The following is a 576,716-nucleotide window of genomic DNA, read 5'->3' on the forward strand; positions in this document are numbered from 1 at the left end:
TCATTACAAGCAAAAAAATCTTGTTCCACTGGCAGATTTTTCTACTTATTTTAAGTTAAAATCTACTTGAAACAGGTGAAAACTGTTGTTTTTTCCAGTGATGAGTCTTGTTTTAAGTGTAATGAGATCTTTTTGACTAAAAATGAGACATTTTAACTAGAAATAAGACAAATATTCTTGTTAAGATTTTGAGTTTTTGCAGTGCACTGGCCCCTTCCTCCTCTATGGGGTGCAGGGCTTTCAGCCGCTCTGGCCCATGACGCTGGAACGCTCTTTCTCAAGACCTCCGTAACCACTGACTCTCTCCACATCTTCAAATCTCATGTTCAAACTATTTTTAACTGTCATGTCGCATGAAAAAAACAAAAAATCCCCAAAATGCATTTGTTGTTTAGGCCTGTTATTTTGTTGGGATTTTAATCTATTGCTCTTCTGTTGTTATTTTTTATCATTGATTTTTTATTTCTGTCCTTGAATGCTCTGAAAGGCACCTTTAAATAAAATGCATTGTTATCATCAAGTTGTCCTCCACTTTTTTATATAGAAATAAACCCATGGAAAACCCAACCCACGAGGAGCCATGCAGCAAAGAAGCAAAAATTGAAATATGGTTTGTTGAATGAAAAGTGAAAAGTATATGACAATGATGAATCCTGTTTCTATATTAAACAATCCTCTTCATTTTGGCATGCTGCCAGTGTGCCTATGAATAAAAAAAATACAAACAGTTCGATTGTTGGATTAAAAAAAAACATCTCAAATTATAAGCAATTAAAGACCATGAGTCATTCAAATGCCATATAAAGGTATGGCCCTGGGTACCCTGGGTACAGTCCCTGAGAATTGCAACCATGAAGGCAGATATGACTCTGAAAACAGTAAGATGGAGAAGATGGCCATTCCTCTTCCTGTAATATAATTCTGAAAGAAGAATGTGCAGGAAAATGCAGGAGAATCCTCAAATCTGATTCTGAGAAAGGGAAACTGCCATTAGAGATGGGGGGGAGGGTGTTCGGCTGTGCTCTTGTTTACATTATCGTAAATATACATCAGTTTACAGTGTGTGTGCTATGCATAAAAGAGGAGGTTAAGAATTTAAATGTTTACCTTTATGTACGCATATGTTAATATCTTTATATTGTATTCATTAAATTAAAATGTCTTATTTGGCAAAATAAAATTGTGCTTGAATATTAAAGCATTCATTACAGGATTTTTCACATGTAATTACATGATACAAGTAAAAGTGGAAAAAAAAAGCTTAGTGGCTTGTACATATCAAAAATGTACCTGACACTAACTCAGGTGGACAAAAAAGTGAATCTCCAATCCTGTCATACACACTAGATATCATGTGCATTTGGAGGATTAAAATATTCTGTTGAAACTGTGTTTATGTCTGCAGTCCCCTAATATTTAGAATCAGTTAAGATCTGGAAATGGTGTAGTGTTGTTAGCCTAAACTCTGAGGAGTTATTGCTTCTCTTTGTAATATCCTGAAACACTGAATGTCTATGTGGGCTTTAAAATAGCAAAAGAAGAGAAAGGAGCATTGCCTTGCATTGCTATGCAACTACAAAACCACACGTTTGCTTCTATTCCTGCTCTGTACTTTACATCTGGAGCCTTCATCTATCATATATACTGTATTTATTTACAAAAGACAATACTTCTGTTTTATATGTGAAGAAGTATGTAGCAAGAATCCATAGGAAACTGCAGCCAAACCAGGAAACTATACTGTGGTGAAAGTGTTGTTAAAGGCTTTTAAATCACGCATTATTTACAATAATTGATCATTACAGTCACAGCCACGGTGTCAAATAGTTGAAATCGTCACAAGAAGCAGTTCCTCATTGAGATGAGCGAATGGTTTCCACAGTTCTGTCAAGATCTCTCCTGTCCTTTAATGTGGATCACTTTGCTGTGGCATAGCTGGCAGAAAGAAAAACAAACAGGAACTCGGAGATACTGTATCAGTGTTTCACTTCCGTGATCAGATAGACAAGAAGACAGGTCTTCCTTGTACGTGCTTGCAGTACACTCTGCTTGATGGATTTCTACGAGGCCCATGCAATTGCTGCTGGCATCAATATCTCTAAAAAACTGGCGATGAAGCAGTCAATGGAGACAACCGATGTTGAGCCAGTGTTTCCGAATAAACTTTGTGAAGTTGTAGTAAAGTGAACAGAGATAAGGGCACTTGAAAACGGGCTTGAAACAAAACACTGGGGCAATCCAATGGGGTTTTAAGTGACATGTTATAGATTTTATAACAATGACCATGACATAACACATGCAGTTGATGATTTAGTCTTCTTTTTCTATTATGCAATGCTTGTTGTGTGGCTTTGGTCATCCGTCAGTGCACAACTTTGTTCCTCAACAAAACAACTGTTGTTGACCTATAGCAATTTTTACAAAGTGGTCGCTCACGCACGCGCGCACGCACACACACACACACACACACACAAAACGAATGAAACAACTTAAAAAAACAACATCATCATTAATCTTCTGCTGTTCCCCTTAGCTATAATTATTACAGCGCAAACAGAGACAGCTTAGCAACGTATTGTTGCGGGCCTGCAACAGCATGTCGGCATCATGGAATTAACTGAAACCCTTTTTCATACAGTGGCCACCACACATCAGCATAAATAAAGACGTCCTAATTAAGCTGGTGCCTTCCTTGATGGTAATGTACATTGACCAAACATGGACGACTTAGTTGGTAAGAACAGTGTCCCAACAGTGCACCATCTCCAATTTAACACATATACGCTAATGCAGCTCTGTGGCTACACATGTTGCTAGTTCAGAGGCACTCCGTGTGTCAGCTTTGACCCTCATTTAGTCCTCTGCACTAAGAAACAGATTTCAGTGTGAAACAAAAATGCATTCGTCTTAGTCCAACCTTAAGAGAGCAGTGTGACAAGAGCTTGTGCAAGAACAGCATTGCTGGTAACAGCAGTGTGAAAGGCTGCGCCACATCCCATCTACAATATTCATGCTTATTTGGCTCTAAGACAACCTACATGACTGGTCAAGGCTATTTGAGGCAATATTTGCCCAACCCTCCCAAAATTCCACTTTTGTACTTACAAACACATCACCATTGTCCTACAGAGTCCTACTCTAAAAGGACACTGTGAAAAGGGCATGATTATACTAACGCTGCTAATTCCCTGGCTTCCCCTCGAGTATTGTTCGCCAGCCCAGATCATGACAGAATTCAGCACACATCTTAACTTGATGTGGTCCCCAGACTCAAGTAAACTGGGACTCCAACTGCTTAAACTTACAGAACAGAATAATTAACAATGAAATTATGTAAACCATCTTTAAAGGAGGGGGATGGAAACAGGCACCCTCTGAGACACGTTTATTCACTTTGACTGCTCCAACAAATGGGAAATAAAAGTGCACACCCACCAGCTCTTCTTCATTGCCTGTTATAACACGTGTAATGTTGATGTGTATATATATATATATATATATATATATATATATATATATATATATATATATATATATATGTATATATATATATATATATATATATGTGTATATATACACACACACACACACACACACACACCCCGGACACCAGTCCATTGCAGGGTCACATAACACAGTGGGATATCATATGTATACACATAAACAGTATATACTATAGTATATACAGTATATACTTATGCATATATATATACACAATATACATATACAGTGGGTACAGAAAGTATTCAGACCCCTTTAAATGTTTCCCTCTTTGTTTCATTGCAGTCATTTGCTAAAATCAAAAAAGTTAATTGTATTTCTCGATTAATGTAACTCAGCACCCCATCTTGACAGAAAAGAAAACAGAAATGTAAAATTTTTGGCAAATTTATTAAAAAAGAAAAAACTGAAATATCACATGGTCCTAGGTATTCGACCCTTTGCTGTGACACTCATATTTAACTCACATGCTGTCCATTTCTTCTGATCCTCCTTGTGATTGTTCTGCTCCTTCATTGGAGTCCAGATGTGTTTAATTAAACTGATTGGACTTGAACAGGAAAGGCACACACCTGTCTATATAAGACCTTACAGCTCACAGTGCATGTCAGAGCAAATGAGAATCATGAGGTCGAAGATACTACCCAAGGAGCTCAGAGACAGAATTGTGGCAAGGCCCAGATCTGGCCACGGTTAAAAAAGAATTTCTGCAGCACTCAAGGTTCCTAAGAGCACAGTGGCCTCCATAACCCTTAAATTGAAGAAGTTTGGGACGGCCAGAACTCTTCCTAGCCCTGGCCGTCCAGACAAACTGAGCAATCGTGGGAGGAGAGCCTAGAGAGGTAAAGAAGAACCCAAAGATCACTGTGGCTGAGCTCCAGAGATGCAGTAGGGAGATGGGAGAAGGCTCCACAGAGTCAACTATCAATGCAGCTTCCACCAGTCGGGGCTTCATGGCAGAGTGGCCTGACGGAAGCCTTTCCTCAGTGCAAGACATATGAAAGCCTGCATAGAGTTTAGCCAAAAAACACATGAATGTTTCCCAGACTATGAGAAATAAGATTTTGTGGTCTGATGAACATGATTAAACTTTTTGGCATTAATTCTAAGCATCCTAAGGAACATGGTGGTGGCAGCATGATGCTATGGGGGTGTTTTTCAGCTGCAGGGACAGGACGACTGGTTGCAATTAAAGGAACGAAGAGATTTGAAAATGACTGTCCACCAACAATCACCATCCAACCTGACACAACTGGAGAGGATCTGTAAGGAAGAATGGTAGAGGATTCCCAAATCCAGGTGTGAAAAACCTGTTCCATCATTCCCAAGAAGGCTCATGGCTGTACTCGCTCAAAAGGGTGATTCTACTCAATACTGAATACTTATGACCATGTGATATTTCTGTTATTTTTTTTAAATACATTTACATTTCTACATTTCTGTTTGTTTTTGTCAAGATGGGGTGCTGACTGTACATTAATGAGAAATAAAATGAACTCTTTTGATTTAAGCAAATATTGGTGTTATGTTCTCAGTGCAAAACTGTGAGTCTGCTATATGTACAATTAGATGTGACTATTCATGATACTCATTATTTGCACTCATTTTCCCAGTAAAAGCAAATCTGTCCACTGTACAAAAACCATTACACCATAATAGTTTCGTGACAGCAGTTTCATGAGATTACATTTTTTTAGTTTTTACAAAACTGTTTAACTGCAACCACTTGAGGTTCAGTTTGAAGAAATTAAGTATTCTTTTAACAGAGAATGTTATTTTCAATATAAACAAGTTATCTAGAAGAGTTTAAATGGAACATATGACAGAAATACTAGCATACATGCCTACCAAATCCAAAACTCCAACTTAACACAACTTTTGCCACCTCAGTCTAAAAATATGTCATTTCGAGAGCTGTCCAGGTTTGCAAGGCACTGTGACATCACGGAGTCAGCTCTGAGGAAAACATACAGCTGCCCCCGCTTTATTCCTGCCCATCTTCAGATACTGCCAGCATTTGCTGCACCTCTGAAGTGAAGCGGAGAGGGGTGGTTGATGCTACACCCTAAAACTAGCAACTATGATCAAACATTTAACGACATTTTTGAAAAGGATGCTTTTTTCCTGTATCCATGTGGCATTTCAACCAAATAACAAAAATGTCATTAATATCTCAGAAACCTGTGTCATCTTTTGAAAATGAGCATTATACGTATTCTGTATGTCTTCCTTTATGCAAGCTTCACATAACATTTAACCTTTTATCACATTTGCTATTATTTGAGTTATTTTTGAGTATATAAATAATAATTGTGTTTCTGTGGAACTTTTAGTTCGGAGGATCCCCCAAAGCCACGGGGGTTAAGTCCCTTTTATGACAGTGTCTGACATTTACTCTTGTTTGGACTTTGAGTGTTTTTTTGCCAAAAGAAAGGATGGGAGAGAATGAAAGCTATGATGCTTCCTAAAGATAACAAAAAAATGCTTTTATTGAAATTGTAACTGATATTTTATCATCTTGTTGGTGTTGCTTTAACTAAACTACTTGAATTGAGTGTTTATGTTCTTAGTTCAAGGCTTGAGGTACGATAATGCTTGTCAATAGTGTAACATACAGTATCTTCTCAAGTATATTCATTCTCTGCACTAGGAGCAAAATGTACTTGCTGTAAACATATGGAATGTTTATATGGAACATTTGGCTTAAAGCGTAGCTTTTCAGAGCTTGTGCCTGAAGCCATTTGGTGATGGAGGGCTTTTCAGCAATGTTTGATGGATGCATTTACCTGTCTGGCCCTCAATCGTTGCTGGCTCGACAAGCTGGCAGTCAGTCATTCACATTTTGTGAAGTCCTGCTTGAAATGCTCAAGATAGATATAAGACATTTAAAAAAACAGAGAAAACAGGGAAGACCATAAAGTTGAAAAAAGCTGCTGGGTATATACTGTATGTGGATTCTAAAGACGGAGAGCCCTTGGACACCCGGGTTGACGCAACCACCAAACAACTATGTGCAATTAAAAATCAACAGACAAACAATATTCTTTTTCTCTGTGTGATAAATTGAGTTAGTTAAACTACCATACAGTGTAATTGTGATCCTTATTCATATTGACCATGACTCAAAAACTATTTGGTTTTGGCCTAAGAGGTCCTATATTTCTATTTTTGTTCCAGTGAGCCTTCTGTTTGGCCTCCACCGTGCTCCCTGCTCACGCTGCTGTTATGGGTTCATTTTCTAAACCAATGATACACACTTCTGCCATTCATGTGCCACTGCGGCAGAGACAATTAGACGATGCTTCTTCTGAGCTTAATTGTTTCTAAGGGGGACAGGGCTGACCCCACATAGAAACAGATGCATGGGGTGGGTTGATCTACTCTTGGAGTTTAGAGGGCCAATTTGCATCTGTAATGAATGCTTGCGTAAGGAGGAAGTCTTCCTTTATTTTATAATCTCCAGAAGCTCTTGGTGTGACTGCTCTTTCAAAACTTCTATTAATTACTTAATAAGTCACGCACTCCTTACATATTACAGCTAGAAGGCCTGAAAATGTTGTATATTAAAGTTTAAAATGATTTTAAACCTTTGAAAGATGGTAAAATGTTTACTTCAAGATGCAATTGTTTTTCTTTTTTTTTTTTTTCCAAAATTGTCCCTTTTCCAGCCAGCTTCAGTTTTCTTTGAGAGCTCCAAAGACAGAAAGTAATCAATATTTGATATATTTATCAATCAATATTTTGCCTGGTACTGAAAAATCAGAGTTAACCATGGGATTTAAACAGCTACAGGGAAGGAATAGGATATTCAGTTTATATTGCGATCAGAATGGATGCAGATATATTTTATGTGTTTTATGCCTTCATCTATAAGAATAGACAATGCTTATAAGGAAATGCATGTTAGAGAAACCCTTGTGAATGCAGACTGGCAGAAGATCAAGACTAATGTCTGATTAAAAAAAGCTCAGCTTATGAGTTAGTTTAAGCAAACGTAAGAGGAAAACTATTAGTCAACAGTTTTGTTCACAGTTTGCTGATGTTGGTGTTCGTACACTGTGCATTGTAAAAGAAGAACAAAATGTAATCTTCAATTAGTGTGGAGAAGAAACTCATTAGGAAACGATTACAATCTCACATTCCTGGGGATCCCTACAGAGCAGTCTCACTGGTGTCCCAGGTTGCGCGTTGCAAACCTGGAAAGGAAGAAAGTGAAATGCGTCACTCTGCACCTGTGTTTTCGTCTTCACCAGCTGCAGTCTCTTAGAAGTAAAGGTTAAATGCAACTATCCCTTATGGATAGATGTACTTTTTAGCGTGTTGCCACCTGCAGCTGAATGTGAGTCAGAAATAAACATGAATGAATGGAGGGAGTTGGGGGGGCGGTGGTGAAAAGATTGACGGTATATTCAGTGCTCTCTTCATGAAACACAGCTACAAATGGAGCCAAGACGGAACATGTTCTCTGTATTACGTTTTTACCACACGTTGCAGTTGTAATAATGTACAGTCCACAAAAGAGGTCAAGTACAAGCTATAATCTCAAGGACCCCAGACTAGCGTTAAAATATAATGCATGAAACTGCATAATTCCAAAGTTGCTGACAAAAATAGCTATTCTGGGTGCAGAAAAGTTCACTTGGTGAAGTGCGTGACCCATGTAAGGGAGCTCTTCAAGGGTGGGGAAAATCTTGGCCTTTGGCCATTTGCTGTGTGACTCCCCCTTTCCTCTCTGCCCCTTCTCTTTCCTGTCTCACCACTGTCAATAAAAACCACTAAGGCCACAACATCTTTATAAGTGTGCAGTACATACTGTCCATGTTTTTGACATCAGTTATTTTTTCTTGTAGCTAACTACTATTTACAGCAGCATGAGATCACAGAGATTGGAAACATTCCCATTTTACAAACATCCCTCAGGGCAAATAACCATATAGATAGAAAAAAAACATGTGATGAGGTATGAACTAGTTTTTACATACCCTTGAACTTGTCAGTCCTGTGGAGCTGTTTGCTGTAGCCACCATCCAAACAAGATTGTGAAATAACACCTCACAAGAAGAGCAACAGCAGTACTTTCTCAGCTGAATATTTCATTTTAGAATGACGATCATAAGGGAGGCTGACACTATTTATTCTCCTTCCCTCTATTCTCGTAGTACCTCACTTGCATCACTGGTTAGTTGAATTTACTGGTTTGTGTGAGACACAAAGAAAATAACAGTTTTATCTAATTTGGGCCCGAATTCTCCATGAAAGTTATTTCAAACATATTTTGTCAAGCGTTGTCATGTTTTTAAGTAATGCAAATGAAATTTAAAGAGATTAAAAAAACTGACATAGGTGTACATGTTAGACACAAGAACTGGTTTATCAGGTCTTTTTAGAAAATTCTAAATACCCCGTGGTAATTACCCTCTGAAGAACATTTACATGCTAGAAGCTGGTTAATAACGTCTCCATCACACAAATACAGTATCATAATCAGGGGGAAAAAATTTGGGTCAATGTTAATGAGCCATATTCGCTGATAAACTTTGTTTAAAATTTGTTCCTTCTCTAGATTTCTGCTCGTGTTTTTCAATGTCAGAGTTTGGGGGGAAATTATCCCAATGATGCCAGCTTACTCTGAGGTGATGAGTAACTGTTGGCTGTGGCCCACTTATCAAACTATGAACATTTGAAATATCTAACATCTACATTAATTGTAACCATAAAAATTGCATTTTTAAGTCCCAACCTGAGCCATTACTGAGTGAGAGTGAAGTAGGTGCACGAGAGCACTAGGTTGGCTGAGTTTCATTCCTGCGGTCGCTGGTATTGAAGTTACCACGGTGATGCAGTCCCTCACCACTCCTCTCCCCCCTCAGAATTATCACATTTGATTAAACATACACATCAAGTATGTAATGATGACACAGTTACATAACAACACATGTTCTGCAGCTCTGCATTTACAGAGTGAAATGAATTAGGAAAATGCAGTTATTGTTCTATTTTTTACTCTTTATTATGCATCTAAAACATTTGCTCTTTGGAGCAGCGCCAGACAGATTGGATCCGGATGTTTCTTAACGGCAACAAGTGTCCACATGTCCACTGTGATGTTACTATTTCTGGAGCCACTGGTCTGAGCTATTTTTCTAACAGTGGTGTCATTGGCAACAACTTTCTACTAGTTACACATATCTGATAAACCAAGACAGAATGTTACAACACACTACAACTTTGTTACAAGGTCTTAACATTTTGAAAGGGGGGGGGCATTTGCAAGTATTTTTTTTAGGTCTTAAGGAAAGGTGAGTGATATGCTTTGCTCAAAATATAACAGCGATACAGTATAAAAGCTCAGTTTTTATTCCTTACAACCATTTCTGTTGATAGGAGCTGTTATAGTGGGTGCAGGTGGAGTCAATTCCATCCCCACCGTCTGCATGGTTTCACTCTTTTGAAGTCTATGTTTCAGCTTTGAGCAACCCACTTTCAAAGTACAGGAAATGCAGAATAATGTTAAGCTGTGTAAAAAGTATATATATATATATATATATATATATATATATATATATATATATATATATATATATATATATATATATATATATATATATACACAAAGGGAGGGTTGATACTCTGATTGGGGTCTGTTACTTCATCATAACCTGCAAATCTGAAACGCTCAGCGAATGAGACATTTTCAAACCATGTAACAGGATTATGTTATATCAAAGTTTTTAGTTGGTGCAATTGACTTTAAATGTCTAAATAAATGTACTCAATGACTCAAGGACATTGTCACATTTAACATAAAGATTACATCAGATGTTATTCATCTCAGAAACGAGATGAATGATGTCTGGGGTAATTTGACAATTTTCTAATACTAATTGATATTAAAATATTCATTTATAATTTCATTAATGTTTCAAATTTCTTACCTGGAAATATTGATTTCTGCATTGTTCATTACACATACGACATACTACAGCTATAAAAGAATACTTCACATTGGCAGATAATAGTATAAAGTCAGAGGAAAACATGCCTCAGAGGAAAGAAAAGCTGTTTGACTTCCTAATTTTTAAATACTCAAACCTTTGTGTTAATGGGATGAATTCAAACACTGTTGTGTGAATGACTGAGCGTGATGATCGTACGTTTCTGGAACAGCAGGATGAATAGCAGAGCTAACTGGAACTGAGACACTTTTTTTTTCTTTGTCTTTAAAGACTCCATAAAATAACATGATAACTCTGCACATGACTAATTAGCTATGTCTTCAAAGTTAATGTGAAGCTGCATGGCTAATGCATGACAAAAAACTGCCATGTGCAAGTCTGACCTTTAAAATGACACATTAGAGCCTCAATAGATATGTCGGCTTTTTTCTTGCCGTCTCCTCTCTTTTTCACAAGCTGTCTCCACTGCCGTGCTCATAGTTAGGCTACAAGTAGAAATACATTAGTTCAATGTATATTACTTTGAGCTTGATTCTGACGGGGTTTGTTTTTTTTCAAGCAGTGACTCGAAGATTGCAGCTGTACATCCAGCACTCTGTGGAATTGTTACATGCAGTATCTCACACGTGGCTGCGGCTAGTTTTTGAAATTTCTCTGCGTGATATTTGAAGCATGATAACGAACCTCTGAGGCATTGTAGAGGGCTTTTAAAAATAGTTACTGGAGGGGTGTTGCGCTTATACACAGTATGCTATCCAGAAACTCAAAACATACAAAAGAAAGAAAAAAAAACGCAGTACTGTAAATCAGAAGTGCATGAACGTGCAGGATATTTTAAAGCCAAATCTTTCAGGTCCAGGAACAAGCTCTCCCTGTCCAAATATAAAACTCAGTTTGACGTGATCTGAATTTGTACTGGTGTTGGAGCGCATGTCAAGTATCTTATAACTTCGGAGTGCTTCAGTCATCCTGCACAAGGTCAAATATACTTGTGCATGCACTAAGCAGAGAAGGAGGCTTCTCAACTTTCTTTTATTACTTCACCGCATCTTTGACCAAGATCCATTTCATCCTATACAGTTAGGCTTCTGGCTTTCATGTCAGTAAGAAAAAGCAGGGGATGCCTGACCTTTTTCAGAGCAAAGTCTGCAAAGCGATCTGCGATTCAAATGTGTCAGGGAGAAGAAAAAAAATAATAATATGGAGAAGCCACAAGTGAAGGGAGAGAACAAATTACAACCTGAGGTTGACTATAAAGAGGGGAGACGACTCCTGTTTGGATATATTACATTTTCAACTCCTTCAAACGCTAATCAACCAAATATATCTCTTTGGATCATAGAATGTGTCAATCAATGCCTGAGTGATTAATATGAATGGCATTTTATGTTTCAAATGCCAAGAGTGAAGGGGTAAAGGGTTTGCCAGCTGCATGTAAAATGTTTTCAAAATGTTTTTGCAATTAAGAGAGCGCTCAGCAGCAACTGAGGGATGTACCTGGGGTTGCCATATGGCGAATCAAAAAATTACCTTGAACAAGCATTTACATTTTGACTCATAAGGTAGCAGCTGTAAAGTTCAAGCTCTGTACATATCAAAGTACCTTGTTACAGCCTTGTTAAGTGATATAAAACAATTTCCTTGAGGGGATTCCATTGAAATGGCTTTCAAAGAAAATGATAAGCCATTTCCTGTCCAAATCTTTTCTTGCAAATTTCTCAACTTTTAGGTCGGAGTTGGCTGATTGGAAGATCTGATTTGTATTCAGAGTCCACAGCATGTGTCATGCCAATTATCCTGTGGGTCATTAGCGCTCTTGAGAGAAGCTGCACTTAAAGGGTTGCAGAAAGAAGTTGCCGAAGGTTTTAAGTGAAAAAGCCTACATTTTCACTGCAATTGCAGTGGCTCTTTATATCGACGGGGAAGAAATGAAACCAGTGTCCTTGGTGGAATCCAGTGAATCAGAAAACAAAGGGAAAAAAGACAGTAAGCTCAGCTATAGCATTAGAGAAGGTTTACTTTCTACTCATACCCTGCCAAAAAACAAAACAGGCGGAGATAGAAGAATGTGCCTTTGCTGCAACTATGGAGATGTAACTCAAAATAAAATTAATTTGGCAACAATTTTTCCACCCTATTAAAATAGCTCAAATAATACAACAGTTGCAAAATCCAAGGTTTCCATGCTCATTTGTTTATCTGGCAAATGAAACAGTATGAAGTAACAGGATTCAGCTAAGGTGATAATTGCCCAATTGATGTTTTTTCCCAGAGTCAGCTGATTACAGGAACCGAGGTGGGAAGATAAAGGTAAAAATCAGTATTCATTACAGTTATCATTTCATTTACACTTTGTTGCTCAGTCACTTTAGTCATTGCAAGGGATATGCATAATTACACTTCAGTCTAAATTATTTTTCATCTTTTTGACCAAATGTGTGCTGTGAAAAAAAAGGAAGCACTGACTGTTATAAAGCTCACACTCTAAAAGGCTCCTCTAATTATTTTTCTAGCTCAGCAGTGAACTGAATTTCTGCACGTCTCTATTCTGCTGACCAAAAGGAAACATTCTGTGTGACTATCGTCAAAGGCTGAAACAGTTTTCTCATTGAGAATGCTGATATTGAGTGTTAACTTAATTTCTTTACATTAATATAAGAACTTAATTAGAAAGACTCTCGCCTTTAGCCATACTAACTCTTCCCTTTTCTATCAACACAGAAGTTGTGACTGTTTATATTTTCTGGCTGCAACTCGGTAGACCTTGTTTAAGTTAGAACATTCATATATTATCTGTTTGACCTTGTACCTTAATGGACATGGAAGATAAACATATTTGTTCCTTGTGTTATTCATGAGCTCTGTTCAACAGCTTGGACAAGTCAATAAGTCAGTGTGGGAATCAAACCAAGGTCAATAGGGTGATTGACTGCAACTGGTTAAAGGGGCATCATGAGACCTTAGGTGTAGCTGCTTCCTTTAGGCTCTCTCTTCGATAGGAGATTGCGGGTGGTTCACCACAAGACTTAACGCATATATTAGCACACTGCATTATTCATCTCTCCTCAATAACTTGACTGGCAGAAACATTAGCTGCAGCCAGTGGAAACAGAAAATAAAAAAGATAATAAAGCTGAGAAACTGGGTCAGTTTAGAATGGTGGCTTGTGCTTTTGCAGATTTTCGACCCTTCTGATGTGAAACACAATGTCCATGTGATACTCAACTTATTCTTAACGAGAAAATAAATATGATTTCCTAACCCGTGACACAGAGACTTCACTTTGCTTGTTACGAGTGATCGATATCAGGGTGTTAAGCATTCCTTTTGAAGATTGTGAAGTTTTAAAAGTTCACTTTTTGTTCTCTATGCATTTATCCCTCTGAAAATACACACGTATAGATACACACACCTTAGACCTGGCTAAGCTTAAACATTTCTGGTGAGTTGAAGCATATTATGCAGAACAAAAAGCCCAAGACACATGTAGTCACTCTCCCAGAGAGCAAGTAAAAGCAGGTGATGAGTTACTAATGACTCCAGCTGGCCGCCAGAACGGGAAGGTGTTTCACCACCGTCGACAGCTATGCTGTCACTTTTCCCGCTACATCAGGGTGTCAGACTTTAAAGCAAACTGACAGATCATTCCTTTAGCTGTTCTCTCGCTTGCCGAGGACGCTGATGGCTGGATCCAAGACGGAAAAGGTCAGGCCACTAGTTGGGTTTTGTTAATGGAACTGCTGACCGGGCAATAAACCAACCACCCCAGGAGAAATGTTCAGCCAGTTCTCACATCGCCAGTGTGACTTCCATGTGTTCCATCACTCCCATGACTGTTTACCAACACAGAGACTTATTCTCACATTTCTTTTCTAGTTATTTACCCATCGCTTCTTGTTCAGTTACTCTATTATGCGGCCCTTTGAAAGGAAAATCTTGATCAGAAATGGAGAGACCTCAGTGGCGTCAATTCAGTGGAAGCTAAGGTATGGCAAGGTTACGAGTCACAGAACTTAACTAGAGTATCAATCAACACGTCCAGCAAATACTCATCACAGAAGTCTGCTATGGAGCTGATCTGTGTGGTCAAGAAAATTGGAACTTTTTCAAATGCAGTCTCGCTCACTGCAAAAACTCAAAATCTTACCAGGAATATTTGTCTTATTTCTAGTTAAAATGTCTCATTTTTAGTCTCATTACACTTAAAACAAGAGTCATCGCCAGAAAAATAACTTATTTGACCATTTTCACCTGTTTCAAGTAAATTTTCAATTGAAATAAGTAGAAAAATCTGCCAGTGGGACAAGATTTATCTTCTCATTACAAGCAGAAAAAATGTTCTACTTATTTTAAGTGAAAATCTACTTGAAACAGGTGAAAATTGTTGTTTTTTGAGTTTTTGAGTCTTGTCTTAAATGTAATGAGATTTTTTTTTACTAAAAATTAGACATTTTACTAGAAATAAGACAAATATTCTTGTTAAGATGTTGAGGTTTTGCAGTGTATAATAACTAGTGAAATCGATCATGTTGTTCTGATTTGCATTTGTAATTATTTTATATGTATTAAATAATAGAATAATCAATACAAATAGACAGAGTAATTCCATAAATGTATTTAAAAAAACAAACATTTACATTTTCCCCTGAAGCCAAGGTGTGGCGGCTGCCGTACCTTGCCATACCCAACTGACGCCCCTGAGAGACCTGCAGCTCACACAGAATGGTCCAGGCATGTGTGAAGGTCAACCTGTAGATGGCAGTGTTTACCATGACAGGATATACACGGTGAGCGAGTTCAACAGCTTGCTTTCCTCGGCAGCAGCAGATTTGAACTGAGAGTTATCTACGCAAAACTGAAACTAAGTAATGACAGAAACTCGGACGCTCTGAAATTATTAAAAGGTCATGTATAGCTGGAATTCCATTTCCTATTCAATCCACCATCTTCAACTTACCTTGTTCCTCTTATTATGCGGTGGATCGGCACCATTCAGCCTCAAGCACGCTGCTTTGAAATGTGTCTCTTAAGATCCATTTAATGACATTGTCAAAGCATCATCATTATAATTCAGGCATAACTGTCAAGGTTATTTGTTACGGGATAAATGCTGACGACTGGCTGCGGGGAGCAAAGTGTGCTGGACAGAGCTGCATATGCACCTCGTGAAAAGATGCTCAGACAACGGATTCTCTGTGCAGAAGAGTGCACTTATAAGTGACTCTCGCACAAGGATCGTATTGTAGCCCGTGTTTAATGTTAGTAGCCACGGAACATTTTTCAATAGAGCTTTTAGTGTCACTGTCATAGTTTTATTTATTTGTTCAATGTCCATCACAATTATTGCAGCCTATACCTGACGACAGGCAAACAGGTTGGTTTGGGATTTTGATGCGTCCCTTTAGAACCAATCACTGTTACCTGCTTTTTTTTACACAGTCACACACAGTAGTAAACGAGAGAGGACGTCCACCTTTTTTCCTTTCTTCTTTCCTTTTCTTTTCTTTTTTTGTCTCTAAATGATCATAAACAGCTATTCGCGCTTCATCATAATCATCAAACCATCATCATCCTTCCCTCCAGCCTCCGGTGTTTTCGGTTAAGCGTCTGCAGCCCGCAGCATCCTCGCTGAGCATCATCTCGGGGCGGGCGGCCCACAGTGAACGGCGTTGAGTGACGGGTCCGCGAGCCAATCACGTTGCCTCTCGGTGTGACGTAGAGCCGCCGTAGAGCGGTGGCGTCCAATGGCGAGGCTCGGCGGGTGGGAGGTGGGCGGGGCCTCGGAGGGGTATACTTCACCTCCCCTCCTATGGGTTTACAAAGAGTTAGTGCACGATATTGTGCTCTGGGAGTGAGAGTGCGGGGATAAACGGCACATGCACTCTGCGCATCGGTGTAACACTCAACAGCCTTTTTCATGTAGGTTGGCATCTTCAGGTGGGATTGACTCTGAGATCGCTTTTTTTTGCAATAAATACCTTCATAATTTTTTTTTTTTTTAAACCTTGTGTCTACGTTTGGTGATTATTGATGGAGCCCCGTGAACTTGAAACATGACGGGACGCGAGTGTTTTTTCTTGCGCACCGCTCGTCTGTTCCCTCACCTTCACAGGTAGATTTGGAGAAGGAAAATTATAGACAGATAAATCGATTTCTTTCGCCTTTTTGCTGCCTCTTTCATCGGGATCTGTATACTGGAGATGATAAGCAGTGATTTTGGGACTGGCTCTAACGGGAGAAACCACGAGGCTGACCGCAGTCACCGCAGGTGACTCCAGTCCCCGTCCATCCTCAACTTAAACGGGGGGAAGGAACTGCGACACAGGCAATGCAGCTTCTAATTCATCCCAATTTGTGTCATCAGAAGCCTCAGTCCCAAACCTTTTTTCCTCTTTGATTATTATTCCCACGGGCCAATTATTATATATTTATTTTTTCCTCTTTCCTGGACCCAGACGCAGATCTGACAGAGAAGGACCTTTTTTCTGTCTTTTTTTTTTTTACCAGAATAAAGTCGCATATGTGCCACACTGGGTGAAGAAGACTATGAGATGACACCTTCCAGTTTTCCCCCCTTCGCTGCAACGGATTTGGGTATGTAGGATATAAGAATAGGTCTCAGTTTGCCCACTGAATTCAACATCTGACTGAGCTTACTTTGTAGGCTTCATTCATGTGCATGCATTCATTTAGGAGCCCACACACACAGCTTAAGCTCTTTAATTCTGACAATTTAAATGTGAAATTAATAAGAATGCGTAATGTCTTGGGAAGTTTTGTGACCTCAAGAGTTGAACATTGTTAGATTTATTGATGGAAAAACTGCTGCAATTTACTGTAAATCTTTTTTTTTAATCTTTTCAGATATTTGTAGGTAGATTAATTATGACATTCTCTAAAATGATCAAAGTGGATATAAGTGGTTATAACTGTTGCCTGCCAGAAAGGGCTTGATTGTTCATTATGTGTAATTACTCTGGATGCTCAAGTTACTTTACTGAAGAAAAACTCTGTCATGTATTCATAGGTGTGTTCATGGAAGATTCCTGCCATCACATACAAGGAGTCACTGCTTTTTACAACGTTGCATAGAAAGAAACCATTGAATTGTGAAGGCTGGAAACGCTGTCATGGATCTAAAAGACTATTACCTGTTGGGCACCATACTCACTTGTATATGGTTAGATCCCTCCATAGCACAAGAACTAATCTACCCTATCAGGGAGGAGTTGCAAGAAAATGTTCTCATTGGGAATATACCAAAGGACCTAAACATTTCCCATACAAATGCTGCCACTGGAGCAAGTGCTAATCTTGTCTACCGGCTCGTCTCTAAAGCAGGAGATAACCCACTGGTCCGTGTTCTGAGCAGCACTGGAGAGATATTCACAACATCAAATCGCATAGACAGAGAGAAGTTGTGCCCCGGACCCTCATTTGATGACAGCGAGTGCTCCTTTGAAATTGAAGTGGTCATCCTGCCTAATGATTATTTCAGGCTAATTAAGATCAAGATAATTGTCAAAGACACAAATGATAATGCCCCCATGTTCCCATCCCCCGTGATCAACATCTCCATCCCAGAGAACACCCTCATTAACAGCCGCTTCGCTATTCCTTCTGCTACTGACCCAGACACTGGCCCCAACAGTGTGCACAAATATGAGCTGATCAACGGGCAAAGTGCATTCGGCTTAGACATAGTAGAAACGCCTGAAGGGGAGAAGTGGCCCCAGCTCATTGTGCAGCAAAATCTGGACAGAGAGCAGAAGGATACATATGTGATGAAGATTAAAGTAGAGGATGGTGGGAGCCCACAGAAATCCAGCACTGCCATTCTTCAGGTTACTGTGACAGATGTCAATGATAATAAGCCTGTGTTTAAAGAGAGCCAGATTGAGGTGCACATACCAGAGAACTCCCCTATTGGCACTTCTGTAGTGCAGCTCCAGGCCACTGATGCAGACATAGGAGCAAATGCAGAGATACATTATGTATTTGGGACACAGGTCTCTCCTGCTACAAAAAGACTATTTGCATTAAATACAACATCTGGGCTTATTACAGTGCAGAGACCTCTGGACAGGGAAGAAACTGCTATTCATAAGCTCTCTGTATTAGCCAGTGATGGGAGCTCAAGTCCAGCCAGAGCTACTGTAACCATAAATGTAACAGATGTAAATGACAATCCACCGAATATAGACCTGAGATACATAATCAGTCCCATTAATGGCACTGTTTTCCTCTCAGAAAAGGACCCCATCAATACCAAGATAGCCCTCATCACAGTATCAGACAAAGACACTGACATCAACGGCAAGGTCATTTGTTTCATAGAGAAGGATGTGCCCTTCCATCTCAAAGCTGTCTATGACAACCAGTATCTGTTAGAGACATCTGCACTGCTTGACTATGAAGGGACGAAGGAATACAACTTTAAAATTGTGGCTTCGGACTCTGGAAAGCCAAGCTTGAATCAGACTGCCTTGGTACGAGTTAGACTGGAGGATGAGAACGACAACCCGCCTATTTTTACTCAGCCAGTCATTGAGCTGGCCGTCATGGAAAACAACAAACGCGACCTTTTCCTCACCACTCTCAGCGCCACTGATGAGGACAGCGGGAAGAACGCAGAGATTGTGTATCAGCTGGGGCCGAATGCATCATTTTTTGATCTCGACCGTAAAACAGGGGTCCTGACTGCTTCAAGGGTTTTCGATAGGGAGGATCAGGATAGGTTCCTCTTCACTGTAACAGCAAGAGATAACGGGACACCCCCTTTGCAAACACAGGCAGCTGTTATTGTAACTGTGCTGGATGAAAATGATAACAATCCTAAGTTCACACACAACCACTTTCAGTTCTTTGTGTCTGAAAATCTTCCTAAATACAGCACTGTTGGGGTAATAACTGTGACAGATTCTGATGCTGGAGAAAATGCTGCTGTGTCTCTCTCTATACTGAATGACAATGAGAACTTTATATTGGATCCGTACTCTGGGGTGATAAAATCTAATGTGTCATTTGACAGGGAGCAACAGAGCTCCTACACTTTTGATGTTAGGGCTGTGGACAGCGGCAGACCTCCTTGCTCTTCAGCCGCCAAGGTGACCATTAACGTCATCGATGTGAACGACAACACCCCTATCGTCATTTATCCCCCCTCCAACACATCTTTCAAGCTTGTCCCTCTCTCATCTATCCCGGGATCTGTGGTAGCGGAGGTTTTTGCTGTTGATGGGGATACAGGGATGAATGCAGAACTGAAGTACACTATCGTGAGCGGGAACAACAAGGGTCTGTTCAGAATTGACCCAGTCACAGGAAATATTACACTGGAGGAAAAACCTGCAGTAACTGACATAGGCTTACACAGATTAGTGGTCAATATCAGTGACCTGGGATACCCCAAATCCCTCCATACCCTGGTGCTAGTGTTTCTGTATGTCAATGACACTGTGGGCAACTCAACACTCATTTATGATCTCATCCGACGCACCATGGAGACTCCAATCGACCGAAACATTGGGGAAAGCAGTGAAACTTATCAGAGTGGTGACTATTTAACTATCATGATAGCCTTTGTTACTGGGGCCTTAGTGGTGATCATCGTCATCTTTGTGACTGTGCTGCTGCGCTGTCGCCACGCTTCCAGGTTTAAAGCTGCACAGAGAAAAAAACAGGGGGCTGAGTGGATGTCACCAAACACGGAAAGCAAGCAGAACAAGAAGAAAAAACGTAAGAAAAGGAAGTCCCCCAAAAGCTCTTTGCTCAATTTTGTGACCATAGAGGGGAACAAACCCGACGATCCCGCTCACGAGCCAATCAACGGAACCATCAGCCTCCCTACAGAGCTGGAGGAGCAAGGGATTGGACGCTTTGATTGGAATGCCACACCGACCACGACCTTCAAACCTAGTAGCCCAGATCTGGCTCGGCACTACAAGTCCGCTTCGCCACAATCGGCTTTCCACCTCAAGGCCGACACGCCGGTGTCAGTGAAGAAGCATCATGTGATTCAGGAACTCCCCTTGGATAACACATTTGTTGGGGGCTGTGACACCCTTTCCAAGAGATCCTCCACAAGCTCCGACCACTTCAGTGCCTCAGAGTGCAGTTCCCAAGGAGGGTTCAAGACGAAGGGGCCCATGCACACCAGACAGCAGGTAAAGGAGCACTTTTACTGGTCTATAAGTACTGCCTATAACTGCCCTGTTCCACAGTGCTAAAGTGCCACTCTAGATTAGGCGCTCACTATAAGGTACTCTGAAGCAACAGAAAAAAAGTACTGGAGACAAACTGCTTCGGCAAGTTCCACTGTTTCTCAACTTAATCACAAAAGAAAGAGAGAGAAAGTAACTCGAACATTAATGGAGTTGATGACGGACTCAACAATCACAAGCTTAAATTTGGGGGTAATAATCACAAACAATTTTTCTGTCATTAATATATATTTAAGTCATATTTAACAAAATGCAAATGAGTGAGTGCTTGCCTTGCCTTATTTTTTCTCTTCAGCACCCAGGTTAGATCACTGGTAAAATGTACCTACGTAACATTAAATGTGACTCAGTGTTCTCTGTGAAAGAAACATTTTTTTCTTGCCTATCTACTCAGATTACTCTCCTTATCACAGCAAAATGTGACATACACTTTACAAAAAAGAAAAAAAAAACAATCAGACTCTTCACTTCTCTTCTCATAAAAATCTAATTGTGTTTATGTTTTCTTTTTTGTTGTTGTTGTTTTTTTTATTTCTTTTGATGTGTATTGTAATATCACTGAACATCATCACCTGCTGCAATAACAATGGTCAATAATTAGTCTGCGCCAGTGGTACTGTCAATGTCACTGTGGGCTTAGCCTCATCATCTAAGCTTGAATTAAATACCTCCTCTCAAATCACACCAGTGAACTGAGTGAAGCTCGTCTGGAACTTGATACACATCCAATTCTAAAAGGATTAGCCAATAATGAGCCTCAAATTTCAACGTAATCCATGCTGCTTTTTATCAAAGCCTTATTAATTTTTCTGCTAATAAAGCACAGCTACACAACACACAGTTCTAATCTAATGGAACACACGTGGACAAATAGAGGGAGCAGCAGATTCAGAGAGCGTGGGGGGGCGAGGAAGGCAGCTCAGGAGGCCATTATCTGCGGGTCAGGCTCGACGGGTGGTGGTACTGAACCTTTAGGTGGCAGTGTTGGGCTGCATGGCACAGCCTGGCACTTTGCCAATCTGCAGTGGAATGCAAGGGAGGAGAAGAAAGGAGTGAAACTATGTTAGTGTTCTTAGTGAAATACTCTAGCCTAATGATGCAGAGGCTGCATCAGGAAGATTGATAATGGCAGTTGGAGATCTGAGCGATAAGATCTATCCGGAGGAGAGAGTGGAATTACAGGGGTGACACTCTGCAACTCCTGTCGATGCATACCTCCGGGTCACAGCATCTGGGGTTGCATTTAATGTGTTTCTGTGTGAGAAGCAGCAGTCAAAAGAGGCATTCAGTGTGGCACCATCCGCCAAACGCTGTTAGCGCGAGTGTGTGGCTGGTGATGTGAGAGAGAGACGAGGACAGGCGATGAAATGGGTGATGGTGCCTCTGACGGGTTGAGGTGGTCGCGTGGCAGGGAGGGAGGGAGGCCAGTGCTGTTCCAGCCCTTGAGGGGGACACATGAGATATGACACTATACTGTAAGCACAACTTCATTGATTTGCTCAGTCATCCCACAATTCCACACCAGATTTATTGGAATCAATAATTCTGACAAACGATTCAAAGAAGCACACAAACAGAGTCAATGTGTTCGCTATAGTTCTCTTTAGTGCCAATTGACAATATACATTTATGCTTGTGCAGCTATGTGTAGTTTGATTCATATATTTCAAGATGCTTGTGTGAAGCATAAAAGCGATCCCGACTGAAGGTGTGAGTTGAAACTTATCCCTCACTGTGCCTCAGCATACTGTAACTCAAATGCAGCTGGTTGCCACTTTATTCATCATCTTTACACAATTACACTATGTTTTACTGCTTGATCTTGAATCTCATCCTATATGCATTTTAATCCTGTAATTATGTAAAAAAAATCTAAACCAAAATATTTCTTAATTTCTTAATGATGCAATACCCTTAGCTCAAGATGAAACCAACAACAATACGAAATGCAAATACTTAGATGTCTTCTCGTAAGCGTATACTCAAATATATGTCTAGCAATATAGTTTTACTGTGTCCACAGTGATACATTATCTAAGTCCATGTCTTTATTATTGGATTAAAAGATCATTTTGCTTTACCTTTCCATTATCAGCCAGTGTCTGTCTTTGGAGATGAATGATGAAGACTGAAGGCATTCAGTATCTGATTGGTTTTCAGTCATAATTACTTCAAAAGCATCTTACAGATAAAAGTACCAGCCCAGATTCGATGTCAAGTGGTCATTGATCATTGTAAAATGATAAGCTAGAACCAACTGCAACGACATGACAAGCAGGGTATGTTGTCAATGTCATTGTTCCATCCATATTTTGATTGTTTCACACAAAGCCAACCATTTGTATTGACAAGTGCATGTCATTTACATTTCATGAGCATTGATAAGTAGATGCCCGTCCTCTAAGGTGCATTCACTTTTGGATTTTTTTCTTTAGAGTGAATACAAAATAAGGAGGGGATTAACATGGTTCTTTTTTATTTCTTAAAAAATGCAAATGCAAAAAGAAAGAAAGAAAGAAAGAAAGAAAGAAAAACAATTACTTTTGAGATAAATTTTATGCAGACAGTTTATCCAGGAGGTAATATCATCGAATTACCATATAATATTCCCTGAAAAGTGGAAAAAAGATAAGAACTGCATTATTAAACAATTTCAGAGATAATACATATATATATATGATTTCAATTTAGTACTAGTTATTTTAAGTTGTAAAATGTGTGTCTGTGATATAGTGAAATAAAAACTAATAGGGTGCTGATTTACTGTATTTCTCTATATAAACCACTGCAAAAGGTGGGTGATAGGATGACGAACCTAGGCATGCACTTTTCAGCCTCATGTGTGGAAGACCAAATCATGCATTTTCCCCCGGAAGTTAAAATGAAATAAGCAATTAAGTGAAATGGGTTGTTCAAGAGTAAGAGATGTGAAGTTGGAGGAAATAGCTTTCAAAATTGACCTTTTCTCTAAGAATTGAAAAGCTATTTTCTTCCAGTTTTCAGGAGTCACTTCTATATGCAACATCAGCACCAATCAATAACAACGGAAACTGATTGATTGAAAAGAAAGAAAGAAAGAAAGCACAGAGGAAGACTTTGAGAGCAACAGCAAAGCATGACCTTCAGTTGTGTCTTTTCAGGGGTTTAGGACATGTATGGAATAGTAATAGCAGAGAGCTACACCGGTGCCAACCCAGACAAAAGCCTTGTGGTATCAGCTCTATACGGACCCCTGATAGCAATAGAAGCCCCCCCCCCCAACCCCCCATTCCCCCTCACACACACTGTTTTCCTCCTCACTTAATATTTACCCTCTAGGGACTCACATTATTGTAGACAACAATGAAGGAAAAAAACCCAACCTGAAACGCTGTCCTAGTTTCACAAGGCAACACAAACATCGAAGAAACCAAGTGTAATCATCAGCATCAGTCTTACTTTCTCCCTGTCAGTAGGCTTAGACATAGATGTGGTTCGCTGTCATCACATTAGCCCAGTGGCGATGCGTTAACTATGTGCTGCACATCAGATCCCAGGGCCCGTGTTATCGTTGTGTTAACATGGAACTTAGGGGTGCAGGGTTTAGAAGTAATCACAGTTAAAATGTATGAAACATTGTGGATAATCCATGTTTCTCACTTTTCACCATAAATTGTAAATTAATGTCATGGTGAAATTGTAAAAAATGGCCTTTGATAGATCTGTGCACAGGAACCATCCTCTTTTTTTTTTTTTGTTTACATGTTTAGTCAGATAAACATTAGGCCTGAACACCTCATGTGTAAAAAGTCTTAATGCACAGAGGGATAATGGATATCTTTTTTTTCAATTCTCTCTCGCTCTCTTTTTTTTTTGTCTTTGGCATTGGAGCAAATCTGCAGAGAGTGTTTACCTACGGTTAAGTTGATTGAAGCTGCTCTTATGTGCTCTTCTACACCACATATCATGCCTTAGCTCTGGGGACAGACAGTATAGTGTGTCCCTTTGTACAGTTAAGTATAGTATTACGCACTCCTAATTATAGAGTTTATGTCATCTAATATTTTCCATTTCTTTCTTTCTTTCTTTCTTTCTGGATGCTATTCATGTGTCATAGTCATTCTTGTTGTGACCACTCCAGTAAAAACAGACTTTTGTTACAGTATCAGTGAAAAACACCGAGCAGCCTATGAAATAATCAGCTAGATGGAGTGTTTAGTTTTAGTGTGAGGTGTGATAAAGACCTGTGAGGAAAAAAATTAATAAATAAAGTGGATGTATACCCTTGTCTTGTCAATACATTTAATGAATGGACATTCTGTGCAAACAAGAGTTTATACAGACCATTGTAATTATGAGGCCTTGGGGGAGTCGTCCTTCTTGTGCAGGTTCATTTGCCACATTAATAAGGGGATTAGTAGTACGTACGGGGGCTGATGGCAGCAGAAGTTTGAGAAGATTAATGAACTATGACAATGTTGCACCTGAGGGGTAAAGTCGGTTGCAATATCTTCTGGGTTGTGCTGACACAGAGTTTGGCGGCATGAGAGGGGATGATGGAGAGAGGCCAGTGATTGTTGCCGACCGTGATCATACATCGCTCTCCACAGCTCCTGTCATTTAATCAGGATGCTGTTTCTGATCCCTTATAATGTACTGCAGCCTCCTTAGTACTTTTGACTTGTGATATCCTTGTGAATATACGTTTGTCTTGAACATAACAAGGCCCACTTGTCACATTTCTTGGTGTGAATATGAAAGAATTACTACCTTGGTCAAATACATATAAAACTATTTATCTTACAAATCTGTAATCTGTATTTGCTCTGTTGCCAACAGCAGATCGGCACCTGAGAAAACTACAGGTGGATGCAAGAAGAATAAGAGGACTGTTGCATCCTCTTCTTGAGTAATACATGTCACACTCTTAAAACAAATGTATCTATCCATAGATACTGTAGTAAGCCAATAAGTCTGTGAGTGAAGTTTCTATCAAAGCTTTGAATTATCAGTGGGGGATTTACAAGGATCTTTACCACAGAGAACACTATAGTCCTTAAAAGAAATGTACTCTATATTTAGGTGGGCAAAAGAAATGAAATGGATGGCGGGCAAAACTGAGGTAGTGGATGTTGGTAGTTCTATCAGAGTAGACTATTGCCCCAAGGGAGATCCTGTTTTGGCCTGCAAAAAACAACAAAATAAATCAAAGCTCCCTGCTGGTACGCTGGCTGAACAGAGCAGTTCATTTATATGTTTTGTTTTCTCTCTTGAGAAAAATGAAGTGATTCTGATCATATTTTAAATTTATTTATTAATTTACTTATTTGTAATACTTTTGCTTCTTCTTCTTCTTTTTGTTTTTCTTTTATTGAAATTGCTTAGGGCATAATAGCTGAGCACCCAAAGCACAGATAATGGCAAATTACCAGGAACTGCATTTTATTTTTGTATTAACATTTTTGATTTTTATTTCTGTTTTTTGAACTTTTTCATAATACATCTCAACAAATATTCTACATTTCATTGTTCTGAGAAAAATCACAGTTTTCATGATAATGAATATTGTCTCATGTCAACGTCTTAAGTGTGTATGCGCATATTTGATCTATTTTTTTCTTCTCTATTTATTTATTTTTGTTTATCCATCAATTTTGGCTGGCAACCCATTTATCCAAAATTTATCATCCATTTTTTTGCAAAATCTTAAAGCAAATTGATTAATGATCCGTCTTCAGGGGGTTTGCTTTGTGCCATTAATGCACAAAAGTCACTGCGGCTTTTGTGGGACTGTCATTACTTAATTCATCCCCATGCTTTCACTAATCCACAAAACACATTTCCCATTTTTCTAAGGCAATCAATCAAGCTGACATACTAGCTTAATATTTTTTCTAACACTGCATGATGAGAAAAATAAAAGCTGCTGCTAAAAACACTTGTATTGTAATATCTCAACGTCTTTTGAGTTCTCTCAAAATATCCCTAAAAATAAGAGTAGAGGGTGGAAGAAAATGTTTCTTGTTGTCTTTCTTGTCTAAAAAAAAAGTTCTATATAAAAAAGATGAAGTTATGATGCTACTTCATTGTTTGAATGCCCCCACCCCCACCCCCACCCCAACAACCCATTTCTCCTTCACACTCCTCACTTGGCCCGTGCAGCCACTCCCCCATCCTAACCTTTCACCCACGTGTTATCGGGGTCAATGCCGTTACATGCAACGTTACACCACGGAGGTTGCTTTTACCTCTCTGTTGTGATCATTAGTGACAGATGACGGTGTTTTTTCTTCGGCACGCAGCCCCAACTTCCCTCCTGTTTTCGTCGTCTCTCTGTTTGTCATTAGAGGGAAAAGGGTGCAGAGTAAAGATCGGCAAAGCAGGGCTGTATGTTCTGACATGACAATCCCAGAGGGAGACCTTGTCATTGGGTTGTTGTGTCAAGCAACACATAGTCCGCAGCTCTGTCACTAACGTGTGCCTGTGTCTAGACTAATAGTTGCGATAATGGCATTGCCAGCCAAACCCCCCCCTCGAAGCAAAAAGCCACACTTGACTTGAAATGTGACTGCCATTGACTGCTTTGCCACTGGGCCCCGTAGCTCACACAGACTCTGTAACCCTCATCAATGTAAATCTTTCTTGTATATATGAGATGCTTCATGTAAATTGAACTCCTGGTAATCTTGCCTAATGTGGTGTGTTAAAGACTAATGGACTTGTTTTATTTTTCTTTTGTATTATTTATTTGCGCTGCTTTCTCCTTTTCCTTTTTTTCCCTCCTCATTGCTGGGTATACATAAATTACATCTGAAATAAACTCTTGCAGCTCTTCAGTTCACTGCAACCCCCATTCTGTTTATAAAAGCTTTATCTGAACAGTGCTATCCTACCTTTATAATTTCATAATAAATGTTTCAAAGCGATCATTTCTTTCTTGTTTTGAATTCGTCCGTTTGTTCTTTGCTCTCTTTGGTGATAAGAACTTCACTTATATAAAGTGGGATATGTTCCACCCAGGCTACCATGTGTGCACCGGTCCTAATCAGCATTTGCCCACAAACAAGCTTCAGCTGATTATATTGCTCACTTGTACATTTTGAGAGGCAAACAGATGTCGTAGTTTGACTGATCTTTCATTTTAAAAGCAGGATAAGACAGAGATACACCAGCAACATAATCATTTACTCACAATTAAACTTTCAGTCGAATATAATTCGAACAGCTCATTTTGTTTGCATACATTGTCTGAATGCTCTGCAAGCCCTTAATGGATCACTTGAATGTTGAGCGTAACTGACCTAAATTCATGAACGTCAATGGAATCAAGTTGGCAGCTTCCTGCAGTGTGTAATGCTGAGGGTGTGTTCATTTTTCCTGCTTGCTTAGCAATAATAGACTGGTTTAGATGTCCACACATGATGTTTTCTCCTGCCAATAATAGTGATTGGTAGATCATTTTACAGCATTACTATGAAATATGATGAAAAAACGTATTAAAAGTAAAAAAGTTTAAGCAAAACCCTAAATCCTATTAAAATGTTAGTCATCCTGGTCAGACATATTTATGATTCTTCTCTGAGGTTACAGTTTTTTAAAGAGCCTATATTATGTATTTTTCTCCCTTCTTTGCTTAAACATGTTTTATAACTAATCTTTTCATGTAAAATGTTTGAGTGCCAAAAAGGAGTAACTCCCCCCCAATCCAAATGCTGCTCCTTTTTTGTGTTTGTTGTCCAAGCAGTTATTTTTTCACTCTATGACATCACTGTGAAACACTTTAACGTAATATCTGCTTAGTGCATAGTTTGGCACGCTTAAAACAAAGAATGAGCAGATGTCTTGCACCCCATCAAACATCCTCTATACTAACAAGATGACACATTGGAAGCTGTGCTAATGGTACACAAATGCTATAGACTTCCGCCTTCAAGTGGGCACAGGTGTTGCAAACACTGTGCCAATGAATAAAAGTAAATATGATGAGTCATAGATGATTTTATCGGTAGAGGTAAGTGGAGGGTAATGAATGAAAATGGAAATGCGCATGTATTTAGGTTATATGTGGTTCAAATTAGTTATTGTGTTTTTAAGAGGTACAGTATTTGCGTTGCCAGAATTTGTGAGAATGTTCTGTACAGCCTCAAATGAAATGATTATTTTCTAATTTGTTGTTCTGCTAATGACCAGAGGTCCAAATGATTGGAAGATGCTGTATGTGGCTGCTGAAGAATTCCCTCAGTATTTTTCTCAGACACACTGAGGCAAAAGAATCAATCAGAACCAGTGTTCAAATTTACTTCTCTCATGGGATTAAATGGGCTCAAGACCCAGACACCGGAAATCATGTGACACAGATCCGGTTTCTGAGCAGCCTCTGACTCCACTATTTGTGACCAGTCAGAGCAGACTGGCCTCTCGGAAGGGGGTCTTAAAGAGAGAGGAACCAGCACTGAGCGTTTCAGACAAGAAGTGAGTCGCCAGCGTACAGTATGAAAAAATACACTACATTTTATCATCTGAGTTTGTAAACTGTTAACTGTTGATACAAACAAAAACAAAAAAGAAAAAACAATTTTAAAAATGGCTAGAAAAAAGGGCTTTTTAATTGGGAAACTTCTCCCTGTCCTCCATCCTTTACATTCGAGTAGTGCCAAGTGGGTTTACAACCAGGAGTGACCAGAAGAATCGTTGCACAGTTGTTTAAATTACTTACAAAGTATTTCCACAACATGAGTTAAACTGTTTTTGAAATACGGTATGATATCCAGTACTGGAGTTGAGGGGGGATGAGGGGGGATGGCATCCCCCCTGAAATAAAAACAGTCAAAATCATCCCCCCCTGTAAAACCGCCATCCCCCCTTTCCATCCCTTATGTCATTTCATCAATGAATGTGGTTTTACTGCTATTTCAACATTTAGAGTCATCACCAGAAAAATATCACAAGAAAAATAACTTATTTGACAATGTTCACCTGTTTCAAGTAAATTTTCACATGAAATAAGTAGGAAAATCTGCCAGTGGGACAAGATTTATCTTCTTATTACAAGCAAAAAAATCTTGTTCCACTGGCAGATTTTTCTACTTATTTTAAGTGAAAATCTACTTGAAACAGGTGAAAATTGTTGTTTTTTCCAGTGATGAGTCTTGTTTTAAGTGTAATGAGATTTTTTTACTAAAATGAGACATTTTAACTAGAAAAAAGACAAATATTCTTGTTAAGATTTTGCGTTTTTGCAGTGATCCATTTTACTAATCCTGTGAAGGACAGAGTCGTATTGATAAGTTCAGAAAACTGTTTTTTATTGTTGTGTTTTGATGTATTTGATGTAAGCCCAGTGGATATTTAAAGCTTACAGAAGGCTGCATTTAACTGCTGCTATGTCATTCCTGCAGTATTTCTGCAGGTGTTTTGGTCACTGCTATTATTTGTAATATATTATATTATTTGTAATCAGCAATAAATTATATGTCCCCATATGATAAAATCCACCATCCCCCCTGATTGTTTTTTACAACTCGAGTACTGATGATATCTATATGTACGTATGCTCATCCAACATGCCTATCAGCTAGTGCCATTAAGTGTTTCATGAGCTTGTCTGAGTAATAAGCACAGTAGCTACATTGAATTAATATTACATTCTGAAGAAAATATAAACATTCGTAATAATATTTGAATGAATTCCATCTGGAACTGAACTGTGAATTAAACAAGCTGTGAACAGCGGGACTTCCCATATCCTCGTCATCTTCATTTTCATCATCTTCATCATCAACACCTACACCATTACGGCAAGAAGAAATACGCACAAAATGTATACTGTGGATATCTGAAACACCCAAAGACAGCTTGTGCTGGACTTTCTGTACTGACAGTTTCACTCGGTAATCTCCTGCTACCTTTCAGTTTAAACCGTATAAATATGTCACCTTTTAACTGGTTTTTGTAGGAGGAGGTGGTTTCAAAATGCCACACCAACACATTCTTGTTAAAGAGGCCTAACTCAGCTTAATCTGTCCACTCTGTTTGAAAGCCAGAAGCGAAGCTTAGTCTGCATTTGAGAGAGGGGGAAACGAGGGGGAGAGAGGGAAAGAAAAGGATAGATAAATAAATATATACAGGCTTTAAAGTTTGACCTCATCTTTCAAAAATCTGCATGCACATTCTGCCTTCAATTTGAGACCTGACCTGTGAGCTGAAGTATAATTATAGTGCTGGTCCTGTCTTATAAGAAAAGAGAATAAAATCACATCATGTGCTTTTACTGCTTCTCTTAACATTTTTCTGAAAGACGTGTCCCCTTTTCTCTCAGTCTTTACATATATTTAGCACAATGTACAGATCTTTGTTAACACTGTTCCATCACTGGATTAGGTGGGCCAGGTTGTAATTCTTTTTTTAAAATTTTTTTTATATTTTCATCCCTGGTCTTCCAATGAGTATATTTGCATGCTGACTGTTCCCAGTTATGACCTCTATACTCATAATATGGAAACACTGTGAAAAGAAAGTCTTCTTCTTCCTTTTCTCTATATCATTTCTTCAATTAATTTGCCAGAGGCACAAAGTCACATGGACGTTTTACCAACAAAAAAAAGCAATCAACAGACCGCACATAAAACAAAAGTCTTGTTTCACTCAAGGACTGAAACCAAAGGCAATAAATCTAAACAAAGCCTCAACATTCACTAAAATAACCACCTTTTTTTTTGTAGCAGATTTACAGTCCCTCGTGCTCACATTGCTGTGTTATACAAGTTTGGCATTATAAAACTGAGTGCACATGACAGAGCATACATCCACTTAAACAATTATCCCCACACGGATGATGTCACATGCCTTTTTAACCTTGTTTGGGTGGAAATCAGACTAATTCTTTTCCTGGTCCTGCACCAGCATTGTCCTCAAAGCAGCATTGTTTCATTATCTGTGGCTACTTTGCATTACTACATATGTACACAAATAAAGGTGGATGTTAAATGAGCTGTAGATTCTCCAAAATATTTTGGGACTTAATTACAGTGGTTGAAATAATATTCAGATTATTCTGAAAAAGTAGCAATAAAGCAACGTAAAAATACTCCATTTCACGTAGTACTCTTGAAAATGTTCCCAATCATTAAAAAAACAAACAAAAAAACCCACCACTGTCCATATAGTAGTACAGTTTTTATAAATAAAGCATGCATTGTAATCTGGATGAATCCAGGTTTGTAGCAAATTTAAAAAACAAACAAAAAAAAACATAATTTTCAGGTTATGTTATCAAAATCTCAATACCATTGCATTATGCTGAAAATAATATTTCCTATCTGAATGAGGCAAACACCATAGAGGTAGAAGCATAAAAAAAACAACTTATTTTCAGAGGCAAACACTTTGGAGCAAATAGAAAATGCATGATAGAGCAGATGGTTTTAAAACCATGTGAGATGTACATAGCAATGTACAGAAAATGCCAGAATAACTAGCTGGAGACAAGGAGACTCTCACAGTGCGCTAAATAGGATCTTCACTAAATTAGTCATCTGCCTGATGTCATTGCAACAAATTAAGTTCAAGATTAGTCATGCCCTTGTAAAGTAAGGGGTTTTGGTCCTTATTTCTTGGATTAACACACTCTGTCATGTTTTCCTTATGGATAATTCCACTAACATTTTCCCCTAATGTATAATGTTTAATTTACTGGTCACGCTACACATGTTTTACCTTTTGAGCGCAAATGAGAAAAGGTGAGTGTATTTCTCTGTGTTTTTATGTCTTTTTTCCCCTCTCACTCATTTTTGCCCTTAACAATCCACGAGGGTAGCAGTAAATTATACATAAATGTTGCTCTGTAATGCATAGGTCTTTACTGACAAACAGTGCAGCGGTCATGCCCCTGGTAGCCAGGGCAATTGCTTTCCTATTTCCCCTTATTTTCCAAAAACAGACTTACATATGCATCTGCATGCACAATACAGAATGAGCTAAAGATTAAAGAAATTAGCTTTTGACCGGATGGCTCTTCGGACAGTTCTTGGTCAGGCAGGATAGATTAGACCAGGGAAGAGAAACCAGCGCTGATGTGTCCTTAAGCAAGACTGTTGTTAGACTGTTACATTAATTCAAAGTTGTTTGAACGAGGAGCAAGTTTTTCTTAGAAAATACTTTGCACTTTGTGGATGTACCCTGGATATAAAAGATGGAGATTCTAAGTTCACACTGGGTGCAAGAGACACAATATCATATCTAGCTGGCACAGTAAAAGAGGCTAAATTAAAATAGTCAGAGGTGGACAGAGTACTCGACCCCAGTACTTGAGTAAGAGTACAAAATTTACTCTGTTACAAGTAAAAGTAGCTCAGTCAAAATATTACTCAAGTAAGAGTAGAAAAGTACTTGCTTTTAAAGGTACTTAAGTATCCAAAAGTAAATGCTTTTAAATTTACTTTAAGTAAAAGTAAGAGTAAGAGTAATAGTACATTTCTTATTTTCCACATCAGTAAATTACAATATTTTTTCTTAAATCTTGTTTCTGAGAATTAACTCTTTGAAACCAGCTGCACTGATGTGCTGCTTTTAGAACCACAATGTTATATAAAACCTGCAGAAGAAAAAAGAGCAGACCTGAAAGTAACGAGTACTTTTCAGCCTTCCTAGAAATTTACTCGAGTAAAAGTAAAAATATTTTTCTTGGAAATGTATTCAAGTAAGAGTAATAAGTACCAAAGAAATCTAATACTCAAGTAAAGTACAAATCCTCTGGATATGTACTTAAGTACAGTACTCAAGTAAATTTACTCCGTTACTGTCCACCACTGAAAATAGTTTACCAATACTGATAGTAACTGATGTTCTGAACAGTGATGATATAACTAAGAGGATGGCAGAGAGAAATGAGAGGCCATTCAATCTACATAAGTGGTAACTTGTATCGTAACCTACAAGCGACCAGACCAGCTGCTGGTTTGGCTGCTCATTAGCATGCCAGGGCTAGTAACTACCACACTGTGGCAAACAAGTCCCTAGATGCCACTGAGGTCATGTCGGTAGCCTTTCACATCAACTGCTGTTGCTCAATACGGAGAGTGCATGTGTTCTCACCTTTACTCTAAGGGCTTAAAGTAAGCTGGCATGCAGGGTTAACAAGTTTTCCCTGCTTTTTTAGAGACAAATTTGATGTTACCTGTAAAATGATTTAATGAAGACTAATTAGCCAGACTTTATTCATTTTTTTATTCAGTTTGCATACATAGCAGAGTGTATATACAGTATGTATGGATTCAAGTAAGCAAATGGGCGGAGCCTCACCCTGGAAAAGTACTGCAGTGCTTTATCTGTTTCAGCTGGAAAGAAGTTATTTATTCCTAACTGATGCACTGATTAGCTTCTCAGTCCTTAATCAGCAGGGTCAGAAGAGACATGTGGTTGTCAGATGCTGCTTCAGAAGAGTCAGATAACTGGTCTGTATTCAACATTCGGATTACTGAGACTGTTAAAATTGGGCTAAAAAAACTGTTCAACGTTATTAAAACCTGGAATGATAGTGGTAAACTATTATCATAAAAAAGTGTAAAATTATCATAATCCAAGATGACTTCATTTTATGAGAACTGTTTTTTACTGTATAAGAATATTTTTGAACAGGGATAATGTAAAGGGAACTGGTATGAGGACTTAACAGCAAGAGAGAAAAAAAAAATGCTAAGGAAGATTAGAATTGGATTTTGTAAAATTGGAAAAAAAAGTCACATGGCCATGTTGAGATTTACCTCGTCCCAGAGTGATGGGCACATGAGGGTGAGAAAAGTGACAGATGAAGTGATGCACCTTTCATGCCTGGTGACTACCGTGCAAGCCTGGGGGAGTAGCGTCATTATCTGGAGCTACCTCAGCTGCTCAGGTCTGGCTGCAGCAACACAATATGTACCTCAAAAACTGAGGTTGCCTGTCTACCTGGATGATAAGGAATGAACAGGTTTTCCATCTAAATGTGTTTATTTCTTCCTTGATTGTGCAAGCATGTTCCAGGTTGACTTAAGCAGGACTCACTTAGAACGAGCACTTCCTAAAAATACTCATTGGCTAAGGCTCCTATAATCAGTACAAGATACTGACGAAAAATTCAAGCAACACGTGGCACACATCATTGTTGTGACATTGCAGAAACTTGTCAAAAATGTGTCACAGTGTGTCATTATTAGATGATATCCAGAGAAATTATTCAATATATCCTTTATGTTACTACTCTAAAATGAAAGGACAATTATTTGACTAGGGGTTCCTGGTTTGACCGTGCAGATGTGAATGGCAGTGAACCTGACCTCATTCCTGTCAAACAGGACACGACCCACACGATGCTGATGAGCAGGCAAGTCAGTGGCTGATACAGTTAGTCGAGAGGTTCCACATTTGATTTGCCAACTGAGTCATATAAATAGTTGCCATCTCATTTCCCAAAGCTGACCTCTGTCTCAGTTTATCATTAGCCAAGTTTTGTCCTGTTTACTCCTCCATGTGTTTATGCTTCTGTTCTTTATGATCTTTGGATTTTCTGTTAATTAGATACACTCCTCTTGGGACTTTGTAATTAATTATCCATAGATTCTTACAGGAAGCACATTAGATGAAGTGTAAATGTGTGAATACGATTTTATGGGGATTTTGGAATATGTCCATTGGTGTACATACTGTATTAATGAACATCATGGAGACATCATGAGACATTACTGCATAAAACATTTGTGTAATATTTATGAACAGACACAGTTTCCTGCCTGGAAATGCACTCATAGGTTGGGAACAAAAAGTCTGCAATCCTATGGCACTTTTCAAATTTGTCCTTGTTCAAGATCAAAATCAGTAGACATCCACCACTCACCTAAACAATCAGTCAATGGCAGAGTGCATATGTATTTATTTATATTGTTCTGGCACACAATGGATAATTTGATTTATTGCCCTGTTTCTCAAAGATCTCAAAGCTTTTCTAATCAGCAGGTGGGCACCACCGAATGTTTGAAGCCTGGAGAAATGAACCATTGTTCATCACAATTTACTGGAGTTTCAAAGAGCTTCATCTGGCCATGACTGGCTTAAGCTGCCTTCATCACCCTGGCAGAGGTTTGATTTAGTGATTGATTGGTGAGAAGATTATTGAACCACTTCTATTCCTATACAAGCCATGTATTCATTTGTATCTTTGTTGTTATTTTAGTACATTTCTGTCATGACAACAGCAAAGAGTTGCAACATTTAGCTTGGACAGTATTTATTTCTTCTAGCAGATCGTATAATGGGTGACTTAGAGTATATAAAACACTCTTCAGGGAGCTAATTACAGTGGATGAGAAGTTGTGATGTATGGCAGCTGGAAGGATGTGTGTCAACCCACTCCTCTTCAATGTATAGACTGGAGATTTGTATTGATTGTGTGCTTTGTCTTGCGCCCCAGGCATCAGCGGTCTACAGTGGAAGCCGCGCGCTTTGCCTTTGTCTGTTGAGTTGAACAGATGAGACTTGTGATAAATCTGCCTGAGAATAAGCTGTCATGGAGGGACCACACATGGGAATATTTAAGACAAACATAAAATATGGCTTGTCTGTTGTTTTATTGTCAAGGGCATAAGACATGGCAGGGTTTTAAAGCACTCTCACTGTCTTATTTTTGTGCATTTCCATCTTTTTAGCCCCGGCATGCAGCAATGCTTACAATCTTGCTTAGCTTTGTTTGGGCCACGGAGTGCACGAAAAAAAGGGGCAAGAAGAGATGATTTGCACAGAACAGTGAACCAGTACCTTATCAACACTCAGTAATATGCAGAGGTGTAAAACATTTGGCTAGCTTATTTAGATGAAATGATTTAGCTCTGGTTGTGCAGCGTTAGCGAGGGCCGAATCAAGTAGTGTGCCGGGGATGCGCAGGGAGGAGGTGAAAATTGGTTTCCCCTATCTTGCGGCACACATAGAGACCCATCCTAGTTTCCTCTCTCTCCACAGACTCCCCTCTGACGATAATGTGCCCTGATAATGGATATATGCACCCAGATTTATTTTCTATTTCCTGCCACAACTGCTTTTCCAAGAAACTTTCTTTTTAATGTAAGAGCTTTATGGCTTCCTTTCAGCTGTGACATTCACAAGGTGCCAGAGTTCCAGTAACAAAAAAAATGTCTGGAAACATTTGCCAGGGATAAAAGAAGAAAAAAAGAAGGAAGGATGCCTTTATTGAAAGTTGGAATTTTTACTCGAACAGTAGACATAGTACACATGTGAAATAAACTTTATCCTTTCTGTTGACTTCTGTGTTGCGGTTGTCAGCCAACATAACTGTGTCCTACTGATCGTTGCTGCAGGAAGCTAATATGCAGCTCAGAATAATATGATATCATCGCTACGCCATTTCCTCTGTGGACCTACCCATTTATACATTAAACCTTAACAATAAATTTGAGAAAGTACAGTGAATTCCTCTGACTAATAGATGTGTCACAGCTGCATGTTTGCCTCTGCAGCTGGCTGTTTCCGCCCTAATGTCTGTGGCTTCGTCCGCCATGTGACATGTGACCCCGCTACATGCTTGCTCGGGCTTTTCAGTGTCCCAGAAACCAGCCCACCCTCTGTCAGGGGAACAATCAGGCTCCTTCATCACCACAGACTCTGGATTGTGGTTGCCCTAGGCTCTACATCACATGGAATCGCCAATGAATGGTGCACAAGTGTCTGATGGTGTGTGTTTTGCTGTGATGATGATAGGACTTTGTTCTCCCAACACTGTTAAAACCATGCTCTTTGCAGTCCACCCAAAGAGATCACTGGCTGCCCTGTTCTGGTCCATATCTTCACAGTGGGAGGTGTGTATTTTCTTATGAATAGCCCAGCCTCTGGGGGAGATTCATAACCAGTACAGGGCAGAGGGGATTTAATGCAACATGCTCAACAAGATTGGACTGATTAATGTCTTAAGATTATGAGCCTGGACCTGGTGTTTATCCAGCAGTGGACGAAGAATCATTGATATCATCTTGGACAACACTCTTGTATATTAATCAAGTAGTCTTAGTATTACATAACACTAAAGTGCCAAGTCACTTGTCGATGGTTGAACTTCTTTTTTTCTCTCTCATAAATCACCTTTATTTTTGAAGTGTGAAAATTCCCTTTGAGGACTGGAGTCACCCTCCTCAGTTAGTCAGGGTAGAGATATACAGATGTATAATTGGATGAAAAGACCCTTTATCTTTTATCTGTTTGTTTTTAATGTAAGACCCTTTAGCCGTACATGTAGAGTGTTGTTGGCTCAGTGTGAGACAAAACGAGTTGGCAGGTGCACCCAGGGGTCAGTTTGTCACTTGATATTTTTTTTGCATGAGTTCCCACACTCACATACAGCTGGACACACTCGCAAAGACCCACAGATATTGTATTATTAATGTATTATAGAATTGTATCTCGGCCACTTTCTATATTAAATACACATCTTGAAGGATGCACATGGACATTTCATGAGCAGAAAGCTGCTTCTTATACATCAAATGTGAATCTATAATAGTGAATATTACAGTCCCCGAAGGCTGTTAAATGTAAGCACATTATGGCAATGTTAGTCTGGCTGCTAGCTCGGTCCACAATGTTAAGATAAGTTTCAATGAAATACCTATACCATACACTCAGTTAAGCTCTTTAGAGAATGAATCATCCTGATGTTTATCTCTGGATTTATCCAGTTGTACCAGTGTTATGACATTTTTGGTTTTCAGGTCTTGTTCGGTTGGTTACTCTTATATCTGGTATTTAAACAGTGTTGCATGGAGCCCTGTGATTTTCTTTGTTTTCACAGAGGAAAGTTTATGAGTTGAAATCTGCTACTTGGCAGGAGTGAGGAGTTTGCAAGTTTGCCTGGTGACTGTCTGGATCATCTCTGATGCTTCCTCCCACAGGCCAAAGTGTTTGCAAGCATTTTAAAAATGCAATTTCAGTAGGAATAATACAATAGTTTTTGTTTTTTTTAAACATCATATAAACGCACAATTTTCACGCACAGTTTTGGTTTCTTTCTGTTGTGGTTCTCAGATGGCACTAACAAAACCAGGTTGTGTAGATTGGCAGATTGATCTAACTGAATCGCCTGGTAAAGGATTCTAAACTAAAACCATTTTGAACTTAAGAAAGTATTAGAGTCTTGCCTAAGATACGGTACATAGGTTCAAAAAAATGCGGCCCTCAAAACACCTCTTTTGGTTAAGAACATTTCAGATTTGTGTTTTGTTTCTCTGTCGACTAGTGTAGCTTTAGCACAGATTTCCATGATTCCCAGGTGATACAACCCATCTTTGATAAATATCTTGCATTTTTGGCAGTGCCACTGAAAAGCTTCAAACCACACAAAATGCTTTGAACGTAGATATCTGGGATCATTTTTCAAGAAAATTTAGTGCAGACGTTCATTCTCCCATAAGATAAATTACATTGAACATTATGATACGATGTGTCATTGAGACATTTTCTTAAAATTCTCAGTTGTGCAATTTATCATTATATTTGTAAAAGAAGAACAGCTTTAAACATTTCAACATTCAGCTGTTTATAATCCAATTTCATGTCAAATTAGCCAGTTTGCTCATCGCAAAGGATTTCCTCAATTCACTTCTGTGGAGTGTATTTTAATAAAGTATTAAGTAAACAAAATCATTACAACACAATATATTCATCATTAATACCCTCTTTATACTGAAGCCTTTTGTTCACACTTTTGAACGGGGAAAAGTACTGTATAATGCATGACTTGATGGCAGCGCTTTCATTTGTGCACCTGGGTGTCTTCATCAGTGCTGCACAAGAAGGAATCCTTTCTGCTGCTTGTGTGTGCATGTTGGGGTGTGTGTGTGTGTGTGTGTGTGTGTGTGTGTGTGTGTGTGTGTGTGTGTGGGTGTGTGTGTGTGTGTGTGTGTGTGTGTGTGTGGAGGGGGTGTGCAGAGGTCAGTGCCTTAATTGAATAATTGACTGGGAAAGCTCCAACCTGCCAAAACACATAGTGACATTAAAATAAGTAAATAAATAAATAAAATAAAAAATGAAAAGCCACTGACTTGGAAAATCATTCCAATTGTTGGTGAACTCTCAGTCTAAAAAGAAATGGGAACAATAATTTGCTAATTAGACAATGGCTCTTTCATTTCTCTTTATGGGACTGATAACAGTGCAGGTTTTGTATTTAGTTTTTCTATTCTTCGGGCTTTGGGCTTTTCCAAATGCCATCTCTAATTTTCGACGTGGATCTGGCCTTGAAGCCCCTGGTGACATCAAGTACAAACAATCAATCACGACCAATCTCTTGAGGCCCTAATGGACTTGGGAGGAATATTAAGAGGTTTTGTCTGCAGAAAAGCTTTCTGCCACAGCAGTTGTCCCTCAGCTAATTTGTGTTTGTGAGCCAAGAGAGGCCACACAGTGGGACTGCTGTAACCGACTCAGTCCTACTTTCTGAGGAGCCGATGCCAGGCTGACGAGCACATGCACACGTGCAAATATGTGCTCCCATCTAGATGCAACAGGGCGCAACATAGAACATATCCTTGATTAAAATCAATCCAATTGAAGTCTGTAAAGGTTATTTTTAACTACTGACTTTAAAAAAAAAAAATTTGATGGAGAAAATCAAAACAGCCCGTAATGATTGTGATTGTGGCTTCATGTGTTTGCATTAAAAAAGAGTCTGGCTTTTTGGTCTGCCAGCCTGAACGTGGAGTAACCACAACATTGTGGGACCAAATCCTAATCCTTTTGTGGCAGCCCAGATGTAAATCTGTCTTGTTGTTGCCACACATTGAGGCTAATGAAAGTCAACACCACCCCAGAGGTGTCGCGTTTCTTAGTCTTACCTGACTGTTTAGCATATGAAAAATCAGCATTGAGAAATCTAATTAGGAAAGATAGGAGGTCCTATTGTGAACCCCCTGATTCAGTTTCTGGAAAGCGCCTGTTGGCGAAGAGTGTGATGAGAGGGATGGCTTATGATTCTGACTTTATACTAGGCTGACATTTGTTTTTGTTTTTTTCCCCATGCTTTCTTTCCCTGTGCTTCTCTTTGTCATTATTAATTTTCTGCCTCTGCATGAGTGTGGGGATGAAACAACAGACCACCTTCAGAGACAAGCTTTTCTTTGCATATATGTATCTCTGTTTGCCCTTAAAGGATAAGCTGTTTACTATTATTTTGCTTCAGATTTGGTTTTACCCTATTTTCTCTCCCTCTCCTTATGGCTCTAGTTTTTGATTTCTAATTTTCATCCCCCGATTTTCCTCTCCATTTCTTCCCCCGCTGCACCACTCAGTCCGTTTTCCATCTGTGTTCCTCAATCTTCTGTGTTTTATGCCTGCATTTCATTTCTACCTATGCATTTCTCATTTTGTTCTCTAATTTATTTCCCAGTTTTCATCATTCAGTACCAGCCTGTCAATTTCCTTTCACTCCACCCTCCTTCACTATTGCTGTTTTTGTATGGCAACATTTCAGCAGTCCAATTTAGCAGATTTCCACACTTTCTTCTATTGTGTTCAACACACCCTTACCTAAAGTGTATAACTCAGCTCTGACTATAACTATTTGATTTTACCCACCTGATTTTTCTTGCTTAAATGGCTGAGTAGCTCTCTGCCAATTTGGAGTTTAACCTCAGGAGGGGAAGGCTATTGCCAAAGAGGCAGATGGTCAGAGGTAGAGGCAAAAGATGCTGGGGAAATTCATCCCTTAACCTCCAATGCTCCCTCCATCATTATTCATTCATCCCTTATTTTTTATATCTATAGTTTTACAACCGAATGGCACAAAAAGGCGGTTGCAAACAGAGCATGGAGAATATGTGGGTGTGCTTCGTGAGTGGAAGCAAATGCAGCAGAACCTTCTCCATAACCTACCTGCATATTTTAAAGCCCTCATGCAATATTGCTTCTCAGTCTTCTGCTGATGTCTGTTGCCACTCTCACCAATTTTCTGCCTCATTGTCATTCATGTGCTGTCTGTTTGTTTGGCTAACCTCCTCATATTCAGGCCATTTCAGCTGAGCTACTTCATGTCCGTGTGTCACTGAGTGTATTTCGTGGTATCTTTTGTGTTGTTTGCATCACCTTGGTGATTCATGCTTTCATCAGAAATGCTGCAGGACTTCATTACAAGCTCAAGGCTTTCACGGCTTCTTCGGGTATCAGAGTAGGCAAACGATCAAGCCTGGAACAATAAAACCTTCCAAGCTGTTTCACAATTGCTTTCTTTGCTTTACCTCGGCAGCAGTGTGCTTTTCTAATATTTTTGCTCTGATAACCTGTGCTCGTGCTTCAAGAGAATATTTAGTGAAGTGACCCTCGTACCTTTGCATTAATTAAATAAATGACTTATACCTTCCTTTTATATGGTGTGTAATTCAGCAGGACACCTCTTAACTGTGCACCAAGTACATGTAACCATAATCTGTAATCTTGTCCTTCTTATTAACATTACACTGACTCATTAGCGCTGCAGTGCCTTTACTGACTTTCAACAAGCATATTCCAACGGTTTCATGCTCTAACATGTTAAGATGTGTAGATATATCATATTTGAACCTTTGAATATTAGAATGACCTCGAACGTGTATTAAGTTAATGAGCTGTGTATCAAAAAGAAGATATTTTTCTAACATCTTTAATGTATCTTTATGCAAGACACACTCAAAACTCCTTGTTTGGAAAACATACTACGTAGCATTACGCTTTATCAACCAAGAAAACATTTGCTCATTTAAACTTTGTGCAAGATGACTAATTTGTGCATGTTATTTAGCTTTTTCATAAAAGCAGAGAGTACACAAAGAGCCTGGAGACATTTGTCATACTGAAGAAGACGACACAACGTTACATTTCTGGTGAGCAATTATTGTACCTTAGAGTTATAGATGTATATTTACTCTGCCTTTTTCATAAATTCAGAGGTTGTTCGGCTGTGCTTTACTCCTCGTGTCAGAGCCAGTATGGTTTTTAACGGTAACCAGGCAGGATAAGAGGTTGACAGGCTCATTATAAACCCACTGAGTGAAAATTAGCCCCTCTCTCTCAATGGTGCACTCGCCTCTTCAGTGGTACATTTCTGTTTTCTTCATAACAGACCTATTCTGTGTGAATGAGGAGGCTGTTTTCTGCTCCATGGGTCATTTTCAGATCTCAGGCTGTGAATGTTCAGTGCTTGAGAGGGATTGTGTTCTCTGTACGTGTATTCATGTATCCATGCACATCAGAACAATAGACTTACGTGTAATCTAAATTAACCTAATTACAGTGACCAATTATTATGTCAGCAATAATAATTTTCAGTCAAAAACTCCCACCTAAAAGTAGGGAAGTTCAGGATTTGATTATTTCCGACATTAGTCACAATCCTGTAAAATAATGCAATGCAAATACAGCAAAATATGCCAAAATATATTATGAAAAGTAATGATCTGTTTTGAGAATATAAATGATAGACACATTGCAAAAGAATTAGGCCAGGCCATAACTGAGAATTATTCATTGGTGGAAAGCAAGAAATAGTTTACTTACAGACTGACTGGAGGCAAGAAGTGTTCCTTAATAAGAAGGGGTTATAAAAGTCCTGTAAAGGTCTGGGCACTTATGCTATGCCTCGGCAAGAGCAAATATTGTCTGGTAAAAAAAAAGCCCTTTGAGCCATAAAATACACTTATATACACTACTATAGTGAAATTCTGCTCTGCAACCTAACTTTTTAAGCCTTCATTTACTGTCTTATCCACAAATATTATGTGCCATGTGAATTGTTCATTCTACTGTCAGAAATATTTTTTCTTAAGATGATCATTTGGTATACTGTATATATATATCTTGAATATATATATATATATATATATATATATATATATATATATATATATATATATATATAATTATAATTCAATGCAACTGAGTCCAAAATTCATGCCAATTCAAAAAAACAAGGACAAGGCAACAGTGGAAAGGAAACAAACTGGTTAAAAGGGCTAACAATCCTCCAGCAGAACCGGATTCATGGAAGTTAGCCATCTGCCTCAACTGGTTGGGGGTCTCACATGACAGGATGCTGTATATATTTTTTTTGTTTTGTTTGTTTTGTCTTGCTTTGTTTTTCTAGGAGTTGATTAGAAACGACTGATCCAGGAGTAATTTATGTGTCATTATTATCTGGAAGAGGGCCAAATGTTCCAAAATAGAACATTTAAAATCCAAACAAACAAAACAACAAAAAATCCCATATCAGCAGGCTGTGAATAAAAAATGTCCAGGATTCATCGATCATTTTAACATGTGTGAAAACATTTGTAGCAAGTACTACAGACTATATAATCGTTATTATTATTATTATTGTTGCATGGAAATCTGGCAAAAATCTTTCAAAATATAAAACCAATAAAATAATGCCGTACTTCAACTTTGAAAGAAAATAATATTCGACAAAAAAATTATTACTAAAAGTTACAGATAAGCTCACAGTTACTTTAGCCACTTTTTTTAAACACAAAAATATTAGTGCTGTTAGGTTCTAGTTGTACTCCACAGTTTATATATATATATATATATATATATATATATATATATATATATATATATATATATATATATATATATATATATATATATATATATATATATATATATATATATATATATATATATATGAGCATGTTTCGTCTTATTGGGTTTGTGCGTGTTCACAGATGGAGGTCTCTATTTCAATATAGTTTGAAAGTCCAGTTTGTGCATGGTTGGTGAGGGAGACACATTTACTAGGCTGGGTGTGACATGGGGGACAGGTAAGGGTAATACAGGACCTTGCTTTTTGGTAGCCACTTTTCATCCAAATAGACCATAATTAGTATGCATTTTCAGGTCAGGGACACAGCAGTACTTCATGACCAACTTAACTCAACTTTACTTTAGATTAACTTTGTTGGCTTTTACTTTTTGTGTTGGTATTTTTCACATTTCTACATAACATTTCTGTAAAAAGTGTGTTCATCTTCACAGTAGCTTCTATTTCAATGTAATTAATTTTATTGCAAGCACATTCTCATGCCATAATCTGCCTATTAGACAGTTGGTGACATATAGTTGCAATTACTTTCCCTATTTTTCTGTTTCACAAATTCTTGGAAGCTTCATTAATTTGCTCAAGACAACAGCTGAGACGGACAAAATTAAGCAAAGTCTATACTTTGTAAATGAGGTTAATCATTTCTGTCCACTTGTTTGCTGCTCTACAGAGTCGGGAATAATCTACTTTTAAATTGGCAAGGAGACTGCACAAAATTTTGATTTTATTTGCCATTGTTACTGTATGAAACAGAAAATCGGATAATCAGACATGAAATGAAAATAATAATAACCTTTATTTGCCAGTATATATGTCACAAAACACACCAAAATGAGTCCTCTGTCTTTAACCCATCACTAGCTAGCCTGGACTGCTTTTTTCCAGCATCCAGGGAGCAGTTTGGGAAATGAAGTGCCTTGCTCTGGGGTCCACAGCGGCTCACTTCTGTTACTAACCCTGGGACTTGAACCTGGGTCCTCCAGGCCCACCTCTGTAACCACTAGGCTGTAACCGCACTCCACCAAAATCAGTGATCAAGTGTTTAATTCTGCATTCTTAAGAAGCAAAATATTATTTCTCTTAAACACTATCATGCTGTCTAAATCATAGTAATTCACTAAAGGCTTTGAGCTGTGGACTTTTCCTTGAACAATGTTCACCTGCTGTTTATTGACCAGCTGTGACAGAAACACGGCTTTATCTTTGCTCGTCTTCTAAGCCCCTTAAAATGTATGACTTGTTTGCAAGGAATATATTCATATTACTGTTGGTCCAAATGAATTGACTTCAGAGAATCCCACCGCAATTACACTTAATTCATAATTAATGCACAGCAGACTGGGGACCTAATTTACACTTGCACATTGTCAGTTTCCTTGCATGTGCTTGTCATTCTGTACAAGAGTAAACAAGGCTTGCTTTGGAAAAGGGGCAGAATTTCCCTACCATTACCTAAGCTCTGGGGAACTGTGCACTGCGGTACACAATAGTGCCATTAGATGATAAAAATAAAGGAAATGATCTGACTACCCAGTTGCTGCAAACAAGAGCAGGTGTTTACAGCCTCTGTAATAATAAAGTGTGTCATAGGCACTATTGTTTGTTATTAAATATATTCAGAAATGTGTCCCACACTTTGACTCTGAGTTGATGGAAAAAAACAGATTTTGTTCATCTGAAAGTTAGATTCTTAGAGGTTGTGATTATAACAAGACCTGAAAACATGCATACTTGTGTGTGTACGAGCAGGCGGTTATGCGTGCACTCCCACCACCCCCATGTGCATGCGTGTTTGTGTGCGTGAGGGAGAATGGAAGTTTCAGCAGTCTTTAGGAGTGTCACTTGGAGATAGTGTGGTTCTTGATCTTTGTTGTTTGTGCTGTTATTGTGCTGAGCTGTGCTACACTGTATGTGGAGTGATTTTTGTGATAGGGTTTGACGTGTTGCAGCCGATGTGCACAGACAGAAGCTGCTTTGGTGAACCGCAGAGTATTAGTCCAATCACAGCAGCAGACAGTCAAGCTGACATCCTGAATTTGTTATTCTCCTTTATTCAAGCTCAAACATTCACTCATACCTTGTCCTTGTCCACGATCCAAGTCTGTTGAATCAGATTGATCCACAGGAAACAGTTTAGTATATCTAAAGTACGCTTTTCCTGGAAGTCAGCTGTTAATAGAGAATGATTGGGGATAAAAAGCCCATTTCCATTTTTTTTTGCTCAAAATTATTGATTTATTGAGTAAAATCTGTTTTCCAATTTACATACCTGAGTATGCATGTAGGTACATGTGCATATGATTTACTGTATTGTAACTTGCAGTCAGAAATGTGGCTGAGCTTCCAAAAAACATAAGCTGTTTTCACACTTTAGACGCAGACTTGAAATCTACTAGACATTACCCTGAGGAGCAGTATGTGGGGAACACAAATGCGCCAATCAGTTGGTCCAGATGTTGAGCAAACTTTCCCTGCCAGCTCCGTAGAGAACAAAGAGCAGTTAATATCTGTATAAGCTCAAGTGTGAAAGGAGCAGGTATTTGTTCAAAGAAATCCCAGCTAGCGAGTGCTGTGCTGATAAGCTTTGCTTCTTTGTGCTCTTTACCTTCTCGCCAGTGTATTATACCAGTGTATTACTTTCCTCTCTTTATTGATAATGCAGTGACATCCATAGGCCAGTGGTATTGACATGAAAACCATCATCATTGTGGTTGAATGAGCTTTCTTTGCTATTCACAGTGTGCTGCAAATAAAACATAGATCAGTGTTTGCAACATGTCCTGCCTCCAGTGCCACTACAGAGCATTTCCAGGTGCTAGGCCCACCTGGAAATGTTCTTGTGAATATTACTGTCAAAGCTGGCAAAAAAGGGAACAAGAATTATCTCACGTTAGCATTTAGAAATGCATTTAAAGCTGAAAACAAAACATTATAAGCACTTGAGACTTGCATGATGCACAGTCCTTTTGCATTGTGTGAGTCTTCACTACTGTTTTGTTGTTCCCGTTTCCTCCCTTTTCACCTCTCTGATGTGTCTTTTATCTGCCCATACAACCTGTGCAGCCCCACTGCACATGTTGTATGGGCATGACTTTGAAGCCAGAACTAAGGCCATTTGGTTAGGGTTATGAAAAAAAATCACACAGAGTGGCTTCAGAATTACACGGGGAACAGACCAGGCTTCCTTGCATACGAGTGAAAACTGAAATGCAGCCCAGTGGCCAGTGGGAAAAAATGGAAATGGGCTTTTCATCCCCATTCATTCTCTGTTAACAGCTGACTTCCAGGAAAAGCGTACTTCAGATCCAGGTTTCTTTTTATTTCATTAATTTAACTCTGTAAAAGACACATACAAGTAGACACATTGAAACTTACACAAAATGGCGGATAAAATGGTCTCTCAGATAAGTTTTAAACTGCCATTTGTAACAGTCTGTTTGGATTTAACAAGAAAGTAGAGGAAGAAGCCTTTTTAATTCCATTACTACTCCGATTCTTATTTTTAGCTCAGAGTGCCTGTGATCCTTCTGGTGAAAGAGTTTGACAAGTCTTATTATTCACACAGCCGCTCATCCTCCCAGCCTGTACTTTTCAAAGCAACCTTTACTGCAACTCATCACACACAATTTCTTACCAGTATATTAAGGTAGTTATTGGTAGTGATTTTACAAGCAAGTTGTCTGCTAAGTTTATGGAAGACGGTTTCAGAAGTTCCATTTTTGTTCAGGGCCATTGTGGAACTTGTGAAAATATTCATCCCTACTGCTAAATTGCACATTTCCCCACACAAAACTAGACATTCTAGATATATGAAAGCTTTAATTTGCAAACTTCGTTGCTATTGTTGACTACTAATATTGTTATTGACTACTTTAATCTTTTATTTTTCAAACTATTCAACCATTTTTACCTTGGAAAGCCTCTGTTGTGACAGATACCCAATGCGACCTTCAGAAGTAGTCTGAGGAGAACATTAGTCAAAGTCAAAAAGGAGTATAAACAAGAAAAGCAGATATGAGAAAAATACAAAATAGCATCGCAGTCATTTGCACACTTTGACGGACCACACGTACTGTAGTTCCATGTGGGGACTGTCCAACCACCAGGCCGAGGTGCCTACATGATTTGTAGGAAATAAAACAAGCCATTTAAAAAAAAAATCAGACACTACACTTTTGGCAACTACTGATTTTGCAAAAATGTAACATCCAGTATGCAGTTTGCAAGCTGATTGCACACAAATACCTGGATGTTTTGCTTCGTCTGAAAAAAAAAAAATCCAGTATGCAACTTACCAGTCCACCCAATATTCAATGGGACACTACAGTGATATCCAGTCACCACAATCCTGTCGTCAGTTTTCAGTAACGCTGTTAAATAATCGCCTTTACAGTGCCATACCACCTACTAATGATTGATGACTGTCATACCATTATACATCATACACTGTTTACTCTGTTGTATACATCGTTTAGAATATGAATAAAAATGGGAAATCATTAACAGAGCAAGAAAAATATTACCAGGACATATCTGCAGCACAACCCGTCTAAATCCATGAATCATAACGCCTTCCTATCATCAAGCAATGACAGCAGAATCATATATGGACACACTGACAGATCAGTCTATCTCTAATCTGTGCACCATGTCAGATAACAGCCTGAAACGAAAACAACTTCAAAAAGTGAGTCACATTTTCTCAATTCTCTCCAGATAGGGCCTTTATTACATGATGATTATGAGACAAGTATTGCCTTACCTTTTTTAAAAGAAAATTTTAAATAGAAAATGGCCAAAAAGCAATTGTCAGAAACTGTGTTAGACTTCAAACTTCTTCTTCTTTTTTTTTTTAATCACAGGTGCAAACAAGAAATCAGCCACACACCCTATAGCATCAATGAATAAAAAGATCATGTCACTTTCATCTTAAAGTTGAATTTTCACAGCTTAAGCCATAATTACAAAGTTGTAAAGAGTCTGTGTGATGTTTAAAATAGTAACTTCAAGTTAAAGCTTACAGACTTGACACCACTGTAGGTCACACAGCTGATTTGCTAATGTGAATACAAGTAAGTGTTACTGTATTTAAAAGCTGTTAATTATGCAATCCTCACTGACCATGTTAGATCAGTTACATGAAGAGTTCCTCTTAAGAGCCAACTATTTAACACACAACAGAGAAATGTTTCTGCTTGTTAGTTTTTTGTTTTGTTTTCTGATTGCTGCCCTCTTTATCACTTGGTTTATCTCCGTCCTGCTCCCACTTCAGCTGTCAACACAAAGCAAATGAAACAAACAAAAGCAGAATTTGTCATCTTAAAAAAAGATATGAAAATATGCAAATCTAGTTTTACTATTATTGTAAATGAACACTGTGTTGACTCTTGCAATTGGTTAATGTTATTTCCTCTGACACTGTTTACATCACAAGATTATCATCCGGCACATCTCAGAGTGTTACTGAAGCTTACGTTCTCTGTCAAAACTTCTGCTATTTTATTTGGTGATGCCTCTGCTTACTTTTGTGCTAATTTGTGCCAAAAAACATAAAGTCACATTATCTGGATGTTTTTTCTCTACATTTCTGCAGCACTGTGGTTGGTTATTCAGAGTTGTTATCAGTATTTCCTAACGCTGTGAAACCCTTTCCAAAGCATACCTGTAAAAACAAGAAAGAGCTACTCATAAAATACCACCCCAGGTTAACAGGAAAACCCCGAAGGCTTTAAAATTGATTTGCATTTCCAAGGAAACATATAATTGGTTTCCTTTGGTATGATTTTTTTGGGTGCGTGTTTGTGTATGTGACTTCATCTTTTCACTTTTGTTTATTCGATTTGTCTCACAGCCAAGTCCAGACATGAGACAGTCATGAGTTAAAACCCTCATACAAAGGGAACACAGGTTATAAGGAGAGATCCACCGGAGGGAGTGGGGGTTGACCAGGGTGTCATCGATTGCTGCAGGGACGGGGAGATGTGTCCCTCGCTCAGAGGGGAGTTAAAATGAGGCAAAGCTTTGTGCTGCAGGCCATTTTTTGTGCCTGATGACTCGCAGCTGATGTCTTATCTGGGCCAGCTGAAATGGAGAATTGAGTGTGCTCACAAGAATTTAGAAAAGACAGCGAGGATATGATGATACATGTACACACAAAAAAAGTATAAATCATCAATGTGGCTTGTGATATCAACAAATGCAAAAGGAACTTTAAGATTTGGCTTTGGTAAATTTAAGTACACAATGAAGCAGAAAATGAGGGATAAAACTAGTATTTGGATCAAATAGGAGAATCTAACATATGCTCCCCACGCATGACTGTCTATCATGTACTTTTCTCTCAGCTTAATTTGTTGTTTTCCACAAATAGATTTATTTTTCTACTTGACAAATTATTTTTCTGGTACTTTAGAATCTTCTTCGAAAAAGCATTTATAGATTAGAGCTTTATTTTTCCTTTGTGATTTAAAAAAAAACATGGTTGCATAAAGACTAAATCAGACTGACTTGATTGAGGTAAAAGGCCTGGATAACTCAGAATCTCAACACAATTTTTAATCATGATTTTTGTGTCTTGATTATACACTTTTATATATCATTATTCCCGAATGGTGCCACTTAAGTGGCTGCGTGTTGCAACTCAACTGGCTAATTGTGACTTTAATAGAGTTTTTTACTTTGTTTTGTTGTACTTTGCTATCTTCTAGTTAAACTATGATATTTTAAACATATTTTTCCGTGCAGGTTTGGATGTTGCTCTGCCTGGAGAACTTCTACTTTTTTTTTTTTTTTTTTTTTTTTTTTTACAGTTTTTAGGATTATCATCCTTGAGATCAGAAAGTTGTAGGAGGAAATTTTCTTTCCAAATACCAGCTAATGATCATGATAAATATCCCAAAGTCAGTTCACTGTGAGAATACAATGTTCCACAAACGTGCCTTTAATATCAACCAAAAACTGAGCAACAGTATTGGTAATGAATTAAGTGGACTTCTGGTAGACTCCCATATGAAAGCACAGGTATTTGGAAAAAAAAGGTGAGAGGGTTGGTGAGTGTTACAGATTTTGTTTTAGGCATCAACACAATCCTTTCAAAAAAAAAAAAGGTGGATCTCATTAATTTAGCAGTAAGGTGTTCTGCATGCAGAGCACTGAGCGTGTCCTGACATCATAGTCTGATACCATTATTAAGAAATAAAAGTTGTTTTACAACATGCCATACAGAAAAGAAATCACCACAGTTCACTACAGTACTCATTCAGGAATGTGACAGGAAACTGGAATAACGACAAAATTAAAGAAGTGCTAACTGTTCGTGCTCAGGAAGAAATGTCTCCGTAGATTAGTGACGCTGATGCAGTCATCTACTTAAAAAAGCAAACAAATGGTTGTAATGCTCTGCAGATGTGACTTTATTCTCGCAACATTATGACTTTATTCTTACAATTTTACGACTTTATTCTCATAAATTTACGACTTTATTCTCATAATATTATGACTTAATTTCCATTTTTTTTGTCTTAGTTTGGCCCTAATACTCCGTCGTACTTTCGTAATACCATTTGAATAATTTCTTATGTTCTACTTTTCCCCCCCAAAATAAATAATATATATAAATAATAAATAAATATTTAGAGCAATTGTTTACGTGTTGCGTGCTTTGGATAATTCCCATAATTCCCGGTAAGTAACCTGCCACTTGCCTAAACACTCCCGTTATCAGTTTAGATTAAGATTCAAGTTTGAAAGTAATGTATGCTCATTTTGCAACTGTGAAATTGAAACCACGGAACATATTTTCTCCTCTTGTAGCCACTCCAAAAGACAAAAGAATGTATCTGTTGAACTCAAATCACATGTAGATAACGTGTATGGAGTAGTGATGGAAAAGAGACAAGATAATTTGCCGACTAACACAATCCTCATAATGGCCAAATTCTACATTCACAAATCGAAATTCATGAAAACCCCACCTATCTTTAATGCCTTTTATAACGAATTTAAGTTGTACTGTAAATCCCTCAAGTATATGAACTTCAAATCTGCGAACAAACTGCTGAATTACATTCAGTCTTATAAATTAATAGATTCTGATTGAAATGTTGTATAACCCTACCAGAAGGAAATTATAACTGCATAATTATTTATTATTTTATTTATTATTTGTCATTATTTTATGATGTTTAGAAAATGTATTTAATTTTTAATTTAATTTAAGTTTTCTTTTGTTCCTTATTTTCTATTTTCTATTTCATTAATTTGTCCACTCAGTACAGGTCTTTTATAATGTGCTTGCTCCATGGCAGCTTCGATGTGCCTTGTTTGTCTGTAAATTCAAGAATGTTCAATAAAAAAAAAAAGAAAGAAAAAAGTAACCTGCCACCTGCCTAAACACTCCCGGTAGCAAGTGGCATCGGCGCATGCGCATGCGTGTTTAGGCTGGATTCAGACCACGTGGCTGGAGCCGAGCCAAGTGATGGAAAACATGCCTTCAACAGCCAAAAGTAAGTTGTTTTTTCCCCGGTGTCTGTTGCGAGTAGTTTTACTTGTTAGTGCATTCTTTTACCGTACCATTACCGTGCTGTGTTGATTCACGGAGGTAATGTCCTTCACATACACATTTCTGAGTTAGTGTTGGCTTGTTGTGACGTTTTTCACGTAAACTTGATTGAAGTAGCTGCCAATCTTTCAATTTGAAGTTAAATCAATGTCAGTTCACGATAGCCTACTTATATAAAGAAAAATGCTAATAACTTTAAAAGGAGTATAGAGGATAATTAAGCACGACATTAGACAGTTTTATCACTGGGAATGGTCACTTCTATCCAAATGATTCCGATAGATCTATCTATCTATCTATCTTTCTTGGGTGCACTTGCATGCATTCTTAATTTAGTTTTTCTTATAGACAACTATTAACCATTAACATAACTAAAACTGGATAGGCTATATACATGCACTATTCTGAAGAGTTTAGTTTTATATTATATTTTATGGAAGAGCTTTGATTGGTTTTACCTTGTTAAGTAAATTTAGTATTTAAATGTTAAAGTCGGTGCTATGTTCAAGCACTTTGTCACTATATTACAGAAACAGAAAAATGTTTAAATAAAGAATCACAAATTATTTTAAATATATTGGTTATTGCTTCTATTATTATAAATTAAATTAAATTAACTTTGGCAATGATGTTCCCTCTGTTTCCGCTCCCGTGCATTTGCCAGGAGAGTTTGAGTTCCTAATTCATGGTAATTGAGTTTGTAACAGGTGCTTCAACAATTGTAGTTTTCATTTTTGTAATTATACACCATATTTATACATAAATATAATGACAGTCGTGAAGTATTCTAAAAGTATTTAGAATACAATACTCTGATTAGACATTGACTACGTTTACATGCAGTCAAAATTCGGGTTAAGGTGGATATCCCGGTTACTGAAACATTCGGAATAATCTGTTTACTCTGTTTAATCTGTTTAATATGTGTGAGCAAACAGGGTTATCGGTTACCTGTATACATGGTAATTGTAATCATTTGGGATATCTTGATCAAACCAGCGACGCACGGAGAACATCATGATGCAATTCCCGTAATTTCCGCTTCTTCTTCCTGTATCCAAATCCAAAACAACAACAATAACAGCAGCACGTTGGATAATGAAGAGCCCAGTAGAAGTCTCCTTCTTTTGCGCTTTGGTGCTGGTACTGACCCACCGCCAGGACTTAACACTATTCCTCGTCGCCTTCTTCATTAATGGAAGGCGAGAACGTGAAAGAATGGTGAATGGAGCCGGAGCTGTGCCATCCATATCCACGCTACCTGTTTCCACCAGAGCACCCCGGACACTTTGAATGAAGGTGTGCAGTCAGGACTGGTGGGAACGGGTAGAAATGATGGCGTCTTCCTGGACTCAAAAGATTCCTTGCGTTAAAGAACATGCGCAGAAAACAAATTCATGTTCCTTTTGATGGGGATATCCCGTTAGGCTATACATGACCAAATATTCGGGTTAGAAAAGAAGTAACCCAGGGGTCATATTCAGGTTTTTAAAAACCGGAATATGAGCAAATTCCGGTTATTCAAAGGGGTTATTGGTGTTTACATGGCCGTGCGCAACCAGGTTATTGCTAATATTCCGGTTAGAAAAGGGTTATTGACTGCATGTAAACGTAGTCATTGTAACAGAATAAGTTACAAAATACATTTTAGGGCATGTATTCAGTATTCATTAACTAAATACAATTTCAAAGTATTCTACCCAACATTGTCCATGGCAGGTGGGTGGATTAGCTGCCAGCGCTGATAGGGGTGTCAAGTTGTTGAAATGTGGCCATAGGAGCATTCATTTCAATTAATTTCAGTACCTACTGTAACATGTGCTATTAAAACAACTTTGTTTTTATTTTATTTTTCTTGACAGTATGATCGAGAGGATACAGGACTAGACAAGTTTTTATTTTTATTTTAACATAATGGAAAAATAGGCTTCTACACCTCTGGTCCTAGCTATTACATTAACATAAACTGTAAGGAATTCTGGGGGAAGAAATAAAAATACACATGGACCCCGCTTTGCTTGACTCTCAACTCTATTTTACAATAATCTACACATATGTTGTCACACTTCTCCAGTCTCATTCCCAACTTATCCTATAAAAATGTTTTCTCAGGGCCCTAAGTAATACTCTGCATGGATGCACTCTGAATGGCCTTCGGCATAATCCTTTTTTTTTTTTTTCCCCAACTTTCCAGTTTAAAAATGTATTTCAAGATACACCCAGTTCCTCTTAGAACTTCCAAAAAAGTACTTTTGTTGCCTCAAATTAATTAAACAGAGAGGGAGAGTTAAACTGTAAAAACAAAGGTCTCAGCCAGGACTTTATCCCGTTTCCTTGAGGAGAAAGTCCTGTAATATATTTGCTTGCTACCTTTGCTCTTTCATCCTTATTGACTTAATTGTTTCTTCATAAAGAAAAAATACCAGCACAGAACCTTTGCTACTGATGGTGCTTATGTTGTATCTCAGAGATACAGCGACCTTATCCTATACTGTCAGTGTGAAGTGAGAACAGTAAGAATGGGATGTTAAACATCAAATTTGTCCTTAGCTGGAAGATGAATAGATTCAATATTAGTGTTGGAAAAAAGTCTGATATTTCTATCATTTTATAAATGGTGTTTATTCATTAAAATGTATTTGCATGATATTATAACTGTATATCAGCTTTCATTTATTATTTATATTGATATACAGAGTTTAGTGTGTTTACTCCAAAAAATAAATCCAACATGCTTTAAATATAGACACATGGCTAATTATAAGTACACAAAACACTACAAACATAGGTAATTCATTAAGTGCAGTGATGGTAAGCAGATTTTGCTTCACCATGTTTTAAAAGCAGTTGAGAGCAGTTTACTCCCACACCAGTTAAAAGTAACAGAAACTGGCAGTAACTGGCTTGATGATCATTACTAAGTGACAGTAAAAAGTTGCCTCAGGAGCTCCACAATTGGCGAACAGTCATTTCCATTATGACCTTTTCCAGCTAAACTGTCATCGTGGTTATTTTCCTGCACACTGTCAGAGTAACGTGGCATTATCTTTAATGTCATTGGTTTTAATGTCAAACCTTCGTCCTGATAGAGCACTGTAGATTATGCCACAGATATTATTTATACTGATCACATCTTTGGAATAAGTTTATAACTACCGGAAACATGAACCACAACGAATGCCCTTTTATCAACAAATTGCTGAAGATATATCTCTTAGTTAATATCAATTATTGATCAGCATTTAAGTGTACAGTAATCCCTTGTTTTTTGCAGGGGTTACGTTCCAAAAAGAACGCGTGATAGGTGAAATCTGCGAAGCAGCAGCCTTTTTTTTTTACAATTATTATACAAGGAGATCAGCACCACCCCACCGCGACCCGAGTAATTGGATTTGAACGGGAGAAAATGAAAAATGATTATAAAAAAATACAATAAATACAGTAGGACAAATTATGACTTGCGCATATTTCACTGCTTTTCTGAGCCGCTGCATCCTGACTCCACTCTGTAGTATCTTTTTCTTCTAAAGCCCGCGGTGCAGGTGCGTTTTTTCGAGAGAAGAACATAGTTATGGGCAGTTGTTGTCATTCTTTTTGTCTCCTGGGCAAAAAGATTCTTATAAACCGACATGCCACCATCGATTATATTTGTGAACTGTAATGAACGATTCATCAAAGGGTCCCGTTCTTGAGCTGCTCGCTGAAGCTCATTGGCCATTCTCAGCACTGTTGCTAAGCAACCAACGTTATTGACACAGGAAGTGAAGAAGCGGGGAGACTATTTAGCCAATCAGAATGCAGAAGACGATGCACAATGCAAATCTGTGAAGCAGCGAGACCATGAAAAGTGAACCGCATTATAGTGAGGGATTACTGTATTATTCTAAGGTACGTTCTGGTGATCAATGTTCGCTCATAGAGAAATCCTGAGAGGTATATACAGTAAAGTGTACTGGGTAAGAAGTGTATTGTGACAGAGAATGATGAAAGAAAATAAAAAATAAAAATCTGAACAGCTTTGAGGATGATGGATGATGACTGACTGACCTTAACTACAGAGGTGGTCATAGCACTTAAACAGTGATGGTTTTATATTTAAGTTTTGTTGTGCCAATTACTCCTTTGCCCAAAGGCATTTTGTGGTCAGCCTGAACTCGAAACTTTGAAGGAGCGTCATTACGTGTGACACTAACGTTTTCTTAGACACACGTATGAACTTTCTTGACCTTGGTGATCGAAGGTCAAGATCAGAAAACATGTTTCTCTCCATAACTAAAGAATTCACAATTGAACAATTGAACAATTGAACCACATTCACAGACATATTTAAGCCAATAGAACGATGAAGTCATCACATAATGTATCTGGAAGCTCAAAAGTCAGTTCACTGTGAGAACACAATGTTCCACAAACGTGCCTTTAATATCAACCAAAAACTGAGCAACAGTATTGATAATGGATTAATCAAGTGGACTTCTGGTTGACTCCCATATAAAACCACAGTTATTTGGAAAAAAGGCTAGAGAATTGGTGAGTGTTACAAATTTTGTTTTAGGCATCAATATAATCCTTTCAAAAAAAAAAGAGGTGGATCTCATTAATTTAGCAGTAAGGTGTCCTGACATCATAGTCTTGATACCATTATTAACAAATAAGTCATTTTGCAACATGTCATACAGAAAAAAAAATCACTACAGTACTCATTCAGGAATGTGACAAATTTGGAAAAAGATGACAGGAAACTGGAATAACGACAAAAAAGTGCTAACTGTTCATGCCCAGGAAGAAATGTCTCCGTAGATTAGTGACGCTGATGCAGTCATCTACTTAAAAAAGAAAACAGGGTTGAAATGCTCTGCAGATGTGTTTTCAGAAGCAAATTACGTATGATTAATATATTGAAATTGGTTTAAAAAATTGGTGAAAAAAATACAGTCATTGTCATAATTGCTTAACAAGCAGTGGGTAAGAGAGTTTTTTAAGGACAATGGCAAATGGGATGTTCAGCTGTGGGTAGAATTGCGGATACAGCCGTATGGAACATGCACCGCTCCTTCAGAGCCCATCTCATACAGGCAGCTCTGCTGGTTATCATCAGAGGAAATTTCTTCAGCCTTTATAGACTCAGGGGGGCAATAGCAGTGGGCGAGAGAGCTGGGCACATCTTAATATGTGCAGTTACATATCAGTCACGACTTCCCAACCAGCCCCATATCCAAACTCCACATGGCCCTGCAGATCTGTGAGCAGCTTGGATCTGGATTGAGGAATAAAGACTCGTCCGACAGGGGAAGCCAGTCGGCTTCAGAATGATGCGGAGGTTAGGTGTTCTTAAATACTCTGTTTGGCACAAATGAGTCTGGATGATGGCCAGTGTTAATTCACCGGTATGTAAAGGCTTGTCTGAATGGGCACATTTTCTCCTTGCTGCTTTTGTTGCTGATGTGTAAATGCAACAAATGATTTCCAGTCAAGTTCACACAATGGAGCATTTTTGGAAATAAATCATAGTAATACTAAAAAAAAGAGGTCATATATTTCTTTTTCTTATTACTGTCCCCTTTTTTAATGAAGAATATACAGAAAAATATACATATACTGGTTTTCTAACATCAGTGAACAGAATACAATTATGAACTAAATATTATGGTAATTTAATGAACATAGGCTACTAAATAAATAAGAACAACTAAATGGGACCATTATTGTAGGTTTTTAATACACATTTTTCAAACAGAAAGAAAATAAAAAATCTCATTTTGTAGAAAATAATCTAGCAGTTTATATTAAAAGCATATTTAAAGCGGCACTATGTAACTTTTCCACCTTAATATCATATTTCCAGAGTCATTGTGATGGTGCATCAACTTCCAACAGGTTTAATGACACCTCTGTCATGGTCTGGGGGGTCTGTATCACCTTCACTGGCACTATGTAACTTTGAGGAGCATGGTAGGAACCCTGCCACACTAAAATACTACACATTTTTACGGCTTTGACTGCTTTACGGCATACGTCACTTCCCCCTCCTTCCCGATTCATAGTCGAGACGAAAATGGGCGGGGCTTGGATGCGCAGCTCCGCAGAAGCTGGTAACCCGTTGCTGCGTTGTGGCTGCAGCAGCTCCACACACAACAGACATGGGGAAAAGATCGCTAATGGTTTAACTTTTCACCGCTTTCCTGCTCGGAGGCAGAACCACGGAAGCCGGCCAATTATCTGAGATAACAAATTAAAAGAGTAAAAGAGTCGTCAGTCGTCAGTCGGTTGGATCGCGGCTGTAACGAGTCCGACCAAACATAACGTTCCTCAGTAAACAAACAAACACGCACACAGACGGGCGTCGGATCAAAACACGGGTTTATTAAACCACAAACAAACACTCACAGACCGGGGTCGGATCATTCATACGGGTTTTATTCCCCACTTCTCCAGCTAAACGCAGTTGTTGGCCAGCTCTCTGCGGTGCGATTAATTTTGTTGAGGAAAAAATATTAACTATTTGATTTGTAGCTGCAGAGGAAAAAAATAATCTCACAAGGAAAAAAAAATATTGCTCACGCCTCGGAGCCTCTTCAAAGCAGTCGAAAAAAAGAAAAGAAAAGTAAGAGTAATACAAAACATGTACTGTATGTTGTACTATTATATAGGGCTGAACGATATGGACAAAATTTCATATCTCGATATTCATGCCAGATATCTCGATATCGATACGATACGATATGACTTCGGTTCGGTGAAAACCAAGCATTTTTCAGAAAAATATAAACATCAGAAATCAAAAGAGTGCAGTTTTATTGATTAGAACTCACTGCCAGTCATCAACATTAACATAAAGTCACTCAATAATAAATAATAATCAAAATATTTTACTGTAGCTCCGCTTTAACGATAAATAACCAATGCAGTTAGAGTTAGAGTTCAGTACATGTTATTGATTATTGATTGGACGCTGCAGCTGAACGGACTGTCACAACATCACTGCAGTTTCATGACGGAGTGAAGACAGATTACAGATTAAACTCATGTTTCACTCCCAGGTTTCATATTTGATTTATTTTCTGTTTCAACAATTAAATATCTAAAAATGTTAACTTTCAATCTGATCAACAAAAGAACCAGAAACAACTTTCTTCATTTATTACTGCGCATGTGCAATCCCCCCATTTGTCCAATCCTTGTTTTTCAGTATCCTCCAACGAATAGGAAATAGAGAAAAGAGTTTTCCACTCGCTGTTTTAATTCCCAATTTCGATTTTCAAACACATCAATTAATTTTTTATTATCAAAACAAAAGATGGGGAACAGATTATTTTGGTTTATTTCTCGTTTTTATAAACGGATGGACACGTCGCAATTTTCACCAAGCACGACTTGCACAACACCTCGCTCTGGTCGTCGACATCATCCTTTCTAAATCCAAAATACCTCCAAATAATGGAGGATGATTTATGTTTTGGCACAAAATTAGATTCTGCACTGCCACCGGCCGCATTATCCTCCGCACTCGTCTCTTTTCTTCCATTTCGATTTCTCCGCTCTTCTCCGCTCCGTGTGTGTGTGGCTGTGTGCGTCTCAGTCGTCTCCCTCCCTCCCACCCTCCTATGTTTGTCATTGGTTGGCTTCAGCTGTCGATCAACAGCAAGCATGAAGTAAGCTTTGTGGTTGGCTGGCCGTAGTGGTGCGTTCAAGGGCAATCTTAAAAGTAATGTTTATGGAGACTGCTCGAGCTGTACAAGCAGAGCGAGCGGAAATATATCGTTCATATCGTTGCTTTTCCGTTATTAATGTCTTGAATGTTCATATCTCGATATAGATACGATAACGGTATATCGTTCAGCCCTACTATTATACTAATTTATTGAAACACATGGCGAGTCAAACATTTACCAAAGCAGCTGCCAAACACTCCTAAACAAGGTAGCCGGAGACGTGGGTTGTGCAGAACTGCGGCAGTAAATCCTTCGAAAGAGTGGCGCTCCGACGAGGAGCTCCATTCTTTAGTAGGGATTTCATATGGATCCAGACCGTTAATAATCATTATTTTCTCCATATACCGCTCCCTGGCTTCTTTTTTTTGCGTTCTGTCTGTTCACTTGGTGAAACAGAAAAGCGTCCTGTCTTCTCTCAAAACAAATGCACGCGACGGGACAGGAGTTTTCTACATGGGAAACGTAGTGTTCTTTCTGGTAAAGCACTACCGCTTTTGTCCAAAAGATGCCGCCAAACTCAGAAAAGCTGAAAGTTACGTTGTGCTGCTTTAACACATATATTTGCTTCCAGTCAGTGGGAAATTGATAAAAGTGAATTAAAAAATACAGCTGTATTTTAAGCATGGTCCTTTAGCTTTCACTCAACAAAGTACATCAATTTAGACATATGTGGATGAAAACAACACAATGGCCACAATTCAAGTTTAAGCAAAAGCGAGCAGGATATCATAAATCATTCATGATACAGTATAAGACCTTGAATTTGATGCAGACATCAGGTTCTGCGTTAAATGCAACATTGTTATCAGTTTCTTCTTTGGCCATATGGCAATACCAAGTGTACATTACAATAACCACTAGGGCTGGGTATCGATTCACAAGACACATATTGCCATGAAGCACCAGGCATTTTTCAGGTATGTCTTGACAAACTGTTTCCGATAACAGAAGAAACCAAACAAGCTATAGTAAATATAGATAATGAACTAATATAACATTTAGAAATTTAAGCTGAAATATCCAAAGCACTGAACACTGGTTGTGCAAGGTTGGGCGTGTATATGAGTGTGTCCGTGTCCCTGTGTTACGTGGCTGGCGATTCAATGATCTGCAAGTTTTGCCAGCACACGGTTGACTGGACCTGGAAGGATAAGTGCGAGGAACACTTACAGAGTGAAAAGCATAAACGTTACTGTCAAGGAAGTTATAACACAAAGAGGCTGATGATCATGTATTTTAACAGCGACATCTGTAATAGGTGGAATCGTAATTTTGTATTACAGTACAACGCACTCTCCTTGCGTGATGCGCAAGCGAGGTCCGTTTCTTAACGCAGCTGGTTGTCTGCGCGAACGGACATTAACGCAGGCTCAAAACAGCAAGTCCTGGGGAAGCTGCTCTGCCCCGTATCTGGGAGTAAACTGGTGGTTCTCAGGCGGCTGCTTCGACATGTTTGTTTTATTCATAAGGGCAGCGGGGGCAAGAGGGGGCAGAGAAGTGCCCAGTGTTTGATAGTTCCACACCACGCGCGCGTTAATTAAATAACGTGACTACTGGGATTAGAGTTCACAGGGCGAAAATGTAATGATGAAAAAAATTGATCTTTAGTCATAAGAATCGATTTTTAGGAATTAATGTGAGAATCGATTTAGAATCGGAAAATCGATTTTTTTTCAACACAGGCCTAGTAACCACACACATTATATTTAAAGGTATATAAACCAATATCAATGAATGGGTATATTTTCATACATAAGGTGCAACCTGTTACATGGTGCTTGATAAAACATATATAAAGCGAAACAAAACAGTCTGGTAAGTCGAACTTTATTCAACTCATTCACAATAACTCAAAATATCGTTCAGTTGTAACAAATACAGAAAAATACAATCACGTTTTAAATAATTAGTATTCCACAAATCCACAAATAAAAAGTGGAGGAGGTAAGCGTTGCAATACGTCCTGTTCCCTGATTGGTTTATCTTTGTTAGCGATAGCGGACACCTGAAGTTAGTATCAGGTTGGAACAACATTGTATTCCAACATTGGATTATAATTGGATTATGATGTAGATTTAAAAATTGGGTATACGCTACACACCTAACGTTTACGTCTAATTATAGTGAGGTAACATTGACTAGATGTTGGATAATGGTTGCTTGCCAGCACTATATGATTAGTTATCTAACGTTGTCTGATGTTGCAACCATATCCAACTAAGGACCGACTTTAATACAACGTCCCAGTGTCAGCTGGGAAGGGTCCAACAATCAATCAAGTGGTGCGGCTTTGTCGCTTACCAAAGTCGAACTAAAACATTTTGACAGAGTTTTGAGTGTACCACATAAAATTGGTTCGAGGTCAGTAAGAACAACAAAATTTATACATAAGACTCCCCAGATTATAAGGTGCACTGATGATTTTTTTTAGAAAATGTAAGGATTTTAAGTGCGCCTTATAGTGTGGAAAATACAGATATATGTTTCGGTAGTCTGGTCTGGAGAGTTCAGGTGGATGACAAGAATGCCAAGACGGAAGGACATCAGCAATGAGCCTGGACACGCAACTGTTTCAGCCCATACATCTGGGAAGGGTTGTAAGACCATTTCCACACGATTTCCAATCATTCTGCAATGAGAGAGAATATTTACATGTGGAATATATGCAGACAGATGCCAATCTGGCACAGAACTGACATCCCAGCATATTCACATCGAAGTTAAATCTTCCATTGCCTAGTACAAGAAACCCCCCAAAAAACAGGAGCTATATTTTAGACTCTGCAGGGCTCAGTTAGTTTATGTTCAAACTTGTGACAGTACAATTTGAAAGAGACTGCAGAAGTAACTTGTTTCCAAGGGGTTTTCAGGACAAAGCCTTTTGTGTAAAATATCATGACAGTATGTTTACGGTTTGAAAAATTGGATTTGAAAATACTTCAAGAGTTTGGAATAATGTGCTTTAAGCAGTTGAGATCAAAGTGGAGATGTTTGGCCATAATCCAGGGTTCTACATCTGGTGAAAACAAAACACTGGATATATCCCATACCAACTGTCAAACAGCGAGCACAGTGGTGGTGGTGGAGGCGCCATGATTTGGGTTTGTTTCACAGCCACGGCACCTGAGCACTCATTTGATCCACTATCACATCTTCTGTATACCAGAGTATTCTTCAGTCAGATCTGAGGTTATCTGTGTAGCAGCTAAATCTTGAGTTAGGAGCACGACAAAGCCCCCAAGTGCACCAGTAGAAAGAAAAGTTGAAAAAAAGGAAAGGAAATTAGATCTCAAACTTAATGAGTCCTGGGAGCTTGAGGGTTATACACAGTATCCTTCCTTGCCTCTGACTGCAATCTTTTGGACAGAGATCTCAAATGTTGTTCTTCAAATCTGTTGGAGTCACTCACCAAGTTCAGGGGAAATAGCCCTATGATTACTAATTGCAGAGCATCACAATATGATAAAACGGAAGAAAAAGAAGAAGGAAGAAAGAGCTTCATCCGTTGAAATTAAAATGATCTTCAACAGACTTATCATTCACATCCAAGACATTCTGATCTGTTCTATTTTACTACCAAGAGGATAAATTGATTTTTATTTATTTATTTTTAATCTATTTAAGGGAGATCATTTTTGAAGAATAGACTAGATTAATCCGAGTCCATTTCCCATTTTTAATGTTTCATCTGCATGGTTCCAAATAACTTCTGGATGAGAAGAATGCAAAGCAATGAGTGGACCAAGGTAATGAGTTTACAAACCAGAAAATGACACATTTGTAAGTAGTAAAGTGTGGAACAAATTGTTTTTCAACCTCCACTTGTGGCATATTTGTCTTCTGCTTAACTAATTATTTAAAGACCATAACACAGCGGGTTTATAATTGTGTCTGGTGGAGAAAACATTTGAGAGTAAGTTTGCAGAACAATGACGTGCATGACTGACTGCATAAGACAGCAGAATTTTCACGCACTGCAGTAAATGTGACATCCTGTAACTTAGGTTTATCAACCATTTTAATGCTTGCTAATATTTGTTCTGTGTGCTTACGAGTAAATTTGACATAAAAAAGAGTAAGAGACTGCATTAAAGCACATCTGTGCACAATGTCTTGGTAACTGGGGCAAAGAGAAACTTTTCGAACGAGTATCATTCCGAAATGTTATTTTTCAGGTGACAATAATCATATATATTCATACATACATACATACATACATACATACATACATACATACATACATACATACATACATACATACATACATACATACATACATACATACATAAGTATACATACATATACATACATACATGCATATACATACATACATGCATATAGTACATATAGTACATAGTGTGTGTGTGTGGCCCTTTGGCAGCACCACCAGTCTAAAAGCTCTGGCTTGCATATAGTAGTATCTATATTTGATTGACAGTTGTGTTATAGCCAGAGACGCACTGGGAAGATCCCCAAATGCCATTGCATTTCCTGTCAATGTAGTTGGTTTGAGGCTGTCTACATGGATTGTCTGGCCAACATGGAGAACATGGTGAATTAGAGAAGTAGACATGGTAAATCAGTGCAGTTGGCTCTGCATTGCACTTCTATGAGCCATGCTTTTTGTCACTGCATAGACTCGGCTTCAGGCAATGTACTGCCTATCAACCAGCACATGTCATTGAAAGCATTTTGACTGTTTGTGTGCATAGTTGTATTTTAAGTATCCCACTTATTTCCTATTAAGTGTTCATAAAAATAAAAAGGAAGAATAGGGAAAACGATTATGAATAAACAGACTAAACAAATGATGAACGTTGTGGAATTTCTGAGAATGTTTGCTAATAATGCAAATAAATGAAAAGGGCTGATTACATACCTCCTGCTGATATGTAAATACAGCTTTGTTAATCTGTTTCAAAATAGAAATATTTATGTCTTTCACAGAGAAAATTATATCATGACATACCTCCAAATATAAGCAATGCTGATGAAGAATAATTCAAATGTTTTTACTGGAACTTTAACTGTTTTACTACTTACTGAAATATGAGGCCTGGGTAAAATTATTTCCAAAGCCAAAATGCAGTGGTAATCGCACAAAATATTTATTGCATTTTTGTCAATGTTATGCGAAATTTGAATTCAAACTGTTATTGGATTATTATGAGACAGCACCTCAGTGGAAGCAGCAATTATTCAAGAGTGCATCACATTTTATCAATTTTCCTAAATGTGAACTTTCAGTGAATGCACTGAGTCAAAAAGCACAACCATAAGATTCCTGGGAGCGGTCATACAGTCCATTATTAAAATAATTACAAAAATAGCCATGCAGTTTTATATTAAACTGTAGAATTTGAAAATTAGCTTTAAAAGGGAATGTTTTCCTCCCTGCTGTGCTACACTAAGGTTGGATCCACTGCTTAGCATTTCCACATTCCTCATACAAGTGTCTCTCGTGAAGTGTCAGAGGTGGCTGGCATCCAGTGAGTAGCTACAATCCAAAGGTCAACTGAAAACAAAAGACGTCTCAGACCTCTTTTCATTCTTACATCTCAAACAAAACACGACTCATCATATTAAACTGACTGCATTTTGTGAGCTCAATTACCTCGCTGCTGATACAGAGCAGCCTTGTCTCCTAAAGCATGCATGACTGCTTCTCAAGCTGTCTGGTCTCCCACCAATACCAGAGATAGTGGATATATTGAGGGTTTTTGAGATTAGAAAGTAAAAATTCTGCTTCAGGTCAACTGCAGTACCGTTGATCTGATTTCATGAGGGTTGAATAAGGACCACATCGTGTCATGGATATTATCAAAAGAGCCCCCTCTGGACACATTTTGGTGCCTTGCTTACCATGTGTATTACCTGCATAATGGAAAGGAGGAATCATAAATTCACAGCATTTGGAGAAAAAAAAGAGACACAGAGTCCATGAAAGAGAGAAAGTTAAGACAGATTCTGATGCATGTTCTTCGAAAGCCATAAGTGAAAGCTGAGAAAGATTTATCAAGGAGAAAGAAAACGGCAGCATTTTGATTAAGCTTGTCACACTGAGCTCAGACCACATGGACTACAGATATCCATGACTACAGATATCCATGCTTGGCTGTCTGTCAGCAGTCAGAGTTGTTCACTCCTTCACTGACCTCCCCATAGCCAGGAGCTCTAATCACTGTAAAACTGATTCATTAAAATCTGCTGTTAGTGAGAGGACACACATGCGGGTGAGCAAATGGACCACAGCCAATTATGTGATTCCCTGCCAGTTAGAAAGAGGCATTAAGTATCTCTTAGGAGGGAGACGGTGATCACTACAGCAGTTCTACAATTATTATAGGGTTTGGAAGTGTGAGAGTGTACAAAATATGCTGCTGGTTGACACTCTCTGGGTTTAAAATACCCAGGCACTCTGTAATGCTCATTAAAGTAGAAAGATTAATTGAACATTAAGTTTTCAAACAGAAAACAAAAATGTGAGAGCAAAATTCACTGAAATGAGAGCAAGAAAGCTGAGAAAAACTGGACAAATAGTACTATTAACATACTGAAACTAGCTTTACTAAATGTCAGGTCTTTGGCAGGGAGAACTTTTGTAATTAATGATTTTTATCTCAAAACATAATCTAGATTTGATGTCTTTAACAGAAACATGGTTCAATCAAGATAATCATGCAACAGTTTTTGTAGAAACACCCACTCCCAACTACAGCTTCATGAGTAAACCAAGACAGGAGGAGGAGGAGCTGCTCTATTTATTGATTCCCTTCAATGTAAGCAAGTGTCTTTTGACAACTATGGTTCATTTGAATATGTGGCTCTTCAGTGGAAATCTTTGGCCTGTGGGTTGTTTCTCAATGTCTGCAGACTTCCTACCTTTCAACCTTCTTGGATGATTTTACTGGACTGCTGTCTGTCATCTGTGTTGATTTTGATTGTGTAATTGTATTGGGGGATTTTAACATCCATGTTGACAACCCTCAGGACATATAGGCAAAGGAATTGCGTTGTGTTCTTGATAGCTTCGGACTGACCAGGGTTTTTCCTGGCTCTAATTGAGGCAGAGGTGGCACCATCCTGGTCATGTGCACATGTGCGGGTATACTGTGCCTTCAACTGGCTCCAGCAAACACAAGATATTTTGTATTTTGGGAGTTATAATATGATTAAAAATGTATTTATTTATCTATTCTTTATTTCATTAATTGATAAAATAAAACAAACAATTTAATATAAACACAAACCTTCCTAAATTATGAATGAAAGGGAGCAGAAAGAAGAAGAATCTTATTTAATCTGCCCCTTTTTCCCAAGAAATCAATTTACAAAAAATGTAAATTAAATGAAAATGATATGTAAAAAATATGACAATTATCATGTTATAGCATTATTTTATTAACATAAAAATATAAATACAAATATAAGAACTCAATCTTACCAAAAATAAAAAGTAAAAAAAAACAAACAGCAAATGGAACAAGAGAAAAATTTCACTGAAATGAGTTTGAGTTTATTTCGATCAGCAATCATTGAAAAATGTCCATCCAACAAAACAAGAAAGGGTACATAAGTCTGACAGGGTTAGGGCTGAAGCTAACGAGCTTATAGATGCCCTAACCTTTATACCATCAAGACTGAAATGAGTGAAAATGGTTTTCTAGAAAGAGTTACTTTTTAGGTGACTGTCTTATTTTAAATGTAAGGATTTTTTTTGGACTAGAAATAAAACATTTTGACTGGATATAAGACAAGTAGTCTTGGTAAGATTTTGAGTTTTTGTAGGGTTTCAGACATTTACTGACAAATCTCGTAACCAGACAGAACATTTCAGCCTCCTATCTTTCCATCTGTAGAACCTCCTCATGTTCCTTGTAGTCCAAGGCCTCACTGGTCTGGTCCATGGATGGTCCTGGTCTGGTCCATGGATGGTCCTGGTCTGGTCTGGTCTGGTCTGGTCTGGTCCTGGTCCTGGTCTGATCCATCGATGGCCACCTTACAACAGACATCCCAGTGTCTCTCCTTGAGTCTGCTGTGCAGAGGTGTCTTCACCTTAAACAAAACAATTCATGCATTAAGTATTTTTGTATTTATTTTGATAGACATAAATAGTGATAGTGCCTGCTGCATGGGGGCACAGTGCTATTGGCATAAATAACAGACCAAACCTTCCTCAATTTGCCTGAGCCAGGTAAATTGGTTCAGCCACCGTTTGTCAAACCCACTGGCTCTGTGTTTTTGAGAAGATCTGTAAAGATGAATAAAAAGTCATGTTTAAATCACGTACACGTTGGCTTCGCGTTGAGATGCTCCTAATGACTTGGAAACTGACTAAAGCCTGATTTATGGTTCCGCATTACACCAACGCAGAGCCTACGGCGTACTGTGCGCGTCGCCGCGTACCCTACGCCGTAGGCTCTGCGTCGATTTAACGCAGAACCATAAATCAGCCTTAACGTTACCCTCGCCTCGCCCTCTTCTGCACTCTGACCCTCGCTATCACCTTTCATGCATATTTGTGCACTACTTTCAGCCCTGACAAAATTGCCGCAACTCGTTGGTAACATGATTTATTACTTTACTGATTTATAACTGCCTGTAACGTTAATTGTCTGCACCGTTTCACCTGCACTCTTACTTCTCCTGTTCGCTTTTTAAAGTACCGAATCGGCCCGAATACAAGACAAATAAACAAGACATGCTAGGATGCAAAATAAACAATATTTACCTGTTTGAACAGCCAGGGAAAACCAGGACGCCGATTTTTAATACAACAAATAGCGGAAAACCGCGGAAAATAATTCTCGAGATTTTCATGTTTCATTCACAATTTATGAACATTTGTATTTGTATTGAATTGTTTGTTTTATTTTTTGAATGAAATAAAAAATAAAATGAAAAAAATGAAAATACAGCGCCTCCACAGCGGCGCAATGCTGTAACTGCAGTCAAAATAACATCCATCCAGTCCAACTGCCAGAAAATAACAATTTTCATGACGTCTGAGTTTTGAGAGCTGGGGGCGGCACAGAATTAGGCGGAGGCGGCCGCCTCCTAATTTTGTACGCAGGAAAAACCCTTCTGACTCAACATGTGTTGAAAAATATGCACAACAAAGAACATTGTCTCGACTTAATAATGTCCAGAAGTCCAAACATCTCTAAGGTTACGGTGACAGGTGTTTCCCTGTCTGCCACTCTTCTGTTTTCTTTGTTCTATTAATATTAGCAGGAACTTCTAGGCAGAGATCATCAAGAAACGCTACATATAAGATATGTGTGAAATGTTTATTCAGATCTACTTTTCCTCACCCCTCCTCCACTGACCTTCAGTTAATATGCTTGTGGATAAATTCAATGGTAACATTCATCAAAAAGTATTATTGATACTATTACTTCCATGAAGGTGAAGGTGATCACTGCTAAAAAGAAACCTCCATGGAGAAATTTTGAAAAGCTGAACGCAGGTGGTGGAAACCCAAAGTACAGGTTCATTATGTCATTTATAAAGAGAGACTGAACATATATAATACAAAGCTGAGGAATGCAAGGCAATTATATTTTTCTGATATTATTGCCAAAAACAACAATAATGCACACACTTTGTTCACTGCTGTTGACAGGCTAACACATCCCCCTGAGTCAGTGGAGCCTAAACTTCTATCCAACTGTGCCTGCGATGAGTTTACTTATTTCTTTACTATCAAAAATCAGAAAATCAGACTGTCAGTTCTCCTATGCTTGGCGCAAAATATGTGCCACCTCTGTGTCCACTGAGAGTAGCCATGACACAATTTTGTCCAGTCACTCATAAGAACCTGGATAATGTCATACATCACCTGAATTCCACCACTTGCTGCCAACAGGTTTTTTTTTTTGTGTGGCACATTGTATGGCCTCAGATCTCCTAGACCTGTGTTTCCCAATCTTGGTTCTCGGGCCTCCTGTCCTGCATTTAGATGTTTCCTGGCTTCAACACATCTGATTCTAATTAACGGTGCTCATTAGCTTGTCATCAAGGTCTGGACAACTCTGTTGATGACACAGCTACTTGTATCACGGTGTGCTGAAGACCAGGAATGGGATACACTTTTCTAGACATTGTAAATACGTCACTGCTTTCAGGTATCTTTCTTCAGTAAATAAAAACAGACATCATTAAGCCACTTTTAAAAAAGAATAGACTAGACAGGTCACTCATGAACAGCTATTGGACAATATCAAACCACACCTTTCTTAGTAAAATCATAGGAAAAGCTGTTTTTCAACAGCTTTACAACCTCCTGACACTAAATTACTTTTTTTGATATCTTGTAGTCAGGTTTAGGGCCACACCACAGAACTAAGACAGCTCAAGTAAAGGTTCTTAAGGACATCTGTTCTTATACTGATAGTGGCAACAGGGGGACTGCAGGTCATGATGTCAGCAAGCATATAGCAGACAAGTGGAAGCAAGCAGTGGGATGATCGGAGGGTGAGACTGCTGGTCAGCATGCAGCTCCTGAAGCTCTAGCCTGCACAAAAGAGAAAAAGAGGGGACAGACCACAACAAACTACAAGAACGATGGACAGCAATGATGTCTATGAGATATTTATAATTAATAAATGAAAATGGAAGAGAAGAAGAGAAGAGAAAGGAGGGGTGATGGGCTCAGTGGATCATGTTGGTGCCCCTCTGCAGCGTAGGCTTATAGCAGCATATCTACAACGAAGCTATATAGCTGCAGCCATGACTACTGGCCCTAATACACTAGAGTTTACACTAACTAGAGGTTTACTAAACACTAACTAATGGTTTACTAAACACTAACTATAGGCTTTACTAAACAGACACGTTTTAAGCTTGGTTTTAAAGGTGGAGGTGGTGTCAGCCTCCTTTTTTTTTTTTACCTTGTCTGCACACATATTAATGGTTGATACCATGCCGGTAAAAACCTAAGGCATATATATGTGCATTATTACTATATTTAATATATATACATATTCGGGGTGTAACGGTACACAAAAATCTCGGTTCGGTACGTACCTCGGTTTGGAGGTCACGGTTCGGTTCATTTTCGGTACAGTAAGAAAACAAAATGCAAAATATAAACGTGCTAGTTGTTTATTACACACACACAAAATAACATTGGCTCAGATTTAAAAAAAAAAAAAATCTCCCTGATGTGCAAAATTGAACAGTTGCAACACTGAACAGTTTAAAGTTGTTGCTCAGATTAAATAACATTTATAAGGCTCAGACTTATAAACAACAAAATCTTAAATCTTAAAAACAAATCTTTTCTACATCAAATGTGCAAAAATGAACAAATGCAACACTGAACAGTTTAAAGTTGTTGCTCAGATTAAATAACATTTATAAGGCTCAGACTATACAACAAAATCATATGTTTGAAGCCAGAGTTCTCTACTACTGAATAGGGTGTTAGGTCTGAAGCTATAAAAACACCAACAGCATTTGTGATTGCTTTTGCCCGATCTGATTCACCAGGGAGAGGCTGTTAAATGCAGTGGGGAGCTGGGTTTGTACTACGGTCGTCTTTCTCTTCGCTGTAGTGATGTTCACACTGGGGTGGTGCCGTTTCAAATGACTTAACATGTTTGACGTGTTGCCAGAAACATACCCGACCACGGTTGAACAATGTTGGCAAACCACTTTGGTTTTATCAACATTTCTTTGTCCCTGTTTATATGTCACCGGGAAGCCGAAATGTTCCCAGACGGGAGACCTTAAAGTTGCGGGAGGGTCCTCGAGTTCTGGCTTATTGCCAATACTAGCTGCATTAGCCATGACGTCGGCTACAACTGTTGCTTGTTGTTTCTCGGTGTGAGCGCAACTGCCTATGTGCAGCTGCAGCAGCGCTCTGCTCCACAACGTGCGGTCCTCTACTTAATATGTCCGTGTGGAAACTCGTTCGGTACGCCTCCGTTCTGAACCGAACACGCTATACCGAACGGTTCAATACAAATACATGTACCGTTACACCCCTAATACATATTGCAGCACGGCGAGTGCTACGGGGGCCGACCGACAGGACAGAGGACACAGGTTTCAGTGCAGGTACTCCTTTTATTTCACCCAACACACGCGTGCTCCAACACCTTCACCGCAGCAGCAGCCTCTCTCCGGAGTGCAGCTGCTGCTTATCAAGGGAGGCAGGGTGGAGAGGTTGATTGGATACACCTGTACCCAATCTCCTGATGGCTGCACCTCCACCCTGCCACACACCACCATCACCAACCTCAGGCCGGGGTCCATCCGGCCGAGCCTACCCCCCCCCCCCCCCGCCCGGAGCGGGAGAGGAAGCCCGGAACCGCAGTCTGCGCCTCCGGGCCTTCCCGGTTCGGCCAGCTGCCGAGACCGGTCGGGAGGTCGTCCTCGGCGACGGGCCGCCCGCCGAGAGCGGCTGTCTCGGCCGGGCTGCGTCCAGGACCACCCCCTCCCCGACGCAGCACTGCTCCGGTCGTTGGTCCGTCCCCGTCTCTGCGGGTCCCGCCGTCGCTGGCGCCTCCGGAGCCGCCTCCACCTCCAGGATCGGCGCCTCCTGGACCGGCGCCTCCTGGACCGGCTCCTCCTGGACCGGCTCCTCCTTGACCGGCTCCTCCTGGACCGGCTCCTCCTGGACCGGCTCCTCCTTGACCGGCTCCTCCTGGACCGGCTCCTCCAGGACCGGCTCCTCCTGGACCGCCTCCTCCAGGACCGGCTCCTCCTGGACCGGCTCCTCCAGGACCGCCTCCTGGACTGGTTCCTCCAGGACCGCCGAGGGCCTCCCCAGACGGTCCCGCGCCGCTCGCCTCACGTATGGGCACGTGAAGGAGAAGGGGTCGTCTTCCGAGGACCGCCCTGGACAGTCCAGTCCTCGCCGCACGTCCGGGTAGCTGAAGGTGAAGGGGCGGTCCTCTGCGAGCAGAGTAGGCGGGCGACCTCACCCTGCTGCGCTGCCAGCGTCTCCAGGGCTGCAGTCTGCCGCTCTGCCTGGCTCCGGTTCGTGGCCACCAGGTCTGCCAGCTCCTGTGCCAGTGCCTCCATCCTGTCGGGCCCCACGTTGGGCGCCAGCGCAGCACGGCGAGTGCTACGGGGGCCGACCGACAGGACAGAGGACACAGGTTTCAGTGCAGGAACTCCTTTTATTTCACCCAACACACGCGTGCTCCAACACCTTCACCGCAGCAGCACCTTCTCCCAGCAGCAGCCTCTCTCCGGAGTGCAGCTGCTGCTTGTCAAGGGAGGCAGCCAGGCAGGGTGGAGAGGTTGATTGGATACACCTGTACCCAATCTCCTGATGGCTGCACCTCCACCCTGCCACACACACTATATATATATATATATATATATATATATATATATATATATATATATATATATATATTTATACGCATACATTCGCATACACATACAAACCCAGTGAGTTGTTTTTTTTTTTTGGGGGGGGTGACATCCACTGCTAACCCAAGAAGCAAGAGCACACGGAGGCACACGTCGAGCACTGGAAATCTGCAACAAAAACCACAAACGAAACACAAAACCGACACAGAGCAGACCAAAACACGAGCAGCAATCGACCAAAATCTCGAGATCTGATGTCAGCCTCCTTAACCCAGATTGGAAGTTTGTTCCATAGTAATGGTGCCTGATAGCAGAACGCCCGCCGTCCAAATCTACATTTGGACACTCCGAACTACGAGTAAACCTGCACTCTGAGAACGGAGAGCTCTGTTAGGAACATATACGGTCATCAGGTCTATCAGGTCTTGCAAATATTGCGGAGCTAAGCCGCTTTGGGCTTTATACGCAAGTAATAAAATTTTGAATTGGATTCTGAATTTTGCGGGTAGCCAATGGATCGACGCTAACACTGGAGAGACGTTTTCTCTCCTGCTGATTCCCGTCGGCGCTCGCGCTGTGCATTTTGGATCAGCTGGAGCCTATTCAGCAAATTATTTGGACATCCGGCTACATTACAGTAATCTAATCTAGAAGATACAAACGCACAAATTAGTTTTTCCGCATCACTCTGCAAGAGGATTTTCCTAATCTTTGCAATATTACCGAGATGGAAAAATGCTATTTTACAAACCTGATTTAATATACAGTTTAAACGACAAATCCTGTTCGAAAACAACACCAAGGCTTCCCACAGTTGCACTGGAAGCCATCGCAACACAATATAATCCCTTCCTAAAATGCTTTGCACCAAAAATAATAACCTCTGTTTTATTTGAATTTTAAATTTATTTTGAATGTTTAGAAACAAAAAAAATCCGGACATCCAGCCCTTGATGTCCCTAAGAACCCAGATATACTTGCAGTTCAGAACGCGTACGTGTACGCATCATGGCCGCCACACGTATCCTGCATTCATTTGACACGTCGACGTGCACGTTCTCAAAAAGACACTGAACCCGTACGCGACCTGCAGTCGATTACCGCCGGTACAACGCGCTCTCCTCGTGTACTACGCAAGCGACGTTGCAGTTGGTGGTACACGCGAACGGACGCGAACGCAAGCTCAAACTGCAAGTATATCTGGGCTCTTAGACATGCCTGAACTTTACAGTAGCTAACGGTTCTGTTTCATCTGGCTTCATAGACAAATAGAGCTGCGTATCATCAGCATAGCAATGAAAGTGTATGCCGTTCTGGATTATACTTCCCAATGGATGCATGTTTAATGGATTCATGCTTTTGCCTTACCAAACAATTACCCAAATGGCTCCTGCATACCTTCACTCCTTGATTCAGAGCTGCACCCCCTCTCGACAGCTCCGCTCAGACGGTGAAAGACGCCTAGTGCTTCCACCACAACGTGGCGTGAAATCAGTAGCTTTTCTCCTCCATTGTTCCCTGATGGTGTAACGACCTACCAAACTCTGTGATCCGCAGGGTCTGTACCTACTTTTAAGAGCAAGCTAAAGACTCTTTAAGGAAAATTTCTTAACTTTAGTTAACTTCTCTGCTCATCAGAATGAGTTGGAAAATGTGTCCAGCTCTCTGCATGACTCAGCACTGAGAAAGCTGCATGCACTTATGAAAAGATGATCATATGATGGTGTCTTTTAAGATGTAGTTTTCTTGTATAAAGGGACTGAGTGTTGGGTGGGAAGGAAACACAAAAAACTTCCCTAGCACTAACATGGCAGCACCTGTGTCCAACTGGACTCTCAGCAGTCTGACCAGCACTTAATAATGCTGTACCCTCCTATTTGATTTCTTGCTTGTGTTGTTCTCTCAAATGTAAGTCGCTTTTGATTAAAGCGTAGTAGTAGCCTATTATTCATCTAAATAATATATCAAGGATTAAAGGACTGATGTCTAAGCAGGACTAAGAAAAACTTGTCCATGCTTTTATCTTCAGTAGATGGTAGGGGTGTGCAAACAAGGGTACCTCACGATTCGATTCGATTTCGATTATTGGAGCTTCGATTCTTCGATTATAACGATTTTCGATTCGATTATTGGTACCACGATTCTTCGATTATTGTGATTTTTAATGCTTTTTTCCATACAAGATTGATTTTGTCTTCATCTGTGGCTACATTTGTAAATAAATAGCCAATCAATTAACTCAGTTCCTCTAACAACACTCATTAAGTAAATAACAAGGTTTTTTGAACATTTGACATGTATTTTTCAAAGACACAAAATAATTTATTTTATGACTATGTAAACATTTGCTCTTTGACTTACTTAACTTTGACCAGGGAAAGCTGCACTTGCATGAGAGTGCCCTCTATTGGCGGAAAACACTGAAAACGGTCAAGCCCTGGATTTAATGAGTTCATTAATTCAAGTAAACCAGATATGAACTTAGTGTAAACATATCTGCCATATTTCAAGTGAACAATAAGAAATGTGCATTCTTGAAAATGAAATGATTCAGCAGCTTATTCAGTCTGGAATCTGGATAGGATAACTTAAAAAAAAATTTTTTTTTTTTTTTTTTTTTTTTTAATAATCGATTCTTAATCGTCACGTGACGCATCGCGATGCATCGACACATCGATGAATTGCACCCACCTCTAGTAGATGGACTACTGTAATGCTGTTCTAATGGGTCTCCCTAAAAATCCACAGCTGCACTTAGTGAGAACTTCTGAACTAAGACCAATAAAGTGGACCAGTTCTTAGATCTTTACACTGCCTTCTTGTCTGTCGCAGAATAGATTCTAAAATCCTGCTGGTTTATAAAACTTTAAATGGTCTAGGAATGAAATACATCTCTGATCTTCTGTCCTGTATGAACCAACCAGAACCACAATAAGGTGTCAGGGTCACACTTATTGTGGGTATCTAGAGTGAGAACCAAAAACGGTGAGCCAACCTTCTTTTATGTTCCTCCCCTTTGAAAAAACTTCCAGGATGCATCAGGGCTGCTAAAACTCTCAATTGACCCTTTGTCAAGCTCGCCCCTGTTGCTAGATCGGACAAAACTCATCTCTCCCATCCACTTCCATTGTAAAAAATGGGGTTTTACATCTCTTTATTTCTAATTATTGTTCCAAAGAATATCAACAGCAACTACATATAAATAAAAAGGAACATATAAAAAGGTACTGTGCTTTTAAATTCTTCTAAAAAACGTTTTAATGCATATAAAAAAAGTTTTTATGTAAAGCACTTTGAATTGTCTTGTACATGAAATGTGCTACACAAATAAACTCGCCTTGCATTGCCTTGAAAGCTATCACATAAGCAAATAGATTTCTATCTGGACTCTTAGTCTGAAGGATAGAGTTGTGATTCAATTAATCACACTAAAAAAGTTAAAGATTTTAAAAATAGTCTGAGGCTGCAAGTGGTCTCTACTTGTATTGCTGTAAGTAATATCCCCACAGAAAACCCCTTTTCGATTTGCACTCGTGCTGATTTTTCAGCGCGATAAGACAATCAGAGAACTAAATCGGGCGGCTGTGGGCAGATTCAACCACCTGAGAAAGTAAGGAGGCAGTGCTGTTAAAATCTTGATTTCCTGGTGAGGTCACCATAAAATTTTTATAGTTTTAATGTTTTAAAAAGAACACAAAAATCTAATAAACATGAAACACATGAAGTTTTCACCATTTGTGGTTGGTGCCACGTTGATATTATCAAGGCAAGTGCAGAAAGCTTTTGTTACCAGCTTAGGATTTGGAGTTTAGAAATGTGCATCAAGCAGGGAAGGTCTGCTGAAAAACACCATCCATTTTCATCCTTACATACACAACTTTCTGGAAACCTAGTTGGACTCAACGTTGTGTGCGTGTAACGTGACGTAAAGTGTTGCATTCATAGTACTTTTTTTTTAATAATCATAGCGGAGAAGATGATGCAATCAGCTTTCTATGTATTATTGTGTGTTATGTGCTTTAAACAGACTAAACTATGTGTGTGTAAGCATGCATGTGTATGAGAGGCGCATGGACGAGATTAATGATGTTTGTGCGCAGCATGCTGTTGTGTGGAGAACTTGACCAGGAAGGTTCGAACACTAACTAGACAGATTCAGCTGCATGTACAGCATCAGTGCATACAAAACCGGTCTCTCCTTTTCTTTTTTCCTACCCTGGGGGGTGGAAAAAAGAGGTGATTGAATTTTATGCCTTTCCAGAATGTGGCTCCTACATACAAACACAGAGACCAGGAAACGGGATAAAGGTTCCTCAATGAAAAGCTAGTATGTAAAGGCCTTTTGATTTCTGAAGTCGACTGTTAACTTCTTTTCAGCCCTGGTGAATTTCACCTCTGGGTCTTATAGCATTTTTCCATCTCTGTAATTCAGTGCCATGTTCACTAACATAGCACCACAAGAAACAAACTTCTTTAGAGAACCCTGTAATGGATATTTTAAATGCAGACTGCCGATTTATTTTTAATCAGACATTCTCATAACTGGTTCACAGCCAGGATAAGTCAGCAGATACAAGTGCTCTATGCAGAATTAATGCAAATGAAAGACATCACTTTTGCTAACAGTAAGCCTAAACATTTCCCTTAATGCCTTTTTTAATGATCAGGTATAGCTCAATTTTCATTTTTCTGTTGGTGCAGTTATTTAGAAAAAAACACCTTTTTTCTATGCCCCTAAATTGTATTGATTATTTTGCATTGCACTTTTATGTAAAATAATCACATCTATCTATTTAAGGGGCTACATGTATGTTAGTGGCATAAAAAAATATACAATACTTACAATACAATACATTTTGAAGACTAGCAGCCTTTATATCTTTCATATTTGTTCACATATACTGTTAAACCATTATTGCATTTTAGACCTCTAACAACTTATAAAAAAAGGTTCTGACAAGTTCTTCAACTTGTTTCGGGTGTGAACTGACTTGGGAAGTCTTCACACATTCTCTATTCTCTACAGGTCGGGACTGTAGACACTACAGTAGGTTACATGTTCACTCTTTTTCTGCAGCCATGCGGCAATGTGTGCAGAATGTGGCTTTGTACTGTACGTCTCAGAACCCAAATATCTTTCTCTAAAGAACATTGTTTTTCAACAAGAGTATATTTCTTGCACGAGTCAGCCTCTGCCCATCTTTGCTCTTTGGAAACTCTTTGATCTGCAAAAACTGATTTCTAAGAATTGATTAGATTTATTAATATAAAGCTTATTTATAGAGGAGCAGCTTTTGTAGTGTAGTGGATGGTGCTTTGGACAAAACAAATATCTGTCAAGTTTCGATTTGAAAATAAGAGACATTTTCCAGAGCCCATGGCCATCCCACCACCCCAACCAAACTCCACTATCCCTTAGATTTTAAGACATTGCACAATAAGCCTAAAATACCGACTTATCAACCACTTACTAACTACAATTATGTGATCAGAATCTGATAGGCCTACCTTCGTTGACACTGAAATGCTGTGAACGGGAGATTTACGGAAACATACTAATACAAGATGACAGCGACAAAGAGCGGTAAAATATAGTAGTTTCCCCGCCAAAACTTGACAGCCATGGGACAAAATTATTATTATTATTATTGCTGATATTGATAGATTATCCTTAAAGGATTAATAAAGAATTGTTGAATTGAATATGTATGTATATATATATATATATATATATATATATATATATAGCAAGAAAGTGTACACTCACTGGCCACTTTATTGGAGCCTGTATAATTTACTATAATAGCAGATGGTGGAATGAGCAAAAGGGTGATGGCAAAATCAAATTCAATATCCCATCTAAGGCCGTAAAGTTCAACTCAACTTAATCTTTTCCCAGAGGCCTGAAAACCTTGGATCTGTTTGTTCTTTCACTTTTATTTTCTCTTGTTATCTTGAGAGCATCAAAATCAGTCTGTATTTTGAAGCAGAATCAATACTGCAATATCAAGTTGTATCTGTTAAACATCTTTGTATTTTTGTTGATGAGCTATATATACCGGGCATTCAGTGTACGGAAGTGAAGAAAGAGCAGGATTTTGAAACAAGGTTGAGACACTATTTAAATATATTGTTGTAGTACAAATAGAGAGCCATTACACATTAGGTTCCCCAAAGCAGTGGTTTTACTTCGCAATGGGAGTAAAACCACAATCCCTGCACATGTTATACTATCAGTGACCTTTCTCAACACAATCTACACCGCTGGTGACCCATTAAAGCCCTTTCAGTTCTCCCTGCAAAGCCTTAGATCCTCCAAACCAGTTGGTGTTCTCCACCTGGGTCCAAGGTGACATTGACAAAAACCAGTGAGGTACCTGACTTGAGCTTTTCTTGTTGCTACATCAGCATGGGGATAATCTAAACCATTAGTGTTGTAGACTTACGTGACCTTCTGTACTTCTCTTCAATTAGGGAGTCGCCAAAGCAGATAACATTTGATTTCTTTATGTGATCTTTGTTGGATTGCCATATTTGGGTTTTTTGTTGAAACAGTTATCACAATGTGATATAATTTCTCATCATTTTCTTAGTTAGCATTTGACCTGTAGATATATTTTTTTCAGGTTCACAGGCAATTTACAGATTAATGAGGAGAAAGATCACTCTTCATGCAATTAAGTTAATAGGTGCTGCTTTGAAACAAGAACATGTTTTAATCTGGTTTAATTAAGGTAAAATGGGTTCTTCTGACATTTAAACCTTTCAGGATAGGTGATGGTTAACTCTCACCATTTTATCAATATGGTTTCAGAGATTCAACTGGATTTTTGTTCTTTTAGTCTTCACTGGGGAGGATTTCAAAACATGGTTTTGGGGTTCATGTACACTGTACCTGTTTTAATCTTAGAATACTTTCACACTACCTGGTTGAAGGGGTCTTTTTTTCATATATGTGAGTCTTTATCTGGGTTTAAGGTTGTGTAGATTCAAAAATCTGTCAGTTCCACTCAAGCGAAACATTTTCAGAAGAATATCACTTCAGCATGTGCTTCTATATTACCGTAGATAAATATATCCAATATCTGGCCATAAGACAAGAGTGAGAATTCATGTGGCGTTTTTGCCGTATGTGATGCCGTATGCATTTCTCAGCAGGCATGCAGATCTCAGCATAGCACCAACAGCACAACAGAAATCAATCAACAACAATGGAGGAAAATGACAGTGTTCAGTGGCAAGATATCACTAGCTATCTCCAGCTTGAATATGGTCTCAAGTTTCCACAGGTGTTGATACAAAATACTTACACAGAATCTGGCAGTTGGTGAAAAAACATGCCTTCACCAAAGATGTCCCATTAGCGTGTCTAATCAAATCTTTACTATATCAGACTTGTATCAGAAGTGGACACTGGACAACCTTGCTGGTAAGTGACTTTCACAAAGTTAAGTGGTGGATTTTTAGAGATCTTTTCACAGCTTCCAGCTGAGGTGTTTTCTGGTGTGACAGGTCCTGGCCTCTGTTGCTCTTGTGTTCAGACCCTATTTTTGTGCTGCTATGATCATCGTCTCAGTGCTGTCTTACAAACCAGTTTTGTTTTTGTTTTTTTTCTAGCTACCAACAAGTCATTTGGAAGAAGTGGTAGGAAATTGTGATATATTTTAAATAAATCTACAACAATGATGTATTTTAAATATGCATCCAAAAAAAATCTTTAAAAAAAAAATATTTGTGGTAGCTGATGCTATGAAATATTTACATGTCCACTTATTTAATAAATTCACTGAATAATCAAAGTGATATTTAGTGCATAATATGTACTTAATATACTGTAGGTAAAGAACACTAGCAATGGATGGTTTTCTTGTTTAACAAAAATAAAAAAAATCATGTTGAATAAAACTTGTATACTGACTTATAAGGGAAATTAAGCCGAGTGTCTCACTTGAAATACAAGAGGCAACATTAAAATTTTTGTTGGAAAAAAAGTAGAGATGCACCGATCATGATTTTGAGAGCCGATCACCAAAAGCAGTATCTGCCGATCCCGATATTGCCGATCACAGTATGAAATCCATAAATTCTTCAATATTGTTGTCTCATGTACACAACACTGACATTGTATTATTAGGTATAAAAATGAGCAGATGAAGTATAATAAATTGACCACTGTTTTATTGCAGGCTGAGGCAATGTGCAATATTTCACAATCTAGAGACTCTTAGAGACGAGGATCACACATAAGTGGATGGTGTTTCAGGTGTCACTTCGCCATTTGTTTTTTCTGACCTAAAAGTATTTAATTATTATTATTATAATTATTATTATTATTATAGGTTTGTAAAGACAATTTCAGCTACTATAGCAAAAATCTAACTTTTCTCATACCCAACCTTTAACTTATAGGAATGCTCTTCTTTCTTTCCAAATCATTGTCTGTCACTTTCCATGGTGAACAAAATGGCAATGACACCCATTCACACCCACGTACAAAGTGCACACACAAAAGGTGAAAACAATAGGCTTGTAAATATTGACTTGGTGCTTTGTTTGGAGAGTGTGAAATGGAACAGATCCACTCTGCCTCCCATCAGAGCAGCTCCGACTCATGTGACACCTTTTGAAAGGAGACAAATGCATATCAGAGGACCCCTCGTCAATGAGGGGTCCTCTGATATGCTCATCCCACTAGAGAAATATCAAGATTGCCATATTTGAGTCAGCAAATGACTTTGTACGTGAACATCTTCACCAACTACTTCCATTATAGCTGCATGAATAAATAAATGAAAGTGTACGTTCTAGCCTAACATGCAGTCCAAGTCTCACAAATGGTAAAAAATAGTGCTGACAAACATCACCACAGTCTCAAACTGTCAGCTGTAATACTTTCTCACATAAACATAAGCATTCTCAAAGCATTCAGCTTGCTGACAGACACAAATGCATAACTCTCTCAACCAACTGATGAAATTTTAATTGACTATCAGTGTCTGATGGTTAGGCTTTTGTCGGAGCCATGTGGGTAAACGCCTCTCATTTGGCACCCAGCTGTGACTACTAGTGCCTGATAAGAGAGACCACACAATAAGCTGTAAAACCTACTTTTTATAGAATATTTCACAGCAATGTTGTTATATATGTATGTCATGAGAAGATAACATTCTACAGGCTCTAGCTCGCTCAAGATGCTACTTTGTTCACTATTGATGTGTTTTTTTAGATATAAATGCATTTTTGACACTTCATCCCATGACAAACAGACAAAAAAACAGCAACATGTCATTATTTCGTTCAGAGGCTCATACAAACAATCTGACCTCTTAAGTAAATACTTCAGAACTCAGTCCAAACCAAGAAGAAAACAAACCTTGGAATTATTTTTTGACTCTGGAATTTATCACAAGGCTTGTGTATGGGGTGTGATGAAAGCAGCTTTTTTATCATTTGAAAAGTATTTCTTAAGAAGGATGTTTCACTGTGTGAGCAATCATGATATCACCACAGAGCTTATAATAGACCTTCTGCTCCACAAGAAAAATATGCTAGTGTCAGGCTTTTGTATCCCTTTGGAGTGAAAAAAAGAGAGGGTCTTTGGGTTAAAAGAGAGTATTTTAGAGGCCACTTATGGAATCTTAAAATGATCATTTGGTTAAAACAGTCAGACAGTATTATCTTTGTTAAGGTTGGGCACTAGTGTTTGATTTTCAGACCAAGGAGATGATGCTGAGAAATTGACATTTGCCACTTTCAGGCAGAGATTGCAGCATAAAGACACACCGGAGACCTCTTCATTCCACTTCCACTCTCCAGCTCTGCTTCAGAACTGTCCCACAAAGCTGAATTATTTCCTCACCAGCGTGTGTTTATTATGATGTTCCAGAATCTGAAGATGGTGCCTTTATTAAGAATAATAATAATACATTCTATTTATAGGCGCCTTTCTGACACTCAAGGTCACCGTACAGATAAAATCTTTTCCTGGTCAGAGGGCACATTTAGATTAGACCCCACCTATATTTCTTGACAAAAAATTGCAAGAAGTGTTATTGCCTTTGTGGAAGCCGAGTTGGGGGAAGGGAGGAATTATCAGGAGGAATTAACGAGTGGTACTACCAAACATGACCGTGGCGCTGTTAGTTTGGTTGGCCTCTCTGGCTTCACCAATGACCTCAGTTCTGTTTCTTGCAAAACCAGGGTCTGTCATTTTCTCGGCCAGTTGCATATCATTGTTCGGTAATATACCGATTTATGGCATCCTCGCCTCTGAGGATGAGGAGCTCATAGACCGCCTCGTCTTATCAGTAAATCACATCCAGGTCTGTATTGTGTTTGCACCAGACCTGACCAGCAATTAAGTTTACCCTCAGAAGCGAAATATTGTTGGGTCCAGCTCGACACCTGACCTGTTAATGTAAATAGGACAGGTGACACACTAAATTTGGCAAATAAACACAAGGAATCTGGCATGTAAAAGGAGTCCAAGTTTGCAGCCATCCTAAAACTCCTGTTACACTTTTCTGGATTGCCATATGACACAGCACTCATTTTGTCACTATTGCACCTTTGTTATGGCCTCTGAAGGTGGAACAAAGTGTAACAATGAATACAAAGTTACACCATCCCACCTCCATGCCTTTCACACATTACAGCAAGGTGGAATAAAGTTTCTATAAAGGTAGATTGAATTACCTTTCTGTTGCATATCAGGGGCCGAATTGCTCAGTTATTAATCATAATATATACTATCGCTAATTCCAGATATTAGAACTAGCAGCGTTAACTAATGTTTTCTGTTCCATTAGGAAATACAATAGATGTCAGTTAATCCAGAATATACTGCAGGGATGCTTGTGAAGACAAGCAGTAACATTAACAAACTTTTTTTTACTGGGGTTTGTGTAAGCTTTAAAATCAATATCAAATTTCTTTTAGTATTTCACAAGATACTATTTTCCCATGTTTTGCACAAGACGATCATGGCAAATGTTTTTAATTTGTGAATCATGAAAGCCCCACTGATCATTTGTGTCAGGGAGGTTTTGGTGAGGACCCAGATGCGGGAGAGGAGGATGCAGGAGGCTGGAGTTTGCAAAAATCAAGGGTTTATTCCAAAAGAAGCAAGAGGCAAAAAACCAAAATCAAAGCGCTGCTTGGCAGGAAAAAACTAACAGGAACAGGGATCAAAAAACCAGAATACATGGAGCACATGGAGGGAAGCACAATACGGACCTACCGGGAACAAAGGAACGACAAGACCAGATATACACAGGGGATAACGAGACATGACGAGACACAGGTGCAGACAATCAGGGCAGATGGGACACAGGCGGGGCAAAACAGAAACTGAAAAGCTGGGGGGAATGTCAAACCCTGACAATTTGGTTCTTTTTTTTTTATTTATTTAGCTCCTCTAAAAAGTGCAGTGGACACTTACATTGAAACTGCTTTCAGCCACAAACCTCAAAGTCCCTGAAGCAGCAACAGGGAGGGTTTGAAAAAGGCTGAAAACAACACTTTAAAAAAAGACTAACATCTGTCTGCATTAAGTGTAGTGTAGCTTTATTATTCCCAGGCTTTTTTTTTTTTTTTTTTAGCATTATTGTCCCTTATGCTCATACTACTTGATTCATACTTCTGTTGAATTTTATTAGTTTTTTTGTATTGTTGCAATAGCTAATTAATTCCTATTAGTACATATTGCTAGTTTTCTTTCTTCTCTATAAACTGTGATTGCCTCTTATGTCTTTATTCATTTCATTTCCAGTTAAGAATGGTCCTTGATTTATTTGTTATTGAATCATTGTCAGCATTGTTCTGACAAAGCTCCATGGCAACCTGATCTTGTGCCAACACTGTGTAATGGGTATGTTGGTTTACAACATCAAAGTTGCAATTTCACTAAAAAAATTAAACTCATATGGCTCAAAAAGGTCTTAGCAATTACATAGATGCCACACATTTCCTAACTGCTTTTTCTTACATCTTCCTAATGACGCAACAGTTTGACGTCTCGTTTACATCGCTCATGATGTCCGTGTTTAGCATGCAGAGTGTTGATGCATGACAGTTGTTTGACATTGTTTATATGGCCACAAACACTGAGAAAGAAGTACTGCAGGATGAGCTGGACAGGGAAATTAGTCTGCTCTCTCTCAGGAAAGTAACCTGAATTCAAGACTCATTTCATGCAACATATCCCACAGTCCTTAACGTTTTCTACTTGGCTATCAAACTCATGGATGGTTAAAGTTAGTTGTTTGGCATGCATATATGATTTGCAGCTGCCATTCTGTTACAATAACATTTTCCTACAGTCGATAACATAGTTGTGATATGCTGAGATCTTATGATTTCCAACCATGGACAGTATGAATTATACTTGCACTATGAATTATGTTCATATTCCTAGTAGAGTGGTAGTCTGTGTACTTAATGTGTGAAGTATGTTGTTTATACCTGCTAGGTACCTATAAAGGTAGTGCTGTTCCTTACTTTCACTGCAAACGCCACCCATGCAGCCTTGCCTTGCTGGTGTTACTAAAAATGTTCAAGAGTTGGCAAAGAAAAATAAGTTGCCATTCACACTTTGTCCTACCTGAAGGCTGTACAGGATTCAATCTTGTGAGTCTGTATTATCCAAGATCATAAAAATCTCCATCAGGAAGGAAGCAATGTAATGCCCTCTGAGCTTGGCGGTTCGAGAGTAAAGTCTGTCATTCTGCAGTATATACCTCATTCTGTACAGCAGGCAGTAGCCTGTTACATTACATTTTCTCACAGTAGACAGTGGATGCAGCAGATCTTGGCAACTTAAAGTTCTTACAGCTACTCTGCCCTTCCCTTGGTTGACTAAATTTCATTAGGTAGTGCAGAGAAGGGTGGTGGGTAGAAATTAGGGCTGCAACTAACGATTATTTTTGTTGTCGACTAATCTATCGATTATTTTTTCGATTAATCACGATTATCTTCTTTATTTATAAACACCTATTTTAGACTTCTGTTTAACATAACTTACTTAAAATCCTGTTGTACTCCGATAGCATGCTTTTTAACAAATATATAAATAATAATGACATAAAACATTTACCTGCAATATAGTTTATTTATTTTTCAATGTAAAATACCACACAACAAAAATAATTAAATTGTACAAACTTAAAGTTCTACAATTTACAAACTTAAAGTGCAAGGTAGTAAACAAAAACTCTTTATCAAGAAGTATCAAAAAAAAGGTGCAGGTAGCCTGCCTTGCAGGTTGAGGAGGTAATTGGTTTTAAATCAACCAAGGAATTGCTTTTACTTAAAGCAAATAAGCCCATAAAAGTAAAATATATTTTTCAATTTAAAATACCACTTTGACCACAACAAAAATAATTAATGTACAAACTTAAAGTGCAAGGTAGTAAACAAAAACTCTTTACAAGAAGTATCAAAAAAAAGGTGCAGGTAGCCTGCCTTGCAGGTTGAGGAGGTAATTGGTTTTAAATCAACCAATCAGTTTGGTAAAATGAGTTCTGGATGGCAAGGTGTAGCCTGGATGAAAGGTCTGGATCATCTGCTTGAAGCCATCATCTTCAACCATGGCTATTGGTCTCATGTCGGTCACAATCATGTTAAGGATGCTCTGTGTCAGGACTGTAGCCATTTGGGGGGTGCATGAACCTCTTCTCATGACAAACTCATCCACACGCCTCTGCTTAAAACTACTAAAACAAAGAGAATAAAACGAGTCATATTACTTCACAATTCAAATTATAATTTTTCAAAATTAAATACCTGAAACAAATCACAGATTTCTTAGTTGTGAAATATCTTAAATATTAAACTAATATGCTCCAAATCACAGTTGATAAGCGCACGAGGTTTACAATTCAGTATAAAAGGCTGATTTATGGTTCCGCCTTACACCAACGGAGAGGCTACGGCGTAGGGTACGCGGCGACGCGCACCGTACGTTGTGCGTCGCCGCGTACCCTACGCCGTAGCTCTGCGTCGATTTAACGCAGAACCATAAGTCAGGCTTAACGCCTGTAATTCATTGATTACTGCCATAAAATATGCATTAACGTAAGTAAATAGCGCTCTGGTAACGGCTGGTGATTAATTAACAAACAAGCATTCGTCGTTTTAAAATATCTCCGAAATATCAAAGTTATTTGTGAACTCACCTTTCTGCGGCACGTGTAGGTGTTACGGCTCCGGGGTGTCGGCGTTTCAGATGCTCATGCATCGCCGTCGTGCTTCCATGGTATGAAAGCTGGGCGTCACATAGCTTGCACTTAACTTGCTTTGTTGGCTTGTTTTCGTTAAAATGTTCCCAAACTGTGGACGTTTTGGGACGAAGTTTTTGGGCGTCATCTTCAGTTCTTCCTGCCATGCTGGGTGCATTCTTCTTCTGTGGTTTCGTCATAGGTTTGCTTGCGGGATATAAACCGCGAGCGCTACTGCCCCCTGCACATCCTGGAGTGCAGTGCAGTTACAGATGAGCATGAGTCGCCGGCATGTGAATTTCAAAAACAATAACACGACGCGTCGACGCTTGTGTTTCCGTGACGACGAATTTTTGTTGTCGACGTCATCGATTACGTCGACTAATCGTTGCAGCCCTAGTAGAAATATTACTTAGTCTCAACAGTTGACTTACTGCAACAGCTTTTAAAATCACAGATCAGCAGTTCCGTATACAACAAATTTTTGAATAGATGGAGAAACAATGACAAGCATAAGATTTAGAAACAAAAGGAACTGAACAGAAGGTTCAGTTCCTTTTATTCTGTCGGGGCGTTTCAATGAGATTTGTATATTATGAAATCTTCAGTCATCTCTAAATGCCTTTTTTTTTGAAGAATTGAATCTTACTTTGTTTTAAAATAATATGTGATCCACTAAAGCAAAGGAAAAATGTTGTTAACAGGCTAATCAACACTTGTCTGAATGTTCTGCCCAATATTCTGAACAATACTGAACCGTGAACATGAATGAATAGATAGGAGGATGCAAGAGCCAGGTATGTATTATTATTATTATTATTATTATTATTATTAATTATTATTATCTAAATATAGAATGCCAGCTAGTTGAATGTAATATAAATGTTTTCTGTGAGCATTATAAGTCAAGTTACCGTATTTTCACGACCATTCGGCGTACCGTGTGAAAAGGCGCACCCTCATTTTTGTGTGTAATTTTTGGATTTAAAACACACATACGGCGCACCGACCCAAAAGGCGCAGTCTACAGACTACAGACAGACTGCTGCACACACGTGCGCCGCAAAACACACACACCCGCTGCAGAACACACACACAAGCACACAAGTGTGCTTATTTAAAAATAGAGCGGGAGCAAAACTTAGTTTGATTGTATTTTATTTCAGTTTTTACATTAATCAAACCCTTCAAAGTCCTCATTGTCTGTTTCTGCATTAAAGAGCTCCGCTAATTCAGCTGTGCCAGTCCGAATTTCCTTGCTGTCAGAGTCACTTTCTGTGCCGTGCGGCGCCTCGAAAATGCCGGCTTTTGCAAAAGCCCGAAAAACAGTCCCAGCAGACACGTTAGCCCACGCGGGATGTGTGAAAAAACCACCAGGTCGCCGCACATAGACCTGCCTCAGCCACTCGATCATCATCCCTTCATCCATCCAGCCCTTTTCATTTACCTTTATAATGACTCCGGCTGGAAACGTCTTTAGGCAAAGTTTTTCTTTTAAAAATCACCATAGGCGGCAGTTTCTCCACCGCGCGGGTCCCGTCTATCCACCGCGCGGGTCCCGTCTATCCACCGCGCGGGTCCCGTCTATCCACCGCGCGGGTCCCGTCTATCCACCGCGCGGGTCCCGTCTATCCACCGCGCGGGTCCCGTCTATCCACCGCGCGGGTCCCGTCTATCCACCGCGCGGGTCCCGTCTATCCACCGCGCGGGTCCCGTCTCTCCCCGGCGCGGGTGCCGTCTATCCACCGCGCGGGCCCCCGTTAACTCCACCGTGTGATTCACCGGCATGTGGAACGTGAGCGGCACCTCGTCCATGTTGGTGATGTGTCTGGGCTGGATGTGTTTGTCGGTGATGTGTCGGCTGCAGAATGAGCAGAAGCTCTCCATCTTTTCCATATAATCCGCCAGGCGCTGCTGCTGCGCTGGCACCGTTTCATGAAGCGAAAGCACCAAGACGGACCTCCATGAAAATGTTCAATTTACATTTTCTTCTGCCAGCGCTACTGCTTTCAGTCGAATGAAACGCTGAAACGCTCCTTCCACCCGCACTGTGCTTAACCCCCCCCCCCTCCCCCTTTAACTTCTGTGGATGGTCTCTATCACGTCCGCGACTCACGGGTGCTTCACACGCCCCCTTCTCCCTTTACCGTTCTCATGGTGGCTCCGCCTTACTTTACAGTAATACAGGTAATAGAAACGGCGCACCGTTTCATTGGGCGCGCAGCACATTTTTAAAAAGAAAAAATAATTTTATGTGCGCCTTATGGTCGCGAAAATACGGTATTAGGGAATCCAGGAAAGACTTGATGGACTTGTGTATAAACAAATGTTAGAAAACTGACGTGAAGAAAAAGGAGTAAAAAGGGGATTATTAAACCACATCTGTAGCTTTAGAGTAGTTTAAACTAAGATCTATTTTTCTCTCTGGAGGAGTGAAAAAAAACCTTAAAAAAAGGTCAGAGAAGAAGACAGCACAGCGGCAACAAGAAACAGATCTGATCTCCGAGCTGCTTTCCAACAACTTTGCTTTCCTTTTGTACATGGCTCCTCTGGGAGCACTTCCTGCTCTGAGGCCAGAACCAGAGACATTGTTGAAGTCCTACACTTGAGAGATAAAAGGTACACTTTCAGAATAGATATGAGACCAAGGAGAAAACAAAGAAAATCAAAGATTGAAAATAAATAAACAAAAGAAAACTTTTTTTCTTACTGACACAGCTTCTCTAACTCAGATACAGTAGTTAGCTAAAGCAGCTCTTCAGAGGGTTGAGATGTTCGTTCGGCCAGGTTACAGTCGTTACTATTGCAGCTTGTTTCATCAGAAATGCTGACCTCCCTAGCACCTCGCTCTCCATTCAGCATTGCAAAACAGAGGTAATTCCAAGTAATGAGAGCGAATTGTTTTGTTAATGCTTTTACTGTGTTCTCTGGATGACCCCCAGCATTCTGCCTTCTCATCCCCGCATTGCAAATTCATCCAATCTGCTTATTAAAATTCTGCCACAAGTCCGGCTGAATTCCTTAACGCCATTAGCGGCTGTTGAAAATGGTTTGGGCTGGCCTCAGCATTGACAAGGACAGGGTGTCAGGGAGAATCAATGCTTCTCTGTGGCTCACGAATTAAACTGTAACAGCAAGACTGCTACCATTGAGCGCCAGACTGTCGTCTTTTTCAACCACTTAATTGATCAAGGTTTTATTTGTCTTGTCACAAGACTTTAACCCAATTTGTTTTCCGTTCGCTCACAAAGCACGTTCATTGAATAGCCATGTTAACAATCTGGAGTATTACATGTATTTGTTTTTTTCACCCCTTTGTAGACACTTCAAATGTTGTCTGTCTCTTCAGTTAAAACATGTGTAATGAATTATGGAATCAAACTATATTTTTACGTTAATTTTTCTTTTCTTTCACACACAAAGTTTGTGGAATTTTGTTAAGGACATTTTTTGGAGGGATTTTTCTTCTTTTTTGAACACAACAGACAGAGTGTGATGGCAGAGGACTGAGATAACCTCCTCTCTCTTTGTGCTTCAAAAAGGAAGGATGGTGGATGTTTGGGGGGGAGGGGGGCATCATGTTAATGGCCTTTACTCTCCAACTTTGTGAAGATGTCTTTGTAATTGGGTGATATTTTTTACTGCAATATTCGCAGTGTGCATTTCCATTACATTTCTGCAATAAAATACCCCCCTCATTGTCGTCAACTTAAATGGAATGTCGATACTTAGCGTGTGGAAAGGGGAGCGTGGAAATGGGCTTAATATTGGGACCCATAAACATAAAGTTTAATGCCTCCACCAAAGGAAGGTCCAACCACAGTAAAGCTTTGCAAATCAAAGAATAATAATCACAGATTTTCTCCTCTAGCCATCTCAGTAGCTTAATATAAATAACTCAGTTGCACCCCACTGTCGCTTTCATTTTGTAATCAACACTTTCCTTCAGCATTCCATTTTCTTCTGCACGGCACACTTTGCCCCCACAATCCTATTTGCGTTACATTCTTTATTTCTCTTTTCTTTTTATTGTTTAGTGATGAAATACAATTAGAAGAAGACCAAAATGTGAACACAAATCAATGAAAAACCCTGTTATCTAATTGTTTTGTACGATAAAGTAGCGTGGATTGTGGTGTAAGAGACAAAACTGCTCAGCTGATCTCAGTCTGATGTCCAGAGGGAAATTCCCCACACAGGACCACTTTATGGGCTCATTTGCATTTCCCCAGCTCTGACTGTAAGTCATCAGGCTGCTAAGAAGAAGAAAGCCACGCCAGCTCTGGGTGATTATGGCTGTAATATATTAACCGATGGTGAGCAATTTCCAGAGACAAGTCGGATGATCCAGTGATTGATTTTGCGATGTTGTAAGTCTTCATAGCACTACTCTGAGTGGAGTGTGCTGCTCATCTTTGTATATTATCTATTCAGACCAATCTAGTTTTTGCTCTTCTGCTGCCAGTTTTGTAATTGTCTTCCAATCCATCTTAAGCAACATGTTTTTTTCTCTTTTAATTTTATATAAAACCTCCCTATTCATCTATGTAACAGTGTTGATATATTGATGTCATTAGCTGAATAAACAAGTAAGTTATGATTGACGAACTGGTTTAATAACACATCCACATACCCTCATATGAAAAGTATTCCTCCTCATGAGTCCTGCTCCCGGTCACAAGATAAACATCATGTTCTTCCCATAGCAGTATACACATGCACACAAGACTTTTAAAAAATTAATGTTGTCTTGTGATGTCAGGGAAGAGTGCATGCAGTTGTATCTCTGAGGTAATTAAACAGAATTAGAGGTCTGCTGTGACTGGGAAACCTTGGCAGGGATGGACTAATAGTAAGGCTAATTAAAGTGTGTTTTATCCCCCAAATGAAAACTCATCTTCTCTGCCCACAGTATCAAGATGAGTTCAACAAAGTAGCTTCACAGGTCCAGGAAGGCTTTCAGCCACATATTGTTATTCTTACCTTGACATGTCATTAAAGTTCATTTTCTTCAGGTTCTCCAATTAAGCACTTTTTTGGTTAATTTATGAACAATGCAGAATCTCTGATTCTCTTTTGGTTGCTCCAAAAAGTACTTTTTTATTAAGTACTAAGTTTTTAACTGAACAGCTGCCACTAAACTTTAATTTCATACTTTCAGTTAGTAGGTACTTTAGTCGAGAGTAACAATTGAATATATTAGGGGTGTCAAATTAACGTGTTAATCGGGATTAATTAATTACAGGCATATTTAGCGTGTTATTTTTGTAATCGTTTAATCTATTTTTTAATCTCTAACTTTACTCTTTCTGTTTGCGAGATGCCTTTATTTTGAAATCCGTGTTTGTGCTTGAGTTGGGGGTGGAAAACAATGGTCAGTCCCACCTTGAAGTGGACACTGATTGGCTGTCCCTGCGTTTGGGCTTGTTTAGCAGACACTGGTAGGCTCGCATTGTAGCTGGACAGGCATGGGGGGGAACGGTGAGTAGTGGAGAAAAGAGGTAAAAATGGAGAAGCATGTGAAAGTTGTCAGTCTTGTGAATGTAAAATTCACATTTTTAAAAACGCCTCGACGGCACCTTTTGATAAAGGTATGTTGATATGCGTTCTTTAAGGACTTTGATTTCCACCGAAGCAATAATGTAATGGATTCAAAGGAAAACACCTCAAATTGAGGGCTTTTCTCAGCAATTTTTAGGTGCGATTTAAAAAAGCGATTAATTAGATTAATTCATTACAGATCTTAATTAATTAATCTCTCAATTTTTTTTATCGCTTGACAGCATTACAATATATACTTTAAACTCCCTTTAAAAAAACATACATCAAAGTAAATTATTGAATTTAAATGAGCATTTCTACTGGGTTAGGGTTCTACTGGACTGGACTACCTGTGATGACGAATCATTGCAGGTAGGAACCAGTTGTTGGGCACAAATGTCATTGTGATTTCTTCTCTCTACAGTTCTTACATTTCTATACTGTCGTTCATCGAGTTTACGGGATTATGACTCGGTGGTCTCTTTAACCAAATTGTCATGAGCTTCACTTGGAGGTCAGGTAATCGGTCTATGAGGACGCATCATATTTACACTCAAAACTGCATTTTGTGGCTTGATTGATTGTTACGCAGCAAAGATTTTGCACTTCAATATATAAGCACTCATTGAACTTGAAGACAATGGCTTTTTAATGCCCCCTCCAGTGTCTACCATGGATCAAGCGTGCCTTTATTTTAATTCGAATCTCTGATTTAAATAATTGAATTAAACAATATTTCCTACATAACTTCATAAAGACAGTAAGAAAATGGGTTAGAAATGTACCAAAATATCAACCCCCACATGCTGTTGCAATCATTTTATGATGCTTTGCAGAATTAATTTCTTCCTTTACCTTTTTCTCAAAAGCCTTTCAATTTTTGGAGTACTTTCAGTTTTGTACTTTAAGTCATGCTATCACAACTCCATCTCCACAGCTTCACTACCGTCAGCAAATTGGAGCCCAAATCAATTCCACCCCCAAATGATTATCATCATTACTAATGAACTAGACTCCATGTTTCTTTGCACTCCCTCGACTCTAATGATCTGTTTATCTTTTTCCTTTCTTTTTTTGCAATATATGAAAGATATTTTACTCCCATTTCAGGTAATGGAAAGTATACTAAAAACTCACGCCTCTGCCAGCATTCAATCAATTTCAATAACCTGTGTTATTCATGGGCCTTATTTTTGTTGTCATCACTGACAGTATAACGTGCTATACTGTCAACTCCAACCAGGGATTTCATTACAATCACTCTGACAATGTGAAGTGAAAAATGATCAATTATAATAATACCAAGTCTGACTTTCTTTCCTTCTGTCACTTATCGCACTAGTGATAAATGGCTGGGTACTAATAAATAATCTCACATTCTGGGCGGTTTATAAAACAGCACTGTCATTAATTAGAGTGACAGACAAGCAGAGCAGTATATTAAGTTGATGCATAATGAGATAGAGGTTCTGTGTATTACTCTGACGGTTGTCTCCCATTTCCCTTGTATTGCTCAAATAATTGGATGAATTTGTGAGCAAAACTGGTGTGAGAAAAGTTATCTTGTTAAAATTGTGTGAGCACCTTTTAACGATGGTATATGGATTTTGACCCAGCAACTAAGGTAACATTAACATAAACTCGCACAATTTTAGCTCCTGTGTCCACTGCAAAACACATAAAGTTGGTAATCTATCTGGATATGGTATTGCTGTCTGTTTGAATTTTTGGAAATATATATTAAAAACATGGAACTGGGATAGGCTCCAGCAGACCCCAGTGACCATGTACAAAAAAATAATAATAATAATAAAAAAATGGATGGATGGACTGATGTTCAAAAATGTCTTCACATTATCTTTGATTGCCTGTCTTTAATGGTTTGAATAATGCTTTACCTGTTCTACAATATGAGACCATAGACTGTTTATAGAGACGGGCAGTTGAAAGGCTCTCAAAGAAAGCCCAAAGCATACTTAAAATATACATTTTAAGATAAGACAATTTGGATAATATCCTCCAGCCCAAATTTCTTATTTTTTTTTCTCCAAATAAGGACTTGAATCGGTTATTTGATGTTATATAAAGAAGTGAGGGTGATGACAGGGTTGACATTTTGTATTGGAAACAAGCCTCAGTGACGTAACATAGCGGCTCTAGCTTCTGCAAGGTAGCAATCGAATGTTGAGCAGTGATGAGACTTGAGCTCAAACGCTCCATGACTGTGTTTGTTTGAAAATGACAGAAATCTGTTGTTCTGCAGTACCTGAGGGGATGCAGAGCTGTCTCTTATGTGTTGTAAATTTAAATGGATGTTTTGTAAGCTACTGTACTCATTCAATTGATGCTATAAGGTAGCTAGGAAAGATACAAAGATACGCCTTTATCTAAATTAATTTATGTAGAATATATCTAGATAAATGTCTAAGATAATATTTTTATAAAATAGCATTTATTCTGTGTTTGAGCTGCTCAGATGGTCCAAGGCAGAAGGATTTAAAGTTGTGCAACATTTATGTGAGAATCTGAAGCTGTTTTGATGACAAATGTCAAACAAAATATCATCTTTCCTGCAAAGTTCACAGTCTCATTACTTGTCATTGTAACATACTGTAAGGTCTTTTACTTTTTAACACTGAAATTTAAATCCGAATCCTTAACAGGACTCACTGACTTAAAACAATCTGACCAACTTTCTTCAGGAGCTGTTATTTAGGATGACTGTGCTACACTACAAGACAATAATACTACCATTTTTTCTAACTGTATTAGTCTGCGGATGACTAAGAGACTACGAAGAGACTCAAGAAATAAATGATGGAAGAGAAATAAAAAGTTACTTAAACAAGAGTGTAAACGAGAGTACATTTGTGACAGCATGTCCTTTATCTATAGGGAGATCCGTTGAGTTCCTTTGCCCTGCTTTAATTTTGACGTGTATGTAATGAAGCACATGTTCATATACATGTGACAAAGTAACTTTTTTCTTTTTTTTAGCAAAAGAAAATTGTTTCTCTTTGACACTTTATACCTTTGATGCACCTATTTTTGTGATAAATTACACCAATCTGCAGGGCCCTAAAAATGATTCATCACGCTTGCAATTTAATATAATGTCAAGTCTCTTCTGATGTAATGGTTTGAGGGGAACAGAAACGGTTTAAACAAAAACCTGCAGTGGAATATGATGCTTCTTAAAGATGCATTTCATCCCTGGTGCTGAGGATGAAATATGTTTTTCTGTTTTTGTTTTGTTTTGTTTTGCTTATTTTATTTATTAAGATTTTTTTTCTGTTCACAGTGGATATGTGTGTTTTATGGCAAGGACAGCAGACACTAACAGACTGACTGACATGTTGCCGTTCGACAAAGCTTAGTCTGACAGTGTCCACCTCTACTGCTTTGTTAAATAACGCTGTTTGTAGTAAATACACTGGGCCCAAGCTATATATATATATATATATATATATATATATATATATATATATATATATATATATATGTATACACACACATAAAAAGAAAAATGCAAGTGAGTAGATTATTTTTAGAGAAAGTATGTTAAAAAAAAGTTTGACTGCCAATGTGCTGTTTGCTGATAAGAGGCACAAGTTTGTACTACTGCCTCCCAGATAACCCATTTCCTCCTTTCTTTCTGCTTCTGCTCTGTGTCGTTATTGGTCATCTGGAAGTCAGTTAAAGACAGTGATTTATGCCTGGAGCCTCATGCCGCATAGCCTCATTACACACAGCCATTTTGAGAATCGGCAGATAATTACAGTATACATCATCGACCTCATGGGGCCGAGCAGATTCAGTCCATTCTACTGGCCTGTCATTGAGGGCAGAGGACCTCAAGAACAGAAAACAACATTCGAACCTCACCTGTTATGAACCTAAGAGAAATTCCTGCTGAAACATTTTGATAAGAATGTTGAATTGGCATTTTACTGGTTTAGTAAAAAATATGAGCATCTGATACATGTTATGCCATTGTTATTGTGGACTGTTGAGTCTTCTTTCATAATTCATTGTATAAATGAAAACCAGACTAAAGTTAAATAGGAAATTCTAACAGACCTTTTTTTTTTTTTTTTCCAATTTTCCATGAAGGGAACATTAACTCGTGCCCGAACCGAACTGAACCCTGAATATCTGGACCTTCGTCCGCGAGCAGAGCTGAATCCCGAATATTGGACCCCTTGCACCCCTTTAGTGAGTACTGATGGTCCCATTTCTGAATTAATTATCACTCCAATTTCACCAATATACAGATCGTTTCATTTCACAAGTTCAAATTATTTTGAACACCATCACACATGTAGAAGCCAAACATGGTTCGTTAGACATGGTATCATTTCCTCATTCATGCCTCCACCCTTGCTTCGGAACGCTTCAGAGCGAGACACAATAAATAGTGTGCTTTCTTCTTGTTTTCCCCCCTATTCTCCTCATAATATTTAAATATGTTTTGCCTCAGAGTAACAGTGACATATTGTACTTAGAACATCATTAAATTCAGGGCCTAATGTGATGCTAATATTGATGCCATTTTTTAACTTGAGAAATAAGTATTTGTCTCATTACCTCCTCGCTTGGAAAACACAGTGCTTGATAGTCATCTGGGGGTTAGAGGAGGGTTGTCTCTGTTGCTTTGCTTGCACATCGGTGAATCTTAATGATGTTAGTTTTTCTTACTCTCTGTTATCAGCTACAATATATCAACATGGTAAAGGGGAAGCTTGGACTCTCAGTATTATCTAGCTGTATTGCATACTGCAGTGCAAAGTTTATTTTTTGCTTTTTCATGATGCAGGGATAATTTGCTGTCTGTCAATGCAGTACTTACCATTCTGTATTATACGCAGTGGCATTTCCTACAGTTGTAGCAAATGCTTACTCTATTGTATTTTTTCCCCGTCCATAGCTATACATATATGGATTGCTGCAAATTATTTTACTATAAAATACTGATAAACTACTTTCAACATTATGCAGAACATATTATATTTTTTAACAATATAGTACATTGCAAAAGTCTTGTGTTCACACTGCTGGCTGAAACCATATTTTAGCATACCCGATCAGAATCTGATCTTTCTGACTGACCATTATACATTACAATTTGCAAGTTGCTGATGTTATAATCCACGTGGCTCCTGTGGTAGCCTAAATGCATATAACAGATGTTAAGAAACTGAAATGGAGGGTGGCGAACTGTCCTTTTTCACTGGTTAATTGGAGTCATGGGGCGAGTTTTCAAAATAAGTTATGGGAGAGCAACAGTGAAAGATCACACTTCTGTGACCTGCTTTATTTCGGCAGCTGTCACCGTCAGCATGTCAGTACAGTTGCCTGCATGGTCCAGGTAGACGAGCTGCTGGCTAACACACAGCTAACGGAGGAATCCCCATCACTCGGTAAATGTACTCTGTGTTGTGTCTCATTGTAATTGACACAGGAGATAATTCAAACTCCTATTTGTTCAATTAGACCATTTAAATAGAGATGCATACACTGTAGGCTATGTGCAAATTTGATCCAAAGCGCATTTGAAATCACATCCAACTGAGGTTTGAATGCGATTTGGAAAATTTACATTTCACAAGGTTTTGGCTGTTCAGACTATCAAAAAAAAAACTGTCTCAATACAAATTGGATCTAGACTTGCAGTCTGACCATTACCTTCAGCATCCCTAGTCTTGTTGTTTCAGGTGCAGGGATAAGTAACGCAGCAACGTCACGTTAACACTCAATAGACGTCTGACGTGCCTGTCATACCATAAACAACCAAACTGCTTTGTTTTTGCTACACAAAATAGCTGCATACTTTAAAACTGTCCCGTGCCCATCTGCTATTTCATTGCCTGGCATGAGCTGCAGTTTGATTGATTGAGGCCTGAGTCAAAGCATCAAAATTTAAAAACTCCCCAACTTTTGATGCAAGCAACGGTTCCTCCACGATGCATGACACCCAAAATCTGTGAACAGACGATAATCCTCAGGACGCTTTTGTTGTTGCAAGATTGTCGCACAGTACTGTATGTGAGAATGAGAGAACTGGGCTGTAGGTTTTCTACAATTACACAGTATACCAGAATGTTGTAGGCAGTATATAGTAATAGAATGCTGATACTCCGATTTAATTTACAGAAACAACACTAAGAATATTCGGGTATATCAGTAAAAATAAATAAATAAAAATCACCACTGCAGCACCACTTTTCCAACAGGCAATCCAACTAATGTTGTTTTAACATCACTACAAAACAATAAACTTAGTCGTTGCAAAGCCTTCTGGATCTTCCTGGACACACCCACAAATAAGCTGCGCACTGCAAAACCAGCCCCTCTACAAATAAGCCTAATATTCCTAAATCTAGTCAAAATGTTTAGTTTTAAACAAAGATATCTCAGTGGGGTGAGAAAACATTCAAGACAACAATTTTAAATACTAAACAAGGCCTTTTTTATTTTTGTAGAAATACTTTTTTGCAGTTCAGTCAAAGAAGCATCAGCTGGTTTTCCCAACACTTGGAGTTGAGAATGTGTTTTTTTTTTTGCAGGCGCTACTTATGAGTGAGTAAGTATTTAAAACACCAGCTCGCTTGCTTGTGACTTTAAAAACTGCTAAATACAGTTCGGTACGCAAATGTCATAAAATAATGATTTGGATTTTCTTTTTTCAAATATAGTAGTTAAAATGATAAAACCTCCCAAAAATAATGATTTGGATTTTCTTTTTTCAAATATAGTAGTTAAAATGATAAAACCTCCCAAAAATCCAATAAATAAATACATAAAAAACATATTTATTTTTTATCATGTGATTTAGAAAAGAAGTTGTATCCTTAGTTGTCTCTGCATTAAATATTTATAGCTTGTTGAGCTCCCACGAGTCCAGCATCAGCTAATGGGAAGAGCTTTGAGGCTTATGTGTAAACACAATGCAGTCCCTCTTACCCAAACTCCCTTGGTGTCCTCGGGCATATTACCATGTTTTTCACAGACTTTCCTGTTGTATCTGGGGGACAACACTAGCAACAGGTTGCATATACTGATATACCACTTGAATCATTTCTTCATCGTAAAAGAAAATGTATGTACAGTGAAAGTAAAATGAAATGTGCTTAGAATATGGGAGCGGAAAGCTGTCACACAGGTTTACTTATAAATAGTAAACTTGATAGTGAGTGTTTTTTTCTTTTCTTCTCATTGATCATAGAAAATACCCATGACAATGAATGCACTGGGCCACACAAAACTCCTCCGTTTTTAAATCAAAACCTGCACTACACGGAATCTGATCAAAGCAAATACAATGAATAGCTGTACTGTAATGTTTTACTACTAGTTTAATCTATAGTGCAACCGTGGAAGTCCTTTATAATATATGGCAATAGTTATTAAATGAATAGAAATATGCAGTAGGTGTAAACATGTAAATATCTGAATTTCCGTGATGATTTCCTTTAACATCCATAAAATGACTTGCGAATGATGTTCTTGAATTTGCATGATGTAATTAAATGGAAACTTCATTGGCAATTTGAACAAACAAAAGGAGAATATTTTGTACATAGAGTTTGTTGAATGGTTTTTCAAAGGATCAGACTATTGGTAATAAAGCACCTTGCCAGTTGCACAAATGATAATTGCATCTTCTCTTTTTTGAGCAGATTCTCTGTTGAGTTACATTTACAAGTGTCTTGTCTCTGATAAGAGACAGTTTTATTTTTTATTAACCTGAGACATATTTCCTAAACATATAAATAGTTGTTGGACCTTCTCTATGATAAATGGGAAAATGTGTGTTTTGTGTCTCCCTAAAGCTCACAAAGTCAATATCTGGACCTTATCCTGATTTAATGAACAGAATTTCTCCCAACCTATATTTAGGGGAATATCTCTGTGGCTTTGCTAAAGCACTGTGGTGTTTGCTTATTGGGCCTCACCGGACTAAAGAAGCTCAAAAACGAACATACACATGCGTCGGTCGACAAATACATGTTGACTTACAAAGGCCCCTTTCTTCCAGCCCAAGAGGGAATGATGACTCTCATTATCGCCTCAAAGCACGACGGCCACGGTGCACCTAGTCAGCAGACCTATTAAGTTACCAGACAGCTTTTTATTGGTGTTCAATAATATCCTTCTCTCCGTCATTCGGAGTGCATCAGGGACGTGTTGCGTGGTGAGGGAGGGGTTGGGAGAGGGCGAGAGCTAACCTGAAAAGGCACAGCTGGTGGAAATGGTTCCCCCTGAAGCCGGTGGTCCTTTGGCTGATTGTTGACAAGTCCTTGGCCACACAGAATCCTTTCTTCATTTACAGCTTGATGGCATTCAGAATTGCTGGTTTAATAATAAGGGCCTACAATTATTATGTAAACTAGTCACAACACACAACACACAGAGAAGATAAATACATTAACAAACAGGGAGAGTCCTGTTATGGATATTGATTTATTGCAATTCTTCTCTCTGTGGTTCCTGGGCTGTTGGAGATCAATTTATATGCCCACATGTAGGCAAAAACCTAGTGTCTGGAAAGATGGATTTTTAGTTTATTAAAGTATTATTGTGAAGACGCACGAAACAATAGACATACAGAACATACCCACAAGGATGAAATGAACTGTGATGTATAATATGTATTATTGCGTACCATAAAGTAACATATCATTACAACAAAACTATTATTTTGAATACAGAAAGAATACAGGGAGTAGCAAGTGCTCAACGTTGATGGCATCTTATAAAGTTGCTGTTCACTTAATCAATTTACAATTGGTTTACACAAATTTTACAATTCACAAAGAGAAGGTGTCAATAAAAAGCTTAGAATCGTTTTAATCTGTAAATCCTACACAGGCAAATGACTTTAGTGACCATAATTAAGAGTTTGGAAACTCAGGACCGCAAGATAAGTTTATGAGCTTAAATAAACATTTTAAAGAAACAAAGCTTATAAAAATAATCCAGAGTGCCAGGAACACTGTCTGAGCCAACTCTAAAGACAGCTGCAGTTGCCCAAAACAATCGCTATGGGTGTCACCGTGGAGACTGAAAATGAACCAGCGTCAAGCACAGTCACAAGGCTTATACATACGCTAAATATATTAGATTTAAATGTACTTATTGACCAGAGTGGAAAATTACATTAGCAAAACTCTATTGATGCTATTGATGGTGACATTTCTTTTCTTTTTTCATTTTGAAATAGACCCAAGTGTTAAATCCTGTTTGGATATGAACCAATATTAAAAAGGAGACTTGGGAGAGTTTGTAAAATTGATAGCCAATAATATTACTTGAGTAATACAGATTTGTAAGACTTAATTTATAAAGAAGACATGAGTGAACGAGCCCTCCTTGAGATATCTAGACACAGGCACTAGACACAGGTATTTCATGGTCCGTCCTTTTTCTATCAATCGTACATTTGCAAGATGGGCATCTGTAAATATGTAGCCCAAGGACGAATTGTAACTAAAATGTTTGACCTTCGACAACTGTACAATGGTGTCAGACGTTAGGAAACATTTTCATAGTGTTTAGAATAATTAGAGGCCAAATTGTCAAACGTTAAAAAGTCTGACCTGCTAATTCACTCACTTATTTTTGATTGACAGATAATATACAATGAATCTACTGACTGTTTAACTTCTCAGGTTTTGTCTAGATTTTCCATTCCAGGGTTTTGGGTAAGAGGCTATTCCTTCTACATCAGTTGGACATGAACTCCTTCTGCTCAGGGACGCTGCCTATTAAGAAGTAATATCTTACAGCTTTCACAGCAACTGATTAGAAAATGAATGAAGAAATGAGAACATACCAATCAGCCACAAGATTATAACCACTGACGGGTGTAGTGAATAATATTATTTTCTTATAATGCACTTGTGTCATGGGAAACTTTGTATCTTGGTATTCTTGTCCATGCTTTAACAGTACTGCCAACTTAAACATTGCTTTAATTGAACCCACCATGGCAACAGCACCCGGCAACAGTCTCCTTTTAGAAAGGCAAGAACCGAACTACACCCCCTAAACTGCCATAACATACTATAGAGACTGAGATGTTGTTGATTGAAAAGAACTCTCCAGAACCCAATAACAGATTTAAGAAAAATGTACATTTGTATACATGCTATTTCTAGAACATTTATAGGAACAATTATGCCTGTCATTTCTTTTATTTCCAAAAACCCTCTCTGATCTCTATTTCTGAATCCTGCTTTGCAGCTCTCTGCGCAACAGGCCTCTGTTAACATCATGAATAGTTTTCTGTGCAACACATAAAAGAAAATGTATGCCATTTGAATTGAAATGCTACGTATTTTTCACACCAAACCTTTTCTTTAATCAGATTTGGAAGCTGCTGTGCATTGTGCAGGCTCTGATGACAGGGAAACTTTAAGGTGAGATGAAACAGCGATCTTAAGAGAAGGGGCACTTGTCACTGTGAGCTTTTGCCTCAGACTATGTCTCAATCGGGTACAACAGGGAAGTGCACTGCAGGCTGCAGAGTGGAAAGATGTGATTAAAAAAAAAAAGAGAAGAGGAAAGGCCCCGGGCCTTTTCACTGTATAAGAAACCTGTTCTGCTCTATTCTACCATTTAAATTCATTCTGATTCTGTACTGTACATTATCATCCTTTCTCCATCCTGTCTACTACCTGACACCCCACTCATGATGACAAACACTTTGTCTCTTCACGGTACGGCTTTTGTTTGTGTCTTATCTCTCACACACCAAAACCACATACAATTTCCTGTTCTTTGTTTGAACCTCACTCATCTTATCCTGCTTGAAACCAGTTTTTCACACACGTACTGAGCAATCAGTGAAGTTTTAACTGCTTGCCTAAAATCATAGTGACGTCAACCATAATGGAAACAGCCTTGATTAAACTGCGGTGGCTCTGTGTGACACACTACTTCCTCTTCTCACCGTTTGACTTTCCATGAAGGTCAGTGTGGCCATTAGCTCGATCAGCCTAACACTGCCTGCCCCACCTCTCCACTTCAATTCTTCTCATCTCCCCTCTCCTCACTTCTCCACCCCCCTCACGGTCTGAAGAGAGAGATGTGAGGGGGCTAAATTTATCTTCACAGAAACCAAAGCTAACATGTTAAAAGAAAACTCCTGCAAGCTTCGCAACTGGCTGCTGATCATGATCAACTATGCCTTAGCGAGGCGTCTGTCAGAATAACATGCACCCGTTTCTTCTTTACCCTTCTGTCCATGCTTTTTGCTTCTTATCCTTTTTCTCAATGTGATCCCCCCATCCCTTGTTTTATTAACAACAGAGCTGGTGGCCTGTGATAACTGGTCACTCCTCTAGGCGTTGAAGGGCAAGGACGCTATTATCCTAGCTGGATGGACGGATTGAAATATTGCCTGCAAGTGGTTGAGCCTGCCAAATCTGCCAGTCTTAAAGCCCCTTTGTCTCTTCCAAGCAGGAACATTAGTGAGGGGGCCAGGTTCCTGGATATAAATTCCCTTCTCAGAATGGAAATGGAAGAGAGCAAGACTGAAACAGAAGTGCATATTTGTGGAAAGCTAAAGAATTGCGTGATTTGTTTGTCTTCAGTAAAAAAACAAAAAACAAAACATGGATAACATCCATTTCTGTCAAGAGTAGCTAAATGTTTGAATCCTGCCTGAAATGATCTTTACTTCAACCATGTATATGACAAAGAAAAGACATGAAAATATGATATACTGTATAAAGTAAAATTACTGAAATGATCAAATTTCAACATCATAAATTATCTTTCAGCCAAATAGCAGGATTACTTATCAAGAACCATTCTCAGAACCATTACTGGAATATTTCATTAGCTAACACAGTTTCCTGAGGTTCTAATAAAACTACCACCAGGACGCAATACAACAGCCCCCTTCTCCAGCATGCCTTTACAGCTTTATTCGTATCGGGGGGTTTAAAAGAGCAATTGCACAACAATACAAACATATCATTTTGGCACCAATTACAGTTTACATCTTAGTATATCTTCTGAGAGAAAATGCAATACCTAGCTGAGAACTGACAGCTGCTCACACTGCAAGTCCCACTTTAAACATGAAACTTGACTGGCTGGCAACTTTATTCTGAAACGTGTATACTTCTCTAATCTGCAGTTTAGCCACAGACCATTTATACTAATCCATCTTTTAGAGACAACTTTGAAGCCAACCATATGTCAAACAACCCAGCTATATTTTAATAAGTAATATAATAGCCTGCAGGTCATGGATGAGTCATAATCCCAAATTGAGCATCGGTTATAAGGGCTGTGTACTAATAGTGCATTCATAAATAGGAAATCAACTTAAGGTTGGAACAAAAAGAAAGAACGGAAGTCATCAAAATGTGAATGTCGTAGTCAGGATATAAGATATTAGAAACGGAACTGGTAAAATCTGATTAGCTGATTTATTTTGTTAGGCGAACAATATAACTGCTGATGAGAATTTGCTGTAAAAGTCAAAGCAAAAAAGAATTAAAAAAATGACACTGAGTGTTTTGAATTCCCATTTCTGAGGTAACAGTGGATGCAGGATGATTTGAAGTACTGGGTGTAGATAAAGATGGGTAGGCTGGATAATTCATTTTCTGAGCTGGTACTGTCAAGTGTCAGAATTTAACAAATTAGAATTTGTATCCAAAACACAGTGAAACAGACTTCCAGCCATGATATGCCCCAAACAAATTGACAGGCTTTAGACTTTTGAATTGGAATTGCATCTGACAAAAAAAAACAACCCAAAAAGCAATATACAGAACACAAAGATGTCACTTCAGACATCAAAAACTATGACCCCAAGCAGAGAATAAAGATTTATTTTGTAACGTGTCAGAGATCTTTTGCAAATCGTGTCAGAAGTACATTAATTAAATTAATATTTAATAATTAATATACATAACCCTTAATCCCTCCCTTTTCTTTAGTTTGTTGCATTTAGTTCAACAAGAAAACCAAAAAATTGTGTTCAACCATTTAACAAGAGTAGACTCAAAGACGGGAAAAGAAAATACATGTTTACTTTACTGTAACATGACCTTGTGCCGCTTAAGTACCTCAAATATATCCTCTTGTCATATACATATTCTTGCAAATTCTGATTTCTTCAAAAGCCACAGTGTCTCTTCAGACTCAGTGGACACAAAATAGATGGAGAAACCATTAACTTATCCTTGTCAACCTCAGTCCATATATTTTACATGGTTGTAAATGTCAAATGCACTACATTTATATGCTCATCTAGCCATCTTGACCACTCAAAGCACTTTACACTACAAGCCACATTCATCCATGTGAGTTTCAGTGTCTTGCCATTATACACTTTGATGTGCCGGCACAGGAAGCTGGGGTTCAGTCTCCAACTTTCTGGTTGACAGAGCCTCTTTCTGTCTACTCGGCCACAACAACATACTGTACTTGCTATTTGCTCTGTTGTATGCTCTTAACAGCAGACATAAGCTGTAGAATGGATTCTGTTCATTAGACAACATACTTATAGAAAGGCAAATTAGATGCGAAGTTGGGGGTCAGTTTCCCCATCTCTGAGTTTTTTTGTCCATTGTCTGGCACCAATTTGTAATTGTATAATTGTATTTTTGTTATACTGTATTATTCCAGTTTAATTAGTTTTTAAAGTAGGACAGCTAATACCTACGGTTGTTAAAAAAAAAAAAAATGTGTCAGCACCATCTCCATACATGCACACCATGATTATTATGATGCCACTAAATGAAGATGTATGCCCTCTTTCTCTCCTCTTATGGATAGAAATGTCAGTCAATTCAAGAACGAGGTAACTTGAATTCACAATTTCGATTTCCGACAATACTTTTGAGAACAATTACCAATGTTGTGCTGTATTTCTCTGTCTACAGCTGATAGAAATGAGATTGAAAATGTGCCCTTGAAAGCCATGACTCAAAAATATAATAACATTTGTGAATCAGTCTCATGTAGAAATGTGTTCACAGTAAAGGTGGTGCAGAACAGGCCTTCAGTTTTACCGTTATGGCCTTTGGAGAAATTGGTATTCAATTGTACCAGGGAGGGAATAGATCTAGCTGCTAAAGTCTCATAGACACATATTTTTCAAGGCATTTTACACACGAAGTGTGCACACAAGTCCATGAAAGGAAGAAAATCAAAGACACTAAAATAAGACCTTTCTTTCTTAGTGCAAGATTCACGTAAAACATCCATCTACCATCTCTTAGAGAATCACAAAGCTCTGAAGTTTATCACTGCCTCAAGGACTTCTTTTTACACTGCATGCTCATTGTCCATGCTATTTAATTGGATTAAGGAGCCCTAGTGTGGTCTCTCTCTGTTACTGTTGTCTTGTAGGTGTATAAGGTTATTAAAGAGGTAAGCATGTTAAGTCATTTGTTATTCCTGGCATACTAATAAACATGTTAGCTTTGGGCACAGACCCGGAGCCTCAGATGGATACTTCTGCTATATCTGCAGCTACAAACCTCATTATCCTAAGAGGATGCTTAAGAGCACAATGACCAGGGGAAAAGTGTGGAAGACAAGTGAAAAATGTTTCACCTTTTTAAAATACTTTGAGAGTTCTCTTTGTTAAAATAGTGAGGTTTGGCCTATTATTTCTATACGAATAGATACACAGAAGATCAGAAGTTAAAACACAGGGAACAAATTGCTGAAAATGTGCATTAAAGTTTTGCTACAAGTCATACATTGCACGTGTAAAATTACAAACGACGGGAACGAGAACACACTGAACAAATATATTTAACCTCATTGCCCCAATTATACCAGACTGAGATCTATGCTTATTTAGCTAACTTTTTCTTTTCTTTTTTCTTCAGCATAAGCAATTGTTCTTGACACATATACCCCCATGGGTTTTTGTCAGGGAAGGCTTGATTTTACTAATTGGTACCAAAGCTGTTAATTGGAGCTGTGGAAACAAGAAATGGAGAATTGGAAGGTACTCTCTTGGGAAATGTGTGACCTTATTTTCCATCTGTACTCGTTATTTTTTTAACCATCTAACTGCAAGACAATGTCAGTTTATTGTCACAACAAAATGCCCTATAAAGTAGTACAATTTGCAGAACAAACATACTTGACAAAGCACTAAGGTGTAATATGCCATTTATAATGTTTAGAGTCAGGCTGGTTCTTTCAGCTCATAGTACCTGGTGCTTTAAGTCCTAGGGGTTTCATGGGACTGTAAAAGTTGTTTTGGGCATTTAAAAAAAAAAAAAAAATTATTTTTTTAGATCTTGTGGCACTGCTGGCCTTTATTGGTAAAATAGGTGGACAGGAAACAGGTGACGGTGGGGTAAACGCAGAGCAACAGGCTGGGACTCAAACCTGCGCTGCCTGCATGACTGTAATGGCCTCTGTAGATGGTGTCTGCTCAAACCACTGAGCAATCCAGGGCCTGGATGAGGATAAATCAATACATTCATCAGATGATGTTTGTCAGTCCGACGGAAGTGTCTGAGACTGTGATGAGCCACTGTAGACAGATCAGGCTGTAAAGGGAGAAAAGTCATACAAAACCTGCCAATATGGTATGTTCATAAAGGGTTATTTTATGGTGTGGGTCTATTTCCTTTCTTTCGAATTTTCCTCAGAACTAAGACCAATACTCTGAAAAGCACTATCTCTCAGCCAGGACCAGTTGGATGCAAAATACCTTTCTGCTGCTTTGTGTTGTTCCTGGTCTCTGCAGTGAAGTCGGGGTGGTTCAGAGAATACTGAAGTCAAAATTTCCTGCAGTCAAAGTAAAACTAGAGCTGCAGCTTTCAGCAGAAGCAACAGTTCTGTGCACTTTAACTTAAACACTGGGCAACTGTATTAATAAAGATTGGTGACACTGATGCTACTTAGTGAGGTCAGTATTTGTGCTAAACCTGATCCAAACTGAAAGAATCAGATCACTTTATACTTCAAAGTAATTAATAGCGTTTCAATGCTAAGATGCTGGAATTGTCCTTGTTGTGTAGTTAGTGAAGTGCTCTTTCAAGAGAGCACTTAGCAATCAACGTGTCCAGTGCAATAATAGCTCTTATACGTTTCCTTAATTAATTTTTCTTGTCAGCAGATTTAAATATAGAGTTCTCCTGCAATTTAATTTTCATTCAATGCCCCATAAGAGACAGCATTTGTAAGATAGATTAGAATAACCACAAATATCTAAAATATCATGTCCAACAACAGGAGAGTGTCCAGTCTCTTCTACTAAATGCTTTTCTTATCCAGCTACATCACATCTTCCCAGAGCCCAGTCACCCTCTCATGCTCAAATGATTTTTCATTGTCAATCACTTTAGCGGCTTTAAAGTCCTCTTCACTCAACAACGGTCACATGCTTTGGGAAATACAGTGCATAAAATGCATGCTATCCATCATGGGAAACCATCATCAAAAACAAACAGAGCTGGCAAAATGAAAAAAACACCAATTATGAAATATCCAAAACTGATCGTGCTCCAGCAGTATTTAAAAACATTCTTTTTTGTTCAAATTGCTCAGTCAAACGTTAAAATGTTTCAAAAATGACAACTAAAAGATATTTCTTTGTATTTATTTATCTAGTGCTATGAATAGGTTCAGAGAAATGCATTCAACCTGGACATGAGATTGTGGCTCTTGTTTGGGATTCAGTTTTAGAACTGTGTTTTCAAAAGAAAGTGGATTAGTTTTAGTGATTTTTATTTATTTTTTCCTTTCTTGCGTCGTCTTTTGCCACTTTGTTGTCTATAGTCACTATGACCTAAATACAAAATAGTTTTCAAACTCTGTCTAAACAAAGAGAAGCTTCCGCCTTGTGTCGCTTCGGCAAACCCAGTCTGCATGGCTGCCCGCTGTCTTGTTTGCAGGGGATTCACAAGCTGGATTCACTCACTTGTTCACAAGAACATTCTCTTTTTTCAAAACCATATAAAAGAAGATTTAGATGTCATCATCAGTCCCTGGAACTTGCTAAGTCTCTTTGATAGTAACACAAAAGATAACTGACTGAACAAATACTGCAATCAGGTATTAAGTGGCACAATCAAGATGGAATATGAATATTCTCCCCTTTGCTAAGGTCATGTTTCTTTCATTTAAGTAGTATAGGAAATTATGGTTCATAAGGGGTCAACCTTAGAATAGCTCCATACTTTCTTAGATTAGGATGAAGTAGTGGTGTAGCATTCTGTTAAACATGTTTATATTTAGCCCTGGTTCAGTTGTAATACAACATGTACCTGTAAATCAGGTGCACCACATCCTTTAACATACAACATGCATTTGATGGAGCTGCTTTCAACAAAGGTGATGGTAAACCTTTTTTGTGAAACTTATTTTTTTAAATTGTGTAAAATGTTGACGTTAACATAAATCATTTGAGTCTGCAATGAGCAAAGATACATTTTGAGAACACTAGGTGGTGTTTTTAATAGAAAGGACACTCATACTGTCAACCACATGGGTGTATAAGAGATGCTTTTAACTTGTGTTGCAGCTAGTGACACAGGGAATACTTCATTTAGAGGATTGAAAAGACTATAAAAATAGCAAAATATTTTGTGAATAAACATTACAGCATCTGTAAAAGGGCTAAAGACTTTTGAAAAAGGATAATTATCTTGAACACATGTGAAAATCCATAATGGATGACCTCAAGAGTTGAAGGCCGAAGGTCTTGTCATGGGCCTCACAGTTCCTGACCTGAAGATCACTGAAAATTGTGGATAGATCTTAAAAGCCCAAAACAGCCCAGGAATTTGACAGAGCCGGAAAGAAATTGGGGACAACAAGTTTTTTTAAAGCTGTGATTCTAGGCGGAGGGCTTACTCTTTAATACAGAACCAAACTTTGGTTTTTTTTCCACTTCCTTTCATTATTATTTTGAAGTTGCACAATTGAAATGAAAAAGATAACAATACTGATTTGCATACAAAACAATAATTTTAAACTGTAAGCAGATCATCTTTTACCCACTTAGCTACCAGACAAAAAGCATACTTTACACAGCTGTCTTTTAAAATGTTGGTCTGTATACAGAGGGCAAGAACAAAGGCCCTGACACTGTCTAACTCGCAGGAATACAGTATGAATGGGCATTTCCGACTACGTTGTCCAATGTTTGATTTTTTTATAAGAAGTTGAATCCCGACAATAGGACTGCCATTCAACATAAAATATAAATATAAAATTTGATCGTCTGAGTTCAACTTTAATTTTCTAAACTGCCAGTATCTTCTACATCCTGTGATTTATTCAACAGCTTCTTCAGAATAGTTTAATCACTTGTCAACCCTCTGGGTCGTCCCATTCTGGCACAGAATTTTATTTAAAAGACTGCAATACATCTCGCCTTCCAAGACAGCATATCCTTTCTTTGCTAAATGTGCTATGAAATACAATTATTTCAGTTTCAAGGCTGCATTTTATTTACAAACTTCAAGTATATGCATGGGGTCTGTTTGTGAAATTATGCAAATGTATTTGCTATGTATTTTGCAAGGAGCTTTGTAGACGAGCATCATACAGCGGGTCAAATTCAAGTCTAACATTTTTCTATAAATAATGGAAGTTCTGAAGGATGCAGATTTTGTCAATATGAACAGCTTTAACAATAAAATACAATTAATATCAGGTTAAGGTTAAATAATTTAGTATGAATGAATGAATGAAGTTTATTCAGTCATGACAACACAAAACACAACACCAAAAAAAAAAAAACATTGTGCACAGCATTAACATTTCATACAAAACCAAAAATGTGTTTAACAATGACTGAAGCAAACTGCTTATAAAAGCCTATCCTACATTAACAAATTTCTTTTTGTGGCTACCGACCTCCAGAAAACCAAAAAGAGAATAGAAAAGCAAAAGCAAATTTGAATTTCCCTGGGAAGGAACTAGGGAAGGAATTCACATTTCTATTCTCATGAAAAGTTTAATACTTTTTTGTAGCATGTTTGGTTCAGCTCTTTGATGAATACTGTCGGAAACACTTGGACAACGTGGTTTGTTGCACAGCTTATCTGCTTCCTATTAAAATGTCTTTAGATGATCAGAAAAATAGTTTACCTGATGATGATGATGATGGAAGCTCGAAATATTGAAAACACAACCAGTGATCTTCAGATTGTAATGCTAATCCAATAGATGGATGAATACCTGAAGGGGTAGATGATAAACTACAAGTAAACAGGACATATTCACAAGAATGGCATGATGGTAAGAACTACTTATTAGTCAGTGCGTTTACCTGGGAAGTTGAATTCCTCTTTAATTCAGAATTAAAATTAAATCTGATTTAAAATGAGTAAAAATTACCATGTAAACACGTAATTCCAAATGAAAATGGCCATTGCGAATTAAACTTAATTCCGAAGTAAGTGGCTAGTTTATTCAGATTTTAAATCGAATAGAATAATTCCGTGATCATGTACAGTATAAACTCATTCTGCTTTAAATCAATTCTGGTCTTTCTGCGCTGCTCGTTCCCTTGCCCGTCTGTCGCGATGACGCTTGTATTCCGCGCTGGACTGGTTTTTCGAAACAAAGTTTTAAGATGGCAGCACGCAGTAAACGGTGGTCAAGAGCAGAGACGATTTATTTAAAGGGGACCTATTATGAAAAACACGTTTTTTCTTGCTTTAACATATACAGTATAAAGTGGTCTCCCCTCAGCCTGCCAACTCAGACAAGGAGGAAAGCAACCAAATTCTGCAGTGTCTGTACAGCCGCCCGGATGAGCCATCCAGTGTGATGTGGCTTCTACGAGCCCTTCAGATTCTGCTCCTGTGGTGACGTCACGACAGGAGCGATGCGTGAAACCACGCCAACAACTAATCCAATCTGGTCACTCCCATAGAGAACCTCAGCATCTTCATCTCTGCTACCTCCAGCTCTGCCTCCTGTTTTTTCCTCAATGACACTGTCTCTAGACCAAACAACATTGCTGGTCTGACCAAAGTTTTGTACACCCTTCCTTTCATTTTAGCTGAAACTCTTTTATCACACAACACACCTGACACTTTTCTCCACCCACTCCATCCCGCCTGCACACGTTTCTTCACCTCTTTTCCACACTCTCCATTGCTCTGAACTGTTGACCCCAAGTACTTAAAATCCTCCACCTTCTCTATCTCTTCTCCTTGTAAACTCCCTCTTCCACTTGGGTTCTTCTCATTCACACACATATACTCCGTCTTGCTGCGGCTAACCTTCATTCCTCTCCTTTCCAGGGCAAACCTCCACGGCTCTAGCTTCTCCTCCACCTGTTCCCTGCTCTCACTACAGATCACAATGTCATCTGCAAACAACATAGTCCATGGTGATTCCTGTCTAACCTCGTCTGTCAGCCTGTCCATCACCATAGCAAACAAGAAGGGGCTCAGGACTGATCCTTGATGTAGTCCCACTTCCATCTTGAACTCCTCTGTCACACCTACAGCACACACCGCTGTCTTACAGTCCTCATACATCTCCTGCACCGCTCTAACATACTTCTCTGCCACTCCAGACCTCCTCATACAATACCACAGTTCCTCTCTGGGCACCCTGTCATAAGCTTTCTCCAGATCTACAAAGATACAATGCAGCTCCCTCTGAACTTCTCTATACTTCTCTATCAACATCCTCAGACCAAATACTGCATCTCTAGTACTCCTTTTTGGCATGAAACCATACTGCTGCTCACAAATGCTCACTTCTACCCTTAGTCTAGCTTCAACTACTCTTTCCCATAACTTCATTGTATGGCTCATCAGCGTTATTCCTCTGTAGTTGCCACAACTCTCCCTTGTTCTTAAAAATGGGCACCAGCACGCTTCTCCGACATTCCTCAGGCATCTTCTCACTATCTAAGATCCTGTTGAACAACCCTGTCAGAAACTCTACTGCTACCTCTCCTAGACACTTCCAGACCTCCACATATATCATCAGGACCGAGTGCCTTTCCACTCTTCATCCCTTCAATGCCCTCCTCACTTCATCTTTACTAATCTTTGCTACTTCCTGGTCCACAACAGTCACCTCTTCTACTCTTCGTTCTCTCTCATTTTCCTCATTCATCAACCCTTCAAAGTATTCTTTCCATCTTCTCCTCACATTACTGGCATCTGTCAACACACTTCCATCTCTATCCTTAATCACCCTAACCAGCACGTCTTTCCCATCTCTGTCTCTCTGCCATGCCAACCTGTATAGATCAGTCTCTCCCTCCTTACTGTCCAACCTAGCATACAAGTCATCAGTCATCAGTTATAATTGCATAAATTGACTATCTTTCATTACTTAATATACTGTCTTGGGGTTGAATTTGCATAAAATGCTAAAAAACTAATTTTCTAAGATTTAAAAACAAAAAAAAAGAAAATGGAAAAAAGAAAAATGGAATGTGGGAAAAAAAAAAAACAACAATTTCATAGGGCCCTACCTCTGTTTGCTGCCTTGGATCTGTTTGATAATTCTGCCCCACACAATGTTTCTGAAAGCAATTGACTCTTTGTCAAGCCCCACACCCGTTGCTAGGTCGGACAAAACTCATCTCTCCTGTCCACTTCCATTGTAAAAAACGGGGTTTTACATCACTATTTCAAATTATTGGACCAAAGAAAATCAACAGCAATTGGATATAAATAAAAAGTAACCCTTCAGGTACCGTGCAGTGAGATTAAAATACTGAGGTATTCTGCAAAAAGGAGATCTTTTGATTAGTTTAGCTGATAGCACGGTGCGAGTGCGCCCATCCACATAGCTTTACCCAAAGCAGGCATTTTTCGTAATTTACCGTTGTTTTTGGGATGAAATGTATTCCTGTGATTCTCTCTGGTTGGCGGGTGTCACGTTTACCAGTGCCCCGAGTACACCACTTAACCATTTTAAGATAAATAAATAAATGTTTTTGCGGTTGTAGCCTGCTGCCGAGCCGACTTTTTTTGGCAGTACGGATCGGATTTCTGTTTGGGGGTAAAAATACGCTGCACCCTCACTAAAGGGCTGAGTATGGTTCTGCGTCACACACACGCAGAGCACACGGCGCACCCGTGACACCGTCACGAACTGTTCAGACTTCTCCGTCTCTCCATTTGGTCGCGGTGCAGTACCCCCCGCGGCCACTAGTTAGCGATCTTTTTCTGAATGGTTTATCCGACTTTTTCCGGTCACAGTAAATCAAAGAAATAAGGACAACTATTGTGCAAAAAACAAAAACAAAAAAAATCACACATAAACGAAGAAAAAAGCCCTGGAAGTTCACTACTGTTTCAAACCGGAAACCGGAAATGCTTCGCTTTCAAACGAACCAATCACAGCCCTCTCGGTCTGCGTGTGGACGGCGTCTCCTCGACGCGTAGTTACAATTTTCGGGAGGTGCACGTCACTGACGGCGCATGTGACGGCGTGTCCTCTGCGTGTACAAAAACCACACGCCGTAGACACGGCGTCGTTTTGACGCAGAAGCATAATTCAGCCTTAAGGGTCAATCATATCAGCATCCTGGGAGGGCGATTGGTCCTTACAGCCATCATAAGCTGCCAATACTTGCTGTTGAATCTCAATATAATACTAGTATTATACTAGTATTAATATGTTGCATAACTACACCGTCATATAATTCAGGCAACACCTCAAAAAACACTTTTAATAACACTAACCAGAATCGATATCGAATCAAATCGTGATCATCGATTCTGAATCTTAAGAATCTGAATCGAAACGATTCTTGACATTTGAATTGATCCCCAGCCCTAGTAGTATGGGTAAATAGTTCAACAAAAGAAAGTTTCTTATTGTAAAAAACTATGCAATTTAATAATGTCTTCAATAATATTAAATGTAGAGTGTACAGCAAGACACAGCAAGGCAATTGAACCTTAACGAAAAGAGTGAGTAACAGAAAAGAAATTACAGAATGATGTGAACTTATTTTGCTGTTTTGCTGTTTTGAATATAAAGTGTCACAAACGCCAATGTGAAATGAATTTCAAGGCACCGACAAACAGCCCATGTGGTCGTTCAGGGCTGGGATATGATTTCTCTCCTACTGCCTGTAGAGGCGCTGATTTATAATACAACACTGTGCAATCGTGTGAACAGATGGCCTATAAGGGTGTATGGGGTGGAGAGCTTCTTGAATATTCGCTTTGCTTGCCAGCTTTCTTTCAGCGGCAAACATTCAAATTATTTTGTAAATGAGTTTCTCTCAATGGCCATGTACACAAAATTTGATTTAAATATATAGTTTTGAATGATGTGTAATTCCTTTTTTAGTCAAGTTTTTCATTATATTTTTCACAATGTCGCCTTTACTTAATTTTGTCTCTGTGTGTTTTGTGCTTTCATCATTATCATATCCAAGATTATCTGTTGTAATAATTCAGCTATAACCCTTTTATTTCTGGCTATCTTTTTAGAATCAGATTTTTAGGTTTACATCAGATATTTTAAATTTTCTGTGAATTTTTGTTGGTTAACATCTACTGTTGTTAAATGTGCCCTATAAATAAACCCCTCTTGACCTCATTATTTATTCTGGGTTCTTTTCCCATTTAACCGTTTGCATTAATACTTGAATTCAAACACAAACAAGCTTATCCCTGTTTGATCCTTGTTTGATCAGAGGCTCCTGAGAGCCGGCAAACAAAATCAGAAGAAAAGCTGAACACAGTTCACTGATGAATATTAAATGAGAAAGTGTAAAGAATTAAGCTAAGGTGTTGGGGGTTAAATTAATAAATAAATGATCTCATATATATTTATAAATATTGAAATAAAATGTTGAATCTCCTGTGGTCAACTTTCATAGACCTCGTGGTCTTTGAAGGCATCATTAGCTGGTTTTATCAGCACATTGACCCTAAAACTAGTACCTGAGGGGCCTGCCGCCTGACTGTAGAGCTGCAACATGAGCATATGAGTCTTGGGTAGATGAAATAAGACTTTGAAGTGGATTTTCTATTCGAAGGATTATACATCTGGGATTTTGATTCATGCCGACTTTTGGTTCTTGAGGCTATGTACTTGTGTGGGTGGAAAGAGTTAGTATTCACAATATTATTAATGTATTTATTGCTTCTACACTTGAAATATTGATATTTAGTTAGTGAGTAAAAAATCTGGCAGATGGCTCATCAGAATTAGTCATAATGACATGTGTTTTGGGGATAGAGGGAAGAAAGTACAATGTAGCCAATATACTGTACTAGGGATTTCAGAGATATAATCTCAGAGATACTCACAAGACTTGTGGTCATTATACTGTCAGGATTTTATTCAAATAAATTATTTATTTGAGGTCATGTGCTCATGCTGCCTGGAGGAATGGCATATGCAGGCATTATGATCTCCAAGCCCTCTACACTAAAACAAAAACATTTCATTTTTCTTTTCCTGATGTTGCAGTAAATTGGAAGGATAAATGCCTTACGACAGGGATGATTATTTTATTGCAGACTTGTATCTCACGGAATCATTTTTATTTCATATGGATTTCCCTAATCCTGGTGTATGTTGACATGACCTAGTTTGGCATTGAAATTTAGTGAATACCTTTTTCTGGATAATCTTGGCGTATAATATAATATAAGGCACCCTTTCTGCTTCGATGACCTATTTTAATGGGAGATTGTCTTGTTTTCAAACAGACCTCTAAGCCATGCCATCAGGCCTATGAGCTACAGGAAATCCACTGCAATTTTAGACTTTTATCATGAAACAAAAATTGTAGTAAAGAAATGCTCACTCCCCCAGCTCCCAACTGGCAAAAAACAAAATGTATACTGGATCAAATGTACTGACAGCCTGTGAGAATAGTACACCTCATGCTCGAAGGGGGAGTCAGATTTTCTATACTGTAGTGAGAACACCTTCATTTCCCTGAATAATATCCATGACAACGGGGTCTTTGTAGAGTTGCATATTGTTTCTGTTTACTCCACCAGTGGAGGGGTTATTGTTTCCAATATGTTAATGCTGTTTTTTCCTAAAGGAATTCTGTCTTTGAAGTAATCTCTTTGAGTGTGTTTGGTTCAAGTACCATCCTCCCGGGAAGAGGTTGAACTTTTAAAGATGTAATTTTCCTCTTGCCACCCTTGAAGAGTCCTACTGTGCCAGTTCTTACCTTGAGCAGTCAAGACATATAAATCTTTGCAGATATGTCTTCTGATTAGATTATCTGCTTTATATAAACAGGTGCACAGAACTACAGGATTGCTGCTTGCAAGTTATAGTAAATGCAATAATAGCCGGATGCAAACGCTTGCTGGCAGATAGCATTGATACTGGGGGCAAACAATATTAATGGAGCTCTGAACACTAACCCAATTTATTATACAAAAAGCTATCTTCCCTGCACAAGTTCTCTAAAAGCCCTTGTCACCATAGCAACTACTCCAGGTTTTAGGTACTCAGGAACGTACATACGTTTCAATGGGGTCATAACTCCTAAGGCTGTAGCTGATGGGCCATTGACTATAAGAGTGGACTTTGCTGAGCAGAAAATCCCTGACTGGTCAAAGACAACATGCAAGGAGTTCACTAGACCCTGAGTAACACAGGTAATCAATTTTAACAGCATTAGGGAATCGGATGGGATTACTTAATTTTGATAAAGTTGAATTACAGTTATACAGTAGATGCAACCAGCCAACAATAAGCAAGATAAGAGATTAAAAAGAGAGACACTGTCTTTAATGCCCTTTAAGATTTGTGGGGCTCATTTTAAACATCAGTCAAATAAAATTAAAGTTGTCTGACAATTAATTTCTAAGATTGTGTTATATGTGTGTCCTTCTGAGTTTATGAAGACTGAAAGTCTATTTGTGCCGGCCTGCCCTGGAGCCATCATTTAATGCTGCAACTGAAAGGATACTTTCATATTCATACAAATGATTCATGAAGAGGCCATTCCCAGGACCACCATACCTGTATATTCCCTGATCAGGGAGATGTAGTGGAGGTGGGAGGTGAGTTTGAGTATCAGCAGAAGGTGCGTGCATGTGCATAATACACGTAGCTGTGTTTTTTCTTCTTGCCAGAGATTTTCTTGTGTCTTACTTGTTGTTAGAGTGTTAGATTAGTTTTTCATTTAGAAAGAATCCATGCTTTCTACCTTTGATTAATGTTCTAAGGTATATTTTTGACACAAGTGTTTTGATTCTTCATATGGGAGCTACGAGGGTTTAAAATCATTGTCTGGCAGTAATTAATAGCTTTGATAGCTTTGTTTTGATGTATGGTACAATATCACTATGGGAGAAGTATTGAGGAAAGTAGTTTTATTGATGCCATTCATTTTGATTAACGGGATAAGCCATATGGTTTATTACATTGACCCATCTGTGAAGCTGTCTTTGGTAACCTTTTGGAAATGACAGACATGTTCAAACTGGGCCAACATCAACCAATCTGATCAAGAGATTCTGCACCCTTTCCATTTTTCTCACTACCAATAGAGCCAGTTGTTATATCTTGCTGCAATCAATCCATATAAAAGTGTTTTCTTGATGCAGGAAAACCTTCACTGGTGTTGACTCCATGAAAAAGATACTCTCCAGCTGAAATACCTCATGCTATATAGCACTACCTTCGGAGCAGCTTTTGATGTTTGACAAGTGAAACACAGAATAAACCTGCCATCAGCCGCCAGTAATTTTTCACAAGACGCTGATTTGCATGAACCTGTGTTGCTTGGCTATAATTGCTTAACTTCCCAATGCCTTTTTTTGAAATCAAGCAAGAATTTATGTGCTTATGAAAGCAGAAAGTCTGAACATCTTGAACTAATTTGTTTTGGAGATTTACAGTTTTAATAGTTAGAAGAAAGCCCTTGAATTTATATCTATTATGGAATTTCCTCTCCAAGGATTAAAAAAAAAAAAATACCTAATTGAATTAAATATGTTTAAATTTTATCAAATTGAACTGAAATGTTCATGTTTGAACAGCATAATCGCAGCTGATTAATTATGTGTTTTTTGTTGAATGAGGTTTGCCACTAAATTCTATGTACCCTAGATGCCAGCTCCAATGACCTCAGCTAAGGCTGCTGACTGACGTCAGTCCACTTTTACGGTGTATCCTCCAAAGCACTTTGCCAGGAAAAATACATTAGCAAAGGAGCGAGTTTTCAGCTTGTCAGGATTCAATATTAAGGTTGGGGAAACTCTTTGGCAGCTCAGGTAATATGTCTTACCCTCTGATGAGGCCATAAGTGGCTGTTAAGTGTGTGATTCTGCTGCATTTTTCAGTCAGCCTATTTACATAACAAGTATCTTGCTCTGACATAGTCCTCTTGTAGAGGCAAAGACTGTCACAGAGGCGGTCCGGAAAGTCCAAATGCAGACAAACCATACCGAAAGGTAGAGTCTAAGAGCTTTTTAATAAATGCAAAAGACAGGAGCAAAGAGGTCAGATAGCAGGGTAACAGGCAAATTAAATCAATCTCCAAAATGGAGATCAGACAAGCAGAAATTGTTAGGGTAAGTGGGTAAAGGAAGGCCTGGGGAAGATTGGGTGGAAAAACAGATGACTGGATGATGAAACCTGAAGTGGGTAGAAAAAGGAGCACAAAAGACTCAAAGCTGACCTTTGAAAATAAATTGTAATGGTAAACCTGAACATCTATTTTCATTACAAAATTCTTGTTATCATTATATAGAGAGACCCAAAAGACAATTCTTAACAGATTGGTCCTTTTCTTCAGTATTATAAACCCAGGAACGGCGTCTTACAGTAATTTACTGTTAACCCTTCCCATTTCATTGATAATTCGCAACATATTCCTCTCATTCTTTAATTGAGGGACAGAAAAAAATGTACATTTAAATGGAGGATCTGCTGCTGAATTGCTTCCTTTGTAATATCACCCTGGTGTGAGAAAAAGACCTGTGGATGAAGAGCCAACATATTACCGTATAATCATGGTTACATTTAATCCTCTTGTCTTTGCATGTCATCAGTCTTGCACAACATGACAAAAAAAAAGAAGAAAGAATTGCTTCAATTGCACAAATCTATCAAAAACCCTCTCTAATGCAAACCTAAATTAAATAAAGAGCTGATCTTGAACCGTTATGTTTTTTTGGCTGACGTTAGAACCCTCAACATGGCCTGGTCAAAGCATAACTCTCTTTCCAATTTGATAACAATATCTTGGAAATATGAAATCAGAAGCCTTCCAAAAGTTATTAAGTTAATATGCAACTAAATGTAATGTCTTGCTTTAACTTGCCCTTTAGCCATATTGTAGAACTAATGTAATCTCATTACACACTGACGCACAAACAGTTAGCAGCAATGAATTTGGTCAGCATGATTGCCGTTATGGACATGCACATAAATGATCATAAGTGAATGGTGCAAAAACTGTTTTCGTCTCCATATACTTTTATTTGTAGGGAATGAACTCAACACGTGTTTAAGAAAAATGAGTATCTATCAATGCTGGGCTCATAGGAAGAGAATTCATTATTTGGTATTGTAAAAATGCACATTATCAAGTTTTTGTTGTTGCATTAATCCCCCCACCACAGTAGTGCCTGTGGATTCCAGTACATTTTGAATGTCAGGAAGTGTGTGTATATATGTATATATGTTTGTGTATATATTTATATGTAAGCCTTTTTTTAATCTGCATGCAAAATCAAATTTTATTGTGGTGCTCATAAACTTTAAATTAGTGGAAAATATGTAATGCAAGTGCTATATATAAGTAGAAACTGACCATCAAGAGGATAAAAAATACAAAATGGGCATCTGGAAGTCATGTAGTCACCAGACCTCAGTCAGTCAGCATGTAAATAGCATTATAAGCCTAATTAAGTGAGATGTGAGATGGCAAGACAGCTGATGGAGGCTTTGGCGGAAGCATCCCAGATAAATAGGGAAGAAGAGGAGGTGGGGAAGAGGAGGACTGCAGACACTTGCAAAAGCAGATTGACAGGGTGGCTATAAATTTTAAAGAGCAGTGATCGGGCACTGATTGGCTCTGAGAATCTGGACAAGAACATAGCAGGAGGGTAGTGAGAACCAAATTGAGAATGAGGTGAGTCTGACAGCGTGGGAACTTCTGAATGTTGAGCAGGAATAGGCAGGTCACTTTTATGCTATCTATCATACCAGTAACTCCTGCAATGATATTCTGTCCCACACAGGGATGGCAGACAACCAGCGCGGTGTCTGTGTTGACCAAAATTCCAGGAAAAAAACTTGACTGCAGGAATTGTTAGACATATAAGGGCCTTTTTTAAATGTATATATGCATTCTTCCAAATCCACATTATAAGTCAACAGGCACACAAGTATTCTGTTTTTCTTGCTCACAAAATAAGTCGCACACCTGCTGGATTTTGGCCAGAAGCAAGTATAATTTATATTCAGTTTACTTATTGAGTTGTTTCTAATAGACATAAAGATAGATTTTTTTTACTTTTTTAATTGTGGTGATCAATGCAGTTTTTCAAGGCAAACAAAATGTGATGATGACTAAAACAACACCAGTTCCAGAAAAAAAAAAAGGATTGTTGATGGATTGTTGTTTTCCCTGAGTTAACATGATGCCAGTGTGGATTTTTTTTTTACATTCTGCTTCATAAATTTGTTAAAGAAAAAAAAAATCTTTGTGAAGCTTAATGAAGCGTAAAACAGAATAATAAAAGACTGCCAGAAGCCATATAAAGTGAAATGAATATCAGATGTTTGTACAGCACCTCCACATTTTATATAAACTACAATTGTAAATGCCACCGTAATCTCATTTATCACTTTTATATACTTAGTGTTGTTATGGCTGCTTTTACAGTTAATGAATAGATTTAGCCAGTGGTCACATATCTACTTATCTGACCACAACAGCCAACGTTTCCTCTCATTAAGACCTTTGAGCAAACAAACTCAAACCTCATACATATACATATAGATACTGTATACATACATACATACATACATACATACATACATACATACATACATACATACATACATACATACATACATACATACATACATACATACATACATACATACATACATACATACATACATACATACATAGGCAAGTGTGCTCAACCTTTTGAGTGTGTGTGCGTGTGCGTGCGTGTGTGCGCGTTTATATATATTTATTTTTTTCCATTCAGGCCTGTTGTTTGAGACTATTGTTATCCAGTGTTGGGATAAAACCTGATGCCATACACAAACCAAGAGGGCTATTGGCTATATCTAGTTTGCTAGACTGATTCAACCCAGGAAGTAAAGAAAATTGCAGTTCTTCAACTAACCTGTAGGTTGAATACATTTTTTTAATTAGGGCCTGAGCACTGACAGTGCGAATGGTTTGACATAAAGAGTCATGGGTGGTGTCATCGGACTTAGTTTTGAGTCCTTGACCTTTACTGGTGAAAATGGCACGCGCGAGGGCCCGTTCATCGCTGCTTGCAGCTTTAATTTATCTTGTCTTTGCTGACTGGCTATGGTTAATGGCTAGTTATCATCATTCTAGCCTCTTAACACTTATGGCTGACTTGGTTTCTGAGCTCCAAATTAAGATTTAACAGAGCTTAATCATTAATTTTTTAAGATGGTATGTCTCGCTGTGTTCTTAACTGTACTAAGAGATCGCTGCGAACAGTTTGGTTTTGCTTTGAAGGGTTCATGGGCAAAGTTCATGAACCCTGGAATCTGTGGCTGTACGTGGGAAACCGAACAACCACGGGTCCCAGGGAAGCTCTGTTAGTCCACATTTCAGATCTGCCAGCACTCCTTTGCAAATTTTACCTTGGTAATGATGTAAATAATGTAAATTTGAGGACGTTTGGACAGGATTGATTTGAATTAATGTAAGTTAACATTAGTTAGCATCATAGGTAAGCATAGGCCAAACCATTGAAGCTAAGATATCTAACTTGTGGTAACTAAGCTAAAGTGAGCATCCTGCAACCAGCTTATTTTGCTCATTTATGGATTGATCAATGTTGGAAGGTGACGGTTCCTACCAAAATTGTGAAATTAGACAACAAAAACGCTTCAAAAGCACTCTCCAGAAACATAGTTGATAGAATGAAGAGATTTCCCTATTTGCACATTAGTCTATGATAGACAATCATAAAGGAATGTTGGTACAGTAACTTTGATGTTTCATACACTTCAAGTTATTCATTAAAACAATTAATGTTTGCACACATATTGTAATACTGTAGATTCATTTTGTTCCTTTGACTCACAGTTCTACTAGGCTTGTTAAATCATGAATCCCCTCAACCACAAACACACAACTGTGACCCTGTAATAAGCATTAAATGTTATTTGAAAACGCTTGACAACTTCTGAAAACCATTGCAATCTTGAAGTTCAGCTTGCCTCAAGCATAATGAACGGAGTGGTTGGCTGAATGCTCCTTACAGAGTAGTCAAAAAGAATTATGATAAACAGAAGCCAAACTGGAGGAAAGGAGGTAACCCAGGAAGCAGCCATGCTTGGCAAACCATTGCCATTTAGTTTAATGTACAGGCAAAAAATGCACGTCATGCAACTCATTTTATATACATCATGTTCGAACACTTGAGTTGAAGTACCAAACGAATGACTTAACATAAAGATTATTTCACAGAAGTTAACAAGAATTCTGTCGATATGGTCTTTATTTCAGTGCGAAGCCAAGATTCAAGCCAACACAACTCATTCATCTTGTGAACCCAGAGGAAAGTGAATTCAGGTATTGGCCAAAAATTGAATAAGAAAAACAAACTGGACTGCTTACCTCTTGGTACTTCTTTATAACTGCTGACAGATTGGTTTTCTTTGATGCCTAGTAACTCTCATTACACACCACCCAGGGGGTGAGAAATCAATTTGTGGAGCTTAAACATAAATGCTTTTTTTTTTTTTTTTGCAATGAAAGTTGTAAAAATAATCTAAATCATGCTGTCTCATGTGGACAGCTAATCAATTTGTTGCTCTTTGTGTTTGCCACAACTATAAAATTAAAACTCTAAACTTTAACTTTTTCCTCTAACACACGTTTTTCAATTATAAAGACCATTTTATGCTCCAACAGCTTGCAGCGTCGCCATATATCTTAAGTCACAGCCAATAACGTAGCTTCCTTGTAGCCCAACAAGTGCATGTCTTGGCAACATAGAGCTTGAGGACTGTGCCAGGTTCATACGCCTTGTACACACATTTCTTCCTTGCTCAAATATAAAGCCTCTGTGGAAGAAAGATTTAAAGTGCTATAGGCTGTAATTGTGTCAAGCTTTCTCATAATGCCATCACAATGGCCAGTATTCTGCCCGCAGCTTTTTTTACATTTTTTTTTTATCGTTTTCAAAGCTCTGCCAGTCCCTTATAGACTTGATCTTAACTTTTTTTTTCTTATGTGCTGTAGTGATTTTGGTTCAAGTGACCATTGTTCAACATTGATCATTTCACCACAGAACTGGAGTTACATCCAGTAATCTTCGTATTCAGTCACCACTGTCTGAAGCAGTGGCGGAGAAACTCTGTTGACAACTAGGGATTTAGAATTAATGCTCACAGTGGTGGAAGTCATTCGCAAAGACTTCTCTATGGGCTCTGTATTGATCTAGCAAAAATAAAAAAGCTTTAATTAAGATTAAGTCTTTGTAGTATACTCTTTGTAATACCTGTTCATTCGCCACTGTCACAAGAAGTAAAATAATGCAAATCCTTATTTGGGTAAATATTTAGATACATATGCTTAAGAAGAAAATTGAAATGGTACCAAATGCAGTCAGTACCAGAAGCAGTTGTAAATTTAGTTTTCTGTTTCTTTATCACAGAGATACAGTATGTGTACACTTACACATCTGTACAAACACTAACATCACCAGTGTTTCAGGATTGTCTCTGGAGTCTGTTTCTCCTCCAACTGTTTTTCAGACTGTGTGATAGTTTGCTAGGTTTAAGAGTGAAGGTGCAACAGAGCAGGACTGGGGTTGACTGCTTTTCCCTGGAGAATGGGTGCTGTGATTTGAAACCTGTGTATGAAAAGGGGTTTATACTATATAGTAACCACTGGCAACCAACAGCAACAAATTTAAATTGCTTGCGCAGCATGTGGACTGACATAGATCTATAGTACAACCAGATTTGGAGCACAGAAGAAAGAATGAATGATGAAGTGTTCCATAGTTATAGATTTGGAAAACATCTTGAGGCTATTACAAAGAGCAACATGTTTCACTGTATTTATTCAGCAAATACCTTTCATGCTATACCAAAACTCAGGTGGTGTCATGTATACATGTTGTATAATATTCGGTATGTTTTGCCTGTTTGTTGTGATTTCCATTCTCCAACTCCTGCTAAATGGCCATTTTCAGGATAAATCCTCCACTTTGATATAACTGATGATAGAACATACTGTCATGCCTTTTTGTGTATCCTAATGTCATGTGTCATCTCTAAGAGGCTCCTTTTCAAACCCTCTACTCTTAGAATTCATAGACTAAAAGTCATGAAAAGCTTTGTCCTGACTCTACCCATATATTTTGTAGTCATATCCCCATAGTTCAGTCTTCTAAACTGTAGAGTAAAATTAAATTATATAAATGTTAGTCATTTTATGAAAATAATGTCTCTGAGAAAAATGATTTTAATGCTCTGGCATTGAACACTTGTGGTTCGTCTAATGTTACTTTCACACCTTTATTCCTCTCTTCTGAGAACTTGATGACTTTGTAAGCTTGCAGCATTTTCCCATTTCTTCAGTTTCATTTCACACAGACAAAAATCCAAGTGTTTTATTTCAAACCATGCTGTATGGCTAAAAGGTTCCTGGTTCGGATCGTGGTTAGGGTCTTTGTGTGTGTGTAATTTCACATGTTCTCTCCATGCTTCGGTGGGCTTTCTCTGGTACCACACATTCACACATTGGTTGGGGTGTGGTCTTTTAACTGACAGCAGGTATAGCCAATGACTAGCTGTCATCACTTCTGAACTGTGAATAAAAATCTAACCGTGCATAGTAATTCATATTTTAAAGCGAATATATATGCTGTTAATTATACTAACTGCCTTGTAGTCCCCTGACGATTCATCACACAGGTCTCGACTTCTCAGCCAAGCCACCTTTCAGGTAAGCTTAGGGCTGGGCGATATGGACCAAAAGTCATATCTCGATATTTTCTAGCTGAATGGCGATACTCGATATATATCGATATTTCTTCTGTGACATAATTGGGGTTTCCCCCAAAGCATTATAGCATAGCATCTATGTTAGCATCTCTGTTAGCCTCTCTGTTAGCATCTCTGTTAGCATCTCTGTTAGCTTCATTTTTTTTCTGAGGAAAACCCTTAAAAAAACAGTCAGATTTAATACAAAGCCTCGTGCCAAATGTCACACAGGTTCCTTTATTAACAGAGGTCTGCACAATATCAAAATGTATAAAACAAATGAAATAAAAATAAACTGCCTGCATATATAGAATAAAAATGCTTCTTGAATAAAATAAAACAAATATCCCTTTCCTGCATAACAATTAAATTAAAATACACTGTGCAATTAATACAATGTAGACAGTAACAGGCAGACTTTTCCACTGAGGTTGACAGTTGTGCAAATAACAAAACATTTGTGCAAATCTCAAATAAAACATTCAAGTCAATTTCTCACAAAATAAGCTATATCAAAATCATAAAAAAAAAGTAAAAAAAAAAAAAAAAAAAGGTAATTTTTTTTTTTTTTTTTTTTAAATCGATATAAACGATATTGTCTCGTACCATATCGTGTTTGAAAATATATCTATATATATTAAAATCTCGATATATCGCCCAGCCCTAGGTAAGCTACCCTTTCAGACTGAATAATTTTGGCTGGTCCTCTGCCAAGGCCCAGAAATGACGAAGCCATGATGACTGCAAGGCTGCATAATTTCTGATGCTACCACAGAAACAAAAAAAGGGAGTTTAAAAAAGTTTAGAAAAGGGGAGAGGTCTGCAATGGGACTTGCTCCTTCTGGTCCACAGCAAGATACTCATTGAGCTGGTGCAGTGGTCATTTCCCCACCAAAACAACATTTGAGATGGTAGGTTCCTACTGCAGATCTCTGCTGGGAGCTCTGTCGCTCTGCTGTTGTGGCTCGGCTGAAGGAGCTAGCTGTGATGAAGCTCCAGATGACTACAAGGCTGCTGGTACTAGCCCTTTCCCATTTTTTTTTTCTTTTTTCCTTGTCTGCATATATATTAATGGTTAATATCAAGCAGCCCCCCCCCTAAGGCAGCACGGTTCCGGCCATCAGTCCCTCCAACGGTCCCCCCGTCCCAGGCCGAATGCGGGAAACATGGGTGGAGGAAGACCTCACTCCTGCCCCTGGTGATGAGTGTGTGGATGTGACTAATGCCAGGTCAGGGCACCATGTGGCTGTGCCAGTAACCACATTTAGCAGTGCTCCCCCTCCAAAGACCCCTTTGTGCAAGTGTCCTTGTCAGGTGTATCTGTTGAGTGTAGAGATGTCTAAGATGTTATTAAAACTGAGGAGCAGGCAGAGCAGGCAAGACAGCGTCCCCCACGCCCCGGACCCCCCAACCCCTCAGACCTAAGTGAATGTGTGCGTTAGTCATGTAGGGGAGCTGGAGGAGGAGAAGATCACAAAGCCAGGAGGCCACCCACGTCCTCCACAGGCCACTCTGGGGCGGGGGGAATCCGGTCCACCAAGCCCGGCCAGCGCCACGCCGTTTTTAATTCATCCATTACTTTTTTCAAATGTAATTTTAATGGCAACATCAGAAATGAGTATGGGTTGACAAATTTGTAAGTAATGTTAATTAGCATCACATGTTAGCATGAGCTAAGCCAAGCTAAAATGGTTATCTAGTGAAAAAGAACAAAAAGTCATAACTGAACAAAGGTTGTTGTGTTCTAACCAGATTCAAGGCCTTTTTATTAAAAAAAAAGGGAAACGCGGCATTAAAAGCACTTGTCAGAAAACTTCTGGGTGAAGTCATGGGTTAAGCTTGTCCAGTTCTTACTTCACGGACTATAGGCTGACAACAGACCCTGTATGTCAGTGTAAACACACTTATGCCCTAAAAATAGTACCATTGTTCAAAGGGTTAAATTGAAATTGTCTATGAACTCTGATTCATATGGTGAATCCATTTCTTTGAGACGCCTAAATATTCCAATCCTGACTCCAGCACTTACTATGTCTCATAACATAAGCCCCTGCTTATCATATTCATCTCTCTTATCTGTCCCTTTCAAATCTCCATTTCCTTTTCTCTCATTCTTTTGTACCTCTCCCTTAATCTCACTGGCTTGTGCTGTCTACTGTATTTAGCTCATTTGCAATGATGTCTGCATCGCTAATAACTATTGAAGGATGGTCACAGTTTACTCCTTTCTTCTTGACTCATATCTACCTCTGGGAGCCGCTTAGGCCCACCACGACAGATGAATTGGGGGATCAAATAAAGTATTCTCAGATTTTGTATTTCCTAACATTCTCACAGGAGAGGAGTGGGTATGTTAGGATAAAAGTCACAAAGAACTGCTCTTGTACTTGCTTGAAGAGGTCAGGAGACTTTAAAGGGTTGTAGAATATGTATTTTGTCAGGAGGCAGATGTTTTTGTGTTTTAAAATAATTTGAAATGATGTTGGAAAAATGACGTGTCAGCTCTTTAAAAGGTATGGATTTTCTGTATAAAGTATACTACAATATACTGAATATAGATTATGACTGAGCAGTCCTTCAGTGGAACTGTGTACTTCACCACAAAGCTTGGCGTTTCTACACTTAGCTGCATTGATGAAATAATCCTTTTATTTTTCTCCAACTATGGCATGTAATTCTACTCCTGAAACTGGCTTAACACTCATGCTCTGAGCTGTTACACTCCACTTACGTTTCACAATTTCCCTGTCGCAACACCCCTATGGACTACTGACTGTGGAGGATGTTTGCGGGTTGCTTGAACGTTTCAAGGCTGCTTGTTTACAGCGCTTCATCCTTCTGCAGTTTCCTCACACTCTACATTCTTGTATTAAAAGGAAATGGTAGTGTGGCTGGGTGTGCCTACTGTCACAGTCAAGGAAACGGGGTGGATCAGCATTGTGATGCCTGTCAGTCACTGGTGATGGATGATGTCAGTCCAACCCTCATTATCGATTACCTCTCCTACTAATGCGTACTTACAAGTGAACATCTAAGAATCCATGTGAAGGTCATTTGTACGAAAGTGACTCAAAATATTTCTTCAGCTGCATCAACTGCAGATACACTGGAACATTTGTAGATAATTTGTCTTTTTGAATGTGGCAATCTTTACATCTGCAAATGAACTAGATGAGTGTGGGTTTTTAACAGCATTGAAGCACCATTTATGACATTTCATAAGTTAATCACACATTAAGCACATGTGCTTCCTAAGTTTAATTATTTTTTTTTTTCCTAAGTTTAAAAGCTTGTCCTCTACAATAATTGAAAATTTAGAGAAATCTATCTCCACATTCATTTAAACACATTAAACTGGACTTATGTTTCATTGTTTTCAATGATTGAGTGATTGGTAGTCTTATAATTTAACATGACAACAATGCTGGACACAGCATGCCAGATGTCCAACTCCTGATTGTATTTCCTCTTTTTTCGTCTTTGCTTCAATTATAGATGACCGATAGACGGCTCAAAACATATGAATTCTCTTTCAGTTACAGATCTTGAAAAAAGCTTATTACCGTACCCCCATTGAGAAAAAAGACAAATCAGTTGTTTAACAACACTGTTCTTAATGTATGTTGAGTCTTTTAGATTAGGGGTGCATGTAGAGTTTTTAAAATTCAGAAAGTTTATGCAATTGAAGTAAAATAGATTATTAAGCATTTTATCAATGTGCAGCTCTCATCCTTTTCCGCCAGCTTAGTCGGTTGGGCTGCTAGTCATTGTTCTATAATTCTTACATTTCAATGAATAATAGAGGAGACTTTCAGAGTGAAGGTGCATCCTGCACTCCTGAAGCCCAAGGTTCCCAATTAGAAGCATGGATTGGTGCCAGAGCACATGTTTCTTCACTGTATTTGTTGGCACTTTTGAGATACACCCTCCTGAAGAATTAATGAAACCAGCAAACAAAGCAGTGCCTGCCACATATATTTCATGCTGCCTTCACAAATTTGCCACTGTGTAACAGGAGATTGTCACATAGCAGGCCTGAGTGCTGCTATTTTTCTAAACGTCTGAGGGAGCATAAATACATTGTCTTTGAAACTGTTTTGTTATGTGATAGCGCTAAGTGGATTACTTTGCACTCGTGGTTATAAACAAACATGATCATTCTGAGTCACAGGGCAGAGATCAGTTTGTGTCACAGCCCAGGAGTTCGGTGTGAGCTGAAGTCAGCAAGAGCCCAATTTTTTAATAAAAAAAAGAAAAAAAAAAGAAATTTAAGCAAGTTGTCTGTAAAAATAATACAAGTGTTTAGTGCATTTTTGAAACATTTTAGGTTGGGGGTTATATTGAATGAGGATAAATCTTTTCTATCCCAATCTTTTCTGAGCTTCACAGTGTGAAAAGTCTTGCCCAGGCAAAATGTAGTTGGTACCCCTCAGGAAAATGCTCTGGACTTGAGCTACATGAGAGTTCAGAGAGGTTTTGGTCATTTCATATTTATAAAGAAAACACGGCATGTTTCTAAAAGAAATAAAGTGTGTCTTCTCCGGCTACGTCGGATGTCTTGTTTTCTGTGAATATAGACTCCCATGGTGCACAGCAGCTACCTCTAAGACACAGTGTGACAAAACTTTAAGGAAGAAATTGGGTTTTGGGCAAGTGCTAGTGTTACCAGCTGCCAGGAAGTGCCTTTGTTTTTGGTTGACATGCTCATGGCATTATTGAAGGCTTTATTCTATGCTGCGTTCCCCTTATTTTGTTTTTGCATATTGGATGAAGCTGAGTATGTTGTTTGGTTTCGTAAAACATCACCATTAAAAGCTTTTATATGTTTATATGCCTGTAGGAGATTAATTTTTAAAATCATCCCATCATTTATAATTGAAAGAAAGTAAACAAAATAACATTCAAAGCAACTAAGCATCCTCAAATAGGTCAGCAATTAATAGCTTTAAAAAAAATGTTATATATAAAGAGTAACGGATCAAGGAAAGGGATTGTAGCTCAATGATTGTTGGTTATTACTTCCATATATTTCACTGGGGAATTATATTTAATTCAAGATACTCAACTATTTCAGTTAAAATGTTTTTGGGTAAAATGCAAACACATGTAGATTTGCATGGCAACTAAAGTAAGGTTTATGTTAGCCTGCTGAAGTAATGACTTTGTTTAAGGTGGTCAGTTTGTGGTCATGGTTAATGTCTGGATGTTTTTACGCGGTAACTGCTGTAATATTGTTGGTCAAGAAAGCAGTACTCAAATCGCACTCTCTGCCCACTTGCGATCACGTGTAGACATCACAATGAACTCTCGCGGATATCTGGCTGGGACTTTTCTGGTCTTTCCCAGCAGTTCTCAGAAACCACCCTAGTATTTTCTTGATTTTTTTTTTTTTTTTTTTTTTTTTTTGGCTTGTTGAAATACAAATCTTCACCTCATCCCAAGACCACGCACACCATGGAAAATTAAGATTGATCTTAGGTGGGTAAAATAAATAGTCGCCCTAGTTCTGATTTCCACAGCGGTGTATGGCACAGTAGCCTAATAATGAGATGAAATCCATTCACTGGTTTCTCATTCAGTCATTCAAGCTCATGTTGTTGAACCCCTAATGGTTTGTAAAGTGTCTTTTAGTTAGGATTGGCATCTGACTGGTCATCCTACCATTAAGGTGTGAGTGATGAAGTGTTGCCCTGGTGTTTGTTAGAGTAAAGTTCTCAAAGGAAGGAGCCCAGGGTGTCATTAACAGGAAAAGTGATTTCTCTAATCCACCGTTATTCATCCAGATCTGGAGAGACTTTTTACATTTCCAAATGTGCTTAATTTCATTATAACTGATGCCACTATTCTTTTGAGCAGCACAGTGAATATTGCAGGGATTCCCGTGGAGTCTTTATCTCATGTACACTTTCAAATTTTAGACCCTATATAGATAGCTGTGTCATCCCGAATCATCGTCATCTGATTCCATTTGCCATTGGTAGACTCCTGTTGAGTTCATTAACATTAGGAGGACCACTAGAGGTAGGGTACAGCAGAAATCAATCACAAAAAGAGTTTTTATGTAAATGAAAGCATTTCATTTCTCCAAAACAAACACTTCATTAATAAGGAGCAATAATGAAATATCTTTAGATAAGTCTAAGACATACCATTTAAAAGCTGCTTCAGAAAACACATGCTCTGAACATGTAGATTCAATTAAAAAGTCCAGTATTATAATCAGTATGATCTTGGAGAAACAAAATGCGTAGGTTGCTAATCCTTTCAATCTGATTATGATGTAAGAAGTCATTGGTCACATCATGAAACTCTGTATACACTTTGGCTTCATAGAATTAGCATGAAATCAATTTCAAAAAGGCCATCTATGATATAATCATGTTATCTATATTAAGAAATTAATGAGGTATAATTGAATTGAATGGATCTGAATCTTTATCTGCCTTACAGTCATTGTTACCGGAAATTATATTAAGTCACGAGAACTAGCACACTGATAAAAACATGTTTGACAACATTTATATAATATGTTTTTCTTTTTTTGTACGGCTAAAGGCACTCTTACCTCACACATTTCTGGCAGGTTCAAATCTGTACCCATGTTTTCTTGTTTCTCCTAGGTAGACTGGGTACACTTCCCTTAGTCCAAAACCCCTACATTTCAATGGCTATGCTAAATTGATCACATGAGTGAGCTGTCCTGGTTGTCAGTGTGGCCTTGTGACGGACAGGTGACCACTACAGGGCGGACCCCGTGTCTAACCGGATGATAGATGGGATAGGCTTCACCCTCTCTAGATTTCTGAACAGGATGAAGTGTTTAAAGAAGGTAGATGAAGCATGAACATGATGGGAAATTTGGGGTATTTTTGTTTTACAAATATATGAGGTTATCAGGCTGAACTGTACACATTTTCATGTGCTAGTAAATTATTTTGGGAATGTGTATCTGCTCACTGGAAAGGCTGTCTGGTGTCCCTGGATCTCCAACAGAGGTTGGACACCAAAGGTTCCCATCCTATAACCGCAGCAAACAAACAAACAAAAAAAGCAAAACTACCTTTGTAGGTCGGCCAAATTACACGACGTGTCATGTTGGTTGTGTAAGCAGGTAGCGTGGCCCATGGGAGATTTAGTGGCTTTAATTACATTTCTCTTGCTGGCCGTTGAAGAGAAAGGAATTAAATGGGACTGTTTTCTTAATCAGCTCTCGCTCGGTGGGAAACCACCCTAGCTTTCCAAATGAAAAAGTGCATTGAAGCGTGAACTCACTGCTGCATCCAGTCATGCTTATGTGGTAAACAATGGTGTGTGTGTGTGTGTGTGTGTGTGTGTGTGTGTGTGTGTGTGTGTGTGTGTGTGTGTGTGTGTGTGTGTGTGTGTGTGTGTGTGTGTGTGTGTGTGTGTGTGTGTGTGTGTGTGTGTGTGTGTGTGTGTGTGTGTGTGTGCGTGCATTTGTCTTCTTGTATACAGTGTGTTTTGAGTTTAGGGACATTTATTGCTATTTCCATGCTGTGTTCCAAGTGGGCTTTACTTTATCAGTTGAGTTGTATGGAAATATTGTACTATTGATTGCCATCCCTGGAAAGTGTACAGATGCTGGCAGTGGTGTTGAAATACTCTGAGCAAAAGGAACATGAACCTTTTGTGTGAGCAGATAGATCTCATACTGAATGGTAAGGCAGAAGTAAAAATTACTGTGGGAAATGGAATGCATGATTCACTGGATCTACAAAGCTTATTACAGAAATACAATAGTAATTGCAGTAGTGAAAAAGCCAAGCCAATAGAAAATATTCATTCTGGCTGCGGTTTTCTATGTTTCCTTCAATTTTATGTATGTGGCCACTGATCCCACACTCATCGACTGCATTTCATGCTTTCTTTCATGTTTTTTTGTTCTTTTTCACTTTTTCCTTGGCTTTATCCGCCATCCTTTCTCTGGAGGCACTCCTAGATGGTTGAGCTGCAGCTGTGAATTTACTGCCCCATCAGGTGCTTCTAATGTATAAAGTCGAGCATATAATGGTTATTGAACAGGAGAGAGTTATGGTGCGTGGTATTTATATGCTTGGCCCCTGAGTCCGATAACATGATATTGAGATTGAGCTGGCCGCCAAGTGTAGTGTGGTTTGAAAAACACAAGCCACTCCACACTCAAGGCGTTGAGGATAGAACAGGGAAAGGTGGTGTTATGTATGAAACAGGTTTTGTGCGGAGAAAGATAAGAAAGTCAAGAGGAAAGGCAAGGCATTAATCCTGTTATATTATGACATGATATCAGAGGTCAAGAGAAATGTGAAGGATGAAGTCATGACCTTAAATCTGAGGCTGGTGTTGAGGTTAAACTTGATGAGACTTGACCTTGCTCCAGAGAGTCGAGAAAAGGCAGGGAAGCCAATAAAAGTTAAACCTCTTGCAGGACAGAACCGGAGACAGACAGAGCGAGCGCTTGTCTGAGCATGTGTGTACATTGCACATGAGTTTCTCCAATGGCAGCTGAGGTGTGTTTGTACACACAAGACAGAAACCTGAGAGGCTGATGGTCCTGAGTTCAGCCTTGACACTAAGAGAGGGATGCCACGGTGTTGATCAATACCACAAAGTGCTGGAGAAAAGACAATTATGGTGTAACATTAAAAGAGCAACAGAGAATGGAAGTTGCATGGTAAATGATTGCAGAATATGATGGAACACAAATGAGAAAATGATGGGGACTATATTTAAAAAAAAAAAAAAATTGCTCTTGCACATCTCTCTTGTACAACTGTGCCATTTGTATCACAACTGCTGCTGATAGAGAATATGAGCAAACAGAGTTTGGCCTTGCCAGAGTAGTTGCTGGTGCATGTAAATGGGACTACTGCACAGTTTCAGTAAGAAAAGGATAAATTACCCCTAACTTTGAAACGTTGAGGACTAAAAAGACAGTTTTTGTGATCTGTAAATTATTTTTCAGAGAAATATATGATAAATTATACAAAATAGACACATGGTTTATTGAAGGAGAACATGTAAATAAGGCATGTTTCCAGAGTGAAATAATGGGTCTACATAATCCACAGTTGCATTCATTGCGTTTTATTGGCAACGTTAGGGTGTTTGGCTTAATTCATGGCTGTATTTCTTACAATACACACAAACAAACAACATTAGATAGCCAGACTCACAGAGTGATGTGTCAGTGATGTTTATCACTGGACAGAGGAATATTTGCTTCACGGTATCTTCAGAAATAAATCCTGGCAGTTACTCTTCTTGGAGAAGAATATCGCTACAGAGGATGCCATGGATTATTGATTATGCTGAAATAAATAATATAGCTATTATGTTAGCCTGTACCCAAACAATGATATATAGATGGTGTCTGTGAATCAGAATGTGGACTGAAAAGCAGGAACATAGAAGCCCTGTAGACATTATTTTGATACAGAGGCTGACTGTGCTTTTCTATTATCCTTAAGGATCTTTTTTTCTTTTCTTTTCTTTTCTGTGTATGTAAAGTGTGGGTGTTTCTGTGTGTGTGCTTGAATAGTAGGGTTTTTTATCAGTACGACTGAAATCACAGTCTCCCTGGCAGCTCCTGATTTCAATTATCCCTTGTTCACTTACAGTGTAGCATCTAAAAAGAATGAAATCTCCTCCATTTCCCCAGTCTACTGTCTACTGGCTGCAGATTAGGCAACGTGCAGTCCTCTTTCACAATTTGCTTTTAGTTTATCCTCTCTTCAGTCATCCAAGTGACCTTCAGCCCCAAAAGCTATTGTTTCATAAAATCTTGCCCCTTTAATTTTTGCTCTGCCCGGCAGGATGGTTGAGCCAATAAGCCAGGAAATAACACCGCACAATATGCTTTTGGTGCTTTTTCTTTTCTTTTTTTATAGCACCAGCACAGTACTCATGATAATGACTTTTCTCCCATTTGTCATTCTGTTCGCCTATTTTACATTTTACTACGGATGCCAAAGTTTTCCACCATGTCCATGCTAATCTGAAATTACAATGATAGTTGTGTTTTGGTTCAGGAAAGGCAAATTTCTTTATTCTGTCATGCCAAAAAGAAAGTAGAGAGAACACCCTTTAATTTTATTGTTTATCACAACATAAAAAAAATCCTATCCTCACCAGATCAGGATAAACAGTGTTATGTTTTCAATAGAAGCTAAGCCAAAATGCAGCAAAAGTGTATGAAAAACTAAGTACACCTCATGAATCAATAGTTTGTAGTAGGGCTGGGCGATATGAACCAAAAGTCATATCTCGATATTTTCTAGCTGAATGGCGATACTCGATATATATCTCGATATTTTTTCTGTGCCTTAATTGGGGTTTCCCCCAAAGCATTATAGCATAGCATCTCTGTTAGCTTAATTTTTTTCTGAGACAAACCCTTCAAAAAACAGTCAGTTTTAATACAAAGCCTCGTGCCAAATGTCACACAGGTACCTTTATTAACAGAGGTCTGCACAATATCAAAATGTATAAAACAAATGAAATAAAAATGAACTGCCTGCATATATAGAATAAAAATGCTTCTTGAATAAAATAAAACAAATATCCCTTTCCTGCATAACAATTAAATTAAAATACACTGTGCAATTAATACAATGTAGACAGTAACAGGCAGACTTTTCCACTGAGGTTGACAGTTGTGCAAATAACAAAACATTTGTGCAAATCTCAAATAAAACATTCAAGTCAATTTGTTACAAAATAAGCTATATCAAAATCATAAAAAAAAAAATGTAAAAATTTTTTTTTTAAATCGATATAAACGATATTGTCTCGTACCATATCGTGTTTGAAAATATATCGATATATATTAAAATCTCGATATATCGCCCAGCCCTAGTTTGTAGTAATCATGTTGTGTATGATGTTATCAGTGTCACACTGTAGTGGATGAGTTTTAGTCCACTTTTTTCTTTACAACATTGCTGCACATTGTAGTGGTTACGGGCTTGTTTATACTCTCTGATGATGACACAGCTTTCAGGTCGAGGCCTGGACTTTGATTGGACAGCAGCGACACCATCTCTTATTCCGTTGCTGTGTGATAGAAAATCTCACATTTGACTCTGGAACAGTTTAGCGTCCAGAGAATCTGATGATTGATTCAGTGGTTTAAAAATAAGTCTGAATGATTACTGCTCCAACACTGCAGTTGGTCTGAGGTGTTTGTGCTGCAATTCAATTTTTCTTTTTCGGGTCCATCGAGTCAAAAAATGTTTTGTTATCCTTTTGCGGCCAAACATCTCCACTTTGGTCTGTCTGAAACACACTGCTGCAGAAGTACTGTGTTTGGTTCAGAAGATAATCTGTAAAACTAAGTTGTTGAGTGAGCTTGGATAACAGTTCTCATTAGATTACGTCACAAACATTACTGTTATTCATCACTGAACATCAAAATATATCAAATCCATCGTTGTATTCAGAGTTTTACTAGGTAGGAGGGCATGAATATGACTTTCCCTTTTCGTGTAGTTGTTTTCTCCGAGCAGATAGCAGAGATACATTCACTTGACACCGGTCACTGACTACTATAACACTATTTTGCATCTCCACTTGAAGCACTTGTTACAAGTTTAGAGGTTTTGCATAATATGTTAAAGTTCTCATCTTCCTCATGAATTTGGCTTCCACTTGTGTCCTGCCCCTCTTGTGCTTCTCTTGTCTCGGTGCATCTGCATTCCTCAGTTACAGACTGAAGAGCTTCCAATGTGGACAATTATCACCACTTTTGCTTCAACAAACAACTTCAGCTTGCCAACATTCTGACCTACGGCATGTGTGTATGCAGTGCTGCATCACAGCATTACTAGAAAAGATCCTCCTACGGCTGCCATGCTCAGTCAGCCTGTATGTCATACTTTTGCTGAACAGTGAGATCTTAACCATTCCCAGCCTTTCACTCGAGTGTGTAGATGACTGCCCACCTGAGCCAAGGTGGGAGGAATCAGGTAATTTTGACTTCAGGCCACTGTGGTGTCAGATTTGCACTGCAGGGTAAAGATATATTCTGTGTTTTGTCACAAACTGCTGTGAAGCCTCCAGAAGACAAGCTTAATGTGGTTCCCATAAGCCCCCTTAGACAGAAATCAATAGCTTGTCTTCCCTCACAATGCTGACCCAAATTAAATAGAAAATCCATGGAGATGTAAAACAGAGGAAAACAAAACAATGAAATGAGGGAATTGATTCTAGAATATATATATATATATAAGATATCCATCCATCCATTTCCTATACCCGCTTTATCCTTTGCAGGGTCACAGGGATATATATATATATATATATATATATATATATATATATATATATATATATATATATATATATATATATATATATATATATATATATATATATATATACTGTATGTGTTGTCAGAAATAAATTTGATTTGTAACTACAATAGTTTCTGAAGAGAACGGCACATTTACCAAAACGCTGAAGCCGGCACAGGTAAAAATACACAATGTAGGACAGTTTTGCAGATTTTAAGGCTTTTGTAAAGGTTTTAAAGCATTTTTAGAACATTTTTTCCTGAAAGCGAGCTGCTATTTAGGTTTATTTGATATACCAGGGTAAAAGCACAGACCATATTCCTGTGTCTTTGTCCACTCCCTGTTTACTGGCCAGAGGCCAATGTTTTAACAAGAGAAGCACATTAGAATCATTATGGTCTCTTTTTTCTGTTTACCAACACATTTTCTTTAAAGTGCTCACTTATTCTACACCACTCTTTTAGCACATTTCAGATCCAGTCTGTTTTACTCTGATGGACATATTGTAGGTTGAAGACCATAACAGATCTTGAGTCTTTTTCTGGACATCTTGCATTTAAGGTCATTCATCCGCAAAGCCGGTGGGAACCTGACAGTCTCATCTCAGGTTTGAGGTCAAACAAACGACATACTGGGTGAACTACTGTGTATCTACTAAATTACAACTCTGCTTGTATCTATTTTTAATCCACTACTTATCATCCTTTTTTAATAGCTGTAGCTGCTGTAAATAATGATTTTGCCTCAGGGTGCCGTTTATCCAGCAAGTCCTCATACCTAAGCAGCAATGGGAGGCATTTGTTACTGCATTTTGTAATGACCCATAAATGAGTTTTAAAAAAAGAATATTTGAATACTAGTCTGTGTTATCTAAATCAAGGATTTTTTTTATGACTTTTTGGTGTTAATTGACACCTTTATTCATGCAGATGTATGGAATACACTTATATCAGCATTGTACATTAATACACGTGAAGTACCCTAGTTTAAATTGACAGAGTGAACAATGAAGCCACAATCAATCCTTTTAACTTCATTTTTTCATACGGAAATTGACACTGACAACAAAAGACCGGTGACTCCAGGTTTTCCAAGCGAACTACATGAATTGGTCAGAACTGTGATTATGAAATATCCCATCTAGAACTAACAATAGAATAACAGACCACTACAGGCTTTCAAACTCATTCGTCCACTCTTCTTTGGTTGTTCTTTTCAGAAAATGGAGAGGCGGTGGGTTTCAAAGTCAAAGGACACATGCTTTCTCCTGACATTACTTTAAACGAGAAAGAAATAAGCGGTTTTAGGATTGCTTACTTTCAGATTTGAGTCTTCTTCAATGAGAAATGAACCATTTGAGTGCATCTTCAGGAAAAAGTTACAGATACAGTAACAATGAAGTCAGAGAGGATCCATTAAAACACAAGAGGCTATTCAGGGGAAAAATATGCATTGGTGATTTCTGCAGCCATGGCTGAGCCCATTCCTAGCGTGTCATAAAAAATCAGGCATCTTTAGGAGACACTTGAAACTACCCTTGAATTGCTGACAGAATGAGGACCTGTTATAAATAATTAGTCCATTTCAACATGTTTGTGATTAGAAATGGGGAAAGCGTGGCATACAAGGCTGCACATTAGTAGACATAAAGATGATTCTACTTGATATAATGGAGTGAACTGGAGCAGACATGATAGTGCTTTAGACAGAAAAATGTTAAATGCTGGAGAAATTCATTTTCTCCACAGCTGTGTGTCACTCAGGATCCTTGAGCGGCACGGGAACATAGTCGTGAGTCGGAAGTAAAATCCTTCCTACCCCTTTCTCTCCCTCTCAAACTAGCACAGGTCCCTCGGGGCCATAAGGAAGATCGCTTTAAATTGATAATCACCAGTATTCATTATCATGGTTCCTGGATTTACTCTTGAGTTCATTTCCTAATTACTAGATTATGTATCAAAAATTATTCATTAATGTTTTCCACTTGCAACAGTTTGTGCAAGTCATTAATTACTTTAAGTGTGCCTCGATGAGTAATGATTGGTTCTCTGTCTATTATACCCCCTGCTGCTGATTTCTTCTCACATACATGCATGTTTGGAAGCATTGTCCAATATATTGACATAAGAAACTATTTGGAATGGATTTTAATAAAAAAAATAAATAAAAAATCTCACAGGAACTACAATCATCTAAATTGGTAGTTTGGGTTATTGAGAGTCAAATGAGACTTATTTTTAAATAAATTATTCATTTTAACATGGAATAGCTTGTTTTTATTCAGCAGTTTGCTATGAAAATAGTACACATTTTTGTACTATCTGTAGTCACTAGCAATCTATAACACACACGCTGTGGATTTTCCTCCCAAATGTCATACAATTCAGCTGGATTCTGTCCATATTTTCTTTTTCTTTTTCGTAAAAAATTCTAGGATCTTATCTGCTTTTTCCGAACCTCAAATATATTGAATGCAAATTGCTACTATGATAATATGTCATCATTTTCAGGAACTGGATGTTTGTTGTGAGACCCCTTATCACAACGTAATATAGGAAGATGCATTAAAAAGAAAAAAAAAATTGAAAGCAGGATGGGACAGAAAATATAATATAATATAAAGTTGGCAGAGTGCCTAATTAAAACATTTTCTTCAATTTGTTATGTTTTCATTTGTATATCAGATGAAGTGTTGGCAATGACTGTTTTTTCAAAGCCGACGCAGCCTTGTACTGTATGTGGGACTTGTTATTGATAGGGATGCGGGCTGATAGGGACAGCCAGGGGAGCCGTATAGAGTGGAGCTCTAGTAAGATGAACAAATTCATCCATCCATCTGTCCATTCATTTTCTACACTCGCTTTATCCAGAGACCATCTCAGCTGTCATCTTGAGAGGAGTGAGGTACACCCTGTACAGGGTGCCACACCATTACAGAGGGACAAATAAGACAAACATCCATCTAGGCTTATTTTGAATGAACAAATCACGTAGAGAAAATCACAGCTCGGTAACATTAGAAAATGTGCAGTAGGTGAGTTGGTCCATGCGCACACAAACATTGTAGTCTCAGGGCCCTGGATAGCTCAGTGGGTGGAGCGCGTGCCATTTACAGAGGCTATCGTCCTCCTGCAGCCGCTGCAGGTTTGAGTCCCGACATTGCTCTTTGCTGCATGTCTTACCCCCTCTCTCTGCCTGTTCCCCGTCCACCTACTTTCCCAATAAAGGCCACAAATGCTGCATAACACAGTAGTCTCACAATTTGTTGGTAGATGGCAAAATATTTGCATTGCAATTCTTTTTTGTCTGTGTGTAAGGCAGCATCCATATGAAAGATCCATGGATTTGTAGGCACTTAAAGTACTGAGAACATTTTGATAACATGGGCCTCGTATTGGCAAGTATGTTATTTACTACCAACACCATGGAACTCTAACTCCGACCCATACCGTTAGTTTATCAGTGTGAGGCAGAAAAGTGAGAGAACTGTGGAAAACATTGTATGAGATTGGTCTATGTCAGGAAAGCGCCTCCCCCTTTTATCATCCAAATTAGCAGTGTCAAAGTTTGAATATGCCCACATTGCAAGATGTCACATGTCTCAAGACATCACAAGTAGTCAGATCCTTCATATGCCCATCTCCCCCTTTATTAGGTGCACTTGGTATACTTTATAAAGTGGTTAGTTTGAATTCATTTTTACTAGATGTACCTAATAAAGTAGATGGTGAGTGTATGTCCAAACAGAAATATGTCAGCAAAGTGTTATCGTTTTAAAACTGCTGTATCTTTTTCTACTTCTATTTCTACAATAGATTTTACTAAAAGAAATTAGGGAACATTTTTGAATAACATCCAGTAAGGATATCAATCTGGTTACAATTACTGAATGATTTAGGTTTTATTATAAAATGCACATTAGTAAAAATATTCAATCTATAGTTCACTCAAGTGTATTTTAAGTTGTCCCGTGAAATTGGGTCAAAAAGTAATCAAATTTGTTGATGCTGAACGGATCTGCTTTATTTACTTAAAATAAAATAACACTTGCCTCAGTTTTTTGTTAGTTTTAAAATTCAATAATGTTTGGGAAATGGAAAAAAATAACATTTTTATATATTTTTATGCTACTGGCAGTGAAGTTTGAAAACATTGTACTATAGTTATATTTTCTAAAATACTTTCAACTTAGAGCTGAGATGGACTGGTGACATGACCAGTGTGTACTCTCCTTCAACCCTGAACACGATAAAGCGGGGGCAGGTGGACAGAAGGCTGAATTTTCAATTTAATTCAGGCTGGTTTCATTTGTCATAAAACTGGTTCTGTTCATCTTAGTCTTCTCAAGTAGCTCAAGCTCTCTTTTCCATTTGCAGCCTAATCACATTAAAACAAAAAAAAAAAAAAAAATCAGCCTTGTGGTTTTGATGAAAAACTCTAGCTAAATAATTTTCTGGATACAAAAGTAATGCAATGAATAAAATAAAGAGTACAAATTTAAAAAAGGAACACTTTTATCAAAAACACTCATACATAATGAAAATGATTCAAAACTTGAGTTTGCGTTATGATATGGGTGATATAGGCCTTCTGTTCCACAGAGCTCTCCCGCCAGGCACAATGGACTATGTTTGGGAAAAAAATAAGAAAAAAATACTTATGCCACCCTAAAGGTTTATTCTCCAATATCTACAAATGTACAACAGCAAGCTGATCACTGGTATGAAAACAAAAGACATCATAGGGAAAGAGTTTCAGAGCGCCTGCTTCTTAATATCTGATCCAGAGTTGAAATTTCCGGTAATTGTTCGTGATTTGTGGGAAGTGACACATCAGATCACACTGAACTGTCAAATGGTTACAGCACATAATCTGACATGAGCGAGCCACTCTTATATCCTCCCTTTCTCAAACATGAGCAGTTAACAAATCCTAAATTCAATCAAAAATTTGTCGCAAATGTTGACAAAAAAATTATATACATATATATATATATATGTGTGTGTGTGTATGTATATGTGTATATATGTGTGTGTATGTATGTATGTATGTATGTGTATATATATATATATATATATATATATATATATATATATATATATATATATATATATATATATATATATATATGTGTATATATGTGTGTGTATGTATGTATTTTATTTATGTATTTACATTATATATATATTTATATTTTAATGAATAGTAACAAAATAACAATTTCTCAACCTTGTACCTTATATTACAACATGAGAAATATTTTACCTTTTTGTGGTGCAAAAAACAAGTCATGGAAAAGATTCAGTGTATGAATAATCCATTGGAGCTTTTGTCATTTCAACTCCACAAAGTCACTCCTTTATCCTCTATGTTTTTCCTTTTTTCCATGACTCAAACCGGCAAAGCTGCAGTTAGAACGCACTTTGATTGATACCAAACTCCTGTACTTCCTCTTTAAGTGCATTTCAAACTATGGCAGGCATCCTTTGGGAAAACACAGATGGACTGTTTACCATCCTCATGTCATTTCATATTTTTCTCATTTCACGTGTTTAGTTTTGAATATGCTCAGTTGGACATCTCTTCACCCTTTCCCTTTTTTCATTATTTAAAAATGATTCACCTCAGACATGCGGCATATGACATTTTTGGGCACGACTACTGACACACCCAGGCTTTGCATGAAAGGTTGACAGTTCTTTAAAAGCTTTTATTCAGCTGAAGCTTTTGACGTTATATGTGTGTATTTTTAGTTCTGATGATCAAATAAGTACTCAAAACTGTTTAACGCATAAAGCATATGGGTGCAGCTTATTATGTGGTCTCTTTTGTTTATTGTGTATGAGTTAAAAATACAAACAGTCAATAATTAAGGGCTTTAGAAAAAATAGAGTTAAACCACATACACATGAAGCAAAAATAATGATATGTTGTCATAAAGGTGCAGAATTATCACCATTTTCTCATATTTACAAAATGTGTGTGGAAATTTGTGGGTGAGCAGGAGATTTGAGAGGAAACTAAATCTAAGATTCGTTCTAGCAAATGAAACTGCTAAAGTCTTTTTGTGTGCGCTTTTCTTTACTTTTGGACATCCGTCAGCGAGTATTGTATAAATAATTTATATTCTCTTCATATCCGTGCCTGCTGACATAATGGTCTCCCTTATGTGACTTTATGTCTCTCAGGCCTGAGGACTCATTTGTTTACTGACCCTATGAGGCAGCATCTTCTGCTTCATTTCCAAAGTCTGGATTTTGGGAAAATATGAGACATAGAAGTGGGTTTAACTTGGATAGATTTAAATACTAAGAGCATGAGAAAAAAAACTGCTCATGTAATCAAACATGCTGTGACTTATCTTGCACGTGTTGTTAAAGATGGTGTCCACCCCATCCCTCAGAAGTGAGGGAAGATCAGTAAAAGTCATTTGTAATTCAGAGCCCTCGAGAGGCTCAGGACTGTGTAGCCACTGCCTGAACTTTTCAGAAATTAGACTCCGACAGTAAGAGGGGGAATTCTGCCTCCCTGAAAGTCAGAGTACTTTACACGTATTATTTCTGCACCATTTGGCCAAGCCTTTCAGCAATCTGCTGACTTAACCTGCCTGTCTTGCACTGGAATAGTTACTAGCTTGGACAGCAGTCAACCTTTAAATAACAAATAAGCACCCTGTAAAGCCAAAGTCAAAGCCAAAAGAACTTCGGTTTTCATTTCAATGTCGGAGATGAGTTGTTACTTGACTCCGGAGGTCCTGTAACGTCAAATAAATACACCGCCTCCAATGATATGCACTACAGCATGCATTTGGATTATAGCCTCGTGAAATGTGTGTTCTAATTAGTGATAATTCTTCCACATAAGTTTGTGATTATGATTCAGGAACCTTTCGGATGAGCGCAAGTGGAAAAAATTACTTCTGACATGATCTTGCTGCAAAAGTTTATACGCAGCTTTTCTGCCTTCACGTGTGCCAGTCAGGAGACTGCATGTACCCACAGTCAGATCTTCCTATTGCTTATTGGGTGTCATTAACATGCAGGACTGCGCCTCAGTGAGAGAAATGTTGTTTTCTACAAGGCTCTCTGGGCACCTGAGTCACTCGTCGAGCGGTTCCTTTATCAGTGCAGAGCAGCAGGATGGAAGAGCACATCTTGGACTGATAGTCGAGCTGCCGCTACTGACTAATCCAGCTCACTGCCGGGGAAAAAAAAGAAAGAGAAAGAAAACAAGAAAAAAATAACCAACGACTTGAGAAAGGAATGGAGTAAAAATGTTGGTTGTATGGAGAGCAGTTCAAAGGCTTTGAGGCATACGGAGGAGATCACCATTCCTGATCGGCAGATGCAGATGAAGCTGTGGGACTGTGGGATTGGAAAGTCAGAGAAAATGTGTGTGATCACATGGTCCATTTAAAAACCTCCTATTGATTTTTAACAAATCAAGTTTTCAGGATGGCACTGCAAGTTTATTTAATATGAAAAGGCTTTGTGTTTATTAAATGAAGTACATTTTGTGTAATGGCTTCTGCGAAACCTTCTGATGTCCGAATTCAAAATCTGTTATTGCATTGCATTTTACACCCGAGACACACATTAGAGTAGGAGATGGAGGAAGATGGAAGGAGGTGGAATGCAGTGAGTTTGATCTTTTTTAACTCTCTCTTTTGTTTGTGCGAATCATATTGTGAAGCTCTTTAAAGTCGCTAGCAAATGACCGTTGCCGTAGGCATGGCTTTAATGTTTTAACTTCAAAGTATAAAATCATTTCGCTAAATTTCTCAAGCAAGACTTGGCAAAAAGGGGTGGAAAATGTATTGAGTTGCTCGAAAAGAAAGATGACTAAACATGATTTTTACTCAAAAAGACTCAGAAAATCAACAGAAAAGCCTGCCGTCACCATTTAAAAGTAGTTAACGCCACATCTTTGTGAGCATTAAACCCACAAAGTCCCTGTGAATGGTAGGAAGTGGGCTACGGCTCCAATCATGTCACACACAAAGAAAACCTGGTTTCAAAGTCATTAAAATGGCTCATTGCTCTATTTTCTAATTTACTAAGATTAATAATGGGCAATGAAAAACATGTACTCCAAGGAGTTCTTTAATTTGCAGGAATTTACAACAATAAATTCCACAAGGAGACCTCCGTTAAGTGAATAAAGCTGACAAGAAAGATGAACAGAGCTGAGCAGAAATTAAAACTGACATTTTGTAATGGAGGGTTTTATAAAACTTACAACAATGACTTACAGCTCAACATAATAGTTCCCTTAACACTTTTTTTTCCCAAATGGAAAATAAAGCATTTGAGAGCAAAGTGCTGGTTTTTCCCTGTAAAATACAGGCATCTGAATGCCAGTCAGTCAAGGTGGAGTGACACGAGCTCTGGAAAGAAATACGCTGTACTTCTACGTGATGCATTTTATCCACATGTTTGTCTTCAATACTAAATAGATAATGTATAAGTCTTGAGGCCTGGAAGTATCCTCGCCTTCGCCCATACAGAGTGCTGAATATAGGTGATGTTCTGCCTGGAGGCAAACTGTGGTAATAAAAAGCCTTTCAGGCAGAAAGGTTGTCATTCAGGAACAACTGATGGTGAAATTTGTGCTCCTGCTGAATTGTTAAGACTTAGTTTTGTACACAATGGATGCATCTAAAGCAGACTGTATTCGAAGCCAGATGAATGTAGTGAACTCTAACAGATAATGCAAGCCTTTTTTTTCTGACTACATTAACATTTTGCTGGTTATCAAGCATCAGATATAATGTATGTTGCAAATACTAGATAACCCATCCCTGGCAAGTCTCATCACATTGGGTTTTTAGATTTGTTATGTATGAAACCCTGGCTGTTACATACTGTATATCTGAGATATTTTAAATCTTCTTCTTTTGGACACAATTTAAAAAAAACCTCCAAGGTTATAAACCTTTCCCTTTTCCAGTCAGACAGGGTGACAGCAGCATAATCAGATGTATCTGTGACTGCTGTGACTCCAGCAGTTAAATAACTGTGTTGATTTCTGGATGTACACTTCTATCCTTTACATTGTGTCAGCGTGCTTGTCTCCTTCTACGGTGCTGTCTACAACTGAATATTCACTATCGCCTATCAAGCTACGCTAAAGAAAAGCCCCGGCGATGGCATGTTGATCTAACACCCAGCTCAGCATTCTTTCCATGCAGATTGAAATAGTCCTGCATCTTCCTCTGGACTTCAGAAAAGCTCAGTGAAAGACATGGTACATGCACCCATTCCCCCTTGCTATCCACTTTCTTTGAAAGGATGACAGCTACATCACAGTGAGTCAAATTTTTGAAGCCAATACTTGGCAGCCCAGCATTTTTTTTATTTTTTTTTTTCCACTGAGCAGAGGAAATCAGGAATCCTAAAGACATCACAGAACTCACTTTATTTCCCTTGCTGCCTGTGCTCCCTCTGTTGTTATCCTCTGAAGGCTCAGTATGACCCCCAAACACACCAGACACACTTTGTTGTTATTTTCACTGTAAAATATCCATTCAGGGATTACTTGATGCTCCTCAGTGTTTATTCTCCTCTCTGCCTACGCAGTTCTCACTAAATGTAAGACAAATTGAGCATTTTTGGAGCTGGCACTTCAGCACAAGCATTTGTCAGCATCATGCCCCACATTAAACATTTGAAAGTCAACACAGCACGTGCGCATGACTATTGCACAGTTCAGCAATCGCTTACCTTTATGGCTGCTTGCCACTAAATCAAGGAAATGTAGTCCGAGTGGAAATGATGATGACAGAAAATGTTGGGGGGACAGGGGGAAAGCTCAAGGAACAGACATGAAATGGAAAAGTTATGGTTTTTGCTGCCCAGCTAGTCTTTGAGATGCAGCTTCATACTCCTATGTTGTGTTATGCATCGTTGATCTCCTCCTTCAGACTCTCCCACAACTGAGGCTCCAGTCATGTTCACCATCGTCCCCCATTTTTCAGTGACTCTCATTGTTGCTTTTTGTCACTGTTTTGTGTTGTTGTTTTTTTTTTTTTCCTTGGAGAAACCTGAGTTTCCAAGTGAATCCTCACCCCAAACTACCTCTCATATAAACACACGGTTATCTCCATACAACTACTATATCTTGTGATAATAATGCATAAGCAAAATCGCTGGGGATCTTAAAAAGAGAAGAAAAGAAAAAAAACCTAAAACATAATCTCCTCATCTGTCTTGTTTGCACTGCATCTGTGTAAACCGCCACTGCTGTTTGTAATGCTTTACCGGACACTCACAAGGGTAAGACCAGGGTCCTCAGAGGTGAGAACTTTTCCAGTGTTAGTCATTCATCACTACCGCAGTGGGGATGGAGGACATGCTGTGAATGCAGAGCGGGGTTACAGGATACTGGTTTCTTGATGTTACTAGTGAGGAACATAATGCTTCAGGCCAAGTGTGTCTTCTACCATTATTTAGAGGTTTCGGCATTAGAATTCCTTCCCTGTAGGCTGACCAGGATCACTTAGTGAACAGGATGTTTACAAACAGGATTCATATTTTAAACCCATGGGGAATTTCATGAATATTGTTTCATTCATTAATAACATTTCACTAAACATATTCAGTTTTTCAATTAGATAAACTAAAATCAAATCTTGTCTAATAGCATTTAATCCATTTACAACTGACGAATGGTTCCTATCAGGTTTGTATTCTTGGTTTATTATTCAGCATAGAAGTATGTATCTTTGTCTATGTCTTTTAATTTTCCACATCCTTAAAACGTAACAGCCTGTTTCACAATCGTTATTACAAAAATGAAGTGTGTTAATAAAACTAGAATGTAATCATTTGCAAACCACATGAACCCATATTGTATTCAAAATAGTAAATAAAACACATTCAATTTTAAAAAGTGAAATAGGCCATTTTGAATTAAAGGGCTTTTCCAAATTAAGAAACAATTTCAGAATCATGGTCCTGAGCACAAACTCGACAAAGCTCATTTAAAAAGAATTGAAAATGTCCTGTGGTCAGAAAAATGTAAATATGAAATTGATTTGAAAACCATAGACACTGCTTCCCCCTAAAGGGACTGAAGGGGAGAGGGAGCGTCCAGCTTGTTATCAGCACTCAGTGGAAAAGCATGCAACTCTGATGGCTGCACTAGTGGGGTGCATTAGTGCATTAGGAATGGCGACTTACAGCACATACCTGGTAAGGAAACATCATTGCTGAAAGGTACCCTACATAATAATAATAATAATAATAATACTATTATATTATTATCAATAATTATAATAATAATATGCACGTTTTACAGCAACATGTGTCTCCATGCCATCTTTTTCACAGAAGGCCTTGCATCTTTCAGCAGGACAAAAACAACATAAACATAGCAGCTGCTCTTCTCAGTTTCCACATGTACAGTATATGGACTGTTGATAAAAGAAGAAGGGATTTTAGCTTTTTCCCCCACCACTTTAAATATTTTTCATGTTTTCTATGTTCTACTATGAAAAAAAAAACTTTTTGCAAAAATCTTTGCACGCTTTCATTACTTTGCATGCCATGTCAGCACTTTTTGGACTTGAGGTAATAGAAGAAAGATGTCTGCTTTGTCAAGCCTTAAAAAAATAGGTTCATAATTTAAAATTTCTTTTAGAAAGTGTTTTGCTGTGAAACCTCTTTTCACAGTTCCTCAAGCATGCCAGCTGGGGTGACATTGTTTGAATGTTCTCTGTTTCTTCTGAAAAATAGTTGTCTTAGAACATGGAATTACAGCAAGATGAGGCTAAAACAAAGAGGTACAAAGTGTGCAAATGTGCACCATTCCAGAAAATGAGTTTAAGGAGCATCTGTTGCCACGATCAGAAGATGGAGAGGGTGCTGCGGTGAATGACAGCTGCAGTGGTGGTGTGTTCCCTTCAGAGACTAGAAGTTTCTCTGTTATCTTTTTTTTTGTCATCTGACAATGAAATACAATAAAAGTAACCTTAAAGGAGCTTGAGGCCGGATTGAGGCAGAATTTATGAAAAAAATTTGTATACGTTTTAAGTTTTCTAGTAATAATGTCAGATGAAGCGTTCCAAACCCAAAAGAATGAGCCCTCTAGTGTATCTCTCCTTTGCCTTGAACAGGCTGTGTGCTGCAAAATGTGCTGCAATTCGGTCCCGAATTTCCCGCGCTGGGCTGCGGATGTGTCGTCACATGACGCTGCATGCGCGTTCTCCCCGTTCTCCCGTGCCGGCTCCGCTGTTGGCTGCGGTACCCCCAACGGCCGTCGTGGTGAAGGGTGGCGCTAGAGAGTCTCATTTCTTAAAAGGAGCCTCAAGCTCCTTTAAATCAGAGCCAAAATAAAAGTAAATGTGTCAATACAGTATGTCTTATTAATATGTAGTTTTTGCTGTTGAATTTGCATCAGGATGGACCATATCTCTTAGGAAATAATCAATTAGGGATTCAGCTTTTACTTAAAACAACAATAAAGCTTATAGTTTCATCCCTCAAAATGTCGTCACTTACATCTGACTGACTTACAAGTCTCCCATTTAAAAGTCATGTTGTTATCTAGAGTGGCACTACAGAAAAGAGGCAATAAATCGCTCAAAATCAGACTAAATCTTTTTTATAGAAACAAATAATCGGGGTCAGTTTCATGATTATTTCTTACAAAGTAACACTCTTTCATCATGGTCACATCCTCCACCGTATCTGTTGCAGTTTTCTTTTGCCATCCCTTTTTGCTTTTGGATGGTGTACGCAGGAGGCAGTACCCCCCCCCCCCCCCCCGCGCTTTTTTCCCTCTCTTGTTTAGCTTGAGAAGACAAGTCATGATGGCATTTTTTTTCTCAATCCTCCAACCAACAAAAGATAACAGCAACTCTGCCCTCGAGACATCACCTTTCCCTCAAAGGCCCAAAAGCAGCAGCACCTTCTTTGATACTACTGAAATGAAAGTTTTGAAGGGACATCAAGAGCACACTCCATATTGTACTGCATACTCAAGTAGTTTCTAGCTTGCAGTCAGCATCTTTCCTTTTCTAAAATACAAATTTTCCCCACTTCCCTTTTCTCTTTGATAGTTATTATACTATGTGAGAATGAGTGAATTTTTTTTTTTTTTTTTCCACTTTTCGCTTCTCTTCACAAAGGGATTCTGATAACATCAGGCAGCTGCCTTCTACTCACTTAAAACCTTCCGCTCACACTTCCTGGTAATAGGCTTGTCTTAGACACAAAAGGCTGAACTTGACATCTACCTTGTGATGTCAGTGGCTGTTGGCAGCTTGATGGACAGCCACGAATGGCAAAGTTGCCCCCTCTCTAGTTAATTAGTTCATGGAAGGAAATGAATGCAATTTTAGTAAGGCTAACGCTTTTCAAAAAAAACTCCAAAAAACATTCCAATTCCCATGCAGACATGATGATAGGCAGGCCTTTTTACACCAGCCTGGCCTTCACAGCAGGACTATTATCAGGAATTGGAGCCGTGTGAACAGGCACAATCAACACAGATGGCATTAATAGGTCAGGCTAATAGCCCTGAAAGATAGATGAGATGGCAGGTAATAAATGCAGATTATTAACAAGTTAAGGTTATATATATATATATATTATATATATATAAATATATATATATATATATATATATATATATATATATATATATATATATATATATATATATATATATATATATAACAAATATGTAATGGGCGGGACATTTTTTTTTCTTAATATATTCAGTACACATAAACACAAGAGCCCACCTTGCTTAGGGGGAGGCGACAGTGGCTGCAGTGAGAGTGTGTAGTGGCATAGAATTACCATGAATAATTAAAAGACTGGTGTGAGCATTCTGGTAGCTCTTTGATTGACTCTGAAAGCCCTGGGAAGAAATTGGCAGATGAGAGCAAACTGCAAAATGGCCAGCTCTGTGCTCTCAGCTCCCTGCCTAAGACTTGCTCGGCTAAAACCTTGAATCAGCAGTGTGCTATGAGGCCCTTTTTGTGTCTGCCTGCCCTAGAGTGAGATCCAAATTTTCCTAATCAAAAAAGAAAAAAGGAGAGGAAAAGTGAAAGAACATAAGTCTGCATGTTGGTAGAACAAGGTGAAACGCCATACTTTATTTCTTTCATTTTTCATGTTTCATCTATTTAAATGGGTATTGCAAAAGATATGCTAACCTGTTGAAAATATGATTTTCCTGTATAGATTCTAATAAATGCAGTCACTTCTTGCATCCACAATGCCACATTCGCTGGCTGCAGTCACACAACAGAACTGGAAAACAACAAAAATGGCTGACATATGTCACTGCCGGTGAGAGTGGCCCATGGGGTGTCATTGGCAAATTTGCTGAGTGAACAAGAAGGAGAGGTCAACAGGGACTGGAGCTTGGCAGCAGCCCCTCACCTTCCCAGAGTGTCCGGATGTGGCCAGCATCCCATTACTCATCCATATCATTTTGCCAAGCCAGCACCAATGTCCTTAGATATGTGACATGAAGGCCATTCAGCTAAATGAAACCTACAGGTGACTCCCACCTTGTGATTTCGTAGTGTTGTTTTCACTGTCAGGCACAAAAAAGACAGAAAGGAAACTGTTAATATTTAATTTCATCCAAATGTCACTGCTCCTCTAAGAATTCACCACCACTGTCTATCATTTGCTGTTGCCTTCAGTATGATAAAAGGATTAAACATCTCACATATACAACATGCTGACAATTCTCTGTCAGCAGGTTGCCATGGTTAGTGTTCAGCTCTAAAGCTGGTTGTCTGTATGCATTTTGCAGGCATGGCTTGAAGGATGGCAGAGACTAAAAATACTGGAGGAAATACGGACAAAAAGGCCATGTTGCACTTTGAATCGGCACGATATTATTCAAACCTCTCTGAAGCTATATTGAAAAAAAAAAAACAACCATTAAATACTTTTAAGATCACCTGAATTCCTTTTTTTATTTTTATTTTCTTTTTATTATTATTATTAGTCTCAACAAAGTGGATTCAACACAGTAGTTAACCATTTTGTTGGAGTTCATCATTTAACACAATAGTGCAATCTAATCAATCATGGAACCTAATTAGTAATCATAGTGCAAATTAAGTATGAAGATTGGCCCACAAAGATTGTGATTTACCTGATATCTAGTTGCAAAGTACACACTCTTCCTTGATCCTGAAAAAGTTTTTCAATTCTGCACAATGAGCTTAGTTAGCTGCTACTGTAAATACAACACAGATCCCCCGAACATGTCATTTGACTACTGTCACTAACGAAACAACAGATGGCCGTCGATATACCTCACTGTATGTCCTGAATATGCCTTTTGATGCCCCTTAAAAGTAGGTGGATGCCAGTGAACATTCATAAAAGAAAGGTACCGCAAAGAAACACATTTTCGGCTGGTGAAAACATAAAAGCGTATCTTGGCTCGAACACAGCCATAAATAGAGGACTTTTCATTCCGATGTGCTGTTCTCACATGGAGTTCAGTGTGGCTCTAGCGAGGCTGCGCTTTAATGCAACTCTCTGAAGCATGGTGAGTTTTGTTTGCCCCTTACAAGATGTAGGGTAACCTTCGGAATAAAAAAGTTTTTGTCTTGATTAACTGTCTCAGAGGTTTTGTGGTACTGTTGTGGAATTCATTTCCCCAGGTTTTTCATTTTCTTTTTTTCCTAATTTGTTGGTGAATCTGTGATGTATTGTAGAGGATATAAAGAATGTCAAGATTTCTTGTTAATTTGAAGTCCACATATTTTGATATTTTCTCCCATGGCATCCCTCTTACATGATGCCCGTACAATACAGCCAAGTTTCTACCATGTTATCCTCCCCCTCCCCCTCAAAAGACAAAAACAATTAAGCTGTCACGCCATTTTTATTCTACTGATGGATGTTGGAACCCAGCTAAAATGATGCAAAAGTGGCCATGTCTGGTGCAAACGCCAACACTATTATTTGTTGATCCCTTTTATCTTATGTGCACAGAATTTTCTTATTTGTCTTGCCAATTTTGGGGAATATCATGGATTTTGGTGGAGTAGTAAAGGAGTGCCACAGAGATGCATTCTGGTGAGCCCTTCAGCTGAAATGTTTGGTTGTACAGATATAGATGGCTGTTCTACTCCACAGAAGTATTACAAATGTCGTCTAACTCTTTAACTCAGATGGCCCCCTATTGGTGTGGAAGTCAAGTTTTTGCAAATTTGCAAAAAGGGTTTCTGTTACACTTTTGCAAATACTGGTAAGTGGATAATCAAATTGCCTGAAAAACCACATTTAGGAAAAATGTATTCAATATTTTTGTTTTTGCATTGAACCCGTCACTCTACACAAGGCCAGTGTTACAAATTTTGCTTTCCTTTTCCCCAGGCCTTTTTTCTTCCGCTGCACAAAAACTTGAAATAAAGATCACAAAGGCTCCTTGCTGCTGCACCCTTGTTTACTTCTGAATTCTGATTTATGACACATTTGAAATCCTAATGTGAACAATCACAAAAAAAATCCTGGAAACAAATAATCAAAATTGAGCATTATGACCTGCAGTGTGAACACAGGCATAGTTGCCTCTGCCACGATACCCACTGTAGCTACTGAGCTTGTTTAATATACATATTTGAAATAGTATTGAAAAGTGATACACAGTTGCCACAAGAAACGACTCCAACGAGAGTCCAAAGTTGCTTTGGGTGTTTTTTTTTACAATTGCAGAGACAGGAGACCATAACAGCTAGACAATATTTCCTAAAGTAATTAAATAATCCTTCAAATCAAATTTGAAACTGATATTTTAACAAAAAAAAAGTGTTTGTGTTGCTTCAAAGTTAAGCATTTCAGTTATGTACAGTATAACAAACTTTCCTCTGTTTAATTTAAGATTAATTGATTTTTTGCCTTTTTTGATTTTTAGGATACGATTCTTCACTTTTATAGAATTAGGGCCGGATCGCATTCTTACAGGTCCAAATCTGACACTTTGTCGCCCTACACAAATGTACAGCCTTTTCTTGAGATGTAAGCAAGTGCCAGTAATTTCTGCTTTACAAAGCATTGATTAATTGCCCATCAAAAAACAGAAAAATGCCCATGTACATCCTTGCTTCCAGTCTAGCCAAAGGCCCACGTGTAGATAGACAATTGCACATCCTTACACTCAATCCTGTGGGTTTAGAATGTTTAGAATGACCAAATTAGCCTGGACCGTGGGAGGAAACTGGAGTACCTGGAGAGAAAAAAAACACCCAATCACTCTCCACAGAAAGACCCCTGCTGGGAGTCAAAGTGGTAATGTTGTTGCTGTGAGGCAATGGTGCTAACCGCCAAACTACCAGAACAAATATGAAAGGGAAATACATCAATACTCGATAAATAACTTTGAAAATGTTCTCATCAGTAACCAATTTTATTCAATGAAAGATTTATCCTGACTACTCCAGTTTGGCCATTGACGTTAGAATTGCATGTTCCTGCTGCTTTTTACTGAGGTGTAAAAGGTTTGACAGAGTCATAGAACAATAAAGACAGGTAGACACACTGGACCAAGTTGAAAAATAGCTTTATGTCACTGTCAGTCATGTGTAATATTTCAGCGTGTAGTATCTGATGGTGAGTTTCAATACTGGAGACAGCCCAAAAAGTTTCTATTCCTGTCTTTATTACCCATAACCAGGGGAAAAAAGAAGCATCTGGGAAAATAGACCTTGAAAGTAGCTTTGGAAAAATGAAAAATGTGTGTCTATTTGGATGACGGAGAGAAAGAAAGAAAGAAAGAAAGAAAGAAAGAAAGAAAGAAAGAAAGAAAGAAAGAAAGAAAGAAAGAAAGAAAGAAAGAAAGAAAGAAAGAAAGAAAGAAAGAAAGAAAGAAAGAAAGAAAGAAAGAAAGAAAGAAAGAAAGAAAGAAAGAAAGAAAGAAAGAAAGAAAGAAAGAAAGAAAGAAAGAAAGAAAGAAAGAAAGAAAGAAAGAAAGAAAGAAAGAAAGAACTAGGTAGGCAGGCAGTGCAAGTAATGGCGCTGTTTATGGATTGAGGCTATTTTGTACATCAAAGTACACAAAAAAGGAGGAAGAGCGACAGAAAGAAAATGAAGGAGGGAAGGTCTGCTGCAGGCCATTTCATTGTCATTGTTTCTCTTAGGTCATGTGGGAGTGCATGCATCTTTTTTTAATTCTTCTTATTTTTCCTCTTCTTTTCTTCCCTCTTCCCTAGTCATACCAAGCAACAGTGTTAAAAATGCCATTGACATAGGACTATAACAAGCACAGCAAGACCATCATGTTGTTTCCATGGATCCAAATCTCCAGATTGCGCCGAGTCCTGTCTCTCTCTATGTCTACTATGCCGTATGCGACCTACCCTTCTAAGCCTTTCATAATCATTTTAAAGTAGTCAGTCTTAATCGCTTCATCCCCTTCCTTAATCTCATCATACCTATTCTTTAATCTCCTCAGAGAAATATTCTGTCTGCATATATGGCTATTCTTAATAGAATCATTATGGATATATGATTTAAATAAGCACTTTTTTTTCTCTGTTTCTTTTTCCTTTTTCTTTTTTTAATCAGGGGATTGATTTCATTATTGCTCTCTGATCTGGCTAACCAAACATCTGTGCTTATAGACAGATACCCAGATACTAGAATAAAGTGTTGTAATAGTAGTACTGTAAATAATCTCAATTTGTTCCACGCTATCATTCTACATCTGTAGAAACCACAGATACGTATTGTGCCCCACATTTATCATTAAAAGCAAGAAGCACAAGTATGTGCTCTACTCAAACAGGCGCTTGCTCTGTCATGTTGCTCCGTGTCGATTTCTGCTGCGACATTCGGATTGGTTGGGTCAGAATTTGGCATCAACAATATGAAAGCATGGATCCATCCTGCAGTTCAGGCTGGTGGTGGTGGTGTAATGGTGTGGGGGATATTTCCCTGGCACACTTTGGGCCCATTAGTACCAACTGAGCATCGTGTCAATGCCACAGCCTACCTGAGTATTGCTGCTGACCACGTCCATCCCTTAATGACCACAGCAGGATAACGCGCCATGTCATAAAGCGCGAATCACCTCAGACTGGTTTCTTGAACATGACAATGAGTTTGCTGTACTCAAATTGCCTCCATAGTCACCAGATCGCAATCCAATAGAGCACCTTTAGGATGTGGTGGAACGGGAGATTTGCATCATGGATGTGCAGCCAACAAATCTGATATATGCCATCATGTCGATATGGACCAAACTCTCTGAGGAACGTTTCCATGACCTTGTTAGTTTACATTGACTGTGCAAAAAGATGCATAATATATATATATATATATATATATATATATATATATACATACATATACATACATATACATACATATACACACACACACCACGCACAGGTATCACAGGTATATCTCAACTATGAGAGACAAAATGAAAGAAAAAAAAATCCAGAAAATCACATTGTCTGATTTTTAAAGACTTTCAACTCCCTCCAAAGATTTTCTATGGGGTTGAGATCTGGAGACTGGCTAGGCCACTCCAGGACCTTGAAATGTTTCTTACGAAGCCACTCCTTCATTGCCCGGGGGATGTGTTTGGGATCATTGTCATGCTGAAAGACCCAGCTACGTTTCATCTTCAATGTCCTTGCTGATGGATGGAGGTTTTCACTCAAAATCTCACGATACATGGCCGCATTCATTCTTTCCCTTACACGGATCAGTCGTCCAGGTCCCTTTGCAGAAAAAAATCCCCAAAGCATGATGTTTCCACCCCCATGCTTCACAGTAGGTTTGGTGTTCTTTGGATGCAACTCAGCTTTCTTTCTCCTCCAAACACGACAAGTTGTGTTTCTACCAAAAAGTTCTATTTTGGTTTCATCTGAACATATAACATTCTCCCAATCCTCTTCTGCATCATCCAAATGCTCTCTAGCAAACTTCAGACGGGCCTGGACATGTACTGGCTTAAGCAGAGGGACACGTCTGGCACTGCAGGATCTGAGTCCCTGGCAGCGTAGTGTGTTACTGATGGTACTTTGTTACTTTGGTCCCAGCTCTCTGCAGGTCATTCACTAGGTCCCCCGTGTGTTTTTGGGATTTTTACTCACCGTTCTTTTGATAATTTTTACCCCACGGGGTGAGATCTTGCGTGGAGCCCCAGATCCAGGGAGATTATCAGTTGTCTTGTATGTCTTCCATTTTCTAATAATTGCTCCCACAGTTGATTTCTTCACACCAAGCTGCTTACCTATTGCAGATTCAGTCTTCCCAGCCTGGTGCAGGTCTACAGTTTTGTTTCTCACGTCCTTTGACAGCTCTTTGGTCTTGGCCATAGTGGAGTTTGGAGTGTGACTGTTTGAGGTTGTGGACAGGTGTCTTTTATACTGATAACCAGTTAAAACAGGTGCCATTAATACAGGTAACGAGTGGAGGACAGAGGAGCCTCTTAAAGAAGAAATTACAGGTCTGTGAAAGCTGGAAATCTTGCTTGTTTGTAGGTGACCAAATACTTATTTCACAACTCCACCGCCATCTTTGTTATTCTTTGATTGGTGGCTCTTAAACATGTTATCCACCCTCCTATAAAGCGGAAATGGCTGTGTATGGAAAGATTGCCATATCTATTAAAAATGTTCTGAAAGGTAATGCTTATGGTTGCCATGCTAGGTGCCTAAACCCAAATAAACAGATAAATTATGATGTTAAATAAAACTGAAGTTCTACTAGTTCTTCTAGTAGCTACTCTCAGATATAACAGTTCTAAGGGTCGGCAGATCGTTATGACTGAAAAATAGCGTGCATTCAAGGGCTTTCTCTCTTAACAGACAGCTGGTTGTTGATAATAAACAAGTCTATACAATTCCTTTTTATGCACATCCGCTCCGTGAACTTTTAGGTCTCCTATCTGTCCATTTCTACTTTTTTTCTTTATGGTGGTGTCATTAAAAACTGCTCTTTCTATGGATAGCATTTGTAAGTTTTGGTATTGGTGGATTCCAGAGAAAGGTAATATCAACAAAGCACCATACACTTACTCTGGAACATTTATGATACAGTTACATTTCCATTCTTTTGTTAGAGCTTCATTTTTGAAGTAGAGGCATAAAAGACCCTCTGAAAGATCTTCTCCTAATTATTATTGGCTGTATATTCCTACAGGGTAGAAACAAGCAACAGGGGGAAACCTCATCTTTAATTTATGAGAGCCATGAAAAGATCTCCAAAAGTGTCTGGTTATCCTAGGATACTTGTCCACCTGTTAAAACTGATAGAATCTTCTTCTTGAGAGGGTTTTACTGAATGCAAAAGTATATCCTCCTGTATATAATCATCTTTATGGAAATGCATGCAAGTAGAAGATACATTTGTTCTCACAAAACAACAGATAATATATTATGAAGCGTTACAAAATTCCAATGTTTACATTTAGGTACAGTTAACAAGTTTTAGTTAACAAGTCTTAGTTGTTAAGGTTAGGCACCAAAACAGCCTCTTCAGGCTTGTGTCTCTATGTGATGGGTAAAAAGAGGGAACCTGGTTCTTTTGACTGACCCAAGCTGAGACGAAACACCTGACCAGCAAAAGATTACACATGTTCCAGAAATCCAACTGAATTGATCCACTTATAAACACATTAAAATGTTGTCTCTAAATGCAAGAAATGTGCACGCAACATAAACTTTGTTTATGTTTACAAAATCTTTGTTTCTAGGTCAAATACTGAAAGTCAGTGGAAATCCACCGTAGAGGGTTGGCCATGCACCAACGTACGTTTAATCCTGTTCTAATCGCAAAACACAAAATAGACCTTCTACAATTTTTTTTTTTTTTTTGCCACTGTGCAGGGTGTCCTTCAGGTCTCCTTCTAGCATCATGTGTTAGAGCCTGTCCAAAGAGATTTGACAAGGGCCCTGCAAGGAGAGGGAAATAAAACCCAGAGAGATGAGGCAAACATATTAATCTTGTTAAGTTAAACGCCGACCCCCACCTCCTCTCTGCTTGCTCCTGCACTCCACTCCTCTTCCAATTCCCCCACCCAGATAATGCGCAGTGCTCACAGTGAAAAATCAGCTAATTTCAGACCAAGACTCAGTCTGGCTTACAGAGGCGCTTAGGGTGGTGCAGAGCTCCTTGCAGCTCCTACATTAGTTGCTCCACACCACTGTCTCCGCCTTTTGTTTCTGTCACTGTTTATGCGTCTGACTGTGTCTCTCTGCAACACAACCATTTAATCTTCAGTCGCTGTCCCCCTCTCTTTCTCTTGCTCTCTCTCTCATATCACTGCACACACACACACTTACAGGAAGGCGTGTGCACATTTATCTTTGGCCCCTCATCCTCTGTCCATCTGTGACCTTGAGATGTATGATGGATGCAGGTCTTTGAAGTAAGTGAGTTTTAAGTTTTGGATTGACAGGGACAGAACACATTGATTATGTTACACAGGGAAAAATTGGGGGGAGGGGACTTGGGGGTGAAAGACAAACATACAATTACTACAATTACAAGGAAAAGAAAAGGAAGCAAACAACAGGCTTACACAGAGTTTGCAGAGCTGACGGACAATGTGTCCCCCTTGTGGTGCTGTCAAGCAGGTAGGATGTCTTTTTGAAGTGTGTCTTTAGAAGCCAAGCAAACCATGTGAGGAAATGTGTGTGAAATGTGAGTTTGCAGAGCGCACTGACTGTGCCCCCTGTGGGGAATAAAAAGGACATGGAAATTAAGTCCATTGTTCTTTTGTTTATCTCTATCTAGTTGTTTTTGTTTCTAATCTGCTTCTCATTTTTTTCTGCTCTATCATTATCCCTTCTTATATGACAAAAAACAAACATGTTCAGTTAGCATGAAAGGAAACAAGAAGAATGGGAAAATAAAAAGGACTAATAACTCAGGGCCACACAAGCTAAGAAGTCAGAGCCACACTAGCAAACAAACACTTTTAGCGGCATAACCATTATGTACTACGTGGATACATTGAATGCATCTCAAACCATAAGAGTGTGACATTTAGAGTTGATGTAAGGCTCAAGAAAAAGAGATTCTCCAATTTGATTTTTGTTCATCTGTCAGTAGAACAAATTGGGAAATTTTATCAGTCATCATTGGCAGAAATTGTAACAGAAAATGGTTTTTGAATTTCACTTTAGTGACTATCTCTTCCAGTTTGTGTTTTCTAGTGGTAGACTATGATGTCTCCACTGAGTAATGAGATTATCCTTTAGCTTAAGTGACCATCGGAAAGCCCACATCTCTGTCATATCCGGACAGATTTCCTTTTTACTGTCTCTGGATGTTCTTGCTTCTGCAAGAAAAATAGAGTTCAGAGCACTTATGCTGACCACTGCTTTTTAGAGGGCAGAAGTGGAAAAGGTCCTCTTTTTCACTAGTGTCCTCGGAAAAAGCCGCGGTCTGTCACTCTGCATCTCTTTGTCTGTCTTTCTGTCTTCGACTAACTGAGAGATATGGAGAGACAGACAAAAGCAGCAGAAGATTGCAGAAGTAATGAACCGCTGCACTTCTGTATTTGTGGTACAGCAGCACCTATTAAATGTACAAGGTTGAAGGCTTGACATAAATATTAAAATGCACAGAAAACTAAAACCGTGTGTGAAGAGAATGCCCAGCTGCAAAATTATTTTTCAAGCTGCAGCCCATCTACGTAGCGACATGGATTACTGATGGAATCCAACAGAACTGACCAACAGATGGAAAGGAGATACTTCTAAGCTGAACTTTGTGCCACTTGGCTGATAACAGTAGCTGGTATAAAGTGTGTGTGCGTACATGCATCTTTCCAAATGTCCAAGCATATGGCCAGTCTGTGTCATGATAGATGCCATTAATGCCGCTCAGTCCTGATGAGTTTATATGATTGGCGCTCTGTAACGCTCTGATGGAGCTGCCTGTTTCTGCTATTAGGACATTGGATTTAAGCTCTTCACAGCACTTTACCATGAAAGATGGAGATTATTCCTCAAATGTGCAAGGGAGATTATCTTTCTGCAGATATCTCTGCACTGTTCTACCTTTGTACTGATGGTCTCAGTTTTCACTGGCTGCCTAATGTTTGGCTTTGTGCAACTGGAAGCTTGAGTTGGTCATATTATCAGAGTGAGGCTCTTTCCTGCAAGGTCTCTTACATAATAGTAAAACTGCAGCACTAATGCTTTAAACACCAACAAGATAGTATGCATAAGTAGATAATAAAGATATAGAGAGGCAACAGGTATAGAATATAGTCGTATGAGTAAATGCTCTTAAGTGACTTTCAGTTGGGAATGATTCTATTTCAGGCTGGAAAAAATCTGCTTAGTTTATTAAAAAAAACATTTGTTTTTAAGGGGAGAAAAACATCAGGTACACTGAGAGACACTGAACGGGTACAGATACAGCTGTTTGTTTGAGTACACCATTAATGATAAAGTCAAAGACATATTTTGATAGAGACTGAAAATTATTCACCCATTCATAAAGCACGTGCTCTCTTCATTAAGACTTTAGTTATTTTTTTTCTTTTTCTTCTACAATTGTCTGCTTATATGGTAGGTTAGTGCCAACATTGGGAACAATATATTAATTGATAACATTCATAGCTGGAATAGGCTCCAACAGAAACCCCTGACCTGGAATTGGGTATACTTTAACTTTAGATCATGGATGGACGGTTGGATAGATTTCTAACTTACATACCAACTGAGCACAGAATTTGAAGGTGGTGACAAACTGATCCCCCACTACTGAACAGTGTTTATAACTGGACAAACTACTCTATCCTAAACTCTATTTGTTGAATCAGTTTTGGGTCAAATAGCACTGAAATGTGCATTTGAAAATGAATGAGCTTGAAGAAACGAATACGACAAGGCCTCTGAGGGTCCAGCAGGAATCACTGGGGGCATGACATTCTTTGGCTAAGAGAGAGACAAGAACCCTTTCAAGAACAAGTACAGGAGAATAATTGGAGTACAAGTGCTAGACTCACATTAGCGGATCATGAGGGTAAGTGCTTCGGAGTTTGTGAGGGGATATATATATGTGTGTGTGTGTGTGTGTGTGTGCGTGTGTGTGTGTGTGTGTGTGTGTGTGGAAAGGGAGAGGAAGCAAGAACAGAGACGGATCAAGAGACAGACAGATGGAGATGGAGCCAGGAACACGGGGATAGATAGCCCCGAAGGCTGGTGGGATACTTTAGGAAGTCAGAGTAACGTAAGCTAAAACCAATGTTGTACAGCTGTTGAAAGACGAAGAAGATCTTTTGGGATTTCTTTCAGGTTAAGAGCGAGCTAAATGCCCTGTGTGCAAGTGTCATTGAGGACATTTTCCCATTCACAGGTGAATGAAAATGTTTCAATTGTGGTCACAGTGGTGGTCTCTATCCATGCATAGCTTTCTCCAAATAGATCAAAACAGATTGATTGTTCTTGGAGAGGTGACTCTTTTGTTCAAGTAAACCTTGACCAACCACCTTGATAGATTTCAAGACAGATATATTCTGTTCTCCTGCACAGAAGAGGGAAGGATGCATAAAACAAAAAAGTAAAGAAAAAAATGTGTTTAATGAAGCAAACATAAAATAACTAAAACCATTTAATTCAAATAAAAATAAGGAAAGAAAATCATGGTAAAATGCAAGTGCACATGTGTATGCAAATATACACACTCTCCAAGGTACTGAATTACATTACGTAAGAAATTTGCAATGACAACAACTTACAGTAAATAACATTGTATATATAAAATTATACCTGAAAACTATATTGTTTATAAAGCTGAATTTCAGATTTTATCATAAAAAAACTAAACCTTTACCAAATGCCTGCCCAAAAGAGCACTGCCTCAATAAATCTTCCTCGTTGGTTCTTTGGAAGAACACGGAGTTCACCCTCAAACAAATCTACAGTAGATGCTAATTTGTCTTAAAAGGCTGCAAGGCTTACAAACGCTGTAAGAGAGTGAAACTGAACGTGGGGGAGGTTATATTACAAGATTTTGGACCAAAAAAAGGAAAAAAAAAGATATTTTTACAAGAAAACACACAAATGAGCATACTTACTGTAGCACATATAAGTCAGATATGCGTGTCTACACTGTATCTGTCAGTACCGCTGTTTTCTCAACATTTCAGTGTTTTATCCTGAATGATCCCAAATCATTTCAACTGCTGATTTTATTATATTTTTTTAGCTTATGTTTTTCAGTACTGTTAATTACTCTTATCGTGTTCATCTGCTATGCATTGGGTTACTTGGTATTTTAGATTTGAACGGATTTAAATGTGATTATGTTCACATAAAGAGAATATGCCTACATTTTGTTTACTATCACAGTTCTCAAAGATACTGGAGAAGTTATTTGTGCAAAGACTTGATGATTTTATTGACAAACATAACTTACTAAACAACGGTCAGTACGGTTTTAGATCATCTATATCAACTTCCATGACTCTAATGGAGCTAGTGGAAGAGATAACAGGATGCATTGATAAAAGAAAATATGCAGTGGGTGTTTTCATTGACCTAAAAAAGGCTTTTGACACGATTGATCATGGAATATTGCTCAAAAAAATGGAGCAGTATGGTGTCAGAGGTGTAGCACTCACCTGGTTACAAAGCTACATCAGTAATAGCAAGCAGTTTGTCCAATTAGGTAATGACAAATCAATGTGCCTGAACATTGCCTGCGGTGTCCCACAGGGATCTATCTTGGGACCCAAATTATTTATCTTATACATTAATGATATATGTAAAGGGTCTCATATTTTAAAAATTGTGTTTTTTGCAGATGACACACATATTTTATGCTCGGGGGAGATTTGCAGCAACCTGAATAAAACTAAGTTAATGATATTTGGAAATGGTATGGAAATTGAAAAAAGGTGGAAATTGAAAGAGTTTATGAAAAAAGTTTATTTGTGTTTTAATTGATCATAAGCTCTGCTGGAAACCTCATGTAAAATATTTGTGCTCTAAATGATCCAGAAGTATTGGAATACTGGACAAAGCTAAACATGTTTTAGATCAGAAATCACTTCAAATATTGTACTATGCACATATTGATCCATATCTGTCCTATTCTGAGGTATGGGGGAATACATATAAAAGCACTTTACAAAAGATTTGCACTTTACAAAAAAGAGTCATAAGGATGGTACATCATGCTGGGTACCTTGCTCATACAAATCCTTTGTTTTTAAAATCGGGTATTTAAAAATTCTGGGACTTGTTAAAATTAAAACGGGTCAGATTATGTTTAAAGTCTTGAATAAATTGTAACCAAGCATCATCCAAATATTGTTTTTGGTTAGAGAGGGAACATACAATTTAAGAGGGAATCGTAATTTTAAACACCTTACCATCCATTCAACTCTAAAAAGTATGTGCATATCTGTTTGTGGTGTAAAATTGTGGAACAAACTAGATGAGGACATGAAAATTTGCATTAATTCAAAACAATTTTAAAATAAGTATAAACAAACACTCTTGGCCAGCTACAAAGAACTGGACAGCTAATCTTATTTTTTTTAGAAAGTATTTTATTTAGTTAGCATGTTTGTGATGTGGGTTTTATTTATATTCATTCATATTAAAGTTAAATGTTCTGAATTTTTTAGATTGCATTGATTTATGGATTATGAATATTCTTATGGAATTGAAATTTGTGTGTGCGCGTGTATGCAGGGCCGCCGCAAGGGGTGTGCGAACCGTGCGACTGCACGGGGCCTCGCGCCCCAAGGGGCCTAGCGCTATGGGCCGTTTTTGAAAAAATTAAAAAATGTCAAAAGTCACATTCCATTACAGACCTAAATGTGTACTAGTCTGTGCATATCAATAAATATATGTGCAGTGATGCACGTGTTGTGTTGTTCAATACAACTGCGTCGGGTGGAGTTGGAACAAACTGTCACACAATGTCGAGAGAACGAGACAGATTCAGGAAATTTCCATCAGGGGATGAAAAAAGAAAAAAAAAACTAAAGAAAATGGAAGAGTTTAATGCCTCTCTGAAAGGCTCGTTTGATAAATTTGTTACAAAAATCACCGATCCGACCGGGTCTGAAGCAGCCTCGGGGCCCCGCGTCCAGGCAAGTCAAATGATGATGAGGCAGGGGAAGGTATCCAGTATTTTGCTAATTGGAGAGTTAAAATTGCGCATATAGACACCAGATCCGACCCGAAAAACCCAAAAATTCCCCCCCCGGCCATTTCGCACAGGGCCTCGCAAATCTCCCAGACGGCTCTGCATGTATGTATGTGTTTATGTACGTATATATATATATAATGTAATTGCATTTTATATATGTAATTGCATTTTATATATAATTATATACCATATGACGTATGATGTAAGGGGGGGCTGAACTTGACAAGCTTTGCTTCCTTCAGCTCCTTCTCAAATTTGCACTCGTCGCAATGTGCTATTTTTTTTAAATATTATACACTGTTTGTTTTTATGCTTGTGCATGTTTGAGACAAAAGAGAATCAAATCAAAATCGATCACACACATTTGTTTTTTTCCATCATTTGTCTGTTGTATGTTCCTCATATTCTGCAATGGGTTCTTTCCTGTCATGCCAGTGAAGCAGATTTAGTGTGAACTGAATTGAGAGAGACGGAGATAGAAAGAGACAGAGACAGGGAGATATTGATAGACTGATAGAGTGCATTTTTCCTCTCCTTCTCTCTTTCCCTCTCCCTCTCTCTCTACATGCTGAACTTCATCAGCTGACAGCTTTAGTGAAGGGTTATCATGATAGCCAACCAGTCAGCACCCTGAAAACAAAGGATGTTATTGTTATAGAGGGAAACGTCAGTACTCTTAAACACATGGTACCGCCCCAATCATTTTCCTCGTATATGTATCTTTTTCCTTTTCCTTCACTTTTCCTCTTTTTGCCTCAAACATCAGCCTTTGCTTTGTCAATTCTCTGTGATTACGTCACTGGATCTTCGGAAGAAGACCATCAAACTAATGTTTGCGAGATCCTAGTTCATAGATGTACTGTTTGAATTAAGTGTAACAGTAGCTCCCAAGACAAATCATTAAAAATTAACACTTTTTTTTATGCACTTGAAACAAATAGCATTTTAGGAGTCTCACGATTTTATTCCCTCTGTGATTTGATAAAAGGCAGTCTATACTTGAGATGATTAAAGACCAGACCTCTGGATATGCATTAATTAGCCGTATCAGCTTCGCCTTGAGTTGTGATCACTTTGGGTAAGTTTTCACTATGCTCTTGTCATGCCAAGGTGCATTGTAAATCCATTCGTATCTTCAGTGGTTATATGGATTGAATGAGCCATGCCTTGAAGAGAGTGCTTCAAAAAATCTCTTTGATGTGTTTGTTGTGAATTTTATCATTAGCAAGCCTTTTGAAGGCTGGAGAAGTGAAGTGATTGACTGAGAAACTGACCCATAAGATGAAAACCGCTGCTCAGTTAGAGGAGGAGCATGCCACTCTTACCTAAAAAAGAAAAATCATACTTACTGCCTAAGCATGCATATGTGTGTGTTGTTTATTAGAGTTTTTGTGTTCTTTGTTGTGGCAGCCAGTCGAGCCAGGCCTTTGTGTGAGTCCATAAAAAATTCTGCAGCACAGACCAAGGCAGGAAAACTGAGGTTTTTGTTCACTGAGCAAACTAAGCTCTTCAGTCAATTATCCTCCTGCAAAGAGAGGGATAAGGACAGAGTAAACAATGCTTTTGCTTTCCAAGAAATAGAGATATCTACCAAGCTTGAAGGACTCAGAGTTAGGTCCTGTTTTGCCACAGCCTCCTATTTTCCTACATTTACTGTACACACGTCAGAGGCCGTTAAGGCCTGGTATTGTTATGTGCTCTAGATGGTATTTCAATACATGTATTCACACCTACCATTGGAATACATTCTCACATATCTTGAAGGTCATTGGTGGCAGTTCCGCTGATGTATTTTTTAGCAAGACATTAACCCATTTCAGATGAGTCATTCTCACAATGAATGGATTTGTTTTTTCTCCAAACATTCCAGTAAGCTCAGTTAAGCAATAGATGCAACATGGGAGAAATAACTGTCTACTTACAGGGTCTTTGCACACTGAAGAGTTGGGAACTGCCTACAGGGATCAAGAAGATAATAATTAGAATTGTCTTGAAATTGTAGCTCACAAATGTATTATAATTAAAAATATAAGAGTCAAAAGATAAAATTGAGCCCAATTTATGACATACCATAATGTCCATATGTGCTGCTGAGAACTGAGATCTTTGTGAATCCGGGGTTTGTAAGGGTTGGACTGCTGTTGTTTTGTTCGTATTCAGCTGTAATATAACGTCATCTCACTAAAAAGGGCTAAGCTGACATAAAGACGTAAGTAAATGAGGTATTTTTTAGTCTAGTTTTGGATGCTGATTGAAAATAAATCAACAGTTATTTTCCTCTTCAACTTTGTAAAAAGATTTTATCATCTCTTTTCTGAATTTTAATTAAAGGTTTGCTTGTCCTCTTGAAGCATTGTCAACATGTCTTTTAATCAGAATTTTTCAGAAGAGAAAGGTTCCATGGTGAGCTGAAGATAGGCACGAGTCTTGTGGATGTGTGTTCTCATATTAAGCCTGTCTGAGGACAGAGCGACTTGTCAGATCAGGTCACTTTAATTGATTTATCTGCTTGGCACAGCTGCGTGCACAGTACAATCTATCTTGTTTTAGAATGCAATTTAACCAGTTGCATCACAACAGGTCCCTGACAGACAGTCAATACTATGCAAGATAGATAGATAGATAGATAGATAGATAGATAGATAGATAGATAGATAGATAGATAGATAGATAGATAGATAGATAGATAGATAGATAGAGTACCAGTTTGTGTGTGTTGCCAAGGCTTTTTGCTTGTACTCTGTGACCTGCACACACTGAACCTTTTTGACTATTGTTCCTCGAGATCATACCACCTTTTCTAAATTGAACTACTCCCCCTCTGCCGTTACACGGCTTAACCAGCTTTATGTTGTGTGTCCCTGTACTTTAAAAACAAACTTAATTCTCTAATTCTGTCTCAGCTGATAGAGATCATATGTTGAAACATCTTTTTGCGGTTCTTATTGTGCTAACCATTTACAGCCAAATAAAATGCTTCTCATATTTATCGTGCAAAGCATTTACTTCATGTTTGAGAGTGGGATGTTGAATTGAATTAGATCATTCTAAAATTAAGCCTGACAATCAAACAAGCACTTGGTGATAACAGGAAGGAAAAGTCACTTTTAACGAGATATAACTTGCCAAAACCAGAGCTAACCTAGCCTGTCAGGTTATACTCATTAACACTGTGAAAAGTCTCTCATGAAATGTATCCGGTCCTCTTCTTGTTCACAGCCATTTCCACCAGTAAAGAGTGTACTGAACTGAACTAATCACAGCTGGGTAGGGGTGGGCTTTATAAGTTGACTCATCCAGAGTCTAGTGCCATTATTCAAAACACCCAAGATGCCTGCAAAGTTGTTAATAACACCTTGGATCAACAAGTGTTTCCTGTGAAACCGACGACAGAACTTCACAGGCCTTCCTACCTTACTGAACGACATTTTGGGTGTCTTATCAGGTTGTTGCCCTATGTCACATACCGTGTTTCATTTCTTTGATTGGCTCAATGCCTATCCAAAGGTGTCCAGAGGCAGTTTCTTATGTATCAGTTGTTATTGACCCCTGCAAATCAAAGCCGAATCCAGACTTCTTTATACCTATTTTGAATGCTTGCTTCTCACTATCTCTATTAGAATAATTACTTTTTTTAAAGATCTGCCAGTCACTGTTACTTTGTCTCAGCTATTCATATTTATCTGAGATAAAATATTAATAATATATGTACAGGACTGTCTCAGAAAATTAGAATATTGTAATTTTCTGTAATGCAATTACAAAAACAAAAATGTCATACATTCTGGATTCATTACAAATCAACTGAAATATTGCAAGCCTTTTATTATTTTAATATTGCTGATCAATATATATATATATATATATATATATATATATATATATATATATATATATATATACATATATAGAAGATTTGTAATGAATCCAGAATGTATGACATTTTTTTTTTTAATTGCATTACAGAAAATAAAGAACTTTATCACAATATTCTGATTTTCTGAGACAGTCCTGTAGATGTTGGTTAGCCACGGCCATGGTGCAGTCTCTTAGAGGGTATTTCAGGCATGGTATAAAACATTTATCATCTTCAGTTTTTCCACTCTAGCACATCAGAACATATGAAGTGTCATCAAGGTACAAATGAAGATATCTTCACATCGTGTGTGATGTCCTCAGCTGCTGTGGTAAATGCTCTAGAGAGTTGCTAAATTTAAATGTTTTTGAATGAAATATAAAACAAACAAAAAAAAACATATATATAGACATATGCATCTGCCAACAATAAAACCAGGTTTTTATATTTGATGAGAAAACACAATACTTTTAATTCTTAAAACAAAAGCTTCTCTACGCCACTTCCAGTTTACTTGAACTGCAGCAGAAAGAGATTTAGACTCTAATTCCGGGATTAACTAAACTGGTTCATATAAAAGTAATCATGAAACATCATTAGTGAACAGGATAATTGCGTTTATCCCCCATATAATCTCATACTGTCTTTGTCTCAGACTGATTATTTCTGAGTATGTATCTGTGTAATTTCCTTGGAGCTAAGTAAACCCATCAGGATCTTGACTGCTCTCCCCATTTGTTGCAGAGATAGGGCGCTTCCTCCTTTGTTCCCTCTCCACAATGGATGAGATTCTGGCTTTATGTCCCTCTGGGGCTTTTTGATTCACTTGAAGAGAGTCAGAACAGACACCTCCAGCAATGCAGGGCCATAGCATGTCTTTGCAAACTAAACACACTCGCTTGCAGAAGTCGTCCTTCCTTTAGCTGATCAAACTGCTCAGAGGATGTAACGCTGCCTGAATACAGTGTGAGTTCAATACATTGATCAGTCAGTGTGTTAAGATGAAGAATACAGTGATAAGTGTAGGTGTTTTGGAAGCCGTCCTTTTATCGATCTGACAGTGGCCTGTTTTCTTGAGTTGTAATTTGGATTTGATGATATAAAAATACAAAACGTTCAGTTTAAAACCTCATAAGCTCTGGAAAACATTGCCAGTGACTACAGTTGTGCATGTGTGCAGGATGTCTCCTTGTTTTTTTTTTTGTTTCTTTTACTGTTCCGGCTTTGAAAAAATAATCATAAAAAGGAGATTAAAAAAAGTTACAATGTGGAAAAACAGCTTCAAGAAATCAGTCTCAATAAAGCAATAAATTGCAGCAGCTCACAAAGCGAAATGAAAGAAAAAGCAAGGGTTTGAAATTCCCCAGCTTGTTTGTCTGGCTGAGTGGCCTTAATTTGGTTGTATCGCATTTATGCCTCGTGGTTGATACTGAGCAAGATGAATCATTGTAAAATATGAGCCAGATCAGCCGCTTGTTTCCTGGAGGTAAAAGCTTGTAAGACCGCTGGTAAATACACCCAGAAGAGTCCATATCCTCTGAGATGAAGAGGAGTAAAAACAAAAATGTGGTTGGAAAAAGGAGGATGCTACACATTCCTCAGCTCTTCTCTCTATCCCTGGTAGACTAGTCTGTGTTGGAGTTTGTATACATGTGGGTATATGAGGTTGTTTTCTTTCTTTCCTTCATGTTATACTGACAGCATGTGGTTAGCTGACTTTAGGACCTCACATTTTGCCAACCCCTTAATCTTCTGCCAGTCATCTAGATCATCTAAAAGTGCTGAGAGTGTGGCCCCTTCTATCCACAGTGTCTAAAATCACAGCAAGATCTTTGCAGTTGTAGCACATTTTTGACGCCAACTAATACCCTCAGAACAATCTGCAGGTCTCCGATAATGGCTCGCAAAATCTTTCATCTTGACATAAGCTGGCAAATGCTGAGTGGGTCCACATGTTTATCTTAAAGCAACAAAAGCAGTGCCAAAACATGTAAGGTAATCACTTCAAAGGCCTCTATGCTTGACTCCAGTGTTAGATCATGTTTTCTTTCTAATCAGCCGCTGACCATGTGGGCATTATGTGCATCTGAAATGAGTGCGCTAAATGTTGCTACCGTATGTTAGGAGTAGCAAATTGGGTCTTTGCTCTCGAGAATCCTGTGGCAGAAAATAAGCTTTGTAAAGAAAGACCTAAATTAGTCCAACCTTTGATGACTGTCTCTTGAATTACCAGCTTAATACCGGCATGAATAATGACACGAAAGTGATCTGTAAAATATCCATTCACCAGTTTTCCACAGATTTGAGCAAAATCAGTCTTTGTATTATTATTATTATTATTATTATTATTATTATTATTATTATTATTATTATTATTATTATTATTATTATTATTATTATTATTATTATTATTATTATTATTATTATTATTATTATTATTATTACTACGTTTAGTAATATTGTTATTTTACTTTTTATTTTATTTTGTACTTTAATCTCATGACACCTGTAAAATAATATTTGCTTTCCCTCAAAAATAAACTCCCTTGCAGCTTGCTTATCTGAAGGGCAGAAGAATAATCACTCCTCTAGAAATATTTCAGTGAACGGATACAGAGTTCTGGTTCAGATGTTGCCAGGCAAAAACCACAAATGCTACAATTCCAGGAAACACTTAAACAAGCAATGTCTTAAAAACAAGCCTTCCTTTCCTGAAACTCCTTATAAGGTTCATGTGTACAAAACAGGGGGGGACAGACACTGAGACGGGGCATGAACCTCCCCCATTGAGTAATGAAATTAAATGACAGCTCTTGAGTGAGGACGGGATGCTGAGAGAGAGAGTGGGAGAGTGCGCGGGAGAGAGGAGTGGGGGGATTTTGTCCAGGCAGGAAATTGAAGCCATCACAAGCAAATTGAGTTCAGGTCCTCTTGGTGGGCAAGAGCAGACCAATCAATTTGGCCTTCCACTCAGTGCCTGTCAAGCTCACAGAAGGACACCTTGGCATCCAATAATAAAAGCACAGTAAACAAGTGAAGCCCTGCCTCAGTTAGTCTCAGCTACAGTAACATCTAGCTGCCCATGCTTATTCCTCCTCGGGGGAAAGCAAATATATGACAGCAGTATACATTGTTCTCCTACAAAGTGCAGTAGGAGCCACTGAAAATGATGCATTATGGTACTTATTGTGGATGCCGGTTAATGAGTAGCAAGTTAAATGCTGTGCCACTTCCTTTCACTGCGGTGTCTGCAAAGAACAAGGCTCGTCATGAGATCAATAAACAAAGACAAGAAAAGAAAAAAGCTCATGGTAATAAATATTTCATCCTCACATCTCACTTTACTAAAGACGCAAGTAAGGTAAATGAAAACAAGACTCAACCTCTGTTAAGAAGTAAATCCCATCAAGGCTCTATAGGTAGGATCCACATTTTAATGAGCCTTGTTTGGCCTTTCCGTTTTGCTAATCTTTGGACAGTGACACAACATTCTTGCTAATTATCTCTATTACACAGCAGGATCGCACTACATCACAGTTCTGAGGCAACAGTCTACGAGGGGTGGAATCATACAACCCCAAAGGCCTAATTATCTCTGTTGGTTCCCAATTAATCTATTAAGTTGTTTTGGCTGAGCTGCAAGACTTGAGGCACCATTTTATATGCCGATACATTGCACCATCAGACAGCCATGTTATGAGCTTTTGTTTTGCAGACACTCTGGTAATGCTTGAAAGCTACCAAATAGTGATATTCTTTTACCTCCACTGTGTTTTATACCTGGAAATCAGTCCTGCCTGTGCCAGCCTTTGGCAATGTTTAAAATATTTAGTGGACATTTTTATTACTGTAGTCGTGTGTATTTCCATCTCACATAATTTGCTGTATCCCTTCTTTTAAAGCGCTTATGTTTTACCGTTATTATAAGGTAAATTCAACCTTTCAGTGTAGTGCTCTCAGTGAGTCGACGTTCAATTCAAAGACATGCCCAGTTCTGCAGATAGTGCTTCTGCTGACCCTTTTTATTGTCATTGTTAAAAACTGTATTGCTCTTTAGCCTCTCAGCCTTCTGCCCGTACAGGCTTACCGTGATGAAGTTAAAGGGCTTACCATATGTAAAACTGCACTGATAGTATTGATGACTTGCAAAGCAGTCAATAATCGTTTATGTGATAAGCCACTGGACCTGTGTGGAAGGTTCAGAAAAAGCTTCAGGGCTAGCATGGATTATGAGATTTGTGGTGATACCGGCTGCAGCCAATATGTTTGTTTACACGTTGCCAGTGAGCCATCAGTCAGCTCTTAGGAATGATTGTTTGAATAATGCAGCTGTCTCATGGAGCTAATATTGCAGTTTTTGCCTCTCTTTTTTTATTTTCTCTTATTTCTGTTCAGTATCTCCTCTTTCCTTACACAAATACTTTGATTTTCCCATTACTTAATCTGTAAAAATGTGTTAACAAGTGAAACAACATCCCTCAAAATATGACTTTCACAAACAGTGTTTTGCGTCCCACTTGGATTCTTATTTTGCAGGTTTTAAGAAAGTCCCAAGTGAGCATTTAGAATTATACAGATACCTATGTAAAAAATAATAAAAATAAAAACGGAGATTTTGTTGCAGACTGTAACAAACAGACATCCGTGTTTTTCTCTCTCCAGGGATCTTTCTATTTTTCAATTTTTTTCTAGATGTGTAATAAGTTATTGCTCCAGGATATTCTTCAAGAGCAAACATCATTTTGAGCGTAAACCCATGCCTTGGGAAACGTCTTCATGCCAAGCTGAAAATATTTCTGAGGAAGGAATGGCACCTTCATATTTATGGGGGTGTTTTGACACGCCTGAAGTCTAAACAGGAATGTATCTGTCTCACAGTGATTGTAGGATGTAGTAGTGTTGTACTATGTGATTTAAATTGATCCCTTTCTTATGCAAATAGTGAAAATCCATCTGAATGTGTAAAACTTTTTTTTATTCACTCGGCTTTTTCTTCTTCCAGGCTTTAATATATATATATATATATATATATATATATATATATATATATATATATATATATATATATATATATATATATATATATTCATATATACGAATATATATATATTCGGATTCAGGAGGAACAATGCGGTTTTCGTCCCGGTCGTGGAACACTGGACCAGCTATATACCCTCCGCAGGGTGCTCGAGGGTTCATGGGAATTTGCCCAACCAGTCTACATGTGTTTTGTGGATCTGGAGAAGGCATTTGACCGTGTCCCTCGTGCCATTCTGTGGGGGGTGCTGAGTGAGTATGGAGTCCGGGGCCCTCTACTAAGGGCTGTCCGGTCTCTGTATGATCGAAGCAGGAGTCTGGTTCGCATTGCCGGCAGTAAGTCAGACTTGTTCCCGGTGCATGTTGGACTCCGGCAGGGCTGCCCTTTGTCACCGGTCCTGTTCATAATTTTTATGGACAGGATTTCTAGGCGCAGCCAGGGGCCGGAGGGGATCCGGTTTGGGAACCTCAGGATTTCATCTCTGCTTTTTGCAGATGATGTTGTCCTGTTGGCTTCATCAGACCGGGACCTCCAGCATGTGCTGGGGCGGTTTGCAGCCGAGTGCGACGCGGCAGGGATGAGAATCAGCACCTCCAAGACCGAGGCCATGGTTCTCGACCGGAAAAGGGTGGCATGCCTTCTCCGGGTGGGTGGAGAAGTCCTGCCTCAGGTGGAGGAGTTCAAGTATCTCGGGATCTTGTTCACGAGTGAGGGAACAATGGAGCGTGAGATTGACAGGCGGATCGGTGCAGCGTCCGCAGTAATGCGGTCGATGTACTGGACCGTCGTGGTAAAGAGGGAGCTGAGTCGAAAGGCGAAGCTCTCGATTTACCGGTCAATCTACGCCCCTACCCTCACCTATGGTCATGAACTTTGGGTAGTGACCGAAAGGACAAGATCGCGGATACAAGCGGCCGAGATGAGTTTCCTCCGCAGGGTGGCTGGACGCTCCCTTAGAGATAGGGTGAGGAGTTCGGTCACTCGGGAGAGGCTCGGAGTTGAGCCGCTGCTCCTCCACATTGAGAGGAGTCAGCTGAGGTGGCTTGGGCATCTGTACCGGATCCTCCTGGACGCCTCCCTAGGGAGGTGTTCCAGGCATGTCCCACCGGGAGGAGACCCCGGGGAAGACCCAGGACACGCTGGAGAGACTATGTCTCTCGGCTGGCCTGGGAACGCCTCGGACTCCCCCCGGAAGAGCTGGAGGAGGTGTCTGGGGTGAGGGAAGTCTGGGCATCCCTGCTGAGGCTGCTGCCCCCGCGACCCGGTAACGGATAAGCGGGAGAAGATGAGTGAGTGATGAGTATATATATATATATATATATATATATATATATATATATATATATATATATATATATATATATATATGCTGGAAGCAGCCTTTAGATTTACTTGAGCCTTTTATTCCTGAACAAAGTTCACTCTCAGCCTCCAAAACTGTGGCGTATGAACTGACCATCTCAGCTCTTTTGCTTTCAAAAAGGTCATGCTATTTTAATATTTTGGATTTGTATTCCTTTCTCTCTTTTTTTTTTTGCACAGCATATGTCGTCATTAAAAATAATACAAATTCTTGAAGCCTGTAATTTTAAATTCTTCTGGAAACAAAAGTTCATAATATTTAAGGTCTGATTCGGTACTTAAAATGTAAAATGTCCAAACATTAGATCCTTTGTCTGTTTTTAGTTGATATGTTGACAGTTCTGTAAACACTTGCTGTGTCATCATCATTGTCAGAGCTTTAATGACATTACTGCACGCTGCATTGGTCCCTAAAGGTCCATTTATACTCCACTATCGTACGTTTGTACATCGGTATGTTCTAAACATCGCTTCTGTCGCTTCTGTCCTTCATACTTCTGAACGTCGTTTGTATGGTTGTTTAGCAGCATATCCAACAGGGGACAGTAATGAGTCAATCGATCATTAAAAAACAGCAACTGTTTCCTGTTATTTTAAGCAAAAACCTTTTCTATAAACAAATAATAAATATACATAGGCATATATGGAGATGAGTTGACTGTGGAGGGCGTTTGAAAATAGTGAACTCTTTCATGTTCAATGTTTTCTTCTTGCGCTACATCGGAGGAAATGAAAACATATGACAAGTTTTATATATGTAGTTTTATGAAATTATTCATAGGGTTCTCCCTACAAATAATATAAGCAGAAAAAAACTGGAGAGATTTTTCTGTGGGGTTGTGGGCTATAGAAGATCATAATTTGAGCATAAAAATCTACCTCCACACCCTCAGCATCCACACGAAAGGCATGGTCGTCACGAGCTAGCTTTTCTGTGTCTCTCTGGGAAACCAGGGCATCTGGCCTCAGGCGGTTGGTGTAAGTACTTAGACTGCAAAAGCTGCAGATGGGTAACAAAACAGGCTCTGCAAAGAAAGAAAGATGACCAAAAGAGGGAAAAAAAAGAAAGATATTGAACCTTGGGGCATGATTACGAAGAACTAAGTGATCTTGGCACTAATAGAATACAATGCATGCTTTACCCATTTTAAACAGTCAGGCCTGATACAGCATAATAACGGTGTAAAAAGCTTCAGTTTATTGCATAAATGAAAGGTAACACTGCTACACACTTGGTTGCTCTATGAAATAAGGCCTTTCCTTTGTTGTTTTTGTTGGCCCAGTGTTTACTGGATCATAGCAAAATTGAACACTTCCACTGTACATTATTTAATGAGACCCCCCTGTGCACTTAGTTCAGATTTACGGGGAGACGCAGTTGAACTGACAATGGAGAGCATGGTTCTCCGCAGGAGTTCTTAAGAAAGGCATAAAAATGGTTCTGCTGAGAACTTAACTGCTCGGTAAATGTTGCCAATTTAAGGGCGACTCTCAAATCAGGAAACGGTAACAAACAACCGTTCAAACAATCAAGGTGCCTTTTCAACAATGAACCACTAGAGATGGCAGGTCAGTATTAAAGCACAATGAGAGTGATATTGTAGTTGTTTCACCATTATAAGTTATCCAAGTGACTCTTAGAAGTTTAGGTAGCTTGTAAGAGGGTACTTCTTCATATTTATAGGTGGGATGTCACCACAACGTCATATCTAACATTGTCATTTCCAAAGTTGAGGAAATATAAAAATCACTTATTATGTAGCTGACAATCTCCAACAAACAGCCCACTTGTACCAACAATGATGACGTATTGGCCAGTGTGTCTGTAGGTAAAGTGATTTTCACACACTAAGAATACATTTTTTTACATAATATCTACATACAAGATAGCTGCAAGAACAAAAAAAAATATACAAAAACACCAAAGCACATTTACAAAAAAAAAAGGTAAGGAGAACAGTTGTTCATAGTCTCTGTGAGACTCTTTCAAGGTATGGCTTTTGATAAAGACATTTTTTATATTCTCCGTACAAATATAATTTATTATACAGCTTAAGAAAACTCAAATATCCTATCTCAGAAAATTAGAATATTCTGGGAATCTTAATCTTAAACTGTAAACCATAATCAGTAATATTAAAATAATAAAAGGCTTGCAATATTTCAGTTGATTTTTGATGAATCAATTTTTGTATATGTATATGTGTGTGTGTGCTATATATAAGCAAAAGTCTAGCTGTTTTGGGACCATTTGAAAACAAATTAAAGAGAAACAATTTGATGTATCATGTTATTGTTTACGATGTGTGTGAATCTAAAGAACGGATCAAAGACCTTTGATGAAAGCCAATAGTATCCGTATTCGTCTTTATTAAACCCACACTCCCTGTAATGAATGGACGCCGGCATAGCAGAAAGATTCCTTCAGGCCAATTAGTCTTCTTTTTTTTATCGTCATCATTCTGATGGCTGAGCCTATATCTAGATGCATCTTCACAAAACAATAGGACAAACATTTTAGATATTCAGCAACATAAATCAGCTTATTGTCTTCCTTTTTTTCACAGTCTTGGAAAATACAAACAGGCAGGTGATCATGTTCAAACAGAACCATGTATCCACTGGGAAACACTATCCACCAATATGTATCATGCCAGCATCTTTTTTTTACAAGGAATGGCTGGAAGGAAATAGCTGCTTGGCAACAAAACGAACAGAAAACATCCGGGTGGTTCTTATTTTCCAGATGATCAGTTGCCTCAGAATTATTGTTGGTAAGATCATTAACCATCAAATTAATTATTATGGCATTGCTTAATTGTATTTATCCTACTGTGACTGTCCCCCTGAATAAAACAAGAAAAGAAAAAAGAATCTAATATCCTGGCAATTATGTGTACCTGATGTTTTAAGAACCCAAGATGCAGTTGTTTTGAAAATGAAAAATAACGAAACGTAAAATTAACATAGGTCTTGTATGGACTTCTTATGATGATGAACAGTAATGCCTATTTCTCACTTGAAATTGATTCAAAAACAAATTTGATGGCTCTCCCTTCGAGCGCATCGAGAGGAGCCAGATAAGGTGGCTCGGGCATCTGGTGGAGATGGCTCCTGGACGCCTCCCTGGTGAGGTTTTCCAGGCATGGCCCACTGGGAGGAGACCCCGGGGAAGACCCAGGACACGCTGGAGGAACTATGTCTCTCGGCTGGCCTGGGAACGCCTTGGGATCCTGCCAAATGAGCTGGATGAAGTGGTCGGGGAGAGGGAAGTCTGGACTTCCCTGTCAGGCTGCTGCCCCTGTGACCTGACCCCGAATAAACGGAGTAAGGTGGATGGATTTTTTTTTTGTGAGTGTTTAGGTGAAAAAAGCTACATGTTTTTTAAATATTTTCCTACAAGAAACTGATTATATTCAAATTGTTAAGGGTTGAAGCTGACTGGTGCAGAGTTAAAGCTGAAAGAAAAAACAGTACTTCGAAGACACTTGAGAAAAAGACATTGAATTAAAGACAAAAGTGTAGAAATACATGCATTATATAAAAAAGACTAGACAAATATTAAGAAATATACAATAAATTTGGATACATAAATGTGAAAATAGATGCCAATTGTCTTTTGGTCACATCATTTTTTTCTTTGCCTATTTTCATACGTGTTTTCTTTCTTTCTTCTTTTTTGTAGCATGCACATTATACATATAAAGGTCTGTGTTGAATACATCTATAGGTATGTGATTTAGTGTTTAGTGTGATTAAGTTTACAATTGTACCTAGGTGATGACTCTCTTTGTCAGTTTTTAAATTTATATTTTTGGACCGCACCAACCGAGATTCTTAGAAACCTTAGAAAATTTTACTGAACTAGTTAAAATAACGAATAAACCCAGACCCAAGACCACCAAAATTAGAGCTATTTTTTACCGGGCACAAAACATGACAGGTTCTGTTATTTCTGATAAGAGAAAGGGCAAGCACAAAAAACTCAAAGTGCATGTTAAACAGAACATTTCATCCGTCAGTCTTCCAGCCTCATTGTCTGAGAGTCCTGAGCATACGGTTTATTCACTGTTTGCTATATTGGGATCTGTGCAGACAGCATTTGAAGGTTTGCATCCAAACAGCATACACTTCAGCAAACGTCAGTCTGCTGGGACTTGCTGTTGAGTTCTGCGACAGAATGTGCTTGTCATCTTGGGTTTCTCTGTTAGGAGTTTGTATGTTCTTCTTGTGCCTTCGTGGGTTTTTTCAATGAGGGTTAGTTGCATTTTCCTCCTGGCATTTAAAAAACTGCACATTACAGTAGATGATGATTCTGAAAATGGCGTGAGAATGTCTGTAGCCCCCCTGAATGCACAACAGGATAAAACTGGTACATCTAATGGATGGTTTGAGCTGTACATGTACAGCCTGCTCCCACAGTACACCGAAAACCGGTGGAAGAATAAAAAAAAAAAAAAATCAGGTGGGTTTTACAAAGCCTTTCAAGTGGATATTTTTTCAGTCTGAATAAGAACACAAGGCATCTTTTGTGCAGACCACCACGCTCACATACTGCATGTGCAGTTGTCAATAGTGATATTTGGTGGCACCGTCAAACCCTGCCATGGTGTTTCAGCATCAGACGTCCTCTTCCTCATCTTGTTCTTCTCTTTGTCAACTGGCATGAACATCTGGCTCTTTTGGAAATGTTACAAGTTATCTTGTTTTTACACCGACAAAGTTCACAAACCATCTTGCCTTTTCTGTGTTACCTGTTGTGATGAGCTACTATTGGTACACACACAAAATTAAACACAGTTTAAAGCTCAGACAATCACTAAAAAAATCATGTTCCCGAAAAGCTAGGGTTATGCTTTTTAATGTTTAATTCAAATGTCGCCCATTGATCCTCTGTAAACTGTGATATTACAGCAATCAGTTATTGTCTCTGTCATTAGGATTCAACACTGTGTTGCAGTTTTCCACTCAGGTGGATTCAGCTTTAAATCCAAAACTGATACCATCGAGGCTTGTGAATTTTACATGTGGATTAGTTATATTTTACAACCAAAATGTATCAGATTAACTCTTTATTCAACCCACAGAAAATACAATCATAACTTAAAATATGATGGAGACAGGAAATTTAAACTGAAAGAGAAATATTTCTTCACTGTCAGTGATGTTTTTGTCAATGGAGGGCTGTTATATATTTCTGTCACCTTCATGTAAATGCATAGGTAAGAAAGATACTTGGTCACTGTTGACGAAAAAGGTCTTAGTCTGACTTGAAACACGCACCATTACTAATGTTCATCACACGCACAAACACCACAATTCTCCATTCTGTAAGAAACTCTTATTTTGTGGATTACCGCAGTGAGATGTACTGTGACCGTGGGAACAGCAGGGAACATTTGGATGTGGTGACATGACATCAGTTTCACTCAATGACAGACCTCTGTTGAGGTCTGACTGACCACCCACCACGCTGTTAAAACAGAAACAAATACATAAATAAAGGGACACCCATGTAATTGTGATACCACAGTGCTGACCAAGCCATTAGGTGTGAAGAATTGGTTGTGAGGATGAGGCACTATCGCTTGGCTCATCTCACATCGCTATGCATCAGTGTGTGGATACGGCAACGCAGGTGTAATCAGAAAAACAATGTTTGTATTTTTATCTAAACGTTTAACATCACAGGTAATTCATGCCACTGAAATTAAATGAAAGGAATTGAACATCAAGAAAGGAATATGAATAAAATGTACAGTTAGTCATTGCTTACCTGGTACATGATAAACAGAAATAAACAAAGACAAGGCTGATTATGTGAGCTGAGCACATTTGTTTTTCTGTCGCTGTGGGAAAAAAACTGCCTACAATCACTTGATATTTGCATTTACACTTGCAAATTAAGAAATTCAGAACACCAGTTGCCAAAGTGGACCAGACTTGCCTGCTGCATCGATTTACACTTGATCTCTCAAAGCTGGATAATCACGACTGTGTAAATAGCTCTTATTTCCACAGGATAAATAGATCCCACTAAACAAATGTGTGCTTCTGTACCTATTTGATGTAATGGAATTGCAAATAGGATTTCATGACAGCTAATAGGGGTGTAGGATATCATGAATCATACGGCGCGTTCTGTTTATGCATTAGCTTTTACATCCACACACATGGATAGTTTTTAATAAGTGTTTTATTTCCTTTTAATTACATTGTAATATGTCTAATTCGTTTTATTAGGGGCATAAAGGTATTTCTAAATAATTTTCAGTAAATAAATATAAAGCAGACACCCCCAGTGGGGCCACAGAACACTGACTGAGTGCGGCACTGAGATCAAGACTGTAACTCATAAACACATCAAGCTTCCTCATTCAGTGCTCAGGGCCCAGCCCGCTCTGCTCTGTAGTTAACTGTCTCTGAGTGTCAAATCCTTCATCCTGATGCAGGAGACACACATAGAGAAGAATTGCTGTGTCTTTCATTTTATGGTTGTTGATGTCGGCAGAGGGTGGAACCGAAGAGTGAGTCAGTAGTGGTTAACTTTGGAGCTAATGCTCTGTGGCAGTTGCACAGGTTTCTTCAGCTCTGCTTAAGGCAAAGAGGGAAGCTGGTTGAACTACAACTGTGTCACAGCTCTCACTCAACCAAGTCAGCGGATTTAACAGCATACTGAAGTTAGTGTGAAGAAAGAGTGGGAGATATAGAGGGGGAGGCTGGTGAAACTTCCCTCAGTAAAGGTACGAGCTCACGGCAGGGAAGAGAGGATAAAAGAATACATGAGTCAAAGATGTCCACATCTGGCCCCGGTCGGTGATGACATTTATTAAAGATGGAATTCCATCCTTCTGAAGATGTCTGTTGAGGTGAAGTCTGTTAGATTTAATGATTTTTCTTCTGTTTTAAAAGTGTAGACAGCAAAATCTAAAGTCCCACATGACACCACTGAAGTAGAGCAACCTGACCCTAAGGAAGACCATCTCTAAGCTACAGTAGCTACTGTATATGGAGGCGCTGTAAAAGAGATAGACAAGAATGCTTAGGCAATGTATATAAAGTATTTCATGTTTCAGCTTTAGGCAGCCTGTAGTGTCACACTTTATTAGCTCACCAGCTTCAGTGCCTGCTAACTGCAGTTTAAGACTGACTTCAGGCCTTTGCACAACTTTTCTGAGGAAGATGTAATCTTAAAAACTAAAAGATTTGTGGCTTATGAAGTAAAAAACGTGTATATCAGATCATTAATTCTGATTTGAGACACAACAGAAAAAACCTGAGGGAGTAAAATAAATAAATAGTTTTAATGTTGCACTTCCACGATCCAAGGATCAGTCATGTACTGGCTTCAGCATGGCCCTACTACATTATTAAGTTAAAAATTTGATTTTGCATCCCATTAAGACATCCCTTTAATTTGAATTGAACTGATATTTTAAATCCTAATCCAGGTCTTTATTATTATCTGACAAACCATCGAACATAATTTGCCTCTTATGTGTGGTCTACACGTATGTCCATGCAAAGGAAACACTATGACCAGTATTGGACACAACATCTGATAAACCTACCTCACTCTGCCAATCAGCCAGCAAATAGTAGATAAGCAGTGTTGGTGATTAGCTTTTGAGCTCACACAAGGATTTACTATTTCCCTCTGGGGTTAGTGGAAACAGGAAAAAGGAAAATGAATGTTAGACTTGTGTCCAGGTGGTCAGAAACTTCACCCTAAGAAAGCCAAATTCATGTGACGACATGTGTTGTGAAAAACAGAGCTATATATTACTTATACTTATTCTTATTAATTTAATGCACACTGGAAAAACTAATTTCTAAGAAAGCTTTAAAAAAAAATCATTGGTTAAAGAAAATTTGACTATTTAATTATTTTTGCTGGTTTTAAGAATTCTATTCAAGAACATTTAGTTACCTCACTGCCAAAGACATTTTGCTTGTCAATTGAAGTCAAGTCAGTTTTGACTAGATTTATGGAAAATTAGGCTTATTTTTAGAGAGACTGTTTCAGTGCAGGGAAGTAACTTTTTTTTAGCGCCAACAAACATCTACAAGGGTTATCTAATCTACTTAGTTCTGGTCTTATAGAGTTGAAAAGAACTTTTGTTTGTGTGCACTTTTTTACACTTTGGCGTTGTGTGAGACTCTACATCTGTTTTGCTCCCATCTGTGTATTTGCAATGGACACAACCCGGTGGGGTGTCGTTTTTCTCGTGGTGGGATGTAGAACCGTTATTCGAGAACAAAGTCTATTTTTCGCACGATGCAACCAATTGACTAAAGCCGATACGAGTATGGCGAAGAAAAGCAGGCAGACGCTACCAAGGCTGACAAATCCACAACACATTGTCTTACTGTTCATGACAGCATCCAAAAAAGTAAAGAAAATATGCATGTAAATGTTTAAAAAAAGCAAAACAAAAACCAATCTTATTCATTTGAACATTTAAATGTACTATTTAATATTATATTATCTGTTTTATAGGCAAATTTTAAAGTTAAAATGTAAAATAACTCCTATACTTTTCCCCTACTTTGTGATTTAAATATATCATATTTAAATTCTCTAGCAAGCCCACCACAATTAGGCTGAGGCCCAAGTGATGTTTTAACAAGCACATAACAAGAGGGTGGGTGTTTATGCTAATAAAGAAAGTGGGATGATGCGTGCTTTATTAGAGAAGTGTAAAAACATGAAAGGAAAACTAATTGGACTTTGAGGGCAGCAGCAAGACAAGGTTTATCACAACGCCTCACCTATGAGAGATGTCAGGTGATACTGGGACAAATTGCAGTGGATTGAAAAGGCTTTTTCCTAAAATAAAGAAAAACACACTAAACACTAAATGGATCTACAAACAGCACAACCTGTATACTGAATCCATGATTCTGCTTAAGATCATTTCACTCAGAAAGAGTCAAAATGATTGAGTGTGCAAATAATCACGTGCAGAGCCAGTGTCGTGTAAGTGAAAAACACGAAGCCACAGACAAAAACACACACAAACAGACAAACACACGTATGGAACATCTTCCAAGCTCGCAATTTGGAAAATGGGTCAGATGTGACTTATTTATCTGTGTCTTTGTGAGTTTGCATTTGTGTTTGTTGTGAACCAAAGAGTGAGCGGGTGACTGATCAGGTTTCATCGTAAATGTGGCAGAATGCTGATGTTTCTCAGAACTGCCTTGCTATGATTTAATGATGAAAAGCTAAAGGCAGAGGACTTAGACTCTGGAGGTACGGCAGGAGCCGATTACGTCAATATTTGAGTCGGAATCCAGGCATGGGGAGATTATGATTTAGATGTCTTTTTTTTTCTTGACTGTTACTTTCAGAAACACCATTGGGAGGTCTTTTCATCTTAATGTCTTTCATCTTTTTTTAACAGTTTGAAAATGTTGTTTTTGACTGTGGTTTTGTCATCAAAATGGAGCCATTCCTGTGCTGCACTTCACATCCAAATGCTATGTTGACAGAAAGCAATGTCTTTCTGCTGTTAATGTGTCTCTAGATTTGATGTTTTGTGGAAAATTACAGCTTGTCATAACTGGAGAACAACTGTGGAGAATGGAATATGACACTTAAATGCATTTTCTAAAAATATGATGATAATAAAAGATAAATCACAGTTTCTTTAAGGTTTCTTGTCAAGCTCAAATTTGATTCATCATTCTTTATTTTAAGAAATTCAGAAACAGTAGTGAAAAAATGTAGGAAAAGTGGTAGAATTTAAAAAAAAAAAAAGAAAAATCAATCGGCACAACTGCATTTGTGGCCATTTGATGACAAGGATGTAGTTCTCAAGGTGGCCAGCAGATGGCGGAGCGCCTTTGGGCTGTGGAGTGAACGGGGCAGAGTGGGAAAACAGATCTTATGGCGAGTTTTGTTTTCTTGGTTGACTGATCTCCCACATTGCTCTGATTGTGAGAACAGACTCGTGGGAAGTGTTCGCCCACCGCAGGTGTCACACTGCTGCTAGATAAGATTTTTGTGGTGTTGAAGAGGTTGCATTATTGTGTGTGTGCATTATTTCCCCACGTGTGCTTTTTCTCATTAACTATCTGCCTAATAGAGAGTCTGTGGTATATCGTGTTCATTTAGAGCTCAGTATAACACAGAAGTTGTTTTGGACTTGCACACTGAGCTCCATATGGTCACACTCGAGGAGAAAGACGGGAGGCAGACAGAAGGCTTGTGTTCTCAGTCAATAGCCCTCCTCCTATCGGGTTCTGTCACATAAAACCAAACTTATATCAGTTTTCAGTTACATGGAAGTCAGCCTTAACTCTGCAGTCATTGTCATTCTGATTTTAACATCACGAGCCACATGTCAAAAAAGCAATATCAGGATCTATGAATATCATTTTACAGGTGACAGATGAGTGCAGCTGGAGGAATTCTTCTACTTTAGGAATCAATACTGTGTTACTTACACTAAACTACACCAACCAGACACTGTATCAGGTACATCAGTATACCTACTGAAGTGGCTAGTGTGTGTGTGTGTATATCCATACATGTGCCACTTTATTAGGTACACCAGGTATACCTAATCAAGTAGCCAGTAAATTTAGATTTATAAATGTTCTCTACCTTTTCAACATTTAATAGCACGAACAATTATTTGAATACTCGTGCGTAGTGTGTTGACCCATGCTTTCAACTGTCTATCTTCATGCTTTCATGAATTGTCTCCTTCCAGATGTTGTTTAATATTTGCTTAATATTGAATATTAAATGGACACCCAAGAAGAAAACTATTCTTGATCATTTGCAAACTTGCTGGAATTTAAACCTCTAGGCAGTGCAGCTATTTGCTTTGTGTTTGCTAAAGTGTGCATGTTTGGTCAGGCAAATTATAAAAACAAGCGGATAATAAGGGTTAGCAGGCGTGATAAGCCATAATATCTTGTAAACTGGCAGCAGGGATAGATTAAGCTGGTCTTATGCTAATATTACCATGAGTGACTGTCAGCAACAGAGAAATACAAATATCTTCAAACGTGCTTAAACCCTGTAATAACTTCATGCGCAAACACAAACAGACAACACCCACAGACATAGACTGGGCAACTTTAAGCTGGAACCTTCAGCTGAGTAATGACGGCAAGTGAAATTCTTAATTATTTTTGCTTTAAAACTGTACATGATGTTGAAAAATATTTGTTATAAAGCATGCAGTATTTTCTTACAGTTGTCACTCACGTATAGTGGGATTAATTGAGGAAAAACATTGCTCTTCTCTTCCCATAGCTTGAAGAAACATAACTCATTCTCCAGTGACATCCTGCAGACTGTATGCATTCCCTTTAGTATCCATTCAGTCCTTATGTAAATCTGAAGATTTTCACGCATGTCTGGATAACCGGATACCATTAGTATTCTAATGATTCAATACATTTATCCAGGGGATATACTACTTCATTGACTTTATTTCCTTCACTCTGACAAGAGATGGCAGAGAAGCTGCCAGAATCAGTATCAAACCCGCATTTGACACTTCCAGGCCAACAAATAGATTGCTAAATTGCCCAAGGCCGATGTCTTCAGTATGAGCAAGAAGAGAAATATGTGCAGCTACAGTTAATTAAGTGCAAATACGCTGAACATGTCATCTGTAAGACTTCCGTCAGCCTTCCCTTCAACGGGGTTCACATACACAAAAGTCACTTCGGCTGATGAGTATAAGCTGTACACAAACAAACAAACGGGAGCGCTCCTTTAGGCAGGATATTGCCCCCCCCCCTTCATTCAAAATGCCACTTCTGTTCATCTGCCTCTTTATAATTGCTAACAGTGACATTTACCCAGATTCCTGCTGTTTTACAAGACCTTTACATTTATTTAATTGTTCTAGACAGTTTTCATTGGTAATATCTATCTATCGGAATTGCTTGTTGTCTAGCTGCGTATCCATCCATCCATCCATCCATCCATCCATCCATCCATCCATCCATCCATCCATCCATCCATCCATCCATCCATCCATCCATCCATCCATCCATCCATCCATCCATCCATCCATCCATCCATCCATCCATCCATCCACCAAAAATCCAAAGCTGACATTTTCTGCCTCCAAACACTCTAACCCCTCACCATCTCCTTTATTTTCCTCTCTGTTTTAGTTCAATTGAATGTTGCATGTTTGTGGAGCATTTTTAAAATATATAATGAGGTCATTTGCATTAGACTGCAGATTAGGTGACCTTTGCTTTTGCCAATAATTACTGTAAAACCCGCCTCTGTCTGTCAACACTAAGGATGTGGCTGGGGCCTCTCTGTGCTCACGAAAGGTTAGCTGGAGGCCTGTGTCTGGATTTATGAAAAAGCCGGAGGAAAATGTCATTAGAGCATGAGGAAAAGACACTCTGAATTAAGAATAGGACATTCAATCAGGATGGCTTTAAGGATGGCGGGTGGGTGTGTTTGTGGGGTTCTGTATCTGCGTGCTCGCATGCATGCCTCCCAAAAGAAAGGATACAAGACACGTTCAAAGAGCGCTTGTTACTTTTGCAATACTTCTCAGTCGGAGGAAGAAGGACACCCTGGAGTCAACTTCTGCTAACTCTGCAGGCAACTTTGACTTTGCCAACACCCAAAGAAATTGACAAAATGAACTAAACAAATCAAGTTGTAAATGCTCCTGCAGCAGACCTGACAACCAAGATCATAGCCAGCCAAGCAATGCTTAGATATTTCATAGCCTTCATTAATTATGCCACACTTTAATTACACTGTATATCTGTGAAACACTCGTAACCACACACTTTTCACTTTGATTTATTTTGTACCAGTGGATGATGTGTTTTTGCATGCTGTTATTGGTCGTCATGGTGCAGTGAAACGTGACTTTATTTACAATGTCAAGCTCCCCTTCCTATCATTATTCGGCACAGGTCAAAAAATACCTAAAATGGACAAAACCGATTTATGCTATATTTTGCATTATTCTGACAAAAGGATTCCACACTGCGGTCCTGTCAAGTATTCAGTGTGTTAAAGCGGCATGCATGAGCGTATTCAGCTCGATCTAAAGTAATACTGTAAAAAAGGAACATTTTGAGGGGGCAGAGCAGAGCACTAACATCGGAGGCTCTGTTTTGTGCTCTTGGTTCTAGTCACAGCGGCGCGTCACGTTTCACCTGCCGGATGGCTCTCAGGAGAGCTGCAGTGACAGCGGTCTGGGGGAGCACGAGCCTGTAGGCAGTGGCTCCCTCCTCACACAACCTCTCCCTCTGGTGCAGGCGCAGGACGACTTCTACGAGCAGGCCTCCCCCGATAAGAGGACCGAAGCTGATGGCAACTCTGACCCCAACTCCGGTGAGTTACGATGTATCCATTTCTTTTTTTAATATTAGTGCAGAGCTGGTTTCTTCAGACTTCTTTCTTTACATCTCTCTCCTCTAATTTTCTTTTTTTTGCAAGCTGTGAGTTTAAAGCACCACTGTGTTCATCTTTACACAACGCAATGTTTAGAATAGAATAGAATCATTTTTTATTGTCCACCAGGGTGGAAAATTGTCTTTGGCTCACAAACGTATAAGACAAGCAGTTGTAAAATCACAAGTATAACATAAAAGCATGGATAAAAGTACAATAAAAGCATGGATAAAATACTTTTTTTTTTAAAAGTAAGATAAAACAGGGCCATAGCAGTTCAGTTGAAGGTTGTGGATTTTGACAGTTATTTTTGTGTGTTGTCACAGCATCTTTTTTAGTCAAAGGCCATGTGCAGTTTATGCAGGGCACTGAAATCTAAATATTTGAATTCCTGAAGTAGCCTACAGTTGAAAAAAAAGAAGTTGTTTTGCATTTTCCTTCTTGAAAAGAGAGACTAAGGAGTCATAGAAACAACATCTGTCTATATAAAGGTCTCAACACTTCAAATATCATTTAATTTAAACTAATTTGGTTGCTCAAATAGGTTTCCAATGGATACATGAGCAGGTCATTCATTTCTCAGTTAATCATCCAGACTTGTTCATTCCTCCCAGGAGCAAACCTGGGGCTCCCATAGGCTCCTCACCTATTTGTGAAGCTCATTTGATTTATTTAGAGATGATTTCCCAGTTGGAAGTCGTGGTGCTCAGCTGAAGATGTTAACTTCCCACTATTTCTGGTTGGAGTGCGCATCACCGACCCAGTTTTCTCATTTTATCATTGAGAGGTGAGGCACGTTCAAAGATCAAGTGCCTCATCCTACGTGTTGAAGGTGGAGCAGCAAGCACTACATAAATGCAAACGCCGTCAGTAAACTGGTATGATTTCATGCAGACTCTGACTTAGCAGATGTAGTCGCAGTTGGCAGTTGCATTCAGGAGTAAAGTGTGGGCCTGCTGCCTCACTGCTCACTGTCTTGGCACGTGAATCGTCAGGTCAGCCTTCGGCAGGTGTAGCGGAGCTAATAGGCCAGTACCAGTGGTGGACAGTAACGGAGTAAATTTACTTGAGTACTGTACTTAAGTACATATCCAGAGGATTTGTACTTTACTTGAGTATTAGATTTCTTTGGTACTTATTACTCTTACTTGAATACATTTCCAAGACAAATGTTTTTACTTTTACTCGAGTAAATTTCTAGGAAGGCTGAAAAGTACTCGTTACTTTCAGGTCTGCTCTTTTTTCTTCTTCCATAAAATCCTATTGGACACAAGCTGTTTTTGTCAAAGGAGGAGACCTATCACGGTGCACGCTCTCCACTGGGATGTACGTAAAGCGGAAATACGTCAAGCCTCCTCAAAACGATACCGCCAAAGTAGCCTGCGTTTGTCAAGACAGAGCCGCAACAAGTCAAGACAGAGCCGCAACAATGGCTACGCCTGCGTCAGGAGAAGAAAGACAATCCGCTGAGTCGTCTGAGTCTGATAATGAGCCGGACTCGGAGCAGGGACTTTCACAAAATCCTTGGCCGTATCTTAACTCAATGTTTGAGTTCGACCAAGTAAAAAACGAGGGCACAGACAAACCACAGACATTTACAACTTAAATTAATTTAGAAAAAATATAGTAATTTACTGATGTGGAAAATAAGAAATTTACTCTTACTCCTACTCTTACTTAAAGTACATTTAAAAGCATTTACTTTTGGATACTTAAGTACCTTTTAAAAGTAAGTACTTTTCTACTCTTACTCGAGTAATATTTTGACTGAGCTACTTTTACTTGTAACGGAGTAAATTTTGACCAGTAGTATTTGTACTCTTACTCAAGTACTGGGGTCGAGTACTCTGTCCACCTCTGGCCAGTACTTTAACAGAAAAAACTTTTTTACAGGCGTATTTAAATCAAATTCAGTTTGTTTATGTAGAGGACTCTACAGCAAAACTATGCAAATTGTTCAAAAGTAAACATGATAATTAATTGAATATATTAGTATTCATACATTTCAGATTCATGAAAAATTGTCAAACTAAAGAAACAAACAGATTGCATCACATCTTCAGTTCCATTGAGTCCTTTGTCCTGAGCATGCATGGGGTGGGGGTGTGACAGTTGAGAAGAAGATCTCCCTTTTCACAGGAAGAGACCTCCAGCAGAGCCAGGCTCTGGAGGGGCAGCCATCTGCCTCGACCGGTTGGGGGGTGAAAGGACAGGACAGAGGGCAGATGCACAAACAAGGGCAGGACAGAAAAACAAACACAAAGCACTATACCTGGAACACCTGCTACGGAAATAAATTAAAAAATATATATAAAACAGATAATGACAGCAACAATGGCATATGGGGAGTAAAGAGAGCAGAGTTTGGAGCAGTGCTCCCCTGCAGTCTAGGCTTACAGCAGGATTACAAAGGGGGGCCTCAGGGTCACCCAAGCCAGCCCAAACTATAAGCTTAGAGCAAGCGCGAGGGAGATAAATTAAGACAAATCTTAAAGGTGGAGAGGGTGTCTACCTCTGAAAGCCTCATCCGAAAGGAACCAGCTACTTTAGCTGCTAACCTGTGTAAGAGGTTTACAAGTATCCCACTGTACTAGAGATGAGATGCATTAAAAAGGGTACATGTGAAAATATTCAGAACTCTGAACTGACTTCCTACTCAAAATGGTATAATAACAACAACTTCACTTTCTTTAGGGTTATAGAGGTTTTAAAAACTATCTTTTGAGTGAAGACCAGCTCAGCTATGTGGGATATAGTGACATCACAGACCCAGATCAGCTTAGAACTACAGTAGCTTCCCCATTTTTATCCACCCTGCTTTACATTATGGTGCATTTGATTGAGCAAGAAGATTAGAGAAAAAAAAAAGAAAAAAGTAGCACACTGTGGAAAAGAGGAGGGTAATATGAAGTAAAGTGTCTCACTCCATCCGTAAAACTGGCTACTATGAACTAAGCTGTAAAGTTATAGTTGGAAAGTTGCAGTATCCCTCTGGGATTATGACCAAAGCATGTAATTGTGTCATTTTTCTTTAAAAAGAGTATGGCAAGTCCTCTTCAATGTCGAATAAAGTGACATGTCATGACAAGGCCCGTTGCCTGGGCTCTCATCATTTGCACTTATTTTCTACTGTCGTTTTTTAATCAACATATTCTCATTTCTCAGTAAAAGATTATTGGGGTTTGTGATGACACATCTCTCACTTACAAAGAAAATTGAGCTAGAGCTATTGTAGAGACACCAAGGGAAAGGTTGCACATGAACGTTCATACAATACCCACAACACAATCCTTGTGAACTGACAGTCAACATTTAATATGTGATGTCCTTGTGTTGATGAAAGACATGATCCGACAAGGAAAAACTTCCTCCAAATCATATTTGACAATATAAAAGAATTTAAAATGGCATATTTTTTTTGCAGGAAAAAAAAAAGTCATTATACTTTCAAAAGTTTACAGACAGGTGACTGATGCAGACAAGGATGAACAATGTTTTTGAAAGAAGGAATCTCTGCTTAACATAGTATTTGTTGAGCAATATGATCCACAGATACTGTAGCACACCACAGCATGGGATATATGCCTGCTATTTATTTAACTCCTGTTTAATCTGCAGAATAACTCATGACATTGATGTGTACACATCCTGCATAACCTGAATAGTAATCTGAATAGTATTTACATGCAATAAGCATATACACATAGAAATAACCCTGTGTGAAGTTTTAGGATTTATGGTATGCAGAGAGCAATAAAGGAGTCAAATCCGTGCTGGTCAGCCCTGACATCATATACATGTATATCTCAGTTAAAGTAGTCTAAAGTGATGATGCAAAACATGTAGTTAATATGAGAAAAAAACAACATTGGAATTCAGCTAACCCTCATGCATGCAAGATAATGTATTTTTAACTTAACTAGCTGTAGCTTTTAATCTGTCCTTAGTCACATTTTGTTCTGTTGCCTTTTGTTCAACTGTCAGTAGACTATTAGCAGAGACAGTAGTGGTCTTTGATCATTGACCTGCTCCCCAACATGATAATGATTTCCTGACCCCTCTGAAAGGACTGTACTTGCTGAGCTGCTCTTAAATAACAGGAATTGTTAGAGCCAGGTTAACTAGCTTTGAGTAACTGTCAGACTTAAAAGTCCACCTCTGTGTTCTACTAAGTGTAATGTGTAATGACTTTATCTGTTGACAACAGAAAACAGTATCACAGTATCTGAAAGATATTTGACACTCGTGCTCTAAGTTTAGTTGTATAAATGTCAAAAGTATTAAAAAAAAAAAACAACAACAAACAAAACATGCCCGCTCATTGCAATATTTTTAATGTAGACAGTGGGGGGTCTTCACGACTTTCTGTTGACAGAATATTACCTTTTTTCTCAAAGTGTTCAAAGAAACAAACATTACAAAATTAGTTGATTCAAAAACTTATTAAAAGTAAGCAGTCCTATTTCTTTTTCCCTTTTTTTTAATTGTATTTTTATATTTTCGATCACAACAAGAGGGGTATACTGTACATATATAGAACACAAAACCCCCAAATCTCAACTTCCAATAAAAAAATTAAGTCAGTCAAAGTCCATACACACCAAGACATATTTCATAGTGCTGTAATCATGCCAAATATTCTAACCAAAAATTCTACTCATTGCACTAATTGAAAATACAAGATAGAACATATCAATGACTCTGAAATAATAATTAAATAGTTAGTCTTTTTCCCTTTTTAAACAGAATGTTAAAAAATATGTTTGGTTTAAGTGTGTTCATATTTCTTCTTTGGTTTCAAGCAGCAGGAGCATTCGCATGTGTGACAGATTAAGGTTGCTTTCAGTTAAGAGTCATTAGTATTAAGTATTAACCATGCAGTTCATTTTTAAATTGTAGTAAATAAACTTAATTTAAGAATCTAAATAGGAATTCCAATCCACTGAAAGAGCCATAGTATGAAACAGGAAACTAACTGACTTTCAAGCTACATAATGCATTCATCAAATTTTACTCTGATATACGAGAAAAAAACCTGATCAAATTACTTTTGGTGCTTGGCAACCTTTCTGCTGAAAAATACGAACTTACTAATTATTCTTATGCAATACAGGAAAGCAGAGAGACTCATGCGTAGGTTGTGACTTTCATCTGAATTATGGAAACATACAGTGTGGGAGCTGACTGAGTTGGGTGTCTGTCTTTTCATTGTGGAGGAGAGCAAAAACAACTGTTTTATATTTCTGCGACTTGAATACATCCCTAAAGCTTGGCTACCCTTGTGAAAAACAAAACACGGCAAAGAAAGCAGACACATTTATTAAAAAAAATGAGAGAGAATAAAATGAAAATATCAGACTGAAAGTTTATCAGGGACTCAGTGGCTTTAATCAAGAGGATGATATTTTCTTTCCATTCCTGTGAAATTAGATTGGAAGTTAAAGGTGATATATTATCAAACAGGATATGAGCCAATGTGGGATCTTAGAAACAAGACATTCCTGTTCTGGAGTAATGATTACTTGGGAATTTAGTTACTTCTGAATTATTTTCTAACTTTTTTCAAAAAACACAAAATTCCCTTTGTAGCATGATTCAGCCATCACACACCCCCCGGCAGGATGCAACACACTGAGCCAGTTTATTCACAAACATATTTTCTGAGTTTAAAAACAGTTCAGTGGCAGCCCTGAGTTCCACTTCTCTCAGTTTCTACCATTTAAACGGGAGATGGTGATACGCAAAGTGGCATCAGATGTTCTATTTTCTACTGCCACAATCATCTGAACCACTGCTCCTCAGGTCCCTCTACACCTGAGCCCAAACCACATTCCACCACCACATACCCTCACTGCCCAACTTAGTGTGGGGAAAGGTATAATACGAGGCAGCTGACACCCCAAACTGAGACAAAACAGCTCCCAGGCCTCTGTCCAACACATCAGTCTTCTGGAGGAAAGGGGCAGAAAAGTCAGGTGTATGAACCAGTAGTTCCCCTACAGAGAGCCTGTTTTAACCTTTCAAACTCTACCTGCAACTGCTCTGTCCACTGGACCAGATCTACAGCCCCTTTCAGGTCAGATCAGTCAGGGGGCTGGCTATGTCGGCTAAGTTTGGTACAAACCTCTGCTAGTACCCTGCCAGCCCCAAGAACCACTGGACCTCCCCCTTTGTGGTTTCGAGCAGTGGATAGGCCACAGTTACTGCGGTCTTTTCTACGTGTGGCTGCACCCGCCCAGAACCCAAGAGGTACCCCAGATATTGAACCTCCCTCCATCCAACTGCACACTTCTTCGTGTTTGGAGGAAAACTTGGCACCATGGCCACCCAACACAAATGCTCTGTTCAGTTGTTACTATGGATGATGACATCATTCAAGTAAACAACAACATATGCAATGTGTGGACAGAGCTGAGTTAGAAAGTCGCTGGGGCACCAAACAGGCCAAACAGAATTAGCACAAATTAGTACAAACTGTACGGACTGGAGAAGGCCACCTCCATTCCCCATCTTCTTCCGCTTATGCGAGATTGGGTTGCAGGGAAAGCAGCCTGAGCAGAGAAGCCAATACTTCCCTCTCCCCAGCCACTTCATCCAGCCCATCTGGGGGATCCAAAGGTGTTTCCAAGCCAGCCGAGAGACATAGTCCCTCCAGCGTGTCCTTGGTCTTCCCTGGAGTTTCCTCCCAGTGGGACATGCCCAGAAGATTTCACCATTTGCGACTTGCCCTGTTTAGGTTTTTGGGACATGTTTTTGACATTAAATAATACAACAAAACAACCATTTTACATCTCTGCTCTTGTGTTATTGCAGTTTGAAAGAAATATTTTTGAAGACAAATAGAACATTGAAGATGATTTGTCCAATTCGTTGCAAGTTACCTATGAAAATCTTTCTATTAAAGAATTGATCGATTGACAGCCCTAGTTTTAATTTGTATGAGCACATGTCAGATATTTGAAAAGGGCATGATGACAGGTGAAATGCACAAAACATGGTTGTGGGATTTCAGAGAGGATAATTTTAATGTGATTTCATGTAATGAGTTGTGCTCGGGTGGATTGTGAGCCACACATGATGCACTCGTTCTTGTAGTGCATTGCTGGACTGGCATCGCTCCACCTAGTAGACCACCATTCCCTCCACTGTGGTCGACTGTGCTGCACGAGTCACCAAGATAGCAATCTGTTGCAGTTGAGGAAAATAAAGTCAGCACACCCGAGGGAAATAACAGTTCAATGGGCCTACGCTGCATTTCACATGCTGTGTGGCCCAGTCCACTGACTTACTATACAAGTTGTTGCATTATTGATCTTTGAGAGACTTGATGAGTGTTAATAATGAAAGGGTGTCTAAAAGAAAATACAGTTTTAATTGCAATGTGTCTTGGAGACAAGTGCACTTGTATATACAGTATATTTGTTGGCTAGCTTTATAATTTATCTCAGATAATTTAGAGGAACAAAGACCATTAACATCTCCACTGTTCCTGCTTCAACACAGTGTAGGTTTACTTCATCTTGTGCCTTTACCAATTCAAAATATTGACAGCAATCAAAAAGCAAAGCCATTTTCAGCATTTGAATGAATGAACTCGTAAAAATAAATAAATTACCACTTTACATTTTCACAAGGATTCATTACTGAGGACAAAGCATCATTATTTTAATCATTTAAATACATGTAAAAATTGGATAAAAAGAAATTACAATGATTCCATGGCCATTTATATTTTCCATTTTGGACGCGCGTGTTTGGATGAGAGAGTTCCTACAAAGAGGCTGAAATAATACATGACAGCGGTGTGCCCAGAATAAACAGAGCAGAGTGGTGTTAGACCGGTTTTAAACAACCATTATCGAATGAAGTGCAATGTGAATTATTTAAAAGACATTTGAGACATGAAACACAGAGCTGTAAGACAAAAGGTTCACTTTCACAAACTTACACAAATGCACACATGCACAGAAAGTCAAAGGCCAATCGAAAGTGAATGTTGGATAAAATTTGAATGAGTTTTTGAAGTGTGTGGAAGTGATACATAATGAGAGAGGTTGTCGCGCTTATGTACAATATACACTGAGCCTCAAAAATGAACTAAACTGTAAAACAACAATTAAGCATTTTTTATTAATATAAGTGTCATACTTGTGGACTAAGTAAGGTTTTTGTTTCAGTTCAAGTGCAATGATCAACTTGTATTTTAGATTTCAGTGATCTGCTATGTAGGTTTACTTCCTATTATATTTTGTCATTTTGAGATTCTTTTGAGTTCTGTTCAGTCTTGCTTCTTGTCTTCGTTTCATCTGATTTCAGTTATTGATTGCTACACACCTGTTATATAGTTTTTTATTGTTACTTTGAGTTTGTGCCTCTTACATTTCTTACGTTTTCTTGCAAGTTACTTGGATCTTTTGATCTGAACCTATGCTGATCCTCTGGTCTACCAGGGCTTTGTGCTAATGGATTAATAAGAAATAAAGTTTATATAATGTATGTGAGTCCCCCATATGGGTCCTCGCCATATGTTTTTCAGCTCAAACCAACCTCAGAGACAACTGCACAGTCTTGGCATTCTTTCTGAGGTGTTTACTACACAAAATGTACCCAACACTCAGTTGAGTGGCACTTACAGTGCTCGGGCCCTATTGTATCTGTAGGAATTTTTTTTCTCGTTTTTTTCTTTGTTTTATTTGTATTTTTCTGACGAAATGAGGGCCTTTTTGCCCCCCTAAACGTGCCCCAAAAGTCACCAGATTTTGCACGCAAGCCAGGTCTGGCGGAAAATTGGATATTTAATAGTTTGCATTAATGGGCGTGGCCTAATGGCTCAACAGCACCCCGTAGAAAATTTTGTGCTTCAAGCCCCACAATACCGTTTGACGTACATGCACGAAAATCAGTACACACCTGTATCATGTCGCAACTTAAAGAAAAGTCTCTTGGCGCCATGGCCGAAACGAACAGGAAGTGGGCCATTTTGAATTAAACGTGTAATTTTGGCGCAATTTATGCCATTTCTTCAGCCGCTTCTTCGCCCGAACCATAACGTGCACCCAGGTGTGTTATACATCAAAATGTGCGTCTCGATCCTGCGACGACGCGCCCACCCTTCATCTGGTTGGTCCATATTTGATAGTTCCTACTTTCTGCCATAACTTTTGAATGGTTTGACATAAAGACTTGTGGGTGGTGTCATCGGACTCGGTTTTGACTCCTTGAACATAATTGGTGCAAATTAGCCCCGCCCTTTCATCTGATTGGTCGATAGTTCCTACTTTCTGCCATAACTTTTGAATGGTTTGATATAGAGAGTCATGTGTGGTTTCGTCCGCTAAATGTCCAGGCCTGAAGACATCTACATGTACATGCAAGTCATACAAGCACTTCCACTGCAGCACGTCTGAACGTGCACAAGGGTGCGAGGGCCCGTTCATCGCTGCTTGCAGCTTTAGTTTTCTTTTATTTTTGTGGGCATTTAAAAATGATCAGGTGAGCCAAAGCCTTATTCAGATCTTTTCACTCTAATGCTTGCTGCGTTAATGGATTAATTAAGACCAGCTCAAAAGTAAATTGTATTAAACAAAATGCAATACACAAACTTTAATAGAATTTGATGTTCAATATTTAAACAAATCACCTCACAAGAATATTAAACACACACACAAAAAGCAGTTGTTCCATTTAAAAGGTCATAGACATGAAAAATCAGCCTTCTCAGATGGTTTACATTGAAACTGTACACATGTACACATGTTCTTTATTGAGAAATGTACTCAGACAGGCTGGTGGCAGCATCTTTGTTTGACCATGCAATGACTAATACATAAAAATGTATTATACCTCGAACCACTTAACTTTAGAGATGCACCGATCAGGATTTTGAGGGCCGATCACCACTCTCCAAAAGCAGTATCTGCCGATCCCGAGATTGCCGATCACGGATCACAGCGTGAAATCCATAAATTCGTCAATATTGTTGTCTCATGTACACATCACTAACATTGTATTATTAGGTATAAAAATTAGGAGATGAGAAAGTATTGAATTGACTGTTTTATTCTAGGCTGAGGCCATATGCAATATTTCACCCTCTAGAGACTCTTAGAGATGACTTGGACTCGCTTACAAAGAGTAAGTGTAGCTTACTAGTTTAGGTTTTCCTGTGGTAATAAATATGTGTACAACACAACATGTGCAGTGCACCAACACAGACAACAGTAGACATGTTACTCTCTTAGAGTTGATAAAAGTTATTAACTATAAACCTTAGTTTTCCTGTGGAAAAAGGAATTAAATCTTAAAATAAAAATGAATTATGAATTATTAAGCTTTGTGAAAGCTTTAGCGATAGCATCCGCCGCGTGTGAGGAAACTCTTGTGAGTGAAGCACAACTCTTCACACTAGAACTCCAAATGTCACTCGTGAAGCTGACTGACACGACTGTCGTCCTGCATAAGGCTTTGGACTGTATATAGTTTGGTATAACTCCAGTGAAATATTTACGACTCGGCAGCGTGCACTGCGGATCCAAGCTGCTAACGACGCGTTTAAACCCGATGTCTTCTACAACAGAAAGCGGCTGATGATCAAGATGTATGAATTCATTACCTTACGATGTAGTTCTTTATTTTTCTTGCTGTTGCTGCTGTCCTTTATAGGTCTCCGTTACAGGTGTTACAGATGAGTTAGCGGCGTTGCTGCGCACTTCTTTTCTTTCTCTGCCTTAGTAGCAGCCAACTTTGCAAACTCAATATACTGTACTCCTTGATGTGAGAAACTTTAAAACGTCTTATCAGTTTCGTTTGTGTTTCTTTTGTAGCCTACCTCCTCGGGGTATCTCCTTTGCACACACTTTGCAAACATTGTAAAACTCCCATACCGGCGACGACATTTTCAGTGTTGTTGCTCTGTAGAGTAAGCCACGCCCCCTTCTAGAGACTGTCACCCCCCCCCCCCTTAGGACACGGTCTGAGATGTGGGGACACACGTGCGGGCGGCGGTTTGTTGTTGTAAACGTCATTGGATTGGCCTGCTTTGAACTATTATTTTGAGAACGCCGATCAAAACCGATAGGGGCACTATCAGCCGATACCGATCTGTTGCTGATCAATCGGTGCATCTCTACTTAACTTAGGAAAAGGTGTATTGACTTTGACTACTGAAGATTAAAATGTAAAATAAACCCAAACCACTCGGTGATGGCCACTCTTGGGCCTAATGGTTGATTGCTTAAAGGGGACCTATTATGGCATCTAATACCTATTTTAAACAGGCCTTGAATGTCTTAAAAACAAGCTTTTGATTTTTTTTGCTGAATAAATTTGAAATTTTGCCTCTGAGCCATGTCTTTAGCATCCCAGTCTCTAACCTCATTATCTATGAATTCTGAGTGGGTGGGGCTATGATAATGAGGCTCTGTGCTGATTGGCTGCCTGAATGACGCGATACATCGCTACGAAAAAATGGCGGAAGCTCCTGTCGGCGGAGTTAGTTGTGGGCGTGGTTTCACGCATCGGCGGCCAACCTCGCGCTCCCGTTGTTACGTAACGACGGGAGCAGAAGCTACGGCTCGTAGAAGCCACATCACACTGGACGGCTCATCCGGGCGGCTGTACAGACACTGCAGAATTTGGTTGCTTTCCTCCTTCTCTGAGTTGGCAGGCTGAGGGGAGACCACTTTATATATGTTAAAGCAAGAGAAAATGTGTTTTTCATAATAGGTCACCTTTAAGTATTTTATTTAGAGCAGCACAAAGGAGCAATGGACTCTCCCACCTCCTTCATGAGACTGTCAGAGCCCTGGAGAGCTCCATCAGCGACCGGCTTTGTTACCCGCGATGCGTCACTGAGAGGCATCGCAGGTCCTTCCTCCCCGCTGCCATCAGACTCTACAACCAGGCCTGATCACAGAAGCAAACAGACAATAATAACAAGATGTGAAATATCTTTATACCTCGTACATATCCTACCTTCTTTTTTTTTTCTTCTCGTACTGCACTACTTTTATTTTTTATTCCACTGTATATACTGTTTATATTTTATAATTATCTATTTTTTACTTTTTTCATCCTTCTTTCGCTGCATATGTGTGTTGTGTGTACTGCTGCTGCTCAAAGCGAATTTCCCCACTGAGGGATGACTAAAGGACTATCTAATTTAATCTAATCTAGACAATTGAGTAAATCTTGGACAGAGTTGTAAATGTGACTTAGCCTCCTCCTGGGTGACTCACAAAACTCAACATAGCAAAAGTTCCTTTGTGCCCCTTTTAAAGTGTTAGAGGCAAAGTTTTAGATATGAAACATGAGTTCAGAAGGATTCTTATACTGAATATGAAAGAATAAAAAAGGCATAATACAAGAGATTTGCAGTCAGATTTTTCAGTTAGAAAATTGAAGTATATTTGACTCAGAAGATAATGAGATATGAATCTTTGTTATTTTTGACACCATTATAAAAAGGCAGAGCGATAGAGAACAAGAATCAAGGGTAAACAAGTAATAAAACTATGTAATATATTAGTTCTGAAACGAAGAATATTCACAAAGCTGAAAACTCATGTACAAAATCATTTTTATGAGTTCTATTCTTTGTCTAGCTGTGACACCAAAACTCATTTCTGTCCAAGTGGAAAAATATGAGGATGGAGATGTGAGAAACATGCTTTTATAGGAGTTACTGATCATGTTGTTCCACTTAAGTCCAGTGTATTTTATTTAGGAAATGTACTAATGCTGACATAATCTAAGCAATCACTGTTAGGTCAAATCAGCAATCCATCGCTAAGTCCTGTTAGGGAAGCACAAAAGTTCGGTGGTTACTACCAGATCATCATCGGATCATCCTTATCTGTCAGGAGTCCTTCTTATTTCTCAGCTGCAGTCTCTCCATGCGGAACCTTTGTATATTTTCTCTGGGCACCCCAGCATTCTCCTTCAATCAAAAAAAAAAAAAAAATCATCCAGTTAATTGGTGATTCTGTATTGATTGTATAAGTGTGAGTGAACTGCGGTTGGTCTCATTTGTGTCTGTGACTGATAACCATGCAAGGTGAACCCTAACTCTCAGCTATGACAGTAGAGAAGGCTCTAGCCTTCCTGAATATGGTGGAGCAGGTATACAAATGGATGGACGGACACACATTTTCTTTTTCTAGAATGAAAACATTAAAAGTCAGTGGGACCCCCGAGCTTGTTACCATGGCACAAAATAAACTAGTCAAGTATTGATGACACAACATCAGCAGCTGACTCCAGCCAGATACAAATGATCTGGAAATCTTTCCCCAAATTCCTGCTAACATTTGGAAAAAAAGATGTAAAAAAAAGCCACATTTCCAGTGAGAAAAGTTACTTTCATATGGTTATAAAGTGTTCTGTCTTCCTCTCTTTAATTGTAACAAATAACAGCCCAGTACATGTCCATAATGTCAATACCTGGGATTCAATGACATGTATTGATACTAGCCTGCAGTATTGAAGTCTCGTAGTTGCATGTGTAGGGCAGACAACTATTTCTAAAGTATTTCTTTTAAGGCAGACAAACCTTGACAAAGTAATATATACATTTATGTCACAAAATATATTTAAGACATATTTAAGAAGTAAACATCTTTAAAGAAATTAAAGAAAAATATGGTCATTCATAAATAAATCACTTGTTTGCTGGGACACTAGAGGTGACCCAACCTCCATATTTTGTTTCAACGCACAAAATAAAAATGTTCGTTCTTGTGCAATTTTTCATTATTTTTATCTATTCTTTCTGGAGGATTTCAGTCCACTCTTCTGTTGCAGGATTTTAGCCTGTCCTTGAACTGTAGCATATTGAGATATTGTTTTGAAGATGACTACCGTTAACAGGAGCATGTTCCATCAATATAAGTAGCACAAAGAGTCCCAACTATCAAGAACAGATGGGGAGGAGGTTGAGAGGTGATGGTAAGCAAGGTGCTTGTTCAAACAGCACATTGGGACTGGGAGAGGTTAGCTGTTAAGAGGCTCAGTGGATAGGGACAAGAATGCTCAAAAGCAAGATAGTGATGCTTTCTATCCTGAAAATGGAACCACTTTTATCATTAATCATTGATGGACGGGAGATGATGGATAACTCCCTCGTTGGCGAAGTCTTCTTGATTCTGTACTAAACTGGTTTGTCTGATACATCAAAGCAGCTTTTAAAGTTCTGAGTCTTCCAAGTATTAAAAAAAAAAGTATAACTCACTTTTGACCAGGAAATACTTATAAAGCAGCTTTATTTGGAAGATAAGGAATTAAAGGGTTGATCTGCAGCTACACACACACACACAGCCAAGTGTTTTGCTAATTTACTCTCCTATAATTAGACAGGCTGAAAATGATCAGAATATTTGTTTCTTTTTAGGTTTTAGTTATGAGTGTATACTTAATTTGGTATGTTCTTCATTGTAAGCATTCATTCACCCCTGTACTACACATGTACAAAAACTATGTACAGTGGGGCAAGAGAGGCCTGTCATTTTCATCACAGGTATATCTCAACTATGGGAGACGAAATGAAAAAAAAAAAAATCAGGAAAATCACATTGTCTGATTTTTAAAGAATGTATTTGCAAATTATAGTGAAAAATAAGTATTTGGTCAATAACAAAAGTTCATCTCAATACTTTGTTACATACCCTTTGTTAGCAAAGACAGAGGTCAAACATTGTCTGTAAGTCTTCACAAGGTTTTCACACACTGTTGCTGGTATTGTGGTCCATTCCTCCATGCAGATCTCCTCTAGAGCAGTGATGTTTTGGGGCTGTTGCTGGGCAACACGGACTTTCAGCTCCCTCCAAAGATTTTCTATGGGGTTGAGATCTAGAGACTGGCTAGGCCATTCCAGGACCTTGAAATCTTTCTTACGAAGCCGCTCGTTCGTTGCCCGGGTGGTGTGTTTGGGATCATTGTCATGCTGAAAGACCCAGCCACGTTTCATCTTCAATGCCCTTGCTGATGGAAGGAGGTTTTCACTCAAAATCTCACGATACATGGCCCTATTCATTCTTTCCCTTACACAGATCAGTGGTCCTGGTCCCTTTGCAGAAAAACATCCCCAAAGCATGATGTTTCCACCCCCATGCTTCACAGTAGGTTTGGTGTTCTTTGGATGCAACTCAGCTGTCTTTCTCCTCCAAATACGACAAGTTGTGTTTCCACCAAAAAGTTCTATTTTGGTTTCATTTGACCATATAACATTCTCCCAATCCTCTTCTGCATCATCCAAATGCTCTCTAGCAAACTTCAGACGGGCCTGGACATGTACTGGCTTCAGCAGGGAGACACGTCCGGCAATGCAGGATCTGAGTCCTGGCGGCGTAGTGAGTTACTGATGGTACCTTGGTTACTTTGGTCCCAGCTCTCTGCAGGTCATTCACTAGGTCCCCCGTGTGGTTCTGGGATTTTTACTCACCGTCTTGTGATCATTTTTACCCCCCGGGGTGAGATCTTGCGTGGAGCCCCAGATCCAGGGAGATTATCAATGGTTTTGTATGTCTTCCATTTTCTAATAATTGCTCCCACAGTTGATTTCTTCACACCAAGCTGCTTACCTATTGCAGATTCAGTCTTCCCAGCCTGGTGCAGGTCTACAGTTTTGTTTCTCACGTCCTTTGACAGCTCTTTGGTCTTGGCCATAGTGGAGTTTGGAGTGTGACTGTTTGAGGTTGTGGACAGGTGTATTTTATACTGATAACCAGTTAAAACAGGTGCTATTAATACAGGTACGAGTGGAGGACAGAGGAGCCTCTTAAAGAAGAAGTTACAGGTCTGTGAAAGCCAGAAATCTTGCTTCTTTGTAGGTGACCAAATACTTATTTTACCCAGGAATTTACCAATTAATTCAGTAAAAATCCTACAATGTGATTTCCTGGATTCTTTCCCCCCATTCTGTCCCTCATAGTTGAAGTGTACCTATGGTGGAAATTACAGGCCTCTCATCTTTTAAATTGGGAGAACTTGCACAATTGGTGGCTGACTAAATACTTTTTTGCCCCACTGTATATCTTCTTGACTTCTACAGAACCAACAACCTCACATTCACTAGTAGTTGCGTTTTTAGTCATTATACAGTAATAATGGATTCGATTTTTATCACGCTTTTTTAAGGATACTCAAAGCGCTCACATTATTTATTCACACTTGGTGATGGTAAACTACGTGAGTAGCCACATATAGTACACAAAGCAGATAGTGCTGGCAGGATGTCAGATGCACAGAGATTCAGGGCTCCTACCTAAGTCAGTCCTGGCCATTGCTCCCTCTACCAACCCCGGGAAGGCCATACTGAGCTCAAGTCTGCTCCTTACTTGAGGAGTGAGCAGGCCGCTTCTTTTCGCCGGACAGGGTGGGGCTTCTCCGACCGGACGTGGAGTGTGGAAGGATCACGTTATTCCGGCAGAAGTCTTTTTGACACCACTCATCCTTTTAAAGTGTATATCAGCAGACAGAACATTATATGGTGAGAAATATGTTTTAAACATCTGATTACCATGCGATTCTTATGTTGTCAGAACCTTCGGGTAAAGTTGTGATCTCGCGAATGCAGTCGAGTTAGTGGCACTCTGAAGCTCTTTTCTTCTGAAATGTGTCCAGTTTGAGTCGAGGAAAAAGCCAAACTGCTGCACAGCCGGATGGCGACACAAGATGAGTGCAGGGTATGGCAGGAAGGCTCCGTCTGTCTTGGTATCTGTTTCAAAAGGAAAGTATAAATGGGCCTTATGTCTTCATAAAACAAGAGAAATAATTTACTTTTTTCAGTAAGACCAAGAGATTGGACCATATAACTCCAGTTCTTTAACTTTACACTGGCTTCCTGTCTGTCACAGAATAGATTTTAAAATCCTTCTTTTGGTTTATAAATCTCTGAATGGTCTCGGGCCAAAATACATCTCCGATATCCTGGTCCATTATAAGCCAAGTAGAGCCCTCAGGTCGTCAGGGTTACACATATTTTCTGTATCCAGAGTTTGAACCAAACACGGTGAGGCAGCTTTCAGTTTTTATGCTCCTCCCTTGTGGAACAGACTCCCAGAATGCATCAGGGCTGCTGAAACTTTCATTTGCTTTAAGTCAAGGTTGAAAACCTCGACTGCTGCTGCATTTCAGTAATCTACCACAATGCACTGCAACCTTTATTTCTTGCATCTCATTTATTTTATTCCTTTTTCATTTCTGTCTTTGTGTCTTTAATTCTGCTTGTCAACTCTTTAACTTTTTAATGCATTTTTTAAAATGGGTTTATGTAAAGCATTTTGAATTGTCTTGTACATGAAATAAGGCATTCAAATAAACTTGCCTTGCCTTGTTTTGTTCATGTTTTTTTAAATGAATTCATCGAGAATTCTCCAGTAATCACTTGAGAGCTGGAGAGGTGGATAATTTCAATTCATGTGACGTTTTATATACTCCGTAGACATAAACAAACCTTGATATTTATCTCAGGTCTTTTTTATAAATATTTTTTCCACACAACCAAAGAGCACTGAACCCGACATTTGCAATCCAAATGAATGTTTATTTGAAGTAAAGCACACCTGCAAAAATTCTCTATGTACTTTTGACAAACTATAGGCTAATACAGGTTCAGACATTTCAGGTTGTTATTTGTAGACTGATTTTCTTTGTTGTCTTTTGTAGTTTATTCAGGAGATGAAGGTGTGACCAATCATTGGTAAAACATAAAAAATGAAGAAAAAAAAGGATTTTTTTTAATACCCTGCCAAGGGTAAGCATTTAATTCAAGTTTATTCATTTGAGGAATCACCACAATATAAAGGAGAGAGCAAAACTATTTATTAAAGAGAATGGAGATTTTAGAGCCCAGGCTGGTGAGTGGGCTTGGATTATGTGCTGTAGGTGTGCAGACTTTTGGGCACAATTTTGAGCAGAGGTTTCATGTAGTACATAATCAGTTGGTGAAAAAAGGCTACGACTTGGTAAATTTATGACTGGTTCAACAATAAGAAAACTGCAGCACTCTTGATGAGCTGCTGGTGTAGAAGAATGCACTTACAGTAGGTGCAGCAGACAATTGCATTTGAAGCTGAAGTAATGTGCACTCGAGGCTGTGAAAATGATGTGATCCTCCAGCAAAGGTGAGTGGTGTGTTCTTTATCCCCATAGCAAACAAGGGTACAGCTAAACATTCACCTATCATCAAGTGATTTAAGTGATTTAAGCTTTTGTTAGTGAATAATCATTAAAAACTTTATATAACTTTTTGTAGAAACTTCTTGTCAGTGTTCAGTAGTGGAGAACTTAAATGCAGCAGACTGGTAGGCAGGAGTAACCCCCCCCCCCCCTTTTCTGTTTTAATTAAACCAGAATTACTGCACAACACAAGACAGACAAAAAAAAAAGATCCTAAATACTAAAGAGGGCAGGGAGCAACATGATGGGGGAGCACAACAGGGCATCACAACAGACTGACAGCCAACCATCTGGGAGGGAAGGAAAAGAAGGACATATGTAGAGATGGGGGCTTATGAGATGAAGGTGTGAACAATCTGGGCTGTTAAAAGTATGCCAACTTCGGACTTGTGCACCTTATACTTCAAACTCGGCAGTATGACTCAGGAGAATGTACTGGAGAAAGATGCAATTCAGTATTTCTGCGTTAGATCAGATGTGTACTTGATGGCATCACAGCTCAGCTAGCAGGCTAACAAGTATTCAAAAACATTTACAATTTAATCAATCATAAAATAACCGCTACAAACTTAATAAACAGTACTGTATATGATTATATATTTTTTAATGAGTTCTTTTGTAATTTAGGCATGTTATAAATACAGTTTTGTGAATAGAAGAAAGAAGAAGATAATCAGAAGAGTCTGGAATAAAATTTCATATAGGCTATATTAGGGCTGGGCGATATGGCAAAAAAAGTGATCACGATTTTTTTTCCCATATTGAATGATCTCGATTTTTAATCACGATTTTTTAAATCAGAAGATCCCCCCTCCCTTCTGGAATAAAATAGAAAGAAACCAGAGATTAGTTTTTTTTTTATTAACAAATAAAGCAAATAGCATGTTTTAACAAGAATCCAGAATGCTACCAGTGGTACCCACCGAAAAAACTAGGGATGCACCGAAATGAAAATTTGAGGCCGAAACTGAAGCGGAATAAAATTTAAAGACTTGGCTGAATACTGAGTACCGAATAGCCTACGGAATGCGGTTGTTCACAGTTTTTCTTTTATTTTGCCATTTTTTCACAATTGCATAGATAAAATTGCAATGACATTATTAACAACAAAAACAAGTAAACTAATGAGTTGAGCCACTGTCAAGCAGCTGGCGATGCTGTTGCTTAAATTGACCAAAAGGTGGCTCTTTAACATCACAGATTGTGTACTGTGCATGACTCTGACGCTGGTTAGTAATTAAGGAGTTAAAACTCACTCGCCACTTACGGGACTCAGTAGTCAGCAGAAACGGCAGTTTTATTACATTTATTAGGGCCCGAGCACCTTCAGTGCGAAGGCCCTATTGTATCTGTAGGAATTTTTTTTCTTTTTTAGGGCCCGAGCACCTTCAGTGCGAAGGCCCTATTGTATTTGCAGGAATTTTTATTATTATTATTTTCCTGACAAAAGGAAGGCCTTTTTGCCCCCCTAAACGTGCCCAAAAAGTCACCAAATTTTGCACCCAAGTCAGGCCTGGCGAAAAATTTGATATTTAATGGTTTGCATTAATGGGCGTGGTAAAATGGCTCAACAGCGCCCCCTTGAAAACTTTGTGCCTCAAGCCCCACGATATGGTTTGACGTACATGCACGAAAATCGGTACACACCTGTATCATGTCACAACTTAAAGAAAAGTCTCTTGGCGTCATGCCCGAAACCGAACAGGAAGTCGTCCATTTTGAATTAATCGTGTCACTTTGGCGAAATTTATGCCATTCCTTCGAAAGTTAATTCAGCCCGAACCGTAACGTGCACCCAGGTGTGTTATACATCAAAATGTGCGTCTCCCTCCTGCGACCACACGCATTACTTTTCTCTTTCAAAAGCGTTACCGTGGCGACGCTAGACGCCAAAAAGCGCGCCGACCCTTCATCTGGTTGGTTCAGACAGAAAAAACTTTGCGCCTCAAGCCCCATAATACGCTTTGACGTACATGAACGAAAATCGGTACACTCCTGTATCATGTCGCAACTAAAAGAAAAGTCTCTTGGCGCCATGGCCGAAACCGAACAGGAAGTCGGCCATTATGAACATTCTGAATTAATTGCGTAATTTTGGAGCAATATATGCCATTCCTTCGAGAGTTAATTCAGCTCGAACCGTATCGTGAACCCAGATGTGTTATACATCAAAATGTGCGTCTCCATCCTGCGACTACACGCATTACTTTTCTCTTTCAAAAGTGTTACCGTGGCGACGCTAGACGCCAACAAGCGCACCCCCCCCTTCATCTGATTGGTCCATATTTGATAGTTCCCCAAAAGGCACCAAATTTGGCATGCAAGCCAGGCCTGGCGATAAATTTGATATTTCATGGTTTGCATTAATGGGAGTGGCAAAATGGCTCAACAGCGCCCCCCGGAAAACTTTGTGCCTCAAGCCCCACAATACGGTTTGACGTACATGCACGAAAATCGCTACACACCTGTATCATGGCGCAACTTAAAGAAAAGTCTCTTGGAGCCATGGCCGAAACCGAACAGGATGTCGGCCATTTTGAATAAATTGTGTCATTTTGGCGAAATTTATACCATTCCTTCAGCAGTTAATTCAGACCGAACCGTAACGTGCACCCAGGTGTGTTATACATCAAAATGTGCGTCTCCATCCTACAACTACACGCATTACTTTTCTCTTTCAAAAGTGTTACCGTGGCGACGCTAGACGCCAAAAGGCGCGCCCCCCCTTCATGTGATTGGTCCATATTTGATAGTTCTCCAAAAGTCACCAAATTTTGCATGGAAGCCAGACTTGGTGATACATTTGATATTTAATGGTTTGCATTAATGGGCGTGGCCTAACGGCTCAACAGCACCCCCTAGAATACTTTTATCTGCCATAACTTTTGAATGGTTTGACATAGGAAGTTGTGGGTGGTGCCATGGGACTCTGTAATGAGTCCTTAAGCTTCGTTGGCCTTATTTAGCCCCGCCCCTTCTTCTGATTGGTTGTCCCGATTTTCTGCTATACCATTGGAATGGTTTGACATAGAGAGTCGTGGGTGGTGTCATCAGATTCTTTATGGAGTCCTTGACCTTCATTGGCCAGAATTAGTCCCGCCTCTTCTTCTGATTGGTTGTCCCTTTTTTCTGCTATAACTTTTTAATGGTTTGACATAGGAAGTCGTGGGTGGTGTCATGGGACTTTGTACAGAGTTCTTAAGCTTCGTTGGCCTTAATTAGCCCCGCCCCTTCTTCTGATTGGTTGTCCCGATTTTCTGCTATAACTTTGGAATGGTTTGACATAGAGAGTCGTGGGTGGTGTCATCTGATTCTGTATGGAGTCCTTGACCTTCCTTGGCCTGAATTAGCCCCGCCCCTTCTTCTGATTGGTTGTCCCTTTTTTCTGCTATAACTTTTGAATGGTTTGACATAGGAAGTTGTGGGTGGTGTCTTTTCTGATATGCTTATGGGGGGCGGTGGCTGTGAGTGCGAGGGCCCGTTCATCGCTGCTTGCAGCTTTAATCTTTTTCTTTTTCTTTTTCTTCTGACAAAAGGAAGGCCTTTTTGCCCCCCTAAACGTGCCCAAAAAGTCACCAAATTTTGCACGCAAGCCAGGCCTGGCGAAAAATTTGATATTTAATGGTTTACATTAATGGGCGTGGCAAAATGGCTCAACAGCGCCCCCCGGAAAACTTTGTGGCTCAAGCCCCACAATACGGTTTGACGTACATGCACGAAAATCGCTACACACCTGTATCAGTACACAACCTAAAGAAAAGTCTCTTGGCGACATGGCCGAAACCGAACAGGAAGTCAGCCATTTTGAATTAATCGTGTCACTTTGGCGCAATTTATGCCATTCCTTCGGCAGTTAATACGGCCCGAACCGTAACGTGCACCCAGGTGTGTTATACATCAAAATGTGCGTCTCCATCTTGCGACAACACGCATTACTTTTCTCTTTCAAAAGCGTTACCGTTGCGACGCTAGACGCCAAAAAGCGCGCCCACCCTTCATCTGATTGGTTCAGATAGAAAAAACTTTGCGCCTCAGGCCCCATAATACGGTTTGACGTACATGCACGAAAATCGGTACACACCTGTATCATGTCTTTACTTAAAGAAAAGTCTCTTGGCGCCATGGCCGAAACCGAACAGGAAGTCGGCCATTTTAAACATTCTGAATTAATCGCGTAATTTTGGAGCAATATGAGCCATTCCTTCGAGAATTAATACGGCCCGAACCGTAACGTGCACCCAGGTGTGTTATACATCAAAATGTGCGTCTCTATCCTGCGACTACGCGCATTACTTTTCTCTTTCAAAAGTGTTACCGTGGCGATGCTAGATGCCATAAGGCGCGCCCCCCCTTCATCTGATTGATCCATATTTGATAGTTCCCCAAAAGTCACCAAATTTTGCATGCAAGGCAGGCCTGGCGATAAATTTGATATTTCATGGTTTGTATTAATGGGCGTGGCAAAACGGCTCAACAGCGCCCCCCGGAAAACTTTGTGCCTCAAGCCCCACAATACGGTTTGACGTACATGCACGAAAATCGGTACACACCTGGATCATGTCGCAACTTAAAGAAAAGTCTCTTGGAGCCATGGCCGAAACCGAACAGGAAGTCAGCTATTTTTAATTTATTGTGTAATTTTGGCGCAATTTATGCCATTCCTTCGGCAATTAATACGGCCCGAACCGTAACGTGCACCCAGGTGTGTTATACCTCAAAATGTGCGTCTCCATCTTGCGACTACACGCATTACTTTTCTCTTTCAAAAGTGTTACCGTGGCGACGCTAGACGTGAAAAAGCGCGCCTCCCCTTCATCTGATTGGTCCATATTTGATAGTTCTCCAAAAGTCACCATTTTTTGCATGCAAGCCAGACTTTGGCGATAAATTTGATATTTCATGGTTTGCATTAATGGGCGTGGCCTAACGGCTCAACAGCGCCTCCTAGAATACTTTTATCTGCCATAACTTTTGAATGGTTTGACATAGGAAGTTGTGGGTGATGTCATGGGACTCTGTAATGAGTCCTCAAGCTTCGTTGGCCTGAATTAGCCCCGCCCCTTCTTCTGATTGGTTGTCCTTTTTTTATAATAAAATCGCCGCGAGCCGCCAGTCGCTCTCGCGCTGACTCCCGCTTCCTGATTCAAACGTCTGCCGGCCCCGCCCCCCGACCAATCAGTGGCGAGTAGGGTGATGACGGCCCCGCCCCCCGACCAATCCGTGGCGAGTAGGGTGATGACGGCCCCGCCCCCCGACCAATCCGTGGCGAGTAGGGTGATCACAGCCCCGCCCCCGACCAATCAGCTGTTGTAATGTGGTGACATCAGAAATAGTCCCGTGCTCAGCCCGGTTAGAACCTCGGTAGAATGGTTACAGAAAAAGTAATAATAAAATAGTAGTGTTTTACTAATATTTATACCTTACAAATATTTAAAAAATTAGGAAAAAAAGTTCCAGACATTATAATGCTATGTTGGTCTCTCCTAATCCAGTAAGTCAAAGAAAAAGTAATAGTTGAGTCTTAGCTCAACCAGAGCATTACGGTCTATGGTGCCGGAGGTCCGGAGTTCGAGACCGGCTGTATGCCGAAATTTTTTTTTTTACATCAAAATTTTCGTCTCTGTCCTGCGACGACGCACATTACTTTTCTCTTTCAAAAGTGTTACCGTGGCGACGCTAGACGCGAAAAAGCGCTCGTCCCCTTCATCTGATTGGTCCATATTTGATAGTTCTCCAAAAGTCACCAAAATTTGCATGCAAGCCAGGCCTGGTGATAAATTTGATATTTCATGGTTTGCATTAATGGGCGTGGCCTAACGGCTCAACAGCGCCCCCTAGAATACTTTTCTCTGCCATAACTTTTGAATGGTTTGACATAAAGAGTCGTGGGTGGTGTCATGGGACTCGGTATTAAGTCCTTGACCTTCATTGGCCTGAATTAGCCCCGCCCCTTCTTCTGATTGGTTGCTCCTTTTTTCTGCTATAACTTTTGAATGGTTTGACATAGAGAGTCGTGGTGTCATTTCTGATATGCTTATGGGGGGCGGTGGACGTGAGTGCGAGGGCCCGTTCATCGCTGCTTGCAGCTTTAATTAACTGTAGTACCGCTATTATGAGAGGTTATTTCTCACAGTATTAGCCTAAAGGGACTTAAGGCTGATTTATGGTCCCGCGTTACACCAACGCAGAGCCTACGGCGTCATCTGGTGAGCTCTGCTTGTTGCCTCCGCGTTCCGACACATTCACTCCGCTGAGCGCGCACACACACGCACACACACGCACACACACGCACACACACGCACGCGCACGCACACACACACACACACCCATGTCGGGGCCGCGGAGTTTCTGAAGTCGGCGGTGATGAGTAATTTGTGGTACAAGCAGAGCGAATCACAACTTTAATGAGTGCGGTTCGAATACACAATACATCCATCACGAAGGGCATTTTGTGAATCCATCACACCCTCCTCCTGTACGCTCGGAAGAAGTTGTCCGGCGAAATAAATAAATAAATAACCGCTAACCGTGAGTCCCGGTCGGCTCGAAGCTAAGCTCACGCTAGCCTGCGGTTGTTGTCTTGTAGTTTTATTCTCTGGTCACGCTTGCTCCCACCAGTGCAGGGGAGCAGATGTGACTAGTTTACTGCCTATGGTCATGCAACTTGCCGTGGCATGTCATGCGCATGATCAATTAATGCAGACAGCGCGGTGCCAGGAAAGCGGGTTGTGATTGGTTGTCGTGCACTTTGCTGCAGCATGTTTTGCACGTGATCGAGAAAGTAGACCCACAGCTGATCACCGTGATCGAACTTAATTTGATCGCGATCACAAATCGAGATTGTATAATCGCCCAGCCCTAGGCTATATCTAGACCAATTAAAGTTACAAGAACTATATTTTTGCAGATTAAAACTACATTCCGTGGCACTAAAACAATCTTTTAATGCATTCTGGAAAACTTTGCTGTCTGAAATCTACAGAAGTCTCCATTGTATGCATCCTCAATTAAATGGCTAGTGTAACAACACATCCTGGAATTTTGACTGCATTCGTCTAGATGCAGACTTTGAGTTAGAACAGTACTTTGTTTGCGAATGATGTTACTTCACACGTAAACAAAAGCACAAGTATGCATATAGAGAAATGGTACTGGACAGAAGAAGTAGAAAAAAAGACACAAAATGCATGACAAAAGTAAATGAGCATGAGTAAGCCCCAGCAACTAAAGCCCTGACAGAAAACCATAAACAAACAAGAAAAATGATTGAAACTTAACTTGACAAAAACATGATATATCTTACTGTATCAAATATATACACTAATATCTTAGAGTTATTACCATATGGGATGATAAACTAACAAAAATCCCTCTTTTTATTTTTTTTATGCTTCCCTTTTTTGGCTTAATCAGACTGTGACCATAGCCTATATATAAAAATGGACAAAAGATTCGGTCACGTGACCCATTGGTTTCTGAAGACCAATTTTGAAGCCTATATTTTAGGTGCAGCCAGGTTGCTTAGCAAGCCGATGGGTACATGCCCATCGCAATTCAATAGTTAGTTAGCGTCATTCCCAGCTCCATCAGCCGAACCCTACCGAAATATATGCAGAGCTGCCGGCAGACATTTACATATATTGTCTTGACAATATATGTGGTCATTCTTGAATCAAGAATGACCATCATGTTTAGCCGAGGCTGGGTTTATAAAAGTGGCTAGTTGCTCCGCTGACTTCAATAACATGTTGTTTATGGCTGAGGAAGTGATAAAGGCTAGTCATTGGCTGAGATAACTGTCAATCATATTAGCAATAACTTTAAAGCTTTATATAAACTCTCCGGCCTTAGTACAAAAAAATTAACCCCCCTCAGAGTTGTCATGGATGAGAAATAAAACAATTTAAATCAAAATGGTGCTTGGCTGTGACCTGCACATCTCACTAGAGTGGTTTGCAGCGAAATGTGAAGCAGCTTGGACGAGAATCAATGCCTTCAAATCTGAGACCATGGTCCTCAGTCTTAAAAGGCAGGAGTGCACTATCTGGTTCAGCGATCAGATTCTGCCTCAAATGGAGGGTTTCAAATATCTTGGGGTCTTGTTCACAAGTGTGGAAAGAATACAGCAGGCCATTGACAGGATCGGCAGGAGGACCGACACTGCAAGATGAAGAAAGAGCAGAGCCAAAAGACAAAACTCTTAATTTACCAGTCAGTCTGCATTCTCAGCCTCCCCTGTGGTCACAAGCTCTGGGTGGTGGCCGAAAGAACACAATTGCAGATACAAGCAGCCAAATTGAGTTTTCATCTGCAGGGTGTATGGGCTCTCCCTTAGAGACAGGGTGAGAAGCTCAGTCATCCTGGAGCGGCTCAGAGTAGAACTGTGCTCCTCCACATAGGGAACATCCAGATGAGATGGCTTGGGCCTCTGGTTAGGATGCCCCCTGGACGGCTCCCCGGTGAGGTTTTCTGGACATGAAACCCAGATTTCCCTGCCCACAGCTACTGCTCGCCTGACCCGACCCCTGAAAAGTTGTAAAAGATGGATGGATGGTTGGATGGGCTTTTTTTTTTCATTCTAAGCTAATATATTGCAGAAAATGTTGCCAGCTCCACCACTGTATCATGGTAGCAATGTCTATGCAAATAAATACTGTACATGAAAGATTCCTTAACCGTATTCATATGATATTAGATGAAAAAAATATGAAATATGGTTTATGCACTGTTGCTCAAAAAATTGGGATAATTTTGTTTACAAACACATCGTTCATTTTTATTCTTCTTTTTTCATAATAATTTCATGAGACAAAGTAAAAATTGTTTTATTCCAACTTTTGGCAATTTGTAACTCATCCCTCATTTGAAAAGAATCAGTATAGTGAAATGCCAAAACTCTCAATAAACCCGGGATCCAGGCTTTCATATATTTAAAGTGTACATCAAAATGTAAATCACAGTATTTGATTTGATCTACAGTAAGTGACACCTCTGAGTGTTAAAATATAAGGTTGGTTTATTTTGTCCCAATGCAATTCTGTTTAGTTTTCATCAGGGAGTTTCAGAGGGACGATCTGTAAATTTCCACTGCTTTAACTCCCCTTGAGCATAGCTTTGCTGTATATGAGAAAGTGAGTTTGTATTTGTGTGTTCCCAGTGATACCTAAATCCCATTGTGTGAAGAGGAAATAGCAGGGAAGAGTAGGTAGGGCCCTGACCAAGCCTGTGGGTAGGTGGCGTGGATTCATAAATCAGGGAGCAGTGTTAATCTCTCTCAGGTATTGGAAAGCCAACCCTCAGTAAATATGTTGCCCCAGGATACAATGGGGTTTAAAGGATTTCTGTCTCCAAAGAGAAATTAGGCAAGTGCTTCAGAAGTGAGGTAAATGGAAATTCTTGCAAGAGCATACAGAGAGAAGGGTGCTGCTGTCCACTGGTATGCGACGTCTCAGAGTAGCCTCAGCCATTGTCATGACAGGTGGTGCAAAACAGCAAAGGTGGGTAGGCTGATGAAGAGCATCCTCTATGCTGATGATTAGTCACAATGGGGAAGAGGAGAGTTAAATTACCGTGCTGGGAATGAGAGATATTTGTTCAACAAGTAAAGTATCTAATTATTATTACGTTGTGCTTTAGAATTTTGAGGAAACGCCTTCATTGGAGCATGAGCACCACAGTGTCCCCAACAGGAATTGAACCCAGGACTGTCTAGCTGTGAGGCGGGTACACTACCAGCTGCGTCACCGTACCCCCTTCCAGTTGTATGTCTAAGACTGGCCACACATTAGCCCTTTAAAGCCTGACATGAAATAATACCATTGTTGTTATGTTTGAACCATGCCTAGTTAAAGCAGCACTATGTAACTTTTCTACCTTAATATCATATTTCCGGAATCATTGTGATGGTACATCAACTTACAACAGGTTTAATGAACCTCTGTCATGGTCTGAGGAGTCTGTATCGCCTTCACTGGCACTATCTAACTTTGAGGTGCATGGTAGGAACCCTTCCACACAAAAAAAACACAAATTTTTACGGCTTTGACTGCTTTACGGCATACGTCACTTCCCCCTCCTTCCCGATTCGTAGTCGAGACAAAAGCTGGGCAGGACGTGGAGCGCAGAGCTCAGCAGAAGCTGGTATCATGGCCGAAGCAGCAAAAAAACTGAAGAAAATAAAAGTTTTATCGGAGGAGGCTAATAAACTAATAAAACCAAGTTGAACTTAGTGATTTTCAACATCGTCATATTATATTGTTTAGCCAAAAATAGATACATTACCTCTTTGCTATCCATCCTGCAAACGACCGCTGAAAACAGAGAAGTAGTTTTGAAAGTCCGTCCCGTCTTATTTCATTCACTATCAAAACAAATGCACGCGACGGGGACAGGATCTTTCCGGCAGTACGCGCTGGTGCTCATGGGAATTGTAGTGTTCTTTCTGGTAAAGCACTACCGCTTTTGTCCAAAGGAGCCGCCAAACTCAACAAAAGCTGAAAGTTACATTGTGCTGCTTTAAAAAGGCACTTGTGTTTTTGACACAGTTCTACAAGCTGATATTTTCTTTTCTGTAGTCCATTTGGCTTGTGTTGTGTTCTGTTTTCTGCCATTTTTTTTTTCGCTTTTTGATATTTACAATTTGATATAGACTGGGGGGCAGTAAAATAATCACATTTGCACTATACAGGACAAAAGAATCAATTGCATCAATCTCCATATTGTGACACGGTTCCAAAATCATTGGGATCTTAAATCAAGCTCAAACTTTGAAATCATCTAGTGAGTAGCTAGCCCACTACTGTGACTCTTGTCATGTCAGTAGTTAAACAAAATTCTGCATTTATTCAAAAATCCACCATTTTAAGACGGTAGATCTCATCTGAAATTCCTAATCTCCCAGTGTGTTTTGCTGAACACAAAAAGTGTTATTATTTTTTGCAAAGTCGGGCAGTAATACAAACCAGCAGGCCCTGAAACAGAAGGATAGGGAGAAAAAAGTGTGCAAGAGAAAAAGTATTTATACTGACACAGCAATTTAAATGGGTTATCGCAGCATTAAGGATACACCCCAACTGGAGTCCTTTGACATGTCACTGGGAGAGTTCACACAGTGAAAACAGAATCTTCAAGGAAAGCTGCACCTTAACCCTGGTGAACTGATTTGGGGTAGTAAGTTCTGTGATAGGGGCTAATCCCCTACTGTGTGCTTTGAGTGAGACTCTGAGCAATACACTAGAGGAAACCAAGGAGAAGTGAGGAACAAGCACTAAGAAAGAGACTTCTGACAAGCTGAAAAAGCGTTGAAGTGGTGCTGTCACCGTGATGAATCCTTTCAGACATCGTTGGGATTGAATCTTAATGTGTATGTGTGCATGAGTGTAAAGGGCGACTGTGTTTGTGTGAGCATCAGTATGTGTGTGTGTGTGTGTGTGTGTGTGTGTGTGTGTGTGTGCGTAAGTGTGTGAATATCTGAGTGAAGCATATGGTGCTTAGCTTGTGGAAAAATCCACCAGGAACTGAGCTGATGCCTCATGGTTAATTGCAGAAATTTACCAATTTGGAATTCAGAGTGTGACACAGAGAACGCCAGCAGATGTTTGGAAGGTCTGAGTTAAATAAAAAGTTAAACCAAAAATGTGTGCTTCCCGAGTGCTCATGAGACAGGTTAACATGTTAAAATGTGAATCAGACAGATTTGATCCTTTGCTCTATTTCCCAAATGAATACAGAAGAAAAAAATCATCTTCACACTGGGTTACTGTGTTCCAGTTGGAATCCATCTGCCATATGGAGTTTTTAGTGATTTCCATGAAACACTTTGAAGGGTTTAATAAGAGGCTATATACTGTTCTCTTCTAATGACTTCTGATAATAATAATAACAACGACAACTTACTGTACATTTATATAGCTCCTTTCAAGGAACTCAAGGTCACTTTACAATAGTTGTATATTATTCATTCACACTTGGTAATGATAAACTACATGTGTAGGCACAGCTGCCCTGGGGAGGCTGCCAATCCGCACCAATGGCCTTTCTGATCACGACTGGAACATTCATACACAGTTTGCCTAAGGGCACAAGGACAGATGACTGGGGGGAATGGGGTTCGAATCGCCAATCCTTCGATCACTGGACAATCCGCTCTACCACCTGAGCCACTGCTGCCCCCACTTCTACAAGTGGATTGCTGCATCTAGCCTTAGTGACTAAATTAACTTCCTAATGACATAAAAACAAGTTGTGACTCAAGCTTTTTTACCTTATGTAGAAATAACTTTTTAGAATGGATTTCTTTAAAATCCAAAAACCACTTTAGTTTGCTGAGAACAAAAATTATATACAAAAAAATATATATATATATTCTATTTAAAAATGATGCAATCCACCAAGGCCAAGGCAGTTTTAACAGGAACGGGGGACGAAAGATACATTAAAAAAAAAATATTGTTAAAGTAGAAAATTTTAGTTAGAAATATTCATCGGTAAATATACTCCTTGCTGGAAACAATTGTGACACTTCATAAGAACAATAGACATACTCAAACATCCATGCTGATGAGTCAGTGTAGTTTTCTGCATAGTGCTAAAGACTCACTAAAGCCAGAAATCACAGAAGCAGTACTAAATTATTTGTTTGCTCATCCATGTGTCATGCACAATAACCCACAAACTGTTGATCTGATTTTGACACAGCCTGGTAGAATCAAGCGTCTCACTGCTGCATTCAAGTATTTAAAATGACACTGAATAGCTGAAGGCAGATAAACAATTAAGGGTCAACAATGGTGACATATTCAATAGTGACAGGCTGACAGGGAGTTATATCCAAAGAGGGCAATGTGCCTATTGTTGTTTCGCGCTGTCTTAGCACTTTGAGTCTGGTTTCAAGGCATAGAAAAAATGATGGTGATTGTTCTTGCAATAAACTGTTAGTTTCCTTCAACTGCTGCCAATTATAACAACATTTAGAATATTTAATTTAATATTTAGTTTTACGTTTTGTTCCACTGAGTTGCACCAAGTTATGTATGTTTATTTTGCAGGGCAGGTGTAATTTACAATCATTTGAATAAAATGTTTATGAAAAATACTTGTCCTGGTTGTTATGGGAACCCATGAGCAAATGGTACCAGCAAATGAAGATGGAAACCATGACGAACAATACACAAGCAGCTGCCTTGTCAGAATTACAACAAATAACAAATGCGGCCAGATTTCTTGGCATCACTACAGATGGACTGACTGTAGTAATAAAAGGTCCATATGTTTTCTTTGCACATTAAGGGAACTCATGTTGTTCCATTTTTAATATAAGTCAATATTTTATTTTATTTTTTATTTTTTTTGGGGGGGGGGGGGGGTCAGTTTAAAAAACAGTAATGTTACCATTAATGAATCACCAAGGTGACATGACGGATAAGGCCTGCCTAAACAGAATCATTAAACATCCCTACAGTTAGTATCACAATTAACAAATAACAATAACAAACACAATGAAATTAACTCTGCACAAATGTATTTTCATTGCAGTTTTGGTAATTATTAAAGTTGAGTAAGTGTGTGCTTGTGTGTGTTTGTGTGTGTAAAGCAAGGACGAACTCTGATGATGATAAGAAATGCAGGCTCTGTGAAATTGGCTATTTTGCTTTATGTAAAATTTTTATCTTGTGTTAGTTTTCATTTCCACTTTACCATCGTCTAAAGTTTAGAAGAGGCTCCGACAGTCTTGCGGCACACTCTGTCTTTAGAAATAAAAGTTTATGTGTTGGAAAAGCAATAAATGTGTTTTTTGGCTCTTTGATTATTACTACATAAGGCCCCTGGAGTACCTGTTTACAGTGCAGCCAGATAAACAAAACAAAATTTACTGGCACTATCAGAAAAGAAAGATTGAATCTGTGATGTGATTTGAAGTTGCACATGCAAGGGGTGCAACATAAAATCCAAACATGGAAGCATGCAGTGAATTTGGTCATACCTACTTCAGGTTCAGTAGAACATGATGCAACACATTCACTGACCCACTGCACAATCAGACGTTCATACGACGTCTTTTCTTAGTCATTTTAGGACATCTCATTTTGGTCGCCTGAAGGTCCAGACGACGTCTTTTTTCTACGTCTTGTAAACGTCTATTTATGACGTCAGTAGTACCTCCGTATAGTCATTTTAGACATTGTTTTTATACTGTACTGCTTCTATTTCCTATGTAAAGGGTAACTGTAGTCCCATCCTGTTTTCAGTTCATTTTTATATTGCTTAATTTGATTTTTCACCAGCAACTGGTAACTGGAAACTGGAAATGCATACAAATACATTATTAACATTGCCACTTAAAGTCGAAATGGGGTCATAATTAAATTTCCAAATAGTTTTCCTTTTTTGCACATCGAGAAAAGGTCCGTAGTTGGTCTTGGACTAGGGGACGCAATATACACATGATCTGAACGCCCATAACATGTCTAATGTTAAGTGGGGAGGTACATTTAGATGCAGTGAGATACAATTTTATGTGATCAGTACAACTGAACTTCACATTGCATGATCAGATCCATCATTGTCCATGAAGGAATGAGACAATTGCAATATGTCACCTTTTCTCAAATGACAACGCTAACAGAGTTACAGGGACACAAGCATTTATTTTGTAACACACTGGTTTGGTTCTTTAGTGCAATACATTTGAAATGAGGAACTCTAAAGCACTGGTAAAGTATGAAGCGTTGCACTGACAGTAGAATGTAACTTCATGTTCATTTCGGTTGGGATTGCAATCAAAACCTACTCCACTTTCAATGTATCATTCATGTAGAGGAAATCATTATTGAGCATAAATTAAAGCTCTGAATTCAAAAGCATTTCAGTGCTATCAGAGAACAAATACTGATTAGCAAATGGGAGGGCTATTAGGATCAATTTCTAAAAAATTGTCATGCTGTGCAAGCACAAGAAAGTGTGTGTACGTGCTTGTGGATGTGCGACAAAAGAGAAGGGTGTCGGGTGCCCGGCAGAGACGTCAGATGTGCACAACTAATAAGAGGTGAGAGAGAAAATATCACATTTTTACAATAGATGGATGGATGACAGGTGATGTCAAGGTGAGCTGACAGGGTGAGAAGTAATCACTCTGAGAGAAGAATGCATACTGATCCTGCAAGCGATAGAAGGGAAAGGGTCATTGACAAAATAAAGTAGGTTTCAGGAGGGAAAATGTGGCAAACAGTCACTCTGGGAGGACAGTGGGACAGTGGAAATTGAAGGACAGAGTTTCCTACAGGCTGACAGTTTCATGGTGGTTGTTGGTTACTGAATTATCTGAATCTCTACCTTTTTCTGTTTAACATGTTTCATGTTGTCCCTATGTTTGCGGGGCTCCATGTAATCCAGCTTTCTTCCACAGGATTTTTATCTGACTGTAGGTGTGAGGGTGACTAGTCATTTGTCTCATTTGTCTCTGTGTTTGCCGTGTCCTGGCCTGTTCCCCATCTCCCAGTGACAACTGACACCACCCCCCACCCTGAAGAGGATGAAACAAGTACAAAAAGCAGATGGCTCTATTAACACATGGGATTCGAGATACGATAAAAGACGGTTTCATTTTATTGTCCGGAAATTCATTCAGGCAAACACATTTATAATGCAGTTATTTTGCAGTTAAACTGCAATCAGGGCAACGAACTGCACATGCATGACAACAAATGTCAAGATCAAGGTTTTCTATGTAATAAATCCAATTACTGATGACAACCTTTAATCACAGCGTCTCTGACTTCTTACACAGTGCAGGTGTAGGGAAAGGTCCCGCAGGTCACAAGCTGATTGTCGAATTGTCATTCATCATTGTGCAATTCTAGCAAACTGACAGCTGATTGACAGAATTTTGACTCAGCTGATGTAACGGCTGTTGCGCCTACGCCTACACTCCAAACCAAAGCATTTCGGAGGGCAGCTGCAACATCTTTTTCTATAGGTTGCTTTCTCCACGTCATCCACACCTCAGCGCTTTCCACGCATCACCCCTCACACAGCATCACCATCAGCAGCTGTTAGGTTGTTTCTGTTCCCCACTTGATTTTGTGCTAAAAGCTTTTGTGGTGTTCCTTTTTTTTCTCATTTTATTACCTTTTCACTGCAAAACTGTTAAACCAGAAGCAACAGAAAGAAAAAGAGAAGAGGAAAAAAATTTTTTTTAATTAATTCAATTCCAGTTAAATTTAAGATATGTATTGACAGAGTAAAATACTGAGAAGCTGAAATAAATTGATACAGAATCAAGTAGGCTGCTCTTGCCCTCGCGAAACACAGCAAAAATACAACAAAGAAGCCCTGCAAATTCATTTGATGACACATACATGGCAGTCACTTATTGACTAAAAATGAAGTCAGCATACAGAGAACTCTTCCATATAACAGTTGTTTCTGAAAGGACAACATTTTGACATTCACAGCTGCTCATTTTTGAATTTGTATGGGCCTTTTTCAGTCTCTGTTCACCGCACTATCGACGTGAGCATGTGGCTGTTTCTCTCAAAACCTGTTTTCTATTAAAAAAAAAAGAAAAAAAGGTCTTATATTTTCCACCACACTGGTTTTCTGCTTTGTGCTTATTTATTGATTAGATTTACTCAGTTTTCTTAGTTTTTACAAGGAATATATATAGGTAACAAAATCTGGTGTCTGTGTGTGCTCGTCTGCGTGTGTTTGGGAGACTGGACAGGGTTATACTGAGCCGCTGTCCCTCCAACAGGGTCCTGCTTCATCCCTAACATTATGAGCTAATCCCTAGAAATGTCACTGAAAGCTTGGCAAGACATTTGTTGCTTACTGCTGAGGAATTTTGCCACTAGGTGAGAGTGATTCTGTTTAATCTACCCACCATTACAAGCTGAAATTTTGCATGGTAGACAGTATTATCCAGATAAAGTGTTTAATAGCGTTTACAGTATGATTTACAGAGGACAATCCGTTCACAACTGAACTCAAACTTCTTCATTTTATAAAAGTCAGCATTTCACTTTGAAACTCTGCAAAACAGCAATTAGTTTTTGATACCTCTGTCTTTCTTCGTGTGTGTGTGTGTGTGTGTGTGTGTGTGTGTCTGTGTGTGTGCAAGCATTGTACAATTTATTTTGGGCATGTCTGGTCATTTCGAAGGTGAGAGATTTTTCTTTTTTCCCGGCTGTTTTTTAAGCAAACATTGCCACTGCAAAAGCTGATTTAAAATGCATCAAATTTTTGAATGTCTTTTATCAAAAACGTCCTTTCAATTCTGTTTTTCTGCCTTATTTTAAAAAACGCAATCATTTCTTGCATAATGTAGAGAATTGAATGGATAATGGAGTTTATTTTGTCAAACAACCTGGACTTGAATATTTTGGATATGACACACTGAGATATTTGGTGAGCATGTTATATCCAATTTCTATTGCACTATTAAGATGTGCAGTATCTATTTAGGAAGTAGTTTCAACAATACAAATGATAGCACACTTGTCTAATTTCACTGCAGTCGGCATGTAAACATTTACAGAAAACACTCTGTAACATTGCACTGGTTACAGACTCAACTTTTGTTGGTGCAAGACTGAAACTGTTCTGGGTAATAGCTAATACTTACATCCCTTTCAGTGCTATGCAGTTCAAGCGCTGCAGGACATGACATGCGTGCTGTGCTGTGCAGTTTAGCTAAACCTGTTTAAATGAGATCTGTCATGTCATTTCCAAGCAGGAAAACACGGTTAGTTAGGTGGAGGATAATATTCCAACATCCTCCAGCCTTCTCTGAAGCACCGAATATTTATTGAAATCTTCTGCTGAATTTCCACAGTCCATAAAATCACATTCAGTACAACGATCAATTACTTTGGGCTCTAATACAGTTCTCAAAAATGTGAAATAAAAAAAAATAGAAATACATTTTAAAAAGCCTATTTTATAGTATATAAAAAGATATTAAACAGAAGCTTCTTAACAAGGCTGTGTGTGTGTGTGTGTGTGTGTGTGTGTGTGTGTGTATATATATATATATATATATATATATATATATATATATAGTATATATACATATATATATATATATATATATATATAGTATATATACATATATATATATATATATATATATATAGCCATATAAAGCCATGGAGGAACTTGAGGTATAAATCAATTAAGCCATGTGTACTGGATGTATTTTTAAAGCTGCTACTTTCCCAGTTATTATTGTTTTACACTTGTGATTATTTAAGTAGAACACCGCTGCCTTCTTTCTCTCTAAAATATATCTTTCTACTTCCTATTTCAGTCCCCTGACCCATGAGGCAGTCGCCACTTCACAGTTTAGTTCAGGTGCTGACCAGACAGTTTACACCACAAGCTTTCAGTGCCAACTTGTAACCATAACTTCCATTGTATGAGACATTATAAGCCCCTTTAGAAAAAAAAACAACAAAAAAAAAGGAAACAAATAAAAAAACAACCCAGAACCTTCTTCTTTCTTTGTGCCAATTTGTGAGGGTGCAGAGCAAAGCAGTATCGGCAGCTGGCAGGCAAAACTCCTACCCATCTGTCTTCTCTCTTCCTGGCACCTCAGCTCTCTCCTTACCAGAGATGAGAGAGCTTATCGTCTGTGTCGGACTTTGTAATTCTGACAGTGAAGAGCTAAGCTGAACATGTATGCCAGTACACCTGTCCAGCGCTGGTTCAGTCACCGACAAAATTCCTATAATTTATGTCTGAGCCTTTCCACTGGCAAGTCATGTTATAGTATAGGATTGAACCGTGATCCCCCTGTGGGCTGTGGTTAGGTCAGAGCTTATGGTATGTTGCAGCTGCATACATGTGAGCGGGGAAATGAGAGAGACTTTCAAATAGTTGGGCCGTGCTCATGCTACTGTATGTTAAAAAAAAGATTATCCCACTCTCACTAACTGGGCGCAATCCTACTCTGTGTTTCTCTATAATCATGTATATCACTGAATGCTTTTACATTTTAGACTGTATCAAACCTATAGTTCAATATTACATACTGCGACATGCAGCATTAATGTTAAATTGGGTAGTTTTTGACTGTTGTGAAGGAAAAGGAAACTGGTCGTCAAGTCTCAACCCACCTCTTTCCCTAGCAGCTGTCACACACTGCCCACTTGCCCACTGTATCACTTTTACAACGAAGCCAGACAGTGTGAGAGCGCAAAGCCTCAAAGGGCCTTCAGACCCGTCACACAGCCACATTATTGACTCTCGGAAATCAAACACAGAGGGTTTGTGGCGAGAGCTGTCTGTTGTGAAGGAAAAAGATGTGCAGGTTGGCTGATTAGAGCTCAAGGAATGCCCTCAACTCCTTGTCAGATGTCTTGAATGACTGCAAATTTGGATTTGCAGCATTTAAATTACCTATCAGAGATACGAGACTGTTACAAGTAACTCCACTCGGTCATGCCGTTTTTAACTGTCAGAATTCTACTGTGCTGCAGTCTCAGAAAGTTAAACTATTGCACAACTCAAACCTTCAATATCAGTGAGAAGATGTTAACTTTAGAAGTTAATGTTTGAAGTTCTAATGCATATTCCAAACCACATTAAAAATCTGACCCGAGCTTCCTTTAATATGGCAGCAGCCAATAGGCAGAGAAGTTTTTGCGCATTACTTGGGTCCCTAGTGTGTTAATTAATATTTATATTTGTCCAAAGCCTCAAACTCTGCCTTTAGGCATTTATTAAATTATCATGAGTTTGGGCAGAGGCATTACTATGTGTGCTAGTGCGTGCACAGTCTGTGACATGACTACTTCCCTCTTCGCCAGTCAAGAGATTCCACACACATTTAAAAAGAGGAATGTTAATGACATGAGATACAAACGATATCAACAGGGACAGTCAATTGGGGGAGGGACATAAAACACTTGTTTGTTTGTTTATTTACATAAGTCAGTGACGCAGAGCGTTGCCTTTGGCAGCCAGAACCCAAACACCCATAGCTTTACAATCTCCACAATTAGAGCCAGTCCTGTGAGGTATCTGACAGCGTGACCAGGAGGGGTGTGCTACCTTGTGCTGAACACAGTACTAAATGCAAGGCAGCCATGATAATTAGTGTTTCTAGCCAGGAGCTCCTCAGTGGCATCTCACCCCCGCACTGACCCAGGGAGATTGGAAAGAGGCCCAGTTGCTCCCAAGGGGCCGAGCCTGTCAGGTCCGTCACTTCTCCCGCGACATAGGAGTGAGCGGAGGTGTTTTAAATGCCAAACAGGACACACATGCCAGGCCTATCGGCTCTACCTCCATACAAGGCCTGTCTGTCTACCTGGCGCCGCTGCTCTCAAGACCCTGCAGCGCAGCCGTGCCTCATTGTCTGGGGACAGCCAACCAACTAGAAAGGAGGGAACAAATCCAAATGAGATGAAATGACAGTTTTAGTGGGTGGAATGTTGCAGACTCTTCACATGCTCGTCTGTAGTGCTGAATCACCCAGAAATATATTTGTCTGTATCCACATTTTTTAAGCTGCGAATGTGAAAATTCTTTTCTTCCTTTAAAGCATAATGTTTGTGGCATTTCAGAAGTTTGCGTGACAGTTTTCTTTGTTTGTGCTTATGTGTATGGATTTTCAAATATCAACTATGTCAAGAAAAATAAGAGTGAGGGGATAACACGGAGCAGACATGGAGTCTGACTTGGGATCATAATGGTGGATGTGCTGGATGTGTGTGTGTAGCTGCTTAATGATATTTGTTTGCTCTGTGTTTGTTCTCACTGTGGCACAAAGCTCAAAATGATGAAATGCATATTTCATAGTTTTACAAACAAGGGGGCTTGCACTTCAAGTTTCTCTCAAGTGACTGAGCAGTGAAAGTGTACGAGCTTCATAAGAAAAAATAATTTAAGCACAACTGTTGTGCACAACCCGACTGTATTTTAATTCCTTTGTCCAAAAACAGCTTTATGGTTGTTTACTCAAGTGCTGCATTCATTAGTGGCTGTTTAGGGCAGCAGTAAGCTCTTTCTATCATATTTTGCCTTTATTCCCTTATTGTTTATTTTATGAACAGTTACAGTTCAGTTTTAACTTTGAAATGTTTTGATTAAAAACATGAAAGGGAAAAAAATAGTAAAGCTGGTCTTTGAGTATGATAGAAATAGAAACAAATATGACAGATACCGCGTATGAAATTTATGCTTCAGATGAGATAAGAAAAAAATCAACAATCTTTCAAATCTTTAAAAAAAAAAAAGAATATTTTTTTTTGCTTGAGATGACAGATTATTACAGATTTACAGTGGATATCGGATGATTTAAAGAACTCACACATCAGGATGTGTTTATTCCCTAGAGCCTACGTTACATACATGGGGATAAATGCATGAATGTGATTTTTTTTTTCTTTTCTTTTTAATGCACACAAATGCAAATAAGCATCCACAATGCTAAGAATGAGCTGTATCAGTCACATACAGATGCACACAGTAGCCGCGAGGTAGTCTGTGTTGAAGATTACACTCCGATTATTCTTTTGGCTCAAAGCCAGATGTATTGTATTTAATTGTCAGATCATCAATTTCTTTTTCATTTATTGTAAATAAAGACCCTTCAGTGAAGGTATCTTGCCTCAAACGATGCCACCAAAACCCATTAAAACTGCACTGACATTTGACATTTGTTTGGTTGATATTTAAAATAAGAGAAGGAGGACACAGAGTTGGGTATGTGGGATGAAATCCTCTCATCCCTCTTAAGAATTATGTTTTATTGCTAAATTGGAGGACACATTTATGTAAAACAATTCTTGCATGAAATATAATGGTGAAGAGGAATAATTATAAATCCATCTACTATCCATCTATTTTCTATCCACACTTCAGGGTCACCAGGGGGCTGGATCATATCTCAACTGTCATTGTCACTGAAATTAACCTATAAAAGGTGTAAATTTAGTGTTATTAAATGTGCTATAGGTTGTGCACGGTTAGGCTTTGTTGCCATAGTTTCTCAAGATCTATCTTCTTTTTAAAAGCAGTTTTTGCTAATCAATGAACTTCCCTCAAACCTAAAGCTGTTTTCACACATGCTCTGCAGCCCTAAAAAAAAATGACCATACAATAGCTCGAGGGGCTGAATGTCCTAATCAGTTTGACGAGGTCTTCATTCTGCCAGATCCACAGCCTGGATAATGTCATAACGGAATCATGTATGAATACAGCAGATAACTGCAATTCACTGCAATTCACAAGAAGTGAGCGAGCACGCAGTCAACTGATTTGCATCTGTAGAACTGTTACAATAACAGTCCTTGATGCAGATGAGTTGTTAAGTTGGGAAATCTCTGTGGAGGAAATTTTTGCATCCAACAATTCCGTTTCACATCATGATTGCACATGCGCTGAATTCCTAGTATTTTCTGCTTAACACCACAACTCACTTCCTGAATCATTAACGTTCAGAACTACTAAAAATGATGAGTACATAAATAAATAGAGCATACTATAATAATTATATAATATATAGTATGATCATATGATAATGAAAATTGATAATAATAATAATAAAGATGGGACCAGGAATATGCTTTTGCAACATTCGTGTGTATAGCAGTGTGTGGCCATGTCACACTGTAAAGGAAAACCTAATATAAGCAAACTGTAAGGCCAATCAGAGAGGGAGACGTGAACCTCGGCTTCTGTTGCGATCAGATTACTTGTAACTGAGCAAGAGTCTGTCATTCACCACTGTTAAATTAGCTTTACACCGGAGAACCTCAAGGTCTTGCAGGTTCAGTGAAATTGAATTCACTTCCAATTAGTTTGTGTCTAGAAGCAAAGAATTTCTTGTCTTCTTCCTCTCTGAAATGAATGTATGATTTTCAGTTTGGAAGCAGCAGGCAGTTGGAGCACCAGAGGGCAGGCCCAGGGGAGGGCAGCAGAGGGAAAGACTGATTTGTCAAGTAAGAGCAAGATTTAGGGAAAATACAGTACCAATCAAAAGTTTGGGCATACCTGCTGATGTTTTGACATCTTGTGGGTTTCTGCAGTTGTCAGAAGTCAAAGATTTGGGTGTGGGGGAATCCATTAAATCCATCGATACACTTTGACTGCTTTCTGACCCTTAAGAGAAAGCTGGTGCACTATTGGCAGTTTGTATGAATTTGTTAAATATGAGGTATAACGTATATGGACATCATTACAAAGGAGGAATAAAAAATGAAATGAACAAATAAAACCCTTTGGTCCTCACCATATCTTAAAAATTGAAAACTTCAGGATAACACCAGCACATGACAACTTGTAACTTGTAAAGCAGTTTTAGCAGCAATAACTGAAGCTATTATTGTGGAGGATTTTTTTCCATTCTTTTCTGCAACATTTAATTTGTTGATAGAGCCAACTCTCAACCTCGACAAATGCCCCATTTTCACGGGATTGAAATAATTTGGGAACCTTTGTGATCATGGAGGTGATTTGAATCCCATCCGAAGGCCCCTACCCTATTTCAGCAAACACCAAGGTCATGAGATTATTTGAATCCCGTCCAAACGCACGTCAGTAATTCAATGATGTGCTGGAATGTTTTCTTAAATAAAAAATCCTCTTGTCGCCTTTTCTGCATATGCCATGCGTAATTTTGGCGGTTCATATTGTGATATTCTGTAAGGTCAGGCTATATCCATGCCATATAGTATTATGATATGATCATTTTAGCTGATAAACCAAATAGGACATTAGATTCAGAAAATAAACAAAGTGCAACATGGTTTTACCATAGGCTACCAAACTCACAGAAAAAAGGAGATTTGTACATCTGCACACTATTGAAACCACCATCGTGTTCTCCATGTGCATGTTGCTAATGTTAATGTTTAGAAAGCTATAATCAGTGTATCATTACTACTTTGCCACATCTGACTGTGATATTCAAAAAAAACTAAACCACTTAAACACAGCATTCAATAAAATACTAAATGTAATTGCATGTATGCAAGTATGAGATCTGGAATGCAGATCTTGTAATCTTCATATCTAAACTCATATGTGATATGATGTAGAAATCTATATTAAACAGTAAAATGGATGACAATGGGACTATGTGAGGACAATTATCACATCTTGAATCAAAAGAAGATAAATGAGATGTGGATTGCAGGAACACCAGAAATAACCCATAAGAAGTGGTGGAGGAGTACAGAAACATGGGTGTTCACCTGGAAGATGGACTGGACTATGCAATGTGAGGTGCAACACTGAGGCTGTCTACAAAAAGGGACACAGTGTATTTCTAGAGGAAGTTTAAATCCTTCAGTAATTGCACCAAGGTGTTCCATATCTTCTGTCAGTCTGTGCTGGGAAGTGCAATTTACTTTGCAGTCATGTGTTGGTTGCAGTAGCATCTGAGCCAGTGACTTAAAAAGAACAAACTGATAAAGAAGGCTGGTTCTATGCTGAAAACCCCTGGAGTTGTTTGTGCATAAAAGGAAGTTGTGCAATTCACCTAACATAGTATACAGCACTGCACATTTTCCAGTGTCAGGACAGAAGATCATTAATGCCCACAGGTCTTCTAATCATTACAGAGACTTTATACGCACTTTGAACGGGTACTACAATGCAGATGGATGCTTTTTATTCTAAAATATTGATATGAAAAATATTTACAGTTCAGAAACATTGAAATGATGGTTATCTGTTCTTTACACAAACATAAAGCGATACCTCTTTTACAGTTGCAGTGAGTTGCTATGCTATTTGCCCCTAGCAGCCAGGGAAGGGCATGCACTGCTTCTACCATTTTAAGATGTTATTTATTATTCAAAAGTCTTCTCATGATTGTTAGCATCCTCAAAAGGGAATGAAAGGAAGCAGAGAAAATAAAAGATGTGACCTATAAGTAGATATATCAGACTTTCAGATCGGTGGTACAAAAAATAATTCAAATATAATTCTTTAAACATATTTTGACCAGATGATTTGTGATAAAGTGACTTCAGATGGGCTTCAGCATGACTCTGAGGGCTGAAGATAGTGTAGACAAAAGATGGATGGATGGATCAATGATTACAAAAGTCCCATTTCTTAAGCTGGTAGCAGTCAAATAAAGCTAATGTTGGATGCAGAGAGAGTGTACAACAGTCAAGCCACTGAACACCAGCCAAACACTCAGTGATTACTCAGAACATTCCCTGATGTCACTCAGACGCTGCTCCATACCCTCACACCCATACAAAGTACGGGTTTGTTTGGATAGTACTTAATCACTGCTGAGGGCTACACAAACAAGCTGATCTCAGAGGTCTTAACAAGCCTTCCAAAATAACTACAGTTAATGTAACACAGTAGAAAAATGAAATATTAATAGTATGAAAAGAAATGAAACTAAGAACAAACAGAATGGAGGCTCTTGGAGAATTAGCTAAAACCAGGCTCAAGGCACCAAGGCCAACATGGTCATTATCCTCGTCATCATCATCATCACCCCTCTACAGGAGAGAATACATCAGAGTGCCTACATCTGCCATTTTTAATAACTTTGATAAAAATGTTAATAAGAGGCACCGGAGTAAAAACACAGTAATTGCCTCCACCAACTAGAGGGTCATGCGGCCCCGAAGTGGGTGTAACTTTATGTATTAACAGTCAAAGGGCGATGGTGAGTTAGAGAAAGTATATGAGAGGTATCTGATCACTCACTGCAGACAATTAATGTTTTTAATTACATATGTGGAAACAAGCTCAACAATATTCTCAGATGAGTAACAAATAGTTTTTCATGGTTTCTCTGAGTTATATAAATCCCAGTTCTGACACCAAAGCATCTCATAATGAATAGGTTTGAGAGAGAACAACCCACAAGAGCACAGTATCCAGCCGTTGAAGTTATTAGTATATCTGTAAGCAATGCAAGCAAGAAAAATGTTGTTATTTTGTCCGTAGTTCAAGCCTCAAAGCTACATTTGAACTTTAGATGTTTTGTTTGTGCTGATGGTTAAGAAACTGTTAGAAATGGAGCTGAAAGGAATCCACACTGTCACCACCCATGTTATACACCAGAGCAAAACACTTTCAGACACTACAGTATGTTGGTTGACGCATGAAATATGACAGTATGTAAAATATGACCAGTTTTTTGTACCTCTTTTACAGTGATAATTAAATTAAATCTCTAATATTGTATTTTGGTACCGAATCTCATTCTTACTAGATCCCCATTTAAAAGTTTACTAGTTGCTTCAACAGTAAATAAATGCAGCTATGAGGTCACCATATGGCAGCTACTACACTGACAATCCTGCATCTTCAGATTAGCGTGGAAGGCCACTTTCACACAACGATTGCGTTGTAAAGATGTACTGCTGTTTGCCTCTTGATTCTGCATCCACTCTCCAACTGTCCATTTGCAGTTACCTTACAAGGCACAATATTCCCACCCAAGTGTTTGCTTTCACAAGTTATTACAGTGTCCCACAATCCGAAGACAGTCCTTCACCTCTACTTCAAGGTCCACAGTCAGCAACAAGCCCTGATATCTTTGATCACTTGCTGACCTCAGTTTCCCAATCGCTGCTGGTGTTTAGGTTGCTACAGCGGCTGCAGTTGGGAGGTGCCGGTGTGGGTACCAGATTGTATCGGGCTACAATATTTTCCCCGGAAGTGTGCATTTTTTCCCCGCGATGGTATTTTAGTCAGAAGCAGCAGATCATAGTGGAGGTAAAAGGGAGAAGAAACATATACAAGGAATTATCAGAATTATCAGTGATCTTACTGACATAGGCTAAAAAAAATATTAGAGTTAAAATATTTATTAGGGACTATTTTCATTAGACAATTGGAGATTCATCAGTGAGCTGAGAACAATAATAGCGTACTATATGTATAGGGTAAACAATCTTTTGCTTGCTGCATAGCAGTAAGCAGTTAAATATTTTGATCTTAATAGACATTTTAAATTATCGATTTGCTTTATTACATTTATTAATCATCAGTTTTCACAAGACGGAACGTCATCACGTACGGTCAAAAGCCAATCACAAGACGAAACGTCATCACGTACGGGGAGCCGGGAAAAAAAAGCAGGTGGGAAAAAAAAGCACCGACACCGGCAAGCAATGGCCTAACTTCTGCACCCGAAGCTACTGTATTAGGTCAAGTGACAGAGTCTGTTCAGCTGGTCTCCACCTTTCTGTCTACCATGGTTAAAAATTAAACTAAAAAAATAAATAAATCTCCGATCACGCTCTGTGTTTAGCTTGGCCAAGGACTCTGGGATTGATCTGAACAGCGCTGTCAGATGACCCACCGAACCATCTGTGCGAAGTTTGCAGTGTCACAGTTTGGTTATTCAGTTCCTGTTTTATTTTGAAACCCTGTGTCTTTGTGTTTCAGTTCTGGTTTGACCTTCCTGTTTCCCATCTGCCGCGATCGTCTGCACCTGTGTCTCTTTAGCCCTTCTGTATATCTGGTCTTGTCTTTCCTTTGCTCCCTGCTGGTCCGTACTGTTTGATTCCTCCGTGTGTCCTGTCAGGCTTTTCTTCTGCTCTCATGTTTGTTTGTTTAACCCTGCTTGGCAGGGCTTTTGGTTTTGTTTGCTTTTGTTAATAAATCCCTATCCTTGCAACCCCTGCCTCCTGGCTCTCCTGCACGCAACGTTACATGCAGTCTTCCTCGTGCACTTATGCTATACTTACCAAGTATAACAGCTATGGAACAAAATGTGACACTGTTACGCCTCCGTGCCGTTCACACAGCACAGCGAGAAGGAATAAAGGCATTAAAGAGGCAGAATGAAATGGCAGTGTGAATGGGTCTAATGACAAATGCTTGCACACAAAGACTTACACACACTTTTGGTCTTTTTTTTTTTTTTTTCTGGGTCATTATTTCCAGAATTTTTCTTCCACTTGCAAATAGTTCTCATTTCCAAGCTGATGGTGATTCATTGTTGGAAATTATTGTAAATCAATCTACTCTGCATCTCAGAGAGCAAATATGATTTTAGCAGCATTTTGAATTATTTCATCTGATTCCTGTTATCAACAAATTAGTGTGTGAAACACTATGATAAATAGTCTGAATAGCAGATCTAACATAACACAGATATATCAGTCTGAGGCTTAATAATAAAATTATTACTTACAAGCAGCCAGCACTAAAAAGCTGAAAAACCTGCAAGAACTCATGATCATCGCTGGTTGTGGTGCCGTTAGACCTGATGTGGCCACTTATTTGCATATTTTAATTCTGAAATTAATTGGCAAGTAATGTTGTGTCACATAATATGCAAATACCACATAATGAATGGAAGCACATAAGGCACTTTCTCTTTTGATGCCTGTTATTATTTGCCATGGTGTATAGTGTGTGCAAAGCTCACTAAATGATACATGGACCACGTTTAAACTCTACATAAACAGCTTTGTAAAAAGGATGAAAAACTGCTTGAAATATTTTTTTTTTCTTTCTACATTTCTGTTTAAATATATGTATGTATATATATATATATATATATATATATATATATATATATATATATATATATATATATATATTGTTGTAGGATTATACCAAGTATGATTTCTTAAGATGTTTGTGTGAATTTAACAGGTGTATTTAAAATGTGTTTAAATGAGTATCTTGTGAATAACACTGAAACTGTCCTGTGTTAAAGGGTATGTGAAAGACTGAATCATTTCTGTAATAAAATAACAGTTTGGAGTGAAAACAAAGAATAAATGTACAGAAAGGCATGATGTAACAACAACGGCAGCAGATGGGCTTACAGAAGAGACAATGAGTAAACCTACCCTATCAGGGGGGCCATATGTGCCTGGATGCTATCCTAACTGTTGGTGCGTGTATGGCAGATGTTTTAGATCAACAGCAAGAGAAACTATAAAGCTGAAGTAAAATAGCATTGTTCAAAGCAGAAAACATATTGTATCCTTTTTTTATGCAAAAAATGTATTCCATAAAAGATTAATCTATATTATCTGAATGAGTTGATAATGTTGCAAGTATATTATTTTATCAGGTAATCTGTTTAAGAGAGTATAAATGCTGCAGGATGGCTTTAAGATGGAAACATATAGAATAAGTACATGATATGTTTGATTTACTATCTATACGTTATTAATCTGGCCTTGGTTTTAACTAGGCCACAATCACAGCACTCAAGCTACTGTACAGTCATTTTAAGCACTAGTGCTTTAGCTACCACATAAAGGCATTTCTTTAGATTCAGGCGAAAAGGGAAGATATAGCACAGCCTTGAAATTGAGTTAAAGACTGCCGCTCACTGAAGTTGACAACTGCCAGTTACTGCCCTGGGTGCCACATGATCATTTATGATGGCCCCTGATATGACTCACTTGGAGCTAAGGCTCTTAAAAGTGGGCCACTGCAACCTTTCCCTTGGGTACAAGAGCTGTCTGCAAGAGAACAGCTGATGAAGCTGTTTGTGGAGCACTTTTGCTATTTGCGCGACGTCTTCAACTTTCATAACCTTCTCTGCCAAAAGCTGTGTTACTCAGGGCGAATACTCTGTGTCAGATTTTTAGGTCCAAATAACCTTTAGCATGAATGCTATTTGGCCAAGTTTTAATGGGACTTTGCTTTTATTCTTGAAAACAAAAAAAAAGGTGCAAAAAACAATCATTTATCAGTTAAAACAAAGCCCAGTGCAGTGAAGCTGTGTGCACACAAGGAGTAAAGTCTTTCCCCATCACTTACACATTTGGTTTTTGGTAGGAAGTGAGTGTGCATGAGTGTATGCGATAGAGCTATGGTGTTAAAAGAATAGAGTCATAAATCTGATACCTGTAACACCTCCACTTGCCATAGAATGGAAATAATATTGATATTTTATATTGTGGTTGTAGATATATGTAAGATTACCCTTTGGGGACTTCTACTCTACTTTGAATTAGGACTCAGAATAATCAAATGCTATGAATTTTTATTCTTCTTAATCACACAAAGGCTATGTGAAACCAGCAGAGCCAGTTGATTAAAGTGCAGTTGAAATTCATTGAATCTGGCTCAGAGCTCGAAGGAGAGTTTTAAATAGGAGTCCATTTAGCAAAATATTACGTTCTTAATGGGAAGGTAATAAGATGGTCTTTATCTTTTATTGAAAAAAGTGGAGTCGTTTTTCACCATAATGATGTATGCTTTCAAGGAAAAGTACTTTTAGCAACAGTTAGAAGGTACAGCTACGGATATCATGAATAAAAAGTGACTTTTTGATTGAACGCTGAGTGTGTGACATATGTCAAATGTAAAGCTGCAGTTACTTTCAAAGCTGGGCTGATTAGAAACAGCAAGGAGAACTTTTTAGGTTGTCTAAGAGATATGATCAGTTATGGGCAGGTTCAGCACACACAAAAGTTAAATATAAAAACATGATGTACTTTAAAAAGTTATCTTAATTCTAATTCCACAGAATGCTCCTGCTGAAATCTGCTGAATTTTTGTGCGGTTGCATTGTAATGAAATATGCAAACAGCTAAGACGCTTCTTTTTTTCTCCCCCCAAGGGCTAATTTGGCAGAATAACCTATTTTAATTGGAAAGTAATAGGATAGGTAATAGGATGATCGTTGCATTAAGATAATTCGTCATGGTGCCAGAATTCTGGAGAAGTTCATTAAATGCTACTCAGAGTTGAAATGCTGTCACCATGTCCTGGAATGTGAACCCTACCTGGAACACAGTAAGAACTGAACTAATGATAAAATAACTGAACTAATAATAAAAAGAAAACCTTCAGTTTCATCCCTGAATTTTGATTTGCCCTCAAAAATGTTAACATTTGCTAATTCAAATCTGAACAAAACCCAAGGTCTTGGAGCATAAATTACTAATATTAAACAGACTTTATTTATAGTGGTAATAAAGCTTTATTCATATTGCACATTTTGTAATAGATACAGGGATTTACACGAAACGGTGAGGCTACTGGTTTCAGATGGATGTTTACTACGGAAATGTAGAAAAAAACCTCTTATAAGTACATCAGACTTTACGAAAGGCTGTCAAAAAGAGGAAGGATTTAGGGAGGGATTACGGCGTAGCAATGACTTATGCCGGATTCATGGGGATGCAATAACTTAATGTTCAGTGATGGGCTTGCCTGTCATTTGGAACAGTGGAGACGGCCTCCCACAAGATAAAACATGCAATTAATCAGGCAGTTTTTTTTGGTTACCTGCTGGGCAGCAACTTGGAAAGTTGAACTATTAACTACAACTGTTAACTATACAGTAACTTCCAATATGACCAAAAACCAGTCCAAAGCAAATCTGCTCCCACCATTACGTTGCAGTATTTGTTATAGGATGTTTTGGTGGTGTTGAGGGCCAACACAGAGACAAGACTATTGTCAAAGGCAAAAGGAAAGTTGTTTGTTGCCACTAGCCCACGCTTTAGGACCATTGGCATATATGAAATGTGTGTGTGTGTGTGTGTGTGTGTGTGTGTGTGTGTGTGTGTGTGTGTGTGTGTGTGTGTGTGTGTGTGTGTGTGTGTGTGTGTGTGTGTGTGTGTGTGTGTGTGTGTGTGTGTGTGTGTGTGTGTGTGTGTGTGTGTGTGTCTCAAAATGAATCAATGTTTTAAAAGGAGAACGTGAACGGTTAGGCTAAACATGTTCAAGAAACAAAAAAATAAACTCATCTGTAAATATTAAAGTCAGCTTCATCAGACATCAGTCACTCTTATTGTTGTCACATTGTCTTGTTTAAAGAAAATATTGTAAATAAATATAAAACACTATAATTATAAAGTATACTATCAAAAACATTCTAGGATGTGAAATGTCAATTTTATATTTTGTCTTACTTATTTTTTTCTTCTTTATGTATTGTTTGTTTTCACTGAGTAAAAGCTAATGTCTCATATTTTTGCTGATCATAAGAAAAAAGGGTAGGCACTATAAGCTACGGCTTCAGCCTACACCTTTTCGGCAAAATAAATGTTGTTTTTTTTTTCTTCCTTTTCATCTTGTTCTGTACAAGCCGAAATAAAGATTCATAACAATAACAATCTTAAGAGCACGTCACTTTTGAGAGTCAGATTTTCACTTGAAGTACACTTAAAAAAAATTGTATTTACCTTCTTTTTTTTTCTCCAAAAGATTTGATGTGACCCATCAATGTAGTAAAAAAATGTAAAAAAAAAAAAAAAAAAAAAAAAGACTGTCTGGCACACACTGAACTCCTTTCGGTGTATCTATTCCTTTAATAATAATAATAATGACTTGGATTTACATAGCGCCCTTCAAGGCACCCAGAGCGCTTTACAGAGATCATTATTCATTCATACACATCCTCACCGGTGGTGGTAGCTACGTTTTGTAGCCACAGCTGCCCTGGGGCAGACTGACGGAAGCGTGGCTGCCATATCGCACCAAACGGCCCCTCCGACCACCACCAACATTCATACACATTCACACACATTCACACGTTTTGGGCTTACAGAAGCTGCAAATTCCTTTGTAGTAACCGTATCATGCTGTTGCTGTGCTTCACATGTCATGTGTTCATGTACCTCTTCTAAAATGATAAGAAATGTTTCTTTAAATATAAAGATTGAAAGCTCTCCTGATTAATATTTCAGGCTTATAATATTGCTCTCGATGTCTAGTGTCTCCCGTCAACACTGTTGTGTATTGGGAGGTCCGCTGGCTGATATGATAACTCCGGCAGGTTAATCTTGCAGCCCTTGTTGGTGGCATGAGATGAAAGGAAGGATTTAGACAGGGCTCTCCTGATGCCCCCTTGTGTATGCTAATTAATTGGTGCATATTGTTCTCATTGCCCAACTGCTTTCTCACATACAACAATCCATGCACCTCCCGCAACAACACTATACCTTATGTTCAGAAACTGTTGACATTCATTGTCGGATAGTAACACTCCTTCACCCTCTAATGAATTTTCCTGGACCGGAGGGGTCAAGCCTTTAAATAAAACCAATTAGAAGTGTCAAAGGTCTTGACACGAGGACATCCGGCATGTGACACTTTCTATCCTGACTCAGACTGTTCCACCTTTGACTCAATCAGCGGAATAATTAAGAGCATTTAAGAGCAAACTCAAATCTGGCAGTAAACATTTTAGCTGAAGGGCATGTTATTTTTATGTTTAAAAGTGAGCTTAAATCTTCTTTATGGTTCTGCCAGAAAGCTTTTATAGAACTTTTACTCAAATATTTTAAGCAGTAAAATCTTAAATAACAATATTTATGGGTCAGTACAAAACATGTGTGTATATTATTTCATTTCATTTCATTTCATTTTTATTTATTCCATATCATGGAAATAGTTCACATATGTTCCATTCCATGATGGAAAAGGGGCAAGAAGAAGAAAGCCTTATATACCAAGCCCCTTTCTCAAAAAAATAAAACAATTCATGTGAAGATGGTCTGTCCGACTGTTCAACAATCACTACTTATATAATACCAAAAAAAAGAAATAATGAAAAAACAAAACAAAAAAATAAGAAAACATACACACTAACTCACCAACAATATAAAAACAAAAACAACAAAATATATTTTACCCGTTAAATTCATATTGTCTAATTGTGTGGTCTTTATACAATTTCTTGAACTGGTGAATATTTTTACAATCCTTTAAATCAGTTGTTAAGGAGTTCCATAATTTTACACCACATACTGAAATACACATTTGTTTTAAAGTGATGCGTGCAAACGGATGTTTAAAATCAAATTTCCTCCTATGGTTCTTATCTTCTGAACTAAACACAAAAAAACGTTGTATATTTTCAGGCAATATTCTGCTTTTTGCCTTGAACATAACCAATAAAGTCTGTAACTCAATAATATCTTTAAATTTAATTAATCCTGCATTGATAAAAAGTCCATTGGTGTGTTCTCTTGCCTCCTTTTTATGTATGATCCTTACTGCTCTCTTCTGTAAAATAAACAAAGGCTTGATATTTGTTGTGTATGTATTCCCCCAAACCTCGACACAATAACTAAAATAAGGCAAAAATTAGAATTATTAGAGGAATATGTATTAACTTCCTGTTTGGTCTTCAGGCTTTGAAAGCACATACAAGTAGGTGGTAGAGGAGGATATGAAAAGCATCTTTTTAAGGGACAAGTTTTAGCTTGTGATGAGTTTCTCTGATGTCCTGACTGAGTGGGATGTTCATTCCAGTGGAGACCTGAAGGAAAAATCAAGGCCAGGTGATGAAGCACTGACTTGGACATTGTGAGCGGCAGAACACAGATTGTTGTTTCCATTATTGAAATCAGTGTGCAGTGTTCAGTACTGTTCGTGCCTGCATCTTCAGCTATTTCTTTCAGTGTTCTTTTTGTTGCCCCTGTCTTTTAGTCTCTCTCTTCTCGTGCCTTTCGTGTTCATGCATGATAGATAAAGTCTTTAAGACCTACACTAATCCTGTCATTATACTGTCATCTTCACTGGCATATGTTATCTTCTCACTCTCTTGCTTATCCTGTGGACTAAAGCAATTATTGCGCTGCAATTGAAACATCAAGTAATGAATTCATTTTCTGTGTTGAGCGTACTTGGTTTGATGCCACATTTCAAGTGTGAGATGAGCATGTTTATGGGTCAGTTGTGGAAAAGGGTAAGAATAGCAGTTTTATGCATCTCTTGGCACACGGGACACCCACCCAAGGCCATGAAGTATATAACATGCAGAGTAATGTCATTTAGACCTTGGCAAGCTTTTTGTGTCCTACTCAGGGGACTATCTCGCCTCCACAGTCCTATCTCTCTCATCCTCTCTATTCCCTCTATGTCTCCCCTGCCTCGTCTTGCTCCATTGCTACATGCCACATTGTTTTTTCTCTTTCATCCCTCTGTTCTTATTCTCCATTTCTCTCACTCTCTTCTCTTCTCATCACTCTTCTTCATCTCTCTCCTTTCATCCTAATTGTCTTCCCCTCTCGCTATACATCCTCTGCCTCCTGGTGTGTGCCGTCATCTGCGACCAGCGTGCCACAGAGCGCCGCAAAACACTGCAGTGCCATGATCCAGAAACCCCACATTAACACTGGGATTTCACCCAGAGATTATTTAAGTGTGGCATGCCTGCCAGGCAGGGTTCCTCTCTGTAATCTCTATAGCCCTACTGAATAGAGTAAGACTGGGAAAGAGGGGATTTGGATGAGTTTGAAGGCTGATTGGTTTCTAGAATGGGTACAGTATGAGCCTTTAGGTATTTTCAATATTTCAGTCCCGTATAGTGATGGATTTAGGCAGTGGGGGTGATAGCTCAGTGTGTCACAGAGAAACTGAGGTTAAATCCCTGACAGAAGGATCCTCTTCTTCTCAGTTAGCTTTGAATCCTTCTGAGGTTTGCAAAGTAATTTAATTTGAGGTAATTGTAGCAAAGATCCATAATTAAAAGGATTAAATGCATGCCATTTATAGATGGGCTAAAATAAATGAAATGATCAGGACGCTGACACCATTTATGCCACATACACTGGCACATACTTTTCAGATCCACTACTTCACTTTTCACTACAGATTTGGATTATTCAGTGTTTCACAAGATACATATGTACAATGAAAATAACAATTGTGTACGCCCAGACACACAATGACACCGCATGTTGTTCTGCTTGAATAAACGTTGCTGTCTTGTGCATGTTTCATTTTTTTAATGCGTTGGTCAACGGCTCATAGTCTCATTTGTGTCTGGAGAAATAGGTGTCTCTATGTCTGTGTGATGACACGAGTGTGTCCTCGACTTAATGTGGTCACCCTCGCACAGTGGCACAAGTCTCTGACCCCATCAAGGAGTCAGAGTGCCTGCTGATTTTTTGACATTGAGAAGGGAATAGACAAAGCTACTCATCAGATTTCCAATGACTGAGAGGACTGTTTGAGCGATTGGTTTTGACAGAATGCCATTTACAATTTACCATCAACTCCTAGCTGCTTCAACTGCTGAAAGGGTTCTTTGTTGTGTATTTTTTTTCCAAAGTTTTGCCAGCATTTATTTGCCATACAGTTTTACAATAGTACATTTTAATCTGTTTCCACTCTGAAACAGTCTTTGTGGAATCAAAGCAGCACACTGAAAATTAAGTTCTGTAAATGTAAAATACAATCACGTCGGTGTAATAACACCGACTTGCATACATGTTTGTGCAGCTCCAGCTCAGGAATGATAACACTTGTGCCAGATCCTCTAGTCAATCTGGGACATAGATTATACAACCCTAACGGAAACGGTTTCAAAATTAAAGCCCACAACACGCTGTCTTGATATTCTGCTTTCAAACTTTTTTTAAAACAGTTTTGAACTGCATAGCTCCGGATGTATTACAGATAATAAATACTTCTCTTCAAACAGGCCAGTTTCCCCAGGCCTTGAAAACTGCAATAAGAAAAACCTCTTCTAAAAAAATCTAATCTGGATGCTACAACACTTAGTAACTATAGGCCAATATCAAATTTGCCATTTTTGGGGAAAATCCTTGGAAAGGTTTTTTTCCAGCAAATTCATGCTTTTATGATGCAAAACAATCTTTTTAACACATTTCAGTCTGGATTTCGGCCACACCACAGCACTGAGACTGTACTCATCAAAGTCTTAAATGATATTCATCTGAATAATGATGCAGGTAAATCCTCTGTTCTGGTATTACTGGATCACAGTTGATCGTAACATCCTACTGAGCAGATTGGAAAAGTGGGTGGGACCTACCAGCACTGTGCTTCAATGGTTCAAATCTTACTTGCAAGATAGGGCTTTTCTGTGTCAATTGGAAATCATGAGTCTGAGAGAACCAAGATCACGTGGGGTTCCTCAAGGGTCCATGCTCGAACCGCTTCTATTCATCTATATGCTACCCCTAGCTCAGACTATGGAACATCACAACATTTCCTACCATACTTATGCCGATGACACACAGCTCTATATTTCAGTGTCACCACATGACTACAGTCCCCTACTCTCATTGAGTAACTGTATTCGCCAAATCAATGAGTGGATTTGCCAGAATTTTCTCCAGCTAAATGCAGAAAAGACAGAGGTGATAATTTTTGGCCCTAAAAATGAAAGGGAGGGCCGCTCGGTGCTGCAGTGTGTTAAGCAAGCGGCTCATATACTGAGGCTACAGTCCTCCTGCAGTGGTCGCATTTTCGAATCCCGGCCTGCGCACCTTTGCTGCATGTCATCCCTATTCTCTATCTCTACCCCCTTAGTGTCTGTACAATTTGAATAAAGGGCCACTAGAGCCCAAAAAAATCTTAAAAAAAAAAAAAAAATGAAAGGGAAATGATCAGCGCTCACCTTGGCTCCATGTCATTGACAGCTACAAATCAAGCCAAAAATCCTGGTGTAATTATTAACCTAAACTTCAACAGCCATCTAAAGTTTATCACTAAATCTGCCAATTACCACCTGAAAAATATTGCTAGAATTAAGGGATTTCTGTCCAAACAAGAGATGGAAAAACTTATTCATGCATTCATTTTCAGTAGGTTGGATTATTGCAATGGCATCTTTACAGGCCTTAACAAGAAATCTATCAGGCAGCTGCAGCTGATCCAGAACGCTGCCGCCAGAGTTCTTACAAACACCAGGAAACTGGACCACATTACACCGGGAATGAAATCACTACACTGGCTTCCAGTTAGTCAAAGGATAGAGTTTAAAATCTTACTGCTGGTCTACAAAGCACTGAATGGTCTTGGACCAAAATACATGGTTGATCTGTTAGTTCCTATGAAGCTCCCAGACCCCTGAGGTTCATCTGGATCTGGTTTGTTGTGGTTCCCAAGAACCAGAACCAAGCAAGGTGAGGCAGCGTTCAGTTATTCTGCTCCTCACCGGTGGAACAAACTTCCTGTAGACCTGAGGTCTGCTCCAACTGTAGATCCTTTAAATCAGGCCTAAAAACATTACCGTTTACTGAAGCGTACTCCTAAATTAAACTTACCTGCTGTACTCTACTGCCCTTATTTTTAACAACTTGTGCTTTTTATTATTTTACCTATTTTCTTATAATTTTATTTCATTGTATTTGTCATTTACTGTTTAATTGTGTCTTGCTGCTTTTAATGTTGATGTAAAGCACTTTGAATTACCTTGTGTTGAATTGTGCTATACAAATAAACTTGCCTTTTTTTGCCTTGCCCTGTACATCATCTGAATTGTAACAATACCTGCTTGATATTGATGTATTTTCAGACAGACTATATTTTTGAAGGAGGCTTAATCTGATAACTAACACATAATGGAACTTTGTCACTTGGTTTATGGCCTCCTCAATCAGAGAAAATGTGTCATTCAGTGAGTCGTTGAGATATGCAGGGTACTGTGACATCACAAACCCAGAACAGAGGCTATTTGTCAAGTTTCTCCATGTTTATCTCTACCGCGTTCGCACCTTGTAGGTGGGCCGCACAGAGCCATACACATTCATTTCAGAAGAGGCCTAGTCTGCAGAAGATGGGGTTAAAGTTGATTTGGGATGCTGACTCTGACTCCGCCTCCTAAAACCAGCTACTGAGTTCCAAAGACATGCTTAAAAAGGAAGTATATGGGAGGGTATATTAAACATATGTGATGGATATTTCCTTAAGACAAGGAATAAAATAAGCACATAATAAGCCACCTTTAATAAAAATAAAAATAAGAATTTTCCTTAAAGTGGACCTATTATGGCATCTAATACCTATTTTAAACTTGTCTTAAAAAAAAGCTTTTGATTGTTTTTGCTAAATAAATTAGAAATTCAGCCACTGAGCCATGTCTTTATCTTCCCATTCTCTAACCTCATTATCTATGCAGGATTCTGAGTGGGCGGGGCGGCTATGATAATGAGGCTCTGTGCTGATTGGCTGCCTGAATGACGCATAGAAAATGGCGGAAGCTCCGGCCGGCGGAGTTGTTGTTGTTGTCCGGCCAGTTAGTTGTGGGCATGGTTTCCCGCATCGGAGGCCAACCTATGTAAATCTGAACGGCTCGTAGAAGCCACATCACACTGGACGGCTCATCCGGGCGGCTGTACAGACACTGCAGAATTTGGTTGCTTTCCTCCTTCTCTGAGTTGGCAGGCTGAGGGGAGACCACTTTATATATGTTAAAGCAAGAGAAAATATGTTTTTCATAATAGGTCTCCTTTAAATATAGATCCTATTGAATCAAAAAAAGGGAATTTTGCATTATGTAAAGTATATAGATCATTTTAATTCAAAAATGAAAGTTTAGATTGATAATGAAAGCTCCTTATTATCTGCCCTGTAATTGCACATTTCTGTGGCATATGGTAAGGCTGACGCATGTCCTCCATATGCACCTGAATGGTGTGCAACCCTGCTTTCAACCTCATGTGTCATGTTCGCAGAAGCTATTATAACAAGGAATGGCAGGGGAGAGTCATGATGGCAGGCACAGATGTATGGATTTACAAGTACCTCGATGCTTGGCATTCACACGAGGCAGCACATTTGAATTATCATCCTATCATATCGCCCTTAGAGACCCAATGAGTGAAAATAATCCTTAAGATTAGTGTGATTGATTTATTTCTTCCAGACAGGATTTGAAAAGAAAGGTTGTTATAATCTTTCTTTATCAAAACAAGAGAAATGGAAAAGGGACTAAAGTGAAGGCACAAGGATACTCTGTTATGTGTTGATGTATGAGAGTCACTAACAGAAATGACAGTACTGAAGAAAGTTATGCTTTTAAATAGGATCTAACTTCGACATTTAGAATTATACTTGAAGGCAACTTTGTCATTGAAAAGCAAGTACTTGGATGATTTGAGCATGGTTAAATGTCAAAGCTAAAATGAAAAACAAAAAAGAAACCAACAAATAAATGTACACTCGGGAGGTAAAAATAGCAAGAGGTTGTATTTGTAAGATGTTTATAATTAGCCTAAGACAATGCAGAAAGTAGTTGAATAAATACTGAATTACTGAGTGACGAAAAAATTAAAATATGAATGAAAATCTTGATCAATATTTTAACATCTACCTTATTCAGATAATTTCTCATTATCTAAATAGTGCATTCATACATATCATCAGTCACCAATGGCTAAAGTGAGTAACACTCAGTAGTTTACCAAAGAGCTCTGCAGAATGCCACATTGGCAGGAACTGACTCCAGCCAACCTCATTTAATACAAAAATGGGCAAATTGGCAGAATGAGCTAGCCTGGAATCTGACTGGAAAATACCCACCTGAGCTCAGTTACCACAAGTTAGCTATCAAATTGGCATAGCTCATGCTAACCTATGATGCTATTTAATATTGCCTTAGATTCATCTGTCCATCCATCCTCATTCGATGTTGCTACCAAATTAGCATCCAAAACTAGCTGAAATGAGGACTAGCAGAGCTCCATCAGGACCCACAGTCACTCACAAGCTTAGCAACTGCACTAAGTTTGCAGGTACTGGCTCAGCGCCGCAGATCAACTGATGCAACTGAGCAAAGACTAACCACATGGGGCGGAACACTGTTGGCTACCAATTGGCAAATAGTCCATTTATGGTGTTTTTAAACTAGTACCTACTCAGCGCGACTCGACTCGTCACGCCTCCACTTGCCTTGTCCTCGTTTGTTTTTCAACACCCAGGTGAGAAGTGGGCGGGTTAGAGTGAAGCTGCTGTGACATATTTGATTGTGTGATCTAAACGGAGAAGACAACAACACTAAAGATGTAGAACCTGGAGGAGATGATATATGTGCTGCTGGGTCTGCTACTTGTGTTCGATATCAAGTTAAAAAATGAGAGTGAAAGAAGCTTCAAGCGGCAACGCTTTTTTTTTTAAATTTTGTTTGTGTCGGTGCTGCTGAGAAATCAGCTGGGAGCCGCGAGTGACCGAGCGCCTAGTAGATCTGGTCATTCCTTATCGTCCGTCTAGATCCCTTTTTAATTCTCTCCTCAGCCACCAGGTTTATGAACATCTGCATCTCAGAGTTGGATCAGGAAACAGACGTTTGCGCTGCCATTGCTGGTTGAATAAAATGAAGAGCCGTGAGTCGCTCTTGCGCTGATTCCCGCTTCCTGATTCAAACGTCTGACGGCCCCGCCCCCTGACCAATCGGTGGCCTGTAGAGTGATGACGTCAGATCCAGAGCCGACTCAGCCGCTTAGAGCCTCGGCAGAATAGATACAGAAAAAGTATCTACTCAGCATGCCTCCACCCGCCTCCACCCCTAGTGTAAAAGCGCAAAACAGGGGCGTGGAGAGTAGAGTCGCGCTGAGTAGGTACTAGTGTAAAAGCGCCATTAGTGAACCTGGGAAGGTCCTGAAACGGTCCAAGGCAATTGTCCCTCAACCACTCTGGCTGCTGCAAGAGGTAGAAGCTAAAGAATTGCCTTAAAATGAGGGCAAAGACAGTTGCTTCAGACTGTTTTGCTTAGCTTAACCCATGGGCCTTTCCAGGCCAACCTTGAACCAGTCACAGTTATTTCTTGGTGCTTTAACAGGAAAACAAGCCATGCTATGTTTGAAAAACAATGAAATCTGTTAGGTCATTATTCACAGCTAATATGTCGTCCGCTCTGGGGATATTTTGATGGGGATCTGTGAAGGAGCTGGAAGCCAAAACTACCTTTGATTGACATACGGACTAGTTCACGTTGGCTTCATGGCTGCGCCTTGTAGGAAGAAAAAGAGGCTCCAAAAAACACCAGAACATCAGCAACCAGTGGTTCATGGGACTCAATGCTTTGTCTATTTTTCTTTGAACTCACAGGGCCAAAAGGATCTATTGCTATCATTTTAGTAAGACACTACAGGACACCTTCATGCTGGTCAGAGCTCTTGTGGTGGCATTAGGATGACATACTCAATATTAAAGTTGTTCTCATAATGGTATGTCTGACTGTATTATGTATGTATCCTGTCCTTTCTGGAGATCATCAAGGAAAAGTCATGTTTTCTTATTCCTGTTATATTTGGTTTGGGAGATACCAAGACAAAGGCAAAGCTTTTTCATTTGTTCAAATAATGTTTCAAAGGTTAGTGTCTAAACCACTTGCAATAGTACTTTCCATTTCATATTTTCCAGTGCTTCTGAAATATACATTTTTGAACTCTGCTCCTTTTTAGGTATTTCATATTTATGTATTCTTTTATGCTTTCATTATTTTTTCCATCTCTGTGCTCTGTTGCACTGAAAGTTGTGTGTTTTGCTAATGGAAGAGGGAAGTGAGTGTGGAGGAGCCTCTCAATGCAGGTAACAGTTTAAATGTCCTTGACAAGTGCACATTTTGCAGAGGAGCAAATTTAATTTTCATGGTTTGAGATTTCAAAGGTATCACCTGCTGTAATTGCTTGACGAGGGAATCCATAAATCATTGTTCAGTAAGGTCATCTTGTAATTTCTTCCCTAATGCTGGCATTTATTTCCTAGCATTCTATCTTTGTTCTGATTTAATCTAGCCAGGTCATTTGAGAGATTAATTGCTGCTATCTTCAAAAACAACAAATTACCTTCACACATGTCCCACCATTAAGTGTGACCACATATAAAGTCATCTAACCTGTCAAATAAATGTTGTACTCTGTCACAAGGATGTCAACCCAAAAGTTGTTTGAGTAAGGGCTGTGAAATAAATGAATAAATAAAATTCAAAGCATTAGATTTTCTTTTAGAGCAAATTCAGCACATTTATCTTTTTATTATTTATAAAGGTAAAGGTTGTTTCACTCTCAGTATCCCAGAATACCTTTGGCTTCTTGCAAATCATAATTCTTGTGTTTGGTTTTCTTGTTAAGACATTTTATTTTATTTCGGTCCTTTATTTAATCACCTAATTTCAGCAGTTTGCATCGATGGTTTCATTCTTTCAGTCACTACCCACAGTCTGTGACCGTAGTTGGGGGTACGAACACAAATAAATAGATAAATAGATAAACCCCTAAACAGGAAGCATTGCTTTTTGACCCAGCTGCTATAGTGGCTTTCTTTGCCACAATGTTATGTACATATGCTCATGAAAACCTTTATTAGATGTGTGGACGTAATGTAGCAGTGATAAACTCTCTTGTTTTTTAATCTGTATTATGATTGTTTGTTTATGGGTTTTTAATGCATCATCAAAAGCATTCCGTTTCAGACAGATTTTTTTTTTCAATTGTTTTTTTTTCTGTTTTGTAGAACTGTAGCAATTTCTGTTGCATTTAATTGTGCTCTTAAGGCAAAATTATAGTTGATTAATAGATTTTTTTTCATTAGTCACTTTTTGAGCAACTAAATGAAAGAAACATGCATAAAACTGTATGTTTATTCTTTTTAGACAGAGACACTTTCTAAGACACGTTAATACATTTCCCACATACAGTATTTTCCATATGTACTTACCAACACATTGTGTTTGTGTGGTATGTGTTTGTGGTCATATGTAAAGGCATATTGTAGCTTCAGTCCATCTCACAGATGGAGACTGAGAGAGGCTTCAGGGTTGCGCTGCCTTCCTGCAAAGATGTGATGGACACTTAATTACTTGGCTGACAGAAGTTATTCGCCACCTGCACCCAACAGGGGTCTCTGCCAGACCCTGACCTCCACTTCCTCCCAGAGCAGCCACCAGCTCACAAAGCAGATTTATGCATATGGCTATCGCTCACATTTCATTTCGTCATTATCAGGTTTTCAGTTCTTCTTTTTTTCTTTCTTTTTTACCTTTTTTTTTTAACAGTGCTGACATATGCACTGATTAGCCTGCATAAGCTGTTACCTCACATTAAATTTACATCACTGGATATTTAACATTTTTCTCTATGTGAAAAATGATTTTTAAAGTTTAGATAAAACTAAATGTGTATACATATTTTTAAAAATCCATTCTAAGCTAATTAAATTTATTCTCATCATCACGTTCTGTCTTTAAATATAAAACTACCAATCTTTTTTTTCTTGTTTTTAACACCCCAACGCCACTGCATTTCTCACAGATGAAGTAACTGAAGGTGCTAACTTTTCCATCAGTGTCAATTTAACACCCGAATTGTAAATGTTGTCACGCCTGAATATTTGACAAGAAAACATCCTCACAAATAACATGACACATGTTGAGTTGAGAGAAACCACAAGCACGTACCAATTAACAACTAATGCCACTCAATCAGTTTCTGTCCTTTTTTTAATTTTACAAAAACTATGATTTATAATGTAACTATAGTATAAAATGAAACTGACAGCCTAAACATCTGTGAATTTAAACGAGAGAGAGAGAGAAAGAAAGAGAGAGAGAAAGAGAGAAAAAAACTCACATTGACATATTTTTTTACCAAAATCAAAGGAGTGCTGTCTTTCATGTGTTTTTTCAAGCATTCTATCTATCATTGAATTCAGCACATTTTTAATAGACATTTTGGTGCTGTCCTGTCCCTGAGGTAGTCATGAATAAATATATGTAGAGTAGACAAAGCAATGGTCTGAAATTACATTTCTTAACAGAGAGAGAGAGATTCAGTTTTGCAATTACAGAGCTCTCAGGGGGATTAACAAGGTTCTGTTTTATTATCTGATTCCTTCAGGCTCAAGGTAATGATCAACACAGAAAGTTACATGTCTCTTTGTCAACACTTCACTGTTGAATATAACTAAACTTTAGTTTCTTTATTCTTTTGTACTCCTACCTCCACTCTTTTATAATTCTGTTGTACCTTTACAAATATACAGTTATTTAACCTTTGTTGTGTTACCTTCCTCTTCTTTCAGTCTGTGCTAGCTTCACCAACGTGCTCAAGGAACCATTCATTTAAAAAGACCCTAGCAACCATCTTTGACAGTGCTCTGGTTTTCTGCTGTAGCCTACGTCTTTCGTTCATGTGATATTTTTCCTCTGTGTTAATCATTCTGATTCTGTTCTGTTTTTTTCGATTGACTTTTGTGAGAGCAAAGGTGTGAAAAGATTTATACTACGCTGCTGTTTTAATTAGCATACTGTCATACAAGTAATCTTCTAGTATACATTCCCATTTGATACATTTTACAAGTTTATGCTCCGTAATTACCTCACCAAACCCCTGCACCTCCACGACTGCAAACCTCAGTAGTAGTCAGTAGCAGTCTTATGGTAGACTCTCTCTGTTCTTTTGGATTTAAATCCAATTAATTTCATAATTGTATCCTATCTAATGTGTGTGAATGTTGTAACTCAGTACATTAAGAGTTGTTTTTTTTTTTTTTTTTCACATGTAATTTGTTTTTACAAAGATGCTTTGGTACAGTTCACAATTCCCAAAGCAGGTGGCAAAATGAATGGCATACTGGAAGCTCCTTTAAATCATTTAACCTGACAGTACATTGGTCTTCTTTACGGCCTCAAAGGCAAAATGATTTCAGGGGAATCAACTCATGCAAAGACTTTTAATTGTCAGAGCTTCAATAAATTGACATAAAAGAGATGCCAAAATCAATGTTAAAATTGCACATCTTAAAATCTGAATGTGTCTTTGCAGCATGTCAATACAACAGCGCCATACAACTTGACACTAAGGTGATTCTGAATAACCACTCTGCTGTTATAAACAATATAACATTGGTTTTGGTTGCCATAAAAAAATCTAATAGACACATGTACAGTACGCTCGTGGCACTTAAGTAGTGAAGCATCAATCACAATTTCCTATCTTTTATCTCTCCCAGATAAAAAATGAAAATTGTATAATAGAAACAGAGCCATCACAAATAATATCACATGAATGTGGTGCAATATGATAAATTAAGGAGCAATTAGATTGAAACAATGAGAAAAAATGTCATTATTTTCTTTCATTAAGCTGGTTTGTTGTCAGTCTCTTGAATAATGACAATAAAAACATTTCAGCTGTATCTCATATTATCTACACCATCACAATCACAACAAGCTTGCTTGAATTGTAAAGGATTACATCTTGGGTTAAATTTGAAAGATATTCCTCGTTTATCAGAAGTCAGCACAGACTGATAACATTGTCTCAACTGCTTTCAACAATTATCGATTTATGTATTAATTTTTCAGCCACGTTAGGTTTCTCTGTCAAGGCATGACCTTCCCACCCTATGGTAAAGTCTAATACCAATATCTGTTGAATGATTTGAAGCTACTTGAATAATAATTAAGAAAATTCAAATGCTCACATGTTTAAAATGTGCCTCATCTACTAGAGAAGAAAGAACTGCTGTGAAAAGTCCATCTGCTTTCATTTTACAGCATTTGGGTAATTGTTAATATCAGTTGCTAAGAACAGTTAATTCACTGTTTGTTATGTGTGGGCGAAGTTGCTGACTTAGATCAGAAATCAAATGACAAGGTCATTGGCTGTGCCTAATGTAGAAGATTCAGGAGGCAGCTGACATATTTTTACATGGTTGTCATGGAGACTGAACACTTGCTATAATGTGTCAAATAGTCTCTTAAAATGTGTTCTAAGGTCTGTCTTGCCATTTAAAATGTGACTTACTAAGAGATATATAAGGGAAGTCTTTTTTTGTCTATTCACTTTAATTATGGGATCCCTGTATATTTACTAAATTACAATGTATGCTTAATGTGTGTGCAATACAAAAAAGTAAAGTACATTATTATATCAGTAAGTAATTAAGTAAAATGTATTTATATAGCACCTTTCACAGACAACAGAATGTCACAAGGTGCTTCACAAAAAAATAAAACATCAATAATAACCCGAATAAAACACTACAATAAAAGTATAAATATGATAAAAAACACGACAATACCGATAAAAAACTCCTAGAATAAAAGTACATAAAATCAACATGATGGTCATAAACCAAACCTCTCACTACTAATGTTTAAAAGCTTGGAGAAACAGGTGGGTTTTAAGTTTACTCTTAAAAGCATCAATGGAGTCCAGGGAACATAGACATCAGGAGATCTTTCCAGAGCCTCGGTGCGACGGCCTGGAAGGAGCGATCTCCTCGCGTCTTAAAGCAGGTACGAGGGACCACGAGCAGGCTCTGGTCACATGATCTCAGCCGCCGAGATGGAGGGGGGGGGGTATAGTAGGTCATTGATGTAGGAGGGGCCTGACCAAGATTTTAAAGTTAAAACGAAAAGGGACGGGGAGCCAGTGAAGAGTTTTTAAAATTGGGGTGATGTGAGCCCTTCTATTACAGCAGGTCAGCAGCTTTGCTGCAGAATTTTGGAATTGCTGAAGACGAAACAGTTCTTTCTTGTTTAAGCAAGAAAACAAATTGTTGCAGTAGTCCAAACGAGATGACACAAAAGCATGAAGAATAATTTTTTTAAACAACTGTTCTTAGTTTGGAGATATTCCTTAAATGGTAAAAACAGTTCCTCATCGGCTGTTTGGAGTGGCATTGTAATGACATGTCTTTGTCTAAGACAACACCAAAATTTCTTAGGCTTGACTTAAATGACACACTCAAATCACCTTAAAACTGGCTGATAGCTGGAATGACATCATCAGGGCCAATCACCAGCACTTCAGTTTTATCTGAGTTCAACTGCAGAGAATTTGTCCGAGCCACTGTTTTATCTCTACAAGGCACCCCATCAAAGAGTTCAATTTCTGAATCTCAGAGGCCTTAAAAGAACAGTACAGCTGGATATCATATGCAAATGAATGGTATGAAACATCAGCAAACTCCTGGATTTTCTTACCCAACGGGGTAACATATAATAAAAACAAAAGTGGACCCGAAACAGAACCCTGAGGTACTCCGCACAGCAAATCAGCAGAGTCAGACAGAAACTGTTTTGCTTAAACACTAATGGCCCTTTTGCACTAGTCTCGCTTCACCTCGGTTCTACCCGCCACGGCCCCGTTTTGCCCTTTTGCACTAGGGCTGAGACGGGTAGAGCCGCTCCAAGCCGATACATTTTTATGTAACCATTCTGGCGAGGTTCTATCCGGGCTGAGCCAGGACTATTTCTGAGGTCACCACCCTCCTCGCCACCGATTGGTCGGGGGGCGGGGCCGTCATCAAACTACAGGCCCCTGATTAGTCGGGGGGCGCAGCCCAGTGTTTCCGCTAGAAAAAATTGGCACCGGACAATGTGACCGGCAGGGTTTCAATTTACCGGACAAATGTTTGAAATTCCGGTCACATAGGCTATATGAACTTATTGAGGTTAAAAATAAATCATATGCAGTAGTACGATATCAATGCAAGTCATTTAATAGTATTTTTATTGAAAAACAGGGTATTTAAAATAAAATAAGTCCCGTCAATTGACTCGCGAGCGTAACTTCAAAAAATAAATAAATATTGCAGAAGCTTGCGCGTAACGTAGAGTACGCGTCGCCGCGTACCTTACGCCGTAGGCTCTGCGTCGGTGCGACGCGGAACCAAAAATCAACGCACACGTGGATGTCGGCGCCGCAGCTCCGCTTCCTCCCGGCTCCCGGCACCGGGGCTCGGCGTGTCCGTCCGCGGTACTCCCGGGGACTCTAGTCCCGCAGCACCATTGAGTATTTTCACCGGACATTTTGACCGGAGAGATTATAAAATACCGGACTTCAGCCATATTTTACCGGACAAAGTCCGGCAATTACCGGACAACGGAAACCCCGGCGGGGCCGTCAAACGTTTGAATCAGGAAGCGGGAGTCAGCGCGAGGCGACTCGCGGCAATTTTATTATACAGCACAAACGTCTGTTTGGTGATCCAACTCTGAGGTGCAGATGTTCATAAACCTGGGGGCTGTCGAGAAAATTAAAAAAGGGATGTAGACGGGCTGTTTTTTTCTCAGCCGCTCGCGGCTCCAGCTGATTTCTCATCTGCGCCGACACAAACAAAGGTGTTGCGCAATCGAGTACGTCACAGCAGATTCACCCCAACCCCCCCACTTCTCACCTGGCTGTGGAAAAACAAACAGGGACAAAACGGGTGGAGCCGCGACGAGCCGCACCGAGCCGAGCCATGCGGAGGCGGGACTAGTGGAAAAGTGCCATAAAGCTCCTACCTGACAAATAGGAAATGAACCAGGAAAGAACTGGTCCAGAAATTCTAACCAAATCCCTCAGTCTTGTTAACAAGATTTCATGATCGACAGTTTCAAATGCGGAGGAAAGATCCAACAGGATCCAACAGTGCATTTCCCAGAGTCTACAGACATCATAATGTCACTAGGTACAGCACCTTGAGCAGGGCAGTTTTTGTAGAGTGATGCTTATGGAAACTCGACTGAAAAGGCTCAAAGATGTTACACTTTTCCAAAAAGGAAGTAAATTGTTCAGAAACCACTTTCTCTAAGACTTTAGACAGGAATGGGAGCTTTGATATGGGCCTAAAACTACTTGGATCGGTGGGATCCAGACTAGGTTTTTTGAGAAGTGGTTACACAAAGGCATGTTTAAAGGAGCTGGGGAAAACAGCAGAAGACAGTTAGGTATTTACCAGCTTAGTAACCCAGGGGCCAATGACATCGAACACTTTTAAAAAGAGTTTACAGGGAAGAGCATCAGTTAGACAAAAAGGGGGCTACATTCTGGTTACCAAAGCTGAGATATCAGCTTGGGTTACCGGATTAAAAGAAGACCCATTTTGGGGTGCAGGCTCAACAACAGCAACAGGACTACAAGACAAGGGGAGTGAAGGTTTAGTCTTATTATCCTGGATTTCGCTGATAAAATACTTTAAAAATGCATTGCTATCAGCTTTGCAAGAAACAGGTAAAGAATGAGCAACAGGACACACAAGAGATAATAATAATCAATTTTATTTATAGAGCGCTTTTAAAAGATCTCAAAGACGCTTCACAGACACAAAGATAAAACATCGAGATCAAGAAAATTAAAATTAAAAACTACAGGATAAAAAAGATAAGAGATAAAAGATAAGATAAAGGATAAGAAACAAATCACGCATTAAAAGCTGTTTTGAAGAGGTGAGTTTTGAGATGCTATTTGAATGTGGGGTAAGAAGATGAAGATGGTGTCAAACACAACTTGGGGCTTCGTCTTATTTAAAACTATCAGCTGACGAAAGAAGTCAGATCTGGCATTTTTTATCATTTCATTTAAAGAAAACATCAGTTCCCTGAGATGCAATCTGTGTACCTCAAGTTTGGTAGTAGATTTCCACAGACGCACTATTTTGCCACAGAGACGCTTCATGTCCTGAATACAGACATTAACCCATGGACATGAGGTTTTCTTTATCACTAAATTAGATTTAACAGTAACCTGATCCAAAATAGGTCAAATAAAACACAGCAATGATCACTAATGTGGACATCTTCTACACAAAGGTTGGTAAGATTGATGCCAAGAGAAAAAACTAAGTCAAGACTGTGGCCTCTTTGGTGAATGGAGCCAGAAACATGTTGCTCAAAATTAAAAGTTTCAGTTACTGTTAAAAGTTCCCTTCCTGCACAAGAATTGCTGTCATCAACATGAATATTAAAATCACCAACTATTAAGACTTTTTCCAAATTGATTATTGAAGATAAACAGCCAATAAAATCCATTAAAAATGCAGTAGCAGGGCCAGGTGGGCGATAAGTCAACACACAATAAAAAGAAGAACCAATCTTGAACATCTGTGATTAAAATGATGGGAAAGTTTGAGTGTTCTTCATTTTACAAAAAAACTTTTCCTGAATACCACAGCAAGTCCTCCGCCATGGCGGGAGGGACATGGTAATCCGGAAATGGAGCAGCCATCAGGACATAGTTCATTTAAATGAATGAACTCTCCTCTCTGCCATTTCTCCGTAAGGAACAGGAAATCCAAGTTTTGTCTGATTTAATGAAAAGGATTTATTTGCAATTGAACGAGCATTCAATAGACAAAGCCCAGACAAATGTGACATCACAGACTTTGCGTCCACTGAACACAGCGGAATTTGCCGAAGGCAAGCGATGCGGTCACGTGGTCTCCAGCTGGGTCGGGACGTCACATGTGGATTGTTGGACGAAAACACCACGAAGCACGCTGGCAAGGCATCCCAGTAATCCCAGTTCCAATTTTGCGCTGGTTCCCAAACACTGGCCGGGGGAAACCAGAGAAGACGGCGACGAGGGCGGACTGGCACACATGGAGGAGAGCGACCATCCGCAAACACCTGGCCGGACGCTCCAGGATGTCGAGCCATGAACGCCATGCCCGCCTGCGCTTAACTTTGATGCGAGACCTAGAGCCTTGCTTCCTCTGTCTCCTATTTTTGCCTGGAGCACGAAATAGCAAGAGGAACTCAGGTGTGTCGGTCAAGCAGACAATAGGTGGAGAAAAAGTTTGATTGTACTTTCCCCAGTCACTAAAAAGGGAATCCATAGACTGGCTCTCTTTTTTATGCCAAAAAGAGAGCCACGGTCAAAACTCCAAACAGCAGAGGCATGACAATTCGATAATCAGCCTGATATGATCACACATGTTATAAAAACAATGGATACTAGTCTGCGTAGAAGGCAAGCAGTGGCGTAGCCAGGCACAGGCGCCATCTTGAGAGCACCACTGTTAAACCAAATCAAGGAATCTTGAGATAAAGTAGCTGAAATATTGCAGAAAGAATATTATTTATCCCCGCTTGATATCTGGATGCGCAGCTCGTTCAATTTTATGCTTACATAAAATATTTTTGTGTTCACATACAGGTCTTCTTTTCAGACATGTTCCACAATTAATGTTTGAATTCCAACATACATATTGCAAGTCACATTAGGCTACTGCTATACCAGTTAACCACTTCAGAAAGAACAGGCCAACTAAATTGGGTTCTTTTTTTTCCCCATATACAGTACTTGGTGTATGGCTAGAGTCATGGAGTGACTCATTTTTGTCATCTTTAGATTGTTAGATGGATGGATGGATGGATGGATGCAGAGGTGGAAAAAGTACAAAAATATTGTACTTAAGTAAAAGTACAAATTTTCTGCTTGAAAATTACTTAAGTAAAAGTAAAAAGTACCCATTAAGAACATTACTTAAGTAAAAGTATAAAAGTACCTCAACTTAGATATAATAAAGTACCAAAAGTACATGGTGTAAAATGTACTTAAGTACAAAAGTACAAAGTACAAAATTATTTTCAAACGGATTGCAAAGAAATGAAGAATCCAAGAATTTGCTTACAACTCTAAATAATGGTGATATTATTCTGACCCCTTTAGCGTTTGTCTCCATTACCCCATTTTAATTTCTCCCTTTGCTCATCACTGCTGCTGTCCCCCATTGGCCCCGCTGACAGGTCCACCCCCAGCCTGTAGTATGCAGTGACAACATTAAGCAACCCCAGCTGATAAAGGATGAGACTTTTGAACTTTTAAATGCCAAAACCACCTTAGAAGTGGTGGAATCAAAGAATGGTGCGCATGGACACGCGTCGGCTGCCGCTCAAGGCCCCTTCCTTCCCGTCCGCCTTATGGTTGCGCGTTAAATCGACGCACACCTTACGCCGTAGGCTACGGCGTAAGGTGTGCGTCGCCGCGTACCCTACGCCGTAGCTCTGCGCCGGTGTAACGCGGAACCATAAATCAGCCCCCGCTGTGCTGTTCTTTAATTTGTAGCGAGTAACGACGTGTCCAATTTTAAATATAGCGGATTAAAAGTACGATTTTTTTCCTTGAAAATGTAACGAAGTAAAAGTAAAAGTACAGAAAAATGAAAGTATCAATAAAAGTATAAATTCTCAAAAATCTTACTTAAGTACAATAACGAAGTACTTGTACTTCGTTACTTTACACCACTGGATGGATGGATGGATGGATGGATGGATGGATGGATGGATGGATGGATGGATGGATGGATGGATGGATGGATGGATGGATGGATGGATGGATGGATGGATGGATGGATGGATGGATGGAAGGAAGGATGACGATAACATGATTGTGGCAGCTCTTATAACAATCACACTGAAGCCTGGATGTCAGATACTGGAGCTAGAGATGGTGGCCTGTCAAAATGCTTACAAACAAGTCCACAAAAATCCTTCATTTCAACATGATTTAAAGTTTTCACAGCGTGTCAATGGCATGAAATATGGTTTGTTGTATTGCATACGTAGCTAAAAATAATAATAATTCTCCCTATTAAATGTGGTGTGCCATATCCACTTTTTAAGAGTTTATCTGAAACAGGAACATGTCTGCAGGACAATATTGTACCAAAAGACTAAACATTTCTGCAAGACTACGAGACATGCTGCCTGTCTTCCGCCTGGTTTTGCTCTTACTGCTTGGCCAGAGAAGATATAGATAATGACTTTTGGCAAAAGTGGGGATTTTGTTTGTCACAATAGATCAGGTGGAAATATTTTCCCAGAACTTAATTCTGTTTTCTTCTCAAATGTCTTTACCGACCTCTCCATGCAAGTTAGTAGTCCTTCATGAGTTTATCAGCTCCTCTTTCTCCACCTTTCCTCCTCGCACAGTAACACACAGGAAGAAACACACAGTTCATCACTAATAATTGGCATTTTTTCATTCTACAAAGGACCAGAGCTGCATGACAACTGTACAATTGTTTCCACATGACCAGCAAACCATTAGCTGTGCCTAATACAGGGATCCAGTAACATCTACAGCAGAAGCTTCGCTACATTTTCACCTGACTTCTTGGTACTGTCAATATTGTGGGTTCATTTTAGTTGCTGGTTGCTGATACCTTGTACTGGGATTTGGGATTTACTCAAACTAAGTTACACCTGATCTGTCTTGGATCACGTATCTGTTTTTTCTAAGGCTGGGTATCGATTCAATGGTCAAGAAACGATTAGATTCTTAAGTTTCAGGATCGATTTATTAGGATTTGATTCGATTCAATCAGATATTGATTTGGGTTAGTGTTATCAAAAATGTTTTTTGAGCTGTTGCCTAAATCATATTACTGTAAAATAACTAGTAAAATAATAATTTCACAATAATTATTGCGAAATAACTAAGAAACTCAAAAAGGCCTTTCAATATCCATTTAAAGTGATTAAAAAAAAAGAAATTGCAACAGCTCATGTAGTAAACAAATCATTTTAACTTGTCTAATTTATTCTGTCACCAGACACACAGCTTGTCATGAAGCACCCGGCATTTTTCAGGTATGTCATGACAAACCGTGTGTCTGATAACAGAAGAAACCAAACAAGCTATAATAAATGTAGATAATATGAACTTCATTGAACTTATATAACATTTGGAAATTTAAATGAAATATCCAAAGCACTGAACACTGGTGGTGCACGGGTGGGGATGTGTTGAGTGTGTCCGTGTCTGTGTGTAACGTGTCTGGCGATTCAATGATCTGCAGGTTTTGCCAGCACACAGTTGACTGCACATGGAAGGATACGTGCAAAGAAAGATCATGTAGTTTAACAGCGACATCTGTAATAGGTTGTGCTCTACTCGCGTGGTGCGTGAGCGAGGTCCATTTCTTAACGCAGCTGGTTGTCTGTGCGAGCGGACGCGAACGCAGCTCAAACAGCAAGTACTTTCCAGCAGTAACAGTCCTGAGTAAACCGGTCGTTTTGTAGCTTCTGCGCTGGTTTCTCAGGCGGCTGCTTCGACATGTTGGTTGTGTTCATGAGGGGCAGCGGGGGCGGGAGGGGGCAGAGAAGCGTGCAGTATCCCCAGCTTTTAGTAACCCCTCTTGGAGCATTTTCTCCAAAGAAAAGTTAATTTAGTTCAGGACTTTTAAAAACCAGCGCTTTGTTAACGCTACCGCTGCTCTTCGACGCCATGTTCATTGTTTGATAGTTTCACACAACGAGCATGTGGGAATTAAATGTCGTGACTACTGGGATTAAAGTTCACCGGGCGAAAATGTAATTATGAAAATAAAATCAATCTTTAGACATACAAATCGATTTTTAGGAATTAATATGATCGATTTAGAATGGGAAAATCAATTTTTTTCAACACAGGCCAAGTTTTTTCTACATTCATCACTTATCCAAAAACTTGAACCTTGTAATTGTTGATCGATGCACTGGACAAGTTATACCCCTGGGTCCCACCAGATGTACAGCCTTTACTTTACTTGTAACCTTCTAGATCACATGAGCATCACATGTTAATCTGCTCATTTTAAGATGCATTTCTCACTGTGTTTGGTCCTTTTTGGTAAGATGGTAAAATGAAATGTGATTTTCGGCTTCCAAAATGAACTATTGCTTTACTCAGTTAATACTTTCTTTGTTTATCTGGGCCCTCTACACATTAAAGAAATGTCAACGTAAAAGTCAGAAGTTTTATTTTTTTTTAATATAGGTGAGATTCTCTCTGCTGGTCCAGTGTCTGGCCTCAGCCTCATCTACTGTGTGTAAACTGACATGGTTGAGCTGCGGCTGAACGCTAAAATAGATCTAGCGCGTATCTTTAGTGGAGCAGGGCAGACAGTCACTTGTAGGACAGTTCTGAGACACGCTGCACGACTTCTGGTTTTGATTCACAATGGCTCGGGGTGACTCTGTTGGACCCAGTGGGACCTCGCAGCCGTTATCATTCAGTTAGGAGCACTAGATTTTGCCAGGGAGGCTATTTATCTTCGCTTGAATGTCTGAATTCACTTTGTGGATTTGCTTCAGTTGCCTCAGATCATTCGGCTATTTGGGTCCACATGCCAACCGAAAGCATTCCATGCAAATGCAATGATTTTTTTGTTTTTGTTCGGTTTTTTGGTTGGTTGTTTATTTTTTGGGGCTCTTTTGGACTAACCCTGGGTAGCAGAAGGAATGACATGCTGGCGTGAACTGAAATCATTTTGCTTCTGATGCCTATATTTCCCAGCAACTTTTGTGATATATAATAGTTTTGCTGAAGTTTTACCTAGCAAAGTTTTGAGAAAATGGTAATTTGATGTGAAATAATAGATTATTGTAGAAACACAAATCCTCTTGCTCAGGAAATACAGCACCTCTCATCAGTTGGGAAACTCTCCAGCATCACTGCGACCTTCAGCAGAATGAAATGAGTGTGAAAATGGATGGAATGACAGATTTACAGAGATAAAAACTACAAATCAATATACTCCATACAGGAAACATCCAACTCTATCTTTTAACACTAGAATTATATTGACTCATAAGAAAACTATTTAATTTCTTATTTTACTTTAATAAAAATTCAACAACCTTTATAAAATATTCAACTAACAGTGGATTCGATGACAACCGCTACGGTATTAAAGTGAAGATTGGAGGATGACCGTGATTTAATTTAACAGTGAAAACACAAAGAGGATATTTTTGAGTTTTTTTTAAGACTCGTCAGCAATGATCTGGAAATCTCAGAATTAGCAAAGCATAGCTTAAGCATGAAAGAAACAGAAAAGCAGAAAGGCCAGTTGTGTCATGGGAATGATATTTACCAAATTATCTGATATTTTGATATATTATCATCAAAAGACTGAAAATTGTTTGCAAGGTGGTAGGATGAGTTAACAGACCACATGCAGCTTTAAACTCCTTTAGGCAACAGATCACACTTCTGCTCAATTACCACTTTAGAACACGCTTCAGATAGTGAAAAGCAACGGGAAACCTGAATTATATTGGTAAATGGTCTATAATAGGTGAATAAATAAAACAATGACAATTAAAGTATTCAAGAGATTCTGACAAATCAAAAGGATGAAAAATACAAATTCTTGAGATTTATTCCCCAAAAGACATAGATACCGCTCATTTCTTAATGCAATCATGTTCGTCTTTTACTGTTATGAATCTTAAAAAAGCTGAATTTTAAATGATTATTTAAATTACAAATTGGTCTTAGTTCTAAGTGAAGTCTAAGTCGATAATGCTTATCAGTGATCAGGAAAATTATGTAAATGACATTCTTTTTTTTGACAAGCTTTGTTTTTCCGACTTTTCTTTCCATTCCTCGCCTTCGCTTTTCTTTTCTTTTCTTTTCTTTTTTCCATCTTGCTTGTTCCTCCTCTTCTTTTTTCCTGACCACTCTTCACTCTCATTCTTGAGCTTCGTCTTCATTTTCTATTTTGACTCGCTCCTGCCCTTCATCTCCTCTCATGAGAAGCTGCTGCCTGGCCTCAAAGGGAGCATGCGGAAGGATCCATCAGCCAGACTGCTATTCTCAGGAGAATGCATCCGGCACGTTGCTCTGTTCTGCTCGGCTCACTATTATATCTATCCAACCCCAGATAGCCTTTACTGTAGATCACGGGGTCTGTTTTTTTTTAATACTTTCCACAAAGCTGTAATTCTGTGCCTTTTAGGACACTAACCACCATATACATGGAGCTGGTGTGAGACGGATCTTTAAACAGGTTATGTTTGTAAAACTGTATATCATTTTTATGCTATAGCATAAACTGTATTGGACAGGGGCTATATTTATCTATGTTTTGTTGTGGAGAATGAGAGGGTCACAAAAACACCTACAGCATAGTTAAGGCGTACAAAATGAATCTGGCAGACGTTTCTGGAGGGGTTCTGAGCAGCAGCTGGAGACATGAGTATGGAACTTTAAGCCTCCATGCTGGACTAAAACAAAGCCTCATTCATCCCCAAATAACAACATCTGGGCTCGCTTAACAGCGTAGATAAATAAAAAAGCCCTATGGACATAAAAATTCCCAACACTCAGTCACTCTCATACCCCATCTCTGCTCATTCCATCTTGCCGTTCTGAAGGCTGTTGTTGGTGTGGGACTGACACATCAACCCTGATAGTGCGCATCCAATTAATTAGCCAAACGTGATCTCATTAGTAATAGCCAGAAGAATAAGCGAGACTACTCCCTCATAGTTACAAACAACCTCTGATCAGAAATGAGGATCCTCCTCAGTAACCTTTGTGATCTGCTGATTCTGAGTAGGAGGGAGGGAAAAAAAGGAGGGGGGCTTGCAAATGCAGCGTGGTCAAAGCACCCGTCGTTAAACAGCTATTCCTCATGGCTCACATTTGTTCCACGGCTTCTGCAGAATTAAACAGACCAGCCTCCAGCATGTCCTAACGACACTTTACCAGGAGGCAATCTAATGGCTTCTTTGTCTTTAAGGTATCCGTCTTTGTGGACATCTGCAACATTTGCACAGTGCTGTAAGCAAAAGTCAGCACCACCTGACACAGTTCTGAATCCCTTGCATTCCTCCACACCTGTGCCTCAATGTTATTTAAAGCACTCTGGGGCTCTGCAGCAAACACAAGCCACTGGCTATTTGCTTGTGTTTGCATGTGTGTGCAGAGGAAGGAAGTTGACTTCTTCAGTGTAGTAGCTATTAGCAATGGGGCTATGAGAAGATGCTCTAAACAAAATAGGAAGTCTTTTATGTGAGTAAAAGGATATGGTCTTTATTAAGAACAAGAGTATCAGCTCAGTGTGTTTGGTGACAGTAAAATACGCTGATACGTTGAGGGTGTGTGTGTGGTGTCTGTGTGTGTGTGTGTGTGTGTGGTACATTGAAACTACACTTCTAGTGTACCACACCTTTTTATTTATATATATATATATATGTATATATATATATATATATATATATATATATATATATATATATATATATATATATATATATATATACACACACACAGTACAGACCAAACGTTTGGACCCACCTTCTCATTCAAAGAGTTGTCTTTATTTTCATGACCTATGAAAATTGTAGATTCGCACTGAAGGCATCAAAACCATGATTGAACACATGTGAAAAAACTGAAAATACGCCTTATATTCTAGTTTCTTAGTAGCTATCTTTTGCTGTGATTGCTGCTTCGCAGTCTTGGCATTCTCTTGATGATATATACACATATATACACATATATACAGTATATATATATATATATGTGTGTGTGTGTGTGTGTGTGTGTGTGTGTGATAAAAGTCTAGTCTTTCAGCTTTGATTTCACAGTTTTCAGAAAAATAAATTTACCATTTATGCAAAGTACATCCATTTTTACTGACTCAAAAGTATTTTGGCTGAAATTACATAATTATAGGTATAATCATAATCTTTGCAGTCAACGACTGCCTGAAGTTTGGAGCTCATAGACATCACCAAATTCCCCACAGTTTCATCCGCAGAGATATTTTGCCAGGCCTTGACTGAAGCCACCATCTTTTGCTGCTCTTTTGTGGGCCTTTCTATCTTCAGTAACTGAAAATGATTCTTTATTGGGTTAAAATCAGATGACTGACTTGACCATTGAAAAATGTTCAATTTATTTTTCTTTGAAATGTCTTTCGGTTGTGCTGTATGGAGGACCAACACTGACTAAAAATAAACACTAATTAAAAATAAAGCAGAAATATATACTGTATATTGGTTTTCCTTTTCATTATGCATGCATTCCTTGTTTTTACATTCCTTCATCTCCTCTTTTAACTTTGCCTCATACATTTCTGCCTCATTGTGCAAATGAGGAGGGCTCCCCTTCTCGGTCCAGCTCAAGTCTTGATTGAGTCTTGAGGAAAGATACCTGAAAGCAGAGATGTATTTACAATGTCTAGAAAATCTGAGGACGCACGATGTGCAACACTCTTAAAAAGCGCTTTTGGCGGAGTATCAGGTGATGTATAATGACACCCAGGCTCTTATGGGTGACCGTCAGAATTGCGTCATGGTTTCTCTCATTGGAAACATAGGTGGCACACATCCTGCGTCTAGCACTGACCGTCTGATTTTCCCAATCTTGTCAGTAAAGAAAGAGGCAAACTCATTGCAGGCATGGTTGGATAGAAGTGCAGGGTTCACTAGGGTTTGTTAACCTGTCAACAGTAGTGAGCAGAATGCATGCATTATTGATGTTTTTGGCAATAATATCAGAAAAATATGATTGAATTGCATTCCTCAAGCTGGACTTGAAATAAAATAATTCACAAAACACAGATATATATATTTTTTGGGGGTATATATTTATTTTTTGGGGGTATATCCTTTGAACCGGATGAGATCTCCACTAGAAGTTTGTTTGTCAGGCGGTGCTACAAAAATGGTACTTGCCCAGCAGCGTCTTATCTACTGCTGTAGTATCACGGTGTGTTGGTGCTTATCATTTGTCCACAGCTCTTCAGAGTAGCAGGATGTCACTTGACTACCTTGGGGCTTTTCCATGTCTCACGGGTTTCAGCAGTGACTGATTTTCGATTGCGCTGTTTGACAATGCAGCTGTGGAAGAAACAGCGAATAGAAGTAGTATGTCACAAAAAATGTGCTACGCTTTCCCACTGACATATAAATACAAAAAAAAAAAAACAACAACCTGAAAACAAATATGAATAATTGTGATTCCAGATCGGAAGTTGGAGCTTTATGCTAAACAAAATGGGACACACATATTTGTTATAGTATGTATTTTGAATATGATAAAACAGATATAGATATAGCCACAGTGACTTCATCTAATACTCAAAACTGTGAGACAATAAACCTTCAGAACCCAGCAGCTCATAAGGAGTGGGTGTTAGGTTGAAGCCGGTGCTGAATGACTGGTTACTGTATCTAGATTAATTCTCTTATAATGTCAAAAAAGTCTATCCCAGAGGGATAAGGACTAATTGGAGAGAAATCCACCTCTAACTATGTCCTTTCATCAACATCCGACTAACATACTTTTGCACAGCTCAGAGCAGGACTCGATTTTGTTTGTATCTATAGTCAGTTAAAAAAAAAAATAGGGAGAGATTACGAACTGTGTGGTTTTGTTGGAAGTATTTGATCTGAGTTTCTCATATATTGTTATTGTGCAGTCTGGCTTACAGTCAATAGGATGGTATTATTAAGCAAACTGAGGGATTGTCTGCTGTTTTTCAGCTTATAAAGGCAAGGGCTTATCCTGGAGATGTTGCTACAGTTTAAGTAGGTTATTTTATTGTATTCCCACTGAGGGAAAGAAAAAGCCCCTTATATGTCATTTGATTACCTTAATTTACAAGATTCAGTGAATGTCACATTTGCAGTACTAATCGACTGTAATGCATGGAGTGGACAAAGTTGGAGATTCAACCAGTTTTAAACATTCAGTCATCTACTGACCTGTCTGCTCATTTGCTGGCCCTTAATAAAATAATTTTGTAACCTCTCAGCTCAGTAACTCAAGAGGTCTTCCAATCAGACTTTGTCTCAAAACTTTGCTCAAACTGAGGGTTTGCAGAGATTGGCAACAAAATGTTTGATTCAAATGATCCTCCACTGCCCATTGGGTCCTGATTGCACCAGTCTACAGGCAAATAGTCATGTTTATTACATTGGGGGAATAGCAATGCACAACAGGTACTTGATTCATCATGGACTTGATTTTATTTATTTAGAGAAAAGAAAATGAAATACAGATATAACAGTCCTGCAATTTAATAATTAATGCAAAATTTCTAGATGCATAGTCAAATAATTAAACTATTCTGCTTCATTTATTTTTTAAGTGTGAATCAAAAGTTAAAGGAAATGCCACCCGTGACTTTGTGACTCTCTTGCCTTCAATATGGCCATTTATCTACCGATACAAAAAATGAAAATGTCACTTAAATGGCAAGTCTATAACTAGTTCTTGTGTTCTACACACCATGTGCATGATGGCAACCCCTCCTCTCTCTTCAATCTCTCTTCTTTAACAACTCCCCAGATGTCTACTCAGTCATCTTCAATCCCATTTGAGGAATTCCCGCTGTCTCCTGGGCACTATGCATTATTTCTCTCTGCGCTTCTAAATGCAGCTATATTAATATATGTCTTGGTTAGACTCCTCACTTGCACAATTATGAGTGCCCAGCACTGTGATTGATTCTGACTTCATGCTGAAGAGTGAATGACTTCCTCCTCAGTTCTTGTCTTTTTTTCCACATCAACATCATCAGACTTTGCTTTCAAAGCCAAATCCAAACACTCTGGCAGCATCTTTGTTTAGTACAACAATATGTTCTTGTTACACTAAAATTACATCAGTTCACTTGTCTTCCACCTCAATGACTCACGAAAACTCTGGAATACAAATGGTGGAAATGAGACAATTTTTTGTCCTTCATCAATGACAGTTTTCTTTTTCTTTCAACCAACATCAAAATCCTAGTCTATTTGAACACATGGGCTTATGCAGAATAAATAGCCATCTCCTAATTAAAAAGTATTTAGAAAAAAACAACAACAAAAAACAAAGATGAAATAGAAAAATAGGGACATAAGATAACATTGCTCCCTAGGTTTGAACATACACATTAAATGAATACAATCATTTTTGGTCTCCAGAAATATAGTATGATAAATTATTTCAGCGGGAACTCTTTGCTCATACAAACCCTTTTGTGTGGCATAGTGGTGGCTCACAGCAAGAAGGGTTTCTGGTTCAAACCTCACCATCGTCTTATGTCGTCATCGTCAGAAAAATCTCTGAGAGATTTTATATCATTCATACAATGATCATTCAAACAATGTTCACTCACACAAAGCATGGTGCATACATGCAAACCCTGAAATCAACTGCTTGAAAAAATATATTTTTAAATCTATAACGGCCAATTACAGATAAAACACCATTCCACCTGCTGGATGCTGAAGATTTCCCAGCCATGAGATGCCAAGCAACTCAGCATCTCACTTTTTCAGTCATAAGTCACAGCACACATGTATGCACTCAGCACCATCCTTTCTTTAGAGGCTTCACTTCTATGTAGTTAAACAAACTGTTTGTATTGTCCTTTATGGCACTGTCTTCTACAAATGACAGTTTTCTGTGGACAATTTGAAACTCGAAGCATCAACAATCAATTGCATTGTTTTTAGTTTTTCCAACGAGCGCCCCTTCAATTGCTTAGTGGTAGTCTGGGGTTTTTGTCTGTCTTGTTAAAGCAGGTGGACCAGGATGAATATGTTAGACAGAGGAAGAGGATAAATAGGAGAACTGTAGGTATAATTTTAACATTGAATAAACTACAGTATATCGCATTACATTGTTTCATCATGTACCACTTGTATGGTATGTACACAGTATAAACACACACACACACGAAGGAAGTTGACTTCTTCAGTGTAGTAGCTATTAGCAATGGGGCTACGAGAAGATGCTCTAAACAAAATAGGAAGTCTTTTATGTGAGTAAAAGGATATGGTCTTTATTAAGAACAAGCGTATCAGCTCAGTGTGTTTGGTGACAGTAAAATACGCTGATACGTTGAGGGTGTGTGTGTGGTGTCTGTGTGTGTGTGGTACATTGAAACTACACTTCTAGTGTACCACACCTTTTAATATATATATATATATATATATATATATATATATATATATATATATATATATATATATATATATATATATATATATATATATATACTGTATAATGTGTATGTCATTATATCATCCAACCCTGCTACTCACATTCAGAGTTAAAATATTGGTTACTTAACATCAGATACGTTAAAATATGCCTAAGATTTACCAACATAAATCCTTTCACCAGCACGGCAACAATCTTCTATAGTTTGGAAATAGTATAGTATAGTACAGGATAGAATAGGATAATATATTATAGTCTTTTATAGTTTCAAGGTTTGCTTCATTTTCTTAATATTTTAATTTATTTTTTATTTGAATCTACATTATTTTTCTGTAGGATGATTTAAATGTTTCTGCTGATATTTGACCAAACCATCCAATAAAACGGAGAGCTACCTCCTCTTACCCTCTCCCTCCAGTGCTCACAGAGAAAGCAGGTCTGAAACATGGCTGGTGCAATGTTTGGCATGATTTGTGGGGCACCCTGCTACAAACAAACTCTGTTTGTTTACCACTTTATGGAGCAAGGGCAGTGTGTGAAGACCAACTTTCTTTCTTTTTTATTATTATTTTACAGAAAACTCATAAGATGGGTAGCTTGCAGACAAAAATTTTTCAGGGTTAGAAATGATATGGAGTCAAAAATGTTACAACAGTTATTTATTGAAAATAGTTATTAATGAAGATCTTAATACAATTTGACCTTTTTGTTGTTGTTTTTCAGATGGCCCCCTGGGACCACGTGGTCTGGTGGAAGCCACAGAGATGTGCACACAGGAGTGCCTCGTCCTGGGACATTCAGACAACTGTTGGATGCCCCCAACGTTAGGTTCATACCAGCAGTCCAAGTCCCCCGTCTCCAGCTTTGGCTCTCAGCGGGAATGGGGTCCAAAGGACAAACTTCTTAATGGACATACACTGTCCAGAACCTGGAAAAATGAGAGCGGACGCTCTGAGCATTTTGGTGACAGGAAGCAGTTTGGGAGTGGAGAGGGACACTTCACCAGCAGTGGCATCGCTGATATTCCGTTAGTGAGTCTGAAATCCTGCCAGTCAGCCTCCTGCCCGGACAGCCCAAAGGACCAGCAGCTGTAAGAGGGACTTTGCTTTTGTGCTGTCAGAGCGATCCCTAAATCTGGACCCAGTTAACAGACGGAGCATCTCACCTGAGCTCCTCTTATGCTTACTTGTTTTATTTCTTGTTTCTTATTTTCAAACTTAATTTGATGCTTCTGCAGTGTGACAGCCACATGTACTATGTGGGCCACAAAATAGTGCTTATGCTGTGTTCTCTACAGTGAAACTTTACTATTGCTCTATAGAAAATCTTTTTTTTTTCTTCTTCTTTTTGTGCTTGACGTCCTCCATGGATTTATTCAGCGTTAAACAACATTTTCTGTCCACTTCATGAATGAACTGGACATAAGGAGGAAGGACTTATATACGTAAAGTTGAGAAAAAGTAAAAAAAAAAAAAAAGAAATAGAAAAAAAGAAGAAAAAAAAGGACCAATATACACAAATATTTGTGGTGTGATTGTTATTGAGTTGTTCAGGACTATATTAATCAACACAAAGAAAAAGGAATTACATTTCAGAAAGTGTTGTTCTAATTACACTGTTTGTGGACACTTGTTTATTAAGTCATTGTCTCTGTATTTGTAAATAAGGCTTATTAATCATGATCATGTATCTGTTATATCCACAGTGACTAGGACAGTTCTTTGCTGGTGTAATAATGGCTTTTCATCGGGACTTTAGTTTTCAGTTGGTCAAAGATCTTTAATATGGCATACTCTGCAACAAAAATGCATTTACCTACTTATCTAAAACCCTTACGGTCGACTTTTTTAAACAAAATGGAGTGTTTGGTACCATATCATTGTTCTAACATCCATGATTCCCACAACTCAATCGTGTAACAAATGCCCATTGATCCAGCATTCCATTGGTACAAATGCCTTTTATTCCAAACACCCAAAGCTCACTATGCCAACATCCCATTATTTTTTGAAGATTTCAAATCCATTTCTGGGTGACCTTAACTCACCCGCTGAACCCAACAATAACTCAGACTGTCATCAGGTTCGAACGTGCCATTAAATGGTAAAAATGATGGCCAACCTGTAACCCAATACGCTTTTTTGCACAGCTGTGGGGAAACATTTATTCTACATTCAAACGTGGCATACATCAATGTGGACAACATGCCGAGCATCTACAATGGACATTAGCACCACAATCACAACTGGGGCTGTGCAGAGATCTTTGAAAAGGAAACCTAGGGGCTTAAAAAATAGCATGGTGATTTTAAAGGGTCTCATTAATTCTTGAATTGAATAAATGGATACAGTACATTCAATGAAACATCCATGGATTAACTGATCAGCTGAGGTTCATGTTCAGACCAATGGGATGTTGGTGTAAACGGACTATAGACCCAATGATTTGTTAGCCCAATGGGAACTTGTCACGATGCAGGTTTGTCAGAATAATGGGTTGTCAGAACAAGTAGAAATCCCGCTGTGTTTGCCATTAGTCCATAATAATTTCCTATAACTACAAATTCATTAAGAAAAAAAATCTGGTTTTTCTTTTTCTTTTAAAAACCTTTTTGTATGAAAGATGTCAGTGCTCAATATGTGCATTATAAAAATGAAAAGCTCTTAAGGCTATCTATTAACTGATTTTGAAAGTGTTCAGTACAATTAAATAGCAATATATTTGTAAATGGCTAAATGTTTTATCTAATGTTGATCTTATTATTGTATAGATTTTATTCAAATTGTGATTTAACTGAGAGCAATTTCTCAGTAGTATCTGCAATTTATTGACATATGTATGTAAATATCAATATTATTTCCACACAGGTTATTTTCCACACATGAGAAAACAAAGGTTGAGGTAACACTTTAATCACTGTGCCTTCATGACGTTTCTTCAAACACTGAATTGCGCTTATTTAAATGACAAAAACATGTTGGCTACAAAGAAGTTTCTTTTCAGATAATCAAATGCCTTTTGCATTGTTTGCCAAATTTCAAGACGTGATCTTACACTTGTTAAATGCTAACTCGAGTCATTAAAAGACACAAAGGCATGTGCAGATAATGGGTCAGTCGTGAAAGATCATCCGTCATAACACCATCTGATAAGGTTGGTTTAATCCCACAGCATGGAAGGCAAATACACAATGGAACAGCATGCTAAAAGATATAGCTTTTACAATTAACTTGAACATTTTTTGTGTATTTCTTTTTTTTGTTTTGTTTTCTTCTGTTTTGGGGGAGGAGAGGCGGGTTTTTGGGTAGAGTTGAGTTGCGTATTAAAGTAACATTCAGTTTGTAAAGCACTTTCAAATTTATGTCACAATATAAAAAGGTTAAGTTGGTTGGAGTGATTTGCTTCTCGCACTATGTTTGTCAGTTGTGAGGGTGTTTGACATCAGATACTGAAACAGTTACTCCATGTTACTACTCTACAGGTATTCCGCTACTGCAATAAATGTTTTAATTATGTGTATGCTCATTTTGTGTACAGAATGTTTACATCAGGAGAGCTGTCTTTGTTTGTGAACATGTCCACTTTTATAAACATTAATCTCTTAACACTACATCACAAAAGCAGCCATTTATTTAATTTGAGAACAGTTTTTTCTCTCTCACACACTCTACACACACACACACACACACACATATATATATATATATATATATATATATATATATATATATATATATATATATATATATATATATATATATATATATATATATATATATATAATGTGTGTGTATATAAATAAAAGGGAGAGAGAAGATTTGGCTAATTTGAGTCATTTTCTTTTATATAAAATAGCCAGCTCATTCCAGTTATCTGACTTTACTGTACTTAACTTAATATTAATTTTATGTACCATGCAGAAACAGATTAAGGTCGCAGTTGTATTCTGTTTTGCATCGTCTGTCCTTACAGAAAACAAAACCACTTAAAAGCATTACTCGCAGGCTCACTGTGGGAGAGATAAACCCTTCACTGCAAAAACAAATCTGGAGGGAGGCAATTCTAGGAAGGTTACATTTCTGTGAGAGGGTTGCCATGGAAATGAAGAGAATAGAACCATACAAAGAAGTTATGTTTTCTTTTGCGCACATAATATTTCAAATGCACTTGGAGGCAGGTGGGACTCTAAATTTTTAAGTTCAGTTGTTGGCCTGAAAATGTAAGTTAACCATTTTATTTGAATTCTTTAGTCTATAGTTTAGTAATATCTCTGCTTACTTTGTCTTTAATATTAAAAAAAAGACATTAAAAAACCTTTGGGATTTAACATAAATTTAAAATGGTTTGATACATTAGCAATGACAAAAATAATTTTGTTCTCGTCATTCAGAGAGTCTGCTGGCTATCTCAACACCACTGGAGCCACTTGCAAGAAACAGAACCACCCACATGTATGTAATAGAACGCTCTGCGTGAATGAGTGAACCTTTAATAAAGTGCCGTGAGTGACTGGTCACCTCTCACAGTACTTGTTATAACACCAGAGAAAATAAAAATGCAGTCAATTTATCACTATGGTATGGACTAATGTTCTGTGTCTTTTAAAAGTAGGATTGGCCTAAATTAAGATAATATTATTAGATACTTACCGGATTAATTAAACAGCTAAAATCCTATCTGTCTTTTTATCAGTATAATAGATTAGAAACCCGGGGATAAGTACTATATATAGAAGTGGAGCAGTGAATGCCTCCTTTAGAGTGAAAAGTAAAGAAGGATTTTAACCACATATCTATGGTTATGTTGTGATCAGCTGAAGAAGTTTCCTCAGCTATTACTTTTCAAGGATTTAATACTTTAAACCCTGTGAACGTGCTTCATCTAGTGTTTTGATCCCCAAAAACCAGCCAAAGGTCATTCAATGAATCAAAAGCTGCTGACTCTAACAGTTTGATTGATGGAAAGAAACTCTCCAGAATCACAGTTTCATAGGTATGTGATTAATTTTCCACAACTTTTGGATAAATCTACAATGATGAGATCATCAGTTCACAGTCGGACACACATTTTCATGCTACCAAGTCTCCAGTCACGCCAGAGGGCCAGGCCCTCAGAGCAACTGGTGAATTAATTATATTTTCTATATTCTTTTAGGTTTCTCCTTTTCACTGGAACCTCATTTGATTTATTTATCAGCTGTTGCCCAGTGGATCAGCTTATACTGTGACTTGCCAGGCTAGCTATCAACTAGCAAGAATAGTTTTTGAAAAGCTTCAAAGCTAATTGCCTTGGAATTGTGAGCGGAAGTAAATTAGTGTCAGGCCACAACCAAGAAAAGAAAGGTTCCCAATCGTATCTGCCCTTTCTATAGCTTTGAGTATATTTTCAGCCTGGGAAGCTTCTGCCCACAACGTGGAATAGAGTGAACGTTCAGCTGCATTGAAGATAATAAAAACACAAATTAATATTACTCTGCTCCAACACTTCAGATGGCTTTATTTTGTCTAATAGAGGTGAGAAAATTCAATTTGGATCCTTAGCAGTCCAACAAAACCTACAGCTTTGTGAGCAACTATGTTGTGAGCCAGAGGGAATTCCTGCTTTGCTCACCGGCAGAGGAGAACTGTTGGAGGCCAAGATCTAAAACCAGTTAGAGTGCAGCTGTGAAAGGAAGTTTCTATGTAGATCCTAGTCAAATGGAGGCAAGGGATGAACAACCCTGAAGCTGTTTAACCAAAGCAGTCTTCCTTCAATAGATACTTCAACCCTTCACTCACAGAAATGAACTGCGCTTGACATAAGGAAAGAGTTTTACAGTTCAAAATTATTCAAAGCAATTTTTAAATATTTAAGAAAAGATTATTAATAAAAACAAAAAAAACTGTTCTTTTAAAACATTTACATTATTTATATATGTATTAAAGTTGCAATATGCAAATATTTAAGCTGTCAATATATTTATCAAATGGCCTCGTACTTGCATTTAAAGAGTGCCGTCTTTAACCCTAACCAGCTTCTATGAAGCGCGTTACATTGTGCTCTCATTTACACAAACACACTCACACTACAGGGCTTCTATCATACACTCACAGGCCACTTTATCAGTGCTAGTGTAGTGCTAGTGCTAGTACCCGGCTAGACCCCCTTTTGCCTTCAGAACTGCCTTAATCCTTCGTGGCATAGATTCAACAAGATACTGGAAACATTCCTCAGACAGTTTGGTCCATATTGACATGATAGCAATGCGCAGTTGCTGCAGATTTGTCGGCTGCACATCCATGATGCGAATCACCCGTTCCACCACATCCCAAAGATGCTCTATTGGATTCAGATCTGGTGACTGTGTAGGGCTTTTGAGTAGTGAACTCACTATCATGTTCAAGAAACCAGTCTGAGGTGATTCGAGCTTTATGAAATGGCGCGTTATCCTGCTGGAAGTAGCCATCAGAAGATGGTACACTGTGGTGATAAAGGGATGGACATGGTCAGCAACAATACTCCGGTAGGCTGTGGTGTTGACATGATACTCAGTTGGTACTAATGGGCCCAAAGTGTGCCAGGAAAATATCCCCCACACCATTACACCACCACCAGCCTGAACCGTTGATACAAGGCAGGATGGATCCAAGTTTTCATGTTGTTGACGCCAAATTCTGACCCGACTATCCGAATGTCGCAGCAGAAATCGAGACTCATCAGACCAGGTAACGTTTTTCCAATCTTCTGTTGTCCAATTTTGGTGAGGCTGTGTGAATTGTAGCTAACGAGTGGTTACTTGGGTTGCTGTTGCATTTCTATCAGCTTGAACCAGTCTGGCCGTTCTCCTTTGACCTCTGGCATCAACAAGGCATTTTGGCCCACAGAACTGCTGCTCACTGGATATTTTCGCTTTTTCTGACCATTTTCTTTAAACCCTAGAGATGGTTGTGGATTAAAATCCCAGTAGATCAGTAGTTTCTGAAATATTCAGACCAGCCCGTCGGTTTGAACTCCAGCAAATTATCTTGGCCATGTCTACATGGCTAAATGCATTGAGTCGCTGCCATGTGATTGGTTGATTAGTTGACTAACGAGCAGTTGGACAGGTGTATCTAATAAAGTGGCCGGTGAGTGTATATTCTCTCTAAATACAGCAGCCCTTTGATATTTACACTTATGCACCAATGTGGACATTGGGGACAATGTGGGACTCAGTGTTCCAAGGAGTGATCCACTAACCTTCCCAACAGAGGACAAATGGCACAACCCGTAGAAGAACCATAAGTAACCAGGAACTATAGCAGGCTTAATGAGCCGTTCACAGTTTCACTGCACCAGCTGTGTCCAATTAGACTTGCATGGCTTAATCTTTGAGATAAGCGTCCTACTGGCAGGATCAAGGATCAATCAGGTGGCCCCTGTGCAGGTGAAATGCGAGTCGGTGGTGTAGTGTACAAATAAGTTCTTGTGATTTTATCACTACAAGTACCTATTATAAGTACGTTCCATCCTAAAACATAATATAACTCTGATCTCTGCATATGCTAATGTGAATATGTTCATATTTGCATAGTAATATTATAACTTTATAATGAAAGCCTAAATCGTTTCTTTTTTAACCCTATATTGCTGATGTCTGTTTAAAATGATAATAAACCATACAACTTATTAGCCATGCACCTACAATTTCAGATAAAATAGTTATTATATACTGTACATACTTATAAAGTTGGAATTATTCTGTTTTCAGAAACAGTCCTCTTTATATTCCTCATTTCATTTATAATCATTTCATGAGTAGAGAGGGAAAACAAGTTATATCCCAACTTCATGAGCAACAGTGTATTTTCCATCCACCTTCCACCACTTATCCGGAACCGGGTCGCGGGGGCAGCAGCCTTAACAGAGATGCCCAGACTTCCCTCACCCCAGACACTTCCTCCAGCTCTTCCGAAGGGAGTCCGAGACGTTCCCTCCCGGTGAGACATGCCTGGAACACCTCTCTAGGGAGACGTCTAGGAGGCATACGATACAGATGCCCAAGCCACCTCAGCTGACTCCTCTCAATGTGAAGGAGCAGCGGCTCAACTCTGAGCTCCTCCCGAGTGACTGAGCTTCTCACCCTATCTCTAAGGGAGCGTCCAGCCACCCTGCGGAGGAAACTCATCTCGGCCGCTTGTATCTGCAATGTTATCCTTTCGGTCATTACCAAAAGTTCATGACCACATCGGTACACCGACTGCATAACTGCGGACGCTGCACCGATCCGTCTGTCAATCTCACGCTCCATCGTTCCCTCACTCGTGAACAAGACCCCGAAATACTTGAACTCCTCCACCTGAGGCAGGACTTCTCCACCCACCCAGAGAAGGCACGCCACCCTTTCCCGATGGAGAACCATGGCCTCGGTTTTGGAGGTGCTGATTCTCATCCCTGCCGCATTGCACTCAGCCTCAAACCGCCCCAGCACATGCTGAAGGTCTCGGTCCGATGAAGCCAACAGGACAACATCATCTGCAAAAAGCAGAGATGAAATCCTGTGGTTCCCAAACCGGATCCCCTCGGCCCCTGGCTACGCCTAGAAATCCTGTCTATAAAAATTATTAAAAGAACCGGTGACAAAGGGCCCCGGACCCCTTGCCCCCCACAGAAGGGTACGAGGGATAGGGTCAAATGCCTTCACCAGATCCACAAAGCACATGTGGACTGGTTGGGCAAATTCCCATGAACCCTCGAGCACCCTGCGAAGGATGTAGAGCTGGTCCAGTGTTCCACGACCGGGACGAAACCGCATTGTTCCTCTTGAATCCGAGGTTCGACTATCGGCCGTATTCTCCTCTCCAGTACCCTGTCATAGACTTTCCGGGGGAGGATGAGAAGTGTGATCCCCCTTATAGTTGGAAAACTATAAGGGGGATCACACTTCTCATCCTCCCCCGGAAAAAAAAAAGAGGGACCACCACCCCGGTTTACCACTCCAGCGGCACTGTCACCTTCCATGCAATGTCGCAGAGGCGTGTCAACCAAGACTCAGGTCGAATCTCATCCAACCCTGCCACTGAGGAGCTTACAAACTACCTCAGTGACTTCGGCTTGGGTGATGGACGAGCACATCCCAGAGTCCACACTCTCTGCTTCCTCAATGGAAGGCATGTCAATCGGATTGAGGAGATCCTCGAAGTATTCCTTCCACTTTCCGACAATGTGTCCAGTCGAGGTCAACAGCTCCCCACCTGCACCGTAAGGATGTTGGCAGAGCACCTTTCTGAGGCACCGATCGGTTCGCCAGAATTTCCTTGGGGCCGCCCAAAAGTCTTCTTCCATGGCCTCACCAAACTCCTCCCAGACCCAAGTTTTTGCCTCTAGGACTGCCCGAGCTGCGGCTTGCTTGGCCTGCCAGTACCTATCTACTGCGTCAGGAGTCTCACAAGCCAAGATAGCCTGGTAGGACTCCTTCAGTCTGACGGCATCCCTTACTTCCGGTGTCCATCACCAGGTTCTACGGTTGTCGCCACGACAGGCACCAGAGACTTTGCGTCCACAACTTCGAGCTGTCGCGTCGACAATAGAGGCAGAGAACATGGTCCACTCGGACTCAATGTCCCCCGCCTCCCCCGGGATCTGAGAGAAGCTCTCCCGGAGGTGGGAGCTGAAGATGTCCCTGACAGAGGGCTCGGCCAGACGTTCCCAACAGACCCTCACAATCCGTTTGGGTCTGCCCGGTCTGTCCAACCTCCTCCTCCGCCAGCGCATCCAACTCACCACCAGGAGGTGATCAGTTGAGAGCTCAACCCCTCTCTTCACCCGAGTGTCCAAGACATGCGGGCGAAGGTCAGATGAAACGACAACAAAGTCGATCATTGACCTCCAGCCTAGGGTGTCCTGGTGCCATGTGCACTGATCTCTCAACCTCACAGACAAGTTCCGGCTCCTTCCTCCCCAGCGAGGTGACATTCCATGTCCCTACTGCAAGGGTTTTAGTCCAGGGATTGGGTCGTCGAGGCACCCCGCCTCGACTGCTACCCAATCCACAATGCACCAGCCTATCATGGTCCTTCCTGTGGGTGGTGGGCCTACAGGAAGGCGGGCCCACGTCGCCGTTTTGGGCTGAGCCCGACCGGGTCTCATGAGCAAAGACCCGGCCACCAGGCGCTTACCTTCGAGCCCCAAACCAGGGGCCTGGCTCCAGGGAGGGGCCCCGATGATGCCAATCCGGGCAACATAACGGTCCTTGTTTTTTTTCTTTGCCATAATTAGCTTTTGAACCGCTCTTAGTCTGGCCCGTCACCTAGGACCTGCTTGCCATGGGAGACCCTACGAGGGGCGTAATGCCCCAGACAACATAGCTCCTAGGATCATTTGGGCAACACAAACCCTTCCACCACAAAAAGGTGGCGGTTCAAGGAGCGGAACAGTGTATTTTGACTTCCTTAAATATGGCAATACAAAGTTTAAAAGGACTCTTTCAACCAAGGTCTATGAATAATGTCCAAAATACAGTGGCAAGGGAAGTATGTGAACCTCTTGGGATTTATTGGTTTTCTGCCTTAATTTGCCATGTTTCCTGATCTTCATCTAAGATACTATAACAGAGAAACATAATGTGCATAACCTGAAAACATACAAGGAGATATCATTTCTTATATCTTTAGTGAACACACCTACTATATATTCACAGTGCTGGAGAACAAAGCACGTGAACCTATAGACTGACAACAAACGCTACATCAGTTCCAACACTATGGAAACAACACATTGTTAGCATGCCTGCAGTTTACCAAAGAGTTTGCCAAAGAGTTTGCAAGTTTGCGATACCACAGGGAAAACTGTTTTGTGGACTAATGAACAAACAGTTGAATTGTTAGGGACAAATACTCAGCGCCATGTTTGAGACAAAAAAGGGACAGACTACTGTCATCCAAACATCATCTCAATGGTAAAGTTTGATTATAAGAGCATGATTTGGGCTTGGTTCACTTCCTCAGTACCTGCACCAATTCTGAAGATTACCAAAATATTTTACCACGCTTCGGCTGGTGAATTGGCACCCTTACATTATCCTTTTGAAATTGGTTGATGAGGTCGGACAATGACCTGAAGCATTGATGTAAATTGACCACAGACCACAGATTTAAATGAAGAAGACAAAAGAAAATATGTCATTAAGAGTGGCCCAGTCAGAGTCAGTGATCGACAATTTAAACTCAGGGAGATACTGTGGGATCAGCAGAACAGCACCAGCACCACATTAGCAGAGCTACCAAAAGTGCTTGGTTAGTCATGATTTTGGACCAGCTATGAATTCCAAACTGTTCACTTACTCTTTTTCATCACTGTGAAAGTTTAATGGATGTATTCATTAGACACACAAGAAATTCTATTAAATGTCTTTCTTTGTTGTCAGCTTCAGCAAATTGTTTTGTCTTTCATTTTGACTTAGAAGACGTTCTGGTGACATTTTATGATGTTTCAATGCAGAAAACCAATACATTCCAAAAGGTTCAATTACTTTTTCCTGCCACTGTAAATAAACATAACAACAATCTATTATATTTATGTACCCACAGAAAGGGGCGGTTGACCAAATGAAACATAAAGGTCAATGGAGAGGACGATGAGAGAACATGAACTGTCATGCAATAACCGCTGCAATAACATTGACAGATTAAGCATCTGTATGGAGAAATTGTATCTTGGCCAGCTCCCTTTTAGTCTGACCTTATACCTCAAAATATGAATCATTTGAGTTATTACATTTCTTGAGACCAGTCTGAAGTACTGGAAAAGCGAAATGCAGAGCTTCTTACCAGATAATGTAAACAAAATTACATCAAGCCATTAGTATTATGTATGATAAATTGTCATGATGGATATTTTGTTTTCTGCAGTGCTAAATACCCTCTATAAATATGCATTAGACAAAGATCAAACAGTGTAAATACAGACTATCTTACATTTACTATTGTTATCCTGTTTGATCAAGCTTCTCTTGTAAATGCCGTCATTAGTTTGAAACAAAGTTCACATGTTCCTTTAAATTGTGTGGCACATTGACAACAACAGTATGTATCAAAAGTGTTGCTTTGCCTCTCTGATTTGAGTCTAGTGTAATGGTGAAGCAAGACACCGAAACATATTGCCACAATATGTATGCTTTTCAACATCAATACATTGGTGTGCAGGCTGATTCAAGGTGATCTCGAAAACACGCTGCTAAGTTAAATAGACCAGATTAAGCTGTCTGCTTTATTACCTGCAAGAATGTTGGAGTCTCTCTGATTTTCTCTACCCCACATATTAAAACACAGTGGGGCAAAAAAGTATTTAGTCAGACACCAGTTTTGCAAGTTCTCCCACAAGATAAGAGAGGCCTGTAATTTTCATCACAGGCATATCTCAACTATGAGAGACAAAATAAAAAATAAAAAAATCCAGAAAATCACATTGTCGGATTTTTAAATAATGTATTTGCAGATTATAGTGGTCATAGTGGAGTTTGGAGTGTGACTGTTTGAGGTTGTGGACAGGTGTCTTTTATACTGATAACCAGTTAAAACAGGTGCCATTAATACAGGTAACAAGTGGAGGACAGAGGAGCCTCTTAAAGAACAAGTTACAGGTCTGTGAAAGCCAGAAATCTGGCTTCTTTATAGATGACACACTTCTTTATAGACTTGCACAATTGGTGGCTGACTAAATACTTTTTTGCCCCACTGTACATAGTATGAAGGGGATGATGATTATTTTTTTCTGGCAATATATTTTTTTATATAATTAACCTGAGACTGTTGAAATTGTACACCTTACTGACATATTTTACTGTCCTTGAGAGCCATGCTGCTCTGAGACCTGTGCTTGCTTGGAGATGCTGCACTTTGTTTTCCTCCATTAGCCAAGTCTTTCTGGCTCTTTTCCAGAGTTTCCTAAGCACTTCCAAAGCTAAATACTGCCACTGTGATATTGGCTTCTTTAAACTGACTGTCATTGAAAGAGTCCATTGACTTTAAAGTTACATACATTGACAAAAAAAAGGTCAGTGGTGAGTTATGTACTACGAGTACTAATATTTTTGATTAATCATGTAAATTAAAAGGGTAAGAAATCATGAGTCAACATTTCTTGCTAATGATTTGTGTGTGTGTTTTATCATCTGTATGGAATTATCTTGTTCCATCTTATCAATTCCCTTTTAGCAAGCACTTGGTAACAGTAGGAATATTTATTTCCTAAAAAATAAGCTTTTATCTGAGAGAAATCAGGCACAGTCATCAATAGCACAAGAGAAATGAACAACAAACAACAGATGCAAGGTGAAAACTGTGGATCAGAGTCATGCTACCCTAAAGATACCTGCAGAAACATATGAACGAGATAAAAATAACTGTAGGACAGAGAAAGAGTCACATAATAATACTAATACTAATGCTACTACTACTACTACTAATAATAATAATGACATGTAATGGCTTACAAAGGTTTTGAAGCTGAGAGTTAGGTGAGTAGAGCGGATACGCTCAGGACAGTGATTCCTGAGAGATCCCCCAACAGCCTCGGCTTACAGGAGAATTATTAAGGCAAGGCTCCTAAAGCTTTATCAATAATCACCCTTAAACCACACTTTTCTTTTGAGACGGTGAATATGAGATTATTTAGCACTTTCTATATGAAAATATAAAAAACACAGCTAAAACATCAACATTAATACGAAAATTCCGACATTGGAAAACAGTTTACTCCTTTCTTTTAGGCATTACTATTGATATCATGGCATTGATTCATACAGCTATTGGAAGCAGGCAGCTCATATAAGCATCGACAGAAAGTCCTGACTGTCTCATCAAGAGTTAACACTTTAGTGAGGATCAACGAGCACTGTACCTGTGACAGAGCCATTTCCTGAACCTGAAGGCCATTTAGAGAGAGATCTGATGGCTACAGCCTGTCTTGGCCCTTCCAGAAATTTGATCCACATGGGCACAACAGACACATCTGTATGGATTGCTCCTGCAGGCCAATCAAGGAACAAACACTCTGCCAATATTCCCTCCAGATGAGCCCAACAGAGGGCTGAGATGAAAGACGGAGAGCGCAGAGGGGTTGTTGATTAACCTCTGTAGTCAGTGGAAAATCTGTACACACAAGAGAAACACAGGTGCCAGCAGGACTCATCTCTGTCCACGACAGCAATCTAAACGGGATTCTTGTCAAGACCAGCTGTCTTTTAGCACACTTTGTGAAATACCTTGTGGACCAATTTGTTTCATACCTGTTATTGCCTTTTCTGTGGTACCTTGTAATGGCTGCACCTCACTCTCTGTAGGCTACTTCAATGTGGTGAACAGCTAACTGATAGCATGATTACATTTTTCCAGAACCATGAGCTGTGTGTGTGTGTGTGTGTGTGTGTGTATGTATGTATGTATATATATATATATATATATATATATATATATATATATATATATATATATATATATAAGAACACTGTAAAACGTAAATAACGGAATGCAATGACTTGAAAATCTAAACTCATCCTTCATTCATAGCATAAGAAAGAAAATACATTGAATGGTAAGAAATTTAACAATTTCAACAAAAGGTGAAAAGTAAGTGGTACTAAAAAAAAACACCTGGTGGAACATCATGCGGCTAACTGACAACAAGTCAGTGACATTATTGGATGTAAAAAGCACATCTTAGAGAGTCTCTCAGATGTAATGATGGGCAGAGGTTTTGAAATTGTGAAATTGGGAAATTGCTAAGACTTTGCAGGTCTCATCATCTACAACACAACATACCATGAAAAGACTCACTTTATTTTAGTAAAAATTAAGAAAAGAATCATAATACTTTTACAGGAAGTTGGGAATAAAATCCATACATCATTTCACTCATGGAAACCTATTGAGTAGTAAAGAATAAACCAGTTAATAAAGTATAACCACTGCATCTGTTTGGACCGGGTAGCAACACACCACTGAGCTGAACACCCCCTGCAGTGCTTGTCAGAGGTATTGTACCTCTCATTGTAAATGCTTTAGAAAAACAAATGATTTTGTCCTTTGATTCATGCAAGCTGTGACATACAAGTGTGTCTTTGGCAGGCAAGCAACCAGCACATCCAGACTCCAGGGATTCATTATGAATACTTTATGTCTATATGTCTTGCTTTACGGAATGATTCATCACAGAAACTATAAGAATGATGAAACTGTGATAAAAGTGTCTTGCTGTTCTTTTGCACATTGTGGGCAGCCCACAAACTGCCCTTAAGGTTGGTTCTCCAAGCCTCATCTCCTGCAACTCATAAGGAAAGTCCCCTCCATCATCAGAGCTGCAGCTGGGCCTTGCCTGGTCACCCAGGGTTTTATTTTTTTTTCTTTTCTTTTTCTTTTTCTTGCTTGCTGTCATAGCTGACACCACCCTGTTGAGTGCCGGCTGAAGATCAGCACAAGACGGTCTGCATGGGCTGACGTGATGGTGGAATATGTCAGTACTAATTAGATACTTTTTTAAGAGGTCAGCAGCAAAATTGTATAAAAAAGAGCAACCTACAGAGGCTGAGTACTACACAAGTAATGATGAAGATGGGTGTCACTACTCCGTGGAAGGTGGTATGTGCAAGTTGTGCAAATATTTAGGAATAATGTTTGTCAATGTAACCGTGCAAAGAATTTGAGCATTTCATCATGCGCTCGACAGAGCATTTGGGACTCAGAGAATCCAGAGAATCCCTGTACCAATATTGAGTGGCCCTGATCACCAGACCCTCGAGCAGCTCTGCAGTGAGAGCAGACACGGCTCTGTATCTCGCAAAGAAAAAGTTCAAGGTTTACACGCAGCTTGGAAAGCAACATGATTTTTATCCATGAGACTTGACTGCCGAGATACTTTTGGGTAAATAACTTTTTTTCCCCTTTTTAATTGCTGTTTCATTTTCCTTCGGACTTGACCTTTTGTTTCATTGACTATATTATCAAAAGATAAAAAAAATATGTTGGGTTTAGGTACTAACTCTTTTTTAAGGATGAGGAACCTATGACATTGACAATCTCTCCAAAATGCAGACTGAAATGTTCAATCTTAAATATATGCATTATACACCATCTGATCTACCTTTTTTATCTGGGCTCTGGTAGTGAAAATAAATTAGAAAGTAAACTTTCCTTATTGTAAATGAATTAGCTTGACTAAAGAAATCCCACACATTTACATAAATAAATAGAGCAAGCTAACACTTTTGAAACTGCAGCACTGAAGTTTTCTCTCTCACCCTCCCCACCTACATTTGAAATACCTCCACATGTCAACTTTGACTGAATTCAAATGGAATTAGGTGTAATTTCTCTGGCTTTGGGGATTATTCCATTTAATGTTAGGACTTTTCAACACCTGAATGACGGGACAGAGATAAGCGATTTCCATTAAAAATCTAATAAAAAGACCATGGGTGAGAATTACATGTAATAAGAGCTTTTAGGTATTAATTTGCTAATAATTGGACAAGGAAATTTTCAGTGACTTCCTTGGTGACATTTCATTTAGAGAAGATTGATAAATTTAGATGCAAGGTGTGCATGTGGATGACAGCGAACCATGTGATTGATCACAGTAAAATGAAAGCATGTTGGCATTTAGTTAAAACTTATATGCCATACTATTATCTCCACTTTATACCAATGCAAGGTTATGAATTAGAAAATGTTCCTTAAAACACTCAATGAATTAGTCTCTTTTATAATGTACTGATTCATGTTTCATTATTTGAGATTATTTTTAACCCCGATGTGATTGTATCCCTTATTAAAAGTTTGACATTAAAACAGCATGAGTTGGGATCCCTCCTGACTCTAAATGACATCTAACAGAACTAACAAAATTAATCAGGAGGGGTAGTGGGGGAAAGGGAATAGGGGAAAATAAAAAAAAAAGAAAAAGAAAAGGGGGGAAAAAAATAAATAAATAAATAAAAAATAAATATATATGTACTTATATAGTAGGGGGGGGTTTCCTTTCACTGCCGTCCTACTGGCCTCCTGCTGGGGCTCCCGGTCGGGCAACTGAAGTCTGGTGGGGGCCTGCTGCTCGCTTCCCTGACACCCCGGTCTGACCTCACCCCTCATTGCAAAACATAAATGACCAATTCTAACTCTAATAATTATTACTGGCATTATCATGATATATTGTTTCATATTATTATATTAAAGTTATGAAATCTCTTGGCATGTTAAACTATAGTATTATATTGCAATATATAATAGTATGGTGATATAATTTGGTTATATGTTATAATATTTTATACAAATTATGTTATATTGGGATATTGCTATATTTATATGATATCATGCTACACCACTCTATATGAAAATTGTTTATTTGTTCACTTTCGAATCAATATTCTCAATTTATGTACCTATTTTCATCACCTTATTTACACTCAAACACGGCACGCACGCACACACACACATACTGATGCTGTCTTTTGTCATCGTTTGCACTGTTTGTTAATAAAAAAAAAAAAAAAAAAAAAAAAACAGCATGAGTTTATTTTCATTCATTGTTTCTCATTTCAACAAGTCACTTCTCACAGACATGAAGCCACTGCCTCTTCTCTTAGACAATCCGGTAAAAGCTGTGATCATTTGATCTCATTTTAATATGTTAAGGGAACACATACATTGTGGGAGCTACAGTTTTGCCTTATAACAATCCAGTCTTGCTTCTCTGGTCATCATGTGAAGATCTTTCAGTTGAACCCAGAACCACAACCAAGTCTGCTGTGGGAGCTGCACCATCGTTACTGCTAACCTGCGATCCGTCACCGCTTGGTCTGCATCCAAACCTTAACTCAAATTGTGTTAATTCAGTGGAAAGCACCAGCGTTTATGTAATGAATGTGTTATACAAATACAATTATTATTCATGCACCCTTAGAATGTGATGTTTACTACAACTGCAGTTCAGTTAGATAACAATAATCCCAATGTCATTAACTTGAGGCTGGAGCCTTAAAGAGAGTCTTACTTTACCCATAAAACTTAAATAAAAAAACGGAGAGGGCATAACTGAAAGTGAATTTTATGTGTGGTCATTGAGTGGTTAAATTTTGTTTGATTGCTTAAAGTCTTCCTAAACTGAAAGGTGCTTCACGACCCACAGATTTACAGGCTAAATTCAGTGTTTAACATCCTAAATCTCCAGAAAATTCTCTGTTTCCATCCTTTTTATTTAAGCGAAAAGCAAAAGTCATCTGACCATGTGATTTTTTGATTTTTTTTTTTTTTTTCACAGTTTTCAAGGACAGTGTCAAAAAGATTACTGTAGGCCTGGCCTAAATTACATGTTATGATCTCTAGAGGTTCAATAGATGATAGATAGGGGGTTGTGGGTAGAGGTGGGGGGGTTAATATTCTAGAATAAAATGATATGTAATACTATCAGCTGTGATATAATACATTATATTTTTAATATGGCAGTAAGGAAAGAACATCTTTGCACTTATCCTTAATTCAGCGAAGTGAAGAACACAGCACCTCCTGTCCTCTCGAACTAGGACTATAACCCTGAAGTATCAAAATCACCTTCAGAGTAGCTGTTATCCCAGACAGTTTCAATAATAAACTAAGTCACGGGCAATGTCATGTCGTGTGGAGCATTATTGAGCGTTTGCTGCAACTGTTTACAAAGCAAAAGCAGCACCATTAAAGCTGTGTGTTTATTTGTTACAAGCACTTACTAAGTAGTTGGTTGTATTGAAATGATGATGTAGTAAGTAGTACTTACTCCTTTCAGGTGCCCTGTGGTAGTTTAGGTTGCAACTGCACATTTGGCAGTGTGCCCTTTTCTTGTCATCACTCAGTTAAACGTGTTCTCACTCAGCCGAAGCCGTTGGTATGTTGTCTTCCTTTTAACAGGCAGAGTGAACTGAAGCATTATTGCAGGTGGCGCTCATGGCCGCCAGTGAATAAGAGGGTTGTCTGTTTGCCTGCCGGCAAAGGCCAAACAAATAAATGGAATATCAGATGACTACTGGAACATCTGAGCATGGGTGAGCTCTGCTCAACAACAAAAAAGGAACACATTCATAAATAATGCTATTTATAACAATGACAATGAGCAATTCATTAAAAAAATACCTACAGTATGATTAGAAGTCAAGAGAATTAAAATGCACTTCTAATTTATGTAGATTTTTGTGTCTCGAATGAATCCTCATCGGTCAGACACTTTAAGATTGGCCATCAGTTGCAACTCAATATCCAAATGAGTTCCAAAATTGAAGTAAACTTTGTCCATTCTTTCCCGTTTCCATTAACATTATTGACATGTAACTCATTAGTACTCGCTCATCTTCCATTTATCCCATCTTCATGCTTCAAAATATAATCTCTGAAGGGAACCAATGAACATGACTCATTTTCTGTGCAGCATCAGCATCATCATCCCAATTGTGGGTGAAAAGCAAGGGTTTTTCCTGACCTTGTGCTTCGTTTGTAATCTCCTTTGTGGAAATTACACTCTGACTTTATGAATATATTGTAATTAGGCATATGTATTCTAAGAAGCAGTAAGATATAGTTTCCGTCTAATCTCTCATTTATATGCAAAGGAGCGCCAGTTAAAGAGCTTAGACTTTCTTCCGTCTTACCAACTCCCTTTTCCCCTAATCAAGTTACTTTTTTTATTTCCCTTTTTTCTGGCTGCTGCCCCTTTTTTTCTTTTTCTACTAGTGTCAGAGCAGCAGTCCATTATCTGCTTCTTTTGGTGTTTTTTTCCTCAACTCTGTGGAAAATATGTTCAAGAGGGAAGCAAATGAGGCCTTAAACTTGTGATAAATAAATAAATAATAATCATCTTTATTTGTCAGTATATACTGTATCTCACGAAATACACGAAATTAGTCCTCTGCTTTTACTCATCACTAGTTTGAATTTCCCTCAGGATTAATAAAGTATCTATCTATCTATCTATCTATCTATCTATCTATCTATCTACCTATCTATCTATCTATCTAATGAATAAGCACTGTAAATATATGCTTATTTTTCTTTTCTTTGGCCTCGTAGTCTGTTACTTTAGTAAAGTACGCTAGTTTGCTTCACTTCATAGATAGATAGATAGATAGATAGATAGATAGATAGATAGATAGATAGATAGATAGATAGATAGATAGATAGATAGATAGATAGATAGAGTAGTTTTTACAATATGTAGGAACCTTGTGGAGTGACGTAATATAAACCCATGAGGGGGAATGAGGGGGAAAACTTTAATGCAACCTCAAATTAACTGAAAGTTTAAAATTGAAGTGAAGCAAACTAGCATACTTTACTAAAATAACAAATTAGAATGTTTAAAATCCTTGATGCTTTTTGACATCACAGAATAGGAGGCCCAAAGAAAAGAAAAATAAGCATATATTTACATTGCTTATTCATTTTAAGAGTGCATCAATCAAGAAACACCAAAGGATTCATGCAAAGCGTGGCTATCATATACAAACCCACGGAAACGGAAGGGGGATTTTCCAATTCTGTAAACTTCAGGGGAACCATAATATACATACCCATCTCCAGTGAGAGAGTATGAGTTTGTAAAGGTTACCCAAAACTGAAAGGGAAAATAATGTAAGTACAACACAAGGGAGTGCTGGGATTTAATGTTGTGACAACTGGAGCACTGATGCAAATCACTACAACCAAACAGCCTTGTTCACCTGACAAGTTCACAGTTCACAAATATGAATAATGAAAGTGTGAAGCACTTAAAAATAATTTAAAAGCAGTGTATATCTCCAGCATTAGGCAAGTGTACTTACTATGTCCGGATGTATGAGGACTCCCCAAAAGCCCCCCAACACACACACACACACACACACACACACACACACACACACACACACACACACACACACACACACACACACACACACACACACACACACACACACACACACACACCCCTGTCGGTTGCTTCTGTGACTTGATTCTAATGATCCAGTAGTAGTTAGTTACGATTAGGTTGACATAATTAACCCACAGTTCAGTCAGTTCCCCATCACTGCTGGGATTCAGAGTTTGCGGCGGTGTGGATAATATTGCATGCAACTGCCTGTTCAGCAAAGACGGGAATGTTACCAGCATCCTTGATGACACGAGAAAATGTCCAATATGTATATTAGTACATCTTGGTAGAAAGCTCCAAACAGTTTCAAACAAGTCAATTTACTCCCAGACGTGTTCAATTGATTTTTCACCTTCACTTCAATGAGATGGCAGCTGACCTCTGTGGGGCATGAGAGGAAAAGCTGGAGCCAGCTGGTTCAGCAGACCTGATCAAATTCCCAGATACTGGCCACACCAACTCTCTCATCAACCACAATTAGTATTCATGGAGATGCTATTGATTTATTACACCAAGGGGTGGCAACTTGAGCACTGGAAATTAAATTATTAAATTCAGCCTTTGATATCTTTCTACCACATGTGCTGATGAAAAATGTCCAAGCTGTCTTGCCTTAGGTGCTATTTACACAAGTACACTGTCAAGCAACACATCAGCACATTTCTAGATAGACTCTTGCAATTAGCATTTTAAAATCCTGTTTAAGTTGTGGTTTATACCACTCCCGAGAATGTTAACAAGCAGTGGGTTCAGACGCTCTTATTAACCCCACATGCCCAGATGGTAATCTCCTGTCAGATCACAGTTGTTGCATGAATTCCTGAGAAAAAATAATAATATTTAGAAATAGGTTTCTCTGTGACAGGATGAGTAACACTCTGAAAGGATCGTCTCAGTTACAATGGCGATATTTAGAATGCTGCAAATAGCAGCATATAAATTATTCAAATGAGAAATAAAGCAGACTTCAAGCACTCACATTGAGGAGGAGAGCATGTTGACTTTGATGAAATATCTTTTTTGGCTGCACGACTGATATAAGATATGAAGAAAAAAATGAACCCCTTCAAGTGTTTAAAAATCAGTTTTTAAAATAACTCAAACGTTTACTTAGTTGTATTAATTGGAAATGTAGACAGCAGGGATGACTCTATGCCTGAGTAATTTAGTCTGCATGTTGAGTTTATTTCAAGATTCCAGATTTTCTACTTTAGGGACAATGACATTCATTTGCTTTAAATTGAAAAGAAAAAATCTAAAGTACTTTATGAATTCCCAACAGGATTGTAATTGTTGCTGTATGGTCATGATTTAAGTATCTTCAGAGATTCATTGTACAAGCTTATTGCTGTGGGCAGGAAGGATCTCCTGTAGTAGTCTGTGTTGCAGCGGATCTGAACAACCCTCTGACTGAAGACACAGTAGCTAAATCACCGTGTTGTGAAGACGATGCTCAAGGTTGTCCATGATCTTTATGAAGAATCTCCTTCGCACAATCAGCTCCAGAAGCTCCAGAACAGAACCAGCCAAACAAAAGAGCCAGCTTTCTTTATGAAATACACACAGACAATTATGTAATGACTATCAGAGTCAACAAATAAAACATTATACACAATATGTTGTTGAATAAGAAGGAAAATATTAATTTCATCTATAAAAATATGTATGTAAGTTGTGTATCTAATGGTTTTAGTCTTTACTCTTCTGTACAGCACTTTGCTTCCTTGTGGTTGCTTTTACAGTGCTTTATAACTAAAGTCGGTTTGGTATGGCATAATTACTTACACAAACGTTGAGTTTGGAGGTGTGTTTAGCAGCTACTTTGATTTAAGTCATAATCTAAGTGTTGTTCATAAGAAGCACCGACTGATGTGAACCATGCTTCACTTTAAAAGGATATGAAACGATATATGACAATAAATGAGGCCAAATTAATGTAGTCCCAGCAGTGGGTGGGTGTAGATATGAGTGGAGAGCGTATTTGAAGGACATGTTCAAAGAAGTTTCGATTTAATTATTTAAAGGTTAAGACTAGTGGGATAATAGACTGGACTCAAGGGGGTTAAGGGATATGAGACTTTAGTGAGATAATTTAACTTAAGTAGTCTCAGAAAATTAAAGTTCAATCTCTGAACACTGTTCTAAAGCCAATGTTTTATTTTATTTTATTTTTTTCAACATACTGTACACCTTACTGGGGTTATTGAGCAGAGCACAATGACTGACAGTTGAGGTATGAGTAAAAATATCAGCAGAGAAAGTGAAAAAAGGGTCATGACAACAAGTGATGTGACCAAACAACATGAGCTGCTTCTGGTGCCAGAGCTGCAAATTTGAGATGTGCGCCTTGTAAAGCTGCTGAGATCATAAACAAAGAAAGAAAACAGTCACAGCATGAAGCAGGGGGGGGAGCGTTGGTAGGTTTGTGTATTATTTGTATTTTTCACCATCTAAACAATTTAGCTAAAGTTTAAGTGGATTTCAGCAATCAGTCTTTGTTCTTTCAGGGAAAAGTGATATGGGTTCATGACAGATAGTGACATTCATAATGTAAAGGGTTCATTATTACTTTTATTATTTCACTTTTGTTAACCTGCAGATTGTACATAAGCAATCTGTCAGTAAACAACATAAAGAAGGAGGTGATATAATATATGTTTTTTAACAAACTCTGGGGCCCTTTGACTCGTGAGGTTTGCCACTGTTGTTCGTGAGTTAGAGGAAGGTTTCACATAACAGAGAGAGGCTACTAGAGAAAGCTTAAGGAAAAAATGGATAATTAGGTATAGAGGTTAGAAGTTTAAACGTATTGATTCAGAACCCAATTTATCTAAAACTTTCTCCTTGCAGACATTTTTCAGTTCAAGGTCAGAGCTTAAATGCTGCAGAGGTGAGATGCAGGGGTGGTGGAAGATCCTCCAAATGATAACACGTGGTCTAATTATTGTAGTCTGTAATTGTCTCAAGGTCTTTTTTGGTTTGCCCCACTGATTTGACATAGATTCAGAGAAAGAAGTAGGAAACACTTCTTGTACGATGAAACACGAACAACACTGTTGCTTGATGGTGAAAGGCAGGACATTTTCAACCCAAGATTATTCTCCACATTATCTACCCATTTTGGAAGTGTTAAATGGAGTTAAATACATGACACATTTTGAGGTTCATGATGCAAATTAATCTTAATTTTTACTGTGATAAATTCTCTCTGATGACACTTTGAATGTGGCCTATTTAGATTAAATAACCTTGTTTTTTTATTTCTTAACATTTTAAGACAGTTTCCTAAATGAATGTGGCACTTAAGCCTCCATTTGTTTTCACCTCTAACTTGCTCATATTGGTATTTGGTAAACCTTTTGAGAGGCAGAGCTAAATTTTCTTCTCATATTGTATGAAGACAAGCTTGAAATTAGGAGGTTGGTAATAGTATGAATTATTCATATACCAGTGTGCCATGAGCTTCGTGCTCTCATGCCACTTTGGATTAATCATCAGAATCAGCTCTCAAAAACACACACAAAGAAAAACAAACAAGTTACTCAGAGATAGGACTGAGACATGGGAGCAGCATTAGGAGCTGGTTTCAGATCCTCTTTGATCAGAAACAGTCAGTTCCGCTCCATTCAGCCACTTCACACAAACATCATGGAGGTTTTGGTCTAATAATTTGCTATTGGGGAAGCGTTCCATTCCCTATGGTGGTGACTGAAATCTCTTGGTACCAGAGGGAGTCCCTGAAAGGCGTTGAAAAAGGGTTGTCAAAAGGCTGTAGGGAATATGGAGAAATTACTATCGCCCCTTTTCAAACAGGCGTTGTGTGGATACATGCATGTTTGTAGAGTTGCATCCACACTTGAAACTGCCAGTCTGCACACTGAGGACTGTTGCTATGCTTTCATGTGTGAGTGCTTTATTCAGTGCACATCTTTTTCTTTCAAAAGCACATTTCTAGATTTCATTAAACCTCAAACAAGCACTCATTAAAGCATGCAATCATGTTCCATAAACAATAAGGCAAGATTAGTAGATCTGAAAGTTTGTGTATTTAGTACCTCTATGTATTGAACTCAAAGAAAAGGTCAGTAAATCTTTGATATGCAGTAAACATCCACTGTTGTAGGCATTTTTCAGTCACCTAGAGTAGCATTGCATTCAGCATAAGCAAAGCCTGAGATTATTTATGAACAATAAAAACTGAGAATCCTCAGGTTTTGTGAAAATGAGTCAATTTGGCTCAAATGTTTTTTGATTGTTCAAATTGCTGGAGGCTTCACAATCTGAAGAGCTGAAGCCTGATCTATGATCCTGTGTAGCGACGCACATAGGCTACACATGGTGCTGTCGGCAGCACTGTAGCTCGCATTGCCAAGTTTCCTTTTGTTTACCTGTACATCCTGTATGTAGCTCCGACAAAACAACAGGACGAAAAGTCAAGTATTATTTGTACAAGTTGGAGCTGATAAATGTTGAATGTCAGTTGTTTTTACAGACACTGCAGCCAACTATTATGCTACCCAAATCAAAAACTACTTTGTGGGGGGATTAGAAACAGAAGAACAACAAATCTGCGAATCACGTTTCTTGCGGTCTGCATTGACACAACAGGTAGTCAGAAAAAGTGTTTGTAGGTTTGTAGGTGCATGTCATGTGATGCATAGCTCTGCAGAAGGGGGTTTGCATCGACGTAGAAGCATGAGCATGAACGATTCAACGTACAAGCATGAATCAGGCTTAACAGCTAAGGAACGAACTCTGACCAAAGGGCAAACACTTTTTCACCATATCAACACATTATCAAAGTTACAGTGAACTCAATACCTCAATACCTTTCCATTTTAATCCCAAAATATAACATAACTCCCCAAAATGTGGATGTGCAATTCATGACGGATATGATCGTAAAAGGAAATTGCACTCTCACATCAAAAATGACAATTCATCATAAAAGTATCATTCGAAGTCATATTTAAAAAAAAGAAAAAAAAAAAAAAACATACATTACACTACATTGTAAACCATCTTTTTACTTTTGGTTGAGAGTGTGGGCATTAAATAGACACTAATGATGACGATGTATCATTTTTGGCAGTTGAATAACACCGTTCTCATCTTACAGCTGAGCAACTTCCATTTTTTGACTTTCCAAATAAAATCAACTAGTATGACAAAATGTGTCTATTTATGCTGGTAAAGATTCTCATCCAGGTCATGTAAACCCTTAAAGGTTTCAGTCAAAGCCAAGTGGACTTCTTTTTCTTGAACTAGCGTTCATGGATGAAGAGCGAAATGAATAAAGAGGTCCGGTTGCCTTTGATTCAACCCTTTGAGGATGTGTATATTTATAAATCTTAAAAACAAATAAAGGCTCATTAAAATGAATGTTCAAGCAGTGCTGCAAGAGGAAAGCAGAAGGTGAGAAAACCAAAACACAGACAAACAGCAGCAATTCAGCAATCCACATTTGTTGCACATGACCCAGCCCTAATCCAGGAGCAAAAAATAATACCTACATTTAAAAATATATACATAAATGACGCCATTTTTTTGATCGTTATTGTGAGATCATATCCATATTTGTCATGCAAATTAGTTAGTTTTGCCATATAACCTTCTTTTTGAACCTTTGAAGTTGATACTTTTTCATTTTAATCTGTATGTTGAGCAAGAACCTAATGTCTGTGATACATGCATATAGTATGTTTTCATACTTATTATTTTCAACTGAAAAGTTGGCCTTTATTTAACCTAAGAGGAATGAAGTGAAGGTGTAAGATGTCAGCATGTGACAGTGTAACCTCAAAACAAGTGTTGCATAATTAGTTTAATGCCAAGAAAAACTGATGCAAAGAAAATAACATATGAACCTGTTTTTTTTTCAACCAGGAACTCATTATGTGAGAAACTGTTGCCAGATAGGCAGGCTCACATTAATGTATTAAGCTTTTCATATCGTCCTCTGTAGTGAGACCTCAGAGATCGGCAGGGCAGTGGAGAGCTCTGTCAAGAAAAGCTTTCATAATGTTCATTTTCTCTGACTGAATATCAGTAAATCCTTTTACAAGTTGTTCAGCAGGATATGTGGTTTATTATTCAAGTCGGTTTATTAATGAAACGTTATGTCTCAGTCTTGACAATGAAATGGAACTGAGGCAACTGAGTTGTTGACTATATCTTATTATTTCTCTAAATAATGTTGAAATGACACATAGAACAGGAAAAAAAATCCATGGTGAGATACAATGTTGTGTAAAAAGAAATTAATACATGAAGGAAATAGATTTGATACAACCATACAATCTAACATTTGAATATCTCTGCAACTGTGCCTATGAATGATGGTGATATTCTCAAACTAATCACACATGAAAGAAGTCCTCCATCCATCTTCATTTTTAGGAGAAAGTCTTCACATTGATTTTAAAGCAAATGCCATTCTCACAGAAAAATGTGGAACAAGTACAAAATGTTTAACATTACATAAATAAAAATAATCCATACTTGGAAAACCATAGATAATGTGGTGTAGTGATTTTAAATGTATGAATTTTAGCCTTGAGTCATTTAACCATAGCTTTTATTCTATAACAGCATCACTTATTATTTCATTCAAGAAACATTGTAACAATATGTCCTGGCCATTATTAATGTATCACAATAAACTGATTCTGGTTTTTAGACTATACTTACTTAGATTTTCAGTTACTGATTCACATGTTTTTGCTAGCCTGGCTAGCCCTACCAATTCACTATGCAAAAAATCCCTCTTGAGAAATTGGTCCGACATCCCTGCCATTCAAAGCAATTTCCACTGGTACAGAACATATCAAGCCAACTGCAACATTGCAAGGATAATGGTTTATCTGATTGGCTGTATACCTATGAAACTGTCTGGAGGCAGTTTTTTTCTGCATCCATTGGTACTGTCCCTTGGTCATTTTTTTGAATCCAGAGGAACCAGACTTTTCCTTTGTGTCAAACTTTTTTGTTTTTCGATTTTAGCTTTTGTTTGGATAGGAATGGAAAAATAAATATGCATGAATGAATTAAAATTAAATATTGTTCCAGGCTCACCCATGAGCACCTTCACATGTGTATGAGAACCTGACACCATCCAGCCCAGATTTAAAGTCCTGGCAGGAGAAATTAGAGCTCAGTTCTCTCACTGGACAACAGAAAGTGGGGGCATAAGATTATAAGAGGGGAAGAAAGAAAAACTGCAAAACTGTTCAATTGTTAAGATGTGTTTATATTCATTTAATATAAAAATGTGTTGAGACAATTAACAAAGAAAAGGGGAAATTCAAATTTCAAAGAGAAATAAAATAAGATAGATTTTAGATTTTTCAAATGCTATTTTATTTTTTATTGCAGTCCTTCTTTAACCTAATAAGAGAAAAAAAAATATGTGTAATTCAAGTAGTGGCAAATGTTTTTTAAATGTACTTTGTTTAATATAACAGTCAGATGCAGATGTTGATACAACTATTAGGCTACTTGAATATATATATATATATATATATATATATATATATATATATATATATATATATATATATATATATATATATATATATATATATATATATTAGGATGTTCTGGACCTTCGCTTGAGTAAATTTTCTCTAAATGGACCTCTTAAAGTTTTAGTTGAATACCCCTGATCTACAGTGTCAAAAGCAGCACTGAGGTCCAGTAGAACCACTATGGACAGCAATCCCTTATCTGAGGCCATAAGGAGGTCATTCGTGACTCGAACCAGTGCTGTCTCTATGCTATGATGCATTCTGAACCCTGACTGAAAAACTTCAAACAAATAATTTCTATACATATGGTCACATAACTGACTCGCAACTACTTTTTCCAGAATTTTAGATACAAATGGAAGATTGGAAATTGGTCTATAATTGGCTAAGATGTCTGGGTCAAGAGAAGGGTTTTTAAGTAAAGGTTTAATTACTGCAACTTTGCATTTATATTTTCATGTCTTTGTAAAGCACTGCGAATCAGCTTGTTGTGAATTGTGCTATATAAATAAACTTGCCTTGACATCAAACAAAAAAAATGGAGTACTTACTGTTAATAAAGGCGTTTCAGTTGACTTAAAAATTATGTAGCCTCTCCATTTTTGCAAAATGTTTTATTACATGAGCAAATTTACAATATCATTGTGTGTGTGTGTGTGTGTGTGTGTGTGTGTGTGTGTGTGTGTGTGTGTGTGTGTGTGTGTGTGTGTATGTGTGTGTGTGTGTGTGTGTGTGTTTTTAAAGGATGTATTTATCTAATTTGTAAGGTTAATGTAATTTTTTTGTAAAACCTTAGAGGGGGGTACTTTTATTTTGATGATTTAAAAAAAAGTATTTTTGCAACATTGACAGCTTAGTTGAATAAATAATAGATGAACAGTCATCCTTTCTAAGATGTTTAAGTGTTTTATTTTTAGTTGTTAGCAATGAAGAAAGTTAAATATTTGCTTATATTCAGTATGTTACATATTAGGGGAGCAGTAATGCATGAAATATTATTATCAATAATTTACTACTTTTTAATACTATCAGTTTTCATCGTATTCTTTGCATTTCTTTTCCAAGTTAACTTCGTTTTCCTAATAATCCCCCAAAATTTCAACCCAGCATTTAGTAGTCTTCAGAACAGCCCGTCATGTTCTGGGAATAATTCCAGTAACAATCCTTGTGACAGTGCCAACAACGTCTGGCAATAGATTTGGTGATCAGGGCCACCCAACTGTCCAGTGACTGCTACAAGGACCTGTCCTCTTGCTGTTGGAATGTTGACGATCAGTCTGTTGCGGCCTCTAAGCGACGGTCCTGATTTATTTTATTCTCTGAAATGGTATTATTCCAATGGTGGTTTTATTGCTTCAATTCACTTTCATGGAAGTCAGACTCAACAAAGTTGAAGTTATTCAGGTGTTTGTGCATGACAGATCATCATCATCATCATCGTCATCTTCCCTAGCTTCCCATTGCTCCTTACCCGTTTATTGAAATTGCTCTTCCTTTTATAAGCTTTGGATTTTCTGAAAGCTGACTAGAGAGGGGTTAGAGTCCAGAAAATTTTCCTGCAGTAACATCTGTTGAGAAATGATACCTCAGAATTATTCAATTTACAATAGTTTACAATAACATTTTATGTTTTTAGAATATTACAAGACTTTTGTAGATTTTTTTGTTTACATATGTGTCTACTTCAAACCGACGGACATCTCATGACAAATAGGTTGATCCATCCATTTTCTATACCCGCTTTATTCTTTGAAACAGCGGCCACATATATACAACAACCAGTCATACTCAAACTCAAACCTACGGGCAATTTAGAAGCACCAATTAACCTACTAGGCAAGTTTTTGGACTGTGGGAGGAAGCGTGGAGTATCCGGAGGAAACCCACGCAAGCACGGGGAGAGCACCGCCGGGCCAGGGAGTCGAACTGGGAACCTTCTCGCTGTGAGGCAACAGGTCTAACCACCAAGTAGGTTGATGTGTTTGGTAAATAATTAAGCTTTTGAAATTGTCTTCCTGGGTTAACCCTAGAAAAGACATGTGACTGTAATTCAGGTCCTTTTAGGGAAACCACTAAATTTTATTGAATTATAACTTGCAAATAGGTGAAATCTTCAAGACTAATATAGGCCTACCTTGTTTTTGTTTCTTTCAATATATGTATAATTTCCAATTTGTGTTAGCTCAACCCCTGATGCAATAGCTTATAAAACCAAATTAGGAGCAATAACTGAAAGTAATGGTTTTCTGTATCACATTTTCAGTCTGTCACATCATTGTGGAGGAGGTTTCAACCATTGTTCTTTACACTGTTGCATCAGTTCCTTAAGGCTGATGAGCAATTCATATTCGCAGTTATCTTAAGGTCCCCCCACAGCTTTTAAATAGGGTTGAGTGCTGGACTTTAAGTGGGCATTTGCAGCGTCATAATTCTCATTTTGAGCCACTCTCCTGAATATTTGCTTGTGTTTGGGATCATTATTCTGTAATGTGAAATAGTTTCAGCCAGTCTTTAGCTGTCAGACAGATGCCCTGACAGTTAAGCGTAAAATACTTTCATGAACAGAAGACTGCATGATCATCTCAATCACGACTAGCTCCACCACAAGTTCTGTGGCTGCAAATGTAGGTCCTGCTCCAATGTTTACTTTGGAGAGAAGAGACTTTCTTCTGGTGATCCTGTCAAACAAGCCATACTTGTTAAAGTTTTTTTTTTCTTTATTAACTTATTCTATTCTATTAAATCTTATAACCTTATCACTTTTAAAATGCTAACTGATGCCCATGGAGTATGTAGTAGTAGCTCTAGTATTTTTGTTTTTAATTCCTCCAAGAACTGCATGTTTACGTGGCATTTTGACTTGCCAGGACATCCAGACTTGGAAAAATTGACAATTATCTTGAATGCCCCTTACCCTCTTAATTTCCATGGGACTGTGTTTAGTTTTGTTAATACTTATACTGCTTTTCTTGAATAAATGATGCCACAGTGTAATATGTCATGTGTTTTTATTCTAATTTTAAGACTTGATAACTTGAGGCTTGAGGATTTTTTAATGGTGTCCTCATACATAAGATTTTAAAATTCAAAGAGTGTGTACTTTTTTTATATGAATGTAAAGACTTACTGTCCACAAAACAACTCTTCAATGAAGAGAGTAGTTAAAAAAAAAAGACTTTTAAGGATGATTATTTTATCAGAAACTGAAATTACAGTAGGAAATAACAACATGTTTTAGAGGAGCTCTTATAAAATGTCACACTTTTCCTTACAGTGTTGGTATTAAATTAAATCCTCTGAGTGGATACAACTATTCAAAGCAGATGGTCTGACACTAATCTGGATTTCATGTTAATGCCTTAAGTCACTAAGCAATGTATACAACAGAGAATTTTCGTGACAAGTTAAGGAAAATCTCCAAGTGTCAGTAAAGACACAGACACCCCTTCCCTCGTGCTAATTTTTCCTGCTCTATCCATCTTTCTACCTCAGTAATGTCTGTCTCTCACAAATCAGCTTCCACTGTCCTGAAAAATGAGTTACCCTGAGGAGAAAGATAATTATTAACAATTAATGTTCATAATGATGTCAACGTCCCTGGATAGCCTTCACAGAGTCTCAGTCAAATGGATTTAGAATTCAATTTTTATTTTACATAATCCAATCAAAATGTGAATGCATCTTCAAACACATCAGCCCCGTGGTACTTTCAAAACCAACCCTGGTATTCCAAAAGATTGACACCAACTTATTATTATGTCTATAATTTGTATAATTATCATATTTTTGATTAATTTCTGCTCTATATTTTTAAAGAAAAGCAGCAAGAAGAAAAATTTTGTCTGACAGTATTTAATTCCATCATGACCTTTAAGGAATAGTGCCTATGCCCAGAAGATGCTTTTTGTCAGTCTAATTAAAGAAATGCCAGGTTAAAGTGTATTAAAAACCCCACTGTGGTATCAAAGACTATGTGAGGTTGTGACAGTAACAGAAACCTACAGGGTAGTTCATGAAAAGTGTTTTGCACTTTGCACTGAATTTTTAAATCCACTTGTGCTATCCCCATGCCGGGAAGTCTAAAATTAGTCTTAAAATTAGAATCAAACTAGCTTGTCTATCCGACAAGCTAGTGTGATTCTAATTTTAAAGTGTAAATAAGAAGTTTTTCTTAAAAAAGTAGAAAGGAAAAAAATCATTTTTTTTGTCTTTTTGATTCTATTCAAAATAATCGTCCTTTGCCCATGGTTGTTCTTTCCAGCAAGTTTCCTTAAATTTGGCTTAGCGGTTTCTGTGTAATCAGATCATTGACACCAATGATTGACCACTGCAGGACAGTCTGCAAAGGAGCCGTGTGTAAGAAATGGCCAAAACTGGTACTGCAGAAACAGAGGATGAGGACTTCGATGGGTTTGATTAATTTAAAAACTGAAATAAAGTAGCCTACAATCAAACAAAGTTTTGCTCCCGCTCTATTTTTAAATACGCACACTCGTGTGCTTGTGTGTGTGTTCTGTCAACTTACCGGATGCCGAAACAATACTGACTTTGTGATTGGGAGATAGGTGGAGGGTGGAGCTTCAGGCCAAAACAAAAAATGACAACATAAACATTAGTTGAGGGCTGCAACTCCTCTTTTTAAACTGGAATATCCTGGCTTGAGTGCTGTTGTCAGTGACATAAGTATTTGAAATGAACATGATTTTTAAATGGCTGTTGACATATCGGGGTCATTTTATGATTTGTTTTATTATTGCTCTTACATACGGCTCCTTTAAATGACTGACTAAAACTTTTGCAGTACACGAGCGTGACTGCAAAGAATGAAAACATTGCTGTATAACTGAAGTTACTGAATTGCAACTTTGTTTTTCATTGTATTTTTTTCAGTTTTTTCATTTACTTTATTATTCAGGGTGCAGCTCCATTTTTGTCATTATAAATCATATTTATTCATCCTGTTTCTATATTTGTTTTGATGTAATTATCTCAAGCTTTTAAGCATATTTCAAGTGCCATGATTTCTTTTTTCTATTTTTCTTTTTGGCATCACAAACACTATGAAAATCAGATGTGGCAGAAGCTTTCAATATACAAGTACAAATTTAACCTTGACCTCTAACAGATGTAAGCACACACAGAACAGGCCCCGGTGTCTGATGTCTCAGGCTTGCATGCTTAAAAAATAGCACATATTTAGATGTCTCTATATATTTTATAATTAGGAAGTCGCATCCTTAATGACGTTATAAATTCAAAAGCAGCATTTGGAGAAAACAACGTATTTTTCTAACTATTGCATACACATGCATATTTACTACTACACTGCTTGGGTATCATAATGTAATAGCTTTATTTACTTAAAACCAATTGTCCTAATTTAGCAGTAGATCTACATCATTGCATTACGACAAAAAAACAACAACAAAAAACATAATAACAAAATCATCACTAAGGTTAATTCAGAATGTGTTTGTTTTTTAAGTTTCATTTTTTTGTGTTCATTTTCAGCGAGTTTATGATCCAACTCTTCAACTAACAAACATTATCATATCTTCAAAGTTTTGGTTTCTTCTCATAATTTCTCTGAGTCTCTGCTTCCTCCCCCTCGCTCCGCTCTTTGGGGTTGATTAGACAGGAGAGGGCAAAGTTTGAATATTCAGCATGCCTCTGCTGTGTTTTGCATCAAACTTTTATCAAGACATAATTGTGATAAATGATGCATGTAATCAAGCATTAAATAATGCTAGAATATGCAACCTCCAAAGTTAAACTGTGACCAGCCTGTCTGTGTCCTTCGTCCCCAGTGGATAGGTACCATCTGGCTGTGGCCATTACCACTGACCTGAGTGCCAGACTCCTTAGTGTGCAAGGAAGCTCAACATCAACCGGTCAAGCCCTTGCACACCTGACCACATGGATGCAACCTTGCCAGTAGTGTTAGGGGACAAATTAGAAATTCAGGGTAGCCTTTTTTTTAAGTAACACTTTAGCACTGTATATCTACAGACTGTATTGTTAAAGAAAAAAGATTTATTTATACCAAATAATTCACTCTTTATGTCTCATTGTCATCAGTCTTGCTTGTTTCCCCAACATGACATGTTGAAAGTGTGATACTCAATTCCTGAATCGCACAGAGTTCACATTCAATTGTGAAACTGTAGCAAGAGAGGGAGAGAAACAATTACATGATTCAAAAAGGAAGAAAAATAAAACAATAATTAAAGCTGCAAGCAGCGATGAACGGGCCCTCGCACTCACGTCCACCGCCCCCCATAAGCATATCAGAAATGACACCACCCACGACTCTCTATGTCAAACCATTCAAAAGTTATAGCAGAAAAAAGGAACAACCAATCAGAGGAAGGGGCGGGGCTAATTCAGGCCAATGAAGGTGAAGGACTCATTACAGAGTCCCATGACACCACCCACAACTTCCTATGTCAAACCATTCAAAAGTTATGGCAGAGAAAAGTATTCTAGGGGGCGCTGTTGAGCCGTTAGGCCACGCCCATTAATGCAAACCATGAAATATCAAATTTATCGCCAAGCCTGCCTTGCATGCAAAATTTGGTGACTTTTGGAGAACTATCAAATATGGACCAATCAGATGAAGGGGACGAGCGCTTTTTCACGTCTAGCGTCGCCACGGTAACACTTTTGAAAGAGAAAAGTAATGTGCGTCGTCGCAGGAAAGAGACGCACATCTTGATAAAAAAAAACACAAAAATTTGCTTACAAAATTTTCGGCATACAGCCTTGAAAGAGAAAAGTAATGTGCGTCGTCGCAGGAAAGAGACGCACATCTTGATGTAAAAAAAAACACAAAATTTGCTTACAAAAATTTCAGCATCCTGCCAGGCTCGAACTCCCAACCACCGGCACCAAAGACCGCAATGATCTGGTTGAGCTATATCTCAGCTGATACCTCACATTGACTCACTGGGTTACAAGAGACCAAGATAGCGATATAATGTCTGGAACCTTTTTTTCCTAATTTTTTAAATATTTGTAAGGTATAAATATTAGTAAAACACTACTATTTTATTATTACTTTTTCTGTAACCATTCAACCGCGGTTCTAACCGGGCTGAGCACGGGACTATTTCTAACGTCACCACATTACAACAGCTGATTGGTCGGGGGGCGGGGCCGTCATCACCCTACTCGCCACTGATTGGTCGGGGGGCGGGGCCGTCATCACCCTACTCGCCACTGATTGGTCGGGGGGCGGGGCCGGCAGACGTTTGAATCAGGAAGCGGGAGTCAAACCATTAAAAAGTTATAGCAGAAAAAAGGGACAACCAATCAGAAGAAGGGGCGGGGCTAATTAAGGCCAACGAAGCTTAAGGACTCATTACTGAGTCCCATGACACCACCCACAACTTCCTATGTCAAACCATTCAAAAGTTATGGCAGATAAAAGTATTCTAGGGGGCGCTGTTGAGCCGTTAGGCCACGCCCATTAATGCAAACCATTAAATATCAAATGTATCACCAGGCCTGGTTTGCATGCAAAATTTGGTGACTTTTGGAGAACTATCAAATATGGACCAATCAGATGAAGGGGACGAGCGCTTTTTCACGTCTAGCGTCGCCACGGTAACACTTTTGAAAGAGAAAAGTAATGTGCGTCGTCGCAGGAAAGAGACGCACATCTTGATGTAAAAAAAACACAAAATTTGCTTACAAAAATTTCAGCATCCTGCCAGGCTCGAACTCCCAACCACCGGCACCAAAGATCGCAATGATCTGGTTGAGCTATATCTCAGCTGATACCTCACATTGACTTACTGGGTTAGGAGAGACCAAGATAGCGAATAATATCTGGAACCTTTTTTTCTTAATTTTTTAAATATTTGTAAAGTATAAATATTAGTAAAACACTACTATTTTATTATTACTTTTTCTGTAACAATTCTACCGCGGTTCTAACCGGGCTGAGCACGGGACTATTTCTAACGTCACCACATTACAACAGCTGATTGGTCGGGGGGCGGGGCCGTCATCACCCTACTCGCCACTGATTGGTCGGGGGGCGGGGTCGTCATCACCCTACTCGCCACTGATTGGTCGGGGGGCGGGGCCGGCAGACGTTTGAATCAGGAAGCGGGAGTCAAACCATTAAAAAGTTATAGCAGAAAAAAGGGACAACCAATCAGAAGAAGGGGCGGGGCTAATTAAGGCCAACGAAGCTTAAGGACTCATTACTGAGTCCCATGACACCACCCACAACTTCCTATGTCAAACCATTCAAAAGTTATGGCAGATAAAAGTATTCTAGGGGGCGCTGTTGAGCCGTTAGGCCACGCCCATTAATGCAAACCATGAAATATCAAATGTATCGCCAAGTCTGACTTGCATGCAAAATTTGATTACTTTTGGAGAACTATCAAATATGGACCAATCACATGAAGGGGGGGCGCGCCTTTTGGCGTCTAGCGTCGCCACGGTAACACTTTTGAAAGAGAAAAGTAATGCGTGTAGTCCCAGGATGGAGACGCACATTTTGATGTATAACACTGGGTGCACATTACGGTTCGGGCCGTATTAATTGCCGAAGGAATGGCATAAATTGCGCCAAAATTACACAATTAATTCAAAATGGCCGACTTCCTGTTCGGTTTCGGCCATGGCTCCAAGAGACTTTTCTTGAAGTTGTGCCATGATACAGGTGTGTAGCGATTTTCGTGCATGTACGTCAAACCGTATCGTGGGGCTTGAGGCACAAAGGTTTCCGGGGGGCGCTGTTGAGCCATTTTGGCACGCCCATTAATGTAAACCATAAAATATCAAATTTACCGCCAGGCCTGGCTTGCATGCCAAATTTGGTGCCTTTTGGGGAACTATCAAATATGGACCAATCAGATGAAGGGGGGGTGCGCTTGTTGGCGTCTAGCGTCGCCACGGTAACACTTTTGAAAGAGAAAAGTAATGCGTGTAGTCGCAGGATGGAGACGCACATTTTGTTGTATAACACATCTGGGTGCACGATACGGTTCGGGCCGTATTAATCCTCGAAGGAATGGCATATATTGCTCCAAAATTATGCGATTAATTCAGAATGTTCAAAATGGCCGACTTCCTGTTCGGTTTCGGCCATGGCGCCAAGAGACTTTTCTTTAAGTTGCGACATGATACAGGTGTGTACCGATTTTCGTTCATGTACGTCAAAGCGTATTATGGGGCTTGAGGCGCAAAGTTTTTTCGGTCTGAACCAATCAGATGAAGGGTGGGCGCGCTTTTTGTCGTCTAGCGTCGCCACGGTAACGCTTTTGAAAGAGAAAAGTAATGCGTGGTGTCGGAGGATGGAGACGCACATTTTGATGTATAACACACTTGGGGGCACGTTACGGTTCGGGCCGTATTAACTGCCGAAGGAAGGGCATAAATTGCGCCAAAATTACACAATTAATTCAAAATGGCCGACTTCCTGTTCGGTTTCGGGCATGGCTCCAAGAGACTTTTCTTGAAGTTGTGCCATGATACAGGTGTGTAGCGATTTTCGTGCATGTACGTCAAACCGTATCGTGGGGCTTGAGGCACAAAGTTTTCAAGGGGGCGCTGTTGAGCCATTTTGCCACGCCCATTAATGCAAACCATTAAATATCAAATTTTTCGCCAGGCCTGCCTTGCATGCAAAATTTGGTGACTTTTTGGGCACGTTTAGGGGGGCAAAAAGGCCCTCCTTTCGTCAGAAAAATAATAATAATAATTAAAGCTGCAAGCAGCGATGAACGGGCCCTCGCACTCACGTCCACCGCCCCCCATAAGCATATCAGAAATGACACCACCCACGACTCCCTATGTCAAACCATTCAAAAGTTATAGCAGAAAAAAGGAACAACCAATCAGAAGAAGGGGCGGGGCTAATTCAGGCCAATGAAGGTCAAGGACTCCATACAGAGTCTGATGACACCACCCACGACTCTCTATGTCAAACCATTCAAAAGTTATGGCAGAAAATCGGGACAACCAATCAGAAGAAGGGGCGGGGCTAATTCAGGCCTATGACGGTCAAGGACTCAATACCGAGTCCCATGACACCACCCACGACTCTTTATGTCAAACCATTCAAAAGTTATGGCAGAGAAAAGTATTCTAGTGGGCGCTGTTGAGCCATTAGGCCACGCCCATTAATGCATATCATGAAATATCAAATGTATCGCCAGGCCTGGCTTGCATGCAAAATTTGGTGACTTTTGGAGAACTATCAAATATGGACCAATCAGATGAAGGGGATGAGCGCTTTTTCGCGTCTAGCGTTGCCACGGTAACACTTTTGAAAGAGAAAAGTAATGTGCGTCGTCACAGGACAGAGACGAACATTTTGATGTAAAAAAAACACAAAAATTGCTGACAAAAATTTTGGCATATTGCCAGCCTTGAACTGTCGACCTCTGGCACCAAAGACCGCAATAATCTGGCTGAGCTAAGTCTCAGCTATTCCTTTCATTTGACCTACTGGCTTAGGAGAGACCAACATAGCGATAAAATGTCTGGAACTTTTTTTTCCTAACTTTTTAAATATTTGTAAGTTATAGATATTAGTAAAACCCTACTGTTTTAATTATTATTTTTTCTGTAACCATTCTGCCAAGGTTGTAACCAGGCTGAGCCGGGAATATTTCTGAGGTCACCACATTACAGGGAGCTGATTGGTCGGGGGGCGGGGCCGTCATCACCCTACTCGCCACTGATTGGTCGGGGGGCGGGGCCGTCATCACCCTACTCGCCACTGATTGGTCGGGGGGCGGGGCCGGCAGACGTTTGAATCAGGAAGCGGGAGTCAGCGCGAGAGCGACTGGCGGCTCGCGGCGATTTTATTATAAAAAAAGGACAACCAATCAGAAGAAGGGGCGGGGCTAATTCAGGCCAATGAAGGTCAAGGACTCCATAAAGAATCTGATGACACCACCCACGACTCTCTATGTCAAACCATTCAAAAGTTATAGCAGAAAATCGGGACAACCAATCAGAAGAAGGGGCGGGGCTAATTAAGGCCAACGAAGCTTAAGGACTCATTACAGAGTCCCATGACACCACCCACAACTCTCTATGTCAAATCATTCAAAAGTTATGGCAGAGAAAAGTTTTCTAGGGGGCGCTGTTGAGCCGTTAGGCCACGCCCATTAATGCAAACCATGAAATATCACATTTATCGCCAGGCCTGGCTTGCATGCAAATTTTGGTGACTTTTGGACTATCAAATATGGACCAATCAGATGAAGGGTGGGTGCGCTTTTTTGCGTCTAGCGTCGCCACGGTAACACTTTTGAAAGAGAAAAGTAATGCGTGTAGTCGCACGATGGAGACGCACATTTTGGTGTATAACACACCTGGGTGCACATTACGGTTCGGGCTGAATTAACTGCCGAAGGAATGGCATAAATTGCGCCAAAATTACACAATTAATTCAAAATGGCTGACTTCCTGTTCGGTTTCGGCCATGGCTCCAAGAGACTTTTCTTTAAGTTGTGCCATGATACAGGTGTGTAGCGATTTTCGTGCATGTACGTCAAACCGTATTGTGGGGCTTGAGGCACAAAGTTTTCCGGGGGGCGCTGTTGAGCCATTTTGCCACGCCCATTAATGCAAACCATTAAATATCAAATTTATCACCAGGACTGGCTTGCATGCCAAATTTGGTGCCTTTTGGGGAACTATCAAATATGGACCAATCAGGTGAAGGGGGGGTGCGCTTGTTGGCGTCTAGCGTCGCCACGGTAACACTTTTGAAAGAGAAAAGTAATGCGTGTAGTCGCAGGATGTAGACGCACATTTTGATGTATAACACACCTGGGTTCACGATACGGTTCGGGCTGAATTAACTCTCGAAGGAATGGCATATATTGCCCCAAAATTACGCAATTAATTCAGAATGTTCAAAATGGCCGACTTCCTGTTCGGTTTCGGCCATGGCGCCAAGAGACTTTTCTTTTAGTTGCGACATGATACAGGTGTGTACCGATTTTCGTTCATGTACGTCAAACCGTATTATGGGGCTTGAGGCACAAAGTTTTTTCTGTCGAACCAATCAGATGAAGGGTGGCCGCGCTTTTTGGCGTCTAGCGTCGCCACGGTAACGCTTTTGAAAGAGAAAAGTAATGCGTGTAGTCGCAGGATGGAGACGCACATTTTGATGTATAACACACTTGGGGGCACGTTACGGTTCGGGCTGAATTAACTTTCGAAGGAATGGCATAAATTTCGCCAAAATGACATGACTAATTCAAAATGGCCGACATCCTGTTCGGTTTCGGGCATGACCCCAAGAGACTTTTGTTTAAGTTGTCCCATGATACAGGTGTGTACCGATTTTCGTGCATGTACGTCAAACCGTATCGTGGGGCTTGAAGCACAAAGTTTTCAAGGGGGCGCTGTTGAGCCATTTTGCCACGCCCATTAATGCAAACCTTTAAATATCAAATTTTTCGCCAGGCCTGACTAGGGTGCAAAATTTGGTGACTTTTTGGGCATGTTAAGGGGGGCAAAAAGGCCTTCACTTTGTCAGGAAAATAATAATAATAATAATAATAATAATAATTAAAGCTGCAAGCAGCGATGAACGGGCCCTCGCACTCACGGCCGCCGCCCCCCATAAGCATATCAGAAATGACACCACCCACGACTTCCTATGTCATACCATTCAAAAGTTATAGCAGAAAAAAGGGACAACCAATCACAAGAAGGGGCGGGGCTAATTCAGGCCAATGAAGGTCAAGGACTCCATACAGAGTCTGATGACACCACCCACGACTCTCCATGTCAAACCATTCAAAAGTTATAGCAGGAAATAGGGACAACCAATCAAAAGAAGGGGCGGGGCTAATTTTCACCAATTATGGTCAAGGACTCAATACCGAGTCCCATGACACCACCCATGACTCTTTATGTCAAACCATTCAAAAGTTATGGCAGAGAAAAGTTTTCCGGGGGGTGCTGTTGAGCCATTTTGCCACGCCCATTAATGCAAACCATGAAATATCAAATTTATCACCAGGCCTGGCTTGCATGCAAAATTTGGTGACTTTTGGAGAACTATCAAATATGGACCAATCAGATTAAGGGGGCACGCTTTTTGGCGTCTAGCATCGCCACGGTAACACTTTTGAAAGAGAAAAGTAATGCGCGTAGTCGCAAGATGGAGACGCACATTTTGAGGTATAAGTCACCTGGATGCACGTTACGGTTCGGGCCGTATTAATTGCCGAAGGAATGGCATTAATTGCGCCAAAATTACACAATTAATTCAAAATGGCCGACTTCCTGTTCAATTTCGGCCATGGCGCCAAGAGACTTTTCTTTAAGTTGCGACATGATACAGGTGTGTACCGATTTTCGTTCATGTACGTCAAACCGTATTATGGGGCTTGAGGCTCAAAGTTTTTTCCCTCTGAACCAATCAGATGAAGGGTGGGCGCACTTTTTGGTGTCTAGCGTTGCCGCGGTAACGCTTTTAAATGAGAAAAGTAATGTGCGTCGTTGCAGGACAGGGACGCACATATTGATGTAGAAAAAAAAAAATTGCTGACAAAAAAGTCTGTATACTGCGGGAATCGAACTCTGATCTCTGACTCCAAAGACGGGAAAGCTCTGGCTGAGCTAAGACTCAGCTTCTCATTTCTATTTGACCTACTGACTTAGGAGAGACCAAGATATCGATATTTAGTAATGTAAGTCTGGAGCTGTTTTTTCTAATTTTTTTAAATATTTGTAAGTTATAAATATTAGTAAAACCCTACTATTTTAATTATTACTTTTTCTGTAACCATTCTGCCAAGGTTGTAACCGGGCTGAGCTGGGAATATTTCTGACGTCACCACATTACAGGGAGCTGATTGGTCGGGGGGCGGGGCCGTCATCACCCTACTCGCCACTGATTGGTCGGGGGGCGGGGCCGTCATCACCCTACTCGCCACCGATTGGTCGGGGGGCGGGGCCGTCATCACCCTCCGCGCCACTGATTGGTCGGGAGGCGGGGCCGTCATCACCCTACTCGCCACCGATTGGTCGGGGGGCGGGGCCGGCAGACGTTTGAATCAGGAAGCGGGAGTCAGCGCGAGAGCGACTGGCGGCTCGTGGCGATTTTATTATAAAAAAGGGACAACCAATCAGAAGAAGGGGCGGGGCTAATTCAGGCCAAAGAAGCTCAAGGACTCATTGCAGAGTCCCTTGACACCACCTACGACTTCCTATGTCAAACCATTCAAAGTTTATAGCAGAAAAAAGGGACAACCAATCAGAAGAAGGGGCGGGGCTAATTCAGGCCAATGAAGGTCAAGGACTCCATACAGAATCTGATGACACCACCCACGACTCTCTATGTCAAACCATTCAAAAGTTATGGCAGAGAAAAGTATTCAAGGTGGCGCTGTTGAGCCGTTAGGCCACGCCCATTAATGCAAACCATGAAATATAAAATTTATCACCAGGCCTGGCTTGCATGCAAAATTTGGTGACTTTTGGAGAACTATCAAATATGGACCAATCACATGAAGGGGGGGCGCGCCTTTTGGCGTCTAGCGTCGCCACGGTAACACTTTTGAAAGAGAAAAGTAATGCGTGGTGTCGCAGGATGTAGACGCACATTTTGATGTATAACACACCTGGGTGCACGATACGGTTCGGGCTGAATTAACTCTCGAAGGAATGGCATAAATTTCGCCAAAATGACACAATTTATTCAAAATGGCCGACATCCTGTTCGGTTTTGGCCATGGCTCCAAGAGACTTTTCTTTAAGTTGTGCCATGATACAGGTGTGTAGCGATTTTCGTGCATGTACGTCAAACCGTATTGTGGGGCTTGAGGCACAAAGTTTTCCGGGGGGCGCTGTTGAGCCATTTTGCCACGCCCATTAATGCAAACCATGAAATATCAAATTTATCACCAGGCCTGGCTTGCATGCCAAATTTGGTGCCTTTTGGGGAACTATCAAATATGGACCAATCAGATGAAGGGGGGGTGCGCTTGTTGGCGTCTAGCGTCGCCACGGTAACACTTTCGAAAGAGAAAAGTAATGCGTGTAGTCGCAGGATGGAGACGCACATTTTGATGTATAACACATCTGGGTTCACGATACGGTTCGGGCTGAATTAACTCTCGAAGAATGGCATATATTGCTCCAAAATTACGCAATTAATTCAGAATGTTCAAAATGGCCGACTTCCTGTTCGGTTTCGGCCATGGCGCCAAGAGACTTTTCTTTTAGTTGCGACATGATACAGGAGTGTACCAATTTTCGTTCATGTACGTCAAACCGTATTATGGGGCTTGAGGCGCAAAGTTTTTTCTGTCTGAACCAACCAGATGAAGGGTGGGCGCGCTTTTTGGCGTCTAGCGTCGCCACGGTAACGCTTTTGAAAGAGAAAAGTAATGCGTGTGGTCGCAGGAGGGAGACGCACATTTTGATGTATAATACACCTGGGTGCACGTTACGGTTCGGGCTGAATTAACTGCCGAAGGAATGGCATAAATTGCGCCAAAGTGACACGATTAATTCAAAATGGCCGACTTCCTGTTCGGTTTCGGGCATGACGGCAAGAGACTTTTCTTTAAGTTGTCCCATGATACAGGTGTGTACCGATTTTCGTGCATGTACGTCAAACCGTATCGTGGGGCTTGAGGCACAAAGTTTTCAAGGGGGCGCTGTTGAGCCATTTTGCCACGCCCATTAATGCAAACCATTAAATATCAAATTTTTCGCCAGGCCTGACTTGGGTGCAAAATTTGGTGACTTTTTGGGCATGTTAAGGGGGGCAAAAAGGCCATCACTTTGTCAGAAGAAAAATAATAATAATAATTAAAGCTGCAAGCAGCGATGAACGGGCCCTCGCACTCACGGCCACCGCCCCCCATAAGCATATCAGAAAAGACACCACCCACGACTTCCTATGTCAAACCATTCAAAAGTTATAGCAGAAAAAAGGGACAACCAATCAGAAGAAGGGGCGGGGCTAATTCAGGCCAATGAAGGTCAAGGACTCCATACAGAATCTGATGATCCCACCCACGACTCTCTATGTCAAACCATTCCAAAGTTATAGCAGAAAATCGGGACAACCAATCAGAAGAAGGGGTGGGGCTAATTAAGGCCAACGAAGCTTAAGAACTCCATAAAGAATCTGATGACACCACCCAGGACTTTCTATGTCAAACCATTCAAAAGTTATGGCAGAGAAAAGTATTCTAGGGGGCATTGAGCCGTTAGGCCACGCCCATTAATGCAAACCATTAAATATCAAAGGTATCGCCAGGCCTGGCTTGCATGCAAAATTTGGTGACTTTTGGAGAACTATCAAATATGGACCAATCACATGAAGGGGGGGCGCGCCTTTTGGCGTCTAGCGTCGCCACGGTAACACTTTTGAAAGAATAAAGTAATGCGTGGTGTCGCAGGATGTAGACGCACATTTTGATGTATAACACACTTGGGTGCACGTTACGGTTCGGGCTGAATTAACTGCCGAAGGAATGGCATAAATTTCGCCAAAATGACACAATTTATTCAAAATGGCCGACATCCTGTTCGGTTTCGGCCATGGCTCCAAGAGACTTTTCTTTAAGTTGTGCCATGATACAGGTGTGTAGCGATTGTCTTGCATCTACATCAAACCGTATTGTGGGGCTTGAGGTACAAAGTTTTCCGGGGGGCGCTGTTGAGCCATTTTGCCACGCCCATTAATGCAAACCATGAAATATCAAATTTATCGCCAGGCCTGGCTTGCATGCCAAATTTGGTGCCTTTTGGGGAACTATCAAATATGGACCAATCAGATGAACGGGGGGTGCGCTTGTTGGCGTCTAGCGTCGCCACGGTAACACTTTTCAAAGAGAAAAGTAATGCGTGTAGTCGCAGGATGGAGACGCACATTTTGATGTATAACACATCTGGGTTCACGATACGGTTCGGGCTGAATTAACTCTCGAAGGAATGGCATATATTGCTCCAAAATTACGCAATTAATTCAGAATGTTCAAAATGGCCGACTTCCTGTTCGGTTTCGGCCATGGCGCCAAGAGACTTTTCTTTTAGTTGCGACATGATACAGGAGTGTACCGATTTTCGTTCATGTACGTCAAACCGTATTATGGGGCTTGAGGCACAAAGTTTTTTCTGTCGAACCAATCAGATGAAGGGTGGGCGCGCTTTTTGCCGTCTAGCGCCGCCACGGTAACGCTTTTGAAAGAGAAAAGTAATGCGTGTTGTCGCAGGATGGAGACGCACATTTTGATGTATAACACACTTGGGGGCACGTTACGGTTCGGGCTGAATTAACTGCCGAAGGAATGGCATAAATTGCACCAAAGTGACGAGATTAATTCAAAATGGCCGACTTCCTGTTCGGTTTCGGCCATGTCGCCAAGAGACTTTTCTTTAAGTTGTCCCATGATACAGGTGTGTACCGATTTCCGTGCATGTACGTCAAACCGTATCGTGGGGCTTGAGGCACAAAGTTTTCAAGGGGGCGCTGTTGAGCCATTTTACCACGCCCATTAATGCAAACCATTAAATATCAAATTTTTCGCCAGGCCTGACTTGGGTGCAAAATTTGGTGACTTTTTGGGCATGTTAAGGGGGGCAAAAAGGCCATCACTTTGTCAGAAGAAAAATAATAATAATAATTAAAGCTGCAAGCAGCGATGAACGGGCCCTCGCACTCACGTCCACCGCCCCCCATAAGCATATCAAAAATGACACCACCCACGACTCTATGTCAAACCATTCAAAAGTTATAGCAGAAAAAAGGAACCACCAATCAGAAGAAGGGGCAGGGCTAATTCAGGCCAATGAAGGTCAGGGACTCCATACAGAATCTGATGACACCACCCACGACTCTCTATGTCAAAGCATTCAAAAGTTATGGCAGAAAATCGGGACAACCAATCAGAAGAAGGGGCGGGGCTAATTAAGGCCAACGAAGCTTAAGGACTCATTACAGAGTCCCATGACACCACCCACAACTCTCTATGTCAAACCATTCAAAAGTTATGGCAGAGTAAAGTATTCTAGGGTGCGCTGTTGAGCCGTTAGGCAACGCCCATTAATGCAAACCATGAAATATCAAATGTATCACCAGGCCTGGCTTGAATGCAAAATTTGGTGACTTTGGTGACAAAAATTGCTCACAAAAAATTCAGCATTCAGCCAGGCTCAAACTCTTAGCCTCTGGAACCAAAGACCGCAATGATCTGGCTGAGCTACATGTCAGCTTAGCTTTCGCTGTGACTTACTAGGTTATGACAGACCAAAATAGCGATAAAATATCTGGCTCCATTTATTTCTGACGTCACCACATTACAACAGCTGATCGGTCGGGGGGCGGGGCCGTCATCACCCTACTCGCCACTGATTGGTCGGGGGGCGGGGCCGGCAGACGTTTGAATCAGGAAGCGGGAGTCAAACCATTAAAAAGTTATAGCAGAAAAAAGGGACAACCAATCAGAAGAAGGGGCGGGGCTAATTAAGGCCAACGAAGCTTAAGGACTTATTACAGAGTCCCATGACACCACCCACAACTTCCTATGTCAAACCATTCAAAAGTTATGGCAGATAAAAGTATTCTAGGGGGCGCTGTTGAGCCGTTAGGCCACGCCCATTAATGCAAACCATGAAATATGAAATTTATCGCCAAGTCTGGCTTGCATGCAAAATTTGGTGACTTTTGGAGAACTATCAAATATGGACCAATCACATGAAGGGGGGGCGCGCCTTTTGGCGTCTAGCGTCGCCACGGTAACACTTTTGAAAGAGAAAAGTAATGCGTGGTGTCGCAGGATGTAGACGCACATTTTGATGTATAACACACCTGGGTGCACGTTACGGTTCGGGCTGAATTAACTGCCGAAGGAATGGCATAAATTTCGCCAAAATGACACAATTTATTCAAAATGGCCGACATCCTGTTCGGTTTCGGCCATGGCTCCAAGAGACTTTTCTTTAAGTTGTGCCATGATACAGGTGTGTAGCGATTTTCGTGCATGTACGTCAAACCGTATTGTGGGGCTTGAGGCCCAAAGTTTTCCGGGGGGCGCTGTTGAGCCATTTTGCCACGCCCATTAATGCAAACCATGAAATATCAAATTTATCGCCAGGCCTGGCTTGCATGCAAAATTTGGTGCCTTTTGGGGAACTATCAAATATGGACCAATCAGATGAAGGGGGGGTGCGCTTGTTGGCGTCTAGCGTCGCCACGGTAACACTTTTGAAAGAGAAAAGTAATGCGTGTAGTCGCAGGATGGAGACGCACATTTTGATGTATAACACATCTGGGTTCACGATACGGTTCGGGCTGAATTAACTCTCGAAGGAATGGCATATATTGCTCCAAAATTACGCAATTAATTCAGAATGTTCAAAATGGCTGACTTCCTGTTTGGTTTCGGCCATGGCGCCAAGAGACTTTTCTTTTAGTTGCGACATGATACAGGAGTGTACCAATTTTCGTTCATGTACGTCAAACCGTATTATGGGGCTTGAGGCGCAAAGTTTTTTCTGTCTGAACCAACTAGATGAAGGGTGGGCGCGCTTTTTGGCGTCTAGCGTCGCCACGGTAACGCTTTTGAAAGAGAAAAGTAATGCGTGTGGTCGCAGGAGGGAGACGCACATTTTGATGTATAATACACCTGGGTGCATGTTACGTATCGGGCTGAATTAACTGCCGAAGGAATGGCATAAATTGCGCCAAAGTGACACGATTAATTCAAAATGGCCGACTTCCTGTTCGGTTTCGGGCATGACGGCAAGAGACTTTTCTTTAAGTTGTCCCATGATACAGGTGTGTACCGATTTTTGTGCATGTACGTCAAACCGTATCGTGGGGCTTGAGGCACAAAGTTTTCAAGGGGGCGCTGTTGAGCCATTTTACCACGCCCATTAATGCAAACCATTAAATATCAAATTTTTCGCCAGGCCTGACTTGGGTGCAAAATTTGGTGACTTTTTGGGCATGTTAAGGGGGGCAAAAAGGCCATCACTTTGTCAGAAGAAAAATAATAATAATAATTAAAGCTGCAAGCAGCAATGAACGGGCCCTCGCACTCACGGCCACCGCCCCCCATAAGTATCAGAAATGACACCACCCACGACTTCCTATGTCAAACCATTGAAAAGTTATAGCAGAAAAAAGGGACAACCAATCAGAAGAAGGGGCGGGGCTAATTCAGGCCAATGAAGGTCAAGGACTCCATACAGGATCTGATGACACCACCCACGACTCTCTATGTCAAACCATTCCAAAGTTATAGCAGAAATTGGGACAACAAATCAGAAGAGGGGGCGGGGCTAATTAAGGCTAACGAAGGTTAAGGACTCATTACAGAGTCCCATGACACCACCCACGACTTCCTATGTCAAACCATTCAAAAATTATAGCAGAAAAAAGGGACAACCAATCAGAAGAAGGGGAGGGGCTAATTAAGGCCAACGAAGCTTGAGGACTCATTACAGAGTCCCATGACACCACCCACGACTTCCTATGTCAAACAATTAAAATGTTATAGCAGAAAAAAGGGACAACCAATCAGAAGAAGGGGCGGGGCTAATTAAGGCCAACGAAGCTTAAGGACTCATTACAGAGTCCTATGACACCACCCACAACTTCCTATGTCAAACCATTCAAAAGTTATGGCAGATAAAAGTATTCTAGGGGGCGCTGTTGAGCCGTTAGGCCACGCCCATTAATGCAAACCATGAAATATCAAATTTATCGCCAGGCACGGCTTGCATGCAAAATTTGGTGACTTTTGGAGAACTATCAAATATGGACCAATCACATGAAGGGGGGCGCGCCTTTTGGCGTCTAGCGTCGCCACGGTAACACTTTTGAAAGAGAAAAGTAATGCGTGTTGTCACAGGACGGAGACGCACATTTTGATGTATAACACACCTGGGTGCACATTACGGTTCGGGCTGAATTAACTGCCGAAGGAATGGCATAAATTTCGCCAAAATGACACAATTTATTCAAAATGGCCGACATCCTGTTCGGTTTCGGCCATGGCTCCAAGAGACTTTTCTTTAAGTTGTGCCATGATACAGGTGTGTAGCGATTTTCGTGCATGTACGTCAAACCTTATTGTGGGGCTTAGGCACAAAGTTTTCTGGGGGACGCTGTTGAGCCATTTTGCCACGCCCATTAATGCAAACCATGAAATATCAAATTTATCACCAGGCCTGGCTTGCATGCCAAATTTGGTGCCTTTTGGGGAACTATCAAATATGGACCAATCAGATGAAGGGGGGGTGCGCTTGTTGGCGTCTAGCGTCGCCACGGTAACACTTTTGAAAGAGAAAAGTAATGCGTGTAGTCGCAGGATGGAGACGCACATTTTGATGTATAACACACTTGGGTGTACGTTACGGTTCGGGCTGAATTAACTGCCGAAGGAATGGCATAAATTGCGCCAAAGTGACACGATTAATTCAAAATGGCCGACTTCCTGTTCGGTTTCGGGCATGACGCCAAGAGACTTTTCTTTAAGTTGTCCCATGATACAGGTGTGTACCGATTTTTGTGCATGTACGTCAAACTGTATCGTGGGGCTTGAGGCACAAAGTTTTCAAGGGGGCGCTGTGGAGCCATATTACCACGCCCATTAATGCAAACCATTAAATATCAAATTTTTCGCCAGGCCTGACTTGGGTGCAAAATTTGGTGACTTTTTGGGCATGTTAAGGGGGGCAAAAAGGCCATCACTTTGTCAGAAGAAAAAAAAAAAAAATAATAATAATAAAAATTCCTGCAAATACAATAGGGCCTTCGCACTGCAAGTGCTCGGGCCCTAATAATAATAAAAATTCCTGCAAATACAATAGGGCCTTCGCACTGAAGGTGCTCGGGCCCTAATTAAAGCTGCAAGCAGCGATGAACGGGCCCTCGCACTCACATCCACCGCCCCCATAAGCATATCAGAAACGAGACCACCCACGACTCTCTATGTCAAACCATTCAAAAATTATAGCAGAAAAAAGGAACAACCAATCAGAAGAAGGGGCGGGGCTAATTCAGGCCAATGAAGGTCAAGGAGTCCATACAGAGTCTGATGACACCACCCACTACTCTCTATGTCAAACCATTCAAAAGTTATGGCAGAAAATCGGGACAACCAATCAGAAGAAGGGGCGGGGCTAATTCACGCCAATTATGGTCAAGGACTCAATACCGAGTCCCATGACACCACCCACGACTCTTTATGTCAAACCATTCAAAAGTTATGGCAGAGAAAAGTATTCTAGGGGGCGCTGTTGAGCCGTTAGGCCACGCCCATTCATGCAAACCATGAAATATCAAATTTATCACCAGGCCTGGCTTGCATGCAAAATTTGGTGACTTTTGGAGAACTATCAAATATGGACCAATCAGATGAAGGGGGCGCACTTTTTGGCGTCGAGTGTTGCCACGTTAACGCTTTTGAATGAGAAAAGTAATGCGCGTCGTCGCAGGAAGGAGACGCACATGTTGATGTAAAAAAAAAACACACAAATTGCTGACAATAATCTTTGCATTGAGCTGGGATCGATCCCACGATCTCCCACACGAAAGACGGTGACATTACCGCTGAGCCACAAATCAGCTTGGCCATTTTCTGACTGACTGACTTAGGAGATACCAACATAGCGATGTAATCTGATCCCGAATTGTTTTTTCGTAATTTTTAAAATATTTGTAAGATATAAATATTAGTAAAACCCCACTATTTGTTCTTTTGTGAATAGCATGTTCCAGTCTTTTCTTCCTAGACACACACACTGCATGGAAGGGAGCGTTTGATTTATTGTTCACGTAACATTACTTATATTTTTTCACAACCAAACCACGCACTTTATTTATGTCATTTGCACCGGGCAAGGACAAAAAATAAATGATTCCACCAAAATTCCAGAGATTTTTGTGGTTGGCTGACACATTACCACCATATTTCAAATATGTCAAACCATTCAAAAGTTATAGTCAGAAAATATGGACAACCAATCAGAAGAAGGGGCGGGGCTAATTCAGGCCAACGAAGCTTAAGAACTCATTACAGAGTCCCATGACACCACCCACGACTTCCTATGTCAAACCATTAAAAAGTTATAGCAGAAAAAAGGGACAACCAATCAGAAGAAGGGGCGGGGCTAATTCAGGCCAATGAAGGTCAAGGACTCCATAAAGAATCTGATGACACCACCCACGACTTCCTATGTCAAACCATTCAAAGGTTATGGCAGAGAAAAGTTTTCTAGGGGGCACTGTTGAGCCGTTAAGCCACGCCCATTAATGCAAACCATGAAATATCAAATTTATCGCCAAGTCTGGCTTGCATGCAAAATTTGGTGACTTTTGGGAAACTATCAAATATGGACCAATCAGATGAAGGGGGGGCGCGCTTTTTGGCGTCTAGCGTCGCCACGGTAACACTTTTGAAAGAGAAAAGTAATGCGCATAGTCGCAGGATGGAGACGCACATTTTGATGTATAACACATCTGGGTTCACGATACGGTTCGGGCCGTATTAATTCTCGAAGGAATGGCATATATTGCTCCAAAATTACGTGATTAATTAAGAATGTTCAAAATGGCCGACTTCCTGTTCGGTTTAGGCCATGGCGCCAAGAGACTTTTCTTTAAGTAGCGACATGATAAAGATGTGTACCGATTTTCGTTCATGTACGTCAAACCGTATTCTGGGGCTTGAGGCGCAAAGTTTTTTCTGTCTGAACCAATCAGATGATGGGTGGGCGCGCTTTTTGGCGTCTAGCGTCGCCACGGTAACGCTTTTGAGAGAGAAAAGTAATGCGTGGTGTCGGAGGATGGAGACGCACATTTTGGTGTATAACACACATGGGGGCTCGTTACGGTTCGGGCCGTATTAACTGCCGAAGGAATTGCATAAATTTCGCCAAAATGACACGATTAATTCAAAATGGCCGACATCCTGTTCGGTTTCGGGCATGACCCCAAGAGACTTTTCTTTAAGTTGTGCAATGATACAGGTGTGTACTGATTTTCGTGCATGTACGTCAAACCGTATTGTGGGGCTTGAGGCACAAAGTTTTCCGGGGGGCGCTGTTGAGCCATTTTGCCACGCCCATTAATGCAAACCATAAAATATCAAATTTTTCGCCAGGCCTGGTTTGCGTGCAAAATTTGGTGACTTTTTGGGGACGTTTAGGGGGGCAAAAAGGCCCTCCTTTCGTCAGAAAAATAATAATAATAATAATTAAAGCTGCAAGCAGCAATGAACGGGCCCTCGCACTCACGTCAACCGCCCCCCATAAGCATATCAGAAATGACACCACCCACGACTTCCTATGTCAAACCCTTCAAAAGTTATAGCAGAAAAAAGGGACGACCTGTCAGAAGAAGGGGCGGGGCTAATTCAGGGCAAAGAAGATCAATGACTCATTACAGAGTCCCATGACACCACCCACGACTCTCTATGTCAAAACATTCAAAAGTTATAGCAGAAAATAGGGACAACCAATCAGAAAAAGGGACTGGGCTAATTGTCACCAATTATGGTCAAGGACTCAATGCCGAGTCCCATGACACCACCCACGACTCTCTATGTCAAACCTTTCAAAAGTTATGGCAGAAAAAAGTATTCTAGGGGGCGCTGTTGAGCCGTGAGGACACGCCCATTAATGCAAACCATGAAAAAAAAAATCAGATCACTCAAATGAACGACGATCATACAGTACAGCTGTATCTCATGGTCCAGAATGTATGATATTATATTAATCTATTATACCATATTATATTACATGTTGTTATTTCATATTAGCGTACCCAGTAATATAGCATATTGTATTATTGCATTGTATGTTGCTTCATTTCATATATTTTTGACTGTATTATATTGTAAAATTATATATCATAGCGATTGCATTATTATATAATTTCAATTTATAACACTAATATACAATTCCTCACACACACACTCCTTCCAAATGTTTCTTTTTTTTCTCCATTATGACAATTGTATGCTGTCATCCGTTATGTTTTTTGTTTTTAAGCTTGTTATGTCTGTTATTCAATTATATTAATACATTCATTAATATGCTATACTGTATTTTGTATTGTGTATATTGTGTGTGTGTGTGTGTGTGTGTGTGTGTGTGTGTGTGTGTGTGTGTATATATATATATATATATATATATATATATATATATATATATATATATATATATATATATATGTGTGTGTGTGTGTGTGTGTGTATACCTGAAGTGTGACTACCTGCAGAACGTATTTTAGCATGAAAGCTTGCATATTTAACGTACATCAAGCATCCTGTATCATAGCTACATGTCTGCCGTTTGTAACAAAGCAAACCGCGTGAAAATCGGTTGAAAATCAAGTGAGTTATAGTTATTTTACTTATGCAGACACCTCCTTCCACAATAGAAGTGAACGCTCTAGAGTTAAAGCGATACCGATCCAAGATGGCGGCCACGCCCGACGTTCTCAGGCAGTCAATGCGGCGCCTCGGCCAAGATGGCGGCCGCGCTGAACATCAGCCCCTCCCCCCGTGGGAGCTGCGCGCGCAAACTCCACTCAAATTCAAAAGTTATGGCAGAAAATCGGGACAACCAATCAGAAGAAGGGGAAAGAGAAAAGTAATGTGCGTCGTCACAGGACAGAGACGAACATTTTGATGTAAAAAAAACACAAAAATTGTTGACAAAAATTTTGGCATATCAAGACAGGCTTGAACTCTCGACCTCTGGCAGCAAAGACCGCAATAATCTGGCTGAGCTAAGTCTCAGCTATTCCTTTTTATTTGACCTACTGGGTTAGGACAGACCAACATAGCGATAAAATGTCTGGAACTTTTTTTTCCTAATTTTTTAAATATTTGTAAGTTATAAATATTAGTAAAACCCTACTATTTAAATTATTACTTTTTCTGTAACCATTCTGCCAAGGTTGTAACCGGGCTGAGCCGGGAATATTTCTGAAGTCACCACATTACAGGGAGCTGATTGGTCGGGGGGCGGGGCCGTCATCACCCTACTCGCCACTGATTGGTCGGGGGGCGGGGCCGTCATCACCCTACTCGCCACTGATTGGTCGGGGGGCGGGGCCGCCATCACCCTACTCGCCACTGATTGGTCAGGGGGCGGGGCCGGCAGACGTTTGAATCAGGAAGCGGGAGTCAGCGCGAGAGCGACTGGCGGCTCGCTGCAATTTTATTATAAAAAAAGGACAACCAATCAGAAGAAGGGGCGGGGCTAATTCAGGCCAATGAAGTTCAAGGACTCCATAAAGAATCGGATGACACCACCCACGACTCTCTATGTCAAACCATTCGAAAGTTATAGCAGAAAATCGGGACAACCAATCAGAAGAAGGGGCGGGGCTAATTAAGGCCAACGAAGCTTAAGGACTCATTACAGAGTCCCATGACACCACCCACGACTCTCTATGTGAAACCATTCAAAAGTTATGGCAGAGAAAAGTATTCTAGGGGGCGCTGTTGAGCCGTTAGGCCACGCCCATTAATGCAAACCATGAAATATCACATTTATCGCCAGGCCTGGCTTGCATGCATAATTTGGTGACTTTTGGGGAACTATCAAATATGGACCAATCAGATGAAGGGGGGTGCGCTTGTTGGCGTCTAGCGTCGCCACGGTAACACTTTCGAAAGAGAAAAGTAATGCGTGTAGTCGCAGGATGGAGACACATATTTTGATGTATAACACATCTGTGTTCACGTTACGGTTCGGGCTGAATTAATTCTCGAAGGAATGGCATAAATTTCGCCAAAATGACACAATTTATTCAAAATGGCCGACATCCTGTTTGGTTTCGGCCATGGCTCCAAGAGACTTTTCTTTAAGTTGTGCCATGATACAGGTGTGTACCGATTTTCGTGCATGTATGTCAAACCGTATTGTGGGGCTTGAGGCACAAAATCTTCCGGGGGGCGCTGTTGAGCCATTTTGCCACGCCCATTAATGCAAACCATGAAATATCAAATTTATCGCCAGGCATGGCTTGCATGCCAAATTTGGTGCCTTTTGGGGAACTATCAAATATGGACCAATCAGATGAAGGGGGGGTGCGCTTGTTGGCGTCTAGCGTCGCCACGGTAACACTTTCGAAAGAGAAAAGTAATGCGTGTAGTCGCAGGATGGAGACGCACATTTTGATGTATAACACATCTGGGTTCACGATACGGTTCGGGCTGAATTAACTCTCGAAGGAATGGCATATATTGCTCCAAAATTACGCAATTAATTCAGAATGTTCAAAATGGCCGACTTCCTGTTCGGTTTCGGCCATGGCGCCAAGAGACTTTTCTTTTAGTTGCGACATGATACAGGTGTGTACCGATTTTCGTTCATGTACGTCAAACCGTATTATGGGGCTTGAGGCACAAAGTTTTTTCTGTCGAACCAATCAGATGAAGGGTGGGCGCGCTTTTTGGCGTCTAGCGCCGCCACGGTAACGCTTTTGAAAGAGAAAAGTAATGCGTGTTGTCGCAGGATGGAGACGCACATTTTGATGTATAACACACTTGGGGGCACGTTACGGTTCTGGCTGAATTAACTTTCGAAGGAATGGCATAAATTTCGCCAAAATGACACGACTAATTCAAAATGGCCGACTTCCTGTTCGGTTTCGGGCATGACCCCAAGAGACTTTTCTTTAAGTTGCGACATGATACAGGTGTGTACCGATTTTCGTGCATGTACGTCAAACCGTATCGTGGGGCTTGAGGCACAAAGTTTTCAAGGGGGCGCTGTTGAGCCATTTTGCCACGCCCATTAATGCAAACCTTTAAATATCAAATTTTTCGCCAGGCCTGACTAGGGTGCAAAATTTGGTGACTTTTTGGGCATGTTAAGGGGGGCAAAAAGGCCTTCACTTTGTCAGGAAAATAATAATAATAATAATTAAAGCTGCAAGCAGCGATGAACGGGCCCTCGCACTCACGGCCACCGCCCCCCATAAGCATATCAGAAAAGACACCACCCACGACTTCCTATGTCAAACCATTCAAAAGTTATAGCAGAAAAAAGGGAGAACCAATCAGAAGAAGGGGCGGGGCTAATTCAGGCCAATGAAGGTCAAGGACTCCATACAGAATCTGATGACACCACCCACGACTCTCTATGTTAAACCATTCCAAAGTTATAGCAGAAAATCGGGACAACCAATCAGAAGAAGGGGCGGGGCTAATTTAAGCCAATGAAGGTCAAGGACTCCATAAAGAATCTTATGACACCACCCAGGACTCTCTATGTCAAACCATTCCAAAGTTATAGCAGAAAATCGGGACAGCCAATCAGAAGAAGGGGTGGGGCTAATTAAGGCCAACGAAGCTTAAGAACTCATTACAGAGTCCCATGATACCACCCATGACTTCCTATGTCAAACCATTCAAAAGTTATAGCAGAAAAAAGGGACAACCAATCAGAAGAAGGGGCGGGGCTAATTAAGGCAAACGAAGCTTAAGGACTCATTACAGAGTCCCATGACACCACCCACGACTTCCTATGTCAAACCATTCAAAAGTTATGGCAGAGAAAAGTATTCTAGGGGGCGCTGTTGAGCCGTTAGGCCACGCCCATTAATGCAAACAATGAAATATCAAATGTATCGCCAAGTCTGGCTTGCATGCAAAATTTGGTGACTTTTGGAGAACTATCAAATATGGACCAATCACATGAAAGGGGGGCGCGCCTTTTGGCATCTAGCGTCGCTACGGTAACACTTTTGAAAGAGAAAAGTAATGCGTGGTGTCGCAGGATGTAGACGCACATTTTGATGTATAACACACCTGGGGGCACGTTACGGTTCGGGCTGAATTAACTGCCGAAGGAATGGCATAAATTTCGCCAAAATGACACAATGTATTCAAAATGGCCGACTTCCTGTTCGGTTTCGGCCATGGCTCCAAGAGACTTTTCTTTAAGTTGTGCCATGATACAGGTGTGTAGCGATTTTCGTGCATGTACGTCAAACCGTATTGTGGGGCTTGAGGCACAAAGTTTTCCGGGGGGCGCTGTTGAGCCATTTTGCCACGCCCATTAATGCAAACCATGAAATATCAAATTTATCGCCAGGCCTGGCTTGCATGCCAAATTTGGTGCCTTTTGGGGAACTATCAAATATGGACCAATCAGATGAAGGGGGGGTGCGCTTGCTGGCGTCTAGCGTCGCCACGGTAACACTTTTGAAAGAGAAAAGTAATGCGTGTAGTCGCAGGATGGAGACGCACATTTTGATGTATAACAAATCTGGGTTCACGATACGGTTCGGGCTGAATTAACTCTCGAAGGAATGGCATATATTGCTCCAAAATTACGCAATTAATTCAGAATGTTCAAAATGGACGACTTCCTGTTCGGTTTCGGCCATGGCGCCAAGAGACTTTTCTTTTAGTTGCGACATGATACAGGTGTGTACCGATTTTCGTTCATGTACGTCAAACCGTATTATGGGGCTTGAGGCACAAAGTTTTTTCTGTCGAACCAATCAGGTGAAGGGTGGGCGCGCTTTTTGGGGTCTAGCGTCGCCACGGTAACGCTTTCGAAAGAGAAAAGTAATGCGTGGGGTCGGATGATGGAGACGCACATTTTGATGTATAACACACTTGGGGGAACGTTACAGTTCGGGCTGAATTAACTTTCGAAGGAATGGCATAAATTTCGCCAAAATGACACGACTAATTCAAATTTGGCCGACATCCTGTTCGGTTTCGGGCATGACCCCAAGAGACTTTTGTTTAAGTTGTCCCATGATACAGGTGTGTACCGATTTTCGTCCATGTACGTCTAACAGTATCGTGGGGCTTGAGGCACAAAGTTTTCAAGGGGGCGCTGTTGAGCCATTTTGCCACGCCCATTAATGCAAACCTTTAAATATCAAATTTTTCGCCAGGCCTGACTAGGGTGCAAAATTTGGTGACTTTTTGGGCATGTTAAGGGGGGCAAAAAGGCCTTCACTTTGTCAGGAAAATAATAATAATAATAATAATAATAATAATAAAAATTCCTGCAAATACAATAGGGCCTTCGCACTGAAGGTGCTCGGGCCCTAATTAAAGCTGCAAGCAGCGATGAACGGGCCCTCGCACTCACGGCCACCGCCCCCCATAAGCATATCAGAAATGACACCACCCACGACTTCCTATGTCAAACCATTCAAAAGTTATAGCAGAAAAAAGGGACAACCAATCACAAGAAGGGGCGGGGCTAATTCAGGCCAATGAAGGTCAAGGACTCCATACAGAGTCTGATGACACCACCCACGACTCTCCATGTCAAACCATTCAAAAGTTATAGCAGGAAATAGGGACAACCAATCAAAAGAAGGGGCGGGGCTAATTTTCACCAATTATGGTCAAGGACTCAATACCGAGTCCCATGACACCACCCATGACTCTTTATGTCAAACCATTCAAAAGTTATGGCAGAGAAAAGTTTTCCGGGTGGTGCTGTTGAGCCATTTTGCCACGCCCATTAATGCAAACCATGAAATATCAAATTTATCACCAGGCCTGGCTTGCATACAAAATTTGGTGACTTTTGGAGAACTATCAAATATGGACCAATCAGATTAAGGGGGCACGCTTTTTGGCGTCTAGCATCGCCACGGTAACACTTTTGAAAGAGAAAAGTAATGCGCGTAGTCGCAAGATGGAGACGCACATTTTGAGGTATAAGTCACCTGGATGCACGTTACGGTTCGGGCCGTATTAATTGCCGAAGGAATGGCATTAATTGCGCCAAAATTACACAATTAATTCAAAATGGCCGACTTCCTGTTCAATTTCGGCCATGGCGCCAAGAGACTTTTCTTTAAGTTGCGACATGATACAGGTGTGTACCGATTTTCGTTCATGTACGTCAAACCGTATTATGGGGCTTGAGGCTCAAAGTTTTTTCCCTCTGAACCAATCAGATGAAGGGTGGGCGCACTTTTTGGTGTCTAGCGTTGCCGCGGTAACGCTTTTAAATGAGAAAAGTAATGTGCGTCGTTGCAGGACAGGGACGCACATATTGATGTAGAAAAAAAAAAATTGCTGACAAAAAAGTCTGGATACTGCGGGAATCGAACTCTGATCTCTGACTCCAAAGACGGGAACGCTCTGGCTGAGCTAAGACTCAGCTTCTCATTTCTATTTGACCTACTGACTTAGTAAAGACCAACATATCGATATTTAGTATGTAAGTCTGGAGCTGTTTTTTCTAATTTTTTTAAATATTTGTAAGTTATAAATATTAGTATAACCCTACTATTTTAATTATTACTTTTTCTGTAACCATTCTGCCAAGGTTGTAACCGGGCTGAGCTGGGAATATTTCTGACGTCACCACATTACAGGGAGCTGATTGGTCGGGGGGCGGGGCCGTCATCACCCTACTCGCCACTGATTGGTCGGGGGGCGGGGCCGTCATCACCCTACTCGCCACCGATTGGTCGGGGGGCGGGGCCGTCATCACCCTCCGCGCCACTGATTGGTCGGGAGGCGGGGCCGTCATCACCCTACTCGCCACCGATTGGTCGGGGGGCGGGGCCGTCATCACCCTCCGCGCCACTGATTGGTCGGGAGGCGGGGCCGTCATCACCCTACTCGCCACCGATTGGTCGGGGGGCGGGGCCGGCAGATGTTTGAATCAGGAAGCGGGAGTCAGCGCGAGAGCGACTGGCGGCTCGTGGCGATTTTATTATAAAAAAGGGACAACCAATCAGAAGAAGGGGCGGGGCTAATTCAGGCCAAAGAAGCTCAAGGACTCATTGCAGAGTCCCTTGACACCACCTACGACTTCCTATGTCAAACCATTCAAAGTTTATAGCAGAAAAAAGGGACAACCAATCAGAAGAAGGGGCGGGGCTAATTCAGGCCAATGAAGGTCAAGGACTCCATACAGAATCTGATGACACCACCCACGACTCTCTATGTCAAACCATTCAAAAGTTATGGCAGAGAAAAGTATTCAAGGTGGCGCTGTTGAGCCGTTAGGCCACGCCCATTAATGCAAACCATGAAATATAAAATGTATCACCAGGCCTGGCTTGCATGCAAAATTTGGTGACTTTTGGAGAACTATCAAATATGGACCAATCACATGAAGGGGGGGCGCGCCTTTTGGCGTCTAGCGTCGCCACGGTAACACTTTTGAAAGAGAAAAGTAATGCGTGGTGTCGCAGGATGTAGACGCACATTTTGATGTATAACACACCTGGGTGCACGATACGGTTCGGGCTGAATTAACTCTCGAAGGAATGGCATAAATTTCGCCAAAATGACACAATTTATTCAAAATGGCCGACATCCTGTTCGGTTTTGACCATGGCTCCAAGAGACTTTTCTTTAAGTTGTGCCATGATACAGGTGTGTAGCGATTTTCGTGCATGTACGTCAAACCGTATTGTGGGGCTTGAGGCACAAAGTTTTCCGGGGGGCGCTGTTGAGCCATTTTGCCACGCCCATTAATGCAAACCATGAAATATCAAATTTATCACCAGGCCTGGCTTGCATGCCAAATTTGGTGCCTTTTGGGGAACTATCAAATATGGACCAATCAGATGAAGGGGGGGTGCGCTTGTTGGCGTCTAGCGTCGCCACGGTAACACTTTCGAAAGAGAAAAGTAATGCGTGTAGTCGCAGGATGGAGACGCACATTTTGATGTATAACACATCTGGGTTCACGATACGGTTCGGGCTGAATTAATTCTCGAAGGAATGGCATATATTGCTCCAAAATTACACGATTAATGCAGAATGTTCAAAATCGCTGACTTCCTGTTCGGTTTCGGCCATGGCGCCAAGAGACTTTTCTTTTAGTTGCGACATGATACAGGTGTGTACCGATTTTCGTTCATGTACGTCAAAGCGTATTATGGGGCTTGAGGCGCAAAGTTTTTTCTGTCTGAACCAATCAGATGAAGGGTGGGCATGCTTTTTGGCGTCTAGCGTCGCCACGGTAACGCTTTCGAAAGAGAAAAGTAATGCGTGGGGTCGGAGGATGGAGACGCACATTTTGATGTATAACACACTTGGGGGAACGTTACGGTTCGGGCTGAATTAACTTTCGAAGGAATGGCATAAATTTCGCCAAAATGACACGACTAATTCAAAATGGCCGACATCCTGTTCGGTTTCGGGCATGACCCCAAGAGACTTTTGTTTAAGTTGTCCCATGATACAGGTGTGTACCGATTTTCGTGCATGTATGTCAAACCGTATCGCGGGGCTTGAGGCACAAAGTTTTCAAGGGGGCGCTGTTGAGCCATTTTATCACGCCCATTAATGCAAACCTTTAAATATCAAATTTTTCGCCAGGCCTGACTAGGGTGCAAAATTTGGTGACTTTTTGGGCATGTTAAGGGGGGCAAAAAGGCCTTCACTTTGTCAGGAAAATAATAATAATAATAATTAAAGCTGCAAGCAGCAATGAACGGGCCCTCGCACTCACGTCAACCGCCCCCCATAAGCATATCAGAAATGACACCACCCACGACTTCCTATGTCAAACCCTTCAAAAGTTATAGCAGAAAAAAGGGACGACCAGTCAGAAGAAGGGGCGGGGCTAATTCAGGGCAAAGAAGATCAAGGACTCATTACAGAGTCCCATGACACCACCCACGACTCTCTATGTCAAAACATTCAAAAGTTATAGCAGAAAATAGGGACAACCAATCAGAAAAAGGGACTGGGCTAATTGTCACCAATTATGGTCAAGGACTCAATGCCGAGTCCCATGACACCACCCACGACTCTCTATGTCAAACCTTTCAAAAGTTATGGCAGAAAAAAGTATTCTAGGGGGCGCTGTTGAGCCGTGAGGACACGCCCATTAATGCAAACCATGAAAATAAAAATCAGATCACTCAAATGAACGACGATCATACAGTACAGCTGTATCTCATGGTCCAGAATGTATGATATTATATTAATCTATTATACCATATTATATTACATGTTGTTATTTCATATTAGCGTACCCAGTAATATAGCATATTGTATTATTGCATTGTATGTTGCTTCATTTCATATATTTTTGACTGTATTATATTGTAAAATGATATATCATAGCGATTGCATTATTATATAATTTCAATTTATAACACTAATATACAATTCCTCACACACACACTCCTTCCAAATGTTTCTTTTTTTTCTCCATTATGACAATTGTATGCTGTCATCCGTTATGTTTTTTGTTTTTAAGCTTGTTATGTCTGTTATTCAAATATATTAATACATTCATTAATATGCTATACTGTATTTTGTATTGTGTATATTGTGTGTGTGTGTGTGTGTGTATATATATATATATATATATATATATATATATATATATATATATATATATATAGTGTGTGTGTGTGTGTGTGTGTGTGTGTGTGTATACCTGAAGTGTGACTACCTGCAGAACGTATTTTAGCATGAAAGCTTGCATATTTAACGTACATCAAGCATCCTGTATCATAGCTACATGTCTGCCGTTTGTAACAAAGCAAACCGCGTGAAAATCGGTTGAAAATCAAGTGAGTTATAGTTATTTTACTTATGCAGACACCTCCTTCCACAATAGAAGTGAACGCTCTAGAGTTAAAGCGATACCGATCCAAGATGGCGGCCACGCCCGACGTTCTCAGGCAGTCAATGCGGCGCCTCGACCAAGATGGCGGCCGCGCTGAACATCAGCCCCTCCCCCCGCGGGAGCTGCGCGCGCAAACTCCACTCAAATTCAAAAGTTATGGCAGAAAATCGGGACAACCAATCAGAAGAAGGGGAAAGAGAAAAGTAATGTGCGTCGTCACAGGACAGAGACGAACATTTTGATGTAAAAAAAACACAAAAATTGCTGACAAAAATTTTGGCATATCAAGCCAGGCTTGAACTCTCGACCTCTGGCAGCAAAGACCGCAATAATCTGGCTGAGCTAAGTCTCAGCTTATCCTTTTATTTGACCTACTGGGTTAGGACAGACCAACATAGCGATAAAATGTGTGGAACTTTTTTTTCCTAATTTTTTAAATATTTGTAAGTTATAAATATTAGTAAAACCCTACTATTTAAATTATTACTTTTTTTGTAACCATTCTGCCAAGGTTGTAACCGGGCTGAGCCGGGAATATTTCTGAAGTCACCACATTACAGGGAGCTGATTGGTCGGGGGGCGGGGCCGTCATCACCCTACTCGCCACTGGATTGGTCGGGGGGCGGGGCCGTCATCACCCTACTCGCCACTGATTGGTCGGGGGGCGGGGCCGTCATCACCCTACTCGCCACTGATTGGTCGGGGGGCGGGGCCGTCATCACCCTACTCGCCACTGATTGGTCGGGGGGCGGGGCCGCCATCACCCTACTCGCCACTGATTGGTCGGGGGGCGGGGCCGGCAGACGTTTGAATCAGGAAGCGGGAGTCAGCGCGAGAGCGACTGGCGGCTCGCGGCAATTTTATTATAAAAAAAGGACAACCAATCAGAAGAAGGGGCGGGGCTAATTCAGGCCAATGAAGTTCAAGGACTCCATAAAGAATCTGATGACACCACCCACGACTCTCTATGTCAAACCATTCAAAAGTTATAGCAGAAAATCGGGACAACCAATCAGAAGAAGGGGCGGGGCTAATTAAGGCCAACTAAGCTTAAGGACTCATTACAGAATCCCATGACACCACCCACGACTTCCTATGTCAAACCATTCAAAAGTTATGGCAGATAAAAGTATTCTAGGGGGGGCTGTTGAGCCGTTAGGCCACGCCCATTAATGCAAACCAAGAAATATCAAATTTATCGCCAAGTCTGTCTTGCATGCAAAATTTGGTGACTTTTGGAGAACTATCAAATATGGACCAATCACATGAAGGGGGGGCGCGCCTTTTGGCGTCTAGCGTCGCCACGGTAACACTTTTGAAAGAGAAAAGTAATGCGTGGCGTCGCAGGATGTAGACGCACATTTTGATGTATAACACACCTGGGTGCACGTTACGGTTCGGGCTGAATTAACTGCCGAAGGAATGGCATAAATTTCGCCAAAATTACACAATTTATTCAAAATGGCCGACATCCTGTTCGGTTTCGGCCATGGCTCCAAGAGACTTTTCTTTAAGTTGTGCCATGATACAGGTGTGTAGCGATTCTCGTGCATGTACGTCAAACCGTATTGTGGGGCTTGAGGCACAAAGTTTTCCGGGGGGCGCTGTTGAGCCATTTTGCCACGGCCATTAATGCAAACCATGAAATATCAAATTTATCTCCAGGCCTGGCTTGCGTGCCAAATTTGGTGCCTTTTGGGGAACTATCAAATATGGACCAATCAGATGAAGGGGGGGTGCGCTTGTTGGTGTCTAGCGTCGCCACGGTAACACTTTTCAAAGAGAAAAGTAATGCGTGTAGTCGCAGGATGGAGACGCACATTTTGATGTATAACACATCTGGGTTCACGATACGGTTCGGGCTGAATTAACTCTCGAAGGAATGGCATATATTGCTCCAAAATTACGCAATTAATTCAGAATGTTCAAAATGGCCGACTTCCTGTTCGGTTTCGGCCATGGCGCCAAGAGACTTTTCTTTTAGTTGCGACATAATACAGGAGTGTACCGATTTTCATTCATGTACGTCAAACCGTATTATGGGGCTTGAGGCACAAAGTTTTTTCTGTCGAACCAATCAGATGAAGGGTGGGCGCGCTTTTTGGCGTCTAGCGTCGCCACGGTAACGCTTTTGAAAGAGAAAAGTAATGCGTGTTGTCGCAGGATGGAGACGCACATTTTGATGTATAACACACTTGGGGGCACGTTACGGTTCGGGCTGAATTAACTTTCGAAGGAATGGCATAAATTTCGCCAAAATGACACGACTAATTCAAAATGGCCGACTTCCTGTTCGGTTTCGGGCATGACGCCAAGAGACTTTTCTTTCAGTTGCGCCATGATACAGGTGTGTACCGATTTTCGTGCATGTACGTCAAACCGTATCGTGGGGCTTGAGGCACAAAGTTTTCAAGGGGGCGCTGTTGAGCCATTTTGCCACGCCCATTAATGCAAACCATTAAATATCAAATTTTTCGCCAGGCCTGACTAGGGTGCAAAATTTGGTGACTTTTTGGGCACGTTTAGGGGGGCAAAAAGGCCCTCCTTTCGTCAGAAAAATAATAATAATAATAATAATAACGCGAAGAATTCCTACAGATACAATAGGGCCTTCGCACTGAAGGTGCTCGGGCCCTAATAATAAAAATTCCTGCAAATACAATAGGGCCTTCGCTCTGAAGGTGCTCGGGCCCTAATAATAATAATAATAACGCGAAGAATTCCTACAGATACAATAGGGCCTTCGCACTGAAGGTGCTCGGGCCCTAAAAATTCCTGCAAATACAATAGGGCCTTCGCACTGCAAGTGCTCGGGCCCTAATAATAATAATAAAAATTCCTGCAAATACAATAGGGCCTTCGCACTGCAAGTGCTCGGGCCCTAATTAAAGCTGCAAGCAGCGATGAACGGGCCCTCGCACTCACGGCCACCGCCCCCCATAAGCATATCAGAAACGACACCACCCACGACTTCCTATGTCAAACCATTCAAAAGTTATAGCAGAAAAAAGGGACAACCAATCAGAAGAAGGGGTGGGGCTAATTCAGGCCAATGAAGGTCAAGGACTCCATACAGAATCTGATGACACCACCCACGACTCTCTATGTCAAACCATTCCAAAGTTATAGCAGAAAATCGGGACAACCAATCAGAAGAAGGGGCGGGGCTAATTTGCACCAATTATGGTCAAGGACTCAATACCGAGTCCGATGACACCACCCACGACTTTCTATGTCAAACCATTCAAAAGTTATAGCAGAAAAAAGTATTCTAGGGGGCGCTGTTGAGCCATTAGGCCACGCCCATTCATGCAAACCATGAAATATCAAATTTATCACCAGGCCTGGCTTGGTGCAAAATTTGGTGACTTTTGGAGAACTATCAAATATGGACCAATCAGATGAAGGGGGCGCACTTTTTGGCGTCGAGTGTTGCCACGTTAACGCTTTTGAATGAGAAAAGTAATGCGCGTCGTCGCAGGAAAGAGACGCACATGTTGATGTAAAAAAAAAACACACAAATTGCTGACAATAATCTTTTCATTGAGCTGGGATCGATCCCACGACCTCCACACGAAAGACGGCGACATTACCGCTGAGCCACGAATCAGCTTGGCTATTTTCTGACTGACTGACTTAGGAGATACCAACATAGCGATGTAATCTGAGTCCCGAATTGTTTTTTCGTAATTTTTAAAATATTTGTAAGATATAAATATTAGTAAAACCCCACTATTTGTTCTTTTGTGAATAGCATGTTCCAGTCTTTACTTCCTAGACACACACTGCATGGAAGGGAGCGTTTGATTTATTGTTCACGTAACATTACTTTTATTTTTTCACAACCAAACCACGCACTTAATTTATGTCATTTGCACCGGGCAAGGACAAAAAATAAATGATTCCACCAAAATTCCAGAGATTTTTGTGGTTGGCTGACACATTACCATCATATTTCAAATATGTCAAACCATTCAAAAGTTATAGTCAGAAAATATGGACAACCAATCAGAAGAAGGGGAGGGGCTAATTCAGGCCAACGAAGCTTAAGAACTCATTACAGAGTCCCTTGACACCACCCACGACTTCCTATGTCAAACCATTAAAAAGTTATAGCAGAAAAAAGGGACAACCAATCAGAAGAAGGGGCGGGGCTAATTCAGGCCAATGAAGGTCAAGGACTCCATAAAGAATCTGATGACACCACCCACGACTTCTTATGTCAAACCATTCAAAAGTTATGGCAGAGAAAAGTTTTCTAGGGGGCGCTGTTGAGCCGTTAGGCCACGCCCATTAATGCAAACCATGAAATATCACATTTATCACCAAGTCTGGCTTGCATGCAAAATTTGGTGACTTTTGGGAAACTATCAAATATGGACCAATCAGATGAAGGGGGGGGCGCGCTTTTTGGCGTCTAGCGTCGCCACGGTAACACTTTTGAAAGAGAAAAGTAATGCGCATAGTCGCAGGATGGAGACGCACATTTTGATGTATAACACATCTGGGTTCACGATACGGTTCGGGCCGTATTAATTCTCGAAGGAATGGCATATATTGCTCCAAAATTACGTGATTAATTAAGAATGTTCAAAATGGCCGACTTCCTGTTCGGTTTAGGCCATGGCGCCAAGAGACTTTTCTTTAAGTAGCGACATGATAAAGATGTGTACCGATTTTCGTTCATGTACGTCAAACCGTATTCTGGGGCTTGAGGCGCAAAGTTTTTTCTGTCTGAACCAATCAGATAATGGGTGGGCGCGCTTTTTGGCGTCTAGCGTCGCCACGGTAACGCTTTTGAGAGAGAAAAGTAATGCGTGGTGTCGGAGGATGGAGACGCACATTTTGATGTATAACACACATGGGGGCTCGTTACGGTTCGGGCCGTATTAACTGCCGAAGGAATGGCATAAATTTCGCCAAAATGACACGATTAATTCAAAATGGCCGACATCCTGTTCGGTTTCGGGCATGACTCCAAGAGACTTTTCTTTAAGTTGTGCAATGATACAGGTGTGTACTGATTTTCGTGCATGTAGGTCAAACCGTATCGTGGGGCTTGAGGCACAAAGTTTTCCGGGGGGCGCTGTTGAGCCATTTTGCCACGCCCATTAATGCAAACCATAAAATATCAAATTTTTCGCCAGGCCTGGTTTGCGTGCAAAATTTGGTGACTTTTTGGGCACGTTTAGGGGGGCAAAAAGGCCCTCCTTTCGTCAGAAAAATAATAATAATAATTAAAGCTGCAAGCAGCGATGAACGGGCCCTCGCACTCACGGCCACCGCCCCCCATAAGCATATCAGAAAAGACACCACCCACGACTTCCTATGTCAAACCATTCAAAAGTTATAGCAGAAAAAAGGGACAACCAATCAGAAGAAGGGGCGGGGCTAATTCAGGCCAATGAAGGTCATGGACTCCATACAGAATCTAATGACACCACCCACGACTCTCTATGTCAAACCATTCCAAAGTTATAGCAGAAAATCGGGACAACCAATCAGAAGAAGGGGCGGGGCTAATTAAGGCTAACGAAGCTTAAGGACTCATTACAGAGTCCCATGACACCACCCACGACTTCCTATGTCAAACCATTCAAAAGTTATAGCAGAAAAAAGGCACAACCAATCAGAAGAAGGGGCGGGGCTAATTCAGGCCAATGAAGGTCAAGGGCTCCATAAATAATCTGATGACACCACCCACGACTCTCTATGTCAAACCATTCCAAAGTTATAGCAGGAAATCGGGACAACCAATCAGAAGAAGGGGCGGGGCTAATTAAGGCCAACGAAGCTTGAGGACTCATTACAGAGTCCCATGACACCACCCACGACTCTCTATGTCAAACCATTCAAAAGTTATGGCAGAGAAAAGTATTCTAGGGGGCGCTGTTGAGCCGTTAGGCCACGCCCATTAATGCAAACCATGAAATATCAAATTTATCGCCAAGCCTGGCTTGCATGCAAAATTTGGTGACTTTTGGAGAACTATCAAATATGGACCAATCAGATGAAGGGGGGGCGCGCCTTTTGGCGTCTAGCGTCGCCACGGTAACACTTTTGAAAGAAAAAAGTAATGCGCGTAGTCGCAGGATGGAGACGCACATTTTGATGTATAACACACTTGGGTGCATGTTACGGTTCGGGCTGAATTAACTGCCGAAGGAATGGCATAAATTTCGCCAAAATGACACGATTAATTCAAAATGGCCGACATCCTGTTCGGTTTCGGGCATGACCCCAAGAGACTTTTGTTTAAGTTGCGCCATGATACAGGTGTGTCCCGATTTTCGTGCATGTACGTCTAACAGTATTGTGGGGCTTGAGGCACAAAGTTTTCAAGGGGGCGCTGTTGAGCCATTTTGCCACGCCCATTAATGCAAACCATTAAATACCAAATTTTTCGCCAGGCCTGGCTTGGGTGCAAAATTTGGTGCCTTTTGGGGAACTATCAAATATGGACCAATCAGATGAAGGGGGGTGCGCTTGTTGGCGTCTAGCGTCGCCACGGTAACACTTTGGAAAGAGAAAAGTAATGCGTGTAGTCACAGGATGGAGACGCACATTTTGATGTATAACACATCTGGGTTCACGATACGGTTCGGGCTGAATTAATTCTCGAAGGAATGGCATATATTGCTCCAAAATTACGCGATTAATGCAGAATGTTCAAAATGGCCGACTTCCTGTTCGGTTTCGGCCATGGCGCCAAGAGACTTTTCTTTTAGTTGCGACATGATACAGGTGTGTACCGATTTTCGTTCATGTACGTCAAAGCGTATTATGGGGCTTGAGGCGCAAAGTTTTTTCTGTCTGAACCAATCAGATGAAGGGTGGGCACGCTTTTTGGCGTCTAGCGTCGCCACGGTAACGCTTTCGAAAGAGAAAAGTAATGCGTGGGGTCGGAGGATGGAGACGCATATTTTGATGTATAACACACTTGGGGGAACGTTACGGTTCGGGCTGAATTAACTTTCGAAGGAATGGCATAAATTTCGCCAAAATGACACGACTAATTCAAAATGGCCGACTTCCTGTTCGGTTTCGGGCATGACGCCAAGAGACTTTTCTTTCAGTTGCGCCACGATACAGGTGTGTACCGATTTTTGTGCATGTACGTCAAACCGTATCGTGGGGCTTGAGGCACAAAGTTTTCAAGGGGGCGCTGTTGAGCCATTTTACCACGCCTATTAATGCAAACCATTAAATATCAAATTTTTCGCCAGGCCTGACTTGGGTGCAAAATTTGGTGACTTTTTGGGCATGTTAAGGGGGGCAAAAAGGCCATCACTTTGTCAGAAGAAAAAAAAAAATAATAATAATAATTAAAGCTGCAAGCAGCGATGAACGGGCCCTCGCACTCACGGCCACCTCCCCCCATAAGCATATCAGAAATGACACCACCCACGACTTCCTATGTCAAACCATTCAAAAGTTATAGCAGAAAATCGGGACAACCAATCAGAAGAAGGGGCGGGGCTAATTAAGGCCAACGAAGCTTAAGGACTCATTACAGAGTCCCATGACACCACCCACAACTTCCTATGTCAAACCATTAAAAAGTTATAGCAGAAAAAAGGGACAACCAATAAGAAGAAGGGGCGGGGCTAATTCAGGCCAATGGAGGTCAAGGACTCCATAAAGAATCTGATGGCACCACCCACGACTCTCTATGTCAAACCATTCCAAAGTTATAGCAGAAAATCGGGACAACCAATCAGAAAAAGGGGCGGGGCTAATTAAGGCCAACGAAGCTTAAGGACTCATTACAGAGTCCCATGACACCACTCACAACTTCCTATGTCAAACAATTAAAAAGTTATAGCAGAGAAAAGTATTCTAGGGGGCGTTGTTGAGCCGTTAGCCACGCCCATTAATGCAAACCATGAAATATCAAATTTATCACCAGGCCTGGCTTGCATGCCAAATTTGGTGACTTATGGAGAACTATCAAATATGGACCAATCAGATGAAGGGGGGGTGCACTTGTTGGCGTCTAGCGTCGCCACGGTAACGCTTTTGAAAGAGAAAAGTAATGCGTGGTGTTGCAGGATGGAGACGCACATTTTGATGTATAACACACCTGGGTGCACGTTACGGTTCGGGCTGAATTAACTGCCGAAGGAATGGCATAAATTTCGCCAAAATGACACAATTTATTCAAAATGGCCGACATCCTGTTCGGTTTCGGCCATGGCTCCAAGAGACTTTTCTTTAAGTTGTTCCATAATACAGGTGTGTAGCGATTTTCGTGCATGTACGTCAAACCATATTGTGGGGCTTGAGGCACAAAGTTTTCCGGGGAGCGCTGTTGAGCCATTTTGCCACGCCCATTAATGCAAACCATGAAATATCAAATTTATCGCCAGGCCTGGCTTGCATGCCAAATTTGGTGCCTTTTGGGGAACTATCAAATATGGACCAATCAGATGAAGGGGGGGTGCGCTTGTTGGCGTCTAGCGTCGCCACGGTAACACTTTTGAAAGAGAAAAGTAATGCGTGTAGTCGCAGGATGGAGACGCACATTTTGATGTATAACACATCTGGGTTCACGATACGGTTCGGGCTGAATTAACTCTCGAAGGAATGGCATAAATTGCGCCAAAGTGACACGATTAATTCAAAATGGCCGACTTCCTGTTCGGTTTCGGGCATGATGCCAAGAGACTTTTCTTTAAGTTGTCCCATGATACAGGTGTGTACCGATTTTCGTGCATGTACGTCAAACCGTATCGTGGGGCTTGAGGCACAAAGTTTTCAAGGGGGCGCTGTTGAGCCATTTTGCCACGCCCATTAATGCAAACCATTAAATATAAAATTTTTCGCCAGGCCTGACTTGGGTGCAAAATTTGGTGACTTTTTGGGCATGTTAAGGGGGGCAAAAAGGCCATCACTTTGTCAGAAGAAAAAAAAAAAAAATAATAATAATAAAAATTCCTGCAAATACAATAGGGCCTTCGCACTGCAAGTGCTCGGGCCCTAATAATAAAAATTCCTGCAAATACAATAGGGCCTTCGCACTGCAAGTGCTCGGGCCCTAATAATAATTAAAGCTGCAAGCAGCGATGAACGGGCCCTCGCACTCACGGCCACCGCCCCCCATAAGCATATCAGAAACGACACCACCCACGACTCCCTATGTCAAACCATTCAAAAGTTATAGCAGAAAAAAGGGACAACCAATCAGAAGAAGGGGTGGGGCTAATTCAGGCCAATGAAAGTCAAGGACTCCATACAGAATCTGATGACACCACCCACGACTCTCTATGTCAAACCATTCCAAAGTTATAGCAGAAAATCGGGACAACCAATCAGAAGAAGGGGCGGGGCTAATTAAGGCTAACGAAGCTTAAGGACTCATTACAGAGTCCCATGACACCACCCACGACTTCCTATGTCAAACCATTAAAAAGTTATAGCAGAAAAAAGGGACAACCAATCAGAAGAAGGGGCGGGGCTAATTCAGGCCAATGAAGGTCAAGGACTCCTTAAAGAATCTTATGACACCACCCATGACTCTCTATGTAAACCATTCCAAAGTTATAGCAGAAAATCGGGACAACCAATCAGAAGAAGGGGCGGGGCTAATTTGCACCAATTATGGTCAAGGACTCAATACCGAGTCCGATGACACCACCCACGACTCTCTATGTCAAACCATTCAAAAGTTATAGCAGAAAAAAGTATTCTAGGGGGCGCTGTTGAGCCATTAGGCCACGCCCATTCATGCAAACCATGAAATATCAAATTTATCCCCAGGCCTGGCTTGGTGCAAAATTTGGTGACTTTTGGAGAACTATCAAATATGGACCAATCAGATGAAGGGGGCGCACTTTTTGGCATCGAGTGTTGCCACGTTAACGCTTTTGAATGAGAAAAGTAATGCGCGTCGTCGCAGGAAGGAGACGCACATGTTGATGTAAAAAAAACCACACAAATTGCTGACAATAATCTTTGCATTGAGCTGGGATCGATCCCACGATCTCCCACACGAAAGACGGTGACACTACCGCTGAGCCACGAATCAGCTTGGACATTTTCTGACTGACTGAGTTAAGAGATACCAACATAGCGATATAATCTGAGTCCGGAATTGTTTTTTCGTAATTTTTAAAATATTTGTAAGATATAAATATTAGTAAAACCCCACTATTTGTTCTTTTTGAATAGCATGTTCCAGTCTTTACTTCCTAGACACACACACTGCATGGAAGGGAGCGTTTGATTTATTGTTCACGTAACATTACTTTTATTTTTTCACAACCAAACCACGCACTTTATTTATGTCATTTGCACCGGGACATATTTTTAAATATTTGTAAGTTATAAATATTAGTAAAACCCTACTATTTTAATTATTACTTTTTCTGTAACCATTCTGCCAAGGTTGTAACCGGGCTGAGCTGGGAATATTTCTGACGTCACCACATTACAGGGAGCTGATTGGTCGGGGGGCGGGGCCGTCATCACCCTACTCGCCACTGATTGGTCGGGGGGCGGGGCCGTCATCACCCTACTCGCCACCGATTGGTCGGGGGGCGGGGCCGTCATCACCCTCCGCGCCACTGATTGGTCGGGAGGCGGGGCCGTCATCACCCTACTCGCCACCGATTGGTCGGGGGGCGGGGCCGGCAGACGTTTGAATCAGGAAGCGGGAGTCAGCGCGAGAGCGACTGGCGGCTCGTGGCGATTTTATTATAAAAAAGGGACAACCAATCAGAAGAAGGGGCGGGGCTAATTCAGGCCAAAGAAGCTCAAGGACTCATTGCAGAGTCCCTTGACACCACCTACGACTTCCTATGTCAAACCATTCAAAGTTTATAGCAGAAAAAAGGGACAACCAATCAGAAGAAGGGGCGGGGCTAATTCAGGCCAATGAAGGTCAAGGACTCCATACAGAATCTGATGACACCACCCACGACTCTTTATGTCAAACCATTCAAAAGTTATGGCAGAGAAAAGTATTCAAGGTGGCGCTGTTGAGCCGTTAGGCCACGCCCATTAATGCAAACCATGAAATATAAAATGTATCACCAGGCCTGGCTTGCATGCAAAATTTGGTGACTTTTGGAGAACTATCAAATATGGACCAATCACATGAAGGGGGGGCGCGCCTTTTGGCGTCTAGCGTCGCCACGGTAACACTTTTGAAAGAGAAAAGTAATGCGTGGTGTCGCAGGATGTAGACGCACATTTTGATGTATAACACACCTGGGTGCACGATACGGTTCGGGCTGAATTAACTCTCGAAGGAATGGCATAAATTTCGCCAAAATGACACAATTTATTCAAAATGGCCGACATCCTGTTCGGTTTTGGCCATGGCTCCAAGAGACTTTTCTTTAAGTTGTGCCATGATACAGGTGTGTAGCGATTTTCGTGCATGTACGTCAAACCGTATTGTGGGGCTTGAGGCACAAAGTTTTCCGGGGGGCGCTGTTGAGCCATTTTGCCACGCCCATTAATGCAAACCATGAAATATCAAATTTATCACCAGGCCTGGCTTGCATGCCAAATTTGGTGCCTTTTGGGGAACTATCAAATATGGACCAATCAGATGAAGGGGGGGTGCGCTTGTTGGCGTCTAGCGTCGCCACGGTAACACTTTCGAAAGAGAAAAGTAATGCGTGTAGTCGCAGGATGGAGACGCACATTTTGATGTATAACACATCTGGGTTCACGATACGGTTCGGGCTGAATTAACTCTCGAAGAATGGCATATATTGCTCCAAAATTACGCAATTAATTCAGAATGTTCAAAATGGCCGACTTCCTGTTCGGTTTCGGCCATGGCGCCAAGAGACTTTTCTTTTAGTTGCGACATGATACAGGTGTGTACCAATTTTCGTTCATGTACGTCAAACCGTATTATGGGGCTTGAGGCGCAAAGTTTTTTCTGTCTGAACCAACCAGATGAAGGGTGGGCGCGCTTTTTGGCGTCTAGCGTCGCCACGGTAACGCTTTTGAAAGAGAAAAGTAATGCGTGTGGTCGCAGGAGGGAGACGCACATTTTGATGTATAATACATCTGGGTGCACGTTACGGTTCGGGCTGAATTAACTGCCGAAGGAATGGCATAAAATGCGCCAAAGTGACACGATTAATTCAAAATGGCCGACTTCCTGTTCGGTTTCGGGCATGACGGCAAGAGACTTTTCTTTAAGTTGTCCCATGATACAGGTGTGTACCGATTTTCGTGCATGTACGTCAAACCGTATCGTGGGGCTTGAGGCACAAAGTTTTCAAGGGGGCGCTGTTGAGCCATTTTGCCACGCCCATTAATGCAAACCATTAAATATCAAATTTTTCGCCAGGCCTGACTTGGGTGCAAAATTTGGTGACTTTTTGGGCATGTTAAGGGGGGCAAAAAGGCCATCACTTTGTCAGAAGAAAAATAATAATAATAATTAAAGCTGCAAGCAGCAATGAACGGGCCCTCGCACTCACGGCCACCGCCCCCCATAAGTATCAGAAATGACACCACCCACGACTTCCTATGTCAAACCATTGAAAAGTTATAGCAGAAAAAAGGGACAACCAATCAGAAGAAGGGGCGGGGCTAATTCAGGCCAATGAAGGTCAAGGACTCCATACAGGATCTGATGACACCACCCACGACTCTCTATGTCAAACCATTCCAAAGTTATAGCAGAAATTGGGACAACAAATCAGAAGAGGGGGCGGGGCTAATTAAGGCTAACGAAGGTTAAGGACTCATTACAGAGTCCCATGACACCACCCACGACTTCCTATGTCAAACCATTCAAAAATTATAGCAGAAAAAAGGGACAACCAATCAGAAGAAGGGGAGGGGCTAATTAAGGCCAACGAAGCTTGAGGACTCATTACAGAGTCCCATGACACCACCCACGACTTCCTATGTCAAACAATTAAAATGTTATAGCAGAAAAAAGGGACAACCAATCAGAAGAAGGGGCGGGGCTAATTAAGGCCAACGAAGCTTAAGGACTCATTACAGAGTCCTATGACACCACCCACAACTTCCTATGTCAAACCATTCAAAAGTTATGGCAGATAAAAGTATTCTAGGGGGCGCTGTTGAGCCGTTAGGCCACGCCCATTAATGCAAACCATGAAATATCAAATTTATCGCCAGGCACGGCTTGCATGCAAAATTTGGTGACTTTTGGAGAACTATCAAATATGGACCAATCACATGAAGGGGGGCGCGCCTTTTGGCGTCTAGCGTCGCCACGGTAACACTTTTGAAAGAGAAAAGTAATGCGTGTTGTCACAGGACGGAGACGCACATTTTGATGTATAACACACCTGGGTGCACATTACGGTTCGGGCTGAATTAACTGCCGAAGGAATGGCATAAATTTCGCCAAAATGACACAATTTATTCAAAATGGCCGACATCCTGTTCGGTTTCGGCCATGGCTCCAAGAGACTTTTCTTTAAGTTGTGCCATGATACAGGTGTGTAGCGATTTTCGTGCATGTACGTCAAACCTTATTGTGGGGCTTAGGCACAAAGTTTTCTGGGGGACGCTGTTGAGCCATTTTGCCACGCCCATTAATGCAAACCATGAAATATCAAATTTATCACCAGGCCTGGCTTGCATGCCAAATTTGGTGCCTTTTGGGGAACTATCAAATATGGACCAATCAGATGAAGGGGGGGTGCGCTTGTTGGCGTCTAGCGTCGCCACGGTAACACTTTTGAAAGAGAAAAGTAATGCGTGTAGTCGCAGGATGGAGACGCACATTTTGATGTATAACACACTTGGGTGTACGTTACGGTTCGGGCTGAATTAACTGCCGAAGGAATGGCATAAATTGCGCCAAAGTGACACGATTAATTCAAAATGGCCGACTTCCTGTTCGGTTTCGGGCATGACGCCAAGAGACTTTTCTTTAAGTTGTCCCATGATACAGGTGTGTACCGATTTTTGTGCATGTACGTCAAACTGTATCGTGGGGCTTGAGGCACAAAGTTTTCAAGGGGGCGCTGTGGAGCCATATTACCACGCCCATTAATGCAAACCATTAAATATCAAATTTTTCGCCAGGCCTGACTTGGGTGCAAAATTTGGTGACTTTTTGGGCATGTTAAGGGGGGCAAAAAGGCCATCACTTTGTCAGAAGAAAAAAAAAAAAAATAATAATAATAAAAATTCCTGCAAATACAATAGGGCCTTCGCACTGCAAGTGCTCGGGCCCTAATAACGCGAAGAATTCCTACAGATACAATAGGGCCTTCGCACTGAAGGTGCTCGGGCCCTAATAATAACGCGAAGAATTCCTACAGATACAATAGGGCCTTCGCACTGCAAGTGCTCGGGCCCTAATAATAAAAAGATGAAACCTTTGTTGATCGTTCCCCTTGCAAACTCACGGAAGGTTGAGTTCTACACAGTATCTTGGTTGTTTCCAGGTCAGTGCTCTTCTCGAGAAAGATCTCAGATGCCGTGTCCATAATCTGAAGAAGCTGTCTATGTTTTGTTTTTTTTATTTGTTTTTTTGTCTTTTCGTTTTCCAAGCCTCTAATGTTGCTTACCACCACAATGTCCATCTGATAAGCCATCACCAACTCATTAGTCTGATTTTGAATGTTCAAAAGGCCATGGCTGCGTTTAGGGTTATCATTAAGTAAAATGTCTTTTCTGCGCAGAAAACTGGACCGTAGGTTATTTCTTAATTTATTTATTTTTTGAGATTCCCCCTAATTGGCTGTTAACTTGTGTTTGGTGTCTACCAGGGGGGGGGGTTTCATGATGGGGATTGGGGAACGTACCACCACGAGGAAAAGCATTACGTTCGCGTCGTTGTGACTGATTGACAATTTGAGCTTCCACTCCCTTTTATTGTACAATCAGCAGAAACCCACACCACCAGTGGTCCAGCCCCTTTTGAGGCGATTTTAGCCTGGCTTAAAATCTCTCCCGCATAGACTCCCATATATTATCTGCTACATTTCAGGCTCTTCAATTAAATCTGTATGTGTTCCAGGAGGGCTCGCACAAACGTGCTTATGTCATACGCAACGTTGGAATGATTTCAACGTGAGTCGCTTTTGGTCAATATGGCTACTGTTGGCAGCAACTTAAGTTCCTTTCAGTCAGAGTAATCATGAAGAAGAATCAAAGTCTAGAATAGAGAAGTTAGCCAAGTTACCTCAATACCTCATTGCACTATTAAACTTCATATGCGGTCTCAAAACTACCAGACACTTATAAAGAGTGAATTACATTACAGGCTGAATACGATCTTATCATGTCACAGTACACTACTGAACTTCTACTACACTCAAGATCCAAATGTTATCAGCAGGGAGATAAAACTAGTAAACTTTTGGCCCATCGGCTACGTCAAATATCTGCGTCTCAGTTAATCCTTCAAATTGAGACCAGCTCAGGTGTAACATCTGACCCTCTTGAAATCAATAACATTTTTAAGTAATTCTATAAAAGAGTATATTCATCTGATTGCACCACGGCTTTACCGCTGGGCTCCTCTATCCGTCCGGGTCGAGATGGTCTCTGTGGATGCCCCCCTTGTGGTTGCAGGTTATGAGACCTCCTGCCGTGGACGGCTCCCTGATACCGTTTCCTCACCTGGATCCTCAGTGTTCAGCCATTTCCACACCCATATTTATATAGATGCGTGTCTGCGTGTGTGTAACTTGTGTGAATTGTAGTGTGCTTGTGTCTGTCTGTGTGTGTGTGGGTGGGCATTAATAAGTTTTATGTTTGTTTAACGTTTTATGTAAAGCACTTTGTGTTGCATTTTTATATATGCATGAAAAGTGCTATATAAATAAAGTTTGTTGATGATAATGATTGTCCCCATGCATCTGTGGATATGAACTCCTTTTTGATTGTCTCCCCACTCCTACTTTAAGAGGAGATCTGGTTGCAGCTGAGGAACTGGAGCATCCTATCACAGTATTGGAACTTGAGGCAGCAGCTAAATTGATGCAAAGTGGTAAAAGTCCGGGCCCAGATGGCTTTCCAGCCCAGTTTTATAAAACATTCTGGAAACAACTAGCCCCCCATTTATTAGAGATGCTAACTGAGTCTTACAGTGCTGGAACACTTCCCCACACCCTAAACCAAGCTTGCATCTCTGCTTTTAAAGAAGGACAAAGACCCACTATCATGTGGTTCATATCGACCCATCAGTCTGTTTTGTTTCAAGATATTGTCCAAATTGTTAACCAAATGCTTGGAAGCTGTCCTACCTTCAAAGACCTACCTACCAAGACATGGACAATCATTCTCTCACCACTCCCATCTCCCCCTGGAGGCCCGGCACAGCCCAGCAGTTTGAGAGTCTCTGATGGGTAAGGGCATCTCATTTGACAAGACCTGGACCCCTTTTTTGACCTATGTCAGTGAAATTTGAACTGAACAATGTAATATTGGGCCCTTTTTTTATTTATTTATTTATTTATTTATTTATTTTTTCACTTTAGTATTATTTACTTATTTTAGCTTAAGTATTAGTTGTGTATTTGATTTATCGTTGGTATTTATGTCTCAGTATTTAACTTAATAAACAGATTGTTTAAAAAAAAGGATGGGTAATCGAGACATTGTCGTACAACTGGTATGACGGCAGTGAGTGAATGAAGATGTCTTATTGACTGTAATGGTTCTGTTAAACCACAAGGTCCCACTATAAGAAATAAATTATGGGTAAATGTCTTCCAATAGGAACAAAATTGTTTATGGGATTTGTATAACTGTATTGGTCATTTTTTAAATGTATACTGAATATTATAGTCACATTTTAACAAATTTATGGGCAACACACGCATACACACATAATGTATATGTACTGATTTCATCAGCAGTAGCACCACCTGAGATTTGTATTTCAGGAGCGGCCACTAGTGTCATCTGTAGTCTGGTTTTAGCATCTTCAGCCTCAGCTGCTGGATTTCTGGACGGATCTTTTGTACTCTTCAAAAGTGTATGTGGTGAAATGGAAGGGTAGTGAATTGCCCATTTACTTTTCTATATGCCTTATTCTGATTTTATTAGTTCATGGAGTTAGGATGAGTATTCATCATTTATGTCCCCTTACTTTCCTATTGGGAAGATGGCACAGGGTTTTATAGATATGCAATTTTGAATAACTCAAACTGAGGTTTTTGCTTTACTTTTGTTCCTCTTATTGCTGTTGTATAATAAACAGTATATTTTATGGTTGTCAAGTGGATTTTTGTTTCGGTTTGGGGTGCAGGAATAAAGGTTTTTGTTGAATTAGTTTTTTTTTCCTGTCTTTTTTGTGTTGTCCCATTTCTTTCTCCCTAGATGGACATCTAGGTAGGTGTTTCATTGCAGCTGACAACAAAGTCTCTTTAAAAATCAAAGTATTTGTAAAAACATAAAGGTTATTAGAGATACAGTATATCCATGTACTCTGTCAGTGATGATTTTGTATATATTAAAAACAAGCAAACATTCATAATAATTGCCTTAAAGACCTCTTCCATACCTTACCGGTTACTTCCTATTTACAATTTTTGAGCCTATTTCTTTACAATTATAACACATTTTGGACCAAGAATGCAATATCACTAAAGACGAAAAACCTTCAGTGTGTTTTGTTTTTGCTCCATTTCTAATATGTTTGATTCTAACTATAAGAAATAAGAAATCTAACAGCCTCTAAAGACTCTACTTGCAAAATAAAGATTCAGTCAGCATGCAATACCCTTCAATTTAGTGCAGGCTGGACCTTAACTAATCAATAGTGTATCATTATTATTATTATTATCATTATTGTTGTTGTTGTTGATATTAATAGGCTTTTTTATGTTTGTGCGTTCATGCAGTAGATCGTATTCTAGTAAGCTTGTGGTCTTTCCTTTCATGATCATTAAGTCAATTTTATTCTAAAAGACTGGTGTATAAAATTGCTTTGACAGAAAGAAGATCTCAGTTTCAGCTTTTTTATTTCTGAGAATCTGAGTGCTTATACAACTTTCAAAAAGTGGATAGTTCAACATAGCACAATGACAAAAAGCAACAATATCCAGTAAGTGAGAACATAAGAGCTAAATGAGAGTTCATGAAAAATAAGTGTCATTATCTTCCTTTGATTTTAACTCTAGTTAGCTCTAAATGCAAAGATGGCCTTCAGCCCCCCTTTAAAAAGAGCCTTGATGTTTTTGTGCTTGGCTATCACAAACCTATTCTTTCTCCTAAAATTAAAAGGGAAGAAGGTACATTTATTCTGATTTCCAATAAAATAGTCTCCGTTTAAATATCACAAATCCAGTATGTTCTCTGTGAATATGCCACCCCTCTCCCTGTGAACCACTGTTTAAAAAGAACTGGACAAACCCTCTCTGACATCAACAGTAGACTTTGAAGCCTCTTTCCTTCTTACTGCGCAGCGCCATGTTGCAAATGGGCGGAACGAGCAGGCCTGGAAGCTGCCTTGAGGGCGAATCGGCTCGAGGAGCCGGGACCCAGCTGTTCTGAAGCCCTGGGGGCTTGCAAGGCAGCAATTGTTGAGCCAATGCATGGTTAGCAAAGGCAACTGCTGCTTATCTAAGCAGCATCCTCAGACCCTTCCAGACCAACCCAAAGCCAGTGGCATGGATCTTACTAACATAAATGGCACAACAAAAATGTTGTCTTTAAGGTTCTCTAAAGTGATGACAGGCAGCAATGAGATATGCCAGCCATCAATTAAAAAGATACACCTCTAAATATGCATGTGTTGCTTTACAAAAAATTGAACACCCCTTAAACCCTTGACATATTGGAATCCTGGAATCTCAATAACTATCCATCACATGGCTCTGAAAAGAATCAATCCACTAACCGTTTACTCCTAATCTCTGGTCCTTTAGGAAACTATACAGCCAAGTAATATTTGCTTTAGTGTTTTTCACAAAAATCATTTTGCAGTGAGTAACTCACTAACACTTGAAGAACATGTTCTAATACTACCGCTCTACAAGATTTGGCCCTTTAATCCACATAGTATACATCACATTTTCTCAGCTGGCATGTAGTTCTTCTATATCTGCAGTGCTGTTTTTCATCTGCTCTGCAATAATTTGTTCCATTTTAGTCACATTTTTGTGATGAATCGAGGTCAGATACACAGCTAAATATGATGGCCATTCCTATAAATAATGGGGCTTTCACACGGGGTGCATAAAGAGGACGTAGGGCAAGTCCATTTTTAGGTGTACTTCGGACTGAGTAGTTTGACAGCCTGTTGGGAAGAGACGCATCACTGCTAAAACGAGGGAGGAACTTCAGGCCACTTGTGGTCTGTTAGGTTATCACTAACTGAACCGTCGAGGACAGCAGGCATGTCCTCGCCCTGTGCTCAGCCTGACACATGCCTAGTACAATCTTCTCCTCTCGATACTCAGTTTACACCTTTCTTAAATTAAGTCACATTACATGGGTGCAGTACCATACATTGCAGAAGTCTTCTTGTTAGTATTTTGTTACATTTTAAATGGCCATCTATATTTATTTTCTGTAATTTTATGGAAATACAAACAGAGAATGCTGCAATAATACAAAACATAGACCACTGAGTTGGTTGGCTGGTTACTCTGTTGGAAGATTGAAGAGCAGTGTCTCATAACTGGCATTGACCATGGAAAAAAAAATAATAGAATGAAATCATGGAATGTAAAGAACTTCCCTCACAAAAAAAAAAACACATATTTAGTTCATTTTAAGGAGACTGTCCCATATGGTTGGATGCAGGGATATTAATTAGGATTATGTTGTATTGAAGTTAAGGGAGCCAGCTTCTTGTATATTATTTTTGTATCCTGAAGGGACAAGGAAATGAACATGGATGTCAGTCAAAATTTGATCACTAAAATACACTTTTAAACAGTATGGTACACATGCTGAACCAAAAAGAACTGATATGAACTCAACACTCACACAAACAGTTTCCTTAAAAGTGCTGCTCCTCTTAAAAATAATAAAATTAACATTACCATGTCAGTTATTGGCTCTATTAATTAGAAATTAGCAGTTACATTGAAGGGGTTCTATTTAAAAGTCAAATGTTAAGCTGTTTTACTAAAACTATGTCCTTTGACAATCTTCTTTGAGTGTTCTGAACATTATCATAGAAAAGGTCCATAAAATGAGTTTTTGCTTGTTTGTTTTCAACCAAGATATATATATATATATATATATATATATATATATATATATATATATATATATATATATATATATATATATATATATATATATATATTGTAGTAACTGTGCATAATCATCCTTTTGCTACAATGGTCATCAGTAAGTGTTATGTTTAGATCTATATAGCTTTTTCCATTGACACAGAATCACTTCTGTATAGCTGATTGAAATAAAGAAAATTGGTCAATATTTATACAGTACCTGAACGAATGCAAAATGTTTTCCTTTGTTCTGCATAGCAGCTTCTTTCTGATACAACAAGGATTCTCTGTGCAGCTTGACATTACAGTCATTTGGACTTGGCATATGTGTTAAGGACTAATTAGTGAGGAAAACACTGTCAAGATGCCATATGGTGGGAAAGACAAGCAGCTTGCTGAGGTCTGGTGCCACCTAGTACACTTAAGAAATTTAAATGCTGTAAAGGCAATCTGTGTCTCGTAGTATGAAGGTGCATGTAAATGGGGTCAAATGTTATCAAAATGTTGACATTTTTGTTTCACAGTCACAGGGAACTAAACCAGGGGAGATCATTGGGCTTGGCATGAATGTCTCCATTATTGTCAAGTTTAAAACAGATTTAAACTATATCTACCGTTCATTAGAGCGAGCGGAATACCAGTTGACATGCTTGATAATCTGAACCGTCAAACCGTCATTTCTCAGAACTGTTTTCTATAGATGAGAAGGCACTGCATGGGTCAGATGGATCACAGGAGATTATGCTAATGTTGAAAGAAGGAACAGAGTCTTGTCGTCAGTCATCTGAGACTAATCCTTCTGCAATGCCACATTATATAAGTATTCTTACCTCTGACTTTCTCCTCAATAGCCTCATAAGAGCACTAACAGAAGTGAGAAGATAATAGGGTTAAGATCCAAGGAAAAGAAGAAACGTAAGAATAAAAGATGTTTACATCTATTTTCTCAAAGGGGATTGTTGATGTGTTTATGTGAGAAAACATCCAGGTGTCTGCCACCATTAAAGCTATCCACCCTGATTCTGAAATAAATTGCATTTTGAATGTTCTCATGGACATGTTAGGTTGATTAATAGTATTATTGTGAAATGTTGTGGCAAAAGCAACTGTGAAGGTGACATGGACTCGGCTCAAACAGTGTTCATTTTTATAGCATCTTTGTTATCCATTTCAAATAAATCTTACATTTTTACCTCAAGCCCTTTCTTCCATTTTGATTAATCAAAATGTTGAGACTTTATTCACTACACTAATGCTGAATCTCGACTGCACTCTATTTTGAGTGCAGGTTTAATTAAAAGTGTAATTTTAGTACAGGCCATTAAAGCTCAGAATTCATTTAATAAGTCCTCTTTTTTTCTTAATTAATTGATTATTTTAGAATTAAGTGTAAGGCTTGCATGCTCCCTAATCTGCTGGCACCTACAGGGTCCATTAGTTTGATCAAACACTGATTCAGAAAAAAAAAATATCAGAACACATTTCACATTTCATTTTTGGATTTTCTGACATTTTATTTATTATGTTTTTGTGTGGTTATTATGAATTATATTGTGTTTTCCTATTTTGCTGTACAGACTTTTCCTTTTTTCTTTTAACTTAAAACATGTTTTAACTAACCAGCATGTTTCTTTGTGTTGATGAATTAGAATAACCAATTTACCAACTTTGTGAAAATCCTGTCTGGTGCCCCATCCCATTCACAGCCATTTCCACTGGTACAGAACATAACCAACCAGTCGCACTGGGGCGTGGGTGAGCATATTGTAATGACTCATACAGGAGCGTCCAAGAACCACTGACCAAATAACCAAGATGGCTGCAGAATTGATAAGGACACCTTGAATCAAGTTTTTATTGGAAAACCCACAACAGTCATTTACTACTACAACTACTACTACTACTACTACTACTACTACTACTACTACTACTACTACTACTACTACTACTACTGTCATTTAGCAGATGCTTTTACCCAAAGGGACTTACATCTGAAAGAACACACCATTCCGCCCGGGGAGCAATTAGGGTTAAGGGCCTTGCTCAGGGAATATGGAGGAGATGATATACTGTATGTGCTGCTGGGTCTGTGGCTTGTGTTCAATATCAAGTTTAAAAATGAGAGTGAGAGAAGCTTTTTAATTTTTTTTAGTTTGTCTCGGCGCTGCTGAAAAGTCTGTTGGTAGCCGCGAGCAGCTATGAAGTGACGGAGCTCCTGGTAGATCTTGTCATTCCTTATCTCCCGTCTAGATCCCTTTTTAATTCTCTCCTCAGCCAACAGGTTTATGAACATCTGCACTTCAGAGTTGGATCACGAAACAGACTTTTGCGCTGCCATTACTTGTTGAATAAAATGAACAAGAAGCCGCCGTCAGAGTCTGTAATGGAAAATTTTGGTATAACACTGTCTGTTGCCTGTTTTCATTCCTATGCCGAGGCCATGTTCCTTTGACACAGAGCATGGCACGGTTGCCAGGGTGATGGGTGATGTTTTGTCTTTTCCAGCTCCCAAGATATAAAATAACCTGTCTCTAATCTTCTTCAGCGCACTCAGGACTGACGGTTCATGTGACCGGTTGGACTGTGTGGCTCCGTTCAATTGAATGTTCTTCCTATTTTCATTAAACTTCCGAAAGACAGCTGAGGTATCCTGACATTCTTTTTGAACAACAATTTTTGCCACCACAAGTCGCTCTTTCGCTGATGTCCACATCTGACTCAGACGTCTGACTTCCAACCCCCCGGCCAATCGGTGGCATGTAGTGTGATGACGTCAGATATAGCCCGACTCAGTCCGCTTAGAACCTAGTTACAGAAAAAGTATCTACTCGGCACGGGTAGACAGCTAGTGGGAAAGCACCAAACCGAGTGGAGGCGAGCCGAGCCGGGCTGAGTAGGTACTAGTGGAAAAGTGCCATATGTAAGAGGCTGATACTAGTGTGGTTGCCGCACTGCCTACGTTTTTGCTTTATACATCTGCTTGTGAGTTTATCAAGAGTCAGAAGTTCCTCCTGCATCTGTTGATACTGTTCCCTAAAGTCAAATCGAATCTTTGAATCGAAGAGGAAAGGAATGAGGATGGCTAGACAGGCAAAACAATGGAAATGGATGTATATTTATTCATATCACAACTCTGAAAGTTGACTTTCATTTAGACTTTTATCTGATGATTTTATGAAAAACATTTTTTTACAGTAAAACTAAAGTTGTTTAAAGTTGATAAAAGAAGCAGCAGTTTGATATTTTAGTATATTCCTTAATCTGTTTCCCAATGTATGATTATACTTATCTTTTCAGTACCTTGCAATTAAGTATATTATTCACTGGTTTAAGAGAGACTGATATGATGGTATACTGTGTAATATCAGTTACATTTCCTTTGAAAGCTAAATTACTGAGAATTTCTATTATACATGGGCTCACAACTTAGGAATAGACCCTTTTTTTTAGTTAAATGCATAATATAGGAAGAATTTGTGACCTTCACAGTTGAGTTAAAACACAACTCTATTTCAGTCCTCTCCCCTCTATATCTTACACTGCTTATAGAGAAAGGAAAAATGAGAGTCCAGAGTAGAAAGGCATCTCAGTGAGGGCTGAGCTAATGACATGGGTGTAGAGGGGACCTCCTGCCCGTATAGACCACTGTGAGGACAGGAGACATGAGAGACAACCAGCAGGCCTTTCAAGTTTGGAAGGGAGAGTTGATGCAGCTACTTGCTGAGGGCAATTGTTCCGTCTTCCAATTGCGGCTGCCCTGCACTCCCTCTTTCACATTCAGAGGACGAAGGACGCACGCATGTCTACAAGAATTGCTTAGTTTGCCTCTGGAAATCTGCTATTCCATCTAATTTATCCCTTTGCTCAAGCTTCCCTAACCCTGGGACCAAGATTCCACAGGGGGTCCTTTAATATGAGAGAGCTCCCTCGACGAGCCAGCACTGACACTGCTGTATAACGATGAGAATGCTTTCCCTTTTGTGTAGTTGGCATCTTTGGAATGAAAACATCTTGAAAATGCAAACTTTGAAGGATGAAAGATGTGTCTGCAGCCACAGAAAACTTGAACCTTCTTAAATCAAGGATTCCGTAATAATTCAGCTGGAAAATGAATATCAAGTTACAAGGTTTCGCCTGACTAAAATATTAATATTGCAGAAAATATTTGAGATTTTAAATAGAAGTTCATGCGTTTATGGGGTTATTTATGTGAGCAGCGGATAGACATAATTTCAGATCATGCTGAAACTGCTCTGCTTTGTGGCTGTGTGTGCGTGCACAGTTGGAGCTTCATGTCTCAGTGTCAAAAAAAGTTCTGGTAAAATTCTCTGTAGATATCTGTTTTACATCAATAACAGTGGCCACTAACTCCAACATACTTGCAGATATAGCAACCGAACTCCCCTGCAGTGACAGCGAGTGAGCCCAGCAAAAACTGTTAACTACTGATTGGTGCATTGCCACTCCAACTGAGGCTTATTAAATAAATAAAAGAATCAGTGTGAACAGTGGGTATTCTCAAAGGATCATTTACTTTTGAATATTTGCACTTAAATTAGTAAAAGCTCATGTTAATTTTCAATATATATATATATATATATATATATATATATATATATATATATATATATATATAATAGTTATCCTGCAAGATAAATAAAGATATATATATATATTTTTTACTCAATTCTATAGTGTTTGACAAATTAATCTTGAATTTATCATTTTTTTAACATCACATAGTCTTGTACTTAATGCCCCCAGACAAATACCTTTTGGCTGTTCATCTTAAATTCCTCCATTTTTGTTTCTGGGAGAGGTTGCTTTTCTGTAAGAAATGGGAAACATGACCCAAGGCTGTTCAACACAGGGAAAGAGAGAATTCTCCCATGTTTGCTTTTTTGAGAACAGTGAATTATAAATAAAGGTGTTGAATGCAGCCCAAGACAAGACATTCAGCTGGGTATACAGGGCAAAAATGGAAATACTAGTACTGTCACGCTTTGGTTTCAGTTCCTGTTTTATTTTGAAACCCGTGTCTTTGTTTCAGTTCTGTCTTGACTTCCCTGATTCCCATCTGCCCTGATTGTCCGCAACTGTGTCTCGTCAACCCTTCTGTGTATATCTGGTCTTGTCTTTCCCTTGCTCCCTGCTGGTCTTTACTGTTTCCACCCTACTGGTGTCCTGTCAGTTTTTTGTAAGCTCTTGTGTCTTTTGTTAACCCTGCTCAGCAGCGTTTTTGGATTAATAAATCACCAACTTTTTGGGAATTCCTGCCTCCTGGTCTCTCCTGCGTTTGGGTCCTAATCAAACAACTCGTGACAGAACGGACCAACCAGCATGGACCCAGCAGGAGAGTACATACACTGGGAGTTTTTCTGCCGGGAGGCAAAGAACACTATGGAGGATGGAGGAAGAGGACTCCTTCTGCGGAACACGCCTGGCTCGAGGTGGGCCCAAGAGTGTTCAGGCTCAGTGCAGGCAAGGGAGACGACAACGGCGGCGGTGGTAACCACCTCCTCTCCTGATTCCCGAGGTGGTCCCGTACGCACCCCAGCCTGTTCCCGAGGTGGACCCTGACACACCCCAGCCTGTTCCTGTTCCCGAGGTGGTCACCCAGGCCCCTGCCAAGGACCCTGCTCGCACTTCAACCAGCGCCAAGGTCTTGGCCCGAGCTGACGCCCCGAGGGTGGCCCCCTGATCTCTCTGCCCGGTCCCGAGCCTGGCTCCGAGGGCGGCCCCCTGAGCCGTCTCGCCGGTCTGCCCGGCCCCATGAGCTGTCTCGCCGGTCTGCCCAACCGGTTTCTTTGTTTTGTTTGGAACATACGAATGAGGGTACAAGTCAAGGAGCTAGAGGTCGTTGGGCTGGCTGTTCTCCCTTTAACTCAGGGTAGTAACCTAACGACCAAGATGGCAGCGCGTGAACAACGCGAGGCTCAGCGTCTCTCTGGATTTTGCTTATATATAGTGTTTTACCTGCTCCTAATTGGCCTGTTCTTCCAGAACAGCACTGCTTTAAAATCATACAGCAGACAGGAGCTTTTGGATATAGGATTACAAAACTCCGACAGTTTAATCGCCGACCTCCGACTCATCCCGGAGATCTCCAGAACACCGGAGGCTGCTCACTCTTCCCGGCCAGTGGCAGCACGGTGGCTTAGTGGTTAGCACTGTTGCCTCACAGCAAGAAGGTCCCCGGTTCGACTCCCAGGCCCAGCAGGGTCTTTCTGTGTGGAGTTTACATGTTCTCCCCGTGCTTGCGTGGGTTTCCTCCGGGTACTCCGGTTTCCTCCCACAGTCCAAAAACATGCATGCTAGGTAAATTGATCATTCTAAATTGCCCGTAGGTGTGAGTGTGAGTGTGTCTGGTTGTTTGTGGGGACTGCGGGTGGAAACTAGCATTTCTGCTAAACCCGGTGTATTTACACTGCTTAATGTAGTGTTAATTAATATGCATTGTCCCGTAAACTTTGAAACTGAAACTGAAGACGGCGTCGAGATCGTAAACAAAGACGGGGTATGTGCGGAGGGCTACGAGCTAAGCTAAAGCTAACACCGCACCGGCTCTCAGCCTTTTCCTCGCCAATGTCCAATCTCTGGTCAACAAAATGGACGAATTACGACTCTGCATCACCAACAACAAGCGGATTATGGAATCAAACGTCATGATCTTCTCAGAGACCTGGCTAAACAGCACTTGCCCTGACAGTGCCATCGAGCTAGCAGGCCGCTACGCTCACCGGGCAGACTCCGGTAAAACCAGAGGCGGAGGTTTGTGCATTTATACAAACAATGCTTGGTGCACTAACTCTGTTATCACCGAGATTCACTGCTCAGCTGATGTGGAGCTTCTCATGGTAAAATGTCGACATTATTACCTCCCAAGAGAACTCACATCAGTTATCATCACTGCCGTTTACGTACCACCGGATGCTAATGCTAAACTTGCAATGAAAGAACTGAATGCAAGCCATTAGCAAACAGCAGACAACACACCCGGAGGCTGCTTTTATTGTTGCGGGTGACTTCAATCACTCCAACCTGAAGACAGTCCTCCCCAGATTTGATCAACATGTTTCCTGCCACAACAGAGGAGACAAGACTCTGGACCATGCTTATTCTAACATCTCAGGAGCATACAGAGCGACACCCCTTACCACAGAGGACAGTCTGACCACCTCTCCCTGTTTTTATCACCTACATACTCTCCACTCATCCAACGTGTGAAACCTACAGTGAAGACAATAAAAGTGTGGCCTGTGGGGTCGGACTCTGAGCTGCAAGACTGCTTCAGACACACAGACTGGGGTGTGTTTGCTGCCCAGGCAACCACTCACCCTCACACTGACATCGAGAGCTACGCTTCAACAGTAATGGACTACATCTCCACCACCATAGACAGTGTCACCACCCAGAAACGGATCACCATGTGCCCCAACCAGAAGCCCTGGATGAACAAGGATGTCCGTCTACTGCTGAAGGCCCGCAACACTGCCTTCAGATCGGGAGACGCACAAGCCTACAGCACAGCCAGGGCTGACCTGAAACGGGGCATCAAGAAGGCCATGTACTGCTACAAACTGAAGCCTACAGCCATCCAGGGCTGACCTGAAACGGGGCATCAAGAAGGCTACAAACTGAAGGTGGAGGAGCACTTCTTCAACTCCAACCCCCGACGGATGTGGCAGGGCATTCGGGTCATCAGTGACTTCAAACCCACCAACCCAACCCCCCCCTCCTCTGACACACCCTTCCTCTACGAGCTGACCGAGTTCTACACTCGTTTTGAGAAGGATAACCATTCACCAACAATAAGGGCAGAACTGACTGCCAACCACCACTGATGTTGAAGCAGTGCTGAGCCGGACTAACACACACAAAGCTGCAGGCCTTCCACTGACATCCACTGCCAATCCAGGAAGCAGGAACACACGGAGACACACGTCAAGCACTGGAGATCTGCAACAAAAAACCACAAACAAAGCACGAAACCGGCACTGAGCCATCCAAAACACGAACAGCAATCGACCTAAATCTTGAGATCTGATCGCAGTCTGAGCTAAGCTATCGCTACCGCTACCTAAACCCAAAAACTAGAGAGCCAGCATGCAGGTGAACAAGCCAGTGTGTATGTCTATGTGTGTGTGTGTGTATGTATATGATCATGCATGTGTGTGTGTGTGTGTGTGTGTGTATATGCATGTGACTAAATGACTATATGTGTGTGTGTGTGTGTGTGTGTGTGTGTGTGTGTGTAATAAACCAAACAAAGCTCCACCTGAAGTGTATCTATAGTGGGGGAGGGGGGGGAGCAACCCCGCCACCCGCGAGACCAGAGGCCGACAAGGAAGAGCCCGGAACCCAGGCCACCGGCAACCCCACAGAGGGGAGAAGTAGGAGGGAGGCAACCCACCGCCTGCGAGGCCCCCCCCCCACCCGGCGGCGGCCGAGGGGGCCCGCGGGCGGGGCCCCCACGGCGCGGAAAGAAGCAGCCAGGGACCCCGCGGCGGCGGACCGCGACCCAGGCAATCCCCGGCCACCCGGTCCGGGCCGGACACGCGGCCAGGAGGCCCTCACCCTTCAGGCCAACGACCCCCACCCGGCAGGGGGCCAGCCTGCCCGGAGAGACAGAGCCGCCCCGGCCGCCGACGCGGGCAGGCGCACCCGTCCCCCACGAAAGTGGCCCTCCAAGACCAGAGGGGCGCCCCGCCGTAGAGGGAGCGGGGGGGACCGGAGACGGGCCCGGAGAGAGGGAACCCCCCAACAAGGCGACACCCGCGCAGGCCCGACAACGGAGGGCCCCAGACCCAGGCATCCCATTCATTCATCTATTCACCTATCCGATACCTATACTAATAATAATATAATATACTATACATAATAATAATAATAATACTAATAATAATACTAATAATAATAATAATAATAACCATCTTTGTATAATATAATATTGATAAATTATTAAGTTTTTGATGTCCTGCCAATGGAGGCTCAAATCCTCCATGGCAGGACCCTTCCATACCGCATTCTCACCGACACAGACATACAATCACGCACCGTTTCCCCCTCCCCGGGGGGGTCCAGCACCGCCAGAAGGCACCCCAGGCTGCACGGCGGGCCCCGCCAGGCCCGGGTAACCCGACCCACCCGTCCCAGGCCCAGGCCGGTGAGGGAACGCGGGTGATGTGGGACCCCCTCCCGCCCCTTGTGTTGAGTGCATGTGATTAATGCCATAAAAACAGGGAGGAGGGAGGGCCAAGTATCGATTGACACCGACCCCCCCCCCTCCCGAACTACGTGTCCTTGTCAAGTGTATTTATAAAGTGTTGAATGTGCAGTGTCTATTTTGCTGTTAAAACCGTGAGGCGGGGAGTGCCAGGTGAACTTCTACCGCTGCACCATCGAGAGCATCCTTACCAACTGTATCACAGTCTGGTACGGGAACTGCTCTAGCGCTGACCGGAAGGCACTGCAGAGGGTGGTGACAACCGCCGAGTGCATCGCCGGAGCTTCACTTCCTGCCATGAACATTATCCACAAGAAGCATTGTCTCAGGAGAGCAACCAACATGATCAAGTCAAGTCAAGTCAAATTTATTTATAAAGCACATTTCACATTATGAGCATGGACTCAATGTGCTCAAAATACATAAACAAACAAACAAACAAAATTACAAGTTTACAATAACAGAAATAGATAACAAGTATAACAAGAGAAAAAACAATAATAACAACCATAATTCCATTTTAACAAAAGGGCGATCACCCAGCCAACCATGAGTTTACTCAAACGCCTGTGCAAAAAGGTAAGTTTTTAGTCTGCTTTTGAAAGTGGGCACTGTTGGAGCAGACCTTAGTTCCTGTGGCAAGGAATTCCAGAGAGTGGGACCGTAGTGACTGAAAACCACATGAGCAGATCTAGTGTGGATTCTAGGTATGATTAGAAGACTCTTATTGGATGATCTAAGGGATCTGTCCGGTATGTATTCAGTCAGCATGTCAACCATGTAGGAGGGAGCTAAGCCATTCATAGATTTAAAGACAATAAGAAGTACTTTAAAATCTACTTGTTGTTTAACAGGAGCCAGTGCAGAGAGGATAAAACAGGAGTGATGTGTTCATACCTCCTGGTTTTTGTTAGAATTCTGGCTGCAGCATTTTGAATAAGCTGGAGTTTATGTAACACTTGCTTTGTTAGTCCTGCAAAAAGTGCTTTGCAATAATCTAATCTACTGGAGATAAAGGCATGAACCAACTTTTCAGAGGCTGATTGTGACAGAAAGCATCTTACTTTAGATATATTTCTGAGATGATAGAAGGCAGTCCTGGAGACGTTAGCTATGTGTTTCTGGAAGTTAAGATCAGCATCTAAAATAACACCCACGTTTTTGACAAGCTCACAAGGTTTTACTGACAGAGGAGTTAATAGAGGGAGAATATATTGCCTCAGAGCACTTGGATCAATTAAAATAATCTGTTTTTTATTCATTTAGCTGTAAAAAGTTTGTTGCCATCCAATACTTGATATCTGTAATGCATTGAATGAGGTCATTGACTGGGCTCAAATGATTGGCAGTAACAGATAAATATAAATGTGTGTCGTCAGCATAAGAATGATATTGAATATTATGATGCCGAATGATGGACCCAAGTGGTAACATATACAAATTGAAAAGTAGGGGACCTAGAATTGACCCTTGTGGGACTCCATATTGAATGCTGACATTATCAGATTCTTAGCTGTCAACCGAAACAGAGAAAGATCTACCAATTAGATATGGAGAAAACCAGTTAAGAACTGAGCCTCTGAGGCCCAAACACTGTTCAAGGCGCTGAAGTAGAATGACATGGTCCACAATATCAAAAGCTGCACTAAGGTCGAGAAGTAACAGAATAGAGACTTTGTGGTTGTCTGTGTTAATTTTCAGATCATTGATAACTCTGACGAGGGCAGTTTCTGTACTGTGATTTTTTCTAAAACCAGACTGGTAGGCATCAAACAGGCTATTATATGACAGATACCTGTGTAATTGCTGGTAGACAACCTTCTCCAGAATTTTCCCCAGGAATGGAAAGTTTGAAATGGGCCTGTAGTTCTCAACAGTGAATGGATCAAGGTTACTCTTTTTTTACCAATGGTGTTAGGACTCCTACCACCCAGCACACAGACTGTTTGCCCTCCTGCCCTCTGGGAGACGCTACGGGAGTCTCCGTAAACGAACCACCAGGTTCAGGAACAGCTTCTTTCCCACAGCTGTCTCCCTGCTGAACTCTGCCCCCCCAGGCCCCCACCCCCTCTCACTCACACACACCAACCCCCCATCCCTCCACCCCCCCAGAAGTGAACGAGGCTAGTACCCACTGATATAGCAATATATGTTATTTTTTCTCACACTTTTTCTATTTCCACTTCACCATATCAAGCTAGAATTGATCAAAATCATTTGTATGCATGGTCTGAAGATTACCTGATGTGTACACATTCTTATTGTTCATTCTGGCTTAATACACAATGGTCTGTGTGTAGAATAAAGTGTACAAACACCTTTTGTGTGTCGCATCATTTGTGTAGGGTTAATAGTCTAAATGACAGGGAATAATATCATAATGTTGTGTTCAAGACATGGGAATCCCCTTCGTTCAATGCAAAAGCTTTAAGTCTTTTGAGAACACATTGTCTGCTCTAATTTGATCTGAGTTATCTTGACTTGTTATGATTCATTTGAGTTGTAATGCCTCCTATTAACACATGAATATTAAAATGTTCATAATCTGAGAGAAAGCTAAAATAGACCTGAAAATAGCAGCAGCAAGATCATTTATATGTAGAAAGCCACACCGTACAGAGACAAATGCAGGAACAGACTAATTGAGGCAATGCAATTCGTCAATTAAGGATCATTTATTTTCCAAAGCACTGCTGCTGTTCTCTGATTCAAATATAGTTCTTTATGATAAATTCAATCAAATGGTACTTTGCAGTTAAACACTAGATGTAATGTTCTCATGAAAATTTTAAAAGACAAGAAATTTTTCATTTAAACATTCATCTCAGTGACCAAATATGGATACACAGTTAAGTTACGCTCCATGTGATTAATGAGACTTAGTAGAGCAGCCTTTCCTTCATGCAGGGTATACTATAGACTACACTGTTCTGCCTCACACTTTCTCTCTGTTTGGGTGGAGATGTATGTATGTATGTATTTATGTAAGTGTGTTTAGGTTTTACAGTGCATTGCTTTTGCTGTAAAAGGTCAGTGAGGCTTATAATATCTTTAAAAGCTACAGTATGTTTTGCAGTGTCGTATACATGATACAATTATTTTTCAACTGGCAAAAACTGAATTGTTTCAGGTTTTTTTGTCCTAGTTTACACATTTTTTATTCTGTTGAATAAATTGCTGAGAAGCTATTGTAAATCTGTAATGCAACAACCTGAAAAAAGAAATGTTATTAGGAGATGAGAGAAAAACAGAAAATGTGATGTGTGCGAGGAGAAAAACGACAGTCAGGGACATGGCATGGAGCCAGAGATTGTCAATACTCCCAGTTGCATATCAACTTCCAAACCAGATCCCAATGGAAAAAAGTGATCTGGCCACAGAATGGTAACAAATCTTCTCATCTGGGACTGTGTCATGGTGACCTGTGGGCTTGGTGACTGATGCAGTCAATGGATCAAGGTCAAAAGAGAAGCCGAGCTGTGTGAAGCAAAGGATAGGTTATGGGAGCTAAGTGTGAAGGAAAGTGAAAGTGTGTGTCCTTTTACAAGTATGTGTCTGAGAGTGAGGGATACGGAATGTGAAGGTTAATGCTCTTTTGTTTCCCCACAGATGTGTGTGTGTGTGTGTGTGTGTGTGTGTGTGTGTGTGTGTGTGTGTATGTATATATATATATATATATATATATATATATATATATATATATATATATATATATACACACACACACACACACACACATTACAATAACTGACCCAGGTACACAAAAAGAAAGCACATTAAAGCCTGCAGAGAGTTCATGGACATAGGTGATTCACAGTAATCTTGCACAATGTGATCATGGGGGATGAGATGGTAAGTGAGGCTAAAGTAAGTCAGCCATGTAGAAGGATGCTCAGCCATTTAATGCCTTATAAGCAAATAAAGTATTCAAAATCTAATCTAGGCTGTGTTGGAAGTCAGTTGAATGCATTCAGGACTACTGTGAAGTGGTCAAACGTTTTAGGGTTATTGCTATGGCATCCAAATTGTGACTCAGTTGCAGGCTTTTTACATGTAAATGTAGTTGACCAAATTAAACAGGTAACAGTTATATGTGTTGCAATTTTATCTTTGGATACAGAATGGGAAGGAAGACACATTTTAGAAATGTTCCTCAGGTGAAAAGATGCTCATCTGCGAAATTAATTGAAGTGATAATTAAATGACAACACAAGATTAAAAACGTAATACATGAACTACTGAAATAGCAATCATGTTTTTAATAAATGAGCATCTTAAGAGCAGCATAATAGAAAGAGCTTATAAATATTACAGAGCTTTGGGTACAAAGTTTTAACATTGATGCAGCTCTAAGATCAAATGCAGCAGGTGTTACACATGGGTAGCACACTACCAGGTGAGGCAACCTGCCGTGTTTTATTTCAAAGTCAAGGTTGGATCTTCTTCCGACTTTCTGGATTGGAAAATTTCTCCAACTGGGATCTCAGACATTCTGGTTTCCTAATTCAGATGAAACGCACCACCAACCATCACACCAAATAATAAAAAAGTGAAGGGTAAAAAAATTGAAAATGAAAAAGTGGAGTGAAGCCATGTGTCTGTGTCTTTTTTCTTTCTCAGGGCCACTAAAATAATCTGGGGCCTTCTTGTGCTCTGGCTTCTAAACACCATTCTCTCAGATTCCCTGTTGAATGATGCACAAAGTCACAACTCCAACATTTCCATTTCAAGCACTTTAAAGTTGTTTTTTTTTTGTTGTTTTTTTTTTAAAAGAAAGTGTCTTTGATTTTAAATGTTCAGAGGCATAAAGGACTTTTAAATTCAGGAACAAAATCCTTCAGACCCATTTTGATGGTCTTTGATAATGGACATTTCTGGCTGATATTTTGTCAAATGCCTCAGAATAAAGTCTAATAAGAGAGCTTACTTGTGTGCTTATGCACACTTCCCCTACAGATGATAACTGGAGTCTACCCTTGAATCACAGACTAACAAGACCAATAAAAGAAAGAAGGAAACATAAATATAATCAACTATTCCTCTCTCATTATTGCTGATAGTATCACAGTAGAAAGCATCAGGAGTCAATCATGTCAAGAACATGAAAGGCCTAAATTATTATTGGGATGTCAAATTAGGAGCTACAGAAGATTATCTCAAGCTGTTTTTATCAAATAGTTTCCCCTTTATCTTTGTTACTGAAAGCCTGTGAAAATGTTGAAGATAACTCTCTAAGTCGCGAGAGTTTCCCTGTAGATCCTCAAGTAGAGCTGACATGTGTATAAGATTTCACCCTTTTATCAGAGTCTGACATTTCCTATTGAACTGGTACAAATGGCATTTCCCCAGACAACTTGTTAACTTTTAAAGGTTGATAGATTCAATACACACCCGCTTCATAAGCAGTGGATCACGCTGAAAAACAAAGCTTTGAGATTAGCTGCTGTCAAGTTGGGGATGAGATGTGCCAGTTTGAGGAGCAAAATGTGAACACTATTTATAAGCTGGAATGGAACACATTGATCTCTAAGCATTTATTGGAAAGAAGATCCCCAATTTGCAGTTTTCCATTGCACCTGCTGTCTTTGTACAGTGGCTGAAATCTCAAAGAACTTTCATGGCAATCTGTTCCTGAGGGACTCTGGTTTAAACTGTGACTATTGAAGGAGTGAAGTGTCCTGAGATAAATGATCCACGCAGAAAAATACAAGGACGGAGGACATTTTTTTCCTTTATATTGTCTAAATAATCCGCAGCTGAAAAACTTAACCTTCAAAGAATACATGAAAGATAATTAGGGCCCGAGCACTGACAGTGCGAAGGCCCTATTGTATCCGTAGGAATTTTTATCGTTTTTTTTTTTTTAATCGTTTTTTTTCCTCGTTATTTTTCCGACGGAATGAGGGCCTTTTTGCCCCCCTAAACGTGCCCCAAAAGTCACCAAATTTTGCACGCAAGCCAGGCCTGGCGAAAAATTTTATATTTAATGGTTTGCATTAATGGGCGTGGCCTAATGGCTCAACAGCGCCCCCTAGAAAACTTTGCGCCTCAAGCCCCACACTACAGTTTGACGTATATGCACGAAAATCGGTATACACCTCTATCATGTCGCAACTTAAAGAAAAGTCTCTTGGCGCCATGGCTGAAACCGAACAGGAAGTCGGCCATTTTGAATTAATCGTGTAATTTTGGCGCAATTTATGACATTTCTTCAGCCATTAATGCGGCCCGAACCGTAACGTGCACCCAGGTGTGTTATACATCAAAATGTGCGTCTCGATCCTGCAACGATGGGCATTACTTTTCTCAGTCAAAAGCGTTACTGTGGTGACGATAGACACCAAAAAGCGCGCCCCCCCTTCTTCTGATTGGTCCATATTTGATAGTTCCTATTTTCTGCAATAACTTTTGAATCGTTTGACATAAAGACTCGTGGGTGGTGTCATCGGACATGGTTTTGAGTCCTTGAACATAATTGGTGCAAATTAGCTCCGCCCCTTTATCTGATTGGTCGATATCTGATAGTTCCTACTTTCTGCCATAACTTTTGAATGGTTTGATATAGAGAGTCGTGGGTGGTGTCATCCGCTAAATGTCCAGGCCTGAAGACATCTATATGCAAGTCATACAAGCGCTTCCATTGCAGCACGCCTGAACGTGCACAAGGCTGCGAGGGCCCGTTCATCGCTGCTTGCAGCTTTAATTTGTTTTATGATTTTACAGAAAGCAATGCCATTTGATGACTTCTCTGTAAATTTCCAAGGTCAACGTCTAAGTGTGCTAGTGTAGATTTTCAGCCACCCATGTCATAGTAGAAGAAAGTTTATTTTCTTCTACAAAAGGTGGAAGTAAACTCCCAGGGCAGGTAATATAGGCTCATTCCCACAACTAATAGCTCAATGTCTACTCACAGAAACAGCATGGGAATACAGTATGTCCAGGCTTACACCATTTCTCATTAACGAATGAGAAAACTTAAAAGGAGCTGTGGACCTGAGGAAAACACGAAGAAAAGTAAAGAAAATATCTATTAAAAGATGTATTAAAAGTTCCAGAGAGGCTTAAAAAAGAGCAAATACATAACACACACGCTGGGATCTATTGCAACAGGCACCCACTCAGTACAATGCCAACTGACTGATAGTCCACCAGGGACCCTAAATGTTAAATCTTTAGATGACTCTGTTAATGGCACCCATCATTATCCTTCATAAAGATCAAGTGTTGTAAGGTATTTACCATTTCCCAAGCACTCATTTAGACCCTCTATCCTTGTCATCTGGCAAGCATAAAAGCCAGAAACTGCATTATTATTTGAGAAATTTACACAAAATGTCTGTCTAGGGTCATCTTTATTGGGAACATGTAATTCGGGCTGACATCATTCCCCTCTAATGGTCCATTGTGGCAAGGGTGGTTGTTATTGAGCATGATTGTTGGAATGGGTAACTAGTCATGCAGCAGTTGGGGAAAGTAGCTATATGTCATAGTGGATGAACTGTCCAAATGTCCTCGTAGAGCTTTGTGCCGAAGATGATGGTAAATACGCCCTTCTGCTGTTTGGCTCTGAGATTACTTAAATCTGAAAATGACTTTTCCTCATGCACTCTGGGGACAAAAATAAATTGTTCTTTCAGTTTCTCTTCCACCTATAGTTTGTGCCATAGGCCATGGTAACATAGCTGACCTAACAATGTTCTCCTTCGGCATATTAATGCCGCTTTTTTTGTAATGAGGAGTTCATAGGTGGACCTGTCACATACAAGCTGCAGGCCCTGCTTTCCTGTTATTCACAAAGGAGCCTTGGCATTTTTGCTTATAAGCCATTTTCAAATGAAAAAGAACTGTCACTGCTGGGCACTGATCAAATGACTGAAAGCCAACTTTTTGTACTACTCAAGCTTGTCTCTCATTTTTAATACATAAGAGAGTACAGCCAGTGGATCTCTAACCGCGTGACCATACGACCATACAGAAAGGGGATCCACTGGTCCCAGGGTCTGCCTGTGTCAGTCTCTACCTAAATCTGTGCCCATTCCCACCCATTGTCTTACCTATTCAAGTTATCTTCCTTCTAACAAGGGTATCACTTTTATGTTGGTATCAGGGTGCAAGAAAGGTTTCTGCCAACTATGAAGCTTGCTTTGATGTACTGGGATTTATATTATCTAACCCAGATATGAAGGAAAAAACTACTGCACAATGGCATCTCTCACTGGCTCCTTTTCATTGGCCTTGTTTTTTGTAATCATCCATTTGCGATAAAGGTCTTTCAGGCATGTTTGCAGCTCTGAGGGGAATCTCACAATTTTCCATTGTGGTAGCATGGAATCTCAAATGATAAGTATCTGCATTTTTTTTTAATGTTTAAAAGGGCTGCACCTTATTAGTCCTTGATGTCCATGGCTACATAATTATCTTATGCCTTACCATTAAAAAGTGTCAGGAATGCGGTTGGATGGGACCCAGATGCAGGAGACCAGGAGGCAGGCAAAAAATGTGTTTTATTAACTTAAACAAAACCCATAGCGCTCCTGAGCAGGATTGCAAAAAATCAGAATTGCACAAAACCGTACCGGAAACATGGAGGGATGGAGTTATGTAATAACTGCTCGGGGGTCATGTTCTGGGTATGGGTCTCTGTAAAGCGTCTAGAGACAACTCTGTTGTATTAGACGCTATATAAATAAAATTGAATTGAATTGAATTGAATTGAAACAGTACGGACCAGCAGGGAGCAGGGGAAAGACAAGACCAGATATACACAGAAGGGTTGACGAGACACAGGTGCAGACAATCAGGGCAGATGGGAACCAGGGAAGTCAAAACAGAACTGAAACACAAAGGCAAAGGTTTCAAAATAAAACAGGAACTAAATAACCAAACCATAAAAAAAAAACCTACTCATGGCAAAGAAAAGATCAAGGACCGTTACGTCGTCCATATTGGCGTCACCGGGGCCCCTCCCTGCAGCCAGCCCTGGGGTCGGGGCTCGAACACGAGCGCCCGGTGGCTGGGTCTTCGCCCATGGGACCCGGTCGGGCTCACCCCGAAACAGCGACGTGGGCCCGCCTCCCACTTCCCCCGTCTTGGCAGGGTGCCTCGGCAACCCAACCCCTGGACCAAAACCCTTACAGTATGGACATGGAATGTCACCTCGCTGGGCGGGAAGGAGCCGAAGCTTGTGCCTGAGGTTGAGAGATACCGGCTAGAGATAGTCAGGCTCACCTCCACACATAGCTTGGGCTCTGGAACCCAGCTCCTTGAAAGGGGCTGGACCACTACTCTGGAGTTGCCCAAGGTGAGAGGCGGCGAGCTGGCTCAGCCGCAATGTGTTGGAGTTTACCCCGGTGAACGAGAGGGTCGCTTCCCTGCGCCTTCGGGTCGGGAAAAGGTCTCTCACTGCTGTTTGTGCCTACGGGCTGAACAGCAGTGCGGAGTACCCAGCCTTCTTGGGGTCCCTGGGAGGAGTACTTGACAGTGCTCCAACTGGAGACTCCATTGTTCTACTGGGGGTCTTCAAAGCTCACGTAGGCAATGACAGGGACACCGGGAGAAGCGTGATTGGGAGGAACGGCCTCCCCAATCTGAACCCGAGTGGTGTTTTGTTGTTGGACTTCTGTGCTAGTCACAGTTTGTCCATAATAAACACCATGTTCGAGCATAAGGGTGTCCATCAGTGCACGTGGCACCAGGACACCCTAGGCCGGAGGTCAATGATCGACTTTGTTGTCGTTTCATCTGATCTTCGGCCGTATGCCTTGGACACTCAGGTAAAGAGAGGGGCTGATCTGTGAACTGATCACCTCCTGGTGGTGAGTTGGAGGCACTGGCGGAGGAGGAAGTGGGACAGACCGGGCAGACCCAAAAGGTGAGGGTCTATTGGGAACGTCTGGACGAGCCCTCTGTCAGGGAAGTCTTCAACTCTCATCTTCGAGAGAACTTCTCACAGATTCCGAGGGAGGCTGGGGACATTGAGTCCGAGTGGACCATGTTCTCTGCCTCCATTGTTGACTTGGCAGTCACATGACTTTTCAGCCGGCCAATAGAAAATAATAGGGTAAAAAAATGTGAACATGTCACAATTTGAGAAGCCTAATTGTGAAACTAGTACGTTTTGTACTGTGGACCAACATTGCCATTTCCCATTTTGATATGAGAATGGGTTGCTTCAGAATCAGCTGCTGCACCTTCCAGTTTTTTGTGCTCCCTGGGTTCTGATTAGACCTTCTGCTGGAGCTGGCTAAACGGATAATGTATTATTTTCCACCACTCCTGTTGCAATCTGTCCTGGTCCCATTTTGCTCCATGAACTATGTGCTGCTACATCACGCTCCGTAACAACCTTGTAGGTTCAGCAGTTTCAAGGATCAGTGGGTTCTTCACCCTGTTGATTAATCCATGTTTTTAATTGCTTAAAAATATGAATGTTTTGTGATCAACAAGCCTCTTTAATTATAAAAGTAACCTTAAACATCAGGCCTGTCAGATATGGTTTTCAGATTTGTTTTCCTTCTTCATATAACAGCATATGAGGCAAAAATCAGAAAACAGGAACACAGTGACTGTTGAGTTGACAGTAGTTAAAGGGGACCTATTATGAAAAACACGTTTTTTCTTGTTTTAACATATATAAAGTGGTCTCCCCTCACCCTGCCAACACAGGAAAGATGAAATGCCATGCAATTCTGCAGGGTCTGTACACCCTGCCCGGCTGAATCTTCCAGTGTCATGTGACTTCTACGAGCCGTTCAGAATCTGCGCCTATCGTTACGTAACGATAGGCGCTGATTTCCATAGGCCGGCCTCCGCTGCTGAAACCACGCCCACAACCAACTCCGCCGGCTGGAGCTCCGCCATTGTTTGGAAGCGGTGAATCATGTGGCTGTTTTCACAGCGAGGAACAGTTTTTGCATCTACATTTACCCTCATAAAAGGATCAGTAGCAACAGCACGGACCCGGCAATTGCACACAAGCCAGCGGTAAGTGACTTTATTTTTTTTATGTTATTTATATTTATCTACAAGTATGATCTTTGCATGGGCTAAGTATTTAGCTTAGCTCCGGAGCACCGGAGGCCACACACCGGGGCCACTCACTGGACGGGACCGGTGAGCAGCTCCGGCGGCTCCAGTGTTCCCTTACGGAGCCACTCACTCGTTAGGTAACATCGGATCTCTATTAGTAATACATTTTTCTTCTGTTTATGGTTTCAGATCTTCCAAGCAATGCACCTGAAGCTGTTCAACGACACCTTCAGAAGACGCACGTTCCTTCCTTGAGCCAGGAATAGTGCATACATGTTATTTATATACAACTTATGCCATTTGTGAAAATTCTGAAATTGTGATTTCTTTACAGTTAACATGATTCATTTGTCTTGTAACATTAATGAAATGATGAGGAATCTGAGTAAATAACTGTGGTGTACCTGTTTAGAATTCAATTAAATCTTCCTGTGTGAATTAGTGTGAAGACGAGGTGACCCGGATCCCTCTACAGGTGACTAAAGCCTGATTTATGGTTCTGCGTCACACCAACGCAGAGCCTACGGCGTAGGGTACGCGTCGATTTAACGCAGAACCGTAATTCAGGCTTAAAATCCCACACCGTGTCATAACTGCATGCAGGCGTCCGACTATCGCGTCGAGCTGCGTGACATCGGACGCTCTCTGTCCACACTGAAACCGTTAAACTCGCGGCCAGTTAGGACAGTCCAATACAAAAAAAAATAAAGCAATGGAATTTATTTTGTCGCCGAAGCTCCCTTGCATGGGACACGCTTTGTGTACGCAACCGGCTCTTCTGGCCGGAGCGAGGCTTTGTTCCCTCCCCTGCCAAACGTCATTCAGGCAGCCAATCAGCGCAGAGCCTCATTATCATAGCCTCCCCTCCCCTCAGAATCCAGCACAGAAAATGAGCTTAGAAGTGGTAAAACTAGAGACATGGCCCACAGGCTGAATTTCTTATTTATGTAGAAAAAACAAGCTTTAGATTGTTTTTAAGACATTCAAGGCCTGTTTCAAATATACATTAAATCCCATAATAGGTCCCCTTTAAGGGTTTTGTTTAGGGGATCCACAGTGAAAACGTATCAACAATAAAGTTGACAATAAACAACAAGCACTTTATTTTAAAACTAACACACTGTCAAACCAACACTGTCCTCAAGACCAACAAGCTACAACAGGCTGGAAAAGGGAAGACAGACACGCAGAAAGACAGAACATTACCTGTCAAAGAGGTTAGGCAATATATAGGTACACACATGAACAAACGAGAAAGAGGTGGGAATGATCGAGACAGAGAAAGAAATGAATGTCAAAAGGAAATCACATACAAGAGAGAACACTTTCAAACTAAAATAGGAACTGGGGTGATAGGTAAAATAAGCAAAGAATAAAGTCTTGACTAGAAAAATCAAATTAAAACCTAAAGAAATTCAGGATGATACAAAATTAGAATCTATTAACAATAGAATAAAAACAAAAAAACTGAAGTTATTCAGAAAGAAAGACAGGAAAATGAAAACAAACACAGCCCCTTTTGACACCACTGACCTTCAAATCAGAATCTTTACCACATAGCAACCAGAAGACTGCCAATTGTTCTAGGTTATCCATGAAGCAATTTGGGGGCACAAATTATATGTTTGATGGCACAAAACCGTGGTTTGTGTAGTAACTAAACAAGAAAAAGGATTTCCTTGTCACCAAGGCAACAGATGAACCTTCCTTCCTTCCTTCCTTCCTTCCTTCCTTCCTTCCTTCCTTCCTTCCTTCCTTCCTTCCTTCCTTCCTTCCTTCCTTCCTTCCTTCCTTCCTTCCTTCCTTCCTTCCTTCCTTCCTTCCTTCCTTCCTTCCTTCCTTCCTTCCTTCCTTCCTTCCTTCCTTCCTTCCGGGAAAAAAAGATAGTTCTCTTTAAATTATCTAAATAATTATAAGCAATTATTAATATTCTGCAATTTTAGCCCCTTGCATATGAATTTTCCATAAGTACAATCCATCCAAACCCCCCGAAAAAAGGACAAAAAAACTATAGCACATTTTCTATCTCTAGCAAGATAAGAGGGCAATAAAACAAGAGAAGATAGAGGGAAGAAACATGTTGTTTACTAGATTCACAAACACTCAAACAAAAGGGGATAAATTGAAAGAATGGTATCAGAATTGGTATTGGTGGCCGCTCGGTGGTGCAGTGGGTTAAGCAGCGGGCCATATACTGAGGCTACAGTCCTCCTCCTGCAGCGGTCGCGGGTTCGAATCCAGCCCACGCACCTTTGCTGCGTGTCTTCCCCGTTCTCTCTCTCTACCCCTTTCCAGTCTGCATCTCCAATAAAGGGCCACTAGAGCCCAAAAAAAAAAAAAAAAGGTATTGGTATGCTCTGTGTCACTGCTGAGTTGGCATTGGCACCAATTTAAGTAAGGGTGGACAGAGTAGAGGAAAAGGATGGTGACAGTCTGACAGGTGTAAACATTGGATAAGAAGGACATCAATGTGAGTATTTGTTGCTAGTCAGTTTTATTGAAGATTTTCAATTTAAGAAATCTTCATATGTTGTGTTTTTTTCTAATTCATTTTGTACAGTAGCATTTGTTTTGTACAGGAGCATTATGTGGCAAAATAAGAAAATAATTAAAAAAAACATCACTGGCATGATAATTAACAGGCCTGTTATATTTATTCTAATTTGTTCTGACCCTGTCTTTTGTATGCAGGGGATGTTGCATTTTTACTTGTAACATTATGTTACTATCTATGCATAATAAAATTATGTTCTAAAATGATATCTTAGTCCATTTGAAGTTCTCAAGGCCCATACATACAGTACTGTGCAAAGGCCTTTGGCCTTGATGTTTCTGAGACTTTTGCCCAGTTCTGTAAACAAGATTACATATACTGTACATACGTACACACGCACACACACATACATACATAATATATATATGTATGAAAAGAGCTGTACGACTGTATGTATATCTTGTATGTATGGCTTAGATGTTATATTTTCTGTAATATTTTATGTACTTTATGGACCCCAGGAAGATTAGTGGTCGCCAAGGCGGCAGCTAATGGGGATCCATCCAATAAACATAAAAATAAAAATAAACAAACATATATATATGGATTTATGAATTTATTTTTTTTACAAATTTAAGAATGAGAGCAACTCAGCTGGGCAGTGATACACTTGACAAAAATAATGTTTTGTGACATTGACAGACAGAATCACACATCAAAAGAGACAGCTGTATTGTCCCCTTAAGAATTAAAGTCTTCTCACAGATTAAATAATAAAAATAAAATAAAATAAAATGAACAATCAGCCCTGTAGGTCATTTGACCGAGCAGCTTACTATATCCCTTTGTTATGTTTTAATATGACAAAGCCCTCTTGCAGGCAAAGCAGCTTTGACAGCAGCAGAGAGGGAAGTGAGCTGAGGTAGTAACAGAGTCACAAAGTTGACATGCAAAGGAGGTCTGGCTGGATGAAGAGCTTGATGACACTGAACTCAAGTCAAGGGGATAGCCACTGGGTTATTTTACAGTGAAAACTCTAAAAGTGTAGACCCAACAATCTACTACTGTAGGTATCATACATACAGTATTTGACAACATACAGTGTTCACCTATATACAAACAAACAGTAAAAGCTGAGAAAAAAGAGAAAAGTAAAACACGTCTCTCATTATGTTGAGCACCTTTACAGAATAAGCCACATTCACCTTTTCACCCACACTTGCAAACACCATTTCATGCAGTTGTGTAGCCTGTGCAGTGGTGTGTATGTGTGTGTGTGTGTGTGTGTGTGTGTGTGTGTGTGTGTGTGTGTGTGTGTGTGTGTGTGTGTGTGTGTGTGTGTGTGTGTGTGAGTATATATATATATATATATATATATATATATATATATATATATATATATATACACACTGTATAATATATAATAGAAAGAAAAAGAAAACATGACCTGTGGCATTGGTTTCTTGCCAAAGAACATTTGAACAACAAATAAGTTTGGGGCAGGTTATGACAGTTGTCTATGATGTCACAACTAACCCGCAGGGTTGTAGCCAAAAAAACGCTCACTTTGCATCTAACCATCAAAGCATTACTCCTAACAGCTTGCATGAAATGTAGCTGAAAGATGAGTATTGAGATTACTCAGTGCCTATCTGAATTTCTTCTGCTCTCTATCTTCCTGTATGCATGTTTCTCTGTTTTTGTGGTGTATAACTTACCCTGACTGAGATTCTAACTGCCTGATCAAAAATATTCCAAAGACAACCTTTGTACCTTTGTATAATGCTGACAACTTTGAGGGAAATAAAAACAAAGGAGATTTTTAAATTTTTCCAAAAGTCACTTCCAGAAAAGTTATCCAATATAAATATGACAAAGGTCATGCAGAGGTTTTTCTGTGATGAAACATGGCGCACGAGCCATTTTTGACTCTAAGACGACAGTATGATTACAAAGAGCCACAATGTCAAGGGACACAGGCTGCCAACTTAGTGTTTTTTTCTCTAGTTAAAGTGGCATTTAGTGCCCTTAGCCTGTCCTTCTGCATCACTTTTCTTTTTTTAAAGCACAAAGGAACAAAAAGTTGCCAGCTCTTAACCACAAAGGCAATGTCTTTTTTCTTTTGCAAAAGCATTTTTTTTCCTTTTTGTAGCTGCTGAGTCTTTGAAACGCAGAAAAAGGAAGAAAAAAAAGGTGTACATACACACTGTTGTCCTTTTAATTTCTTGTTCAATTCAATTTGATTTATATAGCGTCTATTACAACAGAAGTTGTTTCTAGGCGCTTTCCAGAGATCCAAAACATGATCCCCGAGCAATTATTACACAAACATAACATAAACAATGGAAGTTAAAAAACTCCTCTAGTGGGAGAAAAACCTTAAGCCAAACAGTGGCAAGGAAAAACTCCCCTTTAGGAGGGAAGAAACTTTGAGCAGGACCTGGATCATAAGGGGGGACCCTCCTGCCGGAGGCCAGCTGGGCAGAGCAGGAAAAGAGAGAACAGACAGAGAGAATGAAGAACAGAAGGAGAGACACAGACACAATGGCTAGCTAGTGAACTGCAGAGATAACTATATAAGCAGATGCAAACAGCAGACACTGAGGTGGCCAGAGGGGGCGGGGGACTGTAGCATAGGCCTATAGCAGCATATCTACAACAAAGCAATGTTTGAGACTAACTATTATAGTTGTGTTCTATTGCTGCAGCTATGACTACTGACTCTAGCACACTATAGTTTATACTAATTAACGGTTTTCTAACACCAACTAGAGGTTTACTGAACACTAACTATAGGCTTTACTAAACAGAAACGTTTTAAGTTTGGTTTTAAATTTGGAGGTGGTGTCAGCCTCCTTAACCCCGATTGGAAGTTGGTTCCATAGTAGTGGTGCCTGATAGCAGAAGCCTGTCCTCCAAATCTACATTTGGATACTCTAGGAACTACAAGTAAACCTGCACTCTGAGAATTAGAGCTCTGTTAGGAACATAAGGTATTATCAGGTCTTGCAAATATTTCGGAGTTAAGCCATTTTGGGCTTTATACGCAAGTAATAAAATTTTTAATTGGATTCTGAATTTTATGGGTAGCCAATGGAGCGAAGCTAACACTGGAGAAACGTGGTCTCTCTTGCTGATTCCCGTCAGTACTCGTGCTGCTGCATTTTGGATCAGCTGGAGCCTATTCAGCAAATTACTTGGACATCCGGCTAATAACACATTACAGTAATCCAGTCTAGAAGATACAAACACATTAACTAGTTTTTCCACTTCACTCTGCGAGAGGATTTTCCTCATCTTTGCGATATTACGGAGATGGAAAAATGCTATTTTGCAAACCTGATTAATATATGGTTTAAACAACAAATCCTGATTGAAAACAACACCAAGGCTTCTCACAGTTGCACTGGAAGCCATCGCAACACCATCTAATCCCTTCCTAAGATGCTTTGGACCAAGAATGATAACCTCTGTTTTATCTGAATTTAGAATCAAAACATTTCCGGACATCCAGTCCTTGATTTCCCTCAGACATGCCTGAAGTTTAACTAACGGTTCTATTTCATCCGACTTCATAGACAAGTAGAGCTGCGTATCATCAGCATAACAATGAAAGTGTATGCCGTGATTCTGGATTATACTTCCCAATGGCTGCATGTATAAACTGAACAAGATTGGCCCTAGCATTGAACCCTGCGGAACACCATAACAGACCCTTGACTGTTCTGAAGAAACCTCATGTACATGAACAAACTGGAATCTGTCAGATAGATATGATTTAAACCAACGTAGAGCTGTCCCTTTAATCCCAACAACATGTTCTAACCTGTGCAGTAAGATGCTGATCTACAGTGTCAAAAGCAGCACTGAGGTCCAGTAGAACCAGTATGGACACTAATCCCTTATCTGAGGCCACAAGAAGGTCATTCGTGACTCGAACCAGTGCTGTCTCTGTGTTATGATGCATTCTGAACCCTGACTGAAAAACTTCAAAACAGATAATTTCTATACAAATGGTCACATAACTGGGTTGCAACTACTTTTTCCAGAATCTTAGATACAAATGGAAGGTTAGAAATTAGTCTATAATTAGCTAAGATGTCAGTTTAGGGATACGTTGATCTCGTCCAGTATTGTCGTGCCAATAAGAGAAAGAACATTTTTGAATAGTCGAGTCGGGATGGGGTCTAACATACACGTGGTTGATTTAGCTCTATTGATTTTTTTTTTTAAATATTTTTTAGCCCTGATTTTTTCCCATTATATCACCCAGTGCTCCTACCTAACAGTCCTGGGCATTGCCATCCTCTACCAACCCCCGGGAGGCCTTCTTGCTGTGAGACGGCTGCACTACCAGCTGTGCCCCGATTTAGCTCTATTGATGACTGAGGTCAGCTCAGGGAGGTCTATAGGCCCTGACACACCAAGCCGACAATCGGCCGTCGGGCCGTCGATGAGCGTCGGTGCACGTCTGTCGGGCTAGTTTCCCCGGTGTGTCCCGCACGTCGCCACAGGTCGGCCTCCTGTCGGGACCTTTTCAGCCGATTCGACATGTTGAATCGGCGTCGGCAGGTCGGTCAAACAGCTCACTGTGATTGGCTGTTCAGGTAGCGAATCAGTGCACGAGAAGAGAAACGGAAGTGACGAAAGCAAACAAACGGCGAAGGATAAGAGGACACACAGGCTGTATCCGAATTCGGATCCCCAACCTGGGCTCAGCCTCAGTTTATCCAAATAACGCCTGTTAGGAAATTTGATCTGATGTTTCGGGGATCAGAAGAGCCGCCGGCCCTGGGGAGCGGCAGCAGCTCACGGCCCCTGTTTTGTATTGCACTTGTGTTTTCTCAATAAAGCTTTGAGAAAAAAAAAGCGCTTCCCAGAGCTTCCGGTTTTCCCCTGTTTTTGAGTGAATACAGACTACCGCTGCCTGCTGGTATGGAGGGAATTTACCTCTCACGCATGCACAGAACGTACGTGCTAGTCAGGCCGTCGGGTGTCGTCTTTGCAGTGTGTTCAAAGAGCCCGACCCAGCCCGACACAGGCGACACAGCAGTCGGTTGGTGTGTCCTCGGCTTAAAGGATCGAAACAGTATAGAGTCAAGTCAGAGCCAAGGGAAGTCGCTAAAGCTGAAGAAACACCCACAACCGCTACCGGGTGGGCCTGATTGATATCTTCTTCTCTAAAGTATTTTAATTCAATTATTTGTGGTATCACAGCTCTTTACAGAAACCAAACAATTCCAGTTATACAGTCAGATTAAATCTAGAAACAATCAAAATTATATTTCAATTAAATCCAACAGAAATAATAATTCTATAATCCAATGAATTTCAATTCAGTTCAGTCCTATATATTGTTTTCATGTGCTGCCATTTCATGAACAGCAATCCATTTAAGGAATCCCAAAACACTTGATTCTAGTCACTACTTCAACTCAACCACCTGTACTTAATCAGCAATAATGACACAAGAAAGATACTTTTTAATAATTAAGGTGGATGCATCATCATCATTTAAAAATATGAATGAACTTTTATGACCTTTAAAGGAGACCTATTATGAAAAACAGGTATTTTCTTGCTTTAATATATATAAAGTGGTCTCCCCTCAGCCTGCCAACTCAGAGAAGGAGGAAAGCAACCAAATTCTGCAGTGTCTGTACAGCCGCCTGGATGAGCCATCCAGTGTCATGTGACTTCTACGAGCCGTTCAGATTTGGCGCATTTTCGTTACGTAACCAAAATGCAAACCACGCCCACAACTATAAAACCGTGTAACTGCATGAGAGCGTCCAACTATCGCTTTGCATTGCGTGACATCGGACGCTCTCTGTCCATCTCCCTCCAGCCAGCTGCCACTTTATTGAGGTTTTTGTAGTGAAATGAGGAGGTATCATAGAGATAACTTCTCATTTCAACTAACTGGATCAGCCGTTCCTCATCCGTGACCGTTTCTTACAGCGCTTTCAACCGGCTTTCAACGCGAGCGACAGGAAGAAAATAGAAGCAGGGCATCCGACGAATGTTCAGCTCAAAACGGCACGCTGCAGCACTGCGGCCAGTTAGGACAGTCCAATAGAAAATAAAGCAATGGAATTCATTTTGTCGCTGACGCTCGCTCGCATCGCATAAAGCCTGAATTATGGTTCCGCGTTAAATCGACGCAGAGCCTACGCCGTAGGGTACGGCGAAGGGTACGGCATAGGGTACGGTGCGCGTTGCTGCGTACCCTACGTCGTAGGCTCTGCGTTGGGGTAATGCAGAACCATAAATCAGCCTTAACTCCGCCGGCCGGAGCTTCCACCATTTTTTCATAGCGGTGTATCGCGTCATTCGCGTCATCGCGTCAGGCAGCCAATCAGCACAGTGCCTCATTATCATAGCCTCCCTGCCCCCTCAGAATCCTGCATAGAGAAGGAGGTTAGAAACGGTAAAAATAAAGACATGGCCCAGAGGCTGAATTTCTAATTTATGTAGAAAAAACAATCAAAAGCTTGTTTTTAAGACATTCAAGGCCTGTTTAAAATATACATTAAATGCCATAATAGGTCACCTTTAAGAGATTTTTGAGAGTTTTCCTTTGGATTATTAAGTAGTACAATCCAGGATGGAAGTTGGGAAAAGTTTATAGGTAAATAGAAAATGCTTTATTTTCATGATAATAGTTTCTGTTCAGAAACACTAAAACGGTAACAAAAAGGATTTTTCCTGATAAATTGTCATGTCTTACTTTTCATTTTAAATTATCAAAGTGCACAAAATAATCATGCGAGAATAAACTGAAACAATTAAAATGCCTGAATGCAGCAGTGCACGCAGGAGAAAACCTGAAACTAATTTCTGAATCTCATTTCATTGGTATCGATCAATATCACTACCAAACTTGGTATCGATATATTTTCAATAGTTGAATCAATCCAACCACCACTACTGAGGTCACGCTGAAGATGAAGCAAAGTAGACCTAGGGTTACTAACAGGGACAAAGTTGCCAGGTTGGCATAAGGAGTTCAGTCAGTTCTTGCATAACATGAGCAGTTATCCTCATTAAGACTTTTCGTTAAATCTTTGGAAGCAGCAGGATAAACTGGCATCACTTGACTGCACTACCCTTCACAAGTAGGTGGTGTTTGAAGCATTTATCACTTTTTACATCTTGCTTTGAATCATTTTCCACCCAATGGAATTTTTTTTAAACCTCTGATAAGAAAATTTAACATTTCTCATCTGGTTACCCTGCATGAACAGAAGGAGCTCAAGTTTAGATAAATACTATAAAACTGTGTCTCAATCTTAGGAACTTAAGAGAAGAGATGGATCAACACATTTAATTTTTTTTTTTTTTTTTAACAATGACTCAAATAGTACAAATTCTAGGACTACTTTAGAAAAACTGTTTGTTGAATTAAGGTAGGTGTGTGAAAGTCCTTGATTGCATTTTTTCTTTATGTAGGCTACTCAGAAACCAGAAAAATTAAAAACTATGTAAAACAATATTATTGTAAGTAAAAATGCATAGCCTACTGCAACAGTACTTTTAAAAGTAATACCATGGCAATGGTATGCATAATAATAATCATTATGATGATAATCCCTAGTCCAAGAAATGGCTCATTTGGACCACAATAAATGTGACATACTAGTGACCATCACTTCATCGTATCCATCTTTTTTTTCAGATACACTATTTCTTATCCATTTATTGCTGTTTGATGAAAATATCTGTGATGCTCAGCCTATCAAAGAACATTTTCACCAACTCTTTCCTGATAAGAGGGATTTTAGAGGGTGAAATGTGTTGGACAGTTGGAACAAAATTAGACATTTGGTAACAAAGGCTAGAAAAGTACGTGATACTTAAAAAGAAACTGGAGGAAAACTTGGAATTCATTGGGTTAACTAACAACAGGTTACATGATTGGACATGGAAAAGAAAAAAAGGCTTCTTAGAGTGACAAAGTCTTTCAGAAGTGAAGATGTGCAGTGGTTCACTGACCTGTAAAAGCATTTTGGAAAAAAAAACAACATCTGAACAATGTTCCTCACGATAGAACCCGAGGATTTTGAACATTCTGTCATAAAAGAGACATCCATCCATCCATTTTCTACACACGCCTAATCCTGTACGAGTCACAGGGGTCTACTGGGGCCTATCCCAGCTCGTTACAGGCGAAAAGCAGGGGTACACACCGGACAGGTTGCCAGTCCATCGCAGGGCCACATATTAAAGACACATATAAGACGTATAAAAGACATATAAAAACATAACATCAACAAATAATTCCAAGATGCTGGATAAATCTTTGTGCCCAAGCAACAAGGTTATATTGGATGTTTCATTCTCCGAGCCCTCAGGCAGCACTGCACTAAGGACAGAAATTATTCTGCATGGGGCTAGGGATACGTCCAGAAAACACTGTCAAAGAACACAATCCACTGTGCCATCCACAAATGCAGGCTAAAGCTCTGTCATGATACAGAAATGCCCCCGTCTCTGAGCACAAAATTCATTAAAAATCGACTGAGCCAAAGTGGAAAACTGTCCTGTGGTCAGACCATTCGAAATCTGAAATTATTTTTGGAAACCATGGACACCACATCCTCTGGGCTAAAGAGGAGAGGGATCATCCAGTCTGATATCTGTGCTTGGTTCAAAAGCCTAGACCTCTGACAGTATGAGGTATGAGTAATTTTTGTGCCTGGACTGGGCAACTTGCATATCTGGAAATGAAGCATTGGTTCTGAAAGATATTATATATGTATGAAGGAGAGAGGCTTTAGACTAGAGAAACATTTGAGGAATAAGAGGAGTGGCTGATATTACTGGACGTGGGTATCAGGCATCTTTAGCTTTGTCAGATTAATGATTGTTACTAACATCTTTGTTGGGATACGGTACATAACTTGTGTAAAATTATAAGTGGTAGTTTTTTGTAGGGGCTAGATTATTAGATTATTATGGGGTAAATAATGATTTTAACTTTTTGAGTTAATTGGAATTGACTTCCCAGCTCATTACAGGCGAGAGGCAGGGATACACCCTCACTAGTTTATTGCAGGGCCACATACATATTGACCAGTGTCTCCCAACCTGGGGTCCACGCCCCCCCTGGGGGGGTGCCAGAGATCTCTGAGGGGGGCGCAAAACTTTGTCTGCTTTGAGGATATGCAGTTGTAAAAATTATATTTGCGCATGTTAAATAAATAAAAAATCATAATAACACACCTAATGGAATACAGCAATCCCTCGTTTTTGGCGGGGGTTACGTTCCAAAAAGAAACTGATAGGTGAAATCCGCGAAGTAGCAACCTTTTTTTTTTTTTAACAATTATTATACAAGACTTCAAATGGCGGAGGTCAGCACCACCCCACTGTGACCCGAGTAATTGGATTTGAACAGGAGAAAATGAAAAATCATTATGAAAAAAAATACAATAAGTACAGTAGGACCAATTGTGACTCACGCGTATTTCACTGCTCTTCTGACTGCGCCGCTGCATCCTGACTCCGCCCGGGTGCAGGTGTGTTTTTACATAGTTATGGTTAGTTGTTGTCGCTCTTTTTTCTTCTGTGCAAAAAGATTCTTATAAACCGACATGCCACCATCGATTATATTTGAAGGTACGAAGGTTATTCTGCCATTTAGCACTACATACCTGTCCCTCGTAACAATAAAAACAAAAGCACGCAACAGACTTGATGTCCACCAGGACTTCAGGCTGGCTGTCACAAGCATCACACCCGACATCGCATCCCTGATCAGAGGTATGCAAGCCCAAGGTGGCTATTAGTTCATGAACGAACAGAATGACACAGAGTAATTAATAAGACATTGTTAGGAATAATTTATATTTTCTTTGAATCAATGAGTCTTTGAATAATTTTTGTGTTTTTTGTACACTGGTGACAAACAAAGGAAATGATTTAATTACTCATTACTTATTATTATATCATTATTCAACATTTAATCATACTACTACTCTAATATTTTTTAAAGGAAAAATGTAAAAATGATTGCTCTCATATTAAAAGAGACATTTTTCAGAAATATTTTTATGTCCTTGCAATTATTTTTTGTGTGTATTTTATGCATGGTGAGAAAAGGTGAGAAAACCAAACCAAAGAGAAATGTATCAAAAAAACATAATTAATGTTCATTTTTTCAATTAAAGATTTGTAACAAATCACTTTACATTTTTGGTGCTAGTACGTACGGGTCGGGGGTCCTGGCTGGTCTTAGACACAAATAGCGGGGGCTCCAAGGAAAACAGGTTTGGAACCACTGATATAGACAGACAACATGCACACTCATACGCATGAGTTGGGATAGGATCTAGCAGACCCGTGTGACCCTTTACAAAGTTTACGGGATAAAACGGGCCTAGAAATTGGATAGATGGAATTGGTTTTCGTTGTGAAGGAAAGTACAGTTCTGTGTTATTCCTTGAAGCTTTCTTCTGATTTTGGGCTGACAGGAACTAATTAGCAGACCTTTCTCCACCTGAGATGGCTGATTGGCTCCTGATATTTGGGTTGCTGGAACTAGCACACTCTACCTCTGATTCCTGAGGTTTGTGTTGGTATTTGAGCTCCAGTTTATCTAACAATGTATACTTCATACATTCAGACACTGCATACAACAGTAAATTTGAATGCATTTCCCTTCATTTCAATTATGTTACATTATGTTTTTGCTTAAAAGTCATACAAGACCTGTTGTTTCCTAAAGTTGAGCCTAGGTGTGACAAAATGTTCTTAAAAATGTGAGACTGGACTATGGTTGTGTTGCAATAATATGCTAACACTAATGAAACATGTTAAATAAAAAAAATATCTTGAATAAGTTGACTAGTGCTATCTATGTTGGTCACACAGTGGGCTGCAATAAAAAGAGAGACATCTACATATTTTCCAAAAAGGGAAAGAAAAAATGATCACTACTTTAGCATTCCTTGGGACAAAGCTTGGAACTACTCTTCTCAAAATACAGCTCAACCTGAAACGTAAAAGGCAATACACTATAAAACTGGGATGTTAAGATTTTCAAATATGAAGACAAAATATGAAGACAAAAAGAAATGCTTTAAAAAATGCACTCAGGCTGATCAATATTAATACCTGCTACAAGTAATGTAGTTATTTTTATCCCTGAGATTATATGCACACTTGGTGTCACTATTGATTTTTTATTTACAATACTTTCTAAAAAAGTATCGGTTCTTGGTAAACCTCAGGGCACCAGTAACTAGAGTATCTGTATGTCTCTAAGCTTTGCACAACATTTAAAATGAGCACTGCATGTGAAACTGTTTCGGTTCTTACTGCTCTAAGGGATCATTAAGATACAAACTTTGAACTGCTCCTCTGTTCATGAACATTACATTATTCAACAGCAAGGGTAAGATGAACTGACAGATTAGCAGACAGGTTTGATATGTAATATTGTCATTAAATATAACAGCATGAATATGACTGGTAATGTATAGAAATATAATCCAGTATATGGAACAAATGTATTTGTGCTTTGCTGCTAATGTGGACCCTAGACAGTAAATAGCCAAGAGGAAAAAAATAAATAAAATAAAAATTATAAGTTCTAATAATGTGTATATTAAAAATAAAAAATCTCCCTGCAAAAGTAGCGACATTGGCAATGAACCAAGCTGTATAGCGTACAGTCTCTTGGTCATTCTAGCAGAGCATTTTATTTGGCAACCTTGAAATATTTCCTACTGCTCTTTAAATATTTTCTACTGCTCTTTAGAGATATTCATCCCATACTTCTATGATTTAGAGTGAGTGTTAATGAATCACTTGTTAATCACTTGAAAATTATAACAGACTACCATTTTATTTCTAGTCCAAGTGCTCCTTTCTGACACTGATATTCCAAAGCATTTTGAATATTGTGCTTTCTTACAATATGGATACAAATGGGTGATGTGTATTTGCTCTCTATGTTGGTTGGTAAAACTCTTGAGAAAATATGAGGTGCTCAGAAATTGAGGGGCAATGTGAAGTAAAATTGTTTGATCACAGTGACTGGAGGTAAGTATGATTGGAATAGTAAATGAGAAGGGCCATGGAGCCGACACAGGTCCAGATACTGTCAGGATTATATCCCCTACTTTGCCTGTGATTACTTTTGATAAACTGGATGATGTCAAGACAGAAGTATGCAATACCTTTTTTTTCATCTGCACTCACGTTTAAGTTCCGCCCTGTTTTAGTTGGCATGTCTTTACTCTTCGTACTCCTCCTTCCGCCCACAGTCCAAGCACACGTTGGAGATTCCACATTGAATATAAGTTTGAGCACTTGTGCTTCTTTTTCTGGTTTTTACAAGTTCCCAGTGTCTCACTGGGAACCTGCTCAAAGTGTGCCCCATTGTCAATTGAGATGGACTACAGCCCTTGCTTCTTTTTTCATTCAGTTGTATTGATAGCACCAATTTACAACAACATTGGTGTTAATGGTGTTATTCATTACTTTCTCTTTACAGAGAAGGTAAACAAGTTCGATTACAGGCAAACTAAATCGAGTCCAGTTCAGTCTAATTCACTTCATTTCAGTCCAAGTCAGAGCAATTTATTTAAAATATTTATGCTTTTTAAGTTTGGAAATGAATGTAGGAGCTTGGCTTAAGCTAAATCATACCAGTGTGTCTTGATAACTTTCTTTTCTTTGTGTACACACATTTGTGTCTCTTCATATCCCAAACTTAACAAGTAATAATAGTGTAATGAACCCTTGTTTAAATTAACATTACATTGGTATCTAAGCTTCCACTCGGCTGCAATAATGTGCCCCAGACAGCTATCCTTTGTTAAATGTTAACAATGGATTACTCCTTTGGCCTCCCATCTGGTCTTTTACAAAAGCCTTGTAATGAGAAACTGTGTTCATCCTAGCGAGATGCCCAAGCTCTGTTACAGTTACAAGAGGGTTGAGTGCCCATACCCCAAACCAATGTATGTTTCACTATCCTGAATCACTGCCATTTTATTTTAAGCACTATTTTTATGTAGATGACACCATACCTTTACCAAGCATTAATGTATGTTGTGGATCTCAATCTTCTTCATTCTCTCTGTCTGTTCTCTCTTTTCCTGCTCTGCCCAGCAGTCTTTGGCAGGAGGGTCCCCCCTTATGAGCCAGGTCCTGCTCATGGTTTCTTCCCTCCTAAAGGGGAGTTTTTACCTGCCATTGTTTATGTATTAAATGCTCGGGGGTCATGTTCTGGGTCTCTGCAAAGCGCCTATAGAGACACTATATAAATAAAATTGAATTTAATTGAATCTGTGGCGTGAGAGGAGAAAATGGCCATATGAATAAGGAACCTTTTGTGTTTTTGTTGTTCTGTGGGTTTACAACATTATGGTTACATTAAAACTGCCATGGATACGAGTGCCTACTGTTCTATTAGATTCATTACATTTGTTTTCACTCAAACATGCACACGACCCACTGAGGTTGTGTTTTACAGCAATACTCTTACATGAGGATCAAGGAGATGATTTGGGAAGAATTTGCAAATAATGAATACCCAAAAAAGCCCCCATAATTTCACTGCTCAATTGGCCTTGCAGCAGCTTGGATTGTAGCATTTACTGGATCCACCAGATGGAGACCTAATGAGCCTATTTTTAGGAGCAATTCATACAGATGGAGAAAATATACTGTATGCATTCACGCTTCGGTGTATCCATATCAACATACAGAAACAATAAATCTTTGTATGTGCCCACCAACCAACAAACCTGGATATGTGTGTATATACACTGTGTGTGTGTTTCGAATCATCTTGCACAAAGTGTTTGAACCAACATGTTACCATCCAAAGCTCTCGGACTAAGAATGTAGGCTACTGGGTGACTATCGTAAAAAAAAAAAAAAACAATGTCATTGTTGCCAAACTAGACACTCACAAGTGGGCTAAACTAAACAAGTGGTTAATGACTGCCATTTTCAGTATTTTAAAGGAGCTTGAGGCAGGATTGAGGCAGGATTTATGAAAAAAATATGTACACGTTTTAAGTTTTCTAGTAATAATGTCAGATGAAGCGTTCCAAACCAAAAAGAATGAGCCCTCTAGTGCAGTGATTCTTAACCATAGGGCCGCGGCCCACACTTGGGCCGCGAGCGCCATCTACTGGGCCGCCAAAAAAAATTCAGTTTTGTACGTGTGGGCCGCGAGGGCCGCGGGACTGCATAGCAACTCCCAACCAAATGAGGAGAAGACACTCAGCTAGCTGTGCGTGTAATAGTAAGAGAAATGGTGTGTCTTTACAGAGAAAATCCTTCATTTTGCACAGAGTAGGTTTAGATCCGCCAGGATTAGGGATCGATTAATTGGGTCTGCGCCCAGAGCGAGCGCGGCGTGATCAGTTATCTCGGCGCGTCCCCGCGGCCGGGGAGGTCGGCTGAGGCTGCCGCTCGGGCGGTGGGCTCCGTCGTTACTGCTGAAGGATGGTAGATGTAGATGCGTGGACTGTCGTGTCTGCTGGACTGGACTGTTCGGGCTTTCGAAAAAGCATCGGAAAGTAACTGCTACAGCGCGACCAGAGAGCTGCGGTGCGGGCTGTGTCCGTCGCAGCTGATCAGGCTCGGATGAAACCCGACACACTGAGTCCTGACAACTTATTAATGTAAATAACTTAAAGTAAAATCAAACTAAGTTTTGTCCTCGCTGTATTTTTAAATATGCAACCCGGAATGGACAAATTCATCCTGTTCAGTCTTCCCACTGGGACAAAACCAGTGTCTCATACGTTCAGAGACTGTGGCGTTCAAAGTGCGAAAGTGAAACGCCCATGAAAAAAAAACACAAAGTTTTTCATCAAACATATCCACTCAAGTCTGAACTGAAGTCACAGAAAATAAGCTGAGCATCTTAAAACACCCATGTTTGGGTCCAGATACAGCTGTGAAGCAGCTTTCTCCACAGTGAACATAATTAAAACTAAATATCGTTTCAGGCTCATCAATGAGCACCTCCACATGCATATGAGAACCTGAACCTGAACCTTAAATTGTTAAGATGTGTTTATATTAATTTAGTATAAAAATGTGTTGAGACAATTAACAAAGAAAAGGGGAAATTCAAACTGCTGGTAGAGACATAAAATAAGATAGCATTTGAAAAATAAAATAAAATCTACTTTATTTTTAAGAGAAAAAAACATGTTTAATTCAAGTTAAACATGTTAATTGGCAAATATGTACTTTTTTTTAATATAACAGTCAGATGCAGATGTTGATACAACTATGAGGCTACTTGAATATATACACACACACACACACACACATATATATATATATATATATATATATATATATATATATATATATATATATATATATATTATGATGTTCTGGACCTTCGCTTGAGTAAATTTTCTCTAAATGGACCTCTTAAAGTTGAATACCCCTGCTATACAGTGTTTATATTTAATGGGCCCCGGGCCACTCTGTACTGAAAAAATTGGGCCCCAAGGTCAGAAAGGTTAAGAACCCCTGCTCTAGTGTATCTCTTGGTTGCCTTGAACAGGCTGTGTGCTGCAAAATGTGCTGCAATTCGGAGGCCGAATTTCCCGCGCTGTCCTGCGGATGTGACGTCACATGACGCGGCATGCGCGTTCTCCCCGTTCTCCCGTGCCGGCTTCGCTGTTGGCTGCAGTACCCCTGACGGCCGTTGTGGCGAAGGGTGGCGCTAGAGAGTCTCGTTTCTTAAAAGGAGCCTCATGCTCCTTTAACAATTAATGTATAACAGGGCAAAGCCCTGTTCTTTGTGACCTATAAAAGCACACTCTGGACAAGGAACCTCAGTGAGACAGCAGGACAGACAGCAAGATAAACATGAGAAAAGTTTTTTCTTCTATTCAATAAAACCACAATAACCGACTGCAATTCATGGTAACTGTAGTGTAACATAGGCTGAACTCTCTAACACAACACCACAACCGATAAAAGGAAACACTAAAAAGACATGCAATAAAAAACCAAAATCCATTCAACCTAATAACAATCAGTCACAAGAATAAACAGCTGTACTTAAGTTAAAAATAAAAGAAATCACTATAAACAATGGACTAAAACTTTACAATATAAAAAGCCGGTCATGTAAAATAAGCTAACGTCCACAACAAATGCATGCACACAATAAAAACCCTTCTGTGAGTCACCAAGCAGACAGATTGGACTACAGCAATAAATCTACCAATGTAGGAGTACTAGCTCTGCTGAGTTAACTTTAAATCCACAAAGTCTGATCTAAGATTTTCCTCAATATGCGATCGCCGCTGTCTCGCCACCTCTGCTTTCGTCACTCTCAGAGAGGCCACCTGATTGGCAGGCAGAGCAGTCTTTTATGAGAACACTGATGCTAATTGCCAATCTTCTACAGCTCTGGGCCTTGCATCCAGGGTTCATCACCAAACACAGGACATGCAGAGAGAGAGAGATACAGAACATGCTTACAAATGAATAAAGAAATGTCTAGAGAACAACCATACATATCCTTGCAAGACCTGGTACAGGTAGTTCATCTTAGTCCTTGGTGGAGGCATGGTGCTCCAATACATGTTTGAGCAGTACACTGAAGTTGTGAAATATATATCTGTCCTCAAACTTTAAATTTGTGGGGTCCCAGGAGCCATAATGATTCTTTTTAATTCTTTAAACTTTTTTTTGGCAATGTTTTCTCAAATATTGGCTTTGAAACCTTAAAACAGAAGGTCTGGAAAAAAAAGAGAATAAAAAGCCTGGTTTCCCAGAGGGAGGGACATTTGTCACTCCGAAAACATTGTTTCTCTGCTGAAGTACACACAGATCACATGAGTCTTAAGTTAGGATTGACTCATTGCTCCTGTAATAACTATCGGCTGCTCTAACCGGATGTGCAGATGTTTTTCATGATTGGCTGAAAAGACTGCATAAGGGGGAAGAAACAAAAAAACACACAAAAGAACAATACCAGCATCCAACCTAACCCTTGGGCACCACTACACTATGCTCCAGCTGCTTTGGATCACTGCCACCCTAGTGAATGAGAGTGGTTGTTACGAATGTGGTTGGAGTAGGAACCAGATGTAGGAGACCAGGAGGCAGGAGTTCCAAAAAAACAATGATTTATTAACAAAAAGCACTGCTGAGCAGGATTGCAAAAACACCCGAACATGAACGTTACAAAGTACTAAAATCTGAGCTGAAAACACAGAGGAACAACTAAGCCAACACACAGTCAGAGCTCAGGGGGCCTGGGCACTAGGCCGGGTAGACCGGCGAGAAAGTTCAGGGGGCCGCCCTCAGGACTGGGCAGGTTCTAGGGACGTGGCGGACCGAGTCTAGGGGGCCGCCTTGGGGGCAGACAGGATCCTCGGTGTCGGCTGAGGGAGACAGCGGGTCCTTGGCAGGGGCCTGGGTGTCGGCTGAAGTACGTCCAGGACCACCACCAGAACATGGACGGGTGCTTCCAGGACCACCACCGGAACATGGACGGGTGCGTCCGGGACCACCACCGGAACAGGGACGGGTGCGTCCGGGACCACCACTGGAGCAGGGACAGGTGCGTCCGGGACCACCACTGGAACAGGGACGGGTGCGTCCGGGACCACCACTGGAGCAGGGACGGGTGCGTCCGGGACCACCACTGGAGCAGGGACGGGTGCGTCCGGGACCACCACTGGAGCAGGGACGGGTGCGTCCGGGACCACCACTGGAGCAGGGACGGGTGCGTCCGGGACCACCACTGGAGCAGGGACGGGTGCGTCCGGGACCACCTCAGGAACAGGGACAGGCTGGGGTTGCCACCGCCGTCGTCTTTTCCCCTGAGGCTGAAAACACCTGGGCCCGCCTCGAGCCAGCCGTGTTCCCCAGAAGGGGGGGAACAGGCTGGGGTGCGTCCGGGACCACCTTGTGAACAAGAAGAGGTGTGTCCAGGACCACCACCGGAACAGGCTGGGGCTGCTGCCGCCGCCATCGCCGTCATTTCCGCTGAAAACACCTGGGCCCGCCTCGAGCCAGGTGTGTTTCCCAGAAGGGGGGGAACAGGCGGGGATGCGTCCGGGACCCCCTCGTGAACAAGAAGAGGTGTGTCCAGGACCACCACCGGAACAGGCTGGGGCTGCCGCCGTAGTCATTTCCGCTGAAAACACCTTGGCCCACCTCGAGCCAGGCGTATTCCCCAGAAGGGGGGACTCCTGCTCCTACCAAAAGGGCCTTGTCCTTTTCATCCCCTGGTGAAAGAACTCCATTCTGTCGGGGTTGAAGAACTCCCACATATCAACAGCCTCTCCTGCTGGGTCCATGAGGGCTGTTCCGTTGTGTTAGGAATGCGGTTGGAGTACGACCCAGATGTAGGAGACCAAGAGGCAGGAGTTCCAAAAATACAATGATTTATAAACAAAAAGCGCTGCTGAGCAGGATTGCAAAAACACCTGAACATGAACGTTACAAAGTACAAAAACCTGAGCTGAAAACACAGAGGAACAAACAGTACGGACTAGCAGGGAGCAAGGGTAAAACAAGACCAGATATACAGAAGGGTTAACAAGACACAGGTACAGACGATCAGGGCAAATGGGAAACAGGAAGGTCAAACCAAAACTGAAACACAAAGACACAGGCTTCAAAACCAAAACAGTGGTTGCACCAAAAGTGATGGTTCATTCAGCTCTGTTAAAGACACATGCCCAATTTATTCTGCAAAGCTGTGTCGGAGAGAAATAAATCTTTAATGGAGGGGATTACCACGAGATTATTATGTGGTCCTGAAACCTTTGGGTAACTCATAATGTCATGAATCAGTAGACAACTGTCTATCTAATTGGAAGTGTTGTGCTTCTGAAACACTCATGGTGGAACATGACGTCGCTCTGAGGGCGTAGTCAAACACTGTGCTCCAAGTGGGACCCTGGAAAAAGACTTGCATGATTGTGGACTGTACTATAGCAAAGAAAGAACAGGAGCGACAAATGTTCCCCACTCAAGGAAACCAGGCTTTTCTTCAGTTTATTCAGAATGTATGTTTCAAGGTTTCAAAAACAAAAATTAACACTGCGAAAAATCAAATGACTCAAAAGTTCAACTCTAGCGCTCTGGAAAAGAAGTAGAAAAATACACCCACCATACACCCACCAAAGTTTCAAAGTAAAGATTCTCCTTTTCAACCCTTAAGTTTAGATTTCTGATAACTTCTTTACAAATGTGCACAGGATTTTTCAGATCAGCGCATACAACATTTCAAACTTTAAACACAAACTAACACAACAGAAGAACAGTGTTGAATCTAAATCTCAGAAAAAATGTTTGATTGAAATTGAATGAAATGTAACAATTATTTTTGAAAGACTGGTGTAAAAAAATTATTTCTGCAAACATTAATTGTAATGTTAGTTTTTCTGCTTCACGTATATCTGTCATTTTACAGTCTAGGCTACCCACTTCCAAACAGTGACTGTCAAAGTTTTTAATCAGTTTTTAATTATGGTATTTAAGCCTAAACACAATTAGCTGTTCTAAACTATTCCAATTTTTCCCCTCATTACTGCATAAGACTAATATTGCACATCTGTATTGGTACTGTGAATCAAACGAAAGTTACGACTGTAACTATGGTTCTATGAGTCCCGGATGACCGCCTGGTGGTGCTGTAAGCACTGGATATCTCTGCTCGCGCAAGCGCATGTCGAATAAAAATAACAACAATGTCACCCGTGACCCCTGCATGACCCCCGGAAGGCTATATCTTCCGGCCTCAGCAGGTGATCGGTTCCTAGAATTTTCTCGTGAGAGCACAAGGATGACCGGAGGGCCTGGCGGTCATCCGGGACTCATAGAACTGCAGTTACAGTCAGAATTTTCGTTCTATTTCGTCCCTTAATGACCACCAGGCGGTGCTGTAAGCACTGGATGACAAATACCAACAACTTCACGAAGAAGCCCGGTCACCTACCTCACTGACTAGGGACAGAAGAACCTGGGAGCAGAACCACGGCCAACGGTTGGGGAGTGGCAACGTTGATCCTGTAGAATCTGGAGAACGTGTCAGGCTACGTCCACGAAGCCGCAGTGCAGATGTCCTCCAGAGGCACCCGCTTCAGGGCAGCCCAAGAAGCTGAGACGCTCCTGGTTGAGTGGCACCTCACTCCCATTGGCAAGGGGCGGCCACTGACCCTGTAGGCATGTTTGATGGTGTCCACCACCCAGTGGGACAGGCGCTGTTTAGAAACAGCACGACCTTGGTTAGGGCCACCATGACAGATAAAAAGCTGCTCCGATCGTCGCACAGGCGCGGCAGCATCAATGTAAGCAGCAAGGGCCTGTACGGGGCACAAAGGGCTTGGCCCACCTTCTGCTGGCTGGGGGTCGAACCGGGCAAGCTGGATAGGCCGATTAACATGAGTGCGTGGCAGGACCTTGGGCAGGAACGCCACGTTAGGCCACAGCGTAACCCCTGAGCCATCTGGGTTCCATTTCAAGCAGGACCCGCTGATTGACAGGGCATGTAATACACCGACTCGCTTTGCTGATGTCATGGCGAGGAGAAAAACGTAATCATCATCGTCTTCATCGACAGCCACTTTAGGTCCGGCTGGGCCAAGGGCTCAAAAGGTGGAGAAGAGAGGGCACCTATCACCATGGGCAGGTCCCACACTGGGACCCTCGGGGTCCTCGGGGGGCGCAGCCTCAGAGCCCCCCTGAGAAAGACAGAAACCAACCAGTGACACGCCACTGTGGCATTCTCATCCCGGGCATGCTACGACGAAATGGCCGCTATGTACACTTTCAAAGCGGACTGGGCACGGCCACCATCTAGCAGGGACTGAAGGAACTCCAGGATCGTGGCCACGGGGCAAAGCACAAGGTCCTGTCTGCACACCAGGCAGAGAATCTCCTCCACTTGCACTCATACTTGAGGCGGGTGGATGGCGCACGGGCATTCAAGATGGCAGTCCTGACGGGCTCAGTACAGCTTGACACTAGCGGGTCGGACGCTGCAGTGGTCAGACCCAGAGTCGAAGGCTATGGAGGTCGGGGTGCCAAACGTGACCCCCCAGCTGGGACAGAAGGTCCCTCCGGTTGGGGAGGCGCCATGGTGCGCTGCAGCAGAGCCTCAGCAGCAGTGGAAACCATGGTTTCCCTGGCCAGAAGGGGGCCACCAAGAGGAGCCTGTGACCCCTCTGGAGGACCCTCTGCAACGTCGGCAGGATCAAAGGTAGTGGGGGAAATGCGTACAGGAGCTTGTCGGGCAACTCGTGCCCTAGGGCATCCTGACCCAGAGGACTGGTCTCCTCTGTCCAAGAGAACCAGAGGGGGCAGTGAGCCGAGTCGTCCAAGGCGAAGAGGTCCACCACTGCTCTGCCGACCCAAATCAGAGGACCCAAATCGCTTCCACTACCTCCGGATGAAGCCACCACTCTCCCGGTGGAGGCTTGCCCCGGGAAAGGAAGTCTGCCACGCGATTCCTGTCCCCTGGCAGGTACATCGCCCATAGGCTGGGCAGGCGAGGAGCGGCCCACGCGACTCGCTGGGAGGGAACCAGACAGCTCTTTCCTGTGTTCACTGTGAGCCCCAGCCTGGCCACGTGTGACAAAAGGAGGGCTGTATCCTCTACCACCTGGTCTCAGGATGGCGCACATACCAGCCAGTCGTCCAGGTACGGCAGAATCTTCATACTCCATGCCTGCAGAGGAGCAAGGGCTGCTGCCACGCATCTGGTGAAAACTCTCAGGGACAGGGAGAGCCCGAACGGGAGCACCCTGAACTGATAATGGCGGCCCTGTTAGGCGAACCTCAGGAATTGCTGGTGCCTGTAGGTCCACAGTTGTACACCACGGCCCGCGCTCAGGGGGGCGAAGTCACCAACAGGCTGTCTAACGGGACGCTGGGAGATGAGCCGGCCACAGTGGGCAGGCGGCTGAGGGCGACGCCTGGGGGCAGACGAAGGGCCTCTCGGTGTACTGGAAACTGCTGCTTGGTCTAATCAGCCAGGGCGGTGCACAGGGATTAAAGCAAAAAAAAATCCCAGGACGGAAAATTTTCAGACCCCCCCCCCCCCCCAAAGCATCTGAAATTAAAATGCAGATATACAAGCTCACAGCGCGTCACATTCGTAATGCAACATAGGCTTGTAGCTCCGCAGTGTTTACATTGCGGCACACCGACATGCGACGAGGTCTAGCGCTGAGTTATGGTTCTGCGTCACACCAACGCAGAGCACACGGCGCAAGAATACACACAAAAATACACACAAAAAATCTGAATTTTTGCAAAGAATTATGCATTTTGATAACATAATAACACGCATTCATCATCATGGGTAATTCTTCATGCATGAATAAATCTTGAAATCTATCTTAAACTTCTACAATGGCCAGAATCCCCCTTTCCCACCGAGAGGTTATTTCTCACAGTATTAGCCTAAAGGGACTTAAGTCTGATTTATGGTCCCGCGTTACACCAACGCAGACCCGCGCTAACCCGCGCGTCGCCGCGTACCTTACGCCGAGGCCTACGGCGTAGGTTACGCGTCGATTTAACGCGGAACCATAATTCAGGCTTCACAGCGCGACTCCACTGTCCGCCGGCGCGCGCCCGGCTCGTCGCCGCGCGCAGCTCCTCGCCACGCCGACTCCGCGCCGACTCCGCCGACTATTTAATACATTTATGAAGCCCATATATTTATAAAGCCCCACCTGGCCGAGCCCTAACACTGAGGCCATGGTAGATTTAGGTTACACACGGACACGCGGCACTGTTGACTTTTTTTCCCTGCCGGCTCTGCTCACTGCCGCAACGTGTTGCCTCCAGTCATTTCAATGAGAAGCACACCGCAAAACACTGCATTGCATATTCAGCGCCGCACAGAAGCTCCCAAATGGAAATGATTTTTGATTTCTGAATGAATGGATAGATACGTCGCTTATTTTTTGCATATTATGTTTTTCTTTTCTGGCCTGGTCCGTTGTTTGGGGAATTTTTTTTTTTTTTTCCCCGTTCCGCGGAAATTTTTTGCTGAGACCAAAATCCGCGGAATTCCGCGGAAGATTCTGATGCCTGTATAATTGCAACACATGGTGCTTTACATGCAGAATAAAATAACAATCAAAAACACGTCGACGCAAACCACACGCCGTAGGCACAGCGTCGTTTTGACGCAGAACCAAACTCAGCCTAGGCTGAGTTATTAGGTGTCAGGTTACGTGCATCTAAAACCAGAGGAGAACTTTACTGTGTGTGCACAGCCAACAGCTGATTGACTGCAGTGGGCCCCGTTCGACAAGTCACCGCGGCGCTACAGACACCCCGGTGTTCATATTTTTTGTCGGATTTGCGCTGATCTCATAAAAAAATATCCCAAAAAAATCCCCAGGACGGAAATCCGTACCCAGTACGGAGAACTTTAATCCCTGGGTGCAGTTCAGAGCCTCCAGAGCTGTTGCCCCAAACAGCTCCCCCGGTTCCACTGGTGCCTGACGAAGAACCCTACGAGCAGTCTCAGTCAAAGGTGACTGCGCTAGCCAGACATGACAGCGTGTGTGCACCAGGGAGGACATCAGCCGCCCTAGCTCCCTCGTCTGGAAGGCAAAAGCCTGTAGGCACATCCACCTGGGCATCCTGTAGGGAAGTTGAGAGAGCCACCAGAAAATGGGAAAGGGTGTTCCCCAGCCGGCCAATGCGCACCGCTGTGTCATAGGCCTTACAGATATAACCATCAGTACCCAAGGGGCACTTGGGGATCTGGCTTCAGAGCCTCATCAGCAGCCACTATCAGCACCGCAATGGAGGGCTCAATGGGGGTCATGTGGCTGAGACCAGCCACTCCGGCGTCCTCCATCGCCGCCAGAGTGCGGCCATCTAATGTCGGCCTGGATAGGGCTGTGAAATCTCTCCAGCATGAATGCAGCTCCTTCAGAAAATCCGACGAAGGTGGAATAGTGAATTCCACCGGAGAAGGGTTGCGCCTGTAGAAGGCGCTAGAGGCCACATCTGCACGCGGTGTATCCAACTGCAAGTGCGCCAGGGCAGTGCGGATAATGCTCCCCACGGAAGAATCAGCCATCCCCCTCCGAGAGCTCTGGGCAGATGAGCGCGAGGAGAGCCCCGAGCCTTGTGAGGCTGGGCCCCCTGAGGATTAAGGCGGCCCAGGCTCGTAGAGGCTGCAATTAAGATGGCGTTCTCTGGCAGCGGTGGCGACCCCAGGACAGGCCCTGGCATGGCAGGTTCCACCTGGCCAGCAACAGGGTGCAGGTTAAAGGAGTGCCTTAATCTGCTCCATGTCGGCGGCCAAGCGATCCACTTTAGAGGAGAGCTGGCTCGTCAACTTCTGTCGTTTGGGGGCACTCACAGTTCTCTTCGCCGACCTCTTCAGCGAAGCCCCCGCTGGCTGGGATGAGGGGAGGCTGGCCAATGGCTCCAGCTGCTCTGGGCCAAGCAAAGAGATGCAGAGGTCATGGCTATCCGCCGGATCCAGTGCGACCATACAACCTGTACAAGACTGCTCCATCACAGCGACTGGTTCGGTAGAAACCAAGCAACAAAGCTGGGAGAGGGGAGCGGACCGGCTGCCTTCACCAACAAAGTTGGTTTGTGTTGTTGTGCTATGGTAATGCTTTTGACTGAGAAAAGTAATGCCCATCGTCGCAGGATCGAGACGCACATTTTGATGTATAAAACAGCTGGGTGCACGTTACTGTTTGGTCCGCATTAACGGCCGAAAAAATGGCATAAATTGCGCCAAAATAACACGATTAATTCAAAATGGTTGATTTCCTGTTCGGTTTCAGCCATGGCGGCAAGAGACTTTTCTTTAAGTTGTGACATGATACAGGTGTGCACCGATTCTCGTGCATGTACGTCCAACCGTATTGTGGGGCTTGAGGCACAAAGTTTTCTAGGGGGCGCTGTTGAGCGATTAGGCCACGCCCATTAATGCAAACCATTAAATATCGAATTTTTCGACAGGCCTGGCGTGCAAAATTTGGTGACTTTTGGGGCACGTTTAGGGGGGCAAAAAGGCCCTCCTTTCGTCTCGACCGTCTCAATCCTGAGACGATGGAGATTACTTTTCTCAGTCAAAAGCGTTACCGTGGCGATGATCTGATTGGTCCATACTTGATAGTTCATACTTTCTGCCATAACTTTTGAATGGTTTGACATAAAGAGTCGTGGGTGGTGTCATCGGACTCGGCTTTGAGTCCTTGAACATAATTGGTGCAAATTAGCCGCGCCCCTTCTTCTGATTGGTCCATATGTGATAGTTCCTATTTTCTGCCATAACTTTTGATTGGTTTGACATAAAGAGTCGTGGCTGGTGTCATCGGACTTAGTTTTGAGTCCTTGACCTTTATTCGTGAAAATTGCATGCGTGAGGGCCCGTTCATCGCTGCTTGCAGCTTTAATTCCTAATGATATAGAGAGTCGTGGGTGGTGTCATCGGACTCAGTTTTGAGTACTTGACCTTCATTGGCCCCTTCTTCTTATTGGTCGATATTTGATAGATCCTATTTTCTGCCATAACTTTTGAATAGTATGACATACAGAGTTGTGGGTGGTGTCATCGGACTCGGTTTTGACTCCTTCACCTTAAATGGTGCAAATTGCACGTGCGAGGGCCCGTTCATCGCTGCTTGCAGCTTTAATTGGTATTTATGATTGTTCTAATTTAATTTAAGCATCTAAAAGAGTTTTAGTATTTAGCAACATTCCAATAGTGACTGCAGCATCACTTAATTTAAAATAGTTAAAAAAAGATAAAAGTAAGTTTTCTCTTACATTAAAGAATCACAGAGTAGTCATATTTCATATTTTGTGTTTTTCATATTTAAATCTACTACAAATCCCATTTACCTATGCCATTCGTTGGCATTTCATTTAAAATATAAAATCATTGAATACAAACTTTTATCTGCATTTAAAAATTTCAAACTTTTGGAAAAGGCAAATCTTCACTTTTCACACTTATTGACCAAATAGAAAATCTTTCATCTGATATTAATACTAAAGTATGGCTCAGGCACTGTTTCAGGTTAATCGGAATAACTTAATATTTAATTCTTCATAGTAGATTTTTGATTATAACATTAAGTTAAGTTTGTTTATTTAGGAGAGAAATATAACTTTTTTTGTTCACTTACATCCTAGACATCAGAACGGCAGGACTAAGATTATCAACATGCCAGATGGCGATTCTAGCATCTTGCTGAAAACATCTTTTACTGCTGGGATCTCTCTCTCTCTCTCTCTTTGAAGGTCAAACGATTTTCTAGTAGTTCTGGATAATAAGTAAACCAAGCATCAATTAGTTAGCTGTAGTCAGCCCAGCTAGACTCACCCCAATACCTTCCAATGACTGACCTTTTTAACTCATGGAAATAGTTTCCCCTCATCTTGCAAATGTAGCATGAGGGGAAATTGGGTAGAGTCAGAGATAAGCCAAACAGGATCATTTTACTCTGATCTGGGCCTGTGATGTTTCTGCTTTTTATTCATTAATTCAAAGTCACAGGGGGTCTGCTGAAGGATGTCCCAGTTGTAACTGAGTGTTACGGCCCTGTGGCCTCTGTCTGTTTGTGTGTGTGTGTGTGGTTGCTCTGCTCTGCCTCTTCCCAGGTCCTGCTCCCTGCCTTCCCACTCATTGATCACACCTGCAGCCAAGCAGCCATGATTGGGCGTGGCCAGCTACAAATACCTGGGGGGAGCTGCAGTTCGGCCTCTGTGTGGGCCTTTGTGTATGACGAAGCCGTGTGTGTGGCAGGTTTTCTCCAGGCTGCTGTGGTTGAGGTCTGGCAGACCAGCTTATCGGCTCTCCTAGTGGGGGGGAGCCCGCTTTATGTTGTTTTTTCTTAATAAATGCGCCTCGGCTCTTTTGAAACATTGGTCTCCTCCTATTTTATCCTTCGGTTCCCACCTGTGTTACTCTCCTCATTACCTTTTGCCCATGGGGACGTAACATATTTGGGGGCTCGTCCGGGAAACGAAGGATAACGAGTGGGTCATTGTTTGGTGGTTTTTCGTGGTGGTGAGTTGTTGCTGGTGTTGGGCAGGTGTGTTTGATGTCTGCTGTTTTTGTCTGGCCTGGCCATTGTGTGAACTGCCTCCCCAGAAGTAGATGATTGAGCTGAGTGTCCAGCTGGGCTGACTCAGTCGTCCTTCCTGCGGGCACTCGTTTATTATTTTGTCTTTTTTGTTTTCGGAGCAAATCCTGGGCGGGGATTCAGTTCCCTGGTGGGGGTAGGCATTTCAGGGCTCAGGCCGCTGATGTGTGGCCTTTCAAGTGGCCCCGAGCCCGGCACGCTCCAGAAGACAGCTAAGCCAGGTATAGTTTTGGTTAGGTAGGTTCTGGGGAAGTTTGTTTCTGGTCAGGTTGGGCTGTGTGTGTTTGCAGGCATCTATGTGCATTCTGTTCATCACTGGTGGGTGACTCACAGGTGTGTTGAGTGCTAAGCCAGTTGTTTCAGCCTAGCAGTGGCTTTGCTGTTCACTTGGTTAGCTCAGGGCTATTGTGTTGGTGCTCAACAGGCTAGTCGGTAGCCTGTGGTGTGGTAGCCTTGTGTGGCTAGTCCAGTGGGGACGGTGGTGTATAGTGTGTAATTGTGTTGTGTGTTTGGTGTCCTGGCGAGCATGGCTGCCTTCGACCTGGATGTGTTTGTGGCTAACCCCACTCTGAGCTCGCTAGAAGCATGTCGAAGGGAGGACCTGCATGCTATTGCTAAGCATTATGGCATTCCTGTCTCCACTGCGCTCCGTAAGGGAGAGCTTAGGGATGCTGTTTTAAAGGGGATGGTTGACAAGGGTATTCACCTGCCTCCAGTGGCGATTGGGGACCAAGGGGAGGGGGCTTCTGTTGTGGCAGAGCCCTCGGGTGCGAGCGGCTCCGTTTCTCAGGGTGGAGAAGGGGCTGAGGGGGGGCGCTCCGCTCCCAGCGAACAGGGGAACAGCAGTGATGGTGAGGGGGAAGAGAAGCCATACACGATGCCTCGCTTTGACCCCCTCTCTGCTGGGTCTACTCCTGGCTCTAGGCTAGATGCCCGGGTGAAGCTGCGTATTGCTCGTCTCCAGGTAGAGGCTCAGGAACGGAAAGAGGAGCGTGAGGCTCAGGAACGGAAAGAGGAGCGTGAGCTTAGGCTACAGGTGAAGAAGTTGGAGTTGGAAGCAGAGACTGCGGTTAGGATGCGTCAGCTGGAGCTGCAGGGCAGTGAGACCCCTGTCAGCGCTCCTGCTGTAGGTACACAGTCTCCTGCATACCACCCTCCCGGCTTTGACATCAGTAGACATATTTCTCTAGTTCCTGCCTTCCGAGAGTCTGAAGTAGAGTCATACTTTGGTGCGTTTGAGCGCATAGCTACTGCCTTACACTGGCCAGCTGACGTGTGGGCCATCCTGCTGCAGTGTAAGTTGACTGGAAAGGCTCAGGAGGCGTGTGCTTCCCTCTCTGTGGAAGACAGCCTTTTGTATGAGAAGGTGAAAGGCGCTATACTTCGTGTGTACGAGCTAGTCCCAGAAGCCTACCGACAGCGGTTCCGCAACCTCAGAAAGACCTCCGGTCAGACATACTCTGACTTTGCTAGGGAGAAAGTGATTCTTTTTGACCGTTGGTGTGCTGCATGTAAGGCTGAAGACTATGTGTCTGTGCGTGAGCTCATGCTGTTGGAGGAGTTTAAGGCCTGCGTTCCAGAGCGTACGGTGGTCTATCTCAATGAACAGAAGGTAGCGACTCTACAGCAAGCAGCCTCCTTGGCTGACGAGTTCGCCCTCACACACAAGGCAGTGTTCACTAAACGTGAGTCTTCCCCCCGTGAGTTGTCTGAGAGGGCCACTGATAGGCAGGTCCCTCATGTCCCGGCCTCCCGGTTGAGTGTGAGGACAGATAGGCAGTGTTTCTTCTGCCACAAGCCTGGCCACCTGGTAGCAGAGTGCTTGGCTTTGAAACGTCAGCAGCAACAAGCCACAGTTCAAAAGCAGCCCAAAGGGGTGGGGTTGATCAAAACTGAGCTTGATGGGGGTCAGCCTGCTGCTCAGAAAGTTCCTGATGACTGTTTTAAGCCATTTATCTTTGTTGGTCATGTGTCTCTCACAGGTAATCCAGAAGACCAGCGCCCAGTTACGGTGCTACGTGATACTGGGGGCTCTCAGTCCTTTATCCTGTCCAGTGCGTTGCCTTTGGGTGAGAGGTCAGCATGTGGTGTGAGCACGATAGTCAGGGGCATTGGGATGAGTTTTGTGCCTGCTCCCCTCCATCGGGTGCACATAAAGACTAACCTTGTCACCGGTTTCTTCCCAGTAGCTGTCCGCCCCTGTTTCCCAATCGATGGGGTGGATTTCATCATGGGGAACGACATAGCTGGGGGTAAAGTGTGTCCCCCGCCTGAGGTTGTTGGTGTTCCTATTGCGGAGTCTGGGCCTGATGAACTTGCTGAACGCCATCCAGGGGTGTTCACAGCTAGTGTTCTGACTAGGGCACAAGCCAGAAAGCAGGCCCAGGAGGTTAACTTGTCGGACACCCTGTTTGCTTCCCTGTCTAGGGAGGAGCTCTCCCCTGTGGGTGAGTTCGAGAACTGCGTCTCTCAGGGGTCTGAGGGTGTGGTTGGGCCTGTAGCTGACAGTGTGTCCATGCCACTGACTCGTGAGGCACTTATTGGGGCTCAGAAAGAGGACAGGTCGCTAGCCAAGTGTTTTGCCGCTGCTGCTGGTGGCGCCAAGTGTGGTGAGCAGCAGTCTTTTCTTCTTGACAATGGTATGCTGATGCGTCGATGGGTTTCACGGCCAGGTGGTGCAGGTGAAGATTGGGCTACCGTGTACCAGATAGTGCTTCCTACCAACTGCCGTCAGCATGTGCTGGCATTGGCTCATGAACATCTGTGGTCCGGTCATTTGGGCATAACCAAAACCTATGACCGTATCCTCAGGCACTTCTTCTGGCCTGGGTTGAAGGCTGACGTTGTGCGTTTTTGTAAAACCTGCTGTACCTGCCAGGTTGTAGGAAAACCGAATCAGGTTGTTCCCCCAGCCCCTCTGCACCCCATCCCAGCCTGGGGTGAACCGTTCGAACGCGTCCTGGTAGACTGTGTAGGTCCGATGCCCCGTACAAAGTCTGGCAACCAGTTCCTTCTGACTCTAATGTGCGTTTCCACCCGGTTTCCTGAGGCCATCCCTCTTAGGAGGATTACTGCCCCAGCTATCACTAAGGCTTTGACCAAATTTTTGGAAGAAGCGCTTGTGTCATATTAACATGCTAAAATCTTATAATTCCAGGGAAGCTGGTCCAGGGAGGCAGGGACCCGCCTTGGGGGGCACTGCCCCTGATGGGCCGTCTGTCTCTCTGATCTGTGATGGGACTGAGCCGGATGATGGTTTGGCAGTGCTGTCAGATGGTCAGCAGAGTGGCAGGTTGTCTAATTCTCAGTTTCTATCAACTGTTGGGTCACAATTATCTTACCTCCCAGAGTGGCAGCGGGATGGTGTTGTCCAGCTGTTCCACGCCTATCCTGCTCTGTTTGATGATGTGCCTTCATGTACCACTGTTCTCCAGCATGATATTGACGTTGGGTCTGCCACCCCCATCAAGCAGCATCCTTATCGCTGTCCGGTTGGAAAGCGGGAGGTCCTGAAAAAGGAGGCTGAGTACTTGTTGCAGAATGGGTTAGCTAAGCCTAGCCACAGTCCGTGGAGTTCCCCGTGTCTGCTGGTTCCGAAGTCTGATGGTACTCCACGTTTTTGCACAGACTTCCGCAAGGTCAATGCAGTGACTGTGCCAGACTCTTTCCCTTTGCCCCGTGTGGAAGACTGTATAGACTGTATTGGTCCAGCTACGGTGATAACGAAACTAGATCTGCTGAAAGGGTACTGGCAGGTACCTCTGACCGCTAGGGCTTCTAACATCTCAGCCTTTGTGACCCCCGACCATTTCTTGCAGTACACGGTGATGGCCTTCGGAATGAGAAATGCACCCGCTACATTCCAGCGTCTGATGCAGATAGTGTTGGGGGACGTGCCTCAGTGTAAAGTGTACCTGGACGCTGTGGTAGTGTATTCCACCGTCTGGGAGGAACATCTCTCTAGTCTGGCAGTGGTGTTTGAACGGCTTGCTGCAGCCTCTTTGACCCTTAACCTTGCTAAATGTGAGTTTGGTAAAGCAACCATCACCTATCTAGGGAAACAGGTTGGGCATGGCCGGGTGCGTCCTGTGGATGCAAAGGTCGCGGCGGTGCTGTCCTACCCAGCTCCCACTACCAGGCGGGAGCTCCGCCGTTTCCTGGGCGTGACCGGCTACTATCGCTGTTTCTGTAGGAACTTCTCTGTAGTGGTTGCTCCACTCACCAGGCTGTGTAGCCCGGCTGTGCCATTCACGTGGGATGGGGAATGTCAGACAGCCTTCGAAGCCGCTAAGTCTCTCCTCTGCAGTGCCCCTGTTTTATCTGCTCCTAACTTTGCTCTTCCCTTTAAACTTGAGGTGGATGCCTGTGCTTCCGGGGCTGGTGCTGTGCTACTGCAGGAGGGCGAGGGTGAGGTGAACCATCCAGTATGCTACTTTTCAGTGAAGTTCAAGCGCCATCAGCTGAACTATTCCACCATCGAGAAGGAGACGCTGGCGATGCTACTGGCCCTCCAGCATTTCGAGGTGTATGTTGGCTCCAGTTCCTCTCCAGTGATTGTGTACACTGACCATAACCCTCTGGTGTTCCTCTCACGTATGTACAACCACAACCAGCGCCTGATGCGCTGGGCTCTGTTAGTGCAAGGCCTTAACATCGAGATCCGGCACAAGAAAGGGGCAGACAACGTCGTGGCGGACGCGCTGTCCCGTGGGTGAGCCAGTTCTTGCACAATAACAACCCCGGAGGGGTTTGTTTTTATGGGGGGGGGTGTTACGGCCCTGTGGCCTCTGTCTGTTTGTGTGTGTGTGTGTGGTTGCTCTGCTCTGCCTCTTCCCAGGTCCTGCTCCCTGCCTTCCCACTCATTGATCACACCTGCAGCCAAGCAGCCATGATTGGGCGTGGCCAGCTACAAATACCTGGGGGGAGCTGCAGTTCGGCCTCTGTGTGGGCCTTTGTGTATGACGAAGCCGTGTGTGTGGCAGGTTTTCTCCAGGCTGCTGTGGTTGAGGTCTGGCAGACCAGCTTATCGGCTCTCCTAGTGGGGGGGAGCCCGCTTTATGTTGTTTTTTCTTAATAAATGCGCCTCGGCTCTTTTGAAACATTGGTCTCCTCCTATTTTATCCTTCGGTTCCCACCTGTGTTACTCTCCTCATTACCTTTTGCCCATGGGGACGTAACACTGAGCAAGAGGCAGGGCACACCCTATGGTTACCAGATCATCACAGCTATGGTGTCACTGTCAATAACTCTTTAATAACTGAACCAGCACCCCCTTTGTGGCACAGCACCTGCTGATTAAAAATACTAACTTGGAGTTTTTGTGGCATATGTATCTTCACCTAAATATATATTTTCAAGCACAGAAAATATGCTTGAGTAAAAACTGATACTTTTGTGTATTATGTTTCATATAATACTTAGAAAGTAATTTCAGAATTAAGTAAAAGCTGCTGTTTTTCCACAGTGCTGCTTTTTCACAATGATTCTACTTGGAGCTGGAGTTCATCATAGAGACACCACAGTGAAGTTGCTGGATTGCTCCCACAGTCCAAGTCTGGATTCAGTAGATTTGAGGAGGGACAGATCCACGAATGTGATGATGTGGTTCTTGACCCCAGTGCTGCTGTTATACAGGCCTGTACCTGTGTTAGTGCCATCTCTGATTCAGTCCGTTGCTGTTCAGTCTCTCTTGTAGAGGTGAGATATAAAGTCACACATGCCAGGGATTTTTTTTTTCTTTTTTGGCTTCTGGAGAAATTGGGCTTTTGCAACAATTAACATTTTTATTATGTATTGTGTAAACTTTTTACTGCTGACGGGCTACAACAGCAGAAATGGATGTACATGTAAAGCCATTAAAAATATCTGTAACCTAAGATTGAATAAAAACAGCATAGTGCAGGGAAAATGAGCCAAACTTGATAAAGTGCTTTCAAGACCTGTGGGGAAATTCCAGAGCTGAAAAGTGATTCATTGTAGGTTTCTTTCTTCAGGTGAATTCCTTTTAGAATACATGTGGTCATCTTCTACTTGGAAATATAAAAACATTGATTGGTGTTTCTAGAATCAGCAGTGATGTGCATGTTTTCATGTCTGCACAAAGTATATGAGGTTATAAGAATAGTACATTTCTATCTTCCTCATTCCTCATCAATATCATACCATCTGAGGCCTCAGTGACAAACGCTAACCTTGTGTGCTGAACCGCACATCCCTGGGTCTGCCCGACTCTACCTGATGAATTTTCCTGGGAAAGTAAGAGGGGGTTATCTTAGAGGTCACTTAAATGTGAGCGACATTCATCAAACTTCGCTGTGGAGGAAGCGGCTGAAATTGGAAAACAGAACATGCAGGGATTCCTGAAGGAATGCAGACAACCAGGGGCACAAAAAGGGGGTAAAGGCGAACCAAACAAACAAACAGCTCTAATGCAGAGTCGGATGATAGCTAATGGGTTGTAGATATGGCAAGTGAGCAGCATGGCTGCATGTTTTAAACTGAAGTTGGCTCATTCATCACGGTTGCCTTAAGCTATTACTTTTGCAGGCTTTGCTTTCAGTTTGGCAGTAGTGTTGACTTTGAATTACAAAATAGGATATTTATGCGCAGTAGATGCCTGGAAAAAAAAATAACAAAAATTGGTGCATCAAATATATATATATATAAAAAAGAAGCCTTATTGACTCAACTATTGTTGATTTTCCTTGGATTTGTGCCTACTTTTTTCTGTAAATATAAGTATGCCATGTTAATTTGGCATCTCTACTAATTCTCCCTCAAGCTTCATTACTATGAGATTATCGCAAGTAATTGTTATACAGAATTTGAAAAAAATAAAAGTTCAATAAATCTAAGAGGAAAAAGTAACCAGTGGATTAATTCAGTCTCACCAAGGTTTATTCGTATTACTCTCAATTTTGATATTGCTGATATTTGTTGATATGGCTTACAAGCGCAGAGGGGGGGCAGAAGGTCAGAGCTGCACATAGCCTGCAGGTGAAGGGTTGAATCCTCCAGGTTGAATTTCAGTTTCACAACAGCAGAACAGGAGAGCTTTAAGAGCTGATTCTGGGTCAAACAGCATAATTCAAACTGAATGATGCTCCTAAAATCCTTGAGTAAAAGGAAATTACACTGCTTCTCTTGGTTCATGAAGACATTTCACCTCTCACTTGAATTGCTTTTTCAGTTCTTACTGACTGGTGGGAAGTTTAAGGCTTATAAGCTGTTCTTGGTCTCAGGTTCTACTTGTCCAATACCTAATGTAACCTTTTTCCCCACGTGGTTTCACAACCATTCACATCTATTGACTGGCCAAAAAACCTCACATGTTGACCAGGTAAACCAAGGGTTCCCAACCTTTTTTGTGCCAAGGACCAGCAGAAGTATAAACAAAAAGCTCATGGACCAGTTGACAATTTATGTCAATTTTAATAAACATTTTAGAAAAAAACAATGCATTTTAAATAGGGCGGCAACTAACGACTATTTTAATAGTCAACCAGTCACCGATTATTGAAACTATTAGTCGACTAATCGGATAATTAGTCATTTTTTCTTAAATTTAGTATGAGGTTGCTTTAATTATGTGGCAAATGATACTAAACACGTGAAAGATGGGTACTTCAACGAAAAATAGATATTTTATTAGACTTTGCTGCTGTTCATACAAAAAGTAAATAAAAAAACCAAGGACAGGCACAGTGATCAGTCAGTATAGACATAAATCCATAAATAAATAAACCTCTGCCCATTATTTTTCATTTTTTAAGGACAGGCAATTGTGTTATATCAAAAATAAATGATAAGATAAAATAAAACGTCTCATATTTTTTCTCCATCAAGATGGTAAAATGGGTTCTGGATGGCAGGACGTTCTCTGATTCGAACTGGTGTATCATTTGTTGAAACCCATCACCATCAACCATGGAGCGCTGCTCATCACAGATCAGCTGCAGTACTGACTCAGTGAGAGCAGTCGTCTGGTGCTGGGAACACATCTGCTTCTTTTCCATAAAGGGGTCCATGGTGGCTCTTCTTCGGACTGCATGCATTTAATTTAAAATACTTTTGTCAGGCACAGTCAGGCATAACGTTAAAGCTCTCTTTTAAAGCCAAAATACGCTTAATATCTTACCAAGGCGAGTCCGTTTCGTACAACTGTCCGAGGTGCTTTCTCTTCGAATGCTCGTGCATTACCGACGTGCTCCCGTGATAAGCAAGGTCTGCTTTGCAAACCTTGCAAGTCTTCTTTTTATTCGCCGTATCCAGGCTAAAATGCTCCAGAACTTTTGAAGTTTTGTTACCCGCAGCTGCGCTGAGACGCTGTCGTGCAGCGCGGCTCTCGGCAGAGATTGTATGAGGTGAAGTGAAGTGAGATGCCTCACTCCATTGGAAAAAAAACGTCTGGTGACAATTGTTGACAATTTTGATTATCGATTTTTGTCGACAACGTCGACGAATCGTTGCAACCCTAATTATGATCGGAACACAAGCCATTTCACGGCCCAGTAGTAACAGCTCTGCGGCCCGGTACCGGTCCGGGGACCGGGGGTTGGGATTTACGGAGGTAAAAAACCTGTTCTGCACAAAAGACCTTAGCAGACGTAGCAGCTTTACATGTGACCTGAATGACCCACACAAATAAATGACCCAATAACAGCTTATAAGCATTTAATTCCACACCAGAAAAATATTTTTGGATAAACTCAGTTCAATTCAACTGACTTTACTTAACTAGCACCAATTCACTACAACTTCATTTCAAATACTTAAACACAAACCTGAGATGACAGGAAAGGGAGACCAACAAATACATAGATATCCCGGGACCACTCTCTCTGAGACATGAAACAATATTAACAATGTTAACCGCATCCAAACTGACATACAAGAAGAGTACTGAAGACTACTGAAAAATATTCCTAGTTATAAGCTTCATAAAAAAGGAATTTATATGATTAATCTTACTGGTAGAACACAGAGAACTGGTTCCACGAGAGATGGGCCTGATGCTTTTTAAACTCCTGGAACCACAAGTAAACCCCCTGTCTGAGAGTGAAGTCTTCTGTTGGGAAGATGTGTAAGTACAAATCCCTTGAGATAAGAAGGAGCTGGGCCCTTACGGGCTTTATTTGTGAAAAACTATAACTTAAAATTACTTTCTAATTTTAACAAGAAGTCAATGAATCTCGCCTGGAAATGCTCACCTAGAACTCCAGCTGCAGCAACTTATTATTAACTAGAGCCTGTTGGAATAATGTTACAAGATCTTTATAAGTATGAGAGGTGAATTATCTTCAAGACCCAAGAAAAGTCCAGTTGCCATCTGTTCAGGCTTTTCATGATTTCTGTGATTTAGATGACTAGGAATCCATTCCAGCATCTGAACAAAAACTAACCCAAATTGTAAATTGTTAATAAATACACATCTCTCATCTGCATTTGAATAAAGTTCCAAATCTTATTTTTAAGCTTGAGTTTCAAAGCTTGATCGTATTTTAACTCTTTAAATATGTTCTTCCTTTGTCTTTTTTTGCTTAAATTTTAAAATCATCCTTTTTATTTTCTACTATGCGATGATGTTTTAATGTCTCTGTAAATGACTTTGAAACACATTGATGTTGAATTGTGATTTACAAATAAACTGGGGACTTGCCTATGAAATATACTTATTACAGACTGTTAGAGGACAACTTTAACAGGAATGTTTGCAGTTAAATGGAACCTTGAAGAATCACAAATGTATTATAATTTTGCAGTTTAACATGTGTCTGATTAAAATCAGTTTTTAATAACACTTCAAACGACTTAGAATTCATGAGACTGAATGAATGACTGACAACAAAACAACTCTCTACAATTGTGGAATTTTCTCTAATTGTTTTTTTTTAATAACGAAATAATTCCAAACAACTTCATTTTCAAACTCTACATATGTTAATGTTTTACACATCACTTTCCTTCTAGCAAGTGCTAATAAATATCACTTTTCTTTTTCTATTAGTCGCACAATTCACACTTTCATGGTACAAGATAACAGCGTATTCCAGCATATCTTTTCCAAACAGCTTCTCTTGTCTTGCTTACGTCGACCAGAAATAACCTCTTCTGTGCGGGTCCGAGAAGAATCTTTTAATGCTATCATTCTTGTACAGCTTCAGTGAAATTGAATAACATTACTTTTTATTTATTTTTAGAATTTGTTCTTTTTATCTTTAATATTTTCCATTTTTGTGCCTCCAGTTGGTTCTGTTCAAAGTGACAAAAGCATCCGAGTCCCAGGATGGTATGCTTTAGAACCAGGGTGAAATTAAAACCCATGTTCATCAGGGGCTTTAAAGAGCAGCCCTGTTGGCTAAATATCTTTCTCTCATGTTTTTCCAGAGACAGGTCCTTTGGGGCTAAATGTGGGAAGTAGGTCATCCCATTTGGAGCGACCATTTTCTGTTGGTACAACATTAATATTTGATGTACACAGTATTCCTTATGGATAGAAGAAATTTCTGACTTGAGGGATGGGTTTGTAAAGCTGTGTAAACACAGTTATCAACATTATGTTACTTCAAATATGATCCAGAGGCTTTTTAAAAGTGTTACATAATAAAAAATAAAAAAAACACACTATCACTCCCTATATTACTGGGCTAATTTTTAAAATTGAAATAATATGTAAGATGTTTTGACGATAATAAAGTGAAAAAAGTTGTTTTTTAAATGTGTGTGTGCGCGTCTATTTCCAGTGCTATGGCAATAACATGCATGTTTCCTTTCACTGATTTATTTCCTCCAGTGTGAAAAAATGTGTAAAAAGTTGTTTCTAAAAAGAAAAAAAAGGTAGTGTTTTGACTTAAAATGTACATGTTTAAATAACAAGTCAGCCAACACATGCTCTAATCATCAGTATATTAAATAGTTACAGCATGATTTTCAGCTAAACGCTCCCCATAGAATGTGATTTCATTCGATACAATTTGAGTCAGTTGAATTCAACTCGATTAGATTAATTTGTATTCCACCATTTCACAAAATAATTTGCGTAGAAAATAGTCATTACAGTCTAATTAAGGACAATCCAGTTCAGTCATACTATAATCCAATACAGTCCATATCATTGTTGTTAGTCAATCACATTTATAACAATAGAGCCCACTTTAAAAAGCATATAATGTCAATGTACCTTTCAAAGGAACACAACGGATTGTGTTGGGGTTTATGGTTAACTTGCTTAGCACCTTCAGCATATTTCACTCAGTGAACTCACACTCTTTTCTAACAGAGTATAGCACCTAGGCTTTGAGCCCATAACTCCCATAGATAATACCCATATTAATATCTATTTGGAGTGATGAACCAGGGATTAGCATAAAAACTGAGGAGTGAAGACTTGGATGAAAACTGGAATCACCATAATATGGTGAGTATGAGGTGAGAGACCCATGACACCATCTGCCAGGACACTATTTCCAACAAGTGCATCATCACAAAGCTAATCTAGTATGTAGTGAGGAACTGCTACGTGTGAACATGGTACCAGCTGCCGTGGGGGCCATTCCCAACAAGTAAAGCATCAACAAATGAATATACTATAGTGAGAAACTGATATGCATGATCAAGATTTCAGTCATATTTAAGTATTCTCAAGAAAATACATTCAGCCCAAAAAACAAAGAATAGTGTGGAATCTCCAAAATGAGGGGTGTTGGAGGATGCAGAAAAGGACCAGCAGTGATTCCTGAGTGGATGTGAGCAGTTGAAAAACTGCCCCATTTCTAAAGAGTGAGATGTGAAGCATCAGATGAGCTGACCCCATCGCAGCAGAGGCTGCATAGTATCTACAACCAAACCCACTCTGTAGATTGGAGCCAGGGCTGCAGGTCCCAGGGTTCAGAGGGGTGTGACATTAACCACACATGAGCACAGAAATGCTAGAAGTGAATGATACACATCAAAATTTCTTATGGCACTTTTCCACTAGTACCTACTCAGCCCGGATCGGCTCCATTCCACTCGGTTTGGCGCTTTCCCACTAGGGGTCGAGGCGTGCCGAGTAGATACTTTTTCTGTATCTATTCTGCCGAGGTTCTAAGCGGCTGAGTCGGGCTGCATCTGACATCATCACACTACACGCCACCGATTGGTCAGGGGGTTGGAGTCAGACGTCTCAGTCAGGATGCAGACAACAGCGAAGGAGCGACTCTTCTTGTTCATTTTATTCGACAGGCAATGGCAGCGCAAAAGTCTGTTTGGTGATCCAACTCTGAGGTGCAGATGTTCATAAACCTGGTGCTGAAGAGAAAATTAAAAAGGGATCTAGACGGGAGATAAGGAATGACAAGATCTACCAGGAGCTCTGTCACTTCATAGCTGCTCGCGGCTACCAACAGTTTTTAGTTAAACAAACTAAAAAGAATTAAAAAGGGTTGCCGCTTGAAGCCTTCTCTCACTCTCATTTTTTAACTCTATCGAACACAAGCCACAGACCCAGCAGCACATATATCGTCTCCTCCAGGTTCTACATCTTTAGTGTTGTTCTCTCTTCTTTGTTTAGATCACACAAATACAGCTTCACTCCAACACGCCTATTTCTGCTCCAGGTGCTGAATTGTAGTGGAAAAGAAACTAAGCCAAGTTGAGTCGAGCCGAGCCGAGCTGAGATGAGTAGAGTCGAGTAGGTACCAGTGAAAAAGTGCCATTAGAGTAAACCATTTTTGGACCATGGCCTTGGAAGATTCTTGAATGAAACTAGAATGTTTCAGGAGCAGAGTTTTTCCACTCAAAGCACTAGAGTGAGTCATGAGCTGTTCCACTGAAAGAAACTGACTGCTCCTCCTTGTGTTGCACATGAACTGACAAAGCTGTCGTCTTTGGAATAAGCCCACTTTCTAAGGCCACTCTTAGAACGAGAGCTAGTGAGACATTGCAATAACAACGCTGGAGATAAGAGATGCAAGCAGGAATGAGCACCATTTTACACCTTTTAAACAAACCACTGAAGTAAGGGGAGTAAGTGGATTGAACAATGTAGAAAAGTTTATGTAAGTGCACTGATGCTTGAATGGTCTACCTGATTTAGCTTGGACGTTTTGCAAAATTATGTCAAATGTGAATAAGACGCAGCCTCAAGGAATAATTGATGCGATATTTATGGGGGCATATGAGTAAATCTAATGTTTTTTTAGTTTATTAGGGAATGTGAGAAAAATATATATTTACAATATTTTAAAGTAAAACAAATGCAACCACAATAAATACATTTCCTGGGTTTCACATTTCTTAAAGTAACACTTTGATGAGGGTAGTAGTCGTCGATTTGCATTTATTTTAAAATCGCTTTTGATTTAATGTTTTGCAATGGAATTAATTATACACTACAACCTGTCTAAATTAATAGGAGGAATATTATTTATATAAAACAATTGTTTTGTCATGTTTTAATAATTGACCAATATCACTGTATTTTTTTGTGGTTCAACTACAGTGGGGCCAACCCATATTTTGTTGAGGCTCAAATAAATGCGCAGAGAGAGAGAGAGAGAGCGAGAGCGAGATCCCAGCAGTAAAAGATGTTTTCAGCAAGATGCTAGCATCGCCATCTGGCATGTTGATAGTCTTAGTCCTGCCGTTCTGATGTCTAGGATGTAAGTGAACAAAAAAAGTTATAATTCTCTCCTAACTAAACAACAACTTAACTTAATGTTGTAATTAAAGTACTCACAAACAAAAATCTACTATGAAGAATTAAATATCAAGTTATTCCGATTAATTTTTTTTTGCTTTTTCCAAAAGTTTGGAATTTTTAAATGCAGATAAAAGTATGTGTTCAATGATTTTATATTTTAAATGAAATGAGAGTCGTGGGTGGTGTCATCTGACTAGGTTTTGAGTACTTGACCTTCATTGGCATGAATTAGCCCTGCCCCTTCTTCTGATTGGTTGATATTTGATAGTTCCTATTTTCTGCTATAACTTTTGAATGGTTTGACATAAAGAGTCATGGGTGGTGTCATCGGACTCGGTTTTGAGTCCTTGACCTTTATTGATGAAAATCGCACGCGCGAGGGCCCGTTCATCGCTGCTTGGAGCTTTAATTAGGGCACACAGGGGGATCGGAGTGAGAAATTCAGCCACACTGCAGATGTATTTGATACCGTTCAACAAATCACCGGACCTTGTCCTTTTACTTTACAACCTATCCCTCTCTAGTCAGTGGGTTGGGCTAATCCAAAAAAGCAAAAATAAGGGGATGTCCAAAGATACACTGTTACCTCTGAAAGTGATGTGCTCTGAAAACACCCCCTTTAGAACTTGGTACTTTCCTCCTGATGAAATCAAATTAAATTAAAGAATCAACCAATCAGAATTTTGGTCGAGCCAGGCCACGTTGACTAATAAATCGACCAGTCGACTGGGCGATTACAGCCCTACTTTTTACACACTTTAAGGTCTATAAATTTCAAGTTAATTTACAGAAATTCTGTCTTTGTTACCTATTGTTTGTATCATTTTAATTCCACAGTAAATCTCACACCCTTCTGCAGCAGCATTTTCTCTGCAGCTGCAACCCTGAAATGATAAGCTTAACATCACAGGGAAAATGCTTTCCCTATTTCACTGGGAGATAGAACATTTGTTTCACATGTAATTTAGGACGCAAGAAAATGTGCATGACAACATTATACTGCATAAGGTAATTGTGCAAATGAATGTAAAATCATCAATAACAACTTGTTTGTAGTCAATACAACCTCAACAGTCTACTTGGGGGTGTGTAATGTTGTGTATAATGATCCAGCATTTGCATTTAAAAAAGTGTTTTCAACAGTGAAAAAGAGAATCAACAGAAAGCTCCCGCCACAGTGGAGTTGGTTTACATTCACTGCATCACCCTGTTCCCACCTGCTGAGCAGAAATTCAGCAATGTCTCACTGAATATTCATCAAACGCTCAGTCTGCCGATTTATGACGCAGTTAATCTGCATACATACATGCAATCTGTTGGCTAGAACTGGTAGAGAAGAAGAATTTCCACTCTAAAACATGCCAACGAGATGCTAGTATTCACAAGTTTTAGTTCAGGAGTCCTTCAAGCAATTTCAATTTAATGTAATGTTGAAATTAGTATGCGGATCTATCATATCTCCCATCCTATCATATCTCCTGATTTGTAGTTTAAACCACTTGGAAACTAGTAGTATACAATGATTTATCCTTTGGTCAGTATTGCAGACATGAAATTGTTTTCTTTTATTTTTATTTTGTGTGTGTAAAGTTGTTTCCACATGGACTAAAAGGACAATTTTTATTTATTGTCATAAATAAATAACCTGAATCCTGATTTATTAGTGTTTGGGAGGTAACTGATGTGATCATTTCAACTCAACCATCAAAACATTTAGTCTGGCTTAAGTCTGAATTGTCATTATTGAAATGACCTGACACTTTAAGAGCCACTCTAAGTTGTACAAACTGACAAGACATGAAATAAGTTCCTAATAGCTTTTATGAGCCCTTCTTTCCTTCAGTACAGTGTTCCCTTAAAAACTTTAACACTGCCAAAAGAACTGATGGTGCTGATGGAGTTGGCTGTGCATTTTTTGCCAGGCATTGTCTGTGGATCATGTCTTTGTGTGTATATTTGTTGAAGAAGAATTGCTTAATCTCTGATTAAAACATGCTTGTATCAGGTTTCTACAAACACGCCAAAGAGAAAATTTCTAGTGGGATTTTTTGGTTTGTTTGAGGAAACAGTAATTGAGATCATACTAACATTCAGATGCAGGTTAAACCACATGTTCTAATAACGTCACAATAGGATTTAAAAAGCCTCAACTTTTATATCATACAGTAGTTGTTGGAAAAACTGGTATAAGCTGTATCCTCAGCTAGCTAACGACAGGGCAGGCGCGTCATTTACGCCGGGGACGGTGGGGACGCGTCCCCACCACTTTGTCTGACGAGCAGATTTGTCCCCACCACTTAAAAAAAAAAAAAAAAAAAAAGAAAAATTAAGTAAGACGCGATTTGTCCCGTATTTTCATTAACACCCCATACACACGTCTGTCACACACACACACACACACACACACACACATCAACACTAAATTGATCAATAATGAACAAAATAAAACACAGGAAACGTTAAGGCCAGCAAAATCTTAGTGGCGGGACAACAGGACCTGCTGCGTCTGTGCCCAGATCTTTCTATGTGTGTGTGACAGACAGCGCTGCGGGGAGGACTGGGCTTCCACTCCAGGTAGGGGTTGGGAATTGGGAATTAAAAGTTGCGTTCCGCAGGCCCGGTTCTACGAGGGTGCATCAGCATCGCACCCTCATTTTATGTGTCTTCATGCTCAGTTGAAAAGACGAAAAGTCTGAAAAAACTGACAAATGCGCCTGATTTATGGTTCCGCGTTAAATCGACGGCGCGTCGCGCACCGTACGTTCGCATCCCTGCGTATCCTACACCGTAAGCTCTACGTTGGTAAAACGCGGAACCATAAATCAGCCAGTGTCCGTCACTCATCTGCTTCCAGCGCGCAGTTTCCTGCAGCAGCAAGGCGCTGCTCTCTGCTGCTCCGTTAACACAAAGTAACCATGGATATTCCCAAGTGGTTCAGCACAACGACATAAACAAGTTTACAGGACTGTCTCAGAAAATTAGAATATTGTGATAAAGTCCTTTATTTTTCTGGAGTCCCAAAATGTCATACATTCTGGATTCATTACAAATCAACTGAAATATTGCAAGCCTTTTATTATTTTAATATTGCTGATCATGGCTTACAGTTTAAGATTAAGATTCCCAGAATATTCTAATATTTTGAGATAGGATATTTGAGTTTTCTTAAACTGTAAGCCATGATCAGCAATATTAAAATAATAAAAGGCTTGCAATATTTATATGATGTTTCCGACGACCTAAATAAGACCGCGCAGATGGCTTTTAATATGGGGACAATATCGCGTCAATACGCATCATCTAATGCAATGCCTATTATTTATCATGAAACCTCAATTCGGAAGTAATGGGCCTAGCTCGTACCCAGCACTTTTCAAACCTTACTCAGGTTTATGGTAAATGTCCCCAGCACTTCTGAAATCAAACTGACGCCCATGCGACAGGGTAATTGGCACATGATGTTTTCTTAAACCTAACAAATTAGCTTTTAAAGTGTTTTAATGTAAAAATCGTTTACATTAAAAACCTTTTACAAATGATTTTAGCGTTTAATGTCAAAATCATGAACAATTACTTTTTCAATAAATCACCTACGTTTAGATGCCTTTTGTATTCTTATACCTTCTTCATTTTGATGCCCAAATGCAAGACATACAGGATACAACTGTTTTCAAAGAAAAGCATCAATACACTGTATTCCATAACATTCCAGACTGCTGCGAGGTATTAAAAGTAGAACCAGGATAGTATCATCAAGCCTGTTTGATTTGATTATTCTCTTGTGAATAAACTGAGCATTTGCTTTAAAAGTTTCTAGGTAATACCATGTTCTAATATGGACATCAGTAACTTTGGTAGATTAAGCCAAAAAAGTCCCCGGCCAGCATGTGTATGTTCTCCCCGTATGGGCTCGTCCATGGGTTTCATGTTGTCCTGATGTGAACTGATTGATATGATTGTGTTCAAGTACTGTATATTGGTGATGAATGGGTTGGATGTCATATCTGCATTCTTCTTGGGTGAACTGTGTAAGGGAACCTAAGTGGGCAATTCACAGGGAGCCAATGGAGCCAGTGGACAATTTGATTTGTAGATTGGCCCCAAATATTTACAAAATATTGGCAGATTTGTGTGATTCTATTAGAGCAACTTAACATCTTCAAACTTTCATAGCTTCATATAAATTGTACAAGTAGGATCAGAGCACACAGAAGAAAATGCTATTTCAAAAAGAGCAATGAGAATATGTGGAACACAGGTTTTTCTTCCTGTTTTTTATTCCCACTGAAACTCGAAGCTGTGTTGAGACAAAGACCAGCTGCCGGAGGAACACACCATGACCTCAGGATCACACACCTCACATAAGTCTTGCCCTTTCCTGAAGCAACGAGTATGGGGAGTAGCAGTGTTCCTGCTCAGGTCATCATCACAGGAAAGTGTTAAGGGCCAAGACAGACACTTATCCCTAATACCCTCTTACTTCCCTTCTACCCTCTAGATTCTTTTCAGATCGATTTTATCTTTTGGTGAAAACAGCGTAATGTCCTCTGCTCATGTAAGGCACCCTGAATGTGGTATACTAACCCCAGGATCAATTTTATTGCACTTTTTCCTCACAAAAATTGCAGTGCTGTCAGCATTTTTTGGCTTATTTTGGGGATCACAAAGCCTATCAAAACCATATAAATAACATTTTGAAATAAAAATAAAACAAAAGCAGTCACATTGTTTAGCTTTGACATCTTCTCAAATTTGATCCATTTTATAAGAAAAAAAAACATAACTAAAGCAGCAGATTTTTGTTCTGGGGAACCAATTTAATGTGATCAAAACAATTGTTAAAACACTGTAAAAGAAACTTTGATGAGATGGAGGCTTAGGTAAAATTAAAGCTTAGAAAAATGTGGTATAAGGTATATATTATTTGTCGAGCTGTGGAAAAAAAACGTAAGTCTTCAAATTAGTTGTATCATCCAAGGAAATAAGTAGTAATATGGTAAATACCACTTTCATTACACAGATGAAGAATTTGGCTTTGTAAAATATATACTTCAGTCTTTCAAAAGCACATTTTATCTTCAATAATAAAAAGGTCTTCTTTATAATAAAACAGATACATAGCTGTAATAACAGGTTGCAGCGTTGTTGAATTCCCTGCGGAGCCCTCATCACTGGTGCCCCAGGAAATCAAAAACGAGTATCGTGTACAGAGATTAACAATACAGAATAGGGTAAAGTGAGGCAACCAATACCAAAAAACAGACTTATTCATTTAAAAATTAAATATAAATCCTGTTTATCTTGCTTGATTATAGCCAAGATTCAAAATATGTCAGTTTTGATTGAAGAAATTCATATTGCCTTAAGTATTCAAAAAAAAAAACCCAACAAAATGTATTTGAGTGGAATGGTTCTTTTCATGAAAAATGTTCAAATGTATTTTCATGTTCTAAACTGAATAGTAGTTCAAATGCCCCTTCATTAGTTTGAAAACAGATCCCCGTATTGCATGAAAAACACATACAAAATATAAATAAGGGAACTGTGAAATGCATCTATTGTATTTTAATCTTTTTTTTTACAAAAATATAAAGATCCATTTTTGAGTGGACTAATGTTACTAAAATCAATAAAAAAAATGAAACAAGACTACATAGATACGATGATGATTAAATTAATTTGTTATCCAGTTCTAAACGATTAAATATGACAAACTAATAAATAATTTCCTCCTGATTCTTCTGTTGTGTAGGATGAAGACATCACCTTGCAGGATACACTACACTCATCTCAAACTAAATTAAATTCACCTTAAGTAGAAAAACAACAAGCACTCTAACCTTACTCTAAGCTTACCTCATAGTTTTTATTTAGGGAACAAATATTTTTTCTCTAAAGCAGCGCAGTATAAGAAACTACGGAAGAGTATTAGGGCCACTTAAAAAAAATAAAAAGAATTCTGAGAAAAAAGTCAGAATTCTGACTTTAATCTCAGAATTCTGAGATTGAAGTCAGAATTCTGACTTTTTTCTCAGAATTCTGACTTTAATCTCAGAATTCTGACTTTTTTCTCAGAATTATTAATTTTTTTTTTTTAGTGGCCCAGAATTCTGACTTTAATCTCAGAATTCTGAGATTAAAGTCAGAATTCTGACTTTTTTCTCAGAATTCTGACTTTAATCTCAGAATTCTGAGAAAAAAGTCAGAATTCTGACTTTTTTCTCAGAATTCTGACTTTTTTCTCAGAATTATTAATTTTTTTTTTTAGTGGCCAGGAATTCTGACTTTAATCTCAGAATTCTGAGAAAAAAAGTCAGAATTCTGAGATTAAAGTCAGAATTCTGACTTTTTTCTCAGAATTCGGACTTTTTTCTCAGAATTCTGACTTTTTTCTCAGAATTCTGAGATTAAAGTCAGAATTCTGACTTTTTTCTCAGAATTCTGAGATTAAAGTCAGAATTCTGACTTTTTTCTCAGAATTCTGACTTTTTTCTCAGAATTCTGACTTTAATCTCAGAATTCTGAGATTAAAGTCAGAATTCTGACTTTTTTCTCAGAATTCTGAGATTAAAGTCAGAATTCTGACTTTTTTCTCAGAATTCTTTTTATTTTTTTTAAGTGGCCCTAATACTCTTCCGTAAGAAACATATGCACCATCATTCTGAGAAAAAAGTCAGAATTCTGAGAAAAAAGTCAGAATTCTGACTTTAATCTCAGAATTCTGACTTTAATCTCAGAATTCTGACTTAAATCTCAGAATTCTGAATTTTTTTTTTTTTTTTGGGGGCAGCACGGTGGATTAGTGGTTAGCACTGTTGCCTCACAGCAAGAAGGTCCCCGGTTCGACTCCCAGGCCCGGCAGGGGCCTTTCTGTGTGGAGTTTGCATATTCTCCCCGTGCTTGCGTGGGTTCTCTCCGGGTACTCCGGCTTCCTCCCACAGTCCAAAAACATGCACGCTAGGTTAATTGGTGATTCTAAATTGCCCGTAGGTGTGAGCGTGAGTGTGGTTGTGAGCATGGTTTGTGTGTTTATATGTGGCCCTGTGATGGACTGGTGACCTGTCCAGGGTGTAACTCCTGCCTCTCACCTGAAATGAGCTGGGATAGGCTCCAGCAGACCCCCGTGACCCCGCAAGGGATAAAGCGGGTATAGATGATGGATGGATTCTGACTTTTTTTCTCAGAATTCTGAGATTAAAGTCAGAATTCCTGGCCACTAAAAAAAAAAATTAATAATTCTGAGAAAAAAGTCAGAATTCTGAGAAAAAAGTCAGAATTCTGACTTTTTTCTCAGAATTCTGACTTTTTTCTCAGAATTCTTTTTATTTTTTTTTAAGTGGCCCAGAATTCTGACTTTTTTCTCAGAATTCTGAGATTAAAGTCAGAATTCTGACTTTTTTCTCAGAATTCTTTTTATTTTTTTTAAGTGGCCCTAATACTCTTCCGTAAGAAACATATGCACCATCATTGTTGAAAATTTCTACTACAGTATGACAATGTAGAGTTTCTGAGACAACACTTCAGTATATGGTATTAATGTTTTTTTTTTTTTTTTCCTGCTTTCCGTTAACATAGAGCAATTAATTGTTGATATACCGTAAAACTTGAAATAATGGCCGGATCCCAATTATCTACCGGGTGTAGCAAAATATGTTTTATATTAAACGCCCTTCCCAAATAAAGGCCAGGTCAAACAATGTTTTTCTGGTTGCCAAAAATATATTCTACAGTATGCAAATAAAGCCTACCTAAACATGAGCAAATAACTTTAAACGAATTGAAAAGTGTGTGACTATTTATTCAATTTTAGAGTGACCTCACTGATGAAGTGTATGAAGTTGACTGGCTTGTGTATCAAAGAGAAAAGAACGCATTCCTGCACCATGGCCAGCATCACGGCTTCTCAAAAGAAATATGATGTTCAATTTAAGTTAAATAGTTTGATATGCAGAGCAAAATAGCGGAAAAGCAGCAGCCAGAAAATTCGGCAGGGATAGCAAAAGAGTGAGAGTGGAAAAAAAAACAAAAAAAGACTCCAAGAGTTAGGCTACGTTCACACTGCAGTCCTTAATGCTCAATTCCGATTTTTTCCCATATCCGATTTTTTTGTGTGGCTGTTCACATTATCTTTTAAAATGTGTCCTATATCCGACTGGAGTGTGAACGCATTGCGGCCTGAACTGACCCGCATGCGCAGAGGCGTGTGATGATGACAATGATGGATTTGCATCCAACAGGTGCCTGTGAACTGCCAATTATCCATCAAGCTCCACAATTATCATGTTAACATGAAATCAGATAGATTTGTCAAGGACGTTTCTCTTGCATCTCTATCATTATGCGGGCATGAATTCTCAGAGTTTTGCGGGAACGGATGTAAACACTGCGGGCGCGTGCGGGAGCGGAACACACACGTTGCGGGTGCGGGCGGTAATGGTCAGAAATGCAGCGGGAGCGGGATGAAGAAAACAGTCCCGCTATAGCAGGATGAAGAAAACAGTCCCGCTATAGCAGGGCTCTAGCTCCGCTCCCCGGAGTGTCAGCTCTGCTCTCCGGCGTTCAGCTGGGTTTATCACCTAACACACGGTCCAGCTCGTTGTAAAACGGGCAGGTTATGCGACCACGACCGCTTCGCTGATTTGAATCCTTAGCTTCTTTATTTAGTAATATGCTTAAATTCAGCAAATTGTCTCGTCTGATCTGAGGTCGTAAGGGCAAAAGAGGTGAGCGCAGGGGAGGAGGAGAGGCGGAGGCGGCCCGGAGGGACCCCCGCCGTCTCCCGTGTCTCTCCCCTGCCGTCTCCCGTGTCTCCCCCGCGGCTCGGGGCTCTGCGTGTGACGTCAAAGTCGCATTAATTCCGACCTGGCTGTTCACACTGAGGTTGCATTGCAAAACATCAGACCTGTATCCGATTTAGAACCACATATGGAAGCGACCTGAATCTGATTTGAAAAGATCAGATTCCATGTGACTTGTGCTGTTCACACTGTCATAAACAAATCGGATCTGAGTCACATATGAGCAAAAAATCGGATTTGGGTCACTTGGGAACTGCAGTGTGAACGTAGCCTTAGCTACAGAAAATAACCAGTATGCGAGGTTGCATGGTGAAGGGAAAAAAAATGCTGTAGCATCTGTACACATCCCACATGAGTCGGTGCCCAAAGTAAAATTTTCTCACCACTTGTTGCAGCCAGTCTGCGGTCAGCGCATTGTTCATCCACCCGTTTTTGCGACACAATTAATAAAGGCAGGTCCCAAATAAAGGCAGGTCCCTAATAAACGCCAGTTGATTTGAGCGATTTAAGCAAATAAACGCCCAGACTTTTATTTGGTGTTTCACGGTAGACATATTACAGACTGTATGTTATATTTGTGTTTCAGCATCATGAAACACAGTTTGTACATCTCATTTTCAAAACAAGAAAGTCCACCATTGTCTCTCTTAAGGCTCTATGTACCAGTGTTTTAAAAAACTGCAACAACTTTCTCTCTTTTGTAAATAGCATCAGGAATGTCATGGTAGATTTTTCAGCCTCATCGTCCTCTCTGTGGGACACCCATTCCATCTCAGATAATACCAAAATTTCTTCACACCCAGACAATTCTCTTGTGTTATTTTCTACAAAAAGCCTTTGATTGAATTGGACCCTGTACTGAGCTTATACTTGCCTAAGTCTTCCAGCTTTTTATGAATCAACTGTCGTTCATGTCTTAAAAATCCAAATTTGGATCCATCCTTACCTGGACTTGTTTCATAAACTAAAAGTTAATTTCAAATATTTTGGAAACAGTAACCAAGCAAATTATTGAATTTCGAGGAAACACACAATGATCAATTTTCGAATTTTTTTTAGCTAAATGCACTCTACTGAAACTGCTCCTCTCAAAAGGGTCTTGGAATCAGGGTTTCCGTTGTCCGGTAATTGCCAGACTTTGTCCGGTAAAATATGCCGAAGTCCAGTATTTTATAATCTCTCCGGTCAAAATGTCCGGTGAAAATACTCACTGGTGCTGCGGGACTAGAGTCCCCGGGAGTACCGCGGAGGGACACGCCGAGCCCCGGCGGAGGGACACGACGAGCCTCGGTGCCGGGAGCCGGGAGGAAGCGGAGCTGCGGCGCCGACATCCACGTGTGCGTTGATTTATGGTTCCGCGTCGCACCGACGCAGAGCCTACGGCGTAGAGTACGCGTCGCCGCGTACCCTACGCCGTAGGTTACGCGCAAGCTTCTGCAATATTTATTTATTTTTTGAAGTTACGCTCGCCAGACAATTGACGGGACTTATTTTATTTTAAATACCCTGTTTTTCAATAAAAATACTATTAAATGACTTGCATTGATATCGTACTACTGCATATGATTTATTTTTAACCTCAATAAATTCATATAGCCTATGTGACCGGAATTTCAAACATTTGTCCGGTAAATTGAAACCCTGCCGGTCACATTGTCCGGTGCCAATTTTTTCTAGCGGAAACACTGCTTGGAATATTATATCACTTTACAGTAAATTATTGAGTGTTCACTCTTGTGATTTTATTGGACAAAATGCATTTATGATTTTGTGAGGATTTAAGGATTTGATTTAGAATATTTTCATATTTTCTCTCTTTGGCAGGAGTTTTAGCATTTGCATGAACTAGAGCAATTCATTGTAGACAATTCTACAATATGGCAATCCTCAGAGTTGTGCTTTGGGCCTCATGCTGTTCTTGCTGTGTAAATCCCCACCAGGAAAGATCATTTGCCAAATTAACAGCATCACTTACTAAAAATTCGACATCGGTCAGATTAAGGCCACGTTTACACGTAGTAACGAAGTGGAGTTAGACCCCGTCCACACATAGCCGGCTATCTGCTAAACCGAAGATATTAAGATATTAACGCGGCAGCTCCGTGGCGGGAAAAGGGGGGACTCGGGCTCGTTAACTGCGGCTTACAGAGAAGGAGACGCGCCTGCCGGGGAAGCTGCAGCTTCCCCGGGAGCCGCAGATGATCTACAGGTTTAGAATGCTTATGAATGTGGTCGAAAACGCAGATCTTCGGTTATGTGTGGAAGGGTTTTTTTTTTTAAAACGATGTAATGTGGATACAAATTATTTTATAAACGGAGGGGGGGAAATATTCGGTTTTAAAAATACCCGGCTACGTGTGGACGGGGTCTTACTGTTTAAGTGTGACTTTAGAATATAAAATACAAGAAAATATTGACGGTGGCCAAACAAATTGTAAACACAGGTCGCACAAATGATGCTGGTGACGTTTCTGTGACGTTCTGAGCCTAAATCTCCGTTTTCCCTCAGTTTTCCTCTGTTTAGACGCAAACGTGAAACCGGAGTTTTTGAAAATCTCCACTTTGGCCGGCGTTTTCAGAAATGATCGTTTTTGGTGACTTTGACCTCCGTTTTCGTGTAAACGAACGGCCAAAACGCATGAAAACGCCTCCGTTTTTGCTCCGTGTAAACGGGGCCTAAGGCAACAATTCGGCTTTCTGTTAGTGCATGTAAACGTACTGACTGCTGTCGGTGATGGTGGTGGGTGGCAGAGTGGGGAGGCTCCTCCTGAAGTCTACCGTCATCTCCACCGTTTTGAGCGTGTTCAGTTCAAGATTGTTCTGATCACACCAGCAGACCAGCCGTTCAACCTCCCATCTGTATGCAGACTTGTCACTTTCCCGGATGAGACCGAGTTTAACAGACGAGTCTTGTGAGGTGCAGTCGTTTGTGTAAAGGGAGAAGAGCAATGGGGAGAGCGCACACACCCCTAGGGGGCTCCAGTGCTGATAGTCCGGGTGTTGGAAGTGATGCTCCCCAGTCTCACCTGCTGCTTCTTGTCAGTCAGAAAGTTACTAATCCACTGACAGGTGGAGGAGGGCACAGTGAGCTGGTGAGTTTGGAGTGGAGGATGGCCGGGATCCTGGCATACGTCCCTGTACAGTTGAGGTGTTACAGGATGTAGTGTAGTCCCATGTTGACTGCATCATCCGCTGACCAGTTTGCTCAGTAGGCAAACTGCAGAGGGTCCATCAGTGGGTCTGTGATGTCCTTCAGATGCGACAACACCAGTGTCTCAAAGGTCTTCATGACTACAGGTGTGAGGGCCTGGGGCTGTAGTCATTCAGACCTGTTATGGTGGGGTTTATTGAGGACAAGGATTATTGTGGAGAGTTTGAAGCATGAGGGGACTTTGCCCAGCTCCAGGGATTTGTTGAATATCTGCGTAAAGATGGGGGCCAGCTATTCAGCACAGACCTTCAGCCAGGAAGGTGACACACCATCTGGGTTGGGTGCCTTCCTGATCTTCTGCTTGAGGAAAAGCTGACTGACATCGTCTCATATAGGTCAAGAGTAAATGAACTAGGCAGTGATCAGAGAGTCCCAAGTCTGCACGGGGGACAGAGTATCAGTGTTAAGTTTGCTTTACAAGCATCATCTATCTTTAGTTAAATTTAGCAGAGACAGAATGTCTGAACATTGTCCTTGACAGTATGTCTCTCTGAATCAAATGTTGCACTTTGAGCTTATTTGTGCAGTCCAGCCTGAGAAATAAAGGTTTTTTAAATGATTTGGTTACCATTCAATTTTTGAAGTTTTTTTAGTCTTGTTTCAAACTGTTATGGGCTATGGTTGTGTTGATTTCTTCAGAAAATAGCCTTTTTTTTTTTAATTTTTGTATTACTTTAATCTTTTAATGTGAACCACCTTAGGCCATATTGTGTATGGGGAAACACTAGCAGTAGTCCTGCTATGTTTATTTCCTTAAGTTAGTTGCCAGTATTGTAATAGTACGGCAGTAGATTACTATACTATAGTTTTACTCGTCCTCCCTCTGCCCTTTAACTGTTCAACTTGCTTAGTGTACTGCTGTCAAGTAACACTAACTTTTTTGAATTGTATTCATTTAATGGCATAAATGAATACAACCAGAAAACATTTTCACTTTATAAATGCACACCTTAATAGAATAACTATTTCTTTATTATTTCGTTATGCTGAATATTAAATTACAGCTGCGTGAAACAATGGTTTTCCGATGGTTTTGAGGCTAACCCTGGAACTAGCTTTTGGAGTACCATTAACCAAAACATTAGCTTATGTGGCCTCATCATGCTCGTTACTCATAACAGTCAGATAAAGTCAGATAAAGTCAAAATATTTATATCAACACTGTGGAAGTATAGTTGCTGTAACTGTAAAAATAGCGTGCCTTATTTCAACTAAACATCATCATTTTTTATAGATTAATAAACCATAGTGGATCAGTGTGAGCATTCCTTGTGTCCGACAGAGATAAATGTTTTTGATATTCAGGTCTGTTCCCCTTTTAACAGAAAAATATGAAATATAAATTATTTATCTCTTTAAAATAGTGGAGTAGAGGTATTAAATCAGGACCTATTTTTCTCTGGTGAACGACAGATTGCAAACCTCTGTTAAGCCAGTTTTAAGCAACATCAGTTCCACAGCTGTTGATGATTTGTGTGACTTTACCAGGGAAAAACAACAGTTTACAATGTTTTTTATGCAATATTGGAGTCAATAAAACTTACAGGAAATATATCAAATAAGTGAATTTAATATTTCATTTTCTGTATGCTCACTTATTGTAACAACTCACAACTGATAATTTAAAATAAAATCATGACAAAAAAATCTACACGCTGAAGAACTGAAAAATTAAAATTGGTTCAATTAGGACAAATAAAATGCTTCACAGAGAAAATGCTTTTTACTTTAATGTTCAACTTCAAAGAGACTAGTCTATCTAAAGGATCAGAAAAAAAGTGTAGTCGTTAATAATTTAGTCTAAGAGCTTCTCCAGGCATACTGCTGTACCGTAACTATGAATGTCTCTGAGCTATATACCCATTTATCAATTACTGTGCAGCTTTTCAGGAGTCAAACATTAACCTCTAAGAATGATTGCACTCATCCATGAGAGTCCCTGTTACATTTAGAACTAGAAACTCCCCACAAACTTCAACTCTTTGGAACAGTAAAGAAGCTATTCAATATCAAATGATGAGATGAAAATGGTCAAACCATAAGATAGTTACTTTGTTTTTATTTGCAGAGTTTAGTACATTGGAATGTCCCTTTCTCTCCATACATACAGTCATGTAAACTAAAGAAAAAGGTTGAACTCTTTGTATTTGTAATAAAACTCTTGTCATTAAAATCTTGTGCATTGAGATACAATCAAAAATTAAAGCTGCAAGCAGCGATGAACGGGCCCTCGCACTCACGGCCACCGCCCCCCCATAAGCATATCAGAAATGACACCACCCACGACTTCCTATGTCAAACCATTCAAAAGTTATAGCAGAAAATCGGAACAACCAATCAGAAGAAGGGGCGGGGCTAATTTTCCCCAATTATGGTCAAGGACTCGTTACCGAGTCCCATGACACCACCAACGACTCTTTATGTCAAACCATTCAAAAGTTATGGCAGAGAAAAGTATTCTAGGGGGCGCTGTTGAGCCGTTAGGCCACGCCCATTAATGCAAACCATGAAATATCAAATTTATCGCCAGGCCTGGCTTGCATGTAAAATTTGATGACTTTTGGAGAACTATCAAATATGAACCAATCAGATGAAGGGGGGCGCGCTTTTTGGCGTCTAGCGTCGCCACGGTAACACTTTTGAAAGAGAAAAGTAATGCGTGTAGTCGCAGGGTAGAGACGCACATTTTGATGTATAACACACCTGGGTGCACGTTACGGTTTGGGCGGTATTAATTGCCGAAGGAATGGCATAAATTGCGTCAAAATTACACAATTAATTCAAAATGGCCGACATCCTGTTCGGTTTCGGCCATGGCGCCATGAGACTTTTCTTTAAGTTGCGCCATGATGCAGGTGTGTACCGATTTTTGTTCATGTACGTCAAACCGTATTATGGGGCTTGAGCCACAAAGTTTTTTCTGTCTGAACCGATCAGATGAAGGGTGGGCGCGCTTTTTGGCGTCTAGCGTCGCCACGGTAACGCTTTTGAAAGAGAAAAGTAATGCGTGGTGTCGGAGGATGGAGACGCACATTTTGATGTATAACACACTTGGGGGCTCGTTACGGTTCGGGCCGTATTAACTGCCGAAGGAATGGCATAAATTTCGCCAAAATGACACGATTAATTAAAAATGGCCGACATCCTGTTCGGTTTGACTCCAAGAGACTTTTCTTTAAGTTGTGCCATGAAACAGGTGTGTACCGATTTTCGTGCATATACGTCAAACCGTATCGTGGGGCTTGAGGCACAAAGTTTTCCGGGGGGCGCTGTTGAGCCATTTTGCCACGCCCATTAATGCAAACCATAAAATATCACATTTTTCAAAAAGGCCCTCCTTTCGTAGAAAGAAAGAAAGAAAGAAAGAAAGAAAGAAAGAAAGAAAGAAAGAAAGAAAGAAAGAAAGAAAGAAAGAAAGAAAGAAAGAAAGAAAGAAAGAAAGAAAGAAAGAAAGAACCTACAGATACAATAGGGCCTTCGCACTGAAGCTGCTCGGGCCCTAATTAAAGCTGCAAGCAGAGATGAACGGGCCCTCGCGCGTGCAATTTTCACGAATAAAGGTCAAGGACTGTCTGATGACACCACCCACGACTCTGTATGTCATACCATTGAAAAGTTATGGCAGAAAATAGGGAATATCAAATATTGACCAATCAGAAGAAGGGGCGGGGCTAATTTATCCCAATGAAGGTCAAGTACTCAAAACCAAGTCCAATGAAACCACCCACGACTCTCTATGTCAAACCATTCAAAATTTATGGCAGAAAATAGGATGTATCAAATATCGACCAATCAGCTACTAGTATACCTTCCTGTTTAACGTTGAAGTTTGACGCGGCGCCACGGCCACCCCATTTCACGAAAAGTCACGATTTTGATAACTTTTCATCGTTAACGTCTTTTGTATCTCCTGAGCGAGTTTTATGTCGAACGGACGATCCTGCTAGGAGAAGTTCGTTACAGTACGACACCTGAAAATGGCATAAATTGCGCCAAAATTACACGATTAATTCAAAATGGCCGACTTACAGGCCTGGCTTGAGTGCAAAATTTGGTGACTTTTGGGGCACGTTTAGGGACGGCAAAAAGGCCCTCATTTCGTCGGAAAAAGAAAAACGAGAACGAGAAAAATTCCTACAGATACAATAAGGCCTTCGCACTGTCAGTGCTCGGGCCCTAAAAATCCACGTGGTCTTAACTAGATTTTGAATTTGATAGATTGGATAAATCATACCCAGATGAAGTACTTACCACAAGTCAATAGCTTGTAGAAGCTTAACCTGAAGTCATCAGTCTGTCTCATGACTGGAAATCTCTCCAGGTATTGTCCCTGCAATATAAGTTAAAATCATCACTGCTAGAAACTTTGTTTGATCATGAATGAATGAATGACACCAGTACAACCCATCAGGGCACAGACAAAACAAATAACATAAGACATGAGTCAACTGGTGAAAACAGATCAGAAAGAATGACATTGGGGATGGGGGAGGGAGGAGGGGAAAACAAGGCATCCTCATACTGTGTATAAATTCACAGTGTGAAAGTGCAAAAAAACACACTGCACAGAAAGCAACATGACAAATTTAACATCACAAGGCTTGCACATGTGTGTGTGTGTGTGTGGGGGGGGGGGGGATCCCGGCACAGTACCCCAAGTGAGCACTGCAGCCAGTGGCGCGGCTCTCAAACCTGTTGACTGTGTTGGGGGGGGGGGGGGGGGGGGGGGGCTGGTGATAAGAGGGAGGGGCCGAGGAAGGCGTTGAATTGAGGGAGGTGTGTGTGTTTATCAGTAAGTTTCTGTGAAGCGATGAGTCCATCCGTGAACCTTTGCCCAGAGCTGCTCTCAGCCAAATGTCCTTGATGTTATCAGGCGGCTCGGTGCAGTTCCACCAGGAAGATTGTGACCAGGAGCGATCGGCCTAAGACCGCTCTGTCAAGGGCAAATTATAGAATCAACAATTATATTGAAAACAGGCAGCCCAGTAATTTTCCGTCTGCCTTCAGTCTCTGGTTCATCAATGGCAACTCCAATCAGACGAATTTGTGATCACTTCCCGCCAAGCCGAGCTTCCAACTTCTCCAAGGTGTTATAAATCTTGCAAATGAGCTCAAAGGCCGCTGCTAGCCTGCGATTCTGTTCGAGAATCACATCCAGCTCCCCAAACGTTAAAGTCAGAGCGTTGATCGCCTTGCTTGATCCTTCAGCCACGTCCGGCAGCTCTGAAAGAGCCAAAACAGCTGTCAACGTCTTACGCGTTTGTTGATACACTAGGAATCCCCCACCTCCGATCAAGAGGATGATCAGGAGAAATCCTGCTATCATAAATCCAATTATGAAGGCGTCTTCAACATCCTCGACAGTCAGAATCTTGAGACACAAAGGCTTCCAATATTTGTAGGAATCCATTGTATATCCAGAAAAAAAATTTCCATCGGGGCAAGAGGTCTCCCTTACCCCCTGTCTTCTGGTCGCAAAAATTTGGTCAATTGTGCTGAGAGACCAGTTAATCAATTCCATGATTGTAGAGTTTCGGAAGAGTGAAAAAGAAGAAACAACAGAAGAGACAACAAGCAGTAGCAGGGCAGGCAGATAAGGGAGAGAGCAGAAAAAGCGCCCGCCTTCGTCGAGAGCTGGAAGAAGAATGTGGTGGTTGTGTGGCGGCTCTTCTCTCATGTTCCTGGAGGCTACCTTCTCAGCTGCGCCAAGGAGTCATTGGACTGACCTGCTCCTACTCCGCTAATCAACAGGCCTACTTGAAGCCTACTGAGGCACTCCTCGACGCCAGATTATTCAGAGACCTACCGTGGTATCAGTTGGCTCCCGTTCACCCAAGTGGTAACATTTTGATCACTGATTTCTAGTGAATTTCCTGTTCAGTTATTGTTTTTTTTTCTCCTTTCCAGTGCCTCCCATGCCCCCACAGCCCTGCACTCTCCAGAGGTTTTATTGTTTTTGTGGACCTTGTGTACTTGTTGTGCTTCCTTCCTTTTGGACTGTTTCCTCATTGGAAATAAATCTTGATTTGAACCTCTGCAGTTTCCGCTCCTGGGTCTTCCCTTGCTCTACACACGACAGAACATTTATTTTAGTTTTTCTGTTATGGTGTGGTATTTGCATATTGTCAAACATGATAGCCAAACAGTTACACTTTGGTTTTGCCAGTCTTGAAACAGATAATTCCATAAGTCTTGCATAATACTCAGATGTGAACTGAGAAGATTTAACTAATAACATGCTATCTGACAATTGCAGCATCTAATATGGAGCCCTTCCTTTTTCCCCGCCATATTTATCCAAGAATTGCAGAGTTGAAACTTGGGTTGAATTTGCAGGGAACACTGACAATAGTCTTGAATATTTTTCATTTGTAAATATTTCTCACTTTATCCTGTATACTCACAGTGCATTTTTGTTGGTACTGTTTGTGAATACTTCAATGCACCACACAGGCAAACTGCCGGATCCTTTGCTTATATAGGAGGTGCACACACCTGATGATCAGTTACCTGGGGCTCAAACGTGAGTGTTTTCTGGCCAACCTTTGTCATAAAAAAATCTAATTTTCCACATGCCCTACAGAAGTAAGCTGCATGCTTTGAAACACTCTGTCCCCAAATGCAATTTCATTGGCTACATGTGTCCGCAATTTCATTGGCTGATGCTTGATTTAAAACGAGAAAAGTTACCCAACTTTTAATGGAAAAGGTTCACAAGTTCCATATATTGCAGTTTTCTAAAAGGCCACTTGAAGATGCTTTGAAAAATCAAACTGCCTCCATGCAGTTTTACATCTATTCAGAACAAAAGTTCAGATCATGCACTAAGCAGTCAAAATAGATGTACTACTAAGCAGCCATTATGCATCCCCCCCCCCCCCCACACACACACACACACACACAAAAAACACTGTTTGATGAAAATTGATGGAAAATGTAAATTGAGGAGAAAAGACTTTGCTATACACCATTTTGTGTTTACACTGCATTCAACAAAAATAAACTACTGCATTTGCAAAAAGGTACGGGGAACAAAATAGTTAGTCCTGAAATTGATAAATTAAAATGAAAGTCTACATCCTACAATGCAATGTAGATGCCTTTGTTTTGTCATTGTGCTACATTGTGTCAAACCAGAGCACTTCATCTGCTTTACATGCTACATTCACCGTTGCCAAGTAATGTGATAACAACCACCTGTTGTGCCATATCTGGCCTTCACAAGTGCCTTCATTGATGTCACAACAGGCCTGTGCAAAGGCCTGACGGATATTTACTCTGGCATAGGGTTGTCTGTCATACACCTTGCACCACGGAGCACAGAAGAACACCTCTACTGGATAGAAGAGAAGTAAGCACCGTGGCAAGCACAGGCTTGTAACTCAGCAATGACGTGGAACAACACAATGGAAACTGATTATTGTTCCAAACTATAACAAGTAAGACATTCAATAATCTCAGGATCTTGCAGTTCAAGTGTAGACAAGACATTGTGAAGCCTATTGAGAAATGTGAGAAGATGATTGGCATTATATGGTCCCAGAGTGACAAATCATGACATTTGTCATTTGTCCACACAAATACATGTATGGGGTCTGTCTGTCCAAGACATTTTCAAAATCATTTAACTAATTGTTTTCATCTTCAGTGTTAAAATCCAAGTGCAACAGAAAAACTTGCACTTTTTAAAGCTGGAAAACATAAGTCATATCACCTTGAAATCACTGACAGAGGAGAGGAGTCCAGCAGCTTGCTGTCCTGCCTGCAGAAGAAAAACTACACAGTGAAGAAATATTGCTAAAAACAAAGGTTTAAAATATGACAAAATTTCATCTGATGGCAATCGACTGAAGTTAATCCGGGACTTTTTATACTAGTTAGTTTTGCACTGTCACTTTAGAACTGCAAGAGCCTTCGTTGTTTGTGTGACTGTAGGATAAAGTTATTTATAAAAACAAATAAAAAAACCAACAACTATGTTTTCATCTGCTCTTATCAAGCGTTGTTTAAAATGCATCTCATTTGAGCTCCATTTTTATTGCCAGCCTCCTGAGATGACCAATCTGCTGTGATTGGTCTGAAATTGTGTGGAACCTATTTAGTCTTTTTTTGAGGTGTGCTCAAAATAGTAACTAGGCAGATATTATAAAAAAGGGCTGTTGTATGGTATAAATAAAAATCTACTTGCAATTTTTACAAAAATTGTAAGTAGATTTGTAAGTAGACAACAAAAACATCAATGCATTAAAAGGTGGAGGAACAATACAGCTGTATCATAATATGACTTAAACATTGCTTCGTAAATCTTCTAGCTGGTCACGGTGTGTCCTCACAACACATGAATAACCTATAGTTACTTCTTATATACATGCAGTCAAGTCTACCATTCATTCACTTTATTTTTAGCATACATTTCAATAAATCTCAGAGATAACTAAATGTAATTTACCTAAATAATATACAAATCTGATAGATAGCAGTACAAAAAGTGAAAGCAAGGAATCTGCTAAGAACCTATGTAACTAAATATTGCCCTTTCTATCTACCAGTTGGGGGGAAGCATGCCTTCCTTCAAAGTGTATGAATGATGAATGAGTATGTTTGGGAAATTGACAAAATAAGAGAGGAAAAAAAAAGCTGAAATGTCTTTCCGCTTTGACAGCAACATTTTCCCTGAGAGGGTTTCTAGTCTGTTAACGCTGACATCTCACTGGAGCTTGAAATTCAATTTAAGTTCAAATTCAGCACAGGAACTCAGTGGTTGAACAAAATGGTCGTTGATCAATCAACTTTGCCAGTAACATCCCTTTGAGTGTGCGTGAGTAGCACAATAAACCCAATATTGCACTTGTGTTTCCTACAAAATAAAGTCTTTAAATAACAGTGCAAGTGTTTCTGCAAGCTGGGCCCAATGTTTATTTTACCACCACTGATTTTCAATAGTATACTCTGCTTGATAATTAAGCAACTGTCCAACACATTTCTCCTAACAATTAAGGCTCAAATACACACGTTATTGCAGTTATGTTGAACAATAGATAAAGGATATTATTGTCTATTTAGGTAATAGTAACTGACTAGTTATTTAGTTAAAAAAATGCTATATTTGCATGCATATGGCAAATCTTCACTTGCACAAATACAGAGCATGTTACTATTTTGCAATCATTAAGTTACATTAAGCCTCTATATCAGTAAGTGAAATGGAGAAATCAGCATCTTTCCTTTTTTAAATCATGACAGGACGTCTATTGGTTTCATGTGGCATAATTACTTTGTTTGCCTTTGGTTAGTTTGATGTAGGTTTACCACATTGTTGGTTTTGTAAGTCTTTGTCTTTCTAAATCATTGTTATTGAACATGTATGACTTTTTTTTTTTTTTTTACATATAGATTGTTTCTGAACCAATTTCAGAAAAAAAAGCATCCAACAACACATTATACAGTTGTGCATGGTTTCAGCCCATAAAACGGACAATCAAACACAATGCCTGACTGACTTGGTGGCGGCTCATTTACCTAATTACTCGAGCTCCAAGCGCTGCATGTTAGTAAAGCATCATTGAAGACAGGGCCCAGATTTAGAGCGATAAAACTTAGGATGTCATATTTCTTTTTACTACACTACCTGGAGTTAATTTAAAATGTACAGGAGACTTTTGTTGCAATGGAACAAGTGGGCTCCCTGTAATTGGTCTAATTACCAAAAAGAAAATTTCTACGCTACAGTAAGACTTTGTGAATTGTATAAACTATGCCTCTTTTGTGTGTCTTTGGCCTTGTGAAAGAGTGAGAACCTGTCCAGATTACCCTGCCTCTTACCTGGATAGGCTACATGTCCTGGCTTACTGAAAACAGCTAAATATTCAACATTTTCTTCAAGGGATTTTTTGTGTCATTGTTTTGGTTTATACCTTAAAATATACCTAATTAATTCAAGATGATTAAGAGTTTTATCAAATAGGAAACTACTCATACACACATCCTGATGAAAGCAAAATAAAAATCGGTGATATTTACATGTCCGATTACTCTGCAGCCATATAAGGTATGGTTGAGACAACACCTATGATTTGAAATTCCATGCTTGTCTTTTATTTTCATACTGTAGATATAGGCATGTCATGGTTTTGTACTATATAAAATCCTTTTTGAAACCTTTTGTACATATACTTACCTGTTCAGAATTAAGTTTTTTTTTCTGAATGTTTTCTAAATGGTCTTTATTTTGACAACAATCTCTTATAAATCCGGAATAATCTGTACATTTCTTGACTGCTGCAACAAGATTGTGGCAAATGGTTCTCCTCATCTCATTTAGCCTGCTTGAAACGGAAACTACTTCCTGTTGCTGCATTCAAAGTATCGAGCAGCAAACAAAGCAGTCTGAACTAAAAATCAAATCATATTTTGGTAAATTTTGTATAATATTTTCCAAGGTCTATTGAACATAGTTTTGTACAGTGTATAGCTGTGACATTATCGACTACTTAATCCTTCCTTTAGGTGAGCAATGTAACAAAGGCTGTTTGGTTGTTGTGACCTTTACAAATAGTGGAGGACAGTTCAAGATGTATGTCATAGTTGAGAGCTTCAGTTGGGAACACTGACAAACAGATAATCCTGAGATTTCAACTTGGCAAATATTGATCCCGTGGCCCGCAGTGGCAAGCCTCATACTTGAAATAGAAGAAAATGGATTACTCTGCGAAGTAAAAAAAAAAAAAAAGAAGATACCGGTAAATGAGTAAGATCATTATATGGTATTTTGACAGTGAAGCACAGATATTAATTCTCAACCATCCCACATCATATTCTTTCAACAGAGGAGTGCCATGTCTCAGTTTTTCTGGGTAAAATCTAGAATAAAATAACTTTTAATACTGCAATTCAATCCACTCTATGCCACGCACAACGAGGCTTTATGTAGAGTGATAAAAAGGAAAACATTTACTTGGTGAGTTCTTTCTCTTTCTTCCATTATACATCACTCAGCCATCATGGACTCCAGGACTTCATTTTACACTGTTAAAATTATGACTTATAATTTATATATTAATACACTAACCAACAACTAAAAAGCAGTAGTGGTTAACTATATGAAACCAAGTGGAATTACTGTGTTCGCTACCTAAAAGGGTAGTGATGAATGAAATGTGTAATCTATTTTATCACTGAACCATTTACTCACTCGATAACTCTTCATAATTGATGTTATTTACTTTTACTTAATTTTATGTCAATGTCACACACACACACACACCCACACCCACACACACACACACACCACAGTTTTGGGGAACAGATCATCGCAGTAGTCTAGCTTTGATTCAGTACCAGGGACCCGAAATGGTTGCTGCTTATGTCTCTGCCTGTTCTCATGTCTGTTTTTTCTCTTACAGATCTCCAAGGCTTGGGTGCTCGTTGTGCATTTTCCCTGTGTTTTTTGCGCTTTAGACTAGCAGCGGATGACTTTTTTTTTTAAAAGCTTCATACAAAGATGAGAAAACTGGCTTATAGGCCTGTTATTGCTGGTACCTCTGAGTATTGCAAGAGAGAAAAAAAAAATTGGCTCAGCCAACTCTGTCAATGCATCCTAGGAAGCGGAAACGAATCGGGTTTTGTGATAGAGTTGATTTTTAGATAGTCGTTACAGAAACGTAGAGTGTTGTCGGATTTTGGGACAGACACACAGGGAGAACTCCACGCACTGGTACTGGAAATGGCCAATCCATTTTCCATAAGATAGCTCACCTCTTGCTGCATCGCGGCTCATTTGGTTGGATTTACCCTATATGTATGCTGCTTAATGGGTTTATGGCCCTCCACATCAATACCATGAAACAAAACAGAAGTTTGACGGAGATGATCAGAAAACAGTAACAAGTTATCCTCTATCAAATGCATGATATATGCACGAGCAGAATTGGACAAATGAGCCAAGAAAGACTCCAAATCACTCAGAAATTCTGAATTTATCAAACGAGCGAAGGGCATTGAACCACTTTTTTCTGTTAACCCATCATCAGAGGGATGATATGGAGGAGGAGCAGCACACACTGATATCACCCGCGCAGCAGGAGGTGGCTGAGGGGCACTCGCCATGGAAAAATAGCATTTGAGCATATTAACATGACATACTCTAGATTTTCGTTTCCGATCTGGGGTTTGTATGACATAATTTGTGTCACTGATTTTTGGTTCCTTTTTGTCATAATGATGATGTCATAATGTTTCATTTTGGTTTGAGCCTGTACCAGATTTTTACGGGCCAACTGAAATGCCTGATGGAGACACTCACGGAAAGTACTAGCATATTCCAGCACGTTATACTCAACTTTGGGCGATTCTGACAACCATTTTTCATTAAGCCGAAAGGGACCGCGCACTGAACACAAGATTACAGGGACTGAAGCCTAAGGATTCCTGGGGGGTTTCTCTCATAGCAAAGAGCAAAAGAGGAAGACCCTCATCCCACTCTCTGTTGGACTCTAGGCAGAATTTTCGCAGAATGCACTCTGGATGGTCAGGACTTGACTTTCTGTGTTTAATTTTGAGCTCTGCCATAACGTCAGCAATACCTTGGACATAAAATTTGTACCTTGGTCCGTTTTAATAGTTTTGGGTAACCCAAAAGTGGAAAAGAACTTAGTGAGGGCTTTCACAAAAGGTTTAGCTTTTAACGTGCGTAATGGGATTGCCTCAGGATAACATGTAGCAGCGCACATCACAGTCAGTATATACTGATGTCCAGACTTTTTGGCTGGCATCAGAGTTTCTGGCAGAGGCCCCACACAGTCTAACATCACTCTCTCAAACGGCCCCCCAAGCACAGGGATTGGATGCAGGGGAGCCGGCGGAACAGGCTGATTGGGTTTCCCCACAATTTGGCATGTGTGAAGGGAGTGGTGCTACTTTGCTACATCTGTTTTCAAACCTGGTCAGAAGAAATTATACAGCACACAGTAATATGTTTTTTCTTACACCATGGTGGCCAGCCAGGCTGGAATCATGTGCGAGACTTAACACTTGTGGTCGGTAATCTTTCGGCTCCACACCCTGACTAACCATTTTTATCTCACTGGAATCAGGGCTCCATTTTCTTATCAAAACACCGTCTTCTGGAAAGAAACAACAGGCGGTTTATTTTTTACTCCGTAACTGCCGCAGAGGACAGACAGAGCTAAGGACGGGTAATTTTCCTGAGCATTAAGCAACATTTCCCTGGTCACATGTAAACTCAGCTCCACCTCAACAGGGAACAAATCAGACTGAGTTACACATTTTTACACATCACTCTCAGTAGTGGGGGAAACTGAAGAGGGGAGCTCATGCTCATCTAGTGTAGTCATAAATCAACAGCTTCACCCAACAGCGACATTGCATGACTTAATTTTTGCTAAGCTTTAGCTGTTGACAGCTGGCCTAACATTGGACTTGAGAATGATGCAGTATGCAGAGGAGCTGATATTATCCCTTTCTCTAGTAATCATTGGTAAAGTTAGATCAGTGATAAATAAAATGAGCTTGGACTGCTGTAAAGGACAAATCTGGAATCTCAGGAATCCATGTAATGATTATACACTTCTGTATGACATGGCTGCAGGAACTCATTCTAAACTACAACACTTCTCAATATGGATTTCAAAGTATACATTCAAACAGAGACTTTGGATAGAGTGATAAGACTGAAGGAGGATGGATTAAAATGCCTATTATCACGAGATGATGGAATCCTGGATATGATACTGTGTAGTAGCTATGTACAGATGGTCGGAGTTGCATGCGACACCACACACGCATGATTCTCACGTGAGAATCACGTCTCTTTTTCGAGGGGGGAGGAGGGGGGCTCATCAGAGGCTGCAGTGTAGCCAAACAACCACCAGGGGGCATCTGTGAGCAGGAGGATACCGCTCATAGCCGACAGCAGCAGGGAGCCAAAACACTATATTTAGATATTAAGTTGTTGCTGTTACTGTTATAATTATCAATATTACTATTATATCTATTTTACTTCTTTCTCATTTTTTTTCTTCTTTTATCTTATTAATGTAGAAGGAGGACAAAAAAAAACTCAGGCTTTCAGTTGACCCATTTATTATTATTATAATTATTGTTTTGTTTAATGTAGGACACATTGTAAACAATATTGAAAAAGAGAGGGCTGTGATTGGTTCACTTGGAAGCAACGCATTTCCGGTTTCCGGTTTGAAGCAGTAGTGAACTTTCAGGGCTCTTTTCTTCGTTTATATGTGATTTTTTTTGTTTTGGTTTTTTGCACAATAGTTGTCCTTATCTGTTTGATTTACTGTGACCGGAAAAAGTCGGATAAACCATTCAGAAAAAGATTGCTAACTAGCGGCCGCGGGGGGTACTACACCGCGACCAAATGGAGTGACGGAGAAGTCCGAAGGGTTCAATACGGCGTCACGGCGACGGCGTGTGCTCTGCGTTGGTTTGACGCAGAACCTTACATCGGCCATAAGGCGGAGTGGTCATAAATGCGTGAAAACCGCTGACAATAGCGAACGTGGCAACCACTCCTATTGAGTTTTCATCTCAGAATTCCGAAAAAAGTTTTAATGAAAAAAATAGAGCAGAAAAAAATACCAGTGGCGTTGGCAGAAACATTTTTTTGGTGGGCCAGGACAAAAATGTGTGCCATAAAAGCATTGTCCCAGAAAAAGCGGACTTATAAAAACTTTTTTTTTTTTATCCCCAATTTTTTCCCATTTTATCACCCAGTGCTCCTACCTAAGTGACAGTCCTGGGCATTGCCATCCTCTACCAACCCCGTGAGGGCCCTGCACTGAGCTCAGGTCTCCTCCTTAAAGGGAAAGTTCGGTTTTTTACAACCTGGACCTTATTTCTGGCATTTTTTATGGTTGTATACTCACCCAGAGGTGTTTAGGAGTTTTTTGCGAGCCTCTTCTCCATATAACGTTAGTGAACGGGGGCACTCGCGGGACACAGACGTTGCAGCGTCTAAATAACACATGATTGCCGCGAAACTCTTCATTTCTTTTATGAATCACCAGATCTGCTTCCAGGACCTGTTGTAACATTGTGGCGCTGTCTGTGTAATAAATAAAATAAATAAATCCGTTTGTAAACAAGACCTCTGAACTCATGACGTCATCTCTGTGCGCGCACTCTGTCCTCCGTTCAGTGAGCTCTTCAGCCGTATACTCTGGCTCAAAACGGTAAGGACGTCCATCATATTCAAAGTCGTCGTCCACAACCTCAGAATTTGACAAATATTCAGACATGTTTCAAATAACTAACAGTAAACTAACAGTAGCGAACTCCAGCTGTACACAGAGCTGTGTCTGGGACGCGCGCACAGAGATGACGTCATGAGTTCAGAGGTCTTGTTTACAAACGGATTTGTTTAATACACAGACAGCGCCACAATGTTACAACAGGTCCTGGAAGCAGATCTAGTGATTCATAAAAGAAATGAAGAGTTTCGCGGCAATCATGTGTTATTTAGACGCTGCATCGTCTGTGTCCCGCGAGTGCCCTATGCGCTACCGTTATACGGAGAAGAGGCTCGCAAAAAACTCCTAATATCTTCCGAAGGACTCCAAATGACACCAAACCCCTCTGGGTGAGTATACAACCATAAAAAATGCCAGAAATAAGGTCCAGGTTGTAAAAAACCGAACTTTCCCTTTAACCTGAGGAGTGAGCAGGCCGCATCTTTTCACCAGACAGGGTGGGGTTTCTCCGGCCGGACGTAGCGCGTGGAAGGATCACGTTATTCCGGCCAGATCCTCCCCACCCCCTCTAGGCCCCCCGGTTGTTCAGAGAGGGCATGTATAGCCCAGGACTGTTGCATGTTTTTGTGAGGGTAGCTCACATTAGCTACCCAAGGGAATGCAGAGAGAACATGCAAACTCCACACAGAAAGGCCCTTTCGCCAACCCAACCCAGGGTGTGGGCACTGAAGTCATGGGGGAACTAACACGCACTTCAGCACCCACAGCGTCCCCGGCGGGAATCGAACCCAGGACCTTCTTGCTGTGAGACAGCTGCACTACCTGCTGCGCCACCGTGCCCCAGTTTATAAAAACTTTTAAGCAGAAAACATGACAAACAGACAGATTAAAGGGAGTGTCAATTTTACTTTGTAATCTGCAATACAAATGCTTTATGACCAGGGAACAGGATACAAGAACCAGAGCTTAAAACAAGAATCAAAAAACTATAAAAACCTGACTTGGAAAAACACGGAGGTAGGAAACACGGACCAGCAGGGGAAAGAGTTGTAAACATATTCATTTATATTAAATCAGCTGTGTATATTAAAATGAAATTCAGCTCCCGTGCATGAAAATTCACATCTACATTTAACATAAAAATGTAGGTTTTTAGTTATGGCCTATACGGATAATGAACAACACAATTAGGCTGAGTATAAAAACAGGCTATACCTTTGTTGTTTTCATGGCTTACAAAACAAGATGCACAAATGTCTAATATTTCCATGATAGATGAAAATTCCAGCCTGCTGGCTACCTTCCGACGCAGTTGCTGAATGAATGTCGTGAATTCAGCATCCCCAACCGAGATGTGATAGTGATCACATGAGGTCCGCAGAGATTCCTTCTCAAATGTCTTATTAGAGTGCGGGAGAAAAAAAATGTTCAATTCGCCGTTGCATGCGGCCTCTTGCGCTCTGTAACTCGGCTGCAGAGCGGTCCGCTGTTGCGCCGCGGCAGCACATACACATGAATGGGAAAGCCGGCAGAGGTCTGCGCTTTGCAGATCAGCAGATCAGGGCTTTCCATCTGAACAACCAAGTCCTGAGGTGCCTGCGCAAAGTCGACAAACTAATGACAATACCATCTATATAACTTAAAGACAAGAGTATTGCCCAATGTTTCAAACCAAAAGCAAAATAAAACTGTATTAAACTGGACAGGCGGAACATGTTTGCTTCCATGAAATCGAGCTCTCAAGTGAATGACAGCTTCTTGCAACTATTTCTGACGTCACCACCCTCCTCGCCACCGATTGGTCGGGGAGCGGGGCCGTCATCAAACTACAGGCCCCTGATTGGTCGGGGGGCGGGGCGTCAAACGTTTGAATCAGGAAACGGGAGTCAGCGCGAGAGCGACCCGCGGCTCGCGGCGATTTTATTATAAAGCGCAAAACGTCTGTTTGGTGGATCCAGCTCTGAGGTGCAGATGTTCATAAACCTGGTGGCTGACAAGAGAATTAAAAAAGGGATGTCGGGGACTGTTTTACTCTCAGCCGCTCGCGGCTCCAGCTGATTTCTCATCAGCGCCGACATGAACAAAGCGGTTGCGCAATCGAGTACGTCACAGCAGCTTCAGCCCAACCCCCCCACTTCTCCCCTGGCTGTGGAAAAACAAACGGGGACAAACGGGTAGAGGCGTGACGAGCCGAGTCGGACTCAGTAAGTCCTAGTGCAAAAGTGCCATTAGTGAGTCTGGAGGGTGGATGGGACTCAGTGATTTACGTTTGGCAAACACGCTCCCTTGGCTATGATTAGATTGGACGTGAAGATTTTAAACTTCTGGTTGTTCCAAAGGAGCATATTTGTATCACATATTACATACAGTAATTATGTAATAATATCTAAAAAAATAGTGGTAATTTCAGTATATAGGACATTAACTCAAAATCTGTTATCTCTGTCATTGTCGCGATTTGTTTCTGTCATGGTACATACAGTTTAGGGTAATTACATAGAGGCATTTAGGTCTCACACTGTACTGTCCTCGCTGAGGTGTGTTAACACCAACTAGACAGTCAGCTATATTATATTCATGAACATGAAGAATGCTGGGAATTCTTTTTGTAGATTTATTTTCACTCTTCACGTTGTACTGAATCCTCATTTACATGATAAATAGAGATGAAGAGAGTGAAACTAGGAGAAAAACAACAAAATAATGTAATCAGTTAAACCACCTAGTTTTCATGAACATTAGTTACAGCTATATAAATCACTAAACAGCTTAAATGAATGGTAACACTAACATTTCCATGGACCAAAAATAGCATCCATATTTTCCATCAATTCTACATTATTTTTAGCCTTCTAACTATGTTTTTATAACATAAAAATCAACAATCAACAGACTTATAAGGTTCACTTAGTTAAAACAAATATGAAATATACATACAATACATATACATATATACATACAAGCAATGCCTCTGCTGGGGAATCAACAGGTAAGACAAAGTGTTTTTTCTGTAGTAAATATGACGGTGCATCCGAAATGCCATACTAAACAGTATATACTAAAAAGTATACTTAAGTTCGGGACACTTTTGAGTAAATATCGGTAGTGTGCATTAATTCGGACGTACTATTCAGAGCGCAGACGTCACTTCCTGCCGTTATGAGGAAGTGACGTGTCACAGCAGCAGTAGCAGCGCACCGCTCCGCTATTTCCCGTTTATCCTGGCCGAAACAAGATTACATTATATAATATTATATAAGAATATTATAATATTAATATGATATAATAATATTATTATACTTGATATTATACTTATGACATATACGTTTCACTTAGCAACCAAACAGCGCTGCATTGCATTGTGGGATACTATTGCATACTATTGAGTATGTACTAATGTTTCGGACACACCAAAAAATCTCACATACTGTTTTTGCATATTCATTAGGGTGGAAGTATGCAATTTCAGATGCAGCCTGAGTGTCTGCACTGTTAACCAGCCTGCTGTTACAAAGTGTTGCCATGGCGATCCTAGCGCCGTTGTTCTGCCAATCCTTGCTCCCTGCCGAGAAATGCTACTTTGTGGTTCTGCGCACGCGCAAAGTGGATTTTCAAAGTTTGATTGGCACGTCCATCATTTCTTGCACAATGTAAAATTGATAATATGGGATGTTGAGTATTTGATCCTTCAAAATACACTACCCATGACATGAATTGCATTACACTTTGTGGACATTATACGATAAAGAGGAAAAAAAAACAAGTCTATCGCCTTTTTTGATATTCATTCAGTCATTGGCCTTTATTTAACCAGGCAGGTCATTAAGAACACAATCTTATTTACAATGACGGCCTGGCAAGAGACAAGGACCACTTGGGGGAAAAGGAAGTGGGCTTAGGGAGTAAAACGGTAAAATTGTAGCTCTACAAAGGTAGAAAACCATTAGGTAGCTTTTTTTGGCAAAGCAGCAGAAATTGGCAGAACACCGTCTCTCCCGTTTTTTTTTACATTCAGCTTCCGGTTTAGCTCGGAAAACAAGCGCCAAAATAAGAGTCTGCAGGAAACCGAAAGACCGCCAAATTAAAAGCACAGAAGTTACAAATAGATGCCTGAAGGGCAGAACACACACATTGTACTGTATCTAATGTACACACACTATACACACTACACATCCTTACTTTTAAATACAACTTGACAATAAATAGTGTTTGTATTTGAGTTACTGATATGGGACTTATGTCAAAGTGGGCACAAGAAATTACTCTCCCTTACTTATTACTCCTGCTAGCCCTCCCTGATCTGTGGACCTAATGTATCTTGACTCTTGCAGTAATGTTTGATACTCCACTGATTCATACTGATCTATACTCTTTTCATGATATATAACCACATGACTTCTCCGCACTAGTGTTTTCAACATTTATACGACTGTCCTTTCTTTTTCTGATGTACTTGAGCGACACATAAGTGCTGCAGTGAGAGGGGCCTGTGAAGACTTCCAGGACTTCTGCACTTGAGTTTCTCATCAAGCATGAAATGTCCTGGCGGAAACAAGCTTTGTTCTTGCCACTTCAAGAAAAAGAACAGATTTCTCCGTTCTTGTGGAGAATGCATCAGCCTTGAATCAGCCATATCTGCCTTTTCCTCTCTCACACCAACCAACTACATGGCATCACATCCAGAAATCTTGTCCTTCGTCGTCTTCTCCTCCCTGGCTGCTCAATCTCCAGCATCTTTTGACAAATGTATTGTTGGACCACAGCCATGCATTAACATTAAAGAACAATCTGCACATACATTATGGTAAGGCCTGAGCTTTACCAAGAAAAAAATGAAAATGACTTAAAACCCCACCAGGCTTTGCATTTTTCACACCTAGGTCTAACATGATGCATTATCCCTTCATTATCTTTCAACCCCGAAAAGCAGCGGGTGTCCTTGCCGATGCGCAGTCGGGGCCGTAATACTAGTCTCTCTCTCTCTCACACTGACCTTCACACTGTTACATAATCTCTTCTGATCCTGTAAGATGTGAACGGCAGCCCTCTGACTGTAGCACGACAAACCACCTGAAAAAGGATCCTCCTGCATCACATCTGAAGAACCCTTCTGCTTGCCATCAACTGCGTCTTCTGTCTGCAGCGGTACGACGGATTGACCAGCAAATGTTGTGAAAGCGCAGAAAGAAGCACCTGCCATTTTGTCACTTACACCACGTGGGCTGGCAACCATCATGCTACACACATGCATACACCTAAATATCCCAACATACATGGTTGGATACACAATAGTATTTGTATTATATGTTTTAGTTGCTGTTCGGTTGTATGTAGCTTTTGGATACCAGAACTTTATCCCAAGTGTTGTCAATTCATCATTGCTTTTTATTCTGCTAATTAAAGAGGTTGTTATTTTCCATATTTATGCATGCAATATTTACTAGTTGCAAAGGTCTGTGCTCGGATTTGTTCTTTCTCAGACCATGTGAATCTAGCTACTCTTACTTAATCTTCAAGACATCTAACCATAGCATATTGGTCATTTTAAATGCAAAAACATCCATGTGGATGTCCATATTGACTTTCACTGTAAAATAGCATTTCAAGAAGCCCACCGTTACAGTAACTTTTGTCAAAAAAAAAGCAGTGGAAGCATCATTTAAAGTTTGACACCTGCTAGGAAAATACCTTTTTTTCAACTTTGTATCTTGTTCTGTACGCCACAACTTTTCTAACCAGAATTATGCACTGATCAATCTTGAGGTTGAAAGTCAAGGTCAACCAACTTCTGCTAGAAAATATTTGGTTGAACCAAACTTGCTTTGGTTTTAAGGTTTTTTTTTTGTTTTCTTTGTTTGTTTGTTTTCAGTTTAAATTTTTCTTTAGCTGTCTATTTTAGACTCTTGGAACTTTTGAAAACCATAGAACTCATTTGAAATCCAGATCTTTTAAAACATTAACAAATCGTGTTCACACCAAATTAGTCAGGTTTATCTATATAACTGTTTTTGTATAGCTGTATTCCAGTCGTATACAAAGCAGGCTAGCTAAAGGGATCAACAGTCTGCATCAATATGAGTTGATAATACTGCCATAATCTGAAATTGAAAGAATAGGTTTTGAAAGCTTGAAAATAAGTGTTTCAAAAATGTTTTTCAGGTTTTAAAATTTCAAAGTCTGAAAAAAAGTTTTGAATCTCTGCAAGCATAATTAGGGCCCGAGCACTGAAAGTGCGAGGACCCTATTGTATCTGTGATGTTTATTAGGGCCCGAGCACTGAAAGTGCGAGGACCCTATTGTATCTGTGATGTTTATTAGGGCCCGAGCACTGAAAGTGCGAGGACCCTATTGTATCTGTGATGTTTATTATTATTAGGGCCCGAGCACTGAAAGTGCGAGGACCCTATTGTATCTGTGATGTTTATTAGGGCCCGAGCACTGAAAGTGCGAGGACCCTATTGTATCTGTGATGTTTATTATTAGGGCCCGAGCACCTTCAGTGCGAAGGCCCTATTGTATCTGTAGGAATTATTAGGGCCCGAGCACCTTCAGTGCGAAGGCCCTATTGTATCTGTAGGAATTCTTCGCGTTATTATTATTATTATTATTATTATTTTTCTGACGAAAGGAGGGCCTTTTTGCCCCCCTAAACGTGCCCAAAAAGTCACCAAATTTTGCACGCAAACCAGGCCTGGCGAAAAATTTGATATTTTATGGTTTGCATTAATGGGCGGGGCAAAATGGCTCAACAGCGCCCCCCGGAAAACTTTGTGCCTCAAGCCCCACGATACGGTTTGACCTACATGCACGAAAATCAGTACACACCTGTATCATTGCACAACTTAAAGAAAAGTCTCTTGGAGTCATGCCCGAAACCGAACAGGAAGTCGGCCATTTTGAATTAATCGTGTCACTTTGGCGCAATTTATGCCATTCCTTCGAGAGTTAATTCAGCCCGAACCGTAATGTGCACCCAGGTGTGTTATACATCAAAATGTGCGTCTCCATCCTGCGACTACACGCATTACTTTTCTCTTTCAAAAGTGTTACCGTGGCGACGCTAGAAGCCAAAAAGCGCACCCCCCCTTCATCTGATTGGTCCATATTTGATAGTTCCCCAAAAGGCACCAAATTTGGCATGCAAGCCAGGCCTGGCGATAAATTTGATATTTCATGGTTTGCATTAATGGGCGTGGCAAAATGGCTCAACAGCGCCCCCCGGAAAACTTTGTGCCTCAAGCCCCACAATACGGTTTGACGTACATGCACGAAAATCGCTACACACCTGTATCATGGCACAACTTAAAGAAAAGTCTCTTGGAGCCATGGCCGAAACCGAACAGGATGTCGGCCATTTTGAATAAATTGTGTCATTTTGGCAAAATTTATGCCATTCCTTCGGCAGTTAATTCAGCCCGAACCGTAACGTGCACCCAGGTGTGTTATACATCAAAATGTGCGTCTACATCCTGCGACTACACGCATTACTTTTCTCTTTCAAAAGTGTTACCGTGGCGACGCTAGACGCCAAAAGGTGCGCCCCCCCCTTCATGTGATTGGTCCATATTTGATAGTTCTCCAAAAGTCACAAAATTTTGCATGCAAGCCAGGCTTGGCAATAAATTTGATATTTCATGGTTTGCATTAATGGGCGTGGCCTAACGGCTCAACAGCGCCCCCTAGAATACTTTTATCTGCCATAACTTTTGAATGGTTTGACATAGGAAGTTGTGGGTGGTGTCATGGGACTCTGTAATGAGTCCTTAAGCTTCGTTGGCCTTAATTAGCCCCGCCCCTTCTTCTGATTGGTTGTCCCGATTTTCTGCTATAACATTGGAATGGTTTGACATAGAGAGTCCTGGGTGGTGTCATGGGACTCTGTAATGAGTCATTGACCTTCATTGGCCAGAATTAGCCCCGCCCCTTCTTCTGATTGGTTGTCCCTTTTTTCTGCTATAACTTTGGAATGGTTTGACATAGGGAGTCGTGGGTGGTGTCATGGGAATCTGTAATGAGTTCTTAAGCTTCGTTGGCCTTAATTAGCCCCGCCCCTTCTTCTGATTGGTTGTCCCGATTTTCTGCTATAACTTTGGAATGGTTTGACATAGGGAGTCGTGGGTGGGGTCATGGGAATCTGTAATGAGTTCTTAAGCTTTGTTGGCCTTAATTAGCCCCGCCCCTTCTTCTGATTGGTTGTTCCGATTTTCTGCTATAACTTTGGAATGGTTTGACATAGAGAGTCGTGGGTGGTGTCATCAGATTCTGTATGGAGTCCTTGACCTTCATTGGCCTGAATTAGCCCCGCCCCTTCTTCTAATTGGTTGTTCCTTTTTTCTGCTATAACTTTTGAATGGTTTGACATAGGAAGTCGTGGGTGGTATCGTTTCTCATATGCTTATGGGGGGTGGTGGCCGTGAGTGCGAGGGCCCGTTCATCGCTGCTTGCAGCTTTAATTTGTATTTTTTTTATTATTCTTATTATTTTTCTGACGAAAGGAGGGCCTTTTTGCCCCCCTAAACGTGCCCAAAAAGTCACCAAATTTTGCACCCAAGCCAGGCCTGGCGAAAAATTTGATATTTAATGGTTTGCATTAATGGGCGTGGCAAAATGGCTCAACAGCGCCCCCTTGAAAACTTTGTGCCTCAAGCCCCACGATACGGTTTGACGTACATGCACGAAAATCGGTACACGCCTGTATCATGACGTAACTTAAAGAAAAGTCTCTTGGAGTCATGCCCGAAACCGAACAGGATGTCGGCCATTTTGAATTAGTCGTGTCATTTTGGCGAAATTTATGCCATTCCTTCGGCAGTTAATACGGCCCGAACCGTAACGAGCACCCAGGTGTGTTATACATCAAAATGTGCGTCTCCATCCTCCGACACCACGCATTACTTTTCTCTCTCAAAAGCGTTACCGTGGCGACGCTAGACGCCAAAAAGCGCGCCCACCCTTCATCTGATTGGTTCAGACAGAAAAAACTTTGCGCCTCAAGCCCCATAATACGGTTTGACGTACATGAACGAAAGTCGGTACACACCTGTATCATGTTGCAACTTACAGAAAAGTCTCTTGGCACCATGGTCGAAACCGAACAGGAAGTCGGCCATTTTGAACATTTTGAATGAATCACGTAATTTTGGAGCAATATATGCCATTCCTTCGAGAATTAATACGGCCCGAACCGTATCATGAACCCAGATGTGTTATACATCAAAATATGCGTCTCTATCCTGCGACTACACGCATTACTTTTCTCTTTCAAAAGTGTTACCGTGGCGACGCTAGACGCCAACAAGCGTGCCCCCCCTTCATCTGATTGGTCCATATTTGATAGTTCCCCAAAAGGCACCAAATTTGGCATGCAAGCAGGGCCTGGCGATAAATTTGATATTTCATGGTTTGCATTAATGGGCGTGGCAAAATGGCTGAACAGCGCCCCCCGGAAAACTTTGTGCCTCAAGCCCCACGATACGGTTTGATGTACATGCACGAAAATCGCTACACACGTGTAGCATGGCACAACTTAAAGAAAAGTCTCTTGGAGCCATGGCCAAAACCGAACAGGAAGTCGGCCATTTTGAATTAATTGTGTAATTTTGGCTAAATTTATGCCATTCCTTCGGCAATTAATACGGCCCGAACCGTAACGTGCACCCAGGAGTGTTATACATCAAAATGTGCGTCTCCATCCTGCGACACCACGCATTACTTTTCTCTTTCAAAAGTGTTACCATGGCGACGCTAGACGCCAAAAGGCGCGCCCCCCCTTCATCTGATTGGTCCATATTTGATAGTCACCAAATTTTGCATGCAAGCCAGGCCTGGCGATACATTTGATATTTCATGGTTTGCATTAATGGGCGTGGCCTAACGGCTCAACAGCGCCCCTTAGAATACTTTTCTCTGCCATAACTTTTGAATGGTTTGACATAGGAAGTCGTGGGTGGTGTCATGGGACTCTGTAATGAGTTCTTAAGCTTCGTTGGCCTTAATTAGCCCCGCCCCTTCTTCTGATTGGTTGTCCCGATTTTCTACTATAACATTGGAATGGTTTGACATAGAGAGTCCTGGGTGGTGTCATCAGATTCTGTATGGAGTCCTTGAGCTTCGTTGACCTTAATTAGCCCCGCCCCTTCTTCTTATTGGTTGTCCCGATTTTCTACTATGACTTTGGAATGGTTTGACATAGAGTCCTGGGTGGTGTCATCAGATTCTGTATGGAGTCCTTGACCTTCATTGGCCTGAACTAGCCCCGCCCCTTCTTCTGATTGGTTGTCCCTTTTTTCTGCTATAACTTTTGAATGGTTTGACATAGGAAGTCGTGGGTGCTGTCATTTCTGATATGCTTATGGGGGGCGGTGGCCGTGAGTGCGAGGGCCCGTTCATCGCTGCTTGCAGCTTTAATTATTATTATTATTATTATTCTCGCCGTAAATAAATTGCCTTTTTGGAAGCCTTAAAATGCTCGAAAACTCACCAAATTTTGCACACGCTTCCAGAGTCGCGTCAAATTACGTATTTTATGGGCGACAGGCATGGGTCCACAAGAATGGGCTCTATAGCGCCACCTATTTTATGTTTTTTGACGAGCCCCACAATATGGTTTGACTTACAGCAATGACCTTTATGTGTGTATTATATTAGACAAAGAGCTACAAAAAAGTCTTTTGGACCCGTGGTCTAAGTTACACAGGAAGTCCGGCATTTTGAACAGAAAATGTCATTTTTCATGAATTCTGATCATTTCCAGGCCTCGTACTTTAACGAACTCCTCCTAGAGATTTTATCGAATTGGCTCACAACTTGGTTTGTACAATCTAGACACATGGCCGACGCTAAATTGCGAAGCTTTTAAGTTTCTGCCAGAGGGCGTGACCGTAGTGATCCGGCGAAGTTTGAGGTAATTTTTAAGCTTCGCCATCAAACATCAATTGGCTGTAATTCAGCAATACATTATTTTATGTGGTCAAAAACGTATGTGCATGATTGTAGGTTGGGCCTGAACCCATCTATGGTGGAATATTCAGGATCGGTTGTAGCGCCACCTGTTGGCACCAGGAATTGTCATGTCTTCTAGTTTGCATCTGTGCTCCAAACGAGATCAGTTTCTTGATCTCAAAGTTGGTGAGATAATAGGTAAGGCATTGACGATGAGTGACATAGAAAACTGTAAGTTTGTGTCAAAGGGCGTCGCTGTCAGAGGTTGTCAAATTTCGGGGTCTCGCCATGAACATAAAAGTTGTTGTAACTTAAACATAATTGGTCAGAATGAACCCAAAATCAATACATTTAATCGGGCTTGCATTCTGAACAAGTGGATATGACAATCTTGGATGAACTCCATAGCGCCACCTTTTGGTCAGGTATACATTTTTCATCAAATTATGTGCTTTAGTTGCTGTTTGGTTTATCCAATCTTAATCCAATCGACACATTTGATTGGCAGTAGGTTCCTTGTTGACCGTGTCGCGTATCGTGGTTATTTCTTGAAAGGAATTGGCATTTTTATGTCACTCTGTATTTCTGGAAAAATATTAATTAAAAATCAAAGATTTTGTGTAAGGAAAATCAAATGACAGTTTCAGATAGCTTACAACAGGAGTAAAAAATCATACACTGTAACATATTGTGTTTGAAAAACTTGGTCACTCTAAAAATTAAAAAAATGAACTAATAACGTAAAAAGCTATGTCTTTGTCAATAAATGTCATAGACATATGGGACTTCATCAGTATATTGTTTACTGTATTTTGAAAATGTCCTGTGATTTTTGATAAACCTAATCATTAGACGTGATTTTAAATGAATATTTATGTGTGATCAGACTGTGTCTCAGTCAGATCCAGCAGGACTGCTGCCGCTGAGAAGACTGCTGCAGCAGCACTGGGAGGGGAGGGGAGGGGTTGAGCTCCCGCGGGGGGAAGGTGGGGGGATGAGTGCAGTTTGGAATGCGCGCGCAGCTCTTCAGGGGAGGGGGGGTGGCGCGCGGCCGCCATCATGGACCGGGCGCCGATCGAAGCGGCCGCCATCTTGGACAGGGCATTATTTGCGTCTTAGTGCATCATTTCTACTGAGCAAGGTTTCTCCCGGACTACAATCATTCATAACTCCCAGACTCTTTACCCGATTTCCACACAGTTTGGTTTGTACAAACGGCAGAGATGTAGTTATGATACAGGATGCTGTCACACGTTAAAAATACGTACATTTATTCTGAAAGACTTTGTATTATGCTCTTTTACAAAGACATATGGTTTTTGTATAAATTGTATAAGGAAATAAGTTTGATTGTTTATTTGAATTTATTTTAAGAGGAGAGGGGTGTGTTGTTGTATTTATATATATATATATATATTTATTTATTTATTTAGTTGAGAGTGAGAGTGACCTCATGCAAATATCTGAGATTAATTCCAATATCTGCTCAACAAACCACTTGCTCAGAAGTTGTTGTCTGTGTTTTGAAATATGTATACACTGTTGACATCCCACTTGCATTGGTTGTCGCTGTCTTGCCTGTCTCACTCACTGTTTTTTTTTTGTTTGAGTCATTTTTCTTTCTTTTCTATTATTATCATAGCCTGTAATTCCTGTATATAATCGAATTGAATCAATGTATTTTACAATTAGCTGTGATGTACAATAATTGTCATTAAAACCGATAATATTCCTATTTGTTTTAATTGAAATGAGAGAAAAACATTTAATTTTATTAAAATAGAAAAATAATATTTATAGCTTATAGGCTATAAAAATAATGTTCATTAAAGCAGTATATAAATACCATGTTATAGCTATCTGTTTCTGGTTATTTTCATATAAAAGTACGTTTTTCAATGTTTATAATTATTCACAAGTATGCAGTGTTATAACTACATCTCTGACGTTCATAACAAACTAAACTGTTAGAAAATCTTTAAAGGGGGACCTATTATGAAAAACACGTGTTTTCTTGTTTTAACATATTTAAAGTGGTCTCCCCTCAGCCTGCCAACACAGAAAAGATGAAATCCAATGCAAATCTGCAAGATCTGCTCGCCCCCACCCTTACAGAGTCCCCCAGTGTCACGTGGTTTCTGTGAGCCGTTAAGATTGGTGCATTTTCTTTACGTCACCAAAATGCACACCACCCCTCGGTCTCCTCCGCTGCTGAAACCACGCCCACCAACAGCTCTGCCGCTCGAGCTGCAGCCATTATTACAAGCAGGGGCTGTTTCCACAGCGAGGGATAGTTAAAATGAGGTTTTGCCTCGACAAGGCGGTGCCGAGAGGGAGAGAGAAAAAAAAGGCGCTGGAGGAAGACACGGCCAAATGTCAAAAATTGGTTGATTTATTCAGCCCCCTCCACAGCAAAGATGCGTCCGCACGTAAGTTGCAGTTCACTTTCAGGCTACACAGTGTAAATATGCAGCCTATAAACCCTGGCCGTTAAATAAAAATAAGGATTGAGATTTTAAAATTATTGATTTATAAGACACTTTATTATAATCAGTACTCGAGTTGAGGGGGGATGAGGGGGATTTCCCCCCTGAAATAAAAACGGTCCAAATCATCCCCCTGTAAAACTGCCATCCCCCCTTTCCATCCCTTATGTCATTTCATCAATGAATGTGGTTTTACTGCTATTTCAACATTTAGAGTCATCACCAGAAAAATAACACCAGAAAAATAACTTATTTGACAATTTTCACCTGTTTCAAGTAAATGTTCACTTGAAATAAGTAGAAAAATCTGCCAATGGGACAAGATTTATCTTCTCATTACAAGCAAAACAATCTTGTTCCACATGCAGATTTTTCTACTTATTACAAGTGAAAATCTACTTGAAACAGGGGAAAATTGTTGTTTTTTCCAGTGATGAGTCTTGTTTTAAGTGTAATGAGATTTTTTTACTAAAATGAGACATTTTAACTAGAAATAAGACAAATATTCTTGTTAAGATTTAGAGTTTTTGCAGTGATCCGTGTTACTTATCCTGTGAAGGACAGAGTCATATTGATAAGTTCAGAAAAGTGTTTTTTATTGTTGTGTTTTGATGTATTAGATGTAAGCCCAGTGGATATTTAAAGCTTACAGAAGACTGCATTTAACTGCTGCTATGTCATTCCTGCAGTATTTCTGCAGGTGTTTTGGTCACTGCTATTATTTGTAATATATTATATTATTTGTAATCAGCACAATTATCTGTCCCCATATGATCAAATCCACCATCCCCCCTGATTTTTTTTTTTTACAACTCGAGTACTGATTTTAATTATTTACTGATTTTGAAATGATTTATTTGGGCAACAAATGGGATAGCCTATAATCATTCAATTAGTATGTATATGAATACAAGGCCAAATCAAGTGAGACAAAGGCTACACTATCTTCCTGTATGAACTATACGTGTATGAAAAAACACTGTAAGCATATTGGCTGTTCAAAGGTGGTGATGGTGATGACACCAGTCCTGCTGTTGCTTCAGGTATTAACGTTTTACTACCTCCTCTCGAAACACTGAGCCAGGCCTGGTGAAAAATTTGATATTTAATGGTTTGCATTAATGGGCGGGACCTAATGGCTCAACAGCGCCCCCTAGAAAACTTTGTGCCTCAAGCCCCACAATACGGTTTGACGTACATGCACCAAAATCGGTAGCCACCTGTATCATGTCACAACTTAAAGAAAAGTCTCTTGGCGCCATGGCCAAAACCGAACAGGAAGTCGGCCATTTTGAACATTTTGAATTAATCGTGTAATTTTGGCGCAATTTATGCCATTTCTTCGGTCATTAATACGGCCCGAACGTAACGTGCACCGAGGTGTGTTATACATCAAAACGTGCGTCTCCATCCTCCGACACCACGCATTACTTTTCTCTTTCAAAAGCGTTACCGTGGCGATGCTAGACGGCAAAAAGCGCGCCCACCCTTCATCTGATTGGTTCAGACAGAAAAAACTTTGCGCCTCAAGCCCCATAATACGGTTTGACGTACATGAACAAAAATCGGTACACACCTGTATCATGTCGCAACTTAAAGAAAAGCCAGGCCTGTCGATACATTTGATATTTCATGGTTTGCATTAATGGGCGTGGCCTAAAGGCTCAACAGCGCCCACTAGAATACTTTTCTCTGCCATAACTTTTGAAAGGTTTGACATAAAGAGTCGTGGGTGGTGTCATCGGACTCGGTATTGAGTCCTTGACCATAATTGGCGAAAATTAGCCCCGCCCCTTCTTCTGATTGGTTGTCCCGATTTTCTGCTATAACTTTTGAATGGTTTGACATAGAGAGTCGTGGGTGGTGTCATCAGATTCTGTATGGAGTCCTTGACCTTCATTGGCGAAAATTAGCCCCGCCCCTTCTTCTGATTGGTTGTCCCTTTTTTCTGCTATAACTTTTGAATGGTTTGACATAGGAAGTCGTGGGTGGTGTCATTTCTGATATGCTTATGGGGGCGGTGGCCGTGAGTGCGAGGGCCCGTTCATCGCTGCTTGCAGCTTTAATTATTATTATTATTATTCTCGCCGTAAATGAATTGCCTTTTTGGAGGCCTTAAAATGCTGGAAAACTCACCAAATTTTGCACATGCTTCCAGAGTCGCGTAAAATTACGTATTTTATGGGCGACAGGCATGGGTCCACAAGAATGGGCTCTATAGCGCCACCTATTTTATGTTTTTTGACGAGCCCCACAATATGGTTTGACTTACAGCAATGACCTTTATGTGTCTATTATATCAGACAAAGCCCTACAAAAAAGTCTCTTGGACCCATGCTCTAAGTTACACAGGAAGTCCGGCATTTTGAACAGAAAATGTCATTTTTTATGAATTCTGATCATTTCCAGGCCTCGTACTTTAACGAACTCCTCCTAGAGATTTTATCAGATTGGCTCACAACTTGATTTGTACAATCTAGACACATGGCCGACGCTAAATTGCGAAGCTTTTAAGTTTTCAGCAGAGGGCTTGACCGTAGTGATTCGGCGAAGTTTGAGGTCATTTTTAAGCCTCGCCATCAAACATCAATTGGCTGTAATTCAGCAATACATGATTTGATGTGGTTGAAAACGTATGTGCATGATTGTAGGCTGAGCCTGAAGACATCTATGGTGGAATATTCAGGATCGGTTGTAGCGCCACCTGTTGGCACCAGGAATTGTCATGTCTTGTAGTATGCATCTGTGCTCCAAGCGAGATGAGTGTATCGATCTCAAAGCTGGTCACTTTAATAGGTAAGACATTGACGATGACTGACAGAGAAAACTGTACGTTATGATCGAAGAGCGTCGCTGTCAGAGGTTGTCATTTTTCGATGTCTCGCCATGAACATAAAAGTTGTTGTAACTTAAACATAATTGGTCAGAATTAACCCAAAATCAATACATGTAATCAGGCTTCCATTCTGAACAAGTGGATATGACAATCTTGGATGAACTCCATAGCGCCACCTTTTGGTCAGGTATACATTTTTCATCAAATTATGTGCTGTTATTGCTGTTTCGTTTCATCCAATCTTAATGTAATCGACATATATGATTGTCAGTAGGTTCCTTGTTGACCGTGTCGCGTATCGTGGTCATTGCTTGAAAGGAATTGGCATTTTTATGTCACTCTGTATTTCTGGAAAAATATTAATTAAAAATCAAAGGTTTTGTGTAAGGAAAATTAAATGGCAGATTCAGAGACCTTTTGGCATGACGAAAAAATCATACACTGGAACATATTATTTTTGAAGAACTCTGCCACTCTCTTTTTTGAAAATACCAACTAATAACGTAAAAAGCTATGACTTTGCCATAAAATTATTTTATTAACATGTGACTTGTACATATATTGTTTACTGTAATGTGAAAATATTGTGTGAATTGCAATAAAGTCCTTCCAATATGGGATTTTTACTGAATATTTATGTCGAATGAATCATTGCCACCCTGTCTCAGCCTGTCTCAGACACGTGAACGCGCACACTGAAACTCTGAGTTGGGAAGAGAAAAGGGAGGGGGCGCGCTCCCGGAGCTCCGAGCCCGGACTGCGTGATGACGTCACTCACACGTGCCCTTGCTGGGAGAAACCTGACACCTCCCCAGTGTTTTGTTTCACACGCGCAGGAGAACGACGAGATGCATTCAGGGCCCGGTCGGAATTCTAAAATGAGCCTTGCTCCAGGCAGATGAGCCAGCTGCGTACACTATTAAAGCGTGTTCCATGCAATGCGAACAAGCTTCAGCGACAAAATCAATTCCATTGCTTTATTTTTTTTGTATTGGACTGTCCTAACTGGCTGCGAGTTTAACAGTTTCAGTGTGGACAGAGAGCATCCGATGTCACGCAGCTCAACGTGATAATCGGACTCTCACATGCAGTTATGACATGGTGCAAACGACTCCCTGGGATCTTTAAAGGGGGACCTATTATGAAAAACAAGTTTTTTCTTGTTTTAACATATATAAAGTGGTCTCCCGTCAGCCTGCCAGCACAGGAAAGATGATATCCCATGAATTTCTGCAAGGTCTGCTCGCCCCCACCCTTACAGAGTCCCCCCGTGACAGTGTCATGTGGTTTCCACGGGCCCTTGTGATTGGTGCATTTTCTCTACGTCACCAAAATGCACACCACCCCTCGGTCTCCTCCGCTGCTGAAACCACGCCCACCACCAGCTCAGTCCGCTCCAGCTGCAGCCATTGTTCACAAGCCGTGGCTGCTGAACAGTGAGGGAGAGTAGGAATGAGGTTTTGCCTCGACATTTACCCTCATGAAAGGATCAGATCACACAGCACAACTGACAACTGACACGAGTCAGCGGTAAGTTCCGGTTATTCATTTATATTGGTCTATGATTATGATCTTTGCATGGGCTAAGTATTTAGCTTAGCTCCGGAGCCCCGGCGCTGCATATGGAGCTGCCGGAGCTGCTCACGGACCGGACCGTCGAGGAGATCCGAACCTGGAGCCGGCTCCCCCGGCTCCGGCTCCGGGGGAGCCTACGGCGTAGGGTACGCGTCGATTTAACGCAGAACCGTGGACACGCTTTGCTACGGCGCGACGCTTTGTCTCCTCCCCTCCTACACGTCATTCAAGCAGACAATCAGAGCAGAGCCTCATTATCATAGCCCCCACCGCCCTGAAAATGAGCCACAGATTAGATTAGATTGTTTTTAAAAGGAACCCTGGTTATTAAGACATGTAGTCCCTAATAAGCCACAATTGTTCTCTTATACTAAAATATGTTGTTAGAAACGCATAAAATAATGTAATTGCTTTAAAAATCTACAATGTTTATCACATATTTTGACCTGCGGGAGGCGCCATGTTTTACCTGCGCAATGCATTCTGGGGGTGATGACGTACAACGGTGGCTCTGGGAAGATAAGCCGCGTTAGTTTAACTGGGACAGGTATCTAAAACATAGTTGAGCAGCATCTCCCGGCCGTGGAGGCTGACGAGGGAGCCCATAAGACGTCTCGGTTCAGGCAAACTGGATCAAAGTTCTGTGATGCACGGGAGATCTGCAAAAATGATCAAAGTCGTGCGCATCTTACCAGTGCATTAGGCTCCTGCGTAGACGCCGTAGCCTGCGTAGGGATGTTAATAATTAATCGATTTTCGATTAATTGCCGTTATGAAATTACCCGATTAAAATTAACGATTACAATTAATCTTTTTTTTTTTTTTTTTTTTTCTTTTAATTTTTTTATCCCGGTTTTTTCCCCATTTTATCACCCAGTGCTCCTACCTAACAGTCCTGTGCATTGCCATCCTCTACCAACCCCGGGAGGGCCCTGCACTGAGCTCAGGTCTCCTCCTTAACCTGAGGAGTGAGCAGGCCGCATCTTTTCACCAGACAGGGTGGGGTTTCTCCGGCCGAACGTAGCGCTTGGAAGGATCACGTTATTCCGGCCGGATCCTCCCCATCCCATCTGTTCCCCGGTTGGCCAGAGGGGGCATGTGTAGCCCAGGACTGTGTGCATGTTTTTGTGAGGGTAGCTCCCATTAGCTACCCAGGGGAACACGGGGAGAACATGCAAACTCTTCTCTAAACATCTGTCCCCGCTACAGTTTTAACTAAAAGAAAATGTGCTCCAATACAGCAGGTCTCATAATTTTATTTTGAACACTGCCAAAACTCTAACTTAAAACGTAACTAGAACTTAAAATTTGCTTGACACAAATGACACTATTATGGCTGCTGCTACTACTAATAGCCTTGAAGTGCACTTTATATTATATTCCTTGTGGTACAAAAACATCTTTTTGTTACTTTTGTATCAAATAAATATTTGATTAAGGAATACATTAAAATGTCCTTTGTATTTTATATAAGCAAAAAAAATTATGTTTGTATCTCAGATGGGGGAAAAATGCTGCTTATCAACTAATCGATGATCGATCGATAAGGTTATCAACTATCAATTAATGAAATAATCGATAATTTGCATCCCTAAGCCTGCGTAGCCTACGGCGTAGCCGGCGTAGCCTACGCAGTAGACTGCGTAGCCGGGGCTTTAGAGCCCGCAGCGCACCGCCATCCGCTCTCCGCTCTCGCCGCCGCAGGGATGGAGACGCCGGTGGGCAATATGCACGTTTGGGTGGTCATAGCCCACCCCTGCCCCCCCTAAAACCGGCCTCGGTGCTGGGTTTTGATGGTTTGATGACAGACCAGAGGCTGAGGGGACTGGCCCGGGACTTTGACGAAACGGGAGGCGCAGACTTCGCTTCAAATAGGCAAGAACATCTTTATTTAATTTAATGACGCCAGATCTGGCTGGGGTTTTTATTGTAGCATCTTCTATCTGCTGGTTGAAACGTGTGGTCTGTTAGTCTATCTGAGTTTTATGGTGTTTTTATAGTTCATGCTGTATGGTGCAGCACTTTCTTTTTTCTTTTTTTTACTTTTTTGTAGGTGCGCCGTCACCTTAATGTTTAGCTGTGTTTTGATCTGTGTTTCTGGTGCGCCGTCACCTGTTTAGCTGTGTTTTCATCTGTGTCTGGGTGTCAAAACAGTGTACGGGGGTTAGCAGGAGCCACCGTGTGACGTACTACCCAGAATGTAAACAACAATGGCGACCTACTAGTTAAATTATATTTTCAAATTTTATAAAAACGAAGACATCAAAAAGGTTTTTTATATCACATTGTTATAATTGATACCAACATTTATCTTTTAAGACCTACATGTCTTAATAGCCAGGGTTCCTTTTAAGACATTCAAGGCCTGTTTAAAATATACATTAAATGCCATAATATGTCTCCTTTAAGCCTGAATTACAGTTCTGGGTCAATGATGTATAAGGCCTATTTCTTAAAATACTTAAAATAAAGATATATTTGGCCATTTTCCAAACATTTGGAATGTAGTGTGCATATATGTGAAAACTTAAAACAAAGGTATTTTACCTACATTAATAGGGCAACGACCTTAAAAAAGTCAGTTTGGGCGACCCTTATCTATCTCAAAATTAATAGATTTCCTTAACAAAATTTATATTTTAACAAGTATCAGTAATTAAATTAACTGTTCAAGAAAGATAGACTCGTATGTCCTTTCATTTTCGAAAACCATTTTTAAATACATATTATCTATAATGGAAGTGTCACCCTCATAAAGCCATTATATATATATATTTTTTTCTCTACAATTCATAAAACTGATTTAAAATGTGTACAAGTAGTATCCACCTATGCATACTATACCAATGATTTATATTTGAACCAAAACTCATAGACATTAAATGTTGAATTTGGTACCAAATTGCCATTCGTTGGTTACCCCACATGACAGGTGGTTGCCCCAAATGATGAGAAACAGCAGACAGTTAAGATTTGAGACAAATTTTGACATTTTATTAAAGAATCAGCATAACTATGTCGTTGTATGTTCCTATGTTTTTCATAATAGGTCCCCTTTAAAGAGGGATAACCTTCATTTATAGTTGAAGGAGATCAGGAGATCAGGAGAACCATGAACATTTTTAAGATGTTTTGCAAGACGTGGACCCACATTTATAAAGAAATCATTGAATTTATTAGCAATTTGTGTATGCTCTGTTATCTTATGCGCCATCCTGAAATGTAGACTGGGCTGGAATAGATGATTTTTTTATCTTGTTGAGTAATTCTTTCAATATTTTCCATAGATCATTTATTTATTTCTAATAAGATGGTTGTATTTATTCCTTATAAAGTTGTATAATTTTTTGTATGTAGCACAATTTAAAGGACTTGAAAATGCCTTTTATAAAGCTTGTTTTTTTTTTTAAAGCAGATTTCCTAAGTTCTATAGTAAACCATGGTTTGTTAAGGTTTTCAGAGCTTCCTTTATCTTTAGAAATAAGATAAAGGTTGTGTTTAGAATTGTACTGTGTGGCACGAAGCTTTCATCCAACCAGTGTGCTGTTAAACTTAAAAGTAAAAACGTTTTACTACCTCCTCTTGAAACACTGAGCCAGGCCTGGTGAAAAATTTGATATTTAATGGTTTGCATTAATGGGCGGGACCTAATGGCTCAACAGCGCCCCCTAGAAAACTTTGTGCCTCAAGCCCCACAATGCGGTTTGACGTACATGCACCAAAATCGGTACACACCTGTATCATGTCACAACTTAAAGAAAAGTTTCTTGGCGCCATGGCCGAAACCGAACAGGAAGTCGGCCATTTTGAACATTTTTAATTAATCGTGTAATTTTGGCGCAATTTATGCCATTTCTTCGGTCATTAATACGGCCCGAACCGTAACGTGCACCCAGGTGTGTTATACATCAAAACGTGCGTCTCCATCCTCCGACACCACGCATTACTTTTCTCTTTCAAAAGTGTTACCGTGGTGACGCTAGACGGCAAAAAGCGTGCCCACCCTTCATCTGATTGGTTCAGACAGAAAAAAACTTTGCGCCTCAAGCCCCATAATACGGTTTGATGTACATGAACAAAAATCAGTACACACCTGTATCATGTCGCAACAGCCAGGCCTGTCGATACATTTGATATTTCATGGTTTGCATTAATGGGCGTTGCCTAACGGCTCAACAGCGCCCACTAGAATACTTTTCTCTGCCATAACTTTTGAATGGTTTGACATAAAGAGCCGTGGGTGGTGTCATGGGACTAGGTATTGAGTCCTTGACCATAATTGGCGAAAATGAGCCCCGCCCCTTCTTCTGATTGGTTGTCCCTATTTCCTGCTTTAACATTTGAATGTTTTGACAGAGTCGTGGGTGGTGTCATAGGATTCTGTAATGAGTGCTTGAGCTTCTTTGACCTTAATTAGCCCCACCCCTTCTTCTGATTGGTTGTCCCGATTTTCTGCTATAACTTTTGAATGGTTTGACATAGGAAGTCGTGGGTGCTGTCATTTCTGATATGCTGATGGGGGGCGGTGGCCGTGAGTGCGAGGGCCCGTTCATCGCTGCTTGCAGCTTTAATTATGGGCATGCCAAGTAGTGGCATGACCATATTGCAATCGTCCAGAATGGCCCAAAGGGCAATGCTGCTAGCATGCTAAAGTCGCAAAAGTCCCACTGCGCACCAGCGGGTGTACAGCATGACCCCGCACTGATGTGGAAAAAAAAAATCCCCAAAAAGTAAAACACGGCCGAAAAAATGAGGAAAAACATGAAAATGAAGGCGATATATTAGTATCTAGAAAAGGTTTCCCTTTTCTTATTATTATTATTATTCTTATTATTCCGCACTTTTTTTCGTCCATTAATACGGCCCGAACCGCAACGTGCACCCATGCATGGCATACATCGTTGGATGCGTCTCCATCGTGATTCGATGGGCATTACTTTTCTCAGTAATAGGGGTTACCATGGCAACGCTAGTTGCTAAAAAGCAAAAAAAAAGGCGAAAATTCCCGCGCTTATTGCTCGGCCGAACTTTATCGTAGAGACATCGTTCAAACTTTGAAACACTCGGCCCGATAGTCTTTAAAGGACCATACAACTTCATCATTCTAGTTATTACGGTTTTTGCGATATTTAACTTTCAATTTAAAAAAAAAATCACTTTTATTTTGGACGCTTGTTGCTAGGCAACGGTTTATCGTACAGACATCATTACAACATTGACCAACCCGGGACGCTTTGTACTGCAACATATTTTAGTCTCGTCATGCTTGCTATTACGGTTTTTGAGATATTCCACATTGTTCATTTTGATGCTAACGGAACTTCGGATGCTTGTTGCGCGGCAACGCGGTATCGCAGAGACTTGGTTCCAACGTTAAAAGACTCAGGTTGATGTGGACTACAACATACTGAGGTCTCATTACGCTGTCGTTTACAGCTTTTGAGATATTAAAGCCAAATTGTCCCATTCTATCCTATGGGGCTTGTTACCATGGCAACAAAAACCAATGCATTTGTATGGGGGACCATGTGAATAAACAATCTGTTAATGCTGCCCGAACCGGAATGTGCACCCATGCATGGCATATATCGTTGGATGCGTCTCCATCGTGCCTCGATGGGCATTACTTTTCTCAGTCAAAAGTGTTACCGTGGCAACGCTAGATGCCATAAAGCAAAAAAAAAGGCAAAAATTCAGACGCTTATTGCTCGGTCGAACTTTATCGTAGAGACATCGTTCAAACTTTCAAACACTCGGCCCGATTGGCACTAACGGGCCGTACAAGCTCATTATGCCAATTATTAAAATTTTTGCGATATTGACCTTTCATTTTTTTTTTAAATTTCCATTTGACTTTGGACGCTTGTTGCTAGGCGACAGATTATCGTAGAGACATCGTACAAATGTTCCCCGACTCGGCACGCTGTGGCCGTCAACATATTCAAATTTCATGAAGCTGGGATTTAAGGAAATTTTATGTCAAAATCCATGCCAAATGGCCCCATTCATTCGGATGGGATTTTTTTACCACGGTGAAACAAAAACCTATCCATTAATGTAGCCTGAACCGCAACGTGCACCCATGCATGGCATACATCGTTAGATGCGTCTCCATGTTGCCTCGATGGGCATTACTTTTTTCAGTCAAAAGTGTCACCGTGGGGGGCGCTAGACGCCAAAAAGCGCACACCTTTAATAACTATTGGGAGCACAGGAATGAATGCAATACAACTGTAAACACCTCAAACTGACATAGAACCACCCCGAACACAACCACTACAGCCCTAAACCAAAGCAGCTGGAGGGGTCGAATGGGCCGTAGGGCATGCCCATGTCAAAATTTCGTGAAATTTTCTAGTTATTAGGGCCCGAGCACTTGCAGTGCGAAGGCCCTATTGTATTTGCAGGAATTTTTATTATTATTATTAGGGCCCGAGCACCTTCAGTGCGAAGGCCCTATTGTATTTGCAGGAATTTTTCTTCTTATTATTATTTTTCTTCTGACAAAGTGATGGCCTTTTTGCCCCCCTTAACATGCCCAAAAAGTCACCAAATTTTGCACCCAAGTCAGGCCTGGCGAAAAATTTGATATTTCATGGTTTGCATTAATGGGCGTGGCAAAATGGCTCAACAGCGCCCCCTTGAAAACTTTGTGCCTCAAGCCCCACGATACGGTTTGACGTACATGCACGAAAATCGGTACACACCTGTATCATGTCACAACTTAAAGAAAAGTCTCTGGGCGTCATGTCGAGAAACCGAACAGGAAGTCGGCCATTTTGAATTAATCCTGTCACTTTGGCGCAAATTATGCCATTCCTTCGGCAGTTAATTCAGCCCGAACCGTAACGTGCACCCAGGTGTGTTATACATCAAAATGTGCGTCTCCCTCCTGCGACCACACGCATTACTTTTCTCTTTCAAAAGCGTTACCGTGGCGACGCTAGACGCCAAAAAGCGCGGCCACCCTTCATCTGGTTGGTTCAGACAGAAAAAACTTTGCGCCTCAAGCCCCATAATACGGTTTGACGTACATGAACGAAAATTGGTACACTCCTGTATCATGTCGCAACTAAAAGAAAAGTCTCTTGGCGCCATGGCCAAAACCCAACAGGAAGTCGGCCATTTTGAACATTCTGAATTAATTGCGTAATTTTGGGGCAATATATGCCATTCCTTCGAGAGTTAATTCAGCCCGAACCGTATCGTGAACCCAGATGTGTTATACATCAAAATGTGCGTCTCCATCCTGCGACTACACGCATTACTTTTCTCTTTGAAAAGTGTTACCGTGGCGACGCTAGACGCCAACAAGCGCACCCCCCCTTCATCTGATTGGTCCATATTTGATAGTTCCCCAAAAGGCACCAAATTTGGCATGCAAGCCAGGCCTGGGGATAAATGTGATATTTCATGGTTTGCATTAATGGGCGTAGCCTAACGGCTCAACAGCGCCCCCCGGAAAACTTTGTGCCTCAAGCCCCACAATACGGTTTGACGTACATGCACGAAAATCGCTACACACCTGTATCATGGCACAACTTAAAGAAAAGTCTCTTGGAGCCATGGCCGAAACCGAACAGGATGTCGGCCATTTTGAATAAATTGTGTCATTTTGACGAAATGTATGCCATTCCTTCGGCAGTTAATTCAGCCCGAACCGTAACGTGCACCCAGGTGTGTTATACATCAAAATGTGCGTCTACATCCTGCGACACCACGCATTACTTTTCTCTTTCAAAAGTGTTACCGTGGCGACGCTAGACGCCAAAAGGCGCGCCCCCCCTTCATGTGATTGGTCCATATTTGATAGTTCTCCAAAAGTCACCAAATTTTGCATGCAAGCCAGACTTGGCGATAAATTTGATATTTCATGGTTTGCATTAATGGGCGTGGCCTAACGGCTCAACAGCGCCCCCTAGAATACTTTTATCTGCCATAACTTTTGAATGGTTTGACATAGGAAGTCGTGGGTGGTGTCATGGGACTCTGTAATGAGTCCTTAAGCTTCGTTGGCCTTAATTAGCCCCGCCCCTTCTTCTGATTGGTTGTCCCGATTTTCTGCTATAACATTGGAATGGTTTGACATAGAGAGTCGTGGGTGGTGTCATCAGATTCTTTATGGAGTCCTTGACCTTGATTGGCCAGAATTAGCCACGCCTTCTTCTGATTGGTTGTCCCTTTTTTCTGCTATAACTTTTGAATGGTTTGACATAGGAAGTCGTGGGTGGTGTCATGGGACTTTGTACTGAGTTCTTAAGCTTCGTTGGCCTTAATTAGCCCCGCCCCTTCTTCTGATTGGTTGTCCCGATTTTCTACTATAACTTTTGAATGGTTTGACATAGAGAGTCGTGGGTGGTGTCATCAGATTCTTTATGGAGTCCTTGACCTTCATTGGCCTGAATTAGCCCCGCCCCTTCTTCTGATTGGTTGTCCCTTTTTTCTGCTATAACTTTTGAATGGTTTGACATAGGAAGTCGTGGGTGGTGTCTTTTCTGATTTGCTTATGGGGGGCGGTGGCCGTGAGTGCGAGGGCCCGTTCATCGCTGCTTGCAGCTTTAATTATTATTATTATTTTTCTTCTGACAAAGTGATGGCCTTTTTGCCCCCCTTAACATGCCCAAAAAGTCACCAAATTTTGCACCCAAGTCAGGCCTGGCGAAAAATTTGATATTTAATGGTTTGCATTAATGGGCGTGGCAAAATGGCTCAACAGCGCCCCCTTGAAAACTTTGTGCCTCAAGCCCCACGATACAGTTTGACGTACATGCACGAAAATCGGTACACACCTGTATCATGGGACAACTTAAAGAAAAGTCTCCTGCCGTCATGCCCGAAACCGAACAGGAAGTCGGCCATTTTGAATTAATTGTGTCACTTTGGCGCCATTTATGCCATTCCTTCGGCAGTTAATTCAGCCCGAACCGTAACGTGCACCCAGGTGTATTATACATCAAAATGTGCGTCTCCCTCCTGCGACCACACGCATTACTTTTCTCTTTCAAAAGCGTTACCGTGGCGACGCTAGACGCCAAAAAGCGCGCCCACCCTTCATCTGGTTGGTTCAGACAGAAAAAACTTTGCGCCTCAAGCCCCATAATACGGTTTGACGTACATGAACGAAAATTGGTACACTCCTGTATCATGTTGCAACTAAAAGAAAAGTCTCTTGGCGCCATGGCCGAAACCGAACAGGAAGTCGGCCATTTTGAACATTCTGAATTAATTGCGTAATTTTGGAGCAATATATGCCATTCCTTCGAGAGTTAATTCAGCCCGAACCGTATTGTGAACCCAGGTGTGTTATACATCAAAATGTGCGTCTCCATCCTGCGACTACACGCATTACTTTTCTCTTTCCAAAGTGTTACCGTGGCGACGCTAGAAGCCAACAAGCGCACCCCCCCTTCATCTGATTGGTCCATATTTGATAGTTCCCCAAAAGGCACCAAATTTGGCATGCAAGCCAGGCCTGGCGATAAATTTGATATTTCATGGTTTGCATTAATGGGCGTGGCAAAATGGCTCAACAGCGCCCCCCAGAAAACTTTGTGCCTCAAGCCCCACAATACGGTTTGACGTACATGCACGAAAATCGCTACACACCTGTATCATGGCACAACTTAAAGAAAAGTCTCTTGGAGCCATGGCCGAAAACGAACAGGATGTCGGCCATTTTGAATAAATTGTGTCATTTTGGCGAAATTTATGCCATTCCTTCGGCAGTTAATTCAGCCCGAACCGTAACGTGCACCCAGGTGTGTTATACATCAAAATGTGCGTCTACCTCCTGCGACTACACGCATTACTTTTCTCTTTCAAAAGTGTTACCGTGGCGACGCTAGACGCCAAAAGGCGCGCCCCCCCTTCATGTGATTGGTCCATATTTGATAGTTCTCCAAAAGTCACAAAATTTTGCATGCAAGCCAGACTTGGCGATAAATTTGATATTTCATGGTTTGCATTAATGGGCGTGGCCTAACGGCTCAACAGCGCCCCCTAGAATACTTTTATCTGCCATAACTTTTGAATGGATTGACATAGGAAGTTGTGGGTGGTGTCATGGGACTCTGTAATGAGTCCTTAAGCTTCGTTGACCTTAATTAGCCCCGCCCCTTCTTCTGATTAGTTGTCCCTTTTTTCTGCTATAACTTTTTAATGGTTTGACTCCCGCTTCCTGATTCAAACTTCTGCCGGCCCCGCCCCCCGACCAATCACTGGCGAGTAGGGTGATGACGGCCCCGCCCCCCGACCAATCAGTGGCGAGTAGGGTGATGACGGCCCCGCCCCCCGACCAATCAGTGGCGAGTAGGGTGATGACGGCCCCGCCCCCCGACCGGTCAGCTGTTGTAATGTGGTGACGTCAGAAATAGTCCCGTGCTCAGCCCGGTTAGAACCACGATAGAATGGTTACAGAAAGAGTAATACATAAAATAGTAGTGTTTTACTAATATTTATACCTTACAAATATTAAAAAAATTAGGAAAAAAAGTTCCAGACATTATAATGCTATGTTGGTCTCTCCTAATCCAGTAAGTCAAAGAAAAAGTATTAGTTGAGTCTTAGCTCAACCAGAGCATTACGGTCTATGGTGCCGGAGGTCCGGAGTTCGAGACCGGCTGTATCCAACATTTTTTTTTTTACATCAAAATTTTCGTCTCTGTCCTGCGACGACGCACATTACTTTTCTCTTTCAAAAGTGTTACCGTGGCGACGCTAGACGCCAAAAAGCGCTCGTCCCCTTCATCTGATTGGTCCATATTTGATAGTTCTCCAAAAGTCACCAAAATTTGCATGCAAGCCAGGCCTGGCGATAAATGTGATATTTCATGGTTTGCATTAATGGGCGTGGCCTAACGGCTCAACAGCGCCCCCTAGAATACTTTTCTCTGCCATAACTTTTGAATGGTTTGACATAAAGAGTCGTGGGTGGTGTCATGGGACTCGGTATTAAGTACTTGACCTTCATTGGCCTGAATTAGCCCCGCCCCTTCTTCTGATTGGTTGTTCCTTTTTTCTGCTATAACTTTTGAATGGTTTGACATAGAGAGTCGTGGGTGGTGTCATTTCTGATATGCTTATGGGGGGCGGTGGACGTGAGTGCGAGGGCCCGTTCATCGCTGCTTGCAGCTTTAATTATTCTTATTATTCCGCACTTTTTTTTGTCCGTTAATACGGCCCGAACCGCAACGTGCACCCATGCATGGCATACATCGTTGGATGCGTCTCCATCGTGATTCGATGGGTATTACTTTTCTCAATAATAGGGGTTACCGTGGCAACGCTAGATGCCAAAAAGCAAAATAAAAGGCGAAAATTCCCGCGCTTATTGCTCGGCCAAACTTTATCGTAGAGACATCGTTCAAACTTTGAAACACTCGGCCCGATAGTCTTTGAAGGACCATACAACTTCATCATTCTAGTTATTACGGTTTTTGCGATATTTAACTTTCAATTTAAAAAAAAAATCACTTTTATTTTGGACGCTTGTTGCTAGGCAACGGTTTATCGTACAGACATCATTACAACATTGACCAACCCGGGACGCTTTGTACTGCAACATATTTTAGTCTCGTCATGCTTGCTATTACGGTTTTTGAGATATTCCACATTGTTCATTTTGATGCTAACGGAACTTCGGATGCTTGTTGCGCGGCAACACGGTATCGCAGAGACTTGGTTCCAACGTTAAAAGACTCAGCTTCATGTGGACTACAACATACTGAGGTCTCATTACGCTGTCGTTTACAGCTTTTGAGATATTAAAGCCAAATTGTCCCATTCTATCCTATGGGGCTTGTTACCATGGCAACAAAAACCAATGCATTTGTATGGGGGACCATGTGAATAACCAATCTGTTAATGCTGCCCGAACCGGAACGTGCACCCATGCATGGCATACATCGTTGGATGCGTCTCCATGGTGCCTCGATGGGCATTACTTTTCTCAGTCAAAAGTGTTACCGTGGCAACGCTAGATGCCAAAAAGCAAAAAAAAAGGCAAAAATTCAGACGCTTATTGCTCCGTCGAACTTTATCGTAGAGACATCGTTCAAACTTTCAAACACTCGGCCCGATTGTCCCTAACGCTACGTACAACCTCATTATGCTAATTATTACAGTTTTTTGAGATATTGGCCTTTCATTTTTTTTTTTTATTTCTGTTTGAATTCGGACGCTTGTTGCTAGGCAACAGGTTATCGTAGAGACATCGTACAAATGTCCCCTGACTCGGCACGCTGTGGACTTCAACATATTCAAATTTCATTAAGCTGGGATTTAAGGAAATTTTATGTCAAAATCCAGGCCAAATGGCCCCATTCATTTGGATGGGGTTTTTTACCATGGTGAAAAAAAAACCTATCCGTTAACGTAGCCTGAACCGGAACATGCACGCATGCACGGCATACATCGTTACATGCGTCTCCATCTTGCGTCGATGGGCATTACTATTCTCAGTCAAAAGCGTTACCGTGGCAACGCTAGATGCCAAAAAGCGCGCCCCATTAATAACTATTGGGAGCACAGGAATGAAAGAAATACAAGCGTAAAAACACCTCAAACTGACATAGAACCACCCTAAACACAAACACTACAGCCCCAAACCAAAGCAGCGAGAGGGGTCGAATGGGTGGTAGGGCATGCCCATATCAAAATTTCCTGAAATTTTCTAGTTATTATTAGTGCCACGGCTGCGCCACGTGGCACTCCTCCTCCATTGAGCTGCGCAAGCTCAATGGAGGAGGAGTGCCTCGTGCGCAGCACGAGGCACTCTTACTATTGCTCAGGCTTATTATTAGTGCCACGGCTGCGCCACGTGGCACTCCTCCTCCATTGAGATGCGCAAGCTCAATGGAGGAGGAGTGCCTCGTGCGCAGCACGAGGCACTCATACTATTGCTCAGGCTTATTATTAGTGCCACGGCTGCGCCACGTGGCACTCCTCCTCCATAGCTTCGCAATGGAGGAGGAGTGCCTCGTGCGCAGCACGAGGCACTCTTAATATTGCTCAGGCTTATTATTTATTAGTGCCACGGCTGCGCCACGTGGCACTCCTCCTCCATTGAGCTGCGCAAGCTCAATGGAGGAGGAGTGCCTCGTGCGCAGCACGAGGCACTCATACTATTGCTCAGGCTTATTATTTATTTATTTATTCTTCCGTAAAAACTTCGGCGCGTAACTCGTCCCACAGCTTTGACAAAACGCGAAAAGTAAAAACGTAGAAACGTGCGCCTTAATCGGGAATCGATGGGTATGACTTTTATTAGCGATTGGCGTGCACGTTTTTGCGCAACGTGCACAAACGTGCGCTTTTTGCCCCATCCGGAACGCATTGCGTGAAGTTTGGGGCCTCACCACTCGCACACCGTTACTCGAAAAATTCTGAACCGATTTAGAAAGTTGTAGGCCCTGAATTTAACTACAGTCCTGTGGATTTTCAGAACGATGGCACGAATAGTTTTTGCACGAAGTGCAAAAACATTTCCAAATTTCCAAACTAATGGGGAGATTTTCCCATGTATTTGTATGGGGCAGCATTTCACACTTTGGGTGGGAGGAGGTTAAAAAAAAAAAAAATTCACCTTTTTTCTGAGTCACGTATCTTTCTCATACTTGCACGTAGAAACGTCATTCAAACTTCAAAACGGAGGAAAACTTCTCTTCTCTCTCCAAACCCGAAACAGTTTTTTCCTAAAATGTACACTTTTCAAGATATGAGCCCTCAAGCGAGGACTGGAAATCACTTTTTTTCAAATCTAGAGCACGGGAGTCAGTTTGCTAGAGTGTAGTTACACTGAAAAAAAAACATGATTTCTTATTTGTAACTCGAGGTCACGGCCAAACCGTAAAAGGTAGACAGATAATTTTTGGTCAGAATATAGACATAGGTGTTGTGATTTATAAAATGTGACTTTGACAGGCGTGGTGTGCACAAAATTTTAACTGGGGAGCCAACAGACACGCCAGTTCCTGTCTCTCTCTTCATTGACTCCCATGTTAAATGAAGTTTTCTTAAAAAAAATCTCATTTTTGTTTTCGATTTGCCGTTACTAACACATTTTAAGGAATATCTGTATGAAAATAACATTTAGATAATCTGGTAGGTTCTCTGTTTCTCAAAATGTTTTCGTTTTTCTGCTAAGAGCTACGGTTTGAGCGCAAAGTGGAGTGATTTCAGGTTTGTCACAACCAAAAATCCAGCTGAGTCATTCCCGCTCCCTCTGTATCAGGTTCTTGTTGCCCCTAGCAACCAGAGCTCAGCTGTTGACTGATTAGACTGACCCAGAACTGGTCACATGACTCACTCAGTACAGACTTCACAGTATCCACCTTATTCCTACGGCCCATGAGGCTTTGCGCGAATTGTGGGAGCTCCTTCCGGTGCTGCCAGAACCGGCGTTTGTTTACATGCTGAGTGAACGCGTTAACCCTCTTTCTCCGAGCGTTGGGGATATAAAACATGTGGAAACACCACCTGTCACTGCTCAAACGGGACAATATCATCTTACCTCTGCCTCCTGCTGTTGAGGGATGGGAGGACGACCTGAACAAGTGAAGAAATGCTTAGAAGATGAGAAGTATCTCATTCTTCCCAATGGGCAAAGTGGATACTCCTCCAGGTGGGTAAATATTGTTACTTATCAGTACTCGAGATGAGAAATAAAAACGGTCCAAATCATCCCCCCTTTCCATCCCTTATGTCATTTCATCAATGAGTGTGGTTTTACTGCTATTTCAACATTTAGAGTCATCACCAGAAAAATAACATTTGACAATTTTCACCTGTTTCAAGTCAATTTTCACCTGAAATAAGTAGGAAAATCTGCCAGTGGGACAAGATGTATCTTCTCATTACAAGCAAAAAAATCTTGTTCCACTGGCAGATTTTTCTACTTATTTTAAGTGAAAATCTACTTGAAACAGGTGAAAATTGTTGTTTTTTCCAGTGATGAGTCTTGTTTTAAGTGTAATGAGATTTTTTTTTTTCCTAAAATGAGACATTTTAACTAGAAATAAAACAAATATTCTTGTTAAGATTTTGAGTTTTTGCAGTGATCCATTTTACTTATCCTGTGAAGGACAGAGTCATATTGATAAGTTCAGAAAAGTGTTTTTTATTGTTGTGTTTTGATGTATTTGATGTAAGCCCAGTGGATATTTAAAGCTTACAGAAGGCTGCATTTAACTGCTGCTACGTCATTCCTGCAGTATTTCTGCAGCTGTTTTGGTCACTGCTATTATTTGTAATATATTATATTATTTGTAATCAGCACAAATTATCTGTCCCCATATGATAAAATCCACCACCCCCCCTGATTTTTTTTTACAACTCGAGTACTGCTTATAATCTATGAACTAATGTGACAGGTAGGCTACTTGTGAACCATCATTAAGACAAACTGTAAGCCATCTTTTATATTTATTCTTTCAGGTCCAGCTGGCAGTGATGTGCCTGGGGCTGCAGAGCTGCAGAGCTGGTTATCTGGACCAACTGAGCACCTGGAGTTCCACATTTCATTTGACAAAGACTTCAGATACACACATGAAACACCTCCAGAACTTTCACATACTTCCAACATTTGTAGATGAATTTGTTGCAAAGACGATTCAGCTCTGCCCCTCTGTATAAAGCTAGGGGGAAAACAGTACAACAGACTTCATTTTTGTTTTCAGTTTTATTAAAAACAGAACCTGAAAGATCCCCTCCTGACATATTAGGACATACAATATAGGGACATGAATCAAAACATTTTAACACAAAAATATTGTTTAACAAAAGCACATTACATTTGTGTCTTAAGTGAGAGAAATTCAGTTTACTGTCGGAGGACTTAAGAAACCAGAAAATATTCACACCTGAAAAGCTGAAATTACACTATTTGGACTTTTATTTCCTCAAAAAAATAACAATTGCAGCTGGACCTCAGTTGTTTTCAGAAAATGATAAATGAATGAAATATGTAAGTGCAGCTCTACAAACTACATACAGCACTTAACCTGTTGAGAGTTATGTGTTAAAGATACTGTAAGTGCAACGGTACCTCAATTGTTTTCAGAAAATGTTAAATGAATGAAATATGTAAGTATGTTTAAGTGCAATATTAAATGTCTTCTCACTTTTCTCTTGAAATAAACTCAGCTCTTTAATTCACTAAACCAGCACAAATCTTGAGCATTTTGTCAATTTTGGGCACAAAGTTAATTGGCCCTGTTTGAGAAAGAATCTTGTACACCTCCAGGTTCCTTATTCAACATGAATGCGGGCATGAGCAATGCGGCGTGTGCGAGTGACCTCCTCACTGGTCAGCTGGCATCCTTTGCGTGTGAATGCTGGAATGATCAGCCTCACCCTACGCTCCTCCAGCAAGTCTCTAACTGTGAAACCACGGTCACCCATCACCTCATCTCCAGCACGTAAATAATAGAATAGGTGTGGTCCTCCATCCCTGGGTCTGACCACTGTGTTTGGGCATCACAGGAAGCTTTGGTGTTGATCACAGCTCCTCGTTCTGATCCATCTGGTCAGGCTCATCTGAGGGAGCAATACAGTACACAATTATTAAGATAAGATATGATACATTAGGGTTTTCCCTACCATTATAACACCCCCAGCCCCCTCATCAAATGTACCTGGGGGAGGACCCACAACCCCCAACCTGCAACCACATCACCTAAGCCCTCCAGAAGTTTAGGAAAATACCGGTACATTATCACAGCCAGTACTGGAGTTGAGGGGGGATGAGGGGGATGGCACCCCCCCCTGAAATAAAAACGGTCCAAATCATCCCCCCTGTAAAACTGCCATCCCCCCTTTCCATCCCTTATGTCATTTCATCAATGAATGTGGTTTTACTGCTATTTCAACATTAACATTTAACATTCTGGTTAGAGTCATCACCACAAAAATGTGACAATTCTCACCTGTTTCAGGTAAATTTTCACTTGAAATAAGTAAGAAAATCTGCCAGTGGGACAAGATTTATCTTCTTATTACAAGCAAAAAAAGTCTTGTTCCACTGGCAGATTTTTCTACTTATTTTAAGTGAAAATCTACTTGAAACAGGTGAAAATTGTTGTTTTTCCAGTGATGAGTCTTGTTTTAAGTGTAATGAGATTTATTTTTACTAAAATGAGACATTTTAACTAGAAATAAGACAAATATTCTTGTTAAGATTGTGAGTTTTTGCAGTGATCCATGTTACTTATCCTGTGAAGGACAGAGTCATATTGATAAGTTCAGAAAAGTGTTTTTATTGTTGTGTTTTGATGTATTTGATGTAAGCCCAGTGGATATTTAAAGCTTACAGAAGGCTGCATTTAACTGCTGCTATGTCATTCCTGCAGTATTTCTGCAGGTGTTTTGGTCACTGCTATTATTTGTAATATATTATATTATTTGTAATCAGCACAAATTATCTGTCCCCATATGATAAAATCCACCATCCCCCCTGATTTATTTTTACAACTCGAGTACTGATCACAGCTAAGATTTAAAATTTAATTAACAAAAAACTTTTTTCTTATCAACATGTCTGTAGTGAAACTATTGTATTTTTATTCTAATGCTGCCCTGCAGTCCGTGCCATAAACACACTTTGTATTTTAACTGCACAGAAAATAATAATAAATAATACTAAAGGTTGTCATTACCGGACAAATACTACAATGCTGTGTCCTCCATACACCTGAAATCATACCTGATATTCTAATGACATTAACCTGAAATCACACCTGATATTTCATGACATTAACCCGAAATCATACCTGATATTCTCATGATATTCCTGTCAATCCTCTGAGGATTCCCGTCTCTCCTCCGGCAGTCTGTCGGATCCGAGCCACAAAGTATGATGCAGGTTTTCCTCCACAAAACGACGTACCCGAGCTCCGCAAGGACATTTTAGTAAATGCTACGGTTGATAAACATGTTAAACATTAAATGTCAGAAAAAAAAACCGTAACTTCTCTGCTAGATTGAAAGCAAATTGCTTTAAAATAAACCGCTGTTCATGCTCAGCTGCCATGGTTAGTCAACGGCGTTACGGAACTTCCGGCGGCTAACAGGAAGTTCCTCCCACAGCAGTTTCTACAGTAGAGGCTCCAGGAATAAGGTGGATAACCTGGAAAATGGAGAAATCTGAACCCTGACCTTTTAACCTTAGATGAACACACACACGCACACACACACACACACACACACACACACACACACACACACACACACACACACACACACACACGATAGGTGTTATTATGGGATGGCAGGTGTTTTTATAGGATGTTAGTGTTATTATGGGATGGCAGGTGTTTTTATAGGATGTTAGTGTTATTATGGGATGACAGGTGTTTTTATAGGATGTTAGTGTTATTATGGGATGTCAGGTGTTTTTATAGGATGTTAGTGTTATTATGGGATGGCAGGTGTTTTTATAGGATGTTAGTGTTATTATGGGATGGCAGGTGTTTTTATAGGATGTTAGTGTTATTATGGGATGTTAGTGTTATTATGGGATGGTAGGTGTTTATTATGGGATGGTAGTGTTATTGGTGTTAGCGGTCCCGTTAGCGGTTCTGTTAGCGGTCCTGTTAGCGATCCCGTTAGCGGTCCCGTTAGCGGTTGTTAGCGATCCCGTTAGCGATCCCGTTAGCGATCCCGTTAGCGGCTTGGTTAGCGATCCCGTTAGCGGCTCGGTTAGCGGTCCCGTTAGCGGTTCAGTTAGCGATTCCGTTAGCGATCCCGTTAGTGGTCCCGTTAGCGGTCCAGTTAGCGATCCCGTTAGCGGTCCAGTTAGCGACCCCGTTAGCGGTCCAGTTAGCGACCCCGTTAGCGGTCCCGTTAGCGGTTCCGCTAGCGGTTGTTAGCGGTTCAGTTAGCGATTCCGTTAGCGATCCCGTTAGCGGTCCCGTTAGCGGTCCAGTTAGCGATCCCGTTAGCGGTCCAGTTAGCGACCCCGTTAGCGGTCCCGTTAGCGGTTCCGCTAGCGGTTGTTAGCGATCCTGTTAGCGGTCCCGTTAGCGGTTCTGTTAGCGGTTCTGTTAGCGGTCCTGTTAGCGGTTCCGTTAGCGGTTGTTAGCGGTCCCATTAGCGATCCCATTAGCGGCTCGGTTAGCAATCCCGTTAGCGGCTCGTTTAGCGGTCCCGTTAGCAGTTCAGTTAGCGATTCCGTTAGCGATCCCGTTAGCGGTACCGTTAGCGGTCCAGTTAGCGATCCCGTTAGCGGTCCAGTTAGCGACCCCGTTAGCGGTCCCGTTAGCAATCCCATTAGCGGTCCCGTTAGCGGTTCCGCTAGCGGTTGTTAGCGATCCCGTTAGCGGTTCTGTTAGCGGTCCCGTTAGCGGTTCTGTTAGCGGTTGTTAGCGGTCCCGTTAGCGATCCCATTAGCGGCTCGGTTAGCGGTCCCGTTAGCGATCCCGTTAGCGATCCCGTTAGCGATCCCGTTAGCGATCCCGTTAGCGGTCCCGTTAGCGGTCCCGTTAGCGGTTCCGTTAGCGGTTCCGTTAGCGATCCCGTTAGCGGTCCCGTTAGCGGTTCCGTTAGCGGTTGTTAGCGGCTCGGTTAGCGATCCCGTTAGCGGCTCGGTTAGCGGTCCCGTTAGCGGTCCCGTTAGCGATCCCGTTAGCGGTTCAGTTAGCGGTTCTATATTTTCTGTAATAACTTTTGAATGGTTTGACATAGAGAGTCATGGGTGGTGTCATTGGAATCTGTATCGAGTCCTTGACCTTCATGGGTGCAAATAAGCCCCGCGATCATCCGGCAGTAGTCCGTGGCACTTCAAAATTTCCCGGGAATTTTGTCTAGTTAGTGCCACGGCTGCGCCACGTGGCACGCCTCCTCCATTGAGCTGCGCAAGCTCAATGGAGGAGGAGTGCCTCGTGCGCAGCACGAGGCACTCATACTATTGCTCAGGCTTATTATTATTTATATATTCTTCCGTAAAAACTTTGTCCGGCTACTCCTCCTACAGCTTTGAGAAAACGCGAAAAGTAAAAACGTAGAAACGTGCGCCTTAATCGGGAATCGATGGGTATGACTTTTATTAGCGATTGGCGTGCACGTTTTTGCGCAACGTGCACAAACGTGCGCTTTTTGCCCCATCCGGAACGCATTGCGTGAAGTTTGGGGCCTCACCACTCGCACACCGTTACTCGAAAAATTCTGAACCGATTTAGAAAGTTGTAGGCCCTGAATTTAACTACAGTCCTGTGGATTTTCAGAACGATGGCACGAATAGTTTTTGCACGAAGTGCAAAAACATTTCCAAATTTCCAAACTAATGGGGAGATTTTCCCATGTATTTGTATGGGGCAGCATTTCACACTTTGGGTGGGAGGAGGTTAAAAAAAAAAAAAAATCACCTTTTTTCTGAGTCACGTATCTTTCTCATACTTGCACGTAGAAACGTCATTCAAACTTCAAAACGGAGGAAAACTTCTCTTCTCTCTCCAAACCCGAAACAGTTTTTTCCTAAAATGTACACTTTTCAAGATATGAGCCCTCAAGCGAGGACTGGAAATCACTTTTTTTCAAATCTAGAGCACGGGAGTCAGTTTGCTAGAGTGTAGTTACACTGAAAAAAAAACATGATTTCTTATTTGTAACTCGAGGTCACGGCCAAACCGTAAAAGGTAGACAGATAATTTTTGGTCAGAATATAGACATAGGTGTTGTGATTTATAAAATGTGACTTTGACAGGCGTGGTGTGCACAAAATTTTAACGGGGGAGCCAACAGACACGCCAGTTCCTGTCTCTCTCTTCATTGACTCCCATGTTAAATGAAGTTTTCTTAAAAAAAATCTCATTTTTGTTTTCGAATTGCCGTTACTAACACATTTTAAGGAATATCTGTATGAAAATAACATTTAGATAATCTGGTAGGTTCTCTGTTTCTCAAAATGTTTTCGTTTTTCTGCTAAGAGCTACGGTTTGAGCGCAAAGTGGAGTGATTTCAGGTTTGTCACAACCAAAAATCCAGCTGAGTCATTCCCGCTCCCTCTGTATCAGGTTCTTGTTGCCCCTAGCAACCAGAGCTCAGCTGTTGACTGATTAGACTGACCCAGAACTGGTCACATGACTCACTCAGTACAGACTTCATAGTATAACCTGGAAAATGGAGAAATCTGAACCCTGAACTTTTAACCTTAGATGAACACACACACACACACACACACACACACACACACACACGATAGGTGTTATTATGGGATGTCAGGTGTTTTTATAGGATGTTAGTGTTATTATGGGATGTCAGGTGTTTTTATAGGATGTTAGTGTTATTATGGGATGACAGGTGTTTTTATAGGATGTTAGTGTTATTATGGGATGTCAGGTGTTTTTATAGGATGTTAGTGTTATTATGGGATGGCAGGTGTTTTTATAGGATGTTAGTGTTATTATGGGATGGCAGGTGTTTTTATAGGATGTTAGTGTTATTATGGGATGTTAGTGTTATTATGGGATGGTAGGTGTTTATTATGGGATGGTAGTGTTATTGGTGTTAGCGGTCCCGTTAGCGGTTCTGTTAGCGGTCCTGTTAGCGATCCCGTTAGCGGTCCCGTTAGCGGTCCAGTTAGCGATCCCGTTAGCGGTCCAGTTAGCGACCCCGTTAGCGGTCCCGTTAGCAATCCCGTTAGCGGTCCCGTTAGCGGTTGTTAGCGATCCCGTTAGCGATCCCGTTAGCGGCTTGGTTAGCGATCCCGTTAGCGGCTCGGTTAGCGGTCCCGTTAGCGGTTCAGTTAGCGATTCCGTTAGCGATCCCGTTAGCGGTCCCGTTAGCGGTCCAGTTAGCGATCCCGTTAGCGGTCCAGTTAGCGACCCCGTTAGCGGTCCCGTTAGCGGTTCCGCTAGCGGTTGTTAGCGATCCCGTTAGCGGTCCCGTTAGCGGTTCAGTTAGCGATTCCGTTAGCGATCCCGTTAGCGGTCCCGTTAGCGGTCCAGTTAGCGATCCCGTTAGCGGTCCAGTTAGCGACCCCGTTAGCGGTTCCGCTAGCGGTTCCGCTAGCGGTTGTTAGCGATCCCGTTAGCGGTCCCGTTAGCGGTTCTGTTAGCGGTTCTGTTAGCGGTCCTGTTAGCGGTTCCGTTAGCGGTTGTTAGCGGTCCCGTTAGCGATCCCATTAGCGGCTCGGTTAGCAATCCCGTTAGCGGCTCGGTTAGCGGCCCCGTTAGCGGTTCAGTTAGCGATTCCGTTAGCGATCCCGTTAGCGGTACCGTTAGCAGTCCAGTTAGCGATCCCGTTAGCGGTCCAGTTAGCGACCCCGTTAGCGGTCCCGTTAGCAATCCCATTAGCGGTCCCGTTAGCGGTTCCGCTAGCGGTTGTTAGCGATCCCGTTAGCGGTTCTGTTAGCGGTTCTGTTAGCGGTCCCGTTAGCGGTTCTGTTAGCGGTTGTTAGCGGTCCCGTTAGCGATCCCATTAGCGGCTCGGTTAGCGGTCCCGTTAGCGATCCCGTTAGCGATCCCGTTAGCGATCCCGTTAGCGATCCCGTTAGCGGTCCCGTTAGCGATCCCGTTAGCGGTCCGGTTAGCGGTTCCGTTAGCGGTCCCGTTAGCGGTTCCGTTAGCGGTTGTTAGCGGCTCGGTTAGCGATCCCGTTAGCGGCTCGGTTAGCGGTCCCGTTAGCGATCCCGTTAGCGATCCCGTTAGCGGTTCAGTTAGCGGTTCTATATTTTCTGTAATAACTTTTGAATGGTTTGACATAGAGAGTCATGGGTGGTGTCATTGGAATCTGTATCGAGTCCTTGACCTTCATGGGTGCAAATAAGCCCCGCGATCATCCGGCAGTAGTCCGTGGCACTTCAAAATTTCCCGGGAATTTTGTCTAGTTTATTATATATTCTTCCGTATAAACTTCGGCGCGTAACTAGTCCCACAGCTTTGAGAAAACGCGAAAAGTAAAAACGTAGAAACGTGCGCCTTAATCGGGACTTCATGGGTATGACTTTTATTAGCGATTGGCGTGCACGTTTTTGCGCAACGTGCACAAACGTGCGCTTTTTGCCCCATCCGGAACGCATTGCGAGAAGTTTGGGGCCTCACCACTCGCACACCGTTACTCGAAAAATTCTGAACCGATTTAGAAAGTTGTAGGCCCTGAATTTAACTACAGTCCTGTGGATTTTCAGAGCGATGGCACAAATAGTTTTTGCACGAAGTGCAAAAACATTTCCAAATTTCCAAACTAATGGGGAGACCATTTTCCCATGTATTCCTATGGCGCCATTCAAAGCGGATGGGAAAATGTCGAGAAAAAAGACAAAAATCACCTTTTTTCTGAGTCACGTATCTTTCTCATACTTTCACGTAGAAACGTCATTCAAACTTCAAAACGGAGGAAAACTTCTCTTCTCTCTCCAAACCCAAAACTGTTTTTTCCTAAAATGTACACTTTTCAAGATATGAGCCCTCAAGCGAGGACTGGAAATCACTTTTTTTCAAATCTAGAGCACGGGAGTCAGTTTGCTAGAGTGTAGTTACACTGAAAAAAAAACATGATTTCTTATTTGTAACTCGAGGTCACGGCCAAACCGTAAAAGGTAGACAGATAATTTTTGGTCAGAATATAGACATAGGTTTTGTGATTCATAAAATGTGACTTTGACAGGCGTGGTGTGCACAAAATTTTAACGGGGGAGCCAACAGACACGCCAGTTCCTGTCTCTCTCTTCATTGACTCCCATGTTAAATGAAGTTTTCTTAAAAAAAATCTCATTTTTGTTTTCGAATTGCCGTTACTAACACATTTTAAGGAATATCTGTATGAAAATAACATTTAGATAATCTGGTAGGTTCTCCGTTTCTCAAAATGTTTTCGTTTTTCTGCTAAGAGCTACGGTTTGAGCACAAAGTGGAGTGATTTCAGGTTTGTCACAACCGAAAATCCAGCAGAGTCATTCCCGCTCCCTCTGTATCAGGTTCTTGTTGCCCCTAGCAACCAGAGCTCAGCTGTACTGATTAGACTGACCCAGAACTGGTCACATGACTCACTCAGTACAGAATTCATAGTATAACCTGGAAAATGGAGAAATCTGAACCCTGACCTTTTAACCTTAGATGAACACACACACACACACACACACACACACACACACACACACACACACACATGATAGGTGTTATTATGGGATGGCAGGTGTTTTTATAGGATATTAGTGTTATTATGGGATGTCAGGTGTTTTTATAGGATGTTAGTGTTATTATGGGATGTCAGGTGTTTTTATAGGATGTTAGTGTTATTATGGGATGTCAGCTGTTTTTATAGGATGTTAGTGTTATTATGGGATGGCAGGTGTTTTTATAGGATGTTAGTGTTATTATGGGATGTTAGTGTTTTTATAGGATGTTAGTGTTATTATGGGATGGTAGGTGTTTATTATGGGATGGTAGTGTTATTGGTGTTAGCGGTCCCGTTAGCGGTTCTGTTAGCGGTCCTGTTAGCGATCCCGTTAGCGGTCCCGTTAGCGGTCCAGTTAGCGATCCCGTTAGCGGTCCAGTTAGCGACCCCGTTAGCGGTCCCGTTAGCAATCCCGTTAGCGGTCCCGTTAGCGGTTGTTAGCGATCCCGTTAGCGATCCCGTTAGCGGCTCAGTTAGCGATCCCGTTAGCGGTTCGGTTAGCGGTCCCGTTAGCGGTTCAGTTAGCGATTCCGTTAGCGATCCCGTTAGCGGTCCAGTTAGCGACCCCGTTAGCGGTCCCGTTAGCAATCCCATTAGCGGTCCCGTTAGCGGTTCCGCTAGCGGTTCCGCTAGCGGTTGTTAGCGATCCCGTTAGCGGTCCTGTTAGCGGTTCTCTTAGCGGTTCCGTTAGCGGTCCCGTTAGCGGTTCCGTTAGCGGTTGTTAGCGGTCCCGTTAGCGACCCCATTAGCGGCTCGGTTAGCGGTCCCATTAGCGATCCCGTTAGCGATCCCGTTAGCGATCCCGTTAGCGATCCCGTTAGCGATCCCGTTAGCGATCCCATTAGCGGTCCCATTAGCGGTCTCGTTAGCGGTTCCGTTAGCGGTATTAGCGGCTCGGTTAGCGATTCCGTTAGCGGCTCGGTTAGCGATCCCGTTAGCGATCCTGTTAGCGGTCCCGTTAGCGGTCCCGTTAGCGGTTCCGTTAGCGATCCCATTAGCGGTCCCATTAGCGGTCCCGTTAGCGGTTCCGTTAGCGGTTGTTAGCGGCTCGGTTAGCGATTCCGTTAGCGGCTCGGTTAGCAGTCCCGTTAGCGGTCCCGTTAGCGATCCCTTTAGCGATCCCGTTAGCGGTTCAGTTAGCGATACTGTTAGAGGTTCCGTTAGCGGTTCTGTTAGCTATCCCGTTAGCGGTCCCGTTAGCGGTCTTGTTAGCGGTTCTATTAGCCTATTACATATTTTCTGTAATAACTTTTGAATAGTTTGACATAGAGAGTCATGGGTGGTGTCATTGGAATCTGTATCGAGTCCTTGACCCTCATTGGTGCAAATTAGCCCCGCCCCTTCTTCTGATTGGCTGATACGTTATAGTCAAATATCTTTTGAATGGTATGACATACAGAGTCATGGATGATGTCATATTAATCAGTATATTAATCAGTATCGAGCCCCGCGATCATCCGACAGTAGTCCGTGGCACTTCAAAATTTCCCGGGAATTTTGTCTAGTTATTTATTTATTCTTCCGTAAAAACTTCGGCGCGTAACTAGTCCCACAGCTTTGAGAAAACGCGAAAAGTAAAAACGTAGAAACGTGCGCCTTAATCGGGAATCGATGGGTATGACTTTTATTAGCGATTGGCGTGCACGTTTTTGCGCAACGTGCACAAACGTGCGCTTTTTGCCCCATCCGGAACGCATTGCGTGAACTTTGGGGCCTCACCACTCGCACACCGTTACTCGAAAAATTCTGAACCGATTTAGAAAGTTGTAGGCCCTGAATTTAACTACAGTCCTGTGGATTTTCAGAACGATGGCACGAATGGTTTTTGCACGAAGTGCAAAAACATTTCCAAATTTCCAAACTAATGGGGAGATTTCCCCATGTATTTGTATGGGCCCATTCAAAGCGGATGGGAGAATGTCGAGAAAAAAAAGACAAAATTCACCTTTTTTCCGAGTCACATATCTTTCTCATACTTGCACGTAGAAACGTCATTCAAACTTCAAAACGGAGGAAAACTTCTCCTCTCTCTCCAAACCCCGGACTGTTTTTTCCTAAAATGTACACTTTTCAAGATATGAGCCCTCAAGCGAGGACTGGAAATCACTTTTTTTCAAATCTAGAGCACGGGAGTCAGTTTGCTAGAGTGTAGTTACACTGAAAAAAAAACATGATTTCTTATTTGTAACTCGAGGTCACGGCCAAACCGTAAAAGGTAGACAGATCATTTTTGGTCAGAATATAGACATAGGTGTTGTGATTTATAAAATGTGACTTTCACAGGCGTGGTGTGCACAAAATTTTAACGGTGGAGCCAACAGACACGCCAATTCCTGTCTGTCTCTTCATTGACTCCCATGTTAAATGAAGTTTTCTTAAAAAAAATCTCATTTTTGTTTTCGAATTGCCGTTACTAACACATTTTAAGGAATATCTGAATAAAATTAAGATTGTCAGAATCTTCCGGGTTCTGTCTCTCTCACGATGTCTTTGTTTTTCTGATAGGAGCTACAGTTTGATTACAAGGTGAAGTTATTTGAGGCTTGTCAAATCCAAAAAACTAGCTGAGTCATTCCAATACAATATACACTACCATACTTCCGGGTCATGTGACCCAGAACTGGTCACATGACACATCAATGCAGACTTCATAATACTTTACCTTGGATAATGGAGGAATCTGAACCCTGACCTTACATGATCCCCATTTTATTTTTATAGGATGTTAGTGTTATTATGGGATGGCAGGTGTTTTTATAGGATGTTAGTGTTATTATGGGATGGCAGGTGTTTTTTTAAGGTTTTTAGCGTTATTATGGGATGGCAGGTGTTTTTATAGGATGTTAGTGTTATTATGGGATGGTAGGTGTTTATTATGGGATGGTAGTGTTATTGGTGTTAGCGGTCCCGTTAGCGGTTCTGTTAGCGGTCCTGTTAACGATCCCGTTAGCGGTCCAGTTAGCGATCCCGTTAGCGGTCCAGTTAGCGACCCCGTTAGCAATCCCGTTAGCGGTCCCGTTAGCGGTTGTTAGCGATCCCGTTAGCAATCCCGTTAGCGGTCCCGTTAGCGATCCCGTTAGCGATCCCGTTAGCGGTCCCGTTAGCGGTCCCGTTAGCGGTCCCGTTAGCGGTCCCGTTAGCGGTTCCGTTAGCGATCCCGTTAGCGGTCCCGTTAGCGGCCCCGTTAGCGGTTCCGTTAGCGGTTGTTAGCGGCTCGGTTAGCGATTCCGTTAGCGGCTCGGTTAGCGGTCCCGTTAGCGATCCCGTTAGCGATCCCGTTAGCGGTTCAGTTAGCAGTTCTGTTAGCGGTCCTGTTAGCGGTTCCGTTAGCGGTTGTTAGCGGTCCCGTTAGCGACCCCATTAGCGGCTCCGTTAGCGATCCCGTTAGCGATCCCGTTAGCGGTCCCGTTAGCGGTCCCGTTAGCGGTCCCGTTAGCGGTCCCGTTAGCGGTCCCGTTAGAGGTCCCGTTAGCGGTCCCGTTAGCGGTCCCGTTAGCGGTTCCGTTAGCGATCCCATTAGCGGTCCCGTTAGCGGTCCCGTTAGCGGTCCCGTTAGTGGTTGTTAGCGGCTCGGTTAGCGATTCCGTTAACGGCTCGGTTAGCGGTCCCGTTAGCGATCCCGTTAGCGATCCCGTTAGCGGTTCAGTTAGCGGTTCTGTTAGCGGTACTGTTAGCGGTTTCGTTAGCGGTGGTTAGCGGTCCCGTTAGCGACCCCATTAGCGGCTCCGTTAGCGATCCCGTTAGCGATCCCGTTAGCGGTCCCGTTAGCGGTCCAGTTAGCGGTCCCGTTAGCGGTCCCGTTAGCGGTTCCGTTAGCGATCCCATTAGCGGCCCCGTTAGCGGTCCCGTTAGCGGTTCCGTTAGCGGTTGTTAGCGGCTCGGTTAGCGATTCCGTTAGCGGCTCGGTTAGCGGTCCCGTTAGCGGTCCCGTTAGCGATCCCTTTAGCGATCCCGTTAGCGGTTCAGTTAGCGATCCCGTTAGAGGTTCCGTTAGCGGTTCTGTTAGCTATCCCGTTAGCGGTCCCGTTAGCGGTCTTGTTAGCGGTTCTATTAGCCTATTACATATTTTCTGTAATAACTTTTGAATGGTTTGACATAGAGAGTCATGGGTGGTGTCAAATGACTAAGTATCGAGTCCTTGACCTTCATGGGTGCAAATAAGCCCCGCGATCATCCGGCAGTAGTCCGTGGCACTTCAAAATTTCCCGGGAATTTTGTCTAGTTAGTGCCACGGCTGCGCCACGTGGCACGCCTCCTCCATTGAGCTGCGCAAGCTCAATGGAGGAGGAGTGCCTCGTGCGCAGCACGAGGCACTCATACTATTGCTCAGGCTTATTTATTATTTATTATATATTCTTCCGTAAAAACTTTGTCCGGCTACTCCTCCTACAGCTTTGAGAAAACGCGAAAAGTAAAAACGTAGAAACGTGCGCCTTAATCGGGAATCGATGGGTATGACTTTTACTAGCGATTGGCGTGCACGTTTTTGCGCAACGTGCACAAACGTGCGCTTTTTGCCCCATCCGGAACGCATTGCGTGAACTTTGGGGCCTCACCACTCGCACACCGTTACTCGGAAAATTATGAACCGATTTAGAAAGTTGTAGGCCCTGAATTTAACTACAGTCCTGTGGATTTTCAGAACGATGGCACGAATAGTTTTTGCACGAAGTGCAAAAACATTTCCAAATTTCCAAACTAATGGGGAGCTCATTTTCCCTATGTATTCCTATGGCGCCATTCAAAGCGGATGGGAAAATGTCGAGAAAAAAGACAAAATTCACCTTTTTTCTGAGTCACGTATCTTTCTCATACTTGCACGTAGAAACGTCATTCAAACTTCAAAACGGAGGAAAACTTCTCTTCTCTCTCCAAACCCGAAACAGTTTTTTCCTAAAATGTACACTTTTCAAGATATGAGCCCTCAAGCGAGGACTGGAAATCACTTTTTTTCAAATCTAGAGCACGGGAGTCAGTTTGCTAGAGTGTAGTTACACTGAAAAAAAAACATGATTTCTTATTTGTAACTCGAGGTCACGGCCAAACCGTAAAAGGTAGACAGATAATTTTTGGTCAGAATATAGACATAGGTGTTGTGATTTATAAAATGTGACTTTGACAGGCGTGGTGTGCACAAAATTTTAACGGGGGAGCCAACAGACACGCCAGTTCCTGTCTCTCTCTTCATTGACTCCCATGTTAAATGAAGTTTTCTTAAAAAAAATCTCATTTTTGTTTTCGAATTGCCGTTACTAACACATTTTAAGGAATATCTGTATGAAAATAACATTTAGATAATCTGGTAGGTTCTCTGTTTCTCAAAATGTTTTCGTTTTTCTGCTAAGAGCTACGGTTTGAGCGCAAAGTGGAGTGATTTCAGGTTTGTCACAACCAAAAATCCAGCTGAGTCATTCCCGCTCCCTCTGTATCAGGTTCTTGTTGCCCCTAGCAACCAGAGCTCAGCTGTTGACTGATTAGACTGACCCAGAACTGGTCACATGACTCACTCAGTACAGAATTCATAGTATAACCTGGAAAATGGAGAAATCTGAACCCTGACCTTTTAACCTTAGATGAACACACACACACACACACACACACACACACACACACACACACACACACACACACACACACACACACACACACACACACACACACACACACACACGATAGGTGTTATTATGGGATGTCAGGTGTTTTTATAGGATGTTAGTGTTATTATGGGATGTCAGGTGTTTTTATAGGATGTTAGTGTTATTATGGGATGTCAGGTGTTTTTATAGGATGTTAGTGTTATTATGGGATGACAGGTGTTTTTATAGGATGTTAGTGTTATTATGGGATGTCAGGTGTTTTTATAGGATGTTAGTGTTATTATGGGATGTCAGGTGTTTTTATAGGATGTTAGTGTTATTATGGGATGGCAGGTGTTTTTATAGGATGTTAGTGTTATTATGGGATGGCAGGTGTTTTTATAGGATGTTAGTGTTATTATGGGATGTTAGTGTTATTATGGGATGGTAGGTGTTTATTATGGGATGGTAGTGTTATTGGTGTTAGCGGTCCCGTTAGCGGTTCTGTTAGCGGTCCTGTTAGCGATCCCGTTAGCGGTCCCGTTAGCGGTCCAGTTAGCGATCCCGTTAGCGGTCCAGTTAGCGACCCCGTTAGCGGTCCCGTTAGCAATCCCGTTAGCGGTCCCGTTAGCGGTTGTTAGCGATCCCGTTAGCGATCCCGTTAGCGGCTTGGTTAGCGATCCCGTTAGCGGCTCGGTTAGCGGTCCCGTTAGCGGTTCAGTTAGCGATTCCGTTAGCGATCCCGTTAGCGGTCCCGTTAGCGGTCCAGTTAGCGATCCCGTTAGCGGTCCAGTTAGCGACCCCGTTAGTGGTCCCGTTAGCGGTTCCGCTAGCGGTTGTTAGCGATCCCGTTAGCGGTCCCGTTAGCGGTTCAGTTAGCGATTCCGTTAGCGATCCCGTTAGCGGTCCCGTTAGCGGTCCAGTTAGCGATCCCGTTAGCGGTCCAGTTAGCGACCCCGTTAGCGGTTCCGCTAGCGGTTCCGCTAGCGGTTGTTAGCGATCCCGTTAGCGGTCCCGTTAGCGGTTCTGTTAGCGGTTCTGTTAGCGGTCCTGTTAGCGGTTCCGTTAGCGGTTGTTAGCGGTCCCGTTAGCGATCCCATTAGCGGCTCGGTTAGCAATCCCGTTAGCGGCTCGGTTAGCGGTCCCGTTAGCGGTTCAGTTAGCGATTCCGTTAGCGATCCCGTTAGCGGTACCGTTAGCAGTCCAGTTAGCGATCCCGTTAGCGGTCCAGTTAGCGACCCCGTTAGCGGTCCCGTTAGCAATCCCATTAGCGGTCCCGTTAGCGGTTCCGCTAGCGGTTGTTAGCGATCCCGTTAGCGGTTCTGTTAGCGGTTCTGTTAGCGGTCCCGTTAGCGGTTCTGTTAGCGGTTGTTAGCGGTCCCGTTAGCGATCCCATTAGCGGCTCGGTTAGCGGTCCCGTTAGCGATCCCGTTAGCGATCCCGTTAGCGATCCCGTTAGCGGTCCCGTTAGCGATCCCGTTAGCGGTCCCGTTAGCGGTTCCGTTAGCGGTCCCGTTAGCGGTCCCGTTAGCGGTTCCGTTAGCGGTTGTTAGCGGCTCGGTTAGCGATCCCGTTAGCGGCTCGGTTAGCGGTCCCGTTAGCGATCCCGTTAGCGATCCCGTTAGCGGTTCAGTTAGCGGTTCTATATTTTCTGTAATAACTTTTGAATGGTTTGACATAGAGAGTCATGGGTGGTGTCATTGGAATCTGTATCGAGTCCTTGACCTTCATGGGTGCAAATAAGCCCCGCGATCATCCGGCAGTAGTCCGTGGCACTTCAAAATTTCCCGGGAATTTTGTCTAGTTTATTTATTTATTCTTCCGTAAAAACTTCGGCGCGTAACTCGTCCCACAGCTTTGACAAAACGCGAAAAGTAAAAACGTAGAAACGTGCGCCTTAATCGGGAATCGATGGGTATGACTTTTATTAGCGATTGGCGTGCACGTATTTGCGCAACGTGCACAAACGTGCGCTTTTTGCCCCATCCGGAACGCATTGCGTGAAGTTTGGGGCCTCACCACTCGCACACCGTTACTCGAAAAATTCTGAACCGATTTAGAAAGTTGTAGGCCCTGAATTTAACTACAGTCCTGTGGATTTTCAGAACGATGGCACGAATAGTTTTTGCACGAAGTGCAAAAACATTTCCAAATTTCCAAACTAATGGGGAGATTTTCCCATGTATTTGTATGGGGCAGCATTTCACACTTTGGGTGGGAGGAGGTTAAAAAAAGAAAAAAATCACCTTTTTTCTGAGTCACGTATCTTTCTCATACTTGCACGTAGAAACGTCATTCAAACTTCAAAACGGAGGAAAACTTCTCTTCTCTCTCCAAACCCGAAACTGTTTTTTCCTAAAATGTACACTTTTCAAGATATGAGCCCTCAAGCGAGGACTGGAAATCACTTTTTTTCAAATCTAGAGCACGAGAGTCAGTTTGCTAGAGTGTAGTTACACTGAAAAAAAAACATGATTTCTTATTTGTAACTCGAGGTCACGGCCAAACCGTAAAAGGTAGACAGATAATTTTTGGTCAGAATATAGACATAGGTTTTGTGATTCATAAAATGTGACTTTGACAGGCGTGGTGTGCACAAAATTTTAACGGGGGAGCCAACAGACACGCCAGTTCCTGTCTCTCTCTTCATTGACTCCCATGTTAAATGAAGTTTTCTTAAAAAAAATCTCATTTTTGTTTTCGAATTGCCGTTACTAACACATTTTAAGGAATATCTGTATGAAAATAACATTTAGATAATCTGGTAGGTTCTCCGTTTCTCAAAATGTTTTCGTTTTTCTGCTAAGAGCTACGGTTTGAGCGCAAAGTGGAGTGATTTCAGGTTTGTCACAACCGAAAATCCAGCTGAGTCATTCCCGCTCCCTCTGTATCAGGTTCTTGTTGCCCCTAGCAACCACAGCTCAGCTGTACTGATTAGACTGACCCAGAACTGGTCACATGACAGACTTCATGTAATATAACCTGGAAAATGGAGAAATGGAAGAAATCTGAACCCTGACCTTTTAACCTTAGATGAACACACACACACACACACACACACACACACACACACACACACACACACACACACACACACACACACACACACACACACACACACGATAGGTGTTATTATGGGATGTCAGGTGTTTTTATAGGATGTTAGTGTTATTATGGGATGGCAGGTGTTTTTATAGGATGTTAGTGTTATTATGGGATGGCAGGTGTTTTTATAGGATGTTAGTGTTATTATGGGATGGCAGGTGTTTTTATAGGATGTTAGTGTTATTATGGGATGTTAGTGTTATTATGGGATGGTAGGTGTTTATTATGGGATGGTAGTGTTATTGGTGTTAGCGGTCCCGTTAGTGGTTCTGTTAGCGGTCCTGTTAGCGATCCCGTTAGCGGTCCCGTTAGCGGTCCAGTTAGCGATCCCGTTAGCGGTCCAGTTAGCGACCCCGTTAGCGGTCCCGTTAGCAATCCCGTTAGCGGTCCCGTTAGCAGTTGTTAGCGATCCCGTTAGCGATCCCGTTAGCGGCTCGGTTAGCGATCCCGTTAGCGGCTCGGTTAGCGGTCCCGTTAGCGGCCCCGTTAGCGGTTCAGTTAGCGATTCCGTTAGCGATCCCGTTAGCGGTCCCGTTAGCGATCCCGTTAGCGGTCCAGTTAGCGACCCCGTTAGCGGTCCCGTTAGCAATCCCATTAGCGGTCCCGTTAGCGGTTCCGCTAGCGGTTGTTTGCGATCCCGTTAGCGGTCCCGTTAGCGGTCCCGTTAGCGGTTCTGTTAGCGGTTGTTAGCTGTCCCGTTAGCGGTCCCGTTAGCGGTCCCGTTATCGGTTCCGTTAGCGATCCCATTAGCGGTCCCGTTAGCGGTCCCGTTAGCGATCCTGTTAGCGGCCCTGTTAGCAGTCCCGTTAGCGATCCCGTTAGCGGTCCCGTTAGCGGTTCTTTTAGCGGTTGTTAGCGGCTCGGTTAGCGATCCCGTTAGCGGCTCGGTTAGCGGCCCCGTTAGCGGTCGCGTTAGCGATCGCGTTAGCGATCCCGTTAGCGATCCCGTTAGCGGTTCAGTTAGCGACCCCGTTAGCGGTTCCGTTAGCGGTTCTGTTAGCTGTCCCGTTAGCGGTCCCGTTAGCGGTTTTGTTAGCGGTTCTATTAGCCTATTACATATTTTCTGTAATAACTTTTGAATGGTTTGACATAGAGAGTCATGGATGATGTCATATTAATCAGTATTGAGTCCTTTATACCCATTTTATGGGTGCAAATAAGCCCCGCGATAATCCGGCAGTAGTCCGTGGCACTTCAAAATTTCCCGGGAATTTTGTCTAGTTATTATTCTTATTCCGCACTTTTTTTCGTCCGTTAATGCGGCCCGAACCGCAACGTGCACCCATGCATGCCATACATCGTTGGATGCATCTCCATCTTGCCTCGATGGGCATTACTTTTCTCCGTAATAGGGGTTACCGTTGCAACGCTAGTTGCCAAAAAGTAAAAAAAAAGGCGAAAATTCCCACGCTTATTGCTCGGCCGAACTTTATCGTAGAGACATCGTTCAAACTTTCAAACACTCGGCCCGATAGTCACTAAAGGACCATAAAACTTCATCATGCTAGTCATTACGGTTTTTGCGATATTTAACTTTCAATTTAAAAAAAAAATCACTTTTATTTTGAACGCTTGTTGCTAGGCAACGGTTTATCGTACAGACATCATTACAACATTGACAAACCCGGGACGCTTTGTACTGCAACATATTTTAGTCTCGTCATGCTTGCTATTATGGTTTTTGAGATATTCCACATTGTTCATTTTGATGCTAACGGAACTTCGGATGCTTGTTGCGCGGCAACGCGGTTTCGTAGAGACTTGGTTCCAACGTTAAAAGACTCAGCTTGATGTGGACTACAACATACTGAGGATCCTAGAACCTCATTATGCCAATTTTTTAAGTTTTTGCGATATTGACCTTTCTTTTTTTTTTTTAATTTCCATTTGACTTTGGACGCTTGTTGCTAGGTAACAGGTTATCGTAGAGACATCGTACAAATGTTTCCCCACTCGGCACGCTGTGGACTTCAACATACTCAAATTTCATGAAGCTGGGATTTAAGGAAATTTTATGTCAAAATCCAGGCCAAAGGGCCCCATTCATTCGGATGGGATTTTGTACCATGGTGAAAAAAAAAACCTATCCGTTAACGTAGGCTGAACCGGAACATGCACCCATGCACGGCGTACATCGTTAGATGCGTCTCCATCTTGCCTCGATGGGCATTACTATTCTCAGTCAAAAGCGTTACCGTGGCAACGCTAGATGCCAAAAAGCGCGCCCCATTAATAACTATTGGGAGCACAGGAATGAATGAAATACAAGCGTAAAAACACCTCAAACTGACATAGAACCCCCCCGAACACAAACACTACAGCCCCAAACCAAAGCAGCGACTGGGGACGAATGGGCGGTAGGGCATGCCCATATCAAAATTTCCAGAAATTTTCTAGTTATTATTATTATTCTCGCCGTAAATAAATTGCCTTTTTGGAGGCCTTAAAATGCTTGAAAACTCACCAAATTTTGCACACGCTTCCAGAGTCGCGTAAAATTACGTATTTTATGGGCGACAGGCATGGGTCCACAAGAATGGGCTCTATAGCGCCACCTATTTTATGTTTTTTGACGAGCCCCACAATATGGTTTGACTTACAGCAATGACCTTTATGTGAGTATTATATTAGACAAAGAGCTACAAAAAAGTCTTTTGGACCCATGGTCTAAGTTACACAGGAAGTCCGGCATTTTGAACAGAAAATGTCATTTTTCATGAATTCTGATCATTTCTAGGCCTCGTACTTTAACGAACTCCTCCTAGAGATTTTATCGAATTGGCTCACAACTTGGTTTGTACAATCTAGACACATGGCCGACGCTAAATTGCGAAGCTTTTAAGTTTCTGCCAGAGGGCTTGACCGTAGTGATTCGGCGAAGTTTGAGGTCATTTTCAAGCTTCGCCATCAAACATCAATTGGCTGTAATTCAGCAATACATGATTTGATGTGGTCGAAAACGTATGTGCATGATTGTAGGTTGAGCCTGAACCCATCTATGGTGGAATATTCAGGATCGGTTGTAGCGCCACCTGTTGGCACCAGGAATTGTCATGTCTTCTAGTTTGCATCTGTGCTCCAAACGAGATCAGTTTCTTGATCTCAAAGTTGGTGAGATAATAGGTAAGGCATTGACGATGAGTGACAGAGAAAACTGTACGTTCTTATCAAAGGGCGTCGCTGTCAGAGGTTGTCAAATTTCGGGGTCTCGCCATGAACATAAAAGTTGTTGTAACTTAAACATAATTGGTCAGAATTAACCCAAAATCAATTCATGTAATCAGGCTTCCATTCTGAACAAGTGGATATGACAATCTTGGATGAACTCCATAGCGCCACCTTTTGGTCAGGTATACATTTTTCATCAAATTATGTGCTATAATTGCTGTTTCGTTCATCCAATCTTAATGTAATTGACACATATGATTGTCAGTAGGTCCCTTGTTGACCGTGTCGCGTATCGTGGTCGTAATTTGAAAGGAATTGGCATTTTTATGTCACTCTGTATTTCTGGTAAAATATTAATTAAAAATCAGAGATTTTGTGTAAGGAAAATTAAATGGCAGTTTCAGATAGCTTACAACAGGACTAAAAAATCATACACTGGAACATATTATTTTTGAAGAACTCCGTCACTCTAAAAATTAAAAAAATGAACTAATAACATAAAAAGCTATGTCTTTGTCACAAAATGTCAAAATTGACATCCGACTTCATAGATATGTTGTTTACTATAATGAGAAAAAATATCATGTTAATTCCATAAGTCAAAGATACATGAGTGATTTTTAAATAATATTTATGTGTGATCAGGCTGCCTGACATGTTGATCTCTCAGTCTCTCAGCTCCAGCAGCTCCAGCAGAGTGGAGAGGGGAGGGGCTGAGCTCCCGCCGGGCGAAGGTGTTTGGAATGCGTGCGCAGCTCCCCCGGGGGCGGGGGGGTGGGGGTGGGTGGAGGGGGTTGGGGGGGGTGGAGTTTGGAATGCGCGCGCAGCTCCCGCGGGGGGAGGGGCTGGTGTTCAGCGCGGCCGCCATCTTGGTCAAGGCGCCGCATTGACTGCCTGAGAACATCGGGCGTGGCCGCCATCTTGGATCGTTTTTTTTTTTTTTTTTACTTTATTTAAAAGAATTATCACAAAACAGTATACACGAACAGTATACAAATAAAAAACAGAACATGTGCCAGGGGTGATGTTTGTTATTCAAGAAGATTAAACATATAACACAAGTCTACGGTTTTAAAAGCCTTTTCATTTGTTGATTTTAGGATTAATTTCAAGTAAAGTTCCATTTCTTTCTGGAAAACAAAAAAACAAGGGGTTTTCTTTGAAAATTTACTCTTATGAATATGGAATTTGGCAAGAAATAAAAACACATTTATCAAAAAGTAACATTTTCCTTCTTTTTTAGAGAAACAATGGAAACCAAAAACAACATTTTCCCAATATAAATTAAAATCTATACCAAAGGAGTCAATAATAAATTTGCTAATATCTGCCCATAGTTTTTTCGAATGAGAGCAAAGCCAAAATAAATGGACAACTGTTTCTGGATGTAAATTACAGAAGGAACAATTTGTATTAATGTCCTTTTTAAATTTCTGCATGTAATGGTTAGCAGGATCATATTTATGTATGATTTTGTAAGAGACCTCCTTAACCTTATTTGTGATTAAAAACTTGTTAGGAAGCATCCAAGTTTTTTTCCAATCAATATGATCTGTGAAACGATTCCAATAAACAGTAATATTAGGGGTAGCAACAATATCTTTTTGAAATAAGGCACGTACCCTTTTATTATTATTCTTTTGGGTCAGTGAAAAACATATTTTACCTATTGGGGAGTCAGATGAGAATGGGACAGACACATTTCTAGACGAGGAAGTACAACTGTTTTTAAAAAGCATTAAGGTGCCTGATGGAATAGCATTAGCGACAACTGAGAATTCTTCAGGAGTTACTTGAAGACTATGTCGTGATGAAAAGTCTCCGTAAGACAGCACAACTCCTTCCTCATTTAGCAGCGGACTCACCAGCCAGATCCGGTTCTGAAACCAGGTTTAAAAAAAAAAGGGATTTATTTCTAACTAGGATATCTCTATTGTTCCAAATAATATAACGGTGGGGTGAAAAGTTATGCTTATAGATAAGAGTCCATGCAAGGAGGACCTGTTTATGAAATACAGATAACTTAACTGGAATTTTTTCTACATTATAATTACAAGACAGTATGAAATGAAGGCCTCCAAAACGAGAGAAAATATGGTGGGGAATAAAATTCCAGATTGAGGTGGGATTCTTCATAAAATTTTTCGCCCAATTAATTTTAAATGTATTGTTTAAAGTTTTAAAATCCAGGAAATTAAGCCCTCCAGATTCATAAGTATTCATGACTATACTTTTTCTAATGTAATGTATACGATTTTTCCATAGGAAATTAAAAAGCATCTGGTTAACAGTTTTACTAATTTTATTATCTAAATGTAGTGAGATAGCAGCATAAGTTAGTCAAGAAATTCCTTGGATCGGTATCGCTTTGACTCCAGTGCGTTCACTTCTATTGTGGAAGGAGGTGTCTGCATAAGTAAAATAACTATAACTTGCTTAATTTTCAACCGATTTTCACGCAGTTTTCTTTGTTACAAACGGCAGACATGTAGCTACGATACAGGATGCTTGATGTACGTTAAATATGCAGGCTTTCATGCTAAAATACGTTCTGCAGGTAGTCACACTACTGGTTATGCTATTCAGGTATACACACACACACACACACACACACACACACACACACACACACACACACACACACACACACATACATACATACATACATATATATATATATATATATATATATATATATATATATATATATACATACACAAACACACACACACAATATACACAAAACAAAATACAGTATAGCATGTTAATGAATGTATTAATATATTTGAATAACAGACATAACAAACTTAAAAACAAAAAACATAATGGATGACAGCATACAACTATCATAATGGAGAAAAAAAAGAAACATTTGGAAGGAGTGTGTGTGTGAGGAATTGTATTTTAGTGTTATAAATGAAATTATATAATAATGCAATCGCTATGATATATAATTTTACAATATAATAGAGTCAAAAATATATGAAATGAAGCAACATACAATATAATAATACAATATACTATATTACTGGGTACGCTAATATGATATAACAACATGTAATATAATATGGTATAATAGATTAATATAATATCATACATTCTGGACCATGAGATACAGCTGTACTGTATGATTGTCATTCATTTGAGTGATCTGATTTTAACTACTATCCTCTCATCTGTACCGCCATGATTTTCTCTGTATGTGTCTTTCTTTCTTTCTTTCTTTCTTTCTTTCTTTCTTTCTTTCTTTCTTTCTTTCTTTCTTTCTTTCTTTCTTTCTTTCTTTCTTTCTTTCTTTCTTTCTTTCTTTCTTTCTTTCTTTCTTTCTTTCTTTCTTTTTATTCTTCTGACGAAAGGAGGTCCTTTTTGCCCCCCTAAACGGCCCAAAAAGTCATCAAATTTTGCACCAAGCCAGGCGATAAATTTGATTTTTATGGTTTGCATTAATGGGCGCGGCCTAACGGCTCAACAGTGAAAACCTTTCTCTGCCATAACTTTTGAAAGGTTTGACATAAAGAGTTGTGGGTGGTGTCATGGGACTCGGCATTGAGTCCTTGACCATAATTGGTGAAAATTAGCCCAGTCCCTTTTTCTGATTGGTTGTCCCTATTTCCTGCTATAACCTTTGAATGTTTTGACATAGACTCGTGGGTGGTGTCATGGGGCTCTGTAATGAGTCCTTTAGCTTCTTTGGCCTTAATTAGCCCCGCCCCTTCTTCTGATTGGTCGTCCCTTTTTACTGCTATAACTTTTGAATGGTTTTACATAGGAAGTCGTGGGTGGTGTCATTTCTGATATGCTTATGGGGGGCGGTGGCCGTGAGTGCGAGGGCCCGTTCATCGCTGCTTGCAGCTTTAATTATTATTATTATTATTAGGGCCCGAGCACTGAAAGTGCGAGGACCCTATTGTATCTGTGATGTTTATTATTAGGGCCCGAGCACTGAAAGTGCGAGGACCCTATTGTATCTGTGATGTTTATTATTATTATTATTATTATTATTATTATTATTATTATTATTCTCGCCATAAATAAATTGCCTTTTTGGAGGCCTTAAAATGCTCAAAAACTCACCAAATTTTGCACACGCTTCCAGAGTCGCGTAAAATTACGTATTTTATGGGCGACAGGCATGGGTCAAAAAGGATTAGGTCTATAGCGCCACCTATTTTATGTTTTTGACGAGCCCCACAATATGGTTTGACTTACAGCAATGACCTTTATGTGTGTATTATATTAGACAAAGAGCTACAAAAAAGTCTCTTGGACACATGCTCTAAGTTACACAGGAAGTCCGGCATTTTGAACAGAAAATGTAATTTTTTATGAATTCTGATCATTTCTAGGCCTCGTACTTTAACGAACTCCTCCTAGAGATTTTATCAGATTGGCTCACAACTTGGTTTGTACAATCTAGACACATGGCCGACGCTAAATTGCGAAGCCATCCATATAACTGCCTCTGTTACACTCATTTCAAATAAAATTGATGATCACTACCAGAGCTGGTAGAGTAGCCAAAAATTGTACTCAAGTAAAAGTACTGTTACTTCAGAATAATATGACTCAAGTAGAAGTAAAAAGTAGTCATCCAAATAATTACTTGAGTAAAAGTAAAAAAAGTACTTGGTGAAAAAACTACTCAAGTACTGAGTAACTGTTGAGTAACGTCTGATTTATTTTTTTAACACACCCATTCAAAAAGACAAAAGTACAAAATAATCACCTTCAGGCAAATTAAAATCAATAAAATAATAAAATAAATTAAAATTAATAAAAAAATGAAAAATAGCTTAAATTAAAATAAGCGTAAAGTAAATTCAAGAACTTTAATAAATAATAAAATAACAGAATAAAAAAATAAATTAAGCACCAGTAGCATAAAATTTCAAGCCTTTGTACTTTTCTTTTTCAACCAGGCAGAACTAGAACAAACATGAACTCATAGAAACTGTGTGTGTGTTTGAGTCTGTGTAAATGTGACAAAACATGCAAAAACAAACCTTTTTCCCAAAGAATCACTGAGTGATGTCATGAGATTGACGCGTACACGGATAAAAAGGATAAAAGAAAAGTAACAGCTCAACGTAGCCTAATGTAGCGGAGTAAGAGGAACAGTTTGTCCTTCACAAATCTACTCAAGTAAAAGTAAAAAGTACAGTTATCCAAAACTACTCCTAAAAGTACAAAATTTCCCAAAACTTACTCAAGTAAATGTAACGGAGTAAATGTAACTCGTTACTACCCACCTCTGATCATTACTTGCATTGAATTATGGATATTTTATTCAATTTCTCCTCTCCTGTGATATTCAATTTGACCCACCAACCACTGGCTGGTGCTGGGTGGTGGTCCAAACATTTGAAATGATTTCATTTCATTTTCACATATACCCGTCTGTGATAATCCATCAATTTATATGCCTCTGAGTTTAACTATAGTCAAAAAAATTCAGAATTTCGGCTTATCTTTATCTATCTCAAAAATGAGCTATGATTTTATGTAAATGAGGTATATTGACCATTCATTCCAAAAAAAAGTGTAAAATTGGTGGTAATGAGTTGGAGTGAAGTTGACTAACAAGGTGAAACACAGAATTGGGTGATAATTAAAGCTACATGCTTTACAACCAGTAAAACCACAAAGGGAACAGTAAACTTAAAAGTAACAATAGAAAACTAGAAGAACTACTAGAAAACACAGTGAACTGAAAGAGTTTGAGTTTTCTTCTTTTTTTTTTTTTTACCTTGTCTGCACACATATTAATGATTGAAACAAGAGGAAAATTGGTTCAAAACGAGCCGGCAATGGCACAGTGTCTGCCCGGCTTTAAACAGAACCGCAGCCAGTACTCGAGTTGTAAAAAAAAATCAGGGGGGATGGTGGATTTTATCATATGGGGACAGATAATTTGTTCTGATTACAAATATTATAATATATTACAAATAATAGCAGTGACCAAAACACCTGCAGAAATACTGCAGGAATGACATAGCAGCAGTTAAATGCAGCCTTCTGTAAGCTTTAAATATCCACTGGGCTTACATCAAATACATCAAAACACAACAATAAAAAACACTTTTCTGAACTTATCAATATGCATCTGTCTTTCACAGGATAAGTAAAATGGATCACTGCAAAAACTCAAAATCTTAACAAAAATATTTGTCTTATTTCTAGTGAAAATGTCTCATTTTAGTAAAAAAAACCTCATTACACTTAAAACAAGACTCATAACTGGAAAAAAAAACACCATTTTCATCTGTTTCACCTGTTCACCTGTTTTCACTTAAAATAAGTAGAAAAATCTGCCAGTGGAACAAGATTTTTTTGCTTGTAATGAGAAGATAAATCTTGTTTAATTTTATTTTTTTTTTACATTTATCGTATTTTTAATATTCTCTTTTTGGGGGGGGCTGGAAGGAGGGGCGTTGGCCATGAGTGCGAGGGCCCGTTCATCGCTGCTTGCAGCTTTAATTATTAGGGCCCGAGCACTGAAAGTGCGAGGACCCTATTGTATCTGTGATGTTTATTAGGGCCCGAGCACTGAAAGTGCGAGGACCCTATTGTATCTGTGATGTTTATTATTATTATTATTATTATTATTATTATTCTCGCCGTAAATAAATTGCCTTTTTGGAGGCCTTAAAATGCTCAAAAACTCACCAAATTTTGCACACGCTTCCAGAGTCGCGTAAAATTACGTATTTTATTGGCGACAGGCATGGGTCCACAAGAATGGGCTCTATAGCGCCACCTATTTTATGTTTTTTGACGAGCCCCACAATATGGTTTGACTTACAGCAATGACCTTTATGTGTGTATTATATTAGACAAAGAGCTACAAAAAAGTCTTTTGGACCCATGGTCTAAGTTACACAGGAAGTCCGGCATTTTGAACAGAAAATGTCATTTTTCATGAATTCTGATCATTTCTAGGCCTCGTACTTTAACGAACTCCTCCTAGAGATTTTATCGAATTGGCTCACAACTTGGTTTGTACAATCTAGACACATGGTCGACGCTAAATTGCGAAGCTTTTAAGTTTCTGCCAGAGGGCTTGACCGTAGTCATTCGGCGAAGTTTGAGGTCATTTTTAAGCCTCGCCATGAAACATCAATTGGCTGTAATTCAGCAATACATTATTTTATGTGGCCGAAAACGTATGTACATGATTGTAGGCTGAGCCTGAAGACATATGTGGTGGAATATTCAGGATCGGTTGTAGCGCCACCTGTTGGCACCAGGAATTGTCATGTCTTCTAGTATGCATCTGTGCTCCAAGCGAGATGAGATTAATGATCTCAAAGTTGGTCAGATAATAGGTAAGACATTGACGATGACTGACAGAGAAAACTGTACGTTCTTATCGAAGGGCGTGGCCGTTAGAGGTAGTAAAATTTCGTTGTCTCGCCATGAACATAAAAGTTGTTGTAACTTAAACATAATTGGTCAGAATTAACCCAAAATCAATACATGTAATCAGGCTTCCATTCTGAACAAGTGGATATGACAATCTTGAATGAACTCCATAGCGCCACCTTTTGGTCAGGTATACATTTTTCATCAAATTATGTGCTGTCATTGCTGTTTCATTCATCCAATCACAATGAAATCGACACATATTATTGTCATAAGCGTCCTTATTAACTGTGTTGAGTATCGTGGTCATAACTTGAAGGGAACTGCCATTTTACGTCACTCTGAATTTTTTGGTAAAATAATAATTTAAAATCATAGGCTTGGTCTTAAGACAATAAAATGTCAGATTTAGATACATTTCGACATGACTAAAAAATCATACGCTGGTACATATCGCTTTTGAAGAACTTTGTAACTCTCTTTTTCCAAAAATGTATTCATATACAATTAAATCATATTTTTGTCATGCCATGTCCAATTAACTTCGTAAACTTCGTAAAAATATTGTTTACTGTGATGTGAAAATATATTTTTGGCATTAAGGTGCGTAAAACGCACGATTGGTAATGAATATTTATTTAAATCCATTGGATTTAAAGCAAGCTGGCTCTGTGTGCCGGCCAGTCCTGCAGCGGAGCGGAGGCCGAGGGGGAGGGAGGAGGGGGGGAGCGGGGGAACGTTGCGTGCGCACCGTATTGACGTTCCTCACACGACATGAATCCTCCAGTGTTTTCACACGAGTCCCAACCTAATCTGTAAGTATTTTTTTATTGTGTGCATAATTGTAGAGTCGTCTTAAGACATCTATGGTGAAATATTCCTGTGGAATAGTTTTCACCGATGTATTTCGGCGGCGCATGTCTGTAATGCAGCTCGCTTTTTACCATGTCTTTCATGTCTCTGTCTTCTACCGAGACAGAGACCACTTAAATAAAACCACACTGATTTTGAGTCAAACCCGTCTTTTTAAATTCAATTTTTATACAGAAAATAATTACAGTGCATGTATTACACCTTATTTCACAGCAGCTTTGCAATTTTATTATATTATTATCGGCTTTCAGCCGAGATCTGGTCGGCACCGCGCAGCGCCGCGGAGGAGGTGCATTCAGGGACCGGTCGGAATTCTAAAAAGCCGATTATCCTCCTGGTGCGTTCAGGGACAACTGGAATTTACTGTATTTGGCGAGAATTTACCGTTGCTTCATTTGCTTAAAAATTATTTAAAGGTGACCTATTATGGCATTTAATGTATATTTTAAACAGGCATTGAATGTCTTAAAAACAAGCTTTTGAAGGTTTTTTCTACATAAATGAGAAATTCAGCCTCTGGGCCATGTCTTTATTTTTACCGTTTCTAACCTTCTCTATGAGGGATTCTGAGGGGAGGGGGGGCTATGTTAATGAGGCTCTGTGCTGATTGGCTGCCTGAATGACGTGTAGCAGGGGAGCTTTAAGCCTGAATCACAATTGTGGGTCAATGATGTATTTTTAAAATACTTAAAATAAAGATGTATTTGGCCATTTTCCAAACATTTGGAATGTAGTGTGCATATATGTGAAAACTTAAAACAAAGGTATTTTAGTGTTTTTAAACCTACATTAATAGGGCAACGACCTTAAAAAAATAATTGGGGGCGACCGTTATTTATCTCAAAATTAATAGATTTCCTTAACAAAATGTATATTTTAATTATCAGTAATTAAATTAACTTTTCAAGAAAGATAGACTCATGTGTCCTTTCATTTTTGAAAACCATTTTGAAATACATTTTATCTATAATGGAAGTGTCACCCTCATAAAGCCATTTATGCATACTATACCAATGATTTATATTTGAACCAAAACTCATAGACATTAAATTTTGAATTTGCGGATTTCCTAAGTTCTATAGTAAACCATGGTTTGTTAAGGTTTTCAGAGCTTCCTTTATCGGTACACACCTGTATCATAGCACAACTTAAAGAAAAGTCTCCTGGCGCCATGGCCCAAACCCAACACAGGGCTCCAGACTGCGACCAAATGCTCGCATTTTGCGACCAAAATTTGAGTATGTGCGACTGAATTTCATGTCCACTCGCACACGTGCGACCAGTAAATTTGCCAGTGTTTTTTCTTTGTTTTTTTTTTCTTTTACACGTTAAACGTGGAAGGGGTGCGTCAATGAACCCGCATATTGCAGGCCAATGAGTGTGAAAGGGAATGAGTTGGGGGATCTATTTATTTATTTATTTATTTTTTTCGTTTAATTTCACCAGCTCAAAGCAGGTATTACGCCCGGACCACATTTAATGCGACACAACACGCTGCCGCCGCGGCGCGCACATAAGAAAGAGACGGCGGGTATGTTTGGTTTTAGTAACATCTTGCTCAGGCAATGAGTCTGCAATGGCCCAGACGGGAGACACATGTAGCTCAGTGCTTAACTTTTATTTTTAATCCACTCTATATTCTTCTGGTTGTTCTCCGATATCTTCCCCGCCTGAATTATGGTTCCGCCTTAAATCGACGCAGAGCCACGCCGTAGCCTACGGCGTGGCTCTGCGTTGTTGTAACGCGGAACCATAAATCAGCCTTCACCCGGTAAAGAAAAAAAAAAAAAGAAAATGTTCTCCAATACAGCAGGTCTCATAATTTTATTTTGAACACTGCCAAAACTCTAACTTAAAACGTAACTAGAACTTAAAATTTGCTTGACACAAATGAAAGTTAAATTTTAACACGTGGGAAAAACACCTAACCTTTTAAGTGATGTGTGTTATCAGGTGTAATGGCATTTTTAGGTTAGAAATAAGAATATTTCTTGGTAAGATCCTTAGTTATTTGAGTGAAGGCAGTGAATTTGGTCAACTGGTGTAAGTTCAGGGTTTTAGTAAAGACACAAGTAGGGAAATGTTTTTGGCCAGCCCAGTACCCGCAATATTTGTACATTTGTTAAGTACTGTGTTTAACAGTTAAATTCGCACTTTTTTATCATGTGAATGTATGTTTTTTTTATATATAATGACAGCAATGGTGCTGTCAGTTTACTTTATGTTGCGGCATCTTTAAAAGTGCACAATAAAATGTAACACTGCATTTGAAACAGCACATTGTGGTAATTCATTAATCTATTATGAAATACGTATTACTAATACACTGAAATGTAGTAGAAATGTAAAAATTTGGTTAGCGTGTCGATAAACGATGCGCGCTCCTAAAATTTCTGATTGTGCCCCTAAAAATTTTCAGTTAGGGGCTACTGTGCTCCTAGTGAAAAAAGTTAGTCTGGAGCCCTGCAACAGGAAGTCGGCCAGTTTGAATGAATCATGTAATTTTGGCGCAATTTATGCCATTCCTTCAGCCGCTTCTTCGCCAGAACCGTAACGTGCACCCAGGTGTGTTATACATCAAAATGTGCGTCTCCATCCTGCAATAACGTGCATAACTTTTCTCAGTCAAAAGCGTTACCGTGGCGATGATAGACGCCAAAAAGCGCGCCCCCAATTCATCTGATTGGTCCATACAGATAAAACTTCGTGCCTCAAGTCCCACAATACGCTTTGACGTACATGCACAAAAATCGGTACACACCTGTATCATGTCGCAAATTAAAGGAAAGTCTCTTGGCGGCATGGCCGAAACCGAACAGGAAGTCAGCCATTTTGAACATTTTGAATTCATCGTGTAATTTTGGCGCAATTTATGCCATTTCTTCGGTCATTAATTCAGCCCGAACCCTAACGTGCACCCAGGTGTGTTATACATCAAAACGTGCGTCTCCATCCTCCGACACCACGCATTACTTTTCTCTTTCAAAAGCGTTACCGTGGCGACGCTAGACGGCAAAAAACGCACCCACCCTTCATCTGATTGGTTCAGACAGAAAAAACTTTGCGCCTCAAGCCCCAAAATACGGTTTGACGTACATGAACGAAAATTGGTACACACCTGTATCATGTCGCAACTTAAAGAAAAGCCAGGCCTGTCGATACATTTGATATTTCATGGTTTGCATTAATGGGCGTTGCCTAACGGCTCAACAGCGCCCACTAGAATACCTTTCTCTCCCATAACTTTTGAAAGGTTTGACATAAAGAGTCGTGGGTGGTGTCATCGGACTCGGTATTGAGTCCTTGACCATAATTGGCGAAAATTAGCCCCGCCCCTTCTTCTGATTGGTTGTCCCTATTTCCTGCTATAACATTTGAATATTTTGACATAGACAGTCGTGGGTGGTGTCATCAGATTCTGTATGGAGTCCTTGACCTTCATTGGCCTGAATTAGCCCCCCCCTTCTTCTGATTGGTTGTCCCTTTTTTCTGCTATAACTTTTGAATGGTTTGACATAGGAAGTCGTGGGTGGTGTCATTTCTGATATGCTTATGGTGGGCGGTGGCCGTGAGTGCGAGGGCCCGTTCATCGCTGCTTGCAGCTTTAATTATTATTATTATTATTATTATTATTATTATTCTCGCCGTAAATAAATTGCCTTTTTGGAGGCCTTAAAATGCTCCAAAACTCACCAAATTTTGCACACGCTTCCAGAGTCGCGTAAAATTACGTATTTTATGGGCGACAGGCATGGGTCAAAAAGGATTAGGCTCTATAGCGCCACCTATTTTATGTTTTTGAAGAGCCCCACAATATGGTTTGACTTACAGCAATGTCCTTTATGTGTCTATTATATCTGACAAAGCCCTACAAAAAAGTCTCTTGGACCCATGCTCTAAGTTACACAGGAAGTCCGGCATTTTGAACAGAAAATGTCATTTTTCATGAATTCTGGTCATTTCCAGGCCTCGTACTTTAACGAACTCCTCCTAGAGATTTTATCAGATTGGCTCACAACTTGGTTTGTACAATCTAGACACATGGCCGACGCTAAATTGCGAAGCTTTTACGTTTTTAGCAGAGGGCGTGACCGTAGTCATCCGGCGAAGTTTGGGGTCATTTTTAAGGCTCGCCATGAAACATCAATTGGCTGTAATTCAGCAATACATGATTTGATGTGGTTGAAAACGTATGTGCATGATTGTAGGCTGAGCCTGAACCCATCTATGGTGGAATATTCAGGATCGGTTGTAGCGCCACCTGTTGGCACCAGGAATTGTCATGTCTTGTAGTATGCATCTGTGCTCCAAACGAGATGAGTGTATTGATCTCAAAGCTGGTCACTTTAATAGGTAAGACATTGACGATGACTGACAGAGAAAACTGTACGTTTTTCTCAAAGGGTGTCGCTGTTAGAGGTAGTCATTTTTCGGTTTCTCGCCATGAACATAAAAGTTGTTTTAACTTTCAAATATTTGGTCCAAATTGACCCAAAATCCGTACATTTAATCAGGCTTCCATTCTGAACAAGTGGATATGACAATCTTGGATGAACTCACTCACTTTTTTCAAAATATGAACTAATCTCCAAATAAATTATAATTTTGTCATGCAATGTCCAATCAACTTCCAACTTTGCAAATATGTTATTTATTGTGATATAAAAACAATGTCGATTTGAGCAGTTTAGATCAAACAGGCGAGTTTTACTGATTTTTTCTGGTTTGAATTGAAAGCTGAGTTTTCATCTCTGTGAGAAGTGCAGCTCTCACACTGGAGAGGGAGGCGGGGCTGAGTTTTCCCTGCAGTCGGCTCTGACTTTTTTTCTAAGTTAGAGAGTCGGGCCAGGCCAATCAGAGGCCACTTAGGCCAGCAGCTTGTGAGTAGGGCAAGATGATTGGTTTGTTCCGATTAACACCCGCCCCAACAGCCCGTATCAACCAAACAGACAGGAAGGTGTGTGCGTCTGTGCGTGTGTGCGTGTGTGTATGTGTTTAGCAGAGAGGAGACGCGCTCGACATGAAGCTGAGCTCGTTCCAAAGATAAAGTAAGTTAACTTGAAATTAAAATAAGGATTTAGATTTTAAAATGACTGATTTACAAGACACTTCATTATAATTATTATTTACTGATTTTGAAAGTTATTCTTGCAACAAATGGGATATATAATCAGTAGGACTACTCGAGTTGAGGGGGGGTGAGGGGGGATGGCATCCCCCCTGAAATAAAAACGGTCCAAATCATCCCCCCAGTAAAACTGTCATCCCCTCTTTCCATCCCTTATGTCATTTCATCAATGAATGTGGTTTTACTGCTATTTCAACAGTCTGGACGCCGTCCTCCGCGGACCCAGGCACTTCTATTTTAACCAGCGCAGCGTTACTTTATGGCATTTGTTCAGCAGACCTTACAGACCAATTGCATACGAGTTAAGCCATCCCACGTGATGCTGCTCAGCCAATCAGATCTGTGTAAACAGCATGACTGGGTCAATGACGTGACGCCTATATTTTCTGAAAAAAACTTTTTTTTTTCGATTCAAAAAAGGTTTAAATGGATATAAAAATATCATATATATTAACTACCTGTCCCACATATGGACTCACTTGAATTTTACAAAATATACTAGTTACTTGGGATTTTGTTGTTGTTTTAAGCGTCAAAATGTCATGTGGTGCGACCGTCCGACCAGGACTCTGGTTTTGAAAACTTTTTTTGAGATCACTAATGTAATGTATTTAAATCAATCTTCTGCTCAATCTGGCATGGCATCTGGCGCGACCATTAAAAAAACAACCATTTTTGTAAAATACTGAAAACTTGTACAAAAAAAAGATGTCAAGATGTTAAGGAAATTAATTTATTTTAATATGAATCATGGTTGTACCACATTACCCTTTTTAAGGCTAGTGCCAATTCATCTTGACAAAAAACTCAATTAGAATTTTTTTATATGAATTTATGTGTACACAATATTCTTAATGTTTGAACTACTGCAATAGATTTTTTATTTATTTATTATGATGTATTATGATGTTCTGGACCTCCGCTTAAGTACATTTTCTCTGACTGGAACTAAAGTTTTAGTTGAATACCCCTGATTTAGAGTCATCACCAGAAAAATAACACCAGAAAAATAACTTATTTGACAATTTTCACCTGTTTCAAGTAAGTTTTAACTTGAAATAAGTAAAAAAAAATCTGCCAGTGGGACAAGATTTATCTTCTCATTATTAGCAAAAAAAATGTTGTGGGATAATACCAGATTCAAGTGACAAAGAAAAAATACACATTAAAGGAACAATAATTGATCAATAATTGATCAACTTTTTTGATCAGATAGGCTGTAATATCATCATGGCCAGCAGAAGAAGTTTTAAGGTTCTTAATATCAAGTACCTCCAAAGGCTTTATTGGTTCAAAATGATTTAAAGAGGGATAACCTTGATTTATAGAGCTTGTTTTTCCTTATAGCGAATTTCCTAAGTTCTATATGGTTTGTTAAGGTTTTCAGAACTTCTTTTATCTTTATAAATAAGATAAAGGTTTTGTTTAGAATTGCACTGTGTGGCACGAAGCTTTCATCCATCCAGTGTGCTGTTAAGCTTAAAAGTAAAAACGTTTTACTACCTCCTCGAAACACTGACTTTGCAAGTATTGCAAGTTGCAGTCGCATGTGCTGGCTGAGGTAATGTGACAAAATTCCATATCGCAGATCCTTTAGCTCGCTCCATTTTGAAAAGTGTAGACTTCCGCACGGCGTGCTGACATTACGTGACTAGCGTGTGACAACACTCACAGAGCACACATAGAATTAGAATTGAATAGATCTGCTCCTATGGATTGGCCCATTGTTACCGATACCCGATCTAGAGTTGTTTTCAATATCGATCCCGAAACAAAAATACAAATATCAGATCGGTGCATCCCTAATAGTGATGTTTATTTTTCCATATGAAATTAAAATGTATTCTATTCATTTCTTTTATAATCTTTGGTGGGATTACAAGAGAGTATGCTGGATAGATTAACCTGGATAATGATTCAATTTTGGTTAACAATTTTTTTCAGAGGTTTTCAGAGCTTCCTTTATCTTCCTTTATCGGTACACACCTGTATCATGTAACAACTTAAAGAAAAGTCTCTTGGCGCCATGGCCGAAACCGAACAGGAAGTCAGCCATTTTGAACATTTTGAATTAATCGTGTAATTTTGGCGCAATTTATGCCATTTCTTCCGTCATTAATACGGCCCGAACCGTAACGTGCACCCAGGTGTGTTATACATCAAAACGTGCGTCTCCATCCTCCGACACCACGCATTACTTTTCTCTTTCAAAAGCATTACCGTGGCGACGCTAGATGGCAAAAAGCGCGCCCACCCTTCATCTGATTGGTTCAGACAGAAAAAACTTTGCGCCTCAAGCCCCATAATACGGTTTGACGTACATGAACAAAAATCGGTACACACCTGTATCATGTCGCAACTTAAAGAAAAGCCAGGCCTGTCGATACATTTGATATTTCATGGTTTGCATTAATGAGCGTGGCCTAACGGCTCAACAGCGCCCACTAGAATACTTTTCTTTGCCATAACTTTTGAAAGGTTTGACATAAAGAGTCGTGGGTGGTGTCATGGGACTCAGTATTGAGTCCTTGACCATAATTGGCGAAGATTAGCCCCGCCCCTTCTTCTGATTGGTTGTCCCTATTTCCTGCTATAACATTTGAATGTTTTGACATAGAGAGTCGTGGGTGGTGTCATGGGACTCTGTAATGAGTCCTTGAGCTTCTTTGGCCTTAATTAGCCCCGCCCCTTCTTCTGATTGGTTGTCCCTTTTTTCTGCTATAACTTTTCAATGGTTTGACATAGGAAGTCGTGGGTGGTGTCATTTCTGATATGCTTATGGGGGGCGGTGGCCGTGAGTGCGAGGGCCCGTTCATCGCTGCTTGCAGCTTTAATTATTATTATTATTATTCTCGCCGTAAATAAATTGCCTTTTTGGAGGCCTTAAAATGCTCAAAAACTCACCAAATTTTGCACACGCTTCCAGAGTCGCGTAAAATTACGTATTTTATGGGCGACAGGCATGGGTCCACAAGAATGGGCTCTATAGCGCCACCTATTTTATGTTTTTTGACGAGCCCCACAATATGGTTTGACTTACAGCAATGACCTTTATGTGTGTATTATATTAGACAAAGAGCTACAAAAAAGTATTTTGGACCCATGGTCTAAGTTACACAGGAAGTCCGGCATTTTGAACAGAAAATGTCATTTTTCATGAATTCTGATCATTTCTAGGCCTCGTACTTTAACGAACTCCTCCTAGAGATTTTATCGAATTGGCTCACAACTTGGTTTGTACAATCTAGACACATGGCCGACGCTAAATTGCGAAGCTTTTAAGTTTCTGCCAGAGGGCTTGACCGTAGTCATTCGGCGAAGTTTGAGGTCATTTTTAAGCCTCGCCATGAAACATCAATTGGCTGTAATTCAGCAATACATGATTTGATGTGGCCGAAAACGTATGTGCATGATTCTAGACTGAGCCTGAAGACATCTATGGTGGAATATTCAGGATCGGTTGTAGCGCCACCTGTTGGCACCAGGAATTGTCATGTCTTCTAGTATGCATCTGTGCTCCAAGCGAGATGAGATTAATGATCTCAAAGTTGGTCAGATAATAGGTAAGACATTGACGATGACTGACAGAGAAAACTGTACGTTCTTATCGAAGGGCGTGGCCGTTACAGGTAGTAAAATTTCGGTGTCTCGCCATGAACATAAAAGTTGTTGTAACTTAAACATAATTGGTCAGAATTAACCCAAAATCAATACATGTAATCAGGCTTCCATTCTGAACAAGTGGATATGACAATCTTGGATTGAAATCCATAGCGCCACCTTTTGGTCAGGTATACATTTTTCATCAAATTATGTGCTGTCATTGCTGTTTCATTCATCCAATCACAATGAAATCGACACATATTATTGTCATAAGCGTCCTTATTAACTGTGTTGAGTATCGTGGTCATAACTTGAAGGGAACTGCCATTTTACGTCACTCTGAATTTTTTGGTAAAATAATAATTTAAAATCATAGGCTTGGTCTTAAGACAATAAAATGTCAGATTTAGATACATTTCGACATGACTAAAAAATCATACGCTGGTACATATCGCTTTTGAAGAACTTTGTAACTCTCTTTTTCCAAAAATTTATTCATATACAATTAAATCATATTTTTGTCATGCCATGTCCAATTAACTTCGTAAACTTCGTAAAAATATTGTTTACTGTGATGTGAAAATATATTTTTGGCATTAAGGTGCGTAAAACGCACGATTGGTAATGAATATTTATTTAAATCCATTGGATTTAAAGCAAGCTGGCTCTGTGTGCCGGCCGCAGCTCCTGCAGCGGAGCGGAGGCCGAGGGGGAGGGAGGAGGGGGGGAGCGGGGAGACGTTGTTGCGTGCGCACCGTATTGACGTTCCTCACACGACATAAATCCTCCAGTGTTTTCACACGAGTCCCAACCTAATCTGTAAGTATTTTTTTATTGTGTGCATAATTGTAGAGTCGTCTTAAGACATCTATGGTGAAATATTCCTGTGGAATAGTTTTCACCGATGTATTTCGGCGGCGCATGTCTGTAATGCAGCTCGCTTTTTACCATGTCTTTCATGTCTCTGTCTTCTACCGAGACAGAGACCACTTAAATAAAACCACACTGATTTTGAGTCAAACCCGTCTTTTTAAATTCAATTTTTATACAGAAAATAATTACAGTGCATGTATTACACCTTATTTCACAGCAGCTTTGCAATTTTATTATATTATTATCGGCTTTCAGCCGAGATCTGGTCGGGACCGCGCCGCGCCGCGGAGGAGGTGCATTCAGGGACCGGTCGGAATTCTAAAAAGCCGATTATCCTCCTGGTGCGTTCAGGGACAACTGGAATTTACTGTATTTGGCGAGAATTTACCGTTGCTTCATTTGCTTAAAAATTATTTAAAGGTGACCTATTATGGCATTTAATGTATATTTTAAACAGGCATTGAATGTCTTAAAAACAAGCTTTTGAAGGTTTTTTCTACATAAATGAGAAATTCAGCCTCTGGGCCATGTCTTTATTTTTACCGTTTCTAACCTTCTCTATGAGGGATTCTGAGGGGAGGGGGGGCTATGTTAATGAGGCTCTGTGCTGATTGGCTGCCTGAATGACGTGTAGCAGGGGAGCTTTAAGCCTGAATCACAATTGTGGGTCAATGATGTATAAGGCCTTTGAGAGGCCTATTTTTAAAATACTTAAAATAAAGATGTATTTGGCCATTTTCCAAACATTTGGAATGTAGTGTGCATATATGTGAAAACTTAAAACAAAGGTATTTTAGTGTTTTTAAACCTACATTAATAGGGCAACGACCTTAAAAAAGTCATTGGGGGCGACCGTTATTTATCTCAAAATTAATAGATTTCCTTAACAAAATGTATATTTTAATTATCAGTAATTAAATTAACTTTTCAAGAAAGATAGACTCATGTGTCCTTTCATTTTTGAAAACCATTTTGAAATACATTTTATCTATAATGGAAGTGTCACCCTCATAAAGCCATTTATGCATACTATACTAATGATTTATATTTGAACCAAAACTCATAGACATTAAATTTTGAATTTGCGGATTTCCTAAGTTCTATAGTAAACCATGGTTTGTTAAGGTTTTCAGAGCTTCCTTTATCGGTACACACCTGTATCATAGCACAACTTAAAGAAAAGTCTCCTGGCGCCATGGCCCAAACCCAACAGGAAGTCGGCCAGTTTGAATTAATCATGTAATTTTGGCGCAATTTATGCCATTCCTTCAGCCGCTTCTTCGCCAGAACCGTAACGTGCACCCAGGTGTGTTATACATCAAAATGTGCGTCTCCATCCTCCGACACCACGCATTACTTTTCTCTTTCAAAAGCGTTACCGTGGCGACGCTAGACGGCAAAAAGCGCGCCCACCCTTCATCTGATTGGTTCAGACAGAAAAAACTTTGCGCCTCAAGCCCCATAATACGGTTTGACGTACATGAACGAAAATTGGTACACACCTGTATCATGTCGCAACTTAAAGAAAAGCCAGGCCTGTCGATACATTTGATATTTCATGGTTTGCATTAATGGGCGTTGCCTAACGGCTCAACAGCGCCCACTAGAATACCTTTCTCTCCCATAACTTTTGAAAGGTTTGACATAAAGAGTCGTGGGTGGTGTCATCGGACTCGGTATTGAGTCCTTGACCATAATTGGCGAAAATTAGCCCCGCCCCTTCTTCTGATTGGTTGTCCCTATTTCCTGCTATAACATTTGAATATTTTGACATAGACAGTCGTGGGTGGTGTCATCAGATTCTGTATGGAGTCCTTGAGCTTCATTGGCCTGAATTAGCCCCACCCTTTCTTCTGATTGGTTGTCCCGATTTTCTGCTATAACTTTTGAATGGTTTGACATAGAGAGTCGTGGGTGGTGTCATCAGATTCTGTATGGAGTCCTTGACCTTCATTGGCCTCAATTAGCCCCGCCCCTTCTTCTGATTGGTTGTCCCTTTTTTCTACTATAACTTTTGAATGGTTTGACATAGGAAGTCGTAAGTGTCATTTCTGATATGCTTATGGGGGGCGGTGGCCGTGAGTGCGAGGGCCCGTTCATCGCTGCTTGCAGCTTTAATTATTATTATTATTATTATTCTCGCCGTAAATAAATTGCCTTTTTGGAGGCCTTAAAATGCTCGAAAACTCACCAAATTTTGCACACGCTTCCAGAGTCGCGTAAAATTACGTATTTTATGGGCGACAGGCATGGGTCCACAAGAATGGGCTCTATAGCGCCACCTATTTTATGTTTTTTGACGAGCCCCACAATATGGTTTGACTTACAGCAATGACCTTTATGTGAGTATTATATTAGACAAAGAGCTACAAAAAAGTCTTTTGGACCCATGGTCTAAGTTACACAGGAAGTCCGGCATTTTGAACAGAAAATGTCATTTTTCATGAATTCTGATCATTTCTAGGCCTCGTACTTTAACGAACTCCTCCTAGAGATTTTATCGAATTGGCTCACAACTTGGTTTGTACAATCTAGACACATGGCCGACGCTAAATTGCGAAGCTTTTAAGTTTTCAGCAGAGGGCTTGACCGTAGTGATTCGGCGAAGTTTGAGGTCATTTTTAAGCTTCGCCATCAAACATCAATTGGCTGTAATTCAGCAATACATGATTTGATGTGGTCGAAAACGTATGTGCATGATTGTAGGCTGAGCCTGAAGACATCAATCGTGGAATATTCAGGATCGGTTGTAGCGCCACCTGTTGGCACCAGGAATTGTCATGTCTTGTAGTATGCATCTGTGCTCCAAGCGAGATGAGTGTATTGATCTCAAAGCTGGTCACTTTAATAGGTAAGACATTGACGATGACTGACAGAGAAAACTGTACGTTCTTATCGAAGGGCGTGGCCGTTAGAGGGTGTCAAATTTTGGTGTCTCGCCATGAACATAAAAGTTGTTGTAACTTAAACATAATTGGTCAGAATTAACCCAAAATCAATTCATGTAATCAGGCTTCCATTCTGAACAAGTGGATATGACAATCTTGGATTGAAATCCATAGCGCCACCTTTTGGTCAGGTATACATTTTTCATCAAATTATGTGCTGTCATTGCTGTTTCGTTCATCCAATGTTAAAGCAATCAACACATATGATTGTCAGTATGTTCCTTATTGACCGTGTCGCGTATCGTGTTCAGAACTTGAAAGGAATTGGCATTTTTCGTCACTCTGAATTTTTTGGTAAAATAATAATTTAAAATCAGAGGTTTTGTTAAATGTCAATTAAATGTCAGATTTATATACCTTTCAACATGACTAAAAAAATCATACACTGGTACCTATAGGTTTTTTTAAAGTTTGTAACTCTATTTTTTTCAAAATATGAACTTATTTTAAAATAAATCACATTTTTTTTTCTTATGTCCTTTCACCTCCGTAACTCCCTAAATATATTGTTTAATGTGTTGTTTAAAGCTACAGTTAATTCTATGAAATTGTGTCGAACATTATTATTTTTAAATAATATTTATGTTCGATCAGTCTGTCTGACAGGCTGGTCTGATCCTTCTCTGTCAGCAGAGGAGAGGGGAGGGGCTGCAGCTCCCGCAGGAGGACGGGGGGAGGGGTGGTGGGGGGGTGAAGGGGCTGGGGGGGGGGGGGGGGGGGGGGGCGTTGCGCGCGCAGCTCCCGCGGGGGGAGGGGCTGATGTTCAGCGCGGCCGCCATCTTGGTCGAGGCACCGCATTGACTGCCTGAGAACGTCGGGCGTGGCCGCCATCTTGGATCGGTATCGCTAGGAGGTGTCTGCATAAGTAAAATAACTATAACTTGCTTAATTTTCAACCGATTTTCACGCGGTTTGCTTTGTTACAAACGGCAGACATGTAGCTATGATACAGGATGCTTGATGTACGTTAAATATGAAAGCTTTCATGCTAAAATACGTTCTGCAGGTAGTCACACTTCAGGTATACACACATAAGCAAGCCTTTTATTATTTTAATATTGCTGATTATGGTTTACAGTTTAAGATTCACAGAATATTCAAATTTTTTGAGATAGGATATTTGAGTTTTCTTAAGCTGTAAACCAGTGGTCGGCAACTGGCGGCCTGCAGGCCAAAATTGGCCCGTCTCCAATAATATCTGGCCCGTCAGATGACAATTGAAAATCTGATAAATATATATATATATTTTTTTTTTTAATTATTTACTATCACAAACACGACAATTTCATAGAGAATTCGAAGCCTTTATTTAGAAAAGATAAAATAAAATAAAAGTAGAATCTTCATGATTCCGGACGCACACAATTGTGTATAGTTCCCTGTCACCTGTAGCATAGGGGGGCCTTAATTAGAGGTGCACACAAATATTCAGGAGTAACGTAGGCACAGACTCCCGACAAAACTCCTGGAGCTGTTCAAATGGTAAGACGTACTTGCTTGCTTTAAAGTGATTTGTTGTGGTTTAAACTGTGAAAAATACAACTGATAACTTACCTTGAGTTTTGCTGTTGGTCTTTTAAATGGTAAAACGTCCATTATATGTGTAAAAATACTAGGAAAATCCGCCTCATTTGCATATCCTCTCACTCGCTTCAGCAGACAGAGCTGCTGCTCCATGTGCACTGACTACTGTGCTACTGTTCATATCATGGGTTTTTCATGGGTTTAATGTCGTTCTGTGTATTTTAAAGAAGGACTGCATTTGTTAGTAGCTTGGCAGAAAATAATATTATTATCACCAAGTTACTTAAGCGGTTATAACGGAGCCACAGAGTAGCGCTAAAGCAGTAATAACACACCAATAACAGTCTGTAGCAAATTCAAGTTACTTTATTTAAACTAATGACTTTCTTAAACTACTTTTTTGTACAAGATATAATAGTATAATAATACTAGTAGCCTATAGATAAAGGGAAAAAAAGTTTTGTTTAGTAGAAAAAAAACATGTTTCGCCCTACCATTCAGTTGCTCCGAAAAAAATTGGCCCGAGGCCAAACTTACTTGCCGGTGTTGTGCCGGATTCAGCCCCCCTGCCGTGAAATGCCCCCCCTCGTCATACTTTCCCACAATCACAGTCACAGATAACAAAAATCGGGTAAATGGTTATTGATGTCATTAATTAATAGCCTGCTTACTGTGTTGTCTTCCATAATATTTGTAAATATATTCTTTCTTTCTTTCTTTCTTTCTTTCTTTCTTTCTTTCTTTCTTTCTTTCTTTCTTTCTTTCTTTCTTTCTTTCTTTCTTTCTTTCTTTCTTTCTTTCTTTCTTTCTTTCTTTCTTTCTTTCTTTCTTTCTTTCTTTCTTTCTTTCTTTCGACGAAAGGAGGTCCTTTTTGCCCCCCTAAACGGCCCAAAAAGTCACCAAATCTTGCACACAAGCCAGGCATGGCGAAAAATGTGATATTTAATGGTTTGCATTAATGGGCGTGGCCTAATGGCTCAACAGCGCCCCCTTGAAAACTTTGTGCCTCAAGCCCCTACGATACGGTTTGACGTACATGCACGAAAATTGGTACACACCTGTATCATGTCGCAACTGAAAGAAAAGTCTCTTGGCGTTGTTATGATTGATTATATAAAGAACAGTTTAAAATCAAACTGAATATGTAAACTGCATGTGCTGATTAACTAAATGTTTCTGTATGTGAAACTAAGGTGCATTCTTCTGTCTTTTCACTGAAAGTACCATGCTGTAACAGGCACGAGATAAGAGAGGCCCCCAGCAATAAACTAAGGGGGGCCCCAAGCCACCCCCTTTCTCTAGTGTAATAAAACTTTCTCAAGAGAGAGACCGGCAGATCTGGCGGGACGATTGACCAAGCAGGCTGCAGGAGCCTACTCTGCCGATCTCCCTCATGAGGCCTACTTTAATTCTATCCCAGTCTTGTGTCTTTTTATTTACCTTTTCCAGCTCAATTAAAGAACCCGGGGTGATTGAATTCGATCACAACAGCGTCATGCCCGAAACCGAACAGGATGTCGGCCATTTTCAATTAATCGTGTCATTTTGGCCTAATTTATGCCATCCCTTCGGCAGTTAATACGGCCCGAACCGTAACGTGCACCCAGGTGTGTTATACATCAAAATGTGCGTCTCCATTTTCCGACACCACGCATTACTTTTCTCTTTCAAAAGCGTTACCGTGGCGACGCTAGACGGCAAAAAGCGCGCCCACCCTTCATCTGATTGGTTCAGACAGAAAAAACTTTGCGCCTCAAGCCCCACAATACAGTTTGACGTACATGCACGAAAATCGGTACACACCTGTATCATGTCGCAACTTAAAGAAAAGTCTATTTGCGCCATGGCCAAAACCAAACAGGAAGTCGGCCATTTTTAATTAATTGTGTAATTTTGGCGCAATTATGCCATTCCTTCCGCAATTAATACGGCCCGAACCTTAACGTGTACCCAGATGTGTTATACATCAAAATTTGCGTCTCCATCCTGCGACTACGCGCATTACTTTTCTCTTTCAAAAGTGTAACCGTGACAACGCAAGATGCCAAAAAGCGCGCCTCCCCTTCATCTGATTGGTCCATATTTGATTGTTCTCCAAAAGCCACCAAATTTTGCATGCAAGCCAGGCCTAGCGATAAATTTGATATTTCATGGTTTGCATTAATGGGCGTGGCCTAATGGCTCAACAGCGCCCCCTAGAAAACTTTTCTCTGCCATAACTTTTGAAAGGTTTGACATAAAGAGTTGTGGGTGGTGTCATGGGACTCAACATTGAGTCCTTGACCAAAATTGGTGACAATTAGCCCAGTCCCTTTTTCTGATTGGTTGTCCCTATTTCATGCTATAACTTTTGAATGGTTTGACATAGGAAGTTGTGGGTGGTGTCATGGGGCTCTGTAATGAGTCCTTGAGCTTCTTTGGCCTTAATTAGCCCCGCCCCTTCTTCTGACTGGTCGTCCCTTTTTTCTGCTATAACTTTTGAATGGTTTGACATAGGAAGTCGTAAGTGTCATTTCTGATATGCTTATGGGGGGCGGTTGACGTGAGTGCGAGGGCCCGTTCATCGCTGCTTGCAGCTTTAATTTTGTACTTGCATTTTTATTTTTCACAAGTGCAACAAGCATATTATAGAGTTTCAGCCCCACAGTTTCAGAGATTCAGACCTCTGTTTTTCAAGCTTACGAGTTTCAAATATGGCACTGTTCTCCCACCACCTCTTTACATACATCAAAGCTTCACTTTTATTAAATTCACAGTTTGATCCATCAGGAATATTTCATTTTTAAAGTAGCTGATTTTTAATTAATATGTTTATATTGTTCATTTTGGTGAGATGCTTAGCATCTTCTGCAACAACAACAGACTAAAATTAAATAAAGAACCGCTTATTTGCACCTCAGTGATGCAGGACTAAATGTAACATTTTAAGCGATTCTTACTGATGCAATGTGTTCACCCTGTAGATGTTCAAAACATGTACTCAAGATAGACAAAATCTTGGAAAAGCAGCTACTGGAAAAGAAAAGGAAATCCATATAATGGAGGATTTGCTGAGGAAGCACTTGACTCTTATTGCATCAGATATATCACAGCGAGCCCTGGAGCAGCTCCTTCATGACTTTTTCAGAGACATTATGGACAGACTGACTTTCTTGTGTTGTGATGTTGCTTTTATGGGCACATTGTTTTGTACAGAGTGTGTTTTATTGGCCTGGTAGATAGTGTAGTACAATATCAGCTGTCAAGTTGTTAATTAATTTATTTTAATATTATTGTTTATATATTAACAGAAGAACAAATAAGGACATTCTGTCACACAAAAACAGAAATTTCCTGTTCTTTTCATTTTCTGTCAGTTTTCGCTTTATTGGAGGTGTCAGGTTAGAAAAATTATTAAATTATGTAGTGTAGATTTCTAACATATATCTAAAAACCTGAACGGTCTTTAGTTATGGCCGTTGAACTGCACCCTGAACATCTTCAAGCTGCAATGCATGCAAACAGCCTATGGAAGAAAAGAAGGAAAAAAGGAAAAAAGAGAAAAGGGAAAAGAAGAAAGAAAGGAAAAAAAAGTCAAACATTTTTGAAAAAGCTCCAGGGAGCCACTAGGGTGGCGATAAAGAGCTGCATGCGGCTCTAGAGCCGCGGGTTGCCGACCCCTGGGTTTGGGTAACAAGGCAGCTGTTGCGCAAAATAAAGAACCAAGCATGCAGATAGGTTGCAGCCTGAAATTTCTTTCAATTCAGTTCAGCCTCATTGCAGCAAAAATTCACAAAAAAGTAATCTCAAGGCAGTTTACACAGAGAGGAATTATATCCCAAATAAAATCAAGATATTACAAAACTCTGCAACCTATTCGTCTTCTAATTGATTTCACTTAACAAAATTAAAAATTACATAACATGAATTGGCTTTAAAAAAAAACAAAAACTAATCAAGTAACCCAACCCATTGCATCAAGTCTTCATTTGAATTCAACGCTCTACTTTGCACATATTTGGGTAAAAGTAAAACAAATATATATTAATAAAAAAAAAACATGCTGAAGATGTTCTTGTGTACATTAATAGTCATTCAGGTAACTGAAATCAAGCTTGAAGTGGCTTGGTAAAAGGTGAAATCTAAAACACAACCATGACCCCCCCCCCCCCCTCACTGGCTGGATGTTGGCTGAAATTCAGCTCGTTTTTGGCTAGAAGAGGCATTTGTGTAATGGCTGAAAAGGCAGGGAACCCAAGAGCACAACAACAAGCAGATTAGCAGAGTCCAAGAAGGTTTTAATCCGGTCCAAAAAACAGGCAGAGGTCAAAACCGGGCAGACAGGCACACAGAACCAAGGGGGCAGTCAAGATCCAAAAATGGGGAAACAGGCTCGATATCAGGCAGGCACTATCAGTAGGCTTGGAAATGCTGGAGAGCTCGGCAAAAACACTAGACAACCTGGCACAGGACATGTGGAACTGGGCTGGTATATGAAGGAGGACTGATGACAATGAAAACCAGGTGTGGAGATGGGCAGGGAAGCACAGGTGAGGGGAATGAGATAATTGCCTGGCTGATGAGGGTGGCAGGATCGGAAATGACAGGAGAATTAGTGATCTGATACAACAGAGATCATCCCATGACAATTTTTAAGTTGTTGCATAACTATATTGCTTGTATCTCTTTGGTCCAATGCTATGGGCATTTTCTTTTTTAAACCATTGATAACTAAAGTTAGAAAATAATATGAACGAATATGTTGGCTACTTGGTAAAAGCATGTTATTATAATAAGTTATTTGTGAACAAAGATGATAAGTGGGAGCTTTTTCACAGATTTAGTACATGAAAATGTAGGAATAATAAAAGAAATATAAATAAAAAAAGAGAAAATAAAGAAACTGTCCAAGCATGGAAAAACAAGCATTAGTCATATCCAGCATATGCCAACATCCTTGGCCCTCAGCTAGCAGCTTCTCTGGTTGTTGGCTGCTTAATTTTCTTCTGAGAGATTATGTGTGCTTGCTTTTAGACCCAAACAAATGCTGCAAAGCTCCAAGAAAGTATGTCACTAAGAGGGTAAATAAATAAATTGGCAAAAATCCCGACAAGTTATTACGCCATGTGGGTTAAGTAGGAGAAAGATCGAGTCATCCATTATTTAGAGTTTGTTTTGGACATCAAATTAACAGCACTGAAAATAGAACCATTGCTAACTTGAAGTGTACAGGAAAAGCAAACCATATTTACACTGAAACAACTCAACAATACTGTATGTCAAAGTTTACTTGCTGCAATTTATTTTGCTTGTAGATAAAAGGTCCTCCTTTATCTATTACGGAGTAGTTCTAAAGTTCTATTACGGAGTAGTACCCAAGATATAGTGTAAATCTATAACAATGTTATGTTTTTGTTTACAGATCAAATGCAAAGCAGCTACACAGACGAGCAAAGGGAAAAGAATAAATATAAATAAATTAAAAGAACCCATAACAGTCAGAAAACACGAGGAAAGCAGTGACAGAAAAACAGTTTCTACAGCCGACAAATGGCCTGCAGTCCAAATATGAGAGAGCAGAAGCTTTGTCGTATTAAGAGTCACTGAGAGCTGTAGCAATTCATTCCTTGAAATCTCCCATCTTCTTTCTGAAGAAAATCTCAAAATGCTTGAGAAAGCACAAAGTCATATTTGTCTATGTGGTTGAAATCACCTCAAAATGCTTGAATGCTGATATACATCCGCTGCAGTGAAGTAGATGAATTATGAATAAAAACTGATGAAATCTGAAGTAAGTACCCAACTCACTCCCAATCTATAAACAGCTGAATAATGTAAACGAAGGAAATGTGCGGCCACATGTTACTGTTGTAGTACTACATGTACCTGTGTTCGTCACTGGTATAGTTTAGTTTTAGTTGTGTTTTTTTTAGTTTAGTTTAGTTTATTTTTGGTCATGACAATTGTTGAGGAATTAATACAAAGTCCAGTTCAGGGGTCCACTGTGGGATTAGAGATTTTATTCAGCCGGCGGTCAGCAGACCTACACAGACGCAGTGTCTCGGTCGGTGTGCTGACGACGAGTGATGTTGTAATCAGCTTTTTATACAACAAAAAAACAGGAATACACAAATCAGGCGAGAGAAAAAAGTAATTTACAGTCGGATGTCAAATGTGGCCAAATGTCATTATCAGACATTTGGCATGACTGTCACAGACTTCTAAATTACCCCATAGGGTGTTCTCTTGATTCAAGTCTGTTTGAACCAACTTCCAGGTGTCGGGATCTGCACGGGGGTAGGAAGCTGGAGCTACCTCAAAGGTCTTGAGTCCAAAAGCCCTGTAGGGGGTAGGGGCTGGAGCTTCCCATGACAATGTGGCTCGACACATCATATATAGTACATATAGTACAGAACAATAACAATACCATTTTTTAAAATGTAATACTGTCTTTTTTGTTTCATTTTTGTAAAATAATGGCAAAGTGAAAAAAAAAACAAAATACCCCTATACAATCAGAACACTAAACTTCACAGTACAAGTCACATTGACCAAGCAAAAATCCTGGATTACTCCTTGTCTATTGAGTGTGCATTTCTTTGGGATAAACTAGATGATCTGTATTCTGAACATAACATTTACCACACAATAAGTATCGTAGGTATGAACTTTTTTCTCTAAATCAGCATTATAGATATACAGGACTGTCTCAGAAAATTTGAATATTGTGATAAAATTCTTTTTTTTCTTTAATTCAATTAAAAAAAACAAAAATGTCATACATTCTGGATTCATTACAAATCAACTGAAATATTGCAAGCCTTTTATTATTTTAATATTGCTGATTATGGCTCAAAATATTAGAATACCATGACAAAGTATACTAGTAGGTAGGGCTGAACGATTTTTGAAAATAATCTAATTGCGATTTTTTCCCTCAATATTGCGATTGCGATTTAATATGCGATTATTTTTTCAAGGTCCTGTTCTCATGTATTTTTCAACTACACAAGCAATAAATCAGTCTGTTTTATAATAAACAATGTCAGATTTATTTAAAGCACAGATTACAACAATAAAGAAAACAAATCTGTGGCTTTACCTCTCTAACACGTTATGGGTCGTTCTCTCTGAACCCAATCGCACAACACCAAACCGGGTTAAACTTTAGCCAAAACGAGGCGTAGTTTAATAGAAAAACATAGAAGAACTCCCACAGGTAACAAAAAAAACTTCCTCACAGGAAACTCAGAACTTCTTCACAAATAACTCAAAAATCACAGAGAGAAAAAAAAAAACACCAGCAAACTAACAAACAAACCAACGGCGTACTGTAGGTTCTGCATCGATTTAACGCGGAACCACAATTCAGGCCTCACAGCGCGACTCCACTGTCCGCCGGCTCGTCGCCGCGCGCAGCTCCTCGCCACGCCGACTCCGCGCTCATATATTTAATACATGTATAAAGCCCATATATTTATAAATCCCCGCCTGGCCGAGTCCTAACACTGAGGCCATGGTAGATAGGTTACACGCGGACACGCGGCACTGTTTACTTTTTTTTCCCCTGCCGGCTCTGCTCACTGGCAACGTGACCAGATCACGTGACTGGTCAAATCGCAGCCTTTGCGATTAGAAAATCTCGTTTTATCACATTTGTGTGGAGGTTTGCTGGGACGTCGGGTCCCTCCGCCGAGACACAACTTTTGCGGTATGCGTTCATTGTTGATGTGCAGTGCCCACCCAATCAGAAACGGTACAGATATTATGTGATATTTTTTTATATCTATAAAAAAATAAAATTATAAAAAAAATTAAAGCTGCAAGCAGCGATGAACGGGCCCTCGCACTCACGGCCACCGCCCCCCATAAGCATATCAGAAACGACACCAGCCACGACTTCCTATGTCAAACCATTCAAAAGTTATAGCAGAAAAAAGGGACAACCAATCAGAAGAAGGGGGGGGCTAATTCAGGCCAATGAAGGTCAAGGACTCCATACAGAATCTGATGACACCACCCACGACTCTCTATGTCAAACCATTCCAAAGTTATAGCAGAAAATCGGGACAACCAATCAGAAGAAGGGGTGGGGCTAATTCAGGCCAATGAAGGTCAAGGACTCCATACAGAATCTGATGACACCACCCACGACTCTTTATGTCAAACCATTCAAAAGTTATGGCAGAGAAAAGTTTTCTAGGGGGCGCTGTTGAGCCGTTAGGCCACGCCCATTAATGTAAACCATGAAATATCCAATTTATCACCAAGTCTGGCTTGCATGCAAAATTTGGTGACTTTTTGAGCACTATCAAATATGGACCAATCAGATGAAGGGGACGAGCGCTTTTTCGCGTCTAGCGTCATCACCCTACTCGCCACCGATTGGTCGGGGGGCGGGGCCGTCATCACCCTACTCGCCACTGATTGGTAGGGGGGCGGGGCCGTCATCACCCTACTCGCCACTGATTGGTCGGGGGGCGGGGCCGGCAGACGTTTGAATCAGGAAGCGGGAGTCAGCGCGAGAGCGACTGGCGGCTCGCAGCGATTTTATCATTAAAAAAAGGACAACCAATCAGAAGAAGGGGCGGGGCTAATTAAGGCCAACGAAGCTTGAGGACTCATTACAGAGTCCCATGACATCACCCACAACTTCCTATGTCAAACCATTCAAAAGTTATGGCAGATAAAAGTATTCTAGGGGGCGCTGTTGAGCCGTTAGGCCACGCCCATTAATGCAAACCATGAAATATCAAATTTATCGCCAAGTCTGGCTTGCATGCAAAAAATGGTGACTTTTGGAGAACTATCAAATATGGACCAATCAGATGAAGCGCGCGCTTTTTCACGTCTAGCGTCGCCACGGTAACACTTTTGAAAGAGAAAAGTAATGCGTGTAGTCGCAAGATGGAGACGCACATTTTGAGGTATAACACACCTGGGTGCACGTTACGGTTCGGGCCGTATTAATTGCCGAAGGAATGGCATAAATTGCGCCAAAATTACACAATTAATTCAAAATAGCTGACTTCCTGTTCGGTTTCGGCCATGGCTCCAAGAGACTTTTCTTTAAGTTGCGACATGATCCAGGTGTGTACCGATTTTCGTGCATGTACGTCAAACCGTATTGTGGGGCTTGAGGCACAAAGTTTTCCGGGGGGCGCTGTTGAGCCGTTTTGCCACGCCCATTAATACAAACCATGAAATATCAAATTTATCGCCAGGCCTGCCTTGCATGCAAAATTTGGTGACTTTTGGGGAACTATCAAATAGGGATCAATCAGATGAAGGGGGGGCGCCCCTTATGGCATCTAGCGTCGCCACGGTAACACTTTTGAAAGAGAAAAGTAATGCGCGTAGTCGCAGGATAGAGACGCACATTTTGATGTTTAACACACCTGGGTGCACGTTACGGTTCGGGCCGTATTAATTCTCAAAGGAATGGCTCATATTGCTCCAAAATTACGCGATTCATGCAGAATGTTCAAAATGGCCGACTTCTTGTTCGGTTTCGGCCATGGCGCCAAGAGACTTTTCTTTAAGTAGCAACATGATAAAGATGTGTACCGATTTTCGTGCATGTACGTCAAACCGTATTGTGGGGCTTGAGGCGCAAAGTTTTTTCTGTCTGAACCAATCAGATCAAGGGGGGGTGCGCTTTTTGGCATCTAGCGTCGCCACGGTAACGCTTTTGAAAGAGAAAAGTAATGCGTGGTGTCGGAGGATGGAGACGCACATTTTGATGTATAACACACCTGGGTGCACGTTAAGGTTCGGGCCGTATTAACTGCCGAAGGAATGGCATAAATTGCGCCAAAATGACACAACTAATTCAAAATGGCCGACATCCTGTTCGGTTTCGGGCATGACGCCAAGAGACTTTTCTTTAAGTTGTGCCATGATACAGGTGTGTACCAATTTTCGTGCATGTACGTCAAATCGTATCGTGGGGCTTGAGGCACAAAGTTTTCCGGGGGGCGCTGTTGAGCCATTTTGCCACGCCCATTAATGCAAACCATGAAATATCAAATTTTTCGCCAGGCCTGACTTGCATGCAAAATTTGGTGACTTTTTGGGCATGTTTAGGGGGGCAAAAAGGCCTTCCTTTTGTCAGAAAAATAATAATAATAAAAAAAAAAATAATAATACAAAGAATTCCTGCAAATACAATAGGGCCTTCGCACTGCAAGTGCTCGGGCCCTAATAAAGGATCCCCATAACTTTGATTGGGTGGGCAGGACGCACGTTTGGGTGGGCACAGCCCACCCCTGCCCCCCCCTAAAACTGGCCTCGCTTACAGGTGAATGAGACATGGGGTAGTTTTGTTAAAAAAGGGCTGTCCAAAATGTCCTGGAAAACTCGACTCCTGCAAATGCGCGTTCCCCAAAGTTTGTGGGGGCGTGGCTTTGGACGGAGCGCTGACGGGAGGCGGATGGGCTTAGAGGAGGTGCCACTTTCAAATCTTGCTAGCTCTCCAACATCACAGACTTTTAGTTGGGTGTCTTGACATCAATTACACCCAAAAAAAACGAACTTTTAACATTCAGTGTATTGTGTGCTTTCTGGGAATTTCCGCATAATTATGCAAAAACGGCGCGTCTGGTTGGGTGGCGGAGAGGAGGAGCGGGGCAATGATTGACAGGAAAGGGGGAAAAGAACGCGTTTTTCACTGCGCAAAAAACACCATCATAAAAAAGACAGGCATGGAGTACTGGAGTGAAGTTTTTCTTGTTACACCCTTTTAGACACATTTGAGGGATATTGGCCAAGACTTTTAAAAGTGTTAAAAGCATGTTAAAAATTATGTCACAATACCTTTAATTTATAGTATATTTTATAACGTGTGAAGTGCGCATTTTTTGCGCTGAGGGGTCAAAGTGTGAGTATTTGACACTGCACAAGAAATAATAATGCATGAAAATCAATGTTGCTACTCATCCTTGACATATCCCAGGCTGTAATAATCCAAAATGAAAAAAATCTCCTTTGCATGTAGTATATTGAAAATAATTAATTTTTTCTGTTTTTTTTTATCTAAAAACATGGTGGCATCGTGACAAAAACCTGGCATTTAAAGGGTAAAAATCTTTTTAAAAAATCATGAATATTTGATATCAATATTGGTGAAAGAAATTAGCTCAATTAAAGTAGAATATAATATTAATGTATAATATGTTTTAAAGCTACCTTATGAAATGCACATTTTTTGCACTAAAGGGTCAAAGTGTAACAATTATTAGAACTGTCCCGGAGGGTTAAAATAATAAAAGGCTTGCAATATTTCAGTTTATTTGTAATTAATCCAGAATGTATGACATTTTTTTTTTTTTTTAAATTGCATTACAGAAAATAAAGAACTTTATCACAATATTCTATGTTTCTGAGACAATCCTTTATATAGAGTGATCACAAACACCTCAGCTGTTTTAACGCATCTCTGTACGGTCTGTTCAGTGAGGAGGTCAGGACAGGCCAAAAACTGAATTTAAAAATGGGCAGCTCTCTACAGTATTTGTCAAAATAGTAAAAGCAATTTTATTTTATTTTTTTTCAGCTGTCTACAAGCTCATTTGAACTTTTGATTAAACACAATTCCCTGCTGCCACTGTATGCATTAAATCTGATCATGTGATGGTAGGAGTACTGTGTGCTCCTCTTCTCTTTGACCTGATGTGTTGATGACCTTTTCTCTTGCTTTCTTGTGTTCTTTTCTCAGCTGTTGATGAGAGGCACCCAATAAAGAGGAGGCGGGGATCATGGCTGACTTCCTCCATCCTCTACAGCAGAAGTCTGGTAGTAATCCAGGATTCAGTTTTTATAATTAGTTTTTGTATTTAGTGAAGGATGTTGTTGGCCTGCTTTTGGCTTTTGGTTGTATTAAGTATGCTTGCTGTTGGCTCAGGTTAAGAGCAGGGAACCACCTGCTATGACCCTTTGTGAGGTGCTTTGTTGGCCTTGGTTTTTGTCATTTTTGGGCATAATTAAAATGCTCATGACCATTTACTATATTACAACTGTCTAAGCACCCAGGCATACACAACAGCTATGATACAGTGTATTCAGCAGTGTCGGGCCACAGTCCTATGTGAACATGGGTATTTATATAGCGCTTTTCATGCATATATAAAAATGCAACACAAAGTGCTTTACATAAAAAGTTAAACAAACACAAAACTTCTTAATGCCCCCCCCCACACACACACACACACACACAGACAGCACACTACAATTCACATAAGTTACACACACACGCAGACACACGCATCTATATAAATATGGGTGTAGACATGCCCGAGCACTGAGGATCCAGGTGAGGAAACGCTATTAGGGAACCATCCACACCAGGAGGTCTCATAACCCGCAACCACAAGGGAGGCCTCCACAGAGACCATCCCGGCCCGGACAGATAGGAGTCCACACCACAGCGGTGAAGCCGTGTTGCAGAGCCCCACAACCATCCAGGCCAGGACGACCCCCCTGCAGGCCAGAGTCCACTCCCAGTATGGAGGCTCCCCATGAGGAAAACACTGGAGTTAAATATAACATAGAGATAAAACAATGAGATAATAAAACAGCTTGCGGTGGCTACCAACGTTTTTCACTCTGTTTTCACCACTTTTGGGTACTTTTTTTTTGGCAATACAGAATGGTGAAATTCTCCTCCTACCTGTCTACCAGTGTGCTGTGCGTAACTGCAACGGTTGGCCCGTGACGTCATGATGTATGTCTTTCTCTCTGCTCTCTGTGATGCAGTCAACCCCGTAAATAGCAAGCTATCTCCCACACATTCATACAACTAAATACCAGACTTTAATTCTTTTTCTTGTAACTTTTCCCAGCTTATGAAGCCTGGGTTACACTTGTCTGGGCAGAGTTAGTTTAAAGCGATTAGCGTTCAGTGTGTTTACAGTTTTTTTGTTTGCTTATTACTAGGGCTGCAACAACGAATCGATAAAAATCGATTATTGAAAGCGTTTGCAACGAATTCCATTATCGATTCGTTGTGTCGCGCGATTATTACGTCACTCACTAAGTCGCGGAGCTGAAGTTGAGTTGAGCGCGGAGTGGAAGTAGAGGAGCTGCTTTGCAGGTTTTCGCCCGGACTACATTTAATGCGGCACAGCGCGCTGACGCCGCGCACGTAAGGAAGAAGAAAGAGGGCACAGATTTGTTTGGTTTTAGTAACATGCCATGCTCAGGCAGTGTGCAATGGCCCAGATGGGAGACACATATAGCTCAGTGCTTAACTTTTATTTTTAATCCACGCTCTATTCTTGTGGTCCGTTCTCCTATATGTTCCCCCTCTAACCCGGTACATACATAGGTTCCTCTAAACATCTGTTCCCGCTACAGTTTTAACTAAGAGAAAATGTGCTCCAATACAGCAGGTCTCATAATTTTATTTTGAACACTGCCAAAACTCAAAATCTTATAAAGACTAACTTAAAACTTAAAACTAGAACTTTAAATTTGCTTGACACAAATGAAAGTTCAATTGAAAACACGTGGGAAAAACACCTAACCTTTTAAGTTGTGTGTTATCAGGTGTAATGGCATTTTTAGGTTAGAAATAAGAAAACTTCTTGGTAAGATCCTTAGTTTTTTGAGTGAAGGCAGTGAGAGAACAAATTGTAATGTTCAAACAAATCCTGTTTCTGATTTGTATTTTTCTTTATTTTTTATAATTTATTTCAAGGTCCTGTTTTTGGCAGATGTAAAGCATACATGTGTATGTTTTCTGTGTTAGTCCATTTAGTTTTTTGTTTTTTTTAATAAATACTTTAAAAGCTCAGGGATGTTCAAGGAGCAACCTGTGTGTGAACTTTCTGAAGATTATCTGCACTGTGAATTTGCACTGTCAGTTCTGTTTTCGAATAAATGGTTGGAATTTAATGCTTTGTTTTTTTTATCCGATTCATCGAAAAAATAATCGACAGATTAATCGATTATTAAAATAATCGTTAGTTGCAGCCCTACTTATTACTGTGTAGCGCCGACGGTCTCTCAAGTGGGCCGACGGTCATTACGTTAGTGTTATTATGTTGTTGCGTTTATATTGTTGTATTGTTACGAGCCCGTGTTTCACCGTCAAAAGCTCAGTGCGAGTGTGATGGAGTTTGTGTTTAATTAGTTGTAGTTTAGCCATCGGAATTTATCCCAAGTGTTGTTTCATTATCTTTTTTTTTTTTTCCAGATTTTTTTCCCAGTTTTATCACCCAGTGCTCCTACCTAATTCAGTCCCGGGCATTGCTCACCCTCACCCCACACTGAGCGCAGGTCTCCTTCTTTACTTGAGGAGTGAGCAGACAAGTCACCAGACAAGGTGGGGCTTCTTCAACTGGACATAGCGCGTGAAAGGACCACGTTATTCCGGCCATATCCTCCCCACCCCACCCGCCGCCGGCTGGCCAGAGCCGACTGCTACATGTTTTTGCTTCCATTAGCTCCCTCACATAAGGAAGCACGGAGAAAACACGCAAACTCCACACAGAAAGGCCTTTTCGCCAACCCCCATGATGTCATGTGGGAAGTAAACACACCCTCAGCGCCCTCAGCATCCCCGGTGAGAATTGAACCCAGGACCTTCTAGCTGTGAGACGGCTGCACTACCAGCTGAGCCACCGTGCCACTATTTCATTATCTTTTGACACTTGTGTACCGTAAATACATTCTGATACATTTGAATGAGAGAAGTTGTTTGTGTTTATTTTATACATATTTGTCACGGCTACAAAGGTCTCTGCTCGGACTCCTTTCTTCACTGTTATTCTGTAACACCATCCCTGGCATCAGGCTGGCACGTATGGAATAACAGCTACTTTGAGACTGATTTTGCTGTTTAATTATTATTTTCCTGATAAAGTCAGGTGGTGCCCCATTTTGATTGATTAATTTTGATAATTCATTTTTTCATCAGTCATCTTTTTTTATTAATTATTAATAAATCTTGTAATACAATTATGAATAACTCTCTAATAACTGAACCAGTACACCCTCGGTGGCACAACAGCAGCCTAACCTGCTGGAAGTTGCATTCTTTTCAATTAGACTGAAGTATTCACAATGAAGGACCCATCACTGTAGTTCTTATTTATAAAGCAATCAAAGCCCCTCTATAAAGTGAACCGGGACTTTGGTTTCCTTGTATTGCTTTCAATTTCCCTAGTATGCAAATGTCCCCCACATTTCCATGTGGAGTAATGAAGAAAATAAGACAGCTCTAACTCCAGATGAAAAGAAATTGGCTTGAGAAATCGAACCCATTCGGTGTGTCGATAAATGAATAAATAAATAACAGCATTATTGCACAGAATCTTTAACATTTTTAAGAACTCCTTGAACACAGTAATTATAATTCTGATGAAAAATTAAATTGATTAATAAACAGCATACAGTAATCTTGGGAATCAAGTCCTGGAGTAATCAAGTGTTACTTGTTTATGGATAGAATACAAAGGTTGTAGTTAATAAAATTGGTATACATTTTTCTGAATACATTTTAGCAGAGGATTACAAGAGTAGACTGAAAACTCCAACATGCAAAACGGGTGTTTTATAACTAGAGAAGAACCAAAAATGAGCATGCCACAGTCTCATTTACTGGTTGATTATAGGTCACTGGTCAGTAATTTAGTATCTTGGATCGGGCAAATGTAGTCCAGACAGGTTTAATTTATCATCTGCAGCTGAGGGTAAGCTTGATGCCAATACTGTATTACATCACCTATGATCAGGGCTGCACATAATTATTTTGGTCTGGTGCTCAGAGGAGCCCCTGGATATGTGACTTGGGGCTCCAAAAACGCGATGACCCGTCTCGCCGGATCAATAAAAGAGGGATGCAGGAATAAGTTATAGGCAAAACGATATTTATTCACTTATAAAGATGAATTAACAAATTATGGTGCGTGTTAGTCTGTAGAGTCAGTATAAGTAAGTTAGTTTTTATCGGCAAGATTGGGATGCTCACGGCATATTTTGCACCTAGGGTTGCCACCAGTGGTGGACAGTAACAGAGTAAATTTACTTGAGTACTGTACTTAAGTACATATCCAGAGGATTTGTACTTTACTTGAGTATTAGATTTCTTTGGTACTTTATTACTCTAACTTGAATACATTTCCAAGACAAATATTTTTACTTTTACTCGAGTAAATTTCTAGGAAGGCTGAAAAGTACTCGTTACTTTCAGGTCTGCTCTTTTTTCTTCTTCCCTAAAATCCTATTGGACACAAGCTGTTTTTGTCAAAGGAGGAGACCTATCACAGTGCACGCCCTCCACTGGGATGTACGTAAAGCGGAAATACGTCAAGCCTCCTCAAAACGATACCGCCAAAGTAGCCTGCGTTTGTCAAGACAGAGCCGCAACAAGTCAAGACAGAGCTGCAACAATGGCTACGCCTGCGTCAGGAGAAGAAAGACAATCCGCTGAGTCGTCTGAGTCTGATAATGAGCCGGACTCGGAGCAGGGACTTTCACAAAATCCTTGCCCGTATCTTAACTCAATGTTTGAGTTCGACCGAGTAAAAAACGAGGGCACAGACAAACCACAGACATTTATTTTCAAATGTTTATTGTGTCTGCCGAAGCAGAACTACCTCTCTGCTTTCAACAACTCAACAGCTGGTTTCAAAGAGTTAATTCTCAGAAACAAGAGTTAAAAGATCCTTAAATTAATTTATAAAAAATATAGTAATTTACTGATGTGGAAAATAAGAAATTTACTCTTACTCTTACTTTTACTTAAAGTAAATTTAAAAGCATTTACTTTTGGATACTTAAGTACCTTTAAAAGCAAGTACTTTTCTACTCTTACTCAAGTAATATTTTGACTGAGCTACTTTTACTTGTAACGGAGTAAATTTTGACCAGTAGTATTTGTACTCTTACTCAAGTACTGGGGTCGAGTACTCTGTCCACCTCTGGTTGCCACCTTTCAGAAATAGAAATAAAGGACGCCCCGATTTCAGCAGCGCAGGAGCCAAAAAAAAGCCCCAAAACTTCTAAACTGCATAAAAATGTGTTTATTTTATATGAAAAAAACGTGTTCTTTAATAGCATTGAACTTGCATGACTGTACAGACAGCCAACCATATAGCAGCTGAAATAGCCGCCTATGCTCCGTGTATCCACATCAGCCAAGATGTAGAATATTGTGTCACTGAAATGTTGGTTGGCACGAACTGATGTGAGTCGGCAATGAATGAATAAAGTTTTTATTGAATGTTTAGGCAACTCAGAGTCTGATATCGAGTTTCTGCTCTGTTGTGATTCAAAGTTGGCCGGCCCTTAGGGCCCCCTTCTGGCTTGGAGCCTCAATCTTTGCCTGGTATTCCTCTTGGCAAGCTGCACCTCTGGCTATGTAGCACTTTACAGTAGCGGCAGTGGTGCCCATGCAAAGCTGCACTAATAAGCTTTCAGAATGTGTTACATCAATAGCTTAAACAGTGGAAGAGTTACTGCATTTCAAAGAACGTGTGTCATTTTCTGTTCATAGCAACAGTATCAAAGTGAAACAACTATGAAATAATAATACCAAAAAAAAGCTTGTCACAGTCCGGATCCAGACCAGAGTCCACCAGTCAATGACACAGGCTATGCAAGGTCACAGGGGTCTGCTGGAGCCTATCCCAGCTCATTACAGGCAAGAGGCAGGGGTTCACCCTGGACAGGTTGCCAGTCTATCACATATACAGTCAGTCCGGAAAGTATTCAGAACGCTTCACTTTTCCCACATTCTTTTATGTTACAGCCCTATTGATAATAGGAATAAATTCATTTTTTTTCTCAGAATTCTACACAAAATACCCCATAACGACAACATGAAAGAAGTTTTGTTATGATTTTTGTAAATTTATAAAAAATAAAAAACTATAAATATCACCTGTGCATAATGATTCAGAACATTTGCCATGAAGCTCAAAATTGAGCTCTGGTTCATCAACTCTGTCAGAACTCCAGCGTTCCTCTGTGGAGAGAGGAGAAACTTCACGAAGGACAACCATCTCTGCAGCAATCCACCAATCAGGCTTGTATGGTAGAGTGGCCAGGCGCAAGCCCCTCCTTACTAAAAAGTACATGGCAGCCCGACTGGAGTTTGCCAAAAGGCACCTGGAGGACTCTCAGACCATGAGAAAAAAAATCCTCTGGTCTGATGAGACAAAGATTGAACTATTTGGCATGAATTCCACGCGTCGTGTTTGGAGGAGACCAGGCACCGCTCATCACCTGGAGAACACCATCCCTACAGTGAAGCATGGTGGTGGCAGCATCATGCTGTGGGGGTGTTTTTCATCAGCAGGACCTGGGCGACTAGTCAGGATTGAGGGAAAGATGAATGCAGCGATGTACAGAGACATCTTGGATGAAAACCTGATCCAGAGTGCTGTTGACCTCAGACTAGGACGACGCTTCATCTTTCAGCAGGACAATGACCCAAAGCACACAGCCAAAATATCAAAGGAGTGGCTTCAGAACAACCATGTCAATGTCCTTGAGTGGCCCAGCCAGAGCCCAGACCTGAATCCCATCGAACATCTCCGGAGAGATCTGAAAATGGCTGTACACCGACGCTCCCCATCCAACCTGATGGAGCTTGAGAGGGTCTGTAAGGAAGAATGGGCAAAACTGCCCAAGAATAGGTGTGCCAAACTTGTAGCAACCTATTCAAAAAGACAAAGTTCTACAAAGTATTAAGCAAACGTTGTGAATACTTATGATTTCTTGTTTTTATTTTTAATAAATTTACAAAAGTCGCATCAAAACTTCTTTCATGTTGTCATTATGGGGTGTTTTGTGTAGAATTCTGAGAAAAAAAATGAATTTATTCCTATTATCAATAGGGCTGTAACATAAAAGAATGTGGGAAAAGAGAAGCGTTCTGAATACTTTCCGGACTGACTGTATATATAGACAAACAACCATGCTCAAATGCACACACTATCAACATGTTTTTGGACTGTGGACTGTGCCCAGAGAAAACCCACGCAAGCACAAGGAGAACATGCAGACTCCACACAGAGAATCCTGCCAGCCCTGCACATACACACATACACACACACACACACACATTTATATCTCAAAATTACATAGTTTAAGTTATACCTGAAAGTGGTGGGAACTTGACCACATGCTAAGCAACCATTCTGTTTAATCAAGACTCTTACCACTTCTTCCATTGCAAAACTCTTCTTCTAGAGGTTGTGCAGAGGCCAAACAAAGTCAGCAAACACCATCAATTCATTATCCACATGCACTACTTTCTATTGAGGAGAACAAAGGTGTGAAGTAGCCTATTCCAGCTGAAAAGCAATGTACTCTTTGGATAGGTTGCTGCTTTTTGGACCTTCTTTCTTCTGAGTATGTTTTGTCCAGCAACTAAAGCTGTGGCCTTTTTTTCAGAAACCGTGACAAGCAGCATCTGTGCTGAAGCCAAACCTGCCTGGCCTCACAGTTGCTGAAACCAAAATCTGAATACCTCCCTCAGCCATCCTCCCATTTCACTGCTGCCTCCCGTGTAATAAAATTATATTTGTCCTTTCTTCCCCTTCTCCCACACCTTTCTGCAAATTTGTCTCAGATTAAGACAGTGAAATTCTCCCTTTGCTGCTGAGGAGTCTGGCTGGAGATTTGACAATCTGAGGTTTGAACAGCCTCTGTCTCACATTCATGCTATGGTGGTGACATTGTGCTGGTTACCCCTCCAAATTCTGTCTTACTTTTCCTCACAGTACCTCTATAAGTTACACCTTCTACTTTGCGTTGACAGTGGCTATACTCTAAATGCTTCTAAAAATCCTGTCTATAGAGTAAATTACAAGAACTAAAACCCCATCATCATAATTTCAGAGGTTTTTTTTTTCCTTCATCTTCATCTTATTTAAAACAACTCTCAGGGGCATTTTAAGATTTTGAGAAGCAGTGCCAGAAGCAGTGCCAGATATAGAAACAGCCAGCCTTTTCCTACACATAAAAATGTTTTTAGTAAGAAAAGATCCATCCTTCCATCCATTTTCTTCCGCTCATCCGTTACCGGGTCGCGGGGGCAGCAGTCTTAGCAGAGATGCCCAGACTTCCTTCACCCCAGACACTTCCTCCAGCTCTTCCGAGGGGAGTCCGAGACGTTCCCAGGCCAGTCGAGAGACATAGTCTCTCCAGCGTGTCCTGGGTCTTCCCCGGGGTTTCCTCCCGGAGGGACATGCCTGGAACACCTCTCTGGGGAGGCGTCCAGGAGGATCCGATACAGATGCCCAAGGCACCTCAGCTGACTCCTCTCAATGTGAAGGAGCAACGGCTCGACTCCGAGCTCCTCCCGAGTGACTGAGCTTCTCACCCTATCTCTAAGGGAGTGTCCAGCCCGTAGACGCTCCCTTAGAGTAAGAAAAGATGTGTGGTTAAAGTCTGCGCATATCATGTATTTGTCAGACCATGTATACACACAGTTTTAGAGCATTTTATAACTGATAAACAGTTACCGTATTTTCACGATCATACGGCGCACCGTGTGAAAAGGCGCACCCTCAGTTTTGTGTGTAATTTTTGGTTTCAAAACACACATACGGCGCACCGACCCAAAAGGCGCAGTCTACAGACACGGAGCTGCACACACGCGCGGCAAAACACACACACCCGCTGCAGAACACACACATACGCACACAAGTGTGCTTATTTAAAAATTGAGCGGGAGCAAAACTTAGTTTGATTGTACTTTATTTCAGTTTTTACATTAATCAAACCCTTCAAAGTCCTCATCCTCTGTTTCTGCATTAAAGAGCTCCGCTAATTCAGCTGCGCCAGTCCGAATTTCCAAACCTGTCTCAGCCACTTGATCATCATCCCTTCATCCAGCCACCCCTTTTCATTCGCCCTTATAATGACTCCGGCTGGAAACGTCTTATGCAAAGTTTTTCTTTTAAAAATCACCATAGGCGTTTCTGTCCATTAGTGTGGCAGGCAAGCACAACATAAATGACGCTTTGGGAACCAGGAAGTCGGGCTGGAGCAGCGCGCATCACAGCGGCTTTAACCGGGGAATCTGACCGGTTCCGACCGGCCGGGACCGGAGGAACCCGCCTGTGCTGGTAGCAGGGGCTCCCGGGGATCAACCAGCGGGATTTCAGCCGGATCTGGCCGGGGGATGGTGCGCGCTGGCCCTGCAAACCGACGGCGGGCGCCCGGCGCATGGCTCCGGAGCGCATCCTCTGCGCATCGTCGGTTACCGGGGATCAAACCGACAGATTTGGCTGAAAATCTCGGAGGGTGAAGCTGATCCGACCTGGGACGGACCCCTGAAATCCCTGCTCCCAAAGCAGCCGGGAACCAGGAAGTCGGGCTGGAGCAGCGCGCATCACACGCGCTGCAGAACACACACACAAGTGTGCTTATTTAAAAATAAAGCGGGAGCAAAACTTAGTTTGATTGTATTTTATTTCACTTTACACATTAAGCAAATCCTTCAAACTCTTCATGTTCTGTTTCCGCATTAAACAGCTCTGCTAATTCAGCTGCGCCAGTCCCATTGTGCTGCTGAACTGTGCTTCATATGCGTGTCTCTTTGCCATCTTCAGGGTTGTTAAGACAACAATGTTCTGCGTGAAGCACATACCTGTCCCTTTATACACCCCCCCTTCCCCCTCAATCACGTCCGCAAACCACGGGTGCTTCACACCCCCCTCCCTTCCCCCTTTAACGTCTGTGGTTGGTCTCGTTCACGTCCGCAAACCACGGGTGCTTCACCCGACACATAGATACGGCGCACCGTTTCATAAGGCACCCGGCAGATTTAAAAAAAAAAAAAAAAAAAAAAAAAAAAAAATGATGTGCGCCTTATGGTCGCGAAAATACGGTAGGTCAGAATTTTTTGTTTTATCAAATTTGTTACTTTTCATTAGTTTTTATAATGTACTTTTATACACTGGTTTTCTCCTTCCTCCCAGTCTAACAACATACTGCAAGTGGTATTTCTAAATTATCTACAGGTGATCTAAGCATGCAACCTGTCCAGGGAGTCCTTCGACTGTAAGAGTAGGGCTAGGCTTTGGACCCCCTACAACCTATCAACAGGATGAGGAGGGTACAGAATATGAATGGATAAATAAATAAATAAATAAATAAATAAATAATCTTGGGAGTTATAAATAACCACAACTGTGCATAAAAAAAGATAGCTGCTCTGGTGGTGTCCGAACGTCTAAGTATGATAGTTCATGCACCACTTAAGTTTTCCATTTAAAAGACAGTGAACCATCTTTCAGTGCCTTCCTCCTGATCAGCTCCACAAAGTCATATGAGCCAGTACACAGGCTATTCTTTTAATAATATAAAAAAGCAGTGCTTGTCAGCTCTTCTGTACCTCGCTTTCAGCGGAGGCATTGTTTGACCTCCAGTTTCTCATACAAACCTGTTTCTTCGTGGCACTGCCAAGCCCTTTGCTCTGATCCAGCAGAGCTTCTAAATGTTTTTATTTACACCCCCCCTCCTTCAGCTGTACACTTTGTTTCTGATCTGTTCCAGAACTAAAACACGCTTTTCATTGATGGTGTAAACATTTTTATCTATAAATGAGTAAATACAAGAATGCCCACATCAATCCATTAATGATTAAAAGTGGACATGGGGTGTCCGGTTCTTGAACTTCCACATTAGGCCTCATTCATAAACTTACTGAAAATCTGTGAGTGGATTTGCATGTAAAATACCTTCTTTCTATAAACCTCCGGATTCAGGAACGCAGCATAAAACTAGATTTGATCTGAAGAAGCACCTTCTTCATGAATGGCAATCACTTCTTCTTCACAGCAAAATCACCACTGTTGAATTTAACATGAGACAAGTTTTTTTATGTGTCCACAATTTTGAGTGTTATTTGAACACTTTTACTATAATAAGTTATCTAACACTGAAGCAAAGTTACTCCAACATGGTATGGTGTTCAGGATTAATGCTGGTGAACACAGATATGTGTCAATCACATGATGTTTGGTCATCTGAACAGCAGGTGTTGGGAAGCATGTCACACCCAAAATATACACCAACACATGATGAAATGTAGTTTGAAAGGGTTCATTTCAAGCTAAATACTGACAAACACTGACAAATTAAGACTGGCAGATTTTCTGTGTTCTGATCAGATTGACAATAGAGCCAAACGGAAAAAATGTGCTCTCGGTTTTAATGTGGACAGTTTGAGAGGACAATGGAGGCACAAACACAAAAGATATCCACATAAAAGAGTTGCTTTGGAAAAAGCTATACTGCCACAAGACTTCATCCACCAACAGGCTGCGTGTCCATTTGTTTTGTGTATGACAACCAACTGTCATTTTATTTATTATTGGTAGAAATGGAAGTTGTTCTAAAACATTTCTCATTTTTCTATGAATCGCTTCTGATCTGAAACAGATTGACTTGCTCCTCACAGTTTTAATAGGGTCAATTCTGCAACGGCGTTTTTGCATGAGGCTTTAGAGTGAATGCTTTCCTTACCTCCTCATATATATATATATATATATATATATATATATATATATATATATATATATATATATATATATATATATATATATACACACACACACACACACACACACACATTAGGGATGGGCGGTATGGACTAAAAAATGTATCACGATAATTTCTGGCATTTATCCCGATAACGATTAATATGACGATAAAAAAAATACCAATTCAACTCCACCTTTGTAACTATAAATCTATCACCACATTCAGTCTTTGGAGCCCCCAAAACACTGCTCTAAAAGAATAGTAAATGCTACTAAACTACACCAATTAAACTGAATTAATAAAAACCAATTAAATGAGTCCACCTGTACTGCAAAACTGTAATGACTCAGATCCGCCATGTTTGTTACACAAAAACCTAAACAACCAGAATTTGTCTGTCTGTCTGTCTGTCTCATTTCTTTCTTTCAGGCTCATATCCTTCCTTCCTTCACGTACGTTGTGCGTGGATTTAACGCAGAACCATAAATCCGGCTCTACACAAAAACGTCATCAACGGGAATTTATCGTTTTTACCGCAAGATGACAAATTCTTACCGTGGGGAATTTTTTTTTGACGGTTTATCGTGAACGGTAAAATATCACACACACACACACACACACACACACACACACACACACACACACACACACACACACACACACACACACACACACACACACACACACACACACACACACACACACACACACACACACACACACACACACACACACACACACACACACACACACACGAGGTGGTAAGTAAAGCATTCCATCTAAAGCCTAATTCCTGCTACTTTTTTGTACATCTGTCCATTCCAAGCATTTCCATCACTACCCTACATTCATCTGTACATCATTTGCGTGGTTGTTAAGCAACCGTTCCACCTGGGAGATGGGACAAGTCAACCGCTAATAAACAAACATGGCAACTGTAAAGGAGATTTTCTTATTCTGCTAATTCTGAATCAAATGAAGCAAAAAAAGACAAAACACCCCACTGAGCAAAAGTTGTTATATAAAACAGAGGCCAATGCACAAAATTGACGACAAATGTAATTTTCCAGACTAAGAAGTCTGCCTGCTTTCTTTTTTATTGTATGTAACCGTTTACTTTAATGATTGAGTCAAGATCCGCTCTGCATTGGGCAAATGTTGGATAGCATCATGGACAGGAAGCTCACCAAGTTCTTGGGCAACAATCAGAGCAGGAATGCAAAATGTTTGAATATTTGGAATGCAGGGATTGGGCAAAAAATGTTGGTTACTAAGATCCAGATTAGCTCCAGCTGCTCCCTCTGGCAAGGAAGATTAATGCATAGGAAAGTGACCCTGGAAAGAGGCCTAGATTGTGTTTATTTTTATCCAGGATATTCAAAATTAGTAATTGGATTCTGCAACTAACATGTTGTGTATCTGATAATGATAGGAGCCGGTCCTCATCAGTGGTGTTGCACAGCCCCATTATATATAAAATGTATCCTTAAATTGTAGTCAAGGAAAAAAGATGCCTCTGCTCTGTTAAACACCTCGTTCTTGGATGGTTACAGTCTTCAACATGATTTATATTGCAACATTGTAAGACTAATGCTATCTATCGTAAGTTGATTTTTCTTAATTTTTTTATTCAATTCCCACCAATGCACAATGCATACATCTGACTGAAAACTTTTAGATCATTAAATAACAACTCTATTCCATCCTTCAGTTTTCATTGATTTAAAGTCAGCAACTGAATTACAAAGAAATAATGAGAAACAGTGGAAGATAAGCTTCATTGATGCAGGAGATGTCCAACAGCCCAACAGTCAAGCCCGCTGGCATGACTCCAGCTACACTGCAAGGAAATTGCTAATGACTGCTGAAATATTTTGCTGTGAACATCAAAAAAGCCTTATTACCTTTGGTGTCTTAATAAGAGTGATTTTGAGCAGAAGAATAAACCAACTGTAATGCTGGCAGATTGATCACCGGCCCCTTGAGCAGGACACAGAACCCTACATTGACCCCTTTATGCTCAGTGGACCATGGCTGTAGAGCCAAAACATGTGCTGTATATTCAGAAGGATAAACGATTAAGAAGCACATTATCAGTGTGTTTGTGTGAATTGCAACACATTGAGAGGTGTGTTGTAGAATCGTCACAGGGTTATAAAGGCACTATGTGCAGACCATTTACAATTTATTCTTGGAGCACTTGGTTTTCTGCATCTCATTTGATTTGACTTCCACGTCCACCTCACAACTTTCTCCTCACCAGCTGTGGTGACTCAGTTCATTACTCCCCTTAGTGTAGTATGTACTGTATACTCCCCGCTGTTCATTACTCACTCACCAGAGTGTCATTGCTACCCGCGGTGAGTGTTCCAACCTCTGCTTTTTTATCCTCGTCATTTCTGAGTCACTATTGGCTTTTTTTTACTCAATTGTTCTACAAACAATGCCTTTTGTGTCTGTGTATTTTTTAACTTTCCTTTATCAGTCCTTGTTTCATGCTTGCTGTCCTGGTGTTGTCTTATTACGATTTTGTGTGCACTGCATTTGGAATGCCATATGTCTTTACATTTATTCCGTTGCTTCTGGTATATTTATACTATGTACGTATTTCCTTACTTAAATTATGTGCATTTAGTTGGTTCCAAAATTCACAAAGACAGTAGTGGAGTAAAGGAAGGCAAAACATGTATTTTCCTTTGACCTTTGTTAAGCAGTATGTTTTTTGTTGTTTAGCAAGCACAGAGGAGCACCTTGTAATTTACTAGTTTTCTGTAATCCATTATAAAATGTGATCTGCACTTCATCTAAGTCACATTAATAAACAAACACAGTGTACTTAAGCTGAGCATTATAATGTCTTGTTTTTTCATTATAACACACTCATTAAACATTTACAATGCTGGTGTAAAAAGTAAGTGAACGCTTGGAGTTGATCTCAGTTGAACCTTGATTTAGCAGTAATATTTTCGTGTTAGCTCTTTTGGTCGTTCTGTATCTGAAATGCATGTTCAGGAAACATTTCTGACCATTTTTCTTTTTCTTTTCAGACACATTTGTAGGACATGTTATGTGAAACAGAAAGCTAACCTAATGTTATCCTATAAGACATTCTGGTAAATTTGGGAATTAATTTTTCCCATATATGATGACAAGTAGTCCTGGTCATAAGATGAGTGAGTTTGCCAGCTGGAAGTTGGGGGGAAAAGGGTGGGGGGGTAAGGGGTGGCTTTTTTGATTTACTTACTCTATCTGCCCACAGTGTCAGGATGTCAGACTCATACTCTTGTTATAGATTACTCTTTGGTAACATGCTTGAATAAGCTTAGTCTCCTCCTCAGCTTCATAAAGAGGCATTGCAACTTTTTAGTGCTTCCTCACAGACAACAGGGATTGTGCTCTTGCTGTGAGTGAATATGGTGGACGATTAAAAAGGTTAGTCATCAATTGCAGTTATAAGGAGAATGGTACATGCGAGGATGGAGTATGAAATTCATTTTTAGAGGGAAAGACTGTATAGCAGGGGATGTTGAAGATTTGGGTCATTCTAGATTAAGATAAATGGATGCCTCAGAGAACTATATCAGTTTCTCCATCTCAGCCATAATACCATTTCAACATCAGAGCATAGACACACTCACAGGGCCTATAGTCAACAAACATGTTTTGCACCCATCATACTGGGATTCATCTTTTCAATTTTTTTATAGCCATAAAAAAAAAACAACAGCAGTTGTGTATTTCCTTGCATTTCCCTTTACAGACGTTACTGTCATCTTCGCAGTTTGGTGTGTAATTTGAAGAAATTAGTATTAGATACTTTCATATTTGACTTATCCTCCATTTCTAGCACGGTAGTGCAGGGGCTTTCAGGGGGGTGATGTCAGACGCAAATTTACAAAGGTTTTCAAGGCTATGCTGCACACTTAGAACAACCCTGTGGATACCAAAGGACTGTCAACAAGGTCCTCCGGGGCCCATTAAAAGCATGCAAACATGGATCACTCTCTATAGTATTTTTGCTAGAGCAAAGCGGATGAAGGTCAGCAGATCAAAGACTTTTGGCTGACATTCCTTGGTGCCTGATGAGCCCTCTTGGGTTTCATTGATTAGCCAATGAGAGACTAGGGCAACGACATTGAACAGATAAAAACAAAGTGACTCGTCTTGCTTCAGATAGAGAAAAGTTATGTTCCCTTCAGCTGTCTCATGAGATTTTGGCCTCTCCAGTAGTATACCACTTCATCTGACTTTAAGCATTGTCAGTGAGCCCAACATTTCTAAATGTGGTCATAAGGGTTCTAAAAGACATTAAAATATACGATTCTGCATAGAATACACTGATTATTAGTGGTAGGAAGAAAAGTCTTGTTAACTACCAGATTTTAAATACATTATTAGTTTAGTATTTATCTATTTTCAACTTTTAATGTTGTAAAGTTTCCTTAAGAATTTTTGCTTTCCATTGTTAATTAGCACAGGGTAACGGGTGTTTGTTGAAACCCATCAATATCATGGCTATGTTCCGAATTAAAGACTTGTCTATTAAAAAGTCCATTACAAGAATATGGATGGTGGACTCGAAATGGTCAGACTAGTGAGTCTGGATCGCTGTACATTTCATGCATTTAATGGTTCTATGGAGCTGAAAAGTACAGATATCTGAGTTCTGGTCCCTGTACAATTGATGCTAAGCAGCCGATTTGGGAGGATCAGAGAAAGTGCCTCATCACATAAATTGCTCATTTGATCTGCATAGAGCCCTTTATCCATATAGTGAAAATACCAGTTTCAGAAGTACCATCTCATGGCCATAACCGTTCAAGAACATGATAGCCATGCTGCTGTACAGACCATTTTGTGCTAAAATTACAATTGCATGATAAACAACTGTCATGAAAAGGATTTATTGAATTATACACTGTTTTGTAATGGTAGTGTCACAATAAATTAATGGTAGATACAGGGCCAATGGGACAAAAATTCTGGCCGGAATTCGTACACTCACTCAGGCCACCCCTACTCATACACTGCACATACTGTATGCTCATACTTGAGCAGGCTCTGCACACAACCACGAGTGGTATTTTTCACGCTGAAAATTAACTTCACTTCATAGTAATTCCAACAGCCCATTTACATACAAGTCGAAGGTAGATTCCACTACTGTGCACTGAGTTCTCTGCGCAGATCAGCTGTCTGGAGTAACCAACCTATCAGCCAAACAGAAGATACATTTTTTTGTTGCCGGGTTAGATCAGAGTTTCAGCTTCAAGTGACCTTAGTTAGAACACACACACACACACACACACACACACACACACACACACACACACACACACACACACGTAGGATGGAGACTGATGTGGACAGATTGGTAAAGCAAAGCAGCCTCGGTATTAGAATATCAACCTACTTTTACCGCTTCCAACCATCTCTATGAGGGATTCTGAGGGGCGGGGAGGCTATGATAATGAGGCTTAGCGCTGATTGGCTGCCTGAATGACGTGTAGCAGGGGAGGGCAGGAAGCCTCTCTCTGGGCAGAACAGCAGCCGGCTGCGTAAACTATTAAACCATGTCCCATGCGATGCGATCGAACTTCAGTGACAAAATCAATTCCATTGCTTTATTTTCTATTGGCTGTCCTAACTGGCCGCAAGTTTAACGGTTTCAGTGTGGACAGAGAGCGTCCGATGTCACGCAGCTCGACGCGATAGTCGGACGTTTTTTTAAATATTTTTATCCCGTTTTTTTTCCCCCATTTTTTCACCCAGTGCTCCTACCTAAGTGACAGTCCTGGGCATTGCCATCCTCTACCAACCCCGGGAGGGCCCTGCACTGAGCTCAGGTCTCCTCCTTAACTTGAGGAGTGAGCAGGCCGCATCTTTTCACCAGACAGGGTGGGGCTTCTCCGGCCGGACGTAGCGCGTGGTCGGATCACGTTATTCCGGCCGGATCCTCCCCACTCTGGCGCCCCGGTTGGCCAGAGGGGGCATGTATAGGCCAGGACTGTTGCGTGTTTTTGTGAGGGTAGCTCACATTAGCTACCCAAGGGAACACAGGGAGAACATGCAAACTCCACACAGAAAGGCCCTTTCGCCAACCCCAACCAGGGTGTGGGCACTGAAGTCATGGGGGAACTAACACGCACTTCAGCGCCCACAGCGTCCAGCGGGAATCGAACCCAGGACCTTCTTGCTGTGAGACGGCTGCACTACCTGCGCCACCGTGCCCCTTAGTTTCAGTTATGACACGGTGTAAACGGATCTTAAGCCTGAATTACGGTTCTGCGTTAAATCAACGCGTACCCTACGCCGTAGGCTCTGCGTTGGTGTAACGCGGAACCATAAATCAGCCTTTAGTCACCTCGTCTTCGCACAGGAAGATTTAATTGAATTCTAAACAGTTACACCACAGTTCTTTACTCCGATTCCTCATTTCATATGTTACAAGACAAATGAATCATGTTAACTGTAAAGAAATCACAACACTGAATCTTCACAAATGGCAACTTTATTGTTAAAAAAAAATGAAATAACATAAGTTGTATATAAATAACATTTATGCCATATTGCTGGCTCAAGGAAGGACCGTGCATCTTCTGAAGGTGTTGAACAGCTTCACCTGCATTGCTTGGAAGATCTGAAACCATAAACAGAAAAAAAATTTATTACGGTACTAATAGAGCTTCGTAACACGGAGTAACACCGGAGCTAAGCTAAATACTTAGCCCATGCAAAGATCATACTTGTAGACGAATATAAATAACATAAAAAAATAACATCACTTACCGCTGACTCGTGTGCAGTTGCCGGGTCCGTGCTGTCGGAACTGATCCTTTTATGAGGGTAAGTGTCGATGCAAAACCTAATTTTTACTGTCCCTTGTTGTTCAAACAGCCACGATACACTTATACGCTTCTAAACAATGGCGGACGTTCCGGCCAGCGGGGTTAGTTGTGGGCGCGGTTTCAGCATCGGAGGCCGACCTATGGAAATCTGAACGGCTCGTAGAAGTCACATGACACTGGAAGATTCAGCCGGCGGGCTGTACAGACACTGCAGAATTTGGTGGCTTTCCATCTTCTTTGTGTTGGCAGGGTGAGGGGAGACCACTTTATATATGTTAAAGCAAGAAAAAACAGTTTTTCATAGTAGGTCCCCTTTAAAAACCAAACCAAATTACAGTAAACCATAACACTATACCACACTAATTGCAGAATTTCAAATCTTCAGTGTTTGAGACCCTACAGGAATCAGCACACAGTTATTGTGATAACACTGAATGCAGGGATAATTGAACTGTTGTAGTTCAATTAATTAAATTAGTAAACTGATTAATTATCTTATTTGTTGTGTAATGAAAATGTAAATTAGTAACTCAAAAAAATGAATGAATTATATTATTATTATATTACTCACAGTATTGGGTGATTTTTTTTAAACACTACCGCACTTTTGCTGCTCTCCACGGCACCCACATAGGATATCTTTGATTGAAAAGGGACAAATATGACCCTTTTCATAATCCCACAAGTGTTTTTAATTAAGTCATTAATTAGGGAGATATACTCCAGAGGAGGAACTGGGAGTGGATTTCTGCTAATTGTTGCTATAATAAATGGGTTGTGGTGTGTCTTAAAATAAAAAACTTTCAAGTTTAGCTGTAGAATGTGACAAAAACTCAAAGTACACTACCCCCTATGGCTTACGAGGTTTACATAAACCTCTCTCTTTGCTATTACTCACTCTAGTCCCAAGCAGCTCTAATCTTGTTGTTTTATCAAAATGTAATGACCACCCACACTTATTTTTTCAGTATCCTTGAGATAAAATCATAAAAAAATGCTCTGATGGTAGTAGGTCTTAGGTCATAGAACAACCCACATCAGTTTATATTCTTACCCAAAACAAAACCATGATTTGAAAAATTTGACTTGACAAGCAAAAGTCAGTATTTAGTGTGGCCTCAGATTTTGATCAGATTCCATTTAATGTAGGTTTAATAAAGCCATGTTCCTGTATTTGCTGTATGTTTGTATGCAAGAGACTGAAAAATAAATACGGATGTCACTCTGATGAAGCAACAAGGCTCAGGAATGCTTTGAACGTTTTAATCAGCCTAACCCTAACCCTCTAAATGGTTGACCTCAAGCTGTATTCCGGTACTAAACAAGACTTCAAGAAAGGAGTAAGGCTGGGGAAAAGTGAATGTGAAAGCCACTTAAAGCAGAGTGTTGAGATGCATGCGGGTACAGTGTACATCCATAACCAAATAGTTGGAATGGTTTCTAGGGATATTTATAACGAGTATGAATTGGAAGTCCCACACTCGGGATGGAAGTTTTTTTTGTTTTGTTTTTTAAAACAGGATGGGAGATATGACTGAAGAGAGTGAAAGATAAAAGATCCTGCAATATGCAAACTGATGAATGGGTGATGGCTGACCAACCAGATATTGTGGTTGTCAAAAGTTGAAGGCAGTGGTAATCAAAACAAAAAATAAAAAAAGAGGAATAGAAGACACGGAAAGTATAGTGGTGCCAGTGGTAATTGGAAGACTGAGTGGCTCAAGCAGATTTCATGAACAAAAGATCTTTATCCAGGAGAGTGCAGTCCAAGGAAAATCTTAGATACAGTGTAGAAACCTCAGAATTCAATAAACTATGGAAAAAAAAACATGTCTTTATTTATTGAACTTTTTTTTATTTATTTATTCTTGCTTAACTGTTTATTAAATGGCAAACTATAACCAACTCTGAGGTAAATGTATCAGGTAATGATATTGATGTCTAAACCTTATATCAAATTTAGAAAACAAATCAAGAAAAATCTCCAAGTGCCATGATTTCCCTGCACAGCATGAAGGCACTGTAGGTGGGATGAGGGACAGACGGTGAGCGGGGACAATGCATTCTAATAGAGCAGCATGTTAATGACTGTTTTCCCAGGACCACTGGCTTTTTCACTGAGACATGAAAACAATCACTGGCTTTGACATCTGGGAATCACATTACTTAGAGCGTATAATCCTCATGTGGGATCAGCTTTAAGGAAAATATGCAGCACATCACTGTCTAAGTGTGTTTGTGCTCACAATGTCTTTCAGAGCCACACAAGTTCATATCAGCACTCGTTAAAATGAGGCCCTTGGGCATTGTTGGGGGCACATAATGAGACACTGCAAGTCACTGGAGATTGATACCTGTTCAATATTTCTCATTTCTGTAACTTGATTCTGCACATTTTATTTTGCCATTATGAAATCGCTGAGGTTTTCTGACATAACTGGTTGTCATGCAAAATGTAAGACACATTTACTAAAAATAATGTCATCCTACTTAAAGTAATGGGGAAACTGAGCCCTTAAAAAGAGACTCCAAGTATTTAATCAGATTGCAAATTGATTGCAAATTGATTGAGAAAAGCATGCATCTGGACCCACACATGTAACTAACACGAGTGTTTTTTCTTTTTGACCAGTTTCTGATCATGATTACTGAAACTAGCTTTAACCAACACTAATAATCAAAAAAATCAAAACAAAAACATTAGCATTAAAGGGGACCTATTATCGCATTTAATGTATATTTTAAACAGACCTTGAATGTCTTAAAAACAATCTAAAGCTTGTTTTTTCTACATAAAACAGAAATTCAGCCTGTGGGTCATGTCTCTAGTTTTACAGCTTCTAACCTCTTTTCTGTGAGTGATTCTGAGGGGCGGGGAGGCTATGATAATGAGGCTCTGCGCTGATTGGCTGCTTGAATGACGTGTAGCAGGGGAGGAGACAAAGCCTCGCTCCGGCCAGAGCAGCCGGTTGCGTACACAAAGCCTGTCCCATGCGAGGGAGCTTCTGCGACAAAATAAATTCCATTGCTTTATTTTTTTTGTATTGGACTGTCCTAACTGGCCGCTAGTTTAACGGTTTCAGTGTGGACAGAGAGCGTCCGATGTCACGCAGCTCGACGCGTTAGTCGGACGCTCTCATTCAGTTACACGGTGGAAACGGATCTTAAAGCCTGATTTACGGTTCTGCGTGAAATCAACGCGTACCCTACGCCATAGGCTCTGCGTTGGTGTAACGCGGAACCATAAATCAGCCTTTAGTTCCCTGACCAGGTCACCTCGTCTTCACACAGGAAGATTTAAGTGAATTCTAAACAGGTACACCACAGTTATTCACTCAGATTCCTCATCATTTCATATGTTACAAGAAATCACAACACTGAATTTTCACAAATGGCAACTTTATTGTTAAAAAAATAAAACATAAGTTGTATATAAATAACATGTATGCACTATTGCTGGCTCAAGGAAGGACTGTGCGTCTTCTGGAGGTGTCGTTGAACAGCTTCAGGTGCATTGCTTGGAAGATCTGAAACCATGAACAGAAGAAAAATGTATTACGGTACTAATAGAGATCCGGTGTTCCCTAACACTCCGTTAGGGAACACAGTGCTCCCACAGTGGAGCCACCGGGGCCCGGGGCTCCTCACCGGTCCGGTCCGGTGTGTGGCCTCCGGTGCTACGGAGCTAAGCTAAATACTTAGCCCATGCAAAGATCATACTTGTAGACGAATATAAATAACATCAAAAAATAACGTCACTTACCGCTGACTCATGTGCAGTTGTCGGGTCCGTGCTGTTGGTACTGATCCTTTTATGAGGGTAAATGTCGATGCAAAACCTCATTTTAACTGTCCCTCGCTGTGGAAACCGGTGGAAACAGCTACCGCTTCCAAACAATGGCGAACGCTCCAGCCGGCGGAGAGAGTTGTGGGCGTGGTTTCAGCAGCTGAGGCCGACCTATGGAAATCTGCTCCTGTCCTTACTTAAGGACAGGAGCTGATTCTGAACTGCTCGTAGAAGTCACATGACACTGGAAGATTCAGCCGGGCGGGGGGTACAGACCCTGAAGAAAATTCATCGGATTTCATCTTTCCTGTGTTGGCAGGGTGAGGGGAGACCACTTTATATATGTTAAGACAAGAAAAAACGTTTTTCATAATAGGTCCCCTTTAAAGCTATATGTGTTCACAACACATTAAGAGTTAATTATAAGGTAATAAAGCATTTTACATTTGATTTCGTTCTATTCTTATGAACAGGCAAATGTTAGGTTGTTTAATACTCCTGCTCTGAGTGTACCATTAATGTGTTTTCAGGACTACGTCACCTGATACCGACAAATGAGCTCCCAAAACCCTCTCCCCACTTCCATTAACAGTTGTTGAAACATTCATCATTTTCAGTTAAACATATGGGATCTGTGCATGTCCACTGGACACCCTAGGCCGGAGGTCAATGATCGACTTTGTTGTCGTTTCATCTGACCTTCGGCCGCATGTCCTGGACACTCGGGTGAAGAGAGGGGCTGAGCTGTCAACTGATCACCACCTGGTGGTGAGTTGGATGCGCTGGCGGAGGAGGAGGTTGGACAGACCGGGCAGACCCAAACGGATTGTGAGGGTCTGTTGGGAACGTCTGGCTGAGCCCTCTGTCAGGGACATCTTCAACTCCCACCTCCGGGAGAGCTTCTCTCGGATCCCGGGGGAGGCGGGGGACATCGAGTCCGAGTGGACCATGTTCTCTGCCTCCATTGTCAACGCGGCGGCTCGAAGCTGTGGACGCAAGGTCTCCGGTGCCTGTCGTGGCGGCAATCCTAGAACCCGGTGGTGGACACCGGAAGTACAGGATGCCGTCAGACTGAAGGAGTAGTCCTACCGGGCTATGTTGGCCGGTGGGACTCCTGACGCAGTAGATAGGTACCGGCAGGCCAAGCGGGCCGCGGCTCGGGCAGTCTTGGAGGCAAAAACTCGGGTCTGGGAGGAGTTCGGGGAGGCCATGGAGGAGGACTTTCGGTCGGCCTCGAGGAAATTCTGGAGGACCGTTCGGCGCCTCAGAAGGGGGAAGCAGTACTCTGCCGGCACCATTTATGGTGCTGGTGGGGAGCTGTTGACCTCGACTGGGGACATTGTCGGACGGTGGAAGGAATACTTTGAGGATCTCCTTAACCCGACTGACATGCCTTCCACTGTGGAAGCAGAGGGTTGGGGCTCGGAGGCGTGCTCATCCATCACCCAAGCCGAGGTCACCGAGGTGGTTCGTAAGCTCCTCGGTGGCCGGGCACCGGGGGTGGATGAGATTCGCCCTGAGTACCTCAAGTCTCTGGATGTCGTAGGGCTGTCTTGGCTGACACGCCTCTGCGACATTGCATGGAGGAAGGGGACAGTACCGCTGGGGTGGCAAACCGGGGTGGTGGTCCCTCTGTTTAAAAAGGGGGACCGGAGAGTGTGTTCCAACTACAGGGGGATCACACTTCTCAGCCTCCCGGGGAAAGTCTACGCCAGGGTACTGGAGAGGAGATTACGGCCGATAGTCGAACCTCGGATTCAGGAGGAACAATGCGGTTTTCGTCCCGGTCGTGGAACACTGGACCAGCTCTATACCCTCCGCAGGGTGCTCGAGGGTTCATGGGAATTTGCCCAACCAGTCTACATGTGTTTTGTGGATCTGGAGAAGGCATTTGACCGTGTCCCTCGTGCCATTCTGTGGGGGGTGCTGAGTGAGTATGGAGTCCGGGGCCCTCTACTAAGGGCTGTCCGGTCTCTGTATGATCGAAGCAGGAGTCTGGTTCGCATTGCCGGCAGTAAGTCAGACTTGTTCCCGGTGCATGTTGGACTCCGGCAGGGCTGCCCTTTGTCACCGGTCCTGTTCATAATTTTTATGGACAGGATTTCTAGGCGCAGCCAGGGGCCGGAGGGGATCCGGTTTGGGGACCTCAGGATTTCATCTCTGCTTTTTGCAGATGATGTTGTCCTGTTGGCTTCATCAGACCGGGACCTCCAGCATGTGCTGGGGCGGTTTGCGGCCGAGTGCGACGCGGCAGGGATGAGAATCAGCACCTCCAAGACCGAGGCCATGGTTCTCGACCGGAAAAGGGTGGCATGCCTTCTCCGGGTGGGTGGAGAAGTCCTGCCTCAGGTGGAGGAGTTCAAGTATCTCGGGATCTTGTTCACGAGTGAGGGAACAATGGAGCGTGAGATTGACAGGCGGATCGGTGTAGCGTCCGCAGTAATGCGGTCGATGTACTGGACCGTCGTGGTAAAGAGGGAGCTGAGTCGAAAGGCGAAGCTCTCGATTTACCGGTCAATCTACGCCCCTACCCTCACCTATGGTCATGAACTTTGGGTAGTGACCGAAAGGACAAGATCGCGGATACAAGCGGCCGAGATGAGTTTCCTCCGCAGGGTGGCTGGACGCTCCCTTAGAGATAGGGTGAGGAGTTCGGTCACCCGGGAGGAGCTCGGAGTCGAGCCGCTACTCCTCCACATTGAGAGGAGTCAGCTGAGGTGGCTTGGGCATCTGTACCGGATGCCCCCTGGACGCCTCCCTAGGGAGGTGTTCCAGGCATGTCCCACCGGGAGGAGACCCCGGGGAAGACCCAGGACACGCTGGAGAGACTATGTCTCTCGGCTGGCCTGGGAACGCCTCGGACTCCCCCCGGAAGAGCTGGAGGAGGTGTCTGGGGTGAGGGAAGTCTGGGCATCCCTGCTGAGGCTGCTGCCCCCGCGACCCGGTAACGGATAAGCGGGAGAAGATGAGTGAGTGAGTGAGATGAGCATGTCCACTGCTAATGTGAGTCAGATTAACACTGACCGAGAAACTCATCACAGTTTTGTTAACCGAACTAAAACATTTGGTTAACAGAATACACTGAGTGAATAGTACAATGTTCACAAATCTGTGATCTGTGTTTAATATAGCTTTCTTCACTGTTCAAAATGCTTGTTCTTATGCTACCATGATAATGAAAGATCTATAGTGTCACATAGACACAAATAAAATCTAGTTTTCCTCTTCATTCTGGGGAAAAATTTATCAATTGGCCTTCATAGGGATTACTGATTATGTTTTGGATATTTAGCAAGTTAATATGAGCTGATAACAATCAATGCTGACTCAAAGCACCATTCATAACTCAAAAGAATATTGAAAAGAACAGAGGAAGAGGATATATAACAATGTTTGTCTGTATACATCATATGTGTATAGGCTATATATCACACACACACACACACACACACACACACACACACACACACACACACACACACACACACACACACACACACACACACACACACACACACACACACACACACACACACACACACACACACACACACACACACACACACACACACACACACACAAATTGAGTTAGAGATTGAATATTTACACTATTTTTAATTTGTAAATTTGGAATTATTTAAATTTGTTAAAAAATAGTTATAATGTGCTTCTTTAAAGCATTCTTACCTGGTTTAATTTCCCATAAGCTTCAGTGTTTCCCCTAGCACTATATAGGCCTGGCGGGGCCGCCAGGCCAACGAGACCCCCCGCCAGGCCTAAAAAAAAAAAAAATCAATGATCATTTACGTTTAGGAGCCTTTACGCAGCGCTGTTCTGCAACGGGAGTCAACCTGCTTCGTTGCCTAGTAACGCTGCTGAGAGCGCCGGCATATTATTATATATTATGGGATGTATAGAGTTTGTAGCTAGTCAAAAAAAAAAGAAAAAATATCGCGGGCGACGGACAACATGATATAAAGAAATGTTTCTGCAGGTCCGTGTGTTTGTGTTTGCATGAGACGCTGCAGGGAAGCATGAAGGAAAACACCGCCCGACGACGCACCAGGCGTACGCGGGGTCCTAGTGCCAGCCATGCATGAGCGTCAAGGCTGATTTATGGTTCTGCGGTACACCAACGGCGTAGGGTACGCGGAGACACGCACCGTACGTGCGCGTCGCCGTGTACCCTACGCTGTAGGCTCTGCGTTGGTGTACCCCCGACCATAAATCAGCTTTTACCGTCGCTGACACCGGTCCGACTGGTGACCCAGTAAAAAACAACGCATTTAAACATCTGGCTGGGATCCCAAATGGCGTAATAACCATAAATACAGCCCTTGGTTGTACCACAGTCCCCATGGTACATTTCCAATTTGTTGTTTAGCTTACATTTTTGTTCTGATTGAGCTTCTTTTTTTGGTAAGCAATAATGATGAACATAACATAGACAATAGATTGTCTTTCCACTAGAACCACTAAAGGTTAATTTTTCCCCCAGTCAAATGCATGTAACTCTGTTATAACAAAACGGGTAAAACAAATCTACAATGTTTAAATTATTTATAACTGATATAATCTCAATTGTGAATAGGGATGTTTTGTCACATATGCCGTCAGCACAAGCAGCCGTTAAAAGATGACCAGAGGGTTTTCATAGAGATCCCTCTGAAATATCTAGAAAAGATGTGCTCAATGCTCATATGGGTCAGACCTTTCAGGCCCATGACACTTTGGTTAAAGGTTAGATTAAATCTAATTATTTCATTGAAGTGATATCATTCAGCAATATAGGCCTACAATGATTTTTAATGTTAAACTTTGTTATATTGCTACATGTCCAATATGCCCTCCCACGCGCCTCGTCTGTTTAGGATTTTTTCGGTGGGTACCACCGGGCATGAAAAAAATTCCAGGGGAAACACTGAGCTTGTTTATATAAATTATAATTATCTGTACTTTTACCCATCATAGCCCAGTATTGTTCTAAAGAAATTACTTGCATGATATCTGAGGTTATCTTGAGTGTTAAATTCAGATGCTTCAGTCATGCCAAAGGTTTCCTCAATGACAATGTATTATTAGTCATGCTCTCTGTCCTGTTTCTGTCACTGTCTGTCTTCCTTTCCTGTGTCCACCATGCTTTTTTCATACAGTTCTCTGTAGCCCTACAATCCTTCATGTAGTAGTGGCACTGAACTGTGGTATCTCGGTCTAAAAATACCTGCCCCTTGACAGTATTCTGTGACACACCTTTCTCCCAGCTTCCTAAAATATTTGAACCTACTTTCTAGCTCATCTCTTGCCAGTTCTAATTCTTTCTCCTTGAGCTATGTCAAATTGAGCTGGTTCTGCCAAAACCTAATATGGTACTTAGAATATCCATACCTCCCAACTCAAAGTCAAACATTGGGGTCACAGTCAATACAGCTTTAATCTACAGACTCCACTGAAGTGGATCAAAGTAAATTGCCTCTATTTTTTAAATTTATGTTGATGGGTTTTGAAGTTGTCTTAATTTCAGCATCTTACTTGGATCCTAGCATTACTATTAATATCTTAAAAGTCAACAGGAGTGCTCCAGAATTCAGAAAGCATGAAAATGGAAACAATTTCCTCTTAAACAAATGTCATTGACAGTAAATTCCTGTCTTGATACGGTTTCAGGTTTCACGACACATGTAATTTCCTGGATCGACAAGTAGCATTGATTCGAGAAGCATTGAAGTCACCATTCAATTGCATTTCTTTCAGAAAGCAATCAGGCATCACTGGCATTATTGATTTAAAAGAAGTCCGGGTTTGGATTTTAAATTAAAAAAAAAAAGTTCTGCCTCTATTTTCTAAATCTGCAATGTACATACATACAAGATTTGGTTAAAACTTGTTGGATGTAATCCTCAGCTGCTCTATCCTAAATTAAAAATCTTGAATATATAATAACATTTAGAATTATTGTGATCCTTTAACTTTTGTTTTGTTTTTTAAGCTTCCCACACATTTAGAAGTAACATTGTCCCTGTTCTATTGAGTGATAAAAAAGATTCTAATGACTGGTGCAAAGAGTCAGAAAAATAATATTGTTATCTGTGTTTTACTGTAATTAAAATAAGGTATGCATATTTATTATAGATTAAGAAAAACCTCTCTTCCAGGTGACTCAGTTTAACACATGCGGTCTGTGCATGTGACGGTTGTTTTTTTGGTATGTGTGTAGAGGGATGGGGGGATAAGAGGGACAATGGTGTTCTTCAGAGGGCTCCTTAATGAGCCAAGGTAATCAATGCCAAAGGAGATGGCTTTGATGGATGCCTTTGAGAAAACAATGTGCTACAATGACCTCTGTCTAAAGAAACCACAAAGCATACACTCCAAACAGGAAAAGTGACCTTCAGCTTGTTGTTGCTGGCATGCAGGTTACCCTTTAAATCATTATTTGTGTATACAAGTGTTGATTTAACCTTACTTTTCTGATAAGAAATGGATATTGTTTAAGCTTTTAATCTTTTAGACTGCATTCATTGTTAAGCCTGACTTTGGCTTAATTTCAATTAATTCCAGTGCACTATAATTAATTTATATATATTCCTATTTTAAATCCAGGTTGAAGAATCACCTGTACTCAGCTGTATTTGAGTAAAGCTCTAAACCTGCAGTTACTTTTAAACTTGTATAGAAACGGGATCATATTTTAACTACTGATTTTTATCAGATTTGTATCTATTCTTTTTTGTTTAAATTTTAAAAATCATGCTCTTTATTCATGTTTTAATGTCCTTGTAAAGATCTATTATTATTTCTTTCTTTTTTGTTTAAATTTTAAATCATGCTTTTTATTTATTTTATTTAATGTCTGTACAGTACTTTTAATCACCTCGTGTTGACTTGTGCTATACAAATAAACTTGCCTTACCTCTATACAGTTTAATCCGATTCATTTTACGGTGGCAAGAGAAAGAATGGAGAACTATTGGAATTAATTGGTTCTCAAAATTTCAACCAAATTTGATCTGATCTTCTCACACAGCAATAAAAACAGTGTGCTTACATCAATAATGTGCAAATAATTCAAATTTATTGTGCCTTTATTGAACACACACTCACAAAACACACGCAGTGTGTGTTTGCTACTACCTTTATCTTCTTATCTTTAACTTTAAGCCCAGTCTTAAACAACAAGGAATGAACAAGGATCCTTAACACAAATTGGGAGTTGGTTACACAAGAGAGGAGCCTGAAATCTGGACGCTGTGTCTCCTGTTCTACTTCTGGAAACTGTAGGTGGCACATTCTGAAAGTGAATTGCTCTGTTGGGATAATTAGTGACTACAGGCAGGTTTCCATTAGTGGCGGTTTGGGGAACAAGGTCTCAATGTTGGCACATGTCTTCATTGCCAGAATAAGCTTCATCTAGAGTTTCTTCAGAACTTAGGTTAGGTGCTGACTCTACGCTTGTGTTGTGGCCAGGGGATGACATTAGTGAGGCACGTCAATCATTCCCTTGTGAAATCCTGCCTCAGCCCACTGACACTGGACATTATCAACTCCTCTCTCACCTCCGGTACAGTTTCTTCTGCTTTCAAAATTGCTGCCATCCCACCTGCACTAAAATAACCCAGCCTGGATCCAGAGAATCCCAACAACTTTCATCCTACTGTATATCTAACCTTCCCTTCCCGTCTAAAATTCTAGAATGTTTGGTTGCCTCTCAACTTTAACATCACCTACTCTTCAGCTCTTCAAAACATTTCAGTCTGGATTCTGCACTAATCATTGTACAGAAAACGCACTGCTCAGTCACAAATGACCTCCTCCTGCCTCAAACTCCGGTTCCCAGGTACCACTCTATTCTCCTCCACTGTCTCCAGAATATCGGCATCTCTGGTTCAGCTCTCTCCTGGTTAACCTCATATCTCTCTAACAGATCTCACTCATATTCATCAACAACTGCACCTCCCACACCTCACCGGTCACTCACGGAGTCCCTCAAGGCTTTGTGTTCGGTCCCCTTCTGTTTATCCTGTACACGCTTCCCCTTGGACTCATTATTCATCATCACAGACTTCCATTCCTCAGTTATGCCGACGATGCTCAATTTACCTCACCACCAGATTTATCACCTCTGCCCTTGTTTCCACCATCTCAAATCTCTCCGCAATAAAGTCTTGTATGACCACCAGAACAACTGCGTGCATCGTCATACGCCCCTGCCCAGCTGCAGGTGTCGGCGCTGCTGTCCGGGACCACTCCAGCTAACTTTCCCAAACTGCCTGTTTGCGCCGTGAGTTCATCCGCGCGGTTGCTACGCGCGCCGCTCAGTGCGACACGCGTCCGCGTGCAGCCCAAGCCTTTTTGTCTTCCAGAGCTGAGAAACGTCACCTAGTGTTGCTTAAATGTGGCCACATGAAATTACTCACTAGCATAGAAACAAAGTCAAACAAGACTATATGACGTCATATTTCTAAAAGTAAGTGAAAGTGATGCAAAATAAACGTGGAAAGGATGAAACATTGCAGTCCCTACACCTACAATTAGTCTTAATATAAAGGTGCTCTAAAGGCCCCTCCTGCTCAGAGCAGCTCATCCTGGTAAAACCAGGACCAGAAGATGTTCTTAGCAGATGTTCTTCAGACGGGGAGTCAGAGAGATGCAACGTGCACTTTCTGTTTTGAAATTACACTTTTTACGTTTGTGCCACTCACTGCTTAGTAACTGCTTAATAAATACAGTTTTTGTAAATTTGACTTATTCCCCCTTTTTGCATGAAAGTTTAAAATTAGCATATATTAATGCAGTATGAACAAGAATGTTTTAATGTAGACATATAGACAGGACTCCCCTTTTCTAACTTACAAAAACTCTGTGTTCAAAACTCCACCGCCCGCCTCCTCATACACACCCACTCCAGAAACAACATAACCCCCGTTCTTCATCAGCTCCATTTGCTCCCCATACAACAGCGCAACCACTTCAAGGTTTTGCTCATTACTTACAAAGCCCTCCATAACCTGGCCCCTCCGTACCACACAAACTTTCTGCAGCACCACCATCCCACCCACCACCTCTGCTCTTCAGACTCCAACCTCCTCACACCCATTACAAAATCCAAGCACTGGACCTTGGGGGATCAAGCCTTCTCCATTGCTAGCCCCACCCTGTGGAGCTCACTCCCCTTTCATATAAAGAACTCACTCTTCAGTATCCTTCAAAACACTCCTCAAAACTCACCTGTTTCGTCATGCCTACAGTTTACAACAACCCCCATCCATTTTGTGTTGTTTAATTGTGTGTTGTTTGTCTCTTGTCTTGTAAAGCATCTTTTCGCTCTATATAAAACCTATGTGTTATTTTTTTAAATTAAAAGTGCATTACAAATAAAATGTATTATTAGTATTATTATTAATAATAATAATTATTATCTTCATGGCTTCTTAAAGTACAGTATGTAGACCAGCTCTAACTGGTCTATACTTTTATTTAACAAAATCCCTTCTGTTAGAAATCCATCCTCTAATGTTTTTAAAGATGTCAATCCTGTGATCACTTTCTTCAGTATTTCATTTATAAATTTTTACGTTGAACATAAATAACACTTCTTAAAGTCCCAATACATTTTCTTCTCTTGTGCCTTCCGTTACGTTTAATGTGTTTGAGCCAGTGTTCTTATTGCTTCCATCAGAAGTGGAGTAGAGACCAATCAACTGTCCTCTGAACACGATTCCAGCTCAACTGCTAAAACAGGCTTTTGACGCAGTGGGCCCTTGTCCCCTTTCGTTCATTAACGACTGTCTTAGTTTAGGATTTGTACAAAGCAATTTTTAAGCATACTGTGATGAGGCCTGTGCTCAAGGAATCCAACCTTGATCCTACAGTCCTCTCCAATTTTAGACCAGTCTCTCTCATTTACCCTTTTTATTCAAGGTTTTAGAAAAAGTTGTTCTCAACCAGTTAATCTCTTGTCTGGGGGAAATAAAACAGAAAAAAATAAATCATACTTTTGAGAAATTTCAAATCAGAGTTTAGAACCTGTCACAACACTGGATGGACTCAGCTGAAGGTCAGTAATGACATCGTTCTGTTCCTGGGTGCTGCTAGTGATGCTGGACCTCACTGCAGCATTTGATACTGTTGAACACTCAGTCCTAAATCATCCAGCACAACAGGTTGGACTGCAGGGATCTGTGCTGCAGTGGTTCAGATCCTATTTGACAAACAAGTTTATCCATTATGATAAACAACCCCTCCCTTACTTCAGCCCCTTTGAACTCTGGTGTGCCACAGGAATCCAGTTTGGACCCCTCCCTATTTTCCTCATACATGCTGACATCAGGGGCAATAATTTCCTATCATAATGTGTCCTTTCATGAGTATGCAAATGATCTGCAAATATATCTGCAACGTATGCCTGTTTCATCAAGTATACTGGAATCCATTCACAGATGCTAAGATGACATTAAACTATGGCTGTCTCAAAACGTCCTGTTTAAATGAAAGCAAAACTGAATGCCTTTGAATTTTTATCAACCCATCAGAGCTTTGCATTTAGCTGGCCAACACTTGTAAGAGGTTCCACGGACAAGGTGGAAAAAGTGGATTGATTGATCTTTTGTGGTTGCTCGTCTCAGACTGTAGAAGATACTTCCCCTTCAGTCAAGTACCCTCATTGACCTGCCTCTGTTCAAAGCCAACCTAAAAGACCCACCGAGTCAGAATGGCATTTGGCTCAAATGCATTGTCACTTCTTTTTTACGTTTTATAGTCCATGTGAGTATTTGATTTTTATTGTAAGGCACTTTTGTCAACCCCCATTACTTAAAATTGAAATACTAAAACACATTGATTGATAGATGTATTTAATTGATACTTGAGAAACAGGAAAAGTAGTGAACCACACCATACCACAGTGATAGCTTGCTAAGTATAACCTACCAAGCCCGTCACTGTAATGATGACACTTTGTTTTTAATTTTTTTTGTTTTAAAAGGAGCTTGAGGCTCCTTTTAAGAAATGAGACTCTCTAGCGCCACCCTTCAAGACGACGGCCGTTGGGGGGACTGCAGCCAACAGTGAAGCCGGCACGGAAGAACGGGGAGAACGTGCATGCAGCGTCATGTGACGTCACATCCGCAGCCCAGCGCGGGAAATTCGGGACCGAATTGCAGCACATTTTGGAGCACACAGCCTGTTCAAGGCAAAGGAGAGATACGCTAGAGGGATCATTCTTTTTGGTTTGGAACGCTTCATCTGACATTATTACTAGAAAACTTAAAATGTATACGGATGTTTTTCATAAATCCTGCCACAATCCGGCCTCAAGCTCCTTTAATTATTATTCTTGATAATAGGATTATTTTATCTATATTGCTGTACCTTGAAAACACTTTGTGTTTTTCTTTTATCTGTGAAAAGTTCTATATAAATAACATTTACACAGGGCTAAAAATGTAAGTGGAAAATATTTAAGTTTAATTTCTTCTAATAAATCAGTTATGACAAGGCGAAGTTGGGAGGAAAAGATTATCAATGACAACAACCATACTTCAATGGCACATTTTACTACACTAAGCACACAAAATTTGCATATGTACACAAAGCTGTTATAGCAGATGTTTTGCCCCGATGCCACGATACACACTAATAGAAAATTGGCTCTTAAACACTAATAAGACAAGGGATACTTCCAGGTCAGTTGGAAGGATTCTAAACATCTTCTCCAAACCCATTTATTTATGCTGCTGTTTCTCTGTACATCCCCACCTCCCCCAGCTGATTTTGAGCAGATATTATGAATGGTCTGATTATTAAATGCAGACTTAAATAAATAATGCTTTATTTGTGGTGACAATTCCATTTTGTTTTAACACAGAGGTTTTGTGCTCCAGGCAGGCAGTGTGGATTTTATGATGCTTTCCTTGACTTTTTCTCTGCCTTGAGCCACCAGATCAGCAACCCCTCTGTCATAGGAGACCTCCTGATTTACACATTAAGCGCTTTTGTGGGAATATGAATAATAAGAAAAAACAAAAACAAAACACCAGCACACTGTGTGCCTGAGGCATGGAGAGGCAAAGAGACAGAAAGGCCGTTTATCACATTTTGACAATTTTACACTTGTTCCATGAAAAAATAGAAATGTGTTATAAAAATAGGACACCATTAAATATTTCAGAGAACCACGAAAAGTTAATAAATAGTTTTCTGGGGGGGATATTGTGATTGTGAATAATGGCTTGGCATCATTGTGACAGTGTATGTTGTGCATTAATGTTAACCTAGCCTTAATTGTTTTTTTCCCCCTCTTTCTTTATGACGATAACTGGATTTTTATACAAAAAGGATACAGTGTATTTGAAACACCATGAAACAAAAAAAATTTTCTCCTGCCATCTTATATATATTTTTTATTTTTTCCCCTCTCCCATTTATAATCCATCTACCCCTGTTGAGGATTGTACCTTCAACTGGGAATATGAGTTAAGACCTTAAATGGCCTGCTGTAGACATACCACAATTATGTTTAAGTGAGTGACATGCAGTGTATTCATCTCTCAGCTCTAAGTTTAGATTAGGTCTTGTTCTTAAAAGTGTATGGTAATGTTCTTAAATGTGATGTCCATTTCCCTTAAAGGCTGGAATATCTGTCTTTATAATGATGTATGTCACTATGTCATTCTTTATTTGGTACTGAAGAGAAGCCATTACATTACAGCGCTTGTCATGCCACCCATCTACCATTATGCAAGTTTAATGAGAACCTTACCACCAGTTAATGGACTGCATGCTGTGTCTAAGCAATTATTTTAAAGTGAATGACATGTGCATAATAGACAGAATTTGACATGAAACTTTGCTGGAAAATGGGAACACAGACATGTAGACATTTTTTTTCTTCTTTTTAGAGGGTTTATATGGTAAAAGAGCTATAAGAGCAATTTACAAAAGAACTCTGACAAGGTGGTGATTGGAAATGTATACCTTTTAAAACATGCTGCTCAAGCTTTTTTGTGTACCCATGTGCTGTTTTTTTTCAAAATCTTGTTTTAAATCACAAATTTAAGATGCATGAATCATCTAAACATTAGTTTAACGTTTCAACATTTAGGTTGAAGCCAAAGTGGAGGTAAGAAAAAAGTTCCAAGACCACTGGGTGCTCTCCTTACAAAAGCGGGTTAAAAAAATACCAACTTTGCATATTGAATATTTGATGTTGCCACAGTGGTAGCTCCTCTGGTGTATCCCATTAGGCTAGCCCAGTGGCAATGGGTCTAACCAGGGCTCTCAAGTCTCACGAATCAGGTGTGAGACATTTCAACAAGTTCACACATGGTATTTCTCATGCTGAAAATTAACTTCACTTCATAGTAATTCCAACAGCCCATCTTACATACAAGTCGAAGGTAGACTCCACTACTGTGCACTGAGTTCTCCGCGCAGATCAGCTGTCTGGAGTTACCAACCTATCAGCCAAACAGAAGATACGTTTTTTTGTTGCCGGGTTAGATCTAAGATTCAGCTTCAAGTAAGGGCTGGGCGATATGGCCTTTTATTAATATCTCGATATTTTTAGGCCATGTCACGTAGGGCTGGGCGATATGGCAAAAAAAGTTATCACGATTTTTTTTCCCATATTGAATGATCTCGATTTTTAATCACGATTTTTTTTAAATCAGAAGATCCCCCCTCCCTTCTGGAATAAAATAGAAAGAAACCAGAGATTAGTTTTTTTTATTAACAAATAAAGCAAATAGCATGTTTTAACAAGAATCCAGAATGCTACCAGTGGTACCCACCGAAAAAACTAGGGATGCACCAAAATGAAAATTTGAGGCCGAAACTGAAGCGGAATAAAATTTAAAGACTTGGCTGAATACTGAGTACTGAATAGCCTACGGAATGCGGTTGTTCACAGTTTTTCATTTATTTTGCCATTTTTTTCCACAATTGCATAGATAAAATTGCAATGACATTATTAAAAACAAAAACAGTAAACTAATATGAGTTGAGCCACTGTCAAGCAGCTGGCGATGCGGTTGCTTAAATTGACCAACAGGTGGCTCTCTAACATCACTGTTTGTGTACTGTGCGTGACTCTGACGCTGGTTGGTAATTAAAGAGTTAAAACTCACTCGCCACTTACAGGACTCAGTAGCCAGCAGAAACGGCAGTTTTATTACATTTATTAACTGTAGTACCGCTATTATGAGAGGTTATTTCTCACAGTATTAGCCTAAAGGGACTTAAGGCTGATTTATGGTCCCGCGTTACACCAACGCAGAGCCTACGGCGTCATCTGGTGAGCTCTGCTTGTTGCCTCCGCGTTCCGACACATTCACTCCGCTGAGCGCGCACACGCGCGCGCACATACACACACGCACGCACACACACACACCCATGTCGGGGCCGCGGAGTTTCTGAAGTCGGCGGTGATGAGTAATTTGTGGTACAAGCAGAGCGAATCACAACTTTAATGAGTGCGGTTCGAATACACAATACATCCATCACGAAGGGCATTTTGTGAATCCATCACACCCTCCTCCTGTACGCTCGGAAGAAGTTGTCCGGCGAAATAAATAAATAAATAACCGCTAACCGTGAGTCCCGGTCGGCTCGAAGCTAAGCTAACGCTAGCCTGCGGTTGTTGTCTTGTAGTTTTATTCTCTCTGGTCACGCTTGCTCCCACCAGTGCAGGGGAGGCAGATGTGACTACTTTACTGCCTATGGTCATGCAACTTGCCGCGGCATGTCATGCATGATCAATTAATGCAGACAGCGCGGTGCCAGGAAAGCGGGTTGTGATTGGTTGTCGTGCACTTTGCTGCAGCATGTTTTGCACGTGATCGAGAAAGTAGACCCACAGCTGATCACCGTGATCGAACTTAATTTGATCGCGATCACAAATCGAGATCGTATAATCGCCCAGCCCTAATGTCACGATACATATCTCGATTTTCTGCCTTAGCCTTGAATTAACACACCAGTATGATGATTCTATAGATCAACATTAAAACATTCTTGTTCATACCCGCATTAATATATGCTAATTTTAACTAACTTCCATGCAAAAAGGGGGAATAAGTCAAATTTACCAAAACTGTATTTATTAAAAAGTTACTAAGCAAGGAGTGGCACAGACATAAAAAGTGTCATTCAAAACAGAAAGTGCACGTTGCATCTCTCCAACTCCCGTCTGAAGAACATCTGCTAAGAACATCTTCTGGTCCTGGTTTTACCTTGGATGAGCTGCTCTGAGCAGGAGGGACCTTTTAGAGCACCTTTATATGAAGACTAATTGTAGGTGGAGGGACTGCTATGTTTCATCCTCTCCTTTACTTTTCATCACTTTCACCATATAGACATATAGTCTTGTTTGACTTTGTTTCGATGATAGTGATTGATTTCATGTGGCCACATTTAAGCAACACTAGACGTTTCTCAGCTCTGGAAGAGAACGGCTCGGCGGGCTCGGCGGGCTCGGCGGGCTCGGCGGGCACTGCGCGCGGACGTGTGTCGCACTGAACAGCATAATAGTCCATGGGCCAGACCAGATATCAGTACCACTGGTGACCAAGGTGACCAAACTTACTTATGATTTTTGAAAAGATCCATGTCTATAGATGATATTTTGGTATGATAACCCTTCCTGAGTGGCAGCTGTATCATAGTTATCAGCTCATGAAGTTACCCACCCCCTTCAGGTTAATTGATGATTCTAAATTAGGTATATTATACATTTCCTGAATCCTTATGGTCCTGAGTATTCCAGTTTTTGTATTTTTTGTATTTTTTGTATTTTGTGTCTCTAATTTTTATAAAACTAAGCTGGTTCCTTATCTCATTGTTATGTCCTTTATGTCCTGTATTTGCATGATAAAGACCAGTTTGTGACATTAGCCTAGCGGCTGTTATAGTTTCATAGGAGCCTAATGATGCTCTTTTAGTTTAAGGCTCACAATGACCTGCAACAATGGTATAGAATGGGGTATATTATATCATATATATCATTTCCCGAATCCTTACGGTCCTGTGAGTATTCCACTTTTTGTATTTTGTGTCTCTGTTGTTCCTAGATGACACAGGGCTAAAAGATAGTATATCATTTAGGCGAAAATTGTGTAAAAATGTGTGTTGTTTATAGTTTAAAGAGCTGCAGTGACCTCTATGTTGGTCAGAAAGATTCACATCTTAGCTTGAATGAATGATTAAAAGGTCCCTTTTAAAATGAGACCAAAGACAATATTGTGAAACATTGACAGATATTCTGTACATGAGTCTAAACCAGGATATGCACCAGCATCTAAAATGTAATTTTCTGAAGGGGGTGGGTAACTTCATGAGCTGATAACTATGATACAGCTGCCACTCAGGAAGGGTTATCATACCAAAATATCATCTACAGACATGGATCTTTCAAAAATCATGAGTAAGTTTGGTCACCTTGAGTGGTACTGACAAGTGAAATTTTGGGCTCTGGCCCCTGGACTATAAGGCTGATTTATGGTACCGCGTTACACCAACGCAGAGCCTACGCCGTAGGCTATGCCGTACCCTACGGCGTAGGATCTGCGTCGATTTAACGCGGAACCATAATTCAGGCTATAGTGGGAGCTGCATCAGCGTGGCGTGCAAGGAGAAAACATCCCCTCCCGTCTTTACTAAACCGTCCCAGTTTGCTTTGAAAAGAGTCCGTCGCACGTAGCAACCGCGCGGATGAACTCACGGCGCAAACAGGCCGAGTTTGGGAAAGTTAAAGTTAAGTTAAAGTGGGGTGGAACTGACCGGCGGACCCGGTCAGCAGCGCCGACACCAGCAGCTGGTCGTATAACGATGCATGCACGACAGCACGTGACTGACGTATGTAACTGGGTGCGCTTGTTTTATGTCTTAGAGAAGGAGAGACAAGAGAGTGCGAAAACCCTGTAATTTAATGCCGCGGCTAAAAGCAAATGCGTGACAATGTATTCTCGAATATTCACGATAGTCATTTTGTACATCGCACAGTAGAGTAGAAGCCGAGATACATCAAACATACTCGATATATCGCCCAGCCCTACTTCAAGTGATCCATGAATGCCTAACCTTAGTTAGTGATCTTTTTTGTTTGTTTAGAGCAGAAGCGCTGCTGTTCAAGGGGCCTGTTTGGTTATCATTTTTTATTATCAATATACATCACTAAGACAAATTATTTAATATAGCAGGAATATTGTGAGGAGACAATAGCCACTACAGTGTTTTCCTTTGTTATAGAATAAATAAAAGAAATTGATATAGTCTTTCTGAAGAAGCTGGGTCAATGGAACACTGGGAGGGAGACACCCCCCCCCAAAAAAACAAAACAAAACAAAAAACGTTTCAGTAGTGGCAGCAGTCATTTTGAATGTTGTTTCAGTAGCAACACTTGAAACGACAATGTTTGGTTTGAAGAATGAATGTATAACATTACAGCAATATTGGCATCATAGGTTAGCATACGCTAAGTCATCAAATTAAAATCTTTCCATCCATTTGCAGCAAAGTCTCATGCTGAACAAGGAAAAAGAGGCTTCAAAAGGGCTTTTCATAGAATTTATGGGTGATGTCACAGTTGTTTTGTCCAGTTCTTCTAATCCAGTCTGTGGTAAAAACAGGGTGCGGTAGCTTCTTTATGTCACAGTCTGCTCATCTACTGTCTACTGGTATCTCTCCACTCACCTGTCTCTGCTCAACTCTACCTGTTAGCCATGCCTCCTCATCAGGCCAAATCTCCACACCTGTGACAGCCCTGGCTGCATTTAAGCCTGCTCCTGTCTCTTCTTCAGTGCCAGATATGTTATTGTGTCATGCCTGACTTTCCAGTGGTTTCCCCCGGACTGATCACCTGTTGCCGACCTCGCCTGTCCCCGACCTGCCTGCCTCGTCTCTGCCCTGGATATTACACACCCACTCGGCTCTGTGGCTACACAGCTGGACCTGTGTCAGCTAGGTAATCCACCAGTTGTTGGCTTTGCCCTCAGTCAGCGACACCAGGCTCACTCCTTCTCTGATCTCGCAGAAGATCACTGTGAGCTAAGACTTTTCACCCTGCCACTGTATAAACTGTTAAAGACTGCAGTGAATAATAAAGGTCATTACCGATTGATATCCCGTCTGCCTGTGCTGCTTTTGGGTTCTCAACATACCCGTGACACTTTGTATTTACCATGTTGGTTGGCCTTTGTAAACTTGCCCTTTAGTCACCATGCTTAGTCAAGAAGATATTCTGTATATGTGAGCTTCTACATGGACTACATTAAAATACATTAAGAGACTGTTGAAGTGCAGGATGTCTTTGATAATCATGTCAATGACTACTATTGCTTCAATTAAGGAATCAGCTCTCAAAGCCCTTCAAAACAGGAGAAGAGACAGGTACCAATGTCCGCCATTCTCGTAATTCAATTAAATTCAAAACCCTTTATTAATCCTTGAAGGGAAACTAACAATAATACATCATAACAGTGTTTACATAGAGCTGAATCACTAACATGCAAGTAGACTGCAACTATGGAGGCCAGGACAATTCTTCCACGATTGTGACCATACAAAAACACAAAAATTTGGATAAAATGTCTGAGCATAAACCAATTAGATTTATATATGTCAATGCCGGAGTGTCTGCGCAACTCTTAACTGCTTCCAGTTACTTTAAAAGCCATCTACACTCAGTTTTCTACAGCTGTTAGTCTCTGGAGTTCTGAATATAACTTACTTTACCAAGCTAAGAGAAATATAATTGAGAAAACTGTCATTGTAACTTCTGATCACATCCACTGTGCCATCATATACTGTCAGCTTGGGAGATCACAGTAGCATTACAGTGCACCTTGAAAGTTGTGAGCATTTAAGCATAGCTTACACATGAAGATTTCCCCAGACTCTAAATCACAGTATAAGTCAGTACTTTGCCTAACTAGCTAGCTATGTTTTACACATGTATAAGCTTTGTCCAGTATGGATTAGTGTAGATATGGCTGTGCAACATTTGAAGGAAACAACAGAAAGGTTATGGATTTATTTTTAACTTCTTGAATTTTTCTTTGTTCTCCTGATTTAATCGTATTTTCTTTTATTCATTTGTGTGCTGTTTTGTTTCTGATTGATTTACTTCCTGTGAATCATTCAGTTTGAAGGTCCGTTATTTGTCTTTAGTTCTCTTGTAATCCTATTGGTCCCATCTATCCTGACTGCTTACATCAGAGGGTATATTATATATTGTCTTGTCGTCCCCTTTTCACCTCTCATTCTCTGTTTTGCTACTCCGTTTAGTTCTTGTGCTCTCCTTTGAGTTTTTTTTCTTTTGTTGTATTTGCATTTGTCTTTGATTACATATCCATGCAGTACTTTTTATTTAACATGATTACGTTTATTGTTTGCTACATCTACCTTGTAATCCCTTGCATCTGGGTCCTCCCAACACCTCATAACAGTAAATGGCTAGACAAGGACTCAACGGAGAACCAGGAAGCGAAGTGAAAGGTTCAATGGAGCAATTACAAAAAAAAAAAAAAAAAA

The 576,716-nt window shown here is 40.5% G+C and overlaps 2 protein-coding genes across 7 annotated transcripts; one reads left to right on the plus strand and one right to left on the minus strand.

The window, feature by feature from the left end:
- Positions 1-16,296: 16,296 nt before the first annotated feature.
- LOC133460620 (protocadherin-9) lies at positions 16,297-276,581 on the plus strand. Of its 5 annotated transcripts, XM_061741294.1 has the most exons (6): positions 16,297-16,569; positions 16,965-17,051; positions 17,485-20,623; positions 97,736-97,837; positions 191,564-191,765; positions 273,818-276,581. In XM_061741294.1, the coding sequence occupies exons 3-6, from the start codon at positions 17,588-17,590 to the stop codon at positions 274,186-274,188; spliced, it is 3,711 nt and encodes a 1,236-aa protein (XP_061597278.1). In that variant the 5' UTR covers positions 16,297-16,569; positions 16,965-17,051; positions 17,485-17,587; the 3' UTR covers positions 274,189-276,581. The 5 variants fall into 5 exon arrangements, with proteins under 5 accessions (XP_061597278.1, XP_061597287.1, XP_061597294.1 ...); XM_061741303.1 differs by having other exon boundaries at positions 16,297-17,051; positions 191,690-191,765; XM_061741310.1 differs by lacking the exon at positions 97,736-97,837 and having other exon boundaries at positions 16,297-17,051; positions 191,690-191,765.
- On the minus strand, positions 87,256-88,420 carry LOC133460649 (E3 SUMO-protein ligase ZBED1-like). Of its 2 annotated transcripts, none has more exons than XM_061741347.1 (2): positions 88,040-88,420; positions 87,256-87,574 (listed from the first exon to the last, which is right to left on the minus strand). In XM_061741347.1, the coding sequence occupies exons 1-2, from the start codon at positions 88,279-88,281 to the stop codon at positions 87,358-87,360; spliced, it is 459 nt and encodes a 152-aa protein (XP_061597331.1). In that variant the 5' UTR covers positions 88,282-88,420; the 3' UTR covers positions 87,256-87,357. The 2 variants fall into 2 exon arrangements, with proteins under 2 accessions (XP_061597331.1, XP_061597323.1); XM_061741339.1 differs by having other exon boundaries at positions 87,256-87,577; positions 88,040-88,402.
- Positions 276,582-576,716: the final 300,135 nt, after the last annotated feature.

This window comes from Cololabis saira, chromosome 2, assembly GCF_033807715.1.
Source record: "Cololabis saira isolate AMF1-May2022 chromosome 2, fColSai1.1, whole genome shotgun sequence".
In the NCBI taxonomy this organism is placed as follows: domain Eukaryota; kingdom Metazoa; phylum Chordata; class Actinopteri; order Beloniformes; family Belonidae; genus Cololabis; species Cololabis saira.

Coding starts and splice junctions, on each gene's coding strand:
- LOC133460620 (XM_061741294.1), top strand. CDS start 17,588: ATGGATCTAAAAGACTATTACCTGTTGGGCACCATACTCACTTGTATA. Junction 20,624..97,735: donor CCATGCACACCAGACAGCAG/GTAAAGGAGCAC, acceptor TTTTCCATGAAG/GGAACATTAACTCGTGCCCG. Junction 191,766..273,817: donor CAACTCTGACCCCAACTCCG/GTGAGTTACGAT, acceptor GTTGTTTTTCAG/ATGGCCCCCTGGGACCACGT.
- LOC133460649 (XM_061741339.1), bottom strand. CDS start 88,281: ATGACGAAACCACAGAAGAAGAATGCACCCAGCATGGCAGGAAGAACT. Junction 87,578..88,039: donor CCTACACGTGCCGCAGAAAG/GTGAGTTCACAA, acceptor TCTTTGTTTTAG/TAGTTTTAAGCAGAGGCGTG.